General features: G+C 41.9%; 2 protein-coding genes, 1 non-coding gene and 1 pseudogene across 3 annotated transcripts; 1 reads left to right on the top strand and 3 right to left on the bottom strand.

The window, feature by feature from the left end:
- Positions 1 to 131,198: 131,198 nt before the first annotated feature.
- Positions 131,199 to 185,062, bottom strand: LOC124722435 (basic proline-rich protein-like). Its single transcript, XM_047247598.1, has 3 exons — positions 184,861 to 185,062; positions 135,362 to 136,557; positions 131,199 to 131,378 (listed from the first exon to the last, which is right to left on the bottom strand). The coding sequence occupies exons 1-3, from the start codon at positions 185,060 to 185,062 to the stop codon at positions 131,199 to 131,201; spliced, it is 1,578 nt and encodes a 525-aa protein (XP_047103554.1).
- Positions 185,063 to 200,907: 15,845 nt separating this feature from the next.
- On the bottom strand, positions 200,908 to 506,671 carry LOC124722062 (beta-galactosidase-like). The gene is made up of 12 exons (XM_047247258.1): positions 506,626 to 506,671; positions 361,430 to 361,626; positions 341,583 to 341,733; positions 334,183 to 334,246; positions 314,300 to 314,394; positions 314,039 to 314,219; positions 301,100 to 301,321; positions 285,482 to 285,600; positions 275,585 to 275,860; positions 272,297 to 272,431; positions 230,966 to 231,175; positions 200,908 to 202,914 (listed from the first exon to the last, which is right to left on the bottom strand). The coding sequence occupies exons 1-12, from the start codon at positions 506,665 to 506,667 to the stop codon at positions 202,687 to 202,689; spliced, it is 1,920 nt and encodes a 639-aa protein (XP_047103214.1). The 5' UTR covers positions 506,668 to 506,671; the 3' UTR covers positions 200,908 to 202,686.
- On the top strand, positions 276,688 to 276,762 carry Trnal-caa. The gene has a single exon. It is a non-coding gene; the product is annotated as a tRNA-Leu (tRNA).
- Positions 358,986 to 359,103, bottom strand: LOC124723763 (annotated as a pseudogene).
- Positions 506,672 to 576,716: the final 70,045 nt, after the last annotated feature.

The following is a 576,716-nucleotide window of genomic DNA, read 5'->3' as shown; positions in this document are numbered from 1 at the left end:
CAGTGGGAGTGCAGTCGGAGCGTGCCGGTGAGGTTATAAAAGCCAACCGTCATTCCCTCCTCGGCTACAGTCGACATGAAGACAACTGTCGCTGTGGCCGCCATCTTGCTGGCGGCCATTTTGTCGAGCATACTATGCACAGGTAAGACAGTAAAAGTTGCTAGAATCCTAGTTAGCTTATAAGCAGAATGGGGATAGTTTTCGGTAGCGACTAACATTTGTCACCGTTCCTTCGAATATAGGTATTTCCACAGACATCTGTAACAAAAGATTAGTTAATTTAGTCACTCTTGTTTACTTATTTGTCACGTGCATTCACCATACGTTGAGGTGATAAAAGTGATTGGATACCTGCAAATATCATGCCGTGCCTCCTTTTACCCGACGTAGTACTGCAACTCGAAGTAGCATGAAATTAATAACTCGTTGGAAGTTCCAAGCAGAAATATTGAGCTACGCTGCTTCTTCAGGCGCTCACAATTTTGCCCACTAACTGACCTCCGTTTATTCCAATAAATGTGCGATGGGATTCATGTCGAGCGATGTGGGTGGCCAAATCATTTTCTCGAACTGTCCAGAATGTTCTTCAAAGAAATCACGAACAATTGTGGCCCGGTGACATGGTGTATTTGACAGCCACAAAAATTCCGCCGTTGTCTGGGAACGTGAAGTCCATGAATGGCTGCAAATGGTCTCCAGGTAGCCGAACGTAACCATTTACGGTCATTGATCGGTTCAGCAGGACCAGAGAACCCAGTCAATTCCACGTAAACACAGCCCACACCATTATTTAACCACCTCCAGCTTGCACAGTGCCTTGTTGACAACCTGGCTCCATGAATTCGCGTTGTCTGCGACACGCTCCAACCCTGCCATCAGTTTTTACCAACTCAAGTCGGGACTCAACATACCAAGCTACGGTTTTCCAGTCTAGGGTTCAAATGATATGGCTTCGAGCCTAGAAGAGGCGCGGGAGGCGATATCGTGCTGTTGGCAAAGATAGTAGCATCGGGCGTTTGTTGCCAGAGCCCATTAGCATCAAATTTCACTGAACTGTCCTAGCAGATACGTTTGTCGTACGTCCCATATTGCTTTCTGCGGTTATTTAACACAGTGTTTCTTGTCTGATAGGACTGAAAACACTATGCAAACGCCGCTGCTCTCGATTATTAAGTGAAGGCCGTCGGCCACTGCGTTGTCCGTGGTGAGAGATAATGCGTGACATTTGGTATTCTCGACACACTCTTGATGCTGTGGATCTCGGAATACTGAATTCCCTAACGATGGAATGTCGCAGGCGTGTGGCTCTAACTACCAATCCGCGTTCAAAGTCTGTTTATTCCCCTCGTGTTGCCACAATCATGACGTAACCGTGTTGAATTGTAACATCTGCACACAAAGGCAGCTCCGGCAAAGCGCTACCCTTATATACCTTGTGTACGCGGTGCTATCGCTAGATATATGTGCACGTCGCCATTCCATGACTTTTGTCACCTTAGTGTGTAAGGCAAGAAAGATGGGGCCAACAAATGTTTACCTAATTTTCTATGTCTGCTGTTGGCACCGACTCATCGAGAGCAAGAAACGTACATTATCTGATCAAAAGTGTACGGACATCTATTGAAAACGAGCTCCTTGTCCAGACCGAGGAGGCCCCAAGGATGTCCACTAGCCGCAGTGTCATCCTATGTCTTGTGACGTCATGCGGATGCGTTATGGAGAGGCATGTGGTGAGCACACCGCCCTCCCACAGACTTCCCAGATTGTGGAGCCTACTGTTCAGTCAAATAGTCCTTAGTTGACCTTACGAAGCTGACTGCACCCCGTACCAGTCCTCCCACCAAGAACAAATCCTTGGTAGTACCGATAATCGAACCCATGTCCTCCGCAGGGAAGCCATCTATTTTGTTCTCTCAGCTACGAAGGTAGACATATGGACATCTATTAAAGAACATAAATATGGCATGTGTCCACCCATCTCCTTTGTGACTGCTTTAACCGTGCTGGGAACACTTTCAATGAGGTGTCTGAATGACTGTAGAAGAATGGCAGTAAATTATTCTTCAAAATGGAAAGAAAATTCTTTTGTAGCAAAGATATTTGAATAATACTTTTATTTAACAACGAACGGTTTCGTTAGAGGCTTGCTGCCATCATTTGATCTCAGTACATTAAATAGACGTTCATATCAATCACATAGTGCGAACACATTCCACTCTTGATACAGCGTAAGGACACTGGTGTGTTAGTAAAACGAAGATGAAGGTATAAAATATACACATAACCTAATATGTTCACTGGAGTGACATAGGTGTAAAAGGTACTGTCGTCCACTGACAACATCAAGACAGGAACTAAACAGTTGACATATATGTACTTTAAGTTTCCGAAGATCAGATGATGACAGCAACCTTGTGTCGAAATTGGTCAGTGTGAAATAAAAGTATTACTCCGGGATTTGCCTTCCATCAATTCAAGAGATCGCTCCCAGCACATCTATATTCTTCAGGAGCCGAAACCAGAGGAGGCACTGATGTTAAACACTGGGGCCTGAAGCAAACTCGAAGATATAACCTATCTCAAAGAAGTTTCATTGGCTTCAGGTCGGGCTCTGGCCACACCAACCCATGTTGTTGTTGTTGTGGTCTTCAGTCCTGAGACTGGTTTGATGCAGCTCTCCATGCTACTCTATCCTGTGCAAGCTTCTTCATCTCCCAGTACCTACTGCAACCTACATCCTTCTGAATCTGCTTAGTGTATTGATCTCTTGGTCTCCCTCTACGATTTTTACCCTCCACGCTGCCCTCCAATGCTAAATTTGTGATCCCTTGATGCCTCAAAACATGTCCTACCAACCGATCCCTTCTTCTAGTCAAGTTGTGCCACAAACTTCTATTCTCCCCAGTCCTATTCAATACCTCCTCGTTAGTTATGTGATCTAACCATCTAATCTTCAGCATTCTTCTATAGCACCACATTTCGAAAGCTTCTATTCTCTTCTTGTCCAAACTGGTTGTCGTCCATGTTTCACTTCCATACATGGCTACACTCCATACAAATACTTTCAGAAACGACTTCCTGACACTTAAATCTATGCTCGATGTTAACAAATTTCTCTTCTTCAGAAACGATTTTCTTGCCATTGCCAGTCTGCATTTTATATCCTCTCTACTTCGACCATCATCAGTTATTTTACTCCCTAAATAGCAAAACTCCTTTACTACTTTAAGTGTCTCATTTCCTAATCTAATCCCCTCAGCATCCCCCGATTTAATTTGACTACATTCCATTATCCTCGTTTTGCTTTTGTTGATGTTCATCTTATATCCTCCTTTCAAGACACTGTCCATTCCGGTCAGCTGCTCTTCCAAGTCCTTTGCTGTCTCTGACAGAATTACAATGTCATCGGCGAACCTCAAAGTTTTTATTTCTTCTCCATGGATTTTAATACCTACTCCGAATTTTTCTTTTGTTTCCTTTACTGCTAGCTCAATATACAGATTGAATAACATCGGGGAGAGGCTACAACCCTGTCTCACTCCTTTCCCAACCACTTCTTCCCTTTCATGCCTCTCGACTCTTATAACTGCCATCTGGTTTCTGTACAAATTGTAAATAGCCTTTCGCTCCCTGTATTTTACCCCTGCCACCTTCAGAATTTGAAAGAGAGTATTCCAGTTAACGGTGTCAAAAGCTTTCTCTAAGTCTACAAACGCTAGAAACGTAGGTTTGCCTTTTCTTAATCTTTCTTCTAACATAAGTCGTAAGGTTAGTATTGCCTCACGTGTTCCAACATTTCTACGGAATCCAAACTGATCTTCCCCGAGGTCCGCTTCTACCAGTTTTTCCATTCGTCTGTAAAGAATTTGCGTTAGTATTTTGCAGCTGTGACTTATTAAACTGACAGTTCGGTAATTTTCACATCTGTCAACACCTGATTTCTTTGGGATTGGAATTATTATATTCTTCTTGAAGTCTGTGGGTATTTCGCCTGTCTCATACATCTTGCTCACCAGATGGTAGAGTTTTGTCATGACTGGCTCTCCCAAGGCCATCAGTAGTTCTAATGGAGTGTTGTCTACTCCCGGGGCCTTGTTTCGACTCAGGTCTTTCATTATCTTATCTCTCATTTCATCTTCATCTACATCCTCTTCCATTTCCATAATATTGTCCTCAAGTACATCGCCCTTGTATAAACCCTCTATATACTCCTTCCACCGTTCTGCCTTCCCTTCTTTGCTTAGAACTGCGTTGCCATCTGAGCTCTTGATATTCATACAAGTGGTTCTCTTCTCTCCAAAGGTCTCTTTAATTTTCCTGTAGGCAGTATCTATCTTACCCCTAGTGAGACAAGCCTCTACATCCTTACATTTGTCCTCTAGCCATCCCTGCTTAGCCATTTTGCACTTCCTGTCGATCTCATTTTTGAGACGTTTGTATTCCTTTTTGCCTGCATCATTTACTGCATTTTTATATTTTCTCCTTTCATCAATTAAATTCAATATTTCTTCTGTTTCCCAAGGATTTCTACTAGCCCTCTTCTTTTTACCTACTTGATCCTCTGCTGCCTTCGCTATTTCATCCCTCAGAGCTACCCATTCTTCTTCTACTGTATTTCTTTCCCCCATTCCTGTCAATTGTTCCCTTATTCTCTCCCTGAAACTCTGTACAACCTCTGGTTCTTTCAGTTTATCCAGGTCCCATCTCCTTAAATTCCCGCCTTTTTGCAGTTTCTTCAGTTTCAATCTGCAGTTCATAACCAATAGATTGTGGTCAGAATCCACATCTGCCCCTGGAAATGTCTTACAATTTAAAACCTGGTTCCTAAATCTCTGTCTTACCATTATGTAATCTATCTGATACCTTTTAGTATCTCCAGAATTCTTCCAGGTATACAACCTTCTTTCATGATTCTTGAACCAAGTGTTAGCTATGATTATGTTATGCTCTGTGCAAAATTCTACAAGGCGGCTTCCTCTTTCATTTCTTCCCCCCAATCCATATTCACCTACTATGTTTCCTTCTCTCCCTTTTCCTACTGACGAATTCCAGTCACCCATGACTATTAAATTTTCGTCTCCCTTCACTACCTGAATAATTTCTTTTATCTCGTCATACATTTCATCAATTTCTTCATCATCTGCAGAGCTAGTTGGCATATAAACTTGTACTACTGTAGTAGTAGGCATGGGCTTTGTGTCTATCTTGGCCACAATAATGCGTTCACTATGCTGTTTGTAGTAGCTAACCCGCACTCCTATTTTTTTATTCATTATTAAACCTACTCCTGCATTACCCCTATTTGATTTTGTATTTATAACCCTGTAATCACCTGACCAAAAGTCTTGTTCCTCCTGCCACCGAACTTCACTAATTCCCACTATACCTAACTTTAACCTATCCATTTCCCTTTTTAAATTTTCTAACCTACCTGCCCGATTAAGGGATCTGACATTCCACGCTCCGATCCGTAGAATGCCACTTTTCTTTCTCCTGATAACGATGTCCTCTTGAGTAGTCCCCGCCCGGAGATCCGAATGGGGGACTATTTGACCTCCGGAATATTTTACCCAAGAGGACGCCATCATCATGCATGTCCTCGGGAAAAATTACGGCTGTAGTTTCCCCTTGCTTTCAGCCGTTCGCAGTACCAGCACAACAAGGCCGTTTTGGTTAATGTTACAAGGCCAGATCAGTCAATCATCCAGACTGTTGCCCCTGCCACTACTGAAAAGGCTGCTGCCCCTCTTCAGGAACCACATGTTTGTCTGGTTGCACCTACGGTACGGCCATCTGTATCGCTGGGGCACGCAAGCCTCCCCACCAACGGCAAGGTCCATGGTTCATGGGGGGGGACTGATGACCAACCCATAAGGGCAATGTTATTGTCCACAAACCGTTGTCTCACAGCTGTTGCTTTATGATAGGCATGTCATACTCATACAAACAGACATCGTCTCCGAACTGTTTCTATACTTTATGCAGTAGACAACGCTGTGATATGCGTTCATTTTCTTCGACATTTAGCGGTTTCTTAAGCGGAATAGGGGGAGCACAGCCTAACCTCGAGAAACACCTCCACGTCATTATACCACCTGCTCCTAATTTCAGTGTTGCCAGTACGAACGATTTTAGGTAACGTTCTCTAGGCTTTCGTCATACCCAAACATTTCCGTCGGATCGTCAGTCGTTTGCAGTCGTCCACTATCTAGTGGTGTCGCTCTCACATCACCTTAAGCTTCGCTTAGCATTGACTGTAGAAACGTGTTCCTTGCAACGAGCTGCTCGACCACTGTACCTCATTCTTTTTAACTCCTTTCGGAAGCTGGTGGCACTTTGGAACTCAGGAGTGATTTCCATCGCTGATTTAAGGCAATTTTTTACTACCACGCTCTGCAATGCTAGACGGTCCCATTCCGTCAGTTAGTGAAGTCTATCAGGTTGTGGTTTAAATGTGATAGTTCCTTCGAGTTTCCACTTCACAAGAGCGTCACCAACAGTCGACTTGGGCAGCTTAAGAATGGTTGAAATGTCCACGATGGATCTGTTAGTCAGGTGATATCTAATGACTACGCGTCCGAAGGGACTGTGCTCTCGTGACCCACCCGTTCTCCTGTCACTGCTTCTCTGTTGACAATATAATACTCCCCCTCTATTTTTTTCCTACCAGCCTGGCCCGCATCTCGTGGTCGTGCGGTAGCGTTCTCGCTTCCCACGCCCGGGTTCTCGGGTTCGATTCCCGGCGGGGTCAGGGAATTTCTCTGCCTCGTGATGGCTGGGTGTTGTGTGCTGTCCTTAGGTTAGTTAGGTTTAAGTAGTTCTAAGTTCTAGGGGACTGATGACCATAGATGTTAAGTTCCATAGTGCTCAGAGCCAATTGAACCTACCAGCCTGCCTATCACGACATCTAGTGGTCAATTTCGCATTGCATAGTGGTGTCCGGATACTTTTGTTCAGATATAGTAGTCACATTACTAACAGAGTCAGGTACAGTTACCACTTTGCGGACGTATTATCGCCGGCCGAAGTGGCCGTGCGGTTAAAGGCGCTGCAGTCTGGAACCGCAAGACCGCTACGGTCGCAGGTTCGAATCCTGCCTCAGGCATGGATGTTTGTGATGTCCTTAGGTTAGTTAGGTTTAACTAGTTCTAAGTTCTAGGGGACTAATGACCTCAGCAGTTGAGTCCCATAGTGCTCAGAGCCATTTTTGACGTATTATCAGAACATATGCAGGCCATATCAAAATGGTTCAAATGGCTCTAAGCACTATGGGACTTAACATCTGAGGTCATCAGTCCCCTAGAACGTAGAACTACTTAAACCTAACTAACCTAAGGACATGACTCACATCCATGCTCGAGGCAGGATTCGAACCTGCGACCGTAGCGGTCGCGCGTTTCCAGACTGAAGCGCCTAGAACCACTCGGCCACACCGGCCGGCCAGGCCATATCTTTGTTGGCCTATTTGGCCAACTTGGTGTGCCGATCCTCACCGTGCTCTAACTAACATGTAGAAGCACTACTCGGTTGTTGCATGAGGTATTATTTTTCTTCATGTCTCGCTGCCTCGGTTAATAAGTACTCCGGAAAAATGATCAGTCTGTGCCCTCGACATTTCACATCATCTGACATGGAGAAATATCGCCACTCCCCGAACCACACTACACGCCTTAGGTCGGCTACTGACTGTAGTCTGATTAAAATTACTTGAGTGTCGGCATTTCTCACGTTGGAGCTGCCTTCATCCAGTCAAAGCGCACAACGTCACGCCCGAACTGTTCGATGTTGCCAAACTGCCACAACAAACGGTCAGTTCACTACTAATTCGTTATTTGGCTTTTTTCCTTGATGTGTTTGGACCCTAGTACTAGGTCTGGGATTTTTATTTCACATTTCATCATACGTGATATCCACATCAAAAACAATACAGGCAAAACGATGGTAACGAAATACGCATGTGGTTCATACAAAGCGCTAACCAAACTCTACTGGATCCCGTCACGAAGGAATTAAAGAGATTAGCTGTCAGTGGGCATTGATTCATATCAATGGGAAAAGTTGAAAATTTGTGGCGGATGGGAATTCGAACCTTAGTCTCTTGCCGCTACATCAGTAGTCCGTGGTAGAGGCCGAGAATCTGAGTGTAACGGGAGGCGTGCTAGGTGGTCCGGGCCGTTGTTGTAACACTCGCCGCGTCAGCGATGCTGTGCGATTTCCGTGCACCACGGTCAGTTGTGCTACGTTGTGGTAAATCTCAGTGCTTATTGCAGTGTTGCAGAGATTTCTACGTTTACTGAAATCTGAAATATGACACCGTAAAGGTCTACTTGAACAGAAAAGATACTTTGAAGTTATCATTTGATTTCAGTTATGCCCGACCCAGGCTACATGAAATCGAATATTGGTTAGCATACAAAGTAAAACTTTATTTGGAGGATGTAATTGAAATACATTTTTCGATAGTGAGTAGCGTTGTTTTTGTCAAATTCAAGGATGCTAACATATGCGACAAAGTAGTTGAGTCTTGCGGAGTAATTATGAAATTTAAACGTTGTGACGGGAACGCATGCGAAGTCTACCATAACACAGGCAGGATTTGCAATACGGACGCTCAAGATATTCGAACTGCCATTCGAAGTACCAGCGGAACACATAAATGCAGTGATAGCGCCGTACAGTAAAGCCCTCAGTAATGTAACCGAAAGATGGTCCAACGCACTCAAGTTCCTAGTGCGCAATGGAGTGAGACAATTATAGGTCGATTTGCACAAGCATGTACCATCGCACACCAGAGTCTGTGATTACCGAGGCATCGTTATACTGTATACGAGCCTGGGCGATGTTTCCAGAATGAGATTTTTCACTCTGCAGTGGAGTGTGCGCTGATATGAAACTTCCTGTCAGATTAAAACTGTGTGCCCAATCGAGACTCGAACTCGGGCTGTGGCTAAGCCATGTCTCCGCAGTATCCTTTCTTTCAGGAGTGCTAGTTCTGCAAGGTTCGCAGGAGAGCTTCTGTAAAGTTTGGAAGGTAGGAGACGAGATACTGGCAGAAGTAAAGCTGTGAGGACCGTGCGTGAGTCGTGCTTCGGTAGCTCAGATGGTGGAGCACTTGCCAGCGAAAGGCAAAGGTCCTGAGTTCAAGTCTCGGTCAGGCACACAGTTTTAATCTGCCAGGAAGTTTCATATCAGCGCACACTCCGCTGCAGAGTGAAAAATCTCATTCTATGAAAGGGATGTTGCAGCCTCCTGCAGGCGGGCATCTGTGCATGGTTTGACAGCGGACCACTGTGTAGCCACCTGGCGGACGGTGTCTGCGTACGATGTTTGCATGTCTGTTGCATTATTTGGCGAGCAGGTATGTAGACTGTGCTATGTGTTATTAGGGGCAGTTTACGAGTTGATTTTGTGCCTGCACATCTGTGTAGTGCATTATTTAGGAGTAGTCTGCATTTTTGTACTGAAATTATTTCAGTAAATTAGAAGTTGTTTGCGTGTCTGCGCAGCATTGTTTAGGAGTAGTTTACAGGTCTGTGGGCTGTGTGGCGTGACCCCAAGCATGTGTTTTGTATCAGTGTTCAAAAAGTGGTTCAAATGGCTCTGAGCACTATGGGACTTAACATCTGAGGTCATCAGTCCCCTAGAACTTAGAACTACTTAAATCTAACTAACCTAAGGACATCACACACATGCATGCCCGGGGCAGGATTCGAACCTGCGACCGTAGCGGTTGCACAGTTCCAGACTGAAGCATCTACAACCTCTCGGCCACGCCGGCCGGCTTGTATCAGTGTGATAAATATACTCCATCCCTAACTAAATTGTTTCAAAATAAATAAAGTACACTCCTTCCTTACTCTATCCAGCAGCAGAGCGCCGGCTGAGTCATTTTCGCGCCATTTTCCCTCTCCAGACCACCATCTTGGAATACATCACATGAGGGATGACAGCATCCCTGATGGCAGTATTGTGTACTAGGTCAGTTGGATTCTCGATCTCGTGGTGGAGACATCATCTACAAGATAAAATGTTATGTCCAGCACAGGAAGTGTCTTTCCCTCCACCTTCTTGGATTACATGATGAAATGGATGACAGCACCCTCTGGTGGTGGTACTGTGTACTAGGTCCAGAGCTTGTGGTGAACACACCATTTGCCACCATTTGGGATAATAGTACTTATGTCAATAGGTGACATCATGGTTGCCATCATGGATTGCATTACGGAACGGACATCATCACCCTGTGGTGGTGGTACTGTGTACTAGGTCAGTTGGCATGCAGACCTCCTCACAAACACACTGGATGGTGGTACTGTCTCTAATTTTTCAACTAACTATACATCTGGATAATCGGTTTCCTCTAGTCCTTGTTCATAAAAAATTTCCTTTCACATTTTTAAATTTACTTGTAATTGGATTACAATAAATAACATCTACAATTTCTAAATTTTCTGTTGACAAATTAGCTGTATAACCTTTCTCAAAAATAATTTTGATTTTACTAAATCTAACTTTTTCACCTTTTTTAAAATTTAGGTTCATCATTAGATACAATATTGCTTATTTTTAAATGTTTTTGATTTACTTCTATTCGTTTTACTTTTATTGTAGAATGTTTTGTATTATTGTATTCATCAATTAGATTATTTAACCATTTATATTTTCTCTGTAAAGCAAACTTCCTCCACATTTTTTTCTTTAAATGTTCTGTTCAATAATTCAACAACAGATAATTATTAATGTTATACTTTTTCATTAATTCTTGAAAATCTTTGTACAAAATTCTTTTCCATTATCTGTTTGTAAATTGTTTGGTTTTATAACTATAAAGATTTTTTAGAAAGCATCAACTATATTCTTAGATTTGTTATCTTTAATAGGAACTACAAATGCATGTTTTCAAAAAACATCAATTATTTTTAATAAATATTTAATACGTTTATACATTTTTGAAATTCCTTTTAAATTGTAATAATCTATTTCATCTAAACTAGCTTGCCATATATCATCTATAAAAACAAACAACATTTCGTGTTTTAAAATTTCGTCTAATGTGTTTATGTAGTTCATTAATTATTACTTCAAGAATATTTTTTTAAACCTTCTCCATCTAAAAATTTTTTTTAACAAATTTACTCTTTTTAGATATACAAATTGTACAAATATCTCCAATTGTTAGTCTTCCAATTTTACTTGTTTCTCCATGTGGATTATGTGTTTTAACTTTTTGCAGTTTAAACAATGAATGTGATCATCATGTGAAATATGATTTTCCATTTATATATAAAAAATTTATACAGATAAAAAATTTAATAAAGTAAGAATTAAAAAATGCAATAAATTTGAAATTAGTCTAATGATTTTAATACTTCTATATCTTCATCTACTTTTTTGTCTAGGCTTTTATAAATTTGTGATTCTAATGATTTAACATAACTATCTACTGAATGAATTTTAACTAATGTGTTAAGAAGACTATTTTGCGTATTGTTTATTTCTTTTAATATAATGTTACATAATACCATCCATAATAGCAATTTATTGGCTTTAAATCTGAAAGAAAATGGTTTAATTCTACTTCATTATCATAGTTATTAAATTGTGTTAAAATGCTTGCGTATTCTGGTTCCATTATCAAAATAATGTTTATTGACTACATCTTTTCCATCAACTGGATTATTTACATTAACAAGTCTTCTATTTTTAAAACCAATATACCCTTTAGCAATTTTTAAAATATCATTCAATTCTTTTTGAAATTGTTTAATTGGATTAGTTATCTTGGGATCTATTGATGATTGTAGTCATTTACTACTATTTTAAATTTTTCAATTTTTTGAATTTTTTAAATTTGTTTACTTAGATGTATCTTATTTGCAAATATGTCCATTTAATAGATCTAAAATTTCATTCAAAGTAAAATTTTCACATAGCAGTTTTAAAAGAAATAAACATACATGGCCACATGTTACTTCATCAAGATTTTGTATTCTTTCTGCATTGTAATATAGTTCATTTTTCCTGAAATAGTTAACTAATTGTTTTGGTATTTACCACCAAATGAATCAAAACCAACTTTCTATCATTATTTTTATAATAACAAATCCAATGAGTACCAGGATTATCAGATGTATCTAAATTTTTTATACCACATTCAATTTTTATGGTTTATTTACTAATTCATCAATCATGTATAAACCAAAAATGTTTTTAATTTATAATTGTTCAGTAAGTTTTCCTATATCAAAATTTCTTCATGCAGTACGATATTTATCAATTACTTTTAGTAATTTGTCTTGTTTTCTTTATTTCATTACCAACTTTTTTTCCAATCCTAAGTTATGTGGTTTTTGTTCTTCTAATTCTTTACCATTTTTTTTAATACTGCATTTGCAATTGCTGCAGATCCACCAGCTAATGCACCAATTGTTTCTAAATATGGTAATGCAGCTAATAATAATAGTAAAAATCCACCCACATGTTGTGTTATTCCTTTACCACTTTTCTTTTTTGCTAAATATTCAATAATTTTTTAACAACAGGAATAGCCAATGTAACAAGTAAATTTCCACCAACCTTGACTTTTTCTTTTTTGACAACCGTTAAAAATGTTTCAGTTGCATTTAATTGTTCTTTATTTAACTTTAACTTAATTGATTTTGGTTTTATTTGGCCTCTTTGTAGCAAGGTATAATCAACTGTAAAGCTATGCATTATATAGTTAAAAATGTAATGAAGTGTTTTTATATAGTTAATAATTTAATAAAGATTTTTTATATAGATTAATATTTATAAAGATTTTCATATAGTTAAAAAATTTAGCAACATTTTTATAAAGATTTTTTGTGTAGTTTATATAGTTTAAAAATGTATTAAGATTATTTATATAGATTAAGATTTACTAAGATTTTTTATTTAGTTTAAAAATGTATAAAGATTTTTTACAAAGATTTTTATATAGTATATAAAGTTTTAAAAAATTATGTTTTAAAGATATAAAGAAATTATGTTTGAAGGAAACTTAACTGTAGTTTTTACATGTAGTTCGTCTTCTGGAGATGCAATCTTACATTGGTTTAGTAAAAATGGTGCTGGTGTTGAAATAAAAGATACTCTTCCTAAAGAAGGTATAATTATTATAGAATCGATGGAAATTCGTGTACCTGTTGCTAAAGATGAACCAAATTTTGAACTTGAACGAAGGGAAAATATTTTAAAAATCATAAAATTCCTATTTCCTTTTATGAACTTCAAACAGAAGAAATTGGTTGTTTATCTGGTAAAAATAAACTATATATAACAAATTTCTATAATTCTATAGAATTTGATATGCCATATTTTGTTTTTGTTGTATTTCAAAGAAATGGAAAAAATAATCAATTAGTTGATTCATCAGTATTTGATCATGTTAAACTACAGAATATATATTTAAAAAATAGTAATTTTGAGCAGGAAGGGGAGGGGAGGAGGTTCAGCAACTCTCCATGTCCGTATGTCTCCCAACACGTTCAGAACATCGTTCTCCACACTGAAATTACTCTCCAAAACATTGCAGGTCTGCTCCGACGAGACGCAGGTGAGGATTCTGCAACCTCTCGAGAAGAGGGGTGCTCTGATGCAGAACTCAGAGATCCGATCACCAAATGCAGATGTGTTGAGAGAGGTTTCGGCACTGATTTAGACCGCACGGCATGCCTGAGAGGAGGAGGAGACAAGCGTAAGTACTCTATGAAGGCGTCAGCCTCAATACAGTTCTTTTAGCCGTACGTTGTCTGTTTCTTTCAAGGGACCACGTTAACATTTAGTACCATCTGAAAGCTGAGATACGTTGCATAATGTGCAAACATCTAGATTGTGGAGCTCTTCACGACATTTACATGTCTTCTGAAGTAGTGTCTCTCGCATGGCATTGTTATCTTCCAATCGAGTGTTTCCAGATCCTCTACACCTAGAACAGAACCTAACACGGTAAATCATGAAATCGTTAGTTGCATTACGAAGGAATTATCCAAATGAAACGAAAATAGGCAGATTGCGATGTACATGTACAGATAAACAAATGATTACAATTTCGGAAAAAAATGGATGGTTGGTTCACAAGAAAGAGCTTCACGAATTGAACAAATAAATAATGCGTCGGTCCACGTCTTGCCATTAGGCAAGCAGTAATTCGTCTTGGTACAGAATGACAGAGTTGTTGGATGTCCTCTTGAGGGACATCGTGCGAAATTCTGTTCAATTGGGCCGTCAGATCGTCAAAATCCGGAGCTGCTGGGAGAGTCTTGCTCATAATTCTCCATATGTTTTCAATTTGGGTGAGATCTATCGACCTTGCATGCCAAGGTAGTGTTTGACGAGCAGGAAGACATGCAATATAAATTCTTGTCATATGCGGGTGGGAATGATGAAATGTAAGCCCACAGTGACTTTCTTGTCGACACAGTACTGAGCTGTAAGCGTACCACGGATGACAACCAAAGGAGGTCTGCTATGAAAATAAATGGCAAGCCTGGTTGTCAGATCGTACGGTGGGCGACGGTAGGTTGGTACCCTACCGCTGGTTGGGGCGTCTACAGACACGTCCTCAGTGGTAATTGGTTTTCACCTCGAAGCGGGACTCTTCACTGAAGACAAGTCTACTCCAGTCAGTCAGTTTCCATCCCGAAGACATGTTTTCCCCGGACAGAAGTGATATACCTACCTCATGTCGCCTGCCATACGGCTCGACAACCAGAAATGATGGTCTGGGTTGCCATTTCATGCCATATCAGGACTCCCTTGGTTGTCATCCGCCGCGCCCTTACGGCGTAGCCGTACGTCGATGATATTCTATGCCCCGTATTGTTGCCGTCCCTGGGAAGCTATCCTGGTCTCGCATTTCAGAAAGATTATGCCTGCCTGCACACGGCGAGAGTTTCTACTGCTTGTCTTGGTTATTACCATAGCCTATCTTGGCCAGAAAGGGTGCCAGATTTGTCTCCAGTAGAGAACGTTTGGAGCGTTGTGGGCAGTACCCTCCAACCATCTCGGGATTTTAACGATCTGACGCACCAGTTGGACAGAATTTGACACTACATGTTTCAGAATGACATCCAGCAACTGTGTCAATTAATTCCAAATCGAATCACTGCTTGTATAAGGGTCAGATGTGGACCAACGCTTTATTGTCTTGTTCAGTTTGTGAAGCTCTTGCTCTTGAGTAAATAATACAATTTTCCTGAAATAGTAATCATCTGTTTGTACGTACACGTCCAACACATCTACTGACGACAGTTACATTCGGATAATTCCTTCATGGTGCGTAGTTTTTTGTTTTATTTTATATATTTTTAGTGTTTATATGCAAATCACAGAGAAACGAGCTGAAGGCTGTGAAATGAAAAATGCTGAGGAAATCATAATCTTAATGGCATTGCCTAGGGAAGGAGGTGGTGTCCCTATAAGAGCCCTGTGGTCTCAAACTCGCCGATACAGTGGCAAGGGCGAACACCCACGTGATGACAGGCGTCGACCGTCCGCTGCACTCAGTCGTGCTGAAAACAGCGACCTGGAAGCGTCAGAAGAAGAACAAGCGGGTGTAGTGCGTTCCCTGACAGCGGAGGAAGTGCGGGAACGGAAATTCATCGAAGAATGGCACTCAAGGGCGCGGAGAGCGCTGAATTTCCATTGCAATTCCAGCCCTCCATCCGACCTCTGGGGAAACGGTCGCCACGGCTAATCGCCAGTTTTCAGTAATGAGGGCATCCACCAGCTGGTCAATGGTATCGGTAGTGCGGTGTGGTATTCCAGGTCGTGGGTCATCAGCAGACGACATCCGTCCTTCCTTGCATCGCTTCTGCCATACCTTGACCCTTGCAACAGACATAAAGTGCACTCCATACACTTGAGCCATTCCGCGATGAATTTCCGTTCCTCGCACTGTTTCCACTACGAAGAAACCAACTACAGCCGTTTGCTCTTTTTTGAAGCCAGCATTTCTCTTTTTCGAGCACTACTGAGTGCTGTGGATGGTCGAAGCGTGCTCTTGCGCGCTCTGTCCCCACGTGGTGTGTGAGCTAGGCCAACGAGAAAGATAGGCCACAGTATGTGCGTCGCAGCACGCGACACTACAGGCGTTACGAGTACCAGCAGCCGTCTCCATCAGGGAGCGAGTAACTATTTGAGACGAGTTTAGCAATTCTTAACTGCACGTTTAAATGCATGCAAGTTCTCTATAGCACACAACACAGTTAGGACATTTAGTGGACACATTTTCATTGATATACTGATTTCCAGTGGGTCCTGCACGGATCCAAGCTTTCGCGAAGTGTTTTGGGTATGGGGACTAGTGTGACGTCACAAGTTCGTTCCCGGTCCCATAGTTCACGTGGGCCCCGGTTGTGCGCCGTCGTCCATCTGCCACGAAATTGGGACTTCAGCTCTCTTGAAAGGACCACACGTTGTTCCATAGGCAGTAGCATTATCATCCGTTCAGCAGTTTTCATTTTACAGTATCTAGCTCGTTTCCTTTTTAAATTACCCTTATACATTTATACTCTACCAGCTACCTTACGGTTTGTGGTTAAGGGTACTTTGTGCACCACTGTCAAATCTAGCCTTTCCTGTTCCACTGGCAAATGGGCATTGGGTAGAAAGATTGCTGCTAGGCCTCCATGTGCATCTTCTAATCTCTCCAATTTTATCTTCAGGCTCTTTTCGCGAGGTATACCTTGGAGGAAGCAACATTTTGGAATCTTGATTGACTCTTGTATGAACGTACGCTATGAAAACTCCAGTGGTATGCCACACCGTAATGCCCATCGCCACCCTTACAGCGTTTGTCATAGGAGCTAGCTGACCATATCCCTGAAGTTTTTGCACTTACCAAATGAACCTGTAATGAACCGCACCGCTCTTCTCTATCAGTCCCACTTGGTAGAGGTCCCAGTCTGATGGGGAGTATTCAAGTATTGGTTGAACGAGGGTTTTGTAAGCTACCACCTCCGCAGGTGGGCGATTCTTCTAGAGGACTCTTGCAATGAATTTCACTCAGGCATCTGCCTTACCTGTGATTCGTTTTATGTGGTCACGGACTGAGCTAATCAGCAGGCTTCAGTATCTAGTACCTTGTGCCTGTTAATAATGTGTTCTGTAGTGTGCGTGATGCCTGTGCGCTTATAGGATATAACGTAGAAGGACTGGACGACTAGGGGATTGAACATCATTCGTTATGGACTACAAGATTGATCAGCATTTATTAATAACAAAAGTCAACTTTAAAACAAACGCAGACAAGAAGCAACGCAGTAATTTTCTTCAAGATTACAGGAGTAGCCAGTTAACTTTCAGACTGAACAGTGAATATTCCAATGCCAAGAAACAAATTCCTTGTTTTAGACTGATCAGTTCAACTTTAAATTTTTAACTGAACAGAGATTTGCTTTAAATCGAGTGTGAAACATTAAATGGGAGAGTCGCGTCAAAAGTAAAATTTATAATCTCATATCGGCTTTCAAACAGCAATACAAGCAATCAAGTTTCACCAGAGTAGAAAGTACTTAAAATACCCAGAATTAAAGAATGAAGACTAAAACAAATTAATAAAGCATAACACGTTTCTCAGAATCAGGTACTAAAGCATCATATCGACTCCAGAGCCCAGGAACATAAACAATATTGTCTCTGACATCACCAGAGACCGGCACGCCTCTCAGTAGTCTGGCTGCGACACCAAAATTATAACAAGGTATAAATTTTAAAACAAAGAGCAAATACATATAATCACAGTGCAACAATATGTCGACCTCATTGACACGCAGGCTAAGCCAAGCAATTTATTTTTCTCTCGACAGTTCAGAATAAAAAGCCAGTACGTATAGTAAATACAATGTTCACACTTCAGTCAACACTGCCACTCTTGAGTAAGAATTCAACAGCCATGAGAGAAGCCAAAACATACGACAGAAAGTCCAGTTACTGGTCCATGACTAAAGAACGCTTCTCATATGTGGAGCAAACAAAAGATTATTTAATAACCAGTAAATAACTGCCGCATAAGCGTTAAGAAGGAAACAGTTAAATTTCAGCTCTAGGTGCTAAAACACCCAATAAGAGACATTAAATCTGTAAGGCAGCAATATGTTAATATACACACATGGCAGGGGGAAACCAGTAACTGAATAATCAATAAACATAATGGGAGGGTTTTCCCCACGGGAGACTGAGCTTAGCCAAACGCGGGGACTGTTGCTGGTCGCAATAATAACGACTTTCCGTCAGAAAAACACACTTCCAAAACACCATGTACTAACAAGCTCGCACTTACACAAACACAGCGGCGGAGACGCACAAGAAAGACTGCATGGCATGAAAACCACGCAAGGAAGTACGTCACATAAAAACTGAATTCTAGCATAATGTTCCGGAAGTTGCTCACCCGGTCTTTTAAAGGAAGGCTCCTTCCGGAGTTGGAAGGCAACAGCAAAATGGGCTACTCGGCTTGCAACTGTTTGCCTGCTGCTAGCTATCGTCTCCCAGCTCCGTACTATCGCGCTGTTTTGTTCCTCTAACTCGCTGTTTTCCAACTTCCGCCAAGACACGTCCAGCGTATCCGACCGGCCAGCACAGCGACATAATCAGGACTGCCCGCAACCGTCCACACGACCCAAGCCACGTATCGGAGACCTTGCTAGCCGTATGCGACCTATCGACTAGCGGCACGGTTCATGCTCCAATGGTAAACTGAGCCACATCTTATAGACCTTTTGAAACCTAGTTGTATAATATTTTTCATCTTTTCAGTCTGCGCTTTCACTTAACGATCGAGAGTAGTGGCTTTTGCGTAGTGTTGTCACTGCTAACAGACAATATCACCTGCAGTGCCTTTGCTGTGCACTTGACCATATCGGTTGGACCCTAGACGACTGGAAAACCGTTGCTGTCCCGAAGAGTCGTGATTTCCGTTGCGAAGAGCTCACGGTAGAGTTCGAGTGTGATACAGATGCCATTAAGCCATGGACTCAAGTTGTCAACAAGACACTGTGCAAGGTGGTGGTGGCTTCATAATGGTGTACGCTGTGTTTGCATGGGATGGACTGGAAGCGGTTATGTTTGGCTACATGGAGACCATTTACAGCCATTCATGGAATTCATGTTCCCAAACACGATGGAATTTTAATGAATGGCAGTACCCCTGTCACTACGCCACAACTGTTGGCGATTTCTTTGAAGAACATTCTGAACAATCGGAGCGAACGCTTTGGCCATGTAAATTGCCCGACACGAATCTCATGCAACATTTATGAGACGTAATTGGAAGGTCAGGTCGTACACAAAATTCTGCATTACCAAAACTTTCACAATTATGGACGGCTACAGAGGCAGCATGGTTCAATATTTTTGACGAGGACTTCCAAAGACTTTTCGAGTCCACGCCACGTCGAGCTTCTGCACTACGCCGGGAAAAAGGAGGTCCGACACGTTATTGGGAGGTATCACACGACTTTTGCCACCTCGGTGTATCTCTCATGTTCGTCGCTATGCTGTGTGGTGTAAATATCTGTCTGTACTCTCAGTCCACGACTGAAAAAAATGAAATAAAATTATGTTGTAAGGTAAAATTGGAACAGTCTTTGGAAGAACCTCATGAAGATACGGATTCAGATATATAAACTAGCGAATGGTTCCAGTTCTGCATGGGTAGTAAAATGTATCTATGGCTGTACAAAGTGTCTGGTATAGCAGTAATTTTGTGCGAGCTACATCTGTTCCACCACCTTTTCCTGCATCTTCTTTCAGAGCCCTTAAGCATTAAGTCAATACCAAAACATCTGTTCTTATCAGCATAATATCCGATGCATCCTGCATGTCATTTACGAAGTCAACGTTAGCTCATGCCAACTTCTGGATAGTGACAGATTACGCCACTCTGTAACTGCAGTTGGACACCCTTACACAGTTCCAATGAGTTCTGTTGTTCACTGCTAGATGGCAATGGCATAGTTGTAACAGCGGTTGCGGGTTTAAGCTCATCGTACTTCAGCCTGTTTGTACGAAATATTTATAAGTTATATACACAAACCTTCCTCGTGAATCAGCCTATCTATTAGCAAGAACTGTATCAAAATCAGTACAGTAGTTCCTGAGACTGGCCCGAACATATGGAAAGAAAATACACCGGCATACTTTATACATCTATACATGAATTATCAAAGAATGTCTCCCCCACCCTCACCTACCTTGGCCTCACCATTAACTGTCACCTCACCTGGATCCCTCATCTCCACTCTATCCAATCCAAAGCCCACAACTGCTTCCGACTCCTCAAATTCCTTTATGACTGCCCATGGGGGGTTGAACCCTTCTACCATCCTCCACACCTACAAATACATCCTCTGTTATGCCAGTCCCACCTGGATATCCACCCCCCCCCCCCCACCCAAATTCTATAAGTTCTTCCAGATCCTCGAGCATACACCTCCTGTCCCCCACACGGACCCTTACAACCTGATTCCTTTCCCCCATCTGCTCCTATTCCTCAAACATATCAACGTCCTCTACACCCCCACCGCCTTGATCCCCCGCATTCCATGATTGCTCCTCTCATATCCAACCTCCACCCTCTTTTGCGCTGTCACCGTTGTGTCCCTCCTACCCTCCACCTCTACACCCTTCATCTCCTTTCCCAAGGTGGCTTCTGTCGACTCCCCCTCCTGGATGACACCCTCTCTCCCTCCATTTATCCCTCCTATCAACTCTGATCCTCACCTGCCCCTCCCTTTCTCTGTCCTTTTCCCGGGCTCCCTCTCCCCCCTTCCATCCTGTTTTTTCCCCGCCTACCCTCTGTCTGCCTCCCTTCTCTCCTCTGAATCCTTTTGCTATCCGCCTTTCCCACTCCTTCTTACGTCCACCCAGCCCCCCTTTTTTTCTAGGTCTCCTCCCTCCATTGGCTGCCCCCTTTTTTCCCTTTCCACTCCTCCCCCCCATTTTTTCCCTTCATCTGTCCGGGTCCTCCCTTCCCCCCCCCCTCCCCCATCTGTCGGCGTGTCGCCTCTGCAGTGCTGTTGAAAGTGAGTGTTCAGTGTTGTGTGTCCCCTGTCAGTGTTGCAAACAGCCACCATACTGCCACTAGTTGCATTTTTATCTCGTGCGAATAGGAACCAGACTGTCGCCGTGTTCTTCAATTGTGCATGTCTCCTTCCTGTGTGTCTTCATTCGCATCGTCAACGCCGTATTTGTAATTTAAGTTCCCCAACTTGCTGCCATTTTACTGTTATTAACAACATCACCGTTTTATCGCCTAAAAAGGCGATTATTTGTTTAATTTTTCTCTCGGCTGTAGAGCAGCGTATTAAGCTGCTGTCAGCCCGCCCCTCCCAGGTAGGGGGGGGGGGGGGGAATCGAAAATCAATAAAGGGAAAAAATCAAAGAATGAGCACTGACTGGATTTAGTTTGTAGACAGAGGGACACAGAAACATTGGACCACACTGTTACTTTCAAAGTTGACCATGGAACAAATAACAGATGTACGTATGTTAATATCAATTCAATGAATTTCTAAGGATCTTAACTAAATTATCTAGCTCATCTACCGAGATGAGTAATTTATTATTGCAGTCTATGTTACAATATGACATACATAGGCATCAATCGTACTTGTACATCTAGTCTCCCAAACAGTCGTAGAAAAAAACTGACGTTTTTCAAAGATATAATTTACTGTTGTTTCTCATAATGGAGCATAATGCAATGACTCCCACACACTGTTTATGTCTTACTGTCCCTCATACCTGTCCCAGCCCTCAACCGTTTTCCTGAAGAGCACAGCAGAAGCATTCTTTCCCATTGGATCAGAATTCTTTTTCTCCCACACGATTACATAGCTGTCTTCTCTAAAACCTTTTCCGTAACAATAATGCGAATTTGGAATGATTACCATTGCATTATCAGACAAATGAAACACTCCTCTAGATTCTAGTGACCTTAAATTATCTACCTCCATACTAAATTCAGAGTAAAGTATGTAAAGTACAGTAGACCATGGTAAGTCAACTGTCGTGGAACAGCACTCGCACTGCCTGACAATCGGGAATTGCGAGCATCGTTGTCTGCCATAGCAACAGGGATTTCATCAACCACCTGTGGTGCAACCAGTCGTCAGCCTCTTCCCGGAACGACGCCCACTTCTGCAGTTGATTCAAACTTCATGCTACGCAGAGCCCATGGAGAAAGATGACCCTTCCGTAGTGCTTTCAGCCGGCGATATTCTCGAAGAGCAGCTGCAGCATTACTGTTGTTTTGATAATAAGAGCCTCACCAATAATGCCCCGCTCATTTTGTCCAAGCTCATGTTGACACGTCAACAAGTGCACTGCGACTGGTCAGGTGTGTGAGACTATGAATCACGATGACTGATCATCACGGCACCTGGTAGCCATACTTGGAACTGGACGGTGGCGCTGTGGCACATGGAAATCAAGCACCTCATATTCTGGACATTAATGCTACCAAGTTTTGTTACTGGTACGGTAATTGGTTTCCGTGTTATACCGTTTTAAATAGGGGAAGTTTAATTATAACCACCTGCTATCAAAAAAGAATTCCGCTAAAGATGCAACTAAAGCAGGGATTTAGTTTCGCCTGATTTTTTAACCTTTTGTAGCTTTCATAGCAGTAACTTTCAGTGATGCGTCATGAGTGACGAATTTTGTTCGAAATCTACATTTCTCTTGTTGGCGTGTTAAAATTTTGCTTCTTTAGCCAAAACGCGGTGGAGTTGAGACATCATCGTCTCACTGACATGTGCAGACGCAGCTACGAGAGAGTTCTGAAACAGTGCTTTATTAAGCTTATTAAGTGATGAACGGAGAGCAAGAAAGGTCAATAACTTATGAAAAAGCACATCCCATAGACATGTAACGTCTTCACTTATCATGTTCCAAAACCCACAGCATTTCTGGTTTCACCAGCAATCGATGGCCCTTAAAAATTACATTATTTCATCGAAAAATTCAGTAGTTAGTAAACTAACATTGAACATAACGAAGTTTTGCATAATAACCATAAGGTAAAATACTCTCCTCTTTGAATGCCATCATTTGCAAAAATCTCGTTTCGATATCTCAAACCGTTAATGAAGTATGAGAAATGGTATCATATTTAATTCTGGCTTTATCGCTAGCGTGCACGATCACAAATGAATGGGCTATATAAGATTATTTTTTCTCGAGATTGGTGACAGATAGAGAACATCCTCCAAGTCAATAGAAAAATTCAATACATTGGTTAACTTTCACGTACAGCAACATATTACGTAATAGACACCAAAAGTAAAATAATAGCGACCACTATTTTTTATTGCAAACTTTTTCGAATTTTTTGAACTGTCTTATTTAAATGCAAATATCACAATAACTATGAGCATTTACAAAATGCTGGGTACCCCGTCATGTAGCTGAAGTATAAAGGTACAATCAACGCAAAATGACATTTTTTTACCAAATAGTTTCTGTAAAATTGTTTGAGAAGGATTGCAGGGTGTGTGCCTCTACTTAGTCATTGCAGAACGTCGCCAATTGGCTGAAAGGGGGCAAACAATGTTCGGCCTTTTTTTCTGAACGAAGGAATGAACTCGTGCAGCGCTTCAGACGAGAATTGGTCATTGTACTCCGGCTACCGTATCCCTTGCATGCTCCTTGATGTCATTCAATTCGCATTCAGTATTGCTTGGTTCTTTCAAGTGTTTTACTTTCCATCAGTGTTAGTTGGCCACTAACAGTGATAAACAGCAGTGCTATGGATAGGTTTACTGGTGAAGAGCGTGCCAATATGCACCTCGTGTACAGGTCCACTAAAAAACAATGTAGTGTGACTAGGGCCTCCCGTCGGGTACACCGTTCGCCGGGTGCACGTCTTTCTATTTGACGCCACTTCGGTGACTTACACGTCGATGGGGATGAGATTATGGTGATTAGTACAACACAACACCCAGTCCCTGAGCGGAGAAAATCTCCGACCCAAACGAGAATCCTTAGGATTAACAATCTGTCGCGCTGACCACTATTTTTTCGATATAGTTCGTTGCGTTTGGTCTGGGCGTCACAAGACATCCGTTCAAGTTGATCGTTGATTCCTTTACTCAGTTTTTTTGTTACAGAGGGCAAGCAGCCCTCTGACCGAACAGGCTGAGCTACCGTGCCGGCACCACTCAGCTACAGGGGGTGGACTACAGGTTCACTGAATGCAATGGAAGAGAGGCATAACGACCCTATGCTGAACTGTTCCTGCACTGATGTAATAAATTCCACACATAATCGTGAGTAATGGCACAAAACTGAGATGTTATTATGTCATGAGTTCTAAGAGAGAGAAATTCAGGTTAACTGCTTAAGCTATAATTGAGACCGCGTAAGAAGATCCTTGACACCTTGTAACGCTGTTGCCAGCTTTCAGTTACTAAGTGCTTGTGGGTGCAAGCCAAAACAGCAAAACAGTAGCTGTCTGCAGAAGTACGATAACACTGATGCGTTACCATAGAAACGTTTACGAAAGCGTATTACATTATTGTTTGAGGTAGGCGCGCGAAGCTGCCGCGTCCAGCGCACTGTAGCTGTCAGGGATTAACTTACGCCGACTCAACGGTAGAGACTTTGGGATATGGGAGAGGTCTAGAGCGAAAGAAGGGTGCCCAATTGTAATGAGATAAGGGTACATATGGAATACAGGAAATATATAATTGAGGTTTTAGTGTATCGGTATGTAATTAGATGTCATTTGAATCTAGAAGAGTGTCTGATATTGTGATGGTAACCATTCCAAATTCGGATTCTTGCTATGGGAAATCTTTTTGAGAACACAGCTGTGTGATGAAGTGGTAGAGAAAAAATTTTGCTCCAATGTAAAAGAAAGTTTTGATGTGCTGTTCAGAAAAACCGCATCACAGTGCTTTAAGTCTGTGGGTTCTTACATTACTCTGTTTGGCGTGTTGTACATTTTGATTGTTGTATACTATAGGCTTCTTCACTGCTGTGATGGTATTTTGACGGAAACAATTGGACTGTGGTAGCAAACCGAATAAATCCTAATTACATTATCACTCTGTAATGGGCCACTGGAGATCATGGATCACTTGTACCAAAATACTCAGAAGGTATCCCTGGGCAACATCTGCAAGTTTATCACAGGAGTTCTGATTCCTCCAGTACTTAACAGTATAACTAGTATTGCTTTTGTCACTAGTTATTAACGTGAACTGCTTTTGCAAATTAGCTTAGATATCTGCATAACTGGCTTCAGGCAATCATTTTACTTCTCTTATTACCGTTCTTGTTAACATAGTCATTCATTTAGTTCTGGATTTGACAATGACTACAAATTTTATCAGCATCTGTGGTTCCAGAGTGACTCTAACACTTTTTCCAGTCTTTTCTACTCCTTAGTGACTATTATTGTAATGTTTATCATAACTTAATTAAATCTTTGTTTATGTTGAGTTCGTTCCCGATACAAATAATGTTCTATAAATTTAAGTTAATGTTATGTGAGTGTTACTTTATTAGGAAATTAGTTAAAGTTTTTTTAACCTGATCGATACAATATTTTAATTGTTATACTTACTCTAAACTCATGGTGTAATAAGATTCAGGCTACAGGAAAATTTTTTAAATTCAGTTGACAGTTATTCCCACAACTGCTTCACACAACTAGTAAAACGGGAATGAAAGAACAAATGTTCAACAATCCTTAAATAAGTATAACAAGATTACAGACGTTCATTGCTGTACAGAAAAAAACCAGTGAATAACCTGCCCTGTCACATGTACCATTCATGTAACTGTGGAGACTCATGGGTTTAAAAAAATACACTGACGGAAAAAAATCGTAACATCGAGATGGAGTTGTGCGACATAAACTAATGTAGTTGGGCGTGTTTCTACACCTGAAAGATAACGCCTATTCAAACTTCGCGCTTGAATGACTCTTGCGCATCGTATTGCATCTGCAGGAACAGTATAAGCTGCAGTTGGCACCACAGTGACAGAGTGAGCTGTGACAAATCGGTTACTTCAAGGACAATTCCGGGACAGATGCCCTGTAGTGTGCCTTCCACTGGCGCCAAACCACCGCCATTTGGTGCTTCAGTGGAGTGAAGAGAGAGCTGATTGGAGGCGAGGGTGGAAGTGTGCTTTGTTTTCTGAAGAATCGGGTTTTGTCTCGGTGCCACTGATGGCCCTGTGTTGGTTACAAGGAGGCTAGTTGAGAGCCTGCAAACAACCTGTCTGTGCTAAACACACTGGACCATCTGGAGTTGTGGTTTAGGGTGCGATTTCTTATGAAAGTGGTTATAGCACGCACCCCGACTGCAAATTTTTACATCAGTCTGGTGGTTCGACCTGTGGTTCTGCCATTTATGAACAGCTTTCCAAAGGATGTTTTTCAACAGGATAACGCTCGCCCAAGTATCTCTGTTATAACCCAACATACTTTACAAAGTGTTGACAAGTTCCCTCGGCCTGTTCGATAGCCAGATCTGTCTCCAGTCGAGCACACATGGGCCATCATCAGACGGCAACTTCCAGCGTCATCCGCTACAGCATTAACCGTCCCTGTATTGACCGACCAAGTGTAACAGACATGGAACTACAGCCCACAAACTGACATATGGCACCTGTACAACACATCTGCACGCTTGCATTCAGCATTGTAGCGGTTACAACGGTTATTAATGTACCATCATTTCACATTCTCACTGGCTTTTCTCGTGCTTACATTAACCTGTGATCGTGCAGTGTTAATCACTTAAAGATGTTACTTAGACTAATGCATTCCTGGAATTTTATTTCTCTATGCGTTTTTTTGGAGAATGATAGTTAGGATATAAAGATCCTGGTGTGGTTAGCGATTGGACGGTGAACTAATTTTTAATATTTAAATACATTTATCAAACAACAGAAGTGTACATGGGTGCTTGAGCAATGTACAGCTGACATTTAGCGGTGAGATCAATGACTGTTTCGATAGTACTCGTACCCAGAAAAAGATGGCAACACTTATCTCTAAGTTTTTACATTTGAAGATTAGCCTGTCTTTCCGAGAATGTTTTCAACAACTGATACAGTCATTTTTAAAGGACCTTACTCAAAAATTGTAAATTTTTAGGAACGAAGAAAAACATTCTGCAGACCAGTATATGGAATGTAACAAGATCGGATTTCTAATGTTTAAAGAACAGGATGAAATGCAAGTTTTATCTTATTGCAGTTGCTAAGTTTTGCAAGCTCTTTGAAAAAAATAAGTGCAGAATCTTGGAATAAGGTCCTTTTCTTGAGGAAGTAATTCATACATATGGTCAAGTTACGTTTTTAATAGTGTTTTAATTTGTTCTTTTTTTACTCGTAGATTTCCTCAGAACTTTAATGAAAGTACATACACAGTGGTTTCATTGACCATCATCATCATCAGCAGCAATGTTACATACAGGCCACTTCGTCAAATTATCATAGAAATACCTATATCGATGCAGAATAAACGTTGAATGTTTTGCATTTTGTTCCTACTAATAGCCACTGGTCTAGTGTAAGCCTTTTCAAAATTAAAAACAGCAGACACTTTCAGAAATAAGAGATCGAATATATGCTTCTATAATTCTCCCTTGTATACAGAAGTCACAACACCTGACCAACTTGCATAAAAAACATGGTTGGAACCTGACTTTCAGAAATAACAGCTGTTGAACTGCGAAAAGTGACGCATAGTGCATTAGATATTCCATTCCAAGCGAAATGGCGCAGTAGTTAAGCACGCTGGACTCACATTCGGTAGGCAGACGATTCACACCCGCGTCCGGCCATCCTGATTTAGGTTTTCCGTTATTTATCTAAATCGCTTCAGGCAAATGCCGGTATAGTTCCTTTGAAAAGGCGCGACCGACATTCTTCCCATCCTTTCCTAATCCGATGGGACCGATGATCTCTCTGTTTAGTCCCCCAAACCAACCAAACAACCAACCAAGCATTAGGTATTCAATAGATACCATGCGAATATGATCACCATTGAAAGCGTATTATTCCAGGAGTAAAGCCATTTCAAAAATGACGTTGCTCTAACAAAGTCACAAAAATACATTTACTACGTGTGGAATCAAGACCTATGTGTCTAGAATCTGGTAAGGTCCTTAACTCATTTTCTCAAAATTTGGAGTAAGGCTCTTTCAGACACGACTGTATCAAGTAGTAAACAACTCTTGCCACTTGAACTCTTTAAAAGGCTGCCCATTAGTGCCCAAAGGCTCTTGGAATTCGTTTACTTACCTGACACAGGCGATAACAGTAAGATTACTTAAGGCAAGTTACGACCTCACATTGAAATCCACGACGAGAAATGTAATCAATAAAGGTCGACAATTAACCCTTCAAAATGTCAGAAGAGTTTGGTTCAAAAATGGCTCTGAGCACTATGGGACTGAACTTGTGAGGCCATCAGTCCCCTAGAACTTAGAACTACTTAAACCTAACTAACCTAAGGACATCACACACATCCATGCGCGAGGCAGGATTCGAACCTGCGACCGTAGCGGTCGCGTGGCTCCAGACAGTAGCGTCTAGAACCGCTCGGCCACTCCGGCCGGCTTACAATAGTTTGGATACAGCAAGGTAAACGGACACTAGTCCGTGCAAGACGTTATAAAAATTCAAATATAGATGTCGGACAATAGACCTTTCAGATATTAAACAACTTTCACTACGGAAAAAATACAGTGGAACTGACCCTTTTAATGATTAGTGACTAAAAACAATTAAGGCAGAAAAATCAGGAAATAGATGCCGAGCACAAGGCCTTCAAATTTTAAACAAATTTCTGTATAGAAAATATAAAGCGGCACTGGTCATTTTTAATGATCAGTGACTAAAAACAATTAATACAAAAATCAACGATAGATGTCTGGCATGATAAACGAATTTCAATATAGAAGGAATCAGTGGGCACTAGTCCTTATATGACCCGACATGATTTTCAAATCATTAACTGGTCTTTAGACTATTACTTGTAACAAAACGACCACAATGTCAACAGAAATTTGCATCCGTTTCACGTTACTGAGAGAGTGCTATGTGGAATTTACGTAACCAAACCTTTATGCAGTTTGCAACCATCACAAGTGTAGTGCCGGAATTATCGAGCCAGTTAGCAGTCGTCCAAAACACTGGGGAGGGCGTCAGACACTGGAACAGTGGCCACTGCCCACAGCGAAGTACCACAGCAATACAACGTGCCATGTATTTAACAGCCGACAGCACATTACGTAAGCAGCCAGTTTGAGTTCTTAAAAACTGCGAAGCTATATGGGATTACGCATTTCAAAGACAAGATGGAGCACGAAACATGCATAGTGAACAATGATTTTAAAATAGAAAATAGGTTTATCACTTGGTACTGCTCGGCAGGGGCAGAAGCGCTAAACACGAACTGTGGCCGGCTCAGCCAGAATGGGCGCGTTGGGACACCTGGTAGCGCGAGAACAAAAACACCCGTCACACAGCATTTGCTCATCTGGATGTAGCTACAAGAACCGAACTGTCAGTTATTGTGCACTCTCTTTTAATATTGATCGGAAACAGGACTTTATCACAGGGATAAGCTCGCCGCGTAATACAGCGGTTCTCACCACAATTCCTTCCGGCGCGCTCGTTGACAAGTTCCGTGAGCCCCAACTCACCGCCGTGTGCGGTATCACACATTGTGCTTTTGCGGGCCAGCAGACACTTGGGCTCACTTCACATCCCGTTGCCGTGAACTCTCTCCTGGCCATGCTGTCTACCCGGACCTGCCTCGCTCTGCCGGTGGCTCCGTCATCCGCAGGCGACTGGCCACGGTTCCATCCCACACCACTTGGGGGGGGCTCATTGTCATGCGCACCGATCTCAGACCTTCTAACACGCCATGTGATCTTTGGCAGCAACTGCACGAAGTATCAATACCTCGCACCAGATGTATCACTCTACATTAATTATTTTTTGTGTTACGACTTGTTTCCGTCAGTGTATTTAGGTATGTCATCAAGGACTCGCGCTTAAGACTCAATCTTCATTAGTTGTTAAATGTGTCTGTTGAAAACCAAATTGCTCAAATTGTATATATGACTTAGTCCCCAGTAAAAACTGGCGTGTTTTGTGTGGTGAGTATCGCATGTCTCAAGGATCCTGGTGATCGGTTGCAGATGTTGCCTGCTCCCCAGAAGAAATAGAGGATCTGCCAGTGAAGTGTGCATGCGTCCAGGAAGGGTACGGCACACCCGAGGACAGAACGCAGTGCTTGCGACTCACAGCTGACCGGGATAAGCATGAGAGTACTGCACTACATGTGGCTCCCTCAGCCGCACGACACCCGCTTCGCTCAGAGAATAGCATTAATGGTTGGTACCATTTGAAAAAAAACTTTAAGTGTGCGAGTGAGGGGCAGAGATCTGTAGTACTTCAAACACCAGGGGTGTTCCATATTGATTAACACTTTCCCAACTGCAGTCATTACATGAATGGACAACATGGAATGTGATCATCATTCCTTAGGATGGCTTCTGTGAACATAAACTTCCCAGATGAGTTGTAAATTCCTTGCTCTTCTTCCTTCCTTGCTTCGTTTTGTAGTGTCAACTACTTTCCAGTCTTCCTTGCCTCCTTGGTAAGTCATTCAGTCATTACACCCTTTTTCATTCTCTTTTTAAAGAGTTTTTTCAGCACATGTTCTCATTCTTCAAACAGATTATCATAATTTTCACCACAGGTATTTCAAGTCTTTTAGTAACTTTTAATATGTCATCTGCTCCACCACTGAATTAAATCTCAGCATCAGAAACCGCTATTTCGCTATTGTTATTCCAGACATATCTTGGATATATCTTCCAAATTTTGGAATTGAATGACTCATTAGCATTTTCAGTGAATCAGCAGACACATCCTTTTATTTCCTTAAAACTAAAATCTACTTTAAAAACCGTATTTCCACTATATGCAGCAGATTCTGTAACACTGAAATAGGGTTTCACTTCTTTGACCGTAGAATTTGGTCTGTGGTTATGATTATTAATATTCGCCTATAAATTACTAAGTCTGTTTGCTTGAAAGCATGCTTTCCTTGTTTTATAGTATGCTTTGAGCGTTCCCATTTATAAATAAAAAAACACCTTATGAATTGCACTAATAAAGCTACAGACACTAGGCTCCATACTCAAAAACACAACACAGTTGAAGCAACAAATTTCCCTAAAGCAATCAACTGAAGAGTTTATCTGTACCTAAAAATATGAGATCGCAATTACAGAGCCGTTGTGTGACACAGAAGAATGAGATATGCACTGAGGAGCCAAAGAAACTGGTACACTTGCGTAATATCGTGTAGGCGGCCCCCGAGCACCCAGAAGTGCCTCAACACGACGTGGCATGGACTCGACTAATATCTGAGATAGTTCTGGAGGGAATTAACACCAGGAATCCAGCAGGACTGTCCATAAATCCGTAAGAGTACGAGAGGGTGGAGATCTCATCAGAACGGCATGTTGCATGGCATCCCATATATGCTCAATAATGTTCATGTTTGGGGAGTCTGGGGACCATTGGAAGTGTTTAAACTCAGAAGAGTGTACCCGAGCCACTCTGTAGCAATTCTGGACGTGTGGGGTGTCGCATTGTCCTGCTGCAATTGCCCAAGTCTGTCGGAATGCACAGTCGACATGAATGGACGAAGGTGATCCGACGGGACGCTTACGTACGTGTCACCTGTCAGAGATATCTAGACGTATCAGGGGTCCCATATCACTCAAACTACACACTCCCCACACCGTTACAGAGCCTCCATCAGTTTGAACAGTCCCATGCAGTGTCCATGGATTCATGAGATTGTCTCCATTAACCGTACACCTCCATCGGCACGATACAATTTGAAACGAGACTCGTCAGACCATACAACATGTTTCCAGTCAGCAACAGTCCAATGTCGGTGTTGACTGGCCCAGGCGAGGCGTAAATCTTTGTGTTGTGCAGTCATCACTGGTATATGAGTGGGCCTTCGGCTCCGAAAGCCCACATCGATGATATTTCGTTGAATGGTTCACACGTTGGCACTTGTTGATGGCCCAGCATTGAAATCTGCAGCACGATTCTCTTCAATCGTCGTTGGTCCTATCCTTTCAGGATCGTTTTCCAGCTGCAGCGATGTCGGTGATTTGATGTTTTACCGAATTCCTGATATTCACGGTACAGTCGTGAAATGGTCGTACGGGAAAATCCCCACTTTATCGCTACCTCGGAGATGCTGTGTCCCATCGCTCGTGCGCCGACTATAGCACCACGTTCAAACTCACTTAAATCTTGAAAACCTGCCATTGTAGCAGCAGTAACCGATCTATCAACTGTGCCAGAAACTTGTTGTCTTATCTAGGCGTTTCCGACCGCAACGTCATATTCTGCCTATTTACATACCTCTGGATATGAATATTAATGCCTAGACCAGTTTCTTTGGCGCTTCAGTGTAATTCTCAAAGTACATCTACATCCACATCTACATGATTACTCTGCAATTCACATTTAAGTGCTTGGCAGAGGGTTCATCGAACCACAATCATACTATCTCTCTACCATTCCACTTCCGAACAGCACGCGGGAAAAACGAACACCTAAACATTTCTGTTCGAGCTCTGATTTATCTTATCCTATTTTGATGATCATTCCTACATATGTAGGTTGGGCTCAACAAAATATTTTCGCATTCGGAAGAGACAGTTGGTGACTGAAATTTCGTAAATAGATCTCGCCGCGACGAAAAACGTCTTTGCTTTAATGGCTTCCATCCCAACTCGCGTATCATATCTGCCACACTCTCTCCCCTATTACGTGATAATACAAAACGAGCTGCCCTTTTTTGCACCCTTTCGATGTCCTCCGTCAATCCTACCGGGTAAGGATTCCACACCGCGCAGCAATATTCTAACAGAGGACGAACGAGTGTAGTGTAAGCTGTCTCTTTAGTGGACTTGTTGTATCTTCTAAGTGTCCTGCCAATGAAACGCAACCTTTGGCTCGCCTATCCCACAATATTATCTATGTGGTCTTTCCAACTGAAGTTGTTCGTAATTTTAACACCCAGGTACTTAGTTGAATTTACAGCCTTGAGAATTGTACTATTTATCGAGTAATCGAGTTCCAACGGATTTCTTTTGGAACTCATGTGGATCACCTCACACATTTCGTTATTTAGCGTCAACTGCCACCTGCCACACCATACAGCAATCTTTTCTAAATCGCTTTGCAACTGATACTGGTCTTCGGATGACCTTACTAGACGGTAAATTACAGCATCATCTGCGAACAACCTAAGAGAACCGCTCAGCTTGTCACCCAGGTCATTTACATAAATCAGGAACAGCAGAGGTCCCAGGACCCTTCCCTGGGGAACACCTGATATCACTTCAATTTTACTCGATGATTTGCCGTCTATTACTACGAACTGCGACCTTCCTGTCAGGAAATCACGAATTCAGTCGCACAACTGAGACGATACCCCATAGGCCCGCAGCTTGATTAGAAGTCGCTTGTGAGGAACGGTGTCAAAAGCTTTCCGGAAATCTAGAAATACGGAATCAACTTGAGATCCCCTGTCGATAGCGGCCATTACTTCGTGCGAATAAAGAGATAGCTGCGTTGCACAAGAACGATGTTTTCTGAAACCATGCTGATTACGTATCAATAGATCGTTCCCTTCGAGATGATTCATAATGTTTGAATACAATATATGCTCCAAAACCCTACTGCAAACCGACGTCAATGATATAGGTCTGTAGTTCGATGGATTACTCCTACTACCCTTCTTAAACACTGGTGCGACCTGCACAATTTTCCAATCTGTAGATACAGATCTATCGGTGAGCGAGCGGTTGTATATGTTTGCTAAGTAGGGAGCTATTGTATCAGCGTAATCTGAAAGGAACCTAATCGGTATAAAATCTGGACCTGAAGACTTGCCCGTATCAAGCGATTTGAGTTGCTTCGCAACCCCTAAGGTATCTACTTCTAAGAAACTCATGGTAGCAGCTGTTCGTGTTTCAAATTCTGGAATATTCCATTCGTCATCCCTGGTGAAGGAATTTCGGAAAACTGCGTTCAGTAACTCCGCTTTAGCGGCACAGTCGTCGGTAACAGTACCATCGGCACTGCGCAGCAAAGGTATTGACTGCGTCTTGCCGCTTGTGTACTTTTCATACAACGAGAATTTCTTCGGATTTTGTACCAAATTTCGAGACAATGTTTCGTTGTGGAACCTATTAAAGGCATCTCGCATTGAAGTCCGTGCCAAATTTCGCGCGTCTGTAAATTTTAGCCAATCTTCGGGATTTCGCGTTCTTCTGAACCTCGTATGCTTTTTCCGTTGCCTCTGCAACAGCGTTCGGACCTGTTTTGTGTACCTACCAATTTATGAGGTATGAATCTCTCAATTGCTGTTGCTACTATATCTTTGAATTTGAGTCACATCTCGTCTACATTTACATAGTCAGTTCGGAAGGAATGGCGATTGTCTCTTAGGAAGGCTTCTAGTGACACTTTATCCGCTTTTTTAAATAAAATTATTTTGCGTTTGTTTTTGGTGGATTTGGAAGAAACGGTATTGAGCCTAGCTACAACGACCTTGTGATCACTAATCCCTGTATCAGTCATGATGCTCTCTATTAGCTCTGAATTGTTTGTGGCTAAGAGGTCAAGTGCGTTTTGGCAACGATTTACAATTCGCGTGGGTTCGTGGACTAACTGCTCGAAATAATTTTCGGAGTAAGCATTTAGGACAATCTCGGAAGATGTTTTCTGCCTACCACCGGTTTTGAACAAGTATTTTTGCCAACATATCGAGGGAAGGTTGAAGTCCCCACCAACTATAACCGTATAAGTAGAGTATTTATTTGTTACGAGACTCAAATCTTCTCTGAACTGTTCAGCAACTACACTCCTGGAAATTGAAATAAGAACACCGTGAATTCATTGTCCCAGGAAGGGGAAACTTTATTGACCCATTCCTGGGGTCAGATACATCACATGATCACACTGACAGAACCACAGGCACATAGACACAGGCAACAGAGCATGCACAATGTCGGCACTAGTACAGTGTATATCCACCTTTCGCAGCAATGCAGGCTGCTATTCTCCCATGGAGACGATCGTAGAGATGCTGGATGTAGTCCTGTGGAACGGCTTGCCATGCCATTTCCACCTGGCGCCTCAGTTGGACCAGCGTTCGTGCTGGACGTGCAGACCGCGTGAGACGACGCTTCATCCAGTCCCAAACATGCTCAATGGGGGACAGATCCGGAGATCTTGCTGGCCAGGGTAGTTGACTTACACCTTCTAGAGCACGTTGGGTGGCACGGGATACATGCGGACGTGCATTGTCCTGTTGGAACAGCAAGTTCCCTTGCCGGTCTAGGAATGGTAGAACGACGGGTTCGATGACGGTTTGGATGTACCATGCACTATTCAGTGTCCCCTCGACGATCACCAGTGGTGTACGGCCAGTGTAGGAGATCGCTCCCCACACCATGATGCCGGGTGTTGGCCCTGTGTGCCTCGGTCGTATGCAGTCCTGATTGTGGCGCTCACCTGCACGGCGCCAAACACGCATACGACCATCATTGGCACCAAGGCAGAAGCGACTCTCATCGCTGAAGACGACACGTCTCCATTCGTCCCTCCATTCACGCCTGTCGCGACACCACTGGAGGCGGGCTGCACGATGTTGGGGCGTGAGCGGAAGACGGCCTAACGGTGTGCGGGACCGTAGCCCAGCTTCATGGAGACGGTTGCGAATGGTCCTCGCCGATACTCCAGGAGCAACAGTGTCCCTAATTTGCTGGGAAGTGGCGGTGCGGTCCCCTACGGCACTGCGTGGGATCCTACGGTCTTGGCGTGCATCCGTGCGTCGCTGTGGTCCGGTCCCAGGTCGACGGGCACGTGCACCTTCCGCCGACCACTGGCGACAACATCGATGTACTGTGGAGACCTCACGCCCCACGTGTTGAGCAATTCGGCGGTACGTCCACCCGGCCTCCCGCATGCCCACTATACGCCCTCGCTCAAAGTCCGTCAACTGCACATACGGTTCACGTCCACGCTGTCGCGGCGTGCTGCCAGTGTTAAAGACTGCAATGGAGCTCCGTATGCCACGGCAAACTGGCTGACACTGACGGCGGCGGTGCACAAATGCTGCGCAGCTAGCGCCATTCGACGGCCAACACCGCGGTTCCTGGTGTGTCCGCTGTGCCGTGCGTTTGATCATTGCTTGTACAGCCCTCTCGCAGTGTCCGGAGCAAGTATGGTGGGTCTGACACGCCGGTGTCAATGTGTTCTTTTTTCCATTTCCAGGAGTGTATATAATCGGAGTCTGGGGGTCGGTAGAAGAAGCCAATTATTAACTTAGTTCGGCTGTTAAGTATAACCTCCACCCATACCAGTTCGCACGGAGTATCTACTTCGACTTCACTACAAGATAAACCACTACTGACAGACATAAACACTCCACCACCAATTCTGCCGAATCTATCTTACCTGAACACCGTCTGAGACTTCGTATATATTTCTGCAGAACTTATTTTAGGCTTTAGCCAGCTTTCTGTACCTATAACGATTTCAGCTTCTGTGCTTTCTATTAGCGCTTAAAGCTCAGGGACTTTCCCAGCACAATTACAACAATTTCCAACTACAATTCCGACTGTTCCTTGATCCAAGCACGTCCTGTATTTGCCATGCACCCTTTGAGATTGCAGCCCACCCCGTACTTTCCCGAGGCCTTCTAACCTAAAAAACCGCCCAGTCCACGCCACACAGCCTCCGCTACCCGTGTAGCCGCCAGCTGAGTGTAGGGAACTCCTGATCTGTTCAGCGGAACCCGAAACCCCACCACCCTATGGCGCAAGTCAAGGAATCTGCAGCCAACAGGGTTGCAAAACCGTCTGAGCCTCTGATTCAGACGTTCCACCTGGCTCTGCACCAAAGGTCCGCAGTCGGTTCTGTCAACGATGCTGCAGATGGTGAGCTCTGCCTTCATCTTGTAAGCAAGACCGGGAGCCTTCACCAAATCAGATAGCCGCTGGAATCCAGAGAGAATTTCTTCAGATCCAAAGCGACACATGTCATTAGTTCCACCTGCAGCTGGCTGCACCCTGTGCTCTTCAAGGCATCCGGAAGGACCCTTTCCACATCAGGAATGACTCCACCCGGAATGCACACGGACTGCACACTGGATTTCTTCCCCTCCTTAACCGCCATATCCCTAAGGGGCCCCATTACGCACCTAACATTGGAGCTCCCAACTACCAATAAGCCCACCCTCTGCGATTGCCCGGACCTTGAAGGCTGAGAATCATCCTCTGAAACAGGGCAGGCAGCTGCATCTGGCTCAGCCAGAGACAGTACCTGAAACCTGTTTGTCAGACGCACCGGGGAGGCTTTCTGATCAGCCTCCGGGGACGTCTTTCGCTGCCTTCCACGCCTTGGAACGACCTCCCAATCAACCACAGGCGAGGGCTCAGCCCCACTGCGGGCAGCAACCGGGGCAACCACAGCGGCAGACCGATCTGGGGACAAACGGGACGAGGTTGACATCCCCGTGATACCCAAGTCCGGCTCCCCACAGTGGTAAAGTAAAGTAAAGCTGACAGTTAGAAAACCAACAGAAACTAATGAATAAAGTGGGTGGGTATGGAAATTTCGAGAGTCAAGCACTCACCGTAATGTATACTCCCCTATAACTCGGCAACCAACAAAGATTTTGTGTTGAAATCTTCACTATGTAAAGCTAAAAGAACGAAGAATGTTTTAGGACAAATTAAGAAAATTGCATTTTTTGCGTCAAGGTACTTTATTACCCCCTTAAAGAGGAAGTGGTTACAATACTCCACCAGACAGCAGAGGTAAAACAAACTGTATTCTAGGTAGCTGCAAGATGGCCTGATCCTCTGGTGTAAGACTTCCACTGGGTTCCACAGCAGAGGACAGCGGTCGCTTCAGAGATGGGTGCTCCACAGTGCGAAATGTATTTTCACTATGCACGTGAGGTCAATTGTCTTTATTAATTGAGTCTGCCGTCTAAAGCAAACAGCAAACGACAATGGCCTCTGAGTACAGGTGCACGCATGAGCCACGATTTGCAGCCAGCTGCTACAGTGCACTTATTAGACATCACCAGAGCCCATTCCAAATCACGGGTGAGACCCCCTACAAACGTAGCTGTTACTCTCTGGGTTTCCCTCCTGACCAGCTGTTCCCAATAGACACACAAAATGACACCAACTAATTTTGATAATGCACTTCAGCTTTCAAGCGAACAAACGTGGCTCCTGAAATGAGGTGGCGAAATGAGGAACTATCTGCAGTCGGATGTAGCTAATGGAATCAGGAGACACTGCAGGATCCTCTTCCAAATCCAAATCACAGGTCACACCCAAGACAAACATATAATGTGCACTCTGGGTTCCTGTCCCAACCTGCTAGCTGATCCCACTACAAGCATTGTGTCACATATTCATAAAGTAATGACAACGTAATGACTTGCATATTGTTAAGCTTAAGGCTGCTGGAGGCCAGCAAGGCCACTGACAGATAGGAAATCAGAGACACAATGCCGGCCTGTGAGGCCGAGCGGTTCTAGGTGCTTCAGTCTGGAACCGCGCGACCGCTGCGGTCGCAGGTTCGAATTCTGCCTCGGCATGGATGTGTGTGATGTCTTTAGGTTAGTTAGGTTTGAGTAGTTCTAAGTTCTAGGGGACTGATGACCTCAGTTGTTAAGTCCCATAGTGCTCAGAGCCATTTGAACCATTTTTTTGGTGGGGTGAGTGGACTGCTGTAGCCTGTTGTGGGGTTGTGTACCACTGGGGGCTACGGCGGAGACGAAGTCTCTCTGTCGTTTCTAGGTCCTCAGTTCAATACATACATACATACTCCTGCTTCAATTAATGCCGTATACACTGAGAGAACAAAACTCATGGGGTACCTGCTAATAACGTGTCGAGCCTCCTTTTGCCCGCCGTTAGCACTGACAACAATACGTGAACGCCACTGTTCTCGGTCGTTAAGTGAAGGCCGTCGGTTAAGTGGAGGCTGTCGGCCTCTGTGTTGTCGGTGGAGAAAGGTAATGCCTGAAATTCGATATTATCAGCACACTCTTGACGCTGTAGATACCGGACGATTTCCAAAATGGAATATCTCATGCGTCTAGCTCCAAATACCACTCAGCATTCAAAGTCTGTTAATTCCTGACGTTCAGCCAGAATCACGTCGGAAGCGTTTCCACATGAGTCACCAAAGTACAAATGACGACTACTCGCAATGCACTGCCTTTGTATACCTTCTATACATGATACTACCGCCATCTGTACATGTGCATAACATGTTTTACTGTCTTTGGATCTTAATCATTCGCATTTGACATGATTGACTTGCGCAAGTTCATATGGGTGAATCTGGCAGAACAGACACGCGAATCTTTTGGCCCTGTACGAATGTCGCGGGTAACATTCGTGTCCAGTTTGTATGGCGTGTAGATAATCTTGCGTAAGACAAGCAGGATTTTTTAATTGTATGAGACTCTGTTATCGTGTTGTCTCTTTGTCAACTGGGAAGATTCTACATTTCTTCCCATTCCTACAAGATCAGCTTCTTCAAGATGAAGACAAACTCATTGTGACGTAACTTACTGCAGTTGAGAAAATCTGTCTCATAGCTCCCTCGAAATCGACTATACATTAAAATACCTCTAATGTGATCTTTGCTTCTGAAGCTTTCTTCAATTACCTTCTGTCGCCGTCTGCTTTGCCAATTGGTCTACAAGCTCATTCTGTGTGGTACTGGAGAGTCCTTTAACCCAAAGGAGTTGTACACTTACATGTCTGTGGAGAAGTTTAAGTAAGCCCAATGCATGGCCATTAGTTTCCGAATTAGAATTTTAATAATTTGTTAATTATACAGAATTTCAAAAACCGGTGAGAACAACGGTCTCATCGGGTGGGTTGTCTGCATACAGAAGGGTTTCTATTAATCGAAGGACTTAGGCAATAAAAATCCCGAAAGTTTGAACATTTTTCTAGATTGCTAGTTTCCGCAATCACCGCCTTCTTTTGGTCTTGAAACACCTGCAAATTTTTTTGAAATTTGTCGGCCTGGTGGGTATCATAGGATGACAGATGAGGTACCGACATAGCCAGTAATCGAAACTGATGAAAATGTTAGGCTACCTTGAGCACATCATCGTCCAAGTTAAATGCAAGATGGACTAGTTGTTTTACTAAAAACACATTTACGTATCTTAATGACCATTTTTATGCAGTACTCGATATTAACATTATTTTATTTCTGTTTCTTAGGTTTACGAAGGAAACGAAGCACCAAGACACTTCCGAGGCAACAGGACAGGATGCGCTGCATAATGCTCACCAGTGAAGGTGAGCGTTCTATGCGTGTGGTACACACGCTACACTTTTATGTGCTCTTTTTCTGCATCTACACGATTACTCTGCAATTCGCACTCAGATACCTTGCAGAGGGTTTATCGAACCACCTTCAGACTACTTTTCTACCGTTCCACTCTCGAACTGCGCGCGGGAGAAAACGAATCTTTTCATGCGAGCTGCCGCAAAGAAAAGCGCCTTTTTTATGATTTTATTTATTTATCCTTTTTATTTCACATTTCTAGTTTCGTAGGACTAAATTGAGGAGCCAATATCCAAGGTTAGGGAATGTGTCAGTACATGAAATTACAAAATAACAGATAAAATAAAATGTTTATGAACCCAAAAAAAGACAAGCCTTATTTTTTTGTAAACGCAATCAACATTACAACACAGGAATTTTTAAAGGAACTCATCGACAAAATAGAAGGAGTGATCCATGAGGAAACTTTGCACTATCGATTTGAAAGCGCATAGATTACTGCTAAGATTTTTGCATTCTTGTGGTAGCTTATTGAAAATGGATGCAGCAGTCTACTGCACACCTTTCTGCACAAGAGTCAAGGAAGTGCTTTCCAAATGCATTTTGGATTTCTGCCTCGTATTAACTGAGCGAAAGTCGGCCGGACTGGCCGAGCAGTTCTAGGCACTACAGTCTGGAACCGCGCGACCGCTACGGTCGCAGATTCGAATCCTGCCTTGGGAATGGATGTGTGTGATGTCCTTAGGTTAGTTCGGTTTAAGTGGTTCTAAGTTCTAGGGAACTGATGACCTCAGCAGTTAAGTCCCATAGTGCTCAGAGTCATTTGAACCATTTTTGAACTGCGCGAAAGTTGCTAATTCTTGGGAATAAGCTGATATTGTGAACATGAAACGAGAGTAAGGGATGTATGTATTGAGAGGCCAATGCCAGAATACCCAGACTAGTGAACAGGGGTCGACAAGAGGTTCGCAAACTTACACCACTTACTGCCCGAACTGGCGTTTCTGACCCAAAAATATCCTTTCAGAATGGGAAGAGTTACCCCATAATATACCATACAACATAAGCGAATGAAAATAACCAAAGTAGACTATTTTTCGTGTCGAACAATCACTTACTTCAGATACCGTTTGAATAGTAAAAATGGCTGTATTAAGTCATTGAACAAGATACTGAAGGTGGGCTTTCCACGATAGTTTACTATATATCCAGACACCTAGAAATTTGAACTGTTCAGTTTCACTAATCGTATGCCCATTCTGTGAAATTAAGACTTTGGGTTTCGTTGAATTGTGTTAGAAACTGTAAAAACTGACGCTTATTATGATTTAGCGTTAGCTTATTTTCTACAAGCCATGAACTTATATCATGAACTACACTATCTGAAACAGAACCAATGTAGTTAAATCAAAAAAGATGCCTAGCGTTCCAAACCATTTGTTTAATCCACCCGGTACCTCACAGAGAAAAGAGAATATAGCATTTTCAGTTGTTAATCCACTTCTAAAACCGAACCGCACATTTGATAGCAAATTATGTGAAATAAAATAATCAATTATTCTCTCATACACAGCCTTTTCAATAAATTTAGCAAACACTGATTGCATATAATTAGGTCTAAAATTGTCTACATTATCCCCTCTCCATTTTTATAAAGCGGCTTTACTACTGAGTACTTTAATCGTTCAGGAAACTGATCATTCTCAAACTAAAAATTACAAATATGGCTAAGTACAGGGCTAACATGTGCAGCACAGTGCTTTAATATTCTGCTAGGCATTCCATCACATACATGGCAGACTTTAGTCTTCAGTGATTTAATAATTGACTCAGTCTCCACTTTCTCAGTATCACAGAGGAGTATTCCAGACATCAGTCTCGGAAAGGCATTTTTCAAGCAAGTTATATGATTCCCTGTAGAAACTCAGTTTTTATTTAATTCACCAGCAGTGCTCAGAAAATGATTGTTAATTACTGCGGGGTCTTGCCCACTCGTCTCGTATAGGGTGCCTAAAGGATGCTGCATTCTTGGAATGTTATACAACAATTCAAGCAAATAACATTAGTAGTTTTATTTCAATAAAGCAGACTGACAATACTTAACCTTGAAATAATTGTGTCGCAAGCGACGAGCGACAGGCAACATAAATCCGAGTTCTTTGCTATCTACAATGATCATGCAAGTTTGACACACCGTTTGTGGATCACTAATAACTGCTATCGTAGCACTCTCTGGTAGGCCGTACTAATACTCTGTGAATACTGTCCACTAATGTTAGGCCGAGGCTGGTAGGAACGACGCTTATATTCACTTCGGCTAGATGCCGCTCCTATCGCGGTGACGTCGTGGTCAGTGCACTAGTGGCAGATGTCGCCTCACCGCCTTCTCTGATCTTCCATTCTTTCTCTTCGTTCCGGCGCTTGTGGTTACGCCAGAACAAATACTGTAGATATATCTGACTTATCAGTAACAGAAGTACTTTTACTACGAACTGACTTTATATCGTTGACCTTGTGGTGCTGACCAGACACTTCCTTCACAACTGATCACATGATTTTAATGTTATCCTGTGAATTAGCTGTTTTATTTGCGCACCATATTCTCTTTTCCTTCCTAATAATATTTTTAATCCCCTTACAGTACTGTTTGTAATGCCACCCCAATTCGTGCATCATATCTGTGGCACTCTCTCTCCTACTTCATGATAATACAAAACAAGCAACCCTTCTTCGGAGTTTTCCGATGTCCTCTGTCAATCCCATACTACAAAGCAGTACTCTAGTAGAGGACAGACAAGCGTAGTGTAGGCTGCCTCTTTAGTACACCTGTTACATCTTTAAAAAGCAGTGTTTGGTTTCCTTTCCCCACAACGTTATCTACGTGAGCGTTCCAGTTTAAGTTATGTGAATGCGTGGTGTCAATGTGCTGTAATACATTGCACGTTAATTGAAAGTGGCGGAGGGGGGGGGGGAGGCGGGGAAGAAATGAATTACTGATATTGGCTGCATCTGGACATTGTGCGGAATAAGTGGCGATGAGTGAAAATGTATGCCGTACCGGGACTCGAGCACAGGATTTCTTGTTTTCCAGGCAGTTGCGTTGACCACTGCGCCATCTGGGACACAACGTTATCTCAACTGCACGGACGATCTCGGCACGCCTCACGGCCAATGCACACTCCCACCAAGCGCCACCTATCTGCTGTCATTGTCCATTTCCACTGTATTCGCTACGCAGCAGGTCGGACGTACTTGTGCATCCGCACTGAAGTAGGTCGATCCATTGCTTATCTAGCTGAATCAATTGTATGAATACATGGTGTCTGATCTTCTAGACATTTTCGCCATCCACAACCAGGAATAACAGCCTCTGTATTGACCGACCAAGTACAACAGCCATGGAACTCCATCCCACAAGCTGACATCTGGCACCTGTGCAACACAGTGCATACACGTTTGCATACTTGTATTCGACTTTGTGGCGGTTACATCGGTTATTAATGTACCAGCATTTTACATTTGCAATGGCTTACCTAATGCTTAAGTTACCTGCGCTCCTTCAGTGTTAATCACACATATATGTTACCTAGACAAATGTGTTCCCGAAATTTCGTTACCCAACATTAATTATATTTTGGTGTTGCTTTTTTTCCGTCAGTATATGTGGAGGAAGCACTTATAGCCTGTAAGAATAGATGTGGAGGCCAGGGAGTCCTTAAGGGGAGCTGAAAGCTTGTATGCACTTCTTTGTGCTGATGACCTGGTCATGGCTGCAGGAGACCAGGATGATGCTGAGTTAATGTTTCGGAAGTTAAAAGAGGAATATGAAAGACGAGGCCTCACAATAAGCTTGAAACAAAGCGATTATCTGAAGGCTGACTTAAATACCATGGAGAATCTGGAGCTTGAAGCCAGTAAGATCTGGGATGTAAGTCTTTTAACTATCTGGGCTTATTATGTCACCAAATGGGAAAAGTGAAGATGATATAAATAATTGAATGGGCCAACCAGGGGGGACATACCGATCACCTGTTGAAAACGTCGCTACGCACGGAGCAGAAATATGGGCAATAAACAAGCCTCAGAGAAACGTGTTGCACTGGAGATGGACATTTGGAGATGAAGCTGTGCCAACTCCAAGCTGGAATGTATACCAAATACCAACAAAAGATAAGCTATGGGTGTCGATAAATCAATAACAGAGGCCATAAAAATGGAAATCTAAAATGGTATGGGCATCTGTAAAGGTCGGACGATAGACGATGACCAAAGAAAGAGTAGCAGTGGATCCAAACGGAAAGAGGAAAGAATGGATGACCTAAGGAGGAGCTGGGGTCGAGAGGGCGAGGTCGCGATGGGTGCCAGAGAGCTATAAGAAAGAGGCTGGTATGGTCCGAGGAAGTGGAATACAGGAAGCGAAAACCTGCACCAGTCACAGAATTCTCGCAAGATGATGATAATAACTTTTTCCTGTTGTAAAAGTAATCACCGTGAATTTTAGAGGGGCTTGAAGATGGTGATTGTATCACTGAATAGGTCACGAATAAATAAAACCTAGTACATACAGTTAAAGTATTATCAGTACAGAACACAACTAAATCTTTCTGTATGCATCCACACGTTTATTTTCTCTGCGGTAAATACGAAATTAGTTAATTGTAAAATTGCACTTATAATATTTTCGTTACTCATTAATTTAGTGTTACTGTAACTGATTTTCATTCTATTTTCGAACTAGCTCTACTGAAGCCTTGCATTTGGTGTTGAATTTTGTCTACATTTGTGACAAACAACTCAGTTAACCTGCAAAGCGAAGGTGGTTGAAATACGTTCCACTGACATGAATTCATTCTTTACATTCCCAGTTTAAGCACAAAGAAATTGAAACTGTTGTGACTGACAATTCGTAATTTTTCACAAACACAACTTTTATTGATGTAAGTTCACACGGTTGATGACTGAGCAAAAAACGAAAGGTAACAATAACGATGGCAGTAAAAGTCTGCCGGCCGGTGTGGCCGTGCGGTTCTAGGCGCTTCAGCCTGGAACCGCGTGACCGCTAGGGTCGCAGGCTCGAATCCTGCCTCGGGCATGGATGTGTGTGATGTACTTAGGTTAGTTAGGTTTAAGTAGTTCTAAGTTCTGGGGACTGATGACCACAGATGTTAAGTCCCATAGTGCTCAGAGCCATCTGAACAATTTTTTTGAGTGAAAGTCTCATAAGTGAGGCAAACAAAAGTTCACTTCTAAACTTCCAAAAAGGTTCGTGGTATTACACATACACTAGTAAGAGTCCAATTCAGACACAAAGACATAATCTTCAGCGATCGAAGTACACGAGGTCGGCATCCGGAGTGAACTGAACTTCGGGGCTATTTCTAGCACCTAAACAGCCGTCTCCAGCCAATCAGATTTTGGCATAGTGATACTTCCTGCAGGCCGGGGCTTGAGCTCCCCCTGCAGGAGTGCTCGGAATGTCTGTTTCCATTATCTTGTATGCAAATAGCTGGTGTTTACCATGGTGCTTCTGGTACTCCTTGGGCATACACAAATTCGTCCTCTGTGGTGTAATATGGGTTGCAGGCCCTCAGGGCCTACCTTGGCTCTGGTATAACACCCCTCCCCCCTTGGAAAAGCTGGTGTGGCACGGACGACCACGGGGGAGAGAGTACCAATATAGCCCGGTGTCGTAGGCTGATTTGCAGCGAAGTCCTACTGAAGGAGGCGGTGGAACCCGGCCGCCAGAGAGTAGGGCGCCGCCTTCCACGCGAGGCGGCTGGAACGCCGCAGCAGTGGTGGTTGCGAGGCTACGTCAGGCTAGACAAGCTGCATAGGGACGTCTGTGTCGTGCAATCGAGGTGGCGCTGAAGAGGGGCCAGGAAGTATGTCCAGGGGAAGGTCCCAGAGCTATACCGGATCCAGAGTATGCGACGACACAGGCCTAGCAGCCAGCATCTGCTGGCTGTCTCTGGGAAGATCATCCACCAACAGAGTTGAGGGCATCCACCTAGGCCCCAAAGAAGGGACCAGTGATGGGAGAGAGAGAGGGGCTGGCATTTGGGGCTGCAGCTGCTCAAGGAAATGAGGATGCAGTTGGTTGCAGTGACGCGAAACCACCCTGTCGTCCAGGTTTACGTCGAACAGTTGTCGACCACAGGGCCAGATAACGACACCTGGAAGCCAGCTGGGTCAGGGCCCAAAACCGCGAGCCCACACCTTGGAGCCGGATGAATGTCGGGAAGCGCCTGGCAGGGCACAAGGTCCAACCTGTGGCAGGAGGAGATGGAGTAGGGTCCAAGGCTGGCGACCATGGAGCAGTTTGACTGGACTCTTGTCACCCACTGGCATGGCCCTGTAGCTACTGAGAAATGACATAAGAGCTTCTTCCAGAGAATGGTCTTCTGTGTACTTCTTCATCTGAGTTTTAAAAATGCCAACACGGCGCTCAACCTCTCCATTGGATTGAGGATGGAAATGAGGGGTAAAGACGTGGTGGATACCATTATTGTGACATAAGACAGAATTTGGCGAAGTCTTGACTGCGAAATTGCAAGCCATTGTCTGGTACCAAGGTGACAGGAAGGCCTTCAATGGAAAATGTTTTTGACAGGGTCATGATGGTATTCTCTGTGGTGACAGTGGAGCATCAGATAATGAAAGGGAAGTGGGAGTAGACATCCGTGATGAGTAGTAACCAGTAAGTGCCGAGAAAGGGTCCTGCAAAATGCTCATGGATGCATTCCCATGGGAGGGAAGCTACCGGCCAGGATTTGAAGGACCGGCGTGGTGCCGGAAGGGCCTGGGTACACTGCTGACAACCCCGAACCATGCGCTACACATCCGCTGTCATGCCTAGGCAAAAGGCATGGTGAGTTGGGAGGGTTTTCGTTCGGGCAATACCCCAGTGACCTTTATGTAAGACGTGGAGAATCCAGAACCGCAGGGAAGTTGGTATGATGACTCGTGGAATGGCGTCATTTTCCGCATGGAGGAGCACCCCATTGACAGCCACCAGTTGATGGTGGATGGAGATAAAGAATCGGAGATCAGCCTGGCCGCGAGGTGGAGGAAGTGTCGGCCAGCCGCGCAGAACATAACGGCGCACCAGTTAGAGAAGCGGATTTGCAGTTGTCGCTGCAGCCACTCTCTCAGCTGTAACTGGGAATGCAGCGAACGCATCCTGTATGTCGTCATCGACCCGAAAAATTAGTAGGTCCGACGAATCGAATGCCGAATCCTGGCCAGAGGGGAGCTGAGACAAGATATCAGAGTTGGCATGCTGCGAGGTGGGCCAGAAATGGATGGTGTACCTAAAACGTGAAAGGAATAGGGCCCATTGCAGCAGGTGGTGGGAGGTCTTCTTGGGTAACTGGGCTGATGGGGAAAATAAGGCCACGAGGGGCTTATGGTCAGTGACTAAGCAAAAAGACCTACTGTAAAGGTATGGGAGGAATTTGCTACAGGCAAACACGATGGCTAGGGCCTCCATCTCAATTTGAGAATATATGCGTTGGGCCTCTGTAAGGGATTTAGATATGTACGCCACCACACGTTCTGATCCATACGGTAGACGGCGCAAAAGGACAGCCCCAACACCATAGTCTGAGGCGACCGTAGCCAAGAGGAGAGGAAGAGAGAGATCATATAGCATGAGACACTCTGCAGAGTGCAACCTCCGCTTTAAAGTTTGGAAAGCCGATTCAAAAGCCGGGGACCAATGAAAAGGCACATTCTTTCGGCATAGGTGATGGACGGGCGCTGCAGTGTGGGCGGTGGAGGGAATTAACTTTTGATTGTAAGCAATTTTACCCAGGAAAGACAGCAATTGGTGGACGTCGCACGGACGAGAAAGGGCCGTTATAGCGGCGATGTGGGAGGAGGTAGGGGATATGCCATCCCGGGAAATGATGTGACCCAGGTAGGAGATATCAAATTGAAAAAAGGAGCATTTAGCAAGGTTGCATTTTAGTCCCACAGTCCCCAGGCGCAGGAACAATTATCACAGATGACTGAGATGTTTATCCTGTTTATTTGCGGTACGGCCGGTGACGACGATGTCGTCCAGGTGGTTTATACAACCTGGCACATCTCGCAAGAGCTGTTCGAAGTCTTCGAAAAAAATTGTCCCCCTGCAAGCTTAGAGAACAGGTCCTCGTGATGCAGGAGGGGATAGTCTTAAACCTGTAGCCTTGAGGTCGCCACACACTCGAAGACACCCATCTGGTCTCTTGAGGACAACCAAGGGTGTCGGCCACGAACTGTAATGGACTGGAGTGATGACTCCCTCTGTGGTGTGACGGTCCATTTCTTGTTGAAGTGACTGCTGGAGGGCATGGGAAACATGCCGAGCTCAGAAGTACTTTGGGCAGACAGGCGGTTTCAGCTGGAGCGATGCATTAAAATCTTGATCACAGCCAATGCCCAGCGAGAAGAGGTTCTGGAATTCCGTGCACAATTTATCGACTGCCAGGAATGGAACCTGGGAAGACGCCAGATGAACATTGTCATCAATGGCAAAGCCAAAGGCCCAGAATGCATCCAACCCAAAGAGATCCGCCGTGCCCGCATTGTTGACCACAAGGAAGGTAACTTCGCCGGCCGGTGTGGCCGTGCGGTTCTAGGCGCTTCAGTCTGGAACCGCGTGACCGCTATGGTCGCAGGTTCGAATCCTGCCTCGGGCATGGATATGTGTGATGTCCTTAGGTTAGTTAGGTTTAAGTAGTTCTAAGTTCTAGGGGACTGATGACCACAGATGTTAAGTCCCATAGTGCTCAGAGCCATTTGAACCATTTTTTTGAAGGTAACTTCCCAGCGAACCGATTTATACGTGAAGTAAGCCGTGAACTGACCCAAGAGGGCGATCGCTTGCTTATTATAAGTAAGGAGGCGCCAAAGTGTGGGCGCCAGGGGGGGGGGCGCCCCAATCTTTGCATAAGAGGAATAGTTGATCAGTGAGATTGCTGCTCCGGTATCCACCTGCATCTGCAGCAGCCGACCATTGACCTGAACATCGATCATCAGCCTGGAAGATCCTGAAGACTGCACCTGGTTGACATCCACGGGTATAGGCTCTCGATGGTCGTTGGCCGGATGTGGAGGGGGCTGCCGAGATCGGCAGACGGAACTGACATGGTCGTTACGGGTACACATCGCACAATACGCCCACCTGTCAGGGCAGTCTTCCTGTACATGGTTCTTAAAGAATCCCCAGTAGGACAGCAGCCGGAGGGGCTGGTGGCGCTGGCGAGGGCGCAGGGGCCTCCGTGCACTGACGGTCTGCTCCGGACCTGCAGAGCCGTCCGGGGGCGCAAATTCCTGGACAGGGTGGCTGCCTGTCGACGTTGTGCAGAACGGGACGGTCGGCACCGGTCATCGGAACGGACGGCGGCAACGTCTTCGACCTCCGCCAGCGATGCGACGGGCTCCGAGGCGTCGTGGTTGCAGAGGGCCGCCACTTCTGCCCAGGATTCCAAACGCTTGTCGACCGCCATAGAGAGTTTTTACTTGAATGCTAGATCAATGATCTGGTCCACAGTAGGATCGTCGACACTGAGGGCGTCGTGCCAGAAAGCCGCATCAGGGGCGGCCTGGATAAGGTGGTCGCAGACCATCTCGTCCGCTTAGGATGCTTTGGAGACTCGTGTGTTGAAGTGACATTTCCGGCTGAGATCTTGTAGTTCCGCTGCCCACTGGCGATAGGATTATCCAGCCTTCTTGCGACACTAGTAAAATTCGACACGGGCAGCCAACACGTGGTACTGTCATCGGTAGCAAGCTGTGAGAACCTCACAAATCGGAGAGAAAGTCAAAGAATCCAGAGGTCGAGGCTGGAGTGTCGTCAAGAGAACATGCACTTTGGACTGGTACCAGGACAAAAAGTAGGAACGACGAGCAGCCTGTTGGGCAAACTGGTGGATTTGAAAATGCTTCTGGAGCCGCTTCTTGTATGTTTCCCAGGTTTCAGCATCATCGTTGAAAGCGGGAAACGGCGGGGGCGGTGGAACCGGGCGGTTTTGCGACAGTTCCGTAAATACACGTTCCTGTGTATCCTGAGATTTCTTGCAAAACTGTTGAAAACCTTGTAATAAGTCATGCACACTTTGGACCAGCTGCTAAAGTACAACTTCCACCATGAGGAAGACACACGCAGGCACCAACTCGTCGCCACTTGTGTTGTGACTGACAATTCGCAATTTTTCACAAACACAAATTCTATTGATGTAAGTTCACAAGGTTGATGACTGAACAAAAAACGAAAGGTAACAATAACGATGCCAGTAAAAGTCTCATAAGTGAGGCAAACAAAATTTTACTTCTAAATTTCCACAAAGGTTCGTGGTAACACACATACACTAGTAAGAGTCCAATTCAGACACGAAGACGTAATCTTCAGTGGTCGAAGTACATGAGGTCGGCATCAGGAGTGACTGAACTTTGGGGCTGGTTCTAGCCTCTAAATTGCTGTCTCCAGCCAATCAGGTTTTGGCATAGTGATACTTCCTGCCAGCCGTGGCTCCAGCTCTCCCTGCAGGGAGTAGTGCTCGGAATGTATGTTTCCATTATCTTGTATGTAAATAGCTGGTGTTTACCATGGTGATTTTGGTACTCCTTGGGCATAGACAACCTCGTCCTCTGTGGTGTAATATGGGTTGCCGGCCCTCAGGGGCTACCTTGGCTCCGGTATAACAGAAACCTTTAAATTCCCGTAGTAGTCCCGATAAATTCACTGTTTAAGTTTATGACATTCAGTAAATGCACGTGGAGACGTAAACAGTCCGAAGAGGATTATACATTCCATCTAACCGACATAAAGCAACTTGTCATCTGTGATATTGTACTGTGGATTTAATACCAATTTTCATTTCTAGGTGGCGGTCGGGCTGATTGTGTGCCAGGAACGACCTTTATGATTGAGTGCAACAAGTGTATTTGTAGTCAGTGCGGCAGACGTGCGTACTGCACCAAAAAAAACTGCCGGAAACAACTAAATGATGGTAAGTCTAAGCATGCACCTGCTACAGCAGGCTAGCATGCGATGATTTCGTGCAAAACCTACACATAAGATTAAGCAATCAAGTCATTTCTACATCTGCATCTACACATATAGTCCGCTGGCCACAATTTTGAACCTTGCTTAGGGTTTTCTGTACTAGCATCAGCGTGTTTCTATCATTTCAGTCACCAATAAAAGGCTAACGTTACTGCTGTGTAGAGCTGATGACATTCTAAAAGATGTACATCAATGGTCAGGGGCAAATAAAGTAACATTTAACATAAAGAAGGCAGGCAGTGTAAATTTCTATACAAACGAAAATAATAAATTTATATAAAACAAAAATTATAACAATGTTAAATTAAACTTAAATGGCGACTCAGTAAACTGTGTGATAAACACTAAAATTTTAGGGATGAATACAGAAAAACAGCTGAAGTGAAGAGGACATACGACAAGGATAGCAAAACTAATTTCATCTGCATTATATGTTTTAAGGATGCCAGGATCAGGGTGTAAAAATAATTGTCTCAAAGTAACTTATTATGCCTTTGTTTACATAGTCAATAGATAATGGCATAATTTTCTGGGGCACAGGGAGACAAATTAGAAAAGAGAGCTCTTAGAATAATAATAATAAGGAACAAATGGGCTCACTACCTGGAGTTATTTGGAGATCTAGGGAACTTGATTGTCCCCTCCGAAAATACTTTTCAAAGATTAGTATATATCAGTAAAAACATACATCAATATGCCACAAACAGCTCTATACACAAATGAAACACAAGAACAAGAGAATGCCTGCTGTTAGAAATAAAACTAAAAGTGAGGTCACCAAACAGTACCGAGAACCCTGGGTTAAAATTAGAAACAGCAAGAAATTTCTCCTGTCACAGCACAAAAAGGACGAATATGTGCCTCTTTAGAAGACTGACAGAAAGGTTCTCTCTTCCTCACCAAAAATTCTGTCATACGAACAAATTCGCGCTTTTTTGTGCCGAGAGAGAGTAGCAGAGAGACAGTGACGGTGGAAGAGAGATGAGAGAGTAGCAGTGGGAGAGAAAGATAGAGGGGCGAGTAATGGTGGGAGAGAGAAAGTGGGAGTGAAGGAGATAGAGAAGAAAACAGCAGTAGGAGTGATAGAGGAGACATTGATGATTAGTGTGAGACAGTGGCAGTAAAAGAGATATATATATATATATATATATATATATATATATATATATATAAATATATATATATATATATATATGGATGGAGATAGAAGCAGTAGGAGCAAAACAGGAGACAACGCAAATGAAAAAGGGAGGTGAGTTGTGACCCTATATAGACTTTGGCGGTCTGGACCCTCACAGAAGAGCTAAATTTAATGCATAGAATAAGGGAGGCGCAGTTTGTATCGAAATTTTAAACACGTGGATACAGTTAAGAAAGTAAGTTGGACCTCCTCTCCCCCCTCCCCCTCACCACCATCCCACACAGTATATTTCAGCTGCCAAAGTATGGTAGAGACAGTGGCAACAGGAAAGAAAGGAAAAAGGAGACTGTATAAGTGAGAGAGGAGACAGTGGCAGTGAGATTTCCTGTAAATCAATGGGAGGAGAAAGAAAAATATACAGACAGTGGCAGTAAGAAGGAAATGCTTAACGTGGGTGTTTAACCACGAAGAGAGAATAGGTAAAAGGAAAGCACGTGAATATATTTGCACTCTAAAATTTTTGATAAGCAAGATGGAATGAAGATTGAGACAGGTATTTTTCCCACTTTTCTGTCAGAGTCTTTTAAAGAAGGACATTTTCGCCTTTGTTATTGTCCGACAGGAGCATTTTTTTGCTGGTATATCTTTATTCGACAGCTGGTATCATCTACGTTAAATTATCTGTTCCAGCACCCTTTCCTATGTTCTCAATCACATTCCTGTTTGCTTCACTGCCTTGTTGCACAAAGACGCCGAGCTCTGATGTTAAAAATACCAGTAAAATCTTGCGTTACATCCAGGCCCTTTACGCGACGAAAATCCACACGGAGTTGCTGCTGTATATCGCAAAATATGAACTTGGAGAATGTCCCATGTAGACAATTTGTGAATACTGCACACGTTTCCTTATTTAACATTACATGCTGTTCCTCTCCACTGGTTCCTGGCAGTTCTCTGGTACACACCTACACTCTCATCGGGCAGCAACCTGGTATATGTACAGCCTACGTCTGAGAAACATGACAAGTGCAAGTTTGAAGACGTCGACTGTACCGTGTTCGTCATAAGAATAAACCTGATGTAAGCATTACACCATGTATTCTGTTGCGTTTCCTTGAATCTCAAAGGATTTAGTTTCACGTGGAGCGGAAGCCAAGCTGTGTCCAGTACAATCAATTACGATCGTACGGGTACGTTTTATGCTGCGTCGCTCTTGCATAGGCTGAGCGATAATCCGGCGCATTTAACAAAGCGGGCATTACACGACGATCCACCGCGAAAGGTACTGGTCATCCATCTAGCGGTAGAACGGGTGAAATTACGAAAATTAGCAGACACATTATCCACACGCCAGACAAGACAACAGTTCTAAATTGCCGTCAATCCGCGCATGCGCACTAGGTAGCGATAACTCGCGCATGCTTAGAAGGGGGTACCTCAGTGTTTTGTGCTTGTTATTTCTTATTGTTCGGTGGCTAGTAGCTACTTTCAATTTTCGTGTTGGGGATTTTCCGTGTTTGTTCAGTAAATAGGCTTTAATAAATGCAGAAGACAAACTTTTTTTTTCAGTAGACTCTCTTTTATACTAGCTGTTTGTGAAAATATCTTTTCTTTTGATTACTTCGTATTATAGAAATGAAATGGAGCAAAGAGGCGTTAAGCGTCTTAATTCAGGCATACAACGAGGAAAGGTATCAATACGACCCGTTGTATCATAATATGGTACGTTGGCAATCGTTTCTTTCTGAGCAATATGCGTATAACGTTACATGGTGATTTCAATTTGCATCGTAATGCCTTAGCTTACGAATGTTCACGTTTGATTGGATCTCTTGTTTTATTTCATCATGCCAGAAAGCGAAACTGGCAGTGATGGCGAGAAAGTCCGTGAAGTTTCACCCAGTGCGACAGACGATGGCTGCAAAACTCTGACTAGCACATTGCATTCCATTTTCCAAACTTGGAAAAATAACACAAGTGCACCTTTAAGTATTGGTCCTTTAAAGTGTTGCAAATTGCAGTGCATACACATAAAACAGCTTTTGAAATGGTGGGCTGAGGTATTCTATGGCTAAAAGACAGACCCTTAAAAGATTCCACAGTTGCCAGGAAACGTAATGTTAAAACCAACGTGCAATGTAACAGGGCATACACTGGTATTTTATCAGTGATCTAAGTTGGTATGATCACAAAACATACACTATGTGATCGAAAGTACCCAAACATCCCCCAAAACATACTTTTCCGTATTAGGTGCATTGCGCTGCCAGTTACTGCCAGGTACTTCATATCAGCGACCTCAGTAGTCATTAGACATTGTGAGAGAGCAGAATGGGGTGCTTCGCAGAACTCACGGACTTCGAATGTGGTCAGGTGACTGGGTGTCACAGGCGGAAAATTATTCGTTACATTATGCTGTGTGAAATCACAAAATTATTTTGGAATTTTTTCTTATCTTTGTTTGACGATAGCTACTTTTTTAATCCATTCAGCAGTGAGTTAAAACAAATAATTAGCACAGTAGTAAGCAGGTTAACTGAAAACGAGTGGTGTGAATCATGATAGTGTTACGGTGCTGCGGGCACACTTAGAATGTGTCCCGGTGCGCATACCTTCGGGTAAAGTCTGGCGCCGGCGGGCCACCATTGCGGCCGCGGCGACATCAAAAGGACTGGAGCTGAAGCGCTTGGAACCCTCCGCCTCGCATCACCTTGACGCTTCGAGACATTACGAAGACATTGGAAGTTCATGATACTGCAAGTCAACCTCCAACAATTATTGTGTCATCATTTGCTTCGTCGTCTTCAGGCGAGAACCGTCCACAGCCGAAGCCTGGACAATCCGGTAAGGGGAGATCATTTCAGAAGTCTTGGTTGATCAAATATACATGGCTAGAATATGAAGCATATACCTAAAAAGTTTTTTGCAAAACCTGCAAAGAGGCAGATGCTAAAAATCTATTACAATTTTCTTCAAAAAGAGAAGATGCATTTACTTCCGTAGAGTTTTCTAATTGGAAAAAGGCTTTGGAAAAATTCCGTCTTCATGAAAATACGTTTATGTATAAAGAAGGTGTTCAGAAACTAAATTCTATCACTAACCGAAGTGTGGCCTACTAATTGGATGAACAGTTAGATGGTAATGTGAAGGAAGGTCGTTTAGCTCTTGAGACAATTTTTACTACCGTGCAATTTCTATGCTGGCAAGGACTAGCAATTAGAGGGCACGAAGATGCAAACTCTAATGTTTTTCAATTGTTGGAACTCCGAAAGAATGACATACCTGAGTTTAAAGATTGATTAGGGCGTTTGGAGTATAAGTGGACGTCCCACGATATTCAAAACGAGATCATTGATCTACTAGGAAAGACTGTGTTGAGAAAGGTATTGGCTTCAATCAAGAAGACTGAACATTATTCTTTTATGGTTGGCAAAACAAGTGATTCTTCGATTCACGAACTCCTGTCATTTTGTATTCATACTGTCGATCACTCTTTATTCATCAACTCATCAACGAAGACTTTATTGGCTTATACGAAACCCCCAACACTGAATCACAAACTCTGTTTAGTATTTTAAAAGACGTTTTTGCTCGTCTTAATTTGTCAATGGATAACTTAAGAGGACAGTGCTATGATGGTGCCTCGAATATGATAGGTAAGTTCAAAGGACTAAAAATGTTAGTTTTGGATATACAACCAAAAGTATGTTATGTGCACTGCACTGCTCACAGTTTAGACTTGGCAGTTGTAGACAGTCTCCACCATCTTACGTCTATGTGGGATGTTATGGCTCTAGCCAAGGACTTAATGAACACCGTAAGGGAATCCAGCAAAAGGATGGGACTTTTCAAAAGCATACACTGTGAGAGCGCCAACGACCAAGCTGGTCTACGACCCCTTTGAAGAATTTCTAGAGCTTTTTTGAAACATTTTCTGCAGAGGACAAAACAAAGGCAGGTTACAAATGTGCAGGCTACCTTGAGTCAATGTTGCAATTCAAAACTCATTTCTCTTTAGGTGTTTATTGCCATGCAATAAACTCAGTAGAGGATGTCAATGAAAAAATTCAATGCCCTCATCTAAGTGTTGCTGATCTGGAAAAAGTATGTGAGGGCTTGATTTGTATATTGAATGGAAGGCTTGATAGTTTTGAATACTTTAAAAGAGAAACCTTCAGAAGTTGATGATCCTTCGCTTCCTCGGAATCGAAGTATACTAAAAAAGTATGAAAAAAAAAGAAGCCAGCTCACGACACACTTTCAAAATTCCAAAGAAATACTACAAAGCTATTTACATTGAAGTTTGTAAAACGGTGCAATCTTCCATTACTGAGCGGTTTGCGTCAACTGGACTCACACAGGTCATTGCAGTTGAACAAGAGTGCTTGCCTTTAGTAAACACAGGTGAAACAAATTTGGAAAAATCAAGTGAGGTTTTGAAAAATGGTCTAGACATTGAGAGACTGAGCTTAAACTTGAATATGTTAGCCGATATCGCTAATAAAAAACAAATGGCCCTAAAAAACACGCGTGATGTAAGAAAGAACATTACACAAGAACCTGCAGTGGGACAAATGTTATGTGAAGTAGTGAAGTGCATTAAGCTTCTCCAAGTACGAGGAGTGTTTTTTAAGTAAGTACCGTTTTGTAATTAAAAAAAGACGTGCTAAGATATCTCAATAATTTTATTTTTACATGAAAGTCTGTACCTTAATCTACTTTTCTGCATAATTTCCGTCAATATTGAGGCACTTGTCATAACATTGTACCAGTTTTTGAATACCCTCCTCATAGACGTCTGCCGCCTGACTTGTTAACCACAGCATCACCACTGTTTTGACTTCGTCATCGTCTTGAAGACGCTGACCGCCCGGGTGTTCCTTCAAGTGCAGGAACAGATGGTAGTCACTGGGCACAAGATCGGGACTGTACGAAGGATGATCTAGAGTTTCCCTTCGAAAAGATGTGATGAGATCTTTGGTCTGATTCGCCACGTGCGGACGGGCATTGTCTTGCAGCAAAACGATGCCCTTGCTCAACTTGCCACGTCTTTTGTTCTGAATTGAACGGCGCAGATTGTGCAGCGTCTTACAGTAAGCCGCTGCGTTGATTGTCTCATCACGAGGCAGAAATTCCACAAGCAATACTCCTTTTCTGTCCCAAAAAACTGTGCACATGATTTTCCGGGCAGAAATTGTTTGCTTAAAATTCACTTTTCTGGGTGAATCTGAATGCCGCCATTCCATGGACTGTTGCTTTGATTCTGGTGTGACGAAGGCCACCCATGTGTCATCGCTCGTAACAATTTGGCTTAAGAAATCATCATCGTCGTTGTGGTACCGCTCAAGGAAAGTCAATGCACTGTCTAAACGTTTGGTTTTGTGCACATCTGTCAACATTTTCGGTAACCAACGTGCGCACAATTTTCGGTAATTCAAGTGCTCGGTCACAATGCCGTACAAAACACTACGAGAAACATTAGGAAAGTCATCCTGCAAGGAGGAAATCGTAAAGCGTCTGTTTTCTCTCACCTTATTGTCCACTTCCTACACCAAACATTCATTAACGACCGAGGGCGCCGACTCACTTGTTCATCATGCACATTTGTGGGGCCATCTTTAAATGCTCTCACCCACTTTCTTATCATTCCATCACTCATAGTGTTTTCTCCGTAAACTGCACATATCTCACGATGAATATCGATCGCTTTTAGGCCTTTAGAAATAAGAAATCTTATAACAGCCCGTACTGCACAGTCGGCGGGACTCAGGATTATCGGAGGCATCTTAAACACTCAGTACACAACGTAAACAAGGAAGAATCAGACTGTAGGGCGTCAGTACGTAGATTAAGGTACAGGCTTCCATGTAAAAATAAAATTGTTGAGATATCTTAGCACGTCTTTTTTTTAATTTCAAAACGGTGCTTACTTAAAAAACACGCCTCGTAGTTCCAATCACGACAGCAACAGCAGGACGGTCATGCAGCGAAATGCAGCAAGATCTGCAGCTGATAGGCACTTGGTGCAGGGAGTGGCAACTGACCCTTAACATAGACAAATGTAATGTATGCGAATACATAGAAAGAAGGATCCTGGTAGCAGTTACTTCTGTAAAATATCTGTGAGTATGCGTATGGAACGATTTGAAGTGGAATGATCACATAAAATTAATTTTTGGTAAGGCGGGTGCCAGGTTGAGATTCATTGGGAGAGTCCTTAGAAAGTGTAGTCCATCAACAAAGGAGGTGGCTCACAAAACACTCGTTCGACCTGTACTTGAGTATTGCTCATCAGTGTGGGATCCGTACCAGGTCGGGTTGACGGAGGAGATAGAGAAGATCTAAAGAAGAGCGGCGCGTTTCGTCACAGGGTTATCTGGTAAGCGTGATAGCGTTACGGAGATGTTTAGCAAACTCAAGTGACAGACTCTGCAAGAGAGGCGCTCTGCATCGCGGTGTAGCTTGCTGTCCAGGTTTCGAGAGGGTGCGTTTCTGGATGAGGTATCGAATATATTGCTTCCCCCTACTTATACCTCCCGAGGAGCGGCTGCTCATCAGCCACACATCACGCCGGTAAATGCCAAACGACGCCTCGCTTGGTGTCACGAGAGTAAACATTGGACGACTGAACAGTGGAAAAAAGTTGTGTGGAGTGACGAATCACGGTACACAATGTGGCGATCCAATGGCAGGGTGTGGGTAGGGCGAATGCCCAGTGAATGTGATCTGCCAGCATGTGTAGTGCCAACAGTAAAATTCGGAGACGTTAGTGTTATGTTGCGGTTGGATTTCTCATGGAGGGGCTTGCACCCCTTGTTGTTTTGCATGGCACTATCACAGCACAGGCCTACATTGATGTTTTAAGCACCTTCTTGCTTCTCATTGTTGAAGAGCAAATCGGGGCTGGCGATTGCATCTTTCACCACGTTTGAGCATCTGTTCGTAATGGACGGCCTGTGGCAGAGTGGTTAGACGACAGTAACATCACTGTAATGGACTGGCCTGCACAGAGTCCTGACCTGAATTCTATAGAAAACCCTTGGGATGGTTTGCAACGCCGACTTCGTGCCAGGCCTCACCGATGGACATCGATACCTCTCCTCAGTGCAGCACTCTGTGAAGAATGGGCTGTCATTCCCCCAGAAACCTTCCAGCACGTGATTGGACATATGCCTGTGAGAGTGGAAGCTGTCATCAGGCTCAGGGTGGGCCAACACCATATTGAATTGCAGCATTACCGATGGAGGGCGCCACGAACTTGTAAGTCATTTTTAGCCAGGTGTCTGGATACTTTTGATCACATAGCGTATGAACAAACGATTCAATTCTTACTTTCGAGAAGGTGAGATAACCTCCCTCATGACTGTGTCACACTTACTAATTTCATCTTCTATCATAGACAGGAGCTTCTCGAAACAGGCCATGTCCATCTCACGAAGTTCCGAAATTCTTGCGGATCTTCGGGCCTCAGTTCTTTCATAAGCAATATAATCCCCTGCCTTCGTTCTTCTTTCCAGTCAGAGTTGAACTTGACAACGTCTGGCTTTTCATTTTCGTCGTCGTTCCGTCCTAATTCGAAGATTTACTGGCACTACCAGGGCAATAGCTCCAAAATCAAGTTTGTCCTCCATGTGCAGAACGTAAATTTAGATATACATGTATCTGTGTAATCAAGTGTCGTAATATAAAACTAACTGTTCAGTCTATTGTACAGAACAGTAGTGCCCTACGTAATAGAATAACAGTTACTTAATAAATAATCATAAAAAATTTTGTTATTTAATAGGAACCTTGAGTACACTTAAATAATTCGAACGAATGACGATTCAATTGCCACACGGTCCCCCTAGTGTTTCACGCGGTAGAAAGAACGACATTACAAGAGATCAGTCGGTTCTGTTTGCGTTTCACGCGTTATTATCGTCTACTGCGCATGTGTGCGAGGCATATCCTGCGTGGATGGTGTAATAGGTCTACGTGAACCAGCCTGAAGTAACAGATATGCGCGCCTCGGGCGCTGGTGCATAAGTGCACAGTATACGCGCCTCGTGTAATAGGGGCTGCACGGGCCAGCCAGCTGGTCCACCTAAACTGCAATGATGTGAGCAGTTGCAGTTCGGTCGTAAAAAGAGACGAGCAGGGAAACAATATAGCTTCGAATATCGTTTAGTTTTTAAAGAGAATGAAATAATGTTCGGCAGAACTCCAGCACTACCGAACGCTACGCAGGTGACCAGGAGGAAAGCATAAATTGCTCTCGTTCTCGCCTAACGTAGTATTCTAATTACAAACAAGAGTGATGAAAATTCGTTAACTTAAATACAGGGTAATTCTTCTGAGCGAGCTATATGTGATTCAAAAGCATACTGCACGGATTTCACCATATCGTTGAATACTGAAGCCACTGAAAGTATTAATGGCAATCAGTCGTCCAGTAATCTCTTAGCTCCTTCCTTATCCGAATCCGAGAAAAACTTTTCAGTTCTGGACGTTCTGCTACGTTGATAGCGAGTCAGTCAACAAAAGAATCAGCCGGTCGGAGTGGCCGAGCGGTTCTAGGCGCTACAGTCTGGAACCGCGCGACCACTACGGTCGCAGGTTCGAATCCTGCCACGGGCATGGATGTGTGTGATGTCCTTAGGATAGTTAGGTTTAAGTAATTCTAAGTTCTAGGGGACTGATGACCTTAGAAGTTAAGTCCCATAGTGCTCAGAGCCAACAAAAGAATCCACGAAGCCACCCAGGCGCCGCATTTTCTCCTCCTCTTTTATGACGTGCCGTTCTATATCCCGCCAGCGTTCGGCACTGACATGTGAAAAAGCTGCGTGCGTTAGTTTCAGTACGTCTGACAGCTTAATAATCATCCCCCAGGCTGTGGCTAAGCCGTATCTCTGCAATATCCTTTCTTCCAGGAGTGCTAGTTCTGCAAGTTTCGCAGAAGAGCTTCTGTGAAGTTTGGAAGGTAGGAGACGAGGTACTGGCAGAATTGAAGCTGTGAGGACGGGTAGTGAGTCGTGCTTGGGTAGCTCAGATGGTAGAGGACTTTCCCGCGAAAGGCAAAGATCCCGACTTCGAGTCTCGGTCCGGCACACAGTTTAAATCTGCCAGGAAGTTTCATATCAGCACACACTCCGCTGCAGAGTGAAAATTTCATTCTGGTAATAATCTTGTTATTTCTCGCGACAAATCCCTTAACTTGGCTCCAGATCAGTTCTGTTGGGTTCATATTGTAATGGTACAGTTCAAAATGTAAAAATGCAGCATTTTTGTGGTGTGCTCGATGGTGCGAAAATGATTGTTTTTCATGTTTCTACGAAACTTATCACTCTGGTTAGTGTGAGGCTACATCTGTGGTATAAAGCAATGGACATAGTCCAAATATAGAGTATTTGGGTTTTCATTTTTGACCTAGAAAGTTAAATTGTCAGATTATCTTAATTTAAACAACCTTTATTAGCTATCCTTCATAAAATATCGATACTTAAAAATTCATATTTTAGACGAAAACAGGAATTTTGTGTGCAATATGTAATCATAAACAAGAAGATGCGACGGTCGGTGGAATGGGAAAGGGGCTGCGAATGCTTAAATCCCGGACGAGCCCCCAATTGCGACGGTCGGCGGAATGGGAAATTGGGCTGCAAATTTATCTGTTTACTGCCTCTCGTCGTCTAACTCGGGAATGATCTCCTACTCTTTCTGCCGCCAAACACGTGCGCTTAATACCTGTCAAAGTCCATAAATAAAATACTCCCGATGCTGCTGACCGATAAGTGCAAATGTTAACCAGGCTACAGTCTAGGAGGCTGAAGTCGAATGACGACTCTAACGTGTGTGTTAGGTTCCTTAAAACTCACAAGTTTTTATTCATAGCAAATACAGTTCAGTGGTGGTATCTTCCAACAGTTAAGTGCCGTTGTAATTATTGCTCAAGCCCTCAATAGCTATACTGAACACGCTATAAATTTAAATAAAATTTGTATAATGCTGAAGAATATCGATTGATATTTAGCAAATCTATCATTTCGCTAAAACACGGCTTAATTCGATGATCTAAAGTTTACTCAACACTAGCGCGAATTCCTAAGTGTCGGATGCTACAAAATATTCAAAGTCCAGACTGGTAGAAACACAGTTAGTGTCCGGTAGCACTGTTTTAGAATCAATCATCTAAACTTGGTGGAAATAATTAGACTCCAACCTGACTGTATCAGAAACTATGTCCTGCCGGTATCCCAAAACACAGTTCGGAATACTCAAAAATAAACAGAGTCCCACAGTAGAGATTCAGCGGCTAAGTGTGGTGGCACTCGTATGGAAACAGAGTCTCACAGCTATGATTGTGCAACAAAGTCCCATTTGCTTCCAAAAACAATCACCAAAAAGGACAACCTGTGAAAACACAAGTCCCTACTATGTTCCACACCGAAAATATCTTACCGGTTTCGTCGTTTGCGCACACACGCGAAATTCGGAACCGCAAGAACTATCACCACAATGTGGCGTCGAGCAACACGGGCCAGAGGTCGGCAAAAGCGTGCAGAAATCTCACCTGCAGCTTTGTGTCAGCTACGCTTAAATACCTTCGATCCGAAGTTCCCCAATATACGTCACGTATCTGCTTTCCATTGATCACCTCTTCTTGGCATAACTTTTTACATAGAAGAGCAATCTTAATTCTGTTTTCAGCATTATATGCGCGCTCCAATTCTCATCAAAAAATATATGTTACACTGTGGCCGACTAGACTGCCCAGAATAAATGTTTTGATGTTTCGCAATTGTCTCTGCAGAGTGCGAAAACAGTTTTTGTCCATTTGTGCCACTATATAACATTATAGTTCCTTATAAGGCACCACTTGCCATACGGATTTGAAGCGCTATTTCTGATGCGCTGATCAGAAATTGTTTGAACTAATTATTAGCAAAAAAAAAATTATATTGATGTTTTACCAGTGAAATATTAATGCTGCAAATTATACAAAAATGTCAGTCGTTGCGTTTCGACGAGACATGCTTCTGGTTCAAAAGGTATAACTTATTCAGTAACTTGCACATGTTGCAGATTTTTTTATTGAATGTCTTTTGATACAAAATTCATATAAACCGTATCAGCATCTCGGCTCTTCCGTTTCAACTCCTCTTTCATTTTCCGTATTGTACTTTGTCGTACTAATTTGCGTATGCGTGTAATCAACGCAAACGTGGATAAAGCATTGTCTTAAAGCCACGTGCTGGAACGCGTAAATCCTCGTGACGTCATGTAACGTCCAGCCGCTTGAAACTGTTAGGTCCACGTGGTACGATCTGCCGCTGACCATTCGCTCGCCACCGTCTTCCCCCGTCGGCCTCACTGGCTGCCGTGCGCGCACCCTTGAAGCGCAATCCGCGATCAAACTTCTTTGTCCAGATGAGAACAAATGACTGTCGTGTCGCAAAGACATGCATTATTTACAAAAACGATGATGCATTTTACAATTACGAGATGTAGGTATTTCAAAATTAACGAAAAAAGTATGATTAAGATAGATTAGAACCAGCGATCCACGAGCTACACCAGCCCCTCCAGCTGATACGCTACCGATTCCACTAATCCTCCATTGGGGATCAGGACCTCAACGGTAGTAAATATAGCTCTTTGGAAAACATCAGACTCGATTTTTTCCAGTAAATTTACGAAAACGTTAAGTACGACCTATTTCTTGGCACTTTTTAACCGTGTTCCACACGCGTCTTTCACTACGGAGCAGGAAGCAGTCCTAGCCATTTTCATACTGCGTATTAACAGGGCGACTATCAAAGCACAACAGACAGAGACTGTGACCGAACACGATTTTTGAAATAAAAGATATGTAACTAAAGTCTGATTAAGGAAATCTTTGATGGTTCTTAATACATTAGAATATCTTAAAGTTTTATTTAACGGAACTTAGTAATAAGATATCTAGTACATAAGTAGGACCTAATTCCAAAGAGCGTAACAATTCCAGTGTGCGTGTGTTATGGTTTCTGACCAATCATCGCGTTTGTGTTTGTTTACATCAGGTTTATTCTTATGATGAACAGAGTATAATCTCAACTTATCTGAGACCTTGCTGACAAAACAGAAATACCTCACATGTTTGCACACTCCCCCTGCCATCATGGACATGTGACCCTCTCCCACGCCCTCTACAAACCTCCTCACTACAACCGCGTGACATCAGGGATACTGTGCTAAGATGTGGGTGTACGTTAAATCCGAAAGGAATCAGGCAAGTCGAGACTTCGAGAATGAATTTTTCACTCTGCCGCGGAGTGTGTGCTGACATGAATGTTAATGGATTAAAACTGTGTGCTGGGCCGAGACTCGATCTCGGGATCTCTGCCTTTCGTGTGCGAATTCTCTGCTGCGAAAGGCAAAGGCCCCGAGTTTGCTGCGAAAGGCAAAGGCCCCGAGTTCGAGTCTCTGTCTAGCAGACATTTTTAGTCTGCCAGCTGGTTCATGTAAAGTTAACGTAAAATCGTCTGCTTTACTGTTCCCTGAATACTTTGCTCATCGACCGCAACTAACCGAAGACGCCCGGCTTGAAATTCGTATCTTAAAAGAGGACAAATATTATTAGAAATAGTATACTAATTTTGTAATCTTTCCAGACTTACATAATTCTTAGCACTGATTTTAAGTTCTTTTCAGGCATGTTAAGGCTCTTTTTATCTCATTTTCTTGTCACTACAGAATCGCTTTGGGCATATTTGTGTAGGTTTGAAGCACCTATTAAACAGAGACAGCAAGTCATAAGGTTTTGTTGGTGAAAAAATGCTGACTAAGAGCATAGTTTTGTGACCTCTGAACCTTTGAAATGACCTTAGAATACTTGTCACGCGTTAGTTAAAACTACATTTTCGTCTCAAACCGGATACTACGTGCACATTTTACGTCCATAAGTGCGTTGACTTTGAACCTCTGGATGTCGGTAATGGATATTGAAAAAAAGTTTCTATGTTCACCGACAATATCATCTTAAAAACATATTGTAAAAAATACGATGGTGTTCCATGAATAGAAATTATAGAAGTGACCATACCCAAAAACCACCGTTTTTTTGGAGTTTTCTCAGGAAACGCCCTCAAACAAATTGTGTTTTACAAGCCGACTAAGGTCCACCATAGACCACACCTAATACAAGACAAACAACCGCTTTGCCGAATTTGCCCGGGTTGGAAGAAGTGTGGAATGTTTAAATTCTGACCTTGTAGTGCAAGATGGATACAGTACGCTGGTTCTCCCGATAGGTACGCAAGTGGTCATAGGGCAAACGCTATCCAAACCACTTGACCTATTACTGTGATCGATAGAACCAGAGGTATATCCCCCTCAAAAGTAGTATTTTCGCTCGTGGCTTTTTGGAACTTATTGGTACCGTGCACTGTCGTGCACCGACTGATATAATAAATTACCTAAAGCCATTAAAGAAGCATCGGAAAAGGACAGTTTCAGAAATACTGTTAACGAATCTCCTCAAATTAAAGACGCGATACAGTTAAAGATTATTTAATTGAAATGTAAAATAGGTAGCATTTCACACCAAGGTACAAAATATATGTAGGCTCACAGACAATTTCTTTAATTAATTGGGAAGTGTGTTTCAGTATTAGTTGATATTGTATGGCACACTTTTATTTCTTTGATTTCTCTTCCCATTTATTAACATTTGTTTATTGTGTTGTATATTAAGCATACTTGTCGCTTACGCATGCTTCTAAATGTATTTACTTAATATGTATTGGCATCAGTATACATTGTGTCGTATATTTATATACCCTTGATTTATCTACCCAGTTATTAGTATTGTTTATTGTGCTATATGGTATGTATACATGTGCCTTAAATATGTATCTAAATGGTTTTACTTACTGTCTACATAGCTGACAAAACTTGTATCATGTGCATGATCAGTGATTGACAAATTAATATGAATATAAGTAGGTACTGAATGAGAGAAAGATGACTACGTGTCTCTGTACTCACCCTCGCCTAAAGTGGCTTATTGTCATGATAGACACATGACATATCCGATGCTGGCAGCACAACTAACGCTCAGTCTTCGTCGCGTATCGGTTCTTTAAATTCACCCAACAGGGTTGCGCAAGAACAACGTCGGCTTTGTTCCAGATATCTCCATTTAAATTGCCTGAGCATCTCTGTTATATCTTCGTGTAGGCCAGAGATCACGAAACCTTTTTCAGAGCGGGCCAGATAAGTTACAAGCCGCATCATCAGTCTGTACCATACCCGCCAGCCAGAGGGTAAGCTCTGGGAAAAAAGATGAAAAAGTGACTTCAGTATTCCATGTTAATCATGGCTGAATGACATGTACTGCACAGAAAACAAGGATAACCAACATATTTATGTAGCAAAAACATTATCAGAGAAGGCTGCGTCACCAAGAAGACAGTTACATCAGATGTAGTGTGTACATATGCGAATCTCACAAACTAAGTGGCAAAACACCATAGTGAGAGTAAGCTTCCAAGATATCATCAATGTTTGGGTTGGTATTGCTGCATATAGTGAAGATGACCGTTTTCAAATGTTCATCATTTAATATCGTACGTTGCTGGCTTAGTATACTTTACTTTCGAAAACATTTGCTCACACATATAAGTTGTTCCAAACACTTATGCCATACCAGTGGCAAATTTCTTCAGTTTCGCAAACTGAACATCACACAGGCAGCGGTAAAAGTTCTCTTTCAAGAAGTCATTTGCTTGCAAATCAATAAACTCCAAGTGTAGTTCAACTAGCACATCTGCAAGGTTACAATCAAACGGATCCTGGAACAGACAAATGTCACTCTCACTTCTGTCAAGATCTGAAAATCTCTCCAAAAGATTCTTCTTCAAGTCACGAAGGCTGACTTCTTCGACGATAGTTGCACAAAACTCTTTAAAACAGCGAAAATGAGAACTCTTGTCTCCTTCCCCTTATGCTACAAACAATGACAGCTTTCTTCGAAATTCTTTGATGATTCTGTGGAGATCACAGGTGAGATTTTCCTTTCCCTGAAGTTCCAAACTTAGTTCATTCATCGCGGATGTGGTTCAAATGGCTCTAAGCAGTATGGGACTTAACATCTGAGGACATCAGTCCCCTAGAATTAAAACTACTTAAACCTAACCAACCTAAGGACAGCACGCACATGCATGCACGAGGTAGGATTCGAACCTGCGACCGTAGCAGCCGCGTGGCTCCGGACTGAAGCGCCTAGAACAGCTCGATCACAGCGGCCGGCCATGTGGGATGTGATATCGACCGTAGAATCTGACATGTGTATTAGCTGTAGTTTTTCAGTGAGCAAAGCATCTGTTTCTTATCGTAACTTGTGAAACGGAAAAGCACTTTATCGCAGCTGAGCCACCTCACTGGCGTGTGATAAGGCAAATAGCAGAATTCAGAATCAAGATTTTCCAAAAAAGACTGGAACTGACGGTGATCGAGTGCATGTCCTCGAGTGAAGTTCACAGCAGAAAAGCCTGGGTTCAGAACCCAAGAGACATCTAAGTCTGCCCCACAGAGTACTTTCTTGTGTATGATGTAGTGTATAAACAGAGAGCCCGCAATTTGCAGATCTTTAAACTGAGTCCTGTTCATTGAACACAGTAAATTTAAGTCACATAAAAGGCAGGATGTCGCAGCACGTGTGAAGACCTCTAAGTGTTCTAAACATAATACACTCTAAGCCAAAAAAAAGACACACCATGAATGAATTATCCGAATGGGACGGAAATCGTTAGACGTGATGTACATGTGCGATAAACAAATGATTACAGTTTCAGAAAAATATTGCATGATGTATTCAGTAGGAATAGCATCACAAACTGAACAAGTCAATAACGCGTAGGTTCACCTCTGGCTCTTGTGCAAGCTGTTATTCAGCTTGACACTGATTAATAGAGTTGTTGGCTGTTTACCTGGGAGATAGTCCAATTGGCGCGGTAGACCGTCAAAATGCCGAGATAGTTTGAAGGCCTTTTCAACTTGGGAGAGATCTGGCGACTGTTCTGTCCAAGATATGGTTTGGCAAGCACGAAGACAAGCAGTAGAAACTCTCACCGTGCGTGGGAGGGTGTTATCTTGCTGAAATGTGAGCCCGGGGTGGCTCGCCATGAAGGGCAACAGACGGTGTGTAGAATATCGTCGAAGTACTGCTATGCTGCAAGGCTACCGCGAATGACAACCAAAGAGGTCCTGCTATGGAAAGATATGGCACCCCAGACCATCACTCCTGTCTGCTGGCCGCGGGCGAAATTCAAGTTGGTATTCCAACGCTATCCGGTGCATCTGCAGACACGTCTACGCTGGTCATCGGGGCTCATTTCGAAGTGGGACTCACTGAAGACGCTCAGTCAATAAGATTCTAGTCCGAAGACGTGTCTGAGGACGCCCCGCACAACAGTGGGATACCTATCTGACTGTTGCCCGCCATTCGGCTCGACAACAAGGAATGACAGTCTGGCGTTCCATTTCTTTTCGTAGAATAGCCCCTTTAGTTGTCATCCGCAGCATCCTTACGGCAAAGCGGTATGTCGAAGATATTTTGTGCCCCGTTCTGTGTTCTTCGTGGCAGGCCACAAGTGGCTTACATTTCAGCAAGATAATGCCCGCTCACTCACGCCGAGAGTTCCTGCCGATTGTCTTCGTACTTATCAAATCGTACCTTGGCCAGCAAGGTCACCGGATCACTCCCCGACCAATTGAGAACGTTTGGCGCACTATGGGCAGGGCCCTCCAAACACATCGAGATTTTGACGATCTAACGCGTCAAATGCACAGAAGTTGACACGATATTGCCAAGCCGAATAACTGCTTGCATAAGGGCCGAAGGTGGGCGAACGCATTATTGATTTGCTCAATTGGTGAAACTCTTTCTCTTACATAAATCATCTAATTTTTCTGAAATTGTTTCTGCACATGTACGTCACATCTACCGATTTCCGTCAAATTCAAATAATTCTTTCGTGTTGTGTCTTTTTTTTTTTTTTTGGTCTTAAAGTGTATTTAAATTTAGACTGTATTACAACGTCTCGTGTTCCATACATCTGCTCAGGCAAATGCAAGTACCGTCGTCGGCCCTGATGAACTGATCTCGCGGGCCGGATTCGGCCCGCGGGCCGTAATTTGGTGCCCCTGGTATAGGTCATCCACGGGCACGGAACTCTTCTGTCTAACGACTTACAAGGGCAACAAAAATCAGATTTTCAATATAAATAGTGACCGAATTTAAAAATTTAAAATTCTGGCATTATCCATTAATTAACAAGTATAATCTTAGGTGAAAACGTCAACACGGTAAGACATGTGCGAGTATTACAGTTAGAAACTGTGTCTTGTGACATCGTAGCTCACCGGACGCAAATAGCAGGACTGTACTCCTCCAGTCTTTCAGAATGACTTGCCACAAACTTAACACAGCATTTCAAAGTTTACGATACTTTTTCTCGCTGACACCAACCACAAGATGACGCAAGGAAAAAAGTTATAGCACTGAGTGTAACTGCTAAATTATGTCATTCTACCACCCATGTCTTAGGAGGTATGGCATCATAAACTGTGAAATGTGTGAAGAAGTAGCTGTTATAGTTAGAAACTGTGAATATGTCTTGAGGCAATTACCTAGACTATATTCATCCAGTATATGAGAATGACAGCACTTAGAATTTTACAGCAAACCTTAAACAAAATTTCATACCTTTATGAAACTTTTTCTCACTGACACTCCCCACAGAACAATGAAAGGGGAAAAGTTTATCGCCTAATACATTTTCGCTGTGCTTGCAGTAAAACTTCGTCACCGGGCACGACGTTTTAATTTACTTCTTCTTTACTGCAAACTGTATTCGCAACACGTTTCGCTGACAGTGTCCAAATACACCGAGATGAAGAAAGTCAGGGGATAGAGGTATGCACATATACACTGATGAACCAAAACATTATGACCACCTGCTGAATAGCTTGTTTGTACGTCTTTGGAACGAAACACATAACTGATTCTGTATATCACGGATCCAACAGGTTGTTGGTAGGTTCAGTAGAGGTATGTGGCATTAGATGTCTACGCAAAAGTCGTGTGATTCGCGTAAATAACGGGCCGCTGATTTGCGTACGTGGTGATGGCACTCGATAACGACCCAGATGGGTTCCACAGAATTTATATCAGGCGGATATGGTCGCTGAGACAAGAACGTGAGTTCACTATAATACTCCTCAAACCACTGTAGCACGGTTCTGGCTCTGAGACATGGACAATTATACTGCTGAAAGATGACATCGCTGTCGGAAAAGACAATAAGCATGAAGGGTTGCAGGTGGTTCGCAGCTGTCAGCTTGCCTTCCGTTACCACCACAGGTTCCACGCCAGCGCAGGAGAATGTCTCCTATAGCATAATACTGCTCCCATCAGCCTGCATCCGTGGTGCGCTGCACGTTTCGAGCCGCCAATCACCTCGATGAGGGCGTTTGTGGACACGACCATCGACTTAGCGTAGCAAAAGTGTGATTTACCTCAAGAGCCGACACGTTTTCATTGACCGACGATCGACTCCCGATGGTCCTATGTCTACTGCAGTCGTAATTGACGACGTCGCTGCGCCAACATGTGGACATATAAGCGCGATCTGATGTGAAGCTCCAGAGCCAGCAATGTACGATGATTGGTGTGCTCCGAAACACTTGTGCGTGCACCAGCATTGTGCTCTTTCGGCAGAGATGCCACAGATCACCATCTATCCTACTGTACAGAACAGACAAGTCTCCGAATCACACTTTCTGTAAAGAGTCGTGAACGTACAACCATTTAGCGCCTAATGGTAGTTTCACTGTCTTTCTACCTCTTTCTGTAGATGCTCATGACAGCAGCAAATAAACATTCGACCAGCTACGCCATTTTGCAGATACTCGTTTACAGCCTCTCCGTAATAATGAACTACCCTTTGTCAAGTTGCCTGTCGCAATGCACGCCTCCACTTGCATCCATAACCTTCACTAGGCTGATCACCCGTTCATGTCTGCTCCGCTTACATACTTCTGTTATCGCGTCACGTACCCGCAACACCACCAGGCGGGGTTCGAATCCTGCCTCGGGCATGGATGTGTGTGATGTCCTTAGGTTAGTTAGGTTTAATTAGTTCAAGTTCTAGGCGACTGATGACCTCAGAAGTTAAGTCGCATAGTGCTCAGAGCCATTTGAACCAACCACTAGGTGGCATCCAACGTCGCGGTCGGCCGTGGTCATGATGTTGTGGCAGTATCGCGTCCACAAAGTACAAAACGGTAATGCATTGGCGGAGCTGTTATTTGTACTCAGATTATTCATGTTAAAAAGTTTCCGACGTTGTTATGGCTGCACGACGGGGATTAACAGACTTTGAACGCGGAATTGTAGTTTCTGCTAGACGCATGGGACATTCCATTTAGGAAATCGTTTGGGAATTCAATTTACCGAGATCCTCAGTGGCAAGAGCGTGCCGAGAATACCAAATTTTTAGACATTTCGTCTCACCAAGGACAACGTAGTGGCCGACGGCCTTCACTTAAAGATCGAGTGCAGCAGCGTTTGCGTAGAGTTGTCAGTGCTAACAGACAAGCAACAACGCGTGAAATAACCGCAGAAATCAAAGTGAGGCGTACGACGAACGTATCCGTTAGGATAGTGCAGCAGAATTTGGCGTTAATAGGCTATGACAGCAGACGACCGACGAGAGTGCCTTTGCTAACAGCACATCATCAAATGCAGCGCCTCTCCTGTGCTCGTGAGTATATCGGTTGGATCCTAGACGACAGGAAAACCGTGACCTGGTCACTCCGGATTTCAGTTGGTAAGAGCTGTTGACAGAATGCGAGGATGGCGCAAACCCCATGAAACCATAAACCCAAGTTGTCAACAAGGTGCTGTGCAAGCTGGTAGTAGCTCCATAATGATTGACTGGAACTGGTTATGTTCGACTATTTGGATACCATTTACAGTCATTCAAGGACTTCATGTTTCCAAATAATGGTGGAATTCTTATGGATGACATTCCGCCATGTCACCAGGCCGCAGCTGTTCGCAGTTGGTTTGAAGAATATTCTCGACAATTCGAGCAAAAAATTTTACCACCCAGATCGCCCGATGCAAATCCCATCGAACGTTTATGGGGCATAATCGAGAGGTCAGTTCGTGCACAAAATCCTGCACCGGCAACACTTGCGCACTTACGGACTCCTATAGAGGCAGCTTGGCTCAATATTTCTGCAGGGGACTTCCAACGACTTGTTGAGTCCATGCCACGTCGAGTTGTTACGTTGCACCGGGAAAAGTAGGTACGACACAATATTAAGAGGTATCCCATGACTTTTGTCACCTCAATGTACACGATTGAATGTATCTGTAAAATTATGTCATTGCACGACACATTGTTCAGGAGATATGACGCTATAAAGATTGAGATGTGTGAAAAACTAATTTCTGCGTAAAACGGAGCACAAATTACCCAGAATATAATCGTCCAGTGTTTGATAATGAGAACACTTAGCGAGTTCCATTAAACATTAAACATAATTTCATATTAAACTTCCTGGCAGATTAAAACTGTTTGCCGGACCGAGACTCGAACTCGGGACCTTTGCCTTTCGCGGGCAAGTGCTCTACCGACTGAGATACCCTAGCACGACTCACGCCCCGTCCTCACAGCTTTAATTCCGCCAGTACCTCGTCTCCTACCTTCCAAACTTCACAGAAGTTCTCCTACGAACCTTGTATTAATTTCAGTCTTGATGCTGGCACAGGGAGTACTGGAAGTGGATGGTTTACTCTAGCTATTGTCCGATGTGAGAATGCCTCTCTACCTGGACTCGAATCATTCGCCGACCGAGATGTCATCGCTTACAAGACCTGGTGCGTCGGCCGGCATGGCGCCGAGCCAAGTCGTTCGGGTTGCGTCACCGACTCGCTAGGCGCTCAGCGGGCAATGCGGCAATATGATTTAGATTTTTTTCAAACTGTTGCATCCTTGAGCCCCCGGTTCGCGATGTACGCTCACCGGTTGATGGCTGACGCTACAGATCACACTTTATTAATAATTATAGTACAGGGTTACATCACCAGTTAGATTTACATTCTCAGCAAGTACACCAAGTCCTTTCAGCTATACATGTATTTTTTCATCATTACTAACTTTACGACAGGAGCGGGTATACAATGTAAAAGGCATATACTATATACATAACTAGGTCTAGAGCAGGAGAGTTTCTGTGAAGTTTGGAAGGTAGGAGACGAGGTACTGGCGGAATTAAAGCTTTGAGGACGGGGCGTGAGTCGTGCTAGGGTAGCTCAGTCGATATGCCGGCACGGTAGCTCAGCGTGTTCGGTCAGAGGGTTTAACTGCCTTCTGTAATAAAAAAAACTGAGTTAATCGATTAACAACGAACTTAAACCGACGCCTTACGACGTCCGCCCCGAGCAGATCCAACGAACAAAAGCGAACAAAATGAAATTAAAAAAAAAAGTCAGTAGAGCACTTGCCCGCGAAAGGCAAAGGTCCCGAGTTCGAGTCTCGGTCCGGCACACAGTTTTAATCTGCCAGGAAGTTTCATATCAGCTCACACTCCGCTGTAGAGTGAAAATTTCAATCTATAATTTCATATGTTTCCTAAATTTTTTCTTTCTTACATGTTTATTGTCAAATATTTAACAAAGTAATTTATTTATAAAATACTTAGAAGTTTGAAACTGTTTTATTCATGGGACTCCAAACCTTTAAGGAATTATCGAGCATTATTCTCAGTTGAACGAAATGGACAGTAGCTTTAAAGGACGATATGAGATGAACATCAGCATAAGCAAAACGGGGATAATGGAATGTAGCTAATTAAATCAGGTGATGCTGAGGGAGCTACATTAGGAAATGAGACACTTAAAGTAGTAAATGAGTTCTGCTATTTGGGAAGCAAAATATTTGATGACGGTCGAAATAGGGAGGATATAAAATGTAGACCGGCAATGGCAAGAAAAGCGTTTATAAAGAAGAGAAATTTCTTAACATCGGGTATAGATTGAAGTGTCTGGCAGCCCTTTCTGAGAGTATTTGCATGGAGTCAAGCCATGTATGGAAGTGAAGCATCGACGATAAACAGTTTAGGCGAGAAGAGAGTAGAAACTTTTGAAATGTGGTGCTACAGAAGAATGCTGAAGATTAGATGGTTAGATCACGTAACTAATGAGGAGGTACTGAACAGAATTTGGGAGAAATTTGCGGTACAACCCGCCTAAAAGAAGGGATCGGTTGGTAGGGCACATTCTGAGACATCGAGGGATCACAAATTTAGTACTTGATGGAAGTGTGGGAGGTAAAAATCGCAGAGGGAGACCAATAGATGAATACATTAGGCAGATTCAGAGGGATGTAAGTTGCGGTTGTTACTTGCACCGGACAGAGTAGCATGGAGAGCTGCATCAAACCAGTCTTTGGACTGAAGACCGCAACAACAACACAGTCTGTGGGATCGTAGGTCAGCGTCTCTGAATTCGTTCAAATCCTAGGATTGTGCCTACAGTATAAGAACTCCAAACGCTGGGTCAGAATTCTAGAACTGTTCTCACTAGCGTCATATATGTAAAGTATAGGCCGCCATTATTCTTGGGATTGTTGTTGCGGTTTTCAGTCACTATCCTGCTTCATCCTGTGCAAGCGTCTTCATCTCCGAAAATCTACTGCACCCTACATCCTTCCGAATATGCTTATTGTATTCATCTCTCTCCCTCTACGGTTTTAGCTCCCCCACTCCCCACAAGCAACACTTCCATCCAATACTAAACTGGTGATACCTTGATGTCTCAGAGTGTGTCCTATCAACAGATCCCTTCTTTTAGTCAAGTTGTCCACAAATTTCTTGTCTCCGCAGTTCTATTCGGTATCTACTCATTAGTTACACGATCTACCAACCTAATCTTCAGCGTTCTTCTGTAGCACCATATTTCAAAAGCTTTCATTCTTTCCTTGCCTCAACTGGTTATAGCCCACGGTTCACTTCCATAGAAGGCTACACGCAAGACAAATGCCTTCAGAAAAAAATTCTTAACGCTTAAATCTGTATTCAGTGTCAACAAATGTCTCTCCTTCAGAAACGCTTTTCTTGCCATTTCCAGTACACAACTGATGTCATCTCTACTTCGGCCATCTATCATTATTTTTCTACCCAAATATCAAAACTCTTCTACTACTTTTAGTGTCACGTTTACAAATCTAATTCCCTCACCAACACCTAATTTGATTCGACTACATTCCATTACCCTTGTTTTGCTTTTGCTGATGTTCATCTTATATCCTCCTTTCGAGACGCTGTCCGTTCCTTTCAACTGCTCTTGCAAGTCCTTTGCTGTCTCTGACAGAATAACAGTGTCATCGACAAATCTCAAAGTTCTTATTTCGTCTCCGTGAACTTTAATTCCCACTAGTGGGTACCGGGACTATTTTATTTAAAACTAGTAGAGCACCCAGCGTCCCCCGAATAATTCTATTAGTCAGTCTCCTCCTTCCCCTCTCTCTGTCCATCTCCTCCTCTTTCTTTTCTATGCATATCTCCTTGTGATGGTACCTAATAGGTGATAAAAAATTGTTTGTCGTTGCAAAGTATTTAGGAGGAAGCAAGTATTTATTGGAAAAACATAACTGCGATTTTATAAAACAGACAATATAATCTTTGAAAATGTCAGTTTTGTTACACTTTTTCTGGATGGTCTCCTCTCTTGTTATAGCGAATGCGTGAGTTGAGCAATACTCTTGATCTGTATGTGAAAATGGAGCAGAGTTTTATACAGGATGTTCGGAATTTGCCATTACCAGCTTCTGGGACTTGTAGAGGGGAGTGAGTACATAATATTTTGAATAGTGTTTTCAACTTTGATGAGTGTCGCATCCACGTCTGCTGAGAGAAAAAGAAAAGTCTCAGAGTTGCTTGTCCTGGTATGCAGTAGGGTAGACAGGATGAAGTGTGAAACTTCCTGGCAGATTAAAACTGTGTGCCCGACCAAGACTCGAACTCGGGACCTTTGCTTTCGCGGGCAAGTGCTCTACCAACTGAGGTACCGAAGCACGACTCACGCCCGGTACTCACAGCCTTACTTCTGCCAGTACCTCGTCTCCTACCTTGAGTCGTGCTTCGGTAGCTCAGTTGGTAGAGCACTTGCCCGCGAAAGGCAAAGGTCCCGAGTTCGAGTCTCGGTCGGGCACACAGTTTTAATCTGCCAGGAAGTTTCATATCAGCGCACACTCCGCTGCAGAGTGAAAAATCTCATTCAGGATGAAGTGTATACGTCAGAAGGTCACCTTAAGTCGCTTAACGGACGTCCGCCCCCGGTAGCTGAGTGGTCAGCGCGACAGAATGACAATCCTAAGGGCCGGGGTTCGATTCCCGGCTGGGTGATGTGTTATCCTAATCATCATCATTTCATCCTCATCGACGCGCAACTCGCCGAAGTGGCGTCAAATCGAAAGACGCACCCGGCGAACGGTCTACCCGACGGGAGGCCCTAATCACACTACTTTTTTTCTTACTTAACGTCTGCCTTAGTTCGTTACACGTTTTCGGTACACAGTTTCGGAATACACGAACATGTTCCGTGTGTAGGCGAAGCTCGAGGTAGCTGCTGAGCTGCCAGTCGGCTCTACCATGAACGTTTTCCGCAACGTAGCACGCCATGGCACAAACTTTTTGCCCTCGTTACGTAGCGGCTCCGAAAGACAGGTACCTTCACCTTGAGGAGGAAGAACTGTGGTACTCCACGGCAACACCGCAAGCCCGTATTTTAAGATGTACTGCATCGCATTAAAGAGAACCTGTCAGTGAATACTCGAACAATTGTGCGTGCAATGGGTATTAGTCACAGTATCGTCTGAGACTTTCTGCGTGGCTAATAATTATACCCGTACCACTTACAAAGAGTACACGCTGTGGGTCCAGCCGATTTTCCACAACCAATTGCCTACTGCATGTTGTACCCGTACCGTTGCATCCCTTTTACCACATCGTGTTCTGTTCACAGATGAATGAAAGTTCACTAGGGACTGTGTTCTGAATTCGCGAAACAGCCATGTCTGGTCAGAAGAAAACCCATGTGCCACCCATGTTCAGGGATTTCAGTACTGGTCTGGTATTAACGTCTGGGCAGGTATTATGGGCGGACACGTGATTGGTCCATTCCTCCTTCCACTCAAGCTAACTGGTCCTGTATAGTTGATCTTCCTACAAAACGTATTTCATCCGTTCTTGGAAGTTGTGCCACTGAATGTCCGTCAGGAAATGTGGTTTGAGCATAATGATGCACCATCTCACTTCTCACGTGCGGTTCGAATACATCTCAACATACGACATGGTGAAAGATGGATTCACCGAGGTGGTCCAATTGCGTGGCCGCCGCGATCGCTGGATTTAACTCCTACTGACTACTTCTTGAGGGGTCATATACAAATTTTAATTTACGAGGCTCCTATAGAGACAGAGAAATATCTGCTGGCACGAGTTCTGGCCGCTGCACCAGAAGTTGAAGAGATACAATGCGGGATGCAAAGTGAGTACCACTCCGTTCTACAAGTCCTAGACGCTTGTAACGTGAATTTCCGAAAACCTTTTAGTCATCACATGCGAAATATCTAGTTTGAAGTATACAAATCTTTGTTTGTTAATTAGTCATTACATATAATAATACAATCTAGTTTTAATTAGAGACGACTTAGCAACGAAAATGTCCGATTCGTCTCCATTATGGCTAACATGTGAATAAGTACTGAAAGGAGTGGCGATATAATAGACCTCCCAAGAATCACAATAAAATAAAAGGTAAAAAGTCGGACTTACAATCATTTAATTATATACTGATACGTTAATTTTTACGTATTATAATGAAGCTGTGCCGAGCCATCTATTTTAAGAAAATCTATATATCGTTCGTTAAAACACACACACACACATATATATATATATATATATATATATATATATATATATATATATATATATATAAGTTAATACATTATATCCTCTTTATCCCCTCTCCATGTCCTCCTCTTCCTTTTCTTGTCCAGCTTCTTCTCCCTTCTCTCTGTGATGTACAGTGATATAATTTTTTGGGGACATTCAGCGAAATATGTGTACAAATATCTGCTAAATGTATTTCAAATAGAGTTAGTATCAAAGATGTAATAAATTCAGTCGTTATGCACGGTGCGGCAGCTTTTCACGCATCTCGTTGTTTATGACGTCATATCTCCTGAACTAAATGCTGTATAATGATATAATTTTGCACGTCTGTTATGGTGCTTTATGTGCACATTGTCTGAAAATGTGCCGTGAATACGGTTGTTAGGAAAAAAGTAAAATAATAATACAGAACAACAGATCTACCCCGCATTTAACTTGCACAGCACTGGCCAGCTGGTCCAAGTAACCTGCAGTGATTTGAGTAGTTGTAGTTGCCATATAGTCAAATAATGACGCCTCTGAAGGAAATACTTATAGTCTGTTGACTTGTAATCTATGAACTCTTCCGATATCCGAATCCGAGAAATACATTTCAGAAATGAAACTGCTATCTGCTACGTTGATAACGAGTTGTTTAACAACAGAATCCACGAAGCCATCGAAGCGCCACCTTTTCGCCTCTTCTTTTATGACGTACCGTTCCGTATCCCGCCAGCGTTCGGCAGTGACGTGTGACAAAGCTCCGTGCATTACTTCCATTACGTCTTTAAATGTGTTGTTTTTTCTCGAGACAAATCCCCTAACTTCGCTCCAGATCAGTTCTGTTGGGTTCATACTGCAGTGGTACGGTGGCAACATTTTTTAATTTTATATTTCAAGATATGTGCATTTCAGATTGAACAAAAAAAAAAGAAAATATGAACCAAAGGGAGTTTTTAACTATGATCTATGGACTACCAGTTTACAATTCTACCTCACTACAGATTATTTTTCCATCTGGTTCGTCATTGTTCTCAGTGTTTGCCCTGGGCGGACGTCACATGACACCCCTTCAAGTTCGTCATTGAATACTTCACTCTGTTTTTATCTTACAGAGAGCAGCCAGCCCTGTAACCCAACACGCTAGCAGATTCAGCTCTCCATCCCATTTATAAAAACCGCTTGATTTCAGTAAATAAATTTCCTCGGAAAACTTCAAAGATGATTTTTTCTGTAAACTTGTGAAAAACTTTCAGAACAACCTGTTTCCCGCCTCTTTTTAACGGTGTTCCACATGCGTATTTCAATATGGAGCAGGAAGCAGCGTCAGCCACTTTCGCACTACATATTAACAGCTCGATAATCAGAGCACAGAGACTAAGACTGTACTCGATATTTTAAATAAAATCAACGTAGCTAAAGTATGATTAAGGAAAGCATTGATGGCTGTTAACACATTAGAATTTCTTCAACTTTAATTTACTGTAACATAGTAAAAGAAATCTAATACAGAAGTAGAACCTATTTTCAAGAGCGTAACAACACCAGTGTTACGGCTGCTGACCAATCATCACGTTAGTATTTGTTTACGTCAGGTTTAGTCTTATACTGAATGAAGTATAGTCAAGATACTGCTATCTCGTGATCTCTACGTTAACATTTTCCTTCTCATTTGACTAAGGGTTCTTTATGAATTACAGTAAATTTTGTCACTATTGTATAGTGAGAACATGCTTACTTAATCGGTAGGCTAAGCCTGAATTCTCCGTCAATGTCTCAAATCATCACTTACCTTTTTTTGTATATTGTAAGAACTCGATTTTTTTCTAGTTACCTTACTTTTTTCGTGTTTATGATTCTCTGTTTCATATTAGGGGGGCTAGTTGTTACCCTGGGTAACTAGTTCGAATTTTGAATTAGCCACTGGTGCTGCTGTTGTGGTCTTCAGTCCAAAGACTGGTTTGAGGCAGCTACTGTATGCTGTACAAGCCTCTTCATGTCCGAATAATTACTGCAACCTACATCCTTTTGAACCTGCTTACTGTATTCATTTCTTAGCCTCCTTGTAGAATTTTTACGCGCCCACCCTATCCACACTTTCCTCCAGTATCAAATTGGTGATCCCTTGATATCTCAGAATGTGTCCTATTAAGAAATCCTTTTATTTTATCAAATTGTGCCACAGATTTCTTTTCTCCCCAATTCTGTTGAGTACCTCTTCATTAGTTACGTCATCTACCCGTCCAATCTTCAGCATTCTTCTGTAGCACCACGTTTCAAAAGCTTCTATTCTCGACTTGTCTGAAATATTTATCATCCAGTTTCACTTTCTTACAAGGCTATACTCCAGACAGATACCTTCAGAAAACACTTCCCAGCACTTACATCTATATTTGATGTTAACAAATTTCTCTTCTTTAGAAGCACTTTCCTTGCCATTGCTAGTCTACAAGTTATATCCTCTCTACTTCGGCCATCATCAGCTATTTTACTGCCCAAATAACATTCCTAATCCACTACTTTTAGTGTCTCATTTCTTATGTAACTATCTCAGCATCGTCTGATTTCATTGTGCTATATTCCATTACCTGTGTTTTGCTTTTGTTAATGTCCATCTTATACCCCCCTATTATATCACTATCCATTCCGTTCAACTGCTCTTCCAAGTACTTTGTTGTCTCTGACAGGATTACAACGCCGTCAGTAACCGCAATTTTTTTATTTATTCTCCCTGAACTTTAATTCCTTTTCCAAATTTTTCTTTGGTTTCCTTTAGTGCTTGTCCGGTATAGAGACTGAATTATATCGTGGATAGGCCACAATGCTGTCTCACTCCCTTCTCAATCACTACGTCTCCTTCATGTCCCTCGCCTCTTACAACTCCCTTCTCATTTCCCTAAAAGTTGTATTTGACTTTTCTCTCCCTGTATTTTACTTTTGTTACCTTCAGAATTTCAAAGAGTGAATTTCAGTCAACATTGTATAAAGCTTCCTCCAAATCTAGAATGACTATAAACATAGATTTGCCTTTCTTTGGTCTATAATACAAGATAAGCCATAGGGCCAGTACTTCCTCACATGTTCCAGCATTTCACCGGAAAACACACTGAATTTCCCCGTGGTCACCTTCTATCTGTTTTTGCATCCTTCTGTAAATAATTCATGTTAATATTTTGCAACCATGACATATTAAACTGATAGTTAGGTAATATTCACACCTATCAACATCTGCTTTCTTTGTAATAGGAATTATTACATTCTTCTTCAAGTGTGAAGACTCTTTGCCAGTCTCACACACCAAGTGAAATAGTTCTGTCATATCAGGCTCTCCCAAGGATATTAATAGTTTTGAGGGAATTTCGTCTATTCCAGTGGCCTTGTTCCGACGTAGGTCTTTCAGAGCTCTGTTAAATATTTCTCGGGGTATCATATCTTCTATCTCATCTTCCTCTACGTCCTCATCCCACTGGTATCAATGCACTACCCTCCCAGTAACAGATAGCAACTAATGGTACAATTCCTGCCAATCACTGAAGACTGGGCTACCAGTATTAGAGAGACATCAAGAGGCAATATTGTCTTTCTGTCTGTTTGCAATTTTTTCTTCTCCGAGTATTTTTTGATAGCAATGTAACCCTTTTGTCTATTAACGCAAGTGCTGTGTATTGTGGAATCTTAACTTCAGGTGAGCAATATAAATTTGAAAATTTTTCTAAAGCTGAAAACTGATGCATATCTGTAACCGATTATGAAATGGCGATGTACAGGCCAATTAGTTACAATTTCATAGAGGGTAGTTGTTATGTTACATAGATTGCTCAATGGATTGGGCCAGCTGGGCAAACTGGCTTCCGCGCACCGATTAGTACAGCTGCTGGTATCCTCACTCTACGCGAAACAATTAGCAGAGCAAATGAGTACCATCTACCTCTTTACCTCGCCTTCAAAGGTTTCGGAAAGGCATTCGATTCAATCAGTCATCCCGAGGAGTTTGAGGCTCTAATAGAGAAAGGAATAGAATAGGCGTATACAGAAGTTTTATACAACATATGCAAAACTTACACAGCGTTTGTAAATGTAGTTGAAGAAACCAATGAATTTCCCATAAAAAAAGGTATAAAACATGGCGACCCTACATCTCCAAACCTTTTCCCAGGAGCCCTCGAAAAAGCGACGTCTAAATTAATTTTGAAACCAATGAGAATCCAAATTCTGGGAGAGAGATTAAACAACCTGAACTTCGATGACGATATTGTACTATTTGCAAATAGTATAAACGAACTTCAAATACTGTTAGTGAACTTGCGTCAGTCTGCTCTCAAGTTGGCCTAAAAATGAACTATGATAAAACCAAAATCAAGATGAATGAACGTACACCGGAGGGAAGCGTATCTGTTGAAAGTAAGCAACTTCAAAGCGTCTTAAAATATGCCTATTTGGGTCAACTGCCAAATATGAAAGGAGACCTAAAACCAGAAACATTCCGACGTATTGAGATAGGCTGGCGAGCTTATGGAAGATAATCCTCAGTTTTGAAGTCAAAAATGTGGCGGAGCTAAAGGAAACTGTGGGATCCTACCCACACGTGTAATATAGGGTGTCTAGAAAGCTGTTCTAGGATAGCTAGACAACATACAAGCAAATCATTTTAATGGATTTTATTACAGTAATTGAATTGACAATACTTAGCTTTAGTTTCTACATGATGGATCGCAAGCAATTGGTGACATGCAAATAATCAATGTCCTTCAATAGATACAATGTCCATGCAAGCTAATCACACAAGTTCATAAATCACTGCTACCGTTAATATCACTGCTTGTCTTCTAGTGCCGCTCTTCTAGTGGTCGTCTTCTAGTCCGGCCGCGGCCTGGCGACGTGTTGCTTTCATTCTCTTCGTGTAGATGCCGCTCCAGTTGTGGTGTCCTAGTCAGCGTACTATTGGCTGACACCGTCTCACAGCTCTCTATGCTCTTGCGTTCTTGATCTTCGTGCCGGCGCTTGTTGTTACGCTGGAACAGAAACAGTCTTTGACCAATGTATACTGCCAGTAATAACAAACTAATAGTAGCCCAAACAGGAATGGAAAGATCAATATGGGGCTACACAAATAAAGGCAAAAAGAAAGCAGCTGACTTTGGACGGATAACGAAGGTTAGTGACATAATGGAAAGGGTGGATATCTTGAAATGGCTGTGGGGTAGTCATGTCGCTCGAAGAAAACATTACATGTGGTCAAAACAAGTACTAGACTGGAGCCCAGTTTACCCAAAAAGACCAAGGGAAAGACAGATGGGACAGAGATTTAAAGAAGACAGCCGGGTTTAACTGGCAACGGGAAGCTCAAGATCGGCAAAATGGAAGAATCTGCAAGGATCCTACGTTACACACTGACTCAAAGAGGCCACATCACCAAGTGATCGAACTGGTTGTTGATGATGATGATGAGTTGTTGTAATGTAGTAACATGTCTAGTGTAATATACAGTTTTCATTATGTATTTTCCTTTGAAGGCAACATGAGAAATTAGAAAAAGAAGACAGACAGAGGCACAACATCAAAAGAAACATAGAGTGAATCAGCGAAAGAAGTGAGGTCAGATTACCAGTAATTTGTAAAAACAAAACAAACTTTTCTATAACACTGACAACAAAGTACATACAAGAGAAAAACAACAATAAATAAAACAAAACTAGAACATTTTGTATCAGTGCTTAACAGGCTACACTATGTTTATACAAATAACCCCACCCTCTGTCACAACATGCCCACTATGTTGTAAATTATTACGGTGTGTATAATCGGAGATAATATCAAGTCATGATATTCCTGATAGCTGAGCATAAGAGAAAAATATTATGATGCTATATTGCAAGGTATCTCATTTCGTATTAATATTGCTCTGAACCCTTCTAGTACAAAAATTACTGAAAAGAATTGTAACAACTACCCCTGGTCTCCTCTTCACCAAAAGAAATGAATAAATCTTTGAAAGACCAACCAGAATCACAAGTCGTGCAATTAAAATCAAAGTTTTCCGATACAAGACCCCAAAAATAGAGATTTTATTTTGTAATTATCTTACTATTAACCAGACAAGAGTTTTTCAGTGCTTTATTTTAACCGAAAGCGAAGCGTTGGCGTATTCCTACTGAATGGAAAGCAAAGTACTTCTCCTCTACATTTCTTGTTTGTATAAAAATCTAATAGCAGGTGAGTTTCATTATACATAGATTAAATCTCAGTTTCCCAACACAAGTACAGCTGAAACTGATGATTCTTAATACATATCCTTATGGCGTTTCCTTTTACAGCGTGTGTACCTGGAAGAGTGACCAAAGTAGAATGCAACACTTGTATCTGCAGTGCTCACGGAAGGTGGGCGTGTACCCAGAAGCTATGCCACGGATTCAAATGTACGTATCACTGCTCTCTCACCGTTCCTTAAACTAAACCTTAAATTCTTTTCGTTTACCTCTAAACTTTTATTTCTGAAAACTACTCCGCAATCTTATTTCAGTAAGTTCTTTGTGGCATGTGGTAACAGGAACTATTGTTAATATGTGGCACAAAGTTCTAGTTGGTTTAATTTTCTCTAACTGTGTACCTCTTTTTACGCCTATAGTTTTCTACATATCTAATTCTGTAATTGATTTTGTACAGATATTTCACTATAGACTTGACTATCCACATGCTTCGTTTGTTTCTGAAGAATCCTCAGGAGCCATTCTTCTGGCGTTTGTGAAGGTAATATGGTTTTGCTTTTTGTTATGCGGAGGTCGATCCAGACAAGGCAAAGAATTCTCATCGTACGTTTCATGTGACGCTAAGAAAAACTTCGTGTGGTTTTTTTCAGTTCCAACTCCTGTCGAAAGGCACTTCGAACCTGTTGTGAGGCACACTCACATTGATACAAAAAAATTTGTTGATGTTTCTCCAACACCACGAACTTGAGACTTAGTAATCATGAACGTCCGATAACCCAAAACATCACGAGGAGGTACCTCCTCCAAAGACGTTGCAGTAGACCTCGTAGTTGCATCAATACGTATTATTGCAAGAGTCATCCAGCACTGACCAACAGAATTGTCAGTAACAGAAAATGAAAAATCAAAACGATCTCCTCGAAACACAGTCATATTATATTCAGCCTCGACGTCCGAAATAGTCTTGTAAATACAGTAGGCCTCCATCGCAAGACACGATGTATCCTGTGACGAGGCATGCTGCCGGCTGTGCGACAGCTACCGGAAACACGCTATACATATAGCTGACACGTCACCCAAAGTCACTGACTTGAGAAATTTACAGCCGTGCGGAGTGCACTTATCCCGCTGTCGCGCTCAGGAGCTCTAGGCGCGACGGCAGCCGGGCGCGGACACTATTTTTAGCAACACTGAGAGCATCCCAGGGTGCCCCAGAGAGTAACAACACAAAGAAGAATCGCTTCTCGGCTTTTGTCAAGATCAATGTGTAGTTATTTTTTTTAAAATAGTTCAGGTTCTATGCCTAGTATTAACAGGATGTACCAGACTTTATTACATACTATTATACAGGGTGTTACAAAAAGGTACTGCCAAACTTTCAGGAAACATTCCTTACGCACAAATAAAGAAAAGATGTTATGTGGACATGTGTCCGAAAACGCTGAAGTCCCATGTTAGATCTCATTTTAGTTTCGTCAGTATGTACTGTACTTCCTCGATTCGCCGCCAGTTGGCCCAATTGAAGGAAGGTAATGCTGACTTCGGTGCTTGTGTTGACATGCGACTCATTGCTCTACAGTACTAGCATCAAGCACATCAGTACGTAGCATCAACAGGTTAGTGTTCATCACGAACGTGATTTTGCAGTCAGTGCAATGTTTACAAATACGGAGTTGGCAGATGCCCATTTGATGTATGGATTAGCACGGGGCAATAGCCGTGGCGCGGTACGTTTGTATCGAGACAGATTTCCAGAACGAAGGTGTTCCCAACAGGAAGACGTTCGAAGCAATTGATCGGCGTCTTAGGGAGCACGGAACATTCCAGCCTATGACTCGCAACTGGGGAAGACCTAGAACGACGAGGACACCTGCAATGGACGAGGCAATTCTTCGTGCAGTTGACGATAACCCTGATGTTAGCGTCAGAAAAGTTGCTGCTGTACAAGGGAACGTTGACCACGTCACTGTATGGAGAGTACTACCGGAGAACCAGTTGTTTCCGTACCATGTACAGCGTGTGCAGGCACTATCAGCAGCTGATTGGCCTCCACGGGTACACTTCTGTGAATGGTTCATCCAACAATGTGTCAATCCTCATTTCAGTGCAAATGTTCTCTTTACGGATGAGGCTTCATTCCACTGTGATGAAATTGTAAATTTTCACAATCAACATGTGTGGGCTGACGAGAATCCGCACGCAATTGTGCAATCACGTCATTAACACAGATTTTCTGTGAACGTTTGGGCAGGCATTGTTGGTGATGTCTTGATTGGCCCCATGTTCGTCCACCTACGCTCAATGGAGCATGTTATCATGATTTCATACGGGATACTCTACCTGTGCTGCTAGAAAATGTGCCTTTACAAGTACGACACAACACGTGGTTCATGCACGATGGAGCTCCTGCACATTTCGGTCAAAGTGTTCGTACGCTTCTCAACAACAGATTCGGTGACCGATGGAGTGGTAGAGGTGGATCAATTCCATGGCCTCCACGCTCTCCTGACCTCAACCCTCTTGACTTTCATTCATGGGGGCATTTGAAAGCTCTTGTCTACGCAACCCCGGTACCAAATGTAGAGACTCTTCGTGCTCGTATTGTGGACGGCTGTGATACAATACGCCATTCTCCAGGGCTGCATCAGCGCATCAGGGATTCCATGCGACGAAGGGTGGATGCATGTATCCTCGCTAACGGAGGACATTTTGAACATTTCTTGTAACAAAGTGTTTGAAGTCACGCTGGTACGTTCTGTTGCTGTGTGTTTCCATTCACTGATTAATGTGATTTGAAGAGAAGTAATATGCTGAAATAAGGTAGAAATGTTTCAACAAACAATGTGGCTCTGTGATAGAGTTCTGGCTTGTGTGGTGGACTTGGATTCGAATATTAGCGGAATCAAATTTTTGAACGAGGGTGCGTGTTATAAAGATCATTTACGTGATGTGTAAAATAACAAAAGAGAAAAAAAATTATTTTTTAATTTTCTTAACTATACAATCTTTTGTACAGGTTTGGTAATTAAGAACTTCTGTTTGCAATGGAAACTGAATTTTTATGTGCAAATGTAGTTAGAACTAAAAATAAAAAATTTTCATAAGAATTACTAGTAGGGTATTAATTAGCATATATTTGACGAATCTTATATTTAAATGACATATAGAATCGAACTAAATGAAGAAAAGGAAAAAATAGTGACTAAAGCGACACTCATCTAGCGATTACCAGTCTCGTGCGCACTATGAATTCTACACTTCATGGAAATGCTCATAATACACGCAACTTCGTTGAAAATATTGAGTGAGCCTTGTATCGAACCTGGAATCGAACCTAGGCCCCCACACAGTGAATGTGCACACTGCCATAGTGGCACATTGCCCGTGGAAAAATAGTTATCTTATTTGAGCATATTAAACGCGGTCGGAAAGCTTCAATTTTTGGTGTTGTAATGGGCTGCTCTGGGGATGGTATATTTTAGCTATGAATCAAGAACCATAAATATAAAAAATAACAAAAATCTGATTACCGTGTGGGCCCTTTGTCAGTGGAAACAGTACAGGGCTATGGGGGGAGGGGGGGGGGGAGCGAGACTATTTTTTAAATTTTTAATTTACTTACATTTCAAAAGGAAAGGGTAAGGAAACTTTAGGATTACAAACAAATTTCCGGTCAGGGACTGTAAGGAGTACACAAAATTTCGTATACAAAATTAACCATTTTCATTATTTTACTGTTGATGATTTACACGTGCTGGGATCATATTCATCATAAAAACTGGGCAAGCAGGAATTTTCTCGGCATCGTGTACACATTGTAAACGACGCATTTTAGCAGTTACATGGTGGCTTTAATCTATACAAAAACAAACTTTATTTACATTCATAAAAAGATTCTCTCTCATTGCGCTTTTTTGCAAGAAACGACTCACACTGAATCATTTCACCAAATGTTGGCGAAGATATTGGTGATGTACAGTGGAGTGTATCTTGATACAGTTTTCTAGGAATGTGATTTCTTGGTCTGCCACTGTGGGATAAGAGAAACTTTGAAGCTTTTTGATCAAATTCTTTGCCTGGAAATAAAAACAGATATCGCAGGGTTGCACCAGCGGTGTGCATTTAGCGGGGAGAGGGATCACTTTAATACTCCACAATGGCACTCCTTTTTCATCTTGAAAATCTCGCCTATAATTGTGGATTTGTTTGACCTCCCCACGAGTCAATTAATAAAAGAAATTTGTTCTCCTCATTGCATCAATCAATTTCTTTACGTATATATATATAAGGCTGTGATATGTTTCCTAACTTATGATGAAGTAACGACGAGATTCCTATTTTTGTAGCATACTCATCCACCATTTCTTGAATCCTCGCTCCAGAAGAGCCAGGAGTAGGTATACGAGTCGGCTGCTTAGCCGCAGGTAGCGTTGTACCCAACATCTAATGGGCTTATTCTACCTACACCGGAAAGCTACTGTTCGGCCACCTCTGCTGAGGGCTACTCTAAGGTCAAAATGAAACTAAAGAAAACGAACTCCAGTACGCTTTAATAACAGTCCTTTCTATGAAATTTATTTGCGTTTCCTTTTCACGCCATTGGGCGCCCGCACGCTCCAAACACACACACACAAACAGATAGTTGGAAGTGAATGCGACTTCGAACTACTGAAAACTCAGACTGTCGAAATTTATTTGGGGCAGCACAGACACAACAGTACGTATCAAATACCTAGTATACTGCTGTAGGATCTACACGGTATTACTACTACTACTACTATTATTATTATTATTATTATTATTATTGTTACTGGCAGTGGCCAGACACAAACCATTGGCAGCCTAAGGTCTTCCTATTTCTGAAAGTTCGGAAGTAAGGAGTCCAGCTATCAAGTGATTCTCAATCAGTGGGCCTAAGTACAGTGGACACATTTTAATTGCGATATTGGAGTGTGTGTTATTCTGATTACGCAAAGATCCTTTGGACATGCATGCATGTCCAAAGCAACAGGCACTGCGGCGACTACAGCCGTTATGAAATACGTTAAATGTATTCGGAATTACGAATATGGACAACCATCAGCTGTAGAATGGAATGACTACCGTGAAAATTTATGCCGGACCGGACTCGAGCGGGAAATCCGGGTTCGAGTCTCGGTTCAAAATGGCTCTGAGCACTATGGGACTTAACTTCTGAGGTCATCAGTCCCCTAGAACTTAGAACTATTTAAACCTAACTAACCTAGGGACATAACACACATCCATGCCCGAGGCAGGATTCGAAGCTGCGACCGTAGCGATCGCGCAGCTCCAGACTGTAGCGCCTAGAACCGCTCGGCCACTCCGTCCGGCTCGAGTCTCGGTCCGGCACAAATTTTCACTGTAGTCATTCCATTCTATGGCTGACGGTTGTCCATATTCTTAATTGTGAATACATTTAACACTTTTTAATTGGGTTAGTTTCAAATGGGGATGCAGGGTGTGGGTGAAGAAGGTGCCGCTGGGGAGAGGAGTGTTGCAGAGGAAGCCTGTTTTGTAATAAATGTTTACCCTCCATGTGGGTAGTTAGCTTTCTTTTCTAAGAAGGAGTTGTAGCTAGCACGTGAGATGCACTGAAAATTTCTTCATCATCCTGTAAAGAAAGTTTGTTAGAAAGAAGCAGTACCAGTTGTCTCATTGGTTCATTAGTTCGTAGTCTAAAAGGACAGCTACAAACCTAAATATCATTTATCTCCCATCAGTTTAAAAATGAAAGTGTTCTAAGAAAATCTTTTCCACTCTAAAGTTTAGATGGGCTCCAGAATTGATGATAGTTGGGGCATGTAGATAATAAAATGGTTCAAATGGCTCTGAGCACTATGGGACTTTACATCTAAGGTCATCAGTCCCCTAGAACTTAGAACTACTTAAACCTAACTAACCTAAGGACATCACACAACACCCAGTCATCACGAGGCAGGGAATCGAACCCGGGAACCCGGGCGCGGGAAGCGAGAACGCTACCGCACGACCACGAGCTGCGGACTGTAGACTATAACTAATATCTGACTGCACTCGGGGGTAATTGTCTCAGAAAGGTTGGGAACCACTGCTAGCACGGTGTGATACCAGTCGCTGTTAGATTATAACATGCACAACACAGCCGATGAAAAAATACTCCTGTTGGAGAACAAAAAGGACGACTATGTTGCTCTTTAAAAGACTCGGACACAAACGTGGGGAACCAGCTGCGTCAACACTCATTCCACCTTGCTCACTAAAAATATTGGCATGCGAACTTATTCACGCTCTTTTAACACAGAACATTCTAAATCCTTTTACACAGTCTCTCTGTGTAGATAAGTCAAGCCTTCATACTACCCATCTCTGTCTCATTGCACTGCCAATATATGTCTCTCTACCTCCGTCTCCTTTTCGTCCCATTGATTTACGATATATCCCATTGCCATTGTCTCCCCCCTCACTTACGCTGTCCCCTTGAGACTTTCTTCCCCACTGCCACTGTCTCCTTCATGTATCGGTAGTTCAAAAGTTCTGATGAGGAAGGTGGGGCCAACTTATTTTTTTCCCTATACCCACATGCTTAATATTCTGATCCAAATTGCACCCTTCCCTGTACCTACAATATGGGAGGGTCCAGACCCGCCCCTCCCCCCCCCCCCAAAAGTATATATGGTATATGTCGTCTCTCTTTGGCTCCTACTGCTATTCTCTTGCTCCATCTCTCTTTCTCTTTCACTGCCACATTCTCTCTTCCACAATCACTGTCCCCTCTCTCTTTCTCTCCCACTAGTACTGTCGCCTCTCTCTTCCACCACCACTGTCCCTCTGCTACTCTACTTCAGCTCAAAAATGCTCGAATATGTTTACATGAACAAATTGTTGGTGAGGAAGGCGGAATGAGGTTTGAGGCAGCTGGTTCCCCGATTTTCTACCATAGTCTTTTAAAGTGGAACATATTCACCTTTTTTGTGCTCCAACAGAAGCATTTTTCCTCTGGTTCCCTTCTTTTTCCTGCCACAGCAGGGTGTACTGCTTATATACAACGAATTCTATAGGTCATTATGTTTTGACAGTATACTTAAATACTTCAACACATTTACATTTAGACACACCATAAACAACAAGTAAGTTCGCATAGTATAAGATTAACACAAAACTGTATGATTTACATTTTATTTAGATACTATCCCGTCGATCGAATAAAAATGTTATTAGAAATAGTTAATGAATTTGCATTCTTTCCAGTTTTACTTATTGTTTGGCACTCATTTTGAGTTCTTTTTAGGCATGTTAAAATCCTTATTAGCCCATTTTTTCTTACTACAACACCACTTTGGGCATGTTTGTATTGATGTGAAGTGCTCATTATACAGAGACAGCGTATCGTAAAGTTTCATTTGGGAAAAAGTACTGACTGACTGGAAACATATTTGGTGACCTCTGAACCCTTAAAATGACCCTAGAACCCTCTCCATGCGTTCACTACGTCAGTTCAGATTACATTTACACCTCAGACGGGATATTACTCGCATATTTTACATGAATAAATACGGTAAATTTTAACCTCTGAATCTCGGTGACGGATAATGACATAAAAAAAAAGATTTTCAAGACTAGCGGAGAGCATGATCTTAAAAACATATGGTACAAATTTTGACGATTTGTTATGAAAGAAAATTATAGAAATTGGCTTCCCGAAAACTGCTATTTATGGTCCCCAAAATCACGGTTTTTCCGGTGTATCTTGATAGCGGATACAGATTTTCTAAAACGGAAAAATAGTGTTTGTAGATGAATCTTAAGGAATGTACAGTTAAAATTTGAGTAATTTGCTGTGGTTAGTTATTTAGATAATTGCGACCCAAGGTGCAGAAACGGCTTAATACGATTTTTGCTGTTTTCTGCGTAGGTACAATAACTTGAAACCTCTCGATTTCTATAGCAGTTAATTATATCGCAACAGAATTCCAAGTTCCCTTATAATATCATGTTAAGAACATGTGGTAACAATTTCGACGATCCATCATTAATAAAAATTATACACGTGGCCAACCGCACAACTGGTACTTTTCTCTGCTTTTATAAGCCACCTACGGTCCACCCTAGACCACGCCTAATGCAAAAGAACAAACCGATTTTCTCAGTTTGCCTAGGGTGGAGGAAGTGTATAATGTTTAAATTGTGACCCTCTATTGTAGGATAGATATAGTATGTCCGTTCTTCCGTTAAATATAGAAATGGTCGCTAGGCCGAGAGCTGTACAAAACACTTGACTCCTTATGTCTGTGATCAATAGAACCCGAGATATGCCCCCTAAAATATAGGATTTTCCCACGTGACTTTCTGAAATATACTGTTATCATGGACTGTCGCGTACGAACCGGCAGAGGGAAGACTACTGTCGATACTACGTTCACGACCCGATAAACAGGTCGGTCGTAATGTTATGGCTCAGTTGCGAACTGCTGAGTCCTCCATATGAGATTACAGAAGGCTGCCACTCTTACGATGAAGCTGTCCAACGGTCTGCAACATTCCCATCTTATTTTGGTCAGGACAGTCACACATGCCTGATCTCCCAAATTCTCCTGACATTGCACACAGTGACTTTTTCGTCTTTCCTCAGGTGAAGAAACCATCGCGTGGCAGGAATTCCCAGAATCATGCCGATGCGATTTGCGAGGAGGAACATATTCCGAGCAGTCAACATGCAAACTGACATCTCATTTGTTGTTTGTAAAAATGTATCTCACTGAAAAATGTGTATGTAGAAATGGACTCATACCATTCACCAAGTTTCATGGTGTCACCTGATAGTTATGAAGTGCTTATTAAAAAATATCAAAAGCTCAGATGTCGAGCCATTACTAAGCAAAGGTGGAAAATCTGAAAAATGAAAGGAAATGAGCTGTAGTAGGGAAATGAATGTGAAGGTATTATTGTAGAAAGCGAAGAGCAAGCAGCTGAAGATGGTAATTGAGCTGGTGGAGATGGGTTGGGGGGACGCTGTGCAGCGCCACTTAAACTGTCTGTGATTCCAAACGCTTTATTACGGACCCTCGCCACAGATTAGTACAGGAAGCGGATGCTCAATAGTGACATTGTTGTGACGTGTTGTCGCCCCACAACGTTGACAGAGCGGAGTATCAGCCGGACAGTGACCACTGCTTCCGTCAGCGGCTACGACAGCTCCAGTTCATTGGTCGATTTGGGGAAGGCGACCAAACATTGAGGTTATCAGTCCCATCAGATTAGGGAAAGATGAAGAAGGAAGTCAGTCGTGTCCTTTCAATGGAGCAATCGCGGGATTTACCTGAAGCGAATTAGGGAAATCACGGAAAACCTAAATCAGGATGGCCAGACGTGGGTTTGAACCGTCGTCCTCCAGAATGCGAGTCCAGTGTGCTAACCACTGCGTCCACTCGCTCGGTGTGGTCTCAGCTAACGGCGACCGCATGCGTTGTGGCGTGGTTCACGCACCCCGCACTGTCCAGAAGGCGGCAGGTGGATGACGTAATGGCATTGACCCACTGCCCCGAGTCAGTGGCCAGTGAAGTGCCTGCAAGTGGTGGTTGCTACATGTCCTGGGGCCCGAGGGCGAACTGCCCTGATGCAGAGTCTAACTGTGGTCCACGAACAGCATTTCAGACGGCAGCCATGTGACACAGCCCCATGGTGGCTGTGAGACTAACAGAACTGTCTGTAGTATAAAATGGCAAAGTATTTATATGCATCAGAGCTGCAATTGTTTTGGCTTTGCCGGACGCGGTGGCCGAGCGGTTCTACGAGCTTCAGTCCGGAACCACGCGACTGCTACGGTCGCAGGTTCGAATCCTACCTCGGGCATGGCTGTGTGTGATGTCCTCAGGTTGGTTAGGTTTAAGTAGTTCTAAGTTTAGGGGACTGATGACCTCAGTTGTTAAGTCCCATAGTGGTTAGAGCCATTTGAACCATTTTGGTTTGGCTTTGATATGCCTTGTCGCACGTGTGTTAAACATTTCAGCGGCTGCCAGTGTAGAAAGGCTTATGGTATATACCGCTTGGGTACGATTGTGTCAGCTGTTTCCCCATTCTACCAGACCGGCTCGCCTCGCAACACTGCAATGGCTGTGTTGTATTTCGTAAAGCATAATACCCACACTTGTCTGCAGCTGGCGCTGCTGCACTTTTTTTCTAGCTTCGCGTAGTTAAGGTCGGTGCACTACAGAGGATATGATATTGTAAGAATAATTTGACAGAACACCAACCGTTATAAGCCAGAACAAGGCTGTTGCAGTATACGACGTTTCTGAGAGTTTTCAAGATCCCTGGGAGAGTCAGCCATGACGGAACTATTCCACCTGGTATGCAAGATATATGAGGCTGCGGAATAACCTTCCCTCTTGAAGAAGCATGTAATTCGAAATTCCAAGAAGGCAGGTGCTGACCGATGAGAATATTACCCACCAGTTTAATAAGTCATAGTTGCAAAATACTGAGTCTTTTTACAGAAGAATGGAAAATAGGAGGAAGCTGAGCTGCGGGAGGATCAGTATGGGTTCCAGAGAAATGTAGGAACATGCGAGGCAGTACTGACCCTGCGTCTTGTCTTATACAAGTTAATGAGAGGGAATCTTACGTTTATAATGTTTGTAGTTTTAGAGGAAGCTTTTCACAATGTTCACTGCACTGCACTCTTAGGGATAAAATAGCAGGAGAGAAAGTTGTTTAGAATTTGCACGGGACCCACACTTTGGTTATAACAGTTGGAGGACCTGAAAGGAAATCTGTAGTTGTGAAGGTAGTGAGGCACGGTTGTAGCACATTCCCGATTTTATGTAATCTGTACACTGAGAAACCACTGACAGAGAGCAAGCAGAAATTTGTGAAGGGAACTATGGTTCACGGAGACGAAATAAAAGCTTTAAGCTTTACCATTGACATTGTGATGCTGCCATTGACGGAAAAGGATTTGGAAGAACTGTTGAAAGAAAAGGATATCATCTTGAAAAAAAAAATATTATAAAGCGAACATCGACAAAAGCAAAAGGTCAGTGGAGTGCAATAGAATTCAATCAGGCGATGCTGACGGAATTAGATTGGGAAATGAGAAACTGAAATAGTAAATGAGTTTTGCTATTTGAGCAGTAAAATAACTAATGGTGGCCGAAGTAGAGAGGATATAAAACGCAGAAAGGCAACTGGGGGAAAATTATTTCTCAAAAAGAGGAATTTCCTAACATTAATACCAAATTAAAGTGTTACGAGGCGTTTTCTGAAAGTATTTTCCTGGAGTTTAGTCAGGGATGGAAGTGAAATACGAACGAGAAACAGTTTGGACAAGAAGAGATTACTGGCTTTCGAAATGTGGTGCTACAGAAGACTGTTGAAGATCAGATGGGTAGATCGCGTTACTAATGGCATGTACTGAATTCAACTGGCGAGAAACGAAATTTGTGGAACAACTTGACTGAAAGAAGACATGAGCTGATAGGATACATTCTGAGGCATCAAGGAATTGTCAGTTTGGTACAACGTTATCAGCTTTGAATATCGATTACTTTGGTGTTATATGAGTGATTGAATAGGATAGAAATACGCTGATACTGGTACGAATAATCCTAAGCAGGGTACAGTATTGTGGTTTGCCAGCTATGTGTGTAGACGTCGATGTAGAAATTGCTTGACTGGTGAATCTTATGTGTAGATTTTGTAGGGAATCATGACTACTGTGGCAGGTGCATGCTTAGACTTACCATCACGTAGTTGTCTGTGGCAGCCCTTTTTGATGCGAAACGCATTCATGCTGCACTGCCTACACAAGAATTTGTTGCACGCCACCGTGAAGGCCGTTCCTGACATACAATGGGCCGTAATGCCACGCTTAGTTCCATCTAGAAAAGAAAATGGGCATTAAACTCTTGGTACCCTATCACAGGAGGCAAAGTGCTTTATGTCCTTTAAATGGACTGTAGAATCATTTTCCGGCCCTTTATGTCGCCACGTGTGTGTTCTTAACGTCATTTTTCTGGTTTGTAACGACTTTTTCTGCTGTATGTGGCCCAATCCAGACGGTGTCGACAAGTTGCATACAAAACATGGGCCGTAATGCAACACTTAGTTCCATCTAGAAAAAAAAAATGACAGTTAAATTCGCAGTACCGAATTACAGAAGGCAACGTGCTTTACGTCGGTAAAATTGAATGGAATGTAGAATCCTTCATTTCGCCATGTGCATGTACTTAACGTCATGTTTCCAGTGTGTCGCCGGCCGAAGTGGCCGTGCGGTTAAAGGCGCTGCAGTCTGGAACCGCAAGACCGCTCCGGTCGCAGGTTCGAATCCTGTCTCGGGCATGGATGTTTGTGATGTCCTTAGGTTAGTTAGGTTTAACTAGTTCTAAGTTCTAGGGGACTAATGACCTCAGCAGTTGAGTCCCATAGTGCTCAGAACCATTTGAACCAGTGTGTCACGACTTTTCCTTATTTATATGACACAGTCCAAACGCTGTTGGCAGTGTTGTCACGCAGTATCACTGAAACTAAATTTAAACCGTGAATTTAGTGGGACTGCTACGGAAATTTAAAGTTTTCAGCTATCGTATCCTTAAAACAGACAAAATTCAACAGCGAACGGAAGGCTTCAGTGAAGCTAGTTTGAAAGTAGAATGAAATTCAGTTACTGTAAAACTGAATTAATGAGTAACGGAAATATTGTAAATAATTGAGTTTTACAATGAACCGATTTTGTATTTACTACAGAGAAGAAATGACTGCGCGGTCTTGCAAAGTACTAGGCCATCAGGATTAAAAGGATGGAGTGATTGACTGAGATTGGGTCACACATTTTATAAAAAACGCTTTTCAAACTTTTATTAAATTTAACATTTACCCACTTCAACATATCAAAGCCAACGTACAAGGACTCACAGCTCACAGAAATATAAATTTAAGAACAATCCAAAATTACTTAAGAATTAACTCTTCGCTTATGTGAATCGCTTAAGGAAACAAACCAGCAAATAACCTCTCATCAAGACAGCTTTAACCGAAATGTCTGATCTTACAGTAACAGTGTATTCAGAAAACTCTTACAATATTGGGAAAAATAAAGGCTGGCTCGTAACACTGTAGTCAAAAAAATTCTTATGTGAAGAAAGAATTAATGCTTTAGTTATTAAGGAACTGACAAATAATACCTAAATGCGCCGTGTAAACCACAATGTCCCTTAGGAAAGTATACTTTAGTGAAGAGAGGCCACCAAGTGCGACTCCGTTGTAAAAGATTAAATTGAAAACCAGGCAATACATACATGCAACCATAACTACCAAAGGGCGGTGCTGCTACGGACGCAGGTTCGAATCCTGCCTCGGGAATGGATGTGTGTGATGTCCTTAGGTTACTTAGGTTTAAGTATTTCTAAGTTCTAGGGGACTGATGACCACAGTAGTTAAGTCCCATAGTGCTCAGAGCCAGCCATTTATAAGGCATAAACAACGACAGCTTCCCTTGTTCACTGCGTGCTGCACCGGCGTCACTCTCCTCCCCCCATGTGGTTGGCATTTAGCACATCTAATCTTTCAAATAATAAATGTAAAGGGAATCGAACATGCAACAGACTACAATTAACATCCAGTAATCACTCTTCTTAACATCAAATCAGTTCAACACTTCTTCCTTTCACTACATCTGCTGGTCAGCGTAAATATCACTACACGTCCCACTAACTAATAGACAAGCACGTACAACTCGGATTCAGAAAATATCAAGCAGAAGTGTCAGCGTCCAAAGAACGACTCTGTGTTCTTTGAAACAGGAACACAGTGTCCGTGGACTCAATACAGCTCATTGTCATCCAACAGCCCAGGCTCGCTGCACACGGATGTGCACTCTTCCACTGTACAGGCCCAGCGGGATACAGACTTCCGATGTGCAACCTTTCAGAATGTAAACCTATGGATACACCGAAGACCAGCTGCAGACGTTTGTTTACGAGGCAAGCCGTCACATCTGTCCGCTTCCTCCTGCAGCTCCGTACGGTCACTGTCCTCTTCTTCCTTCCTTCACTTTAGGACGTGGTGTAAAAAAGATCTGAGGATGGTCATTACGGACTGAAACCGGTCATGATCTAAAGAATTGATATTGTGATCAAAGACCGGAATAAAAAACATTTGAGAAGCCATTACTCTTTTGCTATGGTGTCCTCCTCTGCAGTATCAACCAGAGAGATAGAAAACTCCACAGAGGAAACACCGCGACGACAGCGAAGGAGATTGTACAATCCTCTGCCACGTTTAATTCTGTAAAAACAAGTGGACATGCTATTAGTCGACCACAGTATTGTTGCACCTGGGAGTGGGCGCGCCTCAGTTGGCTTATTGCGAGTTTATATCGTGACATTGCACAAGAACAATCTGAGGAACTTATAGTATATGCACAACTGTCTTGAAATTTTTCATAGTGTAGTGTGTTTTTCTTAGTGACCACTGTACTTGCGTGTTTCCGACTTCTGCCACGTGAGGCCGTGTGCAATAATATCGTGGTCGAGTAGTATATGACAATGGTACTTACTGTGTCAAGTAACTGTGAAATAATATCCAAATGTTAAAGATAAACAGTTACAGCCAGAAGTGAAATTACCTCTGATTATGACGGACGAACTCTTCTAGCATAATACACACATCAAAAAAAGTTTTGCATCACCACAGTTCCCAGAACTCCTGAAGATAGCCGTTGACTGTAGATATTGTATCACAGACACAGTCCCTTTGACTGTTCAGAAATGTCACTAAACCTGCCCGAAGATGTAAATAACCATGCATCAGCAGCACCCATTAGACGAAGGGGTCCGACAGCAGATCAGTTCCAGTCATTCCACTAGGAAGGAGGTACATTGCTCATGTTGTCTGAAGTTCAACCATGCCTAGACGGTCAATACCGCGGTTTGATTATGTCCGCATTGTTACTTTGTGCCAGGAAGGGCTCTCAACAAGGGAAGTGTCCAGACGTCTCAGAGTGAACCAAAGTGATGTTGTTCGGACATGGAGGAGATACAGAGAGACAGGAACTGTCAATGATATGCCTCGCTCAGGCCAAGTGCTACTACTGCAGTGGATGACCGCTATCTATGGATTATGGCTCGGAGGAACAATGACAGCAACGCCACCGTGTTGAATAATGCTTTTCGTGCAGCCACAGGACGTCATGTTACGACTCAAACTGTGTTCGATAGGCTGCACGGCGAGCAGCTTCACTCCCGACGTCCATGGCGAGGTCCGTCTTTGCAACCACGACACCATGTAGTGGGGTACAGATGGGCCCAGCAACATGCCGAATGGACCGCCCAGGATTGGCATCACGTTCTCTTGGCCGATGAGAGTCGCATATGCCTTCAACCAGACAACCGTCGAAAACGAGTTTGGAGACAACTCAGTCAGGCTGAACGCCTTAGACACACTGTCCAGCGAGTGCAGCAAATGTGGAGGTTCCCTGCTGCTTTGGGGTGGCATTATGTGGGGCCGATGTACGCCGCTGGTTGTCATGGAAGGCGCGGTAACGGCTGTACGATACGTGAATGCCATCCTCCGACCAACAGTGCAGCCACATCGGCAGCATATTGGTGAGGCATTCGTCTTCATGGACGACAATTCGCGTCCCCATGGTGCACATCTTGTGAATAACGTCCTTCAGGATAACGACATCGCTCGACTATAGTGGCCAGCATGTACTCCAGACATGAACCCCATCTAACATGCCTGGGATAGAATAAAAAGGGCTGTTTATGGACGACGTGACCCAATCTCCGTTAAGTAGTAGAACAATCTGGACCAACGGTGCCTTCATGAACTTGTGGATAGTATGCCACGACGAATACAGGCACGCATCAATGCAACAGGATGTGCTACTGGGTGTTAGAGGTACCGGTGTGTGCAGCGGTCTGGACTACCACCTCTGAAGGTCTCACTGTATGGTGGTAAAACATGCAATGTGTGGTTTCCATGAACAATAAAAAGGGCGGAAATGTTGTTTATGTTGATCTCTATTCCAGTTTTCTGTACAGGTTCCGGTACTCTCGGAACCGAGTTGATGCAAAACCTTTTTTGATATGTGTTTACAAATACGCTAGTCCCAGGTGATCAACTACGTGAAATTCGGAATATGAAAAAAGTGGTCTGAAAAATTCAATTTAGGATCAGTTTTGGTGAGACTTGATACACCCCTTTCTATACATATGATACATTAAGAAAGAAAAATTTCAAACGCAGTTGGAGGCACGTGTAACCTAGAAGTCTCGGAGAACAGATTTAAGAGAGAAACATTATAGAACACTTTTGTTTTAATATAAATTGTACGCAGGATACAGATAAATTTTTATTCAAATTTGAAATAAAATGTGTGCTACGTGGGTCAAAACTTCTGATTCACAGATAAGACACAAATGACGTAACCCCCCAGCAAGGCGAATGTAAACCTAAGTTGTTGGATGATCGTAACTGTATGAGATTAGAACTTGAGGAGCTACCTAAATAAATAATCATTCCCCTGAATTAATTCATCATCTGCTCATTATATAGATCCAGACTTTGCAAACTGTCTATTCATGTACAAAAGAATACCAGGGTTGTTTCATAGAGCAGTTTGCACTTTTTATTTTGCGTACAGTGGTCTCCTATTATAATTTGAAGTTACGATTTAAAACTAGTAAGTATCTGTCCATGGAAAACTAGAGGCTTTTCTGGCGTTTCTGACAGTAATCCATATTTCCTGATGTGAAAGCATTTTTCACTTCAAATTCCTAGAAATCAACAAAAAAAATTGATGGATTAATGCCTGTTGAAACTGTCAAACACTGAATCACTTACTTTGTAATACACATCCAACAGAATAAAACGTAATTCACCATATCTTCCATGCAGCAATTGCGTTTGAGTCCCAACAAAAACTTACGATCTTATGCTGCTGACGCTTCGGAAATACAAGCTGTATTACACAGGCAATCGAAACATCAACGTACACAAAATACAGCACAGTTACAGAACATAATATATGAAAATGTATACATAATTCTTCGATTTTTTTCATGAAACGTATTTGCATTATACAGCACACATTAGGTATGGTTCCGAACCGAAATTCAGCAGCTATGTAGCTTATATAACCACACACAAACTCTCTCTCTTTCAGAACAGCTGCAACTGAGAGGCACCGCAAGGAGCGCAGAATAACGTGCCATAGCCTGTCTTTGCATTCTCTACTTCGTTGCTATCAACAGACGCTATTATTTTCTATCTACCATTGCTTCTTTCTACAACTGCCTTTACATGCGGTCAGAAATGGGTCTTTGAGCTTCACCCTCAACGTTCCACAGACGGAACGACGTCTTCCTTCCAAAGTTCTCGGAACATCATTTGACCACTTCCACAAAAACGTAACCAGTTCGCTACAAGTCTAGGAGCTCCTGTGCATTCTTTCGATCTAGTTCCATAAATCGACGAAATGAACATCTGGAAAACTCTGTGAGTACACTAGATAAGTTCACTCTAGCATATTGCATGCAGCCATACTTGTAGCCTAACTGAAATTTCCAAAAAAAAAAAAAAAAAATCGAATAAATATACAGTCACCATTTCGTTGTGGCCCCGGGAGCTTTGGTTGCGTTATGAGAAGGAGGCTGGGCTCAGAGTGTGGGTGAGTGGTCCAGTTTACGCCCAGAGTATCAGTGGCACAGTGGTATTTGCAATGAAATTTGAATTTTAGAAGATGTACTTCTTTGCTGAGATCGCTAATAATAAACTTTTTTCGCGACAACCTGTTCTGGTAATCATTGTTACCATCTTCAGATCTCGACAGACAAGTTATTACACATTACTTAAAAAAGCAGTAAGGGAACCAATTATAGGGAATAAACTTTATTATTACGTAATTATTCTGGCAAAAGAAGTTTATCTTCTCTAATTTATAATCACAGGTCGACCCTTATGGCTCAAAATGAGTAAACTAAAGGAATGACACTTATTTATGCTGAATTTAAACAGTAACATGGCGGAAAAAATCGTAACACCAAAAAATTAATTAATGCAGAGAAATGAAATTTCGGGAATACATTCGTCTAGGTAACATAATGAAGTGGTTAACATAACAAGGTCGCAGGTTAACGTAAGCGCGGGAGAAGCCGTGGCAAATGTGAAATGCTGGTACATTAATAACCGTTGTAACAGCCAAAACGTTGAATGCAAGCATGCAAAAGTGCATGCTGTGTGTTGTTCAGTTGCCGGATGTCAGTTTGTGGGATGGAGTTCGTACCTGTTGCACTCCGTCGGTCAATACAGGAACGGTTAATGCTGTTCGTGGATGAGGTTGGAGTTGTCGTCCGATGATATTCTATAGGTGCTCGAATGGAGACGGATCTCGTGATCGGACAGCCGGAGGCAACATGTCGACACTCTTTAGAGCATGTTAGATTACATCAGCGGAATGGGGACGAGCGTTATCCTGTTGGAAAACGCCTCCCGGAATCACCAGAGTGACGTACCAATTTGCCGTCAGGGTACGTGGAAGAGTGCTTCTGCTGTCATGTGAATTCGCGCCCCAGACTGTTGCTCAAGGTGTAGGCGTAGGCTGTCTAGCACTGTCAACTGACCTCCTTTTAACCAATATACGACCACCACTGTCACCGAGGCAGAACCAGGCTTCATCAGAAAACAGAACAGACTTCCACCCTGCCTTCAAATGAGCTCTCACTTAATACTACTGAAGTCCCAAATGGCGGTGGTGTGATGTGGAATGCACACTACAGGGAGTCTGGCTCGGAGCTGTCGTTGAAGTATCCGATTTGTAACTGCTGCTCAAATTGCTGCTGCAGATGAAGTACGATGCGCCGCCCCACACGCCGAGCACGATGATCTTCCCTCTCGGTAGTCCCATGTGGCCGTCCAGAGTCCGGTTTTCTTGCAGCTATACATTGTAGAGACCACCACAACCAGAAACATGTACAGTGGAGTCTTTCCTGTCAAGTCTTACTTCAGTATCACAGAAGGAACATCCAGCTTCTAGTACCCACATATACGTCCTGAGTGAATGCTGATAGTGGCGTCTTTGTCGCCTTAAAGGCATTCTTGACTACCATCAAGTCATCACGTCTAATCTAACGCTCACGGCCGTTACAGCTTGTATTTAAAGCAAACCTGATTTGCATCCTTACGTGGCGTTACCAGCGCCACTCTTATGCGACTGGCGCGAAGTTTGAATAGACATATTTCTGACGTATAAAGACACCTACCAACCCTCGCTGACGTCGTACAACTCCTTCTTGGTGTTGCGAGCTTTGTTTCCGTCAGAGTAGAAAGTGTGTTCAGGGTGGTGATCAGAGACCGGGTATAAGTGCGTATCGTAAAGAAGTGCTGACGCCTCGTCGCGCGACATGACGTCACTCGGCAGATCACTGAGCCACGGCCGCGTACTGTGCTGGCGGTAGTGGGGAGATGCGACACAGTGCGGCTTCCACCTCAGCGCTCTCGAAGACAACTCATCGTGTGCTGAGACTGCCGACTGTGGGCTAGTATGTTGGTTGTCAAGAAGACTAGGCTCTGTTCATCCACCATGGATCGACAAAGACAGCTGCAGATGTTCACAAGTCAACCAGGAGGCTGTGAGAATGCGCCAGGCGCGGTTAGTGTGAATATGACAGCTTGCAGATCATCTGCAATGATATGTAGATGAGGGGGGCTGGCTGCACACCAGTTTTCTCATCCATGATGACCAGTACTGTAGTATGCATCAGGTTGGTTACGAATCGGTGTTGAAGTCAGCATACAGTTAACAGACAGGCAGACAGCCCATCATCTATCAGCTTGTCGCAATTTCACTGAAACTCAACAGACTGTCATTCTCTGGTTCTAACGACTCAAACAGAATGGCAGCATGACTGAATTTCTTTTTGAGTTCTGACAATCTCTTTCTTTAACGGTCAGAGTTTGTCCCTATGAGGCGGTGCCTCCGGATGTATGTGCGTATTTGCCCTCATTTCTCAGTCCTGTCGGGTTACCTCGTCTTGCTGTGGTTATTCAACAACGATTCTGGGTCGCTGAGCTCAGGTCTTTCTGCCTACGTTTTACTTTGCAGTGTGACTCTGGCGCTGAAGTTACGTAGTGGTACTTCGTAGTGCCTTGTGTTTCCGTCTTTCTCGTTTGGAGGTTGTGTAGCAGTGCTCACTTCAAGTTCTGACGTCTGTTAAATAGGAAGTACGCCTTGTTGACGTTCCTATTGGCACACCAGTCCAGAGCTAGCCTCCTCCGCTGTGAGGTCGTCTGGTAGAACTCTTAAGAAATTTGGATGTGTACAATAAAATTATTATCTGTGGAACAATTGTACCTCCTTAATGCATAATTATTGTCTCTTTTACAATATCCTATGCGTTCAAACAGTTACGATGAGATGTAACTGATATCTAAGATGAATCACTGTAGCAATACAGTGAGCTGACAAAACTCATGGAATATCTCCTGTTTCATGTCGGACCTTCTTTTCCCAGGCGTAGTGCGGCATTGACTTAACAAACCGTTGGAAGTCCCCTGAAGAAACATTGAGCCATGCAGATCTACAGCCGTCCACAACTGTGGAAGAGTTTCCAGTGCAGGATTTTGTGCACGAACTGACCTCTCGATTATGTCCCATAAATGTTCTATGGGATTCATGTCCTGCGATCTGGGTGGCTAAATCAATCGCTCGAATTGTCCAGAATGCTTTTCAAATCAATCGTGAACAATTGCGGCCTGGTGACATACATTGTCATCCAGAAAAATTCCATCTTTATTTGGTTCATGAATGGCTGCAAATGGTCTCCAAGTAGCTGAACACAACCATTTCGACTTAGTGATTGGTTCAGTTGGACCAGAGGACACAGTCCGTTCCATGTAAACACAGCCCAAGTCATTATGGAGTCACCACCAGCTTGCGCAGTTCCTTCTGGACACCTTGGGTCCATAGGTACGTGGGGTCTGCGACACACTCGAACCCTACAGTCAGCTCTTACCAACTGAAATCGGGACTCATCTGGCCAGGCCACAGTTTTCCGGTCATCTACATCTACATGGATACTCTGCGAATCACATTTAAGTGCCTGGCAGAGGGCCCAGTCGATATGGTCACGAGTCCAAGAGAGGCGCTGCAGGAAATGTTGTGCTATTAGAAAAGGCACTGCTACCATAGCTCATTAACCGCTAATTTCGCAGCATTGTCGTAACGGAGACGTTTGTCATACGTTCCGCATTGATCTATGCAGTTATTTCACGCAGTGATACTTGTCTGTCAGCACTGAAAATTGTACCCAAACGATGCTGCTCTTGACCACTGCTTTGTCCTTGCTGAAAGGTAATAATTGAAATCTGATACTCTCGGCACACTATTGATGTTGTGACTTGGCAAGACAGCCAAGTCACAATGAGAGGAAGCCGAAAGGCACGCGCTTAAGCTCACGCAGGCTGGCGCGAGGTCTGGAACAGTTAAGGGAATTAATAGTAGCAAATAAAGTACGTAGTTGATATAATACTTAAGTTTAATCCACAATTGTAGAACATCTCTCTTGACGGTACATGTTATAACCACAATATAAAATAATATCAAATACTATGGCGCCTTGCTAGGTCGTAGCAAATGACGTAGCTAAAGGCTATGCTAACTATCGTCTCGGCAAATGAGAGCGTAGTTGTCAGTGATCCATCTCTGGCTAAGTCGGCTGTACAACTGGGACGAGTGCTAGTAAGTCTCTCTAGACCTGCCGTGTGGTGGCGCTCGGTCTGCAATCACTGACAGTGGCGACACGCGGGTCCGACGTATACTACCGGACCGCGGCCGATTTAAACGCTACCACCTAGCAAGTGTGGTGTCTGGCGGTGACACCACAATTGACACTGTGGATCTCGGAATACTGAATTCCGTAACGATTGCTGTAATGGAATGTCCCATGTGTTTAGCTCCCACTACCATTCCACGTTCAGTATCTGCTAATTTCCATCGTGCGACGATAAACACGTCGCAAATCTTTTCACATGGCTCACCTCAGTACAAATGACAGCTCCGTCAGTGTACTGCCCCCTTACAACTTGTTTACGCGACGCTACCGCTATCTATATATGTGCATATCGCTATCGAATGAAGGGTCTTGGGTGCCATTTCATTTTATAGCAAGGTACCTTTGCTTGTCGTCCGCAGCGTCCTTACTGTACAACTGTACGTCGAAGATATTCTACGCCCAGTTTTGTTACCATTCATGGCAAATCATCCTGAGCTTACATTTCAGAAAGATTGTGCCTGCCGCACAGGGCAAGAGTTTCTACCACTTGTCTTGCCAAATCCTACATTGGCCAGCAAGATCACCGAATATCCCCCAGCTGGAAACGTCTAAAGTGTTATGGGCAGGACTCTCCTACGAGCTCGAGATTTTGACGATCTAAATCGCCAGTTGGACAGAATTTCGCGCGATATGCCTTAGGAGGACATCCAGCAACGCTCACAATGCAATTTTTCTGAAATTTTAATCATTTGTTTGTACATGTACATGACATCTACCGATTTCCGTCCCATTCGGATAGTACCTTCGTGGTCTGTCTCTCTTTGTCGTAGAAAGCGTTTTTCGATTTAGGCAGCAAGCCAAATTGTAAATATCTTTCATTACAGACAGCTGATGACTTTTACTTCAGTAAAACTAAACGCGTTTGCTAACAAAAATAGATAGTTTTTGTAGTTGCAAAGACGCATTAAAATACCTTCAATAATACCTAATGCACCTTGCTATTCATTTTTTTTCTGGTATATGTTTCTAGATGAAGAATGCGGACCCAGAACAATACTGAATGGACTTGGTGACATGGCAGCTAATCAGACGTGTATTCCAGGCACGTCATTCAGGATCGGATGTGAGCGGTGCTACTGCTCACACGATGGTGTATCGGCTGTGTGTGGCCGTCCACCCCGCAACGGTATCAAAGGTGAGTTTCTAGCTACTGGAGCAGGTTCATCTGCCGGAGCAGACTTTTGCAGCATTGTATCGCGGAGAGGGTGCACCATCTTTATAATCCACATCACAGTCAGCCATTTGACAGCCACTACCATACTGAGGCGTCCTGTAGAGTTTTCACTGAATTACAGTCTTTGTTATGCATCTGTGCGACACTTGCGTGATCTCTGATGTCGTTCACTCAGCTTGCATTAAGTCATCGTCTCTGACCCGTGCTACCTATTCAGAATACAGTAGACATTACTCTGAGTCCATCTATCATTTATGAGTATGGCTGGTCACTCGTGCATCTACATATACTTTTGATTTTAGTCATAATTATGTCTTTCATTTCAGCCTGGTACCTAGTATATTTGTATGTGCTCCGTTGTCCCTCTCAGTAACAGCCCATTCTTCACTGAAGAACCATCAGTTTTTGAATGACTTTCGCATTAAAAATCCACGAAACTCCTCCACGTATCAAAACCGGTAATTTACACATATTGTAAAATTCTTTTCATGCTACTGGGAAGCTCATTTATGAACACCCTATTACGTTTATTCAAGGTCAGTTTTTTACTAGTTTCTTTTTTATTTCAGCTCTTGTCCATTCAGCCACTGCCTTCAACTTCTTTAAAAATTATTCTTCAACCTCGTTGGCAATATATACACTATTTTATTTTCGATGAGCTGGCCATGCATTATTTTACACTTATTACAATTGAATTTCACTCCTACTTCCAAACAAACTCTATTTTCCAAACAAAACTAAGATTTTCCATTCATTGTTAAATTCGTCTACATAAGAGACTGTTATCAGAATAATGAAAATGATTTAGGTATGTCCCATTATTGCGTCTTCCGTTACAGATCTCAATATCTCCCATAGTCCAATAATACCCAACCTGGGTTTGTTGCCCCCTGTAGGGTAAATAAAGTTTTTTAGCAAGTAGAAACGAAAAGGGTTTGAGTGTCTCACAGTCACACAACTATTTTTAAATGTTCATTATTATTATCATAAACACTGTAAGACTCTATCACTGACCAGCGGGAAAATGTTCCTATCGGAGGGGGAATGGGGTGAATATGTTCCTGTTTTAAGGACTCTATCTGAATAGTGAGGTACCACCTGCCTCATTCTACTTTCCTCAGCGCCCTTAAAAGTTTTACCAAAAGTTTTGGCTTACGAACATATTCGAGCTCTTTTTAACATGCACCTCATCTGTCACTCTCACAAGTTCCCCTAACTGTAACTCGCACACAGCCGCTAGTCCACCGCTGTAAGTCGCTCATACTCATCCACTACCAATTGCCCAATCTCACTCAGTCATTCAGCCCAACTCATTGTCATCATCTCTTTGTGTCTCTCTGTCACTGTTTCCTGCCTCTCAGCCACAGTCCAAAAATGGTTCAAATGGCTCTGAGTACTATGGGACTTAACATCTGAGGTCATCAGTCCCATAAAACTTAGAACTACTTAAGCCTAACTAACCTAAGGACATCACACACATCCATGCCCGAGGCAGGATTCTAACCTGGGACCGTAACGGTTGTGCGATCCCAGACTGCTGCGCCTAGAACCGCTCGGCCACACCGGCCGACTGCCGCAGTTCCCTTTATTCTGTCCCACTAATAACATCTTTTCTCACTATCACTGTCTCACTCTTGCTCTCTTACTGGTACCCACACATTAACTACTTCCCACTGCGGCTGTCTTTCTCGCCGTCACTCTCTCTCTCTTCCTCGTTGTCATTGCGATAGACTCCGTCTCTCATTATTACTGGCTCTCGCCCACTTCCACTTTCTCCTTCTCTTTATTCCGCTACTACTGACACTGTTTCCTTCACTCTTTTCCTAGCACTGTTCTGCCACTGTCAACTACATACTGCGTCTCTCTCTTCTCTCACACTACCCTTGCCTCCTTCGCGTTTTCTGTATCATAAACACTATGTGCTATCTTCCACTATTTATTACTTTTCCGCCTCTTTCCCACTGCCGCTGACTCCTTCTCTCTCAGCATAAAAAAGCGTGAATATGTTTGCAAGCCAGAATGAGTGACAGATCGAAATTGAAAACATGGCACATCGCCTTTTTTTATACCCACAGCATCTTACACCTTCTTCAGTCTTTGAGAACCATCAGTGACCAATTCTTCGCTTTATCGTTTTGTGGCAGGATCAGATTAATAATAACAAGTTTCGTCACCTGTGATTTTGATTACGGGACGTTTCTTGTAACGAGGATCTTCTGTAGAAGCCATTTTAATGGTTCACTACCGCTCTGTCATCTGTCGGAATTGTTTGAAACTTCACACATCCTAAGTTTACAGATCTTCGTAATCTGCAGTCATAAATGCTGTGCTTGCGTCGCTTATACCCCAGGGGAAAAATCAGCATCATAACTTTTTGCATGGACGGCGTAGTGTGACAGTAGTCATAGCATAGGCCAGATGGCATCTGAATCTCAGAGCTATTTCTGGAGATTGTCTAGCTTCACTCTGCCCAGTGTGTGTCCTTGCACCGAGGCTATACAGTGTATTTGTCTCTATCTTGCGTACCAGAAAAGCTTATAAAATGCGAACTCGTTTTCCAATCGCCAGTTTGGCCATTTGTTCAGTCGGCCTCTGCTGTCATATTGGACACAAAAACACACACTTAGAAGTAGTTTGCCCCTGAAATGGCTTTCTGCGTGAGGTTACCAATAATAGTAAGAAAAACGTAATCATAAAACTTGTTGTAACATGAAACTTCCTGGCAGATTAAAACTGTGTGGCGGACCGAGACTCGAACTCGGGACTTTTGCCTTTCGCGGGCAAGTGCTCTATCAACTGAGCTACCCAAGCACGACTCACACCCCGCCCTCACAGCTTTACTTCCGCCAGCACCTCGTCTCCTACCTTCCAAACTTTGTTGTAACATATTTGTTGTATTGATGTTCTTGTTTCCCCTGTCAGTTCACATGACAAATGTACTGAGTACAATTAATACCACATGCTGATAACTAGTCCTGTCATATATACATAAGCAACTGAATAAGTTGTAAATCTATTAAGACAATTTTTAAATCCTTCTTCATATCATACAGAATAAGGTTAGCGAAGGAATTATATTTTGTTGAAACTGTTCAAAAATTAATACTAGACAAATTACGACTAAATAATAATAAAATCAGAAATTCTACAATAACATGTTATTTCCTGTACAGAAATCAGAACCACTTAAAATTTTATACAGAATGCCTATAATTGCTAATAATGAAGATATTGAAGAAGTGAGATAAGATTATTTAAGTAGAGAACCACTTCAAAACAAAATTGTAGCATTGCGTTTCATTTTCGGATAATGCAAAGAACAAGTGAAAAGACTTTGAGCAGGATTTATAGAATAAGGGTTACAATATTAGTAATAAGACAATTGTAACAGGTTAACAAAAACATGTTTTCGTAATTGTGTAGAATACAAGTGGTAAAAACAATTTTTATCACACTGGATTTTGTAAAATTACTTTCTGTTCTATAGAATTACAATTTCTTTTATAAAACAACAACATGTTATTATATTATATATTGCAATATATTATTACGTTACTACTTGTTACCTATCACAAAAATTTAAAAAATTTATCCATACAATGTATACATTAACATCTCTTTTTTCAAAACTCTATCAACAGTATCAACACCTTTTTTTTCTGCAATTCGTATTCCTGAAAACCAGCTTTCATTTTACTTCCACTTGCATCTTTCAACTTACATAGAACTGGATTAGATCGTACTACAAAAGTTATCTCAAATATTAGCTACCATTCTATATCTACATCTACATCCATACTCCGCAAACCACCTGCCGGTGTGTAGCGGAGGGTACCTTGAGCACCTCTATCGGTTTTCCATTCTATTCCAGTCTCGTATTGTTCGCGAAAAGAAAGATTGTCGGTATGCCTCTGTGTGGGCTCAAATCTCTCTGATTTTATCCTCATGGTCTCTTCGCGAGATATACGTTGGAGGGAGCGATATACTGCTTGACTCCTCGGTGAAGGTATGTTCTCGAAACTTCAACAAAAGCCCGTACCGAGCTACTGAGCGTCTCTCTTGCAGAGTCTTCCACTGGAGTTTATCTATCATCTCCGTAACGCTTTCGCGATTACTAAATGATCCTGTAACGAAGCGCGCTGCTCTCCGTTGGATCATCTCTATCTCTTCTATCAAACCTATCTGGTACGGATCCCACATCGGTGAGCAGTATTCAAGCAGTGGGCGAACAAGTGTACTGTAACCTACTTCCTTTGTTTTCGGACTGCATTTCCTTAGGATTCTTCCAATGAATCTCAGTCTGGCATCTGCTTTACCGACGATTAATTTTATATAGTCATTCTATTTTAAATCACTCCAATGCCTACTCCCAGATAATTTATGGAATTAACTGCTTCCAGCTGCTGACCTGCTACATTTTAGCTCAATGATAAAGGATCTTTCTTTCTATGCATTCGCAGCACATTACACTTCTGTACATTGAGACTCAATTGCCATTCCCTGCACCATGCGTCAATTCGTTGCAGATCCTCCTGCATTTCAGTACAATTTTCCATTGTTACTACCTCTCGATATACTACAGCATCATGCGCAAAAAGCCTCGGTGAACTTCCGATTTTATCCACGAGGTCATATATATATACGAGTGCTATCCACAAAGTACATTACTTTTTGGAATTAAAAATAAATAAAGTATTGGAAAATTTTTTCATTATATACAGATGAAAGCCATACTTAAATACTACTTTTCTACATAGTTGCCATTTAAATTAAGGCACTTATCGTAGCGATGGACGAGCTTGGAAATTCCTTCGTCGTAAAATTCGGCTACCTGCGCCTTCAACCACGTGGTTACCTCTTCTTGAAGCTGTGCGTCGTCATCAAAACGCTGCATAGCCAACCACTTCTTCATTGCTGGGAATAAGTGGAAGTCGCTCGGTGACAGGTCGGGACTGTACGGCGGATGAGGAAACAACTCCCACTTAAAAGATTCGAGAACTTCGCGAGTGGCATTTGCCGTGTGGGCCCGGGCGTTGTCGTGAATCAGCAAGACCTTTGAGCCCAACTTTCCCCTGCGCTTGTTTTGTATTGCTCTTCTGAGGTTGTGCAGAGTTTGGCAATACCTTTGAGAGTTTATTGTAGTGCCTCTTTCCTGGAAATCCACAAAAATCACACCTTTTCTGTCCCAAAAGACAGTCATTACGTGGTTGAAGGCGCAGGCGGCCGAATTTTACGAGGAAGGAATTTCCAAGCTCGTCCATCGCTACGATAAGTGCCTTAATTTAAATGGCAACTATGTAGAAAAGTAGTATTTAAGTGTGGCTTTCATCTGTATATAACAAAAGAAAATTCCATTACTTCATTTATTTTTAATTCCAAAACTACATAGTTGCCATTTAAATTAAGGCACTTATCGTAGCGATGGACGAGCTTGGAAATTCCTTCCTCGTAAAATTCGGCCGCCTGCGCCTTCAACCACGTAATGACTGTCTTTTGGGACAGAAAAGGTGTGATTTTTGTGGATTTCCAGGAAAGAGGCACTACAATATATATATATATATATATATATATATATATATATATATATATATATATATATTGTGAATAGCAACGGTCCTACGACACTCCCCTGCGGCACTCCTGAAATCACTCTTACTTCGGAAGACTTCCCTCCATTGAGAATGACATTCTGCGTTCTGTTATCTAGGAACTCTTCAATACACAATTGGTCCGATAATCCATATGCTCTTACTTTGTTCATTAAACGACTGTGGGGAACTGTATCGAACGCCTTGCGGAAGTCAAGAAACACGGCATCTACCTGTGAACCCGTGTCTATGGCCCTCTGAGTCTCGTGGACGAATAGCGCGAGCTCGGTTTCACACGACCGTCTTTTTCGAGACCCATGCTGATTCCTACAGAGTAGATTTTTGGTCTCCAGAAAAGTCATTATAATCGATCATAATAGGTGTTCCAAAATTCTACAACTGATCGACGTTAGAGATATAAGTCTATAGTTCTGCACATCTGTTCGACATCCCTTCTTGAAAACGGGGATGACCTGTGCCCTTTTCCAATCTTTTGGAACGCTACGCTTTTCTAGAGACCTACGGTACATCGCTGCAAGAAGGGGGGCAAGTTCCTTCGCGTACTCAGTGTAAAATCGAACTGGTATCCCATCAGGTCCAGCGGCCTTTCCTCTTTTGAGCGATTTTAATTGTTTTTCTATCCCTCTGTCATCTATTTTGATATCTACCATTTTGTCATCTGTGCGACAATCTAGAGAAGGAACTACAGTGCAGTCTTCCTCTGTAAAACAGCTTTGGAAAAAGACATTTAGTATTTCGGCCTTTAGTCTGTCATTCTCTGTTTCAGTACCATTTTGGTCACAGAGTGTCCGGACATTTTTTTTTGATCCACCTACCGCTTTGACATAAGACCAAAATTTCTTAGGATTTTATGCCAAGTCAGTACATAGAACTTTACTTTCGAATTCGTTGAACGCCTCTCGCATAACCATCCTCACACTACATTTCGCTTCGTGTAATTTTTGTTTGCCTGCAAGGCTTTGGCTATGTTTATGTTTGCTGTGAAGTTCCCTTTGCTTCCGTAGCAGTTTTCTAACTCGGTTGTTATACCACGGTGGCTCTTTTCCATCTCTTACGATCTTGCGTATTGTACGATGGTTTTGAACTTTGTCCACTGATCCTCAACACTGTCTGTACCTGAGATAAAACTTTTGTGTTGAGCCGTCAAGTGGTCTGAAATCTGCTGTATGTCACATTTGCTAAACAGAAAAGTCTTCCAACTTTTTTTAATATTTATATTTACGGCTGAAATCGCCGATGCCGTAACCGCTTTATGATCGCTGATTCCCTGTTCTGCGTTAACTGTTTCAAATAGTTCGGGTCTGTTTGTCACCAGAAGGTCTAATATGTTATCGCCACAAGTCGGTTCTCTGTTTAACTGCTCAAGGTAGTTTTCAGATAATGCACTTTAAAAAATTTCACTGGATTCTTTGTCCCTGCCACCAGTTATAAACGTTTGAATCTCCCAGTCTATATCTGGTAAATTAAAATCTTCACCCAAAACTATAACATGGTCGGAAATCTACTCGAAATATTTTCAAAATTTTGCTTCAGGTGTTCTGCCACAACAGCTGCTGAGGGGGCCTATAAACACATCCAGTTACCATGTTTGAGCCTGCTTTAACCGTGACCTTCACCCAAATTATTTCACATTTCGGATCTCCGTCAATTTCCTTCGATACTATTCCACTTTTTATCACTATAAACACGCCTCACCCTTCACTGCCCAGCCTGTCTGTGCGGTATACATTCCAATCTGAGTTTAGAATTTCATTACTGTTTAAATCTGGTTTCAGCCAACTTTCCTTGCTCAATTTAGTGTAATCGCTTTCCAAACATATCGTTAAATTTGCTTTGTTCTGATTTTATTTATTTTAGTTACAAGAGGTTTAAAATGTTATGTGCATTTTTTATTATATTTATTTACAGCTTTAGCTTCGATTGCTGTAATTCTGTAGTAGTATTATTTTAACCAATTTTGAAACTAAATTACTTACTTATAATTACATTGTAGGTCAAATCTCTTCCATTTTTTTTTCTTTGGGTGTTACATTAAGTCGTTCTACAACAACAGCTTTGAACTCTGTGAAATTAGGGCAGTGATTAAGCTTTAGTTCAGTGTTCAAAAATTCTTTACCTTCTCCTAATTGAAAATTTCTTAGTTTTGTTACTTTGTATAGGGTCGTCAGAAAAGTCTGAAAAGCTTGTAAGTGTGTTGGAGAATAAGTAGATTGTACTGATAAATAATCTTAAGAAAAAATTCGACAAGTTGCGTCATTTTCGAGTTAATTAGCACTGACGTTAGTCAATCAGTCAGTTAGTGGCAGATGTTAATTCAAGAGACCCACCAGACATAATTAGTGTCAACTGTTCTCAGAGCGTAGATAGTAGTGCGCGAGACTACTCAGCCTTTTACTCGGGTTTGATCCTTACTTACTTCTCATGTCCAATTTTTGTATCATTCTCTTATTTGGTAAAGGAAACCCAAATAACAAAATGTCTGGCGACACTGTCTCTGGTAGGCTGCTTGAAGTTGTGCAAGCAATGGCCTGATTGGCTAACTTCAATGCTAATTAACTCAGAAATGGCGCAACATACTGGATTTTTTCTTAACAATTATTTCTCAGCACAACTTAAACGATTACAGGTATTTTTGACTGTTTCTTAACACCCTGCATAGCATTTAAAAGCCAGCTCTATCATTTTTAACCAGTCTGAACTTTATCTAAAATAGCCCTCTAGAACTTCGAAAATAGATTACTTACTATTAATAAATATTTCTATCCTTTACTGATTTCTGAAGTTCCTTTCAATTTTTCACAATCTACCTCTATTAAATCTGCTTTTCGTAAATCGTTAGTAATGAATGAAAAACATTTCTTCTTGTAAAATACTTTCTTATTTATTGCTTCGTAATAATTACATTTCTCCAACTTCATTCCATAGACAAAATTTTTTGAATTTATTCTTTGGGTTCAGATTCTATACAAATACCTTCACTGCTTCCCTTCCCATTCTTAGTTTTGAGTATGAAGTGTGTCCGTGTATTATTTATACTTCCCATCATTAGAAGTGTTAGTCCAACAATGTTGGCAGGATAACTTCTGTGAAGTTTGAAGGCAGGAGTAGAGGTACTCGTTGGAGTTAAACTATAAGGGCAGGTCATGAATGGTGCCCTGATAGCTCAGTAATAGGAGCTCTCACACACCAAGGGTCAAGGTCTCTGATTTGCATCCCGATTTGTGACAAAGCTTTAATGTACTTATATTTTTCAAATTTATAATTATGTTTAATATTTATGTTTACAACATTTAATGTTATGGCTGAGGTTGAATGTTAACATTTAACATTTATGTTTAATGTTTACAGTTAACAACTTCTTCTCCTTCTTTCGAATGGACCAGCTAAGGACCACGATATTAAACATTTCAGCCTGGAGAGGGACTTGATGTTTGCCCAGTAATCCCACATTCTCTGACTATGTTTCTCCTTTCTCTCCTTTGTCCAAAGGGCGCCGGTCTTTTTACGGGGTAATCTGTCCTGAAGCCTCTTTTCTTTTAGTATCCTTCTGAGAAGTGCTCGATTTCTAATGTCACTTTCAGTTATGTTAAGTTCCTGGATGTCTTTCTTGACTTCCATCAATCATGATGTCACGGTATTCGTGCTCTTCCAGTAGTTGAGAAGTCGGTTGGTTAGTCTTGTTTGGTCCATCGTTGTGATATGTCCGTAGAAAGCGAGAAGGCTCTTCCTGGCTAGATCTGTGATTTTCTTTTCGCCACTCTCTGATCAACTTGTCCAGTGCACAGTTGAAGAGAAGAGGTGAAAGTCCATCTCCCTGTCTAGCTCCTGTCTTTATCTGAAAGCTTTCTGAAAGTGTTCCCCTGAACTTTACTCGGAATCTAGGGTTACTCAGGGTCTTTTGGAAATGCTGTAGGTTTTCTGGTCCAGGCCCATTTCCTGAAAAATTCCCATAAGAGTGTGTCTGTCGATTGAATCGTATGCTTTCTTGAAGTCAACGAGAGCAACTACGTACTGTTTATTTGCTAGTTTAATTTGACTTGGGACTGACTTCACGTTAAGGATCTGTTCAGCACAAGAACTTCCTTTTCTAAAACCACCCTGATAATCTCCAAGCTTTGGGTCCAATTGAGGTTCGGCTCTGTTCAATAATGCCTCAGATAGTATCTTATCGGTGACTGGTATCAATGAGATCCCTCTATAATCGTTGATGTCAGTCAAATCGCCCTTCTTGTGTAAGACGTGGATCAGAGCAGATAACCAGTCATCTGGTAACTTCTCAGTATCCCTAATGTTCCGTAGGATCTCGGTCATCTTGTTGATTGCTTTGTCTCCAGTCTGCTTCCACAGCTCTGCAACTATAGCGTCTTCTTCTGGTACTCTGTTATTCTTCAGAGACTTCTTCTTCTTTTAGTGTTCAACCCTGAGGTTGATTTGCAGCAGAGCGCCATTCCTCTCTTCTGTCTGCCTTCCTCTTCTTTTCCACGTATGTGTTACTTCCAATGTCATTCATGATCTGTTGCATGTATGATATCCTTGGTAGCCCCCGTCGATTCCTTCCCTCAATAGCTCTTTCTGCTATTGTTCCAATGATGTTATTGTGTCGTAGGATGTTCCCTATAAGCTTGTCTCTTCTTGTTTGGATGTGCCTCCACAGAGATCTGGTTTCCTGTACTCTTCTAAGCACCTCTTCATTTGTTACTTTGTCTCCCAAGCTGATCTTCATCATCCTTCTATAGCACCACATCCCCAGGGCCTCTAGCCGTCTTCTCTCTTCTCTTCCAATTGTCCAAGTTTCACATCCAATAGTGCCACACTCCAAACGAAACCTTTCATGATACGTTTCCTTATTTTCAGACTGATATTGTGGCAGGTGAGTAAGTTCCTTCACCGATTAAATGTAATTTTGGCCTTTTGTATTCTGCTCGCAATTTCTTTCCGGCTTCTACCATCCCTTGTGATTTTGCTTCCCAGGTAAGTAAATTTCTCCATCACTTCCATCTCCTCTCTTCCAATTCTCTTTCTCAGAGGTTCATATTCTGTTCCTGTACTGCATACTTCAGTCTTTTTCTTGTTTATTCTCATTCCGTGCTGATTGCATAGATTTTTTTCCATTGTTCTGAGGACTTCCTCTAGATCTTCTTTTGTCTCCGTGACTATAGCAATGTCATCTGCATAACGTAGCATGTCTATCTTCTGCCCATTAATTTTGATCCCCACCTCAGTAGTTTCTCGAACTTGGTCTATAGCTTCCTGGATGTAAGCATTGAATGTAAGAGGAGAGAGAGCACACCCTTGTCTTACCCCTTTTCTAATATTTACTTCTTGTTCCTGGTGACAGTTCCTAATCATTGCCACCTAATTCTTATAGAAAGTGAGTATCACAGCGATGTCTTCGTACTTTATTCCACTTTTTCTCAGAACTCTGAACATCTCTTGCCAGATAACGCTATCAAATGCCTCCTCCATGTCTACAAAGGCAATATAAGTTGGTTTATTTTTCTGTAATTGCTTTTCGATAACGAGTCTCAGTGTCAGAATCGCCTCTCTTGTTCCCAATCCCCTTCTGAAACCAAACTGATCTTCACTCAGAATATCCTCCACCTTCTCTTCAGTTCTCTTGAGAACTATTTTTATGAGAATTTTTGATGTATGTGATATTAGGCTTACCGTTCACATTCTCTAGCTGCTGCCTTCTTTGGTATAGGAACAACGATACATTTCTGGAAGTCTGTCGGTATCTCTCCTGTGTTATAGATGGACCTAATAAGTTTAAGCAGCATCATTTTCATGCTGTCACGAGAACTCTTTATTAGTTCGGAAGGGATTTCATCAATAACCGTTGCTTTGTTGTCGCCGGCCGCAGTGGCCGAGCGGTTCTAGGCGCTTCAGTCTGGAACGGCGCGACCGCTACGGTCGCAGGTTCGAATCCTGCCTCGGGCATGGATGTGTGTGATGTCCTTAGGTTAGTTAGGTTTAAGTAGTTCTAAGTTCTAGGGGACTGATGACCTCAGATGTTAAGTCCCATAGTGCTCAGAGCCATTTGAACCATTTTGCTTTGTTGTCCCGTAGTTCTTTTAGAGCTTTGTCAGATTCTTCTTGCAGAACGTCATCTCCCTTGTCATCTTCGTATACTTGCTCTTCTCTTCCTATTACTTCCTCCGAAATAGGTGTTCCGGCGTACAACTATGTATTCTTTCCATCTCTTCACCATGTCTTCACCAAACAGCATTTTCCCCTCTCTATTTTCAATTGCGCCTGAGAGTGTTGTTTTACGTTTGTTAAAAAATTGATTTGCTGTTCTGTAGGCTAAATCAGTTCTTCCGTTTTGCATATTTTCTTCCACTTCCCTGCACACTTCTTCGAGAAAATTTTCCTTTTGCTTTCCCAACTTCTCTATTAACCAAATTCCTTAGTCTTCTGTATTCAGCTTTTCCTTGTTCATCAGGTGCGTTTTTGTATAATTTTCTGTTTTCTATAAGCTCAATAATATTTACTGTAATCCATTTCCTCTTGTTTTTGGTTTCAGTCCTTCCAACAATCTTTTCTGTTGCTTTGTGTATACCAGATTTAATTTGATCGCAGTCTTCATTTACTCTTTCATGAGCATAGTGCTTTGCCAGTCCCTCAGTTTTCAGTTTTTCTACTTCCCATTTAAGTTTTACTGGCTTCTTCAAACGTTTGAACCTGAGTGAACTTTTCATCAGGACCAGGTTATGATCACTGTCTGTGTCTGCAGACGGATAGCTTCTGCAATCTTTTATCTGCTTCCTAAAACGTGCTTTCACTAGAATGTAATCAAGCTGTTGTCTCGTCAGGTCTCCAGTGGCCTTCCATGTGTATCTTCTTCGTTCGTGATGTTGGAAAAGTGTGTTTGCAACAACTAATTGGTGCCTCAAACAGAACTCAATTAGTCGATTTCCTCTTTCATTTCTTCTTCCAAGTCCATATTTGCCAACAATTCCTTCCTCCAGTTCTTCACCCACAATCGCGTTCCAGTCCCCAATGGCAATCAGGTTTTCATCTCCCTTAACATTTCTCATCGCATTACTTATTTCTTCGTATATTTCGTCATTGACTGCATCTTCTTCTTTCGATGTTGGCATGTATATTCGTATTATCACAGTGTCCTTTGGTTTAGTTTCAAGTTTTACTAGTATTATTCGAGAGCTATATTGTACGTATCCCTTGACACGTTAGCCACAGTTTTTCCTCAAATTTATTCCAACTCCTCCCATTACTGGTCTATCTTGGTCAGTTCCGGTATTCTCCAGGCCAGAAATCACCTGGTTGGGGCCATCTTATCTCCGATATGCCTAGGATATCGATTTCCAGTCGTTCCGTTTCAAGTTTTACATTTTCTAGATTGCTACACTGAAGCAGTGTTCTCACATTCCAAGTGGCTATGTTAAAATTGGGATTCTATTCCTTCACATTGTCTATATCTTTTGCAGTCCCCACCCAGAGATCCGTTTGGGGGACTATTTTATCTCCGGAAAATTTTACAGAAGATACTGACATGGTTTACTGCTGATGCTTGGGATAACCGTATTTCTTTAATGTGGTTGTTTCCCATTGCCTTCCACATCCTATGCCGTTGACCATCAGCTGGTTCTTCCGCCTTTGGAAATGATTTCTCATTTCCAGGGCAAGAGGGTGCCCTGTCCGGCAAATGCTGGGGTGATGACTTATCCCGGTCATCTCTCGGTCACTGTCTACGTTAGCCATCACATGAAGTGACGTTGCCCACTCTCTATCGCGTGGAGGTGAGATCAGGAGTTTCCCTTCATCGGGTCTAGGACCTTAACGGAATTTCCTAGTCTCCTCCAGTACTTTAGAGAGATTCAGAGACTGAATGATGTTTTTCACTTCTTCTTCTGTTGGAGGGTGAGAGTTTGGTTGTCTGGGACTGTCTTGATAGATAAAGAAGGTTTTAGGGGACTCACAGTTGAAGAGAGTCTCAAAATATTTGGCCAATATGCGCCAGTTGTCTTTGTCATTGTAGGCTATGTTTCCATCTCGTCCTCTGAAGTGTAAGCTGGATGGGGCATAGCTTCTAAGGTTTCGCTTGAAAATTTGGTGAAAGTCTCTAGTGCATTCCCCTTCAATTCTTCATTTAACTGAGTCAATTGGTTCTGAGTGTACTGACGTTTAACCTGCCTGATGGTTTTGACAGATAGCTGGCGCTGTTCTGTGAACTTCTCCATAATTGTTTCGGACTTCTGTGAGCTCCATCTTAGCGAAGCTGCTTGTCTCTTTGCGATCGCTTGGTCGCAGGTACTTTTCCACCACTCATGTTTCTTCTGTTTCTTTAGTTAACAATTATATTTTTATAGAACCCTCAATCTGATTTTGATATTTCATTTCATTAGATTTACTTGTTAAATTCATTGTAAGGAGAATAAATCCATCATTCCAACATTTACTACACGTTCCATAAAATTATCTCATTTTAAATCTCTGCATACAAACTCTTGATAAATATGATTTAAATTTGTATCATCTTGTCACATATGTTTGAGCTAAATAAAAACAATCTGTTCCTTTATGTCTTTCTGAAATGGACTTTTACTTAACTGTATTCTGAATTTCATAAATTAAATCATCATATAAAAGGATGAATAATCGTTACATTTGTCTAAACAGACCATTTCATCGCTACTTAAAAAAGTAGCCGTCTTATTGTGAGTTTGGTTACATCTCTTTAAAAGCTCCTGATAGTGAGAGTATTTTAAACTTTCTGTCCTATCTAAGATATGACGATGGAGATGTAATTGTAAGTAATTTTTTTTACAAAGAATTACCTAAATGACCAACCACTGAAGAAATATTTTCCATAATGAATTAACTTGGGAGGATTGTGTTAGTGCTTGTACAGTTGGAGTTGCTTCTATAACATGCTAAGGGGAAGGCTTGATGTGTAAATTATGAGCGTAAACTGCAGCTTATGAAATGGCCATTGTCTCTGTGTGGTCCTGCCCCTTGTCTCGTATAGGATGCCTAAAGAATGCTACATTTTCGGAATGCTATACAACAATTCAAGCAAATAACATTAGTAGTTTTATCTCAATAAAGCAGGTTGACAATGCTTAACTTTGAAATAACAATGGTGTCGCAAGCGATGGGTGACACGCAACATAAATCCGAGTCCTTTGCTATATCCAATGTTCATGCAAGTTTGACACACAGTTTGTGGATCACTAATAACTGTTCGTAGCACCCTCTGCTAGGCCGTGCTAATTTCCTGCCGAGGCTGGCAGGAGCGGCGCTTATATTCTCTTCTTGCAGAGGTCGATCCTATCGTGGCGTGGTCCTAATCCACGCACCATTGGCCGCCGTCTCTGGTCTTGCAATCTTTGTCTTCGTTCCGGCGCTTGTGGATACGCCAGAACATCCCCCCCCCCCCCCTCACCAAAGCGACGGGCCGTCGTCGTGTAGGGATAGGGAGTACGACCACGGCGGGGGAGGCCGGAGTGTCGGCGCATCGCCAGGCCAGAAGCTGTGGCTGCAGATGACGCCAAGCTTCCGGCGATACCCCGACATCCCGCCTGCGCTTTGACGGAAACGTTCCCGGGAAAACGATCAGAAGGGTACACGTCCACCTCCAGTTGCCATGAACCAGATGAAGAAGGTGACGACTGCTGCGGTGTTGGCGGGTCCAGTTCCATCGGTAGGAGGAGAATGGGCGGAGGAGACGAAGGCTCCGTCTCAATGAGGTCGTTATACGGTGTTGTGATGACAACCTCTGGCAGCTATTGTGGGCGCGCTATCCTCTGGATATGAGAATCTCGGAGAAGAGACATAGGAGGACCGCCATGAACATGACAGTGGCGAATCTGACTGTGATGTCAGAGCTGCATGGCGTCTGGACCTGAAATAAAATACATCCAAGCGCCAAATCAACGGGCGACCTCGCCTCGCGCCCATCGTCTGCTTCCGCTAAAAACCCTGTAAAACGCAATATTATGCGGTGCGAAGCCTTCCTTCGGCGCCGGGTGCTGAGGAGGGTGGAGCAGTGTCCGATGGCGACGGCCGTGAACCAATTCAGCCCTTGATGGTCCATCGTGTGGGTGCGAACGATATGAAGTGAGAAACAGTTGCAATGCTTGATCCCTGATGTGTGCAGAGCGAAGCTGGCCATCTGCTTTTTGAAGGTTCTGACAAAACGTGCCGCTTCGCCGACTGACTGTGGATGGAACGGCGCACTAGTCAGATGCCGTATGCCATTGCATTCACAGAATGTTTGAAATTTAGTTGACGTGAACTGAGGTCTGTTGTCTGAGACTATGACTTCAGGTAAACCTTCGAGGCTAAAAGTCGACGACAACATCTGAATTGTGCAACGCGACGTTGTCGAGTTCATTGGCACAGCGAAAGGAAACTTGCTACATGAGTCAATCACAATCAACCAACGAGTGTTCCAAAAAGATCCTGCAAAGTCTATGTGCACACGTTACCATGGCGATTACGAATTAGGCCAAGCAGAGATTTTTTGTGATGGAGCGGATTCATTTTCCGCACGTGCATGACACTGTGACATCATCTGTTCTATTTGGGTGTCCATACCCTTCCAAGTACAGTGTCGACGTGCTAACTGTTTCGTACGAACAATGCCCCAGTGTCCTTGGCGAAGTACCTGCAACACTTCTTTTTGCAAAACTTTAGGGACAACACATGTGACTGACCACTGTCAGTTTGAACAAGAAGCACACCTTTCTGTATAGCGAGCCTATGCCGACGTGCAAAGTATCGGCACACTACAGATTTCTATATGCCATCCAAGGAACGAGGCCAAGATGTGCGAATGTATGCTATCAAAATGTTCAAACCTGAATCAGCTTCCCTGGTCTGTGCAATTTTCCTATAGTTCAGGGGAAAAGCAATTCAGAATATTGATTATCGATGTGACAACAAGATGCAGCAGAAGCGTCAAAGTCTGTCAGGGCCAATCGAAAGACATGAAAGTGTGTCCGATTTACCATGTTCAGCTGTCGGACGATACATAATTTTGTACCGGTATTGAAACAACAATAAAGCCAATGTTTACAATTTTTGGGCAGTTCATACAGGAACAGGCTTAAACGGATGACACAAGGAATGCAATGGCTTGTGATCCGTTACTAAGTAGAATTTTCTGCCATACAAACAGTGGTGGAATTTGGTGACACCAGACACAATAGCCAAAGCCTCTCAATTTGTGGATAGTTGCACTGAGCTGTCTTTTTCACCAATTCTGTCCGAAAGCACCACACCGATTCTGTAAGAGGAAGCATCACCTTGCAATACAACTGGTTTGTCAGGATCAAAGTAAACTAAGTATCGACCACTGAGCAATGCATCTTTAAGTTTATGAAAAGCTACTTGGCACTCATCTGTCCGAAGGAAGGGAACATTCTTGATACGCAAGCGATGCAATGGAGCTGCGATTTGTGCAGCATTCGGTATGAACCGAATGTAACAGTTCATTTTCCCTAAAACTGACTACTATTCTGTGATATTGTGAGGAACTGTCAAGTGCCATATAGCTAACAAATGCGACTGAAGAGGATGTACGTCTTGACTGTTTATGACATGACCAAGGCACCGCGACTCAGGTTTTAAAAGAGTGGCACTTATCTAGTTTACACTTTAGTCCTGCCTTAGATAAAACACGAAACAAAGCACGTAAATTTGCAATATGTTCTTCAAGTGTGTGACTTGCTTCTACAGTATCGACGAAATATTTTGAACAGTTTGACACTTGTGCAGTCAGCTGTTCCAAATACCGTTAGAAAATGTCGGACGCGGCAGCACTGTCAAAAGGCCACCGCAAATATTTAAACAAACCGAAATGAGTACGACACACAATTTTTGACATTCTTCATCGAGCGGGATTTGAAGATACGTGTCGCGCAAATAAATTTTTGAAAAATAGCGTCCAGTGCGTAATTTGTCCATGAGATCCTCTGGGCGTGGCAATGAGTAAGAATCAATCACAGTTTCAGGGTTGACTGTAGACTTAAAGTCAACATGGAGGCAAATGCGACCGGAAGGTTTGGGGACATAAACCAGTGGACTTGCCCACTGCCTAGCTGATATGGGTGCAATAACTCCATTATCTTGCAATTTCTTAAGTTCAGCAGCGACTTTGTCCCGTAATGCGGTGGGAACAGTTCTGGCCCGGCAACATTTCGGCTGAGCATTGTCTTTCAGCGCAACATGTGCAACAAAATTGTTAGCTATGCCTAAACCTTCAGAAAAGAATTCCGTAAATTCTTTTAGCAAGTTAGCTACACTGCCTTTTGCATTGAAAGCAGACACTGACAACACATTGTCCAGAATGCAAAACCAAACAAATCAAAAGAATAAGACCAAAAATGTTCTCACAGTCGCGTGATTGTGCCAATGTAAAGGTCACTATTTGCATATGCGAGCGATACATGGCAAGCAAAGTACATTTTCCAAGAACGGGAATATCTTGTCCATTATAAGCCATCAGTTGCGTACTAGTTTTAGACAGGCGTGGCAAGCCCAACAGTTCATATGTGTGACGATTGAGCAATTGGACAGAGGAACCCATGTCTAACTGAAATATCACACGTTTCCCACAAATAAGTAAATGAACAAAAAGTTTGTAGGACTTGCGTATCACTGAAGAAACTGCACACTTGCTAGTTTTGCTATGCAAACATACGGATTGCACATGTGCTTTCCTAACACAAGCGTAGCACTGAGCTTTTCAGGAGGGGCAGTCTTGGCTTTTGTGCTGCGAATAACATTGAGGGTAAGACTTAATTCCGTTCACCTGTATAGCGAACTGCGTACGTGGCATGCAGTGTTGTTTATTCGGCGTGACTAGCGCAAGCCGCCGGTGCGGAATGGGGCGGTCGCAAGCAAGGGTTGGGTTGGGTTGTTTGGGGGAAGAGACCAAACTGCGAGGTCATCGGTCTCATCGGATTAGGTAAGGAAGTCGGCCGTGCCCTTTCAAAGGAAGCATCCCGGCATTTGCCTGGAACGATTTAGGGAAATCACGGAAAAACTAAATCAGGATGGCCGGACGCGGGATTGAACCGTCGTCCTCCCGAATGCGGGTCCAGTTTGATAACCACTGCGCCACCTCGCTCGGTTGCAAGCAAGGGACTCAACCTGACAAATGGCTGGCAGCTCAAATGTACCAGCCAACAAGGCACCAGAATCGTACTGATCTAGCTTTTGCACTACCTGCTGAAATGAAGGATTGGACTGTTTCAAAATCTGTTCTCTGAGTTTGCCATCAGGTACACTGTACATGATTGCATCACGCAACATAATATCTGAATATAAGGCACCGCAAGCATGTTTGAATTTGCATTTGCTTGTCATACCTTGCAAATCTGTTACCCACTCGCAATAAGTTTGTTCTGACCGTTTTTGCAATTAAAGAATTGATACGTAGCTGCTACCACATTCACTTGTTGGTTGTAATAGTTATTCACTGAAGAGATAAATGTTCCATAAGACAGTTCACGTAGAGTGGCGTTAGGAAAGAGTTTTTGAATTAACCTGAACACTGCTCTTCTTACCGTAGATAACAGATGTGGAAGTTTCACAGTACCTGGTACATTGTGAGTGAGGGTATGGACTTCGAACTAGGAAAACCACTCGAGCCATTTCTCTTCTTGTTCACGAAATTGTCAAAAAGGTAGTATAGCAGTAGGTGTTACTGTAGGTTGTGCTCGTTCTGCTGGGTGCGAAGCATTGCACCGTGCTGAGTAGTGCAGAAATCTGCTGCATCTAGGACTGAAACATCTGCATTAGGTGTGTGCCATCTAACGCTTGCGGATGCGGCGCCTGAGCAGGGGGCGGCACAGATGGAGTGGGCATGTTGGAAGACACAAATGGAACAAATAGATAAGGCAATCAGTCTAAATAAGGACAAAAGTGAAGAAAATTTCTGCAACGCCCACCTGAAAATACGAATTAGCAAAAACGACAAGAAACTGTTAAAGCAAATGAGCGCCCCTGCAAAGTAAAGACAAAGGAGAATTAAGACGGCAGCACATGAAAAAAGTCCGTGGCTGTCGGGCACAGGGTTCGGAGGATACTCGTCGCAAAATGTGGGGTCCTGCCCACTGGTCTCGTGTAGGGTGCCTAAAGGATGCGTTCTCAGAATGCTATAAAACAAATTTATCAAATTACATAAGCAGTCTTATTTCAATAAAGCAGGTTGCCAATACTTAACTTTGAAATAACAATGGTGTCGCAAGCAATGGGTGGCATGCAACATAAATCCGAGTCCTTTGCTATATACAACGTTAATGCAATTTTGACTCACAGTTTGTGGATCACTTATAACTGTTCGTAGCACTCTCTGCTAGGCCGCGCTAATACTCTGCAAATGCTGTCCCGTTACTGAGCGGCCGAGGCTGTCAGGAGCGGAGCTTATATTCTCTTCTTACAGAGGTCGCTCCTGCCGTGGGACGGTCCTAATCCGTGCTCCATTGGCCGACGTCGTTTCACCGCCTTCCCTGGTCTTGCTATCTTCGTCTTCATTCTGGCGCTTGTGGTTACGCCAGAACACTCTCAATCACCGTGTAGCCATTGTTGCTAAGTCGTTGCCATCTCCTCTAAAAATTTTGGTGGATGAAGTAGTAAAAGTCGTGGACTTCATCGCATAGAGGCCCCAAAAAGGTTTCGTGTCAAGAAATTGGCTTACAGCACACTGCATTTCTATTACAAAAATAAGTACGATATTCGTACACTGAAACGAAACAGAAAAATGCAAAGTAGAAACGGGAATATTTGGACTAGTGTGAATAATATTCGGAGATTTATTAACAAGTTAAAATTGTGAATACAGACAATTGAAAGTGGATGGTGTGAGATGTTCCCACATGGGTGGCTCCTTATTGACGGTAATGAAGTTTTGATGGACTTAATTAAAGACTTTAGTACTCTTACAGCAGAATTCCAAAAATGCTTTGAAGAGAGTGTTGAAGATTTTGACTAGGTTCATGATCTATTTGAGGATTGAAAACGTCTTCCAAATATTATAGGTTTAGGCTTGCAAGGGGATCTGGTGATCTGAAAGCAGGCAAAACATTAACAAAATATTTTGAGACTTGAATTCAGATATAACATTGATATCAAAATTTTTCGAAGTGACTTTGTATACATTTTGGTTGTCAATAAGGAGTGAATATCAGCCTATCTCTGAGATGACAGTTAATGTGTTATTGCCATTTTCAAATACTTATTTTTGTGATCTTCTTCTCGACGTTCGCTGAAATTAAAACATCAGAGAGAGATAGAGCGAGAGAGAGAGACTCAAATTCATCGATGATGAAACAAGGTTTGCTTTGTCAAAGATTTCGCCACAAATCAGTTGTGTGGAGCTAAGCAGGCTCAAGTATCACATTTAAGTATGAGTAGAGTTATTTACTTTAAATTTCGTATTAGAAATGTCTATTTTGTACTATGAATTAAAGTTAATAAGCTTTTAATAACAGTAGTAATAATAACTGATTAAGTAACGAAGTAATAATTCATAATTATATCCCGATTCATATGATTTTGAGGGGACAGGCATTTTGGAGTGCCATGTTGAGTCTAGACCTGCCTGCATGCATCAAGACTAGTAAACGGTTGCGGATCATTGGTCCAGAGTGGCTTCGTTTATGGCTTGCATCCTCAGTATCTTGATGGATTAGTAGATTTTTGCTATTCGATATCTTCCTGTACTTGTTCGTGAGAGCGTTTACACATCGTAGTTGAAGGGGTAGAATGTGGTTTAGTACTGATAGTCATTCCGTAGGTGTGGACTTAATAAGACAAACAATCATTCACATGGCGTTGTTTAGCTGTTCGTCAGTTTTTTGTGCATGTGTGTTGTTTAGTCAGAGTGGACACAATGTTCAGTGGTTGAGAAGGCAATAATCTGTGCAGAGGGTCGATGCCGATGCTCTCCAGGTTGTACTACACAGCTCTACGACATTGTTGTTTCTTGTTTTCAATTTTTCGTCTGTTTTTGTTATTTGATCTCTGAAAGATAGAGTACTGTCCAGTGTTGACGCAGGTGTTTTACAATGAGTATGTGTAGTCCTTTCAAACTGTAAGTTTTTTACTTCTTTATTCCTATCTTTTTCTTGAAAATACTGTCTTCAGCAACTGTCAAAGAAATAATAATAATAATAAGTTGCAAAGATAATTAAATTAGTTACAGGAAATTCAGGGTATTAAATAAAAATGTGAGTAGTTTAGAGGTAAATAACAGAAAGATAAGAAAGGATAGATAAGGTGGCTGTCCGTTATCACAATGATAAGAAGGGAAATCTTTGAAACTGCAGCAAAATTTTGCCTTTTGATTTGACTTTATATGATCTTCATGAAATTGAACTGTACGTCAACGGCTAGTTTTCTAAATTGCTCACTTAATTACAGTTTTAAAGTGGCCATAAGAGAACTAACTGATCACCGTTTACAGACTATTACAAAATACGTCTTGAAGATAATTATTATAGTAGTTATTGCTATCAGTTCTTCATGAGGCTTGTTAGGAAGGAACATTTAGTTATATATTTCTGGGCAGCATTTGCTTTATTCACAAGTTTGTTAGTAGCTGTGCCTGTGTGTATTTCTATCTGTAATAATATTTTAATTCTTAATGTAGTTTTGTAGCTACGTTTGTTTTATGTGTGACCTTGACTTAGTGTGTGTCTGCTCCATCTTCTGTTTCTGTATCGCTGTATGATGTTTCATTTTCTCTACCATTATCTCTATCATTACTGCTGTCATTTAGTGTCATGGTTGTGTTTAGTCTAGGTGCGCCTCTATACGACTACACAAAGATCTTCCAGAGATGTAGTTCTAAAAGCTCCTGATACCTATAGTAGCACACCATTCTACCTGTGCCTCGCAGCAGTTATGTTTGTTGCCAGGTGGAATTTATGTGTCCATTGCTTGCCGCAAAACATATAATGAACTCAGTGGTATATTCTCATTTGTGATAGTGCAAGTATAATCTGTAGTATTTACTCTTGCCAGTTTTTGTTGTAACGTCCTTAGAGGGTGAATTGGAGACTGATGACTCTAGGTCTTTAGTCTCCTTAAACCTGTAATCAGCAACAGTAGCATCAACAGTTTGAAGGAGACCCCTTCGTCAATTTTAATACCTACTTACCTTGTCGACTGTTGTTTCTGTTTAATTGTTTCATCAATGTCTTTCTAATGTCATTAAGCAGGATATAAAGTGTTTCGTTTGCAGCAGTCGTTAGCTTATTTTGTGTACACCAGTTGTTCATCTGTTGCGGTATATCACAGGCTTTTTCCTCAGATTGTGCTCTGAAGTTTGCCGAGAGATTATAGCCAGCAGATCGTCGGCATATGCCACGATTCCTTCGGCGCTGTGAAGGCTTTCTACGAAGTATATCGTAAGGTTATATTGCCAGATCTCAAAGGATGACCCACAGAGCGAGTCTTGTGAGTGTTCCTTAGGGGATCTTTTGACCACTTTCTGACTGCCTGTTCGTCACTCAGCAACCCTGTTTCTATATCCTGTAAAATGCAGTAAAAGGTAGCCAGCAACCCCAGCTCCCTAAGGGTGTGTTTAAGCTGCCACCTCGCTGTTGCCCCGCATGGTCCGGCAATGATGAATCACACCCACTGCATTTTACCGGTCCATTTAACCTGCACCATCACTGCTCGCTACAATCCTCAGGAGGCGATGATATCAATCTGGCTTGTGTTTCGAGCTGTGACTATCGCCAAATGTCCTGAAGCTAGAGCCATGATTGGCTCCAGCATTACCACGTTTGACGCTCTTAGCACCCTGCTGAGTGTGTGGACAGCTGCTCGGAATTTCTCCTGGTGGACAGCGAGCAGCGAGGCTGCAGCATAAATGCAACAACGCCACTGGCTACCAGCGAGGTGCGATGTGGCAACAGGGAGCGGTGATGTGTCAGCAATGAGGACGCAGCACTCAGCAACCCTGTTTCTATATCCTGTAAAATGCAGTAAAAGGTAGCCAGCAACCCCAGCTCCCTAAGGGTGTGTTTAAGCTGCCACCTCGCTGTTGCCCCGCATGGTCCGGCAATGATGAATCACACCCACTGCATTTTACCGGTCCATTTAACCTGCACCATCACTGCTCGCTACAATCCTCAGGAGGCGATGATATCAATCTGGCTTGTGTTTCGAGCTGTGACTATCGCCAAATGTCCTGAAGCTAGAGCCATGATTGGCTCCAGCATTACCACGTTTGACGCTCTTAGCACCCTGCTGAGTGTGTGGACAGCTGCTCGGAATTTCTCCTGGTGGACAGCGAGCAGCGAGGCTGCAGCATAAATGCAACAACGCCACTGGCTACCAGCGAGGTGCGATGTGGCAACAGGGAGCGGTGATGTGTCAGCAATGAGGACGCAGCATAAGTATACCCTGGACACAGTCACGAATATTACAGGCTAACAGAGGTTGTCAAAGGTGCCTGTTGTGTCTGTCATTTAGACTATAACATTTTTCCGGTCTGTGTTTTCCACTGCGCGAACGGCTTTGTTTATTGTATTGTCAGTTGACTTGTTTTCCCGAATTTCATGTTGCTGCAAGCTAAGTCCCATTAGTTACTTGTACGAATGCTGTCCATCAAACAGAGCTCATTCCTTGACCGTAACGAGTGTGTTCAGTAAACAAATTTGCCATTATGATTTTGTCTGGTTAGATCTTCCTCAGCGGATTCCTTGTGCCATTTTCCACGTTGTGGTTAATCTACCCAGCCATAGGGCTTAGTTTAGGCTCTCAGTTAGAAATGTAGTAATGAGCAGTATGATATGTTGTGGGACTTCCACGTGAATACCATCGGGATCCCAAGTGATAGTTTCTGTTTCATAGTCAGTTTCTGGTTTTGATTACTGAATGGTGTGTACCTGTAGATATGTCTTTTGATCGTCATCAGGTTGGAGTTTTTTCAGTATGTATTCTGCCCTGCCTCTACACCCATGCATTCGCATGGCATCATCTTGTCTCAGCGTTGACAAGATCAGTTAGGTTTGATTTTTTCCTTTTAAATATTGTAAGACAATCCCAATATGTTTTCATGTAATTGTGTTTGTGTAAAGTTGTTCCTTTGTTGTTTATTTTTTAAAAATGCCTGTTCTGTATCTGTTTCTCGTCTGTTTGCATATTTGTTGTCTTGCTTGCCTTTCTCTGACATTCTCTGCTCGTTAGTAGTATTTTGTAGTTCGTCTGATTTGCTTTCTTACGTCTGCGAGCTTGTGTAGCCAAGGGACTTCTGATTGTTGTTTTTATTTATTGTTTATGTGTGGTATTTCTGTGTTTTGTGCGGTCTGTATCATACTAATGTATTGATTCTGTAGTCGATGCTTCCTGTTACGACTTTCAGAGGATGACTGGATATGATTTTTCGCAGTCTGTCCTCGTCTACTTTAAGGAGTAAGAGTCTCTCACTAGATATGTCATCTGCTAGATATGTCATCTGCTATAATGCGGCTGCGTTATTATTGAAAATACATTATGGTCACACTGTACTAGGGATAAACTGAATGAACACACAGGCCTGGTATTCTGCAAGATTGAGGTCCCAATGCCCAACTGGTTATACTGATTTAGGTTTGCTATGGTTTCCCGAAATTACTTCAGGCAAATGGTACGATGGACCCTCCTATAACGCCATTCTTGTCAATCAAGATCTGCTAGCATGCAGCGGTCTATATGTATGAACTAAGTTAGATTTGTTGTTCATAAATTTTATACCATGACATGTCCAGTATCCTTCTAGAAGTCAGCTGTAGATAAATAATACTACTAGTACTGCTGTTACTCCATACCTGCAAAACCTATGTTCCCTTATGCTATTTACGACTGGAAATCTGCCCCACCGAAATAGCACAACTCCTTCCAAATATTCACAGACCATACACTTCTCATCACTTTCCGAATAAGTTTACTCTATTCCACTCGAATCCTGCAAGAACATATCGACTCTGTTCTCAAACACTAAACCTCTTTGAATTTCCAACACATACCACCAACTAGATACACTACTGGCCATTAAAATTGCTACACCAAGAAGAAATGCAGATGATAAACGGGTATTCATTGGACAAATATATTATACTGGAACTGACATATGATTACATTTTCACGCAATTTCGGTTCATAGATGCTGAGAAATCAGTACCCAGAACAACCACCTCTGGCCGTAATAACGGCCTTGATACGCCTGGGCGTTGAGTCAAACAGAGCTTGGATGGCGTGTACAGGTACAGCTGCCAACGCAGCTTCGACACGATACCACAGTTCATCAAGACTAGTGACTGGCGTATTGTGACGAGCCAGTTGGTCGGCCACCATTGACCAGACGTTTTCAATTGGTGAGAGATCTGGAGAATATGCTGGCCAGGGCAGCAGTCGAACATTTTCTGTATCCAGAAAAGACCGCACAGGACCTGCAACATGCGGTCGTGCATTATCCTGTTGAAATGTAGGGTTTCGCAGGGATCGAATGAAGGGTAGAGCCACGGGTCGTAGCACATCTGAAATGTAACGTCCACTATTCAAAGTGCCGTAAATGAGAACAAAATGTGACCGAGACGTGTAACCAATGGCATCCCATACCATCATGCCGGGTGATACGCCAGTATGGCGATGACAAATACATGCTTCCAATGTGCGTTCACCGCGATGTCGCCAAACACTGATGCGACCATCGTGATGCTGTAAACAGAACCAGGATTCATCCGAAAAAATGACGTTTTGCCATTCGTGCACCCAAGTTCGTCGTTGCGGACACCATAGCAGGCGCTCCTGTCTATGATGCAGCGTCAAGGGTAACCGCAGCCATGGTCTCCGAGCTGATAGTCCATGCTGCTGCAAACGTCATCAAACTGTTCGTGCCGATGGTTGTTGTCTTGCAAACGTCCGCATCTGTTGACTCAGGGATCGCGACGTGGTTGCATGATCCGTTACAGCCATGGGGATAAAATGCCTGTCATCTCGACTGCTAGTGATACGAGGCCGTTGGGATCCAGCACGGCGTTCCGTATTACCCTCCTGAAACCACCGATTCCATATTCTGCTAACAGTCATTGGACCTCGACCAACGCGAGCAGCAATGTCGCCATACGATAAACCGCAATCACGATAGGCTACAATCAGACCTTTATCAAAGTCGGAAACGCGATGGTACGCATTTCTCCTCCTTACACGAAGCATCACAACAACGTTTCACCAGGCAACGCTGGCCAACTGCTGTTTGTGTATGAGAAATCGGTTGGAAACTTTCTACATATCAGCACGTTGTAAGTGTCGCCATCAGCGCCAACCTTGTGCGAACGCTCTGAAAAGCTAATCACTTGCATATCACAGCATTTTCTTCCTGTCGGTTATATTTCGCGTCTGTAGCACATCATCTTCGTGGTGTAGCAATTTTAACGGCCAGTAGTGTATTAACAAGAATAACCCCTGATTATCAACCTACATACACTGTGCTTACACTCCTACATTTCTAATCCCCTTTTCTGTCTTACCACAAAATTCTCCCAAAGCTCTATCCTTCCTTCAAGGTATAAAAGGATACTCCTTTTACTCTCAGTGCCAAATCTTACCTTCTCCCAACTTTTCTTCACTCCTATACAACCATTTCCCCATATTGTCCGTTACACATCTTTTGTAACACACTTCATTACTACCTTTTGCTTATTATATTCAGTTTAGTCTAGTGAAAACAAGTGCTTCATTTTTGCGTTAAACTATACCTTCAGTTGTTATGTTGTAGAAGAATGCAATTGGTGACTTAACCAATTTATTTTACACATATCCTTTTAAAAATTAACGAAATATTTAATCATTTCACCATTTAAATACTTTTTGAAACAAACCTGGAAAATATTATAAAGACTTTCAGCTAATGAGCAGGACTGTGATGCTGATACTTTACCCTTCCCCCTTAGCAATAAGTAGAAAAACTTACCTTTAATTTGTATATTTTTACAGGGGTGCTAGTTCCACTGGACAAGAAACATCCACCTGAAGAAGGTGCTCCAGGACATGATGCATGTGAATGTGAAGTTCCAGGAGGAGATGGAGGTGGAGTTGGAGGTGGAGGTGCAGGTGGAGATGGTGGTGGAGTTGGAGGCGGAAGTGGAGGTGCAGGTGGAGGTGGAGTTGGAGGTGCAGGTGGAGATGGTGGTGGAGTTGGAGGTGGAAGTGGAGGTGCAGGTGGAGGTGGAGTTGGAGGTGGAATTGGAGGTGGAGGAGGAGTTGTAGGTGGAGGTGGAGGTGGAAGTATAGTTGTAGGTGGAGGTGGTGGTGGAGTTGTAGGTGGAGGTGGAGTAGGAGGTGGAGGTGGAGGTGTGGTTGGAGGCAGCGGTGGAGTTGGAGGTGGAAGTGGAGGTGGAGTTGGAGGTGGAGGTGGGGTTGGAGGTGGAGGTGGAGTTGGTGGCGGAGTTGGAGGTGGAGGTGGAGTTGGTGGTGGAGTTGGAGGTGGAGTTGGAGGTGGTGGTGGTGGAGGTGGAGGTGGAGGTGGAGGTGGAGGTGGAGGTGGAGGTGGAGGTGGAGGTGGAGGTGGTTGGGGATCTGCAGGTGGAGGTGGAGGGGGAGGTGGAGGTGGTGGTGGAGGTGGAGGCGGTGGTGGAGGTGGAGGGGGAGTTGCAGGAGGAGGTGGTTGGGGAGGTGGAGGTGGAGGTATAGTTGGAGGTGGAGGTGGATTTGGAGGTGGAGGCGGAGGTGGAGGAGGGATTGGAGGTAGTGGTGGAGTTGGAGGTGTAGGTGGAGGTGGAGGTGGAGTAGGAGGTGGGGTTGGAGGTGGAGGGGGAGTTGTAGGTGGGGGTATAGGTGGCATTGTGGGTGGAAGTGAAGATTCATTTGGAGGTGGAGGTGGAGGTGGCGGAGATAATGGAGGTGGAGGTGGAGGTGCAAATGGAGGTGGGGGTGGCGGTGGAGGAGGAGGGGGAGGTGGAGGGGGAGGTGGAGGTGGTGGAGGTGGAGGTGGAGTTGGAGGTGGAGGTGGAGGTGCTTCAGTACATGGAGGTGGAGGTGGAGGTGGAGGTGGAGGTGGAGGTGGAGGTGGAGGTGGAGGTGGAGGAGGAGGTGGAGGTGGAGGAGGAGGTGGAGGTGGAGGTGGATGGGGATGGGGAGGGGGAGGTGGAGGATGGTTCCCACCTAGATCTGGAGAAAGGCATGACAGTTCCACATGACGTGTGAATACCAGGCAAACTGAATGGTCATTGGGATGGTAAATGTACACACAAAGTTTGAATGTATAAATGTGAATATAACAACTAGTAACTGTTTACTGATGTACTTATATCCTACAAGAAATTGTTCCCAACTAAATTTATTTTATTAGATCAGCATCAGCATGAATTGTTACATTTCATTGTTTAGTGATAAAAATTCATGAATTGAAATGTATTTTGCATCACACGATTTTGCCAGCATCTGGTACACAGTATTATTATTGTTTCATTGCATGTACTATACGTGGAAGAATCCTGTGCACAAACAACAGTATGAATTTTTGAAGATATACACTTACATAATCTGTATCCAACAGTGTGATGTTTTCATCAGTTACTGAGCTGTTTTATACCACTATAAAATGAAATGTTTTGTGCCTTATGCCACTGTCATAAATAAAAGCTACTGATATTAAGCGTCAGTGATATATTCCTGCTGAAAACGTAAGTTCTACGACTGAAAATCCCTATTACATATTTGACTTATAGCATGTAAACCGATGTACACTTTTTGTTATCCATGAACACAAGGAATACCGACTTCCCTCTGAAGGTTATACTTAGGCATATAAAGAAATTTTTACTTTCCATTATTCCTGAACAACAAGAATACCTACCTCTCTATGAAGGGTATCAATCTGTAACTGGCGAAACAATATTTTCGGTCATTAACAGCACTTATCCACTAGCCAAGTTTTTAGACTATGCAATCAGAAACTGGTAAAAAAAGTCCACCAAAATTCTGCAAGATGTTTGGTAAGACATATGGACTAACATTTAACATTTTCTCCTCACTTTGACACGAGATTTATAAAAAACTATTTTAATTTTAAATCTCTTTATTATTTACTAAGCAACAGATCAGATTTATTAACGTGCTGACTTAGTATTTCTGTATTAAAGTTAAAATTGTAATTAGGTGCTACACTATGTATTCTAAGCTTCATATAAAATGAAATTATGGCCTTTACTAGACACATAATGTTACTTTCTGGGAATTTTTGTTTAAAGATTGTTGTGTGTAGACCCAATAATTATATAATATTCGATCTGCATCCTTACAAACCATAGTATGCTCCTATTAACCAGACACTTACCACCACAATGGCGTTCAACTGAAGGTTCAAAATATCCCGCAACTGCAGTGTCCTTGGATAATCTAGTTCTGTTTATAAGAGCTTTGATCTGGCGCTGAAGTCCTACTTGGTTTGAGAAATTATAGAGTTCCATTGGCAGCTCACTCCACTGGTTCCCCAGTGGAGATGGTCATCAGGGTGTTCTTCGTCTGATACTGTGTTGAGCTTTGCAATGGAATGCACAGTTACAGTCATAGGGGAGTCGACTTTTAAATACAAAATCACACTGAAGAGACTATAAGAAAATAAATCCGCACCCGCAAACGCCAACTAAGATAGGCCATGTTAGTTGTACTGCACCACACACAGAGTGTAAAGTGTCTGCTCTGTTTAAATTTCTATTACTGGCGCAAGTACATCCTAAGTTGCACTGAATTTAAAAAACTACTCTCTATCATAGACAAACCTTTGACCCATATTCATTATATTAATTAACAAACGCAACTGAGTACAACATGTTACATGAAAGTTATCTGACCAGTCACGCTTGCTTTAATACTGCAACGGAAAATAGCATACAAAGCGATTCGAAATTGGACATGCACGCATGTCCAAAGGAAAGCTGCATCGTTTTTCTTAACAACATAGGCACTGCAATATTGTATTTATCCGCTAATATCAGGCAGCGACTTTCATTTAAAATGCCCCCCCCCCCCCCTCCCCCGTACGGGAATCACATAATGTGTATACGAGTACAGGTTGTGACTCAGGAACGACGGCATATAGAAGTATGGGTCTAGCTGTGAGTATGCACAGATATCCAAAGAGGTTAAGGCGACCGCTCACATAAAGGGGGAAATCCGGTATTGGCCCGGCATAAATTTTCATTATCATCATTCCATTATACAGTTGACTGTTGTTAGTATTCGTAACTCCAAATACATTTCATGTAAATAGTGAATGTGTTTTAATAACACTACTTCCGAAGAATCTGGACACTTATTAGTGGAGATTAATACGGTATGTGTCAATCCTTCACGTTTATGTCAACTTCAACTCTGCTTGGGATACTTTCAATGAGGTGTCTGTATGTCTGTGGGGGAATTGCACCTCATTCTTCCTCAAGAGTACAAACAAGAGAAGGTTGTGAAGTCGGGTTCTGGGATCTGGAGCGAAGTCGATTTTCAGATTGTCTCAAATGTATTCCATTAGGTTCAAGTCGGAACTCAAGGCAGGCCCTTCCGTTTCAGGATTGCTACTGTCCACAAAGCATTGCCTCATAGATGCTGTTTTACGACAGGAAGCATTGTCATGCTGATTCAACCATTCTCTTCAAACTGTTCCTGTACTTTACACAGAACACATTGCTCTAAGATTTGTGAATCTCCTTGTGCATTTAGAGTATTATTAAGCGCTGTAAGGACAACACACCCCAACCACGAAAAACAGTCCCATACAGTAACACCATGCCTTCTGTACTTCGGCGGGGAGTCGTGGCGTACTCCTGTAATCCAAGCCGTTGTGTGGAAGAGTTCTTAACGTCCTTCTGTACTTCACTGTTGGCGTTACACATGATGCCAGGTAACATCATCCAGGCATACAGCGAACTCAAATCCAGCCATTCTACTGCCATAGGGTATTACGTCATACATCACTCTAAATCACTCTTTTCCAGTCATCCACAGTCCATTCACCTATTTACATTCCCTAAAACGTGGCCTAGCGTCGACTACAGAGATGTATGGCTCACGGCCGGCCGCTGTAACCGAGCAGTTCTAAGCGCTTCAGTCCGGAACCACGCGACTGCTACGGTCGCAAGTTCGAATCCTGCCTCGGGCATGGATGTGTGTGATGTCCGTAGGTTAGTTAGGTTTAAGTAGTTCTAAGTTCTAGGGGACTGATGACCTCAGATGTTAAGTCCCATAGTGCTCAGGGCCATTTGAGCCATTTGTGGCTCACAAGGTGCTGCTCCCAAGGCACAGTCATTATGCTAGCTGGACTGCTAGTACCACTGTGGAACCCAGGATTTCTTCTGCTAATTTCATGTGATATTCTACAACCACCCTGCGAAGTATGTGACAGTCTCTCTGGTCTTGATTTAGTTGTGGTTGTTCCTCCGCATTTCCACTTCACAATAACATCACCAATAGGCGACTTGGGCAGCTTTAGAAGTGCTTAAATGCCCCTGATATGTTGCTTGTCTGATGTTCAATGGCTTGTCCATGTTCGAAGTCACTCAGCTCTCCTGACCGACCCATACTACTGTTACAGCTTCTATATTGACAATAAATTACTTCAAGAGATATTTTCTACTCGTCGAACCACATTTAGTGACATCTGATGCTCAGTTCCATGTTATATGAGCGTTCCTGAATACTATTAATAAGACAGCATATAGTCGGTCACTATGCTGTGAGGATGTTACCCCATACTTGTAATTAGAACAGTCAAATATGGAACATTGAACACAAACATTTTATAGCATAATGTGTAGCGCCTTTCAAGTTGTACCAACGTCACAGCCACCTTACTTACAGAAATATGGGTTATGTAAGTAGGTTGTAAGTGCTGGTACGGATCATGATCCATTTACGAGCATAACCTGTTTCTTATCTAGTGTCACATTACACACTTGGGCGACTAATATTGAAGGTCTCTCACCACTCCGCTCCTCCCCAGAAAGTCACTGGGATTTGATCTAAGGGAATCCCATCCCAGTCCCCTCCTCCCCCTCTCCTCAACCATTCTCCCACTCCCAGAACTAATGAGATTCAAGCACCCCTTCCCCATCCTCATCTATTGTAACTGGGACACTTGAGTGGGTGGGGTATACTCTACAGCTGGACAGCCTAGGGCAAGTATCAGGCTGTGTCTCTTTGTTAACAACAGACTACGTTAACCGTTATCACCCAAGGCCTATTGGTAAATAACAATTTAATATTATGTCATTCGAGGCACCAGCACAGCCCACACGCAGGAAGATATGCATGTTCTCTCATTCTTGCATGTTTTACAGAATTTTACGTATTTTTCCATAGCTTCCACAATTTTTCGTATTTTCTACAATTTAAGTATTTTTCAAAATGTTATGTTTTATTTAATAACATGATCTCTGTCTCTGTGCTTCCGACTTCACGTCGACATTTTACATATTTTTGCACATTTTTCGTGTTTTCCCCAAATTTAAGGTATTTTATCCAATTACGTGAGTACAGTTCCACTGCTCCCAAAGTCACGTCGACGTCATGAGGCTCTCAGCCAATCACATTACTATTGTGTGTGTGTGTGTGTGTGTGTGTGTGTGTGTGTGTGTGTGTGTATGTGTGTGACGTCATAGTAGTGTGTGAGTTACAAATGAATACAGTGGAAATAATAACGTCATAGCGAATTCTATATGCATAGCAGTTTTACAGATTTCTCACCAAAGTTACATTATAGGAAATACTACACCACAATACATAAACCCCAGTTAACTCACCACTATATTACTAGATTGTGTGACATCATAGCAAAAAAACTCTGATACTTCCAACCAACGATATGATGCGTAAAAAGATTAGCAGAGTACGACAAAATGCCCATCTAGAGTGCATTACATTGTTTCTAAATTTGATTCTTGCGAGTTATTAGATGATTTTTGCAAAATGTTAATCTATCCGCTCATCTAGATGAAATATGTGGGTCCGTCTTCCTGGTAAGATTAGCGTGGTGGGAACATAGCAGAAAAACCACAGATAGATACACAAACTCTTACAAAGCCATCCTTACAGCACTGAGGTGCGGTGAAACAAGCTCATTGTCATGTTGGTAGCAATAATGACGTTATGGCAAAATTATGAGGCTTGCAACCTAGGATACTGTGTGTATAAGATTTAGCACAGTACTGCAAAATACGCAACTAAAGAGAGAGAGAGAGAGACAGAGGGGGGTGAACACATTAATCCCCTCCACAGCAACGAACGAAAAATTTTGCACAATCTGTGCGTTATTGTCTGCGGCCTGGTGCCCTGTGCAAAAGGCACTGCTACATAAATCTGGCATTCAGTGAGGCGACATCCCACCACAGTAAACCAGTCGTAACTCGGCGGCGCCTACACGACCACCTGCGGAAATTTGTGGAACGACTTTGAGGATAAATGTTGCTAACAGCTGACAAATAATTATAAAGTCCATGAGTAATCGTAAGTATTTATGAGATCTGTTCGGAAAGTAAGAGACAACAAGTCGTGAAAAGGAAAGGACAGTGAAAATCTTTTGCAGAGATGTGGTGGATAGTATCTCAGTATGTCTGTCGATCGCGTCACTTCACTCTTTTCAGTTCTGAGCATGTAGTGAGCACGTGAAGATGCCTAAAGGAACAGCATCCCCCACCAACAATGGGTGCGCCCTGCGAGGTTGCGCCTGATTTCATGCAACCTCACGTAGGTTACAATGGCATGCAGTTCCTTGTTCATGAAAATTCTCGGCCGCACACTGCAGGGACAATGTGGAGGTCTCTGCAACGTTTTCCGTGGGAAGTATTTGATCACCCACGATGCAGCCTGCACTCGGTTCCCTCTGATGTTCATCTCTGCTCACATAAACCGCTGGCTATGAAGACATCATTTTGGCACAGCTAACGAACTGCAAAGTAGCATAGAAAAGTGGCGGAAGGCATAGGCGGCTGTCTTCTATGACGAGGGTATTGGAAAGTGGGTACACTGCTACGACAGATGTCTGTGTAGGTTCAAATGGTGCAAATGGCTCTAATACTATGGGACTTAACATCTGAGATCATCAGTCCTCTAGACTTAGAACTACATACACCTAACTAACCTAAGGACATCACACTCACCCATGCCTGAGGCAGGATTCGAACCTGCGACCGTAACAGCACAGCAGCGCGGTGTTGGACTGAAGCGCCTAGAACCGCTCGGTCACAGCGGCCGGCGTCTATATAGGAATGGCAACTATGTATAAATGTATCTGGAAGGCGTAGAAAACCGTTGCAAATAAAACATTTTTGATTTTCATTGTGGTTTGCATTTCGCGACTGATCTGACCTTAGTTTCTGAATAGGCTCGTATTTACAACACCATACTGATATTAATGCAGCGTGGTGGAATCGTTACACATCTATGAAGGCTCATTTTCTGCCTGCCATAGCTGCTAGTGTATACTAAAGCTTGTTTCCCAGCCTAGGTTCTATAGGAAGTAATATGACAACCGAATTGATTTCAATCATCCGGCAGAGTAATTTAGAATTCCACCATTAGATCGTGTACAAAACAGCTACCAGTACTGGTGTTTTGTGTAATTATTTTCACGTTAAAGCTACAGGCACTGTTTTATAAGCCATTAATGGTCCTGACTGTCTTTTTTTTTTCAAATAGAGTATCGAGGTACTAGTATAGCCTCCTGCCATTACCGAATAATCCATTAAAACTAGTCTTCTAGATTATGTACATACTGTGAGGTAACGAGCGAGTTGTATCGCCCTGAAAATATTCTAAGGTCGGAGTCGGCGTGGCCATACGGGCCGCACGCAAAGCCGGGGCTCGTCTGCGACAGCGTGGTGCCGTACGTTAGCCGGCGGAAGAGGGGCAGCCCCAGCGCGTGGTCCAGGCCGACCATGTGACTGGAAATTCCATCTTAACGCTGTGTCGCGGAATTGGCTTTGTGTCGATGGATCAGATTTGTATGCCGTGGAGTGCCAAAGATGGCGGACTTTGTGAAACCATAATGGCAGACATTTCACAGTTCGTATAGAAATTAATAGTAGCCAGATGAATCATGATACCTCAAAAAGAAACATGTGCATTACCATTATTTGCACGACGGTTCTGATGGTGTAATCAAATTTTCAATATCTTTATTAAAGTTTAGTATCTGACGATAAATTATACAAGTAACACCCAGCAACGGATTTCCAAAATCTAAACGGTTCATCCGGTTTTGTCGATCGACGTGTCTTTAGAAAGCTAATTGGTATAAATTGCAGGCATGTAACTTGAATAGTACATGATTTATTGGAGGTCGAAGTGGCCGACTACTATCGATCGCGTCAGGCCATAAGTGCTTCACATTTACAAGGAAAAAAAAAAAAACGGTAGCAGCATGCTTATCAATATATTTATTCGTCTATGTCTTTGTTTATATCCGATATATACTATTCATGAAGACATTGGTCAAATATTTATTGTGTTTTAGAAAGCACATAGACATTAGGCTACTGCCCTACTTATGCTTCTATTCCTTTGATATATGTTCATTTTATTAGTTTATATATATTTAATAATGTGTGTTAGAGCATGTTTATGGTCCAGGCATAGGAATATTTATTTAATTTCAAGTTATTTAAATGTAAATCCAGTACTTCGAATGTGTTTGATTATGTATGTGAGTGTACGTTGGCTTGGAGACAGGGTAGGAGCGCTCTAGCCAACCACAGTGATCATTCCAAAAAGGACATGTGGAGAGACTGTATGGAAGTGGGAGAGGAGCATCGTTTTGAGAGAGGACAGGGGAGTTCTGGGCAGTACGGGAGAGGATACGAGAGTGTCCTGGACTGTACGGTGCGACGGACGCACAGTCGCGGGAAAGACTTGGAGAGTTGAGTAGTTTGCGCGTGGTCATGGGAGATAGAAACATTTCGTAGTGACGGCTTGCGCACTTGTGAGATTTCTGTGGCTCCTGCAGTGAAGACGTAGTATGCGTTTGGAAGTGAATATCTCACGAGCTATGTTGTTGTTCATAACTAATTACGTGAAGTAGGAATCTATTGTTCCTGTTATTCAACTAATATTTTATTTAATTGCTGGGTCTTCGTCACCAATAAGTGTTTTACAGTAATAAAAGGCATTCTTAAAGGTACTTCTGATATCGTACTCGTCGTTTAAAATAGTACCTGCAGAATTTATTTAATTGTAATCTTTCATTTATAAATGTCTATGTTACGTTCAAAATTCGCAATTGCCGAGTGATAGGATCCTTCGATCATTCGATTCGTGTGTATATCCACATGGCATATCGTTAGACTCAGCAGTATTTGGCTTGTAATGTGGCAACTACGTATCCCAGCCCCTAGACAACTAAATCAGCCAAAACTTTTAATACTTCTAATATTTCAACTCTGAGTCTGTGGGTACGTAGTTGAGTGCCACCACACCACCACTTCATTTTGTTTGAAAGCCCGCAATTGGAGGTTTCTCGTCTGAGATTTGTGTCCTGCAAAGTGGTAATACCTTTGCTCTCTGTTATTCAGCGTACTATGCGAAATGTGAAAACCTTTGCAAAACCAGTAGATACTTCTGTGTAGTGAACCTCTCACAAATCACAGTTTGAGATCGGTTTTTTCCGCAAATAGGTATCTGGAAACAGTGAAATTGCGCAGCTATTTTCACAACTAACACATGCTATTTGTAGAGGTCCTAATCTATCACGTTAAAGGGAATTTGCGCGGGGTCTCAGAGTCTAAATAAGTTGAGTGTAGAGAACAGTAGCGGTTAGCGCGTTTAACGGACAGCGGTATTAGAGACAGTTGAAACACGCTGTAACCGGCAGCAGCTACAACTACAGCAGGCGACTTCTCCAGTGGCGGACACAGATCGACAGCAATACGACGGCAGTGTCTTGGAGTACACCAGGGCAGTCTTCAGTGTCGTCTTCCACTACAACTGACGGCATCACTATGGTAGAGAGAACCATCTAATATCAGATAAGTGCCTGTACAAATAGTGAGATAGTGTTTAACCCTAAGGTTGAAGCTCCACTTACAGATCTCGCGAATATAAAACAGTCACCTAGTATGTGTAATTCTGAAAACGGAAGAGAGCCGGTTAGTCGAAAATCAGAGCGCGAAAGTGTAACTAGTAGGAATTCAAGCAAGGGGAATGAGTGTGGGGGAGATATGATGTCTCAGCTAATGCAAATGATCCAGGGATTGGGGAATAATATGAATACAAGAGCAAATAATATCGATACAGTTTAGACTGATATGGGTACAATGCTAACTGAAATAATTTCCGCTATGGAAGAGGAAGTTGAAAAAAATTATGGGTAACCTTGAAAAAGCAATTGATGATGAATTAAAATGTGTCCGAGTGGATGTGGGGAAAATTACAGACGAAGTTGTAACAGTAAAATCTAAAATCGAATCAGTGGAAAAAGATCCTGGGGAAAAATGAATAAGATACAGATGGAACTTGGGGGCACGGTAAGCGACTGTATAAGAGAGCAAGATGCTCATAAAAGCGATATAAATTTTGCAATTAGTGACATTGCCAATCGTGTAGGTGGGGGGGGGGGGGAGTGGGGGGATAAATAAGTGGGCAAAATTAAAGATAAAATAGAGTCCAGTATCACTAGTGAAAATGAATTTAAAAAACAAATGCAACAGATAAATAGTGATTTAAATTCGTTAGCCTCCCAACAGGCCATGCCAGTTATAAATATCCTTTGGGCAAATAGCAGATCTGTGAAATTTACACAGATAACGGAAGATATTCTTGGCTGCGTGTAGAGATGCTTTTCTTCACGGCATGTCGGACGAAGCCAAAATAAAATATGTAAAACTACATTTGGAGGGAGACCCGCAGTCTTGGGAAAATATTAAATGTAGTTGGTGCGAATCGTACGAAGAGTTCGAAAAACGTTTTTTGAATAAAATTTGGAGCGAAGCAAAACAGACAAGGATCAAAAATGAATTTTTAAACGGGCCGAGTTACAGGTACAGTAATGGGATGATGAGAGATTTTTGCAAGCACGAACTTGGCAAGATTATGCATGTGAAACATCTATTGTGGATTCAGTGGAAATCACCACGTTAAAATGGTGATTACCCGAAACTCTGCACTGGAGTCTTGTTCATAGTCCATGTGATTCCGTGGGCGAATTTCTAGAATTTGTTGAAGTTAAAACCTCAGAGGAAACCGGGTGGTAGTTATCAAAATGGGAATCCAAATAATCATCACCAAAATAATAATCATGAGAGAAAGCAAGGGAAATCTCAGGGAGATAGTAGCTGGAATGAGCAGAATGATCGGAGAACGAACAGGAATGATAAATTCCGTGAACAAGACCCAAGTAAAGAGTGTAGATTTGACGGGGGAAATTCGCGCGAAGTGCAATTTCGTAACAACCGGTCGGGAAACTGATGTTCGCCACATCTCAGGTCCGGGGATGGCGATCTGAACAGGCGATGAAAAGAACTGGAGATAATGGTAATGGTAGAAATGTTGATAGGTTTGGAGAAAGGCAACAAATATGTAATATGGGGTATGTTAAAGAGGAAGGCAATAAAGGTGGCTCTTTCAATAAAAGCAGGGGCGAACGACGGAAGCATAGATTTGTGAGATTTAAGTAAGAATAATGGGAATAAATTTGCGGGGAATGATGTAAGTTCTGAATATGTAATGAATGAGTATGTGAATAGTGATGAATGGAAAGATTCAGAGGTTCAAAAAAGAGTTAAAGAGGAGATGAATTTTGTGAAAGCAAATTATGTGGAGAGTTCTGAAGACGTATTAGTAAACAGTAGCAATTGCAGTAAGGAAGGTGTTGTAGTAGCAAGTATTTGTGAGTCGGTGAGAAGCGTCGATGTTAGTGAAGGCGGCGTCGCTTTGGTCTCCCCAGCTGCAAGTGAGGGTGACTGTGTTCCGGCGGAAACCGTCAATGTTACTAAGGCAGGCTTAGCATTGGTCCCGCCAGCAGTTGAAGTTAAAAATGTATCGGCAGACGTAGATGATTTCTGTTTAAAGGAACAGAGCAACGGTAATTTATGTAATGATATAAAAGCAACTGGTATTGATACTTCAGAGGAAGGGATTTACGCGTATCTACTCACGAAAGAAGGGGAAACGAAACTTATTGATGAATGTGTTGATCTAAAACGTTTGTCAGAGTGTGACTGTGAGAATGTATGTAAGGTACGAGGGTGAGTCAAATGAAAACCTTAAATATTTTTTTAAATGTTATTAATTGTGCAGATGTGGTACAAAACTGTATCACTTTTCAACATAATCTCCCCCACGCTTAATGCAAGTCCTCCAGCGCTTACAAAGTGCATAAATTCCTTTAGAAAAAAATTCTTTTGGCAATCCGCGCAACCACTCATGCACCGCGTGGAGTACCGTTTCATCAGAACGGAACTTCTTTCCTCCCATTGCGTCTTTGAGTGGTCCAAACATATGGAAATCACTTGGGCCAAGGACTGGTGAGTATGGTGGATGAGGAAGACACTCAAAATGCAGGTCTGTGATTGTTGCAACTGTTGTTCGGGCAGTGTGGGGCCTTGCATTATCATGTTGCAAAAGGACACTTGGTGACAGCAATCCACGTCGCTTTGATTTGATTGCAGGCCGAAGATGATTTTTTAGGAGATCTCTCCAAAATGACACCTTTTCTGCCCCAAAAGAGAGTCAGCATAACCTTCCCTGCTGATGGTTAGGTTCGAAACTTCTTAGGTTTTGGTGCTGAGGACTGTCATTCAGTGTCACTCGGCGGTTTTCCTTCCCTATGGCTTCAACTGCTGCAATGGTCTGTGGAGTCACAACTCGTTGTGCCTGACCTGGACGAGGAGCATTTTCCACTGAAGTCACACCATTTGTGAACTTCCTACTCCATTCGTAGACTTGCTGCTGTGACAAACATGCATCACCGTACTGAACCTTCATTCATCGATGAATTTCAATAGGTTTCACACCTTCACTACACAACAACCGAATAACAGAACGCTGTTCTTCCCTGGTGCAAGTCGCAAGTGGGGCGGCCATCTTTATACTGATAATGCGACGGTATGTGTGCATCTGCACTATGCTGCCACCTACAGGCCATTCTGCACGCTGTTTGTAGCACGCTTACCAACTTACAGGATAACGGCGCGAAAATTCGATTTGTTATTACAAATTTAAGGTTTTCATTTGACTCACCTTCGTAGAATCTGGGGTTAATCTGGATGAAAAGTGTGTAGAAATGGCCATGTATGCTCATTTTTGTCCGAGGGGAACGGAATGTAGCAAGCCTGGAAGTTCCATAATTGTGCGACAAGGTAGCAGCAATTTGTATAGTGTAGCGGCGTAGGATAAAGTTGTGTACGATTCACATAAAGTTAATTTGTCGACGGAGGAAAGTAAGGTTTCTAATGTGAATTTATGTAGTGATTTAAATGGTGTATCAGCAGATAAGGTTGCTGAGATGAATATTTATGGTGATGACGGCTTAGGTATCGATGTATTATTTCAGAAAGGCAAAGTGTTTAACAGTGAATTGATGTGTTATTTTGTTGAGGCTGAAAGTGTCGATATTTTGGAGGGGAAAAGCAGTAAAATTGTACATGCTGTGGGTAGTGAATCGGAGAAAGGTGCAGAAGAACTAACAGAAAATTTTGAGATGGCTGAAGTAAATAGTTTGGATGGGGACAGTTTGTGTAATGAAGTTCGTACGAATTGGTATATGAAGGAGGAGTGTGACTTTAGTGTGACTGATTGGCGTTGGTGCGGTAGAACGTTAGGGTCGTTTCTGCGCATATGTGGAAGTTTAACATTGCTAGAGGTTTAGAAAATGGAAGGAATGAATTTGGGGTGAAGGAAATATTTAATGAATTATTTTGGGATGAGCAAGAGACTGAGGGGTGGATAGAAAAGGATGTGTGTACACTAGAGTTGGAAGAGAAGGGACGAGACGTAGAAAATGAGTTATTGAGGGAGAAATATTTAGAACGAAAGGAAATGGTAAATGTACAGCCAGTCATACTTCGCTTAATTGTGTAGGGAAATGTGTGGAATTTGAATTTCAGAGTGAAAAAGGGCAAGTAAAATTTAACAGACTTTTAACAGGTGAAAATCAGATTGTTCATGCCATAGTTACTGAGGGTTGGAGTAAGGAAGTCAATATGCATAACAGAATTAAGGAAGTGATTGATGCAGTCAGTGGTATATCAGAAGGGGAAAAGAAAGAGTTGTGTGGGGATTGTTGTACCGCTACGAGGACGTATTCTCGGATCGACCTGGTAAAGTTACCGATTTCGAGTATACTATAGAAGTGAAACCTCACGAACCAATTTTTTAAGCGCAAACCCTACGTAATACCTATAGCTGATCGAGATGCCGTCAGAGTTCGATTAAAATAAATGTTGGACTGGGGAATAGTCGAACAATGTAGGTGCGATTACTGCAGTCCTATCGCTATTGTTAAAAAACGTGATGACTCGGTCAGAATTGTATTAGATGCGAGAAAAGTAAATAAAGTAATTGTAAGGGAATTAGACCAGCCTGGCAATATGGAGGAACTGCTGCAGAGTTTTAATAATATCAATTTAATGTCCAGTGTTGATCTGACCTCGGGATTTTGGCAGAGGAAAGCAGACGATACACTTCTTTCCTTTTTGTAGGCCGAAGCTACCGGTTTGGGGTAGTACCATTCGGACTTACTATTTCCGTGGCAGTTTTTGTAAGAGCGTTGAGTCATGTCCTGGAGGAGAGTCTAATGAACAAACTCGTGATATACGTAGATGATATATTGATCACTACAGAAATGTGGAATGAGCATTGTCGAGTTTTGGAGGAGGTACTCATAGCTCTGAGACGAGGTGGAATGACTTTAAAGCTCGCCAAATGTGAGTTTGTTCGAGCAGAAATTCAATTCCTGCGGCATATCCTTACTTCTGAAGGAATTTTATCTAGTTGCGAAAAATTAAAGTCCATTTCCGGATATAATAGACCCAAAAGTAGGAAACAACTGAAGTCATACTTGCGTTTGTGCGGTTTCTACAGAAAATTCTTTGGGGAGGGAGCAATGAATATTCCGAATTTAGGCATCGTTGAAGAAAAATGCCTCTTGGAGGTGGACCGAGGAATGTGAAACGGAATTCCAGGGTATAAAAGATAAATTCTGCAATAATAAGATATTGTATTACCCAGATATGAATCTCTCTTTTTGTTTAGCGTCGGACAGTTCGGACAATGGAATAGGTTGTGAGCTATTTCAGGAAAAGCTAGTCGATGGAAACATTCCTGTTATCGTACTCATTATTTAAAGTCGTTAAAACAGTACCTGCAGAATTTATTTAATTGCAAGCTTTCATTTATAAATGTCTATCTTACGTTCAAAATTCACAATTGCCGAGTGATAGGAACCTTCGACCATTCGATTCATGTGTATATTCGTATGGTATACTGCTAGACTCAGCAGTATTTGGCTTGTAATGTGGCAACTACGTATCTCAGCCTCTAGACATCGAAACCAGGGGAAACTTTTAATATTTCAACTCTGAGTCTGTGGGTACGTAGTTTAGCGCCTCCACACAACTACATAATTTTATTTGATAGCCCGCAATACTCAGATGAATAAGACAACGGTTATTTTTTAGGATTCATAACCAAAAAGACATCATGATCACATGATCATCAACATATAAACTACTGTTACATCCCGGTAGACAAAATTGCAGAACGATTTTAGGCCTACGCATAGAAAAACTCTAATAGATAATGGTCTAAGTCTGCTCAACACACATCGCATTATTTGTTCTGTATCTTTGCCAGCATGAGAACCAGGTCCTCTAGACATGTATAGCTTTTGCTGGCGTTCTCAGATGTATTGTCACGCGAATTTTCTGTATTGTTGACGGTACCAAAAAAGGCTTTGGGAAATTTTTTCCATTTTGATTTGCTAATGACGAACAGACAGTCATCCAGCAATAGACATTGTACTGTAGAACTGTCAGCATCATTGTTTGGTAGTTCACGTAATCGATTTCCTAGTAAAATAATGAAAACTGCACTGAAGAGCCAAAGAAACTTGTACACCTGCCTAATATCGTGTGGGGCACCCGCGAGCACGGAGAAGTGCCGCAACACGATGTGGCACGGATTCGCCTAATGTCTGAAGTACTGCTCGAGGAAACTGACACCATGAATCCTGCAGGGATGTCCATAAATCTGTAAGATTACGAGGGGATGGAGATCTCTTCTGAACAGCACGTTGGGAGTCTGGTGGCCAGTCCAAGTGTTTAAACTCAGAAGAGTGTTCCTGAAGTCACTCTGTAGAAATTCTGTACTTGCGGGGTGTCACGTTGTCCTGCTGAACTTGCCCAACTCCGTCAGAATTCATAATCGACATCAATGCGTTCAGCTGATCAGATAGCATGCTTACGTACGTGACACCTGTCAGAATCGTATCTAGACGTATCAGGGGTCCCATATCACTCCAACTACACGCGCCCCACACCACTATAGAGAATCCACCAGCTTGAACAGTCCCCTACTGACATGCAGGGTCCATGTACTCATGAGGCTGTCTCCATACACGTACGCGTCCATCCCCTCTATACAATTTGAAACGAGACTCGTCCGACCAGGCAACATGTTTCCAGTCATCAACAGTCCAACGTCGGTGTTGACGGGCCCAGGCGAGGCATAAAGCTTTGTGTCATGCAGTCATCAAGGGTACACGAGTGGGCCTTCGGCTCCGAGAGCCCATTTCGATTATGTTTCGTTGAATGTTTCGCACACTGACACTTGATGATGGTCCAGCATTGATACCTGTAGCAATTTTCGGAAGGGTTGCACTTCTGTCACGTTGAACGATTCTTTTTCAGTCGTCGTTTGTCCCGTTCTTGCAGGATCTTTTTCCGGCCGCAGCGATGTCGGAAATTTGATGTTTTACCGGATTCCTGGTATTCACGGTACACTCGTGAAATGGTCGTACGGGAAAATCCCCACTGGATCGCTCCCTTGGAGATGCTGTGTCGTACGAACGCCGACTATAACACCACGTTCAAACTCACTTAAATCTTGATAACCTGCTATTGTAGCAGCAGTAACCAACCTAACAACTGCGCCAGACACTTGTTATCTTATATAGGTGTTGCCGACCGCAGCTGGTGTAGTCTGCCTGCTTACATATCTGTGTATTTGAATATGCATGCCTAATTGAGTTTCTTAAGCGCTTCAGTGTATTAGCAAAACACTGCGTAAAATTCATGATAACAAAACTACCAGTCACATGATTTTCTGACCATATCTTGCAAATCTTCTTATGTGGTGTATGTAGCAAGATATATCAACAGACGTTAATCAACTTAGCAATTATTTATCAACCTCCTCAACCAGTTACGTGAAAGTGATAGTGTAACGCGTAGACAGTGTAACAGTAGGAAAAAAGTGACCACAGAAATGAGGTAAATCAATGTTCGTGCTGCTGTTGCAGTTGACCCGCACTTTAGCTCGCACGCAATCGCATGAGGAAGTCGCATGAGTCATGCAAGTGTCCTACACATTCACCATCAGTGCAGGTTCCACCCTATCACATGTCTCTCCATCAAGAGCTGTATGGAAACGATTATGAGAATCGTGGCAACGTCTATACATGGGGATTAAAGCAGGATACTCAAGATGTATAATGTATCTTGTTTAGTGACAAAGCCACATTTACCAACCATGGCCAGGGAAACCGCTGAAACATGCCCCCACTCGTCTGTTAGCAATCCCTGTGAGCTTCGTCAGGAGGAATGTCAGAACCCACAGAGTGTCAACGTGTGGTGTGGGAGAGTGAATCATCAACTCACAGGCCTGTTTTTCATAGACAGAACATTGAATGCACGAAAGTATTGCAGCCTCCTAACAGTCCGTCTTCCACAGATGTCAGAAGACTTCCGTCTGCAGACTAGGAGGAACCTATGGGGCCAACATGATGACTGTCCAGCCCATAATGCACAAAATATTACAGCATGCCTTCCCAAATTGTTTCCAAATCGTTGGATTGTCCACTCATTCCCCGGATTTGATGCCTGTAGATATTTTTGCTGTGGGAGAAGCTGAAAGACGCTGTCTACAAGGACATACCAGCTACACCCGATGATATGCAACGACATATTACTGCAGCTTGCTCTGACATCTCCGCTGTAATGGTAGCATGTGTGTGGCAGTCTTTCCATATCAGACTGAAAATGCATATTGTCGCTGCTGGTGGTCATTTTGAGCACAACGTTTGGTGGTCAGTTGTCTCGTTACTGGTCAAAATCCGCAAAATTAGTGTATTCCCCTGTGTTGTTCTTTAGTGTGTGCTACCACAGGCACTGTACAAGTGTCGCTGTGAAAACTTTTCAAAATGCGATAGTCGTAAACGACTCGCACTAGAATCCTGCAACAAACACCACCGACATGCTAATTTATCCTACTTTTATTTCTTTAATGCAATAGGCATTGCTCTATGTGCGGACGCATATGTTTGTACAAAAAATACACTTTCTAAGTATCATTACAGTCTGACAGCTGGCTAACCAATACGAGCGCCTGAGTACCAATTCATTCTGTGAAAAGCGCACATCACGGGTACTTACCATTACCGCAATAATTGCGGTGCAACCTTTAGGTGATTCATCCTGTATATCAGTCTGTAGTATTTATGCTAGGTCTTCCCACCAGCACGGTGATGAACTCATAATGTTCACCTAAATGTGTGGGCAGACAAGCATTTTGCAAAAACCATCTACTAACTCACAGCAGTCAGATTTAGAAACGACATCGTGCTGTCTAGATATGTATTTTGTAGCAGTGTGCTAATTGTTTTAGACATAGCATCGTTGGTTCGAAGCACCAAAACTTTTGCTATGACGTCACACAGTGTAGTAATGCAGTGGTGACATAGTAGAGATTTCTGTATCCTGGTGTGTTTTCTACAGATACTGAATTTGGTTGGAAATCTGTAAAACTGCTGTGCTTATAGAATTTGCTATGATAGATTTTATCACGAAACAACGACATCGGCATAAAATAAATTATGAAACAATGGCTTAAGCTTAACGCTCGAAAACAACAGTGATGAGTCCTGAGATTATCAAAGAAGTTGTAAACAAAAATACAAATTATAATGCAAACCATAGTGAAGTGTTTTGTCTACAATAAGCTCTCATATAAAAGTAACACACATAAATATAAAACAATAGCGAAGACAATCAGTATGTGAAGCAAGAATAGGAATTCTATATATACATCAGTAGAGAATGTTAAATACACTACTGGCCAAGGTTCGCAGGAGAGCTTCTGTAAAGTTTGGAAGGTAGGAGACGAGGACGAGGACGAGGTACTGGCAGAAGTAAAGCTGTGAGGACGGGGTGTGAGTCGTGCTTGGGCAGCTCAGTTGGTAGAGCACTTGCCCGCGTTAGGCAAAGGTCCCGAGTTCGAGTCTCGGTCCGGCACACAGATTTAATCTGCCAAGAAGTTTCACACTACTGGCCATTAAAATTGCTACACCAAAAAGAAATGCAGATGATAAACGGGTATTCATTGGACAAATGTATTGTACTAGAACTGACATGTGATTACATTTTCATGCAATTTGGATGCATAGATCCTGAGAAATCAGTACCCAGAACAACCACCTCTGGCCGTAATAACGGCCTTGATACGCCTGGGCATAGAGTCAAACAGAGCTTGGATGGCGTGTGCAGGTACAGCTGCCCATGCAGCTTCAACACGATACCACAGTTCATCAAGAGTAGCGACCGGCGTATTGTGACGAGTCAGTTGGTCGGCCACCATTGACCAGACGTTTTCAGTTAGTGAGAGATCTGGAGAATGTGCTGGCCAGGGCAGCAGTCGAACATTTTCTGTATCCAGAAAGGCCCGTACAGGACCTGCAACATGCGGTCGTGCATTATCCTGGTCAAATGTAGGGTTTCGCAGGGATCGAATGAAGGGTAGGGCCACGGGTCGTAAAACATCTGAAATGTAACGTCCACTGTTCAAAGTGCCGTCAACACGAACAAGAGGTGACCGAGACGTGTAACCAATAGCACCCCATACCATCACGCCGGGTGATACGCCAGTATGGCGATGACGAATACATGCTTCCAATGTGCGTTCACCGCGATGTCGCCAAACACGGATGCGAACATCATGATGCTGTCAACAGAACCTGTATTCATCCGAAATAATGACGTTTTGCCATTCGTGCACCCAGGTTTGTCGTTGAGTACACCATCGCAGGCGCTCCTGTTCAAAATGACTCTGAGCATTATGCGATTTAACTTCTGAGGTCATCAGTCGCCTAGAACTTAGAACTAATTAAACCTAACTAACGTAAGGACATCACACAGATCCATGCCCGAGGCAGGATTCGAACCTGCGACCGTAGCGGTCGCTCGTTTCCAGACTGTAGCGCCTAGAACCGCACGGCCACTCCGGCCGGCATCGCTCCTGTCTGTGATGCAGCGGCAAGGGTAACCGCAGCCATGGTCTCCGAGCTGATAGTCCGTGCTACCACAAACGTCGTCGACCTGTTCGTGCAGATGGTTGTTTTCTTGCGAACGTCCCCATCTGTTGACTCAGGGATCAAGACGTGGCTGCACGATCCGTTACAGCCATGCGGATAAGATGCCTGTCATCTCGACTGCTAGTGATACTAGGCCGTTGGGATCCAGCGCGGCGTTCCGTATTACCCTCCTGAACCCACCGATTCCATATTCTGCTAACAGTCATTGGGTCTCGACCAACGCGAGCAGCAATGTCGCGATACGACAAACCACAATCGCGATAGGCTACAATTCGGAAACGTGATGGTACGCATTTCTCCTCCTTACACGAGGCATCACAACTACGTTTCACCAGGCAACGCCGGTCAACAGCTGTTTGTGTATGAGAAATCGGTTGGAAACTTTCCTCATGTCAGCACATTTTAGGTGTCGCCACCGGCGCCAACCTTGTGTGAATGCTCTGAAAAGCTAATCATTTGCATGTCACAGCATCTTCTTCCTGTCGGTTAAATTTCGCGTCTGTAGCACGTCATTTTCGTGGAGTAGCAATTTTAATGGCCAGTAGTGTACATAATGGACATCAAGATTACCTGAGAATAATAGTAAGTTCAAGCTTCACAATAAGGTATCAAAGGAAAGGACGGATCGTGACTAAAAGAAATACCACAATATACAAATGAGGACAATTCTTAATCAACAAAGTACAGAATGATAAGTAAACATTATTAGATATGGTACAACAAATTGCCATTGTAACTCTAGAATATACTATTGCTCGACTATGAGCTCATAAATTTGAAAAATAATTGAATATAAAAAGACAGAAACACAAGATTATTTGCAACAAAATAAGTCCAAAAATAAGGTTAATTAGAAGAATGCAAATCAAAGGATTACGTGGGCCATCACTGAGGGAGCACCATTTGTACAAACATGATCAACGAATATTCGCTCTATGTAAATGAATAAAATAACTGCAAGAAAAATTTTAATTCCATCATTTTGATTTCTTATTCGGTTAAGATGAAGTGACATTAGAAATATCGTACTATATATTGAAAAAGATAAAAAAATATTGATTTCAAATCTTCTTTTCAGCGAAACATAAAGGAACAAACATATGAACCAAGAATTTCTTATTATGTAAAGTCACAATGATGAGATTAAAGCTATTACATGGAAATTACCATAGCCCAAGCTGTATGGGAGTTCTTTCCTTCCAGCAATCCGACTTTCCCAAATCATTTTGAGCCGACAATGAAGCTCTCTTTTGGTCTTCACTAACAACACTATATAACTAACTTTTAGCTCAGAATGGAGCGGCTTGATTGTTGTTACATGATGTATCCTTAGTTTGGCACTAACACTATCGCACACAAGGGACTTTCAACAACTGATAATTTTTCGGCATTACATTGTTTTGAATTCACTGTGACGTCGATGTACCTGTCGAACAGAAGTTGAAGACATGGTCCATTAGGTCACTACTACAATGGTAGTCTCTGTGACACCTCTCCAGGCGATGGACATTTGGCTGCAGTAAATGGGCCGATGGGTGCCACCTTTTTGTGTAGTCGCTTGTCTGTAAACGCAGGTAAGTGCTCCCAGCAAGCACAAAAACCTATTTTAAGTGCAGTTGCATTAAGAGGACTAAAATTAAAATATGTTCGTTAAAGTTAACACTAATCATGTGTACATGAGCAATAGGACAACCTGTGCATCACCCCATTCTGCATCGTTCCCAGATGTATTCAAGATGGCGGATCCAAGATAATGGCAATAGATATGACAACGTCGAAATGACGTCATGGTGTGATGTTCAAATTTTAGCGGGAAAATAGGTCAAGTGGGATACCTCCACTAACCTAATCCCTTCCCCTACCCTCCCTCCTCCAGTCCCCAGAAAATGGCGGGATGTTCAAATTCTTGTAGAAGAAAATGGCGTGAGAATAGGTCACTAGGGCTACCTCCACTAACCTAAGTCGTTCGACAGCCACCTCTTCCTTGGAATTGGCGGGAAAAGGACTGAGCCTGTGCTGGGCTGCCGGATAAGATGAACGTAAGTCTTTATTTTGCAGGCAGTCCTTACTTAAACAATTTCAAGCAGTAGCTCCATCCAGTGTGTTCAGTATGAGGTCTGGAGTCCAACTGACCTAGTACACAGTACTGCCACCAGCGGGTACTGTCGTCCCACCTGTGACATAATCCAAGATGACGGCCTGGGGAAGAAATAGCGGGAAAAGGACTCAGCCTTTTCTGGGCTGCTGGAAAGAGGAAGGAGTGTACTTTATTTTGGAACAATTTATTTTGGGATGGAGTTCACATAGTTCATTTATTACACTGATACAAAACACTCACTCTGACATGCGTCGGATCACAATACGCAGCCTACAGACCTGCAAACTACTCGTAAATTATCTAAATAATGCAGTATACTGATGTACATACACGAAAACAACTCGAAAATTACTGAAATAATGCGTAGCAGATCCTACAGACCTGTTCACAAAATAATGCAACAGACACGTCCACTATGTGTAAAATTGTCAAAGTAACGCATGTAAAAGGCTCTGCAAACACACAACTCTTAAACAGCCAAAAATAATGCAGTGCACAAACACTCAATGCACGTAAGAGACGCTTTCGAACTATCGTCAACTACGACGTATCAGCCAACTGTTCCAACGCGCGCACATGCCGACACTGTCGACACCACACAGGCGCTTTGCAGGGGGGGCCCTATTCTACATCGTTCATAACGATTGGTGCAGTAGGTTAGTCTCAGTAGTGACGTCATTTTCGGTTCTTTATCCGCATTTCCTATTCAGTAAGCTTCTGAGACCTGTTACCGAATGGTCCTCCCACCGATTTTTCGACAACTGTACCGAGACGTTTTGGATTTCGGTATGGCCCTGTCGTTCGGTTAGCTGTGGTTTATTTACACCTATAATTTGTTATTTTAAACATATTGAGCGGTTTTAGTTTTGGATTTAGTGATTGTGTCACTAAAGAATCACCACAGGACGCATCCAGTTGAAAGTGAATTCATAATAGACTATTTTCCTTTGTTAGAAATATGGTTAGGGTTGGTTGTTACTGTGAATGATTATAACATCAACAAAAAAAAGGTTTTTGGCCAATATTCTCTCAAAATGCCTGTTATTTTTGTGCAATTAAGAATTTAAAGATCATTAAATATCAAGACAGTAGCTCTGCTTACATATATTACATCAGTGTTTGCTGAAATTACTAGTGACTTTGCATATTCTTTTCCACAAATGGTTTACTTATTAATTTTCGAAATGCATTTAAAACTTTTAAATAACAATGCAAAGGAATTTTGTGAAGTCTGATAGAGGAAACCTTCCAAAATTTCATGCATTTACGGCTTATGCGCGCATCATTCGGCAACGAAGTCAGCCTGCGTCACTCTCGAATGGAATTACACAAAATAAGGCGCTGACAGCATGTGAGTTGTAGTACCGAAGTTTTGTTGCCTTGGGCGTCAAACGAGCAGGTCGTAGTTAACTTCCACCTGTGCCGCAGCGCCGCTTGTGTCGAAGCTACTCAGTCTTGTTAGTGTATCGGGCGGAGTCACATCGTAGTTGCGTAGTGGAGTTTGTTGTTGTTTTCGTCTTGGCGGCAGTGTTTTCTGCCCGCGCCTTGGTGTCTGTCGAGTCTCCTACGCCTGTTGCTCGTCGAGCTACTGTTCATTTCAGTTTTGACAAGAGTACACGTCGTGTTCAACCTAGCTCTTTAGAAATTCATGATTGGTTGACTGACTTTAGCCGTGTTACACCTGATAAGGTAGATACTGCTTACTTTGATTCTGATTTGTATGCATTCTTTGTGAAGTTTTATGATCCCCTTCAAGTAGAACGTCTTCTCTCTCGGCTTGGTTCTAAAGTATTGTTTACACATCGAGATGGTTCCGTTAGTCAACTCCTCCTTGAAAATGTGGCACTCGGGTATACTCCGGTTCGAATTTATAACCTTGCTTCTGAAGTGGACGATTCATTTCTTAAAACAGCGTTGCTTCCGTTTGGAGTAATACAGCATATCCGATGGGAATGCTGGTCAGCACAACATCGCTTCCAGTGTTATAATGGTATCCGGACTGTGGACATGTGCGTTAAAAAGAATATTCCTTCCCACTTAACTGTTTGTGGTTACCGAATCCATGTTACGTATACAGGGCAGGAAGGAACATGTTTTCTCTGTAACGAAAGCGGTCACCTCAGATCTGATTGTCCGTGACGTACTACTGTTCTGACGTCGTCTTATCAAAAACGTCTTTCTTTAACGTTAGCAGACATAGTCATCGCAGTCGGCTGTCAGTCAATCTCCAGCTTTAAGAGATGTTGAGGCAACATTACCCCCTACTCCTCGCTAATTCCCACCGTTACCGGCGCCTCCCAGTGCGGCCTCTGTCCATGAGGGGACGACAGCTCCTGCAGCGCAAGTCGAACGCTGGCGGACTGAGGACGTTACAGATTTCAGAGGACGCCCCACTCCAGTTTTGTTCTTCTGGTACGGCTTTGACAGAGGATGCACCTTCTGGTGGCAATTAGTTGTCTACCGACGTTAATTGTGATTCCAGTATTACCAGAGATGATGCAACTGCTTCTGTTGATGTTGAAATGTGTGTTGAATCTGCATCCCCCACTTTAGCCGTAGACGTGACGGTTCCCGTGAGTTCAGATGTTCCCGCAGAGACGTTGCCTGCTGGACAGTCTTTACAGTGTTCCAGTGAAATAATACTCCTCCTCCACGCTGAGACGGTGGAGAAACAGGATTCTACGGGTCCTCTTCCTGATGATCAAGATGTGCCATCCGAACCCGGCACTGCATTTCCTGTCTCTTCTGTATCTGATGTTGCTGTTGGTCGTTCTTTGTTGTGCTCCCCGATTTCCAATGAGTGCAATGGCATTGGCTCCTCTACCAAATCGGAGCTTGACGTGCCCCCAACCCTTCCACAACAAGTCAAGAGTGTGGGTTTTCACGGAGTAGTGTGAAACAGCGTTTTCAACCTGCGCGTGCAGCGGCACGTCGTAAAAAGAAAAACGAGGATTCCTCGGCTTCCGGTGGGGAGGATTAGAATTATACCTTCTTTCTCTCTCCTCCAGACGTTGAAGAGAGAAGGACGTGATGAGTGTTTTCCTTAGTGTTCTTTCATTGGCCTTACATGTGCTAACGGACGCCGGCTTGTGCAGTCGTGGACAAAACGAGCGAGACCCCTCGCCTTTTCGTTATGCTGATCCACACAGCTATAAAGTCTGCTACACAGCATAACAGGCAAGGCGACGAAGTGCTACCAACATACTATGCACAGGCGTGAAGTTGAAAAACTATCCGAACTTTGTCAGACTGTTTTCAGTCATGTGTAAGACTATATTAATGCTGATTAGTGTGTTAAACACAACACGTAAAGGTTAAAGGCGCTGCAGCCTGGAACCGCAAGACCGCTACGGTCGCAGGTTCGAATCCTGCCTCGGGCATGGATGTTTGTGATGTCCTTAGGTTAGTTAGGTTTAACTAGTTCTCAGTTCTAGGGGACTAATGACCTCAGCAGTTGAGTCCCATAGTGCTCAGAGCCATTTGAACCATTTGAACAACACGTAAATATATGATATATATGAAAGAAGAAACGCTAATTAGTATGAACTGTCAAACTGCCTGTTGGCTTCTGTCTCGGGTTCTTCCGCCGACGTTCATCTAATGATTTTTCTGACGTTTCGCCAGCACGAATGGCTGGCATTGTCAAAGCTTCACCCTCCATTGCCGGTGGTGAACTGGAGGCGAGCTCGCGGCCGCAGACTATATGTACCCGTCGCACCAACGTCCGAGGGCTTCTCCGCGGTCATTTCCGGTGCGGTTCCCCGCTTGCTACCTGCGACGGTCGTTCGCTGCAGCACGGGAAGCCAGGATCCGTTTACCATAAGGCTTTCCTCTTTCTTGTTGAAACTGTTCGCGTGTTTTTGGATTTCTACAGCTTCTCTAAACAAGCCCGTGTGATAGTGCTTCTCTACAGCCAGAACTTCCGTGTCGGCGAATTTTATTACGTGGTTGGTCTCATTCAGTGCGTGCTCTGCTACGGCCGATTTCTCCACCTGCCCCAACCTGCAATGTCAAAAAAAATGGTTCAAATGGCTCTGAGCACTATGGGACTCAACATCTGTGGTCATAAGTCCCCTAGAACTTAGAACTACTTAAACCTAAGTAACCTAAGGACATCACACACATCCATGCCCGAGGCAGGATTCGAACCTGCGACCGTAGCGGTCACGCGGTTCCAGACTGAAGCGCCTTTAACCGCACGGCCACACCGGCCGGACCTCAGTGTCGCTTATGCTCTTTTATCCTGGTGTTAATTGATCGTCCAGTCATTCCGACATAAACTTTTCCGCATGTGCATGGTATACGGTATATTCCCGACATTGCAAGTGGGTCTCTTTTCTCCTTCGCCGATCTAAGACACTCTTTGATCTTCCTTGTCGGTTTGAAAATCGTCTTTACGCCGTGTTTGCGCAATATACGGCCGATTCTGTCCGTCACTCTGGGAATGAATGGCAGAAAGGCCGTACCCGACATTTCTTTTTCTGGTTCCTTACTTCGCCGAGTGTTTGGCTCTGTTACACTTCTAATGTAATTTGTGGAGTACCCATTGCTCCTCAGAACAGTTTCCAGGTGTTGCATTTCTCGTTTGAGGTGTTGAGGCTCACATATTCGTCCTGCTCTCGTTACGAGCGTACTAATCATGCCTCTTTTCTGGCTCGGGTGGTGGTTTGACAGTTTGTGCAGGTATCGGTCCGTGTGTGTCGGTTTTCGACACACGCTGTGTCCCAGGTTTTCGCCGTCCCTTGTGACCAGCACATCTAGAAATGGCAGTTTCTTGTCCTTTTCTACTTCCGTGGTAAATATTATGTTGGCATGGAGGCTGTTCAAGTGTCTCAGGAATTCACCGAGCTGTTCTTCACCATGGCTCCACACCACGAAAGTATCATCGACGTACTTGTACCACACCTTAGGTTTGCAAGTCGCCGAGTCCAGTGCCTGTGCTTCGAATTGTTCCATGAAGAAGTTGGCCACCACTGGACTGAGAGGACTACCCATGGCGACGCCTTCCAGCTGTTCGTAGAAATCGCCATTCCACGTGAAATAGCTCGTGGTGAGACATGCATGGAAGAGCTTTTTGATGTCTTGTGGGAACATGGAACCGATGTGCTCCAGAGCGTCACTGAGTGGCACTTTCGTAAATAACGAAACAACATCAAAACTGACCAGGGTGTCGTTTGGCGCAAGTTTCAGTTTCTTCAGCTTCTCAATGAAATGTCCTGAGTCCTTAATGTATGTGTCGGTCTTCCCCATGTGTAGCTGGAGCAGAGAGACCAAGTGTTTCGCCAGTTTATACGTTGGTGAGCCAGGAGCGCTAACGATCGGTCTCAGTGGAACGTTGTTCTTATGATCTTGGGTAATCCATACAGCCGAGGTGGTAGGGCTTCTGTGTTGCGCAGGTTTCTCTGTATGTCCGCCGGCAGAGAAGACGCCTTGATTAATCGATTCGTATTCCGAGTGATACGCTGTGTCAGATCTGCGCTTAGTTTTCGGTACGTCGTCGGATCTAATAGGTCTCGGATCTTTTGCTCATAATCTTCGGTCTTCATTACGACGGTCGCATTCCCCTTATCGGCAGGCAGTACCAATATACTCTTGTCGGCGTTGAGATTCTTAATGGCTTGTACCTCTTCTTTCTTCAGGTTGCAAGCTGGTGGTTTTGCTCGGCGCAGTATCCTGGCTGTTTCAGTGCGTATTTCCTCTGCCCTTTCACACGGAAGGGTCCGAATGGCTGCTTCGGTGTTGGCAATGATGTCCTCCATAGGTATAGTTCTCGGGATGATAGCGAAATTCCCTCCTTTTTGAAGAACAGACATTTCCTCTTCGGTCAATTGTCGTTCAGTGAGGTTGACCACTGTGTGTGACATGTCGGGAATCGCCTTGTCGGTCTGATTCCGGCATCTTTCAAACTTTTTCTTTTGCCGCTCGGTGCAGCGCTCGAGTTCGTTCTGCATGCTCCTGTGAGTGATGCTGTCGATCTTGTCCCAGTCGTCTCGATGCATTCTGCTACTTAGTTGATAGAAAATGTCCAGAAGTTCCTGATCCGTTCTTGCCAAGTCTCTCTGTGTTGTATGTATTCGCTCACGAAGAAAAGCTCGTTCCATTCGGTCGTAGATACGATGTGCTTGGGCGGTGGTGAATAGGCGCTTGCATCACAAGAACTTCGGAGTAGCGCATTCATCTCGGCACCGTGACAGAAAGGCGAGAGAGGACATCAGTCGCACTTTCTTCTTCCGTCGTTGGTCAAGGCGTCGGTACAATCTGCAAATTTCCTCCCTGTAGAGGCGTAATACAAAATTGTTCAGGCTTTCGTGGCCACTTGTTGACCAACTGCCTATTGACTTCTGTCTCGGGTTCTTCGGCCGACGTTCATCTAATGATTTTTCTGACGTTTCGCCAGCACGAGTGGCTGGCATTGTCAAAGCTTCACCCTTCATTGCCGGTGGTGAACTGGAGGCGAGCTCGCGGCCGCAGACTATATGTACCTGTCGCACCAACGTCCGAGGGCTTCTCCGCGGTCATTTCCGGTGCGGTTCTCCTCTTGCTACCTGCGACGGTCGTTCGCTGCAGTACGGGAAGCCAGGATCCGTTTACTTTAAGGCTTTCCTCTTTCTTGTTGAAACTGTTCGCATGTTTTTGGATTTCTACAGCTTCTCTAAATAAGCGCGTGTGATAGTGCTTCTCTGCAGCCAAAACTTCCGTATCGGCGAATTTTATTACGTGGTTGGTCTCATTCAGTGCGTGCTCTGCCACGGCCGATTTCTCCACCTGCGCCAACCTGCAATGTCGCTTATGCTCTTTGATCCTGGTGTTAATTGATCGTCCAGTCATTCCGACATAAACTTTTCCGCATGTGCATGGTATACGGTATATTCCCGACATTGCAAGTGGGTATCTTTTCTACTTCGCCGATCATACATACATTAAGGACTCAGGACATTTCATTGAGAAGCTGAAGAAACTGAAACTTGCGCCAAACGACATCCTGGTCAGTTTTGATGTTGTTTCGTTAATTACGAAAGTGCCACTCAGTGACGCTCTGGAGCACATCGGTTCCATGTTCCCACAAGACATCAAAAAGCTCTTCCATGCATGTCTCACCACGAGCTATTTCACGTGGAAGGCGTCGCCATGGGTAGTCCTCTCAGTCCAGTGGTGGCCAACTTCTTCATGGAACAATTCGAAGCACAGGCACTGGACTCGGCGACTTGCAAACCTAAGGTGTGGTACAGGTACGTCGATGATACTTTCGTGGTGTGGAGCCATGGTGAAGAACAGCTCGGTGAATTCCTGAGACACTTGAACAGCCTCCATGCCAACATAACATTTACCATGACAAGAAACTGCCATTTCTAGATGTGCTGGTCACAAGGGACGGCGAAAACCTGGGACACAGCGTGTGTCGAAAACCGACACACACGGACCGATACCTGCACAAACTGTCAAACCACCACCCGAGCCAGAAAAGAGGCATGATTAGTACGCTCGTAACGAGAGCAGGACGAATATGTGAGCCTCAACACCTCAAACGAGAAATGCAACACCTGGAAACTGTTCTGAGGAGCAATGGGTACTCCACAAATTACATTAGAAGTGTAACAGAGCCAAACACTCGGCGAAGTAAGGAACCAGAAAAAGAAATGTCGGGTACGGCCTTTCTGCCATACAGTCCCAGAGTGACGGACAGAATCGGCCGTATATTGCGCAAACACGGCGTAAAGACGATTTTCAAACCGACAAGGAAGATCAAAGAGTGTCTTAGATCGGCGAAGGAGAAAAGAGACCCACTTGCAATGTCGGGAATATACCGTATACCATGCACATGCGGAAAAGTTTATGTCGGAATGACTGGACGATCAATTAACACCAGGATCAAAGAGCATAAGCGACATTGCAGGTTGGCGCAGGTGGAGAAATCGGCCGTGGCAGAGCACGCACTGAATGAGACCAACCACGTAATAAAATTCGCCGATAGGGAAGTTCTGGCTGTAGAGAAGCACTATCACACGCGCTTATTTAGAGAAGCTGTAGAAATCCAAAAACATGCGAACAGTTTCAACAAGAAAGAGGAAAGCCTTAAGGTAAACGGATCCTGGCTTCCCGTACTGCAGCGAACGACCGTCGCAGGTAGCAAGAGGAGAACCGCACCGGAAATGACCGCGGAGAAGCCCACGGACGTTGGTGCGACAGGTACATATAGTCTGCGGCCGCGAGCTCGCCTCCATTAAAACGACTGACCAGGCACTGCATCACAAACGACACCCTGAGACCGGAGCAATTCGGTTTCAGGAATCACCACTCAACAACACAACAACTCCTCCGCGTCGTTGAATACATAACACACGGATACAACACAAGCAAGGCAACTGGGGCGGTGTTCCTGGACATCGAGAAGGCTTTCGATCGTCTATGGCACAACGGCCTATACGCAAACTCAGTGACGCAGGGTTCCCCGACGGTCTCGTACGTCTCATACACTCATATCTCACGGACAGGAGTTTCAACACTGACGTGCAGGGCAAACAATCGACACGACATGGTATACAGGCAGGAGTACCCCAAGGAAGTATCCTAGGGCCCTTACTGTTTAACCTCTACATCAACGACCTCCCAGCTACACATAACACGACGGTAGCAATCTACGCGGATGACACTGCCATCCTTGCGCAAGATTGGAAGCCGTCTAACATTAACTCACGACTACAGACCGCACTCAGAACGGCGGAGCCTTGGCTGGTGAAATGGCGTGTTAGAGTAAACGTCGACAAGTGCGAGGCCGTTCTGTTCACTAGAAGACCGAAGCAACTGCGCAAACATCAGCACTGCAACCCAATAACACTACACACACGCCCAATACGTTTCCGCGAGAAGGTCAAATACCTCGGTGTCTGGCTGGACAGGAAACTACTCTGGGGGGACCACATTCAACACGTGACCAACAAAGCTAACGCGAGGCTCAAACAACTCTACCCTATGCTTAACAGGCGTAGCACACTAAACAGGAGGGTGTCTAGATCCATGTACATGACACTTATTAGACCCCTGATGACGTACGCAGCCCCTGTCTGGGGATACGCTGCGCCAACTCGCCTGCGCCGTCTGCAGCTCATACAGAACAAAGTACTCAAAATCATAAGCAACGCTCCGCGCTACACACACATCGCGGACCTTCACCGGGAATACCGGCTAGATACTATCTTGCAGGTATTCCAAAAACTATCCACACGACTGTACAATAACACGAGACACTCGCGCAACCCGTTTATCCTTTCTCTGGGTAACTACGACCACAACCATAGATGGAAGCATAACAGACCAAAGACATTACTGGCTAGGAACTGAACATCTATGGTCTATAGAACGCTAACACGACAGTACTGGCGAGCCCCTGCAACACAGTTATTACTGGAAACCCAGATGTGCGACTAGCCGAAAAACAGGTAACCGCAGGGAAACCGTACTGTACACAGCACGCAAACCAGCCACACACACCCCCCTACACAGTCCGTGAGCCGATCTATGACCGATCGCCCACTAATCCACAACGACCTTGAACTGTTGCAGGGACGCAGCAACTGCAGCAAGCGCCGCAACAAGCTACAAAAACGACAAAGGTAACGATGCACGATACCTCGAACTAACACAACCACACCTTGCATGCACTGTCGCAGATAGCAAGCCGCTACTGCCCTTACTACCCGTCCTACTGTCGCAGAGGTTTTTTTCCCTTGGCCCTGGCCTTGGCACTTTTTTTCCTCTGCTCTTACAACCGCTACCCTTCGATCGCTTTCGACCACTTCTATCTCCTGATGGACCATGTTAATGAGTAGTCTTACCCAGACGCATGGATAACATCACAGCCTGCATCCTGTGATGCCTTGATTCAAAACTAACATGCATACGGAGGTGACAGTAGAACTTTTGTGTTGGTCACCACGTTGGTGCGGGCGTGGAGGGGCCCCATCCTTTTAAAAAAAAAAAAAGAGCTCGCCTCCAGTTCACCACCGGTAATGGAGGGTGAAGCTTTGACAATGCCAGCCACTCATGCTGGCGAAATGTCAGAAAAATCATTAGATGAACGTCGGCCGGAGAACCCGAGACGGAAGCCAATAGGCAGTTTGTCAACAAGTGGCCACGAAAGCCTGAACAATTTTGTAGTATGAACTGTACTAACAAAAATGAGTTTCAGCTTATCGAGATAAGATAACTCTTTTAGTAAGACAAAGTACCACAGATCGTAACGAATTGGCAAAATATTATGCGCATTCGGCTGCGGAACAGTCTGTGTCAACGTTCAGACCAGTCATACTGGATTACCGTTGCTGACCTACCATGAAAGTGTGCAAATTTAGCAATGCGTGAAGAGTCATAACGGAATTCAGTTAAAAATCATTCAGTGCCACACTTAAGTCAATTCAATTATTGACAGGGCCGGAAAAAGTAGGTAGTAACAAGTGTGAAATTCTACAAGAGTTTCATATTGACATCCACAGGGCGCCGGTACTTAATAAAGGTAGCAATAAAACGTATTGGGGGCCCGAGAATTTCTTACAATTGCTTTACTGATAGTCTATCTGCCTCCATCGAGATTAGAACCGAAAACAAACCAGACCTCCCTTGCAGTAGCAAACACCTTTCACTACGCTAGCAGACAACCCAGGCAAACAGCCCTCTATTATTACCCCAGACATGAATAAGCCGGCAATTTCGCAATGAAAATGGCAAACTGACCTGCAGTTTCTGTTGCATAGAGCTTTCTGGACTCAACAACATGAATTTTCTACCTTTATGTCACAGCTTATGTGGCAATCATTCGGGATGTTTATCGAAATAACAAAATACTGTTATCATCGAGTAAATTTAGTAGGATAATCCCTGCACCAACCCAGGAAATAAACGATGACATAGCTGCCAAACGTATTCTACAATGTTTCGAATTCTCCATTAGACTCGCCACAGCCAGAAAACGGTGATTAGCCGAAGTGTTTCTTAAGCTAGCTAGAAATGGGAATGCTCGAACTTCTAAAACGCGGTGGCATTAATACTGGGATCTGAATTACCACGTGTATAGGCAAATGGATTTTATTTGCATTCCTGTAAACGTGATTTGGATCGAAAGCGTAGCTATGATTAATTTGCTGATGTATCGACTGCAACTAAAACATTTCGAATAAAGAGTAGAGGGAATTATTTATGCGGTCTCACCTTCAGTAACTGTCGTAGCTATTTTCGTTGTTAGGATTTTGTCACCTAAATCGGTAAAAATGGAACCCTACTAGTATCAATTTCTTGACCGTCTATCTGCATACCCAAACCCAACTCTTAAGACCCGTTTACCTCGAGTGCGGGTAGACATAATAAGAGGAAAGGTATCGCACTTCCTGCGGTAAACGGTCCCTTGGTTGTGTAAAAAAGTAAGCTTCTACGTCAACTCAATCTAAAGATACGGCCTTTTATGTAAAGAAAATTTACGCGAAAGGTCAAAAAATGGCTCTAAGAACTATGCGACCACACTGCTTAGGTCATCAGTCCCCTAGACCTAGAACCACTTAAACCTACCTAACCTAAGGACATCACATACATCCATGACCGAGGTTGGATTCCAACCTGCGACCGAAGCAGCAACGCGGTTCGTGACTGAAGCGTCTAGAACTGCTCGGCCACCGCACCCGGCGAAACCCTTTTCACCTCACATATAATGATAGTATATACTGTCTAACGAGGATAAACTGTATTCGCCAGCAACTCAGAGCCTTTGATCACGGAACTTTTACGACGCTATATTCAAATTTTGTTCGAAGTCGTTTGCAATATCCACTTATAAACGCCCTAGCAACGTCGTATGCGATATCCACTTCTGAAGACGCTGGAAGATATTGCAGTACCATAACAATAGTTAAGAATTTATTGTTATTGGTCCATGCACTACACTTTATTTCAGTATCAATTTAACGCACTTAGGTGTTTGTCTATGACTGAAAATAATGAACAAATCATAAATAAACAGCAAACAACTTCGATGTTCAAGTCAAATGTAACTCACATGTCGCAATTACAACATAATTTCGTTGTTACATCTACATGACTACATCCACAGATCTACAGGATTTCTTTGCAATCCGGGCTTACGTGCCTGGCAGAGGGTTCATTGAACCATCTTCGGACTATTTCTCTACCATCCCATTCTTCAACAGCGAGCGGGAAAAAGAACCACTTAAATCTTTCCTTACGAGCCCTGAATTACATTATTACTATGGTCATTTCTTCCTGTGTAAGTTCCCGAGGAAATAATGTTTTGGTATTCAGAACAGATGTTGGTGATTGAAATTTCGTGAAAGGATCTCGCGGCAACGAAAAACGCTTTTGTTTTCATGAATGTCACCCCAACTCGCATATCAAATCTGGGACTCTCTCTCACCTATTTCGTGACATTACAAATAGTGCTACCGCTCCTTGAACGGTTTTGGCGTGCACCGTCGATCACGTCTGTCAAGGATCCCATACCGCGCAGAAGTACTATAGCAGTGGACGGACAAACGTAGTGTAGGCAGTGTTTTCAGTAGACCTGTTGCGTATTCTTAGTGTGCAGCCAATAAAGCGGAGTCTTTCGTTTGCCTTCCCCACAAAAGTAAGGTTGCGATCGTTCCAGTTTCAGTTTTACTGGGTACTGAGATGAACTGACAGTATTCCGACTTGTGTCTTGTCATGTAACCGAAAGTTAATTATTGTTACTGGACGCAGCTTTCGTGTTTAATGTATTCCTCATTCAACAGAGTACACTCCTCGTACACCACACGTAACTGTTTCAAAGTATTAAATTGTTACTGACACCAAGTTGCAGTGGTCAGCTAAACTTGCCGTTTTGAAACAAAGCAAAATATTATAGGGAAATATGGGAACTAAGAAGCGGACTATCCAAATAAACAAACATTTACGGTTCAAGTCGTTGCAGTTGGTCGGCTACACAGTAATGTAAATTAGGAGCAAAGTCCATTAGCCGGCCGATGTGGCAGAGCGGTTCTAGGCGCTTCAGTCTGGAACTGCGTGACCGCTACGGTCGCAGGTTCGAATCCTGCCTCGGGCATGGATGTGTGTGATGTCCTTACGTTAGATAGGTTTAAGTAGTTCTAAGTTCTAGGGCACTGATGACCTCAGATGTTAAGCCCCATAGTGCTCAGAGCCATTTAAACCATTTGAAAGTCCATTAGTAGATGGTTATCAGGAAAACCAGCCCTCATAATGCAAACTGCCACTACAAGAACAAAAGTTTCCGAACATGTCAATGAGTAGTCGAGGAAAATGGACGCATTCTGTCTACTGAATCACAACGCACCCCACTTACGAGGGGACCCACCAAGTGTCATACCCTGATATTGCTGAAACTTCGCTAAGTAAAAGAGGGGACAAAATAAGCGAACACGTGTCTCGGCTTAACTGCATACACTCGACAGCTTCTGAGAAAACGACGGTCAAAGTTTTCAAGCGCTGTTGCTATATTGTAGATACCTTTTAGCGTGTAAGGATTCAATTGAAGCGCTGGCTCAGCGGCTACCGTCGCGACTTCAGAATTTTGCGCTGCGAGTTCGAAACCCGGTTGTTCCTTTTCTCTTCCCCCCCTCCCCTCACTCTCTGAATCATCTAAGAATGTTTATTCCAATTTATGTTGAAACAATATTGATGTTATTCGTCAATTAATTTACTGTGAAGTTAAAAAAAATAAACGAATGAGAAAATGATGTGAAATATTCGTGAATGTCCTTGCAACCTTACAGGTTGAGAGGAGGTTAAAAAATATTTCACATTATTTTCTCATTCGTTTATTTTTTTTTAATTCATTACTTACACAGAAAGTTAATTGACGAATAATCTCCCAATGTCTAGGTCACTTTTGAAAAACTCAGTTGATTTTTCCAAATTTGTTTCACCTCTGTTTACTAAAAGCAAGCACTGTAATGACCTGTGTGAGTCAAGTTGAAGCAAACCGCTCATTAATGCAAGACTGCACCGTTTCACAAACTTCAATGTAAATAGCTTTGTAGTGTTCCTTTGGGGTTTTGAAAGTGTGCGGTGAACTGGATTCATTGTTTTCATACTTCTTTGGTATACTTCGATTCCGAGGAAGTGAAGGATCATCAGCTTGTGAAGATTTTTCTTTTAAACACAATTCCCAAAAGTGCTCAAAACTATCACGCCTTCTATTCAATATACAAATCAAGACTTCATATATTTTTTCCAGATCAGCAACACTTAGATGAGGGCATTGAATTTTTTCATTGACATCCTCTACTGGATTCATTGCATGGCAATAAAGACGTAGAAAGAAATAAGTGTTGAATTGTAACATTGACTCAAGGTAGCCTGCACATTTGTAACCTGCCTCTGTTTTGTCCTCAGCAGAAAATGTTTCAAAAAACTCTAGAAGTTCTTCAAAGTTTTTCAGTATCCTCGAGATACTAGAAGCTCGCATAGTCCTTCGAGTCGGGCAAAGGGGTCGCAGACCAGCGTGGTCGTTGACGCTCTCACAGCGTATGCTTTTGAAAAGTCCCATCCTTTTGTTCGATTCCCTTTACGATGTTCATTAAATCTCTGGCTAAAGCCATAATATCCATCATAGACGTAAGATGGCGGAGACTGTCTACAACTGCCAAGTCTAAACTGTGAGCAGAGCAGTGCACATAACGTGCTTTTGGTTGTACATCCAAAACTAACTTTTTTAGTCCTTTGAACATACCTCTCATATTCGAGGCACCATCCTGTCCTCTTGACAAATGAACACGAGCAAAAACGTCTTTTAAAATACTAAACACAATTTGTGATTCAGTGTTGGTGGTCTCATATAAGCCAATAAAGTCTTCGTTGATGATTAAGAAATCATCGACAGTACGAATACAAATTGACACTTGTTCGTGAATCGAAGAATCACTTGTTTCGTCAACCATAATAGAAAAATGTTGAGTCTTCTTGATTGAAGCCAATACCTTTCTCAACACAGACTTTCCTAGTAGATCAATGATCTTGTTTTGAATATCATGGGACGTAAACTTATACCCCTAATGCCCTAACCAATCTTTAAACTCAGGTATGTCATTCTTTGAGAGTTCCAACAATTGAAAAAAATTTGAGTTTAAATCTTCGTGCCCCCTAATTGCTAGTCCTTCTCGGCATAGAAATTGCACGGTAGTAAAAATTGTCTCAAGAGCTAAACAGCCTTTCTTCATATCACTATCTAACTGTTCATTCAACTGGGAGGCCACACTTCGGTTAGTGATAGAATTTAGTTTCAGAACACCTTCTTTATGCGTAAACGTATTTTCATGAAGACGGAATTTTTCCAAAGCCTTTTTCCAGTTAGAAAACCCTACGGAAATGATGCAACTTCTTGTTTTGAAGAAAATTGTAATAGATTTTTAGCACCTGCCTCTGTGCAGGTTTGGCAAAAAACTTTTTCAGTAGATGCTTCATATTCTAGTCATGTACATTTTATCAACCAAGACTTCTGAAATGATCTTCCCTTACCGGATGGTCCAGGTTTCGGCTGTGAGCGGCTCTCGCCTGAAGACGACGAAGAAATTGACTACACAATAATTGTTGGGGGTTGACTTGCAGTATCATTAACTTCCAAGCGCGCCTTTTTGGTAACAAATTTGTCAATTGCAAACTTAATTAACAATACACTAGGAGACTAAAGTAAACGAATAAAATATAGTCATATAAAATAGTCCACTAGACACTAAAGTCGGAACACTAAACACGTCTGCAGCATGCACTGAACGAAACTATCCACACTGAATGACTGCGACAGCAGGTTGGGCTTTATATAGCTGCGGCGTCGTAACGTCTCCAAGCGTCAAGGAGACGCAAGGCAGAGGGGTCCAGGCGCTTCTGCTCCAGTCCTTTTGATGTCTCCGTGGCCGCAGCGCTGGCCCGCCGGCACCAGACTTTACCCGAAGGTCACGTACGGAGACAAATTCTAAGTGTGCCCGCAGCATCGTAACACTAACATGATTCACACCACTCATTTTCAGTTAACCTGCTTACTATTGCAATAATTATTTGTTTTAACTCATTACTGAATGTATTTTGAAAGGTAACTATGGTCAAATAAGGAAAATAAAAAATTCCAACATAATTTTGTGATTTTACAAAACATAATATAACTAATAATTTTCTTAAATTATTGGGGTGTGGAGCCCCCCCCCCCCCCCAAACAAATTTTTGAGGGGGCTCGGATCCCCTCAGACCCCATGGAGACGGCACCTTTGTGCATATGCATGACCAGTAAAGCTAAAAACGTGGTGATGCGATTTGAGAGCCGGTGCGACATAGACTTATCCCCCTACATACTTTCGAATTCTAACAGTTTCCTAGTCGCTGTAGATAAATTCGTCATACGTTTGTAGTCATCACAGGTGGGTATTACTAACACTGAAAAAAGTGAAAAAGCATATTCAGCTATAAAATATGGAACTCAAGAACGTGTCTTCAGCCAGTTCCTGTAATACATCAGCAAGAAATGTCAAGAAACCATCAGGCAGGTTGTAATGGGACATCATCCTCTAGCATTACTTTTCCTCAACAGTAGGCCTAGTTGTCGATACCAGCACTATTTTTCGAATTTTGGGCAGGACAATATTATCTCAGCTGCTTTTCTGAAAACGTTCGTATAATTTTATACACAATGTGCTATATTTCGAGCTAAAATTTATGAAACGAAATTACTTTCTTTCCGATGTCACAATCGATAAGAATCGATAAGTAGTAGCTCTTGAATGTACAGTTAAAATTATTTTGTTAGAAACATTTGAAATTATGAATTATTTGGCACACTTAAAATTTCTATTATTAATTAAGCAATCTAGCACTGTTTACTATGTTTATTTATGGATTCAGTTATGAAATAATATTCGAAATTAATAGAAATTCATTTGTCAAGAGAAACTGTAAACCCTTTGGAACATGGTTATTACTGCAGAGTGAAATAGTAGTAAGCATGGCTCTGGTGTGATCGGGCGTATTTTTGTATTTATGGCGAACAATGTAACTTGTTAATGTGAAAATTCCAAAGACTGTTTGATATACTAAAATCTGATAAATTATATTACCGTAACAACAAAAATTCTGCAACAACAATCTTCAAATTTATTTAATACTTTGAATATACGAGGGTCGTTCCGAAAGTAATGCCTCCTATTTTTTGTGGTGACTTTGTATGTCCGCGCCAGATGTCATTGGTGTGGTGCTAATGCTTGAAGCTTCCTCTTTCATTTGCAGGTGGTTCCGTTGCTCTGCGGCAATTGGAGTCAGCAGAGGAGTGTTCCTAAATGGAGTCTGACATGGACGAGCGTACAAAACACTGATGTGTGATTGAATTCCGACTGCTGAAGAAATTGCGCCGCTTGAAATTCATCGACACTTACTAAATGTGTATCGATACGACACAATATACGTGAGCAATGTGAGGTAATAAGTATGGGGGAGGAGGAGGAGATTAGTGTTTAACGTCCCGTCGACAACGAGGTCATTAGAGACGGAGCACAAGCTCGGATTAGGGAAGGATTGGGAAGGAAATGGGCCATGAGCTTTCAAAGGAACCCTCCCGGCATTTGCCTGAAACGATTTTAGGGAAATCACGGAAAACTTAAATCAGGATTGCTGGAGACGGATTGGAACCGACGCCCTCCCATATGCGAGTCCAGTATGCTAACCACTGCGGCACCTCGCTCTGTGTAATAAGTTTGGAAATTTCAAGGTGGTGAAAAGGATGTGCATGAGAAGCCACTGTCCAGTCAACCTTGCACAACTATCATCCCTCTCAACGATGAGCGTCTTGATCAACTCATCCGTGCTGATCGGCGTATAACGAGCGGAGAACTGTGTGCAAAGCTGAATATCGGCTGTAATGCCTTGGAAACAATGTTGGAACATCTTGGTTATCGCAAAGTCTGTGCGACGTGGGTCCCGCGAATGCTCACAGAAGAACAAAAAACTCTTCAAATATAAATTTGTTGGGACCTGCTGGGCCAATATGAAGCTGAAGGTGACAATTTTCTGAATAGCATCGTTACCAGAGATAAGACGTGGTGTCCCAACTATGAGCCGGAATCCAAAAGACAGTCCACGGAAGAGTGAAATGCGAATTATCCATCAAAGAAGAAATTCAAGACAGCCATCTACGGGCAAAATGATGCGAACAGTGTTCTGGGATAGCAAGGGTGTGGTTCTTTTGGGCGTCCTGGAGCCTGGAGAAACGATCATTTCAGCACTATACAAGACAACACTGACTACGCTGAAAGCCTGAATTTCCACGGTAAGGGCAAAGAAGAAGATCAGCTTTCACCTGCAACATGATAACGTCAGGCCCCACACCAGTTTTACAACCACGCAATTTATTGCAAAATTCGGCTGGATTGTCTTGAGACTTCCATCTCTTTGGGCCTCTGAAAATGGACTACCCGGCACATTTTCGAAACTCAGATGCTTTTGTCAAAGCTGTAAGGAAGTGGTTAGCCTCAGCTGGTTCCGATTTTTACAAGCGCGACATGCAGGCTCTGGTTCATCATTGGCAAAAGGGCATAACAAATGGTGGTGACTATGTGGAAAATTGACAGTCTGTAGCTGAAATTTTGCTCTATTTAGCTGTGCTGTTGTGATATATGTATCTCCCGTAGTTTCCCTGAACGACATTTGGAGGCATATTATTTTGGAACGACCCTCATAGTAAACGAATGAACTTTCTGTTTATATTACATGGTATTTTACAAGCCGCTCCATTAAATTTCTATTTCTATCTGCTGTAATGGCTCAAATGTTCAAATGGCTCTGAGCACTATGGGACTTAACATCTGAGGTCATCAGTCCCCTAGAACTTAGAACTACTTAAACCTAACTAACCTAAGGACATCACACACATCCATGCCCGAGGCAGGATTCGAACCTGCGATCGTAGCGGTCGCGCGGCTCCAGACTGAAGCGCCTAGAACCGCTCGGCCACTTCGGCCGGCTGCTGTAATGAAAATTACGTTAGTTTGTGATAGGTTATACATTTTGTATTAGGAGATCGGGATTTTTATTTTTGCAGGCACGTCCGTATCGCGTATGTTTCGCCTCTGGGTCTGTGGTTCTGTCAAAGTAAATTTGAACCCTAGTTCGATCTCATTTCTCTTGCTTTTAAGACAGCTGTGTTACTGACTGAGCTAGGGCAGTCTCAATGTATACTTATAGTACCAGCATGTTTTACTTTATAGCAAAACAGATCTTTATAACCCAGGCAAGCGTTCATAAACGATTGTGAAAGAAAGGTAATATTTTTAAAAAATATCGAGAATCCCCAGAAGACATGTACTGTATTCCACCATTGATATACACCCACAGATATTTTGGAAATTCGGTGCCCTTCGACTTGGGTCATAAATGAATATCGTTACTGAGACTGACAGAGGCACCACAGCCATACGAAATAACTAGGATGGGTGGGTTAGACCATTTGACCTGACTCCAGCAGGGGAATGTTTTGTTTTGGCAATAATATATCGCTTTTATCAGTATGTGGAGCTGATTGTTATGCCAAACCAACAAGCAGTCACAGTCGCACAGACAATGGTCAGCAACTGGATACTTAAGTTTGAGGTGCTGAAGATGGTGATTAGAGATCAAGGGACAAATTTTACATCAGACTTGATAAAGGAATTGTGTTCCTTGTTACGTATGAAGAAACTGAGAAATAGTCCACCTCACCCACAATCAAATGGTAGAATAGAGCAGGCACATCATATGAACTGAAGGATGTTAAGCTACAATGTGAACTCACACCAATTGACTGGAACCCATATCTTTCATTTGGTAGTGGCTGCGTACATTTCAAAGGCCCACTTTAGTAGAGGATTGTCTCCATAGTAAGTATGGTACATCAGGAAAATACCATCGAAATTTGATATGATTAGAGCAAAAATGGTGAGAGAAGTATGGAAATGATTGCAGGAGGTGAGCACAAAGAGAGTGGAGAGGCATTAGGTATCTGTGAAACGCACAGGGAGATTCCAATGTTATAGAGTAGGCCACTGGTTGATGCTACCCAGCCCTTACACAACGAATGGTAAAATTAACAAATTCTTCATGAAGTACTGTAGACCTTAACAAGTGGTTGAAACTGTGACACCAGTTAGCATTAGGCTGCAATGGCCAACAAGGTCAACAGCAGTGCATGTTAGATGCCTGTGGTGCTCCAGAGTCAATCTCAGGGGTAGTTAAAAAGGAGCCTCAGAAAAGTGCAAAGACATAGAAGTAGGGAAGTTGGACCTGTTCAGTAGGTGCCATTCGCACTGAGGTCGAGGAAGTGACAGAGCTATTTTTATTGTGTTTATTGATGATTATCTGGGGTACAATGTGCAATGTGCCGGGGTATAATACAAGACATGTCCAGGAAGTAAGAACACAATGGGCTGTGTTTATTTTATTTATTTACTTATTTACTTATTTATTTATTGGATTGGCAACACTAACAAGGGGAAACCACGACGTTTAGAACGCGGATTTACTTGAAATTTCGTACACTCATAGTACTCCATTAGGACAACAAAATGTGTAAGCAGTAGCGCGTACTTCTCAAGCGTTATTGAGAAAATCGCAAGATAATTTCGGTCGTCAGATATATACCCGTGCGTGGCCGTTTTTGCCATGAAGCGGCGGCAGCCGAGTGGGCGGCAGTGCTGCGAGGCGGTCACACGCCAGAGCGCAGTGGGCGAGGCGCTCACCGTGTGTTTGTGTTTACTTCGGCCGCTGGAAGTGCCGTTTTCCTTCTAGACCACCATGGCGCACAACTATCGGAAGAAGACATTACGTTCCAACTTTTGTTCCGACTTCGCCCGACCCAAGGCCCTGGAGGTAGAACGATTCATCCGCGATGAAGTTAAAATACCACCAACGGATCTAATTGGTATCCACTTGTCCATAGTTGGCAGTACCGTCTACGTCAAAATGATCAACGATGAGGCGTGCGACAAGGTGCTTCAAGAGGCAAAACGTGGACTGCGATTCTGTCATTCCGACGGCAACGTCGGACCCGTTACCGTCGATCACGCAGGTCTCGGCACGCGAACGATAAGGATCTTCGAACTGCCGTTCGAACTACCTGCAGACGTCGTCATCGAGGCGCTCCGTCCCTATGGCAACGTTCTGGAACATGTTGCCGAACGATGGGTGCAATTTCAAACCTATCCCGTTTTAAACGGTGTTAGACAGGTCCGCATCGAGTTGCAGAAACACGTGCCTTCCTATCTACGTACCGGAGGTTGCCGTGCCATTATAATGTACGACGGCCAACCTCGGACCCGTTCCGGTTGCGGGAAAGAAGATCATCTACGGTCTGAATGCATTCAACGACGTGTCGCGCAGCTCCCGTTTTCGGAAGTCCGTCACACCCATGATGACCGCCCTAACGGTCACTAACGCAGCGGCTGTTGCCACGTCTACAGTTTCGTCCAGTCCGTCGCCCGGTTCTTCTGATCCTCACGTCCCACCGTCCCAGTCACCTATGGACGGTGCAGTCGTCCCACATGACAAAAAAATAAAAATAAAAAATAAAAAGTTGGATCGAGTCCCGTTCATCAGTTTTTTTAATAGTCATTTGCTTTATTTTTTCTTTGCTATTTATATTAAAATTGATATAATGGGAAAAATACTTTAATCGGATGAACTTTTATTACATTTACAATGTTATTTGACAGTCTACAAATTTTTATTATCACAAATTATAAATTATTTATAACTATCGACTAGTAAACGACCAAACGGATAGCCGGCCGAAGTGGCCGTGCGGTTCTAGGCGCTGCAGTCTGGATCCGCGAGACCGCTACGGTTGCAGGTTCGAATCCTGCCTCGGGCATGGATGTGTGTGATGTCCTTAGGTTAGTTAGCTTTAATTACTTCTAAGTTCTAGGGGACTAATGACCTCAGAAGTTGAGTCCCATAGTGCTCAGAGCCATTTTTCGAACTAAACGGATAAAGTGATACTGAAAATGTATGCTTGTCCGTGTCTTCAAAATTGTTCGTATTTAATCGGAAAAGAACGAGAAATTGCTTCTCGTGAAGACGCTATTAAAATACACTCGATACTGCATGATCAATGATCAGCGCCGTTATTCGAGGAAATGCTGCGTTATGCATGGTTTGAATCCAAATTATCGGCTGAAAGAGAGGTTTTTGAAAAAGTTAACGAGGTTTGTTTTTCCACGGAAAACCTCAAAAGACCTTGCGTATGCGGAAACAGCATTAATTCAATGCAGCTGGTGCCGTTTAACCTTATGTTTTCCATGTTTTGGAAAAATACCATCCTGACATTGTACTCGTACTGTCGAAAGCGACGATTAATTGTACATCTTTCGAAAGCCGTCTGTGCCAGTCAAAACGTGGAGGTAACAAGTAGTTTCGGGCTCCTTCCAGGTATAAGGGATTTCTCAAATCACGGACAAGCATATATTTTCAGTATCACTTTATGCGTTTGGTCGTTTGCTAGTCGATAGTTATGAATATTATATTACTTGTGATAGTAAAAATTTGTATACTGCCAAATAACATTGCAAATTTAATAAAAGTTCATCCGATTACACGTATTTTTCCCATCATATGAATTGTAATATAAATAGTAAAGAAAATGACTATTAAAAAAAACTGATGAACGGGACTCGATCCACCGATCCAGCGATTACGGGGCTTGAACGTTACCCACTTTTTCTTTCTTTTTCTTTCTTTTTCTTTCTTTCTTTTTTTTTTCAAATGCTCCATCCATCTTTTTTTTTTAAAAAAAATAATCTTTATTGAACAAACTGAGAGTACATACATATAGACAAAGCAGCAGTTCTTCAAGGTACCATTTAAACATATATAAACGAGTGTTAGTTAAACAAAATATTAGAATAACATTAAATACAACAAAATATAACACATTCTGTCTTCTCCCTTTTTTTCAGTAATCCTTACTGAACAAACAGTACATATATATACACTATGCAAGAGTTCTTCAAGGTACCATTTAAACATATACAAATGACTGTTAGTTAAACAAAAAATATTAGAAAAACGTTAAATACAACAAAATATAACATATTCTGTCTTCTTCCATTTTTTATTTATTTTTGGTCGATGCATGAGAACGTGGATAAGGGTGTTGCATCATGTGACAGGTAGGAATGGCACACCCCAACTTTGAGGGGGTCAAGGAAGACACTGCGGAGATAACCGGCAAAAGTTTGTCGGTAAGATGGTTTTCGGGTGAGGGTGCTATGCGCAGTCATCACTTTGTACCAGAAGTCAAGGACTGTATGCGAACCACTCTGAAAGAGGTATTCTAAAGCCTGTCCTCGAAACCGGATGAGGGTATGGTGCTTAGCAAGAGGGTAGTGAAATGTCTGGGGCAACTACAAGAAATCCGGGGTTACCGTCGTTGGCGGGCCACGGAGGTAAAAGCCCACGATTCGTTGGATGAGGAACCATACGTTTCGTTTGAAGGGGCACGTAAGACGGTGCTCGTCGGTGCCTTCGAGCTGACAGTCAGGGCAGAGTGGGGAGGTGGCCAGTCCTATGCGATAAAGTCGACTATTAGACGGAATGTGCCATAGACTAAAACATACCAGAGTGCAGACACAGACGACGGTAAAAAGGGGGCATGCACACACCCCCAAACCGTTCGCCAGTTAATGTCAGGATGCTGTAGCACCATGGAGTCGCAAGGGTTGGACAGCAGAAACAAACGATAATAATCATTTGTACGGGGAGGACGGGTGACTGGAAAATCGGACCGAACGTAGCTGAGTTCTATGAAACAATTGGCGACGTGGTGCAGTAATGAAGAAATAGGTGCCACATTGATCGGTGGATCGAGGGAAGCTGGTCGGAGGATATCTAAGAGACTGCGTGTTAAGGACGGGACCGGCCCCTGCCAGTGTCGCAACATAGTAAGGACAAAGAGAGCAGAAGATCGTGCCCGCACGTTGACGAGTCCGAGGCCGCCTTTTGAAGAAGGCAGTGTTAGAGTGTTGTAGCGGGCTTTGAAAAGTGCCCCTGCTGACACGAAATATCCAAAGGCTGATTGGATGCGGCGGCCAAGGAGTAACGGCTTTGGGAGGATCTGGGCGACGTGTACCAGTTTAGGGGCGACATACATATTGACATAGGACACACGTTGGAGTTGGTTTAAGTTACGGTGCACTTGACCGCGGACATGGTGCCGAATCGACTGCAAAAGCCGCCGGTAAGCGAGGGCCACTGTGCGGTGTGTGGAGCTCGTAAATTCGATACCCAAGTAACGAAAGGTGGTACTGACTGGGAGTGGGGTCGGCACCATAGCCGAGAGGCCGCGCCCAATGTGCATCATAGTCGATTTACGGACAGTAAGAATGCTACCAGAAAGACGTCCATACTGGTGGATCCATTGGATGGCGTCATTGAGTTCCATGGAGGAGCAGGTGAGAAAGAGGAGGTCGTCCGCATAAGCCCTGCAGTGAAAGGTGTAGTCACGTAAAGTGAGACCCTGCAGTCTAGAGGTAAGACCAGTGATGAGGGGCTCAAGTACAATGGCATATAGTAAAGTAGACATAGGGCATCCTTGAAGTACAGAGCGGCGGATAGGAATCGGTCCTACAAGCCTCCCATTGACTTGTACCATCGAGACCGCGGGAAGTAGTAACCGGCGAATGGCATCGACAAAAAGGAATGGGAACCCCATACGTGTCGCCACCATGAGGAGGATTAGGTGTCGAACGCGATCAAAGGCACTCGTGAAATCGATGGATACTAGTACTGCACGAAGGTGACAAATCGACGCCATTGCGATGAGATCACGGCATTCTTCTAGGGCTGTTTGTAAGGTGGCCCCACAACCACGTGCAGTCTGCTCCGGTGAAAGGACTGTAGGTAAGACGGTGCGTATGCGCGCTGCTAAGAGGCGTGCATAGATTTTATAGTCTGCATTCATCAGTGTAAGGGGGCGATATGCAGAGACATGAAACCCTCCCTTTGGCTTAGGCACAGGTAGAAGAATGTCAGTGACGAATTGAGGTGGAATTGGGAAGGACAGAGTAAAGAGTTCCTGAATCATTTCCGTCCAGCGGGGAAGCATTAACGTGGTGAACGCCCAGTAAAACTCCACGGGGAGACCAACTGGTCCTGGTGATTTGTTTTTGGCCCCCTTGTTGATCGCATCTACCACCTCTTCTGCGGTGATTGCAGACATCATGGACGTTGACTCCACTACGGTGAGGGGAAGGACGGAGATCACAAGGAAGTGGCGTTGCCACCGGTTCATTATCATAAAATTGGCGATAATGTTCAGCAAAGGCAGACACCACTGCCGCCTGTGTTGTGTGGTGAACACCGTCGGAGGTCGTGACGTTGGGGACGAAAAGTCGACGTCAACGACGATGGTCGGATGCGACATGGATTGTGGATAGTGTTTCGTCGTGGAGGAGATCCTGTCGTCGGGAACGCACCACGACACCATGCAGTCGTGCACGTTGGAGAGAGACGAGACGATCTTTAGTTCGCTGTCGTTCCCTATGGGTTTCAGGTGATGGAGGGAGCGCATCGAGCTCACGGAGGACGGTGTAGTGAAAATTTGTGGTGTCTCAATGCCATGCTGCTGCTTCCTTGCCACATTACATGAAGACCTTTCTGATCGCAGGTTTGGCACATTTGAGCCACCAATGTAACGTGGATGTGTACTGCAGGAGGCGTCTTTCGCAAGACGCCCATGTAGTGGCAATACATTGTCGGCAGTGTGGATCATTAAGGAGGGAGGTATTAAGCTTCCAGTAACCTCTGCTGCGCCACACGGACTGAGGTGGCAGAGCCAGGGAGCAAATGACGTCGCAGTGGTCCGAAAATGCAAGGGGCCATCGTTCAGCTTGGGCGACTTCGTTGCCAAGGTGGGCAGAGACATAAAACCGGTCCAGTCTGCTCGCAGAATGTGCCGTATAATGGGTAAACCCTGGGTATTGCCATGAATTTTCTCCAAAACGTTCACTAGATGAAAATCTTCGATTAAGGTGAGCAGCGCTGGGCATGGCGAATAACCGGGCATTTGGTTCTGCGGATGGAGGGCGCAGTTGAAATCACTTCACATGATAAGACGATCACGTCCAGAAAACAGGGGCGCCACATCATGTCCGAAGAAAGTGGACCGCTTCCGACGGTTTGTGGAGCCAGACGGAGCGTAGGTATTGCCATGAATTTTCTCCAAAACGTTCACTAGATGAAAATCTTCGATTAAGGTGAGCAGCGCTGGGCATGGCGAATAACCGGACATTTGGTTCTGCGGATGGAGGGCGCAGTTGAAATCACTTCACATGATAAGGCGATCACGTCCAGAAAACAGGGGCGCCACATCATGTCCGAAGAAAGTGGACCGCTTCCGACGGTTTGTGGAGCCAGACGGAGCGTAGATATTGATGACGCGCGTGTCGAAGATGGTAATAGCCATGTCCCTTCCACAGGGAAGGATTGTCGTGTCCTTGAGTGGGATTCCTTCGCGTATGTAGAAAGCCACTCCACGCCCTGATTGATCACATGAGGACGTGTATGAGTCTGGCAACGCGTACTTCCTGAAGAAGGGCTACGTCGTCGTCAGAGGCCCGAAACATGTCACATAGGAGCTGCAGCTTCGGTGCAGTGCCGATCATGTTGATGTTCAGTGTGACGAACCGGGACGTTTGTTTCAGTGGTGGTGGACGTGCATCTACCATCACCAAGGGAAGTATGAGGAGGGCACTGACAGGAAGTCCCGTCACATAAGCTGCAGTGCCTCGCTTATGATGTTAACAGGCAGCCTCGTCCGGCGGAGGCAACTCATCTGGAGGAGAGGGCGTCTCTTCCTCAACGTCGTCGGCCCATGCTCCTGTGCCGTGGGTCTGTCCAATGTCCATGGGAATTGCGTCGTGGTGAGAGAGATCTGGAGTTGTCGGCGGGGAGACAGGCGTCTCAACCCGCGCACCGATCGTTACATTGTGCGTGGCGACCTCCATGGTGGTCCCGTCCTGCGAAACGTCTTGTTCATCGTGAAAGATGTCCGCCGACCTCTGCGTGGAAATGTCGGCTGGTTGGGTCTCGTCTTAGTCGTCGCAGGTGGCGACGCTTTGAGAGCCCGTGGGTGAACGGCGGCGGCGTTTGCGCCTACGTGGCGAGCGTTGTTTGCGCACGTGGTCCTCAGTGTCGGACGACGGTAAGGCGGAGCGTCGGCCTGGTTCGAAGGCGTCGATGGTTACCATGAAATTGTCAAACAGGTGTTGTGAAGAAGTACTGGTCTCCTCAGGGTCCGGTGCGGGAGCCTGTTAGGCGGCAAGATTGTCAGGTGGGACGTCTGCACCGTCCTTAGGTGACTGGGATGGTGGGACGTGCCGCTCGGAAGGACCGGGCGACGGACTGGACGAAACTGTAGACGTGGCAACAGCCGCTGCGTAAGGGACCGGTAAGGTGGTCATCATGGGTGTGACGGACGCTTCCGAAAACGGGAGCTGCGCGACACGTCGTTGAATGCATTCAGACCGTAGATGATCTTCTTTCCCGCAACCGGAACGGGTCCGAGGTTGGTCGTCGTACATTATAATGGCACGGCAACCTCCGGTACGTAGATAGGAAGGCACGTGTTTCTGCAACTCGATGCGGACCTGTCTAACACCGTTTAAAACGGGATAGGTTTGAAATTGTACCCATCATTCGGCAACATGTTCCAGAACGTTGCCATAGGGACGGAGCGCCTCGATGACGACGTCTGCAGGTAGTTCGAACGGCAGTTCGAAGATCCTTATCGTTCGCGTGCCGAGACCTGCGTGATCGACGGTAACGGGTCCGACGTTGCCGTCGGAATGACAGAAGCGCAGTCCACGTTTTGCCTCTTGAAGCACCTTGTCGCATGCCTCATCGTTGATCATTTTGACGTAGACGGTACTGCCAACTATGGACAAGTGGATACCAATTAGATCCGTTGGTGGTATTTTAACTTCATCGCGGATGAATCGTTCTACCTCCAGGGCCTTGGGTCGGGCGAAGTCGGAACAAAAGTTGGAACGTAATGTCTTCTTCCGATAGTTGTGCGCCATGGTGGTCTAGAAGGAAAACGGCACTTCCAGCGGCCGAAGTAAACACAAACACACGGTGCGCGCCTCGCCCGCAGCGCTCTGGCGCGTGACCGCCTCGCAGCTCTGCCGGCGGCAGATTGCTCACTCGGCTGCCGCCGCTTGCTGCTAAAAACGGCCACGCACACGTACATATTTAACGACTGAAATTATCTTGCTGTTTTCTCAATAACGTGCTACTGCTTACACATTTTGTTGTCCTAATGGAGTACTACTAGTGTTTGAAGTTTGAAGTAAATCCGCATCCAAACGTCGTAGCCTCCCCTTGTAAGTGGCAGGAGGGGAACCCCCTGACCAGAGTGAGTGTGTAGTCGTGAACTCATGATGTAGTGTCTAGTCGCATGAAAGATGTTGGTAAGTAATCCCACCAAGTGCAAGCCACATGCTGTGCCCTGCTTCCTACTAACAGAAGTAATAACACCCACTGAAATTTTTTCTCGAATCAAAACGGTTTATGGCGCAGGTTTTATGAAGACAACGAGTGTGCTTCACAAATGGTGTAATGAGTTTAGTAGAGACAGAACAAATGTTGATGACAAACAGAGGAAGGGAAGACATTCCACTTTGACGATGAGTTGGTGCAAAACATCGAGCAAAGTAGTCGTGAAGACTGCCGATTGACAGTAGATGAAATTTTTGCGACGTTTCCACAACTCTCCAGAACTCTTTTATGAGAGACACTCACAGACATGCTGGGATAACAGAAACTGTGTGCAAAATGGGTCCTAAAACAGCTGATGGAGCTGCACAAGGAAAATCGGGTCAACAGCACCCATAAGTTTCTTTAATGACTTGAATTTGGAGGTGAGGATTGAGTGTTTTGGGACCAAAAAGTCATCATTTTGGTTGAATTTCTGCCTCATGGGGAGACAATCAGTGCACAAAGATATTGAGAGACCCTAAAAATACTGAAAAGGAGCATTCAGAACGAAAGGAAGGTAATGCCGGTGATAGGAGTGTGCTTGTTGCATGACAATGCCTGTCCTTGTGCAGTGTTAGCCACCAAGATGTTCTTGGACTACTCATTTGGTTGGGATGATTTGAACTACTCCCCATATTTCCCTTACTTGGCGCCTTCAGATTATCATCTTTTTACCTCACTGAAGGCAAACACAAGTGGAATTATATTTTTAACCAATGAGCAGGTGCAGAAAAAGGTTCTGAACTGGGGAAAGGTGCCAACAGGAGAGTTCCTCGGGGGTGCATAAAGGGGCTTGTGCCACAGCTCACCACATGCATTCAATAGGATGGTGATTATGTGAAAAAATAGTCAACAAGTGTATCAACAATGTGCAATATCTTAACTATATATATATATATATATATATATATATATATATATATATATATGCAATATCTTAACTGTTTTATATATATATATATATATATATATATAGTACACTTAGTTTCTGAACGTGCCTCATACAGTGAAATGAATAATTTTTTGTGTTGGAGTAAGGGCTGTTTTAACTTCCTTTGTATGTGAGTGTTGACCAGTGGCAGCAGCCTTCTGATGGGGAGGTAGGACAATGAAAGTCCCTGTTCTTTTGTTGCTGTACACCAAGGTCAAGAATGGGAAATGGGCTAGTCATGGCAGTGCTCAACCTCTTTGCCTGGAGTGAAGAGGGCACTGCAAAATCAGCACCTGGAGAGTGGAGATCTTTTTGTCAAACAAGAGGATGTGGTGATTACCAGCCAACAAAGAAGTCTGAGCTATTTTTTGATGCATGGCAATTCCAGAATGAAGTGAGAAGGCTGGAGGACGTGTTTTGTCGGCTTTAGCGGGGAGCCAAGAGCAGATATGTGCTCGGGGAAGTCTTTGGTAAATGTGGGAAGTTGCATAAATTGTATGAACCGTTACAAGAACAGATGCAGCAATCAGTGGAGGTAGTGCTGCATTTGCTAGACTGACGAAAGGGGGGTTGTATAGATGCTCGGGGAAGAATTTTGAAGACTGTGTTTTGAACAGCAGATGCCAGTGACATCAGAGAATTGAACAGGGTTGTAAAGGTGGTGATGAAATTTTCTTAGAATAGCAAGTCAGTGGTGTATTGGCATACCATGCAGTTAGCAAGCTTGAAGAGCGTACAGTAATCAGGATCTCGCAATCATGCAAGTGCAGGTGGATGTTTTGGATGGAAGAGTAACTGTGGCAAAGCTGTGAAAATCATTAACATACAGTATATTGGACTCACAAGTGATATTGGCGAGGTTTCTTGAAGCTATTTATCATGCACTGCAGGGGGAAGTGAGTCCTGTCCTATTATCACCAGAGCAATATTTGTTGGGGTTGCAGGAAGTGCAGTGAGAACTACTGTTGGAACTGACATTAACAGCAGACCCAGTTGGCAGAGTTTACCTTTTTGCTACCATATTGCATTAGTGGAAGTGAGGGCTGACCAGACGCAGTTGTACATACTGGTTTGGTTCCCAGGAACACAAGTCAAATGTTACACTATTCACGCCTATACAGTAAAATTGGGAGCCATGGAGAAGCTTGTACAAGTGAGAACAGTGAGTATGTTGTTGATCTTTGAAGAAGCGGAAAGACATGTGATGGTGACAGAAAAGACGCTGCAGCATTGCCAGTGGGAGGTGATTACAGCCTGGGTGACTCAAACTGGCGTGAGCACAAGCACAGTGGAACTATTCATGGGCTGAATAGGATGACAGTATTATTTGAGGGACACAGAGAAACCTAAATTTTATATCGAGCAAATGGGCTTAACTGGATTTATTTCATGTACAATAACATGGCAGTAGTGGTGAACTGCTGCGAGCATGAAAGGCTCACAGAAACAAGGTGGATGTAGCTGAGGAGTAGTGGGTTGCTGATTAATGGGACAGCATGTGACACAATGTGGCTAACCTTCCATCTGACAGCCATGATTATGCGAATTATCCAGTTGAACATGACACAGCCACATTTGTACTGAACAGATGAATCACCAGAGGTACTCTCACTGCAGAAGACAACCTTCCTGAACAAGGCATTGAAACTGAACCTGATCCAGCTACTGGACGAATTAATAGCCACGCAAGAAGAGTGGATTTCAGCAAAATAGTTGATGCAGCACAGGGAAGCGAAATGACAAGTGATCATGATGTTGAGCGTTGCAATACCTTGCACTGCAGCAGTCGCCCATCATTCCAAAGCACTGGTACTGTAGATTCTGGTAGACTGGATGCCTAGAGCATGAAAATGAATGAATATGGAGTGCTGTATTTATTTATTTATTTTTATTTACATGTCAAGTTCCGTAGGACCACATTGAGGAGCAAATCTCCAAGGTCATGGAACATGTCAGTACATGAAATTACAACATAAAAGTATAACAGACAAAAATAAAATGTTTATGAACCCAAATCCACAAGTTTAAGTAAACGCAATCAACAACAGAACAAGAATCAACTTACTTTTTCAAGGAACTTCTCGACAGAATAGAAGGAGTGACCCATGGGGAAACACTTCAGTTTCGATTTGAAAGCTCGTGGATTACTGCTAAGATTTTTGAATTCGAGTGCTACCTTATTGAAATTAGATGCAGCAGTATATTGCACACCTTTCTGCACAAGAATTAAGGAAGTCCGATCCAAATGCAGATTCGATTTCTGCCGAGTATTAACTGACTGAAAGATGCTTATTCTTGGGAATAAGCTAATATTGTTAACAAGAAATGACAGTAAGGAATATATATATATTGAGAGACCAATGTCAAAATACCCAGACTCGTGAACAGGGGTCGACAAGAGGTTTGTGATCTTACACCACTTATTGCCCCAACTGCGTGTTTCTGAGCCAAAAATATCCTTTTAGAATGGGAAGAGTTACCCCAGAATATAATACCATACGACATGAGCGAAAAATCACTCAGATCAGATACCGTTCAAATAGTAGAAATGGCAGCATTATGTCTTTGAACAAGATCCTGAACGTGGGCTTTCCACGACAGTTTACTATCTATCTGAACACCAAGAAATTTGAACTCTTCAGTTTCACTAATCATATGCTCATTCTGTGAAATTAAAACGTCACGTTTTGTTGAATTGTGTGTCAGAAACTGCAAAAACTGTGTTTTACTCTGATTTAGCATTAGTTTATTTTCTAGAAGCCATGAGCTTAGGTCATGAACTGAACTACTTGAAACCGAGCCAGTGTTGCACACAACATCCTTTACTACCAAGCTAGTGTCATTACTAAACAGAAATATTTTAGTTACCCGTAATACTAGAGGGCATATCATTTATCTAAATAAGGAACAGGAGTGGCCCCAACATTGATCCCTGAGGCACCCCCCACTTGACCATACCCCTTTCAGACCCCACATCACAGCCATTTTCAACATTGTGAATAATGACCTTTAGCTGTATGTTGCTAAAGCAGGAGGTGAACCAACTGTGAGCTACTCCCTGCATTTCAAAATGGTCCAACTTCTAGAGCAATTTCTTGTGACTGACACAATCAAATGCAATATTTAAATAAAAAAATATGCCTAGCGTTCGAAACCTTTTGTTTAACACATCCAGTACCTCACAGAGAAAAGAGTATACAGCATTTTCTGTTGTTAAGCAACTTCTAAAGCCAAACTGTACATTTGATAGCAAATTGTGTGATATAAAATGATCAATTGTCCTTACATATACAGCTTTTCAATTATTTTAGCAAACATTGACGGCAAGAAAGAGGTCTAAAACTGTGTACATTATCCCTTTTTATAAAGAGGTTTACTACCGAGTTCTTTAATCGTTCTGTAAACTGACCATTCCTAAAGGAAAAATTACAAATATGGCCAGATACGGGGCTAACATATGCAGCACGGTACTTTAATATTTTGCTAGGCACTAAATCATAACCAAGAGAGTCCTTAGTCTTCAGTGATTTAATTATTGACTTAATCTCCCCCTTGTCTGTATCACAGAGGAGTATTTCAGACATCAATCTCAGAAAGGCTTTGCCAAGAAAGTTATATAATTCCTTGGAGAACCCAAATTTTTATTTAATTCAACAGCAATACTCAGAAAATGATTGTCAGATGCTGTACACATATCTGATTTATCAGTAACAGAAATATTTTTACTGTAAGCTGACTTTATATCATCGACCTTTTGCTGCTGAACAGACACTTCCTTCACAACTAACCATATGGTTTTAATTTTATCCTGTGAATTAGCTATTCTATTTGCATATCACATACTCTTTGCCTTCCTAATAACACTTTTAAATACCTTACAATACTGTTTATAATGGGCTACTGCAGCTTCATTGAGACTACTTCTAACATTTTCATATAACTCCCGCTTTGTTTTACATGATATCCTTATCCCACTAGTCAGCTAATCAGGCTGCCTATTACTGCTAGTATCCCATTTAGAACGCTCTAATGGAAAGCAACTCTCAAAGAGCATGAGAAATGTGTTAAGGAAAGCATTATATTTATCATCTATGTTATCGGAACTATAGACATCCTGCCACTCTTGTTCCTAGGCAGGGTTTAAAAAACTCTATAGTACTGTTGGATTAAATTTCCTACATAGTTTGTAATTATATGTGACATTTGTTTGAGTATAAAAGCCTTTTAGTGTTAAAATTTGTGCATTATGTGGTATGAGAAGCCATTCACCCTTTTACACAGTCTGCATCAAATCATATAAATTTACCAACATCCTTTTTCTAACACTATCATACACGAAATTTATATTGAAGTCACCACATATAACTAATTTCTGGTACTTCCTACCAAGTGAATCAAGATCCCCCCTCTAGCTTGAGCAGAAATGCTCTAAAGTCAGAGTTAGGGGACCTATAAACAACAACAATTAGAAGTTTAGTTTCACTAAATTCAACTGCCCCTACACAACATCCAAATATCTGCTCAGTACAGTGCTGTGATAGGTCTATGAACTCAAATTTAATACTGTTTTTTTTATGTACGTAGCCACTCTGCCACCCGGCAAGGAACTCCTTGAAAAACAGCCAGCTAATCTGTATCCTGGTAGAGGAAGCCTTTGAATTGTCAAAGGTGCACCTATAATACCAACTACTACAGGAATTTTTCCATGAGTGATCCCACCACCACCCACTACACTGTCACCTATAAGCTCTGCCAGTCTCCCCTTCCCATACCTATTGAGGTGAAGGCCATGCCTATTGAAACATGATCTGCAGATAGACCCAACTGGCACCACTGAAATGTGACCCATGCCCTCTGCCATCAGCACCTTCTCGAGCCCTATGTTAATGTGCCTAACAGCCACATTAAGATGAGGCTGAAACAATTGCATGAAATGCACATTAGAGCCACCAGTTTGAATAGCTATCTTTACCAGGTCACCACCTACATCATATTCCCCGTCCCTATCAAGGCTGTTCCCTGCTCCACCCACTATCACTACCTGATCTTCCTTTGTAAAATTCCTACATAACTCCCCATATGCTGTCAGTCACCTGAGCCAACCCTGCACTAGGCTTCACAATGCTGGTGACCTGGCACTCAGTCTCCAACACTTCCTGCAACTACTGGCCCACACCTCTACCATGTGAGCTACCTAGCAGCAGAACCTTCTTCTTTCTGTTTGACTTTGCAACTAACCTAGGCCTCCTAACTGCTGAGGACTAATGCATGTTCCCTACATCTACAGCTACAAGAGGCTCTGCTTCACTCAACTCTGACAGTTGGTCAAATCTGTTGCATATACACAAAGTATAACTGTCTGAATACCTCCTCCTCCTGGCTGCCTTCTTGCCAACTGCCAGTTCCCATTTACCACCACCCTTCACCCTCCTCAACATATCTAGTTCCTCCTTTGTACATTATAACTGCACCTGAAGGGCACATGCCTTATGCTCCTGCTCCTCTGTCAACTTATTTCTACTACAGATTCTGCATTCCCAGGAGAGGATCTCACTAGAATGCCCACTGGCTTCCTGGCTTCCCCACTGCATTCCCCCCCCCCCCCTCCCCCCAATGAATAGAATATATTTTGAACTAATCCCACACCGTAATCCACTACTCACAAACCTACAGCAGAGCCCACACTTCTCATTCATGGTAAAATTTTACAGTTACTGAAAAAACTATACACCTACGATAAGTAAGTTCAGTTACATCAGTAGAACTATTTATAGAACTAACAACAGCAGTCTCAAAATTCTCTGTCTACTAAAAAAGCAACTTTTTGTATTGATTCTAGTACACCACAGCTGATACCAATAACAACAAAACTTCACAAAATTATTAGCTAAAACCAAAACTTCAAGCGGCCACTGGAACTCTCAATGAAGTTAAAACACTGAATGAAAATTTTACTGAAATATTTCATTAGAAACAATAAGAAACATCAGCTGAAAACTAAAGCACGAGATTTACTAAACAACTTCAATGCACCAAAAACTCTAAAAAACACAGTGTATGAACGTTCCCAAAAGTTTATTATATTGTTATTTATCATGAACAGCACAATACACCATTTAAAAGTGCAAAAATAACTTTGTCAGTACTTAGCTTTATACCCGCTACAGCTGCAACTGCATGCACAAGATGTAAACACGCTACTATCCCAGTCTCTGTCTCCCTCGACAGTTTTTACCCTCTACAGCTCCCTCTAATACCATGGAAGTTATTCCCTAATGACTTAACAGATGTCTTCTCAGTGTCTTCTTGTCAGTGTTCTCAATACATTCCTGTCATCTCCAATTCTGCACGTAACCTCTTTATTCCTTGCCTGGACAGAACCTTCTATTTCTGAATGTTATCAACTCATCTCATTTTCAATGTTCTTCTGTAGCACCACATTTCAAATGCTTCTATCCTCTTCTGTTCTTGTTTCCCATAGTCTATGTCATACTGTCATACAATGCTGTGCATCAAATGCACATTCTCAGAAATTTCTTCCTCAAATTAAACCTATGTTGGATACCAGTAGACTTCTCTTTGCCAGGAATGCCCTTTCTGCCAGTGCTAGTCTACTTTTTATGTCCTCCTTGCTTCATCCATCATGGGTTATTTTGCTGCCTAGGTAGCTTCATCTACTTTGTGATGGCCAATTATGATGATAAGTTTCTCATTGTTCTTATTTCTGATACTTCTCCTTGCTTTTGTCTTTCTTCACTTCACTCCCTGGCCATATTCTGTACTCATTAGAGTGTACATTCCATTCAGCAGGTCCTGTATTTCTTCTTCAGTTTCACTGAAGATAACCATGTCATTAGAGAATCTTAACATTGATATTCTTTCACCTTGAATTTCAATACCATTCTTAAATTTTTCTTTTATTTCCATCATTGCTTCTTTGATGTACTGACTGAACAGCAGGGGAGAAAGACTACATCCCTGTCTTACACACTTTTTAATCTATGCACTTTATTCTTGGCCTTCCACTCTTATTGTTCCCTCTTGGTTCTTGTACATATTGCATAACACCGTTCTTTCACTATATCTTATCCTTATTTTTCTCAGAGTTTCGAACACCTTGCATCATTTTGCATTGTTTCAGGTCAGCAAAACCTATGAACATGTCTTGATTTGTCTTCAGTTGTGCAACATTGGAACTGCTTCCCTGGTACCTTTATCTTTCCTAAAGCCAAATTGAGTGTCATCTAACAGATCCTCAGTTTTCTTCTCCATTCTACTTTATATTATTCTTGCCAGAAACTTGCATACATGAGCTGTTAAACCACTTGTGCAATAATTTCCACACCTGTCAGCTCTTGATGGTATATCAGGACAGATAAATCACCAAATAAAAGACCTATTGAGCCACACATAGGGCACTGAAATGGCTGACTGTGAGCTGAGATTTCTGGACAACTAGACAATGCCCTTTTTCAGAGGCAGTACACATACGCATGTGCACCCACACACACATGTGCCCGCACTTGCACGCATACATGCATGCCCACACACATGCTAATGCACACCCACATGCACACACACACACACACACACACACACACACACACACACACACACACACACATGGAATAAAAAGAGCCATTCACTCTCTGGCTTGCCCTCATGGTTGTGCTGTCTGGGTAGAGTGGACAGCAATCTTGTGTGGTGTGGCTAGTGAGGAAAGGAATTTGTATGGAATGGGGAGATAGTGGAATGGGAAGGAAGAGTCTGAGGAAGATTGTACTAGTGCAAAAATTTAGGTTCCTGAAGTGGTCGGATGAATGGGACAGCACTCACACTTTTATGTTCTACAGGGTTCATCTACATCTACATCTACATCCATACTCCGCAAGCTACTCGATGGTGTGTGGCTTTTGTGATTACTAAATGATCCTGTAACGAAGTGCGCTGCTCTCCGTTGGATCTTTTCTATCTCTTCTATCAACCATACCTTGTACGGATCGCACACCGGTGAGCAGTATTCAAGCTGTGGGCGAACAATTGTACTGTAACCTACTTCCTTTGTTTTCAGACTGCATTTCCTTAGGATTCTTTCAATGAACCTCAGTCTGGCATCTGCTTTCCCGACAATTAATTTTATAATGTCATTCCATTTTAAATCACTCCTAATGCCTACTCCCAGATAATTTATGGAATTAACTGCTTCCAGTTGCTGACCTGCTATATCGTAGCTAAATGATAAAGGATCTTTCTTTCTACATATTCACAACACATTACACTTGTATACATTGAGATTCAATTGCCATTCCTTCCACCATGTGTGAGTTCGTTGCAGATCCTCCTGCATTTCAGTATAATTTTCCATTGTTGCAACCACTCGATATACTACGGCATCATCTGCAAATAGTCTCAGTGAACTTCCAATGTTATCCACAAGGTCATTTTTATATATTGTGAATAGCAATGGTCCTACGACACTCCCCTGTGGCACACCTGAAATCGCTCTTACTTCAGAAGACTTCTCTCCATTGAGAATGACATGCTGCTTTCTGTTATCTAGGAACTCTTCAATCCAATAACACAATTGGTCTAATAATCCATATGCTCTTACTTTGTTCATTAAATGACTATAGGGAATGGTATCGAGCACCTTGTGGAAGTCAAGAAACACGGCATCTACCTGGGAACCCGTGTCTATGGCCCTCTGAGTCTCGTGGACGAATAGCACGAGCTGGGTTTCACACGATCATCTTTTTCGAAACCCATGCTGATTCCTACAGAGTAGATTTCTTGTCTCCAGAAAAGTCATTATACTCTAACATAATATGTGTTCCAAAATTCTACAACTGATCGACGTTAGAGGTATAGGTCTATAGTTCCGCATATCTGTTCAACGTCCCTTGTTGAAAATGGGGATGACCTGTGCCCTTTCCCAATCTTTTGGAATGCTACACTCTCTTTATGATCGATGAGATGATGGGTTGGAATCTGGAGTGATGCTGGAATGGATGAGGGTACCATATAGATTGATTAGATACTGGAATGTCACTTTCAAAGACAAGGTAAAACTAGTGAGAAGGATATTCATCAAGAAGTTACAAAAGACATTCTAAACCTTGGTAAATAATATGTTTCAGATATTCCAATCTTGACATTATTTCTACACTGAAGACGGTGCTCTTTTGTTGCTTTTCATAAGATATGCGATGGGTGTAAGGCATATGCTGTGAGAAGGGATAGGTGACGCATTTCTGAGTAAGGTGCATAGAGAAGTATCAGTTTTTAAATTCTCCTGTAAGACTGTCAGCATAGTAGGCCAAAGACTGTTTGTCATTACAGATCTGGCTTCCTTGACTGCCCAGGGCTGTTTGTTATTCAATGGACAACAGCTGTTGACGTTAAGATATTACTAGTAAGTGGTAGATTTGACTTGAAAAGAGTTTGCTTTGGTCTTATGTATTATGAAGTGCTAAACATATTCACTGATCAAAGGAAGACCTAATGAAATGAATGGAATATTTACTGAATTTTCTGTTGCTGCTTGACAGAACATAATAATAGTGGAAGTTGTGTCAAGATTCTGGAGGAATAGACCTAGAGGTTCCGAAACTTAGTCTGAATTGTAAATTTGTTAATGAATTTCAAACAGGTGAGCAAGTTACAGGAGATATATAGAAAGGAATCCCTGCCTATAGGAATTTAAGGATGGTAGTAGAATCAGTCTGTGATATCTAATCATGATTTCTATATAGTTGTTATGTTTTAGTTACTGAGGGAGAGATATTTACAAAGTGTTGAGTTTGATTTTGTGTTTTAATTTATATTCATATAACATTTACAAATAATTTCATTTGAAATTGGTAGTATAAACAAACATAACTGTTAACATACAGTAAACACAATAGTTTTGATATTTACATGTTTGAGACAGTTAACTGAAAATACATTTTGTCAACAGACATCAATACACAACATCACTGAAATTTGTGCATTACCAGTCATCATCACTTATGAATGACATGAAAATCTTGTTGTTGCTGAATGTGAAGGTTTGTAAGATACAGTCAAACTCGACTAGATAAGTCTGTGGTCTAAGTAATACACAGTTAGTTATAAATTTCCAAGCTTTATGTTTCCAAGTTTTCTGTACTACATGCGAACATCACTTTCATGATAAGAGTATAAGTTACATGACTGAATATTCATTGCATAAATGCTTTTCAGTGTAGTCTCATTATAACCTTCTGTTTCATTTACATGTAGTTTTGGAATGCATCTTTATTGTTGTTATATTGATATTTTATTGAAACCAAACATACACATAGTTTATTAATCAAATATTTGCAGACATCCTGCTGCATAGCAGAGTAACTAATCAACTACAATTAAAGCAGCAAAATATAATGAAACATGTGCAATTTTCAATTTAATAAAAAAGTTGACTAGGACAGTCATTATCCATTATAAATGCAGAACTCTATATGTACAATGACCATGTTAACTTTCTGTCCTTATCTTAAAAACATACATACACACACACACACACACACACACACACACACACACACACACACACACACAGAGAGAGAGAGAGAGAGAGAGAGAGAGAGAGAGAGAGAGAGAGAGTTATGTACAATCTACCCATATATTCCTAGTGGTAACATTACTTATTACAAAATTCTGCTCAAAGGGATACTTTTGATTGTTTTATCAGCAGCATCCTCTTTTTATCAAGACATTATGATCAGCACATTCTCAGGTATCACCATGCATCCATCACAAATCAGTTATTTTATAAGAAATTGAAATTTTTGGTCTGTAAATTGATGGAGTATAAATACTTAAAATGTGTTATGAATCTTGTGAGATTAGGCAGTATTTTAGGAAGTCTTTTCATTGTTTTAAATGCCAAATCTACCATAGTTCATTTTTATACAATCTTATTTTGTCAGTATGATAACATATGATGTCCTCCAGAAATAGAATTAAGCCAGTATATCAATTTTTGTAATCAGTTAAGCATAATCATGAAAATACAAAAATTAAATGGGTAAAGGTGAGAAATCACCCAACATCACCATAAATATTTCCCTTGGACCCAACTTGTTTGCTCTGTACACGGAAGGAGTACTCTGTGCTGTGAACAATGGCACAAGCAAAAGGTAAACACAAACAGTGCATGAGACTAATCATATCTCAGTCTTGTTTGTCCACTCATAGTTGAGCAAATTGCATTTTCTTGGTGAGGTTGACAACATAATGCCACAAAGATGCAACTTGAACCGTGTTTTGCTGGGTAGAACACTCAGCCACTTGGAAGCAAGCCAGATACAGACCAACATCTCAGTATCCTTAGGTGTGCCACAAAGCATCATTTGAGGCTTTGGCAAAGGTGTTGAATATATGTTCATTGTTGGCCAGTACTAGGTCAACCAAAAGTAACTACCTGACAGCAAGACCGATACCTTGTCGTAACTGCCCAATGTAATCAGAATACACCTGCAAAGCAACTGGCTGCAGAGCTTGCAGCTGCCTCAGGAGTTTCTGTTCCCCAACAAACTGTCTATTGGAGGCTCAGAAAAGCAGGGATGTTTGCCACACACCTGGCCATGTGCATCTTGCTCACTCCAGCATGGAGATGAGTCTGTGTATTGTGGAGTCAGCAACATCAAAATCTGACCATGAATGAATGGAGGAACATGCTCTTCACAGATGAATCCCACTTCAGTTTAAAAAAAGATTCTCATCGTACATTTCTCTGGAGAGAACCTGATACCCACTTCAACACCAGGAAAATCGTGGAAAGTGACTGGTTTGGTTGTGATGACATCACAGTATGGGTAAGCATCATAATGAATGGCCGTACAGAGATGCACAACTTTGTTGGTAGCTGGAGGAATACTGTATACACTCAGGGATACAGAGATAAGATACTGCTACAACAAATGTGTCTTTTCAGAGATATGGTTGGTCAAGACTTCCTCTGTACACATTGAGCTTTGCTGGTGGATGACTTTCTTGAAGGTGATGATATCTGTTGCATGGACTGGCCAGTGATGTCCCCAGATCTGAATCATATAGAACAAGGCTGGACTGCTTTAGGGAGATGAATTGCATCCTGTCAGCTTCCACTAAGGACACTTCCTGCCCTCCACACTGCTCTTGCTGTGGACTGAGATTGTCTGCAAAGAACATTTTTGAACCATCTCGTAGAATGCGTGTTGCATCACAGTCCAGCATGTGTGGCTGTTAGCAGTAACCATATCCCTTATCAACGAATTCTTTTGATGTAGAACAGATTTCCCAATTGTGTTATTTGCTTACAAATATGTATTTTAACTACCAGAACTTCTCTAAAATTATTTTCCAGGCACTGTGGTATGCCAAATGCCTTGTGACTAAGTTTTAGCTCCTGCAGTAATCCTTCCAATGTGCTCATAAAACAACATTCCCTCTTTTCATGATTATTCTTAACTTTTGGTCGCTAGTATATTTGTTTGCAGCACAATCAGTGGAGGACTATTGTTAGGTTAACACTGTTTAATGGTGTCCATTGTGTTTTATAATACATGTCAGCAGTTACCCTTTTGCAAACGTGTGCAGTTCCTCCTGGGTGTGATATGCACAAAGACTTAAGAAGAAACTCAGTCAAATAAAATAAAGTTGAACAGCAAACATAATGGTTGGTGAATAACATAGCCAGCCACAAATACTTTTTAATGTTTTATTTTAGTGCTATTACCAGTTTCAGGCTTCCATTCCCATCTTCAGATTGTTAACATTATCAGTTACACAGACGTTTCGATCCACAGCATGTCATCGGCTCCTACACTACACAAGAATATTTGAATATTTAGTGCCACTGTATAGGTAGTTTCATTAATATGAACAAGCTTAAGTGGTTGCATTTATTTAGATACAATGTAAAATAGTTATATTCACTTACATAAGTTCCAGTAGATGGTTATGTGTTTTGTTGGGGTAAGAATGGTTTTCAAGGTTGATCTCTATGTTGTTGACTTGCAAACACTACACATATTGCAAATAAATCACAGTGGCACACTTCATAATATTCTTAATGTCAGTGAGCATCACATGTGTTATAACTTGATGTTTTTGTTTACAATGCAAAGGTTATCATTAAGCAGAGATACAAAGATAACATTCATTTTCAGTTGACCAAGGATGTAAAAGGAGGAAATATGATGTGGGATGTGCAAAGTGTAATATATTAATATCAGAAAAACATTTGCACTCTATGAGTAAACTCATTTTAAAAGACAATAGAACAAATTATTTTTAGTATGTCAAGTATGTCATCCTTTTTTTACATAAATTTCAGCAGAAATTATGATTAAATACTTTAAAGGCAATTGATTGCCTACTATAATTTAGATGTATATGTACATCCATTTATAGATACAGATATCTGCTTATCATGACCATATGTAAGTTAGTTGCAGGAAATACAAAATTAAAAAGTTGGAGGGTGTGATGAGAGCAACACAATTGTTCACTATGATAGTTTATATTGATACAATTTTACACTGCTATCTTAACAAGGTGAATCTGAAAAATTTATTTTATAAATGGTTAATGGAAACATTGGTTTAGACTCCAGCAAGATTGCTTCCCATTGCTAGCCTTTCTGGCTGCATATAGATTTTCTTTTTTAATGAGAAATAATGACATAAGTGATGGGCGCATACCAGAGAGTGCCAGATTTGCATTCATGGGCATTGAGAGTTTGTACACAAATATCCTTGTCCATGTAAATAATGAAATAATTAAGTGAAATTTAGTGATTAAAAAATAGCTTTTCCAGTCAGAAATATACAAATCCATAGAGATATTAGAATTAATTCTAGCCCATAACTATTTCTCATTAAACAAGAAACTCTATATGCAGCCAGATAGCCTAGCAGTGGGTAGCAGCCTTGCAGGTCTCTAAGCCAATGATAACATTAAACATTTGGAAATTAAATTTTTCAGGGCCACCTGTTTAAGATATCAGTGTAAAACTGTACAAATATAAACTAGTATGATGAACAAATTTGTTGCTCTCTTCTCACCCTCCAACATTTTAATTTTGTATTTCCTGCAACTAATTTATAAACAGTCATTTTAAGCAGATGTCTGTATATATAAATGAATGTACATATGTGTCTAAATTGTAGTATGCAATCAGTTGTCTTTGAAGTATTTCATCAAAATTTCTGCTGAAAGTTAAGTAAAAAAAAAAGATGACATACTTGAAATTCCGAAAACAATTTGTCCTGTTGACTTTTAAAATCAGTTTAATCATAGAGGGCAAACATTTTTATGTTATTAAAATATTGCACTTTGCACATCCTACATCATATTTCCTCTGTTTATATCCATGGTCAACTGAAAATGAACACTATCTTTGTATCTTTGCTTAATGATAACCTTTGCATTGTAAACAGAAACATCAAGTGTATAACATGTGTGATGCTTAGCACTGACATTAAGAATATTATGAAGCATGCCAGAGCCTTTTATTTGCAATGTGTGTTCTGTTTCTAATTGAACAACAAAGAGAGTGATCTGGAAAACCACTCTTACCCCAACAAAACAAATCACTATCTACTGGAACTTATGTAAGTGAATATAACTATTTTACATTATATCTAAAGAAATGCAACCACTTAAGCATGTTCATAACAATGAAACTACCTATACAGTATTCAAATATTCTTGTGTAGTGTAGGAGCAGATGACATGCTATGGATCAGATCATTTATGTAACTGAAAATATTAGCCATCTGAAGGTGTGCTTGGTAGACTGTAACTGGTAATAGCACTTAAATAAAATATTAAAAAGTATTTGTGGCTGCACACATCATTCACCAACTGTCTTGAATGGCCACAGTGTTCACTACATCCAACATGGATAAAATAACTTTGCAAACACAATGTACTGACGTTAGCTTTGGTGTTACTGATAGAAAATCATTTACATGAAGTACTATGTAAGTGTAACATATTTATAACAAAAGTCTTTATCAGTGACCACATTCACCTGTTACAATTAAATACCTTCTCAGTTACCAGTCCTATATAATTTATCAATATTGATACAGTTTAATGACATTCATTGTCAACAGTCAAGAGGAAACCTAATAATTTCACCAAGTTACATCAATGACAAGGAGTTACTTTTCCTTGTTTAGGTGGTTCTTTATTAAGATATGGCTCCTTTGTAAACTTGACTTGCTTACTTTGTGAGGGTAGCTCCAGCTCAAATAAAATAATTTCATTTGTTTTAGGATATGGCTGAAGAAATATGGCAGGTACATACAGAGTGACTTGAGAACCTTCAATGGGCCAATAGCGACCCAAATTGTTGCCGTTGACAAATGCTACACCCTGAAAAGAAGACAGAATAGTGTAAAACTACATAAGCTTCTCTGATGATGTTTGAAGAGGTTACTTAACTGAAACCACTACAGTTATGTGATCACTGAATCTTTTAAATACACTCAATACTCTAGGTAAATTAGGTCATGGTTTACATTCAGTCTTATCAGACCTACCTATAATTTATATACAAGGAAAAATAAGTGACTACCCAACCTGCAGTACACAGAACATTTATAAGACAGGGTTTCTTTTTCACTGGTTAAAAATGTCCATAGATTACAATACCATGTTATTTGTGTATAGTGAAACTGGGCGTGAAGTGGTACAGCTCCCACCCAACTGCAGGGGATGAATAAGAACTGTTTCCAACACAAATACTTCCTTTACATCTTGAATTAGTAATATCTGTTCCCTTGGAGTATTCACCATAAATTACTCTTCATTTTCCAAAAGCAGTAAAGGTGTCTTTAGGTCTTAAACAAAATATAAATTGGCGAAAGTGATACTGCTGCCAACAGAAAATAAATGAAAGCCCTGTTGCTCTCAATTACTGTTGCACAGTTAAATAAAGCATTCTGAATAGATATGAAATTAGGTTAATGTTCTGAGTGCCAAAACAAATTAAAAACACTGAATACCATGATCTCCTGAAAACACATTACATAAAACTCAAAGGAGGACAGGACTATCACTTGAGGGTTGCTTGTTAGTAAATCTAATCTGTAAAGAAAAACTTGTCAGATGTGAGGTAGCAATTGTTACACTATATTAGATGCAACTAGTAGCATTCAGTTACTTTAACTGTACTTCACATAATACAACAACATGTTTCGAGAGACAATGCTTTCATTATCAGAATTATGACATGCAGCATATACGATTAAAACACAATGAACTCTAATACCTCATTTGTGGCATTCATAAAATAAAATTCATAGGACTATAAGTTGTCATCATATATTAAAATTGTCCACTTCTGTCACTCTCATTATCATTTCATATTGCAAATGCACATCATGTCATGTTCCCTTCAGCAGCTGTTGGCACCAAGAGTGATCAGGTGATGCTTCTCATCATGTTGTGAACTGCTGGTGAGTTATTGTGTGCTAGGTACTGCTCTACGCAGATCAGCCAGAATATTATGACCACTGACGTATTATCGATATAAACCCATCCAGGCAAGAGCAGCATCACCTGGTGAGGAATGACTCATAGTCAGACACAAGCATGGTGCAAGTAGTACCGGTGAGCGTGCTGTCTGTGAATAGAATGCCAAAGGTGCACAATCTGTCTGTGTTCCACTGAGGCAGACTGTGATGGCCCAGAGGTTCAGCATGAGCATTTTGGAAACTGCACAACTTGTTGGGTATTTGAGAAGTGCTGTGGTGTGTGTCGTCAACACATAGCAAAAAACAAAGGTGAAACAAAGTCCACATGTTGTGGGGTTGGGCGGCCACCCTCATTATGGATGTCGAATGTTGTAGGCTGGGCAGACTGGTATAACAGGACAGGCAGTGAACTGTGGAGGAACTAACATCAGGCTTTAATTCTGGGTGCAGGGGGGTAGTGTGCCTGAACACACGGGGCACTGAATACTCCTAACTATGGACGTCCACAGCCGACAACCCATTCATGTGCCAATTTTAATACCATGACATCGGCAACTATGACTGAAATAGGCATGTGACCATTGGCACTGGATGTTGGCACAGTGGCAGAGCATTGCATATTCTGATGAATCTCGGTACCTTCTTCATCATACCAGTTGGAGAGAGAGAATCCATTGAGCCAGTCTCTGTGGCAGAGCAGTTCTAGGCGCTTCAGTCTGGAACCGCACTGCTGCTATGGTCGCAGGTTCGAATCCTGCCTCAGGCATGGATGTGTGTGATGTCCTAGGTTAGTTAGGTTTAAGTAGTTCTAAGTCTAGGGGACTGGTGACCTCAGATCTTAAATCCAATAGTGCTTAGAGCTATTTGAACCATTTAGAATCTGTTGTCTCACAGGCTCCTTGACACCTGTGCTGTGGTGCAGAGACAAACTGTTGGCGGCTCTATTATGCTCTGGGCAACAGCCATGTGCACATCCACGGGTCCAGTGGAGCTCGTGCAAGGCACCAAGGAGTATTGTACACTGGCTGCAGACCACATACACTCCTTCAAGACAATCATGTTTCCTGAAGGCAGTGGCATGTTTCAGTAAGATAATGGGCCATGTCAAAAGGCCAGGAGTGTACTGGAGTGGTTCAAGGAAAACAGTGACGAGTCCCAACTTATGTGTTGGCCCCCAACTCACCACATCTGACCCCAATCAAACATGTCTTGGATGTGATTGTCAGAGCTCACTGTCCCCTTCCTGGAATTTATGGGATTTAGGTGACCTGTGTGTGTGCAGACATGGCACCAACTCCCTCCAGTCACCAAATCAGGGCCTCATTCTGCTGTTATCTGTGCCAAAGATGGACATACCAGTTATTAGGTGGGTGGTCATAATATTTCTTGCTGGTCAGTGTATATGCACAGCTACTGACAGAACCCCAAATGCAATCCATTGGTCACCTACCCTTATCTCGTTTCCTAAGACACTGCTTCCATGCCAATGTCTGCTATCACCATCATCTGGCTCCTGCATCAGCAAAGGACTAAATACTTAATTTCTACATCTCTATTAAAATAAATCCAAAAAGCTGTTAAGATTATTTTTCCAATGGCTTTGATTTGCACTTTGAGAATATTGTTGTATTATGTTTTTGTGACTGCTATTTTTAATTCTTCCAGTAAGCTGATCTTCTTTTCGTTTCCACATGCATGATTTTTAAATCACCTTATAATCCCTTTAAGGGGTAGCCTGTTTCATACACATAGCTGTCTGGGGATGACTTGAATCTACTGCTTATGGACTGGAGTGTCTATGGATTCACTGCACATGGTACAGACAGACAGTCCTGTGAAGTATTTTTGAACATGTTTTCTGAAAACTGCCTTGAACAGCTAGTTAGGCAACCCATAAACAATGGAAATATTTTAGACCTTGTTGCTTAAAACAGGCCTGATGTTATTCACAGTGTTGGTATAGAGACAGGGATTGGTAATCATAGTTTCATTACAATGATGATGGCTACTTAAGTTAATAAATTCATCAACAAGGCAAGAAGAGTATTTACAAGGTATATGGGAAATGTAATGAGACTGACAATACTGAGAGCAATCTGGTCACACTGTGTTGCTCTACTTCGGTGGAAGTGTTCATCTCTTCCAGATGCTCAGTTTGAATTTCAGCTCCATACAGCCATCACATGATTTTTAAGAGCACCATCAGTGAAGTTGTGTTTTTGTTGTGTGTTATGAAACTGGAAGAGCACAATTTAGAGAAATATTATGTCATCAATTTTTGCATTAAACTTGGGGACTCTGCAAATATGACTTTAGAAAAGTACAAATAAGTCTATGGGGAACATTCCTTATCAAGAGCACATTTTTTTTTACCAGCACGAATCATTTTTGGTAGGCAAGAACATATTGAAGATGAACCTCACACAGAGAGACCTTCAACAGATGAAAATGTCAAGTGTGTGCGCGCTCTTATGAGATCAGACTGATGTTTATCAGTAAGGATGATGTGTAATATGTTAAACTTAAACACTTCCACTGTACATCAAATTAGATCAAAGTCTTGCAAGTGGGTGCTACATCATGACAATGCCCCATGTCATACAGCCACTTCCATCACAGAATTTTTGATATAAAATGATATAAAATAGCGTTCATGCTGTTCCACAGCCCCACCTATTCATCTGATCTGAGTCCTTGTCATTTTTTTGTTTTCCCAAAATTGAAAAATGTATTAAGAGGATGTCATTTTGGGACTCTGCAGAACATTCAAAAGAATGTGACTGACATGTTAAAGGCCCTACGAGCTGAAGCCTTTCAGCACTGCCTCGAAGATGGGAACAATGACTCTGCTGGTGAACAGCTATCAAGAAAACTACTCTGAATGGGACAATATTGTAGATGGTAGAAAAAAAGTCAGTCTATTTACTTTTCTTACACACCTCATATGCTAGAAAAAGCAGATAAGCTGTTTTAGCATCTCCTTTGACAATGAATGGACATCATTTAGTTTTAGTATGATGGATATAGAAGAATTACTGGCAAAGTTTGAAATGATTGTAAATTATGCTTGGAAGATGTACTCTGATCAGCCGGAACATTATGAACACCCATCTAATAGCCAGTATGTCCATCTTTGATGTGGATAACATTTGCAATGCATCATGGTATGATAGTAATGAAGTCTTGGTGGGCTCACTGGAGGGAGTTGGCACCACATCTGCTAACATAAGTCACCTAATTTCCAAAAATTACAGGGAGAGGGTGATGAGCTCTAATACAGGTACCACATTCAATCACATCCTAGGTGTGTTCAATCGGGTTCAGATCTACCTGTTTGGAGGGCCAACACATTAACTGGTACTCGCCACTGTGTTCCTCTAACCACTCTATCATACTCCTGGCATTGTGACATGGCACATTATTTTACTGAAAAATTCCACTGCATGGGAAACATGACTGTGATGAAGGGGTGTACATGGTCTGCAACCAATGTACAATACTCCCTGGCAGTCATGGTGCCTTGCACAAGCTCTATTGGACCCTTGGATATGCAGGTGAATGTTCTCCAACCTGCAGTACAGGTGTCAAGGAGCTGTTCCCCTGGAGGGTGATGGATTTGCTCCCTCCCACTGGCATGATGTAGATGTTATCAGGTTTCAGTTCTAGTTGCTGATGTTGTGATGTTAACACATGCATGGGTCATCACCTGCAGAGGCCCATTGTTAGGAGTGTTTGGTGCACTGTGTGTTCAGACAGACTTGTACTCTGCTCAGCATTAAAAGTCTGATGTTAGTTCCACCACAGTTTGCCACCTGTCCTGTTTTACCAGTCTGTGCAACAACATCTGTAATGAGGAGTGGCCACCCAACCCCACAGTGTCTAGACATGGTTTCACCTTGGTTTCATCATGTGCTGAAGACGCTCACTACAACACTCCTCAAACACCCAACAAGTTGTGCAGTTTCTGAAATGCTCATGCCAAGCCTCTGGGCCATCACAATCTGCTCTTGGTCAAACTCAGGTATACTGTGCTCCTTCCCCATTCTACACACAGGCAGCATGCTCACTGATACTTGATGCACCATGCAGGTCTCTGAGTAGCAGTTGTTCCTCATCAGGTGCTGCTGCTATCCCCTGGATGGGTTTCTATTGATAGTAGGTCAGTGGTTATAATGTTCTGGCTAATCAGTGTATGTGACAAGTAAGTGGATTAAGGATGGATAAGATCAACCATGGCTTAACAACAAAATTCAGAAAATGTCAAGGGGGCAAAGACTGTTGCACTCTCAGTAAATGAAAAAAAGACTGCAAATGTTGACAGGTGAAATGTACTTGAAAATTGTGCATCCATAAGAAGATAAATGTGCAAAACTAACAACATTCACCTTCATATCTTATTGGAAGATCCGGCTGAGAACCCAAAAAAATTCTGATCATGTGTAAAATCACTAAGTGGGCTGAAGATTTCTATCCAGTCACTCATCAACCAGTTTGGTGTGCCAACAGAAGGCAGCAAATGGAAAACTGAAGTTTTAAATTTAAAGGCAAGAAATCTTTCATGTAGGAGGATTGTATGAACATGCCATCATTTGACTGTCACAAAGACGCCCACATGCAGGACATAGCAATAGGCATCCATGTCATACTGAAGCAACTGAAAGAGTTGAAAACAAGTGAGTCAGTACATCCGGATGGAATGGTAGTTGGATTATACAGAGAGTTCTCTGTAGCACTGGCTCCTTAATTACCTTGCATTTGTCATGAATCTCTTGTCCAGCTCAAAGTCACAAGCAACTGACAACTCTTGACTCCCATTTATTTGAAGGATGGACCTGCACAGTTACAGAGCAATATCCTAAACATCGGTTTGCTGAAGAATTCTTGAACACTGGAGTACAGATTTGCAAACATGGTGTGTGGGATAACCATGAGAGTGGTCTTGCTGTCATGCGAAATTGCACCCCAGACCTTAAACTCCAAGTGTAGGTCCAGTATGTCTAGGCCACAGACAGGTTGGTTGCAGACATTCATCTGCCCTCCTTCTGAGCAACACATGGGTACCACTGACACTGAGGCAGAACCAGCTTTCATCAGAAAACACAACAGACCTCCACCCTGCCCTCAATGAGCTCTCACTTGAGACTACTGAAGTCGCAAATTCATGGTTTGGGGTCTGAGGAATGCACTCTACAGGGTGCCTGGCTCAGAGCTGGCCTTAAAGTAACTAATTTTTAACAGATTGTTGTGTCACTGTGGTGCCAACTGCTGCTCAAATTGCTGTTGCAAATGTGTATGCTGCGCCATAGCCATAAGCTGAACACAATGCTCTTCCCTCTTGGTATTGCCGCATGGCACTGGAATTGTCACTAGCTCAAACAAAGCTACAGTACTACAAATCCCCACATGACTCCAGAACTGTTCACAGGAAATTTCAGTCAAACTATACATGATGTCTCTCCTAAGATATGTCAGACAGACTTTCTCCTGTGTTTTAATGGATATTTGAAATTTTGCTTTAGCAGCATGTGGATTCAATCACCCCAAACAAACATTGCTCATCATCTCTTTCATGGGACACCCATTCTTGATACAAAGATTCGGTTAATTTCCAATTATAAACAGAATGATTTCTAAAGTGAATTTTACATGCCCATTTGACAGAGTGGTCCCAAATTACTCTAGCATGATATTTTTACCAATATGTATTAACAGGGACAGTAAAATGTGAGAAATAGTAAGTATTCCAGCTGCACCAGCACTGCCCTTACCCAGACTGACTGCTACGCTACACAGAAGCGCATTGCTCAACTTATGCTGGAGTATGGATTATTCTTCATGTTTTACTATCCCTGTTAAAACATATCATTAAAATGAATATTACACTGGACTAACCTGGTAGTGCTCTATCGAATGGGGACATAAAATCCTGATTTAAAAATCATTTTGTTTGAAATGAGAAACATACCAACACATTTTGTTGATACTGGGCATTGTATCAAAGACAAGATGAGCAATATTTGTTTGAGCTAACACCAGTTACACACTGCAAAACCAAAACTGCAGATATCAGCTGAAACTGCTGACAAAATGTGCCTGACAACCTACAGGAGAGACACCCAGTACAGATCAACTGAGGTTCTTGGTACCACCAACACCTTCATACCTACAATGTCAGACCATACCCACCAATGAATATAAACTAATAAATACAAAATTCAGCTACCATCCCAAACCTCAAAATAATAATAAACTATTCAAACACAAATTACAAAATCCACATCTCACAGAAAATTACATACATAAACAAACCTACTACACTCTTACAATAAAGACCAAATACAACATAAAACATACTTATCACCCTAACCATACTCTTTTAAACATCACCTACCCACCAACTGATACTCATCATCAACAAAATACCTGCATTAAAAAAATTAACCCATACAAACATCATTCACAACTTTGGAACAAAAAAAAAAAAAAAAAAAAAAAAAAAAAAAAAAGAAAAAAAAGTAGACTAGTATGGTAAAAGCTCACCTGTACAACATTTGATTATTTTCATACTGATTTTATCAACAATACTAGAATTTTTAAATAGTTTCAATTCAGAAAAACATCTTTTGAACAGAAAGATGAGTTTTAACAAATTTCTTTTGGGATATTTTTCTTGAAAATGTAGACTATCCACTAAGGAGCTGCTGAAACCTAAGGTATCTATTGGTGAAACAGAGTTATTAAAAGTGTGTACATATTACAGTAAGACCACAACACTCCAACATTTGATAGTCCATCACATACGAAAAATTTCCCTTATTTTTAGCTTGGTACAATAGAAAATAGCCGGCCGTGGTGGCCGTGCGGTTCTGGCACTGCAGTCTGGAACCGCGGGACTGCTACGGTCACAGGTTCGAATCCTGCATCGGGCATGGATGTGTGTGATGTCCTTAGGTTAGTTAGGTTTAATTAGTTCTAAGTTCTAGGGGACTGATGACCTAAGATGTTAAGTCCCGTAGTGCTCAGAGCCATTTGAACCATTTTTGAACAACAGGAAATACAATTGGAGGTCACTGAGTAACATTAGAACCACATGGTATAGTGACTCATTAGTAACAATTGTCGGCCTCACTGAGAAATTATATTTTTGCCAAGATAGCTTTGTGTACTTACAATTGCATCAGTGCTGCTTGAAGAAGCTGAGATGGAAAGTGATGTAAATGACGATGAGTCGACAGCTGATAGCTCTCAAATTTTATGAATGTTAAATTCAGCATCTGTTAATGGGCTGAGTATGTATTCGGCAGAGGAAGCTGACAAATGGGTCAAAATTGACAGGAATTTGGCTATCAAAGAAGAGCTGACACAGTGTAATGTTACAAAGTTTTTTCAACCCACAGGAGGCACCAAAAATTGATGGTGATGAAGAAGAAATGCCTACAATTCACATCTCTTGGGCTGAGGCTTCAGAAGCCTTAAACACTTTGGTGACATTTTCTGAGAGTAGCCAACAACAAATTCTTTTGATGTTATGAATCTACATATCATACAAACTCATTTTGATCAAAAAAGAGCTCAACCCAAGAAACAAGTTAGCTTTTCTGCAATGCTGCAGAAAGTTCAGAAGAAAATATCAGCTAAGCCATCAGTGGTAGATACCAAGCCAACATATTAGATGTCCTTGACAATGTCAGATATCTGTTCCTGAAGACAGTGATTTCAATTAATCTCCATCAAATTGGAAAACAGGCAGTCTGTTATGTTAAAATCTGTGGATAAAAATTCTTGGTTAGTATAAGTAATCAATGAGCCATTTTCAGATCAACAAAAATCATTTTTTGATTCCATGTGTATCATCTGCCAGGCATTACATAGTCTGTTGAACTGAATTGCTCTTGGTGTCATGTACACACTAAAGTAGGTTGTCATCGTTACATAATGTACAATGTTAGCCATATACGTCTCTGATGCTCATACTGCCACACTAACAGCAAGGTGACTAACAGCAGAAATTATCATATAACAAATGTATAGTTGTAAATATGGCATATCACTTGCAACACTACAGGAAGAAGGAAATAACTGTTTGTAGTTTGTCAGACAACAGCGTCATGTTTCAGATTACATGAAAAGGCAAGGGAGTATTGCTCTCATGAGAAGTTCTTTATTCCATTCAGAAATTTAAAAATTTAACAAAGCTTTAGGTAGTTTCATGAACAACTCAAAATTACCAGGTGTTTCCCTGTATATTGTCATCATTTTTATTCACTTTCTATGAATTTATATTTCTGTATCACAGCTTTAGAATGCCAAACATTACCAATTCTGAGTGTAACAATGTTTATATTTTTTTGTAACTATCTCATGTAGATAGCAGCTCCTTCTCCATACCCAACTGACAATAATCGAATGCTAAGCTATATTCACCTGCAGTTAGTACTATAGAGTACACATGCAACTGTATAGCTGTACTGTCCCGGTTGACTGTTTGGGGTGAGGAGTTGTGTCAGGACATATGGATGAAGGAGAAAAGAGGCAGGGAGTGAGAGGTGTGGTTTTCAGCAGGGAGTGACAGGTAGTATGTGTACAGCATGAGAATGTGGCACTGATGAGATTATTCTGGCCACAGGTGTGGGGCACTGTCGAAAACATCTTAAGATCCATAGTTTTTCTCTCTTTTTCCAGCTATTTCTTTGGCTTGTGTGCAGAAGAATCCACTTAAACCACCATTTTGGTAGCCCATCACATGTATTTCTAAGGACTGTGTGCTACAATCTAATATGGATCAGGCATATTGCTCATTACAAATCATAGTTCTGAAATTTGATGCAATAAGGACAGCTTATACCTACCAATCTGTAGCAAAGAACAGTTCTATGAATCATCCTGTTTCCTTTCCTTTACTCCTCAAATTTTGCATCATACTGTGCTGTCATATTTTGATATCATTACATTTACTCTATATATCTCTGAGCTCTTTTAGCTGTGGCAATCTCATAATTATCACATGTTGTTGCCATTTACATTAATAAATAACTGAAAAGATCATAAAGTTAGGTTTTAATCTATACCTGCAGAAAAAATGTTCACCATAATTCTTTAAAAGCAAAAGATTCAATTGGTTATGATAAAATATCAACAAATTTAATTAATGAGTGTTCTTCTGCATTTGTATAATCAGTCATTTATCAGTAGAACATTTTCTGAATTGTTAAAATATACTGAAGTTAAAGATTTGTTCTAAAAACACCATCAAATTTGTATCCAATTACACTTCTACTAGCACTGCTGAAAATAAGAAAAGGTGGTGTATAATCCCCTTAACTAAATGGTTACAAATAAGATATTGTCAATGTCACAGTTCAGATTTCTAAAGGACTCCAATATTGAGAAGGCCCTCTACATCCCCAGTGATAATCTACTTAATTCAGTACACACTAATTTATACACTACCAGTTTACTTTGTCATCTGTCAAAGATGTTTGACTTTGTAAGTCACAGTATCCTTTTGACTAAATTAGAATATTATAGGATGTAACAAGAAACGCTGCAAAATGGTTTAAATCCTACATCTCTGGTAGGAAACAAAAGTGTCAATAGGAAAGAGACATGTGTTAAGCTAGCAGGAATCATAAAACTGGGAACTAATTACATGTGGTGTCACAGAAGTTTACATCTTAGGGCACTTTCTCTTGTTTGTATTGAAGACCTTTCATCTGTAACATTACCATGCACCAACTTTGTTGTCTGCAGATGATACAAATATTGCAACAAATAACAAATCAAGAGGAAGAGCATTTAATGAAATTTTCATTGACATTAAAAAATGTTTCCTAGCCAGTTCTTTGTCATTAAACTTTGGAAAAACACGCTATATGCATTGCAGAGCTAGTAAGAGGTTTTCTACCAGTATATGCCTAAATTTGATGTCAATCATATAGAAGAATCTAACAGTGCTAAATTCTTGGGATTAGACCTTGGTAATAAATGCATACCAAATAACTGCTGAATCACTTGAACAGATCTCCATTGCAAACAGATGCTGTCAGACTTAAGTGATTACTTTCATTCCATAATGTCTTACTGAATCATTCTTTGGACTAACTCATCAAGTCAAGCTAAAGCTTTTGAAATCCTAAAACATGCCTTTCACCTGTGTCTTATCCCGCAATTTTGGCAGGGTCAGCATTGTAAAAATCAGGTTTGGCATGCTTATTTGGAAAGGGTGGTCAGATGCAGAATCAACGTACCCCAGCTGTCTGCATCTAGTGTAAATCATGAAATAGTGTGAACATGTTACAAATGTCTGCGAGTCATGTAACTGAAGCGGGACGTGGGAACCAGCCTGGTATTCACCTAGTGGGATGAGGAAAGTTGCCTAAAAGCCACATCAAGGCTGGCCAGCACATCGGCCCTCATTGATAATCTGCCGGGTGGATTTGATCTGGAACCAGTGCGCCTACCCGAGTCCAGGAAGCAACGCATTAGAGCTCTCAGCTAACCTGGCAGGTGAAATCCAAAAATATGTAATACGAATTATTTGTTATGTGAACTCAAGAACATACGCAAGCCCTGTTTCAGAAACTAGGGTAATAACTATTGATTCTTAGTATATATTTTTCCTTATTGATATTTGTCATTTAAAGCAAATCTCTGTTTCAATTCAACAGCCCAATTCATGAAATCAATACCAGAAACATAAATAATATTCATCCAGTTTTAAAGGTGCTTACTTTGGTCCAGAAACACATCCATTATTCAATAGTATGCATTTCCAACAACTTGACAGCAGCCATGAACCACGGACCTTGCCGTTGGTGGGGAGGCTTGCATGCCTCAGCGATAAAGATAGCCATACCGTAGGTGCAACCACAACAGAGGGGTATCTGTTGAGAGGCCAGAAAAATGTGTGGTTCCTGAAGAGGGGCAACAGCCTTTTCAGCAGTTGCAGGGGCAACAGTCTGGATGATTGATCTGGCCTTGTAACACTAATCAAAACGCCCTTGCTGTGCTGGTGTTGCGAACGGCTGAAAGCAAAGGGAAACTACAGCCATAATTTTGCCCAAGGGCATGCAGCTTTACTGTATGGTTAAATGATGATGTCGTCCTCTTGGGTAAAATACTCCAGAGGTAAAATAGTTGTCCATCTGGATCTTCGGGCAGGGACTACTGAGGAAGACGTTGTTATCAGGAGAAAGAAAACTGGCGTTCTACAGATCGGAGCGTGGAATGTCAGATCCCTTAATCGAGCAGGTAGGTTAGAAAATTTGAAAAGGGAAATGGATCAGTTAAAGTTAGATATAGTGGGAATTAGTAAAGTTTGGTGGCAGGAGGAACAAGACTTCTGGTCAGGTGAACACAGGGTTATAAATATAAAATCAAATAGGGGTAATGCAGGAGTAGGTTTAATAATGAATAGGAAAATAGGAATGTGGGTAAGCTACTACAAACGGCATACTGAATGCATTATTGTGGCCAAGATAGACATGAAGCCCATGCTGACCACAGTAGTACAAGTTTATATGCCAACTAGTTCCACAGATGATGAAGAGATTGATGAAATGTATGATGAGATAAAAGAAATTATTCAGATAGTGAAGGGAGACGAAAATTTAATAGTTGTGGGTGACTGGAATTCAAGCGTAGGAAAAGGGAGAGAAGGAAACATAGTAGGTGAATATGGATTGGGGCTAAGAAATGAAAGAGGAAGCCGCCTGGTAGAATTTTGCACAGAGCATAACTTAATCGTAGCTAACACTTGGTTTAAGAATCATGAAAGAAGGTTGTATAAATGGAAGAACCCTGGAGATACTAAAAGGTATCAGATAGATTATATAATGGTTAGACAGAAATTTAGGAAACAGGTTTTAAATTGTAAGACATTTCCAGGGGCAGATGTGAACTCTGACCACAATCTATTGGTTATGAACTGTAGATTAAAACTGAAGAAACTGCAAAAAGGTGGGAATTTAAGGAGATGGGACCTGGATAAACTGAAAGAACCAGAGGTTGTACAGATTTTGAGGGAGAGCATAAGGGAACAGTTGACAGGAATGTAGGAAAGAAATACAGTAGAAGAAGAATGGGTAACTTTGAGGGATGAAATAGTGAAGGCAGCAGAGGATCAAGTAGGTAAAAAGACAAGTGCTAGTGGAAACCCTTGGGTAACAGAAGAAATATTGAATTTAATTGATGAAAGGAGAAAATATAAAAATGCAGTAAATGGAGCAGGCAAAAAGGAATACAAACGTCTCAAAAATGATATCGACAAGATGTGCAAAATGGCTAAGCAGGGTTGGCTAGAGGACAAATGTAAGGTTGTAGAGTCTTATCTCAGTAGAGATAAGATAGATACTGCGTATAGGAAAATTAAAGAGACCTTTGGAGAAAGGAGAACCACTTGCATGAATATCAAGAGCTTTCAGGGAAACCCAGTTCTAAGAAAAGAAGGGAAAGCATAAAGGTGGAAGGAGTATATAGAGGGTATATACAAGGCAGATGTACTTGAGGACAATATTATGGAAATGGAAGAGAATGTAGATGAAGATGAAATGGGAGATATGATACTGCGTGAAGAGTTTGTCAGAGCACTGAAAGACCTGAGTTGTAACAAAGCTCCAGGAGTAGACAACATTCCATTAGAACTACTGACAGCCTTGGGAGAGCCAGTCCTGACAAAACTCTACCATCTGGTGAGCAAGATGTATGAGACAGGCGAAATACCCTCAGACTTCAAGAAGAATATAATAATTCCAATCCCAAAGAAAGCAGGTGTTGACAGATGTTAAAATTACCGAACTATCAGTTTAATAAGTCACAGCTGCAAAATGCTAATGCAAATTCTTTACAGATGAATGGAAAAACTGGTAGAAGCCAACCTCGGGGAAGATCAGTTTGGATTCCGTAGAAATGTTGGAACACGTGAGGCAATACTGACCCTACGACTTATCTTAGAAGAAAGATTAAGGAAAGGCAAACCTTCATTTCTAGCATTTGTAGACTTAGAGAAATCTTTTGACAATGTTGATTGGAATACTCTCTTTCACTGAAGGTGGCAGGAGTAAAATACAGGGAGCGAAAGGCTATTTACAATTTGTACAGAAACCACGGCAGTTATAAGAGTCGAGGGGCATGAAAGGGAAGCAGGGGTTGGGAAGGGAGTGAGACAGGGTTGTAGCCTCTCCCCAATGCTATTCAATCTGTATATTGAGCAAGCAGTAAAGGAAACAAAAGAAAAGTTCGGAGTAAGTATTAAAATCCATGGAGAAGAAATAAAAACGTTGAGGTTCACCGAGGACATTGTAATTCTGTCAGAGACAGCAAAGGACTTGGAAGAGCAGTTGAACAGAATGGACAGTGTCTTGAAAGGAGGGTATAAGATGAACATCAACAAAAGCAAAACGAGGATAATGGAATGTAGTTGAATAAAGGCGGGTGATGCTGAGGAAATTAGATTAGGAAATGAGACACTTAAAGTAGTAAAGGAGTTTTGATATTTGGGGAGCAAAATAACTGATGATGGTCGAAGTAGAGAGGATATAAAATGTAGACCGGCAATGGCAAGGAAAGCGTTTCTGAAGAAGAAAAATTTGTTAACATCGAGTGTAGATTTAAGTGTCAGGAAGTCGATTCTGAAAGTATTTGTATGGAGTGTAGCCATGTATGGAAGTGAAACATGGGTGATAAATAGTTTAGACAAGAAGAGAATAGAAGCTTTCAAAATGTGGTGCTACAGAAGAATGCTGAAGATTAGATGGGTAGATCACATAACTAATGAGGAGGTATTGAATAGAATTGGGGAGAAGAGGAGCGTGTGGCACAACTTGACTAGAAGAAGGGATCGATTGGTAGAACATGTTCTGAGACATCGAGGGATCACTAATTTAGTATTGGAGGGCAGCATGGAGGGTAAAAATTGTAGAGGGAGACCAACAGATAAATACACTAAGCAGATTCAGAAGGATGTAGGCTGCAGTAGGTACTGGGAGATGAAGAAGCTTGCACAGGATAGAGTAGCATGTAGAGCTGCATCAAACCAGTCTCAGGACTGAAGACCACAACAACAACAACATATACAGATGGTGATAGTATTGCATACACAAATTATAAAAGAGCAGTGCATGTACTCAGGTGGTGTTCAACATGGTTATAGCCACACACTGGATATTAACATGGAATGGCAGTTGTAGCTACATGCATGGGACATTCAGTTTTGGAAATCGTTATGGAATTTAACATTCCAAGATCCACAGTGTCAAGAATGTGCTGAGAATACCAAATTTCAGACATTACCTCTCACCACCGACAGCGCAGTGGTTGATGGCCTTCACTTAATGACCAAGAGCAGCAGTGTTTGTGTAGAGTTGTAAGTACTAACAGGTAAGTATCACTGTTGAAATAATTGCAGAAATCAATGTGGAATGTATGATGACTATATCCATTAGGATAATGCAGCAAAATTTGGCATTACTGGTCTATGGCAGCAGACAACTGATGTGAGTTCCTTTGCTGCAGCACATCATCCTTGGCTTGTGACCATATCAGTTGGACCCTAGAAGACTGGAAAACCGTGATCTGGTCAAATGAGTCCCAATTTTGATTGTAAGACCTGATGGTAGGGTTCGTGGGCATGAAGCCATGCACCCAAGTTGCCAACAAGACACTGGGCAAGCCAGTGGTGGGTGGCTCCATAATGGTGTGGGCTGTGTTTATATGGAATAGTCTGGGTCCCCTGGTCCAGCTGAACTGCTCATTGACCATCTGCAGCCATTCATGGACTTCATGTTCCCAAACAACAATGGAATTTCTATGGATGACAATGAGCCAGATCTCTGGGCCCCACTGTTCATGACTGGTGTGAAGAACATTGTGGACAATTCAAGTTTGATTTGAAGCCACAGATCACATGACATGAATCCCATCAAACATTAATGGTACATAATCAAGAGGGCAGTTTGTGCACAAACTCCTGTATTGGCAAAACACTGTATACTGTGTGTGTCCACATGTAAAGTTCCAGTTTCAAAATGCTATAGAAGGATAATGAATGCTCAAAATGATATCGATGGCATCAAATTTCAACAGCATGTTATTGATACATGGGGAAATTAATAAAAGCTTGATCAATAGATGGCACTGTAAGTGTCAGAATATGCACACAAACAGATGTGCAGCACATTTCTGTTCCTTGGTTTGCATCCAAGGTGGCCAAAATGACTGTCTCCATGAAGGATCGTGTGCTGCTGATAAATCTCTTTTCCAAGAACTGTGACTATGTGCCAGTAGCCCTGCAGAAGTTCCAGACACTCAAGGGTATGAAAATAACATTGGTCCACTGTTTGTTAAGGCTCTGGAGAAAATTATTAAAAATTCAAAAAGACATGTTCATTTGAAGTGAGATGTGGCAGATGGAAGAAAGCAGTTGATCTTCAGTCTGTTGACGATGTGGCCAAAACATTACAGGAGAGATCAAGCTGTGGTGTGCCACATGCAGTGTATGGGGAATTCCTCAAACACTGGACGTGCTTGAGAGCTCAGTACATAAAATTCTTCAAAACATCCTGCGTTACTAGCAATACAAAATCACCCATGTTCAGGAGTTGCTTCCTGCTGACCTGGCACTAGACAGATATTCACTCTGGAATATCTTACTCACATTGAAAAGGTCAATGAATGGCCATGGACCATTCTGCAGGCAGAGGAAGCTCATTTCTATCTCCAATGACGTGTCAATAGGCAGAATTGCAGAATATGGACAATGGTAATTCTGTATACACATCAACCAGTACAACTTGATTCTGCATAAGTGACTGTGTGATACACGCTGATGACATTTACTGTAGGGCCCCATTGTTTTGGAGAAGATGAGCCTATGGGTCCTGTTACCTGTACAATCACAGGTAAATGCTATGAGAGTCTTCCACACAAATGTTATTCCAATCCTTCAACAGGGTGGATGAGTGGGTAGAAAGATTTTTATTCAAGATGGCACATCTCCACACATTGCACAGTTGGTAAAGTACCTGCTGCAGAGGTATCTTGTAAATACTAGAAATTTGAACCATCAGTTCCCTACAGCTTGGCCATCCAGATCACCTGTTCTTAATCTGTGTGACTTTTTGTTGTGAGGATATCTGAAAGATGTTTTGTTCAGTGCTTCAGTTACAAATGTAGCTGAACTGAAGGCATGCATTGCACAATGCTGTCTGAACGTGACCTCTGAGACTTTCCAATGTGTTGTAAAACATACTGTTTATCTGTTTCCCGATTTCAAATTGTGACAGAAAATGGTGTTCAGCATACTGAACACGTCTTTTGCCAGTCTCATACAAATTAGAAATCAATGTCACTTTGCCTCTTATGCAGTTTTTGGCCCCAGGGCAATTAAAAACCAATTTCATTTTTGTTTTTGCCATGCACTGTGGCACCATCTGTCCATGGTGGACAGGCTTATCTAAGTAACACTGCCACAACTGCTGATTGCCCAACTTCTGCAGTCATGTACACTGAATAGTACAGATGATGTAATGCATAACTGAAACAATACCTGTCATATTGTGATTTGTCTGTCATTTGTATGATTCGTCTGTCATTTGTAGCCAAACTCATTTATGTTAAGATACTTACAATGACATCTATTGCTAAAATTATTGATTAATTATAAAATCTGGTCTAAGTGCAAAAAACAAAAGAAAAATGTTTTATTGTCAAAATATGGGCTATGTGCCGAACCTTCGCCAGTAAAAATCAGGCTATCTAGCAATTAGTGTGGAAGTGGTTTAAAATATTACCACCAGAATGCACCAGGTGCTAAGTGCCACCTGTTCTGAAACAAAATCAGGGCTATGTGCCCATGCTGTTGTTTTTAGTTTGAAGTTCAACTGTGTTCAAGTTGCAGTGATTAGTCCTGTCTGTTGCATTTACTATTGTGGTTTATGTGATCGTTGAAACAAGAAAATGTTGGAAAAGGGGTGAAGGTAGTGTTTCCTGAATAAATAAAAAGCTAAGAGCTGAAGGAAAACCATATGAGAAAAATACGGAAGTTACTGTACCTCAAAAACAACCAACACTAAGACTTTTGTGAAGAACTTTTTGTGGTGTTTTAAGCTAACCAATGTTTAGATCATATTAGGTTATGTTTGACTTGGTTCCTGGACTATAGTAGACCTACTAACTGTGCAGAGTAGCAAACAAACAGGTTATTCATGGCAGTCACAAATTATTTAATGCCTCTAATTCCATTGTTTGTTTGTTGTAGGTTCCATACCAATGCCGCTATCAGTGTAGAGACATTTCATTGGAACACATATTAAACATATTCAGTCAGTTCTATGAACCAGGTTATAATGTTAAGCAAAACTCTTATTTGATGGAAAACATAAGTGTACGCAATGGTAGAAGAAGGTGACATGGTTCTTATGAAGAACCCAAGGAGAATCACAGACAGGCTAGTGTTTTTTATACAGTTCCTGATGACGAAGGCAGACATTTTCTAGTTTGCAAAAAGCCTTTCTGGAAATACACAAAATTACCAGGCAAAGAGTGGAAACCTTGGTAAAATCAGAAAAGAGTGGTGATGTTACCTACACTGAACATAGGGGAAACAAAAACAAAGAAAGGAAACATACAGCTGCTGATGTAAAATGCATTGTTGAACACATCAAAAATTTCCCCAAGGACGAAAGCTATTACACAAGGGCTAAAAGCTCCCTTCTATTTTCAAGCCAAGATTTAAATTACAGCAGAATGTATGAGACTTTTGTTACACTTTATCCAAACACAAACATTAGCTATTTATGCTACAAACAAGTATTGAAAAAACTCTTTCCCAAACTGAGATTTCACTGCCCAAGGAAAGATACCTGTAATGCATGTGATCTGCTTAAAAGTAAAATGTTGAATGATTCAACCAATGGAGCTGTACATCATACTTCACTAGAATTTCATCATAGACAAGCTGAAAGAGCTAGAGAAGAGATGAAGTGTGATCATGTATATTTTACCACTCCTACACGTGATACATGCTCAGTATCCATACATTTAAACAGGTTTTCTCTTTGCCAACATTGTCACACTGCCAAATGTATTATTTACATCAACTTTCTTGTTACAATTTGGGATTGGATATGGCAGATAACAATAAAGATTTTATGTTTCTTTGGCACGAGGGCATGAGTGGCAGGGGAGGCAACAAAATAGTGAGCTGCATGCTAAGAGGGATTAAAAGTAAAATTTCCCAGAAAAAAAGTTAATAGTGTGGTCTGACAACAGCTGTGGCCAAAACAAAAATCCAGTGGTATTGTTCTTATGGATATACTTTGTTTTTAATGATTTCTTTGACAAAGTTCACCACAAGTATGTTGTCTCTGTACACTCATACTTAACCTGTGAACGTGACTTTGCTCTAATTGAAAAAAGAAAAATAATAGAGAAACATGAAGTTCCTTCGGATCTTGTGAGACTTTTGTGTAATGCCAATAGCAAAACTCCTTTTCTAACCAGTATGATGAATGATGGTGATCTTTATGACTTCTCCGAAGTACCTAAAGAACACCTCATCACAAAAAGTTAGAAATTTCCAAGGCCATTTGGCTCAAAGTTTCCAAAACCAACCCAGGAAAAATGTTTACAAAAAAGACAGTCAATGAAGTTGAAATGTGGATGCAAATGAATGTATTCAAAAAAGGTGTGGAGATGGAAACCATAAAAGGCTTAGATCTACCCCAGCTTGAACTAACAGCCAGACTGAAAACTTAGAAGGAGGAGGACTTAAAAAAGATGATACCTTATCTCAAACAAGAAAACAAACTGTTTTACCAAAATCTGACTGAGTAAACACAGAAGCTGTTTATAGACTGTAACATTGTAATATCTCATTTATAAAATAGTGGTAAATTAAAAGAAAATGTAACTTTTTAAACTTTGTAAAAGGTATTTATTTTTAAATAAAACTTGTAAGAACACAGTAACATGCTTGATTTTGTCTTTATTCTTTAACTAGTTTGTTTGCTAACACAGCACTTCTGTAGACGAAACTGACTTTTCATAATAACATAGTTATTATAGAAATACTGTAAACAGTAATTTCCAGATTTTTATAATAGTAAAATTATTATTACTATCCTCCCCACACCCCTTCATTTACGGATATAAGTGGTGGACTTAACCAGGTTTTTATATTAGAGAGGTTGGCACATAGCCCTGTTCTTGTTGTGTTCCATTAACAATTTTTGTTGTTGTTGTTAAATGTTTTACAATAACTTAACTCTAAAAATGTTTGTAGATTAACTATCTTCATTTGTTCAGGCTATAAAAAAATACGGATATCAAAAAGGAATGCTTTCTGGACTATCTTTGTTGCAATTTCTGCAAAACAGCAGTTGTGGCACTTACTATGGATTTTATGTTTAGTCAGCAATTGTGTTAAATTTGTTTTTGTTCCATGACATATCCCCATAAGTCAATAATATGTTGTTCAAATTTGATGTAATTCTGAGTCGTGGTTCTCTTCCTACAGTGTTCTGAAACTGGAACTTTAAATATCATCAAACACCCACCCACACACACACCCACACCCACAGATATATATATATATATATATAGGTTGCCATGAGTTCATGGAAGTTTTGAGATTTGGGATTGTGTCTAGGACGCATGAAATGAAGGGTGGTTGAAAACTGTACACACTAGTGGTTTCAGGGTGAAAATCTCTTCTTAAAACAATTTATTGTTTACTTTTTGCCACTTTTTTCTTGTATTCATTGTTTACTACGATAATAAAGTTTAATTTTGTGAAAAATTTATTTATTTATTTGTATTGTAAAAAGGTTGCCTTTGAAGACAGGAACAAAGACGTCAGTTATATGTGGTAAACTGTGAGAAAATCATGGCAGAATGAATTTAGTTTGGAAAGGCACCAGAGAAAATACATCATTTAATTGAGTTATGACAGTAACAGTGACACTTCAACTATGATAGCAAAAAGGGACATGTCAGTATGGTTCATCCACTGTCACCCCAGAAATAATGCGTAGGTGGATTCAGTTGAATTTTGAAGTTTGCAGATTACAATGGAAAGTAGCTGCATAGCAAAATTATGTCATTGCATGTTTTGATACTTTCATAAGAAGACCATTGTTACTAACTGAATCTGAATGAAGTTTATCCCAGCGAATTAAGCCTCATTTTTTTAGTATATAGGGTGTTACAAAAAGGTACGGCCAAACTTTCAGGAAACATTCCTCACACACAAAGAAAGAAAATATGTTATGTGGACATGTGTCCGGAAATGCTTACTTTCCATGTTAGAGCTCATTTTATTACTTCTCTTCAAATCACGTTAATCATGGAATGGAAACACACAGCAACAGAACGTACCAGCGTGACTTCAAACACTTTGTTACAGGAAATGTTCAAAATGTCCTCCGTTAGCAAGGATACATGCATCCACCCTCCGTCGCATGAAATCCCTGATGCACTGATGCAGCCCTGGAGAATGGCGTATTGTATCACAGCCGCCCACAATATGAGCACGAAGAGTCTCTACATTTGGTACCGGGGTTGCGTAGACAAGAGCTTTCAAATGCCCCCATAAATGAAAGTCAAGAGGGTTGAGGTCAGGAGAGCGTGGAGGCCATGGAATTGGTCCACCTCTACCAATCCATCGGTCACCGAATCTGTTGTTGAGAAGTGTACGAACACTTCGACTGAAATGTGCAGGAGCTCTATCGTGCATGAACCACATGTTGTGTCATACTTGTAAAGGCACATGTTCTAGCAGCACAGGTAGAGTATCCTGTATGAAATCATGATAACGTGCTCCATTGAGTGTAGGTGGAAGAACATGGAGCCCAATCAAGACATCACCAACAATGCCTGCCCAAACGTTCACAGAAAATCTGTGTTGATGACGTGATTGCACAATTGCGTGCTGATTCTCTTCAGCCCACACATGTTGATTGTGAAAATTTACAATTTGATCACATTGGAATGAAGCCTAATCCGTAAAGAGAACATTTGCACTGAAATGAGGATTGACACATTGTTGGATGAACCATTCACAGAAGTGTACCCGTGGAGGCCAATCAGCTGCTGATAGTGCCTGCACATGCTGTACATGGTACAAAAACAACTGGTTCTCCCATAGCACTCTCCATACAGTGATGTGGTCAATGTTACCTTATACAGTAGCAACTTCTCTGACGCTGACATTAGGGTTATCGTCAACTGCACGAAGAATTGCCTCGTCCATTGCAGGTGTCCTCGTCATTCTAGGTCTTCCCCAGTCGCGAGTCATGTTCCGTGCTCCCTAAGAAGCCGATCAATTGCTTCGATCGTCTTCCTGTCAGGACACATTCATTCTGGAAATCTGTCTCGATACAAACATACCACGCCACGGCTATTGCCCCATGCTAATCCATACATCAAATGGGCATCTGCCAACTCCGCATTCGTAAACATTGCACTGACTGCAAAACCATGTTCATGATGAACACTAACCTGTTGATGCTATGTACTGATGTGCTTGATGCTAGTACTGTGGAGCAGTGAGTCACATGTCAACATCAACACAAGCACCGAAGTCAACATTACCTTCCTTCAATTGGGCTAACTGCCGGTGAATAGAGGAAGTACAGTACATACTGACGAAACTAAAATGAGCTCTAACATGGAAATTAAGCATTTCCGAACACATGTCCACATAACATCTTTTCTTTATTTGTGTGTGAGGAATGTTTCCTGAAAGTTTGGCCATACCTTTTTGTAACAGCCTGTAGATGTTGCAGCAATGAAGTAGTGATTTTTGTATCAATAGTTTTCATCCCCCCAATTGCATTAGGCTTATGTAAGTTGACTCACTTTGATTAACACACATTATTTTTAATTTTTTGGTATATTAGAAATAGGTAGATTGATCAACAAATGTAATAATAATACGATACTTATAAGTCTTATGATTTGTGTCTCATAATGAAAATAAATGAATAACAGCTTAGCTCAAAGTGAAAATGGAGCATTGGGCATCACATTTAACTCAAATGATTTTGTGTTACAGTTATCTAACAGAGTTCTGGTTGGAACCAGATGAAAATATAATTGTTTTGCACATTTATTCAGCCAGTGTATAACTGCTAATAATATTTCTTGTATATAGGGTGAATCATCTAAAACTTGCACTGCAGATATTGTGGAAATGGAAAGCACTATTGATGTGCAGTTTTCACACAATTGATTGGTAGTCAGGGGCTCATACTGTTTGCCAATAAACAGATTGTAATACCACTTAGAATGTGTGTTTTTTGTGCAAACATACACTTTTTTAAATTGACGTGCTTATTGACATTAACTAACTAGAATTATACTATGTCAGTGGTGTTTGTTGCATGAGTCTTGTGTGAAACATTTATGAGATATTATGTTCATACCATTAAACCTGCGTAGTTGCTAGGTATGATGTTATGTTTGCTTACCAAAAAATGGCTCTGAGCACTGAGGTCATCAGTCCCCTAGAACTTAGAACTACTTAAAACTAACTAACCTAAGGACATCACACACATCCAAGCCCGAGGCAGGATTCGAACCTGCAACCGTATCAGTTGCGTGGTTTCAGACTGTAACACCTAAAACCGCTCGGCCACTCCAGCTGGCGTTTGCTTACAGTGTGCTTGTCTGTTCCTTGAGGGCATTGTGACTTCCAAGTCAGATACTGTATGACAGTCCAAGCAGTAGATCATGAGTGGACAATGGGATTTACCAATGCAGAAAAAGTTGAAATGCTCATATTGTATGGAGAGTGTAGGAAGAATGCAGTTTGTTCTTGTACAGCACGATATCCCAGTATACATCAACCATCTCCACAAGTTTTTATCAATCTCTTCAATCAGTTATGTGAAAGTCGTCCTGTAACTCCTAGATAATGTGACAAAAGGAAACAAGTGGTGACAGAAGAGTGGAAAATTAGTGTTCTTACTGCTGTTGCAGTTGATCCACATGTTAACTCCCATATATTTGTATGAGGAAGTGACATGATTCAGGCAAGTGTCCTATGCATTCTCTATCAAAATAGGTTCCCTCCCTATCACATGCCATTCCACCAAGAGCTGTATGGAAATGATTGTGAGAATTGTGTTAACTTCTGTACGTAGGCATTAAGACAGGAGACTCCAGCTGTATAATGTATCTTGTTTAGTGATGAAGCCACATTTGTCAGTGATGGCCAGTTAAATCACCAAAACATGCACTATTGGCTTGCTGACAATCCCCATTGGCTTCATCAGATGGAATGCTAACATCCATGGAGTGCAAGCGTTTGGTGTGGGACAGTGAACCATCAGCTCATAGGCCTATTTCTCACAGACTGAAGGCTGAAGGCACACTATTACAGCCTCCTAACAGATCATCTTCCATTGAGGCTAGATGTTTGTCTGCAGACTAGGAGGAACCTGTGGTACCAACATGATCGCTGCCCAGCCCATCGTGCATGAAGTACTACAGATGTTTTTACTAATTGTTTCCAGATTATTGGGCTGGATGCAGAGAAGCTGTACCATGGCCAGCACATGCCGCAGATTTGATGCCTGTAGACTTTCTCTATGGGGAAAGCTGAAAGACAATGTATACAAGGACATACCAACTACACTCAGTGGGGGAGTGATGTATTACTGCAGCCTGCTCAGACATCTCCACTGAAATGCTAGCACATGTGCAGCAGTCATTCCATACCACACAGGAAGTGTGTATTGCCACTGCTGGTGGTCATTTTGAACACAACCTGTGATGATCAGTTGTCTCATCACTGATCAGAACCCACAAAATTAGTGTATACAGTTGTGTTGTTCTTTTGTGTGTGCTACCACAGGTATTGTACAAGTGTCAGTGTGGGTACTTTCCAAAATACAATACCTCACAAATGATTTGCACTATAATGCTGCAGCAAACACAACTGACATTCTAATTTAGCCAACTTTTAGTCTGTTAATGTCAAAAGGCATTGTTACATTTACAAAAGTGCATGTTAGCACAAAAAATACACGTTCTAAGTATCATTACAATCTGTTGATTAGCTAATAATACAAGTATAATGCTACCGTTCCTTTCAGTGAAAACTGCACATCAACAGTACTTTCCACTTGCACAATATCTGCAGTGCATGTTTTAGGTGATTCATCCTGTATATACATAGGTATTACTATGACAATAACTTTACGATGTTATCATAAAGTGATACTTAAAATAAGAAAAAGACGACCACTCAACTATAGCAGACTAATGTGTGATGCATAGACACACATGCCAGAAAATTGTGTTCACTAGCTTTCGAGCTCTGGCTCTTTTTCTAGTAAATGGTACACATTCACACACACAACCAAACAGACTCCCAGATACTCACTGTCATGGCTGTGGTGACATTCACTACAGACATTGTCCATAGCTGGATTAATCTGAATTTTTGTATTTTACAGATTAAAATGGAAAGTGGCTGCATGGCAGAATTATATTTCATAAGTGTTGATGTTTTAATAAGAAGACTGTTGCCAGTAACATATAAAGTGGTGTAGTTTTTCGTGAAAAATCTGAACATGATCTTTGCAGCTGGTAACTGGTTTACAGATTTTACAAAATTACAAGTAACATTATTGGGTATGGTGAGTGATTTGACACTAAATAACAACTGCTAAATTCAGATGTAATTGTTAATGCTGTCAATCATGCTTTTGCAGTCAAAATCCAAAAGATTTTTATTTTGTAAGATCACTTATCATTGTCATTTATACAAGGGATGATAGAAAAGTAATGCACAATAATTTTATTATTAAAAAGTTTAATAGGAAACAAGACAAAAAGAAACACAAATGAACTCACATCTTTCACCTACTTTTCTACATAGTCACCAATGTTCTCAACCCATTTCTCCCTTTGTGGTACCATTTTCAGTATGCCCTGTTCATAGAAGTCTGTTTTGTTGGAGTATAGCCATCTGCATACTGCTGATTTCATTTCCACATCTGTCACAAGGTGTTGGCCAGCCAGGATCTTTTTTTTTTAATGTTTGTCATGAAGGGCAAAGTGCAACTTAACCAAAGTTTTAATGTAGGCTTTAGCATTCACAGCGGTTCCTTGTCCAGCAAAGTCCACCAATAAAACACCATGCATATCCCAGAACACTGTTACATGCAATTTTCTAACACATTGAATCACTCTGAACTTTTTTTCGTACTGGGGAATCAGCATGTTTCCATTCCATAGATGCCCGCTTGGTTTCAGGTAGGTAGTGGTATGCTCATGACTGATCACTAGTGATGATTCCTTTCAGAAAATCGTGCTCTTCTGTGGTGTAATGTGTTAAGTGATCCAAGTTTGCCATCGTTTGCAGGCACTAACCACAGTGTCCTCAGTGGCTCCGACATCCTGTGGGTTTCCAGCTCTTACCAGCCACTCAGAGTGTGGTGAATCGCTAAGGTTCACACAGCCCTCTTGGAAGAATGCACACCATTTGGAGCCATTGCTATGGTCCATACAGTTGTCCCCATACATGCCACATGTGTCCCTGTGAATTTCACCTGGTTTGTGCCTTTTGGCCCATAGATCTAGAACTACACTTCGCATCTTCACAAGTTGATGACAATAATAGGCACAACATGTTTGTTTTGTAGTTCAGGTTTCTCTCACTAGGGCTGCACTTGAAAACAAAATACCCTCTGTAGCACAAATTTTAAACTATGTTGTCACAAAATTTCAGCATTCTAGTTGCAATACTAGAGGATAAAAAATTATTGTGCATTACTTCCTGATCAACCACTATAGTTTTCCACTCTCATTCTCAGCCAACAAACATTGCTCCATTTGTCAGAGGGTATTTTCACACTGAGCAATTTGTTAACTCTGGTGTAATTTTTATTCACATAGTGTGACACAAAGTTGTCAGCTCTTATGCTAAAGCTGTCATAAAATTTACAGTTTACCTAAATTTATTACTGTTTTCTTGGGCTGTGGTAGAATGTAGATGCTCTTCATCTGAAGCATATTATCTTTTGTCATAGTTACTGTTTTAGTGTTTCATTTGTTGAGCAGTGTCACTAATGGAATGATAAAATTCATCAAATATTTTACTTACCAAAGTTTGTATTTAAATTTGAATTATCTGTATCTTCATTTCTGTTTCTCTGACCTTATATGGAGCAATCATTTCACAATAACATTAGAGATATGTGAGGGATTCTGAATACCTTGGCTAATGTAAGACACTGTCTGAAATTTATAGCTACTTTGGAAAAAGTTTTAATGTTAATTTTATCAGAATCAAACTGATTCAGTGCAGGAATACAGTTTAGAACCGCAAAAGACATTTATGCTTCCTATTAAGTTTGGCAGAGCGGTATCAGTTGCCTTATTGTTAAGAGTTACAACAGATGATAGAGTTTAGTCATGAATGAATATTTGAGGTGTTCATTAGATCATGTATACACTGCAAAATTTTTCTGACAGATTAAAACTCTGTGGTAATCCAGGACCTGAACACAGAACCTTGCTGTTAATGGGCAATACTCCAACCAAATTGAGCTATCCATGCATGATTCACAGCCCTCCCACACATCTTCAATTGAACCAGTACCTCTCTCATATTTTTAAAACTTCATAGAAGCTCTCTTGCCTACTCTGCTGAACTCACCCACTTGGATGAAGGGATAACATGAACAAATGGTTTAACTACAGGTTTTGGACCAAATTCCAATCTAAACACAGTTTAAATCTATAAGGAACTTTCATCAAAATAGTGCACACTGAATTGCAGAATGAGAGATTCATTTGGGAAATTTTTAGATGTCACAGAAACATAATAAATATATTTTAAAAATATTACCAGGTTGCTCACTGCTTTTCTTAATTTCTACCACATCTCCTTAGATATAGTACCTACAGCATTTCAGTAGTGAATTAATAAAATTACTCACCTTGTGCCAGCCAGAAACATCCAGGAAAGTGTCTTTTGGTACTGTATCATTTGATGGAATTGTGAAGTAACCTCTATAAAAATAAGGTTCTGAAGACACCTCTGTTGCTGCATCTAACTGTTGAACAGCTGATATATTACTGAGAGGAAATCCAGTGATATTCCAGTTGGTAAGAAGGTATCCACTTAAAGTGACATTTGACACCAAGCCCTGAAATTTAAACAATATTGTTCTGATTACAATGATTGACATGCTTTTTAGCTAGCTTCAATTTTGTTTCATATTTATATCAATAATTTTATATGTATATGTGTTTCAAAGAAAGTTTTCATGGGGTATTAATGCATTAATGTTTGTATGACTACTACTAAAGTGGTAAAATATAAAGTGGTGACCAATTCAAAGTTTGTGTTAACTCCCCCTACCCAAACACCCAAACAATCACACACACACACACACACACACACTCACACACACACACACACACACACACACACACACACACACACTGTCTCTGGTGCATTCTCTCTGGTGTTTTGGCTGAAATTTCATTTTTGAAATGTATATCTGGAGTTGGTCCAAACAAATACTGCTCACCACATCTTTCACGCAGTTCCCAGTGTAATGGAAAGCTCCTATTTGTCTCATTTTACAAACAAAATTACTTTTAAAGCTGACTTTACATGCCTTTTCTATAGAACAGGGCCAAAGTAATCTAGTGCAATATTTATTTTGTTGATATATATTAACATGGACAGTAAAACAGTAAGAGCATCCAGTACACAAACAGTGACTGAGTAGCACTGCTGCATGGCACCTGCAGACAGTGTGGGGCAGTATGGCATGAAAGTTGCTGTTGGAGTACCAGATATTCTTCATGTTTTACAGTCCCTGTTAATAGACATTGATAAAATTAATATCATACTAGACTTATTTGGGAGTGCTCTATTAAATGGGCACATAAAACTCCACTTTAAAGCTAATTTTGTTTGTAATGAGAAATTAAACTGACACTTTCTGTTTAAACTGGCCATCACATGAAACATATGATGAGCAGTATTTGTTTGGGCCAACTCTATCCACAAATTACAAAAACAACATTGTTACTGCTAGATGGCTCTCCATCCTAGATAAAATGCTCACCCTCCCTAAAAAGAAACCCTTGAGGAAGATTACCAGGTTGGTTGCACCAATAATCACACCCATTTAGCAATAGTTCATTTATTAACCTTAACACATACAAGGATCACAAAGAACTGAACTGAACATGGTGGAACAGCCAAAGATAATTTTTAGAGTCCAAAGATGAATGCATATCGATGTTGGTATCAATTTCATTGGTGCCACACCCTCAATTCAATCAGAAATTACATTTGATACCCCACATTATCATATTTTTGTTAGTAAGTGTTGATGTGATACAAAGTAAAATGGTTTTTAGGAGTTAAGAGGAGTCTGAGATGATGAATTTTGAATTTCCCTGATAACTCCATAGAAGGTGCTATTTGCACTATGGTGTTGTTTCCTTACGGGACTCTGCAGGTGTGTCTGTTGAATGAGACTCGCTTGGTTATTGTGTTTTGTTGGGAACAGAAGCTTGTGTGGACACTGTTTTTGTAAAAATTTTCCCTATGATTTAAATAAGTTACATGTAAGTAATACTTTTATAATAATGAATATTAGCTGATTCTTCTTACACCTTATAAATTTACTGATGTGTTAACAACAGTTTAATGAAATTATTCTCTAAGGATTTATACATGTTTAAGTCTGTATACAAAATGTCTGCTGCAGTTAAGATGATGAATTATGCAGAGGCTAATATGGTGAATTTGTCTTCTTACTCACCTCTCTCTGTTGCTTTGCTTCTAATTCCTTTGTTATGTATAGTCCTGTTATTTTGATTACAAAGCTATGTAATAAACATGAGGAAGCATATACAAGGAGGACAGAAATGGAGCAAGAAATAAATGAAAGAGGCAATGCAGCTTGTAAGAAGCAGAAACCCTGTTAATGGTGCCACTAGGAATTTCAGCCTACCTGAAGCTACTTTAGGTCGCTACATATAAAAACATACTTATGAAGTAAGATCTGCTTTTATTTATATTTAAATATATTTGAAAATCTCATTTCAGATTAATATTTCATCTATTTATTTTTTATTGCAAGTACAATTACAATAAAGTCTTTGTCATTTAATTTTTCAAAACTCTCACTGTGGACCTAATAATACACACTGCTTATTTCATTTCAGGCTTTGCCCCAAAATGCAGACAGGTTTTGATATACATTTAATGATGGCCAGTTACAAGAATTTGAGCAATATATCATTAATTTGGACAGAAGAGCTTTTGGACTGATGAATGAATTTTCTATGATTATGATGAATTTAAGAACATAGAGCACAGTTTTAGCTAAGCTAAAAAGATGACTGGGAGAGATTTTATTCAAAATGTCATGACATGGTTCAAGTTTTCTTTTCATAAACCAGAACATATGTTGACAATGAGATTGGCTTCATTTAATAAGGTGAATGTATAGGGATTCTTTGAAGTATACAGAGAAATAAGAACAAATTACTAATTTGACACCCACCAGATTTTTAATGTTGATGAAACAGGGTGTTCAGTAGTTCTCACAAAGGTACCATCAGTATTGAGCCCTATTGGCAAAAGAAAGCCAATTGAGGTTTCCTCTGCTGAGAAGGGAACAAATTTCAGCATTGGTTTCCATGTTAGTGCCACAGGTCAGTTCGTACCTCCATTTTTTAGTTACACTATGTGGTCAAAAGTATCTGGACAAACTCAAAAACATACATTTTTCATATTAGGTGCATTGTGCTGCCACCTACTGCCAGGTACTCCATATCAGCAACCTCAGTAGTCATTAGTCACCGTGAGAGAGAAGAATGTTGCACTCTGCAAAACTCACGGATTTTGAACATGCTCAGGTGATTGGGTGTCACTTGTGTCATATGTCTGTACATGAGACTTCCACACTCCAAAACATTCCCTAGGTTCACTGTTTCCAATGTGATAGTGAATTGGAAACATGAAGGGACATAAACAGCACAAAAGCGTACAGGCTGACCTTGTCTGTTGACAAACAGGGACCACCAACAGTTGAAGAGGGTCATAATGTGTAATAGGCAGACATCTATCCAGACCATAACACAGGAAATCCAAACTGCATCACGATCCACTGCAAATACTATGACAGATAGGAGGAAGCTGCTCATAAGCCACACATCACACAGGTAAATGCCAAACAATGCCTCACTTGGTGTAAGGAGCATAAACATTGCATGATTGAACAGTGGAAAAATGTTGTGTGGAATGACGAATCACAGTATACAACGTGGTGATCTGATGTCAGGGTGTGGGTATGGCGAATGCCTGGTGAATGCCATCTGCCAGCATGTGTAGTGCCAACAATGAAATTAAGAAGCAGCGGTGTTATGGTGTGGTCATGTTTTTCATGGAGAGGGCTTGCATCCCTTCTTGTTTTCCATGGCACTATCACAATACAGGCCTACATTGATGTTTTAAGCACCTTCATGCTTCCCACTGTTGAAGAGCAATTCAGGGATGGCAACTGCGTCTTTCAATATGATCAAGCACCTCTTCATAATGCACAGCCCGTGGTGGAGTGGTTACATGACAGTAACATCCCTGTAATGGACTGGCCTGCACAGAGTCCTGACCTGAAACCTATAGAATGCCTTTGGGATGTTTTGGAATGCCAACTTTGTGCCAGGCCTCACCGACTGACATTGATACCTCTCCTCAGTGCAGCACTCTGTGAAGAATGGGCTGTCATTCCCCAAGAAACCTTTCAGGACCTGATTGAACATACGCCTGCAAGAGTGGAAGCTGTCATCAAGGCTAAGGGTGGGCCAACACCATATTGATTTTCAGCATTATTGATGGAGGGTGCCACGAACTTGTAAGTCATTTTCAGCCAGGTGTTGGGATACTTTAGAAGGCAGCCAGCATATCTGGATGGTGCACCTCCAGAATCTGTTTAAGATGGCCTTGAATCTGGCTAGATGGGTGCTGAGAGCTTTGTAAAATGGCTGGAGTATTTCATTACATAAGTAAGACCATTAGAAAGAAATTGAATCCTTTTGTTTATAAATAATCACACTACATCCCTCAGTTTGGAAGATGTTACTCTCTGCAGAGATACTTTCATAACTCTTCCAGGTTTCCTACCTTACACAAGCCACAGAACTGCAACCATTGGATGTGTCATTTTACGGACCTCTGAAGACCGCCTGTAGCAAAGCTTGTACTGAGTATCTTGCTAATCATCCAGGCTAACGGATAACAATACAAGTGTTTGCAAGACTGTTCATATATGCCTTTAGCAAAGCTGTATCTTTATATAATGCAATCAAGGACTTTATAGACACAGGAATGGAGCCATTAAATTCACAGATATTTAGTGATGAAAACTTAGCACCATCCCTAACAATGGATAGTGTCATCAATAATATTCCACTGAAAGATATGCTCTACCTGGGATATCAGCAAACCCAAATGTAGAATTTAATGCAGTAATACGGCCTTCATCTAAGTCTACAGCTACCTCTCTATTACCTCTGCTACCCCAAGCAGAACCTCTATCAGGGCCTTCGTTTAATCCTACACCTACTTCTATTTCATCTCCATTACCCCATGGATAACTTGCTTCTGTATTGGTGCCCTCACCTACTTTTAACTCCACATCTACCTCAGCTCTACTTCCTTCACCTCAAGCTGCACTTGAATGAAGTTGAAGAAAATGAAGAAATAAGTGTCATTTCCACACAAAATTAGCACACTCATGAAAATTGCTCTGGAAGAAAAGAGACAAAGAAAAGTGGACAGTGAGAAGAAGAAAAAATGAAGAAAAATAAAGAGAGATTTAAAAAGAAAAAAGAAAAAAAGCTTTAGGAAAAAAAAACAAAGGTCAATGTAAACTTCCACTCTGGAGGTTTTTGAATGAAACAAAGAAAGAATACTAGAATAGACTTGTGCAACATCCATCAGAACTGAGCACACTGACAGTGATTCTGATTGTATTGATGAAAGGGACTGTATCCTTCTGGTCAGGTTGAAAAGACAGAAATGTGGTATCAATGTCTCCAATGCCAGGAGTGGGCTCACGCTCAGCATACAGGCTTAAATTACAGGGAAGCAAAGGAGAAGTTTTTTGTTTGTGACTATTCAATAAAATGTCTTTGTATTGTAAATAAAATACTTATTCCATCATCTTACCCATACCCCGAAGTCATCTTACCCATTCTGTTGGGAAACTGATGAATGGTACTACCACTAACAAAAATTGGTCTATCTAAAATATCTTCAGTTTTGGGAAATGTTTAAAAGCTTGAATTTAAATGGGATACATGAGGTAATAATTTATCCATAAATAAACTATTTGACTTCAAAGTGAAGACCAGAAAAATCGTAATATACCTCAATGTCATCAACTTATCTGACTTTCGCCAACATTACAAAAGTTTTTTACATTTGGAAAAACCTTACTTCTGCAGAGCAGTTTTTGTAATTTCAGAAAAAGACTACAGCACACATAAAGTGAATGCTACAATTTAAAAATGGAACAGGAAAATATATTAAACTTTTGTCTCAGGGATGGCTCAAGGCAAAAGGCTGAAAAATGTTCCAAGATACAACACTTCACCTATGCTATCCTCTAGGTATTAGGTTGGTGCATAAATTAATAGCAATTTTGTTTTGCATGTTGATATTCCGCATGGCATGATGTTATTACTGATTGCCACTTTTTATTTGTAGTTCATGTGCTACTTGAGTTCACATGTTGTCATTTTGTCATTTGAAGATTGGTAAGTGGAGCTGTGGCTGCCAGAAAATGGAGTGCCGAGTGGTGAAATTAGAACATTTCTGACATTCTTCTGTGTGAGTTCAGTAGAAGGGTGACAACAGCAGTGGCAACCAGAAACATTTGCACCATGTATGGGGATAAAGCCACTGGACAGAACACAACAAGAAAGGGGGTTTTCTCATTTTAAGGAAGATCATTCTGACATCAGTGACTACATATTCAGGAAGATGTTCAGGGTTTGATGAAGATTGTTTAAACACATTAAACCACAATGATTTATGTTAGTGTATTCAAGAACTGGAAAATGAGATGAACTGTGATCATTGCACCATCATGTGATATTTGTAAGCAATGGGGAAGGATAAAAAATTAGATGTGTAGACACCGCATGCTCTAAGTCAAAATCACAAAAATCTGTTAGGGAGCCGTATGTGCATCTTTGCTTGTTTTTCATCAATTGGCTGTTGAAAAACACTGTCATGAAAACCACTGACCATTCCAATCTTGTATCATTACTGGTGATGAGAAATGGTGTCTTTATATGAACACAAGGAAAAGACAGGAATGGTTTAGGCTAAACAAAGCAGCAACTTTCTGTACAAGAACCTACATCCACAGAAGATAAGTATATGTTTCTGGAGGAACAGGGATGGTGTGGTGTTCTTCAAATTGCTTCCCCAAGGTGCAGCCATCACTGCTGACATTTATTGTGAACAACTGAGGTATCTTGCAGGCACAATCCAAAAACAGTGACCAGGAAGACTGCATGAAGTGATCGTACTCCATGCTGATGCCCACCCAAATTCTGTTAAACTGACAAAAAACACCATACAGGAGTTGGGTTGGGAAGTCATTCTGCACCCAGCTTATTTATCTAATCCTGCACCCTCAGATTTTCACCTTTTCTGTTCTCTAACAAATGGCCTTCAGAGAACTTCCTTTCTGGATAAAAATGCACTCTGAACATGGCTCAGTGATGTCTTTGTATCAAAACCATGCATTTTCTAGAGTCATGGAATCAAAAACTTACCCAAGCATTGGCAGACTGTTGTACATAGTGAATGAAAATAGAGTATTGATGTTATGTGTATCTGTTGTGCTTGTTAAACTTATGAAAAAATGCTATGAACTTAGGCACCAACTCAATGCAACACTCTCCCCTGAATTATATATAAAAGAGAGGCTAAATCAGCCACTAATTATATACAGATTTAGATAGTGATTCCAGCATGCCCTGGAGGTTAGTTCTAGTTAGGGCTATTCAATACTCATTTTTTATCAGACCATAAAGGTATTTGGTTAAAATTGATAACAAAAAAGCCAGCATCTGTCTCCAATAAAATTAAGTACATTAGGCTTTTGAATGAAGAGAACATTGATAACTACAGAACACAAATAAAGATGACAAATTGGAATTACATTCTGCTGGAAAGTAATCATATTGAAAAAGCGTTTACACTATTCATTAGTGCATTGTCAGATACATTTAAAACTTACTGCCCTAAAGTAATGAGAAAAAATAAGGGAACTATGAGGAAACATGGTCTCACATCAGTGCATAACTGGTTGACACCTGAACTACAAAGGCTCAGAACTCTGTTAATGATTTCCTATGACAAATCAAAAAATAGTGAAGCCAAAAAAGCAAACTACATAAGTTTGAGGAACAGATACAAGGCAGAAATTAGGTTAAGCAAGTGCAAGGCAAATGATGATTATATTAATAAGTCCCAAAATAAATGCAAAGCAGCCTGGACTGTTATCAAGACTCATCTGGGTAGAAATAAAGATGTTAACAAAAATGATTCATTTGATGCTTGTATCACACCGGATGATTTCAACACCTTCTTCATTAATGCTGCCAGTATGAATAACAGTGCTCCAAATGGACATATCCATAAATGTAACAACAACCATATCTCAAATAATAGAAATTCATTTATACAAAATTTTGAGCATATGGTTCCTGTGTTTAAATGGAAAGAAGTAAAAGTAACATATATTAAAACTGCAATAGCAAAATTAAGTTACTCAAAATCAGAAGACATTTATGGTCTCTCCAATTTTGTAATAAAAAAATAGTAGATGTAATACGCATCCACTCTGTCCTCTTATGAACCGAATGTTTGTCAGTAGCTGTTTCCCTTCATCCTTAAAAATGGCAGTCGTTACTCCAGTGCACAAGAAAGGTGACAAGTCTTGTCCTAATAATTACCGTCCAATCTCCCTCTCATCATATCAAAAGTAGCAGAATATTGCATACAGCTCCAAATTAGTCAACATCTATCTGTGAATAATATTCTTAGTGACTCTCAGTATGGCTTCAGGTCCAGCCTGTCAACAGCAAAAGCAGTTGAAGATGTTGTTTCATATATATTGTCATCATTTGAATCAGGATTATCAGTTAATGCCACTCTTGTGGACCTCAGCAAGGCAAGAAACTGTATCAGTCACAGGATACTACTAGAAAAACTGCACTGCTATGGTATTAGAGGCTCAGAACTATCTCTGATCAGATCCTATCTGAGCGACAGAAAACAAATTGTGCATTTTAACAATATGAAATCAAATGTCTTGGATATCATGCAGGGTGTACCACAAGGCTCTGTGTTTGGACCTTTACTTTTTATAATATATGTAAATGACTTGCCCAGCACCAAGTTATGTAAATCCACATTCTATGCAGATGATACAACTTTTGTTACAGCAGGGAAAGACTTAGGAAAATTAAACGAGGAAAGTGAGGCTCATCTCAGAGCAGCCATCAAGTGGTTCCAACTCAATGGCTTGCATATAAATCATGATAAAATTGTAAATATTCTCTTTAACTTGTGTCTTAAGAGTGATAAGATTGATTGTGTCTCAGGTAAACTACTTGGGATCCATCTTGACTCAAAATTAACATGGAAGAGTCATACCGATTATATTTGTACTAAGTAATATTTGTTAGGTAAACTAAGGTCATGTGTTAGTGGTAAGTTATTACTCAATGCATACTATGCCTTTTTCCACACCCATTTAACGTATGCCACTTTGTTGTGGGGAAACTCACCCGGAGCAAAACAAGTTTTCATTTGGCAAAAGAAGGCAGTCAGATGCATCCATGGAGTCAGAAATAACAAGTCTTGTAGACCATATTTCAAAAATCTAAAAATACTAACAGTTGCAGCCCTCTTTATACTAAGTTGTCTGATACACACAAAAGAAAACCAACACAGTCACAAACTACGACAATCTATCCATCACCATGACACATGTATAAAACAGCAATTTGACATCCCAGTTGCTAGACTAAAGATAACTCAAGATAGTTACAGGTACATGGGAGTAAAACTATTTAACATGTTGCCAATAGAGGCACATAATGTGTCACTGAATGAGTTTAAAAGTGTCACAAAGAAATGGCTTGGAGAAAAAGCTTTTTATACAATAGAAGAGTTTATAATGTGCAGTAAAGATGATCTTAAGTACCGGTACTAATACGGTTTCACTTAGATTAAACTTATACATGTAAATATAATGCAAATACCTTGTGCAGCATCAAGGACAAATTTTGTATCTTATTAGACAATAATGATCTACAATATATTACACCATTTCTGTTAGTTATGTAAACTGTATATGTACACAAATGACTACATCAATTGCATTTTTAATGCCTAAAGATGGATAATAAAATAAATAAATAAAAAAAGTGATTTCAGCTGTTTGTCTATGTCACAAGCACACATATCTACATCATTCGTCTCAGCAGTGGTGCTAGAATTAAAGCAGGACACTACTCATGGGTTTTGCTTTGTAAAGGAACATATTAAAGTAGAGTTCAGTGTTTCTACTTTTGATTTGATTCTCTCAATTTCAGTTTCTGTATTATACATAAATGTCTGGACACTAAGTTTGATCAACTCTATATACGATCAGAGTTTATATAAGTTTTGTGAGTGGCCTTTTGTTAAGATTATGCCACAGTAATCATTGAAAGCTTCATGCACACTGTTTTGGCCACCAAATGCATTTCCTTTAGCATCTCTCTATCTATACTTCAGTGGCATCTGGCTATCATGTGATAATGTGCTAACACACTCTGTAAATATTGCACTAAAATGATATTGTTTCTTTTTGTATGTGAGCTGGGAATCACACTAAAATTACACCATTTTTTTGTATGCAATATGGAAATTGCTCTAAAATTACACCATTTCTCTTCGAATGCATGCTGATACACAAATAAAATGGGTGAAAGCATGCTTTTCTGTGCATGATAATCAGTTTTGTATCTCTCCAAGTATGCATCACAATGGAGACAGACAAGTTGACATAGGTAGTGCAGCGGATAGTGTGGAAACCTACCATGGATGGCACAAGCAATGTGTAGTATGGGCAGACATGCTGGCAGAATTGTTTACTTGTGGGTGACAGTAGGCTGGGTGGCCAGTGCTAAAAGGAGTTCAACCATCATAGACATTGCCTTGTGCTTCACACCATGTATTGCTGCTTAGTGCTTTGATGTTTCCAGTCCATGCCAGCCATGTGCTGAGTCATTCCCATGCCTGTCTCTGTGTGGATTTGAACTCTCTGTTTCCCATAGATTGACTCACATGGCAAGTTCATTATCCTCTCATGGGGTTCTGACCCTGCTATTACCAAACCACTGTCAACCTGTGCAGCAGTGTTGTCATACCTGTGCAGATACTAAAACTAGAAACCAGTGTTGAGTGCTGGAATGATGATCTGCCATCCTACAGTCAACTCAGAGAAGGTGTGCACTTGTCTGTTTTTGACTGCACTTGCTCTGATACCATCCAAACGCTACTGGCACTATAACTGCTATGTTGATTGCAGCACCAAATCAGTATATTTCTTTGAAAGTACAGGTGCTGAGTATTAGAGATTCTTTAGGAGCAGTTGTAATAATGGTGCCATGGCCAAGTGATCATGAGCACTGTCTGGCTATCTGACAGCTCGGGTTTGATTCCCTCTGCTACCATAACCCTTTTTTTCATTTTATTTTATTCCTCACAATATTAAATGATTACTTGTAAAATTTAAATATATTTAAACAGTTTAACTTGTATCTGTAAAATTAATATATTAATTTTGTTATGATTACTACCTTGGTGAGTCAAAAGATGGTAAAAAATCAAGAGTACAAGGAAATTTTGTGTAAAAGTGTTTTCTGTAGATGATCTGCTAAAGAGACTCTTTTCTTGTAGATCTTTGAAGGAGACAGTAAGATTCAAAGTAAGGTGGATATATTCCAAAAGTATATCCAACAACAGGAGGGCACAGAATGAGGCTCACAATCTTGGCTCAAACTAAGTGAGTAGAAGCCAAGTTCCTAGAATATTTTGCTTTAGTGGGTCACAGGAAAAAGTAAAATGCTCTCTAAAGATTTGCGCAAAGAGTATGAGGGATTTTTGAGCAGCAGTTCACATATTGGCTCAGTAGCACAGTGGTCAAGTGGACCGACTAGCAATTCATTTGCTCAGGTTCAATTTTCACTGATACTACAATTTTTTTGTTTTCTTTTACTTTATGTAATGTTAAACAATTTGTTGTAAAATTTAAATATATTTAAACAGTTCAGTTTATATACATAAAATTCATATATTCAATTTTGTTCCTAACACTATCCACATTGTAGCCCATCAGTAAAATTTTGCATGAGCTGCCACTGTAACTACTATACTTCACTTTACACTTATTGTGCAGTAGTTATTGTTTCTATAGATGTTTATTTAGAATGACTGTATACTGCAGAGGGTCATTCCCCTCATGAACTGTTCTACTAGATATAGATGTATCCTGTGTTTGGCACAGTCTTCTTCTAAACTTGGGCCACACTTCATCTACTTGATCCTGCCCAGAGTTCAATATGTGAAGTTACTTACTGAGATATGAAGCTATTGATTATTTATCTAGTTTGATGAACTCGTAAATTTTTCAACTTATTTTTAGTTACCCTCTGCACTTAGGTAATATTTCTTGCTACAACTACCTCATTGTCACTGATTCCAGTTTCAATATGGCCATCTTAAAGAGATAAGAACCCCACACACAGACACATAGTGGCCTCTGATGTGTAGTGTGTCACTGACCCATTTAGGAGGACCCAACAGTTCTCATCCCCATGGTGCAAGTCTAGAAATTTGGAGCCTTGCTGATCACAGAACAATGGAAGTCTGGTTCAAGCCTTCCTCTTAACTCAAAATCAGTGGGACCATGATAAGTTGGGGAACCTGCCGCACCTCAGTTGTATAAGGCTTACCTAGGCACGCGGGGCTCTGTCTAGGTGGACTTCTAGTTCCCTAGCTGCTCGTGGGACCGAGATGGATCCTTCGAAATTCTCTTTTCTTCCTCCCAGCGGAAAGGGTGGGCCGCTGGAAGGTTCTAACACCCAGTCTCTTAAGAGGGCCCGTGCAGTCAGTCCCCCTGACTCCGGCGCTTCTTTGAAAAGTCCTGTCTTAGGTAACAGAATGCATTCTGGTAATCCGAATGTGTTTCTCATTGTGAAACGGAAGGAGGGTAGTTTCGAGAAGGTTTCGCCCTTCTATATACAAAAGGGATTGGAGGGAATCTGTGGCTCCTTAAAATCAGTGAAGCGCTTACGTAATGGGACCTTGCTAGTGGAAACGTCCACTTCCCAGCAAGCAACTAACCTCCAATCTGCTAAATGCCTTGGAGAGTATGCCATAGACACCGAACTGCACAGCACCTTGAACTATAGCAAAGGTGTTGTGACATGCCGGGATCTAGCTGATATTCCCAAGGAAGAACTGCAATGTGAGTGGGCTCCGGAACGTATCGTTGATGTCCAACACATCATGAAGAGGGTTGATGGCACTCTTGTCAAATTCGACTCCTTTATTCTGACCTTCAGTAGCACAACACTTCCTGAACATGTTAAAGCTGGCTTCCTTCGCCTTAGTGTGACGTCTTATTTCCCGGCCCCAATGCGCTGTTTCAAATGCCAGCGTTTTGGGCATACCACCTTAGGCTGTAAAGGCGATGCGACTTGTGGAAACTGTGGTCAGGCTGCTCATGAAGGAGTTGGTTGCTCGTCTCCAGCTAAATGTCTTAATTGCTCTGGGAACCACCCTGTTTGGAGTAGGGACTGCCGCATATTTTTAGAGGAACGCAAGGTCCAGGAAATAAAAACAACCAAGCGTATCCCCTATGGTGAGGCCAAGAAGATTTATAAGTCGATGCAACCTCCCACATTTGCTACATCTTTTGCATCCCTGGTACAGAAGCCTACTCCAAAAGTCGATGCCTCAACGCAGACTGAGGTGGTGAGTGTTGGCACTAACACCTGTAGCTGTCAGTGCACTTGCAACGCAGCCAGTGTTCCAGAGCCAGTAGCCCCTACTCGAACGGCAGACAAAAGTACAGTGGCGGACTTGGTCCAGCCCCTCGTACCTCCAACAGCTGAGGTTGTCCCCAAGCCCAGTGCGCCACTTACCACTCCCACATCCGCTCCCCCAAAGTCCACCAAGCCACAGAAAGCTACTGTGCAGCAGCAACAGCGGGTCAAATCCCGTGGTAAACCATCTGACCATGCGGATGTTGTTTTACGCAAGGCTTCATCTGATGCTTCCCCAGAGTTGATGGAGTACGATGTATGTGTGGGGCAATCATCTCGTCCCACGCCTGCCCCTCCACCTGCTGCGGTCTCCCCACCCCGTCGGAGAGACAGGATGAAGGTGCTACCCCCAACATAGATGGCTCCCATACTCCAGTGGAACTTGCAAGGGTTCAGGACACATGTGGAGGAACTTCGTCTACTTTCTCAGGGTAGACCACTGTGTCTCTGTCTCCAGGAGACGTATTTCCATCCATCATACTCCCCTGAGATACGAGGCTATACACTCCACAAAAAGGACGACCTGCGTGGAGAGAGAGCTACAGGAGGCGTAGGTATTTTCGTCAGGACGGACTACCATTCCTCGCCTCTCTCACTTACGACGACTCTACAGGCCGTCGCTGTGTCCGTGCACGTGCGTCATCCTTTGACTGTATGTTCACTTTACTTGCCCCCACATGATGCTCTTGATGAAGCGGCCCTCACCGACCTTCTTACACAGCTCCCCCAGCCATTCATTATTTGTGGTGATTTTAATGCCCACAATGTGCTTTGGGGCTCTGCAATTACCTGTCCCAGGGGTAGAGCAATTGAGAGGCTTCTCCTGTCATCCTGTGCCTACTTGCTCAATGGAGGACAGAGTACTCATTTCTGCACGGCGACTGGGTCGTTCTCTGCCATTGATCTCTCGCTTTGCTCTCCAGCTCTTGCCGCTAGTGCTCACTGGGAAGTGGTCGCTGACTTGCACGGCAGTGATCATTTCCCAATCTGGATTCACCTGCCAGATGGCGTGGGCCCCGAAAGGAGACCACCACGATGGGTACTCAGTGGAGCTGACTGGACACTTTATAGCCAGTTGGCCCAATTCGAACACTGTGCGAATGTTGAGGTGTGGGTGGATCATATTACCAAAACGGTCCACCATGCCGCTGCGGCATCCATTCCACAGTCCACAGGCCACCGGAAAAGGCCACCTGTGCCTTGGTGGAGTGACGAATGCCGCTCTGCAATCAGGACCAGGCGTGCGGCTCTGCGGCGGTTCAAGTGTCGGCCGACTGCTGAGAATCTTGCAGCCTTTCGGGTGGCGAGGGCGAGATGTCGCCGCATTATTCGTGAGAGCAAGAAGAGGTCGTGGCAAAAGTTCCTGAACACCATTAATCGTTCCACCAAAAGTTCCATTGTGTGGGAGACCATTAGGAGAATTTCTGGCAGAGGAGGGAGGTGCCCCATAGCTGCTGTAATGAATAACGGCACTCTCCACACAGATCCGCGAGACATTGCCCAGACTATGGCAGCATATTTTGCGACAGTTACTGCCACAACCAGTCAGGATCCAGGTTTCCAGCGCCATAGAGCGGTTGCTGAGAGGTGTAGTCTGAACTTCCAGCCCACCTCTCATGAAGTTTACAACTGCCCTTTTTCTATGTGGGAGCTGGATTCTGCATTGTCTGGAGCTCGTGACACTTCCCCTGGTCACGACAGGATCCATTACAGTATGCTATGGCACCTCACAATGCGCAACAAAGAAATCCTCCTCGCACTTTTTAATGCCATTTGGGCGTCGGGTCACTTTCCTGACGCGTGGCGTGAGGCAGTTTTAATCCCTCTTTTAAAACCTGGGAAAGACCACTCGAGCCCAAGTAGCTACCGTAGTATTGCCCTCACTAGTTGCATAGGGAAGACCTTGGAGCGGATGGTCAACCGCCGCCTTGTCTGGATGTTAGAATCCCGGCAACTACTTAGTCGCTATCAGTGTGGTTTCAGGAGGTTTCGTTCCACCTTCGATAACCTTGCCCTCCTGGAGGCGGCTATCCAACAAGCTTTCCTACGCCGTCATCACCTTATAGGTGTATTTTTCGACATCGAGAAGGCCTACAATACCACTTGGCGGCGTCTCATCCTGGAGCAGCTTCACGAATGGGGTTTTCGTGGTTGTCTTCCTCTTTTTATTCAGTCTTTCCTCTCGCCACGATATTTTAGATACCGAATTGGTGACGTCCTGTCTGATCGCTTTGAGCAGGAGAACGGTGTCCCTCAGGGTAGCGTTTTAAGTGTGACTCTGTTTGCCATCGCTATTAATCGCATTACGTCCATGGTTAAAAGTCCTGTCCAGTGTTCTTTGTTTGTGGATGATTTCTCTTTGTTCTGCTCTTCTTCAAGCCTTGCAACGACAACTCGTCAGTTACAACTTACGATTAGGCGTTTGGATGACTGGGCGCTGAAGAGTGGATTTAAGTTTTCCACTGAGAAGTCTGTATGTGTTCTTTTTAACCGTTCTCGTTCGATTTTCACCTTTCCTGAGTTGCGCTTGAGGGACACTATTCTTTCTTTTAAAGACACGGTGAGATTTCTGGGGCTCATTTTTGACTCGAGGCTCACGTGGTTACCTCATCTTAAAGACCTGAAACGGCGGTCGCTTCAGGCTTTAAGCATTTTAAAATGTCTTAGCCACAGTACATGGGGAGCTGACAGGACTTGTCTGCTCCATTTTTACAGGGCGTTTGTGCGATCTCGGCTCGATTATGGGTGCACGGTGTATGGATCTGCGAGGCCTTCGTACTTAAAGATTTTGGACGTTGTCCACCATGAAGGGCTGCGGTTGGCCACTGGGGCATTCCGAACTAGCCCCATACCAAGCCTCTGTGTAGAGGCTGGTGAACCGCCACTTCATATGCGGCGACGGCTACTTACGGTACGCCAGGCGTATAAAACTTTGTCCACACCGTACACACCTGCATACCATACCGTTGCTCAGCCTCCTCTGGCACGGTTATTTCATAACCGGCAACGTGTGACGCAGCCCTATGGGATTCGCGCACAGGATTGCCTCGCTGCAATGTCTATGGCTGGTCTTCGTGTTTTACGTCACGGTTGGAGCAGATCTCCACCTTGGCTCCTCCGGAGACCCAAACTTATTTTAGATTTGACTCGTTTTAAGAAGAATGGCACGCCAGATTTTACATTCCAGTCACTTTTTTTTAACATTTTAGATGTGCATCACGGTTTCACTGTTGTTTACACTGATGGCTCCAAACAGGAGAATTTCCTTGGCTGTTCTGTGGTGTTCCCTGACCATGTTACCCGGATTCGCCTCCCTGCTGAATATACCGTTTTCGCAGCGGAGCTCCACGCAATCCTGACGGCACTGGAGCAGATGCATTGTGTTCGGGGCGATTGATTTCTTCTCTGCTCCGATTCTCTTAGTGCCTTACAATTGCTGCAGAACCTGTACCCGACTGAAGAGATGGTCCAGCTGATACATAGCCAACTGTACTTGCTCCAACAGCGGGGTAAAGAGGTATCCTTCTGCTGGGTGCCTGGTCATGTCGGCATCTGGGGCAATGAACAGGCTGATCGGGCTGCCAAGGAGGCCTGCAGAGAGCAGGATGTGGTCCAGTGTCCTATCCCCTTGCAGTCAGTCATCGCTGCACTCCACAGGAAGTGCATGGAGTTGTGGGAGGACGAATGGCTGGCGGTGACGGCCAATAAACTGCGGTCGGTAAAGTCAACCACTCGGCCGTGGCGTTCCTCCTGTCGGTTGCTCAGGCGGGAAGAGGTGGCCCTCACACGTCTTCGGATCGGGCACTGTCCTCTGACGCATAGCTATTTATTACGGCGGGAGGATCCTCCGTTTTGTGATGCTTGTGGCGTGCACATCTCTGTCCGCCACATTTTAACAGACTGTATTTTATACCGTGATGCAAGGGCAGAAGCACAAGTTGATGGTGATCTGCCCTGTGTTTTAGCTAATGATGAGACGTGTGTGTCTAGGATTTTTAAGTTTTGTGACGTGTCTGGACTCTGGCCTAAACTTTTAGGCTGGAGGTTTTAGTGTATTGCAGAGTGGCTGACTCCTCCCTTTTTTTCCTTGCGGTCAGCCAGCCACTTCCATCTGCTACATTGTTTTAGCCCCCTCTCTCGTTTTCTTCCTGTGTTGTCCATGTTTTACTGCTGACGCCCTGCTTCATCCCACGCTTCGGTGTGGGTGAGCACATCTTTTACGATGATTGTTTCCCATGTTTTATGTTCCGTTTTATGTAAATATTCTGAGCTTTTTTTTCCTTGACACCCGTCTCACTATGATACTGAACGGGCGCTGAAGACCTTGCTGTCGTGCGCCCACAAAACCCCTCTACAACAACAACATGATAAGTTCTTGGAAGAATGCCTCATTGAAATACTTTGAGTGGGGCTGGTCTTCTGAACCTTCTCTCCCTGGAATGATCCAAGTATGAGCTCAGAGCAAAGATGACAGGTATTGTTCATTCCAGTACAATTGGTTGAACCTTATTCCTTCAGTAGCAATTGGAGCAGTCTCTTCAACATGTTGAATGGTCTCCAGGCATACACACTGAGGGTGAAAGGTGATCCTACCTATCCCTTGTTGCCATTTCCATATAGAGTAGCAATATTCCCCATACTAATTGTTGGTGAGCAGGGTAGGTGTAGTAGCCTCCGGCCACCCTAGTCACTGTCTCCCTTGCACAGCACCCCTAAACCTACCACTGACAAACCATTCACAGTTAAAAGATGAGTAGTGACAAGCCTTGTAATTCTTATACAGGAGACAGTTTTCGTGCAAGAGGATAGTACTTGAGGTGCCTTTAGTATCATTTGTACATGTCTCCTGGTGTCTGTACCAACACACCTATTTGCAGAAGCTTCCAATCACTTGATAACAGCTAAGGTTATTTCCAGCTGTTTGCAAAAAACAGCTAACTCATCCAGCAAAAATGTGATGGCCATAGTGCACAAGCTGTGTGCACACATTTGGCACCACCACAGGACAGTTTCACACAGCCCTAAATAAACTTGAAGGATTGCCTAAAGACTTTTTGTTTTAAGCTGTATTGCAAAATGTCTGTGCATAGTTGAAGTTATGGATCCATTTGTGTGGCCACATCAAAGTAGAGTAGCTGCTGAAGTGCATACAATGCCCTTCCATCACAGATTGCAAGTAAATCCATCAATACCACATGAACAGTTACATAGGCTTGAAACCATTCCTTAGTGACAAGTGACTACAAGTCAGTGCTGAACTGCCACCTGAAGTTGCACTCAAATGTTTAACAGTTTCATTGCACACCTATTCTACCGAGTACTGCCTCTCACTCAAGTGGCACCAGTGCAAGCACAAGAACCACATAAGCTTAGTGCTTAACATGACAAGCTTGCTTAAATTGCTGGTAGTTACTCAGCATCAACACCAGCAATGTCCACTGACACCAAGGCGAGTGGTGTCTCAGGCATTAGCAACACTGCCACAGTACTCAACAAGAGCTTTTGCACCCTTGATATGGCTCAGAGACAACTTCTTCCATTCAACAGAATGTGCTACATAGCACAATTGCCAGCCTTCCTGTGCAAAACAAACCTGAGTTGTGGTTCTAATTCTGCAGTCTAATATGAATGCCATGCAGGGTAGTGGTGTCCTCCTCTTTGTTAGCAGTAACAATGATAATGAGGATTTACAGAAGGGTGTCAATGCTAAACTAAGTGACAACATAGAATAGATTATGATGAAGACACAGTTATAGGTCTCTAAAGTATTGATACCACAGTTTAAGGCACTGCTGTTGGACCCACTGGATATGTCCTACTTGGAGGTTTCATCACCTACAGTAGCACCAACTGTAGTCTTAATTAGAGATTTTACACTGCAATAGGATACTCTAAGACAACCTTTGGGTTTGTATGCCCAAACACCACCACAAGGTCACAGTTACAAGTTGGGTCACAATGTCATAAAGCCTGTATTATAATAGAATTTGAAGAAATATTTCGGTTAGAGGAAAATTTGCTTACAACACTGATGTTCCGGTTCAGAACCAGGCTTATCTCTTGGTACAAACAATCTGTTTACAACTTATGTTGGTGCGAGTGATGCAGTGGCAGATACAGAAAAGCCTCAAGGAGGGGTGCTAAAGATATGTTGAGCTACCTTTACTTTTACCATCATAGAAAATAATCAAGTCACATGCAAAGGTTAAGAAAGTTTTATTAAAACTGATTATACACATATACAAGGCAACGCCACCTTATGGTATAAAAAAGTTACAATTGTGGTTCTCTTCCTTAAATGATGAATTCTATGTGCCTATTCTTCCTGGCAGATTGGTTCATTACATCATCAATAGGATAATCAACGTCAGGGTGAGTGTTCAACAGAGCTAAGCCATTTAGTTGTTCCTCTTTCATTGTCAACTTCAGCCATGTCTTTCTAGCAATAGATGCAGGTAGATATGCAAATATTTCTTACAGTGTGTGCAAAGTAGGATAGTCAGATCTAGGACAGACAGACAATGCTTGCATAACACAATCATGATCATTAAGGGAATTTATGCTCATTTGTTTGTATTGAAGAATCTCTCCCATTAGTCTCTTTTTAATCACAAAGAGTGAGTCTTCTTCAAAGAATGGTAGTTCAGTTAAGCACTGATTCAATATATGTCCCAGATCATTACCGTCCTGTTTCAGTAGTTGTGAGGGCAAAAGTATGTTGAATTTTAAATGATAAATATTTTCTTCAGCAAAACGTTCTCTCATGTCAGTCATAAAATGGTCCAGTGCTGGAATAAAAACAGTTCTTTTCCAATATGTCATAGCATCATCATCATTATTATCACAGTTTTCCGTGTGTTTTTGTCTGCCTGTAAGATGATGTACACTCATCTCCGCATCTAACTATTCCACAACTGCCTTCACCTCTTCAACAATATGAGCACAGTGGCTATCAGCATTAGCTCTCATGCCATCATACACCTTGAGTGTCATATCTAATTTTGAGTTTGCCATCACGACGTCCAAGCCAGGGTCTTGTAAGACTTTGCTAACTGGATATGTTCTGCTCATGATGTCACTCAGTGTAAACAGAGTGATAATAAACTCGCAATTAGAGAGAGCTCAAAGGAGAGTATTGACTTTGGCAGCTGTTTTTCTATCCCTCCAGCACTGTATTTCTTTGCAAACAGTTCCGAGATCAGCTGCGAATTGAATAACAGCATCATGTTGCTCAGCCCATCTCATTTGACAATGTGACTGCAATGAGTGTTTTAGGTGACTTTTCAATGTTGAGAACCACTTGATATATGCTGTAAAGAATGATACTATTTCTTCAATAGTACCAAGTAAGTTTCTTACACTTGTAACTTTGCAACCCTGCAAGAGACAGTGACGTTGATCTGATGACTGCAACTTGGGCATTGATAGCTTTCTTTTTTTATTGTAGCCATAACTTCTTTCAGTTCTGTCATATTAACTGGGCAACCATGACAGCCTATACCCTCACAGTTCTCCAGTGACAGAGAGGCTTTCCATTCTCCTTAGAATCCTAGTACCTAATACTTCATCGTCAATGTTTCAACTACAGTCATTGTCTTTATGGATGTCAACAGAACCCTAAAATCTTTCAGGTAATTTGCCATCACCATCTACATATTGTGCAACTAAAGTCAGTTGGGTGATGTGCGCTATGTATGTAGTCTCATCCAAGATTATGCTGTAATAACAAGAATCTTTGCTTTCCTCCAGTACTCTCGATAACATCGCTGTTTCGCAGCATGAAATAAGTTTGTTACAAGTTATTTTACTTATGTAAGTGGCGTTCGCTTTAGTGGTCTCAAAGTGATGTTTTAGTTGCAAGTCCCAGCGTCAATTTTAAATCTTACAAGAGCTCTTAAGTTTCCTTAGTTACTCACTATACTTTCACGATCATTTTTGTTTTCTAATAGATTCCCATCATCTCTATGCCCCTGCAGAGGAATATTTTGCTTTCCACAAAATATGATTGTTTTTATTATAGGTACAAGACAGTCTCTGTTTTCCCTAATGCTTTCCATTCTCTGTCTTGACAATTGATTTATGGCCTCAAGTTCATGGCTGTCTCATGTCACCAAAAATAATTTTGCATCTGTTGACACTTCACCGTGGTACTTGAGCTGAGAGTGGGTCTCAAGGTCACCATCCTTACCAGGAAGTTTAGAAAACTTTGTTTGTGACTCAGTCACAAGTTTCTTGACAATAATAGATTTCTTTCCTCCAACCATTTTATTATTCACAAAAATAGAACAGTTAATGCAAAGAAGTCCCTTTTTAACTAGTGAGGACACCAGCCATAGATACTGTTCAAAGTGATTATCATGCACTTGCCTGTGTTCAACCCATCCCCTCTTGTTGTGCTCTTAAGTAGGTAGGATATAACCTTTTCTAAGTTTCCTTGGAGCTGTGAGAAGCTTGTGTTTTATATGACCACTTATATTTCCTGTCGCAAATATATCAAAAAAATTGCCAATATCTGTGGGATTAAGGGAATCAGTCGATGAACTTTGTTGTGAAAGTTTTGAAGAACTGCTGGGCTCTGCCTATACATCTGATGGTGTTTTTGTGGCTAAATGGTGACCAGAATCTTCAGATGTTTCTACTTTTCTTTTTCTTATTACATAATGATCCATTTTATTATATTGTTATGATGTAGGTAAATTAGATGCCAATTATTCTCAAATAAACACTTTATTCAAGCTGAAAAATGCAACACTAGTACACTTAGCAGTAAAACACACAGGGGCACACTCCGCATACTTCTAATATCACTAAGCACAACACTGACTGAAGTCCGTGGTAACAGCCAATAATCGCAGTGATTAACTTTTTATCACTTCCAAGTTATTGCAACGATTGTAACTTTCAAACTGACTACCTGGCAGCGATTCTGCTTTCCTTATATATGTCACTTGGTTGTTTCAAGGACATTTGCTGCCAGAATGTTCACTTCCAGACTTTTATGGAGTGTGAACAAACACCTACTGTGAAAGCGACAAGCCAATATGTACCTTACAATGTACAATATAAGGGTGAGTTTCGAATGATGACATCATCTGGCAGTTCATTCCTTTGTAGCACATTCAATAGATGGCCTCTATAGTAACAATGCATTTTTAGGAATCTTCTCAAAACTCACTATTACCGGAGATATACACGTCAATAGTTCCCCATACCTAACCCATATTACAAGTAAGGTATGGGAAGCTATTGATACGTTATTAGTAAAAAGATTGTTATGAGTCTTGTAATGATACTTTCACTGAGAAGTTAATATGAATTACTATTATTAATACTTCAAAAACCACTGATCACTCTCTCTCTTGACTAATCTTCACACTTGCACTTGCTACAACTAGGACTTTTTACTTATTCATTCTTCAGCCTTAATATTTCTGCTTCTGAATGTAAACTAGCTTCCTATTTGGTGAATAGTCCCTATTTATAATGCTGTGTATTGAAGGTTCTCTGCACATGGAAACAGAAGAATTTTCTTGACTTTTCTCAAGCAAATGCCAGACATTATAACGTATTGAGATCACTAGAGTGGGCACAACTTTTCTCGTAGGTACGTGTTAGCTATCTACGTGCCAGACAGAAACATATAAAATATGATGACGTGAATGTGAAATCTATATAGGAAAGTACAACTACTCAGTAACTCGATTCAGTCAAGCTGACTGATGAAAGAAACGAAAAAATAGCGTGCGAGCTGACTGGTGGTGGTGGCAATGCGACAGGACCCAATGTGAGCGGACCCACAAGAGGGGGAGAGGGGGAGAGGAGGGGGGGGGGGGGAGGAGGGACAGTGAGCCCATGCACACCCCATCCCATATGTTTCCCCCACTGGACTGGTGAGACCTAGTTGAATTTTTGTCGCAGAGACATATACAGGGTGTACATAAAGTCCAGCGCTAGTCGCAAACATGGCGAGTTCAAGTGCAGAGCGAGCTTTCTGTGTGTTGGATTTCGACAAAAGCAAGTGTGCTGCAGCTGTTCAGCTGATGTTCAGAACCAAGTAAAGTAAGAAGCCACCAACAAGGAAGGCCATTTACCACTGGCACAACAAATTCATTATAACGGGTTGCTTGTGCCCAGCAAAGAGAAGCAGATGTCCAAGTGTGAGTGCAGTTAATGTGGAGCATATTTGATTACCATATTGACATCTTCTGGGTCACTCAAGGTTCGCATATTGAATGTCTATAAAAAAAACTTTCAGAGTTTCTCTTCAAAATGCAATATGTATGACATCTATACAATGTTGAGTTCTTGTGTAATGAATAATTGAAAGTGTCGCCAGACTTTACGTACACCCTGTACATTCAACACAGAAAAATGTACGATCCACAGAAAAGAGTTAATTTTGCCAATAAAACAAAAGCGTGTATAAATTGTAAAGGTGAAATCACAAAGTTAAAGGAACATGTGTCAAGCTTACAGTTTATAATCAGTACTCTGAAAGTGGATATCTCAAATTTTTAGCTTGGACGAAGTGAGCCAAATACTCAACAAGGTCTGCAAGTTATAAATTGCACTTGCTAGCGAAAAGTGGACAAAAGTCACTTCAAAAACAGCACGTAAGAACTGCAAAATAGTGTAGATGGTAAATGTACCAGTGACACAATCTTGGTGCGTGAAAACCCTTTTAAAGTGCTTTTAGTTGTAGACTACAATATCTCAAAGTGCTGTGTTGAACCACATCGGAAGAAAAATGAGATCAGAAACAAAGAATGAGAGAGTAACTTTGAACCACAGAGGGGAAAAAAAAGAAAGAAAAAAAATCATACTTGAGTGTAATCACCAACAGTGAATAATAATCGAGTGTTTCTCAAGATGAATTGTTGACTATTATGCACAAAAAAAGGGGGCCAGTGCCACCATGCAGGCCTAAAAAGAGTTTTCATAAGCCAGCAAAAACATGTCAAATAACTCTATTTGCAGATAGTCAAGGATGGGACATAGCAGCCGAATTTCAGTCTAGAAGCAATCACAAAATAACTAACAGTGAAACAAGGTGCAACATTTCAAGCAGTGATTTCCATGAACCATGACATAAAAACAGCAACAACAAATAAGGACTTTTTTGTGTACTTAGCAGGAACAAATGATGTAGTAAGAAATGAAATAAAAGATCTAGTAATCTCACTCAAACAAAAGCTACATGACCTGAGAAGCTCAAACGTTATCGTGTTCACTGTTCCACATTGACATGACTTGCCAGTCTGGTTGTGTGTAAATAAAGAAGTGCAAAGTGCAAATAAACAGATCCTAAATATATCCATGAGATCCAAAAATGTTACATTTGTGGACATAAGCTGTGTAGGGAGGAGATACAACATATCCCGGGGTTTACATGTCAACAGACTAGGGAAGGACTTAGTTATAATGTACCTACACATCCAAGAAGTAGTACAAAGCAAATTGAATGTGCAGAGGCCATCCCTCTTAAGGACAAAAATAATAAATTTGCACGAGAGTTAACCATGAAATACCAGGTTACTTAGACAATACATCGGCAGGACAAGAGCGATGTTTTATTAGGACAATAAAACTTCCCACCAGTGCAACACCAGATGCAAGTATATGTTTTTCATATGTGCCTCAAACAGATTTCAGTCCACATGAGAATAATTTATCACTTTTACTTTATAATGTACAGGGCTTAATAAACAAAATAAATGCTTTTTAATCATTTATCACAGGACTATCTCCACATGTAGTAATAGTTACAAAACACCAGCAAACAGTGGGCAACATTCAATATTGCAAATTAGAAGGCTACATCGTAGCTATGTTCTACTGTAGAACACATAATAAAGGTGGTGATGTTGCCATGTACCCAAGAAAATGTAAGTTCATAACAACCACAGAAAAAATGCTACGGCGAAACAATTTCCGTGTTGACAAAGACTTCGAAATTGGAATTCTTAAACTTACACTGTGCACTGTTCCTTTCCATATCATAGGTGTATATAGACACCCTGTAGAAAGTTTGATGCTTTTCTGAAATCACTTACCAGAATTTTAAGTAAATTAATGTCAGGTTGTAGAAGTGTAAATCTTGTCATACTGGGAGATCTGAACATCAACACTTTACTTGATGGTCAGGAAAGCAAACGTTTTACAGATTGTATCCCATCTTATGGGGCTAAAGATCTTCTTGAACTATTACCCACCAGAATAGCTAACACACATAATAGTTTAATTGGTCATGTTACCATAAATTATGACCAAATCACCTCAACAGCCATCATAAATGGTCACCTCTAGGTCAAACACTAGTGTTAAAATGTAATACCAAATTCAAACCAAGAAAAATGTATAAGCACAGCCCAATACTATGTGCTATACTAAGATGATGATGATGAAATTTGGTATGTGGGGCACTCAGCTACACAGTTATCAGTGCCCATACAAATTCCCAACCTTTGCGCAGCCCAATCTTGCCACTTACATGAATGAAGATGAAATGATGACGACAACAGAAATACCCAGTCATCTCAAGGCAGGTGAAAATCCCTGACCCCAGCGGAAATGAAACCTGGAACCCCATGCTCGGGAAGTGAGAACGTGACTGCAAGGCCACAAGCTGCGGCCGCTATACTAAGACACAGTGTAAGCTAGGAATCATGGGAATTAGTAAGTACTACCATAGGGGTCAACAATAAATGAAGCATGTTCACAGAAATTCTGACTGAGAACTTAAATACAGCCATGCCATTTAAAAATGTGAGTATCCAGAAAAATCAACATTTAAAATCAAAATCTGTGCCATTAGATTTTAAAATAAAAGATCTGAAAGAAAAAATGGAAAACATGCATAGCTTACACAGACTGACTAACTCAGAGTTACACACAGAACTGTACAAGCAGTACAAATATAAGTACCACAAAGAAGTTAGGAGATTAAAAGCAGAAACAATCAGCCAGCAGATATGAGGTTCAGATAATGTTTCAAAGACTTGGTGGTCAGTTGTAAATAAAATCAGAAACACTGAAACAGAAACTAAAATTAATAATGTACAATTAACTGTGAATAATAATGATTTTGCTGATCCCCTTCTAGTCATAAATATTTTTAATAATTACTTCATAAATAGTATTGAAAATGATGTCTCTATGAAACAGGATATAAAAGACACATTGGAGTCCAGTAACAAACAGAATGGCAGTACACTACCTGTAGGAAGCACATATGACATTCTCCAGCTTATTGATAGACTCAGAAACAAAAAAATCAGCAAGATTAGATGAAATTTCTCCATATCTATTGAAGAAATGCAAACATGAACTAATGAAACCACTAGTTCATCTAATAAACTGTCTTCTAGAAAATGGTGAGTTCCGTCTCAAGTTGAAACTGGCTGCAGTTAAACCAATACACAAAAAGGGGGAAATAAAGCATGTACAGAACTACAGAGCCATTTTCCTAATCTCACTTTCAGCAAACTGATAGAGAATATAATATTTTAATAAATCCTGCACATTACAACAGTGCTAACATACTAAGTGATTTCCAGCATGGTATCAGGAGAGGTTGAAGTACCATGTCAGCAGCATGTAATGGAACTGACAAATAGACATCATTTTGTTATATTATACACTAAAGTCATGTTAAAAAAGCTTTTGCTTAAGATAATACTAAGTTAGGTGTTGCGATCAATAATCGATATTGGAATTGTACGTTCTTTGTAGCTTATGACTGTGATCTTTGGTCTACAACGGGTTTTCGTCCACTTGAGTGTTGGCTGCGGTTGAGTGTAGTTGTGTATATAGTTTTGGCAATAAATGTGTTTTTGATACAAAGAAACTGTGGAATACTGCATCATTTTTCGATAGTCCAGTAATAATTAAAAAACCCGCACCTCTTCTTGGACCCAGAGCAGCAAAGGAATCATCGCCTAGACAACGAGAAGCCACATGGACAACGCAGACTCAGCAGCATCAACAAAGGAGACATCATGGCCAGCTCTACTAAAGTACTGTATAGCCATTAGCCACACCGTAACGGTGTCCTTATGGAGATAACTTTTCCTGCACAGTAGAGTGGGTTCGTGACAACTGGGGGCTCGTCCGGGATTAACACATTTATATGTACTGGATTGACAAAATCTGTTTTGCAGAAGTCTAATGACCATGTGGTACGAAGAAGTGCTATACATGGAAGTCAAGGGAGATGAAACGAAACAGTAAAGTGGACTGACCACACGAGTGAGGACCCAGACTGAAAAGATAAGTACATTTGTGTAGTGCTGTTTATTCCTTTTATTATTTTGTGTGTGAAATTTCACGAAAATGATCATTGTGAAAGAGGAAAGTGGTGCTGAATCCGAGCAGGATTGTGAAAATTTGTTAGTCTTTGGGGACGTAGCTGATAAAAATGGAAGATGAGTCAGTCAAAGAAGCGGATCAGAGTCTTAATTCATCAGAACGTGAGGCGTCGGACATTAAATCACTGTTACAAATGATGGAACAATCATTAGCTTTAAATCAGACTGTTGCAGCTCGCTTACAAGCTAATGAAGAACAATTGCAAAGCATGAATCAAACGGTCACGGACAGTTTTCGGGTTATAAATCAGAAAGTGTCGCGTCTAGAGGGAGCTATGAACAAAAAATTTGATAATGTCTTACTTTGGGGTAATAAACTTCTCAACGATATATCAAAGATAGACGAGAAACTTAGCAAGGCAAAAAAAAAAAGATTTTGGCGGTAGAATCTAAAGTGGGAGAAGTAAAATCTAGACTGAGTAACAAAATTCAGTCTGTAAAAAATGAACTGGTCACAGACAGAGAGAAAAATGCAAAGTGTTTTGTTAATGTTAATAGTCAAATAGGTACAGTTTGTGTAAATGTAAAAGCTATGGCAGTAGATCTTGAAAGTAGAGTAGATTCGAAACTAAATGTTGTGAATGATAAAGTGGAAGCAGTCAGTAACACAGTAAAACTCCACGAGATTGAAACTAAGACAGATGTTAGTGAATTAAAAAGTACAGTATCAGAGTTAAACCAGAAGTTTGAAATATTTAGCAATGATGTAGCTAACAAAAATTTTTCTGTTAACACATCTACATTATTATCCAATATTCCAGTTAAAAACTTTTCTGATGAGTGTAGTTTGCATCCTGTTGACTTTCTGCAGAGTTGTAGAGACAATTTTTTGCCCAATATGAGTGAAAGTATCAAAATTAAGTTTGTTAAAAAAATTTTGGAGGGGGAATCTTTGTCATGGGCCAATCAAAATTTTTCTATGGACATGTCTTATGCAGAATTTGAAATGGAGTTCTTAAAACGGTTCTGGTCTGAAACTGAACAAGCCAGGATAAAGAGCGAGCTCCCGAATGGACCAAATTATAGAGAAACACAGGGGACTATGAAACAGTTTTGTAAGAATCAACTGAATAGACTTGTACATTTGAGTAAACCCTTTGATGAGCTCACACAGATAGATGCTTTAAAGAGAAGGTTGCCAACAGATGTGCAATGGGACCTAGTGTATGGACCAGATGACAACATTGAACAATTTCTAAACTATGTGGACAAACTTGACAGGATTATAGACAAAGTGGGGAAACCAAAAATCTATTTCAATCACGTGCAAAGAGATGGGGATCATAGTTGGGGAAACACTAATTTTAACAGGGGGGAAAACGGTAGGCCCAACAACCATAGTTTTCATCATAGGGAACAAAATAGTCACAATATTAGTAATAATTTCCATTCAAGGGAAAACTATAATTTCCATTCAAGAGGACAATCTGGGAACAATTGGAACAGAAGTAATTACAAGGAGTCTGAAAACAGGAATTGGCGTGAGCATAGTGACACCAGGAGTCAAAATGCTATGGGAAGTAATGAAGTAACAAACTAGCATGCGCTCCATTGTCGGTCCACAAGGTAGGGGCGAAAAGCATAGATAATAGATGGACCAATAACAGTGACTACATTGCACCAAGAGATACGTCTCAAGTAATGAGTAGTTATCTTATGAATGTGTACTACCCTCTAAACACAGTACCTGTTAAGAATGAACACATTGGTTGTAATAAAGAGCCAGAGAAAATAATTGACTTAGTTGAATTTTATGAATGGGCAGAAGCTTTTAGTTTGTCAGATGACCAGCAGGTTAATGATTTAAATGATTTAGGAATTGATGCACTGATGAAGGAACCAGGTGAGCAAATTGTTGACACTGATTTAACGAGCAAAGAATTAAGTACACTTGGGTGTGAAAGCAATGTTTTAAGTTTTTGGGAGAGAGAGATTGTAGTATTTGGGAAAATGAAGATTTAATGATACATGAGGATGGTGAAAAATATTTTGTTTGCTTGAAAGAGGAAATGGAGGCATTAGGTGTTGTGGGAGAAACTGATATGCATGTTGTAGATGTACCCAATGATGTTATTAACAGTTTAAGTGGTGTTAATGCCAGTGTCACAACCAATAGGCTCTGTAATCCAACATCTTATGAAGGAACCTGGGCAGCTGATAAAGATTCCCTGAACAGTAAAACTGACTGTGCAAGTAGGCTGCCATTTGCAATGAACAAAGGTGAATTATTTCTTTATAATATGTGGCTAAATAGTGATGCAATTAAAAATGATAGCAATTTTAGAAAAATGATTCTTAATATGTCTCAAATTTTGTATCCTCATTGGTGGCAAAACACTAAACATATTATTGATGAACAACTGAAGGATAAATACCTTAGTGGTTAACAATGTTATATGGGTGAAAATATTTGGATCAATGAAATTATCAATGCAAGCAACAGTGCTAATGATGTGTGTGTTAATGTAATGACCATAGATAATAAAGGTGACAGTAATATAGGTACTTGTAAGTCAGAAAGTCATTGTTTCAGTGAAATTCAAAATGATTTATTGTATGAATATGTTCAGCCTGAAAAAGGAGATGACATAGGTAGTCCATTATTTAGGGCAAAAGTTGGTACCTGGGAAGGCAAGTGCCTTATAGACACAGGGAGTCAGGTGTCAGGGATATCTGAAATTCTAAGCAAAAAGCTGAAGTGCGAGAAAGATTACATTGAAATGCCAGTCATTGGGGTGAAAATAAGAGGGGCTACAGGAAAACATAGTAAAACTGTGAAAAGACAAACTTTGTTATCTTTTACTGTTGAGGGAGTCACATTTACACATGGATGCCTAATTATACCAGGCCTCAGTGTGGACAGTATTCTCGGGATGTCATGGATTCGGAGTGTAGATGCAAGATTTGACTGGGGAGGACAAAAACTTATCATAACAACACCAGATGGGGGATGTATCTCCACCAAGTTTGTCAGATCAAATACAGTTTTGTGTAATGATAAATTTAACACTATAAATCTTGCAAAGGAGAAAAGATATGTTGACAAACACGTAACAGAGCTAGATTTAAGTGAAGTAGATTTCAACACCCTGGTAAACACTAAGATTTCAGAAGCTAGCGGTCTAAATGATGAGCAAAAACAGGAACTAGAGTCTTTGTTACGGGAATACAGTGATGTCTTTAGCAACATTCCTGGGAAAGTTAGGGGTTACAAATGTACTTTGCTAGTAAGACCACATGACCTATTTTTCATAAAACCATATGGTGTGCCCATAGCAAAATGTACAGCAGTTGAGAAAGAATTACATAAGATGGAAGTGTGTGGCATTATTGAAAGGAGTATCAGTGCTTATAATAACCCACTGGTAGTTGTGTCAAAGAGGGATGGGGGAGTGAGAATAGTTCTTGACTCCAGGCCTTTAAACAAGATCTTATACAGGGAAACAGACCACCCTGAAAACAGTGATGAGCAGTTGCACAAGTTCAAGGACATAAAATTAATGTCAAGTCTAGACTTTACCTCAGGCTTTCACCAAGTACCCCTGGCACCCAAATCTAGGAAATACACTGCTTTTCTTTACAATGGCTGTTGCTATCAGTATTGTGTAGTCCCTTTTGGCTTGAACTCATTGGTAGCAGAATTCATTAGAGCTTTAGACCATGTGCTTGGGCAGGAACCTGTTTCCAAATTAGTGATTTATGTAGATGACATTTTAGTAACTGGACAAGATTAGAATGAGCATGTTGGGCTTTTAAAACAGGCGTGTGAGAAACTTAGAAGTGGGGGAATGACACTAAAACTAGAAAAGTGCAAATTTGCAGTACCTGAGTTAAAATTTTTGGGACATGTCATAACAGAAAAAGGAATTTTGGCTGATCCAGACAAAATTAAAGCTATTGCAGAGTTTCCTATACCCCGTAACAGAAAACAACTGAAATCATTTAATGGGCTATGTGGCTTCTACAGAAAATTTGTAACTAAACAAAGCTTAAACACACCCTGTCTAAGTAACTTGTTAAAGAAGGACACTGTTTGGATATGGAGTAAAGATTGTCAAGAGGCTTTCAACATAATAAAAAAGGAACTGAATAACCAGAACCTGTTACACAGACCAGATTTCAATTTACCTTTCTGTTTACATACTGACAGCAGTGATTATGGGCTAGGTGCTGAATTATTTCAAGTACAAGAAGTCAATGGGGAGACAGTTCATGCTACAATTGCATTTGCAAGCAGAATGTTAGTGAAGCATGAAAAGAACTATACAGTCACGGAAAAAGAGCTATTAGCCATACAGTGGTCATTTTCAAAATTCAGGACCTATTTACTTGGGCATAAGGTAATAGTGTACTCTGATTATAAAGCCTTAAGCTATATACAGGAATGCAAGCTCTATCATGATAGGCTTACAAGATGGGCATTGTATTTACAACAATTCAACTTTGAAATTAAGTATATTAAAGGCACTGAGAACATAGTTGCGGATGCTCTATCAAGGCTACCAGTAGGACGGGAAACAGAAATTTTTGATCAGAATGAAGAAAAACAGTTTAAAATGAGGTATATTAAAGGGGTCACAGATGAAAAAGTTGTTAGATCATTGTGTGATAAAATCAGGAGGAGCCAGAACCATGATGCAAATTGGAAATTAGTAAAGAGCTGTTTAGGGAAAAAGAACTATGAAAAATTAGACAAGTACTATAAGGTGTTTAAAGGTACTCTGTTTAGAAGAACTGACGAAGACTCAGACAATTGGAAACTATGCTGGCCTGAGGAGGAAGCTGAGAGGTTAATTAGGTACAGTCATGAGAGCTATGGTCATTGTGGCATACAGAAGTGTATGCAGAAATTACAAGAAAACATATACTTCTACAATATGGCCAAGAAAGTTAGAAAAGAATTGTCAACTTGTGATAAGTGCCAACGAGTCAAAGTAAGTAACAGAAAACGTCAAGGTGAAATGCAAAACATTATTCCTGCACAACCTCTAGACTTAGTCGCTGTTGATTTCTATGGGCCGCTTCCAAGGAGTAGGAGTGGCCACTGCTACATTTTTGTCATGGTAGATGTATTTTCTAAACTAATCAAGTTGTATCCTGTCAGAAAAGCCACAGGTAAAGAGATAGTTACAAAAGTTGAAAAAGACTATTTCTTAAATGTTGGGAAACCAAAAGCAATCTTGTCAGATAATGGTTCTCAGTTTTTGTCAAAAGTTTGGAATGCCTTTGTTGATAAATCGGGAATCAAACATGTTCAAATATCTATATATAATCCATTGTCAAACCCAGCTGCGAGGTATATGCGCGAGATTGTACGTTTATGTCGTACATATTGCAGTCATAAACATCCTAAATGGTACGACCATGTACGAGACTTTGAAGATGTTATGAACAGCTTGCAGCACACTTCCACAGGATTTTCACCTTATGAAATTATGTTTCATCTAAAACCAGACAACATTATCACTGAACTCATAGAATTTCCACCATGCACAATGATGAATATGCATGAACGTGAAGCCATAGTCAAAGAAACAATGATAAAACAGGGGGAAATTAGAAAAAGACAACAAGATGGCAAGATCAAAGCAACCAAGTTAAAAGTAGAAGATTATGTTTTAGTAAAATCACATGAGAAATCAAAAATTCTAACTTCTGGAATAAAGAAATTATTTGATATATACATTGGTCCATTCGAGATTGTAGAGCATCCACACCCAAATGCATACCGGTTGGTGTATCCTAAATCTAGGAAAGTTCTCGGGCTAAGGAATATTGTTTCATTGAAATTGTATAAACAAAAGGGATAAGACTAGTCTGAGAAAGTTAAAAGGTGACTCAGCAAAAGTTTTTCACTGGAAATTTTGAAATTTTGTATATAAAAGATTGTCTGATTTTGATACAGTTTTGTGCCCTTGAAAATGTTTATTATAAGTTTAATATGTATTCACTGTATGAAGTGTTTGCAATGAATTTTCTGTGTAATATGCTAGCCATGTTAGTTTTTGATATTTCTGTATGTTTATGCAATTTGATTGATGTTTGATAATTTGTGTAATTTTAGTTTGTGTAACTCTCACACCACACTTGTTGAGACATCATTTAAAATGCAAGCCACTAATCAGCACTAGATCTGTCTTGCAACAATTAAGTTTTTTAAATATTTTACTCTTAAAGGCAGAGTCCTAATTACTACACACTTAAGTGCTTGAAATGTCCAACTCTACAAGGAGACAATCATTTTCAGTAAACCACATGAATTACTGTATATTTCTCTCTCAACCACTGCAAATGCACAGGCAGTAATATTTTTTAATTTTGATAGATACATACCATTCCAAAACTTTCATCCATGATTCTACCTTTGCACTTTTACTGTGAATATGAACCCTTGTAACAAACTGCCTGTAACTTAACTTTTGAAAACAATTTAATGTCTTTGTGATAAGACATTTTACACCCAATATGTTGATGCATTTGTATTACATGTTTATTGAATTTATTATTATTTAAAGGATCTTTTTTTGGACCAGTTCATATCTGTGTAGTATTACTCAGACAGATACTGTAAACTTCTCCCACTAGATAAACATTACCAGAAGGTTAACTATGTATCCTAACCATGTACTTACATATAAACATTTTGTAACCAAAAGGTGATCTCTGTATGTGATTTTTAGGTAACATGGCATTATAGTCAATGAAGCGATACAAACAGCTAAGCTTTGGAAACAGACGCACTGCAGGACAAGCAGAAATCAGACCTTTTAATGGAAGTCACCTATGTGCAGATGGACAATGTGGGACAGACTGTGAGTAGTGTGAAAAGTGGGCAACAAAAGAAAATAAAACACGCCTGCAGTTAAAGGTTACAGTCTTTCAATGGTTTCATATGAAGTGCTACAACATTATGGACTCTTTTAAGTGAAAATTGTGAATCTTCTTTTGTATTTCATTTACTATAAGGTTAAAAATTGTATGTTTTCCTTTACTTAGTATAACAATTTCAGTATTAGCATAATTAAAAGGAAACAGTCCTATTAAAAATTTTAATTTATTTAAAATTTTATTCTTGGCAGTTCCATTATTCTGTTGTCAGAATTTTGTTCACATTTTCATACTTACAAAATTCTTGGGGAGCTATTGTAATGGAACTGACAAATAGACGTCATTTTGTTATGTTATACACTAAAGTCATGTTAAAAAAGCTTTTGCTTAAGATAATACTAAGTTAGGTGTTGCGATCAATAATCGATATTGGAATTGTACGTTCTTTGTAGCTTATGACCGTGATCTTTGGTCTACAATGGGTTTTTGTCCACTTGAGTGTTGGCTGCAGTTGAGTGTAGTTGGGTATATAGTTTTGGCAATAAATGTGTTTTTGATACAAAGAAACCGTGGAATACTGCGTCATTTTTCGATAGTCCAGTAATAATTAAAAAACCCGCACCTTTTCTTGGACCCAGAGCAGCAAAGGAATCATCGCCTAGACATCAAGAAGCCACATGGACAACGCAGACTCAGCAGCATCAACAAAGGAGACATCATGGCCAGCTCTACTAAAGTACTATATAGCCATTAGCCACACCGTAATGGTGTCCTTATGGAGATAACTTTTCCTGCAAAGTAGAGCGGGTTCGTGACAAGCAGTACAATTTGTCCTCATATACTTGAAAAAATAAATGAAGAGCCCCAAGCAGCAGGAGTATTCCTGGATCTCTCAAGGGCTTTTAATAGAGTACATCATGATGTGCTCGTATCAAAAACTGCTAAGAGTGGTGTCACTGAAAACTCGTGCAGCTGCTAGAAACATATTTAAATGGTAGACAGCAAAGCACAGAGCTTACATACTCTAATGGAAAAAAAAAAAAACTGGAGAGGAGAAGGTCAAGTATAAGCAGTAGGCATTTTGGTGTTGAACAGGGCTTCCTATTAGGTCCAGTCCTATTCATCTGCTACCGTATGCAAATGATTTCAAAAGTTCTCTTGACAATAAGCAATTGATCACTATGTATGCAGACAATACATCTGGTGTTTGCTGTGCAAACAGTGAACCCAGCGTAATTGAAGAGATACTTAACTTTATTGAAAAGGCAAGAGTTCACTTTGAAAGAGACAACCAAAAGCAAACACATAAAAAACTAATATTGTTCATTTTAAACCAAGTGGTCCAAACAGACAAAATACTGTGACTGATGACTTTCTACCAAAAACCTGTACAGACTGTAAATTATTGGGTTTATGCATAGATGATCGACATTTGTGGAAGCATGAAGCTGATTATGTCTGTAAAAAAATAACACCCAGTCTATATGTATTAAGAATATTATCAACATATTTTAATTCTGAAACCCTAAGAACTGTATACTATGGATTAGTGTACCCTTTCTGGCCTTATAGAAAAGAAGATTAACATCATATTTTAATTCTGAAACCTGAAGGACTGTATATTATGGATTAGTGTACCCTTTCTTGCCTTATGGAATAGTGCTGTGGGATAGGACATGTCAAACTAATATGAAAAGGGTTTTAGTACTGCAGAAGTGAGCCTTGTGCATCATAGCAAAAGTAAAACCGAGAGTTTCTAGCAAACCCCTATTCATTAGACACAATATTCTCATAGCTTATGCCATGAATATACTAGAAACTACAATGTTAGTGAAAGAAGACACAAAAAGAAACATGGATATTCTCAACTATGGAACAAAGTGTGGCTTAGAAAGTACTTTACTATGGTTAACAGAAGGTTAACTTTAACAGCGAAAAGCCCCATGTCAAAGGAGCTCTTTTTAATAACTTGTTACCAAAAGAAGTTAATATATTGACAGGGAATACTTTTAAAAAGCAAGTCAAGCAGAGGCTTGTCCAAAAATGCCCTTATAACTTGAATTTATCATGAATTATAATGTCATAAGAAATAATGTAAACTAAAAAAATTTTAATTGTAAAAACTTTATACTTGGTTGATAATGCTCAGGCATGCAAAAATATATGTTATGAGCAATAAATTAAAACTGAAACTGAAATGTGAGTGTATTAAATACACTGAGGTGACAGAGGTCATGGGTTACCTGCTAATATTGTGTCAGAACTTCTTTTGCCTGGCACAGTGCAGCATCTCAATGTGGCGTGGCCTCAACAAGTTGTTGTAAGTCCCCTCCAGAAATATTGAGCCATGCTGTCTTGACAGCCATCCATAGTTGTGAAAGTACATCTACATCTACATTTATACTCCGCAAGCCACCCAACGGTGTGTGGCGGAGGGCACTTTACATGCCACTGTCATTACCTCCCTTTTCTGTTCCATTCGCGTATGGTTCGCGGGAAGAACGACTGTCTGAAAGCCTCCGTGCGTGCTCGAATCTCTCTAATTTTACATTCATGATCTCCTCGGGAGGTATAAGTAGGGGGAAGCAATATATTTGATACCTCATCCAGAAACGCACCCTCTCGAAACCTGGTGAGCAAGCTACACCACGATGCAGAGCGCCTCTCTTTCAGTCTGCCACTTGAGTTTGCTAAACATCTCCGTAACGCTATCACGGTTACCAAATAACCCTGTGACAAAACGCACCACTCTTCTTTGGATCTTCTCTATCTCCTCCATCAACCCGATATGGTATGGATCCCACACTGATGAGCAATACTCAAGTATAGGTCGAACGAGTGTTTTGTAAGCCACCTCCTTTGTTGATGGACTACATTTTCTAAGGACTCTCCCAATGAATCTCAACCTGGTACCCGCCTTACCAACAATTAATTTTATATGATCATTCCACTTCAAATCATTCTGCATGCATACTCCCAGATATTTTACACAAGTAACTGCTACCAGTGTTTGTTCCGCTATCATATAATCATACAATAAAGGATCCTTCTGCCTACGTATTCGCAGTACATTACATTTGTCTATGTTAAGGGTCAGTTGCCACTCCCTGCACCAAGTGCCTATCCGCTGCAGATCTTCCTGCATTTCGCTACAATTTTCTAATGCTGCAACTTCTCTGTATACTACAGCACCATCCGCGAAAAGCCGCATGGAACTTTCGACACTATCTACTACATCATTTATATATATTGCGAAAAGCAATGGTCCCATAACACTCCCCTGTGGCATGCCAGAGGTTACTTTAATGTCTGTAGATGTCTCTCCATTGATAACAACATGCTGTGTTCTGTTTGCTAAAAACTTTTCAATCCAGCCACACGGCTGGTCTGATATTCTGTAGGCTCTTACTTTGTTTATCAGGCGACAGTGCGGAACTGTATCGAACGCCTTCCAGAAGTCAAGGAAAATAGCATCTACCTGGGAGCCTGTATCTAATATTTTTTGGGTCTCATTAACAAATAAAGCAAGTTGGGTCTCACACGATCACTGTTTCTAGAATCCATGTTGATTCCTACAGAGTAGATTCTGAGTTTCCAAAAACGACATGATACTCGAGCAAAAAACATGTTCTAAAATTCTACAACAGATCGATGTCAGAGATATAGGTCTATAGTTTTGCGCATCTGCTCGACAACCCTTCTTGAAGACTGGAACTACCTGTGCTCTTTCCAATCATTTGGAACCTTCCGTTCCTCTAGAGACTTGCGGTACACGGCTGTTAGAAGGGGCGCAAGTTCTTTCACGTACTCTGTGTAGAATCGAATTGGTATCCCGTCAGGTACAGTGGACTTTCCTCTGTTGAGTGATTCCAGTTGCTTTTCTATTCCTTGGACACTTATTTCGATGTCAGCCATTTTTTCATTTGTGCGAGGATTTACAGAAGGAACTGCAGTGCGGTCTTCCTCTGTGAAACTGCTTTGGAAAAAGGTGTTTAGTATTTCAGCTTTACACGTGTCATCCTCTGTTTCAATGCCTTCATCATCCCGGAGTGTCTGGATATGCTGTTTCGAGCCACTTACTGATTTAACGTAAGACCAGAACTTCCTAGGATTTTCTGTCAAGTCGGTACGTAGAATTTTACTTTCGAATTCACTGAACGCTTCACGCATAGCCCTCCTTACGCTAACTTTGATATTGTTTAGCTTCTGTTTGTCTGAGAGGTTTTGGCTGCGTTTAAACTTGGAGTGAAGCTCTCTTTGCTTTTGCAGTAGTTTCCTAACTTTGTTGTAGAACCACGGTGGGTTTTTCCCATCCCTCACAGTTTTACTCGGCACGTACCTGTCTAAAACGCATTTTATGATTGCCTTGAACTTTTTCCATAAACACTCAACATTGTCAGTGTCGGAACATAAATTTTCATTTTGATCTGTTAGGTAGTCTGAAATCTGCCTTCTATTACTCTTGCTAGTGCAGGATTTTGTACATGAACTAACCTCTTGATAATGTCCCATAAATGTTCCATGGGACTCATGTGGTCTAGTTGACCAAATCATTCACTTGAATTATCCAGAATGTTCTTTAAACCAGTCATGACAATTGTGGCCCTGTGACATGGTGCACTATCACCCACAAAAATTCTATCATTGTCTGGAAACATGAAACCCATGAATGGCTTCAGATGGTCAACGCTCAGTTCAGCTGGATCAGAGGATCCAGTTTGTTCCATGAAAACACAGCCCACACCATTATGGAACCATTAACAGCTTCCACAGTGTTTTGTTGGCAACTTGGGTCCATGGCTTCATGGGGTCTGCACCACAGTCGAACCGTATCATCAGCTCTTACTAACTGAAATCAGGACTCATCTGACCAGACCACAGTTTTCCAGTGGTCTAGGGTCCAGCTGATATGGTCATGAGCCCAGGAGAGATTCTGTAGATGATGTCATGCTGTTGGCAAAGGCACTCACGTTGGTCTGTTGTCATAGCCCGTTAATGCCAAATTTCACCACACTGTCTCAACAGATATGTTTATTGTATATCCCAACTGATTTCTGTGGTTATTTCACTCAGTGTTGCTTGTCTGTTAGCACTGAAAATTCTATGCAAACACCACTGCTCTCAGTCATTAAGTGAATGACATTGGTCACTGCATTGTATATGGTGAGAGGTATTGCCTGAAATTTGGCACTCTCTGCACACTCTTAACACTGTAAATCTTGGAATATTGAATTCCATAATGATTTCCGTATGGAACGTCCCATGCATCTAGCTCCAACCACCATTCCCTGTTCAAAGTCTCTTAATTCCTGTCATGTGGGCATAATCACTTTGAACACTTTTTCACATGAATCACCTGAGTTCAAGTGATAGCTCTGCCATCTGCCAATGCACTGCCCTTTTATACCTTGTGTATGTGATACTACCACCACCTGCATATGTGCATATCACTATTCCATCACTTTTGGCCCCTCAGTGTAGAAGAACTTTGGTCATCATTATTTTTAGTGACTTTTTTTTTTACCAAGTTGTTGTTATCATCACTGTGAAGCCACTAACAGAAAAAATTGCAATCTGTCTTTCAGTCATTTTAAAAACTCATTTAAAGGATTATGTATTTAGCTGATAATCATTATTAGCTGTTGTCATATTTTAAGTCACTAACTAAATATTCCAAGGTATTTTGTAATACGACTTGCTTACTACAAAAGTTTCCATCAACAGGTAAATTACTCATTGAAGTGTTGCAGTAATTACAACACTCGATCTACACTCAGTAGACATGGACTTCAAATCTGTATGCAACCATCTGAATTTCAGTATCTTGTGACTATCTCCATTGATTCAGGTGAATGACAGGATAGTTTCTTCCTTCAATTGAGTTACCATCTCCAATTACCATGAAACTGTAACCTTTATACCATCCAAGTGAATGCACATCAAATTAGGCATCAGCACATTTCAGTAATTTATAATACAAATGTCACTGACTTAATGTGGTATTAATTACTGCATGCTAAAATTTCTAGAGTACTGCATTACAATAAGAAATAGAACCTGTGCTATTTATTTCAAACTGCTCAATTCAGTGGGTTAAATATTATTTAAGCACAACAATGTGGTTCCAGTAAATGATGGTCATTTTTATGTACTAACTGCAAATACAAAACCTATTCACTATGATTCTCATTCTAAAGTAATATGGAAGTTTCACTTTCAAATAAAAATATATATTGAACACTGTCTAGAATGACTTTCTGTTTTAATTTACTCAAAAGTTTCCAGCCTGTTTTACATTTCATTAGTGCAACAAGTAAATAAATAGAATCTTGGCTATATAATTTTTAAACGTAAAATATATTAAAAATCTCCAATGCCACTGTTGGTCAGTAATGAATAACATTTCTGGTAGCTATGGAAGCTCAGTGATTTCTTCCATCTGAATACTCAATTTCATTGTGCAAAATATGGAATCACAGACTTACTGCTGCAAGCTGGTTAGTTGAATCTTTGATTGCATTAAAAAATTTCTCATGAATCAGAAATAATGCTCTATTTTGTCACTGGTGTTCTCAAAGAATGACATTACTACAGTATTACACTAGCCATATTTGGATTTTAAGCTCTGAAAATGCCCAGCAAAAAATTACATTAGTTGTTTTTGCAGGCATGTGTTGATTTCGCATATCTCATTCTATGGTGACCATTCTTGAAGTGGCAGTTAGGCTTTAAAAAGAATTCAAACCCACTAATGAAATTAACACTTTAGTGAAAAGTGAGGGACAGATTCATACAGACTCAAACAATGTATATCATTACAAACAGGTGATCGAAAACTTTTACTTAGTAGACTTTAGTTTCTCAAATATCATTTTCTCCTACTAAAATTCCGTCTAAAACTGAATGTTAAGTCCTAATAAATACCTTAAAATCTTTCATTTCTGACCCATAATTGATTCTTCCCTGATTTTCTACAAGCAGCTGTAGTGTGCTACGAGGTCTGGCTAATAATGCTGCTGAGGTTATCCCTTGAGCACGACTGAGAACTGTGACAAACATCTGAAAATGACAATAAAAATTGAAACATAGGGTCAAAATTTTGTCATGAACATAAAATAATATAAATAACATCAAGCCATTTCTGAAACAGATGTAACTTTACATAAATTTTATATGAACTTAATGCCAGAAAATCTGAACTGAATGTTTCCAACATCATTAGATGCATTCAATATACTTAAATGTAGATAAAACAGTGAAATGAATATGTGACTTTTTAAATTTTCTATTTAAATGGTGTATTTGTTAACAAACATAATCATGTGTGAGATTTAATCACAAAGGAAGTGAAATTCCTGGAAACTCTCATCCCAGAAACAAGAATCCTCTGTGAGCTTAAGAAACAGCTCAGATTAGATTAGATTTCAGAAACTCCAAATGAGGAGATTCATTCTGATATGGATCACATCAAAGTATTGATACAGATTAAATATTTTATAAAAGGATTAAAATTCTTATATTTAATGTTTATTCCACACATCCTTAGAGAGGTTATCCTAGAGGATGTGGAACAAATCACAGACATCCAATTTTATATATCTTCATCATCAACAAACATCATCAACCATTTGACATCCATTTCTGGATAATAGTCTCCTCTACATTTCTCTATCCACTACAGTCATCAGCCATCTGCATTCATGTTACCCCTACATACACTCCTGGAAATGGAAAAAAGAACACATTGACACCGGTGTGTCAGACCCACCATACTTGCTCCGGACACTGCGAGAGGGCTGTACAAGCAATGATCACACGCACGGCACAGCGGACACACCAGGAACCGCGGTGTTGGCCGTCGAATGGCGCTAGCTGCGCAGCATTTGTGCACCGCCGCCGTCAGTGTCAGCCAGTTTGCCGTGGCATACGGAGCTCCATCGCAGTCTTTAACACTGGTAGCATGCCGCGACAGCGTGGACATGAACCGTATGTGCAGTTGACGGACTTTGAGCGAGGGCATATAGTGGGCATGCGAGAGGCCGGGTGGACGTACTGCCGAATTGCTCAACACGTGGGGCGTGAGGTCTCCACAGTACATCGATGTTGTCGCCAGTGGTCGGCGGAAGGTGCACGTGCCCGTTGACCTGGGACCGGACCGCAGCGACGCACGGATGCACACCAAGACCGTAGGATCCTACGCAGTGCCGTAGGGGACCGCACCGCCAATTCCCAGCAAATTAGGGACACTGTTGCTCCTGGGGTATCGGCGAGGACCATTCACAACCGTCTCCATGAAGCTGGGCTACGGTCCCGCACACCGTTAGGTCGTCTTCCGCTCACGCCCCAACATCGTGCAGCCCGCCTCCAGTGGTGTCGCGACAGGCGTGAATGGAGGGACGAATGGAGACGTGTCGTCTTCAGCGATGAGAGTCGCTTCTGCCTTGGTGCCAATGATGGTCGTATGCGTGTTTGGCGTCGTGCAGGTGAGCGCCACAATCAGGACTGCATATGACCGAGGCACACAGGGCCAACACCCGGCATCATGGTGTGGGGAGCGACCTCCTACACTGGCCGTACACCACTGGTGATCGTCGAGGGGACACTGAATAGTGCACGGTACATCCAAACCGTCATCGAACCCATCGTTCTACCATTCCTAGACCGGCAAGGGAACTTGCTGTTCCAACAGGACAATGCACGTCCGCGTGTATCCCGTGCCACCCAACGTGCTCTAGAAGGTGTAAGTCAACTACCCTGGCCAGCAAGATCTCCGGATCTGTCCCCCATTGAGCATGTTTGGGACTGGATGAAGCGTCGTCTCACGCGGTCTGCACGTCCAGCACGAACGCTGGTCCAACTGAGGCGCCAGGTGGAAATGGCATGGCAAGCCGTTCCACAGGACTACATCCAGCATCTCTACGATCGTCTCCATGGGAGAATAGCAGCCTGCATTGCTGCGAAAGGTGGATATACACTGTACTAGTGCCGACATTGTGCATGCTCTGTTGCCTGTGTCTATGTGCCTGTGGTTCTGTCAGTGTGATCATGTGATGTATCTGACCCCAGGAATGTGTCAATAAAGTTTCCCCTTCCTGGGACAATGAATTCACGGTGTTCTTATTTCAATTTCCAGGAGTGTATTTTATAATGCTTAAGACAGTGACTGTACATCTATAAAGAATTACTTTATGTCAAAAGATATTTAAATGATTTACTAATTTCCAGAATTCTGGAAGGCATGACATCGGCAACAATTCTAGCTAACAAAATTATGCAATAAATTGCAGAGAGCCATTAAAGTTGCAGTATTAATCTCCTTTATTACTTGGTGACTAGTTTTGAGCCTAAGCTATCAGATCATATATGCAGTAACATATGTCACCATCTACAGCAATGTTCACTGTAGTTAGACACATCTTTAGTATAAAGCAGTACAGGGCTGAACTTCAACTTCTGCGAGTGAAGGTCAACTCCATTCTGCTTTATACTAGAGGTGTGTTTAACTACAATGAACATTCATGTGGCTGTCATAATGTCTGTTATTGCATAGCTTATTGGATGATATGATTATGAACTTAGGCTTGAAATCAGTCATCAAGTAGTATAAGAAATTAATACTGGAACTTTGATGATTCTCAGCAATTTATTGCATAATTCAGTCAAGTTAAATAAGTTTGACACCAGAGAGAACATACAATGTCACATCACTGGAGGCAAAGTGCACTTTTATATACAAAGACAGAGATTGGAAAAGACCAGAAACATACACAAATTAATGTTTAAAAATTTTTTTAAAGTTACAATACATGCTCAGTCCTTTCCTTATAATACAGTAATTTGAAATGTAAGATCTATGATTAGTTATTAGAACACCAATTCAAAACAAATTGATAATAGCAGTTTTTATAAATTTTGATAAACAAGTAGAATTTAAGTTTTCAATAATTTTTCTGTAAAAATGATCTTGTAATCAACTATATATGTAATGACTTAACCAGATACCCTGTAAGACAGCCAGTGTTTAATGAGGAATTGTGAACAGACTTATGATTATAATAAAAAATACTGTATAATTAAAATTTTATATTTAAAAAAGATGAGAATTCAAATAGAAGTGAATACTGTTTCACATAACTATTTTTCCATAGTAAAATTTTTAAATAACTTCCTTTAATATTATTCTATAGTTCAAAAATGGTACAAGATTATTACCCTGTCAATGAGAACAATTGCTCTGTCTCTCACTCCTGGTACATCAAGCAGTGCAGGATCACTTAAATCATCTGGAATTATTGTTTCATATAATATAAAACCACTGTTTTGCCCTAATTGCTCAAATGTCTTAGGATACAATGATGATTTGTACTTTTTTCCAAGTGTTTCCCGTAACAGATCACTCAATAAAGCAGCAACTGGATACAGAGTCACAGTACCATAATCCCCCTTTTCTGAAGGAACTGGTAATGGAATATCTGGCAGAGGTAAATACTGAAATGCAAAAAAATATATATTTTTTAAATTGCAGCAGTGTAAAACCACCAGACAAATTTTGAATTACGTACAAACATATAATTATTCTTCTTCTTATAACTGTTTAATTATAAAATTAATGGAATAATGTGGTTGTTGTTTACTTAAAGAGTGCAATTCACTGTTGACATGACCAGTGAAATGCTCAGTTGCCAAAACACACATTCTTTACTTTCAAGTAATTGATTTTTAAAAAAAATTCCCTGTTTTTTAATGAAAAGACAGATTTGAGTGATACAAGCCAAAATGTTAACATGAAAAACAGTGTTTACCCTTATACGGTAGAGAACTGTATTATACATACAGAAATATCAGTACAATAGTTACGCATATGAAACTTCAACACTTCCTAAATAGTTCCATTATTGTTGTAAAAGCTTACAAATGCAATTTTTATAGACTCCCCTTACCGATTATATAAAAATTCCTGTGATTGTCTTCAGATTGTCTTCATCTGTGGCAAATCAATAACCTTTCAAACTTTTCCTTGAATGCACCAAATTACAGTAGCAATTATGCTGAACGAATTCAATGACCTGTGCAGCAGTGTCTAGCATTGTAGTTCAATAGATGCATAGAGGTTATCATACATCTTTGTACCTGAAACTTCCTGGAAGATTAAAACTGTGTGCCGGACCGAGACTCAAACTCGGGACCTTTGCTTCCTTTTCCTTTCTTTCAGGAGTGCTAGTTCTGCAAGGTTAGCAGGAGAGCTTCTGTAAAGTTTGGAAGGTAGGAGACGAGGTACTGGCAGAAGTAAAGATGTGAGGACAGGGCGTGAGTCATGCTTGGGTAGCTCAGTTGGTAGAGCACTTGCCCGCAAAAGGCAAAGGTCCCGAGTTCGAGTCTCGGTCCAGCACACAGTTTTAATCTGCCAGGAAGTTTCATATCAGCACACACACTGCTGCAGAGTGAAAATCTCATTCTATCTTTGTACCTAATATAGCCGTCGTGGAAATTATTATACTTCAAACTGAAGATGTGCAGCAACAAACCTTTTGAAGTAACACATCTCCAGCAGAGAACAAGGAAAGTAGTTCAGTCATACTGTGCTAGTTGAGAAATAATTAAACCACACACACAAAGAGAAAGAGAAATGGGTAGAGGGGTGGGGAGTGGGGGTGGGGAGAGTGAGAGAGAGAGAGAGAGAGAGAGAGAGAGAGAGAGAGAGAGAGAGAGAGAGAGAGAGAGAGAGAGAGAGAATGAGAGAAGGGGGGAGAGGGGAGAAGTAGAGAGATAGAGAAAATGTTGTTTATTTACTTATCCAAATTATCCACTGCTCACTTCTTTGTCTTTATTACTAACATTGTTCATATTTCACTTAGGAGCTTTCATTGTAATACAAACTGAATCCACATGCTGATGTTGAGTAAGAGTCTAAAGAGACAGTTAAGGCCATCAGTCTCCTATTCACCACCCAGGACAAAAGCAATGTATCCAATCTGTCTGCGTGTGTAAGTGCTAGTGTAAAATGCATTCTAAATGTTTGTGTAGCCTGTATATAAGGGGAGCATGGGAATCAATTTGGTATACACCTAGTGGGATTTGGGAAATTGCCTAAAAACCACTTGGAGGCTGGCCAGTGTACCAAACCATCATCGTTTATCTGCTGTCAGATTCAATCCATGGCTAGCATACTTCCCCATCCTGGAAGCGGTCACATTAATACACACAACTTCTCAGGCAGATAAGGAATCCATATAAGAAGACATTAATTTTAAGACAAAAAACTATTCAATACTGGAGCTCAAGTTTCCATTTTCAGAAAATTGTGTTCATGTGCTGTACACTTATTTTTTAAGATCTGAGCTTTCCTGCATATGAACTTCTCTCTAGAGCAGAACTTTCCAAATTGGGTGTCACAACACCCTGGGGTGTCAAGTAACAGCATCAAAAGTATTGTGAGAGTAGCAAATTCAAAATGTAAAGCAAATGAAAAACTTGTATTAAAATAATAAAAAAAACCTTCTCTTCATTCAGTATAACGACAGATCAAGTATTAAATGAGTGATCAGCATGTGGAATTCCACTGATCTGTGCATTTAACTTCAATTATGGCACTACATGTCTCTCTTCAGCTGCTGTAAATCGGTACTCTCTATCAGCCCATGTCCCAACAAGTTCTTCGAGCAGTAAAAATGAGAGATGGTACAAATTTCCTTCAGTCTGTTTCTATCTTTCATTCATTATATGTGTCACCATTTTACTTCTTTCAAAGTGATACAATTTACAGAAGCCATCAGAAATGGATAAATTTGTCAGAAGGAGATCTTTGGCAGTTTATTAAATGTCAGACGCAGTGCAACAGTCAAGCAATGTGTCTGAAACTGCAGTAGATACAGAATAACACCAAGAAGTGTGTCTCACATCTCTGTTTGTTCTGTGCCATCATGCAGTAGCAAGAACACAAAAGTGAGGCTTTAGAATAAAAAATATCTTAAAGAGGGGTTCACATGGTGTGGAGATGAGTGACGTCATCATTGCCAGTGGTTCCAGCCCTGTCTCCTCTGCACTGGGACGTGCCTGCTTATGATGATTGTACGGAGATGACAATGGCACCTTCCACTGTGGTGCTGCCATGGGGCGGCACACAATTCCACCACTCTTGGGTGTGCCCGCTTCCCTGTGTGCTCCAGCCCTAGTCTCCAGTGCCCGCCCAGCACATCAACCTGCCCCAACCATCGGCACTGGCTGCTACTGCTCCCGATTTGATGGATATGTCTCTTGTCGGGCCTCTAGTATCTTCTCTGTTGCCTGAATGCCCACTTTGCATGAGGGAGAGATGTGGTGTATCTTGCAACTAGTACATATCAGTGTGAGTGCGCCAAGTATGGTGTTGCCATGAGTGAATGTTTGAATTGGCCGCCAACTGTATCAGCGCAGGCCAGCCACTGGAGGCTACCTGTGGGAGTCATGCATGTAGTGCAGTCTCTGCTGCACCATCTGCCAGCAACTCGTACATATATATGTGCAGAGCAGCACTAACTGAGTCTCTCTTATATGCTACCAGTCTACCATTCGCCTCAACGTTCTGTGTCTCAGTATGTGGAGATCCATGAGAGAATGTTTTCCATTATTGTTCAGAGGTTCATGAATAAAGCCATATTTGTGTTACTTGATTGTTTTTGTCTATTATTTGGTTACTACAGCACATAAGTGTAAGAGTCCAGTGGTCCTTGAAGATGTTCAGTTATCAATCTTACACAACATTCTTACTGTACATTTCTACAGAATAAATACTTTTTGCCTTAGCTGCAATGTCTAATAACATCATGTGACAAGATTGTATTGAATGGAAGTATGTAAAGTATGCTAGAAATCCTGTCTAGAGGTCAACACAAAGAAAGAGATTTCTAAGTGCAGATCAGGCAGAACTGAGCTGTTTGTCCCACTTGTACACATGTTGGTGCTACCATTGTTTATTATTCATTTGGTTGTCTAAGACCTTCACATACGAAGACTTATCTACTGTGTGTCCATTGATGTCTACCTCTAATAGCTGTAAGCAATTTTGTTTTGCATGAAATTGCTTGATATGAGTTTTTGCCAGATGAAGGATTTAACTGTTTACTGTGAACCATTTGAAAGCTTGATCCATTATTTTCCTGGCTTTGTCTGGTATGTACATGTTTAGGCACTTTTATACTAATCATAAGCAATCAAAGCAGTTTTTGAAAAGGGCTCCAATGTCACTGTTACGAAGACTGCAGAAGCTGCCCTCATTCCCTAGTATTGATGTATTCTCTGGTAGTCTTCATTCATTGCAAGTTTTGCTTCTCTCCTAATTTTTCCTTATTGTGGCTATACCTTCTAATAATGTTTTGTAGTTCCTGGCTGTATGAGGAGAGGGTGGTACGATAGTTGGCTGGCTGCTTTCCTCTCACTACAACACAAAATGCACACATGGTTGAAATACACTTTATTACAATAACCAATGGAGTACTTATCTTCAATTATGACCATTCTGAAACTCTGTTGTTAACAGCAATCAAATAACATGTACTAATTCTTTAATCTTGTCTGTGTCCTTATCACAACTATATACAAAGTCTAATGTTCCCTCACAGCTAGGTAAGGTGCGAGGCGATGACTATTACTGTCGAAGACTAGAGCACAGTGCGATGTATTGAGGTGCAATGCAAACTGAGTGTTGATTTGACACACTGAGGTACTGAGATTGAGAAATTGAGACAGCTTGGTTGAGGGTGGTGACCTATATGCACACTGCCTAGGGGGCGTGTCTTGGTCTTCTCCTGTCATAGGTGTGCTTAGTTTAGCACCTGCTATACAATGCTTCCTAGTGCTGACTGGTAGTGCTGAGCAAATCTGCTATTGCAGAATATTGCTTTGGCACCATTCACCCTAAGGAATGTTACAATACAGAGATTCTGGTGTGCACTTTCAGCTACTGGTTTGGTGTTATTAAGGAAGCAGTTGATATTAAATCAGCAAGTAGTCATATAAGTAGAGATGGATGTTTTTGCTTAAATTCTGCTTGGAATCCTGTCCTCTCCCTGGTCAGACAACAGATGGACAGAGTTAATGCTACTTTCAAAGCTGTTGCTAACAAATATTTGCTACTGACAGCTTCTGACATGATCAACATCGTTAGTGTGGTGGCACTAGTTATTTACAGTGTATGTATTGTTTTCTGCATATGCCATATTATTATCCTTGGTTGGCATAGCCCTGCCTACTGAATGTTATAGTTTTCTTGCACAACACTCTGTTACTGCAGTTTTGCCTTGAAAATGATGAGGTGTTCACCTGTCAAAATATCAGCAGTTGTGCAAGACATCACCCAGCTGCACTCATGTAAGGTGTTAGAACCTTTTACTCCTGTTGGGAATGTTACTGTGTGAATCAAACAAAAGCTTCACATCAGCAACTCTGAGTACCTTCAATCAGAACTATCTAAAAGAAAACCAATGTTAAAATTTCTACATTCAGTTGTTTCCAAATGAATTTTACTAGGTCTTTCTTAATAATAACTTATCTAAATGCTTTATGAAGCTTAAAACATTTGTTGTTGGTCATCTGTACACTGTCATAGCCACTATCATGTGTGTTTCTAATTCTGTTAATGAAAATGGTTGTTAAATGCTCTACTCATTGGTCTATGGCATCAGACTTTATTACACTTTTTTGTATGCAGCCACTCCCCCTTTCCTTATATTTTCCATGTTATAGTAGTCTACTATAACTATCCAGTCCATTTAACTGCACCTGTTCAATGTCTGTAACTTCTAAATGACGTTGTTATGCATAGCATACATATTTCTCAGTTTCCCACAGGCGCAGCCTTGTCTGCAGTTATTTGGTAGCCCTGTCATTCAGAAAAATTTACCCTAAAAAGACCTAGGGGCAATGAGAGAGATTCCATATTGCACTCATTATAAGGACATAAGTGAAACTGATTTACCTGTATCTGTCTCCTGTCTGTGTATTATATGATTTGTATGCAAAAGTATAGTGCATATAATGTGTGCAATATAATGTTTTCAATGTGCTTTTGAAAATTCTTATATAAATTAAAGAAAGGATGCCAAGGCTACCTATGCTTCTTAACCTACTTCTCTCAAGTAACACCTACTACCATTATCCTATTGGCAGATTATCATGAAAAACAGTTAGTTAGCTAGTTGGTTCATTAGTTAGCCAGTTACTTGTTTGATGGGTCACTCACCTGATGTATCTTAATCATGCGGAGTGAGTAAATTTATAGATTTAATTTACAGTTAAATACTGAGTGTTTAAAAATGAATATTGGGGTATTGAGGCTTTGTAGCATTTGTCACATTCAGCTTACAATTAAAAGTAATACATCAAATGAAAGAGCAACTGAAACAGTCTGGTTTGTAGTTGTTACAAGTATAAAGCCTACAGACTACATCCACATCTACATATATATCCCGCTAGCCACCAAGCAGTGTGTGGCGGAGGGCACAATTCGCGACAAAGTCATGTTCCCCCTCTCTGTTCCACTCGCAGATTGCAAGGGGGAAAAACAAGTGTCTGAATGTCTCAGTACAAGCTCTAATTTCCCTTATCTTTGAATGGTGATCATTGTGTGATTTGAAAGTTGGTGGTAATAATATACGCTCTACATCCTCGGTGAAGGTCATATTTCAGAATTTAGTTAGCAGCCCCTTCCGTTTAGCATGTCGTCTATCTGCAAGTGTGTCCTACTTCAAACTTTCTATGAGATTTGTAATGCTCTCACAATAGCTAAATGTACCAGTCACAAATCATGCTGCTCTTCTTTGGAGCTTCTCAATTTCTTGAATCAGACCCAACTGGTAAGGGTCCCATACAGACAAACAATACTCTAAGACTGGATGAACTAACATATTGTAAGCAAATTTCCTTTGTTGAAGGACTGCATTGCTTTAGGATTCTACCAATAAACAACAATCTACAGTTCACCTTGCCCGTTACTTGTGTAATATGACATTCTATTTGAGATGATTTTGAATAGTCACACCCAGATACCTGACTGATGTTACTGCTTTCAAAGAATGGACATTTATTTTGTACTCATACATTAATGGGGATTTTCACCTTGTTATACGCAGTAAGTTACACTTACTAATATTGAGAGGTAACTGCTAGTCATTACACCACGCATTTATTTTCTGCAAATCCTCACTGATTTGTTCACAAATTTCATGTGATACTACTTTCCTGTAGACTACAGCATCATTGGCAAACAGTCTAATGCTGCTGTCAATACCATCAACCAGATCGTTTATGTAAATCGTAAAATTCAGCAGACCTATTATCCTGCCCTGGGGGACATCTGAAGTTAAGCTTGCTTCTGTTGAAGTCATCCCATTCAGGACAACATACTGCTCTCTGTCCGTTATAAAACTTTCTATCCAACTGCATATGTCATGGGATGGACCATAATTGCTCACTTTTTGGAACAAGTGACAGTGTGGAACTGAGTCAAATGCCTTTTGAGAGTCGAGAAATATGGCATCAACCTGGGAGCTGGTATCTAGAGCCTGTTGTATATGATGCACAAAGAGGGCCAGCTGTGTCTCGCATGACTAAAACTGTGCTGGTTTCTGCAGATGAACTTCTCAGAGTCTAGAAAGGTCATTACGTCTGAACACAAAATATGTTCCATGATTCTACAACAAATCGATTACAGTGAAATTGGCTGGTAATTATGTGCATCTGATTTTCTCCCCTTTTTAAAGATTGCTATGACCTGGTCCTTCTTCCAGTCCTGTGGAACTTTCCGCTGTTCCAATGACCTCTGATAGATGATGGATAAGAATGGTGCTATATTTGTAGCATAGTCAACATATAATCTTATGGGGATACTGTCTGGGCCAGATGCCCTCCTGGTGTCTAAGGATCTTAACTGTTTTACAATCCCAGATACACTAAACACTATGTCAGCCATCCTTGCGTTTGTTCACTAAATGAAAGGGGGAATGGTGCTGCAGTCTTCTACCGTAAATGAGTTTTTGAAAGGTAGGTTGAGTGAGAATTTCAGCCTTCTGTTTATCATCATCAGTGGTTTACATGTGAAGTTCACAAAGGAAATGTTGCTGCACACAAATCAAGGTTTTCTGGATTAAGTGATGAATCGATATTTCATCTAAGTGGGAATATTGCCACACAAAATGTGTGCATCTTGGAGTCAGGAAATCCATTTGAGGTGGTACAGTTGGAGTGAGACTCTCCTAAACTGAATATTTTTTGTGCTATATCCTGACGGAAAGTATATGGGCCTCCCCTTTTCAGGGAAAGCAGCTGCAGCCGCTGTTTCTAATTGTGATACACTAGAATTATTGCTGTTTAATCAATTTGACGAAGCTGAACCACAAATGCTGAGCTGCCTCACTGGCATAACTCAGTATGCAATTGATTAAACGACTGTGTACCCAACTACTGGATTGACCACAAGTGGTCAGATCACAGAGCTTGTTTCACATAACATCCATATTCACCCAGTGTGATGCCAAGTATTTTTGGATTTGGGGGTTCATAAAGAATCATATGTACGTGCCTCTGATGCTATCTGATTTACCAAACTTAAGAAACAGGATTGAAGCAGTTGTTGCAACTATTATTCCAGGCACACTAATCAAGGTTCCAGAAGAAACTCGCATATCAATTCATTGTGTGCCATGTGACAAACGGTATTCACATCGAACACTTGTAAGAAAAACTCTCTGAGTTTCTCTTCCATTTTATGTATTATTTATAACTGTAAGTTGAATGGAACGAATGCTACAGATCCTTAAAATCCCTATATTCATGTTGAAATACCTGGTATTTACATAAAAGGAAACAGCATTTAATTTCATAAGAGAAGTCATTATCTATGCAATACCTTTGTCCTAAGTAAGCTACAATTTTTAAATAAAAATTGTTCATAAGCAGCTTTACACAAACATTTTTATTTATTTTACTTCCAAATGTAGCTGTTTTCCATTCTCTCTACAGAAGACACAATAGAAATGTTTGGGATTTAACTAAGCACATGGAAATCAAGGTCCAAACAATTTTATCTCCCCCACTTAATGATCAAATTTGAGTGATGAAAATTTACTGTATCACCAGGAACTGTACCAGATACTTCTGGGATTGTGATGATTAAGTTAATGCAGTTTAGTGGTTATGGACTTAAGCAGGGTTATTTTGCCACAATAATTACTAGACATCCCAAATAAAAAAGTTCACACATGTTTGCACATTGTAAGGACAAAACTTGGTGATGCATTGTAGGGGGACAATTTCCTGCCCCATCAGCCAACTAATATAGAAGGGTTCTGTGGATAAGAAAGACCTATAGTATTAGCAGGAGCAGACACCCTTCTAGGAGAAACAGTTTTGTGTAAGTAGCTTGCAATGATCACTGTTTTGTCATAGGCCATGTACCAGTCTGATTTCTTATGATCTGTGAACAAACAATGCAAGCATGTTTATGGAATGTTCATTAATCAAAAGTGTGTTCTGCGCAAGATTTGAACAGAATTCAGTTTCTTAAATGCACAAAAGATTAAATGAAAGACAGTCAGTTACAAATATATGAGGTTTATAGAGCTGAAACATGGGTTGAATCAATGTGTCATAGGTGGCTTTATATATTCAATTTAATTCGACAAAAAGCAATTTCATTACTTTCCCAGTGGTAGTTGCCTGTGATTTTCTACTCTTTCTGCATATCTCACCATTCCTTTGAGGTGAAAATCCCATGATAACCAAAAGAAAGAAACTATAATTAGCTGGTTATCTTCATACCAGAAAATTTCTATGAAGGTATTTTATAGAAACTGATTCCATACTGTAACCTCTCTCATAACTATAGAGACAGGTAGCTGAAGGTACACTCCTGCACTGGTAACAATGGCTATTATTTCACATTGTAGTGTTGGTACTAAATTCGAAAGAGTATGTATATCATAAATGGTTAAAGAAGGAGGAAACAAAGAAAGACCATCATAAATAAAAGAACAGAACATAGCAGAAATGAAAAAAACTAAGTTAATAAAATATTGATTTAAAATACCACTAATATGTTTATGTGCCTTTGTACATCAACATTTTTAAAAAATTTACCTGTCCTATCATTTCTCGTATGGCAAAATATTTTGGAGTTGGATCCCCTGCTTCATTTAGTGGTGCATTATAATCATATGAGGTCAGCTGTGGCTCATATCTATCATTATAATTTGCACCTGAAAAAGAATTTAGTAATAATAATTAATTTATCACTAAGAGTTTCAGAAATAGTTGCTGAGAGTTAAATCAGCTTTTAACAGATTTTTATACTTCACACATAACAGTACACAAGACAATTCCTTAACACAAATTCACACACTTAGAAGTTTCTGATAAATATGATATAAATTAAATAATCAAACTAAAACGTAACTGAAATACATGTAATTAGATTGATTGCCATATGTGCACAACAATGTTACATTAATCAGCATAAAAAAATATTTATTTGCTTCAGTGATTCCTAAATTTGGTAAACTGTAACCATTCCCAATTGTTAATATGTAACATTTGCATTTCATTGCGTGTGCAACAGCTGCAATTGCAAGTAAATCCAGGGGACATTTGAAGCAGAAAGTGTAATGGCATCTTGCTAAATTATTTTCATCTGTTTTGTTGTTGATATGCCATATAGCTGGGTCCAGTTGTTTACTGTACCTCCACTTATTAGTTGGCACATATTTTTTTACTATTAATATTTCAGTCTGAAGCAGCATCATCAAAGCTGACGATTCCACTAGTCTGATCATTGATTACTGCAAAATAAATAATAACAAAAACCTGCATGAAATTTCTTTCTGTTTTGCCATAACAATTGTGGATAATTCTTATAAAAAGTTCTTGATTTTCTAGTCAGGTGACAGTGCTAATATATCACAACATTTTTACGAGTGTCATACTCCTCATTTGGTGAAGTGTTGAGGTACTTTAGATGTCCCTGTTTTTATATTACTGGGATGCCCCATATAAGAGGCTGTGAATGGCTATGTCCTGTGTATCTGACAGGTGGGGAAGTGGATGAATGGTGGTAGTGGCAAATGGGCTGGAGGTTGTAGTAGAAATTCTGCATGGGAATTCTAGATGCCTCTTGCATGTTGGACAAAGTAGGGCATGCTCTCGTCACATTGCTGCTAATGTGGGATTCCATGCTGGGTAAGTTGGTAACAGTCACCCCTATTGACACAATTCTTGTGGATCCTTATTTCTATGGATTCCTGTATAATAAGATCCAAGTAGCTGGTTGCTCATCATAAAAACAATGTTCTCAAAATGAAAAATGTTATCTTCATTTATGCCTGCTGATTTCTGTTTGTGCCCCAGTCATACACACTTGATGTGTTCCTCACAACATTTTGAGATACAGTGCTGTTTTTTCCTGATGTATCAGTGGCCACACCCAGAAGTTATGCCATAAATCCCTCCTATGTTAAATGTCAGTCAATCTTTCACAGAGCCAAGGAACTCTTTTGTGTTAGGTGCTAGTTGGAAAAAGGTTTTGTGTAGCATTTTCCAAGTATTTTCTCAGCTGAACACACCTAATGTGTTCCTCACAGTGTTTTGAGGTATAGCACAACATTTGTCTGATGTAGCTGATTGCTTGTAATAAAAAAGTGTTCTCAAAATAAAAAGTGTGATCTTCATTTATGCTATGCTCCATGACTACTGATTTCTTTTAGTGCCCCAGCCATACACACCTGTGTTCCTCACAACATTTTGAGGTACAGCACTGTGTTTGCCTGATGCGTCAGGGCCACTATGACAGTGTATGCTGTATATTCCTAGTACATTAAGTTTTAGTGGCTCTTTTGTAAAGAGCAGGAATTCTTTTGTCATAGGTGATGGTTGGAAGACAGTCTGATGTTGCAATTTCCAGTAGCCTTGAGATATTTTCTGGGAATGGGCAAAAGTAAGGAAGAAAGACAAGTCTCTTGCTCCCTTCCTTCTCTTTCCAGTTTGCTTCATCTTTTCTTTTTCTTGAACATCCTTCTAATATCTGCTTCATTGTACCCATTCTTACCAAACACTTCCTTCAGGGTCTGTAGCTCAGTTATGATACTACCTTTGCCACAGAAGACACACACCTATGTACCAGATGGGTAGGTTAGAAATGTCTGCCTCTGTGCTTGAGGACGGTAGCATTTTGCAAGCAAGTAAAGGTCTCATTCTATCTACTGCATGATCTAGTGTACCATCTGCCTTCATTTGTTAGTATACCCAAGAAAGGGAGACATCTATTCTTCTCTACTTCCACAGTGAATGTAACGTTTTGATGATGTTGTTAAGGTGGTCCCGACACTCATCCAACACCTGTATACCATGTTCCCACAGTGCAAATGTCTCATAGTAGCAGAAGGGGGTTTGAATCTCCACTCCCTGAAAGTGTTCAACGTACAGATTTGCAATCCCAAGGGCCACTTCATCTGCTTGTTCAAAAAACAACCCATTGTATTTGAAATAGCTGGTTGTCTGCATGTTCAAAAAGTTTAACTATTTTTGACTCAAAGTATCGAGCTATGGATGCCAAGGAGTCTTGAAGATGCACGCTTGTGAAAAGCAACATACCACTGAAGCTCATGAACAAGTCATCCTTTTGCAATCGGCTGCCCTTAAGTACCTTCACAAAATCAGCCAAGTTCTTCATATGGTAACTGCAATGTCACACAAGGGGCATAGCTAGATATCTGGCTAGTCCATAATTGTGGGAGTTAATGGTATTGAGTTCTGGCTGCAGATACACCCCTCTCTTGTTGATTTTTGGGAAGTCCATGCAGGTATGGTATAGCTTGTGCTCTGGGATACACTCACTTCTTGACTTCCTCTGATAGACCTGAGCTCTTTTTAACAAAACATAAAAATAAAATAAAACAATAAAAAACATTTTCCTAATCATTGTTGTAGTTGGGTCCTGGGAAATTATCATCCTATCTCAATTCTCCCAGTCTTATCTAAAATATCTGAAAAATTGCTGTTGCACAAATTCAAAACGTCATTGCAAAATACTCTGTTACTCTAAACAATCAATTTGGTTTTCAGCAGGGGAAAAACACCACAGATGCAGTAAACAGTTTCATTGAGAAAATAAGTACATCATTAGACAAGAGAAATAAGGTGGCAGGAATTTTCTGCGACCTCACAAAGGTGTTTGATTCTGTAAACCATGCATTGCTTGTTTACAAACTTGAAAAGTATGGCATTAGCAGCAGTGCCCTACAATGTCTTAAATCCTACTTATCCAAAAGAACGCAAGAGTTAGCATTTCTTCAAATGGTGCATATTATTTTTCTGACTGGGAAAAAAAAAGTCTCACGGTGTTCCAGAAGGCTCCATATTAGGCCCAGTCATATTTCTCTTCTATGTTTATGACTTACCATTAAATATCATCTCCCCATCAGTTCTGTTCACAGATGATACTTCTGTCTTAGTTGAAGATCAGGATTTAGAAAAAATTCCCAAATCTGTGATCAGTATCCTCAGTACCTTAGAAACTTGGTTTCAGCTAAATGGGTTGAATCTAAACATATCTAAGATTTACATGATGCAGTTCAAAACCAAACAGTCAAAGTGTAAGCAGATTAAGACTGTACACAACAACCAAGATATAGATAAGTTTACTCAGTCAAATTCTTAGGTATAAATATAGATAAAAATTTGAGCTGGCAGCACACATTGAATGCCTGCCAAACAAACTGAGCAGCTTTGAATTTGCAATGCAAATGTTATCAACTGCAACTGACATGGACACATGAAAAGTAACATATACAAGCTACTTCAAATCCATTATTAGGAAAGATATTGTATTTTGGGGTAACTCGACAAACATACTGTGGATACTAAAAATACAGAAAAAAAACATTTGAAATATGTATACTGAAAATCACAAAGAAACATGTTGACCATTATTTAAAAAACTTAATGTTTTAACTCTGCTATCCTTATACATATATGAGATTATTATGTTTTTGTACACCAGACATGAATTATTTGAGGGAAGTCATTTTGTCCATTCAGATGATACTCAAAACAAAGAAAATTTTATGCTCCCCACCCACTGCCTCAGACTGTATGCCCAGGGACCTCAACACATGGGAATGAAAATTTGTAATAAATTAAAAGGGAACAAAGTTAATGCAGATGAATTTAGGTTCACTTAAAAGAAAGCTATATGAGGTACTGATACTGAAGTGTTATTACTCAGTGGATGAATTCATGCAGAACAAACTGAAAATTTGAGCTGGATACAATGTGTTACACATTCCAAGAAATATCCTTATAGTGTTATTATTTATTGTAGTGCTATTATTTATTAATTTAAAAATCATTGTAACTGTATTATAAATTATTGACATGTCTCCTGTACGCAAACCAAATGGATTGCAAATCTATGTCATGAGATGAATAAAACACAATTCACAATTCAAAATTCTTCTTGAAGTTCTTTCAGGCTGGGTCCTGCAGTAGTAAGCCAGTTTCATACTAGTAGTGATCAGTACACTTTAGGATACATACATTCCCCTTATCTGCAAGAAGGACCATTATGTCAACATTATTTCTCAGTGATTTGAGAGCCTCCAGCTCCACTGCAGTCATGTTTGCTTTTGTAAGTGAGGGCTTGTTGATGACGCTGTGGGTTAGCCACCTAATTTCCTCTGTTTCTTCCTTTGCCAAGTCTCGAACAGCAGTGTATAGGAAGAAGACCCACACATACCTGTACCTGCATGCAACACACTGCCATCACCCAGGATGGAGGCAGACATTGCTAACCATACTGGTACATGGAGCCCACATCATCAGTGACAAGAAATCCTCCCATCTGAGCTAAAACTAAAGTAAGTGTTCCTTAAGAATGGGTACAGTGAAGCACATATTAGAAAGGTATTCAAGAAAAGAAAAGATGCAGTAAACTGAGAAGAGGTGAAAAAAGACACTGCATTTTCCAAGCAGCCTTACAATTTTGGTCGAGGGTGGCATCAAGTAAGGAAGGAAAGTGAATCTCTGAAATCCTTTACAAAGAGGGACAGACATTCTATGATTGGCTTGATCATCTTGTTAAATGGTAGGACTTGTACTAAATCAACTACTGAAAACCCAAAAGTGTTAAATGAAGCCAGCTTCAAGATATTTGATACATTATATCAAGTAGATGCAGTGAGCAAGAGAAAATTTGTTTGTGGTACATAAATACCACACACAAATTTCAGAACTTTTGACTGCCAGTAAGTGACCAATGACATCATGGCTTTGAAGATGGGGATGGATCACAATTGTCAATAGGTCACCACTGAAATTTTCATATTGGAAAAGATATTTCTTTGTGGTTTAATAGATATTCTCTGTTGCAGTTAGGTATAAAATCCTTTCTCTCTCAATTTTACCCTGACACAGTGTGACATCACACCCAGCAACAGTGATCTGGAAAGGACTTTGTGTAGATTACTAATTGGTCAAAGTATGAAAGAGGCTAATTCAAACAAACATTATTTTTAAATTTAAATCAGTATGACACCATTCTTATAGTAATGAAAGTTCTGCCAGAATTTAAATTTTTAGGAGTAAAGGAGACCACTCACCAACAATGCTTTTCAGTGAGTCGTCTACGCCTAAAAATTGACATAATTCTTGTGTAGACATTTCATGAAACTTAATTTACCAGGTAGTAATTAACTATAATTAATCTTTTTAATGACTACATTGTACAGTGAAAGAACCATAAAGACTTTCTGAGGACAGTAACTTTAATAAACATATAAATAATAAACCTGGACACCTACCAATTTATCTGTTTGCTCGCAAAGTCCAGTGACTGCAAATTGGACAGAAAAACTAAACAATGAGTTGTGGACAATGTTTGTTAGTGAAAGGTTGTTATGCTGTGGTACAGTGTTAAAATGTTAGTTTCACAACAGAAGAAGCAGTAATCTTGGTTCAAAATTGCTATGGATTGTTTTCAAATGCACAAGCATAGTACACTTCTACAGCTGGACATGAGTGGTCTTAAATATTTTGCATCAACTGTAAATAAACTGTGACTTACATATTGAACCATTCTTTCATAAAGAGCCATTTTCAATGCATCCATTACTGGACACCACAAACAACTTTGTGATAGAAATGTATTATCATTGGCTTTTGCATCAGATATATATTTTGAGTAATATAACTAGTGTATCTCAATGAATGACATGTTTGTCTTTCAAAATACCTTAATCATATTCCATGGAAAACACCACAGTTGGTATTCAAATTATTCGCACCTACTTGTATTGAACCAGGGCTCAAAGGTGGTTACAGAAATGAAAATTGGAAGCAGTTTTGAATCTCCATGAAGCACCAGCAAAAATAATGCAGTGTGAGTAGACTTTGTTCTACATCTACATCTACATCTACATCTACATCTACATGGTTACTCTACAATTCACACTTAATTGCCTGGCAGAGGGTTCATCAAACCATTTTCATACTACTTCTCTACCGTTCCACTCTCTGATGGCGTGTGGGAAAAGGAACACCTAAATTTTTATGTTCAAACTCTGATTTCACTTATTTTATTAGGATGATCATTTTTCCCTACGTAAGTGGGTGTCAACAAAATATTTTCACAGGTAATAACTTAAATATTTTCAACATTTTGCAACCCTGTCAGCAACTGTATAAATATTAATTTTAATTTTAAAAATCAACAGCCTCAGTTGCACAGGTTACCTAGATTTACCTAGGCTTCAGTCGGGATAACCCAGCCTTCTTCAGAATAAAAGTAATTACCGTTTGTCCATAGTGGACATGGTCAAGCTAAAACTACAAATCCATAATTTATTGTCAGACTGTAAAAACTTATCTGGAACTGCCTTGGCCCCACTTCGTGGCCGCAATGCGGCAGCCATGAGTACTGTACTGGAACTGACCATAGTCTCATGAGACCTACCTAGGAGCACACAATACCTTGTGCCTGTGCATAATCTGTTTGAAGGGTACTTGCTGGGACAAGATGTGAACCTAACTCCTGAACTTGAATTTACTAGTAAAGTGAAATAAAAGAAAGGTACAGCTGAGGAAAAGGGCATATATGTTATCCTGTGCAGATTGTACATAGATCGACTGTCTTAACATTTATGAAGTATTCATTGGTCATGATGTGAGGAAGACATCATGTGCTTACAATGTGAGCCTGTATAGGAAAATTTTGTGCTTAAGCATGAAGTTTAATTGCCTTAAAGAACTTAGGAGTGGGAACGATAATATAAAGCCAACATCATCATCATTATGACTAGGTTTAAAATTTTTTTGAGGTGTAAATGTTAAGCATTTGCTTAGTTTTGGTTACAATGCATGAACATTCTATTGACTTAGAACACATGAATGAAATTATGAACAAGTCTTCATCTAATCTGTAACATCCGTATTCTGTAACTCATAACCAGAACTTCATAATGAAGCTCAATCAAGCATGTGCATTAGTTTATTTTGACAATTTCAGGTCAAATATACTAATCTTGAATAATGACCATCTATATTATATGGCCCAAACCCGAAACAAGCTGCCCTTCTTTGCACTTTTTCAATATCCTCCGTCAATCCTACCCAGTAAGGATCCCACACCGAGCAGCAATATTCCAGCAGAGGATGGACAAGTGTAATGTAGGCTGTCTCTTTAGTGGGTTTGTTACATCTTCTAAGTGTTCTGCCAACAAAGTGCAGTCTTTGTTTCTCCTTCCCCACAATATTGTCTATGTGGTCTTTCCAATTTAAGTTGCTCATAATTTTAATTCCTAGGTATTTAGTCAAATTGACAGCCCTTAGATTTGTGCGATTCATCATGTACCCAAAATTTATTGGATTTGTTTTAGTACCCATGTGGATGACCTTGCACTTTTCTTTGTTTATTGCCAATTGCCATTTTTCACATCATACAGAAATTCTCTCTAGATAATTTTGTAATTGGAATTGAATGTCTGATGATTTTATTAGACCGTAAATTACAGCAGAATCTGCAAACAATCTAAGGGGGCTGCTCAGGTTATCACCTACATCATTTATATAAATCAGGATCTGCAGAGGGCCTATGACACTACCTTGCAAAATGCCAGATATCACTTCTGTTCTACTCGATGATTTAGTGTCTATCACTATGAACTGTGATCTCTCTGAGAGGAAATCATGAATCCAGTCACACAACTGAGACGATACTCCATATGCACACAATTTAATTAATAGTCACTTGTGAGGAACAGTATCAAAAGCCTTCTGCAAATCTAGGAATATGGAATCGATACGAGAACCCTTGTCGACAGCACTCATTACTTCATGGGAATAAAGAGCTATCTGTGTTGCACAAGAATGATATTTTCTGAATCTATGTTGGTTATGTATCAATAAGTCATTTTCTTCAAGGTGACTCATAATTTTCGAGTACAGTATATGCTCCAAAATCCTACTGCAAATTGAGGTCAGTGATATGGGTCTGTAATTCAATGGGTTACTCCTATTTCCCTTCTTGAATATTGGTGTGACCTGTGCTACTTTCCAGTCTTTAGGAACAAATCTTTCGTCTAGTGAGTGGTTGTACATGATGGCTAAGAAAGGCGCTATTGTGTCTGCATGCTCTGAAAGGAACCTGATTGGTATAACATCTGGACCAGAAGACTTGCCTTTCTTAAGTGATTTGAGTTCTTTCAGAACACTTAAGATATCTACTTTTATGTTACTCGTGCTAACAGCTGTTCTGGTTTTGAATTCTGGAATATTTACTTCAGCTTCTTTCGTGAAGGAATTATGGAAAACTGTATTTAGTAACTCCACTTTAGTGGCACCATCAGTGGTAACATTTCCATCACTATCGTGCAGTGATGGTATTGACTGTTTTTTGCCACTGGTGTACTTTACATACAACCAGAATCTCTCTGGGTTTTCTACCATATTTTGAGACAATGTTTCATTGTGGAAACTATTAAAAGCTTCTCACATTGATTTCTGCACTAAAATTTTGAGCTTCCATGAAACTTAGCCAGTCTTGGGGATTTTGCATTCTTCTGAATTTGGCAAGCTTTTTTCGTTGCTTCTGCAACAGTGTTCTGACTTGTTTTTCATGGTGGGTCAGTCCCGTCTCTTATTAACTTACATGGTATGAATCTATCTGTTGCTATCAATACTGTATCTTTGAATCTGAGCCATATCTGGTCTACACTCACATAATTAGCTTGGAAGGAATGGAGACTCTCTCTTAGGAAGGCATCAAGCGAATTTTTATTTGCTGTTTTAAATAGACATATTTTGTGTTTATTTTTAGTGGTTTTGGTTGATATGGTTTTTAGCCTCGCTACAATGACCTTGTGTTTACTAATCCCTGTATCCATCATGACTCTCTCTATTAGATCAGGATTATTTGTGGCTAAGAGGTCAAGTTGTTTTCGCAATCATTTACAATCCGTGTGGGCTCATGAACTAATTGTTCAAAGTAATTCTCAGAGAAAGCATTGAGTACAATTTTGGAAGATGTTTCCTGTCTAACACCAGCTTTGAACATGTATTTTCACCAACAAATCGAGGGTAGATTGAAGTCTCCACCAATTATAGCTGTATGAGTGGGTTACTTATTTGTAATGAGATTCAAGTTTTCTTTAAAGTTAAAAATATTCTTGCAATGGGACCTATTAAAATTGGTTATGTGGTTTAGAAAGTATTTCATGAGTACTTGAAACACATAAATTATATTGCTAAAACCGATTCTGATGTAAAAATCTATTGCTTTCTGACACTTAAATCATATCACATAATTTCACTTTTGCAGACATTTCAGTAATGCAGAGCTTGTTAACTGTGCAGATATTAATCACCTGAATTGTATTTTGTTTTGTGGCTATGTTCTGGTAACTTCAGGAAGCCATGTGCCCTACAGCTGTGGTGATCAGGACTGGTCAAACAGCTGTCACACGGGCAGTCAGACAGCTGTCTTATAATCTATGCAGTTTTATTGTCCTGGCTGAAGGCCCGGGGGCAACGATGGCCAAGAGGCTTGTGCCCATGCAGAATATGTGCAATAGGACTACCTCGTAAGTAGCTTATACTATTGCTAAAGCCTGCCTGCAGGTGAGCTGATGGGCACTTGAGGGCACCCATGCCCCATATAAGAGTGTTTTAAGAGCATACTCCTATCCTTTGTGTTGTCAGAAACAATATGGGTGAGGTTGCAAATTACAGTAATGCTGGTGAACTTGATCAGGACCAGGCAGACAGATGACATGGTGAGCATCCTATGCTGTGGTACAATAGGGTGAGAAGCTGTTACCATGTCTGTGGATTGAGCAACCTTGAGGTTTTCCTTGAGCAACATATCCTCTTTTACAATGTCTTCATCAGCACATATCTGTGTGTCAGGTACAGCCTTTCCCGAGATTGCTCACATATGAGTGAATACACCATGAAATACAATGGATATCACCTTAAATTTTGCTACTTATTGGCTCCTTGTAAATGAGACTTATCTTGTATTTTCTTGTTATTAAATAAATAATACTGCTCAGACACTACATGCACTCACTGGTCAGAGTACTGAACTACCATTTCAATGCATTCTTGGAAACTGAAAGAGAAAGGCTCTCACTGAGGGGAAAGCTGTCTCAGCAGTCATAAACATTTATAGTCACAACAAGCCAAAAAGTAATCATAAGGATGGTCTGTACCTGTATCTTGAGAAACAATAAGATAGTGACAGAATCATTTGCTATAGTAATTCTACATCTCCTGGCAACTGACCAACACTGGATTTGTTACCATTATGTTCAAACTATACACAAATATTACAGAGATGCTTCAGGAACTCAAATGGGAATTCCTGGAGGGAAGGTGACATTATTTTCAAAGAACACTATAGAGAGACATAACGGGAAGCAGGGCACCATTGGCCATATATTTTTAATTTGGTTTAATCTGTTTGATAATCAGATTAAAAATTTATGACTGATGCTGCCCTTCCTCCTATTTTGGATCTCATTAATATCATCATGGAGCATGCTGTTCCTGATGGAAACAAACCTGAAGACTATTGAGAAAATTTAGTGAAGTGACATTTGAAGCTGACTTGCAGGACAATTCTACTTCCAACAATTCACATTTCATGCAAGAACCATGAAGATAAGATAACAGAAATCAGGGCTCGTATGTAGGAATATAGATAATCATTTTCCCCTTGTTCTTTTTGCAAGTGGAACAGGAAAGGAAATGATTAACAGTGGTACAAGATACCGTCCACCATCCACTGTTGGTGGCCTGTGAAGTATATATGTAAGTGTAGATGGAAACAAGGGCTGAAATCAATGATGGGGGCACGGGTGCACACGGGAGTTATTCAGCAAGCAGTTGTTGATTCTGAAGCTGTTTCTAATTCTGCAGCAGCTTGTGCTCCATCTGTTCCTATAGCAGATGAAGGTGTCACTTATGTTACAGTTGTTGCATTGATGTACCTTCTTTGTATTGCTACTGCATGAATTTCAAAATAGCTCATTCCATAATGAAAATTAAATTGTAAACAACAATACTATCAGTTTCTGGTTCTAGAATGAACATTACAGTTTTGTCATAAAGTCAGAAAAGAAACATAGCTTTGAGTAAATAATTTTGGAGTAGAGGAGACAACTCACTGCAGGCACACGTGCCCCCCCCCCCCCCCCCCCCCCCACACACACACACACTCGCAAACCTGTGGGTCTGCATTTGTATCTGTGCTGTAGCTTGTTAAAGGATTCATCCAAAAGTTAACAAGTTTTCTTTATTTTTTTTTTTTTTGTGCCTGCGAATGAGTCAACAGTTCTACTATTCACTGTATGATCTCACTTACTCCTAAATTATTTACATTCTGGAAGAACTTCCCCAAACATAGCTTTTAAATGGAGACCAAAATTTATTCAATTTGCAACACCACAATATTACCTAGGTATTGTCTATAAACTCAGATTCTACATCTACATCTACATCTACATCTACATGGATACTCTGCAAATCACATTTAAGTGCCTGGCAGAGGGTTCATCAAACCACCTTCACAAGTCTCTATTCTTCCAATCTTGTATTGTGTGCTGAAAGAACACCTATAGCTTTCCGTATGAGCTCTGATTTCCCTTATTTTATCGTGGTGATCATTTCTCTCTATGTTGGTCAGTGTCAACAAAATATTTTCACATTCAAAGGAGAAAGTTGGTGTTTGGAATTTCATGAGAAGATTCCGTCGCAATGAAAAACACCTTTCTTTTAATGATTTCCAGCCCAAATCCTGCATCATTTCTGTGACACTCTCTCCCATATTTCATAATAATACAAAACGTGCTGCCTTTCTTTGAACTTTTTCAATGTACTCCGTCAGTCGTATCTGGTAAGGATTCCACACCGCGCAGCAGTATCCTAAAAGAGGATGGACAAGCATAGTGTAGGCAGTCTCCTTAGTAGGTCTGTTACATAACTGAATGAAGACAGCACATACTAGCAAAACAACTGATGTAACAGACTTCTGTTGAACGCAACAAGTTAAGTCACTGTACAAAGAAGGATTTAAAAAATGCAAAAAAAGGAAGAAATAATGGTAAATGTCTCAGTTGGTATTATTGAATGATACCAAGACAATTGAAAGTTAATGTCCACTGACTGGATATCAGTGGCTGAGGGTGGTAAAAATGGGGGCATGGTAGTCACTGGCTGCCTCAAATGAAAGGTAAAAACAACTCATGTCAAGCAAGCAGAAAGGCCAGAGGAGCCCTGGAATTCTGTAGCCATTGAGGAAAGGGTAACTTGACCAGTATTGTATCTAGTGGGAATTCAGAGCTATGATAGTGTCATGTCAAGTTGCAAATATTATTACAAATATTATTCCTGTAAACCTTGCATAGATTTGGTTCCACAGCTTAGAATGATCCTACAGAAATTTCAGATAAATCAAAATGCTCACAGTAATTAGAAATATTCATTACCACTTTGCTAATAACCAACTAAGAAAATTAAGTAAGATTCAGTAGTATGCCTGTGTCAATACTTATACTAAATACACACATCAAAACAAGTTTTGCATCATCCCGGTTCCCAGAACTCCTCAAGATAGGTGTTGACTGTGGATATTGTATCACAGACACAGTCCCTTTGACTGTTCATAGATGTCACTGAACCCGCCCAAAGATGTAAACAACCATGCATGAACAGCATCTATTGGATGGATGGGGTCCGACGGCTGATCAGTTCCAGTCATTCCACCAGGAAGGGGGTACACAGCTCTTGTATCCGTAGTTCAGCCATGCCTAGATGGTCAATACTGTGGCTCAATTGTGTCTGCATTGTTACTTTGTCCCAGGAAAGGTTCTCAACAAGGGAAAAGTCCACGCGTCTCGGAGTGTTCCAAAGCGATGTTGTTTGGACATGGAGGAGATACAAAGAACAGGAACTGTTGATGACATGCCTGCTCAGGCCACCCGAGGGCTACGACTGCAGTGGATGACTGCTACCTACAGATTATGCCTCAGAGGAACCCTGACAGCAATGCCACCATGTTGAATAATGCTTTACGTGCAGCCACAGGACGTCATGTTACAACTCAAACTGTGCGCAATAGCGAAGCCTATCATTGCAACCATGGCACCATGCAGCATGGTAAAAATGGGCCCAATAACATCTGATTGGATCGCTCAGGACTGGCATCACGTTCTCTTCACCGATGAGTATCGCATATGCCTTCAACCAGACAATTGTCGGAGACATGTTTGGAGGCCGCTCAGTCAGGCTGAATGCCTTAGATACACTGTCCAGGGAGTGCAGCAAGGTGGAGATTCCTTGCTGTTTTGGAGTGGCATTATGTGGGGCTGACTTATGCTGTTAGTGGTCATGGAAGGCACTGTAATGGCTGTACAATACGCGAATGCCATCCTCTGACCGATATTACAACCATATTGGCATCATACTGGTGAGACATTCATCCTCATGGCCAACAATTTGTACCCTGATTGTGCACATCTCATGAATGACTTCCTTCAGAATAATGACATTGCTCGTCTAGAGTGCCCCGCATGTTCTCCAGACATTAACCCTATTGAACATATTGGGATAGATTAAAAAGGTCTGTTAATGGACGTGACCCACCAACCACTCTTAGGGATCTACGCTGAATCGCTGTTGAGGAATGGGACAATCTGGACCAATAGTGCCTTGATGAACTTGTGGATAGTATACCACAATGAATACAGGTATGCATCAATGCAAGAGGATGTGTTACTGGGTATTAGAGGTACAAGTGTGTACAGCAATCTGGACCACCACCTCTGAAAGTCTCACTCTATGGTGGTACAACATGCAATGTGTGGTTTCCATGAGCAATAAAAAGGGCAGAAATGATGTTTATGTTGGTCTCTATTCCAATTTTCTGTACAGGTTCCAGAACTCTCAGAACCAAGATGATGCAAAACTTTTTTGATGTGTGTACATATAAAAATTAACGTCATGTAGATGCATACAGCCATGTTCACAAACAAGGTGTCAGACAATAACTGAAGGAGTCAGTTGTCAATAATGATCATACTGTATCACAAGCTAAAGCGCAACCAATATTACAGCTTATTTTAAACACATGATTATTTAGGTGTGCCAGAGCAGTGAATCTTCCATTTATGGATAGGACTCCCATCTTTCAGATGATGTACCTTCACATATAGTAAGCCAGGTCATGACTGTACTGGGTATCTCTCCTAAGAGTGGTGAGGCACATTTTCCTCTGGCATTTGGCAAGTATAACAATTACATTTTTACAGTGTGTAGCTGGAGCCAGCCCAAACACAGACTACTCACTACATCTTTCATGTGATGCCTAGTCTCAACCGAAGGCATTGGTTTGTTTCCCATTACAAACAAAATGATTTTTAAACTGGCATTTTATACATCCAGCAATAAAGAAGTCCCAACTTAGTCCAGTTGAATATTAATTTTATCAATACATATTAACAGGAACAGTAAAACACAAAGAGTAATCCGAAAACCAACAGTGATGGCATCTCCCATGCCCACATTGACTGCTAGTGCCATGCAGTGCTGCTCAGTTGCTACTGTAGTACTCATTATTCCTCCTGTTTTAATGTCCCCTTTAATACATAATGATAAAACAAATATCATACAACACTAATTCAGGACTGTTCTAGTAAACAGGCATGTAAAATTTTGCATTAAAAATAATTTTGTTTGTACCAGGAAACAAATCAATACTTTCCTTGGTACTCTGAGACATGATGAGTAGTATGTGTTTCAGCTGACTCCAGCTACAAATTGCAAAAATGAAATTGCAAATATCTGTCAAAACACCAGGAAAATTGCACCTGAAGACACTTAGGAGAGACCCCTGGTAGAAGAGACATATAAAGGTATCAGCAGTTAGTCATCTCCAGATAATGAAGAAGCCTTGAGGTAGTATTCAAATGCAACACAGCCTGAATACTGAGTAGAATTTATACAATGATAAAACTATCTGTCTGTGAAAATTACTGGTTTTTTTTTGTTGTTGTAAATTCCATATATCAACTGCTGCAATGATAAATATATTGAACTAAGAAAAACCTGATTTCAAATTACATTGTAAATTTAATTTCATGTTTCAAAGGCTTTTAACAAATGTGAAGTCATATTATTTTTTGATTTAATGAAAATTATTCAAAAGTTACATACCTGAGGTGAATCCAAAATTTGTGCCACCAAAGAAGACGTAAAAGTTAACTGAAGCATTCATCTCAAGCATTTCCTCTAGGCGCGTCACAATTGCACCTGTATTTACTCTTTGGTAACTTTCTCCCCAATGAGACAACCAACCAGGATAGAACTCTGAGTTAACTAGAGGTCCTTGTGGTTCATGACGCCTCATAGCACTGAATGAAGATGCCACATTTGAACCTGAAACAAGTGTGACAAAAAGATAAATAAATCTTAAGTTGTGCAACATGCATAGAAGCTGGTGTAATCACAAACATGAGTAAATTAATTTTAGAAATGATTTAAACTGAAGCAATAATGGAATTTTCAAGTGAATACTACAATAATTGGGGAAAAAATTATTCTGCAAATGAAGATCATGACTGACTTATTATATAATGTTGTGAAATGTTGTTGAGGATGTGTCAATGACAGAAAAAAATACATTACTTTCATTTCAGATGATGATTGTGTCAAGTAGAGTTTCTGATTGGTAAATTAATCAAACTGTATTATCCATTGACAAAATGTACCGCAGTAGGAAGTCATCCTCTTTTGGATTCTGTGTTAAGCCATACATAGTACCACTATTTCAAGTGCAACTTAATTATAGCAATAATATCATTTTACTAAACTGGTAAAAAATCCATCCATTTGCTTCTTATGTTATACTAAGTTTGTTGCCTACAAGGGCATTGTCTAGTTAATGGGCACTGTGACAGTTCGTTACCAAAATATCAAAACTGGTGATCAGAAGTGTGGAGCATGTATATAGTCTTGTGCAAAATGGCAGTTGTTGTCTGAAGTATAGAGATAATTTGAAACTTATAGATAGGAACAGAAAATAAGTAAATGAGCACACCTATAGTAAAAAATGTTTCCTCGATATGGAATGGAAACTCAGTATTAATAGCAAAACTGTAATGAAGGATATAGTACATTTTAGGAGAAAGAATACTGTTTTTTATATAAAGAGGTACATAATTAAGCCCTAATGTGATACATAAAATGTATATAGCTTTAGTCACTGTGCTGATGAAAATGAAATAAGCAACAAAGGTATTGCAGATAGTGGAATCTCTGTGAGATGATGAAGCTTACACATTGTTTCAAGGGGAGGAAACATTTGAAAATAAATTGTTACACGTAATGTATAAAGCATTTCTACTATTTTTACAGAAACCCTCATAGTAGATTATTAAGAATCAGTGTAAGGCAAAATATGCAACTATAAAACGAGGTTCTCTCCTAAACACAGTACATGAAACTGAAAAAATTTCTCCTTTTGCCATGTTTGATTTCGACCCAAAATGATCATTATTAACTGAATGAATGTTCTGTTATTATTATTATTACTTTTATTATTGTTGTTGTTGTGGTTATACTACTTCTTATGGTATTTAAAATAAATGACAATAAATGAAGAAATAAACTTGGGTTTCATGAAACAAGAATTCTATAGAGAAACTGTGAATTTCTTTTAATTTCATATCAAATTGAAATTACAATGAACAATGTTGAAGAATACCTTTTGTGCTATCTCCAATTTAAGGAATTTGATCAGTTCTACAATACAGTTGCTCGTCTCTTCAGCCTAATTTGCTACAAGTTTAATTCACATATAAACATTGTATTGTGGTTAGTGTAGACATTCCTGTCAGGTGATATATTAAATAAAACAATGAATTCATTTCCAGGAAGTAGGATATAGACCAATGTTTGGTGTGTTGATTTATGCCATGAGATAAAGGATAACAGAATGAGACTATTCAATTCACTTAACTCTTTCAAACAGTGAGTGAAAACATAGGTGCACTCTTCTAATGAGAAATTTCTTTTACTATGCCATTGCCTTTCCAGGTTAGTTGAATTAATAGAAAATTCTCAGATTTCCAACTGGGTGAGTTTGCTGAAATGATAGCATCTTACAAAACATTGGGCACAGCTTTTCCAGTTTATGAAATCAATTTTAACTTTCCTGTTGAAGGATGACAGCTTCCATGCTGCTTTAACTGCTGCTTTATTTCTGTGATTAAGAGCTGGACATCTATCTAAGGCATAGTAACAAACTGTTGCATGAAACATGTTGTATTTCTTTTAAATGAGACTTTTGTTTTCACAATTGCTTTTCAGTCAACATTCAATAAAGATGTGTCTCCTTTTGCACAAAACAGTCCTATGGAATGTAATTCACATAAAATGTACCATACTCCTTCTGATACAGCTATTTCATACACCTAAAATAACTCATTATCCAGTCTCACATTTTGCTATGTACTACTCACTGTTCATCTTCAAGAGAAGATAGACCATGGCTGAACTTCACTGTGCATTTTTAACTTCTGAAAAATAATGAGCAGGCTTGTAAGCCTTCACCCACATTGAATGAATTCCCATTCATTATAACCCATCCTGAAGAAAGTTTTTATAATGGGGTTGTATTCTATTTTATCAATTTGAACAAAGTGCACACAATATGACAACTTTATTGGTCACATAAACAACTGGTTAGTTAGTTAGTTACTTGTTCAATGACTGAGAATCATGATAGCTGATATGACAAAACTGTCTTCTTGAAATTTACGTAAAATCATTCAAGGAAACTACAAAAACCTAATTCAGCAAGGTTTTATGGAAGATTAATCCCCACTAATTCCAAATGTGAATATAATACATTAAGTAATACACCATCTCATTCAGCACATGTCTTCAAGAATATCAAACATGTAGAAGACGTCTCCTGAATAGTGAATGATGATGAAGGGTGCAACCAGCTCAAGAGTTTCACCATATGCCCATTACATCTACATCCATACTCCGCAAACCAACTGATGGTGTGTGGCGGAGGGTACCTCTATCGGTTCTCCCTTCTATTCCAGTCTTGTATTGTTCGTGGAAAGAAAGATTGTTGATATGCCTCTGTTGGGCTCTAATCTCTCTGATTTTATCCTCATGGTCTCTTTGTGAGATGTACTGCTTGACTCCTTGGTGAAGGCATGTTCTCGAAACTTCAACAAAAGCTCGTACCAAGCTACTGAGTGTCTCTCTTGCAGAGTCTTCCACTGGAGTTTATCTATCATCTCCATAATGCTTTCGCAATTACTAAATGATCCTGTAATGAAGCAAGCTGCTCTCCACTGGATCTGCTCTGTCTCCTCTATCAAACCTATCTGGTATGGATCCCACACCTGTGAGCAGTATTCAAGCAGTGGGCAAACAAATGTACTGTAACCTACTTCCTTTGTTTTCGGATTGCATTTCCTTAGGATTCTTCCAATGAATCTCAGTCTGGCATCTGCTTACCGATGATTAATTTTATATGGTCATTCCAGTTTCAATCACTCCTAATGCCTACTCCCAGATAATTTATGGAATTAATTGCTTCCAGCTGCTGACCTGCTATATTGTAGCTAAATGATAAAGGATCTTTCTTTCTATGTATTTGCAGCACATTACACTTGTCTACATTGAGATTCAATTGCCATTCCCTGCACCACGCGTCAATTTATTGCAGATCCTCCTGCATTTCAGTACAATTTTCCATTGTTACAACCTCTCAATATACTACAGCATCATCTGCAAATAGTCTCAGTGAACTTCCAATGTTATCCATAAGGTCATTTATATATATTGTGAATAGCAACGGTCCTATGACACTCCCCTGCAGCACTCCCGAAATCACTCTTACTTTGGAAGACTTCTCTCCATTGAGAATGACATCCTGCATTCTGTTATCTAGGAACTCTTCAATCCAATCACACAATTGATCTGATAGTCCATATACTCTTACTTTGTTCATTAAATGGCTGTGGGGAACTGTATCAAATGCCTTGCAGAAGTCAGGAAACACGGCGTCTACCTGGGAACCTGTGTCTATGGCCCTCTGAGTCTCGTGGACGAATAGTGAGAGCTGTGTTTCACATGATCAACTTCTTCGAAACCCATGCTGATTCCTACAGGGTAGATTCCTAGTCTCCAGAAAATTCATTATACTCGAACATAATACATGTTCCAAAATTCTACAACTGATCGATGTTAGAGGTATAGGTCTATAGTTCTGCATATCTGTTCGATGTCCCTTCTTGAAAATGGGGATGATCTGTGCCCTTTTCCAATCATTTGGAATGCTACGCTCTTCTAGAGACCTACAGTACACAGCTGCAAGAAGGGGGGCAAGTTCCTTTGGATACTCTGTGTAAAATTGAACTGGTATCCCATCGGTTCGAGTGACCTTTTCTCTTTTGACTGATTTTAATTGTTTTTCTATCCCTCTGTCATCTATTTTGATATCTACTATTTTGTCATCTGTGCAACAATCTAGAGAAGGAACTACAGTGCAGTTTTCCTTGACCTTGGTGAAACTGCTTTGGAAAAAGACATTTAGTAATTGGGCCTTTAGTCTGTTGTCCTCTGTTTCAGTACCATTTTGGTCACAGAGTGTCTGGACATTTTGTTTTGATCCACCTACCACTTTGACATAAGACCAAAATTTCTTAGGATTTTCTGCCAAGTCAGTACATAGAACTTTACTTTCGAATTCATTGAATGCTTCTCGCCTTTCATCTGATCTTTTTTTTGTCATACCTAGTTGGGACAGTACTCTCTAAGGTATTCAAGATGAGCAATTAACTGTATGAAATAGCTGATACAACTGATCTGATCTCAAGAGCTTTTAAATGTTTAGACCCTGCATTACTTATACACCATCTCCTTCTTTTCATTGATACAATGTACATAGTGAAGTTCCGAAATAATCTTTTTGTCCTGCAAATTATTTCTGATTCTTTTGGTCTTGTCTCAAAATATTCCTTAACACTGTACAAAAATGCTGTTTTAAGCACTCTCCTAGTTTTGTTTTGAAAACTGGTTGTATTTTTATATTTTCTAAACTGCTTGGTAATTTGTTGTATAATAAATAATCTGCTTTAGTAGGGTCTTCATTGGCCAGTTATAGTCAGGTACTGTTGATGGGATAGTTGCTGTATCTTGCTACTACCGAAAGTGAACGTGAGTGCATTGAGTGTAGGGTCACCATGTGTGTGTATGTGTGTGTGTGTGTGTGTGTGTGTGTGTGTGTGTGTGTGTGTGTGTGTGTGTGCATGCGTGTGTGTGTGTACTCAAATCAACCACCAATCATGTCAGTGTGGGCCGGGCACTAGAGGCTACCTGTAGGAAATGTGCACATGGCACAGTCACCGCAGCACTGTCTACCAGCAAATCACATCTACGTATGTGCAAAGCAACACTGACTCACCCTCATTATGTTCTTTTAATATGTACTGCTCACATCAGTTCTTTTATGTATTGCTTATGTTGCACCTTCTGTATAATTGTTTTGTCTTGTTGCAAGTGGAGTCACAGAGGCTGATTTTCATTATTGTCCAGAGGTTTATGGATAAGATCATACATGTATTACTTGTATCTGTTTTGATCATTACTTGGTTAATACATGACTGGTGACCAGGATGGGATGGTTTCTGCGTGTTCTGTATTTAAGTGTGGTTTCATCAGGTTTAGTCATTATGGATGCTGTGCCACCAGCCCTGATTGAACAGTAACCACTTTGTCAGTTTCCATTAACAGAGGGAGTAATGTTCCACTGGTCTATTCACCCACTGTTCTTCCCTATGATGCTTCAACCTAGGATTGGGAAGCTTACCAAAAAAGACTCAGAGTGCATTTTTTGTCTTTTGGTGTGATAGACTCGCAGTTCAGCAAAGCCTTATTCCTCTTGTCGGTTCCACCTAAGGTGTAGCAATTGCTGTGTTAGCATGCCCCTTTACAAGAACTGAAAGCTCTTACTTTTGATCACATGCACAGTTCATTGTCCAATTATCATCAAAAATGGATGGATGTCACAGCAACATAAGTTGAATTCTACTGGTGCCACAAGAAACCAAACCAGTCATACAGGGACTGGGCAGCCAAACTTCAAGGACTTAGCTGTAAGTGTCTGTTCATAACTGATGCCCATAGTGATTCTTATGCAGACCGTATGGTCCGTGATGCATTCATATGTTTAGATCTGGACAAGGAAGTGTGCCAGAAGGCCTTCACTCTGTGGAAACCATCTATTGGCAGAAGTTTTGAAAATAGCACAATCTTTTGAAGTTTCTCAGGCAGCAGGTGACCAAACTAAAGCATGAGGCGATATGGCAGTAGTGTCACAAAATGTGCTCACTATGATGATAGATAGCTTGCATGAGGGAGTGGCAGTAACAGCAGTAAACATATGGGCCCAACACCAAGTAGACCAAGGTTGGTCCAAGCAGCCAGGGCCACCACCCCACCAACATCAGCGTTCTCTGTTTCCATCTTGTCCTTCCTGTTTTGTCCACCGTGAATGTTCAGCATGTCCTAAGCGTTGAGCTACTTGTAATGCTTGCCAGAAGAAAGGCCACATCGTGTCTGCATTTCATTTCCCAGGCATTGCTCAGGATATTGGCACAGATGTAAATTGTGTGGGACTCCAATGCTTGTGACTTCTCCCAAGTTGCTTATAAAGTTAAGTCAAACTGATGAGAGTTTAGGCTCACCACCTTTGAAACCAGTCACATGGAAACTGGTCAGTTATAACAAACAGAACACTGCAGTGTTGGGACAATTTATGGCATCTGCCTCATACATGTCAGAGGTTTGTTCCATTATATTTCTGGTGGTTGCTGATGCCAGTGTTGTGATCTGGTTCAGGATGGTTGCATTTCAGGCATTTGGATTTTCTATCACTGACACAGTTCACCTTGTGTCTGATCAGTTACCATATTCTCAACTGGAAACACTGTGTGAGGAGATTTCACACTAGTTCTCAAAAGGTATGGGGTGTGCTATGAATTCTTCTACTTATGTTTCTTTGAAACACATGACTTGGCCTCATTTTTGTCATGTGTGTCCTATTCCTGTGGCCATGAAAGATCAAGTGAAAGCAGAATTGGAAAGACTTTAATCTCTAGGGGTGGTGTAACCTGTTAAAGCTAGTGAATGGTTGTCTCCCCTGATTGTAATTCGTAAACCATCAGGGAAACTTTGCCTCTGTATCAACTTCAGTACTATTATCAATGTGCAATTGATCATGGATAAGTATCCTTTCCAACGCCAGGAGGAACTGTTGGTGAAAATATATGGTAGCCTGTACTTTTCTAAAATTGATTTGTCTGAAGCATATCTGCAGGTTTCTGTGGATAGACAGTCTTGGTGGGTCCTGATTTTGTGTATTCCTTTTGATCTCTATCAGTATTTGTGCCTTCCTTCTTTTGGTGTGGCTACTGCCCATGCTAGTTTCCTACAGTTTTTAGAGGAACTGATTATTCCTGTCATGAGCTGCATTAATTATCTGGCTGATACTGTTGTCACAGGCTCTCCCATGATTGATCAGTTGAAAATTTTTTGTACTTTGATTTCTGTCCTACAGTCCACAGGCTTGTGGTGTAACCTCATTAAATTTCACATTTTTCAACTTTCTGTTATTTATTTGGTGCTTTATCATGCCTTCCCATGGGACCTGATCCCAACATTGATCATGCAGAATTGCTTTGTTTCTATCTTGGTATTGAAACTTAGGCTACAGTTGAGGGTTTGCAATTATGAACTTGCACATAGCAACTGCCATTGCCACCAACCCAGTTCTCTGTCAGGTGGCTCCATTTGTTCAACAGGCCTGCCAGGCAAACTGCCCAGTCAGGCTTCACACACTATGCAACCATTTTTCCTTACAGTGTCACCTCTCTGTTTTTGATGGTGTTTCGCAGTTGTACATGGAAGACCTCTCTCCCTGCTACACATGGTATGAGGTTCTATGTGTTCTCCACAAGGCCACTGGGGAATTCATACACTAAACTGACAGCTAGGAGACACATTTTTTGGCCAGGGATTGATGACAAAATTGTCCATTTTGTCATGGCTTGTGAGCAGTGTGTCTAACAAAGGCAGCACCCAGGGTATCTCTGTCCCTCTGACATGCTCCACACCAGCCATGGGTACACATTCATGTAGACTTTCTGGGTCTCTTCATGAATTCCTATGGCTCTTGATTGTTGATGCGTTTTCCCAGTTTCCTTACATTCTACAATGTGCATCAATGTCAGATGAGGTAGCAATTCATATGTTTTTGTGTTTATTTTTTCTATTGCGGGGTTACACTGTACCTTAGTTTCCAATAATGGGACCCAGTTCATTTCTCATACCTTGCAGTTGTGTTGTCCCTGTAGCGGCATTATCATGTTATGCCTTCACCATTCCACCATCAATCAAATGGTGAGGTGGAATGACTAATGCATATGTTCAAGTCCCAAATGAAAAAGTTTGTTGTGGATTCTTCACTGGACAATGCCCTTCTCATTTTTCTGAGCACCTATTGCTTCACACCTATGGAGGAGTGGAGCCCTGTTGAGTTTCTTCACTGCCAGCAGCCACACACACTCATCCACCTTGTGCAGTCTGCACCACACCTGCCATGGTCAAGTTTGTCCGACCACTTTGCACAAGGATTGCCGGTGTGGGCCTGATGGTTTGGTCACCATCCCTCATGAATACCATCCACTGTTGTCCTGCTGGGGATGTCATCGTTATGAGATCCATATGGTTGATGGGCTGGTGACACACCACTTTGATCAGTGGCAGTGCCGTTGGCCGACGGGAACTTCGAAGTTCATGTGTGCTCTCCCGTGGCTACAATCTGCCCCACTGCCCTCCGCCTCAAGCCCATCATTGCTTGCTGTGGAGGTGGTCCTGTCCCATTGGCTGCCTCCTCCACATGCAGTGGCCTGGGCTTCCAGCTTCCTGGTGCTGGATGCTGGTCCATCTCTGGCCTCAGGTCCATTGCAGGAGCCTGGTGCTCTATTCAGGCCACCTCCACAAGTCTCGTCACCATCATTGCCTCAGCCATTGTCACTGGTGAGCACAGCCCTATCTCCTCTGCACTGAAACCTGCCTGCTGATGATGATACAGAGATGGCAATGGCACCCCCACCCCCAGTGCTGTCATCAGATGCCGCAGGGCCCCATTGCCTTCGGGCATGCCTGCATCTCCTCATGTTCTAGCCCTATGCCACAGTGCTCACGCAGCACGTCATCCTGCCCTTGCTATCAGGACCAGCTGCTACTGCTCCAGATCAGATGGATGTGTCTCTTATTGGGCTGCTGGTATCTTCTCTGTCACCTGCTCATCCTCTTTGCACGAGAGAGTATTTTGCAACTAGTGTGTATGGGGGTGAGTGCACTGAGTGTAGTGTCACCACATGTGGGTACTTAAATGAACTGCCAATTGTATCAGTGTGCACCTGTAGGAAGCGTGCACATGGCGCAGTCTCCTGTGCACTGTTTACTGGAAACTCGTGCTTACATAAGCATGGAATAGCGATGACTGACCCTCACTTTGTTCTCTTAGTTTGTACTGCTCACAGCAGTTGTTTTTTGTATTGTTTATGTTGCACTTTCTGTATGACTCTTTTGTCTTGTTTCATGTGGAGTTATGAGAGGATGATTTCAGTTATTATTCAGAGGTATATGAATAAAGCCAAATTTGTGTTACTTGGATCTGTTTTGTGTATTACTTGGTTACTACAATAGTCAGCTTTTATTCTTGTGCTGTAATTGTGTAATACTATATTTAGCACTGATGTACAACTTAATCTGAGATACATGACGCTTTCAAGTATGTAATAAATGGTACAGTCATATTTTTATATTCTTTTAATTTTATATTATAGTACTCTCTTGGTGATAGCCTTCCAATCCATCTGATTGCTTTTTTTTTCCTTTTTCAGCAGTCCATTTGTATGGACATTCACTGTCCTTCCCCATATTATTATACAGTATGATAGATGTGGATGCATTAGTCTGTAGTACAACTTTAAAAATACATCTACATCAAGTGTGGGGCATTTTCTTCATTAAAAATACATTTCTGCTTATTTTAGAGCTGATCTCTTCTATATGAATTTCATTTATTGTACTCTTTGCAAGTACTTCCATGTAGGTTGGTTTCTTTTCATTTACAAATAAATGGTTTTCACTTAAATATTCTTGTTTCTAAATCATTTATTGAGCCTCTGCTTACAATGAGGAATGTATCATCTGCATACATGATTACATTTTCTTTTACTGGTGCTGTCATGTTATTTATGTACTATACAAACATTAGTGGATCAAGTGTTGAGCCTTGTGCTATCCATACTTTACACTTGAAATCAGAGTAAAAGGCTTCCATCTTATTGTTTACATTTTATCTTAACTCTACTCCTTGTTCTCTGCTTTCTATAAATGACTTTATTAGATTGACTGCATTTGCCCTGATACCATATCTATTCAGTTCATCTAACAAAGTAGTGTGACATCCACTGTCGAAGGCTTTTGAGAGATCAAGAAATTTATTATAAGCTTTCTTTTGTACTTCCAAAGCTCTGAATGTATGTGTTATGAAACTTGCCGCAGCTGTTTTAGTCCACTTCTCTTTCCTAAATCCATGCTGTGCTTCATCACAGATATCTTGTCTTTTATTAATTTTATAATTCTGTTTTAATAGCTATTTCTACAATTTTTGAAAATGTGAGTGTAATTGTTATAGATCTGTAGTTTCCAGGACTGCTTTGTGACTGCCTTTGCAAATTGCACTACTTTACTCTTTTTCAGATATGTGGGAAACAGTCTCTTCTCCATTATCAACTCTAATAGGAATCCCAGAGGCTTAACTAGATACTGTGAACAGTGATTACTTTTGCAGATATTCCATCTGTGTCCTTTCTTTCCTTGTGTTTCAATGATCTGATTTTATTTGTAACTTCTGTTTGATCTGTTTGAAATAGGAATAGACATTCTGTTGTTCCTGGTACAGCTATACTCTCTTTAGTCAATGGTTCATTTTGTTTTATTAATTTATGAACTATACTTACATAATACTGATTTAAAGTGGAACACACTTCACATAGGCCAGTCAGTTATTTTCCTTGAGCTTTAAGTACAACACTCCCACTTTCTGTCTTATTTGATTCATTTCTGCTTGTATTTATGTGAGACCAGATTGTCATAGAAATATTTGATGAAGTTCCTATTTGATGTTTATAATTGGCAAAGTAACAAGTTTTCCTAGTGAAAGTGAGCATTTTTGAAATCAGGAAAATTAGGGCTACAAAACTAAAGTGCTGAATATTGTAAATATTGATTACTTAATAGTTGAATGTTCTGGGACTTTAAAATTTGATTATGTATTATTTCTAAAATTGAGAATTTTAGTAGAAAGTAAGGTGTGTACTAAGAAGAGAAGAGTGAGAGCTGTAAACTGATAGACATAACACTTCACTCAAAATCACTCATTAGTTCACTACCAATTCCATCTCGATGTGTTCTTGAAAGCTCTTAAAGTATGAAAATTTCTTTATACAAATTATTTCCAGATTATTTAACTGCAATATCATTGTTGATGATTGAGATGCTATATCTTGAACAATTAATTTTGATGAACTAGAACCTGAACATGAAATTAACTATTTTGTGTACTAGCCCCATATTTGTCCTTTACAAAATGTTACCAAATAAAAGAAGAAAAAAAAAAAAAAAAAAACAATCAGGAGTGGCACAAGAGCAAGTGGATTTTGTAACATCGCCAAACCCCAGCTTATATTCTTTGGTAGTTACATCCAGGATGTTTGCCTAGTTGTATCAGTTTTTGATCTGTTAATATACTAATTACTAAAATGACTCCAATTGAATTTTCTTCCATACTAACAAATAACACAGAAATATATGGTTTTTATTTACAAAATGAATATATCTCTTTGTGTCTGCAGAAATATAAATTTTGTAGGTGAGACAATCGACTTAATTTAAACTAGAGAACTGGTGCTTATTGACTCACTTCTAAAGTGTATATGAGAATTCTTTACTGAAAAAAAGAACTTTGTACTGCAGATTCCAGGGGGGAGGGGTGTGTATGGGAGAGGGGGAGGGGGGAAGGGGCCATGGACTTCTATTGACATATCCTTAATTTATTTTAGCTTTCTTTGCAACAAGAGCCATGTCAGTTCTAAATGCATTAGTGCAATTATGAACCATTGCAGTTTATTCGTGGACTATGCTTGGTTGTTTAACAATTTAAGCAAAACTTCAACACAGTGGATGCACTGGAGACAGCATAAGTAAACATAAAATGATGTATCTGTATGCTATGGTAAAATAGGGAATGGGAAGGTTCTCTGCAGAATTAGTGATGAAAGACACATGGAAAATACTGACAAGAAGAAGGAACAGGATGACAGGACATATGTTACGACATCATGGGGTAATTTCCATGGTACTAGAGGGTGCTGTAGAGGGTAAAAACTGTAAGGGAAGGCCGAGATTGTAATACACACTACAACAAAATTGAGGACATAGGAAGCATGTACTATTCTGAGATGAGAAGGTTGGCACCAGAGAGGAATTTATGGCAGGCAACATCAGACCAATGAAAAGACTGATGATTAAAACAAACGGTTGTAACCCTGAGACAAGGTCTTGGTGTTTGCTATGCTATCTATTATTCTATAGACAGAGGCAAAAAGACCTGATTCAATAAAGTTCATTTATATCCAAAACTGAATAGATAATCGGTGAATGTAATACTTAGCACATTCATCAAGCTTGAATAATTTATGTGAACCATGAGACATTTCAATACTGTTTAGTCTAGACTGTTAGTGATGTGTTACCATAGAAATTAATAATTTGTTAAATGCTATCCTTCAGGCTAATTAGGCACTGAAAAATGAGTTGTAACTGGAATTAGATCTATTATAGTAATTTCATTTGTTTCTCATCCTATGAAAACCTTCATGTATTTGAAAAGTACATGTGGAAACACATTTCCTTTGTGTCAATAAAGCAATTATTGAAACTCATTTCTTGTTTATGACTTAGGGTTTTAAACTGTGGAGATTAAGTACTTACCTACACCGAAGTCAACAGTTGCATACACATCTTGTATTTTTCCACATCGCAGCATGATGTCTGAACTTCCATCTGTTGTAAACAATAGTGCATCATTTCTAACATACTGTTTGAATTTATCTCTCAGCCAGCTAGTGTAAGTAAAATCACATGCTGGATAACTACCATACTCATTTTCAACCTGTAAAAGTTTGTGTATCAGTCAGATCCAATATGTCATTCAAAGTCCTTTTAAATATTTTAATTTATGAAGAAGATTACCTGGACCATTATAACAGGTCCTCCATTGCCATAGAACTTTGGAGCTACCAGTGGCAATAGGTAGCTTAACCAACCATCCACATAATTTAGGAATCCTGAAAGAATACATTCATGTGACTTTAGTATTTGTTGAATTGTATCAGAAACAACAATATAAATATAATATGACTGATAAATTAGTAGAACATATTTATCAGTCAATAAACTAGACAGATTTTTTTTATTATATCAGCAGGAAAAAAACATGGGTTCTGCAGCAGAGAAACCCCTCTATGTTTCGATGTGATCCAGTGACATCCTCAATCATGACTGCAATGAGCATGCGGCCATCGAGACTGGACTGTGGATCACTGGAAATATGTTGTCCAGTCTGATGAATCACATTTTTTGTTATACCAGACCAGCACTCATGGCTAAATACAATACCATCCAGGGAATGACTGCTTCATACATGCAGGGTGGAGGGACAGTATTATGCTATGGGAGAAACTCACCTGGGATTCCTTGGGACCTATAGCAGTTATCAAAGGCACCATGTCAATACAATTCACAAAAAATTTGATAAAACATTAGTAATGAATAACTGGCCCATCCCATTATTGGCAGTATTTTCAAACATTGTCACAAAGATAATGGACAATTAACTTTTTCTAGTACAGGATAACATACTCAATAGCAAACAGTTTTGATTTAAAAAAGAATGATCAGACTGTTTTGATCTGCCAGTACATTTTAAAACAGCACATACTACAATGAACAGTGAACAATTCATGCTGTAAACATTCTCCTAGACTGTCACTAAGCCATTTTTTGCAATATTGTTTCTATCAGAAACGCTAATTCAGCAAGATATGCTTCTGTGACGTTGGAATGAAGCAGAATAGTGCTGGTAGAAGTAAAGTTCTGATCATGGGTCATCAGTCATGCCTGGATAATTCAGTCAGTTAGAGCACTGATCACAAAGTGTAAAGTTGCATGTTCGTGTCCCAGCCCAGTGCAAGGCAACAGGAATAGAGGTAGGCATTTCGGTAAAAAGAGTATGGGACATTTTAGATGAAGTATTTTCTATGAGGAAACTTAATGCAAGATGACTGTCACCTTTGTCGAATGCTCACAAAAAAATCTCAGCAACGTTGCAACCATGGAAAAATTGAGACATTTAAGAACAATTTGTTGATACCTGAACATCTACTTGACTCATCAGTTCACTGGATTTGGTACCCTCATATTTCTAACTCTCGTCATATAAAAAGAAATTCATGGTTGGAAAACATTTTGATCACAATCAGATGATTACGTGTTCAATAGATGTTTATTTTGCAGAACTTTGAGAACCACACTTCAAGGATGAAATATACTCATTGGAAGAATGTTGGGAAACACTTATTCACACATAATGTGACAATTTAAAAAAAATACAGCACTTTTTATCTACAACACTAACAGTATGACTTACAGGCCATAATAATTCATAATTCTACCTTCATAATTCATCAGGTAGAAGATCTACTGTTAACATTTTGAACAGTAGTATGGCAGCCCTTCAAGATCAGCTTGATTTGTAACTATGTTCTTAATTTTAATTTATGTTGTGAGTTGCTAATCCTTCCATTATTTATGTTTTAAATGTGATTAGAAGGGTATCATCACCCAATGAGACATTTAATCTGCAGTATATGGAAGGTGCAGTTGAGGTTCTCAATACTTTGGGGCTGGTTTTTATATCATGACTTGGACCCATACATTCAGGTTTTCAGGAACATGAACCAGGGTGTTAATTTTTACATTCTTGGAATGTCCACCACAAGAACTGTTTATCATACTTGTGGATGGCATGGGAGACTGTTGCAGACCAAGCATTGCCATTCATGGTCATCACACACCTTAGAAATAACCACTTGTCAGGGTAGCCGAAAGTGCTAATGCACTGCTTCCTGGACTCAGGTAGGCACGCCAGCCCCAGATCGAATCTGCCTGATGGATTAATGATAAGGGCCAGTATGCCGGCCAGCCTGGATGTGGTTTTTATGCAGTTTTCCACTTCTCAGTGGCTGAATACCGGGCTGGTCTCCATGTTCCACCTCAGTTACACAACTTGCAGACATTTGAAAATGTTCCGTGGCTTACACCAGACACAGACAGCTGGGGTACATTACTTCCATCCTGGAGGGTTTGGGGTGGCAGCCGGAAGGGCATCCGGTCACCCTCTGTAACTAACTCTGCCAAATCAATAGTAACACAGCTGACCCCACATGAAGTGGGACCAAGGCCGCAAGAAAGAAAGAAAGAACACACCTTATAAAGAACCATAGCCCACCTTTTGTATTGTCTAGGAGACCACCATGAACACAGTGACCTCAGTGTAATTATTCTCTTTGAATAAAAGTGTCATTTATGTTTATCTCATTGCATATTTCTTTCAGTTATCTTCTGTACTATACTGGGGATGAAGTGTTATCTTCTCTTCTACCTTGTTACGATGAGTATGCCATGAAAATTCCTGTCTCCCAAGATGACAACAGCTGTGTTCAAAAGCCTGCATGTGTATGTTAGTGGTTTAACAAATACTCAGGAATCCTATTGCCACTCAATTGGGCTTCTAAATCACAAGCTGTCAATACTACAGAAAATGTTTGGGACTATTTAGAAAAGCAGGTGGAATATAACAAGGAACATCTCAAAATTTGGTAGCTGTAGAGCACCTAATCATCAGTGAGTGGCTTCAGTGAGATATGAAATATCTGGAGAAACTTGTAGATGGCTTTCCTCCCTGAAATGAGGCCATTATGGAGACTAGGGGCCATGTTATATGGTACTCATATGCAGTCTCCTGATTTTTGACCAGCATTTTTAATCATACTTTAACAGAGGTATTAAGGTTTACTGCCAAACACAGTTTCCTTCTGAAGATGCACTGTAACTTACAACACACTGCATCTTCTTGTTTGATTCAGAGTAGTGGTGTGAAGTCTATTTCATCATCCTTCCAAAGCCCCAAACATGGGGGCTCAAGAGTTTGGGCACACCATTAAGAAAGAAAAATATATAATTTCATTGCATCCCACAGTCCTTTATAACCGGAAACTAGTGATATTACAGGCCAATGATGAATGCTAATTCTCCCTTAAGCCAGCGGTGTATGTTTTTAGTACTTGCTACAGAATGGTGCAGCAGTAAATCAGCTACACAGTAAACTGCAAAATATAGTTGCACAGTTGCTGCTGCTCCTGACCTTTTTTTTAATTAAATGGGCAAAACAACATTTTAGGTGAGCATGAGTCATTATTGTCCATCTCCATAGCTGTGTAGTCAGCATAGATGGCTGCCATGTGGAGGACCCTGGTTCAATTCCTGGTACTGCTGAGGAATTTTCTTGGTGGGAGGTCTGGTGCATGGTGTACTCACCATTGTGAGGCCAATCAAGGGACTACTTGGCCGTGGGAGAATGTTGCAGACAGGCTTCACAGTATGGAAAATATGCAAAATGGCTCGGAGAGTGATGTGCTGACCACATGCCCCTCCATACTACATCTGCATAATGCCACAAGGCAGAGGTTAACAAGGCAGCCAGTAGACATCTCTTGGACGTTCACAGTCTGGCGAGGAGCTTGTATATTAGTCAATATTAATTGTATTTAGTGACAAGAGATCTGTTAATGATTAAAATCTTCTGGAGAGATCAGTTTCACTCTCCAAATGAAAGAAGGAAACATGTGTCACATTAATGGTAGATAATTACAGATAAGACGAGGATGGAGAAGCAAACCAGCTTTATCCCATTTCAAGGGAACCATCCAAGCACTCAAATTATCATTTTAAGGAAATCACAGAAAACTTATTTTTGGAAGGCTGGAATGGATTTTTTTTCAATTATTTTGTTACCTTCCTTTACAGTTAGAGGGCTGGTATGACATTCTGTATTCATATACTTGTGTCATATGTAAGAAAAGCAAATCCTGGATCTTTTGATAAAGCAAATAGAGGATTATTTATGTATATCAGAAACAACAGAGGACATAAAATAGAGTCCTGCTGCACACCCTGACTGTTTGAAACTGTGAGTGCCTAATACATTGTGATTAACATGGAACTGAAACATTCAGGTTTCTGTTGCACAGATGATATAAAACCAGTGAACCTGTTGGGCTTACTATTTCATAATACACTGGTGTCCAGAACTTATGGAGAAAAGTAGCTTTCACATGCTGTGTCACTTCCAAGTAACACAGTTTGATGGAACTTGGACCAACATACAAAGAACTGCTACAGTATAGTGCAGAAGGTAACTGAAAGAAATGTGGACTGAGATGAACAAAAATGACAATTTTATTCAAAGAGAATAATTACACTGAGGTCACTGGATTCATGGTGTTCCCCAGGTCAATACATAAGGGTGGGTCATGGTTCACTATAAGGTGTGTGATGAGCACAAATAGCAATGCTTGCTCTGCAACATGCTCCCTTGCCATTCACAAGTTTGGTTAAGAGTTCTTGTAGTAGGAAATTCCATTCCTCCACCAGCACAGTTACAACTACTGGATAGTCATCGGTGTATGTGGACATGCTGCAGTAAGCCTCCACAATGCCTTCTACATGCGCTCAATGTGGTTTAAGTTGGGGAAAGACCAAGCCAGTCCATTCACCGAATATCATCTCTTTCCAAGAGCTCCTACACCTGGACTGTTCGATTCAGTCATAAAAATAAATTTAGGGGCAAATGGACCCTGAAAAGATGTATATGGGGAAGGAGTACAGTGTCACAATAACATTTACTGGTAAGCATACTGTAGTCAAAGGTTTTGAGATTTTCCACAATGCTGTACATACTATCATACGGTGAAGGGTGGGAAAACATAATGCACCTAGGAACATTGTCGAACATGATTGTTTTGGCGGTCCAGGTGTTATGGTGTGGGGTGGCATAATGTTGCATGGGTGCAGTGACCTCCAGGTTTTTTAACGTGGCATACTCACCATTCAAGATTATTGTGACACTGTACTCATTCCCCATGTGTGTCTTTTCAGGGGCTCATTTGGCTCTTACAGTACCAAAGATAACTGAGAAAACTATGCAATGAGATGAACAAAAAATATTCATGGTAGCCCCCGGAACAATACAAAAGGCGGCTCGTGGTTCTTTGTAAGGTGTATGATGATCATGAATAGCAATTTTTGTGGATGACAATGCCCAACCAAACTGAACAGTATAGGTGGAGGAGCTCTTGAAATGAGAGAATGTATGGCAAATGGACTGACCTGCCCATTCCCCCAACTCAAATCCTATCAAGTGCATGTTGAATGCATTTCAGAGATGTACTGCAGCATATCCACATGCACCAATGACCATCAAGCAGCTGACAGTCATACTGGTGGAGGAATGAAACATCCCACCACAAGAAATCATTGCCAACCTTCTGCCCAGCTAGGAAGCATGTTGCATAGCATGCATTTCTGTCCATGGTGATTAAACACCCTATTTCAGTTTTTGCATGAGCATATCATGGTTCACACAATCAAAAGCCTAAGTCATACATTTTTTATGTAATAAGTGTTTACAAAGTTTATTGTACACTCCTGGAAATTGAAATAAGAACACCGTGAATTCATTGTCCCAGGAAGGGGAAACTTTATTGACACATTCCTGGGGTCAGATACATCACATGATCACACTGACAGTACCACAGGCACATAGACACAAGCAACAGAGCATGCACAATGTCGGCACTAGTACAGTGTATATCCACCTTTCGCAGCAATGCAGGCTGCTATTCTCCCATGGAGACGATCGTAGAGATGCTGGATGTAGTCCAGTGGAACGGCTTGCCATGCCATTTCCACCTGGCACCTCAGTTGGACCAGCGTTCGTGCTGGACGTGCAGACCGCGTGAGACGACGCTTCATCCAGTCCCAAAACATGCTCAATGGGGGACAGATCCGGAGATCTTGCTGGCCAGGGTAGTTGACTTACAACTTCTAGAGCACGTTGGGTGGCACGGGATACATGCGGACGTGCATTGTCCTGTTGGAACAGCAAGTTCCCTTGCCGGTCTAGGAATGGTAGAACGATGGGTTCGATGACGGTTTGGATGTACCGTGCACTATTCAGTGTCCCCTCGACGATCACCAGTGGTGTACGGCCAGTGTAGGAGATCGCTCCCCACACCATGATGCCGGGTGTTGGCCCTGTGTGCCTCGGTTGTATGCAGTCCTGATTGTGGTGCTCACCTGCACGGCGCCAAACACGCATACGACCATCATTGGCACCAAGGCAGAAGCGACTTTCATCGCTGAAGACGACACGTCTCCATTCGTCCCTCCATTCGCGCCCGTCGCGACACCACTGGAGGCGGGCTGCACGATGTTGGGGCATGAGCGGAAGACGGCCTAACGGTGTGCGGGACCGTAGCCCAGCTTCATGGAGACGGTTGCGAATGGTCCTCGCCGATACCCCAGGAGCAACAGTGTCCCTAATTTGCTGGGAAGTGGCGGTGCGGTCCCCCATGGCACTGCGTAGGATCCTACGGTCTTGGCGTGCATCCGTGCATCGCTGCGGTCCGGTCCCAGGTCGACGGGCACGTGCACCTTCCGCCGACCACTGGCGACAACATCGATGTACTGTGGAGACCTCACGCCCCACGTGTTGAGCAATTCGGCGGTACGTCCACCCGGCCTCCCGCATGCCCACTATACGCCCGTGCTCAAAGTCCGTCAACTGCACATACGGTTCACGTCCACGCTGTTGCGGCATGCTACCAGTGTTAAAGACTGCGATGGAGCTCCGTATGCCACGGCAAACTGGCTGACACTGACGGTGGCGGTGCACAAATGCTGCGCAGCTAGCACCATTCGACGGCCAACACCGCGGTTCCTGGTGTGTCCGCTGTGCCGTGCGTGTGATCATTGCTTGTACAGCCGTCTCGCAGTGTCCGGAGCAAGTATGGTGGGTCTGACACACCGGTGTCAATGTGTTCTTTTTTCCATTTCCAGGAGTGTATATTATGTGCTTAATTTTCTAAAGAAATTACCGGCAATAATGAGTTGAGGCAACAATTATTTACCCATGTTTCATCTCCTTTTCTGTGATATAGCTTGATAATACCATGTTTAATTCTGTCTGGGAAATCATCAACTCAGATGAACAGCATTTTATGTAGGTTGGAACTTAAAAATAGTGGCAAAACCGCTGTGGAGACATTATGCAATGGAATCTACTATTGTCACTGATAGCAAACATTGTTGACATATCTACCTTACCTCTGAGCAAAGGGACTCACCTGTCCCATGTCACCAGTGTGCGCACAATCAAGAGAAACACAGTCACAGTGTCACTATGGTTCAAAACGGGAACAACAGATTTGGATCAAGATTGAACGTGCCAGAGGTCGTACAGCATGACAGTCTCAACAAGGTCTTCAAGAGGCATGAAGGGAATTAGCATTGCCGTACAGAACAGTGGCACGTTGGATAAAAAGCCTTCAACAAAGATTGGCAAATGGTGGCAGACACACATCGGGCAGGTCGTCCTAGCATCTCTGAAGAAGAAGTGCAAGATGTTGCCACGTTAGTGGACAATGATCAATGCCATACGATTTGTGAGCTCACCCATGAAACCGGATTACCGCATACGACTGTGCTTTGCATCCTGAAGGAATGCCTGGGCATGCAAAAACTTGCATCACAATGGATTCCGCATGACTTGATGGAAATGCAGAAATGGATTTGCTACGACATTGCTCAGATGCACTTGGAGCACTATGAGCATGAAGGAGAGGCTTTCTTACGCTGTATCATAACTCTGGATGAGACATGGGCCACATTGTATGCGCCAAAACTGAAACGCCAATCCAATCAATGGTGTGATTATGGGTCGTCGCAAAAGTCGAAAGTGCGTCATAGCCCCAGTATGGTGGAAGTTATGGTGATTCTCATATATGATTGTGATGGTGTTATCTTAATTCATTATGTTCCTCCATGGCAGACAATCAGTGCACAGTATTACTGTTCGTTTTTGGAGCATCATCTGCTACCAGCTTTGAGAAAGAAGTGGCAACACTTTCTGTGCAACTCACACATCATTTTGCATGACAATGGGCAGGCGCATACATCTCAAGCTGTGACTGCTCTGTTTGACTGGGAAGTACTGTAGCATATTGTACCATCCACCATACTCCCTGGACTTTAGTCCTTGTGACTTTGATTTGATTCTGAAGATGAAGTGTTAGTGAGTTCAAATTTCATTGAATGGTTTTTAACAGTTCCTAGTGGTTCCACCTTGTGCACAAGAGCAATAATTGTGGTCACAATGCACTTTAAAGTGGTCAGCTCACATTCAGTGGGGTTGCAGCCAGACTGTATCTTGGGAGGATGGTTGAATCAGCTGAGGCATGTCAGCAGTGTCAGAGGCTGTCAAGGATGCTATTCCCTTGGACATCACACAAAAAAACTGTTGTTTTTGACCACAGAATGGTGTAAATGGCACCTCAAGGGAAGGAATGATTTCAAGACACCCTTTATGCCACATCCTGATATCTTTTTGTGTCAATCCTGAGTGATGGTGTCTGAAATGTTGTCCTGTGCCACCCATAAGAATACCATCTGATTTCAATGCTGGATGTTGTGATTCTCACTTCCATCATAGATGTGTCAAGAGAAGGGTTGCCTTTCCTATGAAGTGACCTGTCCATGATGGTGTTGGGCAGAATTCTGGTGAAACTTAGTGCCAGTATGACATCATTCACCCACCCATCATTCTGAGGTCTGGCTTCCTTTTTGCATGTGTCTTCACCTTGTTGTTTGAAGCATCACTGAGCCCAAGGGTGATGTTGCAGGGCTCTACATTTTTGCATTATTACAGAGGAAGGTTGTAGGCACTTTTGAGACAAATTCCACAGTTCTGCTTCACAATTGGGGAAAATGGTCTTCACAATTGTAGAAAATGGTAATGCTTCAAAAAAGTGATCCTTCAGTTATTCTGAATAGTGTTCTTTCTACAGCACCAATCATTAGGGTTGCATCCTGTTTCATTCATGTGGCAAGGATGCCTGATTAAGTGTGTCTGCACAAACTTTTGTTAATCTAATCTTGTCTTCATGGCAACAGATGGTTATATATTCCTAGATTTGTCACTTAATTCTGGCTCTAGAAACTTTGTAAGTAGGTGTTTAGCAGTATAGTCGAGGTCTATTTCGAAATGTACGCCAACACATTTGAGAAATATTTTAGATTGTGTTACACAAGCATTTTGTAAGAAATATTTTTTGTAACTGCCCCATGAATCATGGGCATCATTGAGCTGGGGTGCCTCAGTGATACAGATAGCTGTACCGTACTCTGAGCAGCTATAACATTATACCACTGACCTACTATTGATGTAAGCCTGTCTATGCAATAGCAGCATCACCTGGTGAGGTATGACTTCTAGTCAGACACACACATGGTGCATGTCGTATCAGTGAATGTGCTGTTCATGTGTAGAATGGGAAAGACACATAATCTGAGTTTGACCAAGGGCAGTTTGTGATAACCCAGAGGCTGAGCACAAGCATTTCAGAAACTGCTTTATTTGTCAGGTGGTTGAGGAGTGCTGTGGTGAGTGTCTTGAAAACATGGGAAAACTAAGGTGAAACCATGTCCAGACATCATAGAGTTGGGTGGCCACCCATCATTACAAGTGTCAGACATCATAGGAGGGGCAGATTGGTAAAACAGGACAGGCGGCGAAGGGTGGTGGAACTAATGTCAGGCTTTAATGCTGCGCAGATTAATGATGAAACTCTCATTTGACCATTGACACTGGATAGCATAGTGTTGCATGGTCTGATGAATCTTGATACCTTCTTCATTGTGTTGATGTGAGGGCACAAATCCTCCATCTTTCAGGGTAACAGTTAATCAACACCTGTACTGCGGGATGAAGATGAGGTGGCCGTGGCTTCATTATCCTCTGGGGGGCATTGACATGGGCATCCATGGGTCCAGTGGAGCTCATGCAAGGCATTGTGATGGCCAAGGAGTATTGTACACTGGTTGCAGACCATGTACACCCTTTTATGACAATCATGCTTCCTAATGACAGTAGCATTTTTCAGCAAGATAACAAACCATGTCACAAAACCAAGGGCGTAATGGAGTGGCTCAAGGAACATAGTGGTGAGATCCAATTGATGTGCTGCTGGGCCTCCACCTCACCAGATCTAAACCCAATCAAACACATCTGGGATGTGATTGAATGTGTCATCAGAGTTCATGCCCTCCCCCCCCCCCCCCCTCCATTGAATTTATGGGATTTGCTTGGCTTGTGTTAGCAGATGTGGTGCCAACTCCGTCCAGCATCCTACCAAGGTCTCATTGTTTTCATGCAATGGTGCATCATCACTGTTTTCCATGCCAAATGTGGACATACCAGCTGTTAGGTAGGTGGTCATAATATTCTGGCTGATCCATATAGATACAACCACAACATAGGGCTATCTGTGGAGAATCCTGGAAAGGGGCAACAGCCTTTTCAGTACTTGCAGGGGAAACAGTCTGGATGATTGACTGATGTGCCCTTGTAACATCATCCAACATGCCATTGCTCTATTGGTACTGCAAATGGCTGAATGCAAGGAGATGCTACAGCTGCTACTTTTCCCATGTTCATGCAGCTCTACCAAATGATGGCATCCTGTTGGGTAACATATTAGAGAGGTAAAATAATCCCCAATTCAGATCTCTATGTAGGGTCTTTTCAGGAAGATTTCATTATCAAGAAAAACAAAACTGCTATTCAACAGATTGGAGTGTAAAATGTTGCAGCCTATAATCGGGTAGGTACGCTAGAACATTTGAAAAAGGATGGCAGGATGAATAGGAGTTCTGGTCAGGTGAGTGCAGGATCACAAACACAAAATCAAATAGAGGTAATGCAAGAGCAGGTCTAACAACAAATGAGAAAATATGAATGTGGTAAGCTATTATGAGCAGCATAGTGAATGCATTATTGTAACTAAGACAGTCATAAAACCAACACCCACCACATTACTACAAAATTATATGCCAGCTAGCTCCACAGATGATGAAGTGATTGAAAGAATGTATGATAAAGTAAAAGAAATTATTTAGATAGTTAAGGAATAGGAAAAAAATTGTGATGGACGACTGGATTTTGGTAGAAAGAAGAGGAAGGGAAGGAAAAATAGTGGAAGGAAGTGGACTGGAGGAATGTAATGAAAGAGGAAGCCACTTGGTATAATTTTGTACAGTGCATAATTTAATCATTGCTAACACTTGGTTCAAGTATCATGAAAGTATGTTTTATACATCAGAGAGACCTGCAAACACTAGGAGATTTTGGATTGATTATATAATGGTAAGACAGAGATTTAGGAACCAGATTTTAAGATATTTGCAGGGGAAAATGTGGACTCTGGCCATAATTTATTGGTTTTGAATTATAGATTAAAACTGAAGAATTTGCAAAATGGTACAAAATTAAGGAGATAAGACCTGGATAAGCTGGAAGAATGAGAGGCTGCTAAGACTTTTAATAATTGACTGTAACAGGGGAAATGACAGCAGAAGACAAATGAGGAACTTTGAGAGGTGAGGTAGTGAAGGCACCAGCCAATCAAATAGGTAAAAGGCAAGGCCTAATAAAAATCCTTGGATATCACTGGCGATACTGAATTTAACTGATGAAAGGAGAAAATATAAAACTGCAGCAAATGAAGCAGGTGACAGGAAATACAAACATATAAAAAATTAAATTGACAGGAATTGCAAAATGGTTAAGAAGGAGTCGCCATAGGACACATGAAAGACGCCTTTGTAAGAAAGATACACAGCTGTATGAATATCAAGAGCTGAGATGGAAAACAAACACTAAGCAAAGAAGGAAAAGCTGAAAGGTGGAATGAATATATAGAATGGCTATACAAGGGAAATGAACTTCAAGTCAATATTGTAGAAAAATTTAATATGAAACAAGGACTCTGGATTAGATGACATTCCCTCAGAACAACTGATATTGCTGGGAGAGCTAGCTGTGGCTAAGCTATTCCACCTGGTGAGCAAGACACCTGAGACAGGGGAAATAGCCACAGACTTAAAGGGTAATGTAATAATTCCAAATCCACAGAAGGCAGGTGCTGACAGATTAGAATATTTCGGAACTCTTAGTCTGTAACAGTATTATGAAAAGGAAAGTTGCTACTCACCATATAACAGAGATACTAAGTCGCAGATAGGTACAACAAAAAAACTGTCACAAATAAAGCTTTTAGCCATGAAGGCCATCATCAACAATAGACAACAAACATGCACACACACACACACACACACACACACACACACACACACACACACACACATTCAACTCACGCACACAACTGCAGTCTTAGGCAACTGAAACCACACTGTTAGCAGCAATACCAGTGCATGATGGGAGGGGTGATTGGGTGAGGGTAAGGAGGAGGTTGGGGCGGGGAAGGGAAGGGATAATATGGTGGATAGTGAAGTGCTTCAGGTTAGATAGAGAGCATGGAAGAGGTGGGGAGGTGGGGGGGGGGGGGAATAGCAGAAAAGGAGAGAGGTGAAAAGACTGGGTGTATTGATCAAATGACAGCTATGCAATGCTGGAATGGGAACAGGGAAGGGGCTGGATGGGTGAGGACAGAGACAAATGAAGGTTGAGGCCAGGAGGGTTATGGGAATGTAGGATGTACTACAGGGAATTATGAATTCACCGCCAGGGTTTTGACTACATCTCGTCATGCCCTGAAATGAGAAATGTCCTGTCCACTATCCTTCCCACCCCTCTCACAGTGGTATTCCACCATCTGCTGAACCTACACAATATACTTGTCCATCCCTACACAAGCCCTGTTACTAACCCCTTATCTCATGGGTCATACCTCTGTAACAGACCTAGATGCATGACCTGTCCCGTACATCCTTTCACCACCAACTACTCCAGTCCGGTCATGATCATCACCTATCCCATCAAAGGCAGAGATACCTGTGAAACCAGTCACGTGATCTACAAGGTAAGTTGCAATCACTGTGCTCCATTCTACACAGGCATGACAGCCAATAAGCTGTCTGTCCACATGAATGAGCACCGAAAAACTGTGGCCAAGAAACAAGTGGACCACCCTGTTGCTGAACACACTGCCAAACATGACATCCTTCATTTCAATGACTGCTTCACAGCCCGTCCCATATGGATACTTCCCTCCAACACCATCTTTTATGAATTGCGCAGATGTGAACTTTCCCTGCATACATCCTATGTTCCTGTAAGCCTCCTAGCTTCAATCATACTTAGTCACTGTCCCCACCTATCCAGCCCCTTCCCTGTTGCCATTGCAGCACAACACACAGCCATTATTCCGTCATCACACCCAGTCTTTTTACTTCTCTCCTTTTCTGCAACGCCCTCCCCCCCTCCCCCCCCACCCTCCCGTTCCCCTCCCCCCACTCGCCTGCTCTCCGTCTAACCTACAGCACTTCACTATCTGCTGCCCCCACCATACTATCCCTCCCCTCACCACTCCAGCCTCCTCCTTAGCCTCATACAGTCGTCACTCACATCATGCAATGGTGCTGCTGCTCGCATGCAGTGTGGTTTCAGTTGCCTGAGACTGCAGTCATATGTGTGAGTTGCATTTGTTTGTTTCTCTGTGTGTGTGTGTGTGTGTGTGTGTGTGTGTGTGTGTGTGTGTGTGTTATTTATTCTGGATGAAGGCCATAATGTCCGAAAACTTTATTTGTGACAGTTATTTTGTTGTGCCTACCTGCAATTCAGCATCTCCACTGTATGGTGAGTATCTACTTTTTTTCATAATATTGTTACATTCCGTCCTGGATTTTTCATTTTTTGAACTCTTAGTTTAATAATTAATGGTTATAAAGCACTGACATGAATTATTTACAGAAGAATGGAAAAAAATGGTAGAAGCCAGCCTTGGGGAAGATCAGTTTGGGTTACAGAGACATGTCAGAACAAGCTAGGCAATAGTGACCCTGCAACGTACCTTAGAAGATACAGAAAGGCAAAACCTACCTTTATAGCATTTGTAGTCACTGAAGAATGAAATAAAGAGGAAGTGCAGGGAAGCTAAGATGAAATGGCTGCATGAAAAACGTGAAGAAATCGAAAAGGAAATGATTGTCAGAAGGACTGACTCAGCATATGGGAAAGACAAAACAACTTTTGGTGAAATTACAGTACACTGAAGGCCTCTATGAGGGGAAAGAGTAGTCTGATGTGCTAGAAGAAGAATCAGGAATTGATTTAGAAGAGATAGAAGATCCAGTATTAGAATAAAAACTTAAAATCAAATGAGGCAGAAGGATAGATAAAATTTCAACAGAATTTAAAAATCATTGGGGGAAGTGGCAGCAAAATGACTGTTCATGTTGGTGTGTAGAATGTATGAGTCCGGCGACATACCATCTGAGTTTCAGAAAAATATCATCCACACAATTCTGAAGACTGCTAGAGGTGACAAGTGCGACAATTATGGCACAATCGGATGTGTTATATGACAATCAGTTTGGCTTTGGGAAAGGTAAAATCACCACAGAGGCAATTCTGACACTGAGGTTGATAATGGAAGCAAGACTAAAGAAAAATCAAGACACGTTCATAGGATCTGTCCAACTGGAAAACGTGTTTGACAATGTAAAATTATATAAGATGTTCAGAATTCTGAGAAAAATAGGGGTACACTATAAGGGGGGGGGGGGATGAATAATGTACTATATGTACAACAGCCAAGAGGGAATAATAAGAGTTTATGGTCAAAAATGAAGTGCTTGGATTAAAAAGGGTGTAAGACAGGGATGTCATCTTTAACCATTACTGTTCAATCTGTATATCAAAGAAGCAATGACAGAAATAAAAGAAAGGTTCAGGAGTAGGATTAAAATTCAAGGTGAAAGGATATCAATGATACAATTCACTGATGACATTGCTACCCTGAGTGAAAGTGAAGAAGAATTTCAGGATCTGCTGAATGCAATGAATAGTCTAATGAGTAAAGAATACGGACTGAGAGTAAATCAAAGAAACACAAAAGTATTGAGATGAAAAAGAAATGAGAACAGCAACAAATTTAACGTTAGGTTTGATGTTCACAAAGTAGATGAAGTCAAGAAATTCTGCTACCTAGGCAGCAAAATAGCCAATGATGGATGGAGCAAGGAGGACATCAAAAGCAGACTAGCACTTGTCAAAAGGGCATTCACATTCCTGGCCAAGAGAAGACTACTAGTATCAAACACAGGCCTTAATTTGAGGAGTAAATTTCTGAGAATGTATGTTTGGAGCACAACATTGTATGGTAGTGAAACATGGCCTGTGGGAAAACCGGAACAGAAGAGAATTGATGCATTTGCGATGTGATGTCAGAGACGAATGTTAAAAATTATGTGGACTGATAAAACAAGAAAAAGGGGGTTATGCACAGAATTGGAGATGAACGGAATATGTAGAAAACAATGACAAGAAGAAATGACAAGATGATAGGAGATCTGTTAACAAATGAGGGAATGGCTTCCATGGTACTAGAGGCAGCTGTAGAGGGCAAAAACTTTAGAGGAAGACAGAGATTGGAATACACCCAGCAAATAATCGAGGATTTAGGTTGCAACTACTACTCTGAGATGAAGAGGCCAGAAAAAAAAGAAAAAAGGAGAGAGAGAGATTTGGAGAAAGCTTTTGACAATGTTAACTGGAATACACTTTATACTTCTGAAGATAATAGGGATAAAATTCAAGAAGCAATTGGTTAATTAGAATTTGCACAGAAATCAGACCACATGTATGAAATTTGAAGGGCATGAAAGGGGAACAGTGGTTCAGAAGGGAGTGAGGACTATCCCCAATGCTATTCATTCTGTACATGGAGCAAGTTGTCAGTGATGGAAAGCAAGGAGGAATTTGGGAAGGGAATTAAAGTTTTTGGAGAAGAAACAAAAACTTTCTGGTTTGCCAATGACACTGTAATTCTGTCAGAGATAGCAAAGGACTTGAAAGTAACGTTGAATGGACAGCATCTTCAATGGAGGATACAACACGAGCATTAACAAAAGCAAAACAAGGGTAATAGTTGAAATAAATCAAGTGATGCTGAGGGAATTACATTAGAAAAAGAGATGTTGAAAGTAGTAAATAAGTTTCACCATTTGGGCAGTAAAATAAATTGTGATAACTGAAGTAAAGAGGATATAGCATGCAGAGTGGCAATGTCCAGAAAAACCTTTCTGATGTCTTGAGTATAGCCTTGTGCAGAAATGAAATGTGGATGATAAGTGATCCAGAAAGAAAGACAACAGAAACTTTTGCAATGTGATACTACAGCAGAATTCTGAAGATTGGATTTATTTATTTATTGGTCCTGTGAATCTAGGACTGTACAGTGTAAAAATGATATTGGACCATTCATTAATTACAATACACATTCCTTAACTTTTTCCTTTCTTGTCAGACATCATTTTAATAAAAAATAAAATTATACAATAATTTCTTACTCTACACATTTTATAAAAACAGCCTTAATCAGTGAGGCAGTTTTGTTTTTCTAGGTATTCCCTTACTCTGTAGAAGCAGTGCTCAACCAAGTAATCCTTCACAGTTGATTTGAACTTGGTTAAGTCCATTATTACTTTTGTGATTTGATGCCAGGGTGGAGTATGCCTTTCTGTAATAGTGCTGTGTTTGTCTGCTGTACATATACATAATTTATTGGTCCTGTGTGGTAGCTATGTACAGATCCATTACGGGTGATGCTTGGACTTTGCTGTTTAGTTTTTCTTTAAAATAGTTACAGTTTAAAGTATATAAATAAATGGAAGTGGTAGTATTTTATTTTTCCTAAATAGTGTCTTGCATGATGATATTTGATGTAACCCTTGCATTAATCTAATAATCTTTTTCTGCAATCTAAATGATTTCTGACTAGCTTCACAATTTCCTCAAAACACTGCACCATATTTCAATATTGAATGAACATAAGCAAAATATATGGTCCTGAGATCATCATGTGATATGCAGTTTCTTATTATTCTCATTACAAAACATGTTTTGCTCAGTTTTTTGTCCGCATAGTCCAAGTGTGTATCCCATTTCATGTTTTGTTGACTCCATACACCGAGAAATTTTGTACTCCCATTTTTTTTTTTTTTTCAATTTTTTGTCCACTTATTTCTACAGGAGGATTTGCTGGTATCCTATTCTGGGTGGTGAAAATACCCATTGCAACAGTTTTTTTAGGTGTCATCTGCAAATTGATATAGCTTACTCTTTTTACTGTTCATCTACAAATTTTTTATATATAATTAGAAGAGAAATGAACCCAATACGGAACCTTGGGGAACTCCATGTTTGACCACTAACAATTCTGACTGGTGAGTTTTGACTGTCCCATTTACTTCATATATTATCTCTATGAGTTGTTTTCTTTCATGTAGGCGTGATTTAATACAGTTATGTGCTGCTCCCCTAATACCCCAGTTCTGAATATTACCTAGTAATTTATCATGATTGATGGTATCAAATGCTTTTGACAAATCTAGGAATATACTTGAGTTATGTTCCTGTCTATCTAGGGCCTGTAGAATTTCATACAGAAAAGAAAAGATTGGTGATTTCTCCTAAAACCATGTTGAGATGCTGTTAGCATATTATATTTATCTATGAAATTTGACAATCTTTTATAAATGAGTTTCCATAGAATTTTAGAAAAAACACAGACAAAAGAGAAACTGGTCCACAGTTTGAAACCTCTTCCTGGCTTCCTTTTTTGTGTAGTGGTTTAACTTTAGTTATTTTTAAACTTGTTGTAAAGCTGCCAGTTGAGGAAGACAGGTTTACAAGATACGTCAGTGGTTCAGAAATTGAGTCTACACATTTTTTATAACAAAATCTTGTACATTATCTATTCCTGATGAATGTTTTGATTTTAGAAGCTTGAGATGAAGAGGCTTGCACAGGATGAATGGAGTTATGTAAGACCAATCTTTGGACTGAAGATCACAACAACAGCACATACTTTGTAGGCTGATAGCTTTTTTTCCAGAATAATATAAACAAACTGAAGTCTGCTTCCTGCTTTAACTGTGATTTAGTTGCAGTGACTGAATAATTTTTCCATCCTTACAAGTTGTTTATCTAGGTGTATGAGTTGATTGATTCCAGTTATGCCTCACTGATACTGTAGTCATAGCATACTATGTACCTTCTTTTTTATGACTCCTGGATATTTTATGATTTATTATGCTGCTGTTATGCTGGACCAGTATGTGGCCATGTGCACATTATTAACGTCACACTGAAAGTATCATATGAAGAGCCTTTAGACATGTACTACTAATGATTGTATATTCATGTATGGCAACACATGCCTTACATTGTTATACAAACATTAAGTGCATATTGTAACGTATGCTCTTTTGTAGTTCATATCTTAAGGATTGTTGATATGACATAATGGTACTTACAGTGTGGTGCTCAAAATAGGCACGTTGTTGATATTGGTTCGATGTAATAAAATTTTAAAATAAATTCTATGCTGCTAATGTTGTTATTAGTCATCAAAAATGAAGTCCACATGTCTTGCATGAGCTCTAGAGCAGCAAGAATATAAAACGTAGCATACTGCAGTTTTATGTTTTCTGAAGCGCACAATTTTACATTTCTGAATAATTGAATTATCAGTCATTGAACCACTTCAAAATCTTATCAAGATGTGACCAAATATTTGTAAAACTTTGTTCACATAGTTCTTCATGGTAGATAATTGCATCATCTGTAAAAAGTTTGAAGTGGAAGGCCACAAAAATAAAATATGAACATTGAGTGTGCCAACACACTTACCTAGGGCATGCATGAACTTACTTGTACATCTTTCAGTAACCCTCCATCCAAGATAAAAAGCTGCATCCTACCTACAAAGAAATCCTCAGTCCAGTCATCTAGTCACAAATGTTGTTTGATACGCAGTATGATCATACTTTTACTGATAAGTATGGTGTGGTACTGACTTGAAAGCTTTTCAGGTGTCAAGGAATACTGAATCTACCTGACTGTCTTGATGCATGTAATTCAGGATATCATGTGCGAAAAATGCAAGCTGAGTTTTGGGTCACCCATATTTTTTCAATCCATGGTGGTTGGTATGAAAGGGGTCATTCTGTTCAGGAAACATCCTTGCATTTGAGCTCAGAAAATGTTCTAAGCTAGATTCAATAATATTGAATGACAATTTTACATATCATTTTTGGTACCCTGTAGATAAGTGTGATTCATGATTTCTTCCAATTAATGGGCACAGTTTTTTGTTTGAGTGATCTATGGTATATTGTGGTTAGGAGAGGGGTAACTCAGCTGCATATTCTTTATAGAATCTGAAATGATCTCGCTAGAGCTCTGGAACTTTGTTCAGTTTTCATGATTGCGGCTGTTTTTGATAGCATTTGTAACACAGGCATGAACAGCACTCAGACAAGTAATTCTTTCAGAGCAAAAGTTTTTAAGGTAGACTATGACTTTGATACACAAGACAGTATCTTTTTCAGTAGCACCAAGTGTGTTTCTTACAGCTTTGCAGACTGTATTTTGCAAATACTTATTGAGTTCCTCAGTTTATTATACATTTACATGCTTATACTTATTTCACTCTTTTTATTAAGTCATGCACTGTCATAATAAATGTTATTAGTTGAGCGTCAATATAAGAGAGACAGTTAACTATAGGATTTACACTGACATCAAAACTGCAACAGATATTTCATCACTAATGTGATTTTATTATAACAATATCACAAAACAGATTAATGACATTAAAATAGTACAGAGTATTTGGGTTCTGTATTTAGCTCAATTGTATCACATAACTTACTTTGATCACTAGTACGCAGCCTGATATCTGGATTGAGGGTAAGCAACCAGTATGGTAGACCACCCTGTAAAACAAAACTACAAATTTGGCAAAACATCTTACACTTAGATTAAAATATTGAAAACATATTTTTACTATTAGATTCACTCACAAGTGAGTGCATACACTTGGTGATATTATCCAATGTTTGTGTTACAGTTAATCAGTAAAAAGACTGAATGGATGGGTTTCCCGTTTATAGACACAGACCATATTCTTACATGATAATTCCAATCTATAGCATGTTTCTCATAAACATATCAAGTAATATCCTCCTGTGTAATGGCAAATACATTCTACATAAAGTTATGGACTATTTCAGATTACATTTTGTACAGTAATAGACTGACATACAATCAGCAGAATCAGTCCTGTTTTAAACTGATAGACTTTCATTCTTCCTTTCCAGTATGACTTCTGAGCAAGAATCATCAACTTTATGAACCTCCTTAGACTCAGGCAGACATTCCTGGAAGAATTTAGCCCTGTTGGTCTGATTACTCTTCCTGCAAGCACTAAGGAACAATGATGTTCATAATTACAATACCAGAAGGAAAAATGACATTCATTACTCTGCATTAAGGATATCTGTAGCATAAAAACTGGTGCACAATGCTGGATGTAAAATTTTTTGTAGCTTAGCCAGTTACAGACAGCAAAGTAAAATTTGAAAACAAATTGAGAAAGCTTTTCCTTGACAACTCCTTCCATAGAAGTATTTCTATTATTGCAGTGAGCAAAAGATGGTGGATAGGAATTACTGTCTCACATCTGTATATTTAATTGAAAAAAAGAAAAAGAAATGATCATAAATGTTCAGCATCTACAAATTAATTTGTGATGTGAAAGTAAAACTAATTAACTAACAGATGGCAACAAATCTGCAACCTTTGAAAATAAAATGTGTGTCAACACATCAATATCCACAACATTTTCAATATTTCCTGTACATTCATTGCTCTACCTACAAATAAATTACTGTCTGCAATGTACTTTCCTGTACATAGCCATCCAGGATCACACCTGGCCCAAGTTTCACAGCCTGTACACAACACCTGTTATTCTCACTGGTGAAGATACCACTGTACCTAAATCAATATCATGCATGTTGCTAGTCACACACTCATTTACTTTAACAGAGCAAACATTACTTGATATGGCGCTTCAGCATATTCAAACTCTAAATTCCCACAAGGTACTGGAGCTAATAATCCCACAATTTTACTATTTTCTGCACAAATAATCTCACACTGTCAACTCCCCCCCCCCCCCGGTTTTTGCTTCCATGCCAATACCACTCTTATTTAATCTTTCAAGTCTCCCTATATGCACAACATTTCTTATCCCAAGATCAATGAATCATTCATTGTCTCTAGTCCACCACTTGTCCCATATTTTTCACCTCATCTTCACATAAGCAGGAGTAGGTACACTGGGCACATGTGCATGTTCCTTACCATAGCATTCAGTTTCTTAGACATACACATATCGTTTGCTTTCAGTGCAATTAACTGAACTGAGAAAGTTCACTATGTTTCCTCAAGGGCACTCCCCTGTGTTTTCAACCCTTGCATGGTTGATCCTCTATCAGTTACACAAAAAAACAAATGACAAGAGAACAAAATAGAATGATGAGAAGGGCACTTAAATATAATATCAACACGACCCTTCTTACTGTAACTTAGTTCCTTCACCTGAGTGGTGGCTTGTGATTACTGCTTTACACAAAAAACAATTTGCTGTACTCCTTGCTCACAACAAAATACATTGTCTGTTCCAAACAGTGGAATGTAACATAACTTTTTGACAACCCTCAGAACACTATCTGAGTCTACTTTACCCAAATTGTGCATATAAGCATAATTACAACTCTGGTAGAAGACCCCTGACTTGCCGTGATGCTTGCAAGAGAAACAAAAATCCTGCAGTCATCCCACTGCATGTTGATGCTGCAAGTTGTAGCTGCCAATTTAGAGGTGGTGGCAACCACTTCTGACACTACTTGTAGTGGCAATGTGGATGGCCATTATGGTGACAGGTGGGGCTGGTAGGCGATATGGTTGGGATATTTGCAGTTCACCACCCTGAGCTTTACTACAGTGGGCTGGTGGCAGCTGTCAGGTAGTGATCCATAATGGAAACAGCACTGGTTGAATAATCTCTTTATTTTGTAAGAAGCTACAGCATGTAACAGTTACCCAGCAGATGGACAATGTGTAACCCCTCAAGTGATGGTGGCAGCTGAATAGGTTATGCCATAAGCATGGCAGCTATAATTCTGAATCAGCTGTTCAGTACAAAGTGTACCAGGCTAGGCAGGATTACCGTATTTACTCGAATCTAAGCCGCACTCGTATCTAAGCCGCACCTAAAAAATAAGACTCGAAATAAAGGAAAAAAAAATTTCCCGAATCTAAGCCACACCAGAAATTTGAGACTCGAAATTCAAGGGGAGAGAAAAGTTTTAGGCCGCACCTCCAAATCGAAACAAAGTTGGTCCATTGTAATATGAGACCCAATTTAGGTCGAAAGAAAGACGATACAGTACTTTGGTTCGAGTCGTAATCTTAGCAATTAAGCTTTACCAGGCAGCCATTGCTATGCGTCAGGCGCTCCGTCCGTATTTATACGGGTACCCTTCCTTTTTCACGTGCTTCATCTGGTTTGAGTCGATTGCTTATTTTGCTTTGATCTGATAAGTGCCGTTTTCTTTGTTATAGGTGTTTACGTCACTCTAAGCTGAAAATGCATTACTGTACTGTGTCATGCATTGTTTGTCGCATTCTGATAGTGCGTGTTTATGGCGTGTCGCCGCTCGTCGCATGGTTTGCTTTTGTGCGCGCTATCGCCGCTTACAATAAAAAACAAAAACAAAAAGGAGAGGAATCATCTCATTAGCAAAACAATGGCAAGGGACTGCTATTTGTTGTTACTTACACTGCTGCTTTCTTTGATAGTGATCAACAAGAACCAAATAATAGACTGTGTATGATAGAACATGTTCTAAATGAGAGGTAGGCGAAAATTTTTCTCCATTTGAAAATCTTTGCGGCCGCTTCTTTAGTACATCAAATGCTGCACAGAAATTAGTCATCTTAGATTTAAAAATCTAGTCAGTTGCCGTGCTTCATTTCTGACTGTATCACTATTAGGCATAAGAATAATACGAATATAAACATGACACGATACGTATATTCTTCCGCGTTTGCTGTTGTCTCACTCAAGTTTCGTAGTTTATTAGGCAGACAGTATTTAAATGAGATAGCAGCAAACACGGTAAAAGAATACACGGCAAAATGTTTATATTTGCATTATTCTTATGGTGAAGATAATGTTAGACTGTGATAATACTGCATGTGATTCACATTTCATCAGGTTCCTATTAGCAACCATCTCTTCTCACAGGTAGGAAAAAAATTCAGAACGTAGAGTTGGCCATATTGACAAGCATCTCTAAAAGTCTTGCCAGTCGGATTTTCGTAGTACATTGAAATTCTGCTACATTCGAAGATGAACAATACGGAATTTGTATTTACTTCGTTGGATAATGTATGAAAATGCAGTGTTGAAACTCGGGGCAGAGAAAAAAAAGCTCGTCTTCCACCTTTTTTTTAATTTGTTTATTGACGCAGAGGTTTTGGCGCCAGTATTTATCTCTGTGCCTACAAAGCATGCCTGTGTAGCGCTACATATATTCGACGGCAGAAGTTAGTTGTGGTGGCACCTACCAATATTTTTCAGAACTTCCGCTTTTTTGCATTCGATTCTAAGCCGCAGGCGGTTTTTTGGATTACAAAGACTGGAAAAAAAGTGCAGCTTAGATTCGAGTAAATACGGTAACCATGGTCCCCAGCATTGATGATGGTGGCAGAGTGTGCCCATCACACCGGGTGATAGTGGACGGCTATAATGTGTATCCTCATGGTGTGATCAACAGTGCAGTATTTGCCCACTCAGGCAGTTAAGGCTGGACAGCTAGATGACCCAGGTTTGAACCCTGGTCCACCAGGAAGGCAGATACCAGTCACTCAGTGGGTGCCCCACTGGTGGAAAGGCTCCAAGGTGGCAGCATCCAGACAATGGCTAGTGAAGACAATGTATGATAGTGGCAGCTTGCTGACTCATCTCAGCTTGATGACTTGTGAACGTCAGCTCATGGCTAGTGGCTGACAATGACAGCATAAGGCCAGTCTAAGTTAGGCAGTATCTATGGAAACTGAGTCTGCTAGTGTTTCTGAAGTTGCAGTGCTTCTCATGTAAGGCCAATGGTGCCAGGTCTAATCGTTGAGCAATGATGACATCATTTGCCCAGTTTCCCTGTCATGTCAGCCCTGCCACAAGCCCATTTGGTGCTGTAATGTGTAGTAACTCCTCCATTTGGAGGCCCTGGGTGGTATCATTTGCAGTGTGAGCTTACTGAATACATTCTTCTGCGTCATCACACCTAGTTACTGAGGTGTCTAGCAACACCCCCCCCCCCCCCCCCCCCCCTTTATGACACCAATTTGCTGGGATGGTCACTAGAGTTGTACACTTTGCCAGTTGGAACCAATATGAGGGTAAGAGAAAAAGCCATGTGAAAGTTGATCTTTCACAGCACACAGTGGAGCTTGTGAGACATTGTTCTGGCTTGAGGAGACTTCTGCCAATGATGTACTGTGGGAAGGTACAATGATGCATAGCACTGCAAGAATGGTTCAGTCTGTAATTACCTTTCAAGTAAGGGGAGTAATTGAGGGGAGTAATTGGAGCTATTTATCAATGTAATGGGTTTGGTAATATGATAGGTGGCTTCTGTGTGAGCACTGTCTTAGGGGATATATTTTTCTGGAAATATGTAGTGCAACTTTGTCAAAGAATTCTGCTTAATGAGCCAGAGTGATTATTAAAGAAGCCACAATATAAATGAGGAGAATTGCTGAGCATCAGAGTAAATTCATTTTCCATTAAATGTATGTAGAAGCAATTTGTTAAGAAGAAAGAGTTTTGTTATACTATTTTACTAGTTTTTTGCATGATGATTCAATAGAGTAAATTATTTGTTTAGTCAAATCAGAAGCATATACACAGGATTCCATAAATTTGCAATTTCAGGTAAGAAACTGGAATGAATTTATACACACACACACACACCAGAATTGAAATAAAGGAGTCGTTATCCAGAAACAAACAACTGGTACAGCATTTTCTTGTGCCTCCTCCTTGTTGCAAGAATCAGATCAACATAAACATTGACACAGATTTTTTTGTCTGTATTTCTCCATATTCACAAACTGTTGACCCTTGTAAGTATCCCCACTTCATTAGATTGTAATGTCTATAGGTGAGAAATGAGGAAATCTCAGTGGACAAACAGCAAATCAAGAAGGATGCATTAGCCCAGAATAGATGCTCCAGCAGTACCATGAGAAACAACACAGTAAATTCATGATAATGGGTGTGTCAATTTCTGGTATCATTGTGATTCCAATTATATTTTGTGTGATCCACTTTAGATGGACAACAGCCCAATCACTTGAGCTCCCAGTGCATCTGTTGCCCGTAGACTGGATTAATATTAGAAAATAGTAATTAATTTAATATGCAGTCAATGAACTTTGTGGTTAATGCTGATTTAGAATAAGAAGAATCAGAGTATATTGTACAAATATGTCACACTATTAAATTTTTTGTTAAGATTTTTCCAGAAATGTAAACAGATGATGATCAAATGGACTGTATCTCCCAAAGGAGACAGAAAGTTTGCACCATGGTTCTGCCTTGTGAAGCAAACAGCTCTTGTGATCAACTCAGGAAAAAAACATTGCAAGGAGGATGTCACAAGACACCTCAGTAACTACGTGTACTGTAACAAGAGAATGTATTCAGATAGCTGACACTGCAAAAGATGCCTCTAAAAGAAGGAGTTCTGCACATTGAAGTACCAACAGGACCTGTTATGATTTAAAGGCCAGGAGCACAGCCATTTCAGAAAAACTACGGACCAAGCTTGTGTACACACTGCCTATTTCAACAGCCATAATGCAGATATCACCAGCTGCTGGCCATGAGGGGAGGTCCATGCCAGTAATCAAGCTGAGAAGAAACAACAAGCTCCCACTGCCAGACTTCATTTGCACTAGTTCCAGGCCACTGCCTGTGCTGCACTGGCTACACTGATCTGGCACATCTCCACCAGTGGGCCAGTCACTGTGTGGCTATCATCTGCTGTTGGCTGCCTCGCTGGTGGACTGGGATTTGAGCCTGAACCATCTAGCTGTCCGGTTACCTCTTCTCAAGCAAGCAAATACTGTAGACATTCTTCGCCCTGTGTGAGCATATATTATCAGTGTTCACCATCACCTGGTGTGAGTACAAGCCACTGCCATCATCCACACTGGGGCCCGCACGTGGTTTGATCCCATCTGGTCTAGTACACTTCATGCTGAGCAGCAGGTGTGGGCCAGCTGCCATGGGTACCTTATACTGTCCGATGTGTGTCACTCAGCTCCATTCCCAATTCAGAGCTACAGCTGCCATGCTGATGGCATGACCTACCCGGCTGCCACTATTACTTGAGAAAAGATGCCATATGCTGCCCATCTACTGGGCCATCGCCGACACTGACAACCTTTGCTGATAGAAGTCAGCCATATAATGGGGGCACTAGCTACCTTCTGATTACCATCTTCACTGCTGTATGTTGTTGTGAAATAAAGAGATTGTTCAACCAAACCAATGCCTGCCACCACACCATTGCAGCCAGGCCCAAGATGGTGAACTGCAGACATCCTGACCTATCACAGCCAGACTCTCCACCCACTGTAGCAGTCACTCACCCTGGCCACTATATCTCATGTAATCCAAATATTAAGTTTTACCTTCTAAAGATTTCCAGCAATAAAGAACTGTTTTTGTTTCCTTTCCACATTACAAGTGTGAACTCAAACTATTCTTGATTCCATCTGTATTTTCTTTCCAGCATGTTTCATTTGAGCTCATACTCCTTAACTAATTTTTTATAAGTCTTAGCACTCTGTCTTCTCAAATGACAATTTCATTTTACTAATGAAAATATCTTTCTTGGACAGCATAAAATCAACCATTCACTATATGATATGAAGTATGTACATTAGTTCACAGCATTCTGCCATCACCTATTCAAAATAAAAATTTATGTTTGCTAGGATGTATTGCTATAGCAGAATCAGAAAGGTTAAATTGTTGTTGATCAAGATAACTCCAAGTGGAAGAGTTGCAGCATGACAGTTGTTCATTGGGCTAATCATGGAGATGCATACACAATATTCAAATGGGTTTCTGTCTTTCTTAATATTTGTGTTACTACCCCTAGTTACAAATAATAAGGAACACTAACTTACCATATCTCTTTCTGCACAAATATAAGGTCCAACTCGGAGAATCACTAACAGACCCTCTTCTTGTGCAACGTCAATGAAATGTAAAAGATCAAGATCTCCACTGAAAATGTATTCCCCAGGTTCCGGAGCATGCTGACTCCACTCAACGTACCTGTGGGTTATCTGATTAAGTATTTCAATTTTTTATAGTTAACAAAATATTGTATATGTTTTGATAAGTAATGGTAATAAGAAAAGAATACAAAATGAGCTGGGAATGAAACCAATACATTTTCTGTACAAAAACATTGAAAAATATGAGAAAAAACTATTACATACAAACATTTTCCGTAAATTTTATTCAAGATAAATTTCATTACGGTAACATATGAGAGATGCACAATAACAAAAATCTATCTCCATATATGTGCTAGCCACATGTAATGTTCAATAAATGATTCTGTTACATTACTTGTTTAATATAATGAAATTGTTGTTAATTAAAGGAACTTCAAATTTATTTTTAAACATACCTCTTTACTCTACATTTTTTTTATATCTGTGGATGGATCATGAAAGGTATTTACAGCTTTGTAATTTTCTTGCCTCTTAGCTAAAGCTAGAATCCATAAAGGATAACACAAATCATTATAATTTACTATTGTAATTGTGAAGAGCAATTAAAATGAAGGGAACTGTTGGTAAGAAATTTCATAAGAGTGTAAATGTGCTTTTTTGTTAATTCTGAGAGCTGTTTAAAGAGATGGCCACAAGATGTAAACAGTTGAAACCTCATACAGTTCTAAATTACTTATTTCTACATCTACATCTACATTTATACTCTGTAAGCCACCCAACGGTGTGTGGCGGAGGGCACTTTACATGCCACTGTCATTACCTCCCTTTCCTGTTCCAGTCGCGTATGGTTCGCGGGAAGAACGACTATCTGAAAGTCTCCGTGCGCGCTCTAATCTCTCTAATTTTACATTCGTGATCTCGTCAGGAGGTATAAGTAGGGGGAAGCAATATATTTGATACCTCATCCAGAAACGCACCCTCTCGAAACCTGGTGAGCAAGCTACACCGCGATGCAGAGCCCCTCTCTTGCAGAGTCTGCCACTTAAGTTTGTTAAACATCTCTAACACTATCACGGGTACCAAATAACCCTGTGACGAAACGCACTGCTCTTCTTTAGATCTTCTCTATCTCCTCCGTCAACCCGATCTGGTACGGATCCCACACTGATGAGCAATACTCAAGTATAGGTCGAACGAGTGTTTTGTAAGCCACCTCCTTTGTTGATGGACCACATTTTCTAAGGACTGTCCCAATGAATCTCAACCTGGTACCCGCCTTACCAACAATTAATTTTATATGTTCATTCCACTTCAAATCGTTCCGCACGCATACTTCCAGATATTTTACAGAAGTAACTGCTACCAGTGTTTGTTCCGCTATCATATAATCATACAATAAAGGATCCTTCTTTCCATGTATTCGCAATACATTACATTTGTCTATATTAAGGGTCAGTTGCCACTCCCTGCACCAAGTGCCTATCCGCTGCAGATCTTCCTGCATTTCGCTACAATTTTCTAATGCTGCAACTTCTCTGTATACTACAGCATCATCCGCGAAAAGCCGCGTGGAACTTCCGACACTATCTACTAGGTCATTTATATATATTGTGAAAAGCAATGGTCCCATAACACTCCCCTGTGGCACGCCAGAGGTTACTTTAACGTCTGTAGACGTCTCTCCATTGATAACAACATGCTGTGTTCTGTTTGCTAAAAACTCTTCAATCCAGCCACACAGCTGGTCTGATATTCCGTAGGGAGCCTGTATCTAATATTTTCTGGGTCTCATGAACAAATAAAGCGGGTTGGGTCTCACACGATCGCTGTTTCCGGAATCCATGTTGATTCCTACATAGTAGATTCTGGGTTTCCAAAAACGACATGATACTCGAGCAAAAAACATGTTCTAAAATTCTACAACAGATCGACGTCAGAGATATAGGTCTATAGTTTTGCGCATCTGCTCGACGACCCTTCTTGAAGACTGGGACTACCTGTGCTCTTTTCCAATCATTTGGAACCTTCCGTTCCTCTAGAGACTTGCGGTACACGGCTGTTAGAAGGAGGGCAAGTTCTTTCGCGTACTCTGTGTAGAATCGAATTGCTATCCCGTCAGGTCCAATAGACTTTCCTCTGTTTAGTGATTCCAGTTGCTTTTCTATTCCTTGGACACTTATTTCGATGTCAGCCATTTTTTCGTTTGTGCGAGGATTTACAGAAGGAACTGCAGTGCGGTCTTCCTCTGTGAAACAGCTTTGGAAAAAGGTGTTTAGTATTTCAGCTTTATGCGTGTCATCCTCTGTTTCAATGCCTTCATCATCCTGGAGTGTCTGGATATGCTGTTTCGAGCCACTTACAGATTTAACGTAAGACCTGAACTTCCTAGGATTTTCTGTCAAGTCGGTACATTGAATTTTACTTTCGAATTCACTGAACACTTCACGCATAGCCCTCCTTACGCTAACTTTGACATCGTTTAGCTTCTGTTTGTCTGAGAGGTTTTGGCTGCGTTTAAACTTGGAGTGAAGCTGTCTTTGCTTTCGCAGTAGTTTCCTAACTTTGTTGTTGTACCACGGTGGGTTTTTCCCATCCCTCACAGTTTTACTCGGCACGTACCTGTCTAAAACGCATTTTACGATTGCCTTAAACTTTTTCCATAAATACTCAACATTGTCAGTGTCGGAACAGAAATTTTCGTTTTGATCTGTTAGGTAGTCTGAAATCTGCCTTCTATTACTCTTGCTAAACAGATAAACCTTCCTCCCTTTTTTTATATTCCTATTAACTTCCATATTCAGGGATGCTGCAACGGCCTTATGATCACTGATTCCCTGTTCTGCACATACAGAGTCGAAAAGTTCGGGTCTGTTTGTTATCAGTAGGTCAAAGATGTTATCTCCACGAGTCAGTTCTCTGTTTAATTGCTCGAGGTAATTTTCGGATAGTGCACTCAGTATAATGTCACTCGATGCTCTGTCTCTACCACCCGTCCTAAACATCTGAGTGTCCCAGTCTATATCTGGTAAATTGAAATCTCAACCTAAGACTATAACATGCTGAGAAAATTTATGTGAAATGTATTCCAAATTTTCTCTCAGTTGTTCTGCCACTAATGCTGCTGAGTCGGGAGGTCGGTAAAAGGAGCCAATTATTAACCTAGCTCGGTTGTTGAGTGTAACCTCCACCCATAATAGTTCACAGGAACTATCCACTTCTACATCACTACAGGATAAACTACTACTAACAGCGACGAACACTCCACCACCGGTTGCATGCAATCTATCCTTTCTAAACACCGTCTGTACCTTTGTAAAAATTTCGGCAGAATTTATCTCTGGCTTCAGCCAGCTTTCTGTACCTGTAACGATTTCAGCTTCGGTGCTATCTATCAGCGCTTGAAGTTCCGGTACTTTACCAACGCAGCTTCGACAGTTTACAATTACAATACCGATTGCTGTTTGGTCCCCGCATGTCCTGACTTTGTCCCGCACCCGTTGAGGCTGTTGCCCTTTCTGTACTTGCCCAAGGCCATCTAACCCAAAAAACCGCCCAGCCCACGCCACACAACCCCTGCTATCCGTGTAGCCGCTTGTTGCGTGTAGTGGACTCCTGACCTATCCAGCGGAACCCGAAACCCCACCACCCTATGGCGCAAGTCGAGGAATCTGCAGTCCACACGGTCGCAGAACCGTCTCAGCCTCTGATTCAGACCCTCCACTCGGCTCTGTACCAAAGGTCCGCAGTCAGTCCTGTCGACGATGCTCCAGATGGTGAGCTCTGCTTTCATCCCGCTAGCGAGACTGGCAGTCTTCACCAAATCAGATAGCCGCCGGAAACCAGAGAGGATTTCCTCCAATCCATAGCGACACACATCATTGGTGCCAACATGAGCGACCACCTGCAGATGGGTGCACCCTGTACCCTTCATGGCCTCCGGAAGGACCCTTTCCACATCTGGAATGACTCCCCCCGGTATGCACACGGAGTGCACATTGGTTTTCTTCCCCTCTCTTGCTGCCATATCCCTAAGGGACCCCATTACGCGCCTGACGTTGGAGCTCCCAACTACCAGTAAGCCCACCCTCTGCGACTGCCCGGATCTTGCAGACTGAGGGGCAACCTCTGGAACAGGACCTGCAGCCATGTCAGGCCGAAGATCAGTATCAGCCTGAGACAGAGCCTGAAACCGGTTCGTCAGACAAACTGGAGAGGCCTTCCGTTCAGCCCTTGGGAATGTCTTTTGCCCCTGCCACACCTTGAGACGACCTCCCACTCTATCACAGGCGAGGGATCAGCCTCAATGCGGGCAGTATCCCGGGCAACCACAGTCGTAGTCCGATCGGGGGATGCGTGGGACGAGCTGGCCGTCCCCGACAAACCCCCATCCGGACCCCCACAGTGATGCCCATTGGCAACAGCCTCAAGCTGTGTGACCGAAGCCAACACTGCCTGAAGCTGGGAGCGAAGGGATGCCAACTCAGCCTGCATCCGAACACAGCAGTTGCAGTCCCTATCCATGCTAAAAACTGTTGTGCGAAGAACGTCTGAATTAATCTACAGAGAGCGCAAACAAATCGACACAAAATTGAAACGGTTATTAAAATACAAGATTAGTAAATGCAGTAATGCTGCTACTTGCGCACTGCTGACACACTGCTCGGCGGTGGAAGGAGACTACGTGATTTTACACTATTCAGGTACTAAAACGCGATGCTACAACTCTCAAATACTATAATACGCCCGAAATTTATGAATTAAACAATGTAAGTACCAAAAACACGCAAAGAAATTAAGAATTAAACTATGTAACAAATGAGTGAGCTAGGAGTATACGACTTGCTGCTGCAGCTGGTTATCCAACGGTGGCAGGGAGCATTAACCATTAATATCTTTGGCCCAGATGAAGAGTTAACCCAAAATACTGTAGTGTAGGACATCATTGAATGGAAATATTTTAACTTACTGACCACAATGGTTAAGGCAGTTGACTCCCTTTAAAGGAGAACAGGGTTCATATCCCTGTCTGAACATAAGTATTTAGTTATACTCCAACTGCGTTCTGTGCAGTCCTGAGCTAGTACAATACTGATGCATAATTAAAAGGTAGTGTTGTTGCATATTTTCTGCAGAAAGAGATGGTTAAGGCAGTGTATATTGCCACTCGAGTGCCAATAGCTTAACATAGATATTTCCACTCTGTGCACATCCTCAGCCACAGAGGTGGGAACGCTATATTTAATAATTCAGAAATAATCATGGAGAAACTAAACTGTTTTGTGTATTCAAAACCAATAACTCTTACATAGGCTATATAGTATGTGGTGAGTTAGAAAAAAATCATTTACAAAAGACAGTTATAATTTTATGAAAATGTGATGTTTTGATTTATTTCTCACAGTCAGTTTTCATGGGAAACCTGTAAATGGCAATGGCACCATAGATTTTTCCAATATCTACTGAAGAATTTATGGGTTTCACAACCTCTGCCTGCTGACACTGATCTGAGGCAATAGAGTAGGTCAGGTTTAACTAAACCTTGGTGTTACTTGGACCATCACATAAATTAACTATTCACAAGAGAAAATTATTTTTTTCCTACCATAAATTCGTTTTCATAGGTTCAGAGTGCTATATGACCTTAGATGGCTGCTATATGTCAGCTAAATTCTTTGATATACACTGTCCAGTCACATTAATGCAACCATCTGCCAAAAGTCAATGGCAATGGCAATAGCCACCTTTTACAGTGTGAACAGCTGTGAGACATGCAGAAAAAGATTCAGTGAGGTTATGGAAGGCACTGCTAAGGATGTGGAACCATGCCTACTCCAATGCAATGGCCAGCACTACTAGGTTCCTCAGTTGAGGATCTGTGACATGAACAGCTTGCCTGAGGTGGTCCCACAGATTCTAAATTGGGTTTAAATCCAGGGGTATGGTAAACTCATCCTGGTGCTCTTTGAACCATATAACATACACTGTGAGCTGTGTGACACATTACATTGTCCTGCTTGTAGATGCCATTGTGCTGAGGAAAAACAAATAACATGTAGGGGTGGACATGGTCTCAAAAGATAGATGCATACTTGCATTGACCCGCTGTGCTTTCCAGAATGATGAAGTCATTCGAGAATGCCATCTGGCCAGACCCCTCCGACAATTGTTGTAGGGTGTTTGCTTTCACAAGTTTCATGCCACATTCCAACGACCATCTGTTCAATGGAGCATTAAACATACTTCATCTGAAAATTTAACCTGTCACCACTGAGTGGATGTCCAGTTGTGGTACTGGTGTGCAAATTCCAGCCTTTGTTGCCAATGAACTGCAGTCAGCAGAGCTGTGTGAACCAGGCACTTGCTGTGAAGGTCCAAATGCAGCAACTTTCACTGAACGGTCACTGAGAAGACACTGTTGTTAGCCCCTAGGTTCATTTGTGTGATCAGCTGCTCCACAGTTGCATGTCTATTCTCCCATGCACATCTCTGCAGGCTTTGTTCATTTCTCTCATCTATTGCCCGTATTGCACCACAGCTGCCTCAGCACCAATCATTTTGTCATGCATGGTATGCTTTAACATTGGTGGCACAAACTTAGCCATTTCGGAAACATTCCACCCTTGGTCAAAAAGCCAATGACCATGCCATGTTGGACATCAGATAAATTGCTCTATTTCCACGTTACAACAACTGCACTGTTCTCTACATCCACTTGACACACTTTATATATCCACTGTTAGTACTGCTAACTACCATCTGTGAGTGGTTACTGCATGTTGACACCAAACGTAAGCAGTGGTCACAAAAATGTGACTGGGCTGCGCATATAAAAATGTTAAATCCACTGGTAAGAGTAATTTGTTTCACATCTAACAAATTCTTCTGAAGTTTTAATTACTGATAGCGTACTGTTTTCTTTGTTTGAGTTAAATTCTCTGTCTATTGCTTTATGGTACTCCATGGAATATAATCTGTGCATGGAGCCATTTTGCCACCTTTGCGAAGATTGCTGATAAAGTGAAGATGGGGTTAACTGGACCACCAAAGTATGAGGTTAAGTAGACCAATTCAGTTAATCCCACTAAGGTGTTGATGAATTAATCCAATGAGTAATTTCACAGGAATCCCCACTATTGTCTCCAGAATTACCATACATGAAAGCACAAGCCTTGTAGGTGTAGCCTATCCTTTGGCGTTTACTGTCTCCAACATCTTAATAGGACTTAGTGTCAGTGGTATCGAACCTTTCAGTTAAACATACTTACTGACCAATATTTTTTTGTCATCATATGTAATGAGCAGACTTCTGCCAGTTCAGCAGAAAACTGCAGATAACTCACTGGGAGAAGCTGCAAACAAACGTGCAGATGGCAATGTGGACAACACCGGACGTCAGACAGAAGCTCAGCAAATAGAAATTATTCATCCTGCGCAAGTTTGGCCATATATTAAGACCAGTGCATGGAAAACAATAAGAGGTAGAAAGAAAGGTAAATCAACTATCGTCACCAGTACACCAGCTAACCAATAGTTAGACACAGCAGCAAAAGCCATAAGATCAAAGGAATTGCAAAAAAAGCATACATTAAATGAAGTAAAGCCTTCACTAAAACGCCAGAAATTGGAAGCGAGCAGCAACAACTCCGACGATGATCATGTCCAGTACCCCAGTAGATCGATTCATCTGATAATGACTTGCACATACAGTGAAGTGCCAAAGAAACTGCTATAGGACTGCGTATTCAAATACAGATATATGTAAACAGGCAGAATGTGGCGCTGCAGTCGACAGCACCTATATAAGACAACAAGTGTCTGGCTCAGTTGTTAGATCAGTTACTGCTGCTACAATGGCAGGTTATCAAGATTTAAGTGAGTTTGAACGTGGTGTTATAGTTGGCATATGAGCGATGGGACACAGCATCTCTGAGGTAGCTATGAAGTGGGGATTTTCCTGTACGGCCATTTCACGAGTGTACCATCAATATCAGGAATCCGGTAAAACATCAAATCTCCAACATTGCTGTGGCCAGAAAAAGATACTGCTAGAATGGGACCAATGATGACTGAAAACAATCGTTCAATGTGACAGCAGTGCAGCCCTTCCCCGAATTGTTGCAGATTTCAACACCGAGCCATCAACAAGTGTCAGTGTGTGAACCATTTGACATAACATCATTGATACAGGCTTTTGGAGCCGAAGGCCCGCATGACACAAAGCTTTATGCCTCGCCTGGGCCTGTCAGCACTGACATTGGACTGTTGATGCCTGCAAACACGTTGCCTGGTCAGACGAGCCTTGTTTCAAATTTTATCGAGTGGATGGACACGTACGGGCATGGAGAAAACTTCATGAATCCATGGACCCTGCATGTCAGCAGGAGACTGTTCAAGCTGGTGAAGGCTCTGTAATGGTGTGGAGCATGTGAAGTTGCAGTGATATGGGACTCCTGATACGTCTAGATACGACTCTGACAGGTGACATGTACGTTAGCATCATGTCTGGTCACCTGCATCCGTTCATGTTCATTATGCATTCCAACGGACTTCAGCAATTCCAGTAGGACAATGTGACACCCCACATGTCCAGAATTGCTGTATAGCGTCTCCAAGAAGACTCTTCTGAGTTTAAACACTTCCACTGATCACCATACTCTCCAGAAATGAACATTATTGAGCATATCTGGGATACCTTGCAATGCACTGTTCAGAAGAGATCTCCACGCCTCGTGGACTTACGGATTTGTGAACAGCCCTGCAGGATTCATGTTGTCAGTACCCTCGAGCACTACTTCAGATGTTAGTTGAGTACATGCCACATCGTACTGCGGCACTTCTGCGTGCTCGCAGGGGCCCTGCACGATATTGGGCAGGTGTACCAGTCTTTTCGGCTCTTCAGCGATAGTGGTACTGAAAATTTTGTAACAGTGAAGAAAGAGACTTCATTTCAGTCAAACAGAAAGGAAAACTGTCGCGAATGGTTGCAATTATGTTGCTGAAGTTATTGTAGTATACGATGGTGGCTGCAAAGTAAATTTTTGAAAGAGAGTTGCTTCTAGTAACAATTTGAAGCTGCAGAAGAAGGTAATACCTTTATTGCTTCAAATAAAATAATTTCCAAACTACCCAATCCAGTACATGACACCAGGACTCAGTATTCAAAAAAATTATGTGGTTCCAGATTGATGTCGCTAAATTCATAGTGCACTAATTTCGTTATTTCCGAGTTTTTTCATTGATATTGTCATAAAGGTTTGTTTAGCATTGTTTCTGATGTTGCTGCAATACATTTTTATGTTTAAGGCCCTGTAATTCATTTATTTAAACGAAAGGTCCAGTTAACCATCAGATATGGTCCAGTTAACACTGCCAATGAGGTTAAATGGTTCAAACGTGGGGTCAAAAGTCTTCTCTAGTCCTGTAAAATCTGTCAGCTATTGCAAGAATGGAAGTCCCTTTAGTTTTTTATATGCTTTCCTCTAGATAAGCCTACATGCATAAAATTTTTAGAAAAAAAAATGGTTCAAATGGTTCTGAGCACTATGGGACTTAACTGCTGTGGTCATCAGTCCCCCATAACTTAGAACTACTTAAACCTAACTAACCTAAGGACATCACACACATCCATGCCCGAGGCAGGATTCGAACCTGCGACCGTAGCGGTCACGCGGTTCCAGACTGTAGCGCCTAGAAATGCACGGCCACTCCGGCCGGCAAAATTTTTAGAAAGACCCAATTTTAAATAACATTTCAAGGGAAGAAAAAAACAGGTACAGTTAACCCTAACTTCCCTTACTATTATTGCAAGAGTCCGGTAAGTTTCCACACTAGTTATAAGAAAGGATGTGAGAACGGAAGCAAAGCCGAAGTTCCGTGTTGCATGACCTAGTATATTTCTGCATGTTATGCTTATTGTTGACTGTTTGAACTTGGCTCATTCTGTAAGAAGAAAATCACGGGATATGCTTTGCATATTTACTGTTGAAGGTGCATCTGTGTACATACACAGCCAAGGACATGGACATGCATAAGTGTGCATTTGACTTGGGATTTTGTAATAGGGCTAAATCGTACGATATGTTTTTTCGTGTTTTGAGCACGATGGAAAAAAAGAGTACTGATGAGGTTACTTGAAACAGCGTTGTAACTCTGTGCACAAACTAATTTGTAGTATTAAATCAGCGCTTGTGGTTTAGTTGCTGTAGCAGAGTGTAACTGACATATTATCTACATTAATCGTAAATAAGTGATGACCTGAGAGTATCATTCAACATGCTGAAGAGGTGATTCTAACAGCTATTGAGGGAACAGGGTTCAAGCAACTGCAGATTCTGGCGCACATTGGAACAAATTATGCCTGGCGTCCGGGCTCCGAGTTCATATTTGGATCAATTCAGCGACTGGCAGGTAAGTTTGAGAAGATCAACCTTGCGCACAGATTTTAAACGAAGGTCACAATTTGCAGCGTTGCCTCCAGAACCGATCATAGCCTCCTCGTTCTGAGTCGAGTAGGACTGTATCAAAGACCTCGAGGGTTCTGTGACAACCTAGGCTGCGACTTCCTGAATTTGCGCCATAGAGTAGAGAACTGTAGAGTTCTTCTAAATAGGTCAGGTATACTACACATCAGGTAGCTGACTATGTGTGTGGTGCACATTAGGTGACTCTCCATCCAGTCCACATAACGACAGCTGCAGTCAGTGAAAGATACAGAAAAACCTCAAGAAGGGGGCGCTAAAGATATCTTGAGCTACCTTTAATTTTACCGTAATAAAAAATAATCAAGCCACATGCAGAGTTTAGTTTCCCATACCTAACTCGTAACTATTGTTACGTTATTAGTAAAAATATTATTACGAGTCTCGTAACAATATTTTTATTGAGAAATTACTATGAATCACTGTTATTAATACTTCACAATCAACAGATCATTCTCAGTCTTGACTAACATTCACACTTGCACTTGCTGCAACTAGAACTTTTTACTTATTCATTTCTTCAGTCTTACCATTTCTGCTTCTGAATGTAAACTAGCTTCCTATTCGGCGAATAGTCCGTATTTATAACGCTGCGTATCGCAGGTTCTCTGTATAAGAAAACAGTAGAATATTCGCGACTTTTCTCGAACAAATGCCAGACAGAATAACATATCGAGATCACTAGAATGGCAGCGACTTTTTTCGTAGGTATGTGTTAGCTATCTATGTGCCAGACAGAAACGTACAAAACACGATGACATGGACGCGCGTGCTACATAGGAAAGTGCAACTACTCGATAACTCGATTCATTCGAGCCTACTTATGAAAGAAACGAACGAATAGCGTGCAGGCTGACTGGCGGGGGCGGCGCGGGTGGCAATGCGTGTGACACCGCATGGCCTGGGGAGGGGGGTGGGGGCGACCCGCGCGGCCCCCATATGTATCCACCGCTGGCTGTAGCAGACCCAGAAGTGTAAAGTCCAAAAGAATGCCCCCTCCAGGCGGCCAGTCGGAAGTATTAAAATCATAATAGTTAATTGCTGAAGCATCCGCAACGAAGTGCCAGAGTTTGAAGTTCTCCTGGCAAGCAGTGAAGCTCACATAATATTACTTACAGAAAGCCGGTTGAAATCTGAAATTAGTAGCAGTGAGATTTTTGGGGATAATTGAAGTATTCATGGAAAGGGTAGGCTAACAGGAAATGGAAGTTGTACATTTGTCGGAGCAGACAAGAAAGTAAAATCCACCTAGATAGAAACTGAAGCAGCACGTGAGATTCTTTCGGCAAGACTCAGTAGTATCAGGGGTGGGCATAAAATGGTAATTGTATCCTTCTATCGCCTGCCAGACTCGCCTCCTGATGTAACGGAAAGCTTTGGAGAAAACCCCAGTTTGCTTGTACATAACTTCTCCAATCACACTATAATCATCGGTGGAGGCTTTAGTGATCCACCAATCAATTTGGATGTTTTTTCACGTCCACCACTAACACCTGTTAATTTTCCTATGAAACATTATCGAATGCCTTCTCTGAAAACTACCTAGAAAAGATAGTGCAGAACACCACTCGATGTGGAATAAATTATATCTAATGACAACAAACAGACCTGACCTCTTTTGCGGATGTCCACAAAGAATCTGGAACCAGTGACAATGACGCGGTTGTGGCGACAATGATTACCAAAGTACACGGACAATCAGAACAAGTAGAAAGACATATATTTTCAGTAAACTAGATAAAAAACGTTAGTTTCATACCTCGATGAGAAACTTGAAACTTTCAGCGCAGGACAGGAGTATATAGATGAACTATGGCTTTAGCTTAAAAAAACAGTTGACCATGCACTGGATAGGTATGTACGTAGTAGAACAGTCCATACTGGAAGGGACCCTCCATGGTATATAGTCACTGTAAACAAACTTCTTCAGAAACGAGACCATTGGTAACAAGTGTAAAACAAAGCATAGGGCAATAGATAGAGAGATGGTGAATGAAACGCGTGTGGCTGTCAAGAGAACAATACGTGAAGCCTTCAGTGAATACTGTAGCAGAATATTGCCAAATGATCTTTCACAAAACGCACAAAAATCATGCTCGTGTGTAAAGGCTGTTAGGGGCACCATATTCAGTGACAAGTTATTTGCGAATCAAACAGGAACTGATACTAATGCAGGAGAAATGCCCCAGTTTAATTGTCGCACAACCGAGAAGATGAGTAAAATCAGTATTAGCGTCACTGGTGTTGAGAAATAGCTGAAATCGTTACAATTGAACAGAATTCCAGGGACCATTGGAATCCCTATCAGATCCTATACTAAATTTACTGCTGAGTTAGCCCCTCTTCTAAAAATAATATATCATGGATCCCTCGAATTCTTTGCTACAGTTAATGATGATAGATTGTAGTTTTCATCGAAGATGTGGGTTCTACATGTCATTTTAATTGGAACATCAGCGCGCATCTTGCGATACTGTCCTCACACTTATATATTAACTCATTAAATAATTATGGTATGTACTAGCTGGCAGTGCGATGGGTCTGTTAGCACATGACACAGAGGGTTCAAACAGCCTTTGCAATCTGAGAGAGATACATAAATCTCTTTCCATGGTCGCCCTCTTCTTCCGTTCTACTCCTCCCCCCTCTCAACCCACTCCTCTGCTTCATCAAATAGCAGACACAACTTCCCCTTCCTGGGCCAGGGCGAATTCACCACTGCGCGGGTTCACCACGTCTGTACGTAGAATTAAAAAATGAAATGATCGCATGGCATTGTTGGCCAGCTTGTCCCATTCGGGTTTGGTCGCCAAGTGCAAGTCTTATTTCAGTCGGCGCTACCTTGGGTGACTTGCAACCGATGATGAGGACAACGCAACACCCAGTCCACAAGCGGAAAAAATCTCCAACCCGGCTGGGAACCGAACCCAGGCTCAGTGCATGGGGGCAAGCACGTTACCACCCAGCTAAGCAGGCGGACTGTGTGCAGAATGGGGAAGGTGTGTGATATATCTGAGTTTGACAGAGGGCAGATTGTGATGGCCCGGAGGTTTGGCACGAGCATTTCGAAAACTGCACGAGCTGTCGGGTGTTCAAGGAGTACTGCGGTGAGTTTCTTCAATACATGGTGAAACCAAAATGAAACGGCGTCCAGATGTTGTGGTGTTAGGCGGCCACCTCTCATTACAGATGTCGGACGTCATAGGCTGGGAGACTGGTAAAAAACGACAGACAGTGGACTGTGGCGGAACTAACATCAGACTTTAGTGCTGGGCAGTGTAAAAATGTGTCTGAACACACAACACCCCTCCTAACGATGGGCCTCCACATCAGACGACTCATGCATGTGCCAGTGTTAACACCATGACATTGGCAACTACAGATGAAATGGGCAGGTGACAAGCGGCACTGGACATTGGTGCATTAGCAGACTATTGCATGGTCTGATGAATCCAGATACCTTCTTGGTCGTGCTGATGGAAGGGTACGAATCCGTCGTCTTTCAGGGGAACAGCTCATTGACTCCTGTACTGTGGGATGGAGACAAGCTGGCGGCAGCTTCATTATGCTCTAGGGAACATTCACGTTCGTATCCATAGGTACAGTAGAGCTTGCGCAAGCCACCATGATGGCCAAGGGGTATCATACACTGGTTGCAGACCATGGACACTCCACAGAGTTGCAGACCACGGACATGACAATTATCTTTCCCGATGACAGTGGCATTTTTCAACAAGATAATTCACCATTTCATAAGATCAAGAGTGTGCTGGAGTGGTTCGAGGAACAAATTGACTATTTCCAGGTAATGTGCTGGCCCCCCAACTCGCGAGATCTGAACCCCAATCGAACACAGCTGGGATGTGATTGAATATGGTATCAGAGCTCGTCGTCCCCCTCCCCAGAATTTACGGGAATCAGATGACTTCTGTGTGCAGATGTGGTGCCAACTCCCTCCAGTATCCTAGCAAGGTCTCATTGCTACCATGCCTTGATGCGTTGCCACTGTTATCAATGCCAAAGGTGGACATATCGTCTGTTAGGAAGGTAGTCACAATCTTCTGGCTGATTAGTGTATAGTGTTATAACTGGTGATAATGCCACTACTTTCAGATTTGGAATAGCTTAGAGTAACAGTAAATTTTGAGTTCATTCAAACACTGATGAACATTTGATAGTTTTCTCTTTTATGAACAATTCGTATTTCATTCTAAGAACTAAACATGAACTTTTCTATGAGATGTTAGGTGAACCTGTAGCAAACTGAGGCACTCTTATATCGTCAGTGTGTAAATTGGTTCATGACACAACAGTTTAGAATTCTCTGGGGATTGAAATAATTGTATTAAAACAACAAGTCTTTGCCAGCGAAGTTCAAAAATGGTTCAAATGGCTCTGAGCACTATGGGACTTAACATATGAGGTCATCAGTTCCCTAGAACTTAAACTACTTAAACCTAACTAACCTAAGGACATCACACACATCCATGCCCGAGGCAGGATTCGAATCTGTGACCGCAGCAGTTTCGCGGTTCCGGACTGTGAAGTTATTTATAGTTTATCACTTTCATCAAAGCCCTTCATACAATGCAATGCACAGCAAATTTATTACTCCTAGCTCACGGAGATATTACGTGGCTGTGTGATCTACCATAATACAAAGAGTTGGCCAAAGGAATCGTTTCAGACCACACATTGCCCCAAGATTCATTACATGAAAGTATTTCAATAAAGAGTTGTAGTGTCATGCAGTCAAATACCCACTCTGATTTAGCATTTGCACAATCTATTACACGTGCATGATTATCAACCAGCTGTCCACCCAAATGAGTGGCTGCTGCCAAACTGTGAGCAAGAGCGCAGTTGATCACCCAATAGCACAATATGCTTATGAGCATGACATTCTCGAGCTCCATGACTGCTGCACAACCCTTGGTATGTTAATCCTCCTGATTAACAATATCTTCTATGAATTAAGTAAATGAGAATTTTCCTTACAACACATCTTTTGACCCCACAGTGCTCCTTGTCTCGATCCCTGCTTGCCCCTGACCCATATCCTTTCGCTTGCTCCCATGGCCCCACTTATTCTTCACTCACTCTCTCCTCTTTCCACAGCTGGCCTCTTCTGTTCTACTCCTCCCCTTCCCCCCTCGGGCATGGGTGAGTGTGTTGTCCTTAGCGTAAGTTAGTTTGAGTTAGATTAAGTAGTGCATAAGCCTAGGGAGCGGTGACCTCAGCAGTTTGGTCCCATAGTCTTTACCACAAATTTCCATTTCCCCTTCCCGCTCTCAACCCACTCCTCTTCTTCATCGAGTGCCAGACATAACTCGTCCTGCCTGCGCCAGGGCGATTTCATCATATTAGAGCCACTTTCCTAAAGTGTGCCCTTGCTGCCTCTCCCTTGCAGCCATCAACGATCCTCCTCTCCATCCCTTCATCCCTTCTCTGTCTTCCTTCCTCCTTTCTTCTCTCGCTAACTCCACCTACCCCAACTTCCCTCCCCCGCCCCCCCCCCCCCCCCCGACTTCCACTTAGCACATTCCATTCCAGCTGCAGTGTAGTCATGTAGCGGTGCATGTACACATAGTTTCTTTATGTTTCAGTTATGTCTGAAGAAGGTGTTCATTTAAAGTTTAACGAAGTTCCCAGTGTTGTTTGTGTGGCTGTCAACTGCTCAACACCTCAACTCTGTGGCGAGTTGTTACCTTCACTTCTTTCAATATTTGTAGCCCAGTCAGGAATTTCCATCATTATATCTTTTATTTTTCCGCTTCTATTTGATACCCATTCTCAACATGGAAAGTTTTGCTTTCATTGACCTCCTTAATTTACTCAGTTAGGATTTGGTCAGCTTGAGGTCTCTCAGTCGAACTATGTTGTGAGTGTGGTGCATATCCTATGTTACATTCTTTACATGCTGCATATAGTAAATTGATGTTACCTCTTTTCAGTTTTTCCCTCAACTTCATACCTGAGCTTTAGTGTGAGTCCCCAGGCAGATACGAACAGATAGGTTGTTTATTAACAGCATGATAGAGGAAAGATCTTCCTCCTTCTCATTCCTAATTGTTTTCTGACTAAAAAGCGATATTTTGCTATCTAGAAAACGTAATAGCCTCTTCTGGTGCTATCTGATCTTGCTAAAATGGACACCGTTCTTACAGCTTCCTCTTCAGTTCGAGACACAGGTATCAGCTTCCTCTCGTCTTGCAGGCATAATTAACCTTGGCTTCTAGCTAAAGCACTGCGATTATGGTCAAGCTGCTAACAGACATTAAGGACAAGTGGGGAGATTTCAAAGCTACATAAATAAGAGACAATTTTAAAGAAGCAGATATACTGGATAAAATCCTCAGATACAGATATAAGAATCTCTCTTAATTAATTGCTCTGACAACATTTAAACGAGTTGCAAAGTATGATTAAACTGTTCAGTTTGCACATGTTACAGGAGCAACAGTCACTACATGGTCAGCAGGAGAAAATTACATACAGAAAATACTGAAATATACGATTAATGATGGCGAGTGAGAGACAGATGATACTAAAACAGCAGTCTATTTTTTTAGCATTAGCTACCTGAGCGGCATGGTAGATGAGTCCAAGCTTCGGTTGGGATCGTACTTTCGAGTTGCCATCTTAATAAAACTAAACGAAACTCCGACCGAACAGGCCATGAATGCCCAACGGTGCCGACCGGCCGCCGTTCATCCTTAGCTCACAGGCATCACTGGATGCAGATAGGGAGGGGCATGTGGTCAGCACATCGCTCTACTTGCCGTATGTCAGTTTAAGAGACCGGAGCCGCTATTTCTCAATCAAGTAACTCCTCAGTTTGCTTCGTAAGGGCTGAGTGCACACCACGTGCCAACAGCATTCGGCAGACCGGATGGTCACTCATCCAAGTGCTAGCCCAGCCCGACAACGCTTAACTTCGGTGATCTGACGGGAACTGGTGTTACCACTGCGGCATGGCCGTTGGCCGTTGTTATCTTAATGCTTATTGTTAATGAAGTTGTCGAGACGAACGAGCAACAAGCTGCTGAAACAGTTTGCTCGTTGAAAACTGGTAGTATGCCGTACAGTTCTGAGGCTTCAGCAGTCAGGTATATTACTACAAAAAAATGGCTCTGAACACTATGGGACTCAACTGCTGTGGTCATTAGTCCCCTAGAACTTAGAACTACTTAAACCTAACTAACCTAAGGACATCACATACATCCATGCCCGAGGCAGGATTCGAACCTGCGACCGTAGCAGTCGCACGGTTCCGGACTGCGCGCCTAGAACCGCGAGACCACCGCGGCCGGCATATTACTACAACGTGGTGTCTAAAGAGCTGGTCCATGGGGCCCGATGGTTACTGTACCTATAGTGGAAACGCGTGTTGACTTTTACAGGAGACCCAAAAGTAAGCAAGTGAGAGCTACGGGTGGCAACAGTGGTACTACATTTTATTAACAAATTAACTGTGAATTTTGTAGAAGTTCTGTAACGACCATTCTGGAAAGTCAAGATGCCAATCATGGCGTCTTTTTAACGGCAAAATCCACTTAACATTGGACGTGAAAGTGTTCTAGTTATTGCAAAACCTTGGTTTTAACAGAAATCGTGATATTGGTGATAATTCGTAGTTTTCTAATGAAACTAAGTATCGTCTCAAAAAAATCTTGGTAAAATGCCTGTATGTCTGTGTATCACCATTGTCTAGTCATCATCTCTCGCCCACTCTTACACCACACATAAAACTCATATGAAAATTCTCTCACTCCTTAAATACTAACGTTTGTGGATTAATTTTTATCCTCAAGAGCTTAATTTTCTTTAATGTAAGTATTTCTGAAATTTTATCACCATCCCTTGAGTGTGTGGCTTCACAAACAGGTTCTTATGTTAAGTGTTGTAAGTTGGAAGAAACTCCGTGCAATAGAAGGTATGAGCCTAGAAACATGCACCGAAAGGCCGTAGAAACGATGATCCAGTTGCTAATTTTTCCAGCTGTGGAAAAACAAAAGCGGTTACTAACTTCTCGTTCATGACAATGGTCTAAGAATTTAAGGATGTCCATGGGTACATTGAATCTCTTCCTTACGTATTTTTTATTAAAATAGACATAATATGGTCTGTTTGAGCTTTACCACTTCCAAATTTTATTTTTCATGACGTTGCTTGTGGTAAGCGAGACTATATGAAGGCATACTTTTCTAGTATAAAGCAGCAGCAAGTCAGCGTTATCAGACGTACCCATGTGTGTGTGTGTGTGTGTGTGTGTGTGTGTGTGTGTGTGTGTGTGTGTGTGTGTGTGTGTTCTTGTGTCATCTTGCTTATGCAATACAATTTTTCAGTCATACAGAGTGACCTTGAGATGTCACAAATAGCTGCATGCATGTCTGTTTCCTCTCCCCTGATCTCCCACTTCGCGTCCCTTGTGCTCTGTTCTCCTCCTCCCTCACAATATAGTGGGCAGTTACTGTGATATCTCGTCACATCATATAATGGGACCAGCTGCGATGTCATCGTCATATATTTGGTCTATTATCATTACTGAGACTCAACGGCAGAAATTTTATTCATAAAGACTGAGGGGTGGCCAGAATACCCATTACTCTCCTACTACTCTCCACAAAAGATGACATGCATTCAAGAAATTCTCAGTGGCTTCGCAAACCTTAATAAGTAGCTAATAATAACACATTATATTTACTATCAGTCAACTTAAATTTATATCATAAGCTTGCTGACAGTCTGAATGCACTGGACCCAGATGGCCACATTTTTTTGTAGCTGTTAGGATATCCTGTATGAAAATGACCAGTATTTGAGTCCAAGTAGATCATATCGTTTGAAAGCAGAATAAGTTCAAGAATACTGCTACAGATTTCCCACTAATGTTGATAGTTTTCGTGGCATGCTCGGGGGCTCTCTATACGTTCGATCCTTTTCAGTCCCCTCCTTCGAAGTATAAGTCGGTCTGCATCCTTGTGCGAAAGTTGTCAGTCATCCAGCCCCCATGTGCTGACTGCATGGCGTCTTTGCGGCCGATGAGGCAGTGTCACCTACTTCGAACAGACAATTCTACATGTTCATTTCCTGTCTAGCTTAATAACAGTACCTTAGTTCTGTTTTACATATTGTTCACACTGTACTGCCGCGCGCAACCATATGAAATAACACCGAGTAATCAGCATACTTTATACTTCTCAGTCGGAACTTGATTCTTAAGAGCACAGTCTTATGGACGTAAGTGGTCATCTTACATTGCCGTCGAAAGAAATAACGGCTCACGAGAAGCAGGTTAAGGAAACTTACGTTGAAACTACGTTGAGACCAGCAGCTCGCAACTTTCTTAGTCGATCTCGCCATAGGGGGTGAGGCAGACGAAAGTAGTGTAAGGAGCCAGCTACGTAGCGGAAGGGTTCTCCATCCAGAAGAAAAGTGTTGTTCTCGTAATCCACGGTAAACGATCTGGGTGCAACCGTTGTCTCCTCTGCATCTTGTGGCCTCACCTGAAACAAAAGAAATATAGATTAAACCATGAAAGTTCTGAGGAGGAACGTTGACAGTACTCTCGTGGTCATACATTCACAACAAAAAAACAATGGAGACTGTTAAGAGAAACTGCAAGCACCCACAATGTATTACTGACTGGTTATTGGTTTCTGGTGGCTATGTCCGTGACAGAGATACGCTGGCTTAATGTGCTCTAGTGATCAATTTTTTATCCTTCTTTGATAGTAAGAATTATGTGTTAGAACAAATCATGTAAAAGCAGCGAATATGTTCATCAGGCAGGCTCTTACGTGGCCCTTTTTAAGTGTTCGATATTTTTTCTTGTTCTAATCCCCAGTTAGGTTCCATCACATGTAAAAATGAGATGTGTGAAATTCAGGATCATTGTTAGTAGGATAAGAGGATGAGTGTCTCTGGGCCCTTAGTATCAGAAACTCCAGCATAAAAGAGAACCACCAATTTTATAAAATATAATTTCCATGTGACGAATCTAATCATCACCTAATGTACGCAGGTTGTTTACTTCGATCTCCTTAAACGAATGCGTTCTTATTTCACAGTAGGAAATGGTCTGCAACGTGATGAGTCAGTGACCTCGAATCCAAGTAGGGAGAAGGCAAATAGAGAGCAGCTCCTCTTTACAACCCAACTCGGACCATCTGAGTCGTCTTTCGTTTTCGTCGACTTCAGAGAAAACCTAAGTTCATTAGTACGTAAGTTTCACAATCACACTGTCTTCACTGAAGGAGGCGTTAATCATCCAACAGTCGATTTTGAAAATTATACTCTTGAAAGTGGTAGGTGTGACAAGTTGTCCTGCGTTAAACATTACTAAATGCGTTCTCTGAGAACTGCCTATAACATATTGTTCGGAACTCCGCTCATGATGGGAATGCTGTACATTGGATCTAATAGTGACCTGGCGTCTTTGAGGAATTCGACGTAGGAACTCGTGTCAGTGACCATGAGCCAGTTGTAGCAACAATAACTACCGAAGTACATAGGACAACTAAAACAAGTGGAAAGATTTACATTGTTAGTAAAACAGATAAAGAGGCAATAGTGTCGTATCTCAGTAAGGAAATCTAAACACTTAGCTCTGTAGAGGAACATGTACAAGAACTGTGGTTAAGGTTAAGAAGAATAGTTGACTATACACCTAATAGACATGTACGTCATAGAACAGATCACAATGGAAGGGATCCTCCATGGTTTACAATAACTGTAAAGTAGCTTTTAAAGAAGCACAGAGTACTGCATAAAAGGTGTAAAACAAAACATAGAGTTATAGATAGGGAAATGCTGAATGACATACATTTGGTTGTCAAGAGAGCAATGTGTGAATCCTACGTTGACTACTGCAATAGAAAATTTTCGAAGAATCTATCATAAAAGGCATAGAAATTCTGGTCATATCTGAAGGCTGTCAGGGGTACCACAGTTAGTATCCAGACGCTCATGGACGAGACAGGGACTGAAACTGAGGGATGCAAAACAAAACCAGAAGCCCTGAACTCGGTTTTAAAACGTTCCTTTACAAATGAAATTCCAGGGGTATTTTCCCGAATCAGTTCTCGCACAGCTGCAAAGATGAGTGATATATCAGTGTCAATACTGGTCAAGAACAGCTGAAATCGCTAAAATTGGACACAGCTGTAGGACCCAATGGAATCCTTATGAGATTCTATACAGGACTTACAGCTGATGAGCCCCTCTTTTAACTACAATCTATCGTAGATCCCTTGCATAAAAAACCGTGCTCAGTAGCTGGAAGAAAACATAAGTCTCCCTACATGAAGGGTAGCAGAAGTGGTCAACAAAAGTGTCGTTCAATATCTTTGACATCCATGTGTTATGAGTTCATACTTAAGGAGGTATCTCACACGGAATAGCCCCCCTTCCAACCACTATAGATTACAAAAACATCGATTACGTGAAACCCTGCTCGAACTTTTCTTGCATAACATCCTGAAAGCCATGAATCAAGGCAGCCAGATAGATTCAGTATTTCTCGAAGTCCAAAAAAACATTTGGCTCAGTACCACTTCTACGCTTACAATTGAAAGTACGATCGCATGGGGCATCAAGCGAAATTTGTGACTGGATTGAGGATTTCATGATAAGGAGGACGTGACAAGTTACATTGGATGAAGAATCATCGACAGATGTAGAAGCAACTTCAGTATTCCTCACGGAAGTGTGTTGGTATTCTTGTTGTTCATATTGTATACGCTCTAAAAAAGAAGATGCACCACGAAGGAAGTATCCTAATGCTACGGAAATCGGTAGATTAAATGCAAATGTACAGGCAAACAAACGATAACAATTTCAGAAGAAATTGATGGTTTATTCAAGAGAAAGAGATTCACAAATTGAGCAAGTTAATAAAGCGTTAACCCACCTCTGGACCTTATTCAAGTAGTTATTCGGCTTGATATTGATTGACAGAGTTATGGTGTGTCCTTTTGACGGATATCGTGCCAAATTCTGTCCAATTGTCGCATTACATCGTCAAAAACACGAGCTGGTTGGAGGACCCTGCCCATAATGCTCCAAAAGTTCTCAATTAGGCTGGCCAAAGTAGGGTCTGGCAAGCACGAAGACAAGCAGTAGAAACTCTCACTATGTGTTGGCGGAATTATCTTGCTGAAATGTAAACGTTGGATGGCTTGCCATGAAGGACAACAACATGGGGCGTAGAATATCGTCGATGTACCGTTGTACCATAAGGGGTGCCGTGGATGACAACCAAAGGGACCCTGGTATGAAAAGCAGTGGCACTCCAGACAATCACTCCTGGTTATCAAGCCATACGGTGGGTGACAGTCAGATTGGTATCCCATCGCTATCTGGGGCGTCTTTTAGAAACGTCTTTGCTGGTCATAGAAGCTCAGTTCGAAGAGGGACTCATCACTGAAGACAATTCTACTGCAGTTAATAAGATTTCAGGTCGAAGACATGTCTGTAGACACCCCGGGCAGTGGTGGGATACCAGTCTGACTGCCGCCCGCCATGTGGCCTGAAAACCACGAGTGATGGCCTGAGGTGTCATTTGTTTTCATACCAGGACCCCTTTGGCTGTCATCCATGGCACGCTTATGGTCCAGTGGGATGTCGACGATATTCTACCCCCATTTTATTTCCCTTCATAGCAAGCCATCTTGGCTTACATTTCAGCATAATAATGCCTGTCCATACACGGCGAGAGTTTCTACTACTTGCCTTCATGCTTGTCAAATCATAACGTGGCCAACTAGATCGCTGGAGTTCTCCGCAATCGAGAAAGTTTGGAGTACGATGGGCAGGGTCCTCCAAACTTCTCTGCCTTTTGACGATCTAACGCGCCAATTGGACGGCATTTGGCAAAACATCTCTCAGGAGGACACGCAACTATTTATCAATCAATATGAAGCAAAATAATTGCTTGCATAAGGGCCAGAGATGGGCCAAAGCATATTCACTTCCTCAATTTGTGAAACTCTTTCTCTTGAATAAATAATCCAATTTTTCTGAAATTGTAATCATTTATTTGTTGCTCTGTGGGTGTTTATCACATAACCGATTTCTGACCGATTTGGATAACTCCTTCGTGGCACTTCCTTTTTTTTTTTTTTTTTTTGCTTGGAGTCTGTTAACGACCTTGTTAGTAACTTCAGACAGATGATGCAGTTATCTATAATGCGATAGTGTCTGTTAATAGCTGCTCAAGTATTCAGTGAGAACTTGGTAAGATTTCGAAGTGATGTAATGAGTGGTAACTTGCTTTAAATGTCAAAGAATGTAAAACTGTGCACTTCAAAAATGAAAAACCTTAGTATCCTATGAATACAATATCAACAAGTCACAGTTGGAATTAGTCAATTAGTAGAAATACCTGGGTGTAACACTTTGCAGGGATACGAAATGGTACCACCACGTAGGCTCACCCATAGGTAAAGCAGGTGGAAGCCTTGAGATCATTGGTAGAATACTAGAGAAATGCTATCACTCCACGAAAGAGATGGCACAGAAATCATTCATCCGACACATCCTAGAATATTGCTCTTATATGTGCGACCCGTACCAGACAGGACTGATTAGGGATACTGGAGATATATAGAGAACGACAGCGTGAATGGTCACAGGTTTGATTGACCCATGGAACAACGTTGCAGGGATGCTGAAGAAATTGAACTGGTCGACACTTGTGATAGAAATAAACTGTCTCAGAAAAATTGTTGAGGCTCTTGTGGCCACTTTTGATATACTGCCTGTTGACTTTTGTCTCAGATTTTTCAACCAGTGTTTGTTTGGAAATTTGTCTGATGTTTTGCTCAAATGAGTGGCCAACATTGTCAAAGCTCCACGCTCCATTGCTTATGGTGGACTCTAGTCGAATATCTTCTCTTTCGGCAGATGTGCAGAGGAACCTGAGAGACATAAAAGCTTTACTACCTCAGTTGTTTAGAAGAACAAAAATCCACAAAGCTGATGTACCACTAAGACCGATCGTAGGTGCTCCTGTCTTTCTGACATATAACTGATATATAACTGACATATAACCCGCGAAACACTTGTCATAGCTTCAACCTAAATTTCTGGTGGCAGGCTGAAATCAAGCATCTTCTCCCTTGATGGATATAGATATGTAACAGAGATAACCTAGCACCTTGGCTGTACGGAATACCAAAAATCAATAAAGATGACATTCCACTAAGAAAGTGATTATAAGTGACCCTGCCTCCTTGATATATAAACTGGTGAAGCACTTGGTCTCTCTCATTCAACAGCACTTGGGAAAATCTGACTCAGGAGAGTTCGTTGAGAAGCTGAAGGAACGAAAACTTGGACCAAGCGACATCCTGGTCAGCTCTGACGTTGTTTTTTTTTGTTTACCATTGTACCACTGAATGATTACCTGGACAACGTCGGTTCCATTTTCCTGCATGACATCACTATGCTCTTTTATGCATGTCTTGCCATGAGTTATTTCATGTGGGGCGATTTCTATGAACACCTGGAAGTTATAGCCATGGGCACTCCATCTCGTGCACACCTTCACTGTGTGAAGCCATGTTGAGGAATGGTTCAGTGACTTGCTAAGACATCTGAACAGTCTCCACGCCAACATAATATTTACTGTGGGAGTGAAAAGGGTCAACAGTCACCCTTTCTACAAGTGCTGCTTACGAGAAATAGTGTGAAGCTAGAACACAGCATATATCTAAAATTGACTCACAGATACATATATGCAGACAATGTGAAATCATCACCCAACCCATAAAAGAGTGATGAAGTGTACAAGACGAATATGTCAGCTGCAGCACCTTGGATGCAAGATGCAACACCTGGAAAAGGTTCCGATGAGCAATCAGCATTCCAACAGGTGCATAAGAAATGACATGAAATCTAAAACTAGACGAAGTGAAATGCAGAAAATGAAAAGACAAATGTGGCCTTACTGCTGTACATTCCCAGGGTAACACACATAATTGGCCATATATGACGCAAACGCACCATAAAGACTATTTCCAAACCAAACAAGAAGAACAAAGAGTGTCTCGGATCAGCAAAGGACGAAAAGGATCCACCTGCAATGTCAGAAATGTACCACATAAAGTGTACATGTAGAATAGTCTATGTTGGGATGACTGGACGATTCATCAACACCAGAATTACCAAACATAAACGGTGCTACAGGTCCAGACAGGTGGAGAAAAGTGCCATGCCAGAGCACATGCTTTGTGACAACGACCATATAATAATACTCACCGACACCGAAGTCCTAACTGTGGAGAAGAGCAACCGCACTCGCTTATTCATGGCAGCCATGGAAATCCATAAACATGACAACATCTTCAACAATAAAGAGGAAAACCTCAAACTAAATGGATCGTGGATTCCCATGCTGCAGCGAATGACCGTTGCAGGTAGCAAGGAAGGAACCACAATGGGAATGGCCAGGGGAAAAGCCCACACGAGCTCCACTCCAGTCCACCACCACCAGTGGAGGGCAAAGCTATAACAGCGTCAGCCACTCGTGCGGGCGAAACATCCGGAAAAAAATTGTCAAATAAACGTCAATTAACCCAAGTCAAATAACCCTAGGCAAAAGTCAATGTGAAATTCATCTAAGAAAGCCTACTTACAAAGTTTCAAGAACCAGCTTTAAATGACATATTCCTACAATATATACTACAAACCCATACATATCGCTCCAGTAGCGATCATGAGAGGCGTTTAAACAGTCATTCTTCCTGCACTCCGTACGTGAATGGAATAGGGAGAAGCCATAATAATTGGTACTATGGAAAGTACCCTCTGCCATGCACTTCACAGTGGTGTTCAGAGAATGGACATACATTTAACAATCTTAGAAAGTACCGTATCTTCATATTTTCGCTCATATATTAGTCGCATGAAAACACTGAAAACAAACTTCCATCTGAAAAAGAAACGTTGTTGATTTTCTTTTAAAATATCATAAACGTACATGAAAATAAAGGGAAATAAAAACCCATTATTAATTCAATGCTGCTAATTTTGCTCTTATTCCGGACATTAAACTTATTATTGTGTAGGTTGTATCATTATTTCTCAGACCAACATGCCGAACTGATGATATCAGGTTCAAGTAGTGTTGATTGACAAGTACTAGATTTTGAGGTAGTTCATTGCTACAAGTAAAAAAGAGAAGAAGACGTGAAGTAGTAATCACTTCTAAGCTCGCTGCAGCTTCGTATGAAAGGAAGGTCAGTGGCGGGAAGCAGTTCACATGAACATAATTACTATCGAAGTTCTAGGTCAAGATATCGAAGATATTACTGTCAACAGGAATTATATGGCAGTTCCCGATAGAAACTCCGTGAGAAAAGGTTCACGTGAAAGTTGCCAGTTAGAAACATCACTCGCATGGCTCAGAGACTATAATGCTCTCGTCTGCAAGAGAAGTATCCATGATCTAGCAAAAGTTCCACGGCTACAGGCTGCATTCGTGTCACAGCATAGGAGTTTTACGAAGAATGTGCACGGTCTCAAAACGATTCCATCCGCACCTAGGGGCAACAACTCCACTTGCGGCATGTCCGGAATTATTTCGATGATAATACTGACATAAATAATCTGAAAGCACACATTAATGCTAACTTGAATAGTAATCTATGGTGAACTCTGACGCAGCAGAAGAACAAAAACCAAAACAGTAATGGCAACCAGAACAGGCCGAGAGGAAACAAACAGCAACGCCGATCAAGAAGAAGGAGCGCCGAGGACTGATACTTCGAAAGCAAGACCACAGGAGTCCTGTCTGAAACGGGGAGTTGGGGCTAGGGATGTCGTGTCTTTGGTGGTATAGCAAGAACATATCTGCAGGAAGTTCTTTGAGCACCGAGCCTTGTCACCTAATTAGGTTGCTTGGCGCTGAGATTCAAGTTCTAAGACAGCCATGTGAAGACACTTTTCTTCTTTGTCTCTTCCCGTGGTCGCTGCCTGGAGCAGTAAACACAGTTCTACTTGCTGACTTTTTCCGAGTTCAGGCTTTTTGTCTCGTTTATTATTGAGATGTGCAGTTCTAGTGGTAAGATGGCCCACTGGATAGCCTGTCAAAAACTGATCACAGATCAAGCATGAAAACAGGAAAAGGAGTACTGCACCGTAAACAAAGAAGCAAAATAGAAACAGTGAACGGTCCAAAATCAAAGTGTGCAGAATTGATAGGGTCACTGTATCACGTTTATGTAGTCACGGTGATGGACTACAAAACGGGAGATCCGTGTTCAAATCTCTCTCGTGCAACATCTTTCTATTTTTTTTTTTTTTTTTTTTTTTAGAAAATTATGAACTGTCCAACCGGCCACTGACGTGTCTGTACGCTATATTCAAATTGTGTCTATGTCGTGGTGTAACGTCCATCTGCAACAGCGAGGTGTAAGGAAGAGACCTATAATGAAAGCTGATTCCGAGATCTTGTGTGTTTTCACCGGTAATCGACACTAGGATCTCGTGATTACAAAGCGGTGATCCTCCAGACGTATGTACCTCCTGTTTGTTCTACACAGGTACCACATGTTACTACTCTTGCATTCCGTTTTGGAGGTTTTGACTCTTGAATTCCTGTGTTGTAACATAGTTCACATCCTTTTATTTGTTGTTTTCATTTTTATGGAGGTCCATGCGGCATCTCTCCTGTTTTCACTATTCATCACATTTACTTGCGGCGGTAATATATTCTTACCACATGACTCATATTCCATAACCAGTGTAAAGGACGGCAATTGCGAAGACAGACAGAAAGAGAACAGACACGCCAATGACCGGACGGACAGTTCATAACGTTGTGAAAAAAGCGATCTGCCGCTTTGCCATCCAACACCGTAACCACATAAACACGACGCCATGGCTCTTCCAATTTGCTCGATGCTGCACATCTTGGACCGTTCACAGTTTCTGTTTTGCTTCTTTTTGCACAGTTCAGTACACGTTCTTCCTGTTTTCAAGCTTGATCCGTGTTCAGTTTTTGACGGGCTGTATACTAAGCCATCTTACCATTAAATCTGGTGGGGATGCGATGGGGAGTTTTCGTTGTAAGCTGCAGCGTTCAGGATCTATGGTGATAGAGCTGCTTGCTGCCTTTGCATTGGCGCAATTCTATATAACATGATTTTCAGGTTTGCAGATGTATTTTCATCCGAGTAAGGTGAGCACTTTGTTCGGTTCGCATATTTGCCTGATTTAATGACGATTAATATCTATTTTTTTGCATGAGCCATATGCGATTATCAGTCGATTTTCATTTTACTTTCTTATTCATTAAATAGAATTACAGTAACCTGAAAGTATATGAAATGAATTTTCTGTTTTTGTGAAAGTGGTTCAAATGGCTCTAAGCACTATGGGACTTTACATCTGAGGTCATTAGTCCCCTAGACTTAGCCTAACTAACCTAAGGACATCACACACATCCATGCCCGAGGCAGGATTCGAACCTGCGACCGTCGCAGCAGCGCGGTTCCGGCCTGAGGAGCCTAGGACCGCTCGGCCACAGCGGCCGGCTTGTGAATGTTTCGTATTGTATATCAACGTGGTCCCTTGGATGACATTTGTATCTACTATTCGTGAACTTTCATGGCAATTTAGTGAATAATAAGTGAATTTAATCTTAAGTTCCCGTGACTAATTTTCCTCCAGAAGTCATCTTTCAGCCTTGCGACTTTATACATGTGCTCGTTTAGCCTTTGTTCACGTTAGCAGTCAGTGTGTGCTCAGCTTATTCCAAATGACCTGCCTTCAACAGAACATATAGTACTATAATTTGCCTTTAGTAAACAAAGTATTTCTTCTTTACACGCAACTTTCAGCAAACAAGATAAGTTTGAGTTGCAAAGAACATCACGGCAAGTGTTTAGTCCCAAATACATCGAGATTTTGCATTTTGTGATCCGTGCTTCTTGACGTTAGGTATTAAGCAATTCAAGGTCAAGTCACATCTGCATTGGAGGCTTATTTTCTACGAAAAGAGACACTTCTACACTTATAAGTTGTATTAGAGCTATCGAAAATCTTTGTTGTGAGTTGGTTTCCTGTCATTCATTTTAAAGGCCCGTTAACATATTGTGCGGTGCTATAAAACTGTGCTTATTCCTAATATTTCATTAGCAGTAGTCACATTGCGCTGTTGTTCATTCGTAGGTAAAATTTTAAACAAAAGGGAATGTTTTCATTTCATTAATAATTACTATGCACTCTTAGGTCTGATTGTACCATGTTAAGGGCTTATTTCAGTAGTGGTACAAGTCCATTTTTGTTCATTTTCAGATACAGAGTCCTAAAGTTAAATGAGCGCTGAAAAATCTGCAGCCGGCCGCGGTGGTCTCGCGGTTCTAGGCGCTCAGTCCGGAGCTGCGCGACTGCTACGGTCGCAGGTTCGAATCCTGCCTCGGGCATGGATGTGTGTGATGTCCTTAGGTTAGTTAGGTTTAAGTAGTTCTAAGTTCTAGGGGACTGATGACCACTGATGTTAAGTGCCATAGTGCTCAGAGCCATTTGAACCATTTTGAATTTGAAAAATCTGCAGTTAAGGTACCAGAAATATTCAAGCATTCTTGCTAGAGATGAACCTTTCTTTCTGTTTGTTTGGATCATTAATTTCAGAAGCATTATAGGCAGAAAAGTGGGGGTCATGGACTTGTACCATTGAAATAAGCCCTTCATGTAACAGTTGGCTTTCAACCGAAATCATAAGCCAACTAAGGATAACAAAATATAGAAAGCTTCCTGTAGGTTTCTCAAATTGTAGTACTAAGTAAATTCTTAACAGCTGTCTATGGAACTCTAAATGAATGGATTCTTCAGGCTTTAAGACATCAGTCTTTGACGCAACTGCATCGATTACGAGAACTTCTAGAAAACATTTTGGAAAAAAAACCTCTGGCATTTAACTTGCAGGTACTACGTATGTGGATTCATTTTCAGAAGCATTTTTGTAGGAACAAAAAATTGTTCAAATGGCTCTGAGCACTATGGGACTTAACTTCTAAGGTCATCAGACCCCTAGAACTTAGAACTACTTAAACCTAACTAACCTAAGGACATCACACACGTCCATGCCAGAGGCAGATTTGTAGGAACAGATGGACTGTAGAAACATAGGTTCCATTGTTCAATAACGAAACTGCTCAATGCATTTAATCGTTAGAATCATCAGACTAAAATATTTAAAGGGTTCAAGAAAGAATCAATGACATCCAAGAAATTACGTATAATGGGATCCGATCATTTGTTTCTAGTCAGATAAGACTATTTTTAATGGATATGACTTGAGGAATAATTTGTTTACGGCAGCTTCTTCTCAGTGGCATGAAGATGAAGATTTCTTTCTCCATAACATAGTTATTTCTTAAGAAACGAGAAGCAGAAGCAGTATGTTCTTCAGGCTTTATCCGAGTATCGCAACACTAGTCAGGGCATAAACAGGAGATCTATCGACGAATGTTATTGTTGTTGTGGTCTTCAGTCCTGAGACTGGTCTGATGCAGCTCTCCATGCTACTCTATCCTGTGCAAGCTTCTTCATCTCCCAGTACCTACTGCAACCTACATCCTTCTGAATCTGCTTGGTGTATTCATCTCTTGGTCTCCCTCTACGATTTTTACCCTCCACGCTGCTCTCCAATACTAAATTGGTGATCCCTTGATGCCTCAGAACATGTCCTACCAACCGATCCCTTCTTCTAGTCAAGTTGTGCCACAAACTTCTCTTCTCCCCAATCCTATTCAACACCTCCTCATTAGTTATGTGATCTACCCATCTAATCTTCAGATTTCTTCTGTAGCACCACATTTCCAAAGCTTCTATTCTCTTCTTGTCCAAACTATTTATCGTCCATGTTTCACTTCCATACATGGCCACACTCCATACAAATACTTTCAGAAACGACTTCCTAACACTTGAATCAATACTTGATGTTAACAAATTTCTCTTCTTCAGAAACGCTTTCCTTCCCACTGACAGTCTACATTTTATATCCTCTCTACTTCGACCATCATCAGTTATTTTGCTCCCCAAATAGCAAAACTCCTTCACTACTTTAAGTGTCTCATTTACTAATCTAATACCCCCAACATCACCCGACTTAATTCGACTACATTCCATTATCCTCGTTTTACTTTTGTTGATGTTCATCTTATATCCTCCCTTCAAGACACCATCCATTCCGTTCAACTGCTCTTCCAAGTCCTTTGCTGTCTCTGACAGAATTACAATGTCATCGGCGAACCTCAAAGTTTTTATTTCTTCTCCGTGGATTTTAATAACTACTCCGAATTTTTCTTTTGTTTCCTTCACTGCTTGCTCAATATACAGATTGAATAACATCGGGGAGAGGATACAACCCTGTCTCACTCCCTTCCCAACCACTGCTTCCCTTTCATGCCCCACAACTCTTATAACTGCCATTTGGTTTCTATACAAATTGTAAATAGCCTTTCGCTCCCTATATTTTACCCCTGCCACCTTCAGAATTTGAAAGAGAGTACTCCAATCAACATTGTCAAAAGCTTTCTCTAAGTCTACAAATGCTAGAAACGTAGATTTGCCTTTCCTTAATCTAGCTTCTAAGATAAGAAGTAGGGTCAGTATTGCCTCACGTGTTCCAATATTTCTACGGAATCCAAACTGATCTTCCCCAAGGTCGGATTCTACTAGTTTTTCCATTCGTCTGTAAAGAATTCGCGTTAGTATTTTGCAGCCGTGACTTATTAAACTGATAGTTCGGTAATTTTCACATCTGTCAACACCTGCTTTCTTTGGGATTGGGATTATTATATTCTTCTTGAAGTCTGAGGGTATTTCGCCTGTCTCATACATCTTTCTCACCAGATGGTAGAGTTTTGTCAGGACTGGCTCTCCCAAGGCTGTCAGTAGTTCTAATGGAATGTTGTCTACTCCCGGTGCCTTGTTTCGACTCAGGTCTTTCAGTGCTCTGTCGAACTCTTCACGCAGTATCATATCTCCCATTTCATCTTCATCTACATCCTCTTCCATTTCCATAATATTGTCTTCAAGTACATCGCCCTTGTATAGACCCTCTATATACTCCTTCCACCTTTCTGCTTTCCCTTCTTTGCTTAGAACTGGGTTTCCATCTGAGCTCTTGATATTCATACAAGTGGTTCTCTTTTCTCCAAAGGTCTCTTTAATTTTCCTGTAGGCAGTATCTATCTTACCCCTAGTGAGATAAGTCTCTACATCCTTACATTTATCCTCTAGCCATCCCTGCTTAGCCATTTTGCGCTTCCTGTCGATCTCATTTTTGAGACGTTTGTATTCCTTTTTGCCTGCTCCATTTACTGCATTTTTATATTTTCTCCTTTCATCAATTAAATTCAATATTTCTTCTGTTACCCAAGGATTTCTACTAGCCCTCGTCTTTTTACCTACATGATCCTCTGCTGCCTTCACTACTTCATCCCTCAAAGCTACCCATTCTTCTTCTACTGTATTTCTTTCCCCCATTCCTGCCATTTGTTCCCTTATGCTCTCCCTGAAACTCTGTACAACCTTTGGTTCTTTCAGTTTATCCAGGTCCCATCTCCTTAAATTCCCACCTTTTTGCAGTTTCTTCAGTTTTAATCTACAGTTCATAACCAATAGATTGTGGTCACAGTCCACATCCTGGAAATGTCTTACAATTTAAAACCTGGTTCCTAAATCTCTGTCTTACCATTATATAATCTATCTGATACCTTTTAGTATCTCCAGGGTTCTTCTATGTATACAACCTTCTTTCATGATTCTTGAACCAAGTGTTAGCTATGATTAAGTTATGCTCTGCACAAAATCCTACCAGGCGGCTTCCGCTTTCATTTCTTAGCCCCAATCCATATTCACCTATTACGTTTCCTTCTCTCCCTTTTCCTACTACTGAATTCCAATCACCCATGACTATTAAATTTTCGTCTCCCTTCACTATTTGAATAATTTCTTTTATTTAATCATACATTTCTTCGATTTCTTCGTCATCTGCAGAGCTAGTTGGCATATAAACTAGTACTACTGTAGTAGGCGTGGGCTTCGTGTCTATCTTGGCCACAATAATGCGTTCACTATGCTGTTTGTAGTAGCTTACCCGCATTCCTATTTTTTTATTCATTATTAAACCTACTCCTGCATTACCCCTATTTGACTTTGCATTTACAACCCTGTATTCGCCGGACCAAAAGTCTTGTTCCTCCTGCCACCGAACTTCACTAATTCCCACTATATCTAACTTTAACGTATCCATTTCCCTTTTTAAATTTTCTAACCTACCTGCCCGATTAAGGGATCTGACATTCCACGCTCCGATCCGTAGAACGCCAGTTTTTTTTCTCCTGATAACGACGTCCTCTTGAGTAGTCCCCGCCCGGAGATCCGAATGGGGGACTATTTCACCTCCGGAATATTTTACCCAAGAGGACACTATCATCATTAACCATACAGTAAAGCTGCATACCCTCGGGAAAAATTACGGCTGTAGTTTCCCCTTGCTTTCAACCGTTCGCAGTACCAGCACAACAAGGCTGTTTTGGTTAGTGTTACAAGGCCAGATCAGTCAATCATCCAGACTGTTGCCCCTGCAACTACTGAAAAGGCTGCTGCCCCTCTTCAGGAACCACGCGTTTGTCTGGCCTCTCAACAGATACCCCTCCGTTGTGGTTGCACCTACGGTACGGCTATCTGTATCGCTGAGGCACGCAAGCCTCCCCACCAACGGCAAGGTCCATGGTTCATGGGGGGGATCGACAGATAATGATTTTTAAAAGAAAATGTGATTTTTTGGTCATATTTGGTTCATATTATAAAATCACAACACGATTCAGGGCCGAAACACGTGATTTTATCGAAGAATAACGATTTTTTGTAAGAAAATGTGATTTTCTAGTCATATTTGGTTCACATTGTACGTAGCTGTGTTATATTATAAAACTCAGTCTGAAAAGGCTTCCTAAGGCCCAACGGTACCTACCCACCGTCGTATTTTCCTCAGCCGATAGGCGTCATTGGATGTGGATATGGAGGGGCATGTGGTCAGCAAACCACTCTGCCGGCCGTCATTTTTCGTGAGCGGAGCCGCTACTTCTCAATGTAGTAGCTCCTCAATTGGTGTCACAATGGCTGAGTGCAACCCGCCTGCCACCAGCGCTCAGCGGACCCCGTCGGTCACCCATCTCACAAGGGAACCTCCCCATCGCACCCCCCTCAGGTTTAGTTATAAGTTGGCTCAATGGATACGCCTTGAAAAACTGAACACAGATCGATCGAGAAACAGGAAGAAGTTGTGTGGAACTATGAAAAAATAAGGAAAATGTACAAACTGAGTAGTCCGTGCGCAAGATAGGCAATAGAAGGACAACATGAGTTCAGGAGCGCCGTGGTCCCGTGGTTAGTGTGACCAGCCGCAGCACGAGAGGTCCTCGGTTCAAATCTTCCCTTGAGTGAAAAGTTTAACTTTTTATTTTCAGTTTATGTGACAAACTCTTATGTTTTCATTGCTTTTTGGGAGTGTTTATCACATCCACAAGAAAACCTAAATCGGGCAAGGTAGAAGAATCTTTTTACCCCTTCGCCAAGTGTACAAGTTAGGTGGGTCGACAACATATTCCTGTCATGTGACGCACATGCTGTCACCAGTGTCGTATAGAATATATCAGACGTGTTTTCCTGTGGAGGAATCGGTTGACCTATGACTTTGCGATCAAATGTTTTCGGTTCCCATTGAAGAGGCACGTCCTTTCGTCAACTAATCGCATAGTTTTGCGGTGCGGTCGCAAAACACAGACACTGAACTTATTACAGTGAACAGAGACGTCAATGAACGAACGGACAGATCATAACTTTGCGAAAATAAAGAAAGTAAAATTTTCAGTCGAGGGAAGATTGGAACTAAAGACCTCTAGTTCCGCAGCTGCTCACGCTAACCACGGGACCACGGCGCCCCTGAGTTCACAATGTCCTTAGTATTCCTATCTTGCACATGGACTACTCAGTTTGTATATTTTGTTTATTTTTTCATAGTACCACACAACTTCTTCCTGTTTTCTCGACTGATCTGTGTTCAGTTTTTCAAGGCCTATCCACTATGCCAACTTATAACTAAATCTCAGGGGGGTGCGATGGGGAGGTTCCCTTGTCAGTGCTAGCCAAGCCCGACAGCGCTTAACTTCGGTAATATGGCGGAATAGTGTCATATACCGATTTGTTAAAGTTAGTACTTTGGTATTAATGATCTGACTGATAGTAAGAGGGCGAGCTGGAAAGTAATGCCTCCGAATTTTTTATGTGAAAAACAAATTGTATTTATTTATGTCTTGACCACACTTTTGTTTTTTATCACCCTTACGCGGTTCTACTTTCCGTCATTTTCAAAGGCTACAAAAGTACAACATAAGACTGGTATCAGACGATATGAAAATATGATACATTTCATCATTGATAAGAGACATGCTACAACGACTATAATGTGGTTTCCTGGCTTACCATTGCTATTTCAGTCACACAAAAACATTAGATTCATTGTATCACGTCAACATTCTCGAGCACAAGAGAAGTGCAAACTGCTACCAAGTGAAAATTTTGTAAGCCATGTGGACTACACCGCCAGGCGGCGCTGAGTACGTGGTACACGCTTGTTTCTGTTTACAATCACAGTTTTCATCGTTATGGATGCACAGTAAATTTTGAGATAAATAATAAATGAAAATTTTATTAGACTTTTATTTTTCAGATTTAGGGTGGAGAGGCATCCGTTTCCATTACTCCGTTTAGCCTAAATTATGTTAACTAACTACTTTGTTCAATAAAACCATATTAAGGGGTTGCACGAAGAACAAAATAAAACTTGAAAAGTTAGAGCTTTCTCTAGACGAAGCGTCAAACTTTTGCTTCGTAAGAGATCAATTAAAATCATTCCTACAAATAAGAAATGATATTATAGGCATAAATATTTCCCATGCGCCACGTAACAGTCTAATGTTTTTGAAGACTTTGACATTGTAATAAATATAACTGTTTCCTGTTGAAGATGGACATGTGTTGTGGCCTTCGGTCAGAAGACTGGTTTGATGCGGATCTCCACGCTAGTCTCTCTTGCAAAAGTCTTTTAGTTTCCGAATGGCTACTATCAACTGAATCCATTTCAGGTTGCTTACTGTATTCATCCCTTACCCTTCCTCCACAATTTTTATTCCCAACGCTCCCCTCCAGAACCAAACTGATGATGATTCCTTGATGCCTCAGAATGTGTCCTATCAACGGATCCAATCTTTTAGTCAAATAGTCAAGTTATAAGTTTCTTTACCTCACATTTCGATTTAGTAGTTCCTCATTAGCAAATCGATCTACGCTACTTCTCTTCAGCATTCTTCACAGCACCACATTTCTTGAACTTTTATTCTCTTCTTGTCTGTACTGTTTATCGCCCATATTTCAATTCCATACAAGTGTGTACTTCAGACAAATACTTTCAGAAAAGACTTCCTAATACTTAAATTTACATTCGACATTAACAAATTCATCTTTTTCAAAAATACTTTTCATTCTATAGCCAGTCTGCATTTTATATCTGCTTTATTTTAGCCATCATCAGAAATTTTACTGCCCGAATAGCAAAACTCATCTACTACTTTTAGTTCCTCATTTTCCAATCTAACGCCCTCAACATTACCTGATGTAATTTGAACACGTTCCATTACCCTTTTATTACTTTTATTGATGGTCACCTCATAAACTCTTTACAAGATAACATCCATTCGATTCAACTGCTCATCTGTCTCTGACACAATTACAATATCACTAGCAAACCTCAGATTTTACTTCTTATCCCTGAAATTTAATTTCTTCTCCAAATTGTTATTTGGTTTCATATACTGCTTGCTCATTATGCAGACTGAATAACGTCGGTGATCGGCTGCAAATCCCTCTCACTCCCTTCTTCGCTACTGCTTCCCTTCCATGCTTGTACATCGACTGTTATAACTTCAGTTCGGTTTCTGTAAAAGCGGTATATAATCTTTCGCTCCCCGTATTATACCTTCAGAATTCCAAAGAGTGTTTTCCAGTTAACACTGTGAAATACTTTCTCTAAGTCTACAAACGCTCAAAATTTAAGTTTGCCTTTCCTTAAGCTAACTTCTAAGATAAGTCGTAGGACCAGTCTTGGTTCGGCTGTTAGTGAATATCTCCATAACCTAAACTTTTCTCCGAGGTCGGTTTCTACCAGTTTAATAGTCTTCCGCAAATAATTGTGTCAGTATTACGCAAGCATGACTTATTGAACTGAAGAGTTCGCTAATTTTCACACTTGTCAGCACGTGTATTCTTTGGAATTGGAATCATTGCAGTATTCTTGAAGTCTGAGGGTATTTCGCCTCTCTCAAATAACTTGCACACTATGTTGAATCATTTCATTACGGATAGCTCTTCTACGAATCTCAATATTTCTGATGGAATGTTGTCTACTCGAGGCCCTTGTTTCGACTTAGATCTTCCAATGTTCTGTCAAATTCTTTTCGCAGTACCGCATCTCCCATTATCTTATCTTATTGAAAAATGCCACTGCCGCCGGGAAACATGATCGTCATTAAGGAGTGTCCGCTGTCTGCAACCAGTGTACGATACCCCTTGGTCGTCATCGTGCCTTTCACGAGCTCTTCTAGACCCATGGACACCCACCTGAATGTCCTAAGAGCATAATGGAGCCGCCGCTAGCTTGCCTCTGTCCCCAGTACACGTGTCAACGAGCTGTTTCCCTGGAAGACGACGGATTCGTGCCCTCCCGTCAGCATGGTGGAGAAGGTATCGGGATTCATCAGACCATGCAATGTTCTGCCACTGTGCCAACGTCAAGTGCCGATGGTCACGCACCCATTTCAGTCGTAGTTGCCGATGTCATGGTGCTAATATTGGCACATGCATGCGTCGTCGGCTGCAGAGGCCCATCGTTAGGAGCATTCGGTGCACTGTGTGTTCAGATACACTTTTACGCTGCCCAGCATTAATGTCTGATGTTAGTTCCACCACAGTTCGCAGCCTGTCCTATTTTTGCCAGTCTGCCCAGCCTACGACCCCCATAGGTGTAATGAGGGGTGGCCACCAACCCCACGATGTCTGGACAGGGTTTCATCTTGGCTTCGTTTTTGAGATGCTCACCACAGTACTCCTCGAACACCCGACAAGTCGTGCAGTTTCTGAAATGCTTGTGCCGGGCTATCACAATCTGCCCTCGGTCAAACGCGTATAGATAGAACGCCTTCCCCATTCTACCCACAGACAGCGTGCTCACTGATACTACATGCACCGTGCGTGTTTCTCACTAGCTGTCAATCGTCGCCAGGTGACGCTGCTTTCGCCTGAACGGGTTTATATAGACACTAGGTAGGTGGTCATAATATTCTGGTGGGTCAGAGTATGTAGTATCAGTTGTCCTGGTAGCTTAGATTCCTCAGCCTTTGGCTCGGATTTGATCCTTACTACAACCCCTTGTCCAATTTTTGTATCGCTCTCTTGTTCGCAAGTAAACCAAACGAAGATAACGTTTGGAGACACCGGCCTGGAGGACCGCTTGAATTTGAGAACGCAACTGTCTGATTGGCCAACTTCAATGCTAATTAACTCAGAAACCGCGCAACGTTTTGAAGTTTTTTTCTTAACAATTATTTCTGAGCACAACCTATTTGCAACAGCCTTATAAGATTTTCGGACTGCTTCTGACCATCCTGTATATGGTGTTTCAAATCACCGCGATAAACATCTAGGGATATTATAACATGTCATGGGAAACGACTTCCGTTAGAGACAAAATGTTCGCTTCCCAGCGACGCTACGAATCCTGTAGTGTTTTCCTGGCCTGGGCGACGAGATTTCTCCCAAGTAGCAGGGTCTACTAACAAGGCGTACAGCATACTGCCTATCACAGTAAATTGAAAGAGTAATGTCCAACAAGAAAATGACAAGAATGAGTGTCACTAAGCGGAGACAGATATTTTAGAAGTAAATCAAGAACTTCAATTTTGGGTGGCGTACTGCTACCCAGCAGACTAGATGGATGATAGGCAACACACATTGCATATGAATGCCACTTAGTGTCTACATCCTGCCACTTCTCAGGGGCGTAACCCAGTCTTAAACGACTCCTGACGTCGCAGAAAAGCGTCTTCGAAGATTTTCCTTTAACAAAAGTTGTTTTCCATGACGTGATCAGACCTAGGTGTCTGTCGCAAAGACTTTGAAACACACTGTGTATTCCTTTCACCTTTTAGCTTCCCTTTCTTTGCTTAATACTGACTTGCCGTAGGACTTGACATTCATACAATGCTTCTTTTTTTCTCGAAAGGTCTCGTTACTCTCCCTATACGCGGAATCAATCTCCACCTAGTTACATGTGCCTCTGTTCTCTAGCCATCTCTACTTAGCCATTTAGCACTTTCTGCCATTCTCATTTTTTTTCTGGATTTCCGGAAAGCTTTTGACACCGTTCCTCACAAGCGACTTCTAATCAAGCTGCGGGTCTATGGGGTATCGTCTCAGTTGTGCGACTGGATTCGTGATTTCCTGTCAGGAAGGTCGCAGTTCGTAGTAATAGACGGCAAATCATCGAGTAAAACTGAAGTGATATCACGTGTTCCCCAGGGAAGCGTCCTGGGACCTCTGCTGTTCCTGATCTATATAAATGACCTGGATGACAATCTGAGCAGTTCTCTTAGGTTGTTCGCAGATGATGCTGTAATTTACCGTCTAGTAAGGTCATCCGAAGACCAGTATCAGTTACAAAGCGATTTAGAAAAGATTGCTGTATGGTGTGGCAGGTGGCAGTTGACGCTAAATAACGAGAAGTGTGAGGTGATCCACATGAGTTCCAAAAGAAATCCGTTGGAATTCGATTACTCGATAAATAGTACAATTCTCAAGGCTGTCAATTCAACTAAGTATCTGGTTGTAAAAATTACAAACAACTTCAGTTGGAAAGACCACACAGATAATATTGTGGGGAAGGCGAGCCAAAGTTTGCGTTTCATTGGCAGGACACTTAGAAGATGGAACAAGTCCACTAAAGAGACAGCTTACACTACACTCGTTCGTCCTCTGTTAGAATATTGCTGCGCGGTGTGGGATCCTTACAAGGTGGGATTGACGGAGGACATCGAAAGGGTGCAAAAAAGGGCAGCTCGTTTTGTATTATCACGTAATAGGGGAGAGAGTGTGGCAGATATGATACGCGAGTTGGGATGGAAGTCATTAAAGCAAAGACGTTTTTCGTCGCGGCGAAATGTATTTACGAAATTTCAGTCACCATCTTTCTCTTCCGAATGCGAAAATATTTTGTTGAGCCCAATCTACATAGGTAGGAATGATCATAAAAATAAAATAAGAGAAATCAGAGGTGGAACAGAAAGGTTTAGGTGTTCGTTTTTCCCGCGCACTGTTCGGGAGTGGAATGGTAGAGAGATAGTATGATTGTGGTTCGATGAACCCTCTGACAAGCACTTAAATGTGAATTGCAGAGTAGTCATGTAGATGTAGATGCCTGCATTTTCTTTCGCCTGCTTCATTTACTGCATTTTTATGTGTTCCTCTTTCGCCTATAAAATTCAGTACTTCCTTTGCTATCTGAGAATTTCTGCTAGCCCTTGTCTTTTTACCTGTTTAATCTTCTGCTGTCTTCATTATTTCTTCTCTCAAAGCTAGTCATTCTTCTTCTACTGTATTCCAGTTTCCTGTTTCCATCAAACGGAAACTCTCAGTCGTGTCTGGTTCTTTCAATTTATATAGGTCCCACCTGCTTAAGTCCTACCGTTTTACGATTTATTAAGTTTTAACCTACAGTTCATAACGAAAAACTTATGGTCATGTTTGCACATGTAAATGTATTATAGTTTAAAATCTGGTTTCGAAATCTGTCTTACCATTACCCAGGGTGTTCCAGGAGGAATGGTCAATATTCAGGGATAGACAGGAACGCTTATTTGAAGCAAAAAACTTCGTAACGGACATTTTAACTATTGCGAATGGTTTTCGAGGTAGAACACACTTAATGTACACTCGACAGCAAAAAAAGTGGGTCACCCCTGAATTCCAACGTGTATGCTGCACCTGAATGTATGCAACCAACATAGCATATCTGTGTTGCACATAGTCGCAACCCTCCACAATAAAGTCGTTGTAAGATACACAATGGGTACTGCTAGAGACTACTAGAGAACACCAGTCTTTATGACAGTCCGTCCGGATGTAAAGTAAAACCACGATAGTACAGAAGAGATCAGACAGTCCTTAACGTTTGTAAACTAAACTTAATTACAATAAGTGACATTTCAAATGTTATGGGACAACTAGTTTTGTCACATAAATCGTTCAGTAATCCTTAGGCATAATTAAATATTTGAGACAGTATATGGATTTATAAAGTTGTATGGCAATTGGAAACAAGTTCTTTGCTGTCTGAAAGGTTTACCCAACACATGCTGAACGTCGTTCAACGTTCAACGGGGAGTGGTTTCGCATCAACTTTATGTAATACAAAGCAGTTAAAATAAAATGTGATTAACGGCGGCAACCACTCCACGGAAATCCCAACATTAACAGCGAATCACAGGTAATATCATTGTTCACATTACTCATCAACAGTTACTTGTACACGAAGTTGTACTTTAAATGACATGACCAACGTCTTCGTTCTGGATCCGGATGCAAACCCAGAACGTAAAGCCATTGTTAACCAAGCAAAGCTTTGTGCCTTATCGAGACTCGATCACTAGGCAGAAAGAGACGTCAGATATTGACGTTTGCACCAGTATCAGTTATCAATTCTCAACTTGAACGTAAATGACGATAATGTTTGTATGAATGCAGGAACCCTAACATGACAATTACCTTCTTGATAATTAACCTCGAAAGAAGTTGTATAGTGTTGCATTGTCAAGGAATAAAGGATGCACATGTTTAAAATTGAAATGCCATCATGTAATGCTGGGGACAAGGATGCGAACCCAGCACCTAATCGGATTGTTGAATAAGTACGTAAAATCAGAATGTAGATATCACAGTTTGTCACCAGTAGTGGGGTTGGAACCTTAAATGACGACTGAAGTTCTATTGCCTGACCGGGATTCGAACCCGGCGCCTACTGCCGTCGTTGTCTAACCAGGAACAGACGAGAAATGTCCAATGTTGGTTCACCATCAGCGAGATGTGCACACGTTTAACTAGAAATAAGGTGACGAAAACGTCTGTGCTGACTGAGAGTCGAACGCCGCACACATGGTTATGAAGACACGTTAATAATCAACTTCATATTCAGTAGTAGCTAGGAGTAGCATGTTTAGTTGCAAACCTTAAGGCCTTACTCATCCCTAGTAACGTGTTGCCTAATACCTGCGATATCATGATGTTAATTTACAAGTGGATTGACTGCCGTAAAGAGCAATGTTCTCTAGTAGTCGTGTATCATTGAGATGTAAATGAAGTGCCTCAGCAGAAAGTAATTTCCGTAGTGCAGTACGTATTGTTTCAGAGACACTGAGTACATGTTATAAGGGCACAAAACGAGTATTATATACTAAGTATATACTATTATTTGGAGAAGCTGCCGCCAAACCTGTTTACTTTTACATTCCGCTTAGTTGTCGTGGTTGAATACAGGTTTTCTTAAGGCTACATCTAATGCACAGAGCTTATAAGAAAGTATAGTTTCCTGCGTCATGCTGTTGCTAGCTAGGTGAAATATTTTGTGGTAGCTATGTTTAAAATGAATGTATTTTTGAAAGTATTGTTCGTCAAATACTTGAATAAATCGTCAACTGTAGGTGTGCCTGCACATGTTATAGCATAATAGCTGTAGCTGCGTTAGATTGTACTACAGACTTGGGTAGGTTAGGTGTAACTTTTGATACTTCAAGGGGTGATCGTGGCCATGCGGCCCGGGTCTGTACTAGCCGCGGCTCGCGAGCTACGGGCCAGCCAGGCTGGCCGAGGCGAGACGCAAGTGAGCGAGCTGGCGGTGGCGTTAGTGGGCCAACAGCCCGGGACGAACCAGCACGGCTGCGCCGCGTGCCTCTGCCTCTGCCGCTCCATTTGACGTAAATATGTTTACCTCCTCTCCTGGAATCAGTATAAGAGCGGCAAGCAGAAATACACATCAGGTTGTTTGCCGTAATGGCTCACTGGGAGAGGTCTATTCGAGGTAGAGTCAAAAAATGGTTCAAATGGCTCTGAGCACTATGGGACTTATCATCTGAGGTCATCAGTCCCCTAGAACTTAGAACTACTTAAACCTAACTAACCTAAGGACATCACACACATCCATGCCCGAGGCAGGATTTGAACCTGCGACCGTAGCGGTCGCGCGGTTCCAGACTGAAGCGCCTAGAACCGCTCGGCCACTCGGGCCGGCCGAGGTAGAGTCGTCGCTCTCATTGAGGAAGGAGGATGTTCCATCAGAGAAGCTGGCAGGCGGTATGGCGTACCACATACCACTGCAACGAGATGGTGGAGGATCTGCCTTGAAAAAGGCGCCACCAACAGGGCTCCTGGCTCAGGCAGGAAGAGAATGCTCTCACAGCAGGAAGACAAGGACCTAGTGTCTAGGAGCAGAGAAAATCCCTTTCTGAACGCGAAGCAGTTGCAGCGGGAGACCAACTTCCCCGGCTCCAGTGACACGATTCGCCGATGGCTGAGGGACGCTGGACTGCATGCACGAAGATCCGTCGTGAATCAAGAGCTCAGCGAAGACAACGTTTTATACCGGCTAGCATTTGCGGAGCTCCATCTGAGGGCGTCGTGGGACAACGTCATTTTCACTGATGAGAAGGTGTTTTCCACCAATAACGACGGTCCACGAATCGTTTACAGGCCGCAAGGGACTCGCCATCGACGCGAATATGTAATCACGACGAGAAGTAGTGGCCGGCTATCTCTTACCTGCTGGGGTTGGAATTCTGCGAGAGGGGCGGGAATTCTTCACAGGATAGAAGGAACTCCGGACATCGCGCAGTATGCCCACATATTGGAAAATGTGATGCTTCCGTCAGTGCGAATGCTGTACGCAGAAGGGGACGTCACATTGGAAGAGAACCATTCTCCCATTCACAAGTCTGCATTTGTTCAGCAGCGGCTCTCCACGATTGGCGTCAACGTCATGGACTGGCCGCCACGGGCGGCTGATATGAACTCCATGGAAAACATGTGGGCTGAGGTCGCCAGAACATTAACAGAGAACTGGCCACGAAACCAACCAACTACTGCGGACGCTCTTTGGGACTACGTCCTGGAAGCCTGGGAGGAAGTTGCTTCTTCAGGCTGTTACGTCCGACGGCTTATACATTCTATGCCAAGACGCGTGATAGAAGTACAAAATAATGAAGGATTCTGGATAAAATATTAGAGTTCTTAAAATGTTTTGTTATGTCTTCTTTTTCGTCATTTTTCCTCATTGGAAGCTAGTGGAAGATCGCGTGGCAACAGAAAAGATACAATATGGGTTAGCTTTCCTTTGAGTTGCCCTTTTAATTCAAGTGGGTTTCTTTTGAATATACAGCTTGTTAAGTATTCTATTTTGACTTTATTTACACCATGTCTACATACTTACATATTAATCAGCGTACGTGGACTCTGTCACAGTAGTTTTTGTTATTTCAAATATGTCTCTCTCTTCCCCTCCATCCATGAATACACCTTCCGTCCTCCACACAATACGCCAACGATTTCATATTACGTTCACTCGCCGCGCGGGATTAGCCGAGCGGTCTAGGCGCTGCACTCATGGACTGTGAGGCTGGTCCCGGCGGAAGTTCGAGACCTCCCTCGGGCATGGGTGTGTATGTTTGTCCTTAGGATAATGTAGGTTAAGTAGTGTGTAAGATTAGGGTTAAGTCCCATAAGATTTCACACACACATGAACATTTATGTTTACTCGTCGTTAATATCTCTTCTATTCTCTCTCACACTCTCTCTCTCTCTGACACTATCGCTGCAAGTGCCCTTCTATTACACTCCCCCAAAACTTTGTAAACAAATCTAGCGGTTTCCAATGATGCTACATTTTCTCTTTTAATTGCTGCTGTCTTTACTCTATATCATTCCTCTCACCACCTATGAAACCGTATTCGTTGATCTCCCCTTCCCTATAACCCATTCTTCGTTCTGAAAACAGTCCTTCCTTATCTCTCGGTCCTAAGATAAAACGAACTGTCGCACACGTCTAAGTAAGCAATACTTTGCAAGCATTTCACGCTTATATTTTGCACTTCTGCACTTCTATCCATTCCCAGATCTCGCCCTCCTTCATGTTACGCGTCCCTTGACATCTGCATCTACATCTAAATGAATACTCTGCAATTCATAATTATGTGCTTGGCAGGGGGTTCTGTGGTCTGGTGGATTAATCTTGTATTGATGTGTAAAACGTGTAGGTTCACATCTCACGTCGGGCGTAGATTTTTAACACACACAAGTAGCTCTCCTTCGCTCCTAGTAACGCCAAGTGCAGAACGCATGTAAGCTCCGTAGTTCAATATCCGCAGTAAAGATAACATCCCTTCGCTGCCGACTGGGCATTCGTTTGAGCTGTGACAGATGGAGAAACCCCGTAAGGCAGAGACTCTGTCACCAGCAAGCCGTCGTAAACTAGAAAACGTATTTCATTTTAATGAACCAATGGCCATGTAAGTTCACAAGGGTCTTACTTTATTTGAAACTGAGACGTTGAAAATTGTGGTGCTGGACTGGGATTAGAAGTCGATTTCACTGTGTTACCGAAGATTGCAAACTCTTCTAGGCGTCCTCGAAAGTCACCTATCTGGTTTCGAATCCCGATCAGCACTAAATATTCATTATTCCATTTCAAGCCCTAGCACATGCACTCCGAACTACTGGTGAAAAATAGTTGCATTTTCAACGTCTCTTCGTGCGTTGTTAGCTGTAACGTGTTCGTTTCAACTTACAGCCACATGATGAGCGTTTTATCACAACATTACAAGATCAAACGTTTCCTTACATCTTTTCAAGTTCAAAAATTCCTCTCCATCCTACTGGTGAAAACGGATTTGGGTTTGACGTTGTGTTCGTTGTGATAACCAACGACGACATGTTGTGGATTCAACTTCTAGCCAGCAGAGTATATTCCATCACATCATTGAAAGTACAAACATGCCATTATTGGAAAAGAATTTGATAGTTAAAGTTTCTTCATGACCACGTGTGCGGGGTTTGAATTCCATTTAGCACAGAACTTTTCGCCGCCTGATGTCTAGCTAAACATGCGCCAATCTCGCTACTAGTGAACCAACAATAGCTATTTATCGTCTGTTCCTGGCTAGAAAAAGACGGTGCTAGATGCTGGGTTCGAATCCCAGTCAGGAAAAAACAATTCTATCGTCAATTATGGTTCCAACATTTCGTTATTGGTGAAAACATTTGATATTTAACTTCTGATTTTATGTACAGTCGTGATCAAAAGTATCCGAACGACCTGAATGCATTTCACCTGATTCCCATGCGACCCACATAACGCAGCTGTCTAGCAGGTCCTCTAATCGCTCCTTGGTACAGTCGTTTGACTATTGAAAATGGTTCCAACAAGTCACCACTAGAAAACACTGCTCTGTATCGCAATAACTCAGGATGTGAAGTAATACCACGATACAAAAATATCAGGGAACACCTCATCACGGATAAGACTTTCCTTAAGGCTTGTAAGCTCACATTTACTGCAATAAATGATATACCCGAAATGTTAGCACTCTCATTATTACGTCAGATAGGTAATGCACGTGGTAAGTTTGTCGTATTCATGATTTTCTCTTCAAAGTAACGTACCATACGTGTTATTTAACACAAAATGTCATTAAAAATTTACGTTATTCACGAGCAGATAGTTGAGAATATGTATGAACTTCAAATGACACGACGAACCGCCTCGTTCTGCATATGGATTCAAACCCAGTTCATGCAGGCTAGGCCGTGGTGGCCGTGCGGTTCTAGGCACTTCAGTCCGGAACCGCGTGACTGCTACGGTCGCAGGTTCGAATCCTGCCTCGGGCATGGATGTGTGTGATGTCCTTAGGTTAGTTAGGTTTAAGTAATCCTAGGTTCTAGGGGACTGATGACCTCAGATGCTGAGTCCCATAGTGCTCAAAGCCATTTGAACCAATCATGCAGGCTAAGATTTCGTGGCTGACGGAAATTAACAGTCATTCCTGACTAGGCATAAAGAGAGTGATATACCTCATTTTTGGACAGTATCAGTTAGCAAATATCAACTTTAAATTACATAATGCAACATTTTTAACGGACGCGAATTCCTACCCAGCATTTATTGTCCCTGTTAACGAACTACGAGAGATGTTAAATATTGCTACTTCACAAGTAACTTACTTGAAATGCAGTGAGGTAAAGTTTTGTGTTGGACAAGGATTCGAACCCAGAACCTAATCGGATTGTCATCGAAGCACAATCAACTTTGACATATCGGATTTTCTCGGCAGTAGCTAGATGTATTAAATGAAATGACGAAACGAAACATTAATTTTTCCTTTCCAGGACTCCAACCCTGCACATATCGCTGTTGTATTCCAGAGAGAAGGAACGTAAAGTATGGGTTTGTTACACCAGCAGCGACATGTGAGCATGTTTGAACTAGAAATAATATGACGAAGTGTTCAGTGCTGACTGAGAATTGAACCCCAAACATATCGTTGTTGACTACACACAAAGAGGCGACACTTGCCGAATTTTTCTCCACCAGCAGCTCGGAATAACATCCATGAACTTACAGTGATCGCGCAAATAGTTCTGTGTCTCACTGGGAGTCAAAACCGTCAGATATCGTTAGTGTTGACAACGAATGAAAATACATTAAAAATAAAAATTATTATCCACCAGCAGATAGGTGTTCTCATGCTAGAGCTTAAGAACACATAGTGAACAGTTTAGTGCTGGGCCAGGATTCCAACCCATTCATGCGCAATATGTGGAGATGTTGAGGAATCTGCAGTTTTGAACAAACAACTGGTTGTAGTGGAGCTGTATTGTCACGAAGGGATCAAATTCCGCGTTAAGGGCGGTCTGAGTTGCATTCCCAGTTCATAACCAATTTTATCGACATACAGAAGCTCAAATAAGAGACGGAATAAGTGTCCTGTGACTATACACAGGGTTTGTTTCGTCACTAGAAATAAATAACTAGTATAAGAAAAGTTACTGGTGATAGAGTTTCTACATGTCGCCACTCCTTAATTTATTGTGGTTCCACCTAACGTCTACTTGGTAGAGAAGGAATATCATGTTTAATGTGATTTTCAGACCACAATTCCTTTATACCTTCTTCACTTGGCGTAGCCAGAAGAGAATAGAATCTACCTCTCCCTATCAAAAAACATCGGCAGAAGTTGGAATCGAACGGAGACCAACAGCGTATGAAACTATCATCAGTCCAACAGACCACCACACCCAGTTCTCTACTGCTCACTTCTCTGTCATAACACCGTTGCGGCACACAAGATGAGAATTCCGACACAGGCTCCCTGTAGTGGTTTGCAGGATGTTCAGTACATTCATTTACTTGGTTGACCGAATCGCCATGAACTAGCTGCCTTGGCTACCCAGTGCATACATTCGACTCTATTTTGTAATCACCGAAATAAAATAACGTAACTGCCACCTACACAGAACTGCCAACAGTGTAGGATGCAGAAATTTAAATAGGAAGTGTTCCTTTCCATTTGAGTTACTCTATTGCGCTATCTGTTTGTTGAAACCATCGTGCAGTGCAAAAGAAATGCTGTAACTGTCTGTCTCTCAGAAGTCTATATCCGGCCATATGCATTATCTCGGCTAGAAAGCAGATGCGCTCGAAGCTTTTGTATTATGTATGTGGAGAGTGCATCGTGCCAAAATAGTCTGAAAAGTATTTTCTACATTAGCTGTCGTCTGGTAGTGGCATTTTGTATTATGTATGTGGAGAGTGCATTGTGCCAAAATAGTCAGAAAAGTATTTTCAACATTAGCTGTCGTCTGGTAGTGGCATTTTATTCCTCTTCAAACCTTGTTTGACAGCTTTAACTCAGAACAAGTTTTCTACACGCATGTAATGAATAAACTGTATGTGCATTGTCAGACTGTTATAGATAACATCAGAGAATTCGCATATATCGTTGATGATTAATTTCTCTCTCATGTTTAGCATTATTTTAACAACACTAAAAGAAACCTTACGAAAACTGTGCACTGTATTGTAAGAAATGAAATAAAACTACCCACGATAACCTTACGACGAAAGTCTGTTTTAACAAAACTGAGTATCTGTACACAAGCGTGCCTCTATCTGTACGAATTAGTAAAACACTATTCACTTAGATTTCGATTGAGTCTGTGTTTAAACGGTATGCTGTGTCATACTCAACAGGTATGCAAACGTGGCATTTCATAAATAAAGTTACGTATTCCTACAAACCCTTAAATTTGCTTGTCAGTAGCGGAAAGAGGCGTTAGCTGTTGTGCAGCATTGTAAGTTTTTCACCATTGCACTATGAGCTGAAAGTATTTTCTTACGATTTGCTAATCAATTTATTTCCTTCATACTTATCACCCTGGCATGGGAGTCTTAAGTGAAGAACATTATTGAATTTCGTATCGTTGACGGTCGATTCGAATTTCTTCAGAGACGCTTGTATTGTATAGCAGCTTGGCAGTCAGAAAGCCGAGATCTACGACCATTAACACAACTTACTGAGTCGAGCTGCCAAGAGGATTTAATGTGTAGAGGTTTTCTTCTGATTTTGTTACAGAAATTTTTCTGGGAATTCGCAGCTCCATGAAATAATACACAAAAAAAGCTCGCACGCTCTGCCCCTCCCACGGTTAGAACTGACGATTTTCTTAACCGGTAGAACACGAGACACGGGCGGTACCACGGGGCTACGGACACACTGCTGCCAGTACGCCATTCTCGTCATGGTATTGGTCACTCAGCCTCATAACGCATCGTGAAAGATATTAAAAGTTTTCACTTACGTGAAGAATAGCATGACTTGAGCCAAAAAACTGAAATTTCTGTCTCAGTGTCTTAGTTTACGTGAGGATTATATACCACGAGTCATTCAAATGGAAAGGGAATATCAGGTGAATTTAGCGAGTCAGTTCAATACCATACGCGGAAGTAATTGCACTGTCACAGTGTTGCCAAATGTTTGTGACGATGTTGCCAATTCTCATCTGTGCTAGGAACAGCTCTGTAGCGTTATAGGAGGAAAATCCTGTGCTCGTGTCATAGGAGGATGCGGTGAGGAGGCGCGGGGTTTGGTTAATATGCAGCGTTTTCTCCTACCAGCTGTGTCAAACATTTAGGTGTGTAATCTTCCATCACGATTACAGTTTCCCACAAAATATATACGAATAAAACACTTACCTTGTTACTTTGTTACAAAAGATTATTTCAGTACAATAAAAAGTTTTTGGAAATCAACTTTGCCAACCTGTCACGAAAAGTAAGATAACAAACACTTTGCACCTCGAAATCGATTGTATCTATGTGCAGTCTTGTGATCATACAAGTAGAATTTCATGAATTGCACGAGAATGTAGAAAAATTTTGGTGCGAATGGAAGCTGTAAGAAACACACTTACCTAATTATTCTGTACCACGTAATAATCAATTCATTAGCTAATTCAGAAGAGAAGAAACTAAAAATTATGGCCATTAAGACAGAAAGTAAAGTGCAGATGCGGGCACTGTGCAGATCTGCGCTTTTTCATCTTCAGATCTATACAAATAATGTATACTAACCAGCGTATTTTTTGCTTTCGTAATGTTTCCCTCTTGTTTAGTCTTCTTATGATGAACTTATGATGAACTGGATCCACACCCATGAGTCTGATTTATTCTTTGTATCCTTCCATCTACTATCTTTGTGTGTTATTGTTCGGTGTTCAAAAAGCAAAAAATTTTGCCTGCTCCCACGAGGTATTAAAATAAGGTCGCAAACTGTGGGAAGTTTGTTTTACAACCTTCGTACCTGGATAAAGAGCTTTTCCTATTTGAGATATCTGTGAACGTTGCTGCATAAGACGATTTAAGAAGAAACTAAATTTCTTCACCTACGCCAATGTTTAAAGAAATCGTGTTAATGGCACTAAATCGTGGTTTGTAAATCGTTTGCCAGCCGTACTCTGCCGCATTTCGCTGCTTCGAAGGCAAAAAGCTTACTGACAAATTTCACAGAAGGAAAAGGGGGACGAAATGTCTCCCACTCGAAGGTCATGTTGTTTTACTTAAATGATTACAAAATCGGGTAAAACGAACAATGAGGTTGTCAGTATAAGCACATTACTGTTGTCAATATGATGTTGTACCGCCCAGGGACTGTAATGATAAAGGGCCCGTTTAGGTCAGGCATATTGTACACAGAAGTGGAAGAGAGAGCACCACTAAATTATACAATCCGTATGCATTGCATACACACAGAAATTACTGTTACAGTGTACTTATGGAGCCCAATGAGTGAATTGCATATTTTCCGGTGAGAAAGAGCACAGGCAAACAGTCTTCGCTACATTAGGTTACTTAAACTGGCGTCACTTTGAGCTAGAATTTATGGCCAGCGACTAAGTGTACGGACAGTGAGTCGGATGCGGGTTTTGCAACTGTGAAATACTTTCCTTACATTGTGGAAGTGAGTATTAAATTTGAACTAATATTGCGAAAATTTTGGACTTGGATAGCTTAGAATGAAAATCTTTCTGTTTGTTGCAGAGGAAAACAATTGATTTTCTAAAACATTCTGTGTCATACACAACTTGAAACAGGCCACGTCGACCAAATCATATCGAAGAACCGACAGCAACGTGTATTGGAAGGCAGTAAGATCCCTAGGCTTTTGGTTTGGCAGTATTCGACAGCCATTTCTAGGCGCAAGTAAATGAAGAAAGGCGGCGCGTTTTCGTTATCAAGTAAGGTCTTCATCAATTACTTTAGTTTTAATATGATCTACGAATAATTGCTGATGTTTGATATTAACATGAAAAGGATTCCGTAGGCAGGGAAAGAACTTGTTCTTGGGCAACTACTTCTATAATGACCAAAAGGACTTATATGATCTTCAAGTACATGTGTTCCAGCAGCGGTATGAAGAAAATGATAGTAATAATGACGGTGATAATCGAATTATCCGGTACCTTCACACTTCGCAGTGGATTTTCTGGAACTAAGAAATTTCCTGAATTAGTGAAAATTTCAAAATGGCTTCAAATCGAGGCTATGACGCCTAGAAGAGTCTTTACATCCTGCTGACATGAGAACAGCATAATCTCCAAGTCAGAAGCTTGCTTCTACTTAACCATTTAATAGACTTGCGTTTTTTCCACCGTGACTAGTTTAGTAAGACAAGCACATCATCCATTACAGCACACTCCTGGGGCTGGGAAATGTGGCCACAATGGTCTGGTGGAACGAACTATCACAAGTGCAATGCGTGGGTTCAGGCATTTACTTTTAAGAGGCACAAAAAGATTTACTTTACCTCCGGTAACCTCAAGAGAAAGCTGTTATAATCCAGAATCCGCATTAAACATCACGTTCCTTCATTCCAAACTGGGCAGAGCCGGTTTACGTTGGAAAATGACATAGGTGGAGGTCAGGGTAAACAGAAATACTGTCACCAGTAAACTTACTTACATTAGAAAATTTTATTTTATTTGATGAACCGATAGCCGCCTAAAGGAACAAGGCTCTTATTTTACTTGTACTTGATTGAACTAGAGACGAAAAATTTGGTACTGGACTGTGATTCGAATTCGTATCTCCTCTTTCGAGGATCTGAATCTCTTGGAACAGTATAGTTCAATCATTTCATTCCTTTTCCCAAGACTGCAGTCTTCTCTAGGTCTCCGCCAAAGGTAAATATGTGGGTCCGAATCCTGATCCAGTACAAAAATATTCATAACTTCATTTCAAGCCGTATCACGTGGACACCGGCCTGCTAGTGAAAATTAACGTGCATTTTTAATGTCTGTTCATGTTGCCAACAATATCTGGACAAACACGCACACATCTTACTGTTGGTGAGTAAGCAATTGATACTGAAGCAATATTCGTGGACAATAAAGAAGAACGATAGGCGTGCGGTTCGATTGTCGCTCAGGCACAAAAATTTGTGTCCTTATTTTAGATTAAACACCTTGTAGCTGGCAAGAAAAACCGATACGTAACATTTGATTTTACTTAGTTAACAATCCGATTACGTCTTGGGTTCATATCTCCGTCGCAGAACTTCACATCATGTGCTTCATCTTTAAATTCCTACCACTTCGTTACTTTTGAATTGAGGTATGTGAGACATCTTTCATGGTTAGTTAACAGGGATGAAAGGGTCTTGATAGGAGTCCCGGTTTATTACAAACTCTGTCGTCTTTTATTTTCAAGTTTAGATTTGGTTACTGATATAGGCGAAAATTTCGGTACTTCATGACTCATCATGGATAGTCAGCAATATGATTTGATTAAATTAAATTAGATTAATACTTGTTTCATAGATCAGTAATACGACATTTCGTAATGATGTGGAACGAGTTATTTTAATGAAAGTTTTTTTACATACCAGTATTCAATTTCTTTACAACAATTTTTTACTCTCTCTCTCTCTCTCTCTCTCTCTCTCTCTCTCTCTCTCTCTCACACACACACACACACACACACACACACACACATTCTCTTTTTATTTTTATTTGTTTGTTGTGCTCGACTATCGGCAAGTCACGAAAACGTCCGTGAACGAATTTCTTAGTTTTGAGTACAGTTACGAAAGAAATATAAAAACAACTACGAGAGTTATTGATGTATGATGCTTAGTAGCAGTCAGTTCTGAGTATTGTTAGGAACTAAGCTCCAGTCCCTAAACCTAGTTACAGAAATGCGAATCAGACGCATTACGTATTCCAGGCCATAGCAGCCGCGTCTTTGAGGCGCCAGCTATGGTCACTTCCCAGTTCGCTGTAGGATCACATCGGTTCGTCTTCTTCCTGCTGGTAATGTAACTGAGATTTGGCAACAACGCAAGGTATATTTGGCAACTCTGTGATCGACGAGTTACTTCCTGGTGTGCACGGAATTAAGCCTCAAAAGTTCACTTGATTTCTCGTGTCATTTCCATTGAATAACCTGAGTTGTTATCGCTTGAGGTGTATCAAATGATTGTAAATTTACGGTTTTCAGCCCAGCAAAGTCATTGAACGTGGCAATCGCAACTAATCTCGTCCTGTAAGTAGCGGTTTACGAGTTATAAGCACTATTGACCTAAGAGGATGGCGCAAACCACATCTATCCGCTAGCTCTGTGTTGACGTGCTGACCTGTAGAAACACGACTGTTATGTTTCGCGGTTCCAGAGTCGCTGAATGTAACGTTTTCATCCCTTCTGTGTAAGAGCTGCAAGCAGTCAGATCAAACATTGATAAGCAAATCGTAAGAAAATACTTTCAGCTCATAGTGCAATGGTGAAAAACTTACAATGCTGCACAACAGGTAACGCCCCTTTCCGCTGCTGACAAGCAAATTTAAGGGTTTCTAGGAATACGTAACTTTATTTATGAAATGCCACGTTTGCATACCTGTTAAGTATGACACAGCATACCGTTTAAACACAGACTCAATCGAAATCTAAGTGGACAGTGTTTTACTAATTCGTGCAGATAGAGGCACGCTTGTGTACAGATACTCAGTTTTGTTAAAACAGACTTTCGTCGTAAGATTAGCGTGGAAAGTTTTATTTCATTTCTTACACTACAGTGCACAGTTTTCGTAAGGTTTCTTTTAGTGTTGTTAAAATAATGCTAAACATGAGAGAGAAATTAATCATCAACGATATATGCGAATTCTCTGATGTCATCTATAACAGTCTGACAATGCACATGCAGTTTATTCATTACATGCGTGTAGAAAACTTGTTCTGAGTTAAAGCTATCAAACAAGGTTTGAAGAGGAATAAAATGCCACTACCAGACGACAGCTAATGTAGAAAATACTTTTCTGACTATTTTGGCACGATGCACTCTCCACATACATAATACAAAAGCTTCGAGCGCATCTGCTTTCTAGCCGTCTATTAAACCTGAAAAGAACAAAATTACGCAGGGTTAGCCTTTTTTCCACATGCGACTATTTTGGGTTGAGAAGTGAAGAGATTTATGTTCAAAGTTCCATTTAATTGATAACTTTAGCAGACAGCAGAATTGCGTTTAAAAAAATTCTAGTAGCGAATGTAACAGAACACGAGTTGTCTTATCAACAGTGCACGACGCTTACCGGTAGACTACTAGCTGTGACGTAAGTACAGCACCTCTGGAAGTGAACAACAGTTCCTCCAGAACTTCGTTATTCCACAGTGCTGTGACATAATGCATATGGCCGGATATAGACTTCTGAGAGACAGACAGTTACAGCATTTCTTTTGCACTGCACGATGGTTTCAACAAACAGATAGCGCAACAGAGTAGCTCAAATGGAAAAGAACACTTCCTATTTAAATTTCTGCATCCTACACTGTTGGCAGTTCTGTGTAGGTGGCAGTTACGTTATTTTATTTCGGTGATTACAAAATAGAGTCGAATGTATGCACTGGGTAGCCAAAGCAGCTAGTTCATGGCGATTCGGTCAACCAAGTAAATGAATGTACTGAACATCCTGCAAACCACTACAGGGAGCCTGTGTGTCGGAATTCTCATCTTGTGTGCCGCAACGGTGTTATGACAGAGAAGTGAGCAGTAGAGAACTGGGTGTTGTGATCTGTTGGACTGGTGATGGTTTCATATGCTGTTGTTCTCGGTTCGATTCCAACTTCTGCCGATGTTTTTTGATAGGGAGAGATAGATTCTATTCTCTTCTGGCTACGCCAGGTGAAGAAGGTATAATGGCATTGTGGTCTGAAAATCACATTATACATGATATTCCTTCTCTACCCAGTAGACGTTAGGTGGAACCACAATAAAGTAAGGAGTGGCGACATGTAGAAACTCTATCACCAGTAACTTTTCTTATACTAGTTATTTATTTCTAGTGACGAAACAAACCCTGTGTATAGTCACAGGACACTTATTCCGTCTCTTATTTGAGCTTCTGTATGTCGATAAAATTGGTTATGAACTGGGAATGCAACTCAGACCGCCCTTAACGCGGAATTTGATCCCTTCGTGACAATACAGCTCCACTACAACCAGTTGTTTGTTCAAAACTGCAGATTCCTCAACATCTCCACATATTGCGCATGAATGGGTTGGAATCCTGGCCCAGCACTAAACTGTTCACTATGTATTCTCAAGCTCTAGCATGAGAGCACCTATCTGCTGGTGGATAATAATTTTTATTTTTAATGCATTTTCATTCGTTGTCAACACTAACGATATCTGACGTCTTTGACTCCGCGTGAGGCACAGAACTATTTGCGAGATCACTGTATAAGTTCATGGATGTTATTCCGAGCTGCTGGTGGAGAAAAATTCGGCAAGTGTCGCCTCTTTGTGTGTAGTCAACAACGATATGTTTGGGGTTCGATTCTCAGTCAGCACTGAACACTTCGTCATATTATTTCTAGTTCAAACATGCTCACATGTCGCTGCTGGTGTAACAAACCCATACTTTACGTTCCTTTTCCCTGGAATATAACAGCGACGTGTGCCGGGTTGGAGTCCTGGAAAGGAAAAATTAATGTTTCGTTTCGTCATTTCATTTAATACATCTAGCTACTGCCGAGAAAATCCGATATGTCAAAGTTGATTGTGCTTCGATGACAATCCGATTAGGTTCTGGGTTCGAATCCCTGTCCAACACAAAGCTTTACCTCACTGCATTTCAAGTAAGTTACTTGTGGAGAAGCAGTATTTAACATCTCTCGTAGTTCGTTAACAGGGACAATAGATACTGGGCAGGAATTCGCGACCGTTAAAAATGTTTACGTTATGTAATTTAAAGTTGATATTTGTTAATTGATACTGTCTAAAATCGGGGTATATCACTCTCTCTATGCCTAGTCAGGAATGACTGTTAATTTCCGTCAGTCACGAAATCTTAGTTTGCATGACGTGGGTTTGAATCCATATGCAGAACCAGTAGGTTCGTCGTGACATTTGAAGTTCATACATATTCTCAACTAGCTGCTCGTGAATAACGTAAATTTTTAATGACATTTTGTGTTAAATAACACGTATGGTACGTTACTTTGAAGAGGAAATCATGAATACGACAAACTTACCACGTGCATTACCTATCTGACGTAATAATGAGAGTGCTGACATTTCAGGTATGTCAGTTATTGCAATAAATGCGAGCTTACAAGCCTTAAGGAAAGTCTTATCCGTGAAGAGGTGTTCCCTGATATTTTTAGTATCGTGGTATTACTTCACATCCTGAGTTATTGCGATACAGAGCAGTGTTTTCTAGTGATGACTTGTTGGAACCATTTTCAATAGTTAACCGATTGTATCAAGGAGCGATTAGAGGACCTGCTAGACAGCTGCATTATGTGGGTTGCATGGAATCAGGCGAAATGCAATCCAAGTCGTTCGGATATTTTTGAGCATGACTGTTCTTCGTTAACAATCCGATTAGGTGCTGGGTTCGCATCCCTGTCACAAGTTTTATATGGTGGCATTTCAATTTTAAACATGAGCATACCTTGTTCCTTGTCAATGACACCATATTAAACGTCGTTGGGGGTAGTTCCCAGGACGGTAACTGTTATGACAGGATTCCCAGTTCAGTACAAACATTTTCGTCATTTATTTTCAGGATCTGAATTGACAACTGATACTGGTGCAAACGTCTATCCTTCACGTCTCTTTGTGCCTAGTGATCCGGTCTCAATAAGGCACAAACAAAGCTTAGCTTAGGTGGCAATGGCTATAGGTGCTGGGTTTGAATCCAGGTCCATAACGACGACGTTGGTCATGTTATTTAAAGTTCAATTTGTGTACACGTAGCTGTTGATGTGTTATGAGAACAGTGATATTACTGGTGATTCACTGTTAATGTTGAGATTTCCTTAGAGTGCTTGTTGCCGTTAATCGCGTTTTTCTACTGATTCGTCCAATATCCAGTTTCCAGAGCCACTCGCCATTGAGTGACCTTCAGCACGTGTATGGAAGACCTTGTAGAGAGTGAAAAACTTTTTTCTAATTGCCGTACAGCTTTGTAACTCCATATATTGTCTCAAGTATTTAATTTTGACTAAGGATTACTGTACGGTGTATGTAAAATAATCCGTTTTATCAGAACTTTTGGAATGTCACTTGTAATTAAAGTTAGTTTATGAGTGTTATGGGGTTTCTCATCGCTAAGAACGTGTTTTCTAATATGTTTTGTATGACGCTATTAGTTGATGCTTAGACTAACTGCCATAAAGACCTTTGGTCTCTTAGTAGTCTCTTGCGGTACCCATTGTGTGTAGTCCAACGACTGTACCCCACGAGGTTTTGGTGTTTAGAGGACCTGCAACACAGCTACGTTATGTTGGTTGCATTCGGCAGTGACCCACTTTTTTTGCTGTCAAGTGTACATTTGTATTGGGCTGTTGCCGCACAAGTTTGTGTCTTACCCACCTAACCTCTTTGACGTTTTATCCTAGTCCAACCTATCTCGTTCCTTTCAGTCTCTTGCTCGGGATGTCTTCCTCCCATTAAACTAGCCTGCTGAATGTGCAGTTGTCCTTGGTTTGTTGTGAGCGAAGTATTGTGTGGGATTTTCATGCATCAAAGAAGAAGCATAGGTTAGCTGTGTTTGTACACGCGCTGGCTGAAATGCGATACACCTACAAAAATGAAAAATATGCAGATATGGTGTATGGTTATGGCTTCTGCAAGGGTAATGGTCCCAGTACTGTCGTAGAATATCATCGGCGCTTTCCAACATGTCGAATTCCTCAATGTATAGTGTGTACTAGAGTTTTCAGCACACTACGTGAAAAAGATATTTTCCAAGTGCCCATTTTTCTTCTGAACGTGCAGGAGCAGCAACACGTTATTGAAATGGTGTACTGTAGTCCTCCTATCAGCACACGGCGACTTTCTGCCGTATCAGTGAGGCAATAACACGTTTATGGAGAACATTATCTGCGGAAAACTTGCGCCCATTTCACGTACAGCGTGTCCATAATCTTCACATTGGCGACAATGCCACGCGACTTTAATTTTTCATTGGTTAAATTACAACTGTCTTTTGCTTCCATTAATACTATTCACTGATGAAGCCGAGTTAACATGGAATGGAATCAACAACACATGTAATAATCATCGATAGTCGCAGGAAAATCCACACGCTGCAGTGGAAGTCATTTTCCAAGTTCATGTTGTGATCAATGTTGGTGCGGCATAATAGATAACATGTTGATATGTCCAATCATTAATCATTTTAGAAGAGCTAATGACGGGACAGAATTACTTTTATTGTTTGGAAAATGTGTTTGTCGAACAGCTTGAGGTCGTTCCTTTGGCCACGTGAACCACAATGCGTTTCCAGCATGACGGAGCTTAACCACATTTTACCAGACTTGTGAGGGAACATCTCAACCATAATTACCAAAATCGCTAGACTGGTCATGATAGTACAATTAACTGACCACCAAAAACGCCAGACCTTACGCCATTAGGTTTTTGTTTATGGGGTTGTATGAAGTCTGAGGTGTACAGATTAAAGGTGAATACGCCAGGTGAAATGCTTCATCACTTCACGGACGCCTTTGCCCTCATTAGGAAAGGTGTAGTGGCCCTCAGACAAAAAACACAGCATGTTCTCCCAAGAGCGCACAAATACACTGAAGTTGGCGGTGGGATAGCTGAATATTTATTGTGAACTGTACAACAGTGTACGATAATGCTTACAGGTGAATGTGTTAAAAATACGTAGTTTTCAAGAGATACCTGCAGCATATACAGTCCTGGAAATTGAAATAAGAACACCGTGAATTCATTGTCCCAGGAAGGGGAAACTTTATTGACACATTCCTGGGGTCAGATACATCACATGATCACACTGACAGAACCACAGGCACATAGACACAGGCAACAGAGCATGCACAATGTCGGCACTAGTACAGTGTATATCCACCTTTCACAGCAATGCAGGCTGCTATTCTCCCATGGAGACGGTCGTAGAGATGCTGGATGTAGTCCTGTGGAACGGCTTGCCATGCCATTTCCACCTGGCGCCTCAGTTGGACCAGCGTTCGTGCTGGACGTGCAGACCGCGTGAGACGACGCTTCATCCAGTCCCAAACATGCTCAATGGGGGACAGATCCGGAGATCTTGCTGGCCAGGGTAGTTGACTTACACCTTCTAGAGCACGTTGGGTGGCACGGGATACATGCGGACGTGCATTGTCCTGTTGGAACAGCAAGTTCCCTTGCCGGTCTAGGAATGGTAGAACGATGGGTTCGATGACGGTTTGGAATGGCAATGGAATGGCTCTGAGCACTATGGGACTTAACATCTACGGTCATCAGTCCCCTAGAACTTAGAACTAATTAAACCTAACTAACCTAAGGACAGCACACAACACCCAGCCATCACGAGGCAGAGAAAATCCCTGACCCCGCCGGGAATCGAACCCGGGAACCCGGGCGTGGGAAGCGAGAACGCTACCGCACGACCACGAGATGCGGGCTACGGTTTGGATGTACCGTGCACTATTCAGTGTCCCCTCGACGATCACCAGTGGTGTACGGCCAGTGTAGGAGATCGCTCCCCACACCATGATGCCGGGTGTTGGCCCTGTGTGCCTCGGTCGTATGCAGTCCTGATTGTGGCGCTCACCTGCACGGCGTCAAACACGCATACGACCATCATTGGCACCAAGGCAGAAGCGACTCTCATCGCTGAAGACGACACGTCTCCATTCGTCCCTCCATTCACGCCTGTCGCGACACCACTGGAGGCGGGCTGCACGATGTTGGGGCGTGAGCGGAAGACGGCCTAACGATGTGCGGGATCGTAGCCCAGCTTCATGGAGACGGTTGCGAATGGTCCTCGCCGATACCCCAGGAGCAACAGTGTCCCTAATTTGCTGGGAAGTGGCGGTGCGGTCCCCTACGGCACTGCGTAGGATCCTACGGTCTTGGCGTGCATCCGTGCGTCGCTGCGGTCCGGTCCCAGGTCGACGGGCACGTGCACCTTCCGCCGACCACTGGCGACAACATCGATGTACTGTGGAGACCTCACGCCCCACGTGTTGAGCAATTCGGTGGTACGTCCACCCGGCCTCCCGCATGCCCACTATACGCCCTCGCTCAAAGTCCGTCAACTGCACATACGGTTCACGTCCACGCTGTCGCGGCATGCTACCAGTGTTAAAGACTGCGATGGAGCTCCGTATGCCACGGCAAACTGGCTGACACTGACGGCGGCGGTGCACAAATGCTGCGCAGCTAGCGCCATTCGATGGCCAACACCGCGGTTCCTGGTGTGTCCGCTGTGCCGTGCGTGTGATCATTGCTTGTACAGCCCTCTCGCAGTGTCCGGAGCAAGTATGGTGGGTCTGACACACTGGTGTCAATGTGTTCTTTTTTCCATTTCCAGGAGTGTATTATGTTACAGTAGGACCTCATGCGGAGAATTGGTAGAAAGTATGGTGCTTGATTTTATTTTTAGTATATAAGCTTATTTCGCCTTTATTGTCTTCATCAGTACATTTGCAAACAACTGCATTTATTTAGTACTTACGTAATGTATAATTTAAAGAGGTTTATTACATCTGATGCATTAATTTTTTCAGCAACGAGTTGTTTGATAACTTGCTGTTGCTCATATTATGTGATACGTAATTTATTATCTGACAGTCGTAGTAATTCAAGTTTCACAGCTAGTTGTTTACTCAAAGATATTTGTGCTGGTGTGGGTCATGTATCCATGGAATTGCTATTGATATGTTTGTAGTCTCTGGTGCTTTGGTTATCCGTTATCCATACACAAAATTTCAATAAAAAATTTTAAAAACTGTGTGCACTTGAAATCTGTTTGTCGTTGGGATAATTTTTAGTGTACATGTATATTTCAAATTCCTCTAAAATTTTCAGGACAGGACTTCTTGGGATTTTGTGCAGGATTTGTAAGGAGCTTTCAATGTTGTCAGCTTCGTGTTTTTCATTTTTGAGGTTTGTAAAGAAGGTGGATTTGTTGTTATTTGTTTTTCTCGTGTGTTCTCTGAACCTAACGATGAAATCACTTCCCGTCTGTGCTATATAAAATTTTGTGCAGTTATTGCAGATTAATTTTGAAGTTTCCAGGTATTCAGTGGTTCGGGAGTATGGCGTTTCCTAAACTACAGACAGCAATAATGGCTTACTCAACGTTGACATATGTCCATCTACAACGTGACATGAGTACAACATCAAATGTAACAAATGTTTATAAATTACATATTATGCAAATTATAAATAAAAGCGATTGTTCGCAGAGATACTGGTGAGGGCAATAAAGCCGAAATAAGCTAATATACTACAATAAAATATTCAACAGCATACTGTCTACCAATTCTCTGCATTCATGCGACAGTACCGTGGTGTCATTTTTAAGAGGACAATGCTCGTCCACAAAGAACACGTGTCTCTATCACATGTCTGCGTGATGCTGAGATGCTCCCGTGGACAGCGAGACCTTCAGATCTGTATCTAATAGAACAACATGTGTGGGACCAGCACGGACGTCAACTTCGTCTTTGTGCCAGTATCCAGGATACCAAGGAGCACTTACAACAACTTGTAGGCCATCTTGCATCAAATAAGATAGAAGGGTTTAATGATACCCTAACCAGCCGAATCAGTTCATGCATCCAGGCTAGGGAGGGGGGGGGGGTTTCAGTGTCAAGTGGAGGAGGAGGAGGAGATTAGTGTTTAACGTCCTGTCGACAACGAGGCCATTAGAGATGGAGCACAAGCTCGGATTAGGGAAGGATGAAGAAGGAAATCAACAGTGCCCTTTAAAGGGAACCATCCCAGCATTTGCCTGAAACTATTTAGGGAAATCACAGAAAACCTAAATCAGGATGGCTGGAGACGGGTTTGAAGTGTCGTCCTCCCGAATGGAGTCCAGTGTGCTAACCACTGCGCCACCTCGCTCGGTGTCAAGGGGACTCTTACCAGTACAGCCCAATTCTTTGTAAATTTGACTCTATATTCTAATCACTGCAATAACGCCGCATACCCTTTCTTCCCGTGAAGTTTCATTTCGTTTCCTCCTTCAGTGTTTCGTTAGCCAGTGCCTAATCCCGTGTGCACCTAACCGGAAGTCCTACTCTCCCTCGCATCTTACTTCACTAATTTCCACCGAATCAACCCGTCTACACCCTTCTGAAATTGCTTAACCCACCTACCTGATTAACATTCCACACTTTGACCCATAGAATGCCATTTTTGTTTCTCCTGGTGATGATACCTTCTGATTATTTCTCACCCGAAGATCGGAATGGTGGACTATTTTACCTCCTAAATATTTTACCCAAGAGGATACCATCATCACTTAACCATATAGAAGTGCAGCCGCTCGACATACCAGCAAAGCAATGTCCTGTTTGTTAACGTTACGGAGCCAGATCAGTAAATCATCCAAAATGTTGCCCATGCCACCTCCTCAGTTTCCACTCCTTTGTGGTTGCACCGACGGTACGGCTATTTGTATCATTGAGGCACCTCAGCGAGGTCCATGGTTCACGGGGGAGGGGAGGGGGAATGGGCATGGTATAAAATAAAAACTTCTCAAAAATATTGTCCCCAACTACGATATTTAATTCAATATCAGCCTCAAAAGTTCATCGAAATAATCAAACATAAAGTAACGATTAAGATTTGTGTAAAAAGTTTAACTGAATTGTGTTCATGTGGTATAATAGCTTGTTATGTCACACCACAATCAGCCTTATCACTCAAACAAGAAAAATGTACACTTGAAGCGAGCTTTTTAATTTCTTTATTTATTGATTTATTTATCCTTACCCAAGATTAGGGCAACCAGAACGTCCCTTACATCTAATTAGGAATTTTAATTTACATTTATTATGACCCACATGTTTAAGAGATATTACATTTAGTATGGAGTTCTACAGTTATAAATTATTTCATAAATAGTGGAAACCGTAGTAGCTATAGCAGAAAAAGCACAGTTTATATTCGTTCATGAAGAATAGAACAAAACACAAACTGCTGGCAGGAAGATTAAAATTTAGGGCACTGGCAGCATGTTCCAAGGGTGACAATCTTGTTCATAAGAGGTCTAACATTACAAACAGGTAAAGGATAAGATAGAGAGAGAAAGAGGAACGTTTCGGAACCCAATTTATCAATTAAGGGGTGAGGAATTTCCAGAGTTTTAAGCACTTCTAAAAAGCAATGACGCTCACGTAGTGCTAGGTACAGAAAGCTGGTTGAAGCCATAAACTGATGACAATGAGACTTTTGGGATACATCTAAGAATATATCGAAAGGATACACTAATAGGAAATGGAGCTGGTGTATTTGTCACATTAGACAAGAAAATGAAATTCATCAAGGCAGAAACGTCTGCTGAATATCAATCTTTTTGGGCAACATTCAGTACCAAGAGTGGACGCAAACTAATAATCGGATCCTTCTATCGACCACCAGACACCCTTCCAGACCTTACCGAAAACTTAAGAAGAACATAAGTTCAGTAACACGTAAGTTCTCCAATAATGTTGTCATCACTGAAGGAAACTTTTATCATCCGACGATTAACTGGAAAAATTACATTTTTGAATGTGTTGGGTGTGACAAGACATTCTACGAAACGGTACTAAATGTCTTCCCTAAAAGTCATCTAAACTAGATAGTTCGAAGGCCCAGTCATGATGGAAAATATATTAGCTCTAACGCCAATTAATTGAATTGACCTCCCTCAGAATGTCCTCGTTGAGGCTCGTATCAGTGAGCATGAGGCGGCTGTTACAACAACGATTACTAGAATACAAAAGGCAATTAAAATAAGTGCAAGGTTTATGAGTACAAAATGCAATTAAAACAAGTACAAGGTTTACGTCAACAATAAACTAAATAAAAAGGCAGTAGTTGCATATCTCAAGGAGAAACTTGAAATTCTTTAGTAACTGATTGTTCCATTGGTACTTGATAGACTATTTTATACATCATGAATGAATAACACACGATCCTGGCGTAACGTTCTACAAAATTTATTATTTTACAAACCGGTTTTCCGCTGTTACGTCATCGGCAATTACAAAGATAAATATATGTGTCTGTGAAATTTTTGTTGGAACAGAGAACTGAAACTACGAGCATCCACAGAAGATCTCAGATCGTTTTCATAAATGACCATTGTTAATGCTTGATTTAGAACTATAACAAGGGCAACTGCGTAGCAAAATGCGGTGAAAAACTATTTAGTTCAGATTAAATGTATGACAAGTTAAATAATTAAGCAAATGTCAAATTACTACAGTTGTTATGAGAAGAAAAATAAGTTGAACAATACATAGTAAACTTTGGTGACGTGTTCCGAGAGGGTGACTGAACAAGATAATCTTGTCCCTAGTAGATTCGTTATTACATAGAGGTAAAATACGCTCATACTCATAAATTAAGGATAATGCTGATACATGGTGAAACAACACTCTGGTGGGCGGTTTGCGGGTTTAAATCACCTCGGGGTATGACCATGCGGTGCATTTGACCTGTGGTCGCCGCACGGTGGCGCTGGCAGCAGTCCACATACGCAGAGGTGTGTTGGTGCATGTCAGAGTATGGTGCAGCACATATTGATGACGTTATGAGGGGTAGAATACTAGGGCGACTGGAGGCTGGTCAAACACAGCAGGTCATAGCACGGACCCTCCGTGTGCCACAAAGTGTGATCTCAAGATTATGGCAACGATTCCAGCAGACAGGAAACGTGTTCAGGCGCTACAGTACCGGACGTCCACAGTGTACAACACCACGAGAAGACTGATATCTCACCATCAGTGCCCGCAGACGGCCACAAGGTAGCCTTGCTCGGGACCTTACCGCACACACTGGAACAGTTGTCTCCAGACACACAGTCTACAGACGACTGAACAGACATGGTTTATTCGCCCGGAGACCTGCAAGGTGTATTCCACTGACCCCTGGTCACAAGAGAGCCCGTAAAGCCTGGTGTCAAGAACACAGTACATGGTCAATGGTCATTGGAACGGTGGTCCCAGGTTATATTCACGGACGAGTCCTGGTATAGTCTGAACAGTGATTCTCGCTGGGTTTTCATCTGGCGTGAACCAGGAACCAGATATCAACCCCTTAATGACCTTGAAAGGGACCTGTATGGAGGTCGTGGTTTGATGGTGTGGGGTGGGATTATAATTGGTGCACGTACACCCCTGCATGTCTTTGAGAGAGGAATTGTAACAGATCAGGTATATCAGGACGTCATTTTGCACCAGTATGTCCGCCTTTTCAGAGGTACAGTGGGTCCCACTTTCCTCCTGATGGTTGATAACGCACGGCCCCACCTAGCTGCCATCTTGGAGGAGTACCTTGAAACAAAAGATATCAGGCGAATGGAGTGGCCTACCTGTTTTCCAGACCTAAACCCTATCGAGCACGTCTGATGTGCTCTCGGTCAACGTATCGCTTTACGTCTTCAAACCCCTACTACACTTCATGAGCTCCGAAAGGCACTGGTGCAAGAACTGGAAGGTGTACCCCAGCAGCTGCTCGACCACCTGATCCAGAGTATGCCAACTCATTGTGCGGCCTGTGTACGTTTGCATGGTGATCATATCCCATACTGATGTCGGGGCACATGCACAGGAAACAGTGGCGTTTTGTAGCTCATGTGTTTCGGGACGGTTTTCTCAACTTATCACCAATACCGTGGGCTTACATATCTGTGTCGTGTGTGTTCCCTATGTGCCTATGCTATTAGCGCCAGTTTTGTGTAGTGCCACGTTGTGTGGCGCCACATTCTGCTATTATCCTTAATTTATGAGCATGGGTGTATTACAAGTGAGGCTCAACAGATAACCGAAACAACCGTAACTGCACAAAGCAAAATTTTAATGGGGCAAGTGAAAATACAGTAACTGAAATAAAGGAAAAATGCAGCACATGACTAGGAGGAGTAAGTTATACAGTAGTATGGAAGTGATAGTTAGCAATATCTGCAGTTAGAAGTGGAGAGCAAGAGGGATGTGTCAGATGATTCAGGACAAGACTTGGGCAAGTGGACTTACGTTTATTAATTTCCATTATTTCAAGATTGTTCACCTTCCTCCCTTTGTGGATGTTACGTCACACTTCATGTTGCACCTTGTAACTGTGGCCTTGTTTAAGCAGCTGGTCTGCCAAAGTAGAGTCTTCTCTTCTATGTTTCAAACATCTATGGTGTTATTTCTAACGGGTGGATATTGCGATGTCACACTGGCCTGTATAGAATTTGCTATAATTAAAAGCGTTTTTGTAGATTCCCCTCTTTTCCATGGCTGACGTGCTGTCTTTTGCATTTGACATTACATAAAATGAAAGGATACAGTGATATCTGTCACATATCTATATGGTTCGTTGTTCTTTTCAGAACAGGATTTTATTTAACGTACTCAATACACAGTTATCGGTAGCCTAATTGTGTAAGAAAGACAATGGGAATTCTCTATCCATATGTGCACTTCCTAGTACATTAAATCCCTATGTCCAAATTCGTTGTGTTCTACATTTTGTTTTGAATGGATCATGTATGAGTGTGTCGTCTGTGTGGAAGAGACCATAGATGGTGCATGTAGAGTCACTAATTATCTCCGAGCACCCTCTTGCCTGACAGTAGCAAAACCAAAGAAACTTTAAAGTAGCTAGTGGAATGTCTGGACGATGGCTGATTAATGTGGTACCAGGGCAATCCCCCACCACTGACGAGGTGGAGGATCTCTTTGTGGGAAGCTATGTCCCAGCACTCTGCTACCTGTACCTGTACTGAACAGTCTAATATTTTGTATGTTCTGTAACTTCGTCTCACGAAGGGTATGCATGTGAAATATTTAAGGCAATAGTTAGAAATAATGATTTCTTATTTCAAGTCATCAACAATGATAGCATATGGGGGAGAGAATTTTAATAATTTTAAGATATATTTAGGCAGGTAAATCTTGGGAATGTTAGGTTTCATTGTACCAGGTCAACGGTCATGATGATTCTGCGTGTGTTAGTTTCTAAGGTGAATTTCAGCGTGTGTTAATTTTAAGTTGATAATACTTAAACATTCTGTACAATTTTTGATTAAATCCAGCACATACTTCTGGTGAGTAAACTATGGTACAGCCTTTATCTCAGGGAGATGCACACAAAGAAAACAAGAATCGCTTCACCCAATTTGAATCAGTAATCTTTTTTATTTAAATCGTTTTGGTTAGTTAAAATTTCTTGCTGCAAAAGAGAACAGAAGTGCTTGACTAAATTAGAATCAGTAACCACTTTTTATTTAAATCATTTTGGTTAATTAAAATTTATTGGTGCACAGGAGAATAGAAGTTCTTGAATAAATTTAAATCCATAATCATTTATTATTTAAATCATTTTGATTAGTTAAAATTTCTTGTTGAAATAGTAAGTAAGATGGGCTTTGTCTACACCACAACGTGGTGAGGTCACAACAGGCTAACGCCCATGCCTGTATCTTGAATAGAAAGATTTCTTGCTGTAATGATAATTTAATTTAGTAGTATTTCACGTGAAATTCTTTTGATTGTTGGTACTCCAAGAGAGAATAAGGTGAGTTATTATCCATTTGTGGAGAATGACCTTTTGCTGTCAATTCTTAAAGGAAGAGGTGAACCATTTATGAGGTACTCCGTTTATCCCATAATGGTCCAATTTCTGGAGCAATATTTTGTGATCAACACAATCAAACACTTTAGTTAAATCAAAAAAGATGCCTAGGTTTCCAAACGTTTTATTTTATCCATCCAGTACCTCACAGAGGAAAGAGAATATACTATTTTCAATTGTTAAACCACTTCTAAAACCAACCTGTACATTTGACAGCAATTTATGTGAAATGAAACGATCAGTTATCCTTTCGCACACTGCCTTTTCCATAACTTTAGCACGCACTGATGGCATAGAAATAGATTTAAAACTGCCTACATTATCCCTTTCTCCCTTTATATAAAGCGTGTTTACTACTGAGTGCTTCAATCGTTCAGGAAATTGGCCATTCCTGCAGGAAAAACTTCATCATATCCATGAGAGGCTTTAGTCTTCAGTGATTTAATTATTCACCTAATCTCCCCCTTGCTGTATCACTGTGGAATATTTCAGATATCAGCCTTGGAAAGCCATTTTTCAAGAAAGTTTTATGATTCCATCTAGAAACTAAGTTTTATTTAATTTATCAGCTATGTTTGGGAAGTGATTGTTAAATACCGTACATATATCTGAGTTATCAGTAACAGAAACGTTTTCGCTACATACTGACTTTATTTCGTCGACCTTGTGTTGCTGGCCAGACACTTCCTTCACGACTCACCGTATGGTTTTAATTTTATCCTGTGAATCAGCTATTCTATTTCCGTACCACACACTCTTTCTCTTCTAATAACATTTTTAAACACCTTAATGTCTGTAATGGGCTACTGTAGCTCGATTGTGACCACTTCTAACAATTTGATATAATTTTCACTTTGTTCTGCATGATATCCTTAAACCCACTATTCAGCCACCGAGGCTGCCTTTTACTTCTAGTTCTGTTTTGAAGGTTCTAAAAGAAAGCATCTTTCAAACAGCGTGAGAAAAGTGTTAAGGAAAGCGTTATATTTGTCATTTATGTTATCAGCACTGAAAACATCCTCCACTTTCATTCCTTAACTAGGTCTAAAAATTATATTGCCGTTATATTTTCTAAATAGTTTGTAATTATATATAACATCATTTTGACTACAAAAATCTTTTGTGGTTGAAATTTGTGGATGAAGGTCTGAAAGGTCATTCATCCCTTTACTAACAGAATGCCCATCAAGTAATGAAGAACGAATAAAAATTTTGTCTATGTTGTGCTACTGTTCCCCTGCACCCTTGTTGGAAAAAATACAATCTGCACCAGCTAATATGAATATAGGACATCTTTCAATATCCTCTTTTCTTTTGCACAATCACATACAAAATTAAAATTGAAGTCGTCACATACTTCGTAGCTGACGATGGTGTAACAGCCGAGAATCGGTTTGAAAAATAATGAATATTGTAGAATATTCATTCATAGTGAAATACTTTACTCTCGGTAAAAGCATGCATAGAAGAACAATTCACTAAGCATTGGAAAGATATCTTCTTCTTCTTTTTCCTATCACTTATCCCGTATATTAACTGGATCGGTGTGTTAATTTGCAGATTTGGCAATGTTACTGGTAGAGGGTGGCTGGATGATGTCCTTTCTATCGCCACTTCCCCGTGCCTCCTCCCCCCCCCCCCCCCCCTCCCTCCCTCCGACAGTCGGAAATTGTGTACCCCAACTGTCTGCGTCAAGAGCTATCCCATGTGAAAGGGTGCGAACGTTTTCTACATGTACTGACGGAAAAAAATCGCTACACCAAAAAATAATCAATGTAGAGTAACTAAATGTCGGGTTACATCTGTCTGTGTAACATATTTAAATGATTAACAAAGCAAGATCACAGACTAATGTAAGTGCGAGATGAGCCAACGCAGACGTGAAATGTTGGTACATTAATAATCGGTGTAACCGCTAGAATGCTGAATGCAAGCATGCAAACGTGCATGCCTTATGACGTAAAGGTGCGGGATGGCAGTTTGTGAGATGAAGTTCCATGACTGTTGCTTTTTGTCGGTCAATACAGGGACGGTTACTGCTGTTTGTTGATGACGCTGGAATTGTCGTCCGATTATGTCCCATATGTGCTCGATTGGAGACAGTTCTGTTAATCGAGTAGGCCAATACAACTTTTTGATACTCTATACGGCGTGCTGGGTAATAACAGCGGTATGTGGGCGAGTGTCACCCTGTTGGGAAACACCCTCTGGTATGTTGTTCATGAATGGCAGCAAAGACTGAAGTTGGTTGCAGGTCCTCAGCTGGTCTCCTTCTAACCAACATACGGTCATCATTGGCACCGAGGTAGAGCCAGCTTTCTCCAGGAAACACAACAGAATTCCACTCTGGCCTCCAATGAGCTCTCGTTTGAAATCACTCAAGTCGAAGATGGCGGTGGTTTGTGGTCAATGGAATGCAGACTACAGGGCGTCTGGCTCGGAGCTGTTCTTGAAGTAACCAATCTGTAACAGTTCGTTGAGTCACGATGGTGCCAACTGCTACTCAAATTGGTGCTGCAGATGCAGTACGATACGGCAGATCGATACTCAGAATTCGATGCTCTTCCCCTTCGGTAGTACCACGTGGCCGTACAGAGCCCGGTCTCCTTGCGACCGTACATTCTCGTGGCCACCGCTGCCTGCAATCAGATGCAGCGGCTATATTCCTGCCAAGTCTCTCTGCAGTATCGCAGAAGGAACAACCAGCTCCTCATAGCCCTATTACACGACCTCATTCAAACCCAGTGTGGTGATGATAATGGTGTCTTTGTCGCCTTAAAGGCATTCTTGACTAACATCAACTCACCACGTCCCACCTCAAAGGTAACTAACGCTTACGACTATTACAGTGTATATTTTTAAGCAAATATGATTCGAATCTTCATAGTCTCGCTACTAACGCCTCTGTTGTGCGACTGCTGCCAAATCTAAATAGATGTCATCTTTAAAATGTGGAAACACGCCTATCAACTTTCGTTTATTACGCACAACTCCTTGGTGTTGGGATTTTTTTGCGTCATTATGTAACTGATGCGCGAGGTGGGTACCAGCCCGGTATTCATCTCGATGGATGTGGGAAACCTACTAAACACCACATTCGGGCTACCCAGCCGTGTGGATTCGATCCGGGCCGGCGCGCTTCCCCAAAAAGCACGTGGTTCTCTGGGCGAGTGACAAACGTAACAATGGAAACAAATGCACCTAGTAAAACAACTCATAATTGGAGGTTCCAGTTCCCGAAAAAAAAACTTCTGTTACAAAACACGTGTAAAACAAAGCATAAAGCTACATATATAGAAATGTTACATGAAACGATTTTGACTGTCAAAAGGCCATTAACGATTACTGCAGCAAAGTCTAATCAAAAGATCACAAAACCTTAAGAAATCCTGGCCATTTGCGAAGTCTGTTAGTGGCGTACATGTTGGTATCTAGGCACTTACGTATGAAACAAGAACGGAATTGAAGATAGCGAATCAAATGCTGAACTCCATTCTCAAATATTTTCTTACATAGGAAACTACAGGATTATTGGCACAGTTTAATTCTCGCACCAGTGAAAAGATAAGTAAAATAGATGTTAACGTCAGTGGTGTTGAAAAACAGCTGAAATAGCCAAAATTTGATAAAGCTCCAGCACCTGATGGTTTCCTGTTCGGTTCTATAAGGAATTTATGGCTATATTAAGCCCCTTTTTAACCACATTTCGCACAAAAAAACTGTATCCAGTGTTGGGAGGAATGCCAGGTCAAACCTGTCTACAATAATGGTAGCGGAAGTGATCTACAAAACTATAGCCCAGTAGCTCTGACGTCGATCTGTAGCAGAATCTTAGATCATATTCAGAGCTCAAACGTAATGAGGTATTTCGAAAAGAATGACTTCCTCCACATGAACATCAGTCATGTGAAATTCAACTTGCACTTTTCTCACATTAGGTCTCGAAAGCTATGGATCAATGCAGTCAGGTAGATGCAGTATCTCTAGACTCCCGAAAAGCATTTGATTCGGTATCAGACTAACGCTTATTAATGGGAGTACAATCACAAAGAGTATCAAATGCAATTTGTGACTGTATTGAAGATCTGTTGGCGTCATCAACGAAAGCAGAAGTTACTTCAGGCGTGCCACAGGAAAGTGTGTTGCGACCATTGCTGTTCATGTTGTGTATTAATAACCTGTCAGGCACTATTAACGGTAGTCTCAGACTGTTTGCAGATCCAGTTATTTATGATCAAGTGCAGTCTGAAGAAAGCTGAACAAATATTCAGTCAGATCCCGATAAGATTTCAAAGTGATACAAAAACTGGCAGTTCGCTTTAAATATTCAGAAATGTAAAGCTGTGCACTTTACAAGAGGAAGAAGCCGAAAACTTGAGTGTAAAAAAGTATAGGGACACGATATGAAATTATCCCACGGGCTCAGTCGTGGTCAATGGAGGTGGCAGACTTCGATCCATTGGTAGGATACGGGGAATATGTAACCAATCTACAACGCAGGCTGCTTCCAAAAACCTCGTGAGATCCGCCACAGAATATTACTCAATGGTGTATGACCCCTGTAATGACAGATCTTCCTTTTTTCCTCATGGGAGAGGGCCACGGAGATCTTAACACTGGACCGGCCGCGGTTGTCTAGCGGTTCCAGGCGCTCAGTCCGGAACCGCGCGACTGCTACGGTCGCAGGTTCGAATCCTGCCTCGGGCATGGATGTGTGTGATGTCCTTAGGTTAGTTAGGTTTAATTAGTTCTAAGTTCTAGGGGACTGATGACCACAGATGTTAAGTCCCATAGTGCTCAGAGCCATTTGAACCATCTTAACACTGGCAGACTAAAAGAGAAATGCCAACTGTTAACGCAAAAGCCTACTGACAAAGTTTCAGAAACCAACATTAAGTGAGTACTTTAGAATTATACTACAACACCCATGTATCGAACTGGCAGGGACAGAGAAGGTAAGACTAATTGCAGTTCACATAGAGGCATTTGCGCAAACATTCTTCTCACACTCCATACGTGAATGGAACGGGAAAACACTTTAATAGGTAGGATAGTGGGAGGTACCCTCGGACACTTCACAGTGATTTTCAAAAGTTAATGCAGAGATGGCGTGACTGCGAAATGAGAAGAGAAAGAAGTGTGTCCAGGAAGAGACGGGAGCATTTACTTTATTGTTTGCCAGAGAGAACACGTCAAATGTGTTATATTTTTAAGGAAATGTTATGAAGTTGTCAAAAGGCACTGCTACAGATTTTTCTTAAATGCAGCAGGGCAATAACTTGTGCGCAGAGTGAAGGGTAACTTGTTCCAGAGGCGAACTGCAACAACACAGAATCAAATGGCTCTGAGCACTATGGGACTCAACTTCTGAGGTCATCAGTCCCCTAGAACTTAGAACTACTTAAACCTAACTAACCTAAGGACATCACACACATCCATGCCCGAGGCATGATTCGAACCTGCGACCGTAGCGGTCTCGCGGTTCCAAACTGCAGCGCCCAGAACCGCGCGGCCACTTCGGCCGGCCCAACACAGAATCAGTTGGGGAATGTTTTTGTTTTATGAACGGCTACATCGGAGATACTACTGTAGTTTAGTGAGACCTTGTGTTACGATTATGATAACAGGTTGTTCATCTCTGATGTGAGGTACTGAGGTGCATGTTTACAGAGGAACCGATGAAGTAGATACAGGGTATGGTAGTCAAGTAACTCATCTCTCCGTACCCATACTGAAAACTAGCTTAGAGATGAAGCAGCGTGGAAGGACATACCCGTATCTCTTATCAGCGCATTTCGACTTTACGGGCAGAAACTTTACCACACATAAATCCCTAATTGTGTACGGGACAGCGTTATACGGTGGCACACCCTTCAAACTTTCACCTCTTGCCAGCTCTGCAATAGAAGTTTAACATATTTTCTTATTACCTTTTTAAACGGATGAAGTATGACTTAACTGTCCACATGTTATATGATTAATTCTAAAAATATATAGCCTTCTACTTGCCATAAAATTCTATACCTGAAGAATTAACAATGTACTCCAGATACCTTTAATACATTATACTGCACTTACATGCGTAGAACGTGAAATTTTGAAAAATGCTGTGCAAAAATTAACTTCATGTCTAATAACAACAACTACATGGCGGAAACTGCTTATGGTGGTCTACTGTGCATTTTTTCATGTGATTCTAAAATCATCACCAGATTGAAATACGAACCAAAAAACATGGTGTTTTCCTAGGTACACATCCTCTGGATATTACACACACCCTTGTTCTTCCTACAGTACTGTATGCGCACAAAACAAATTCATTATTGGCTATCCTTTCTTGTCCTGTAACTTTAATGGTCAACAGTGTTCTATGACGTGCGTCTTCACACTCATGGCGTTTGATTGGCCGAAGCAGACAAATCAGCTTCTCGGCATATCTTTTTTCCCCGCGCGCATGAAAAAGCGTGCAGACGGTACGTAAGTGGTGGTGCTAGACTTCACTTTGTCGCAAGCTTCCTGGATATGTAGATGTTACTCAGGAAATCACAAAAGCTGTGGACGACGTGAATGTTATGTCTGACCACTTAGTTCCTATAATGGCTGTTATCTTCCTCTAAAGACCTTGGCATTTTCTAGCAGGACCACTGTCTTTGCCGCAAGGCTATAATCCTTCTACAGCTTCCTCAACACCACGAGGATTAATTCCAGTTGTTGCTATGGCTACATAATTCATCGGAACTCTACGAATTCTACGTATTATATTTTGGATGTCAAGGAGTGGTAGTTCAGAGTTACGGATGGACGAAAACGCTGTGGGATGACGGTCACATAGATCTGGTTGAATACTGGTTTCCTTCAATTAATTTTACTTGCTCTCGATAGAGATTTAACTGGTCTAGGTACTGGACGCGCTTTCGGAAGGAGTGAAGTTCAAATCGTCATCTGCGTATCGAAGTAATATTTTCTATGTTTTTTAAAATCATTTAACACGGTTACCGAGAGGCTGCTTCAACAAGGTAATTTTACTTACAGTCTTGTATGACTGAATTAGTGCTACATAGCTAATAGTATTATAAAAATGGTTAAAATGGCTCTAAGCACTATGGGACTTCACATCTGAGGTCATCAGTCCCCTAGACTTAGACCTACTTAAGCCTAACTAACCTAAGGACATCACACACATCCATGCCCGAGGCAGGATTCGAATCTGCGACCGTAGCAGCAGCGCAGTTCCGGACTGAAGCGCCTAGAACCGCTCGGTCACAGCGGCCGGCCTAATACTATCATCGATGAGACCTTATATTATAGACTTCTTTAATTTCACTTTGTATTGTTATGTTACAAAGCTTTCGTGATACCCACAAGTTGCATCTGCCTAAGGGTTTTCGGGTTAAACGCAAAGAGGCAGTAAGAAGCCGCTAGAGATATAGCACGAGGCACGTCTCCATCATGTGCGCTCATGTGAGAGCTCCGCTAGATTCGTCTCCACGGTATCACAACGCTGCATTTGCCATTTTTCTTTCGTGTTGGATGTTACTTTTGTCCCTATTGTGCTCTGAGAACAGAGTTGTAAGCCCACCGAGATTATAAACAATGACGTTACCTCTTGAAAGAAGACAGTGGCTCGGTATCTTGTGACACGTATTCGATCCAGAACATCGAGAGTATGAAAAGACATTGAGAGGGCCTGATTTTGAAAGAAAGAACATTTTTATTGCTTATCTTTCATTTTTAAGCTTATTCTCATTAACAAGAAAATAATATGCCATATAAATTATATTACCGCTTTTCGCACGTTGAAATAAACGTCAAGTGATTAAACGTATCGTACATGAAGAAGAAAATGACGAGGAATTTGTGATTTTTTTCCAGCACATAATGACAAGGAAAACACGGCAAATAAGCACACACATTCAGTTCTTGAATTGTTCAAAATCTCAGGATGCTGAGAAATCGACCTTTCCTCTGACGACGCCAGTGCAACTTTTACAGAGTTCTCTACAACTTGACGTTGTAGAGATAATTGATGTGATTTCTGAAATTCTCTAGGCGAGATGGATCAGTTGTACGTGTTCACGTTTCTAGGTGACAATTTTATTCTTTCGTGCAATATTTTTACATCGTTAAGTTGTATGAACTCCGTTAGAAGAAAAACTGATTATTCACCATCCTGACAGTTCTAACAAGATCTCGAAATAAGTAAGTTCTACCAACGTTCGCCAAAATTAAACGTCACTTTAACACACCAGCGACAAGCAGGATTATATGCCGTTCAAGCTGGAAACTAATGGAAGAGGGGATTTGAAACATTCGACGAATGTTGGATTGCACTTCTGAGAGCTTGTTCAGCTCCATCTTTATATGGCAGCCGGACTCTGTTCTTCTTCTTGGCAGTGCCTCGCCATTGGAACACGATTAAAAGTGGAATCCATGCAACAGAAAACGTGTGGACGGTAGAACGTAAAATTCGATCGGTTGCAGAAGAAGCCAAATCGAGAAGCAGGTTTCCATATAGTTATCAGCCGCACTGAAAAACATTAGAAATGGCATTATCTAACACGTGAAGCTACTGCATAATATATCGTACTATGTAATGTACAATACAGTAAGTCGAAAGTAGGTCGAAAGTTTTAAGCGAAAATTGTTCTAATACTTGTACTAGTACTGTTGTTGCTAGGATGGTAAAAGTATTCAGAGGAGGTAGTGTGGACCAAAACAGGGAAAAAGTCTAGTAAAAATGGGCTCTAAACTGGATATCGTAAGCGTTACGCGCACTTGTTCTGTAGAAGAGAAGGTGTGCACTCTGGAGCCCTTGTTTACTGGATTAAAATCAGCTAAGTTCGAGTCAGGTGATTCAATTGCTTTGTGTAAATCACATTGGTAGTATTAAAACGTGGAACAGAAAAATACACGATTTTTTGGAACTCCTACACTCTATCCAACCTAACATAAAGTTCACGCAGAAACTTGAAAAAAGAAGACCAGCTACCTTTCGTCAGTGTGTTAGATATGAGAAGAGCAGACTGATCTCTTGGCCACTGTATGTACAGGATGTCCACGCACAGAAACTTCCATCTCCCCCCTGCGCAAAGAAATGGGGTAAAGTGGTCTCTGGTCTGCGTCACTCGCACTGTCAGGCAAACGGAACTAAGATACCTGCGAACAAGGTTCCGAAGAAATGAGTACTAAGGTCGACCAGTTGGGTGGGTGTTGCGGCCAAAGGCAAAAATGCCTGTTTAAGAGATCGAGGAAGAAAATGAAGAACTAAGAATTGATTATCGCCAAATACTTACCCAATATCGGTAGCCTTCTTTACAAACACGGCGTTCATTGAATGACACTCCCAAATTCAGAGATGAAAAGTCTGTTTAGGAGATGTCAAAGAAGGTGTAAACCTCCGGGAACCAAATGTATACTACATTCTGTGTCAATGTCTCATGTCATGTATGAGACGAACCGTTTGAACATTCGCGAAAAGGTGCACGGTACATTAGTGATACAATCGGCCTAAATGACATAGCGAATTAACTGTTGCCGATGTTTACTGTCGTGGAGTATAAGCATGACATGAGAATGATAAGAGTAGTGGTTCGGCAAACGCACCAAGTTTCCGGGAAAGCTTAATTAAGTTTAGAAATATGGATGTGGGAAGACGTTATAAACGGGAGAGAAGGTTATAATTTAAACAAGGCTAGGGATCCGGTACTACATTTATGAAGATATTGTCCCCTCATCTTTTATGTTGGAAACAGGATAACAAAGTAAATGAGCGTTTGTCGGAATTACGACCCGAGCGCAAGAGAACAAATATGCATAAAGACACGTAAAGAAGTCATCGACTTCGCTCTCTCTCATATATATATATATATATATATATATATATATATATATATATATATATATATAAATGTGTGTGTGTGTGTGTGTGTGTGTGTGTGTGTGTGTGGACCAAATACTGTCACAGAATTTATCAGCGCCTGATTTGGTATTCAGCGCCTATTGGTCAGTGTTCGTTCACCTACTTGGTGCGACTGTTAGACATGTGGCTTCATCTTAACATTTAAGTCTTAAAATCTCGTGATCTCCATTGGAAATTACCAAAGAAACGCTCTTAAACTTGAAGCAACCTAGGCAGAGCTAACCGGAAAGAATTCCACTGCCCAGACCCCAGTCAATAGAGTGGATTCCTGTTCTGGTCGACAGGCCGATGTGGCCGAGCGGTTCTAGGCGCTTCAGTCTGGAACCGCGCGACCGCTACGGTTGCAGGTTCGAATCCTGCCTCGGGTATGGATGTGTGTGATGCCCTTAGGTTAGTTATGTTTAAGTAGTTCTAAGTTCTAGGGGACTGATGACCTCAGATGTTCCCATAGTGCTCAGAGCCATTTGAACCATTTGTTCTGGTCGTATGATTCTGGGACAGTAACCCAGATTTTCCGAACTAATCCCGAATACTTAGAACTTAGTAAGTAGAAAATCGTTGAAAAATCCATAGAGTGGATTCCACATAATGGTATGATTTTGCAGGGAAAGTGAAGCAAACAATAAAATTAGGTCAGAGCAAACATAGGTAGCGAAACAACGCATGCGATCAAGCTGTCGAATATAGTATTAAAGCAGGAAAAAGTTTAACCAGTCATAAAACAACAGAAAAGTGTCAAGAATTCTTCTGAAATTATTCGACGAGAAAAACGCAACTACAACAATAAGAGATTGAACGAAACAGACGAAGGCATTACCAAGAACAACATTCGCGATTTTTATAAGGCCCTCACAAAAAATTTACGTGACTACCATCCTGCCTACCCGTGCGTCGAACGACTGATTGATACCTAGAAACCAATACAAAAAACAATTTTAAAATTATAGCCAAATGTTTCCGTACAATCATCAAACTGTAACAGCCATCTGAACAACTACGCTTTGCAAAACCAGCACCAAATCCTGATTCGCTTTCTCACACGAAGAAATAGTGAAAATAATCAAATAACTGAAAAACAATAGAGTACCTGGCAAAGATGGAATTATTGCAGCATTGTGGAAATTGGACCAGAGAAGCATAACACCGGGAATTCACAGGATAATATCAAAAGCGTGGAAAACAGAAAAAATCCCAAAAGAATGGAAGAGCGGATTGATACATCAACTCTCCAAGAAAGAAGACAAAACAGATCCGAACAATTCCAGGGGAATCTCACTTCTTACACCAACTTCTAAAATTCTCTCTAAAGCTGTGTTGAACGGAAGTGAGCTGCAAGCGGGACCACAGATTGGAAGTACTGGGTGGTTATAATTAAAGTCCGGTCTCCCCAGAGATCGAGTGTATGCTGTAATTATCGTATGACAGAGAAACCTGTTATATATTCTAATGCATTAATGGGGAACGGATTTACACCGGAAAACAATTAGTTTCACTTGCGGCCACCAGGTGCAAATCTGGTGCTGTGAATGCAAGAAAACGTATAGAAATGTTTCCATATGTAATGGATTAGGAACAAGTGAGAAAGGCATAATGTTGATTTTACTGATAACTGCCGCTTACACAATTTGTTGAACAAGATCACCGGAGACATCGACGAGAAGTTGCATCAGTGAAACGATGTGATCAACAGTTGCTCGGAGGACTTTCGGTGGAATCTGAGCAGCATGTTTCTGCATACTGGTCTTCAGATTGGGTAGAGACCGAACATGTCTCTGGTAAACGTGTATCTTTAGGTATACCCAGGGCCAAAGTCACATGAATTCAGATCAGGTGGTCTTGCACGCCATGTATCTAGAAAACCTCTGGCAGGTGATCTTGCACACCATGCATTTAGAAAACCTCTGGCAATAACACGTTCGTGGAAGATTGCATTAAGTAGATCATTCACTGGACGAGCGACATGGGGCGATGCTCCATCTTGCATCAAAACAGTCGATTCACTATAGCTGCGCTCCTCCAGAGCAGGAATCAGGAGCTGCACAAGGAGGTCTCGGTAACGTGCAGAAGTCACGCTACATCTCCTCGGGGCACGTGCTGCATGGTCAGTTGCAGTGACAGCAACTTTGCCAGTAACTTACACCGGGATAGGACTCCTTTTTCTTACAGGTGCCGCAGCAAGGTCACCCGTGTTTTCGAATTACATTATCATCTTCTTTAAACCATTTAATGACATCAGAGCTTACCTCGGACCTTTCAGTCAGCGATACTGTTTCAGTGCAGCACTGTAATGTCTGTGTTCAGGCAAAACAGTTTCACTGACAGCGATCTCTCTTCTCGATAGCCATACCGTTCACTCTGTTATGGGTTGACAAATGACAGCGTGGATATCATATCGTCATACAAACAGTGTACAGCACAGATTGACACCTGGTGATCGCAAGTGGAACTAATTGTTTTCCGGCGTAAATCGGTTCCAGATTAATGCATTAGCATATTTACCAAGTTTAGCTGCCATACGATAGTTATAGCCCACACTGGACCTCCGTAAGTACCTGCATCTTAATTATAACCACACGGTATCAGGCGGGATTCAGCTAAAGGAAAGCCGTACTACCCATCAGACGATGTCGGAATACTATATTCACGTTTGTGGAATTCAGAAAAGCTTACGCTTATGTTGGCAGACAATCGCTGTTTAGTAACCAAGAAGAATTAGAAGTCGAGAGAAAGACCAGAACCATCATCCAGATAAAAATTATCAGGAACCACGTCAAAAGTGAAATTAGTGGGAGAAATTTACACAAGATTCCGACAAGGAGAAAATAATCAGAGAATGGGAGAAGCATGTCAAGCATATCCAAATTGGAAAAAAGAAAGGAAAAAGAGTCAGTGTGAAATGCTTGGCCTTTGCGGATGACTTGGCGGTATTAACGAACAACAAAGATAAAGCCAAACTAGCACTAGATAAATCACATGAAATCTCTTGTCAAACCGAACTTCAAATTTCCTACGAAAAAACTCACTATATGGATTCCTAACAAACAGGAAAACTCCCACTGAAAGCATAGCATGAAAAAATCTCACATTTCAAGTACTTAGGAGAAACCATCCAACCTACAGGACTGAAGACAGGCTCCAAATCAGAAATAATATTGAAACTGCAAAAGGAGTACAAACTGACATGAAACACTAAAACAAAAGAGCAATATCTCTTAATGCAAAGCTACGACGTTACAAAACGGTTCTTCTACCGTAACCCTTGTATGCCCCAGAAACATAAACGAAAAAGTCTTAGAAAAATCTATAGTGCTATTCCCCGAGGCGGAGCTTGGGTCAGACGGTCTATAAAGGAACACTACGAAAACACAAACTTAACCACAGATAAATTTAGGACAAGATGCCTACAGTTCTACGTGAACTTATGTAGGATGGATGAAAACACACTCACTAAGAAAATTTCACCATCGTTAATGCAGGCAAATTGAAGACCAGTTTGATGAAAGAAACGGAAGAAGACTAGCAACCACTGAAAATTACAGAAGAAGAAATTATGGGCAGAAAACAATTCAGAAGTAAACTCAGAAAGAAGAAAACTGAACAAGCCTCAACGAAAGAAACAAAAGGGAAAATGGACAGTCGAAAGGAACAAAAAACATAGTGAATTAAGGAAGAGGTTCTGGGAGGGAAAGAAAGGAAACTGAAACTGTGATTGGTCCAAGTTCACACGCTATCCTAAAGGGGAGTAATTTAGAATGACAACAATAATAATAATACAGGGTGCTACAAAGCCTTTGCATCAAACATCTAGGGCTGACACATCACGTCATGGAGAACAACTATTGTTAGAAACAAATGTTCACTGATGCTTCCTGACGGCACAACGCGTCCTTTTGTATTGCTCATGCTTCTGAGAGGTGGCAGGGCATACGCACTCCACGGCGTGCATATGCCTTGTGTGTTGCCGATATTACAGTCATTTGCTCCGTACGAAAGAGCGTACGCTCAGCAAACTCAAACTTTCTGATTCGCTTCTAAAATATCTTCCTCCGCTCAGAGACATTCATTCTTAGCGTTTTCCTGTTGAAAATCACTCTATCAATTTACTGGGGTCTGTAGTATGCAGCGCTCTTTGTTAGCAGACCGTGCTATTCTCCATATTCTTTGCCGAGAGATATTACCCAAGCGACAAATTAAAAAAAGCTTCAGTCTCATTGTCCCTGCCGCGGTTTTCAGGAGGTTTCCCTTGGTTGCCAAACTAATGTTAATACCAGTAACCTCTTCCAGACACTTCCATCCATGCCTAATTGTGCGTAAAATGGAATTACGTCGGCTACAATCTCGAAAATGTTCCCTCTAGCCGGCCGGAGTGGCCGAGCGGTTCTAGGCGCTACAGTCTGGAACTGCACGACCGCTACGGTCGCAGGCTCGAATCCTGGCTCGGGCATGGATGTGTGTGATGTCCTTAGGAAGTAAGGTTTAAGTAGTTCTAAGTTCTAGGGGACTGATGACCTCAGAAGTTAAGTCCCATAGTGCTCAGAGCCATCTGAACCATTTTTGTACCCCCTGCGTCACATCGGGGAAAACTCATCAATCAGAATGCTTCCTCGATACCACGTAAAACTGGATATAAATTTAAACAAACTCCTTGAGTAAAATCTATGGACAGATGCGAGTTTTCTCAGCAGTCTGATCACAGGACATGAGAGTCTGTTCACAACTTACTGGAGGCCAGTCTTGTGGGACCCTACTGCTGTAATTTGGCGTGTGCATTTATTTGTATTTCCGTTGCCATGAACATTACAGTATTATACACCGAACGTAAGTCTTATAGACGGTAGCAAACGAAATTTGAAAGATGAAAACACTGTTTAGTATCTGCACAGGTTTGACATGGATGCTACACTACACTATCGGCGCGAGTACTTCACTGACCGACGATAGCTCGCTCGATAAAAACCGGGGAACAGAACTCCGTAAGAGGAAACGAAACTCGCCGTGCGAGTCGGTCTACGGGAAGCAAAGAGCCCGAATCGGGAGTAAAGGGCACACGGCTGGCGCGGGCAGCTGAGACAGCACTCGGCAACAACTCGTACTGGTCGGGATGCTAAACAGAGAATTTGGATGTCTGGCTGTTTCAATTTCTTTTCGTCTACACTATTTACCACCAGGATTTAAGTCCCTCTTTGTGTTACATTTACCATCACAATATTATGTATTGGATACGGTGCGTATTGTAAAAACTTTGCAGATGTCCTTGCTAACTGGTGTTACTAATGACGATCGTAATATTTTGGGGGTACTTATTAGCAACAAGAATACTCAATCATGGTCACTCCTTTCCTAGAAACAGTCAACATACCCAAGTTATACAGGTTACAGCAATTGTCTTCTGTAGTATTTACTGAAAAGTAGTTTTTCTATATGATGCCCGTCATTCACTGTAACTCTTCATCCTTAGATTTGCCCTCTAGTCATCTCTGCTTAGCGATTTTGCACTTATTGTCGATCTCATTTTTGATACGTTTGTTTTCGTTTTTGCCTGCTTCATTTACTGCATTTTTATATTTTCTCATTTCCTCAATTAAATTCAATATCTCTTCTGTTACCCAAGGATTTCTACTAGCCATCGTCTTCTTACCTACTTGATCATCTGCTATCTTCATTATTTCATCTCTCAAAGTTACCCATTCTTCTTCTATTGTATTTCTTTCCCCCGTTTTTGTCAATCGTTCCCTAATGCTCTCTCTGAAACTCTCTAAAATCTCTGGTTCTTTCAGTTTATCCAGGTCCCATCTCCTTAAATTTCCTCCTTCTTGCAGCTTCTTCAGTTTTAGTGTACAGTTCATAATCAGAGTCCACATCTGCCCCTGGAAATGTCTTACAATTTATGACCTGGTTCCTACATCTCTGTCTTACCATTATATAATCTATCTCAAACCTTCCAGTGTCTCCAGGCCTCTTCCACATATACAGCCTTCTTTCATGATTCTTAAACCAAGTGTTAGCTGTGATTAAATTATGCTCTGTCGAAAATTCTACCAGGCGGCTTCCTCCTTCATTCCTTACCCTCATTCCATATTCACCTACTACTTTACCTTCTCTTCCATTTCCTACTATCGAATTCGGGTTCCACATGACTATTAAATGTTCGTCTCCCTTCACTATCTGAATAATTTCTTTTATCTGATCATCCATTTCTTCAATCTCTTCGTCATCTGCTGAGCTAGTTGGCATACAAACTAATATGACAGCGTGGGCTTCGTGTCTATCTTGGCTACAATAATGCTTTCACTATGCTGCTCTTAGTAGCTTACCCGCGCTCCTATTTTTTTGTTCATTGTTAAAACTACTCCTGCATTACCCCTGTTTGATTTTGTATTTATAGCTCTGTATTCACCTGACGAGAAGTCTTGTTCCTCCTGCCACCGAACTTCACTAATTCCCATTATATCTAACGTTAACCTATCCATTTCCCTTTTTAAATTTTCTAACCCACCTACCCAATTAAGAGATCTGACAGTCCACGCTCTGATCCTTAGAACGTCAGTTTTGTTTCTCCTGATAACAACGTCCTTATGAGTATTCCCCGCAAAAAATTTGGAAATTTGTGGTAAGATCCCATGGGACCAAACTGCTGAGGTCAGCAGCCCCTAAGCTTATATACTACTTAATCTAACGTAAACTGACTTACCCTAAGGACAACACACACACCAATGCCCGAGGGAGGGCTCGAACCTCCGACGGGAGGAGCCTCGTGGACCGTGACAGGGCGCCCAAGTCCGAATGGGGGACTATGTTACCTCCGGAATATTTTACCCAAGAGGACGCCATCATCATTTAACCATACAGTCTACATCTACATCTACATCTACATCTACATTGATACTCCGCAAGCCACCCAACGGTGTGTGGCGGAGGGCACTTTACGTGCCACTGTCATTACCTCCCTTTCCTGTTCCAGTCGCGTATGGTTCGCGGGAAGAACGACTGTCTGAAAGCCTCCGTGCGCGCTCTAATCTCTCTAATTTTACATTCGTGATCTCCTCGGGAAGTATAAGTAGGGGGAAGCAATATATTCGATACCTCATCCAGAAACGCACCCTCTCGAAACCTGGCGAGCAAGCTACACCGCGATGCAGAGCGCCTCTCTTGCAGAGTCTGCCACTTGAGTTTATTAAACATCTCCGTAACGCTATCACGGTTACCAAATAACCCAGTGACGAAACGCGCCGCTCTTCTTTGGATCTTCTCTATCTCCTCCGTCAACCCGACCTGGTACGGATCCCACACTGATGAGCAATACTCAAGTATAGGTCGAACGAGTGTTTTGTAAGCCACCTCCTTTGTTGATGGACTACATTTTCTAAGCACTCTCCCAATGAATCTCAACCTGGTACCCGCCTTACCAACAATTAGTTTTATATGATCATTCCACTTCAAATCGTTCCGTACGCATACTCCCAGATATTTTACAGAAGTAACTGCTACCAGTGTTTGTTCCGCTATCATATAATCATACAATAAAGGATCCTTCTTTCTATGTATTCGCAATACATTACATTTGTCTATGTTAAGGGTCAGTTGCCACTCCCTGCACCAAGTGCCTATCCGCTGCAGATCTTCCTGTATTTCGCTACAATTTTCTAATGCAGCAACTTCTCTGTATACTACAGCATCATCCGCGAAAAGCCGCATGGAACTTCCGACACTATCTACTAAGTCATTTATATATATTGTGAAAAGCAATGGTCCCATAACACTCCCCTGTGGCACGCCAGAGGTTACTTTAACGTCTGTAGACGTCTCTCCATTGATAACAACATGCTGTGTTCTGTTTGCTAAAAACTCTTCAATCCAGCCACACAGCTGGTCTGATATTCCGTAGGCTCTTACTTTGTTTATCAGGCGACAGTGCGGAACTGTATCGAACGCCTTCCGGAAGTCAAGAAAAATAGCATCTACCTGGGAGCCTGTATCTAATATTTTCTGGGTCTCATGAACAAATAAGGCGAGTTGGGTCTCACACGATCGCTGTTTCCGGAATCCATGTTGATTCCTACATAGTAGATTCTGGGTTTCCAGAAATGACATGATACGCGAGCAAAAAACATGTTCTAAAATTCTACAAGAGATCGACGTAAGAGATATAGGTCTATAGTTTTGCGCATCTGCTCGACGACCCTTCTTGAAGACTGGGACTATCTGTGCTCTTTTCCAATCATTTGGAACCCTCCGTTCCTCTAGAGACTTGCGGTACACGGCTGTTAGAAGGGGGGCTAGTTCTTTCGCGTACTCTGTGTAGAATCGAATTGGTATCCCGTCAGGTCCAGTGGACTTTCCTCTATTGAGTGATTCCAGTTGCTTTTCTATTCCTTGGACACTTATTTCGATGTCAGTAAAGCTGCAAGCCCTCAGGAAAAATTACGGCTGTAGTTTCCCCTTGCTTTCAGTCGACCGGAGTACCAGCACAGCAAGGCTGGCTGGCTCTGAGCACTATGGGACTCAACTGCTGAGGTCATTAGTCCCCTAGAACTTAGAACTAGTTAAACCTAACTAACCTAAGGACATCAAAAACATCCATGCCCGAGGCAGGATTCGAACCTGCGACCGTAGCGGTCTTGCGGTTCCAGACTGCAGCGCCTTTAACCGCACGGCCACTTCGGCCGGCGCACAGCAAGGCCATTTTGGTTTATGTTACAAGGCCAGATCAGTCACTCATCCAGTCTGTTGCCACTGCAACTACTGAAAAGGCTGCTACCCCTCTTCAGGAACCACATGTTTGTCTGGCCTCTCAACAGATACCCCTCCGTCCTGGTTGCACCTGCGGTACGAGTATCTGTATCGCTGAGGCACGCAAGCCTCCCCACCAACGGCAAGATCCATGGTTTATGGTGTTACGGATGTTAATACTAGGGGAAAGATAGATACTCCTTACAGGAAAATTAAAGAGCTCTTTTAATATCAAAAGCTCATATGGAAAACGGGTTCTAGGCAAAGAAGGGAAAGCAGAAATGTGGAAGGAGTATATAGAGGGTCTATACGAGGGCGATGTAATTAAGGGCAATGTTATGGAAATAGAAGAGGACGTAGATGAAGATTAAGTGGGGCGTATTACACTCCGTGAAGAATTTGACAGAGCACTGAAAGACCTAAGTCGAAACAAGGCCCCTGGAGTAGACAACATTCCATTAGAACTACTGATAGCCTTGAGAGAGCCACACCTGACAAAACTCTTCCATTTGGTGAGCAAGATGTATGAGACAGATGAAATTCCCTCAGACTTCAAGAAGAATATAATAATTCCAATCCAAAGAAAGCAGATGCCGACAGGTTTGAAAATTACCGAACTATCAGTTTAATAAGTAACGGCTGTAAAATACTAACGCGAATTCTCTACAGATGAATGAAAAAACTGGTAGAAGCCGACCTTGGGGAAGACCAGTTTGGATTTCGTAGAAATGTTGAAACACGTGAGGCAATGAGGCAATACTGAACCTACGACTTATATTAGAAGATTGTTTACGAAATGGCAAACTTACATTTCTAGCATTTGTAGAATTAGAAAAGTTTTTGACAATGTTGACTAGAATACTCTCTTTCCAATTCTGAAGATGGCAAGGATAAAATACAGGGAGCGAAAGGCTATTTACAATTTGTACAGAAACCAGATGGCAGTTACAAGTGTCGAGAGGCAGGAGATGGAAGCAGTGGTTGAGAAGCGAGTGAGACAGGGTTGTAGCCTCTGCTCGAAGTTATTCAATCCGTATATTGAGCAAGCAGTAAAGGAAACAAAAGAAAAATTTGTAGTAGCAATTAAAATCCATGGAGAAGAAATAAAAACTTTGAGGTTTGCCGATGACATTTTAATTCTGGGAGAGACAGCAAAGGGCCTGGAAGAGCAGTTGAACGGAATAGACAGTGTCTTGAAAGGAGGATATAAGATGAAGTTCAACAAAAGCAAAACGAGGATAATGGAATGCACTCGGATTCAATTAGGTGACGCTGAGGGAATTAGATTAGGAAATGAGACACTTAAAGTAGTAGATGAGTTTTGCTATTTGAGGAGCAAAATAACTCATGAGTGTCGAAGTAGAGAGGATATAAAATGTAGACTGGCGATGGTAAGGAAAGCATTTCTGAAGAACAGAAACTTATTGACATCGTATATAGATTTAAGTGTCAGGAAGTCTTTTCTGAAAGTATTTGTATGGAGTGTAGCCATGTATGTAAGTGAAACATGGACGATAAATAGCGTAGACAAGAAGAGAATAGAAACCTTCGAAATGTGGTGCTACAGAAGCATGCTGAAGATCACGTAACTAATGAAGAGGTACTGAATCGAATTGGGGAGAAGAGGAATTTGTGGCACATCTTTACTAGAAGAAGGGATCGGTTAGTAGGACATGTCGTGAGACATCAAGGGATCATCAATTTAGTATTGGAGGGTTTCATGGAGGGTAAAAATCGTAGACGGAGACCAAGAGATGAATACACTAAGCAGATTCAGAAGGATGTAGGTTGCAGTAGTTACTTGGAGATGAAGAGGATTACACAGGATTGTGTCGTGGAGAGCTGCATCAAACCAGTCTCTGGACTGAGGATAACATCAACAGAAACACCAGTTATTCCAGATGTCGGCCAGTAAGTCCGTATATCCAATCTTCGGGCAACGAGAGGGAATATAGGGTTTAATATTCTGCCAACAAAACGGGCATTAGAGATTTAAAAGCTGCCAATTCCATTAAATACCTAGGAATTACAACTAAGAACAACTTCAACTGCAACGATTCCATAAATAACGTTGCGCCAAAGACAAATCAAACACTATATTTCATTGGCAGCACTCTTGGAAGATGCAACAGGTCTTAAAAAGACTGCCTACACTACGCCCATTCGTCCTCTGCTACAGTACTGCTGTGCTGTATGGGATCCTTACCAGATAGGATTTACGGTGGACATCGAAGAAGTTCAAAGAAGGGCAGCTCATTTAGCATCATCGCGAAATAGGGTAGAGTGTGTCACGCATATGATAAGCAAGTTGGAATGGCAATAATTAAGAAAGGCGTTATTCGTTGTGGCGAGATCTTTTTTTGAATGCGAAAAAAACTTTACTGTCGCCAACCAGCATACAGAGAAATGAACATCACAATAAAATAACATAAATCAGAGCTCCTGTAGAAAAATTTAAGTGTTCATTTTTCCCATGCGCTGTTATAGAGTGGAACGATAGAGAAATAGTGTGAAGGTGATTCATAGGACCCTTTGCCAGGCATTTAAAAGTGAACTGCAGGGTAGTCATGTAGATGTAAATTAGAGATGGGGCATAAACTCAGATTGGAGAAGGATGGATACGAAAATTGGCCGTGCCCTTTTGAAAGAGATCATCCAGATAATCAGCTTTAGCGATTTAGGGAAACCACGGGAAATCGAAGTCTACTTTGAGGGAGTCCGAACTGCCACCATCCTGAATGTGAATATTTGTCTTAACCACCACACTCCATCAGGAAACGTACTTGCTCCTCGATGCCGTTGATTTCCGAAATATATTTCGTGAGAACTATAACCAGTAATGAATAAAGTATTCCATCCTGAAAATGATTACCAAATACACTACTGATCAAAAGTACCCGGATACCTGTTAGTGGATATTAATATGGGATATTCCCGCCCTTCACCTTTATGACGGCTTGAGTTATGCTGGGGACACACGCAATGAGGTGGCTAAATATCTTCCTCAGGAGCTGAAACCGAAGAAGATAATGATGTGGGATGCGGGAATCTGGAGCGGTGCCGATTTTCTAACTCATCCCAAAGATTTATCACTACTTTCAGATCGCGAATTTCGACAGGCCAGAGTATTTCAAGAACGTGGTTGTCCACAAATCATGGCCACGCAGATTCTGCATTATGACACGGTCCGCTGTCATGCTGAAACAAACAATAATCGTCTTCAAGCTGTTGCTCTAGTGCACGTAGTACATAGTGTTGCAAAATGTGTTCATATTCTTCCGCAATTAGCGTTTTCTCAGGCGCAATAAGGAGACTACAGCCCAACCACGAGAAACACCCTCATACTGTAAACCCACCTTCTCCATAGTTTACTGTTGGCACTTCACACGATGCAATCGACATTCTCCAGGAGTTCGCCAAACCCAAACCATTCATCAGATTGTCATAGGTATAGCGAGAGATATCACTCCAAAATCACTCGTTTCCAGTCCTCCACTGTCCAATGAAGTCACTCTATAACCACCTCAAGAGTCGCTTTGTTTTGACTACAAGATGTATGACTCATAACGAGTTGCTCAACGACTATACCCCCATCTTTTTAACTCCCTACCCACAATAATTGTGTTAGCTTAGTGGCGCTTCCTTTGCGTTTTCATTTCACAGTAATGTCAACGGTAGTCAACTAGGCAGCTGTAGAACGGTTAAAATCTCCTTTATGAATCTGTTACTCATGTAATGTCCAATGACTTGTCCACATTCGAAATCACTAAGCACTCCCGACGACTAATTCTGCTTTTACTGCTCTACTGACGACACAATATTCCCCACCTCCTTTTCTATTGATGAGTCCGTCTCTCGTGACATCTAGTGTTTAATTTCGCATTACATATGGGTGTCTGTCTACTTTTCATCAGATAGTGCAAGTAAACTGTACGTGCTGGTCTTTGAGGATTCCACTCTCTTTCGATTGTCTGGTTTTCGCTCCACTCTCCTAAGTGCCTTAGAACGACTAAGTTGCTCCACCACATAGCTTCAGTAACGATAAGGCAATATCTGAATGACTTTAGTCGGGAGCAGATATCGCGTTAGCCCACAGACTACTGTTGACATTTGAGTCGTATTGTACGCTGGGCTGATAGAGCAACCACTAATGTGTCAAGCAAACGAATGTTACATAACTAAATAAAGATCAGAATGCAGTTTATCGGCGTCTCAAGAGTTACTTTATATTCCATAGCTATAGCTCCACTGCACTGCAGCTAGTATGTGTATTCTGCGAGAACGTGCACAGTGAGAAATGTTTTGTTCCTGGTACAGATAATTGTGAGAAAGAATAACATTGTTCTACAGCGCAAACAGTTCCATTTAATTGTTTGTGTTGTCTATTGAAAGGACACGGGAACGAATTTCTATTCCGGTCACCCATAGAAGCCCTTGTGTGAGCGCAGGAGAACTTAACTGCTCTATCTGTTCATAGGAATAACTGTCGAAAAAGCAGTGACAGAAGTTCTGTGGTTCCGAAGGGACTGAAGAAGCTCTGCGGTTATAGACAACATTGCGTCCTCGTCTTGCGAATTTATGTTTGACGTTGTATCACATGGCTGTGACGTAGATACTAAAATAATTATTCGATTTTCTTTACGAGTTTGAAGAGCTGTTGACAAAGAAGCTGTTACAGATTAAACAATCTATTACAGGAAAGATCAGAGAGAAATGCCACGGGCCTAATTAAGAAATCACTCTGGTACACCTTTAAACATGCAAATACGTTTTCATCTCCGGATTTTCCACGGTATATCATTCTCTTCTAGAGTAAACCTACACAGGCTGTTTTGAAAACCAGGAGATAATATTCTTACAGAATACAGCATTGGTCAAAACTGGTGTGCAAAGCCCTATAAAACCTATCTGTGAAATAAATACCTACTCAGGTATGTAACATTTGCTTGTGCCATTTATTTTCAGAACTCAGTGATGTAGATTGTCTTCCCGTTTGTTTCTCTCTGAACTTTGTCCAGTGACTACGGTGCTGATGTCAGTCACAGCAATTACACAGGTCCAGTCACATTAATGTAACCACCGCCAGTGTTCGAAGTCAGTGTGCAATAACCATTCACAGACGGCAGGTGGCAGCACAAGCTATCAAGGGTATATGAAGCGTCTCGGGGGGACGCAGAAAACAGCGCAGTCGTTGTCGTAATGCGGAGACAGAGCGATTTATCTGGCGTCCAAAAGGGAACGATCATTGGCTTTTAGGCCAAGGGTGGAAGCATTTCCAAAACGGCTGAGCCTGTAAACTGTTTGCGTGCTGTGGTTAAAGGATGCCTTCAATGGCAAAACGGCGATATGCAAAATCGGCGCCGAAACAACTGTGGTGCACCACGGGCGAAAGGTGGCAGCGCTGCGGAGATGTGTGCGTGCGAATAAAAGTGCAACTTTTGAGCAACTGACCGCCCCGATGAATCAAGGGGCTACCAAGGGTGCCTTCTCAGTGACCGATCAGCGAACGTTGCTGCGTATGGACCTCCGTAGCAAGCGTCTGGTTCATGCAACGGTGCTAACTGCTGTTCATCAGCGAAGAAGGCTGGAATTTGCACGCCAGTACTACAACTGGACGTGACTGAGTGGCGACAAGTGACGTTTTATGCTACATCGTACAGAATGCAAACACCCTGTAATCAGGAGGGAGCGTTATCGTCTGGGGAAAGTTTTCAGGGTATTCCCTGGGTCATCTCGTCGTTCTGGAAGGCATAGTAGATCAACACAAGTATGCATCTCTCCTTGGAGACCGTGTCCGCCACTACATGCATTTTAGTTTTCCTCGTCACGAGGGCACCTACCAGCAGGATAACACAACTTGGCACACAGCTCGCAGTGTAAGTGCGTGGATTGGAAAGCACCAGGATGAGTTTACCGTACTCCTCTGTCCAACGAGCTCCCCAGATTTAAACCCAGTCGCTACTCTTTGGGATGACCTCCATCGGGCTGTTAGCGCCATGGATCCTAGAGGAGTGACAACGGCACTGGAATCGGCACGATTCCAGTTACCAGCCGGTACCTTCCAGAACCTCACTGACTCTCTTCCTGCACGATTGAAGATTCAAAAGGTGAATATTCAGGCTTTTGGCAGATTGTCACGTCAATGTCACTGGACAGTATACAGGGTGTTACAAAAAGGTACGGCCAAACTTTCAGGAAACATTCCTCAGACACAAAGAAAGAAAATATGTTATGTGGACATGTGTCCGGAAACGCTTACTTTCCATGTTAGAGCTCATTTTATTACTTCTCTTCAAATCACGTTAATCATGGAATGGAAACACTCAGCAACAGAACGTACCAGCTTGACTTCAAACACTTTGTTACAGGAAATGTTCAAAATGTCCTCCGTTAGCGAGGATACATGCATCCACCCTACGTCGCATGGAATCCCTGATGCGCTGATGCAGCCCTGGAGAATGGCGTATTGTATCACAGCCGTCCACAATACGAGCACGAAGAGTCTCTACATTTGGTACCGGGGTTGCGTAGACAAGAGCTTTCAAATGCCCTCATAAATGAAAGTCAAGAGGATTGAGGTCAGGAAAGCGTGGAGGCCATGGAATTGGTCCGCCTCTACCAATCCATCGGTCACCGAATCTGTTGTTGAGAAGCGTACGAACGCTTAGACTGAAATGTGCAGGAGCTCCATCGTGCATGAACCACATGTTGTGTCGTACTTGTAAAGGCACATATTCTAGCAGCACAGGTAGAGTATCCCGTATGAAATCATGATAACGTGCTCCATTGAGCGTAGGTGGAAGAACATGGGGCTCAATCAAGACATCACCAACAATGCCTGCCCAAACGTTCACAGAAAATCTGTGTTGATGACGTGATTGCACAATTGCGTGCGGATTCTCGTCAGCCCACACATGTTGATTGTGAAAATTTACAATTTGATCACGTTGGAATGAAGCCTCATCCGTAAAGAGAACATTTGCACTGAAATTAGGATTGACACATTGTTGGATGAGCCATTCGCAGAAGTGCACCCGTGGAGGCCAATCAGCTGCTGATAGTGCCTGCACACGCTGTACATGGTACGGAAACAACTGATTCTCCCGTAGCACTCTCCATACAGTGACGTGGCCAACGTTACCTTGTACAGCAGCAACTTCTCTGGCGCTGATATTAGGGTTATCGTCAACTGCACGAAGAATTGCCTCGTCCATTGCAGGTGTCCTCGTCGTTTTAGGTCTTCCCCAGTCGCGAGTCATAGGCTGGAATGTTCCGTGCTCCCTAAGACGCCGATCAATTGCTTCGAACGTCTTCCTGTCGGGACACCTTCGTTCTGGAAATCTGTCTCGATACAAACGTCCCGCGCCACGGCTATTGCCCCGTGCTAATCCATACATCAAATGGGCATCTGCCAACTCCGCATTTGTAAACATTGCACTGACTGCAAAACCACGTTCGTGATGAACACTAACCTGTTGATGCTACGTACTGATGTGCTTGATGCTAGTACTGTAGAGCAATGAGTCGCATGTCAACACAAGCACCGAAGTCAACATTACCTTCCATCAATTGGGCCAACTGGCGGTGAATCGAGGAAGTACGGTACATACTGACGAAACTAAAATGAGCTCTAACATGGAAATTAAGCGTTTCCGGACACATGTCCGGATAACATCTTTTCTTTATTTGTGTGTGAGGAATGTTTCCTGAAAGCTTGGCGGTACCTTTTTGTAACACCCTGTATATGTCTCGTACGTCAGCCATTCGGTATGTGCTGTATTAAGATTGTACTGGTATCAGAAAAAGATTACTGATTCTGAGCAAAGTGAATAACTTGAACGCTGAAATGGTGTCCAATATTCCACACGAGAGACAACAAACATGATATTGTGCAATAAGTTACCAATACGTTAATGGGCAGGCCCATATCCTGGACGCCGAACGATATCCATAACGCCATATTTAATCCGAAAATATTTTCAGCAGGTATTCACAGCGATTTGCAAATGTGGTGCGATTCAGAACAAAGAAAATGGACGGTAGGTCTCGTACAGTTCGCACGCAGGATTTGGAGGAACGAGAGTTGTGACGAGTAGATGATTTTGAAGTGTGCCAAGTATAGCAGCTGCTCAGGGCGTAGACTAAACTATTACGTAGTCAATTTTGTACAAGAAATTACATTATTCGTGTCTGTCATATGCGCAGTTGTAGGAGGTGGATGCGAAGTAGTCCTTTTTAACTATAAATACAAAGACATATATGTTCTTTAGGACATGTCCGAAAGAACAGACACCATTCTTGATCCTGCAGCCGATCGCAAACATAATCAAATGAAATAAATTCTAACGTCGGGCACAATTGGGCATTGAAATGAATTCAGTGGCTACAATTGGATATTTGAGCCGGACCAGAACTCGAATATATACGGCTTGTGGCCATTAAGGTCATTTCTGTGAAGCTGCAGTATCTCTCCTGAACTCTTGTGGGAATCCAGCGTGATGTGGGGTGCAATCAGTATGGGGACAGGTGCGCTACGTAAGTAATATGCGAACAACTTGAGAATTTGGGTCGGACCGAGAGAGTACTCCGATACCCAAAGGCGACCGCTCGCCTAAAGTGCGAAATCCGGGTTCTATTCCAGGTCCAGCACAAATTGTCACATGTCGCGACTGCATTCAGTTCAATGCCCAACAGCGGCCGATGTCAGAATTTATTTAATTTCATGACAAACACATAAAGTAGCGTTTATAATATTTACAACGTTTATTTACAGTTTTACAAGTAGCCAAGCTGCCCAAAGCAGTAGCAGAATGTACTTATCTTTTTTTGTTGATTTGAAAACTATTTTCTAGCAGAATAATGTCCTCGGTACATTGATTAGTAGCTTCTTATAAACTAGTAACTGTGCTGCAGGGATGGACTCGCTGTCCCGATGAGCTTCGATAGCAGTCTTCCAGTGTTTGTCGTGTCTTCTGCCTTAGGTTGTCTGCGGGCGCTGACTTTGAAGCAGGCGCGGATGAATACTATTAGCTACGTTGAGGGCGTTGTCATTAGCAGTGACCTCTATTTGCGCACGTAACGAACGCCACCCGTCGTTTAACGGCGAGTGATGGAGATTTTGGAGCGAGCGAAGCCCTCTTTGGTGGCCAGTCTGGAGTGACAATACTCGGCTGACCTCGGAGAGGCGCAATGATAAGAGTCGCGTGCGGTCGGCGTAACAACCGCCGATCCCGCAGCTTGAATTACAGTGTGTGCAAGTTTTAAGGCCACAAGGTTATCATACAGAGTGAAGTAATGAATTCCCACGCGGACCACCGTGAGTGACAAGATGCAAATCCTCGAATGCCTATGGAATCAAAGTTCATTTCATCAATGTGTCTGCAGGAACCTTGATGTCGCCTGGTACGCATCAGTTGATGCGTCATACATTATCACGCTGCTGGATAGCATTATCATAACAGAAAGACAACAGACTGAATTTTGTGCAGATGAACACAATCAAATTTTGTATAATTCGTACGGGCGTGCATAATACAAACATTCAGTGAGCAACAGATGGATGAAGAAGCTATATAGCATGGCCTTCTTGTTAAAGTAGCCGTAATGCTGTGGGCATTGGCGCTTCCTACACATTTAGAGTAGATCTACACTGCTGATGACAGTCTGTTGCAGAATTATTTTATACTTGCATATTATGACATTCTTGAAAACGAAGATCTCGTCTGTGAGTATCAACATGCATTTCGCAGGTGAAACTCTGTTTGTTTATGAGATCTAGAAATCAGTAAATAATGGCAATGATCCTTGACTTCCAGCTATTCGGGCTTACCGAAAATCGGACCCGCTTTGTAATTGGAGTGAGGATTTCTGACAGATAGTACGGAAATCGTTGTTCATAATGGGGCGAAATCGTCGAATGTGATAGGAACTTCAGGCCACATGGGTCTTATAGGGCTGTTCTTTCCACGATTTATACATTATCTGATCAGAACTATTCATACATCTATTAGCGGACGTTAACATGGGCTGTGTCCGCCCTTATCCTTTAAGAGGTCTTGAACTCTTCTGGGGACATTACAATGAAATGAATACCCCTAGCTGCATACAGGCGTTGATATAAGTCAACGGGAACAGTTGAAAATGCGTGCTCCGACCGGGACTCGAACCCGGGATCTCCTGCTTACATGGCAGACGCTCTATCCATCTGAGCCACCGAGGACACAGAGGATAGTGCGGCTGCAGGGACTCATCTCTGGCACGCCTCTCGTGAGACCCATATTCCCAACTAATTGTCCCGCACTATATTCATAGTGCCCCTGTCCATTATACTCATTACTCGCGGCTTGTTGCCGATTCCCGTAAGAGTTCGGGCACTGTTTGTGCATCCGCACAGAAGAAGAAGAAGATGGTCAAATGGCCGGTGACCCTTAACTTTATATATATATGAAGATGGTATCTGTTCTTTCGGACATGTCCGAATGAACAGATACCATCTTCATATATATCTGCTGGGGACACTTTCAATGATGTACCTGAACGTCTGTGGAGGAGAGACAGGCCATTCTTCCTCAAGAGCCGAAGCCAGAGAAGATAGCGATTTTGGACGCTGGGGGTCTGCAGCGAAGTTGACGTTCTAACACATACCGAAGGTATTCCATTAGGCTCAGGTCGAGACTCGGAGCAGGCAATGCCATTTCAGGAATGTGACTTTCTACAAACGATGATCTCAAGGTTATTGCTTTATGACAGGATGCGTCTCAGAACTGCTCCTTTAATTTACAAGGCACACAATGCTGTAAAATGTGCTCATATCATCCTGCATTTAACGTTTTCTTAAGTGCAATAGGGGACCACAACCTAACCACGAAAAACTTCTCCGTATCGTAACACCACTTTCTCCGTAGTGCACTGTTGACGCTACTCATGATGAAAGATCACGTTCTCCAGGCATTCGTCAAACCCTAACCTTCCCCTCGAATTGCCTCATATTATAGTGTGATTCATCACTCCAAATCACTCGTTTTCAGTCATCCACTCTCCAGGTGCGCCGCTCTTAGAACCACTTCAAGCGTCGCTTAGCACTCACTACAGAAATGTGTGGCTTATGAGGAGCTGTACGACATTTTACCCCATTATTTTAACTCCCTATACACAGTCACTATGCTAGTTGCACTGCTGGTAGCACTTTGCAGCTCAGGAGTTATTCCTCCCGTTGATTTCATGAGGGTTTTTTTTTTTTTTTTTTTTTTTTTTTTTTTTTTTTTTTTTTTTTTTACAACCGCCTGCCGCATATGCACGACGGCCACTGTCCGTCACTACATGAGGTGTGCCTAGTATTGGTTTAGGTACGGTTATTCCATCGCATTTCCACTCCACAATCACATCACTAACAGTCCACTTGGTCAACTTTAGAAGGGCTGAAATGCTGATAATGGATTTGTTCCTCCAGTGGCATCCAATGACTAGATATCCTGACCGATAAGAGCACTGTTTTCACTATCTTTTCCTTTCCAAAATCTGTTGCACAGTTGGCTCAGATCGTGGGAACAACATTCTCCTTTAGGCGGATATTAGCGTCAGCTACACTATGCTTCACACAGTTAAACGCATTTCACAGCGCAATACATCCGCTTATGAAACTCTTTAGCAAAAGGCAATATGATCTGAGGAATATGAGTGAACGAAAATACGATAAGTGTGATTTATTAGCATTGATCATAAGCATTCCGTAACACCATAAAACGTAAAACTAGATGACGAGACTCTCTACTGGATAGTAGTTAGCACGCTTTTCTTTTCCCATCTTGCGCTATCCGAGCATGTACTCTGTCTCTAATGACAACGTCACCGACAATGCGTTAAACTCTAGTCTTCTTTTCTTTCTTCTTTCGCTCATGGAAAGCGGAAAACCCATCTTGATGAGAATAACAGAGACAGTAATCGACAATTGTAGTATTCTCTCACGTAATTAGTTTCGCAGCAACATGGTACGAAGCTGGAGACATATTGGATGGTTATTATTAAAGTGCAGCTAATCACGGAGGTCCAGTGAGGGTTGTAATTCTTGTGTCGCAGTTGAAATTGGTAGATACCCTAAAGCGTTAATGGGGAACACATTTAGCCGGCCGGGGTGGCCGAGCGGTTCTAGGCGCTACAGTCTGGAACCATGCGACTGCTACGGTCGCAGGTTCGAATCCTGCCTCGGGCATGGATGTGTGTGATGTTCTTAGGTTAGTTAGGTTTAAGTAGTTCTAAGTTCTAAAGGATTGATGAACTCAGAAGTTAAGTCCCATAGTGCTCAGAGCCATTTGAACCATTTTGGGAACAGATTTACTCTAGAAAAAAAAATTGTTCCAATTTTGGCCTCCAGGGGCAGATATGGCGCTATGAAAGCAAAAAAGACGTATAGAAATATTTCCATATGTAATGGATTAGAAACGGTACTTGAGCAGAAAATGTCTGACAAATGAGAAAGGCATAATGTTGATTTTACCGATACCTGACACACAGTTTGTTCAACATAAGCACCAGTGACACTGCATCCGTAAAAAGACGTGATCAACAGTTGATCGCAGCAGTGTCGGTGAAATCTTCGGAACGTGTTAATATATACTGGATTTCAGATCAGATAGTGCCAAATGTGTCCCTGTTAAACTCATTCTTTTAGGTATGCCCAGAGCCAAACGTCACACGGTTTCAGATCAGGTGATCTTGCAGGTCATGCATCTGGAAAACCTCTGGAGGTAACACGTTCGTGGAACGTTGCATTAAGCAGATTTTTCACTTGGCGAGAGACATGACGCGTTGCCCCATCTTACATGAAAACAATGGTTTCCATATACCTGCACTCTTCCAAAACAAAAATCACATGCAGGACAAGGAGGCCTTGATAACGTGCAGACAGCATGTTGCACCTGACAGGTCCTCTGGGTGTATTCTCTTCCAAGAAGAATTGACCGAGAATAAAGGTGCTTGTGAATCCACACCACACAGTCACATATCTTTCGGATTTAACAGTGATACAAATTCGGAATTTCTGTGTATTCACTGCAGACTGTAGTGCATAATGTGCCTCGTACTCAATCGAATATTGTCCGGCCACATGTTATCAACGTCGATCCGTGCCAGAAACCGAAGTGCAAATTCAGAAAGTTGCTGCGGATCATGAGGTTTCAGTTGATGCACCGTATGGATCTTGTACGAGTGCAAATGGTTCAAATGGCTCTGAGCACTATGCGACTGAATTTCTGAGGTCATCAGTCGCCTAGAGCTTAGAACTAATTAAACCTAACTAACCTAAGGACATCACACACATCCACGCCCGAGGCAGGATTCGAACCTGCGACCGTAACGGTCGCTCGGCTCCAGACTGTAGCGCCTAGAACCGCACGGCCACTCCGGCCGGCCTGTACGAGTACCATTTAAAAAAAAAAAAAACGCAAAACTTTCCTTACTGTTGACAATGGGGATGTACAAACTTCCCGTACTGTTGACCATGGGGATGTACAATTCTCGTGAGACTGCACAAGCACTAGCACTCCCGGGGGCACGTGCTGCATGGTCAGATACAGCAACAGCAACTTGTTCAGTAATTTCCACCGGAATAGGACTTCTTCCTCTTCCACGTGCCGCAGCAAGCACTTTTCGAATTACATTATCATCTTCTTTAAACCATTTAATGACATCGAACCTTTCCTCAGACCTTTCAGTCGGCGATATTGTTTCAGTGCAGCACTGTAATTGCTGCCGTTCACATGAAACAGTTTCACTGACAACTCACGATCTCTCTTCTCGATAGCTATACTGTTCACTCACGTCATGTCTTGACAAACGACAGCGAGGATATCATACAAACAGTGTACAGCGACAGATCTGGTTGCCGCAGGTAGAACTAATTTGTGTTCCGGCGTAAATCGATTCCGCATTAATGCATTAGCATATCTACTAAGTTTCGCTATAATACGATAATTATAGCCCACACTGGACCTCTGTGGGTAGCTGCACTTTAATTATAACGACGCGGTACGTTTTTTAACAGTGTTACCATGAGACACTCTGCAACTTCCTGGGAATTGAAATAATAGTCTCACCAAGTGAGCTGTACAGGCCTTACAATTGATCCACCTGCATAGCTTGTTTTGCCGGTATCTCTCCCTGCTTTCTGAAACTGTGTACAGTTTTGCCTGAATATCTTGGTTGACTTGTGGAAGAAAGGATGGAGTGCAGACAGAACATTTAAACTGTATCCTTGCTTTGTTTATTGGATGTTGACGAAAGTTCGTCTATTGTCATCACACATTAAAGCGCTCGATGGAGCACAGTAAAGTCAAAGTACCGTTTCAAAAAAGAATACAGTTCCCTGAGTTGGATAAACTGGTTGTATGGAGTACTAGCTGTCATGGTTCAAGTGGCTCTGAGCACTATGGGACTTAACATCTGAGGTCATCAGTCCCCTAGAACTTAGAACTACTTAAACCTAACTAACCTAAGGACATCACACACATCCACGCCCGAGGCAGGATTCGAACCTGCGACCGTAGCAGTCGCGCGGTTCCGGACTGAAGCGCCTAGAACCGCTAGGCCACAGCGGCCGGCTACTAGCTGTCATCCTATATTGCGGTTGATCATAATATTTCCATCACTGAGTAACTGACTGAGAGACAGCTGCAGAGTTGCAAGAAGGGCAATTCTCAGCGAATGGAAGAGCTCGGCATGTGACAAGGTTGGGATGTTGTCAGACACTGTACAGGCCGTCGGCGTAAGAGTCGAGCACAGAAGGGGCAAGTCGTTATATATCAGCTCCTCTGACCGCTGCAAAATCGAAAGTGCCCAACGCATGGGACGCTCTACAATTGCAGTCGCGCAGGCACCCAGAGGCTTGCATCGGATCCCGGTAGCTCATGCTGGCCCCTCTCAGCCGGGGCGCCTCGCATGCTGCGAATGGGCTGTCTGACTCTGGTCGTCCGGCCTCTGCGCTACGGCAGTTTCCTCTTCATCGACAGTTGAGGACGTAACGTTAGCGACAGCTCCGGACCTGGAACAAATCCTGTAGGCCTGGCCCGCCGGTCTGCCAGGCTGTCAACCGGTTACTCGCGTACTGAAGCACGGGTTGAATTCTCAGAGTGACTCACTAACCTACAACGCCAACGCCACACGTCATCTTGAGATGGGGTGATCCCTAATGTATACGGTGACCCGCAGTGTCACTTACTTGGACAAAATTAAGAAGGAATACAAATTATTGGAAACGCTAAAATTTTCTTTGATTTTTATAATAAACTGTTATCACTCACTTTTGGAATTGCGTATGAGAAAAAGTTGTGACTATCTAAAAAATGTTGCGTTTTATTTGCCGCCTGTAAGTGGAGCATTTGCGCCTAAGATTGTATGCTGTTGTCTGGTAAAAACATTTCCTACGGGCGTCCAGATTACATGTCTCAAAATAAGCTAATAACTGTAAAAAAAAAAAAGCACCCCGTCTTCATGCCACAAGCGGCCCATCGGGACGATTCGACCGCCGTGTCATCCTCACCTGAGGATGCGGATAGGAGGGGCGTGTGGTCAGCACACCGCTCTCCCGCTGGTTATGGTGGTTTTCTTTGACCAGAGCCGCTACGATTCGGTCGAGTAGCTCTTCAATTGGCATCACGAGGCTGAGTGCACCCCGAAAAATGGCAACAGCTCATGGCGGTCCGGATAGTCACCCATCCAAGCGCCGGCCACTCCCGACAGAGCTTAACTTCGGTGTTCTGACGGGAATCGGTGTATCCACTGTGGCAAGGCCGTTGCGCAATAACTGTAAAGAAGCTTCCAAAATCGAAATTTTAGTGCCCAGATCGCATCTGATTACTAGTTACAGCAAAGTTATATTGCCATGTTCAGACTGTCGGATACATGAATTATAAATCTGCTAGATGTGGCGCATGGCGATATGGCGACTGAAAACGTGGAGGTAAACTCACAGCAAAGACACTCCCATACAACATCAAGCACGCTAAAATAAAAGCCATTCCTGTATCAGTAAGGCACAGAGGTGTCAAATACAGCATATGGAGCACATACACTGCTGTTATAAAGTATTGCCTGTTCCTATAGAATTGTTAGAATTTTGGTAAAAAAACTTCTACAGACACATTTCCCTTTAAAATTTCAAATACTTGTTAAAGAAGGATAGTCTACAAGCGAGAAGGACAAGGCTGTTTCTAATATAATTCAAGGAAATATGTCAACAGTACGTACACATCTGTACAATGCCATGCCATGTCATTGACGATATCGAAGTGAAATATTAAATATTTTGACAAAATTTCCATTCAAATATTGTGTATCACAAGTGCATTATTCAGTAGTCATATTTTGAATAATCATGTTACTTTGTTGGTCTCCTGTTGCCGCTTACAACAGCCTTCACTCTGTCAAGAACGGAGTAGATCTATTTTCTAATGGTACTGATGTCAACTTCATGGCGCCACACCTCCACAGTCACCTCCTACACATCCCGTTTTGTTGCAGGCTTCTTCTTCTGAACTCCTTTCCCAACCAGTCGCCACAAATTCTCTAAGGTCTGGCAAAGACATACCAAAGTGTTGGAAGGCTGTACTTTATTCAGGAAACAATGATCAGTGATCAGGACGAAGTTCTGGTTCGGCCTTCTTGGACAACTCTAAGGGCTGTCAATTCGACTAAATACCTAGTAATTACAATTACCAGCAACTTAAATTGGAAAGACCACATAGATAATATTGTGGGGAAGGCGAAACAGAGATTGTGATTTGTTGGGAGAACACTTAGAAGATGCGACAAACCCACTAAAGAGATAGCCTACATTACACTTGTCCGTCCTCTGTTGGAATATTGCTGCGCGGACTGGGATCCTTACCAGGTAGGATTTACGGAGAACATCGAAAAAGTGGAAGGAAGGCCAGCTCGTTTCGTGTTATCGCGCAATAAGGGTGAGAGTGTCACTGATATGATACGCGAGCTGGGGTGGCACTCACTGAAACAAAGGCGGTTTTCTTTGTGGCGAGATCTATTTACGAAATTTCAATCACCAACTTTCTCTTCCAAATGCGAAAATATTTTGTTGACACGCACCTACGTAGGGAGAACGGAAAGATTTAGGTGTTCCTTTTTTCCACGCGCCATTCGAGAGTGGAATGGTAGAGAAGTAGTATGAAAATGGTTCGATGAACCCTTTGCCAGGCACTTAAGTGTGAACTGTAGAGTAACTATGTAGTTGTAGATGTAGAATTTTCGAGCCATAGAAATGCTCTGATACCCAAATGAGTCATGACAGAACGAATATGAAGTGACAGATTTGGACGGCATGTAATAGCAGTAACCTTGGAAATTGTATTACGAAGATAAAAAAACAAAACTCACCTTTTTTATGTGTGACATGGAGCCAGATCCTGTTGGAAAACACACTGCGCATCAGGGAAAGCATCACATGTAGTGAACATCAGAGGACGCCGAATCAGAACTTCGTACTGACCACTGATGATTGTTCCCTGAATAAAGTACAGCCTTCCAACACTTTGGTACGTCTTTGCTCCCCACACCATTACCGATGGAGCATGTTTCATGGTTCTCACAAGGCAGTCAGGATCAATCCTTTCATTGTGTTCACACCTGATGAGCTGTGGTTTGTCACTCATTGTGGACAATCGGCTTTCATCTGAAAATACAATTCTCCACTGTTCTTTTGTCCAGTTTACATGCAGTCCGGCCCATGCTAGCTTCTGTCCTCAATGCAACACTTAAAAATGGCTTCTTCTTGGCAACTCTAGCCTTCAGTCCCATTGCATAGAGTCTTTTCCTATCAACTGATGAGTTGGAATCAACTCCCGTTGCCTCTTGGCATGCTTTTTCCAGTTCAACTGAAGTAGTATTCCTGTTTTTCCGGCTTAGTTTATGAAGTATTCTGCCCTGCTGGGGCTAAGAAAAGTGTGGACGCCCAGCATAGAGACAGGAGTGATGACACTTTCTGCAGGACCTGACCGGCATTTTGCAGGACAATAGCCGCCCGCTGTGGTCTAGCGGTTCTAGGCGCTTCAGTCCGGAACCGCGCTGCTGCTACTGTCGCAGGTTCGAATCCTGCCTCGAGCATGGATGTGTGTGATGTCCTTAGGTTAGTTAGGTTTAAGTAGTTCTAAGTCTAGGGGTCTGATGACCTCAGATGTAAAGTCCCATAGTGCTTAGAGCTTTTTTTTTTTTTTTTTTTTTTTTTTTGCGGGACTGTGCTCAAGCACGTACAGTGCAAGCTGTTACTGATTTGTTTGACTGATAAGCCCTCGTAAATTCAATTCGATTTCTAAACAGAAGGAAACACTTCACGGCATTCGCTTCAGAACTGCTACCAATTCGTCGGGCAACAGACCGCGGCGCTCGAACTGTCAACACAACTGGCACTGCTAAGAGTATCCTACGACTTCATCGCTGGCAACGGGTTATACACAATGCTGGTGACTACTTTGAAGGTCAGTAAAACTTTGAAACACGTATATACACGTATATATTTTGTACGAGCTGTAAATAAATAGTTGCCACTAGTAAAGTTCCAACCCTCGCATTATGTATTTCGTTTGACAGTTTTCCACCATTACGAAACCAATATTCAACATAGACACATCTGACAGAGGTATGTGCTCTGTCTAATGTATTTGACACATCTGTGTCTTGCTGATACGCTTATGGCTTTTATTTTGTCACCAGATGGCAATGTACCGCACTTAGTGGCTTTTTAGTTCATGTATCGAATCATCTGAAGAAGGTGATATAACTTTGCTGAAATTAGTAATCAGGATATGCATCAACTGCGATCAGGGCCATAAAACTTCTATTTTGGAATCATTTTTACACTGATAAAGAGATCGCCTCCCTTCTGGCAATGTCAGGTAATTGCAAAGTAATAAATGTTGTAAATTGTTTTGCCGTGTGTGAGAAACGATGCGATTTTGGGTGGCAAAAACGATAAGGAGAATTTTTCGGACCTGTGAAATGAAACTGCTGCTTGTTGCAGCGTGGTAGCACAGTCATTCAACGATCAACCAAGGTAGTTGGAGGAAATGGTGTGCTCTGAGCCACAGAGAAAACAGTACATTCACAGAGTCGTTTTTCTCTGTGTCAGATGAAGAATCTCGTATATGAACGCTGTGAACACGCTTCTGTCTCAGATAAAATAATGGAGAGCTACTGAGTCTGTCTTAATGTGTCGATGTGTGAACATTTAGGTAGGGGAAGAGAGAAAGGACTGAGAAGAAATAGCTGAGGAGCGAGAAATATTTTTGTATAAAATGTTCTCGGTTACCTACAGCCGCCGTATTCATTGCAAGATAATTCAGAAGCTGCATTGGTATTTAACTTTTTTATACACTGGTGTCCAAAATTAAAGCAACAAACGTAAATATTGAGAGGTTGCATTTATTTTGTCACAGAACGGTATAAACAGGTGATAGTAAAGTAGAAACAATGTAAAGAATACAGAACGTAAACAGCTGCAACATGCATAACGGTAGTGAAAATATTCTTCGATTCTTCCAAGTTAACGGATTTGCACACACATTCCAACAACTGATCAATGTGTTCGGTATGGGGTGTGACCACCTCTGACAGCAGCACAGGCCTGACAACGACGGGACATGCGGTGAATGATATCATCAATCTCATGTTGAGGCAACGCTCATTCTTCCCGTAGAGCTGTTCGCAAGTCTTGTGAAGTGGTTGGTGGATGCTGACGTGATGCAACCCGTTTCCATAGTGCATCCCAGACTTGCTCTATGGGATTAAAATCGGAAGAGCGAACAGGCCACGTCATGAGTGCAATAACCTCTGTTTCCAAGAAAACATCAACTACCCATGCTCTATGAAGTCGGGCATTATTGTTCATCAGTACGAAGTCTGGACACGCAGCACCTCGCAACAACAGCACATGATGTTTCAAGACCTCGTCACGATACCTGACAGCAGTTAAACCTGGCCAGTTCACCTGTACAATTTCATGAAGAGTGGTCAACATAATCCGCGCCCACACCATTAGGGACCCCCCTCGATATCGGTCTCTTTCCAGATTGTTGGGTGGAAATCGTGTTCTACGTCCCCTCCAGATGCGAATCGGAACTTATCTGTGAGAGGAACATTGGCCCACTGTTCGATCGTCCAGATGCCATGTTGACGACTCCACTCTAGACAATCCCTTCAAAGAAGACGCGTCAGAGGTACACATGCAGCAAATGTGCGGCAATAAAGGCACTCTGCCGAAGCAATCTGTACACCGTTTGCCTCTATCCAATACGTCCAGTGGATACTTCGAGGTCAGGTGTCAGTTGCCGTGCAGTGCTAAGGCGATACCGTTGTACCTTTACCGCTAAATCGCGGTCTTATCTTTCTAATTGTGGGCCCTGCCCTGGTCTTTGGGATACAGTTTCGGTCTCTATAAACTATCGCCACATCTGAGAAACAACAGAACGATTAACTTTAAGCCATCGGACCACATCAGTTTGCGACTGCCCTTCTTCCATTCTTCCTACGCCTCTCCACTGCAGAGAGTCTGGCGAGCGTCTTCTCTGTGCCATACTGAACCGTCTGTAAATGTGAACACAGCGTGTGTGGATGTGGGACTACTCGACAAATACTACCCCGTTTGATGGGTGCCCTGACGTCATTGCTGGCGTGGTAGAGCTCCTATATAACAGGTTGAATCGTCCGCCATGTTTTCCCCATCTCTGAGGGTTCAGCAGTGTTTACCTTTTGGGTGGTTAACCTATTCACGCGACTTTACACGGCATTTCTTGCAAAATATTTGATATTGTGTGAATGAAGTGATCCAAACAGTAATTAATGTTTATAGAGATATTTAGAATGCAGTTTTCATATAACAGAAAAATTGAAATATAGTATTACACAACTATAGAAACGTAGACTCGGAATTTGTGTGATAGTTTGTAAATATTAAATGTAATGAGTTAAGAACTAGGTACTAATCTCTGCAAATAGCGGTATTACGCAGTAACAACCAGTGGTTATTTATTATTTTTGCCTGTATACAGCCACTTGTAAAAGAAGTGTTTACTTTTATTCAAAAGGACATACTTTAAGAAATGCCACATTTTTATTGTACAGAGGTAGGGGAAAGTACAGTTCCATCTTACAATGAAACAAATTTTTATTAATAGTTTCATCTGTCATGTAACCAGTATTAATTTTATGTGCTTAATGATTGGTTTGTTGCTTGCTGAGTTGTCGTAAAAACTTTATTCTTTTAAGTTTTGTTACTTGTGCAGGTTCCCTCACAATGACCAATCCACTATAAAAATATCTGAATTATCACTTGTCCTACGCGCCTATATAAGAAATTCGGTTGAGTATTATTCAGTTTGTGTACGTATGTTTATGACAAGACTTATAAATACATCAACAATATTCCTCTCCACATTTCCATCTCTGGAATTGAAAAGTTTTGAGACGAACTGCTTCAGTACAGTTTTAGACCGGGAAGAAACGAAGTTGCATACAACTTGTTCCCTGTTTATAACTACTTTTATTAACGTATATTTACAATACACAACTGAGAGCCGGATCGTTCCCAACTGTCTCTCCGGCAGTCTATAGCGCAAACTTTTCTTCATTCAGGGTCACTAGGAAATCTAAATACGCGAAAACCATTTTTGCAATAGTTAGTGCAGCTGAGCAGCCACCCATATTTACGACGAATTCTTCAATACATTTAATCAGAAATCTCCACTCGTATCATGACTAGTTTATAAACAAGTATGAATGTTAATATCCTATACTTGGAGGAAAACATGGCGGACAGTTCAGCTCAGGTTATAGCAATCTTACGGCGTGGTTGTACGTTGACCGAAATGCCATCTTATGTGCAGAACACGATTGCACTGACACCTGTTGACAATTTGTATGATTATATCATGAATTAGACACAGGACGGGGAAATAGCTGCTTGTTGCTTTAATTTTGGACACCAGTATATATGTATAGTTTATTTTTCAGTCTCAGTGGCACATTTTTTACAGTATGACTAATTTAGATCTTCCTGTGTCATCTTCAGATTTATGTACGCAAAACGTATGGGTGAAAGTAACTTTCACATGATGTGTCACTGCCAAGTAATATAGCTTTATGAAACTTGAACCGCACATAGAAACAACTCCTAGTGTATAATACAGAATATATCTGAAAGACGCAATTAGACGAATTTGGATGAAACTTTTATTCAAAGACAATAATTACATCACGAATTATGATAATCCTCTGGACATTACAAATGGTGGAGGATGGTTTACAATAGGGCGTGTGATCACCACGGACAGTACCATATGCTCTCCAACGTTCTCACATGCTGGCCGCAAGGCTGGTTAAAAGTGCTTGCGGTAGAGGGTTCCATTCCTTCACCAGCGAAGTTGACAACTGATGGATGGTCGTTAGTGCATGTGGATGTGTTGCAATACGCCTCCCCAACGCATCCCACATGTGCTCGATGGGATTGAAGTCGGGGGAACGGGCAGGCCAGTACATTGGGCGAATATCCTGTCATTCCATGAGCTCCTACCTCCACGTTTTCGATGAGGTCGCGCATTGTCCTCCATAAAAATGAAGTCAGGCCCGATTGAACCACTGAAAATACTCATATGGGGGCTCATATTGCGGAGGGGTAAAGTGTCACTATAACGTTAACAGGCGAGTGTATCGAGTTCACACATCCGGAGGTCAGTACGCCAACGCAACATTATGCCTCCCTGCTCCATAACACCTAGACCACAAACTCGATCATGTTGGACAATATTTCTGAGTGCATTTCGTGTTCAAAAATGGTTCAAATGGCTCTGAGCACTATGGGACTCAACATCTGTGGTCATAAGTCCCCTAGAACTTAGAACAACTTAAACCTAACTAACCTAAGGACATCACACACATCCATGCCCGAGGCAGGATTCGAACCTGCGACCGTAGCGGTCACGCGGTTCCAGACTGAAGCGCCTTTAACCGCACGGCCACACCGGCCGGCATTTCGTGTTCCCACATCTCGCCACAGGAGGGTACGTTATTACCAAAATTATTTACCGTGGTCTGGAACCGCGCGACCGCTACGGTCGCAGGTTCGCTCGGGCATGGATGTGTGTGTGATGTCCTTAGGTTAGTTAGGTTTAACTATTCTAAGTTCTAGGGGACTGATGACCTCAGAAGTTAAGTCCCATAGTGCTCAGAGCCATTTGAGCCATATTTACCGTGAAATTGCATTTTTTCTTTCTGTAAGTATGAGATGAATAAACATTTTTTTTATTTATTTTTTATTTACATTAATTTTTTATTTTGAGTCTCAGTCTGATGCATGGAGCATAGAAGAGACAAAAGACTCCTGCTTTGTGCGACAGTTACCTAGATGAGATATTTTGTGGTAGCTCTGTTTGTAACGGATGTATTTTTTAATTATATCTCGTTAAATCTCTTGTCTGGAAATATAAAAGTACATGTGGCTACTTTACTGTAATCAAATAGCTTTTATAAGCGTTAGTTTATCCTACACACTTGGACTGATTACATGAAACTTCATGGTCCTTCAACAATTTAGATGAGATGAGTGCTTTAGTGAGGGCACACGGTGAGAGTGTTGCAACCTCGGCCTGACTGCGGCTCACGAGCTACGGGCCGACAGGGCTGGACAGTCCAATGAGCTATCCCGGTGTCGAAGCGAGACTGAGGCGGACCTCCGGACAATCCAGCCGAGATGTGCGAGCATGCTGTGGACGGCTGAAACGGACTAGCGGTCCATAGCACATGGCTATGGCAGGTACTGGTCATGTCATGTGCTACCGTGTCAAGGATGTACCCCGAATACCTCACACCGCCAGATTTAATAGACCGTGCGAAATAACATGTTGATCACAACTGATGCTGTCAACCATAGCTGATTGCACCAGCAAATACACGGGCCACAGTGCAGTAAATCACTGACCAATTCAATGCCTGACGACTAAAAATGATGAAAAGACCACCTCCTCGCTCTGGGGTTCAAAAGCTGATGCCTCGCACATGTTCCTTCGCTCGCAGCTACTCAGGGGACTGTCATTAGCAAATGTACAGGAGCACCCCAGTTGTATGCTCAAAACAAGAGTCGCCTGGTCTAATGAAGGACAGTCCTCATTGCTATACGCTGATGGTGAGGCGCAAGTACATTGAAAACCATGCAGGGGAATGCAAACTTTCAGAGGTGATAGTATGGACCAAAACAAGGAAAAAAGTCTAGTAAAGATAGAATATAAGTGCTATGAGCACTTGTTCATCTTCGATACACTAGAACACATCTCACCTACTACAAGGTCCTTGCTTCTCATATTTTGGGATGAGGTAGTACGGGTCAAAAAAAAAGTTCCGTAAACATGGGATCTAAATGCGTACCATGAGAACCATGAATACTTGTTCACTTGAAGAGATGAGTTTCACAGTAGCGAAGATGAACAAGTGCTCATAGCCGTTAAGGTTTGCATTTTATAGCCCAAGTTTAATTGACTGTTTTTTCTTTTTTTGGTCCATACTACCCAATTTCAAAATATGGAAAGACATGGAAAGGAAAAAAAGAAAAAAACTTTCAATAGAAGAAACGGGTCTCGCAGTAACGAAGATGAACAAGTGATCATGTCTATTAATGTATGCACTTAGAGCCCGTGTTTTGGGCATTTGTTTCTTCTTGGGGTCCACACTATCACCTCTGAAATGAGTGGATTCTGATTCACTCTGTAGATTTTCAAATAGTGTTATCATAATTTATTATAAAACGGAATTTTAACATGCCTCCTTGGCCGAGGTGGTAACTCCCAGCTTTGAGTTGGCATTCCTCTCGGGGATAATCTGTTCGAATTCCTGTGGTATAACACACTTTCACTATCAGTATTTTGCTGGCAAGGAGAGGGGACGCGCGGGCGTAGATATCCTGACCACCACACGTTGCTACAATGTACTGGATTAAATTCCTAACCTGTCCTCAGTGTCTTATGGAGTGTGGGCAGGTGTCGCTGCTGCTGTTGACCCGACCGCCGGATTAGGACAGTAAGCCCGATGGCTCTTGGAAGATGTCTAAAACTATTAGGCTACGTGCCGGTACCGGGTTACGCCATCTCTCTTCTTCCATCATCGTTTAACACAAACGTGACACCACACTACACATCCACGACTGTCACCCATAGCCGACATATTTACTTAAGACATGACCCTCAGAACCTGACAAAAAATTCGTCAGCCCAGTGCGCATGCACAGATGAATTGTTAAGCCTTTGCAGACGGCCCACCGATCAAGCCACGCGCTCAAGTGGTGGTTTAAGTTCCTATGAGACCAAATTGCTGAGGTCATCGGTCCCTAGGCTTACACACTACTTAATCTACTTAAACTAACTTACGCTAGGGACAACACACACACTCATACCCGAAGGAGGACTCAAACCTCTGAGGGGGAGCCGCGCAAACCGTGGCAAGGTGCCCTGAGACCTCGCGGCTACTCGCTCAAGGGCTCGCTCACTGCCTCTGTGTCAGCGTAAGGCAGTAGCAATCAGTAAGACATTTATGTTTCAAGCGGACATTGTACGTAAACACGTGTAAATGTAAGGACGTTACAGAGTGGCAAAAAGGAGCAATCGTGTTTGGCCGTGCCCATGGCCATACGGTGCGTGAAGTTGCCGGATTTGTTGGTTTCGCGGCGGGCTTTTCAACGTCAACGCGACATTACCCAAAGAATGATAACTGCCTAGTCCCCTTAGACGAATGGCTCCACGGGATGCTTTAATAGATTCAGATACAATATTGCCCCTCATGGCAACTGTACATAACACAGCGAAGCAAAATACTGCAGGCTTCACATCGTTATTTCTGCTTCACTGTCGTAAAGCCAAAACGACAAGTTCGACTAATTGTTGTACATGTCTGAGTTATGGTGGAATGTGTGTCGTTATAATTACGTTCAGTCTACATGACTACCTATAACTCACTGATGATAGTCGCACTATCAGTTGAAATCTAGATCTGCAGTTCAATAAAATAGACAGGTGACATTACGACCGATGTTGACAATTACATCACGGTCTTGGGGTACAATCACTCCAATGGAATCGACCAAAATGACAAATGGTCAAAATGACAAATTTTTGCACTGTTTCCATGTCAACCAAACGATACTCGGAACTACGTGACTCATCTCATCACCAAGACCAAAGAAGCAAGGCAGCTTACTTGCATACAGTACATGAACGCCCAGGAGAAGCACCAAAAGCGCTAATCTGCTAAGCACCGGCCAGTGAGACACTGACCGAGAGACTGGGTATGGATTATTTCGCTTGGCGAAAGTTACTAAAAAGTTATTAAATCACCATTTTGTGTCGTATTATATCCTTCGTCGCTTGTCAGAGGTCATATACGAAGTCCAGGATTAAGATAACAGAAGATAATACGAAAATACCGGTGACACTGAAACTGGCGTCTTGCAAATAAGCGCAATTTTCATTTGCAGTGTGTATTAAACAAGTAATTTAAACGTAAATCTGTGCCGGCCGCTGGTGGCCGAGCAGTTCTGGCGCTACAGTCTGGAACCGCGCGACCGCTACGGTCGCAGGTTCAAATCGTGCCTCGGGCATGGATGTGTGTGTTGTCCTTAGGTTAGTTAGGTTTAAGTAGTTCTAAGTTCTAGGGGACTTATGACCTCAGCAATTGGGTCCCATAGTGCTCAGAGCCATTTGAACCATTTTTCGTAAATCTGTATCTTTGTCTGGCGGAGGTTCGAGTCCTCCTTTGGGCATGGGTGTGTGTGTTTGTCCTTAGGATAATTTAGGTTAAGTAGTGTGTAAGCTTAGGGACTGATGACCTTAGCAGTCAAGTCCCATAAGATTTCACACACATTTGAACATTTTTTTGTATCTTCGCGACCTGTGTTATAATGACTTTTCTGTTTGTGTGACCATAACAAAACAAACTGAATTATTGGAAACTTCTCGCCTTCCAATACTCATATAGCATCTTTGAATGGCTCCAAAATGTCACGAGTTCCTTTGCAGGGTTGTTGTCGTAACTAATACACGCCTCTCTCCGGAAGCATTTCCATGATTTTATCGTACAGCCTAACTACAAACTGTGATATTCTGAACAAGCTGTTCTACTTACTCTCCGTTTCTTGCTTCAACCTTGTCAGTATCGAATTCAAGTCACCAGTTTTCTTCACGAAACGGACAATAACTCTGGCAGCATAAGTCGTGAAATAAACCACTGTAACCTCATTTATCATTCAAAATGTCTTCCAGGACTGTTTTCAAAACATATGTAATGTAAGGGAAGCAGAGACTTGCGTATACTAGCGCATCGGTCGGTGACAAATGAAATCTTATTAGAATGCTGGGGATTTGTTCCAAAGAATTGAAATAGTGTTTCCTCAATGTAATTCTCAATCAGTACGCCAGATTTTTTCCTTCTCAGAAAAGGAAGTTGTCACCAGTATCATATCTTGCAGTGCCTAATCTTAATAAACAAAGTGCGCAACAATAGATGTGTGATATATTTTCCGATATGTATCGGTCCATATATCCAATGTACATCCATAGGCATTCACGCCTATGGCCTGGATAATACTGAGCGTAATACTCGCCCATATTTCATCGGCTTGTCTTTCAGTGTTTCATTGTACTATCCTAGGATGAGGCAAAGTGTTGGAGACATCTACATGCCCCAATTCTGAACCGAAGTTTACAAGCTCCTGACAAAGCGCGAAGTCCTACAATTAATACTAATGTGAAGGAACGAAGGTCTCTATCACACATTTCTACGCACTTTTTTAATTACCGTAGCTTTCAATGAAACTCGTAATGCTTCAGAACTTACACATCGTTGTGTTCTGCAGACGTGAGCCTTTAGACGTGTGGTGGCGGATCTGTAAGACAGGAGAGCATAGCACATACCACAGTACAAGAAGCCGATATCCTCATCAGTCACTAATGAAAATCTCTACCAAACATTGTCACAACCGCCACCTTTCGCACTCAGGATATGTTCTTTCGAATCAAGTTTCGTTTCATCTGACGTTCAAGCGCCGTGATCTTACAGCGGGCGACTGGGCGGCGCTCAGGTAACTATAAAAGACAGCCGATCAATTCGAGCGTGGGATGCTCGAACGAGCGTGAAGAAAGTCTTGTGCAGCTGTTCCCTCAGTCTAAAGAGGCTCTATCGACATCTACCGAACTTAAGTGGAACTGCATTCACCGAGCAATCCGAGCGACCGTAAATGGTAGCTGCAGAGCTGTATTATGCTGCACGCAAGGGGGAGTAGTAATTAGCGACGCTGGCTGGCGTGCTGCGGTTTGAAGTTCCAATCCGATACCCCAACATTTTTTTTTTTTTTATTTAGCATATATCATTTCTAGGTTACTGATAATTATTCTGTTTGTAATGTTTGCATATATTGGAATACTCAATGTTTGTACAAATAGCAGCACTCTTCATCCAGGAGGTAATCCTCAGGGGGCTGTAAAATCGACCTCTCGCGTGTTGCCCGCCATATTGAGTAGCGAGCTGTGATGTCACCTGGGCAGCTACCACTGGTTAGTTAAAACGGTGTCGCTCAGCGTTTCTATTGAGGCGTGCATGTGAGTTCGTGTTACGTGTTAATTTGTGTGCATTTCTTGGCCTGCCGAGTGTTCAGTTGTTAAGCAGCTTGCTTTGTGAATTTCTTGGAATAATGGCTACGAATACGTCGCAGTTGTGCTGTTGCTGAATGTAGCAATAGCGGACGTAAGGCTGAAGGCGTAATTTATTACAGTTTTTCAAAAAATGTTGAACTACAGCGTAAGTGAATTGCTCGTTGTAAACAAGTGGACAGAATTAAGGGTGAAAATGCAAGCGTTTGTTCTGATCATTTCTGTGAAAGTGATTACAGACGAGACCTGCAGAATGAAATGTTAGGTTTATGTACACGGAAACTGCTGCAGTATAATGCTATTCCGCCTCAAAAAAATACCAAACTGGCACGGAAATAAATTTGAAGCTGCTGGCCCTAGCACTTCGAATATAATCAATAGCGTTGTAACAGAGAGAGAACGTCGTCGTGATGCCAGTACAGTAAAAGAAAAAGAGCTCCCTCAGCTTAGAAAATTCTGTCTCTGAAGCTAAGTAAGCTGTACAAATCTAACAACACAGACTTTTGCACTGAACCGATGATTTCACCTAAAGACCAGGAAATTCAGGAACTAAAGAAAGTATTGGCTAGTTCGAGAATTCAAAATGCTCTACTGAAACAAAAAAATTTATTCTATGAGAAAAGTTAAAAAGCAGGCTGCATCTATAAAACTTAATGCGTCTCATACTAAGAAGCATAAGTGTGTATGCTCGGATGTGACAACTATACTTTCTCAGTGTTTCACACCAGGACAAATTCACTGTTTGTTAAGGAAGAGAAAGTAAGTAAGCGGAGCTCAGAGGACATTGCAAATGGTCTTACTTGACAGCTTTGTCTCTCGTATGTGAGGAGGAAGAGCTATCCTTTTCCCTGCAGGTAAACGCTCTAGAAATGGCCATATCAGTTGAAGTGCCAACCAGGTATTTTAAAAGCAGTTTTGGAGTTAGTGAAACATAAGTCAGAAATGTTCACGTCATTAGAGGCAACTGCTGTCCTAAGCTTTGACGAAATGCACATTGACGGTCGTGTCACTTAAGATTCATCCGACGATGTGGTACTCAGACCACACAATAATGTTCAAGTCGCCACGGTTCGCAGCTTGTTTTCAAAATGGGAGCATGTCATAAAAGAAGTTGAAAGAGCAGGAATCCATATCGTAGATGTTACGTGTGACATGGGAGCAAAAAATCTGAAAGTGTGAAAGAAACTTGGTGTGTTGACATCCAAGCCTTTTTTTCGCACCCTGTTGATGATAGCAGGAAAGTCTGTTTTTTTTATGGTCCACATTTGCTGAAATTTAAGAAATCTTTTCCTGACGAGGGTATCACTTTGCCTGATGGTACTGTGATTACAAAAATTGTGATAAAAGATCTTCTTCGACATGAAAAAGGTGATCTTTCGATCATTCATCGCATATCGGAGATTTAGCTTAACGTTAGTGGACGTGATCGTCGGAATGTCCGAATGGGTGCACAGCTACTTTCACATCGCACTGCCCAAGCTGTGAAATATGTTCTGCATAACGATCGTGAAGGAAGCTTGATTCAGCTGGTGAACGATATTTTCGATGTGCTGAACTAGAGATATCCTCAACACCATAAAGCTCCACACAGAAGTGGTTACGTGTTTATTATAGAAATCAGGAAAACTCTCTAACAAAAATTCAAGAAATTTGTTCTAATATGCGAACAGGAAAAAGAAATTGTCTCCTCTCGTCAGAAGTGATTCATTATATTAATAAATTCACTCTTTGGACTCTATAATGATGTAAGAACTTCCGGAGCAACTTACATATTGACAGCCAGACTGAATCAAGACTGTCTAGCAAATTCCTTTTCCAGAAGTCGAAGTCTTGGTGTATTTTATAGCCATCCCACGCCTCTCTAGGTAAACTCGTTTATTAATACTCACCGGAACTGCAAGTGAAATACCTTTGTTTCTTGGTGCTTCGACTACAGAGGACATAAATGAGAAGTCTGCTGTTGAACACTACCCGATACCTGCTGATGAGACTGAGGAAGACTTTGCACGTTTTCTCTCAAGTGATTTACGTATCAGGGTAACTGTAAATGATTCGACGTCGCTATAGACGACAAAAACTTGATCTTAGATTTCGACCCCAGTGATTCAGTGTGCACCAGCGAAGACGTGAATGATGATGTTTTAAAATATCTTGCAGGATACATAGCTTTCAAGTGCAGAAACATCAATAGTTCTTTAGGAAATACAGTAGGCAAGTGAGTTGTTGATATAGAATTAAGTCTGAACCAAGACTAGATTACTGTTATTTCAAAAGGGGTCCTCATTTCTCCCTCTCCTGACTGGATGGCTAAAATACATGAACTATAAATTATATTTGCTGCTTTTCGTGGAACAAATCTTTCTCACTGTAGTAAAATGATGGGAAACTTATCAGTTTACATATATGCAAAATTTCCCGAACTTAATAGCAAAATAGTTCAATTCTGTGTCAAAACAAGAACTTTTATTCACATTAGACATTTCAACAAAACCGCTAAAACTGATGCAATGAAACAGAATTCTGCAAGAAAGAATTTGCTCTAGACGGCGTAGCCTTCAGTATATTCGGGGTAGCTTCTGCGTCAGCTTTGTGAGGTACTTTTGGAAATTATCATCATTTTATTCACAAAAAATGTTTCAAATGATCAGTACGCAATTGTAAAACATTTACAGTAGTCACATGCCTTAAACAAGATTATGAATGCGAACATCACCCACTAGTTTTGCGTGGCGATATCATCATTGCTGCTAATATTTAAGCCGTTTCTTTCGGGACTTTTGTATATAACATTAACACTAAGTATTGTGAACCCAGTCAGCGCGAAACCTAAAGTTAAATGAGAAGGGAAGAGACGTGAAAAATTTATTTTGTTATTTCCCGTACACTACAAACAGAGACGGCTGTCGTCTAGCTGATGAGTGACGTAACAAGTCGCAGACCAATGAGAGTGCGCTAATCCAATCTGGCAAACCTTTCTTATTCTACATTCCTTGGTAATTCTGTTCTGTCTATGCCATAGTGTCCATAATAAACGAACTTTCATTGATAAGTGTCGTATTTCATTGATGTCCATGCTTTCTGATTTCGACTGGATTATGTTTACAACTGACAATATTGCAGTCATAGGACACTATGCTCTGTCGTTTTGATCAGTGCACAATTTTACATTTCTGAGCATTTAAAGTTAGTTTCCAATCACTGCAGCACTTAAAAATTGTTCCAAGATTAAGTCAACATTGGGCAGCTTCTTTTCAGACAGTACTTCATTATAGATATCAGCGTCATCTGTAATGTATTAAGTCATTAGTGTAAAACATGAACAGTAAGAATACCGAGAGGCACTTGCATGGGGCGCACCTGAAGTTTCTTCCATATCTTTTAATGATATCCGCCCAAGATAACATTCTGCATCATCGTTCACCAGAAATCCGCAATCCAGTCAATCATATCTGCGATAGTAATCGTAAGTTTGCTGCTACGTCAAATGGTTTTCTGAAATCAATAATTACTTAGAGTACTGACTGCCTTTATCCTTGGCTTTCATAATGTCATGTGAGAAAAAGCGGAGTTTGGGTTTCGCATGACCGACGTTTTGGAAATCAATGCTGGTTACCACGGAGGAGCTTATCCTGTTCAAGATACAACGTTTGAGCTCGGAATATGTTCTAAGATTCTCCAACATATCGTTGTCAAAAATGTTGGACGGTATTTTTGTGGATCACTTCTGCTACGTTTCTTGTAGATGGATGTGACATTTGCTTTCTTCCAACCTCTGGGAACAGTTTTTTTTTCGTAAGATCTACGGTATATTATGTTTAAAAGAGGCTCTAATTCAGCTGCAGATTTCGTAAGAATCTTGTAGGGGTTCGGGAAATTTATTCAGCATCAGCGGTTTCAGCTGTTTCTCAACGCCACTGACATATCAATAACATTCACATTTGCAGGAATTGGGCGACATAATATGGGCACCTCGGTCCCGAAACCAGATTGTACATAGCTTTAGCGCACTGACGATGTCCTTTTTCCTCTTCTCTTATTATAACATCTCTCGAAGTATTTTAAGCTCCTGTACGCCAATGATCGTTTAGTTCAGTCACATTGGATCGTACTAACCCAACGCGACCGAGATGGCCCACTGATTCGCACACTATGCTCTCATTTGGAAGTACGTCTCAGATTAACTTATAGGTTTTCCATAGTTTCCTGAAATCGGTGAAAGCGATGCCAAAGTGGTTCCTTTGAAAAGGACGCGGGCGTGTCTGTTTTCTTATCCTTATCAGAGCTTGCTCCCCATCTCTAACGATCTCATCGTTGACAAGATACTAAACCCTAATCTTCCGTTTTTTCGGACCTTACAGATCTCCTGCACGCTCAAGTTTCTTGTAGCTTCTGCATCCGTGACATAAGTTGCAAATCTAATACGGGAAAATTTAGTGGGCTTCTAACACTCCTATCGAAATCGTCATGCCATATTATCTCTCTTCTCCTACCATCTTTAGCAAACGATAGGTCTAGTCTCTACTTTACTCTATTTTCGTTACGAAATGTCTGTAAATAGGAGCGGACGATGATGTGAATAATAAAGGCTGTTATTTGCAGGAGTCAGTCGCGGGTAACAAGTATTGCTTTTTCATTTTCTCGCGTTTATTACACCAACATCATCAGTGGAACTGCATAATGTCTGAATATTTACTGTCTGTCTGACAAAAAACTTTCTCGCCGGCGGGGTGGCCGAGCGGTTCTAGGCGCTACAGTCTGGAACCGCGCGACCGCTACGGTCGCAGGTTCGAATCCTGCCTCGGGCATGGATGTGTGTGATGTCCTTAGGTTAGTTAGGTTTAAGTAGTTCTAAGTTCTAGGAGACTGATGACCTCAGAAGTTAAGTCCCATAGTGCTCAGAGCCATAATAAACTTTCTCACACTGAAACTTTAACTATTCAAAATTTCCTGACCCGGCTAACTAATGTAATACTGAACATTTTGTGCGGAACAACAATTAGCTGTACAATGGTCCACGATACACATGTCGGCACACCCACATTTCAAACTACTGCAAACTGCTTACTTGCGATTGAACTTAATGACTGCCGACTCGCTTTTATTAGTGAATCGCGCTCTGAGCGAACGTCAACGATAAGCTCCAAACCCTGTCGTAAGCCAAGATAATCTTCTACCAGCTGTCACATATTTACCAAATATGCTTGATGAATACCGATACCCCGAAATACATACTACCAGAGGAAAAATGAAATTCAATAAAAATGCCAAAAGATAACCAATATTTATTACGTGTGAGGATATAGTAGAAGGAAAAGTAAACTTTCATATACTGATAGAGGATTATCAATTTCAATAAGAAGACACTTCCATGTATATGATTTAAATTTACTCAAAGTGAACATAATGTCAACGAAAACAAAGTAAGCTGTGTAAACAAAATGTTTCATTTTATAGCTGCTATAGGGAGACCCTACACCTCTTCCTCCCCCCCCCCCCCCACCACCGTCTACTCAGTTCCTCCCGTCTCTCTGTCCATCTGTTCCCTCCCCCTCTGCCCAACAGCTCCTTCCCCCTCTGTTCATCTCCATCTTCCCCCTTCTCTCTCTATCCATCTTCTCCTCTTTCCCTTCTCTGTCCATCTCCTCCACTTTTCTTTCTCTATCCATCTACTCCTCTCCCTTTTCACTGTCCATTTGGTCTTCTTCCCTTTCCCTGTCCATTTCCCCTTCTCTTTCTCTCCGCCCATCTCCTTCTCTTTCCTTTCTGTGTCCGTTTCCTTCTCTCCCTCCCCTTACCTTTCCCCATTCATTTCCCCCTCTGTCCATTTTCTCCTCTCTTCCTCTCTGTTCATTTCCTCCTGCCCCTGCTAACCCCATCTCTATCTCCTCCATACCCCCTTCAAGTCCATCTCCTTCTTTCCCCAAACTCTGTCCATCTCCTCCACCCTGCACTCAATCCTTCTTCTCCTCCCCCCTCTCTTTGTCTGTCTCCTTCTCCTCCTCACTCTGTCCATGTAGATCTACCTGGTCTCTCTGTCCATCTCCCCCCCCCACCCCTCCTCCTCCTTCTCTCTCTCTGTCCATCTCCTTCCTTCCCCTCACTCAGTCCATCTCGTCCTCTTTCCTTTCTGTGTCCATCTCCTTCTCTCCCCTGTCTCTGCTTATCCCCTCATCTTCCTTTTCTGTTTCTCATTCCCTCTCTCTCTATCCACCTTCTCCTCCCTTCCTCTCAGTCCATCTCCACCTCCCCCTAAGCCCCTCTCTGCTCCCTCTATCTCCTGTTCGCCCCTTGAGGTCCTCCATTCTCCTCGCTCTATCTCCTCCGGTCACTCACTCAATCTATCTCCTCTTTCTCCCTCTCTCCATCCATCTCCTTCTCCCCTCTCTATCCAGTTCCTCCTCCCCCTCTTCTCCATCCATTTGTTCATGCCCCTCTCTGCCCAACTGCTCCTTCCCCCTCTCTGCATCTGCTCCTCCCACTCTCTCTGTCCATCCTCTTCTCCCCTTCTCTCTGTCCATAACCTCCTCCCCCACTCTCTATGCACATTCTCTTCTTCCCTTTCTCCACCCATCTCCTCCTCTCTCTTCTCTCTCTGTACATCTTTTTCTTGTTCCTTTCTGTCCATTACCCTATCCCTCTGTCTCTGTCCATGCCATTCTCACCACTATCTAGGTCCATATGTCCATCCTCTCCTTCCTGCTCTCTATCTGCCCATCTCCTTGTCCTCATCCTCTCTCCACATCATCACCCCCACCCTAACAGGAGGTTGCTAGTTGGTAACCCCACTGTATTTATTTCTAGACAATAAGTAGTAAATGTACCAAGTTTGGTTGAAATCTGTCCAGATGTGTATAAGGAGCTTTTTACCTATGACTTTGCTGGTGTACAGATATGTCACATATGTTCCGCATACACTTAACCAATTTCACACATATTGCTACACATAGTGTACCTGTATCTCCAGTGAATTTCACCTTGCAGTTTCCTTTTCGCGTAGTCAATGTTTATGACATCATGTCTCCTTAACTATGTGTCGTAATGGCTCTGAGCACTATGGGACTTAACATCTATGGTCATCAGTCCCCTAGAAATTAGAACTACTTAAGCCTAACTAACCTAAGGACAGCACACAACACCCAGTCATCACGAGGCAGAGAAAATCACTGACCCCGCCGGGAATCGAACCCGGGAACCCGGGCGCGGGAAGCGAGAACGCTACCGCACGACCACGAGCTGCGGACTATGTGTCGTACAGTGATATAATTTTTCAGATGTATTCAGCGGTATTTATGGATACTGTCTGCGAAATGTGTTGCGAATGGATTTAATAACAAATAATTAATAAATTTAAACATCATGCAAGATGCGGCAGTTTTAATGCATGAACAGCGAAAATGTAGTACGCAGTTAACTTTTTTCCTTCCATAATCATTGGCCGGTTGTCAGGAAGAAAAAGTTTCTTGAAGGTTTGAAATTATGTGTAAAATTTGTTTCAGGTCACTAAATCAGTCATTCTCAACTACTGGATGAATAAAACCTGTGTATTCGTGCGTCGTGGTCTATACTCCTTATTCACCCCCAACTTCACACCTTTGATAAGTAGGTGAATTTTACCGCCACAGCTATTCTTTCCAGACAGTGTGATACGTGTACCAAGTTTAGTTGCAATCGGTCCAGTGGTTAAAGAGAAGACGTGGAACATATGTACATACATACAGGGTGTCTCTCGTTAGAGTCGTCAGGAGCTTTTTCTCTGGTCTTATGGCAAATATTTGCAATTCAGTTTTTGCTGTGTGTAGCGGGAGTCATCTCAAACAAACATTGCTTGTCACGACTCTCACGAGACTGCCAGTGTCGACAGAAATCGTCGGTTTGGCTCTGATTTTTAAATCGGAATTTTACGTCCCCACTCGATAGATTGGTCCTAGATTACCCTAATGCGATATTTGTTTTGTCGATATTTATTAACAAGGACAGTAAAACACGAAGAATAACAAGTGCCCCAGCAGCGACTGAGCAGCGCTGCTGCCGCATGGCGGTAGCAATCAGTGAAGGCCAGCTCGGTGCTTTCCCAGTATTTTTACAGAAAATATATTCAAGCAAAGCAAAGTTGATTTTCCAATTGCGATCGACCGAGCGCCGTGTCATCCTCTGCTAATGGCGTCCTTGGATGCGGTAGGGAATGGCGTGGGGTCAGCAAACCGCTCTCCCGGCCACTGTCGGGTTTCTTGGCCAGAGAGTCGCTACATCTCATTAGAGAAATTCCTCTATTGGCATCACGAGGCGGAGCGTACCACGTTCTAGTCCTCCCACCAAAGAAAGATCCTCGACAGTATCGGTAATCGAAATCGTATCCTCTACTTAGAAAATGTTAGAAATGTTTCGATATGCAATGGATTAGGAACGGGACGTGGGCAGAAAAGTTCAGACAAGTGAGAAAGGTATAATGTTGATTTTATTATTAACGCTGCTTACACAATTTGTTCAATATGAGCACCACAGAAGTAGACGAGGTGCTGTACAGTGCCAGATTTCCATCTGGTGGCCAAAATTGGGACTCAATTTTTTCCAGCGTAAATCCGTTCCGCATTAGCGCAATAGAATATCTACCAAACTTTGCTGCCATACTATAATTACAGCCCACACTGGACGTTGTAAAGTTGCTGCACTTTAATTATTGCTACCCAGTTCTTCAGCATATTACATGTTACAAATCACTGTACACTCACGCCTGTTATGGGAGATGTATCAACTATAACCCTCGCATTTTGATACAAAAATTACACTCGTCTCTGTAGTGAGTTACGACTTCTTTCAAACACCCCAGGGTTATCTAAATCTTGACTAGACTGTACAAGTCACTCTCCAGTTCTTCAGCGGTATAACCAGAAGTGCTGTATTCTTCACTTTTGAGACGACCCCAGACAGAAAAATCCGGAGGACTCAGGTCGGAAGATTTTGGAGGCCAAGGTGCCGCCCCTTCTCGACTAATATACATCTTGGATTACACTGGCGTGTTACATGTCGTCTTACAACAGCGGCAAAATATGCCGGTACATCGGTCATGGTAGAAAATTGAGCCCAACTAGATGGGGACTAACTCGAAAAGTTTATTTCAAAAGAATTTGTACTAGCTGCGACGATATATCATACTGAAGTCAGTGGTGGCTCGTAACCACACAGTCGCAGTTGTGTCACAAATGGATCGTTTGCGGATTCTAGATTAATAAAACGTTTTTGCTTCTTTTATGGAATACTTTCACACAGGTAAGTTTTCGCTGTTAAATATGGTATATCCTGTATATTATTTAGCAGCTATACAGGTTGACAATTTCATTATTCTGCGCAGAGATGGGAGAACATAACACAATCTCTTTTCTAGAATACCAGTAGTTGGCAAGCGATGGTGCCGTTGAATCATCACTTCTCAAAGCGTTCTTTGCTGTCCGTTTAGTAAATAAATAAAGATCAGATTTTCTCATAAGAGTGACTGTTGATGCACCTAGAACAAAGACAGCTTTTACTGGCTGCGTGTAGGTAATATACCGTTCTCTAATTTTATGATAGCTTACAAGGTCATTTAAAAGTAATCGTAGCCAGTCTTTATTGTAAGCGGCCACTGTAAATTGAAGAGCATTATCATGGAAACTACGGCAAAACTGGGACACCAGGGTTTGGTAACCCAAAGGCAAACTTTTTCAGAAAAATATTTCATCGAGAGTTTCGTAATGTCGGTGTTAATGAAAAGTCAACGGTTTCTATACCCGTAGCTACAAAGAAAGAGTTGTAACTATAATTGATGAACGATGGAGCACTGTTACAAAATGTAATCTATTGAGGAGTGATGCAAATTTATAGATAATTGTATACGATTTTAGGTCTGCTTTCAGGGTTGGAGAGCGCTAGAAGTTGATTATGCTCGCATTTATGATACCTTTCGTAGAACATAAAAGACTACACGAAATTTGATGACCAGCGGTATCCAGAACAATGACGGTGTTCTCTAACAAAGGCGAAGAGCAATTTTGTAATATTAGTTTTGAAAGCAGCTATCCAGTAGGAAAAGCAACAGCATTTCGGAGCTGTTCGCTTAGTTGAAACTCCATCACTGCATACACACCGCACAATCAATGTGGGGACAACACCTGCGTACTTGGAAACACCAGAATTTTGAAATAACAATGTGCCGATACATGCATTTAGAGATTCTGTATTTGTGGAACTTTTAGTTTACCTCCAAACAATATTGGAATTAAGATACAACGTTGGATGATTTATTTACGAACACGAGCGGAATGAAAGGCAATATGTGCTCCAAACAAAAAAACATTACGTGTGTTATTTATGTTACTTTGTTATACCGCTGTGAATATGTTGTTTATTTTGATTTGTTCGCTTCGTAACAGTGGAAGAAATTTAATTAGAATGTTGTGCCGACTGTCACTGCGTGGCACTGGGAACCTATACGCACACGTAATTCATCCGACTTCCGTACGCCATCAGTCTTGTTTAAGAACGTCGCCGAATAGTTGGTACTCTGTGTTCTGCGAAATCCGACCAGAAGCAGTCTGTCTGCCTTGACCTATGTCTCCTATGATGACGATATGTTTGACGTCAGTCGCCATTCAGGCACACTGGTGCTGTTACTTCACGATATCGCATAACCGGAGAAAAATTAGATGAAACAGCAAATAAGGAAACAGATATCCTACAGAAACTAGACTCGAAGACTTTCTACATAGATAAATAGCCTTCCGTTCCAAATATGGGGGTTATTGTTAAAATTATCGTCAAACGTCCTACAAAGTGTTGACTTTTAATAGGTTTCTATAAATTATTCCGAAATAACTGAAAGTGCTTTAACTTCAAAGACTGGTGACATATCTTCGCTGGAGTGAATACTTTCGTGTTAAATAAGGAAGGGACATCAGCGTTTAAAGTCCCGTCGACGTTCAGATTACTGGAGTCTGAGTGCTAACTCTGAAGGACAAGGATGGGGGAATGACTGTTATATGTCTTTCATCTGACGTGGTACTGGTATCCAACGGGATCTCAATGAGTGTGGTTGGACAAGAATTTAAAGCTCGTTTCTTCACAATACGAGTCAAGTGCTCACAACACAGCACACGATGTTGTCAGGTGCAGAGAGCACAATGTTCTAAAAGCAGATGGCCCGTAGATTTTGTTAAACATCCCTCTCAATATAGTATAGCTGTATTTTCGAAAGCAAAAAAATGAAATATATAATATAATGTCTCTCGTGATATACTGTTCGTGATATTGAGTACAGTTCTTCGTCAGTTAGGTATTTAGTGTGTATCACAATATAAGTTCCCGGAAGTAACTTGGAAAATGAAAAGACAGTCAAATAAACTATGAAACTAAAAAAGTTATCGGTAAAGTATACGAATATATGGGAGGTTAGGTGCGCACGAATAATAAAATGATGGTTATCGAGCGTCAAATAAATACGTATGTATAGATACATTAACTGAGGGAGAACTATAATTCTAGTATGAACTGGTTACTCAGAGGTAATGAATAAACACTACACCTGGAAAGCAGTAATCCACGTGTCTGTACTGAACCACAGCCTCTTAGCTTCCCGATGTTTTGCGGTCGTTGTCATGTAATTTTTGTGCTCTTAAAGTACCCTTTTCAGTACTGATTGGAAACAGCCGAGGTCGAGGAAAGAAATTAGACGTGACCTCCTTGAAAGCATGAACCCGACATTCCTCTCAAGTTATTTATGATAACCCTAGGTCAATATAAATGGAAGGGGATTTAAGCTACACGCGTCCCGAATACGTTTATTTTTCTATAGAAAGGCTGATTTCTCCCTGTTATCATTGACGTGGTTTCCCTCTTAGTATACATTACGTGTGATATCTTCTTCCTGTTGCAGTCGTTGCCCCACTGGACTCGTATTTGAGTTGCAGGGCTCAAGTACCCGTCCAGCAATCGTGAAATAGGTTTCCCTAAATTGATTAATAGATATAAATTGATTAAAACGATTACCACAGAAATCCCTTTGGATTGCGCTGTACGAACTTGTGTTCCGTCTATAATGCTCCTATAGTGGATGCAATATTATGCCTTAATTGTCCTTCCTTACTCCCTTCTCCAACACTGTCATTGTCAAACTCTCCCGGTGCTCCATAAAATATCTCTGATTTTTTTGCTTCTCTTTTGCTTTTTCTTTAGTTACCCGTATTTCTTCTGTAAACTTTGCCCTATTATTTTTATTCTTTCCCTGAACAATTAACTTATGCTTTCTCTAATGTTGCCATAACTTTTATTCATCTGACAGGGACGTGATATAACAATAAATGTTCCTAGCACACGGTTAATACATTAGACATTATTGTAATTACCCCCATTGCTATATTAATTTTTTTTAGTATTCGTATAGTTATTACTGTTATCATGTATAACTCATTTACCTTGATCTTGAGTTTCTCCGATATACAGAAAGATTCCAGCAAGTATCTCTAGCCTTTTACATCTACCGCCGGCCGGTGTGGCCGAGCGGTTCTAGGCGCTTCAGTCCGGAACCGCGGTCGCAGGTTCGAATCCTGCCTCGGGCATGGATGTGTGTGATGTCCTTAGGTTAGTTTGGTTTAAGTAGTTCTAAGTTCAAGGGGACTGATGACCTCAGATGTTAAGTCCCATAGTGGTCAGAGCCATTTGAAACATTTTTACATCTACCGTAATGAAATAAGGTAGTTAAATAACACTATGATCCGAAACCAGCAGTGAAACAGAATATAGATTAAGATCTAATGCAGAATTATACCTGAAATTGGAAATGTTAACGGAAGCAACGAGAAAAAAAGAGATTTAGATTCAATGGTCACATATGCAGTATGAGTGATGACAAAATAACTAAACAAATCTTTGAGTTACTAAACAATTACAAATCCAAAAACACATATTTGAGACAAGTAGGAAGAGACATCGAAAATGTTGGAATCGACACGGACACAATAAGATGATTGTTCAGATGGCTCTGAGCACTATGGGACTCAACATCTGAGACCATCAGTCCCCTAGAACTTAGAACTACTTAAACCTAACCAACCTAAGGACATCACACACATCCATGCCCGAGGCAGGATTCGAACCTGCGACCGTAGCAGTCGCGAGTTTTCGGACTGCAGCGCCTAGAACCGCTCAGCAACCACGGCCGGCACACAATAAGAAACAGAACACATTTCAAAGATGCGATAGAGACGGCAGGCATGCAGGACTGGCAAAAATCAAGAACTGGAAGAAAGTAGACACGAGGAGATAATGAAGAACATTGTTGAAGAATGGGAGAAGTGCAGGTCCAAAGGAAACTGCATTTGAAAACGAAGAAGCACCAACAATGTCGATTTATCGTAATCTCTAAAAGGGTTACTTGAAATAACAGAAAAATAACATAACTGTTACCTTAGTCAATTCGGAGGTCACAATAGTGAGCCTTCTAACGATGCTTAATCGGGATTCTGCCGTTGCTGCTAACACCGCCGTTGCAGCATCGTTCGTACGCTATATTACAGCGAATTTTTGATAGGAGGCCGTCAAAGTGATTTTGTCATGTTCTTACCACGATGTCAATCTGTGACCAGTATGCCGGTCTCTTTAGCAGGAGCTATGAAACTGCAGCCACCTCGCTTCTTTCTTCTCTTTCTTCTTTTTCATTATTTGTTACTATCCATCTCCACGTCATCGGCTGTCTTCCAGACACTTAATGGGAAAACCAAAATTTGATTTTGATATTCACGTAAAGTCATTCAGACCATGTGCGGAAAATCTGCATCAGGATTACCTGGCTGCAGGGTCCCATCCAGGATTCTGGTCTGGATGGGGTGGGGGAAGGCGGTGAGGTCATAGAAATTGTGTATCATTGTACGGTCTCCACATTCTCTGGAGTAAATGAAAGCTTTTTCTTAATCTATTATAACACCGACAGCAATATCGAGAAAATTTTCGAGACTGTTACATGTGAAAGCTATGTTACAAAAGAATTCTTTTCTTTTTTTGTTGTTGAGATTTTGAAGAAACAGTCGTACGACAGGGGGACGGGGCTGCAACCCATGCATCCTCTCCCTTCTCCCTGCCCTCTCCCTCGATTCGCCTCCGCCTGGATATGATTTAGACCCGGCCCTCCTAGAATGCGAGCTCATTATTTTACCAGCGTGAGAGATCCCTTGATGACCCAGTATTGTATCGCTGATTGATTTAACCGAATCAGACTGAAACTATTGAAAGCCATTGTAACCAGGCCTTTTGTAGGCAGTAGTCGCGAACAATGTTTAATTTAAATTCATGCAAATGACGATTAAATAATAATGCACTATTTTTTAAGTGTATATGAATACCGGTCACTGTGGATTCGGTGTGAGCTGTTGACCTGGTGGGAACATTTGTGACGGCGAGGACAATGGCTGTTGGGTAGTGGGCAGCTGACCGCGAGGTCGCCGGGTCAGTGGCCGCCACGGTCGCGTAACGGCCCACTGGCGCTCACCCGCCCCACCTGCCAACTCCCATTGTGCACGTCTTCCCTCTCTGCCAAGGGCTCGAGTTCCCTGCTACGCGGTTGGGGCTTTCGGCGCTCCTGCGAAACCTAATCGACTGAAGATGAGGCGACAGTTCCTCAAACAGTTTTCTGATATTATCCTTATAGATATGCATATTTGCGAGCGTTGTGTCCGCGACTGTATGTTAAACTGTTAAAACACACACAAAAACTTTGAAGCCAGTCACTGAAAATTCTCTTTATTAGTCAGGCCTCATATCTATTTCAGGTTTCACTCTTGGACGTCAGTTCGTCAGCATACCTGCTCTGAATAAAACGTCGTTATATGTTACGCAGTTTTTCTGAATCGGGTAAAAACTGCAGAAAATCTAACGGCGCTATCTTAATAGGAGGTGTGCCGATGAACTAAATAGAAAGAGTAAAACCAGAATATGTGCGGGACTAATACATGTAAATTTTAGTTACTGGTTACCGAGTGTTTTTATCGTTTTAACAATCCCTGTTATCATCAGTCAGTCCCATAAGTCACAATGAATAGAGAAGTATCAAAATTATGGAGGTACCTGCATGAACATGATTCACTGAATTACCTGCAGTCCGTTTTATGGATGAAATTGTGTAAAAATGCACTTTTAGCACTATCATTGTGTAGAAATGCGCGTGTGGTTCTGTCATCTATAAATACTCACTGAGTACTATAAATACTCACCGAGTCCGCAGGAACTGACAGGACCTCGTTAGCAGAGGAAGAGATGCGTAATCGGGAGAACGTTTTTTTGTCATGTCAGTAGTAAATTAAGACATAAATTAATATATGTTCAGTCAGTTGTCAACTAGAATGCAAAAGTAATTCAGGGGATCTATATATATTTTTCAGTTGAAACCTGGAATCTCTAAGAACCTGTGGTGTTGCTGTGAGATTGCCCTTGATCTTACCTGTATCTGGACATGAAGTGGATTGCAGAAGGTAGGCTGTGCGTTACTATTCTCCTCAATCACACAGACTGTACTTCACAATTCTCGAGACTGTATCTGTACAATAGCTGAGTCAATAAAGACCAGAAGCGATCAAATGGGCGAAATAATTCGTGTAGTCGCAAATTTTTGTACAGTGATAGGAGGGAATGCCATGAACAGCATTCTAAACATCCTTACGGCGAGCGTTGAGGGCGTTTAGAGGTAACTTTTTTCTAGAGTAAGTTGAAATCCTTGGCGTCTACTGAAAGCATGTTCCAGTATATGTAAAAGTAAAAGGGCTAGTATTAGAACCCACGTATCCTGCTTACTAGGCAAATGGCCTATCAATTCACACCTCAGCCCCTCCTGGTCTGCCGGCCGTGGTGGCCGTGCGGTTCTAGGTGCTCCAGTCCGGAGCCGCGCTGTTGATACGGTCGCAGGTTCGAATCCTGCCTCGGGCATGGGTGTATGTGATGTCCTTAGGTTAGTTAGGTTTAAGTAGTTCTAAGTTCTAGGGGACTGATGGTCACAGCAGTTGAGTCCCATAGTGCTCAGAGCCATTTTGAAACCCTCTTGGTCTTCCATTTCCTAAATCGTCAGTATTACTAAGAGTTTTACATGAATTTTGCTATTTGAGCAGCAAAAAACTGACGATGGCCGAAGTAGAGAGGATATAAAATACTGATACTGGCATCGATAAAAGTATCTCTGAAAAAGAGGAATTCTGTAACAGAGAATATAAATTTAACTGTTACGAAATCTTTTCTCAAGATATTTATCTGGACTGTAACCCTGCGCAGAAGAGAAAACACAGACAATACACAGTTCAGATAAATAAAGAACAGAACCGTTTGAAGTGTGCTACTATAGGAGACTACTGAAGATTAGGTGGGTAGATCGAATATCTAATGACGGGGTACTGAACTGTATTGTGGAGAAAATAAATTTACGGCATAACTTGACTAAAAGAAGTGATCGATTGAGAGGACACGCCTTGAGGTTGAAGAAACTGTCATTTTGGTAATGGAGGGAAGGGTGGGAGGATAATATTATACATGGAGTGCAAGGCTTGCCTACAGTAAGCAGTTTCAAGTGGATGTAGTTTGTTATAAGCTCTCGTGGAAAGCTGCACCAAACCAGTCCTTGAACGGAAGACATCGTCAGCATAATCATTATTACGGTAAGCACGCAACCAAGGACAGTCCTTTCTTCCGTCGTCGTCATCTGCTTGTTTGTCCTTGGAGCTCATCAAAGAAGCTCTTGCTCTGCAGCATATTTTTGCAGAAACAGGAAACATACCTATGTCAATGTATTGTTACAGAAAACACCCCTTTGTCAATATATTGTTACAGAACTTTTTCCCATGGGGAGGAGGCGATGGTTCTGTGTGTCACAAGCCACTGTGACATATAAATACAGTTTCTAGAAATGTTGCCTTCAAAAGCCGTCATGTCCTCGATGAGTCGGCTTCAGGGACTTTTAATTGTATAGTTTTTTACATTTCCGAATCCGGTTACTTACGTTTCTCGTAATTAACGTAAACCACCTACAAATATAGAAGCTTCTCTCAAAAGCAACCTATATTTTGTAGCTTTGCACTTGGTAATTAAAACTCGATTAATGAGGTGAAGAGTAAGTAAAAGAATTCTCAATCTAAAAACACAGGATGCAGGCGGACGTCAGCTAAGAGGAGTTCGCGGACGGACGCGCTCTATTGGTGGCAATGAGGAGTAAGATTTCACTTCCGGTCCCAGATGGCTTGGGTGGGTCAGTCGCTGCACAAAGGAACAGGCATCCATCACAAAACCTCCCACCGAGCACAGACTGTCCACCACTTCTTAATAAATTAAGCAACTGTCAGCGCTAAAATGATTTCAGTATTAGTTTGTGCATGTTACTCTCTGGCGGTGACCTGCCCGCACGTAGAGTTCAAAGTTTTGGTGAAAACAAGAGTCACACATGTTAGTTAGCCTATCGGTACACATCTATACGAAAGCACATTAAGCCTAACCGTCTCGTCACCACTGAGGTCGTTAGAGACGGAACATGAAGTCAGTTCGAGGAACAGAGAAAAAGGAAGCGGCCGTACTCTGTTTGTGGAAAAATCAATTCACCAAAATGATATAGGGAAATCTCTGCAAATCTCAATCAAAGACAGCAGGAGGGGTGGGATTGGGGGGGGGGGGGGGAGGGGGATTAGAATACCACTGCAGCTTCTCGCTCGAGAGATGCATGGAAGTAGTTGGCTTGCCCTCAAATCCCTAGAAGTCTACTCTCTTCATAAGGCACAAACCATCACGTAGTTTTTAACAATGCTCTAATTTTCTCCGCCGATCTGGTGTTAGATAACTTGATGAATTCACTGCTTCTTAAAGAAGGCGTGTTCCATTTTTTCGAAGAAATTTGTGAAATACCTGGGAAATACATCCGACCTCTTCAGATATCGAATTAATGCCACTTTATTATACTTTATACTGATGTCTCTCTCTCTCTCTCTCTCTCTCTCTCTCTCTCGCTCTGTGTGTGTGTGTGTGTGTGTGTGTGTGTGTGTGTGTAGACAGAGATCGAGAGAGCGTGTGTAATTCGATAAAACATACACGTAGCGTTAGTGATATAGCAAAAATAAAAATATGCTACATTAGCAGTTGAAAATTGTAAAGTCATTTTATGCAGTATTTTGGGGCAAAGTTAACGGTTCAGTATACAGTTTCTGAGCCATCTTCAAGATGTGATGTGTTACGTTAGCTGCTAATCGCAATTTGACGACAGCATCGGAATCTAACGGAAGAACAATATGGGTAGCTTTCCCTTGGAAATGACGTGCAGAACACGTTAATGGAAGTGAATTGCAAGTTAATGAGCTTATCAAGTTCTTCTTTCGCTGTGATTACTTACATGTCAACTACGCACTCAGGCGTCTTAGGAAAGCCTGTACATTAATAATAAACAACATCATCGACAAGAGACTTCTGTGTGCACCTTGGCACTGTATCTTAAGTGGAGTTCCGTTTAGTTTAGCTATTTGCATGTTCCGCGGATCATAATTGCAGTCTCTCGGTATGATATTCTACAAGAAAGTTTTATAATCATAGTAAGTCAATTTTACAATTATAGTAAAGCTGTCTATAGTAAGCTGCCCATTTTCACGCACGATCTGGCTCTCCCCTAACCATATCCCCTGTTACCTTAATTATAGTTTCTCCAAATCCCATTCTCTTCTTAACTTCTTCTAGATAGATGTAACTCACACGATCAAATATCTTTCAAAAGTCTAAAAACACCAGGGTACTTTCTATTTTTGCAACCGACGTGATCACTAATACGTCTCAGTATTCAACTTGAGTGTGCAGGATCGAACATTCTGGAAAACGCTACTTGTATCGTTGAAATAGTTTCTCTAAGACCTGAGCAAATCTTTTGTTTCAGTGCCCCAGTTACAATCTTGTAATCAGCGTTCAACACTGCAAAAGGGCTGAAATTATCACCTTCTCTAATCCGCTAGATTTTGGGACCATTACAATTGTACCGTCTTTAACCAGCGTTGGTACGACTTCTCCTTTTAAAATTATGCATATAACCAACATGAGATGCAGCGTTCATGGTTGCACTTCAATAACACAACTGTACTGCCTCGATGACAATTCTTACGCTGAATCACTTCTTGTTACATGCTTCGGCCACTGAACACCCCCTTTAAATGTTTATTTTGAGATTTTGGTTGATGTGGCTACAACAATGTCCTAGTGGTGTCTTAGAGTATCACTGGAAGATGGTCTGCTGCAGCTGATTTGTTTATTGGAGAATTACACACTACTTAAGACGAGCGTGGGCCTAGGTGGGGGACGGGGGGAGGACGCTGCCATAGTTTGTTACTGTCTTTCTCCCGCGCAATCCAATCCCAAATTTAATTTTGCCGTTACGCCAAGCCCCCACCCCCTTCCTCCCCACCCACCTTTAATGTGGCACAGATGCCTACATTTATATTTGTTATAATAATAATGAAATATATAAAAAGTGTTGATAAAATAATAATAATTTGTTTACGTAAGTGGTTAGTACATCCCTTCAGCATAAATTCTAAGAAATTGCAGTTTAAAGAAACATAACATCTGACAAACATTCATGTAAAAACTTAAGGGATTTAAGTGTCATGTAATTGATTTAAGAACTATCTTTGCAACAAACTATCACGACTTTGACAACATCAAAATTTACGCAATAAAAAATCGAAATGAGCTTTCACCTTTATCATTATTTCATTTGTCTCCAGACTGTGACCACAGATATAGATTCAAATGGTTTAAATGGCTCTGAGCACTATGGGACTCAACATCTTAGGTCATAAGTCCCCTAGAACGTAGAACTACTTAAACCTAACTAACCTAAGGACATCACACACACCCATGCCCGAGGCAGGATTCGAACCTGCGACCGTAGCAGTCCCGCGGTTCCGGACTGCAGCGCCAGAACCGCACGGCCACCGCGGCCGGCCACAGATATAGAGGCGATGGCTACGCAGGCTTTTAAATCTGCCTCCTTCAGTCACTTCCGCCTTGGGGAGCCAGTGTTCCTCAGTTCTCTTTTTTTTCGGCGTACTTCCCCTTTTTGTCATTGTTCACTCAGCGTTCTGTGGTTTGCTAGTGCTACCTGTGGACCCATTAACCGTGTCGCATTTGTTATTGGTAGCAGATATGTTCAGCCTCTGAATGGATACTTTTATCTGGCTGGAAGGTTCTGTACAGGTGGCCATTACGCAAGCCTATCCACGTGAGCGAGAACCTGAAAATTAACTTTGTTAAACACACTCGTAGCTTGTAACTTTCTAGAATTCTTTTAAATTATCGAGATTCTTAGTCTTCATGTTACTTTATGCTCCAAAAATTAGCTGATAAAGTTTCAAATATACAAAAATGTAAATGCGATTAATAAAATTCTTCTTTTGTAGTCGATGTCATAACTCGTCCACACCCCCACCACCCTTCCCTTGGGTCATCGGTAGTTTTGAAACACACTGCCCGACAAAAGAAGTGAAGCACCCTGAAGACATGGTCAGATGTCAATGCGACTTCGTACACATACACACCATAGGTGTGCAATTTTCTGTGACAGGTAGAACGACCACCAGAGTGTATTAATCTTATTCATGTTCAGAGTTGTCACCGCGGCGCGCGAAGGCTGCGGTTAACACCGAAATATAAACGGCTGCGTTTGTGGTGGTACCGCAACCAGAAAGCATGAACTGCTGTGGAATGGCGTCGCAATGCGTTCAGCAACGAATCGCGTTTCTGTACTACCCCAGGTGCCCATCGTCGGCGAAAATGGCGACGAGCTGGGGAGATGTCCTACTATTCCATTGTTTAGGAGAGGCACATTGGTGTCACTCGTGGCGTCATGGTGGGGGGATCCATCGGGGTATGACTTCAGGTCACGACTGGTCGTGATCGAGCGACCCATATCACTGACCTCAATTTACAGTAGGATTTTGGAGCATATACTGTGCTCGAACATTATGAGTCACCTTGAAGAAAATGACTTATTGATACATAACCAACACGAATTCAGAAAATATCGTTCTTGTGCAACCCAGCTAGCTCTTTATTCTCATGAAGTAATGAGTGCTGTCGACAAGGGATCTCAGATCGATTCCATATCCCTAGATTTCCAGAAGTATTTTGATACCGTTCCTCACAAGCGACTATTAATTAAATTGCGTGCATATGGAATATCATCTCAGTTGTGTGACTGGATTCGTGATTTACTCTCAGAGAAGTCACAGTTCGTAGTGATAGACTGTAAATCATCGAGTGGAACTGAAGTGATATATGGCGTTCCCCAAGATAGTGTCATAGGCCCTCTGCTATTCCTGATTTACATAAATGATCTAGGTGATAATCTGAGCAGCCCCCTTAGATTGTTTGCAGATGACGCTGTAATTTTCCGTCTAGTAAAATTATCAGAAGATCAATTCCAATTACACAATGATCTAGAGAGAATTTCTGGATGGTCCGAAAAGTGGCAATTGGCACTAAATAAAGAAAAGTGCGAGGTCATCCACATGGGTTACTAAAAGAAATTCGATAAATTTTGGGTATACGATAAATCGCACAAATCTAAGGGCTGCCAATTCGACTAAATACCTAGAAATTACGATTACGAGCAACTTCAATTGGAAAGACCACTCAGATAATATTGTGGGGAAGGCGAAATAAAGACTGCGCTTTGTTGGCAGAACACTTAGAAGATGCGACAAACCCACTAAAGAGACAACATACATTACACTTGTCCGTCCTCTGCTGGAATGTTGCTGCGCGGTGTGGGATCTTTACCAGGTAGTATTTACGGAGTACATCGAAAAAGTGCAAAGAGGGGCAGCTCGTTTCGTGTTATCGAGCAATAGGGGTGAGAGTGTCACTGATATGATACGCAAGTTGGGGTGGCAGTGACTAAAACAAAGGCTGTTTTCTTTGCGGCGAGATCTACTTACCAAATTTCAATCACCAGCTTTCTCTGCCGAATGCGAAAATATTTTGTTGACACCCACCTACGTAGGGAGAAATGATCATCACAGTAAAATAAGAGAAATCAGAGCTCGAACGGAAAGATTCAGGTGTTCATTTTTCCCACGCGCCATTCGATAGTGGAATGGTAGAGAAGTAGTATGAAAATGGTTCGATGAACCCTATGCCAGGCACTTCTACATCTACATCTACATCTACATAATTACTCTGCAATTCACATTTAAGTGCTTGACAGAGGGTTCATCGAACCACAATCATACTATCTCTCTACCATTCCACTCCCGAACAGCGCGCGGGAAAACCGAACACCTAAACCTTTCTGTTCGAGCTCTGATTTCTCTTATTTTATTTGTATGATCATTCCTACCTATGTACGTTGGGCTCAACAAAATATTTTCGCATTCGGAAGAGAAAGTTGGTGTCAAAAGCCTTCCGGAAATCTAGAAATACGGAATCAACTTGAGATCCCCTGTCGATAGCGGCCATTACTTCGTGCGAATAAAGAGCTAGCTGCTTAAGTGTGAATTCCAGAGAAACCATGTAGATGTAGATGTAGACCTCTGACGAAACAACGGTACGTTATGGACATCCTGTGTTACCTCTCATGCACCGGTACAGAAGTGTCATTTTTCACAGTGTCCATTCACACATGGCACGTGACTCTGAGAATTTTCTGCGTGATGCTGAGGTACTCCCGTGCCCAGCAAGATCCCTAGATCCGTCTCTGACAGAATGTCTGTGGGACCAGCTCGGACGTCAGCTCCGTCCCAGCGCCAGGATTCAGGATATCAGAGGCCAGTTACAACAGCTGTGGGTTAGCTTGACTAGTTCCCAAACAACGATGGAATTTTTGAGGATAAAAATGCGCCATTTTACCAGACCACCATTGTTCACGACTGATTTGAAGAACATTCTGGACAATTTGAGTGAATGATCTGGCCCCGCTAATCGTCCGAAATGAATAACATCGAACATTTATGGCACATAATTGAGAGTTCAGTTCGTGTATAAAATCCTGCACCGGCAACCTATTGCAATTATGGACAACTACAGCGGCAGCATGGCCCAATATTTCTGTAGAAGACGTATACCGACTTGACACCGCGCCACGTCTAGTTGCTGCGCTACGCCGGGCAAATATTAAGAAGTATCTCGTGACGTTTGTCACTTCAGTGTATTACTAACGTTTGATCTTCGTTTCACCATTTGTCTGTCACAGTATAGTGTCAAAAGATGCCAGATGGTTCAGCTCCTTGATCAGCCACTGTTGAAGATCTAGAGGAGCTGGTTGCACATTGCATGTTCTGCGATTGTAACTTATTTTCAAGGCGTCCTTACGACACGAATTCCGCAACACTACAACAAACTGTAGAGGGGAGTGTTGTATCTTAGTACACTTTCCAGACTTTTGCTCTAGCCAGACCTGCAAGAGAAGCTTAATATATTTTTTATTCCATTTTCAAACAATGACAAGTACTACTTATGCGCTGCAGTCTTCTACTGAAATTACAGAAATTATTTCGGAAAATTAAGATTTTTCCGAATGTGAAAACATATTCCACGATACAACATGTTCATGCTCCTAGGAACAATATTTAGTTGAAACTGAAAGTATTGTTATCGAGAAAATCTTGTCAATACGGTATTTAACAGTCTGTCTGTTAAATTATTACTCTACTCCACACAAATAAGCAGTAAGTGAAGTGAAATTAACCACAAGTATGATTAAAAAGAGGTTACAAGTCAAATACATTGTGTAACAGAAGGTATTGTAAACCAACACAAATCATCTAGGCATTAAAGAAACTCAGTTCATTAGCAAGCACCACATGGTAAAAGAACTTGTTCTATTTCAAGATACAAGGTGGTCCACGACGACGAAGTATGGCTCAATTGTCCACGTGTCATATAAATAGTTCTGTATATAGCATTTTACTCCCCGTAAATTACTGTACGTGAAGAATTAACAATATATTCCATATAGCTTTAATAGATTATACAGCACTTAAATGTGTAGAACACTAAATATTTACAAATGCTGCGAGAAACACAGCTTCATGTCCTGCAACAACAACAACTGTAGAAACTGGCGGTAACTGCTTATGGCGGTCTCGAGTACGCATTCTTTCATGTGATTCTAAAATTAGTCACCAGACTGAAGTACCGACAAAAAACATAGTTTCTTCCTGGGTACAGTATGCTCTAGGTATAACACTCTATCCTACATATGCGTGAAATCAGTTGGCACCATACGATTCACGAATTCAAATTCGCTACAATTAACGCTTTGCACCAAACGTTAAATGCAGTCTTACGCAGTATGCTACCCACTAGATAGTTTTGTTACTAGAAAGCTCGACTCACTACGACAGTCCTGCCTGCACGATAGGAAAGTAACAACTGCCACTGAGTTTCAGAAACACGCCACTTGACTGCAGTTAAACACAACAGAATTCGTGATAGCAATCGGAATAGTGATCTCACGGAAAACGCTGCTTTACATGGCATGTGCAGTTTACAAAAATACAGAGTGTGAAAATCCGTTTACTCTTCTTTGTCATATTAGCGTATCATTTCTACTTTTATTTATTGAATTTTGTAACTCTGTATCAGCTGGTTTGCTGTACTCAGGTAAATTGACCACATGCCGCTTTCCTCCGACTTGCTGTGTCTGAGATAACCGGAGGGAGCGCACACTAGCGAACTCTTAAGTTCCTTGCTGGTTAACTGAGTCCGCTGACCAGCCCGAACTCCGTGCTCTCGCGTCGCAAGGGAGCCAGGGGACAGCCTAACTTTACTCGGCACAGTTAACAGGGCTATCTAAGATAACGGACCAGCCCACGATCCATAGCGACGATCACGACAGAGGTGGGCACAATTCTGTCATTCAGCAACATAACTTCTACTACCCCGTTCATCTGTAAAGACAGTGTCTAATCAGCCGACAAAATCTATCGTATGTACCAGGTAGTTATAATTAAAGTGCAGCTACTTACGCAGGTCCAGTGTGGGCTGTCAGTATCGTACGGCAGCGAAACTTAGTAGATACGCTAATTCATTAATGCAGAACCGATTTACGCTGGAGAAATGGTTCAAATGGCTCTGAGCACTATGGGACTTAACATCTGTGGCCATCAGTCCCCTAGAACTTAGAACTACTTAAACCTAACTAACCTAAGGACATCACACACATCCATGCCCGAGGCAGGATTCGAACCTGCGACCGTAGCAGCCGCGCGGTTCCGGACTGAGCGCCTAGAACCGCTAGACCACCGCGGCCGGCTACGCTGGAGAACAAATTAGTTTCAACTGCGGTGACCAGATACAAATCTGGTGCTGTACACTGTATGATGGTATGACGTCCAAGCTATCATTTGGCAAGACATAACGTGAGTGAACAATGTGGATATCGAGAAGAGGACCACGCACTGTTAGTGAAATAATTTTAAGTGAGCTGCAGCAATTACAGTACTGCACTGAGAGAGTATCGCCGCCTGAAAGGTCTGAGGAGAGGCCTGGTGTCATTAAGTGATTTAAAGAAGTAATAATGAAATTCGAGAACACGGGTGAACAAGGTGTGGCGCCTGGAAGAGGAAGGGGTTTTATCCCGCTGGAAGTTACCGACGAGGTTGCTGTTGCTGTATCTGACCATACAGCACGTGCCCCGAGGAGTGCTAGTACTCGTGCAGTGTGATGAGAACTGTCCATCCCATGGTCGACTACACGGGAAGTTTTGCGGTCTATTTTGGTACATGTACACTACTGGTCATTAAAATTGCTACACCAAGAAGAAATGCAGATGATAAACGGGTATTCATTGGACAAATATATTATACTGACATGTGATTACATTTTCACGCAATTTGGGTGCATGGATCCTGAGAAATTAGTACCCAGAACAACCACCTCTGGCCGTAATAACGGCCTTGATACGCCTGGGCATTGAGTCAAACAGAGCTTGGATGGCGTGTACAGGTACAGCTGCCCAATGCAGCTTCAACACGATACCACAGTTCATCAAGAGTAGTGACTGGCGTATTGTGACGAGCCAGTTGCTCGGCCACCACTGACCAGACGTTTTCTATTGGTGAGAGATCTGGAGAATGTGCTGGCCAGAGCAGCAGTCGAACATTTTCTATGTCCAGAAAGGCCCGTACAGGACCTGCAACATGCGGTGGTGCATTATCCTGCTGAAATGTAGGGTTTCGCAGGGATCTAATGAAGGGTAGAGCCACGGGTCGTAACACATCTGAAATGTAAAGTCCACTGTTCAAAGTGCCGTCAATGCGAACAAGAGGTGACCGAGACTATCACGCCGGGTGATACGCCAGTATGGCGATGACGAATACACGCTTCGAATGTGCGTTCGCCGCGATGTCGCCAAACACGGATGCGACCATCATGATGCTGTAAACAGAACCTGGATTCATCCGAAAAAATGACGTTTTGCCATTCATGCACCCATGTTCGTCGTTGAGTACACCATCGCAGGCGCTACTGTTTGTGATGCAGCGTCAAGGGTAACCGTAGCCATTGTCTCGGAGCTGATAGTCCATGCTGCTGCAAACGTCGTCGAACTGTTCGTGCAGATGGTTGTTCTCTTGCAAACGTCCCCATCTGTTGACTCAGGGATCGAGACGTGGCTGCACGATCCGTTACAGCCATGCGGATAAGATGCCTGTCATCTCGACTGCTAGTGATACGAGGCCGTTGGGATCCAGCACGGCGTTCCGTATTACCCTCCTGAACCCACCTATTCCATATTCTGCTAACAGTCATTGGATCTCGACCAACGCGAGCAGCAGTGTCGCGATACGATAAACCGCAATCGCGATAGGCTACAATCCGACCTTTATCAAAGTCGGAAACGTGATGGTACGCATTTCTCCTCCTTACACGAGAAATCACAACAACGTTTCACCAGGAAACGCCGGTCAACTGCTGTTTGTGTATGAGAAATCGGTTGGAAACTTTCCTCGTGTCAGCACGTTGTAGGTGTCGCCACCGGCGCCAACCTTGTGTGAATGCTCTGAAAAGCTAATCATTTGCATATCACAGCATCTTCTTCCTGTCAGTTAAATTTCGCGTCTGTAGCACGTCATCTTCGTGGTGTAGCAATTTTAATGGCCAGTAGTGCATAAGATCCAGACGTAATTGAAACCTCATGATCAGCAGCAACGTTCTGAACTTGCTCTTCGGTTTCTGGCACGGATAGAAGTCGATGACCTGTGGCCGGGCAATATTCCACGGAGTGACGAGGCACATTACAGTGTGCAGTGAACACACAGAACTGCCGAATTTGGGGCACCGTTAAATCGCCTGTTGTGCATGAACAGCCATTGTACCCGCTGTATGTGACTGTGTGGTGTGGATTCACAAGCACCTTTGTTCTAGGTCTGTTCTACTTTGAAGAGAATACAATCAGAGGGCCTGTCAGATGGACCATGACGTCTACACGTTATCGAGACCTCCTTGTACAGGAAGTGATTCCTGCTTTGGATTTCTCTGCCTCGTGATGGCTGGGTGTTGTGTGATGTCCTTAGGTTAGTTAGGTTTAAGTAGCTCTAAGTTCTAGGGGACTGATGACCATCGATGTTAAGTCCCGTAGTGCTCAGAGCCTGCTTTGGAAGAGCGAAACTGTTGTGAATCCACTGTTTTAATGCAAGATGGAGTATCACCCCATATCGCTCGTCTAGTGAAAGATCTACTTAATGGAACCTTCCACGAACGTGTTATCGCCAGAGGTTTTCTAGATGCATGGCCCGCAAGATCATCTGAAGTGACATGTGACTTATGGCTCTGAGTATACCTAAAAGAACGCGTTTACCAGGCACACGTTCGGTCTCTAACTGATCTAAAAGCCGGTACATGGGGACACGGTGGTTAGGTTCCAAAGGAACTGCTGCTAGCAACTATTGAGCACATCGTTTTCCGGCTGCAGCATCTCGTCGACGTCTCCGGTGGTCATACTGAAGAAATTGTGTCCGTGGCAGCTAATAATGAAATCAGCATTATGCCCTCCTCACTTGTTTGAGTTTTCTGTCCACTTCCTGTTCCTAATCTATTACATATAAAAACATTTCTATACGTCTTTCTTGCATTCACAGTGCCAGGTCTGCAACTGGTGGCCAAAATTGGAACTAATTTTTTCCATAGTCAATTGGTTCCGCATTAATGTATTAGAATATCTACCAAGTTTCACTGCCATACGATAATTTCAGGCCACACTGGACGTCTGTCAGTAACTACACTTTAACTGTAACCACCTGCTAGAACTATCGGTTATACCTCATTAATATACCAGAGTTACAACAGGACAAATGGTGCTGTAGATGTGCCGGTATAATCTGCAGAAAAATGTAGAGCACAGTAACAAGGCGCAAACCTATAAGACTAAACAGGAAATACAGTCTACTGAAACATTCACTGATGAACCAAAACGCTACGACCACTGTCCACAACAAGACAGGGTGCCGTCTGATGGCGCTGTAGCACGTGTCGCACTAAGGAAACTATACAGATAAGTGAGGAAACATTCCAGCGACGATACGAGCTGCAGATGGGGAGATCCACTGACATAGGCGACTTTGAAGTATGCGCGTTTCCTGTTACACCAGGTCGATGTTCGTGTCCGGATACGTCGTCATCTATGTGAATGGCTGCTTAAAAGATGCGCCGTGCCACGGACGCAGGCCTTTGGTGGTATTACTGTGCTATGGGGGACATCCGACCACCTGCATCCCTTCATGCTTTATGTCGTCCCAAATGGCCACGACATCTTCCAGCAGGATAATTGTTCGTGGCAGAGGGCCAGAATCGTGCTACACTGGTTTGAGGAGTATCCTAGTGAAATGATATTGATGTCTTCGCCACCGAATTCGCCTGATGAGAACCCGGCCTGAGAGTAGACATCTGGTGTCAAATAACTGTGGAAACCTGTTACATACTTGTCGAACTAACTACTGTACTGCGTTCCAAAGGTGGACCAATACGCTGTAATGTAGTGGTCGTAATGTTTTCCTTCACAAACGTATACTTTTTCAGACATTACATAAATCTCGAAGAAAACGATCTTTTGATATATAACTAGCACAGGTTCAGAAAAATCGTTCGTGTGGAACACAAAAATGGTTCAAATAGCTCTAAGCACTATGGGACTTAACATCTGAGGTCATCAGACTTAGAACTACTTAAACTTAACTAACCTACAGACATCACACACATCCATGTCCGACGCAGGATTTCAACCTGGGACCGTAGTAGCAGCGCGGTTCCGGACTGAGGCGCCTAGAACCGCTCGGCCACAGCGGCCGGCTGTGGAACACAACTAGTGCATGAGTGCTATTGAACAGAGCATCTCCGGTAGATTCCATATTACCACATTTCGGAAACGTTTTTAGCGTAGTTCGTCACATGCAGCTTCTAGTCAAACTGCGTGCCCATGGAGTTTTTATCAGCTGTGAGAATGAATTCGTGATTTCCTGTCTCGGCTCGTAGTAATTGATGGCAAGCTATCTAGTGAAACAGAATTCGTTGCCTGGAATTCCACAAGGATGCGTTACAGGCTGTTCGTAAACTATATAAAGGATTTAGCAGACAATGTGAGTGGGCCTGTAACCTCCCCCTTACTAATCAACCTACCATGCTTGCGATATAAAATATGACCGTGGATCGCGTGTATACCTAATGGAATTTTTCTAACTGGATAAGGCTATCTTTCCCGAAGAAGTAATACCGATAAGTATGGGGAAAGTGTACAACCGATTTCTCTGATAGAAAAGTCTACTAAAAATAAAAAAGTAATTAAACCGAACAGGGCTACAATTTGGAAAAATGAAAGTTATTTTGTGCATTTACTCACGAACACCACTGGACAGGAAAGGGGTACCACTGATCATGAATCTAAAAGTTACACTAATGAACGAAAAGGAAATAATTACGATCGTCGCCCACTAGGGCGATTTACATCCAAAATCCTGTACAAGATGATGGGAAAGAAAAACATTTATTATTAAACAATGACGTGGCAACTGAATGTTGTCACGTTTTTTGACACTAATTTTAAGTGAGTATGTAAGGATAAAGAAAACTGAGAGGTCACTTTTACGTTAAGTTTGTCATTAAAGTTTGAAACACGCAATCGAGTAATGATTTGAAAATATCCACTTAAACTGTATGTTAGTATTGGACTTCAGAGACTTCAAAATAACGTCATCAAAGAAATTTAGAGAAAGGCAAGCACTTTCTACTTTGCAGTTACTTAATTTTCAAATTGGATTTCATATTATTGTCTGAACAACTGAGCCTTTTTTACTGACTTGAGCAGAATTAAATACTAGAATACGTACCAAACCCAACAGCCATGTGCTCCAAATTACATGTAAAATAAATAAAACTTCCGCACTCTTAATTTGTGCATTTTCTTTAGATTTGGATTTTTTCCAGTGATAGATTCCCAAACTATATAAGGAAAAAAGGGAACAAGGACCCTGCTTGGTAACAATGTCTGGGGGCAATGAGGACAGAATCGCCCTGAATTTAACTGATTATTATTTAAATAAAGTTCATTAATCAAATCACATTCAGTTGTGCTGCTGGGTTAGCCGTTAATACTTTCTACCAATGCACAGTCTTACTTCAGTGCTGTGCGTGCGACGAAACTCGGAGCCGACGACGAATCTGTGTTGCTGGAACTGCTGCTGTTGTTGAAGACGGTAGCATCTTGTGGGGCCGCGGCTAATTACAGGAACTGGCAATTGTAATTAATACAGCCTCTTCCGCCCGTGCACTGTCCTTCCTCCTGCTACTAGTCACCTGGCCGGCGCGCGTACATGATGCCGCCGAAATGGTACTCTCTACTGCGAGAGCGTTAACACCACACTTCGTACACTACAAGCGCTGGAACCCGTCTCTCGCTCTCTCCGCGCGCTCTGTGCAATAACCCACTACCCAAAGATTTTACAACGCACAAGCACTGCTATTATCGTTGCTAGCCGACGCAAATAACAATTCCTTTGGCTTTTCCCCAGAGCTTATAAGTTTCACAGTAAAACACAGATAAATACAATGAAACGTCAACAGACTTTTATCTAAATGTACACGTACAGTGAAGCAATTCCCTTACTTATTAAAAGAAAGCATTTAAATTACAAATATTTACATACAATTCAAAAAAAATTATATATCGGTAGCAGGTGCCATGCATCCTGCATTTTCGGTGTTACAGGCCTCTCAGATTGTTTGCAGATAATGCAGTCACTTACCATCTAGCTAAGTCATCAGAAGCTCAAAACAAATTAGAAAATGTTTTACAGAAGACATCTGCACTGTTCCAAAAGCGGCGGTTCACCGTCAACAATAAAAATTGTGAAGTCCTCCACACGAGTACTTACAAATATCGACAAATATCGATTAATTTTGGCTACGCGATAAATCATACAAAATTAAAGGTTGTCGAGTCTCCTAAATAGCTAGGGATTGCAATTTCGAACAACCTACATTGGAAGCATCACACAGAAAATGTTTTGGGGAAGGCGGCCCAAAGACTGTGTTTTATTGGCAACAATTTAAAGGTGCTACGAATCTACTAAATTGATTGCCTGCACTACATACATGAGCATAGCTTGAAGTAAATGGCGCTGACTGTTGCATCGTAAGCTCATAAAGTGTTTTCTAGCATGATTCGCTGAGCTGCAATATATTGCATGCAAATATCTCCTCTATGCGACTACTATTGCTCATTGGTGTATGGTCTGTGTGAACTGGCAAGTGTTTGCGTTGGCTCGTGACACTGAGTTGCAGTACCGCAACTGCGTTCTCCAACTTTGTGCTCGCCTAATACGCGGATGATGATGGATTTAAAATTATTGGGCACTACACAGCGTGGTCGTCAGCGCCCTTTTACGAGATCGTGGTAATGGTGAATGAGTAGCACTAAAACCAAAGACCACATAACGATAACTACAGCATTACAAATATCACATAAAATTTTCAGTAGATCTAGTAATACCTTTGTCACATGTTAAAAGAATTAGTAAAACAGTGGAAAAAAGTTTGGCTGATAGCGGAACGAAAAGAGTGAGCCAGCCACTAAAAGACATATTAAAATCTCCATTCAGTTAAATTGGGCAGAAGTGGTGACGCCACAATAAATGTCAACAGTCTTCGTGTTATTGTTTCGTCATCTAATGAGCGTAAAACTATCATCAGGCTTCTTCCACGACAAGGCTACTCGACGAACGAAACGTATGACATTAAGGCACAAACAGTCGATATCGACGTAAGCTCTGTAGCCAGCACGTGTTAGAATTTGAGTATGGAAGCAAATTTTCAGCCTGCATTTCGGGTCTAAAAACGTAACCATCTCATCGTCAAGAAGCGTAGGAAACTTAAATCTAAGAAACGAAGTAACTGTGTTTAACGTTCTTTTGACACCGATGTTATTAGAGATGGAGCTTGTCTTCACAAGGATAAGGCAGTATACGTCCACAACGTAATTATGGACCTAGTCGTTCGTCTTTAAACGTTCAGGGACACCGCAGAAAATCTGACGAGCCGGGAAATCGAGCCTTGATCTTTTGTAATGCCAGTTAAGTCCTCTCACTCCTTCTGAAATACAAGGGTAACAGCGTCTGGAAGAAGTGCACAATTTAGTTTCTCGTCTATTTGAGAATTTGCGTCTGATTTCAATTATGCAGTTCCATTATCAATCTTTAATAATATATTGTGACCATCAAAGACACTGTGAAGTAAAGCTCTGAAACAGGTATTACCGGTCAGTACTCCGCGAAGATCAATTCGTCGTTTGCGATATCGCTTGAAAGTTTACACGGAAAGTGGTATTGTTGTGGACCTGTTGTTTTTTATCTCATTGTCAACAACTGGCGCTAAATCTGGAATATCTAAATGAATCGCGCTAAATGTGTTGCTATTATTGTCCACACAAAATGGAGACACCTGCACTTTCTTATCTTCGTCGGTTGTCAGAACTTGGAATTAAGACATTCTGCAGTTCTTTCAGGCCTAGAGGTTCCATAAGCACATTAATAGCACTAAAGATTACTCTGTATTCAACTAAATGTACCAGCTCTCTTAAATAGAGAGTTAGTTACCTTTACATCCCAAGCATAATATTTATGTACAGTTAATCCAGTCTCCAAAAGTCCTCCGGTCCAAAATTTGCACCATGACAGTAACTGCCTACCTGGAGAGAAGCACTTAACATAATGTTCCTTCTTCTTCCTAGCTTTTTCCCGTATAGGCATTTTCATACAGGTTGTGGAAATGTTACTGACAGTGGGTGGCTGGATTCCTAACTTAACGACACCACTTCCACCAGGACAAAAAAAAAAATGGTTCAAATGGCTCTGAGCACTATGGGACTTAACTTCTGAGGTCATCAGTCCCCTAGAACTTAGAACTACTTAAACCTAACTAACCTAAGGACATCACACACACCCATTCCCGAGACAGGATTCGAACCTGCGAACGTAGCGGTCGCGCGGTTCCAGACTGTAGCTCCTAGAACCGCTCGGCCACCCCGGCCGGCTCCCCCAGGACAGATTCTGTGTTCCTTATCTGTCTGAGTCTAGAATAAGTCTCACGTTTTTTTAAGTGTTCAAAAGTTCTCTCATTGTTTGGATAGAGTGGATCTAAGGCGGGACGGGGGTACCAGCCCGGTATTTACCTAGCTGGATATGGGAAACAGCCTAAAAACCATATCCGGACTGACCGGCTCACAAGACCTCGTCCTTAATCCGATCCGTGGCAGGCTCGCCTCGCCGAAATCCGGAAGCGGCGATGCAACGCACTCGGTTATTCGAGCCGATCCTTCATCATAATGAAAGGTCCCGTATACATAAACCGCCACTAATGAATTTGTGCCAGGCACACACGTTACGCATGTATTATGAGAACCAATCTGGTATTATACTACGAAACGAAAGTTACAAAGCACGTGTGAGAAGGATTCAGTTTTCATGGAGGTATGTTCCGTCTTTGCGACTAAATGAAAGACAGTTTGTTTTTTGCCATACGCCTTTCGCTTGTTTTATTTATGAAGCATCTTCAGTGGCGTGATAATGCATTATGTGCCAACGGCCTCGCCGCAGTGGTAGCAGTGGTTCCCATCGGATCACCGAGGTTAAGTGCACTTGGCTGGGTCTGCCGAGCGCTGTTTGCTAGTGGGATGCATCAGCCCTTCTGAGACCAACTGAGGAGCTACTTGACTGAGAAGTTACCTGATAATGGTCGAGAGAGCGGTGTGGTGACCACATGCCCCTCCATATCCCCCTCCAGCGATGCCTATCGGCTGAGGATGACACGGTGGTCGGTCGGTACCGTAAGGCCTTCCGAGGCTTTTCGGGCGGAGAGAGAGAGAGAGAGAGAGAGAGAGAGAAAGAGAAAGAGAGAGAGAGAGAAATGCATTATGTAGTAGTTACAAGTACGTTGAAATGTTACGTTTTCTCACGTTATTCTCTTGTTTTTCAGATTAGAAACAACTTCTGCATAATAAGTTTCGTTATTTGCTATTTTCAATGTTGTTGATCCATGTGTATAGTCCTGGAGATGTATTTACTCGTTCTCCATACCCCAGATGGCCGATATTGGGCGTTTTTTCGACCACATTTATTTCAACACTTCACTTGCACTTTTCAATGTGTATTGAATGTGCATGTATTTGTAATGTGCAATGTTACTAACTCTCGCTGTGTGTTTACCCTTCGTCTTCTGTTTGTATTGGGTATGTGTGGTTTGATATTTGTTCATGTGTGTGTGTGTGTGTGTGTGTGTGTGTGTGTGTGTGTGTGTGTTATTCTTTGTATGAGACAAAGACGAAAAATAAACATACAGTGACAGTTGGCAGCACTACACACTGTGAACACACACACACACACACACACACACACACACACACACACACACACACACAGACACACACATCCAATACACAGTGAAGAGTGCAATCGATGTGTTGAAATAAATGTGGTCGGAAAAACGCCGAATATCGGCCATCTGGTGTATGAAGACCGAGTAAATACAACTCCGGGATGACACACATGGATTTACAATATCGGAAATCGTAATTGAAATGAAATTTTAATTTTACCTCACGAAACTTGTACAGCAAAAATTGTTCTAACATGAAAAAAAGAGAATACCATGACAACACGTAACATAGTAACATAATTTGTAACTACTTCATAATGCATTTGTTACACACATAAAGCAAATATGTAGTACATGTCACTAAAGAAGTTTCATAAGTGAAAAGAAGCGAAACGCGTATGGCAAAAAACAAACTGCCTTTCATTTAGTCGCAAGGGCGGAACGTATCTCCATGAATTCTGAAGCAACTAAAGAATGACGAAACGAAAGACGATTCAGTTTTCTTCCACATAGTTTTAGAATGATTAAGGTTCTGTGGCGTATGTGCTTCAGTTAGGAGATTAATACCCACATTAACCCATTGGAGACCTGTAAAATACCTGCAGATAAATATCAGTTACACAGTCAATCAGATCACTAAAAAAACAGCTTTTAATTTCTCATGGAAAAGCTAGAAGTGTGGTGGGCACTGAACAGTGATAATTCAGTGACAAAAAGTTGTTCCCCTCGATATTGTGCTTTACGTCAGTGCGTGGATCATTTAGCAGAAGGACCCCAGCAATTTTGTCTCCACACTCCATCTTTTCTCGAACGGAACTGATTCTTTCGCAGAGGTTCGCGCGACTCATAGTGGATGAGATGAATCCCTCAAGAAGGAAGGTTTACGAGGAGATCACTTCAGGGTGTAAGGTTTGAGATTCATCCAAACAGTCAACAGCCATTGGGCGTCACACGGCGCAGAAATGAAATATTTGCGCATATGTGGCGCTCTGTAACTGAATTAGTATCGTACTTTTGGATAACCACTGTAACAGCTACTTATCAAAATAGAATGAAAAACTTATATTGAACCGAATGTAGGGAATGTGGATTTTGACTGGGCATGTTCCATGCGGCTTTTCGCGGATGATGCTGTAGTATACAGAGCAGTTGCAGCATTAAAAAATTGCAGCGAAATGCAGGAAGATCTGCAGCAGATAGGCACTTGGTGCAGGGAGTGGCAACTGATCCGTAACATAGACAAATGTAATGAATTGCGAATACATAGAAAGAAGGATCCTTTATTGTATGATTATATGATAGCGGAACAAACACTGGCAGCAGTTACTTCTGTAAAATATCTGGGAGTATGCGTGCGGAACAATTCGAAGTGGAATGGTCATATAAAATTAATTGTTGGTAAGGCGGGTACCAGGTTGAGATTCATTGGGAGAGTCCTTAGAAAATGTAGTCCATCAACAAAGGAGGTGGCTTACAAAACACTCGTTCGACTTATACTTGACTATTGCTTATCAGTGTGGGATCCGTACCAGGTCGGGTTGACACAGGAGATAGAGAAGATCCAAAGAAGAGCGGCGCGTTTCGTCACAGGGTTATTTGGTAACCGTGATAGCGTTACGGAGATGTTTAGCAAACTCAAGTGGTAGACTCTGCAAGAGAGGCGCTCTGCATCGCCGTGTGGCTTGCTGTCTAGGTTTCGAGAGAGTGCGTTTCTGGATGAGGTATCGAATATATTGCTTTCCCCTACTTATACCTCCCGGGGAGACCACGAATGTAAAATTAGAGAGATTCGAGCGCGCACGGAGGCTTTCCGGCAGTTATTCTTCCAGCGAACCATACGCGACTGGAACAGGAAAGGGAGGTAATGATAGTGGCACGTTGGTTGGGCTCAGCACTATGGGACTTAACATCTATGGTCATCAGTCCCCTAGAACCTAGAACTACTTAAACCTAACTAACCTAAGGACAGCACACAACACCCAGCCATCACGAGGCAGAGAAAATCCCTGACCTCGCCGGGAATCGAACCCGGGAACCCGGGCGTGGGAAGCGAGAACGCTACCGCACGACCACGAGATGCCGCCACACACCGTTAGGTGGCTTGCGGAGTATAAATGTAGATGTAGATGTAGATGTACTGAATCCATAAAAAAGACAATAATTAGGAACAAAAGGTGTCTCAGGATTTGATATGATGGCTTCAAAATTTTTAAATACACTGACGGCAAAAGAAAAGAAACAATTGCAACACCATGAAGGAGTTGTGTAGCATAAACGAAAGTTGGTAGGCAGTTTCTACATCTGAAAGATAATGTCTGTTCAAATTTCGCGCCAGTCGCAAAGAGCAGCTCTAGTAATGCCGCTATGAGGATGCAAATCACAATTGCTCTAAATACAAGCTGTAACGTTCGTGAGAGTTAGTTGCCTTTGAGAGTGGGCATGGTGAGTTGATGTTAGTCAAGAATATCTTTATGGCGACAAAGACGCCATTATCAACACCTCGCTGAGTTTTAACAGTGTCGTGTGATACGGCTATCAGAAGCTGCATGTTCCGTCTGAGATATTGCAAAAAGACTTCGCAAGAATGAGGCCACTGTACATGATTGCTGGCAGCGATAGTCACGAGAATGTACGATCGCAAAAAGATCCGGCTCTGGACGGCCACGTGTCACTACCGAGACAGAAGACCATCATGTTCGTCGTATGGCTCTGGCGCATCGTACTGCACCTGCAGCAGCAGTTCGAGCAGCAGTTACCACCACAGTGACACAACGAACTGTTACAATTCGGTTACCTGTTTCCGTCTCGATGCCAGTAAAGGCCTTGTGTTAGTTAGAAGGAGGCGAGTTGAGGGCCTGCAACTAACCTATCTGCATGCTAGACAACCTGGATACACACCTGGTGTTATGGTTTGCGCTGCTATTTCGTATTACAGCAGGATCACTCCTGTTGTTATCCCATGCACCCTGACTGCAAATCTGAACGTCAGTCTGGTGATTCGACCTGTTGTGCTTCCATTCATGGACGCATTCCAGGGACTGTTTTCCAACAGGATAACGCTCGCTTACATACCGCTGTTGTCATCTAACATGCTCTAAGTGTGTCGACATGTTGCCTTGTCCTCCTCTATTACCACATCTGTCTCCAATCGAGGACATATGGGACATCATCGGACGACAACTCCAGTGTCATCAACAAACAACATTAACTGTTTCCAGAATGAGATTTTCACTCTGCAGCGGAGTGTGGAAGGTAGGAGACGAGATACTGGCAGAAGTAAAGCTGTGAGGACGGGGAGTGAGTCGTGCTTGGGTAGCTCAGTTGATAGAACACTTGCCCGCGAAAGGCAAAGGTCCCGAGTTCGAGTCTCGGTCCGGCACACAGTTTTAATCTGGCAGGAAGTTTCAACATTAACCGTCCGTGTATTGACAGATCAAGTGTAACAGGCACGGAACTCCATCCCACAATCTGACATCCGGCAACTGGGGAACACGATGCATACGCGTTTGTATGCAATGTTTGCTTGCAATGTTAATCACTTAAATATGTTACCTACACAGTGGCAGTGTGGCTGCAGTCATGTTTGTAATATTCTTAATGCACTTTGCACTGTGGAGTAAATGCACATGCGTTAAAGCTGTGGAAATACAACGAGCAGACAACCTGCTCAACCGAGACGAGGGTTTTTCAGTTCGACAATTCATGGAAACCCCTCACTTCACGACTGCGCTCTCAAAGGAAATATTGTTCTAGGTCTTCACTCCTTAGCATCACAAGATATGCCATCAATAACAATCACCCAAATACTTCGTAAGCACTGTGGATTTGCTGATTCTGCGATTGCTTTGTTTTACTCTTAGAGGTGCAAAGTTTATCTATGACTGACGCTCTTGTTACCAACAGTATTATCTCTGACGCATGCGCGCTTTCTCCGCTGTGTAAAGTGCGTTAAACATCTTGCAAGCGACTCACCCTGAGAATGGCTGAAACGTTGTCAGCCGAAATTTAACGTCTGTGGTTGACGGCTTATGACACCCATGTTTTTTAGTGGTACTATTTACCTATTTCTGTGGCAGTGGAAAAACCCTTCGCGGAGAATTTCGGTGACATAATGGGGTAGGTGGGTGGATAAAAATACGCGTGGGGCAAGACTATGTTTCAAGTTTTGACGTCCCCAAAGGAAGAGGATCAACATTCTCCCATCAGGCAGCGCAGACGTCATCATCTTCTCACGTGTATTCTGGAACCTTGTTGCAGCTGGACGCTTACGGCTGGAGAAAATGCGGTAAGTCACTTCTGTACGTTTTCAATTTAAATTTTGTATAGTTGTGATTGCGTGTTACTTGAACCTAAATCTATTTAAAAATTAGGGAAACTTGGTACCGGAAATGGTGGCTATAAGCTTCCAATATTCTCCTTGATCTCCACGACTTTAATTGTGTGTGTTACCTGTAGATTGCCGAAAAAGAAATTAGCGGACTGGAGTAATAGTAGGCAGATCTAATGGGATAGAAATTCGCAGTGCTTATTTTTACCCCATAAAGAAACGATCTGCGAATATTTACCCCATGACCTATACTTTGACGTATGTAGTTCCTGCTAGCGTATTGAAGCATTTTTTCTTGTGTGTATTTGCCTATCATGATTCATTATTCACGTTACAGAACTTAACGTTTCTTTTCTGTAGTTTTTATTTACAGTAGGAAGACGTTTATGGGACCTTTAGGTAGTGTTTTTTTTTCAAACATACCTGTCTCTCAAACACACTTAGGATATAATCACGTCCTCCATAGTGTCATCTCCTTTTTCGAGAAACAGTTTTAGAACATCAACTCGACAGCCATTTACAGAGCCACTCTACAATCAAGCTTTTAACCTTATTGAAAATGGGAGCTCAATACGACAAGCATCCCAACCTACCGAGTTTTCAGAGGTTGTCTTAAAAAAAGTCTTAAAACCGGCAGAAGTAGTGAGCACCTGGCCGATTCACAAAATTTTTTTCGTTTGACGAAAAACATGCAATAGTGTAGTACTGCCTTTCCCGCGAAATACGTTTTTTCGGTTTACTGTCTGATCATTAAGACGTTAATTGTTGAATTCGCAGAAAAATAGAGTTCCTCTTCTGTTTTTCCATACACCGTATGTGTTTGTAATCCTTTTTATTTTCTTCATTTGGGGGTAAAGGTACTCACAGCGTACTCTTCCCCAGGTCCGCATACTCTTGCCCCACAGTATGAGGTAAGAGTACGCTAAATTATTTTTTAATAAAACTTATATTATCCTTATAATAATGATTGGATGATAATGAAACCGAGATGTCAAACTAGGTGTTGCATGCGTCATTGATATAATATTGTGACATGTTTTAAAAAAATTTTAAACGAAAAATGTATACTTTATATATATATATATATATATATATATATATATATATATATATACTTTTTTTATACACCCACCTACCAGATGTGTGGAACTTGGTCAAATAGTTAAAAGGTAACAACACAACAAGGCGCAAACCACTGGCCGACCGCCAGAAAAAGAAGTCCCACAGACGTCTTTCTACTGTAAATAAGCGCAAGCAAACAAGTAACTGAGGCAGGGGTCGGATGTTCACCTGCGTGCTTAAAGCTCATCAGTCTGTGCACTGCCGTTTCGGCGATCGGAAACTTGCTCCTGTAGCTGATTTGACTTTACAAAGTATATGACAATCGAAAAATTGGATATGGTTTTCTTTTGTGCGGAGTGCCTTTAAACTGTTAGAGCAGTTACATGCTGGAAGGTATCCTCATTGCGTCAAGTACAAAGAAAATCATGCGGCTGGTACCGGCGGAGGTTCGAGTCCTCCCTCGGGCATGGGTGTGTGTGTTCGTCCTTAGGATAATTAAGGTTAAGTAGTGTGTAAGCTTAGGGACTGATGATCTTAGCAGTTAAGTCCCATAAGATTTCACACACATTTGAACATTTTTTTGAACAAAGAAAATCCGTCTTTGCACACATCGTAAAAAATATTCCAGACTCTGTTAGTGTGGAAAATTAAATACACCAACAGAAGAGAACAAAAACTGTGAGGGAAATGCGATTAACATTTTAACAGCGGTAATACACAATCCAAATGTCATTAGAAGGCAATCTGAACGTGCGACACAGGGGTGTTTTCCGAAAACTGCCAATGCCTTTCAAAATCGATCGCAGTTCTCTGAATAGTGCCTCCGTAAAACCCTAAGTGATGTGCCGTTTAAATGCAGTATTTTATTTGCGAATGAAACATCTTTAACAAGCGATGAGGAAAATGGGAAAATGAATCTTCACAATTTGCACTACTGATCAGTTGAAAAGCCACGTTCACTGTGAGAAGAGGAAAAATGACGACCTTGATATATCAACGCGTGGTGCGGGCTTTTCAAGAATACATCGTTGGTCTTTGTTTTAGTGATGTGACTCTAAATAGCCACAATGATCTAGTTCCTAACAGGTATGCTGCCGCAGTTATTGGAAGACATGCCCACAAATCATGTGGTACAAACATTATGGTTTTCCCGCTCATTCCGTATAGGCATTCTTAAAAGAGCATTCGTAGGTCGTTGGTTCGGTCGTTGAGAAAACACAAAATAGCCTGCACGCTCACCATACTTAACACTTCTGGGATTTATCCGTGGGAAAAATTAGAACAAGAGGTTTGCAAGGAAACACTGGTGACTCTAGAAGACATGAAATTACTTATGACATAAGTATGTGCTGCGATAAATCCAGATTAAATTCAGCACACAATATTGTCTATCCGTAATTACTTTATAGCCTGTATCAGTGGTCTACGTCAATATGTTAAGCATTTGATATGACTGACATACCGATAAATACACGAATTATACCTGAAATAAATGGTTGGTTTCGTTCCGCACAGTAGGGCTAACGCTTGTAGTGTGTCTCCTGGCGGCGGGACGATGATTTTTGATGCTGTCATTTTGCTGCTATTTGATCAAGTACCACACATATTGTACCACGAAGGCTTTAACCAAATACCACAGAAAAAGTGTTTATTCAAAACTGAAAAAAGTCGTTGTCATAATTCGGCAAGTATAAACGTCAAAAATTACATGTACAAGAAAGAAAATTAGCCACACTGTCCGCTCTAACTCAGAGAAAACTCACCTCCATTCTGGATATAATATCTTATCTAAAGTATCCGGCAGGCTGAAGGAAATGTGGAGAAGGAACATAGCATGTGATTTATGCCGGAGAAAGATAAACCGCGATAGAGTTCATTTGTACGAAGGCGTACGGAAAAGTAATACCTCCGAATTTTTTATGTGAAAACTCGTAGAGAATTTTTGAATAAAACAAACGTCATTAACATTCTGCGTTCTTATTCTTCATATCTACAAATTTATTTCTCAACGTAGTCACCACGGCGATGAACACAATTTCTGCCAACGAGAGTCATGTTCGTTGATACTGTAACTGTAGAATATTTCACTTTGTTGGCGGAGCCACAACAACCTTACCGCTACTTACACCGTTCATCACTATCAAAGTGAAGTCCTCGAAGGTGTTCTGTAACTTTTGGAAACAGATGAAAATCTCATGGGGCCTAGTCGGGACTGAATGGAGGATGATCGCTGACAGTGAACCCAAGACGTCCGATTGTTGCGGATGTAGCAACAATGGTGTGTGTTAGGATGGGAAAAGCCGGCCGGTTAAAAGCGATACCGGTATTTTAGTTCTGAATAACCAATACTTTTTTTGGTCTCGCACATGGCAGGTGTTTCTTGTTTTTTATATTCTACGTGCAATGTCCAAGTCTTGCCTCCACCTGGTCTATACGGTAGTTTCTCGCTGTCTTCGCCGGACATCCGTTGCGTTGCAGAATGGCACCACCAATAACCTGGAAATATCTTTAGGAAGTGACGTAGAATGAAGTACCTTCCTGCATTTGCTTTAAAAGATTAAAAAGATTCGTCCGCCTGTTATATGAAATAATGAAAAAGGAAGGAAATTGTGGCCGCGCGGGATTAGCCTAGCAGTCTGAGGCGCTGCAGTCATGGACTGTGCGGCTGGTCCCGGCGGAGGTTCGAGTCCTCCCTCGGACATGGGTGTGTGTGTTTGTCCTTAGGATAATTTAGGTTAAGGAGTTGTATAAGCTTAGGGACTGATGACCTTAGCAGTAAAGTCCCATAAGATTTCACACACATTTGAACAAGGAAATTGTGGTACCAGAAATAGTTGGTTTGTTGGTTTGGGAGATGAAAGGGACCAGACTGCTAGGTCATCGGTCCTACCAGAAATAAATTAAAAACTTTACAGTTTATTGACAGCATACAATAAAAATATAAAGTGGCTCATCTGCTGCCTATGTCTACATAATATGCCTTCATCTGCTTGTAGCCCTTGAAAACGGACAAATTAACAGGAAAAATAGAGTTCTTCAAACTCAATTCTAAAAAATGGTTCAAATGGCTCTGAGAACTATGGGACTTAACTTCTGAGGTCATTAGTCCCCTAGAACTTAGAACTAATTAAACCTAACTAACCTAAGGACATCACAAACATCCATGCCCGAGGCAGGATTCGAACCTGCGACCGTAGCGGTCTTGCGGTTCCAGACTGCAGCGCCTTTAACCGCACGGCCACTTCGGCCGGCACCAAACTCAATTCTCCCCTTTAGCACTGACTATTCATAATGCCCAAATAGTAGTATGATTTCAGAGTATAACATGATTTTTGAGCAGATTTTTAAAAAAATTAGAATTAATATTGTTAATTTTTTGTTGTATTCAACCACTTATCACTTTTCGAGAAAAACAGAGAAAGGTGGATGGACTAAGTTCTCTTTTATTTGCCTATTTACAATATTTGGTTCTATGTATATGTGCAACTGAGTCAAAATTTTCAATCTTTGCTCGAGTTGCACGTTTATTACAGGAAATAATAAGAATAACACTCCAAAAATCCGTTATTTCAGAAACCGGCATTTGAGATGATGTGATAGGTTCACCTGGCGTGGAGAAAAACCGATGCAACTGAAAACAGATTATTCCAGCGATAACCGAAATGCCTACTGTGGTCTGTCATTATCATGCTCAAGGAGAAGGTGCTCATGTACGCACGAACTCATCGAATTCGAAACTCAATACAGCATGCTACTTCTCACGCACCAATACAGTTACATTACACACCGCCATGTTACACGCCGCAGTTCGAACCCCTCTAGTGGTAAAGCGCTGCAAGTACATAGACGTGAAGAATAAAGATGTAGAATGTTGGTAACGTTTGTATTATTTATAAGGCATTAAGACTTTTCACATTAAAAATTTGGAGGCATTACTTCTCTGCACGCTCTCGTATCTCATAAACTAATAGTAACAGGATCTAGTTTGTGGGTACTCGTCTGCAAGAAGTACATTTTTGCAAGGTTATCTACATACCCAGCTACGTTATCTTCAGCAAGAAATGAGCAGATTTGAACTCCGGCCGCAACGGTTATGTTACGCCAAAGCCAACAGCAGCAGATGTTACAGCGATCGATGTGACCGTGTCTTCTTGTCTGTTTTTAGGTGCTAGACGAGAAACTTCTTACGTTCATTCCATTCTTTTTCATTATATATCTTATAACTTACGATAAGAAGGGTGTTATGTATGAGATACTAATTTTGGCGCTTTATTAAAGCTACCGACCGAAGTCAACTTTTTTTTTTTGTTTTATACGGGATAAACCCGACACCACAGAAAGAAATTTGGAGACTACTCAGGGAAATTTTTTGTATATTTTGATACAATGGACCTGTAGTCTCCAATTCTCCAATATTTGTTATAGAATAATTGCATGTCGTTTCATTCCTTGCCCCAGTGTGTTTGTATCTGCCTTCGTTTCGTTAGCGCTCATCACGTCTAAGACGGGCAACTCTGTACTCAGGATTTGGCAAATTGAATTGATTTAAATTTGCGACCGGATGCCCTTCCTATCGCTGCAGTTGTCAGTTGCCAAGGGGAAAGAAGTCCCGCGTGTGTTACGTGTCTGAATCATGTAAAGTTTGTTCTGCCTGTAATCTGGTTGTGTATCGTATTCTCTAAGGCGGAAATTCGGAACCAGCCAAGCATTTGATAAACCAGCGTCGGAAACGACCTAAAAACCACACTCAGGGTGGCCGCTGCACCAGTCACGGTCGTTAATCCACCGCCGGGTCTGTCTCGCAAGGTATCAGGCTGCACGTAACACTATACGGGCAGGTTCTTAGCTCTGCATCTGTATTACACTGAAAATACCTGCACAACAGTGTTAATGTCAACGATATACGTTGTGTATCTTGTCTGGAAACAAACATGCTCCATTCACTCACTGTGCTTGCTCTTGACCAAGATAATGTCCACACTTCTTCATCAGGATTGGATTCAATACCACTCGCTTCTGACTAGGGTTTATTTTTCTAGCAGAGTTAGTTTGCGTTAAAACGATACACAGATATATGGATAAGTTTACTGGTTAAAAGTCTGCCAGTATGCAAACTTGTATTGAAGTGATTCTACGCCACAGATAGAACTCGCTGCGCCTTCAACCCCCCCCCCCCCCCCCCCACTCGCTCACCAGCGATGATATCTTTTAGCATTTTTTTTCTATTGACGTTTAGCAAATTATGATTTTGTAAGTAGGTTTAATGACCATATCAGACTACTATCAGACTTAGTGAAACTGACTGGCCAGTGAGGTTTAATACAAGAATTACATGGCTTAAACTTTTATCACAGTGATTAGCAAAGAAACTTAAGACTTTCGACGTTTAAACGTGTGACGGAATTCCATTCGCTCTAGAATAACGAAAAATACGTTATACGAGGGGCGTTCAGTAAGTATTGCAACACCGTTATTTCTCGGCCACCTTCGGTTGAAAAAATGTGGAATTTGTTGTGGGACATCGTGGATATTCCCGCTTCAGCCCCTATAGTTTCGTTAAGTTCTGATAGGTGGCGGCACTATACATGGCTTTCAAAATAGCGTCTGTAACGGAGGTTTTTTCCAAGCAGAGAGATGTCATTGAGTTTCTTTCTGCGGAAAACTAGGGTATCGTAAATATTCACTGGCGCTTGCAGAATGTCTATGGAAACCTTCAGTGAACAAAAGCACGGTGAGTCGTTAGGCGAGGCGCCTGTCATCGTCATACAGTCACCAAATCTGTCCGACCTGCCGCATTCCGGCCGTCCGCACACAACTGTGATTCCTGCGATGTTGGAACGGGCGGACACTCATTCGAGGTGATGGACGGATCACAATCAAAACCTCGCTACTGAGCCGAACGGCTCTGCTGGCACTGCTGATATTCGTCCACCAGTTGAGGTTCTAAAGGGTGTGTGTCCGCTGAATTCCTCGTCGCCTAACAGAAGACTATAAAGAGCAACGAAGGACCATCTGTGCGGAATTACTTGCGCGTTACGAGGCTGATCGTTACAATTTTTTGTCGAACATCGCCACAGGAGACGAAACATGGGTTCATCACTTCGAATCGGAAACAAAATGACAACCCAAGGAGTGGTGCTACACCACCACTCCTGAGAAGGAAAGTTTAAAACCGCACGCTCAGCCGTTAAAATCATCGCGACTGTCTCCTGGGCCTGTGAAGGGGTTATTCTGTTTGATGTCCCTCATGGTTCAACGATCAACTCTGAAGTGTATTGTGCTATCCTCAGGAAACTGAAGAAACGATTTCAGCGTTTTCGTCGCCATAAAAATGCAAACGAACTTCTCCTTCTCCGAACAAAGCAAGCCCTCGAACAAGTCTGCGCACCCGAGATTAGCTCCCAAAACATAATTAGACTGTTAGTCCTCATCTACCCTACTGTCAGGGTCTCGCACCTTCCGACTTCCATCTGTTTGGCCCAACGAAGGATGCACTCCGCTGGAAGCAGTAAGTGATTGATGTGGAGGTTATTGATGCAGCAAGTCTTTGGATCTGACTTCGACCAGCAGAGTAGTACCATGCGGACGTACAGGCTCCCCCAGATGACGTAAGGGCGTCTCATTGAATGAAGATTATGTTGAAAAATAGAGTTTTGTAGCCAAAAGAGTGGGGAATAATATGGTGTATTGGGATCCTGAATAAAATCAACCAGCTTTCAGAAAGAAATGTGTTGCATTATTTACTGAACGCCCCTCGTACGAAAGTAATGTCTACTTCCAGCGGTCCTACAACTCCAGACGCATGAGCAATGCAGCCAGTGACCAACGGTAAAAATTACACATATTCACCCGAGTGTACAACTTATTGCTAGATGGACAAAGGATAGCTGTCTATAGACACAACGACTGGCACCTGCCGTAATATTATTAATGAGCAGTGCTCATTCTTCATTTTTTTCTTTTACTTTCACAACAAGTCATACCACCTGAAACTTCGAAGCAGCAAAAGCCTCGGCTGGAGGGACCAAAAAATTATTTTTCTCCTCCACCCCTTTTGCTATCTTCCTCCACCGTCGCGTCTGGTTCTAGTCCTCAGTCGGCACAAATCGGAAAAAAACGGAAGTCGGAAGTCTTCGATCAAATAGCATATTTGCTTTCGTAACCTCTTGCTGACGCCTGACATCATACAATGTCAGAGAAATCCATTCTTCAATACGAGTGAGTTGTGTAGGCGGTAGCTGTGTGAATGAAATCGTCATAAGCCACGTTAGCGACAGGCTTCTGTTCGGTAGTAGACGTTTCTTTGAAACATTATTGGATGTTTAAGTAGGCCCTGCATCTTACACAGAAGAAGATCTTCTGCTTATGACTCCGACCGCAAATGAAGCTGCATTATTTTGGTTAACAATAGTGTAACCTGATAGTTGTTTCTGTCATTTGTTTTTAATGGTAATTTGCATTATTGTACTTGCTTCTGACTCGAATAAAAAAAACTATATTATCACACTGATACGACCCACCACGGAGAACGGGACTCTTATACCATTCTTCAATATTGTTCATCGATCTGGGATCCTTACTAGGTAGGACTGATAGAAGCGATCGAGAAGATCCAATGAAGAGTGGCGTGTTTCATCAAAAGACCGTTTAGTGGGTGCGAGAGCGTTACAGAGATGCTCAACAGAGGCTACAAGAGAGGCGTTGTGCATCACAGTGAGGTTTACTATTGATATGTCGAGAGAGTACTCCCCGAAAAGAGTCGTACAACATATTATTTCCTCCCACATACGTCTCGCGAAATGACCACAACGAGAAAATTCGGGAAATTAGAGCTAATACAGAGACTTAGCGACAGAACGAGGAGCCGGCCAAAGTGGCTAGACGCTTCAGTCTGTCAACAGCTGCCGGGGATCGAACGCGGGTCGTCTTTGTAGCAGCCAGAACCGCTGATCGCACGGTTGCGGGGGAGGTCTGGCTGCCTCAGTTACGCAGAAATTTGCTGTTCATTGTCATCGTGTAGCGTACAAAAAGCGTTGTGCACGAGAGAGACGCTGTGCGCAGCGGCAGAGGCGGCGGATACTCACAAGCTGTAGCAGCAGGGCGAGCACAACCGCGCGCAGCCACATCGTGCAGCCGTCTGGCTGACTACCGCCTTGTCAACCGCTGACCGCTGCTGCTTCTCCGCGCATGCGCGTTGCTGCCGCCCGCCACCCTACCGCTGCTCGCGAACTTCGTACAATTGGCATCAAGTGTGGGTGGACACGGGCGCGCATACTTCTGTCTGTAGCCGCCGCAGCGCTCGTAACCTGCGGACTTCTGGCATCCTCTGGGTCACGTTTCGAGCATTACACGCTGATTAACAAAGGGGAAACTGCGGACAAAGGCAGTAAGCGCTATAGAAACACCGGTCTTGATATCCACGAGTTTTCTAAATTGCTGTCGGTTGTTGTCGCGATGCTTCATTAGATGTACAGCGTGGTGCACAACACACGTTTTTCACATGCACCGCAAAAGAACATTACAAAGGCATTTTCAAAACAAAAACACGAAACAAAGAAATTATTAAAACGAGGGCGTGGTAAAAGGTAACGCCCTAGAATTTTTCATGTGAAAATTCTTTAGGCATTCTAAATGAAACATCTTTATTATTCACGTCAACATATTTATTTCTCAACATTGTCACACTGGCGACGAATACATTTTTCTGAACGAGAAGTTTGTTGTTACTGTCACTGTGGAATGTTTGACTTTATTGATTGGCCGAGCGGTTCTAGGCGCTACAGTCTGGAACCGCACGACCGTTACGGTCGCAGGTTCGAATCCTGCCTCGGGCATGGATGTGTGTGATGTCCTTAGGTTAGTTAGGCTTAAGTAGTTGTTACATTCTAGGGGATTCATGACTTCAGCAGTTAAGTCCCATAGTGCTCAGAGCCATTCGTCTATGTTTTGAGTAATCGAAAAAGTGCATTACCACACGACCACAGGCAAAGAAGTAAGCCCATTTACTTCGCCAACAAAACAGGAAAACGTACCACAACTTCAAAACTATGACATGTTGTATATTGTGTAGCATAACAGCTACCAAAACGAGAGGACAATAATATAATGTAAGTTAAAAATAAAAATAGAACCCACTGATGATAGCACAAAAGTGCTGAAACATGTATGGGTGAAACAAAAGAAAAAAGGTGTCTTGCATAAGGCGGAACTTCTCTTCCCATTTTCTTAGCAAGCACGGAGACAACAAGAAGAACTGCACCACAAGATGATCATTTGAACTTTATTGATGGAACCAGAACCTTACATCTGTTTGCACCTCTTGAACTTTTGGAAACAGATGAAAATCGGATGGGGCCAAGTCGGGACTGTATGGAGAATGTTCGATGATAGTGAACCCAAGGCGTCGGACTGCTGCAGATGTCGCAGCCCTTGTGTGTGGTCCGGCATTATTATGCTGAAGGAGAGGGTGCTCCAAGTTTGGACGAACTCTTTGAATTCTAAACTCTATTACAGCACGCTGTTCCCCACGCACCGACTTTGTTACGTGACACACTGCAACTCGGAGTCGTGTAGGGGCAGAGAACTGCAAACCAATAGACATGACAATAAAAGCAAGTCTTCTGGCCCAGACTGTATACCAGTTAGATTCCTTTCAGAGTATGCTGACGCAGTTGCTCCATACTTAACAATCATATACACTCCTGGAAATGGAAAAAAGAACACATTGACACCGGTGTGTCAGACCCACCATACTTGCTCCGGACACTGCGAGAGGGCTGTACAAGCAATGATCACACGCACGGCACAGCGGACACACCAGGAACCGCGGTGTTGGCCGTCGAATGGCGCTAGCTGCGCAGCATTTGTGCACCGCCGCCGTCAGTGTCAGCCAGTTTGCCGTGGCATACGGAGCTCCATCGCAGTCTTTAACACTGGTAGCATGCCGCGACAGCGTGGACGTGAACCGTATGTGCAGTTGACGGACTTTGAGCGAGGGCGTATAGTGGGCATGCGGGAGGCCGGGTGGACGTACCGCCGAATTGCTCAACACGTGGGGCGTGAGGTCTCCACAGTACATCGATGTTGTCGCCAGTGGTCGGCGGAAGGTGCACGTGCCCGTCGACCTGGGACCGGACCGCAGCGACGCACGGATGCACGCCAAGACCGTAGGATCCTACGCAGTGCCGTAGGGGACCGCGCCGCCACTTCCCAGCAAATTAGGGACACTGTTGCTCCTGGGGTATCGGCGAGGACCATTCGCAACCGTCTCCATGAAGCTGGGCTACGGTCCCGCACACCGTTAGGCCGTCTTCCGCTCACGCCCCAACATCGTGCAGCCCGCCTCCAGTGGTGTCGCGACAGGCGTGAATGGAGGGACGAATGGAGACGTGTCGTCTTCAGCGATGAGAGTCGCTTCTGCCTTGGTGCCAATGATGGTCGTATGCGTGTTTGGCGCCGTGCAGGTGAGCGCCACAATCAGGACTGCATACGACCGAGGCACACAGGGCCCAACACCCGGCATCATGGTGTGGGGAGCGATCTCCTACACTGGCCGTACACCACTGGTGATCGTCGAGGGGACACTGAATAGTGCACGGTACATCCAAACCGTCATCGAACCCATCGTTCTACCATTCCTAGACCGGCAAGGGAACTTGCTGTTCCAACAGGACAATGCACGTCCGCATGTGTCCCGTGCCACCCAACGTGCTCTAGAAGGTGTAAGTCAACTACCCTGGCCAGCAAGATCTCCGGATCTGTCCCCCATTGAGCATGTTTGGGACTGGATGAAGCGTCGTCTCACGCGGTCTGCACGTCCAGCACGAACGCTGGTCCAACTGAGGCGCCAGGTGGAAATGGCATGGCAAGCCGTTCCACAGGACTACATCCAGCATCTCTACGATCGTCTCCATGGGAGAATAGCAGCCTGCATTGCTGCGAAAGGTGGATATACACTGTACTAGTGCCGACATTGTGCATGCTCTGTTGCCTGTGTCTATGTGCCTGTGGTTCTGTCAGTGTGATCATGTGATGTATCTGACCCCAGGAATGTGTCAATAAAGTTTCCCTTTCCTGGGACAATGAATTCACGGTGTTCTTATTTCAATTTCCAGGAGTGTACAACCGTTCACTCTACGAAAGATGCGTACCTAAATACTAGAAAGTTGCACAGGTCACACCAATATTCAAGAAAGGGAGTAGGAGTAATCCACTAAATTACAGGCTCATGAAATTAACGTCGAAACGCAGCAGGATTTTTGAACGTATATTGTGTTGGAACATTATGAAATACCACGAAGAAAAAGGTATATTGACACACAGTCAATACGGATTTAGAAAACACCGTTCTTGTGAAACACAACTAGTTCTTTACTAGCACGTAGTGTTCAGTGCTATCGACAAGGGATTTCAAATTGATTCCGTATTTCTGGATTCCCGAAAGGCTTTTGACACTGTACCACACAAGCGGCTTGTAGCGTAATTGCGTGCCTATGGAATATCGTCTCAGTTATGTGACGTGATTCGTGATTTCCTGTCAGAGATGTCACAGTTCGTAGTAATTGACGGAAAGTCATCGAGTAAAACAGAAGTGATTTTGGCGTTTCCCAAATTAGTGTTACAGGCCCTTTGCTGTTTCTTATCTATATAAATTATTTGGGAGACCATCTGAGCAGCCGTCTTAGGTTGCCTAGGTTGTTTGCTGGTGACGCTGTCGTTTATCGACTAGTAAAGTCATCAGAAGACCAAAACAAATTGCAAAACGATTTGGAAAAGGTATCTGTATGGTGCGAAAATTGTGCAATTGGCCCTAAATAACGAAAAGTGTGAGGTCATCCACATAAGTGCTAAAAGTAATCCGTTAAACTTCGGTTACACGATAAATTAGTCAAATCTAAAGGCAGTAAATTCAACTAAATACCTGGGAATTACAATTACGAACCACTTAAATTGGAAGTCACAAATAGAAAATGTTGCGGGGAAGGCTAACCAAAGACTGCATTTTATTGGTAGGACACTTAGAAAATATAACAGATCTACTATGGAGACTGCTTACACTACGCTTGTCCGTCTTCTTTTAGAATACTGCTGCCCTGTGTGGGATCCTTACCAGATAGAACTGACGGAGTACATCGAAATATTCAAAGAAAGGCAGCACGTTTTGTATTATCACGAAATAGGGGAGAGAATGTCACTGAAATGATAGAGGATTAGGGATGGCCATCATTAAAACAAAGGCGTTTTTCGTTGCCGAGCAATCTTCTCACGAAATTCCAATCACTAACTTTCTCCTCCAAATGCGAGGGAAATCAGAGCTCGTACGGAAAGATATAGGTGTTCGTTCTTTCCGCTCGCTACACGAGGTTGGAAGAATAGAAAATTGTGAACGTGGTTCGATGAACCCTCTACCAGACACTTAAATGTGATTTGCAGATTATCCATGTAGATGTAGATGCAGGGATAAATTTCAGTTATATCCATTATGGACGACGTATTGCAGCTGTGATTTAAATTGGAGGCTCGTTGGATACTTGTACCTATATAAATCACCAAGAAGAATAAAGATGTAAAATGCTAATAACGTTTGTTGCTGTATGCAAAAAGCTCTAATGGTTTTCACATAAATAATTCCAGGCATTACTTTTGAGGACGCTCTCTTACATTCATGGGTCGTCATCCTTCGTCCATCTGCACACACACACACACACACACACACACACACACACACACACACATATAACCAGGGAACTGCTACAGGTTTTGTTTGAACTTTATTCACTAATCGATTTCGGGATTTTATATTTCCATTATCAACGTCATATGCATAAATTTCAACGAAAAATTTCACCTGTTCTGTAGATCTGCGTATCAAAGCACACAGCACATCGAAATGCATCAAGATAAATTTACCCAAACAGCATTCACAATGGGAAAAAAAAGTTTCCGAAACAGATATGTGAATAAAATTCAAAGAAAAACTGTAGCCGTTCGGTCGATCTTCTTCCAGAGCAAAATGGGTTTCACAGGTGCGGCTCCAATTTATTCAACCAGTACGTGAAAATGCATCAAGAACTGGAGTGGTAGCTGATCGGAACTAGTATTAGAAAGGGCTGTGCTGGTAAAACATCTGAGCACATAAAAATTTTCTTAGAGATAAAATAGCACGAATTAGTATCTTCAGCAAGTGAGACAAGAAAAGACCGAAGATTAGGATTTAGCGAGCCATCGACGACCAGGTCATTAGAGATGAATCACAGTGGCTGGGGATAGATAGTGAAAACAATCGACCGTGTCCTTTTCAAAGGAAAAATTTCGGACATGTGCGAAAGAACAGATGCCATCTTCAAATCGTTTAAGGCTAACCGGCTGATGACCTTCTTCAGTGCGAGTGCACGCGATTTGTCCGAACTCTTACGGGACTCGGTGGATTGTCTGCCGCGAGTAATGTGTATAATGGCAGGGGCACTACGAATGTAGTGTGTGGACTATACGTTGAGAATGTGGGTCTCATGGGTACCGTCCCGGTGATAAATCCCTGCAGTCGCACTATCGTCTGTGCCCTCGGTGGCTCAGATGGATAGAGCGTCTGCCATGTAAGCTGGAGATCCCTCGTTCGAGTCGCGGTAGGGGCACACATTTTCAACTGTCTCCGTTGATGTATATCAACGCCCGTCAGCATCTAATGGTATTGATTTAATTGTAATTGTACTGTAGAAGGACCATATCCCACAGATTCTCTGTCGCAAGAGAGGGTCCATGTTTTGTTGTTTGATACGTTGTTTTTTGTCTGCTGTAACACACTTTGTACACTGCCATACATTTTTGTTTTTTCCCATGGCTTCGAGGTTTGTGTTAGCTTCGAAACTGAAATTAACACGTTTTGATCCATTGCCTCTCGCAACAAACTAGACGTCGCACAGTGTAAATCATGTTGTTGTTCCTGCTACCACAACATACGCACACATACACACACACAAACACACACACACACACACACACACACACACACACACACTGGATGATTTTACGCAAAAGACAGTCATAAAATATGGTAACTGGAAGAGTTTTGCGGTTTTGAGCGTTTTTAAACTGCTGTAAGAAGGTGATTAATGGCCTCTACATTTAACCTCATCTTTCACAGTGATGGAATAGCTGATGACTCAGTGTTCCATTTTGACTGACTCCTCGTTTTGTAGTCATGCACGCGATCACTGTTTCGGTGCCATCCATTCCTGGAAGATGTCCCCCTTCACCACCGCTATTTCTCCATCTCAAACAAGCGATCTCAGTCAGTCATTATGTAGTAATCAACAGCGTATCCATGAATGGATGGGATGGAAATGACACCGTCAATATACTGTAATAACAAGCATCACAGTTGATAGTGCGAGCAAGTTTAGCAATTTTACAGTAATTTCAACATCGGCCAATGATGCGGCAGCATGCTTTCCAAATTCAGTATCATTGCTAAACCACCCCTCCTCTACTTTGCGAGTACCATTGCGAATGTAGATAGGTGACTGTCCAGTATGTCCATTCATTGTTACTTCTGGGGTATATACATCAAAGTATACCAGACAGTGATCTACATATTTCTAGTGCTCTGGGCATAGTGCGTAATTTACGATATTTCTCTATGCAGTGGGAGTCACAGTACATTCTCGCATTCTTAGGATAAAGTTAGAGAATGAAAAATCTCCTCACACTGTCTTTGACCAACCTGCCCTGCAGAAGTAGACCTCTGCATTCTGTGTCGCGTGAATGAATGAAGCGTGCCGAGTCTGTAACTACTGTTCCGCACCCATCCAAGTGCACAAATTTCTTGAGATGCATGCATGTCGAGGGGTTAGCACCCATTGTCGGTGTATAGTAGTAGATATGGAAGTGTTGTAATGTAATAGCAGATGGTTAAGAAAAACAAAAAAACAGGTAGTATTCATGTATGATAGACCTCTAGACAGACAGGATTTTACGTAATTCAACTATGCTAACAGTTCTAAAGTGTTGTTCTAGTGTCTGGTATCAGTACCAAAAAGCTATTGGTAAGAGAGAACATAAACACATACACTTCTAAGCATACCTGGTGAGAGGTGGCATGAGCTCCCTCTCATACTTCTATCTTAGTCTGAGTAATTCGATCTTCCTCTCTAATTGCATGCGGTGAAAAGTCACTATTCCTTTACACGCGGACTTCCCATGCAGCGTCTCTCGTCACCCGGGTGGTCCAGTGAAAGGCGGGCACTGCTGATCCTGAAAGGGGTAAGCCAACGTGTGTGAGGGAGTCGTGTGAATGCTTTCCAGACGCCGACATTGTCATATAAGCGGCGGAGACATGCCCGCAGGGGCCTAAAGGAGCGGCTAGGGTAGAGATTCCGTTACTTTGCAGAAACTTAGCGAAAACACTTTCTGGCGGGCTACCAGCGAGGCATGGGAATGACTTGTGTTCCCAGGCAATCTTGGCGGTCAAATTCCCGCGTTTTCTGCAAAATCGTAACTGTGATTGGCTTGCTCAGGGCATACCTCCGTGACGTAGCAAAATCGGCGCAGAAATTGGCGCCAAGAATCTCCATTGGTGGACTAGTAGTGCTTCGGCAATAGAGTGGAATTTTCCGCCCGTTTTCGAGTTGCTGATTGGAACATATAACCACGGCCACTGTCGTGGGGTCGGGATGTTCTGTATTCGGTTTGTACGGGTGCTCTTGTGGAAGTCGGCTCTCGCCTTTCTGTCAGAGTAGGTTACAAGACTGAGTTTTCGCTGCTATGGACAGCCTGCCTTCCGTTGGCTGTCTAATATACTTTTATTTAATTGTAACTGTTTGACGAAGTTGCTGAAGTTTCAACTTCAACGTAGCTTTCCGAGTACAGTTGGCAATTGAGCGTTCTGCGTACAAGCGGCCTATGTTGTCTGTCTTGAGCAGTTTTGGCTAAAGTTGACTGTAATGGAGTTACTGTGTGACTTTGCTTGTTAAAATCAATCAGTCAGTGATTGTGTGGCGAGCCTTCTTCGTCTCCCTCAAAGGCACATTTTTTGTTAGGAAGTCTTTAGTCTGGAACAACCAGACCAGGATAATTTGTTTCAGGCTATACTCGCGACATTATCATCACCACGATGGGATGTCGAAGCAACCAGCCATCGCCTCCGGTACGCCAGATCGTGTCCGTGCAGTTAAGAAGACAGCTTGGTAATGTATGTCCACAGCACCGACAAAGCAGGCAATTTTGCTAGGTGATAATCAGAGCTCAGCAGAGCGCGCCTGTTCGTCTTTTCTAACTTTGTTCTGTCTTGGGTGTTCAATGTCTGAGTTCTCACTGCTGTAGCAGCAATTAATGTTGGGTTGGCTGTGTGTTTCTCTTAAGATTTGAGTGGCAAGGAATTGGCTCCACATACCACTTCGTCATAAAATTCACAATCAGGTTTAGGGACTACTTCACCTTCACATCATTTATTTGAGTATCCAATTTGAGCCAAATTGATGTATTGTAAATGTTTCATGTGTTTTGTTTATTATTTTGAGTTTAGTCATAATAAATCATATTGTTATTTTGGACAGAATTTTCATTCTGTTAATCGGTAGAGCAACCCTATCATTTCTCACTACGTTAATGAAACTTTCCTTTATTTAATTTATTTATCAAATTAAATTATTGCAGGTGCCAAACTCTTTTCTACTCCACTTGCAGGGTCGATTACAGTCAGTTCCTGTTTCTTTTAAATCCATGTGCAACAGCAAAAGTCGGAGTTAGACTAGGGGGGGGGGGGTGGGAGGGGGGCGTAGAGCATCATTTACATATGTAGATTCTAGAAGAATTTAGTGTTAAATACACTGCTAGCCCCGGCACCTCGCATAAAATGGCGACCCTTAGCCTCGGATCTTTCCTGTGAATCACTGATAAGCAAACAGTATTCTTAGTAGGAACATTCAAAAAATTTTTTCTCAATTTTTTTAATAATTAATGCCCAAATTCTTTTTCTTGTAGTTCCGCGATTAGTTTTTATGAAGCGGCGCATTATTACAGTTTTTGTTTTCAGTGTATATATTTTTTGTTTGTTCATTTTTTATGGTGTTTCTTTGATGTGGTGTCCGTACCACATCACACTTTGTCGGGTTTGCGTGCGGTTTCTGTACCACAACAAATTGTGCATGTAATTACAGCGTTGTTGAAATTTATGTCTATGTGTAAAAAATGTAGCGAGTAGATTATTTTTATCGTGCATTTTAGATAAATTTGTTTTTCATGAATAGTCACGAGAAGTAAGGCACGACTATTATCGAGGGAAGCTAGAACAAAAGAGGATAGCATAATGGATAAGGGGCAGGTTACTGACGGGGATAGGTTCAGATATGAGATGGACACATTTTTAGCAGGACAGGACGACAGACTCATTGATGAGGAAGGTGATTTGGACGTGATCTTAGAGCAACGTCACGGCCGTGATTATGATAGTGAGGCAGAGGATGAAACAGAGACAGGCACACAGGTCGAGACGGTAGCAGAAGTTTATAGTCAAACGAACGAGAGCAGACAGAGGCCAGCTCGGTCGCGTCAGAGCTCTAGCGCCCAGGTGTCCAGAGTTACATCGCCCAAGTGTGACGAGGATAAAAAAGATGACATAAACCCAATACTGAGCTTCCTACGATCAATGAAAGCAGAAACTGACGAACGGCAAAAGAAGGACAAGGAAGAAGATGAGAAACAACGTAAGAAGGAGAAGGAAGAAGCTGAGAAACAACGTAAGAAGGAGAAGGAAGAAGCTGACGAACAGTGTAAGGACACTGAGGCAATAATTTCGCACGTAGGGGAAATTCGTGGGGAATTACTAACAATAAAGAAAGAATGTGGAGATGCAAAACAAATGTCAATGGTAGCACAAATAGTAGCAGGCCTAGCCAAAACGGCAGCAACCGGGGCAATGAAAATCGCAAAAGTAACTTCTCAACTCGCAGGGCGCTTGCGACGTGCGACACAAGCCCACTCAAAATCCATAGCGGTCTTAAAGACTCAAGGTAATATTGCGGTTACGAACATCATAACGAAACGAATGAAAGAAGTAGAGAGTCGGATAGCAAAACCAGAGCGAAACGGGCACACGAGCACTGCGCGTTCGGATACCAATGATGGAGTACACAGAATTGTGTCTCCGAGGAAAAGCCCGCCGTGCTCTAGCCCAGTGACAGTGTGCGGAACTAACAATGCACACGCAGAAACAGCTAGTAATAGCTCCAATAATTGCAGCCCACTTAGAAGAGTGATTGCTGAATGCCACTTCCACTGTGATACAGAGGTAGCACATCACAGTTATCAGAAAGGTAGATCAGGACACTCAGCAGACGTGCAAGTATCGGAAACGAGTGACAACACCAGTGCGAGGATCGGACACGATTTTGATCAGAATCACTTCCTGTCGATACTAAAATTCCAGAAATTCAGAGATAATGGAGGGTCGATGCATCCGAAGAGCTGGGTGATGCAGCTTACAAATTCGTTACCGTCGTCATGGCCAACCCAGGCAAAATTAGAATTCATGTGTGGACAGATCGCAGACCAAGCCGCGGAAAAGATGCGGGGTGTGGCAGCGACGTGTCGGACTTATCAGGAATTTTTTGGTGCATTCCTGCGGACCTACTGGTCAAAGGAAACGCAAGACAGGATTAAAGAGGAAATAATATTTTGTCCTGAACTGGAAGTGTCCGGGCATAGGAGCGCAACCAAATTTTTTGATGATTTACTCAAGAAGAATCAGTTTTTTTCCAAATTGCCAGTTAGGTACCAACAGACACTTGTCGGGAAGTGTGGATCTGACATAGAAGCATTCAAGAGTCTATTTGCGCGAGCTCGAAGTAGTCTTCGATACACAAGACGCAAAGGACAGGAAGAAGGCGCAAAATAACAAATACCAAGGGCCGGCAAGGGAAGACAACAGATCGCATAATCGCACTGGTCAGTTAGGAAACCAGGGTTACGGAAATCAAGGTTACGCTATTCAAGGTTATGGAAACCAGAGACACGGAAACCAGAACGTCAGGGAACAGGGTCAATCTAGAAAAGGAATCTGGGACAGGAGGAATAACGAACGGCAAAGCGACCGTAATTGGAGAGAGCGAAATCAAGGACAACAGGAGAACTCGGAGATTGAAATTAGACCTGCAAATCCTAAAGCACGTCAGAGGAGGGGGAACCTAAGAAGGGATTGGCGCTAGTCCATAGAACTCCACCACATCTCTCACACAAAGAAGTTCATGGAATAATAGTAGTTTCAGTGGTGTACGTAGTAGAATAGGCAAATATATGAACCTTTCTTCGGGCAACAATAATCGCTGCATTGATAGATTAAGATTATTAAACTATTAACACGCTGCGTTGACTCGCATAAGAATTTACTGCTGCTTTCCTTTTTGGTTTATGTCCGCGATTTACAATGTTGATGGAGTAAGAGGCACTACCATTCCATGAAAAATGTTTTTGTCCTTTCCTGTCTGGTGTCCATGTTGAGGGATAATGATAAGTGAGGAGATGTCACACAAACGGGCGCATACAAGAACGTGCTCCTATAAGCGTTCTGGGAAGTCGTGATACGCTCCATAGCGGCCACAACCAGTTCGCGAGACGTTCATAACAATGCTTGTAAGCACGCGTCAGTGCACTGCAAGATTGTGGTATATTGCGTGATTTCGAGGATGAATATGGGCAGTATTGTTTTTGCAGAGATGCGCCAGCATCGTTGTCTTGCAAGTCGGGGTGAACCTGTGAGCGTTTGACTCCAACGGTGCCCTAGACGGTAGAAATGCGGGCATAAAGCCTACCATGCCAATGTACTGGTTGGGGATTTAGCGTGCTGCTCGTGACTGTCACAGATGAATAACCAAAGAATTATACTTGAAGATTCGTGACATACTGTGTAGCTGGTGTGTGGTGGGCGACGGAATCCTCAACAGGAACCAGTCCTGGCTTAGTCATATTACATTGTCTCTGGAAAAGTGTGCTTTGATCGCGAAAACCGCATCACATAGAAAAAAGAAGTTGCAACTATAAATTTATTGTCTTGTATAACCATGGCTAATCGAGTCTCTGGAGTTTCAGTGAGGTGTAGTGAGAACTCGGAGGCCATGTCGTACAGCGCGCACATCACTGTCGTCAATAGCGGCGAGCAGCGAGACATCTCAACGTAACAAGAATTATGTAAGAGTGTTGTATTTTGGACAGAAAAAAAGAGACAGAGTACCATATACTACGATAAGTTAAACTTTAGGATTTAACAATAACTAGATCCTTAATATTGTGGGTGTTTTCTACGACAAGAGTTTGGAGCGCGCCTGTTGGGATGCTATTTTTCAGGTCACCAAACCACAGACCCGAGATGGAGGTACGACGGGCGAGCGAAAGTAGAATAGTTGCATGTTCTTTATAACACAGTAAAACTTCAACCTGCATAATAACATAATTTATTCAAAAGACATAGGATGTAGATCGTTGGCAAATGGTAGTTAATTCGTGAGCATGTCAACTTGGGTCTGGGTTGTTTTGGGGAAGGAGACCAAACAGCGAGGTCATCGGTCGCATCGGATTAGGGAAGGACGGGGAAGGAAGTCGGCCGTGCCCGTTCAAAGGAACCATCCCGGCATTTGCCTGGAGCGATTTAGGGAAATCACGGAAAATCTAAATCGGCATGGCCGGACGCGGGATTGAACCGTCGTCCTCCCGAATGCGAGTCCAGTGTCTAACCACAGCGCCACCTCGCTCGGTGAGCATGTCTACTGTCGAACTATATAAGTAATATTAATAGTAGTGCGGGCCCGCACATTTAGTTGTTCATCCAATATAGCGTCACACACGATGTACAGTAGTGAGATCGGTCTCTACACAAATATCAGGATAGATTACCTCCATGTCTAGATTAGATATACTAAGATTTTGTTATAATTATAGCCATAGATTGATAACTATAAAATTAAAACAAGAGTGTCTGAAATGACGTACCATCAATGTATCGTTATGTAAATTTATTAGAACATAGAAGGTCATGGGAAAAAGTTAGGCATAAGATTTTTGTCAGAACTGTGCAGATGACAGGAATCGTGGCAATGCAGAGGCCAGCCGGAGCAAAAAAAACAAGAGGTCATCGGCTATCCACAAGAAGGGGTGCGTCAGCGCGCCACCTGACCAGAAGGGTGCGGCAGCGTCCTGTCCTACAAGCTGACAGTCACCGGGCCGTATACCTGAGGGATTAGGCGGCAGACAGCCCTCGCCGGGCCACAAGCAAAAGTGTGGCTGGCCATTGACACTGACATGCGACCAGCAGGCAACAGCCAGCTAGCTCTCCGGATGCGGCAGCCGTTTGGAGGGATTCCCTGCGGCAGACCACGTTGTCGTGAGTACACGAAGAAGATCACATAAGGTGTCAGAACCTGCGCCTCATGCGCCTCAGGACAGAAAGGGACGCTATTTATTCACCTATTTGAGATTATACAACTCACAAGCATTGGCCGATCTGCATACACAAAGCAGTATCGTGCCACAAACTCTAACAAATGAATTGTCTCATTTCTAACTTCTCCTCTCACTTAGAGAGCAGTTGTAGCAATCGTCGCTCCTAGTTTGATCCTGTCTGGATGACCTCACACACTTGTGGAGTCACTCCACGTGCCACCATCCCTCATCGAAGTGCAATATTGGGAAACGTAAAGTACTGTCCAGGGAGAGAAGAGACCTGGACTAGTGATGCATCCCAACTAGTAGATCTAAGAGACATTTAATCGACATGAGGAGAGCCTCTCACTAGGTCTTCCTACTGTACTGCCTTGATCATATGTGTAGGTCTTGCTGCAATCTCAGCAGCGTACTGCAGATGCTCCAGCACACCCTATTGCTGTGGCAACAACGTAGCATCAACAGCCGACATTTAGCCCTATGTGATGTCAGTACTGTGGCCCCATCCCAAAAGCCCCCCTTCGATGCTTAAGACATGGAACCACATGCATCAATGCATATGACTCAACATACCAACCCCTTCAGAGAAACTAACGAATTTGTGAAGTGCTTCGAATATTTCAAACAATGTGATTTAGTGCCTCATTCTCAGCACAGTAGTCATGAACATTGTGCAATGTGCAAGCACAACTTGACACCCCATTAAAGAGTATGGCGCACAAATTACTGTATTGTTCTCCACACCATGTTTTTTTATATCCTGTATTTATTGTTGTGTGTATGCAAACACTGTGCCTGAAGTCCCCATAAACTGAAGCAGATACCACCACTGTCATTGTGAATGGACCATCAGCTCAGGGAACGTTTTGTAAAGGTTATTCTTGCTGCAGGGAGACAGAATGAATCGGGGGTTGCAATTAGATTCTGAAAGCTCACAAAGAGATTGTTAACTTAATTAGTAACATGTGTGATTGAGTTCAGGTTAATTTAATGATTGAAATTGTTGTAACATCTTGGGCATTTAATTGCAGAGCACTCCAACTCTGATTGTAAAGAATAAACTGCTCCATATTTGGCTCACATGCCCCGGGCCATATTTAGAGTGTGAATGTCTGTGTGAATCGGTGTTTGGAAAGGGGCTCCCTGGGTATGGATGTGTGATGTGGGTGTTAGAGTTCCATATTAAGAAGGTAAAGTTGGCTACATCATTAATAATCCTCCCTCTGTGAGTTGCATTCTTCAGTTGCAGTGATTTTTTTTATAGAGTGCGGCATGTGGAGTCAGTTTGCAAGATTGTTCTAGGGGCGATTGACTCACTACCTTGCTCCTAAGTGAGCCAACCGCTCACCAATTACAATCTAAAACGGCGTAGGGGCTATGAGAGGTGGCATGAGCATGATCTTCCTCTCTAACTGCATGCAGTGAAAAGTCGCTATTCCTTCACACAGGGACTTCCCACGCAGCATCTCTCATCACCCGGGTGGTCCGATGACAGGCGGGCTCTGCTGATCTTGAAAGGGTTAAGCCGATGGGTGTGAGGGAGTCGAGTGAATGCTTTCCAGACGCCGACATTGTCAGTAGAGCGGCGGAGACACGCCCGCAGGGGCCTGAAGGAGCGGCTGGGCTAGAGATTCCGTTACTTCGCAGGAACGTAGCGAAAACACTTTCTGGCGGGCTACCAGCGAGGCATGGGAATGACTTGTGTTCCCAGGCAGCCTTGGCGGGCAAATTCCCCCGTTTTCTGCAAAATCGTAACTGTGATTGGCTTGCTCAGGGCATAGCTCCATGACGTAGCAAAATCGGCCCAGAAATTGGCGCCAAGAATCTCCATTGGTGGACTAGTAGTGGTTCGGCAAAGAGTGGAGTTTTCCCCCTGTTTTGGAGTTGCTGATTGGTACGTTTAACCACGGACACAGTTGTGGGGACGGGAATGTTCTGTGTTCGGTTTGTAAGGGTGCTCTTGTGGTAGTCGGCTCTCGCCTTTTGGTCGGAGTAGGTTACAAGACTGAGTTCTCGCTGCTCTGGACAGCCTGCCTTCCGTTGGCTGTCTAATATACTTTTATTTAATTGTAACTCTTTGACGAAGTTTCTGAAGTTTCAACTTCAACGTAACTTTCGAGTACAGTTGGCAATTGAGCGTTCTGTGTACAAGCGGCCTATGTTGTCTGTCTTGAGCTGTTTTGGCTAAAGTTGACTGTATCGGAGTTACTGTGTGACTTTGCTTGTTAAAATCAATCACATATTGTTATTTTGAACAGAATTTTCATTCTGTTAATCGGTAGAGCAACCCTATCATTTCTCACTACGTTAATGAAACTTTCCTTTATTTAACTTATTTATCAAATTAAATTATTGCAGGTGCCAAACTCTTTTCTACTCCACTTGCAGGGTCAATTACAGTCAGTTTGCGTTTCTTTTTAATCCATGTGAAACAGCAAACGTCGTAGTTAAACTGGGGGGGGGGGGGGGGCTTAGAGCATCATTTACATATGTAGATTCTAGAAGAATTTTGTGTTAAATACACTGCTAGCCCCAGCACCTTGCACTGGTTCTGCACTTAAAACAGAGCATAATGTTACATCGTTGCAGTTTCTGCCCTATTAGTCGTGTGGAATGCATCGCTGCTAATATTCCAATGTAAGGAATATATTTCCAGCGCATGACAGACATTCTTCTTGCAGGTATCTCTACGATAAGCTACGATGACAAACTGTAAAATGAAAATAAACTACTTCCTTAAAACATCGATTCTGTGTGATACATGCACAATATAGGTTTGCAGAGGTGTATAGCGTCCACTGTTCACATCTGATCATGGTTCAGAAATTATACTATGCTCGCATCAGTCCCATAGAAAATTAAAGTTGGTAGCGGTGAATACCTCTTACAAGGAAACTGACAAACACATAGCAGCGGCGTTTGACATGTGAACTTACACGTCTTGCCACCATTAATTCTGTAAACAGGAAATCTGCCAAACAGATGTATACACGGGGATTGCAGTACCTCACAAACACATGTCGTTAACTTGGAATCACGGCTGTTATGAACGTGAAGACTCGATTTTATACCCAAGATGAGACAGGGCAAAAATCTTTGTTCTTTTAGAGGAATGTGTCGAAACAGGATGGTCACATTGAAAGGTCTCTGTTGGATTCCTCTCATGTTAATTTCTTAAATCTGTTGTCATTTACGGCATACATTCCACCTCTGAATTTACTATGGTGTTTCTGACTCCATCTGGGAGGAGACTGAGCAGTGGAATGTGTTACTTTTATAAATAAACAAGAACGATCTGTCACACTACTACACGTTAAAACACAGTTTATATGTAATTCATGTCACACGGTCTCATATGGAACCTACATGCACTTTTTTTCTTAATATAGTGTATATGATAAGATTCTGTCATCCCCCTTCCCTTCTGTGTGAAAGGATGAATGAGCAAATGTATTTCTAGTTGCATGCTTGATGGTAGCAGACAAGCCTGTCTGCTAGAAAACAGTAGGACCAATGTCGGAACAGGTAGCTACGCTTTCTAAAAGCAAAGAGGTTTCTATTGTTGGTATGGTCCTGTCCGTCCCTTGTCATGTTGGTATAGGAATCTGCCTCTCTGCTCACTTCTGTTTGCCTCTGTGAGGTACCCTCGGTAGAGGCCCAGGCCGGTCTGTTCACGGCGAGCGTCTGAAGTGGTAAGATCTCCGGCTAAGCGCATCTATGCTAAGTCCGTAGGACAATGGATTTCTTAAGTTCAGCCTAACTGGAAATTTAATCACCTTTATTTCAGGTTTAGATCTAAAATATCTTATGTTATCTTAAATTGCAACACAGTGTAATTCGAGTGTGAAGTTCAGAATATCTTCCAGTAGTTGCTTTGTCACTACTTTGTGAGTAAAGTGGAACCATGTGTTGATGATCTGTAACTCTAACTAATATTATCAATCTTAAATGCAAATGTGCGCGAGATTATAACATCTTGTCTTGACAATATTTTTCAATATAGCAACTTTTCTCTATGTTCAACCCACGTGGGGTATACTTTGTGAGACCAGTACCACATGCTTATTCAATTGTTTGACCCATAAGGTTAATAGTAAGACAATAGTAACCAGTTCGAGGCTTTTCTTTTGTAAATTGCGTTTCGATGTGATTTATTTTAATTATCAAAATTATTGTGGAGTTACACTCATTGTGTAAACCAGGTTGACTACGTGAAGCATGTGGTGTAATCATCTAAGTAGCCCTCAGTTATTCTTTTCGGGAAGATTTAACAGAGTGTTAGTATGAAATTAGTATACCAGTGTGTGGTAATTTCATGACGGACAGGATTGCGCTACGAACATAACTTCTTTGGGTGAAAATTGAATCGGTTGGTTGTGGTTAATTTCCTCTTGCATATGTTTCAACGTTCTTCGTGTGTTATTTTATGAATGCAGTGTTGTATGCAGTCTCCCAATCTTGGCTCCATATTTGATGTGTTCCGTAAGATTACAAACTCACATTTTCACAGTCCTAAATAAGGTACCAGTTTAGTTATGAATCAAGTTTAATATGCTGAAAGTTTAACAGAAAAATGATCATTGTTAAAGTAAATGTCCAAATATAAACTGATTTATTTCTTTTTATTTAAATGCTCTTTATATATATATATATATATATATATATATATATATATATATATATATATATATAATCACCGGTTGTCGTAAGATGACTATTAAAAGATTATAATTAATGTTAGTCTGGTTGGGAATTTGCTAAACTAGACAGGATACCTGGTGAAACAGTTGCTGAGTAATGCAAGGTTAACTTCCCCAGATAGCTCACAGCTTTTAACCCGCTTTTACTGTCTTGAATATCAGCACCGCTTTCAGAACAACTTATTGCATCAACATTACAACATTTCATCATACATTAAAGGGAAGTGCTCTGATGATCGAGAGGTTTACTGTTAACGATAGCAAGCAGACAGTATGTATGTATGATGTATTAAACTGGGGACCTAGAAACGACTGACTGGCTTCGTCCCGGCGTAGACCTCAGAGGGTCACAACCCCACAACAGGCCACAGCAGTCCACTCACCCCACCACCACCCCACACCGAACCCAGGATAATTGTGTGGTTTGACCCACAGCAACAGCTCCCTTTCTCTCTACAATGCATCATCAGTCTACCATTAAATCGTACCTCGTTAGAACTCGATCTCAACTCTTCACTCCATCCAGTCTCTGTCATTCTTTAATGCGGATGCAAGTACGTTTAGAGTCAGATGGTTCTCTTTTTTTCAGGAAAGAGTCAAAGACAGCAGTCACCTCGCTTGTATCACTATTACATCAATAGACATGCTGTAGAATTCTGCCTCGACGAAAAAGTGACTCTTTCCCTGGTTCCCGGCGCTTCCATGTCAACCTTTTCTCGTATTCCTCTGGCTGTCGCATACTAGTTTCCATGTACAAGAGTTGTTCTGCGCCAATCAGAAGACAGGCAAGTACTGCCTTAATTTGCCCTCATTTCGGTGTATTTTCCCTCAATTTATAAGTATTTTCCGTTATTTTTGGTAATTTTATCGATTTTTTTTATAGTCCAGTCAAATAGTAGATATACCTTTCAAAAGATGGGGTAGAAGAGTTTATTTTTTCAACTCGTTCATATGGTTGGAAAGATTAGAAAACCGAGTTTTGCCAACAAAATTTCGCTTGAGAAAACTTTCTGCGGTCAAAAAACTACGAAAATTTCGGACTTTTTTCAGTTTTTTTCAAAATATCTCAGTTTCATTTGCTCCTATCGCTTTAACGTCTATTTTCTTTTTTAAAGAGCACAAAATTCTCTACAAATTTGATTCTTGCCATTTTTTTCTACTCCCAATATCTAAGGCGCTACAGTGCGTCAAAAAATACCAATTTTTCAAATTTTGAGCATAGTGGCAAGATACCTTATTTTTAACACTATTTTTTCAGTTTCTGTTTGTGTAGTATAAATACATTATACATCGTGTTATAAGTTGGAATTTACCACCTCACTTTCAGGTATTCAATTTCTCTGCATGCAACATGAGGATTGCTGTGCACCCAACTATTGTGATTCTTACATCACTACCTGAAGTTCACTATGGACCACCTCAGCCCTGGTATTTGTAAAACTATAAATATAAAAATACATAATTAAGAGACATAAACACACACACACACACACACACACACACACACACACACACACACACACAGACAGACATACAGACGCACACAAAATAAATTCTCAGGAAACTGAACTATTATTAGCTGCAATAGGCAACCTAATTAGGTAGGTAATTAGTATTGTGTATAAAAGCCACACAGTTGACATTAAAAATAAGTAGCTTTATTACAATTAAAATGTATTGTCAGTTACTAAAAAATGTTGACAGTTCTGGGTGTGTAATACTTGTAATACCGCACTTAAGCGCACTTGAGACAGATATGAGCATCACTTCCAACGTTTTGATGGGCTAGGTTCCTAAGTGTCACCAGAAATACCTTGAGTTATGGATTCAGGGTCTGTACATAGAGTTGATCCCAGATTGACCTCTTCTTTAAACAGCGAGTCAGCCTCAGCAAGTTCGTTGGTTTCGTCAGCGGTTTCATCAACATCCTCCATAACATCTTCTTCACTGTCTTCATATAAAAATTTTGGCACGTTTTCACAGTTGACCTCAACACATTTCTTGCAAAATGAAGAACATTTCAAACCCACTTTTCTGCAGGAGCACGCTCCGACACAGTTCAGCTTGCATGAGCATGAAACAATGTGAAGAAGTGCTTCAGGTGCTGGATCTTGTATAACGGGTATTGGACCGTGGTCACTGTGATTCCAGCCCCATTTCTCAGGAGGTTCCCAGTTTCCCATCCAACTTTAGAGTTGTTGGTAAGTCCGCAACGAATGATGTTGTGCAGCATCTTGTGTAGGTGGCAACCGTGCAAGATTCAGTTTGCTTTTTGTGGCAGACTTGGCGAATAGTTGGTACCGCAAATGGTCTAGTGTGTGGGAATTGCTGACACCTCCACTATAAAATGCGATAGTAACCTGTTCTCCTGCAGTTATTATTTCTTCACGGGTAGCATGTGGTTTATTGGACGTGCAAAGCGCTGAGGTTAGGTGTTTATTTTTCGCAACAATATTGCAGCACTTAGTTTTTCCTTGACCAAAAAAAAGCAGATGTTGTATCACATCCGCTAAAGGCGTGAGTGAACAGAATATATTAACTGTCAAACTTGTAAGATGCAGTGGAAAACCACTTGTCTTCTGCATTTTCTCTTCCTGCCTTTAAGAAAAATAAGTTTTCAATGCCTTGCCCCAAACCGGTCAAGAGCACAAGCACGTCTACATCTTCTCCTACAATGACAACACTTCCAAAATCTTTGGTTCTTGAAATGGCAGATGTTACAATTATAACGTCAGCATCTTCTTATGCCTGGTGCACTTCAATGCTACACTCCAGAAATTCCATTTTAAGAAGTGTGATCAAACGCATCTTGTTTCGTTCGTTGTACAAGAACTTGTCCTGAGGGACTTTGTTCACCATCTCTGATTCAACCACAACGTCAACCGAAGAATGTTGTTTGGATCTACGAATCCTCTCAGCACTCTTTGTGCTACATTTGTCTCCCTCACATGGATACCCATCAAATACGATAGCAAATTGAGATCCAAAATGACGTTTCGGGTGAGAAACATACCTTTGGGCTACTGACTTGAAGCAAACATTTCGAGTCCAAGTCACTTTGTGGATAAGGTACCATCCATCAATGACAAAAAATTTACTCGGTCCACATGACTTCACATCTTCCACTGGAACGAAGGCATTGTAGAATGAAGATTTTGTTCCTTTTCGCATGCCTTTTTCTGAGAATAGGGACATTGGGTAAGGAGCAAATTCATATTTCAGAAAGGCTTTTAACTCTTCTTCATTTTGTTTCATTAAACAAATCCTTTGGAAAAAGAGTTAAAGGATCAACAGGAGTAATTTTAGTGCTCCCATCTTTTACAGAATTGAATGCAGAAAGGAGAGTCACAACTTTATCTTTTCTACGGAACTTTACATCGTGGAAATTGTCACCAACTATTCTTTGCTTCAAATTTGAAAAAAATGGTATTTTTTGACGCGCTGTAGCGCCTTAGATACTGGGAGTAGAAAAAAATGGCAAGAATCAAATTTGTAGAGAATTTTGTGCTCTTTAAAAAAGAAAATAGACGTCAAAGTGATAGGAGCAAATGAAACTGAGATATTTTGAAAAAAACTGGAAAAAGTCCGAAATTTTCGAAGTTTTTTGACTGCAGAAAGTTTTCCCAAGAGAAATTTTGTTGGCAAAACATGGTTTTCTAACCTTTCCAACAATGTGAACGAGTTAAAAAAATAAAATCTTCTACCCCACCTTTTGCAAGGTACAGGCCTTTATTCTGATAGTTTCATTGGACTAGTAGTACAAAGCGCAAACGTGCTGTTTTTCTGGCCAGGCGGCATATTACAGCACTATACTTGAATGCATCCACTCAGTTCCACCCACATATTCTACAGCTACAGTGCATTTTCTCTGTTTTCTGTATGTATGTGTGCATGTATCACACAGAATCTATGTTTTAAGAAAGTATTTTTTTTTCTTATTTCACAGTTTGTCATCATAGTTGATCGTAGTGAAACCTGCAAGAAGGATGTATGTCGTGTGCTGGAAATATATTTCTTACATAGGACATCATTTCGGGATTCTGGTGAGGAAATTTAACTTGACATCACTCGTTCTTGTAAAAGGGCTAAGTATTCAAGACAAGTGGACTAGCAGCGTTTCAGAACTTAGCATTTGTTTCCCCTATATAGTCTAGCAGTGGCTTCATTCTCGGCAGTAGCAAGAATAACTTCTGACGCCATCTAAGAATTATGGAAGAAGTGTTTATTTGGCACTTAATCCGGATGACTCTCCAAGTAAATTTAAATTGTTTGTTCAAATAATTAGAATTGTCTAAGTATACAGTTAGTCAGTTCAGTCGAGCATGTGTGTCTTGTGTTGGACATAAAAACAGTGAGGAAAGAGGCCATTCTGCAGAAAATGGCAACTAACCCCTTGGGATCTCCCAGCCAACACTGCCATACGAATCTTACTTCACGTATAGATTACGAAACTCACTATAAGCTGCATGTAAGACAGTACTGTTTGAAGTATCACACGTTAAAGCTCCATCCTGGTCCAATCAAAAATGGAACATTGGAAGAACTGCTTACATACACTCTTGTGTGGAACTTCATTAGCCATGCAATATCTTAACGTCCCCGACGAAAGTAATATGTATGGCGCTTAAAAGTACTCGTCGATTCCCTGTGGATACATGTTCCTGAACCTCTGCTACGGAACCCCCACACGTGATTATTATTTCTGAATAGCTTGTACCAGTGTTTAGCAAGCACTCTATTTCATAGGTGAACTGTAGTTTCCAGTATCTTTACAGCGAATCGAATCCTGTCATTTGCTAGATCTACAATTATGGCTGAGTATATTTCCGCACTCTATTAGTTTTAAGTATTTTTATGGCTTTACGAACTAAAACTGTGACTCAGTGATCGCTTAGTCAAAGACAACTACATTTTTGCATTTAGTGACATGCACAATGTTTATTTACTTCCAGTAAGAACTAGCTCCTAATGTCTGTTTCAAGTGGTATCATGTCAAACTGTATATGGACAATTAATACTCGTCTCATCTACGGAAAACCTGAGAATGATACTAACATTAGACACTAAGTCGTTAATAAAAAACACCAACACCTCTCTGGAGGAACCTATAACTTTTTCGAGCATGTATGTTTGCATGCCTTTTCGTTCAAATGGCTCTGAGCACTATGGGATTTAACATCTGAGGTCATCAGTCCCCTAGAACTTAGAACTACTTAAACCTAACTAACCTAAGGACATCACACACATCCATGCCCGAGGCAGGATTCGAACCTGCGACCGTAGCGGTCGAGCGGTCCCAAACTGAAGCGCCAAGAACCGCTCGGTCACAGCGGCCGGCTGCCTTTTTGTATATGATAACTTCGTGCGTTTTGTCTATGAATAAGTCTTCAGTCCAGTACACATAGAGGCAACTATCAGACATGAACGTATGTCTTTAGCAGACAGCTAAATGAAAACCAGTTTTTGAACACCTGAAAAAACTATCCTATTTTGTTATCTCTGCCCATGCTTTTTGGTGATGCGGTAGGTCAAAAGCGCGGACAGAGTTTCACATCATCTTTGTTTTTAGAAGCCAAGCTGGTTTCATAAAAATTATTTTCTTCGAGATAAGTTATACTGCCTGAACTAAAATATGATCTAGAATTATTGCGCAAATCTTTTGTACTGATATAGGCTGCTGTCTGAAGATTCACTGGGAAATCGCCATGATCAACAACAAACCCTTTAGAAATGTAGTGCCGGGTGAAATTGTTCATCAAAAGAGAACTACTACACACTTGTTTGACTTCCCTCTCATGCTGCACAGGTCCACTAGCAGTTAGGAAGACAACTTTCTTCGTGCAAGGAGCTTATTTTGTTGAGTTTGGTTTTTATATGTATGTCGAAAAAAAATGCTAAGGAGCTGTAATGTATCTACAAAATTTTTACCTGAAGGATGGGCTCCTGAAAACTTGAGTAAAGCTGGATTCATTGACGACTGTGTTCTTCGGATGGAGATATATCTACATCAGTATTTTTCTTTACAATAAATACTTTTTTATGTCTAGGGCTAATCATAAACAACTGAGCTAATCATAAACAACCCCTCTTTGATCTAGGCCTAATTCTGAATGTTAGGAGTTAAATTGTGGTCAGACTTACCAGTGTGCCTTAAGAGAAAACCCTCTGGTCAAATATTCCCGGCAATTTTGAGACACTATAAATACATGAGTTTTTTGTGTAAGATACTATAACGAAATTAGGTCCCCTTTTTATGAAAGCTTGAGGTACTGTCATATGGATAACCTCATGACAATTGAAATTGCATTGTGGCGGAGGAAAAGATAGTAGGTTGTAGTAAGAGGCATTATAATCAGGTCGCCTTTGGTTGTGGCTATCATCAAAATTCACTCTGTCCAGTAAATTTCAAAACAGTTTACTACAGAATCAAACAGAAATTGAGTAAGTACTTAGTGAAGTGGAAATTCTTGACTCCATAAGGAATCCATCAGTCGTTCCTGATTTAACTTCTAATCGACAACTAGTACTTTGCAGGGAGTAATAGATGAAAGAATATCGAACAGCATGTTAGAAATCAAACGAGTATTCGCATCTAGTGTTTTAGGGAAACAACGGCAAACCTAAATAAGGATGAAGACGAGGAAAGCTGCAGGGAGAAGCTCGCCTGCAATCTCCGATAAAGCTGAGATTTTCCTTTTCAGCATGCGGTGTCCACCAAAATGCACTGATATTTGACTAGAATTATCAGTTTCCGTCGAAGCTAGAAACGCGTACTGATAGTTCCATAAATGTTAACCTTCTACTAGATACTGCAGTCAAGTGAAAAAAGTGCATCAGTTTAACTAATAGTACGCAAAACTACTATTTTTTCTTCCAACTTTTAAGATATACAGGCAACAAATACTCTGCAAGTATTGAATATTGTATGATAAAAATTCTGCTTTCATATACAAGGTGTTACAAAAAGATACGGCAAAACTTTCAGGAAACATTCCTCACACACAAAGAAAGAAAATATGTTATGTGGACATGTGTCGGGAAACGCTTACTTTCCATGTTAGAGCTCATTTTATTACTTCTCTTCAAATCACATTAATCATGGAATGGAAACACACAGCAACAGAACGCACCAGCGTGACTTCAAACACTTTGTTACAGGAAATGTTCAAAATGTCCTCCGTTAGCGAGGATACATGCATCCACCCTCCGTCGCATGGAATCCCTGATGCGCTGATGCAGCCCTGGAGAATGGGGTATTGTATCACAGCCGTCCACAATACGAGCACGAAGAGTCTCTACATTTGGTACCGGGGTTGCGTAGACAAGAGCTTTCAAGTGCCCCCATAAATGAAAGTCAAGAGGGTTGAGGTCAGGAGAGCGTGGAGGCCATGGAATTGGTCCGCCTCTACCAATCCATCGGCCACCGAATCTGTTGTTGAGAAGCGTACGAACACTTAGACTGAAATGTGCAGGAGCTCCATCGTGCATGAACCACATGTTGTGTCGTACATGTAAAGGCACATGTTCTAGCAGCACAGGAAGAGTATCCCGTATGAAATCATGGCGGTGAATCGAGGAAGTACAGTACATACTGACGAAACTAAAATGATCTCTAAAATAGAAATTAAGCGTTTCCGGACACATGACCACATAACATCTTTTCTTTATTTGTGTGTGAGGAATGTTTCCTGAAAGTTTGACCGTACCTTTTTGTAACACCCTGTATAGTTCCTGTACATTGCAAAAAATAATGCTATCTGCGTCAGCTTTCACGTCTCTTCTGCCATACTGTGTCTTCGGATCCTCGCTGCAGCGTACGTGATATGATTCCTGTGCTCGAGATAATTAGTAATGTACAAACTGGTAAAACTGTCCCAAATTTTACAGTTTGGTTTTGAAAATTCACTGATACTGTAGTCTTGATAGTACCATTAATACACGCAAAGTGCCGGATTTAAGTGTGCAACAAGCAGTCTGATGTAGTATAGGTAACCTTAGCCAGCAGAGCTTTCCACAGAACATAGTTCTCCATTTGCTTTAGGTTTGCGCAAATTAAAGGACAAAGTACCGTAACGTGGCACGATAATCGTCAGTATACACTAAGGCTGATGAAATAGGCATGCTTATTATGTGACTATTAATAACGGGGAATAAAGCGATGTTTGACGTGCAATACTTTGCCATCTAAACAATATCTTCTGTTACCTCCTGCATTGCCAGTATTTGAACAGACCACCAAATAAATTAAATACAAGATACATAAGCCGCAATGGAAACAAGGTAAGTTAGCTTATTGAACAAAATACGTACACTGTGCAACGCAATTAAAAGATCACTTTTTCGAAACCCTGGAATGGTCTCCCGTTGCGACGTAGAAGTTTGAAATTTGGCTCAAAGATGCCCATAACCTTCCTCTGTAATTAATGGTGCAAACGTGTTGCTCCCTGCGACGTTACAAACAGCTAGACGGCGACACATGCGGAAAAAAAGGACAGAGCTCAGAAGTTCATGTGACATATAAGTAGGGTTAATGATATCGCTTTGGCACCAAATTTGATCAAATATGTGCCCAGCGTGCACCTGTCACACGACTGGAAGGTCGTCACACCCCCCTCTTATATTTCACTCCTTCTTTTGACACCTCTGCGATGGAGATCAGAGCCGCTGTGTCGAAACTTAAATCATGAAGTTTTCGTATGAGTGGCCAGCAAAAAATTTCAGACACACTGCCGCTCATAATCGACACCAAGAGGTCTCGGGAGGTAGCAACTAGAACGTCAATGAAGCTACCCCTTTCTGGGGTCGTTGATTCTCACACATTTCGCGGTCAAAAACAACAGTTTGCAGTGAGATGAGCAACAGGACGATACTCTTGACAACCTCTGACACCGCAGACACCCCGGAAGTTTTAACTCTTCTCTAAGTACAGCACATTCTGAGGTTGCAGCCCTACTGAACCCTATCTCGACTTTAGCGTGCATGCAAATTTGCTCTCGTGCATGGTTTGGAACCACAAGCGACCGTCCAAAACCATCAGTCGAAATTTGAATGTAATCCGAAGCAGCAAAGGATGCTTGTACCTTTTCAGCCCTTTTGTCTGCGCCCTACTGTGGTGCGATCATGGAGGGTGCGGCATTGACACATCCGTGAATAAAACGGCGAAGACCCCAGTTCGGCAACATCCTTGGTGGCATCAGTCAACTGTTATTTAGAATCTTAAAAATATTCCTCTAAGAGACTGTGACTGAGTCCTAAGTGCCTGCAGGCAAGTATCTGCAATCAGAGGGCTGTCAAGGATACACTTGCCTGAAGGCGCCTAGGACTACTTCTCAGGTTGCCGCTTTACAGGTACATTTTTGAAATTCTCAGTAAAGGAGAGCGGGTGCAAAGAGCGTATTTCCGAACTGAGGCCAGGGGTCTTAGAGAGACCCTTAGAGGGACATGCTTTTCATGCACGTGTCAATGTCGCACACCCCTCCCTCCCCCCTGACACAGGAGCGCGCCAAACAGGAGGCCGAAAATATGCAAGCATTCCTTACTGCTTTGAATCACATTCATATTTCGTCTAGTGGTTTTGAGCGGATCCTAGTGGCTACGAACCTGTACACTAAAGCAAAAATCGCAGACGCACTGGACTCCAGAGGGGTGTGATCAAGTTCAGTCTACTTGCAGGCCCACGACGTCTTTAGAGAAGGGTTGAATCGTCCAGGGGTGTCAGGGATGTCAGCAGTGTCGAAGATCACCAAGAACGTCGCACTGTTGCTCACCGTACTGCGAACTACAGTTTTCGACAGCAAAGTGTGTAGGAATCAACGCCTCGAGCATAAGGGTGGTTTCATTGATGATCTATATGCCACCCTCTTCGTGTGGATTTTGAGCGGCGGTATGCCTAGAATGTTTTCCTCGGACACCTGCAAGAAAACAGTGTGACTTCAACCCGTGGCGTCGCGGTTCTGACCTCCATTGAAGAGGAGTCAAAAGAAGGGGTGAAATGTTAGTAAGAGTGGGTGCGATGACTTTCCCATCGCGTGACACATGAACGGTGGCGCTGGGCAGAAGTGTGGTGTTATTTGGTGTCAATGTAACGGCATTAACCCACCTTAACACATCACATGAACTTCTGAGATCTCGCCTTTTTTCTCACATGTGTCGACATCTTGCGGTTTGAAGTGTTGTCAAGGGTGGGGATGACTTCGCAGGATGCCACACTTTTGCACCACAACAAAGGTATATTGTTGTGGAGCCAAATTTGAAACTTCCGCGTCGCGATGGGAGACAATTACGTAGTTTCGAAAAAGTGAATCCTTTAATTGCGTTGTGCAGTGTATTAGCCACCCGCTTGAAAGAGCACGCCTGTCGCTTTGAAGCACTGTAGATGGTGTGGAAACTATTCCAGGAGGTTCAGCGCTGACGTACATCACGGCAGTGTTAAGTATGTGTCGGTCGGTTGTGTAGAGTGACAGAACGTCAGAATGGAGGTATCGTGTTGGAACGTACCCACGACCACACCGTGAATGAAGTTTCCCAGTTCGTTGGTGTATCAACGTGGACCGCCTAATGTGACTGCAAGGATTTGTTGACTATTCGCAGCCAAGTAATACGGCTTATTAACAGGGGTCGTGAAAAGATCCTAAGTGACAGGGATCAGAGAGGGGTGTTACACCTTGTCAACAACTATCGGTTTCATCTCCAAGAGAAGGTATTGCTGTTAGCGAATGATGGTGCATCTCAACAAGTATCCGAACTAACATTGCGAAAAAGGTTGCATGTAATGGACATAGGGTTTCGGGTACCTTACAATTAGCCATTGCTCACAGAGCTCGTAAGGCTTTAGGGGTCACATAACATAGAAACTGGACAGTACCACGGTCGAGGCGTGTTGTGTGGTCCGACGAGTCGTGATTTTGCCTATATTTAAACACATCGACTTCCCGATGATGCTGTTAACCCTAAGTGAGCCTACAGTGAAGTCCAAGCCGGAGATGGTTCTATGATGTTTTGGGGGTGTTTTTCGTACCATGGTTAGGGCCCACTAGTTCAGGTTACAGTGAGCATGAACGACTCTTGTTTATTTCAATATTCTCGATGACTGTTACCCTATCATCTACATATTTATTATGAGTATACCTTGGACATTCCTGTCGTCTAAGATGAAAAAAATGGTTCAAATGGCTCTGAGCACTATGGGACTTAACAGCTATGGTCATCAGTCCCCTAGAACTGAGAACTACTTAAACCTAACTAACCTAAGGACAGCACACAACACCCAGTCATCACGAGACAGAGAAAATCCCTGGCCCCACCGGGAATCGAACCCGGGAACTCGGGCGTGGGAAGCGACAACTCTACCGCACGTCTAAGATGACAACAGCCGTGTTCAGAGGACTGTACACACCCAAGGGTTCGACAAAAATATGGAAACACCAAAAAAAATGCGTGCTGGAACATAAATGAAGATGCTAGCCAAGACAAGGTTGTGCTGTTGCATATGACCACGAACGGCACCTGTGTAATATCCTGTATAGTTATTCTGCGTAGCTGTGACTGCGTTATATTGCAGGAGCGACTTCGAACACCAGGAAACTGTTGGTGCTCGTATGCTAAGTGCTTCCGTACGCAAGCAAGCCGAACTGTTTGGTTTTTCAAGAGGCACCATATCGAAAATTTGTACTGCATGCAGGTAAAGCGTAAAACATCATCCGCTAAGCCACAATGCGGACGAACGTGTGAGTTGAGTGATCGTGACAGACGGTCACTGAGGAGTATTGCGATGAAAACTAAGAGGACGACACCTGCGAAAATCACTCCAGAGATGAATGTCTCACTGGCGAATCCCGTCAGCATCAAAACAACAGGAAGGGAGCTCCATAAGCATGGAATTGAAGGGAGAGCTGGAATTCCAAAACCACTCATCAGTGATGCAAATGCCCGTACCTGGGAAACGTGGTGTAGAAGCCATAAGACCTGGATTATGCAAATGTGGAAGAAAGTCATTTGGTCGGATGAGTCTTGCTGCACATTGTTTCCTACTTCTGGCTGAGTTTACGTCGAAAGAGTGAAACATGGCGGCTGTTCGATGATGATTTGGGCAACCATATCATGGTATTACATGGGCCCCATGGGTGCTGTGCAAGATCGCATTACTCCTAAGGATTTTATGACGATTTATGCTGATTACATCCATCCCAAGGTACTACGTTCTCCAATAGTGATGCTGTGTTCCAAGACAATAGGGCCGCTGGTCACACAGGTCGCATCGCCGAGGACTGATGTTGTGAACATGAGGATGAACTGTCGCATCTTCGCTGGCCACCACGGTCATCAGCCTTTGTAATCTACTATCGACAGAAGGGTGCATGATAGGTATCCACCTCTACCATCGTTATATGATCTTGCCATTATTTTGCAGGATGGATGGTATAATATTCCATTGAAAACCATATATGATTGCATTTATTCATTCCGAGACGACTGGAAGCTGTTCTTAATGCCAACACTTTCCCTACATCGTATTATGGTTAATAAAGTCTCGTGTTTTGGAGTTTCCATATTTTTGTCCACCCCCTGTACGTTTCTTGTTTGACGACCACTCCAGCACCCAACAGCACCGCAAATGGACAGCTAAATCACGCAGTCTTACCCGCATTGACAATGTATGGAATTACTTGGAGTAGCAGGTGAAACGTAGCAATCAATACAGAAGAGCTCTGTCCGCAAGGAACTATTGAATCTAGGCGCAAACCTGGTCCGGTACTTGGCAAACTCATATTGTTTTCACTAAGCGGCAGTGCGGGACGGCGTCAAATGCCTTCTTCCAGTCAAGTAACACGGCATCAGCTTGAGAGCTGTTGTCCACAGCGCTACGGATCTTGTGGAGGAACAGAGCGTGCTGAGTTTTTCAAGATCTCTCTTTATGGAATCCTTGCTGATCTGTCTAAACGAAATTTTCGTTCTCCACAAACGTCATAGCTCTTGATTATTAAACAGGTTCCACAAGTATACAACGGAGTGACGTCAATAATATAGGCGTGTAATTATGTGCATCTGTCCAGCGACCCTTCTTGGAGACGGGAATGATCTCCACTTTTTTTCCTGTCGCTAGGTGCTCTGCGTTGCTCCAGCGAACTACGATAAACAGCTGCTAGATGGGAGCAAGTTCTTTCGCATATCTTTGTAGAATCTAACAGGTATCTCATATGCTTTTTATGCCTTTCCACTACTAAGCGACTGTAGTTGCTTTTCGGTTTCGTGATCGGTTATCTCAATATCTGCCATTTGGACGTTCGTACGATAATTGAAAGGAGGGGCCGTATTACGATCATCAGCGGTGAAACAGTTCCAGAAGATCGAATTCAGTATTCTGGCCGTCTATCTGTTATATTCTGTTTAGGTTTCAGTACGGTTACTAAGTGACTGAATAGATGATTTTGAACCGCTTACTGATTTTACGTAAGACAAAAGTCTCTTAGGGTTTTTAGTCACATCGGCTGAAATGTTTTACTTTCAGAGTGCTTAGTTTTGGTTCGTTCAAATGGTTCAAATGGCTCTGAGCACTATGGAACTTAACTTCTGAGGTCATCAGTCCCCTAGAACTTAGAACTACTTAAACCTAACTAACCTAAGGACATCACACACACCCATGCCCGAGGCAGGATTCGAACCTGCGACCGTAGCGGTCGCGCGGTTCCAGACTGCAGCGTCTAGAACCGCTCGGCCAATCTGGCCGGCTTGGTTCGTTCAGTTTTCGTTTGTCAGTTAGGTTTTGACTTCTCTTGAATGTGTCGTGAAGTTCTCTTTTGTTTATATAGCAGTTTTTTAACATGGCTATTAAACCACGGACTGTCTTTCCCATTCTTTAATACCTTTCTCGGTACACACTTGACCAAGGCATGTTGAACGATGCTTCCGGTTTTTTTCCATCACATCTTTGTCCTCAGCACTGAATATTTGATGTTGATTACACAGATACTCCGCAGCGTTTATCCTGTCACTCTTGCTAAGCAAAAACATTTTCCTACCTTTCTTAACATTCCTCGTAATACTCATAGTTGTAGCTGCTATCATAGCCTTATGATCACTCATGTTCTGCTACGTTAACTGATTCGGTAAGTTCGGGTCCGTTTATTGCTAAGAGGTCTAAGGTGTTACCGTCACGAGTTGGCTCTCTAATTTTCTGCTATAAGTAATTTTCGGTCAAGATATTCAGAACAACATTTTATTTCGTAAAATTCAGGATAATTTCACACGAATCCCTGTCTCTTTGATAGCACGACTCTCCAGATCTATACATGGCTAATGGATATCACCCGCTATTACAATAGCATGATCAGGAAACTCATTCACGAAATTGTGCAGGTTCTCTGAAGCGCCTTACCACCACAGTTATTGACCGAGGCGGTCTGTAAAACCATCCGATTACCATATTTGACCGACTTTTTGTGCTTAATTTAAACGAGATTAATTCACATACAGAGTCCGTGATAACTTCGCTGGATATTATTGAATTCTTTACTGCAGTAACTATGCCGCCACTATTGGCGACTAACCTATCCTTAAGGTAAATATTCCATTCTTAAATTAGGATTTTTTTGCAATTCGCTTCCGGTTTCAACCAACTTTCTGTTCCTAATACTGTCTGTCCATTATAACCTCCCATAAGCGATACTAATTGTGGGCCCTTTCCTTCGATGCCCCCGCAGATTTACTAATACCATATTAACCTTTCATATATTCGATCTGCGAGGACTACAATTCTCTGATTCTCTGACAGCACCGTGGCTCATGTATCTTCGATTTTGGCAGGGAATTCGTCTCTAAACACAAGGGGGGAGGCGGGTTCCTTTAACCTAAAAAATCCTCATTTGCACGCCGGACCTATTGTAGCGGAAACCTTCAATTCTACAGCCTATAGCAGAGATCGAGAAATTCGCATCCGATCCTGTCGTAGAATCGTCTGAGCCTCTGGTTTAAACCTTCCAGTTTGCTCCAAACCAGACAACCGCCATCGACCCTGGGTACGATGCTACAAATAGTGAGCCTAGTCTGCAATGATGTGCGATGCTAGTTGCCTTCACCAAATCAGCCATCTGGCGAAAAGAACCAAGGATGGGCTCAGAACCCAAGTGGCAGGAGTCATTCGTGCCGACATGTGCCACTATTTGCGGCCGGTAGCACTCAGAGCATTCGATAGCTACCGTCAGAAATGAGACCCCCCGGCAAACACACCGTATGCACATTGGCATTCTTTCCCATTCTGCCTGCTATTTCCCTGAAGAGTCCCAATACCTGCCTAACGTTGGAGTTCCCAATGACTAGCATACCTGTCCTCTGCACTTGTCCTGTAAACTCTTCGAGCCACACACGTGCACTGTGTGTATTGTCCTGGTGGTAGATGCCATTGTGTTGAGGAAAAACAAACTACATGTAGTGGTGGACATGGTCCCCAAGGATAGATGTTTGCTTGTGTCAATCTATTGCGCCTTTCAGAATGACGAGATCACCCAGATAATGCCACGAAAACATTCGCCAAACCCTAAAGCTGCCTCCTTTGTTTGCTCTCTGACGTTTCACGCCCTACACTCCAACAGCCATCTGTCCGATGGAGCATAAAACGTGATTCATCTGAAAAGGCCACCTGTCACCATAGAGTGGACGTCCAGTTGCGGTATTGGCGCGCAAATTCCAACCTCTGGAGTCGATGAATAGTAATCAGCATCTGTACATTAGGCAGGCGCCTATTGCGGAGGCCCGTACGCAGCAACGTTCACTGAACGGTGGTTGAGGATACACTGTTGGTAGCCCATGGGTTCATCTGGGCTATCAGTTGCTCAACAGTTGCGCGTCTATTCGCCCATATACATCTCAGTAGCCATTGTTCACCCCTGTAATCTATGGGCCGTGGTGTACCGTACCACACTTGCCTCGGCGCCCGTTTTGGATAGCACTCTTCTGCCATCCACAGCCCGCATAGACTTTAACCACGGCGTTACACGAACAGTTTACAAACTTAGCTGTTTCGGAAATACTTCCATCCTTGGCCAGAAAGCCAATGATCATGTAATTTTGGACATCACATAAATCACTCTGTTTTCTCATTACGACAACAACTGTACTATTTTCCGCATCCCGACGACTCGTTTAATATACCCTCCACTGCTAGTGCTGCCACTTGCCATATGCGAGTGGTTATTTCATGCCGACATCGAACATAGGTAGTGCTAACATTAATGTGACTGGATTGAGTAGATTTGACATCGTCTATTCTTATGCGCATTGTTATGCTAGTGCAATAGCTAATGTTTTCAGCTTATAATATCTCATTGCTCCACCGCACAGGAATTGTTCTGTAGACAATATCTTCACAATTCAGTGCGCTGACCCAGCATCTCTACATTCCAACTGAACACAATAAAGCATGTTTTGCATACTCTCTGCAAACATGGTGTTACTCATGTTCCGTCTGCTCAGCCTCTTGACGCTCCATGACCTAGTGTGGAAGAATAACGACATTCACTTCCCATGGAGCCCTTTCAAGGGGAAGATTTCAGTTATCGGTCATGGATTTGAAAGAAATTTCGTACAATGTGCGTCACTGAGATCTGTTTCGTCTCTTGCCTCGACATATAGATTTATATGTTGTTTAGATCCTCTGCATGTAGCGGGATATCCTGTGCTGAACTGATCGCTATGGAGTAAATCGTGTGTTAATAAGCTACGCGTTTTTATTTTATTCGTAGTTAATATTTATTTTATCGCCTAATTATACATACATCAAAAAAAGTTTTGCATCCCCCCCCCTCCCGGTTCCCAGAACTCGAGAAGACAGACGTTGTCTGTGGATATTGTATCAAAGACACGGTCACTGTTCAGAGATGTCACTAAAACCGCATAAAGATGTAAACAAAGATGCGTGAGCAGAGCCTATTGGACGGAGGGGGTCCGACAGCCGACCAGTCCCAGTCATTCCACCAGCAGGAGATACAGGGCTCGTGTTGTCTGTAGTTCAACCATGCCTAGACGGTCAATACCGCGGTTCGATCGCGTCCGCATTGTTACTTTGTGCCAGGAAGGGCTCTTAACAAGGGAATTGTTCAAATGGTTCAAATGGCTCTGAGCACTATGGCACTTAACATCTGTGGTCATCAGTCCCCTAGACTTAGAACTACTTAAACCTAAGGACATCACACACATCCATGCCCGAGGCAGGATTCGAACCTGCGACCGTAGCGGTCGCGCGGTTCCGGACTGAAGCGCCTAGAACCGCTCGGTCACCACGGCCGACAAGGGAATTGTCCAGGCGTCTCAGAGTGAACCAAAGCGATGTTGTTCGAACATGGAGGATATACAGAGAGACAGGAACTGTCGATGACATGCCTCGCTCAGGCCGCCCAAGAGCTAATACTGCAGTGGATGATCTCTACCTACGGATTATGGCTCGGAGGAACTCTGACAGCAACGCTTTTCGTGCAGCCACAGGACGTCGTGTTACTACTCAAACTGTGCGTAATAGCTGCATGATGTGCAACTTCACTCCTGACGTCCATGGCGAGGTCCATCTTTGCAACCGCGATACCATGTAGCACGGTACAAATGGGCCCTACAACTTACCAGATGGACTGCTCAGGATTGGCATCACGTTCTCTTCACCAATGAGTGTCGCATATGCCTTCAACCAGACAATTGTCGGAGACGTGTTTGGAGGCAAGCCCGTCAGGCTGAATGCCTTAGGCACACCGTCCAGCGAGTGTAGCAAGGTGGAGGTTCCATGATGTTTTGGGTTGGCATTATGTGGGACCGACGTACGCCGCTGGTAGTCATGAAAGGCGCTGTAACGGCTGTACCATACGTGAGTGCTATCCTCCGACCGATAGTGCAACCATATCGGAAGCATATTGGCGAGGTATTCGTTTTCATGGACGACAATTCGCACCTCCATTGTGTACATCTTATGAATGACTTCCTTCAGAATAACGACATCGCTCCACTAGAGTGGCCAGCATGTTCTCCAGACATGAACCGTATCGAACATGCCTGGGATGGATGGAAAAGGGCTGTTCGTGGACGACATGACCCACCAACCACTCTGATGGATCTACACGAAATCGCCATTGAGGAGCGGGACAACCTGGACCAACAGTGTCTTGATGAACTTGTGGATAGTATGCCACGTCGAATACAATCATCTGTCAATGCAAGAGGACGTGACACTAAGTATTAGAGGTACCAGTGTGTACAGCAATCTGGACCACCACCTCTGAAGGTCTCGCTGCACGGTGGTACAACATGCAATGTGTGGTTTTCAAGAGCAATAAAAAGGGCAGAGATGATGTTTATGTTGATCTCTATTCCAATTTTCCGTACAGGTTCCGGAACTCTCAGTACCAAGGTGATGCAAAACTGTTTTTGATGTGTGTATATTCTAATAAACTTGAATTTGTGTATTACACTAAAACTAAACTACATTAATCCATAACATTAAGCTCCCCCAGGGGACGTGCTTGGCTACCACTGGGCCCCAGCCTTTGCAGTATCGTTTCCCTTCCGTGCTGCATGTCTATCCTCCTGCTATTCTTTTTCGCTCCCTAGGGGACCATGTCTGGGATGTTTTGGAAAAGTGGTTTGTACATTCAGTAGCTGATATGAGAACAGTCTCTCCTCTGTTCTTTTGTTCCCTTTTCCTTTCTTTGTTCCCCTTCTCCTATCCTTCCTCCGCTTCGGCGTTTGAGGTTTCTCTTTTTTTTTTCCTTCCTCCCTGTGTGCCCCTAAGGGTCAGCCCACGCATCTGACGTGTAACAGGTGATGGGGTAAAGCGTAAATCCCAGGCCTGGGTTGACAAGTACGGTTCACAAGTATCCCTTGGTACCTGAATTGCTACCTTCCCAAATCGCCGATTGACCCCTCTGTCACGTGCTGTGAGGTGTGACCTGTGACCTGAGGTGTGAACGATCATCTAAGGCAATGCGCCCCCTTCTGAAGAGAGTCTACAGTTGGAAGGAGCTCGCCATCGGAGACGCTGGCAGTCAATAGCGATTTTCCCGCTATGAGCCAATCATCAACTTCACAGTCTATGTCTACCATACACAAACGGTATGAGGCTAATCATTCAAAGATCCTCCCAGTACCACCACTGTTCCTCGTGGTTTCATGTACTGAAGACGGCCAGTCCTTTGCTATGGCAAATCAGTTTATTATTCAGAAAGATGTTGATGCAATTGCTGGCGCTGTACAATCCTGCTCTCGTTTACGAAATGGCACTTTGCTTTTGGAGGCTACTTCTGATTCTCAAGCACAACAACTGCTTGCAGCTTCACTCCTCCATTGCTAACCTGTTCATGTCGAGGCCCATAGCATGCTGAATTCTTCACACGGTGTTATTTACACTATGCTGCTGGATTGTCTGACCGAGGCAGAAGTCCAAATGTACCTCTCTGATCGTTGTGTTGTTGCAGTCCATTGGGTGATGAAAAAGGTAGATGCATCCTTAGTACCCACACACACTCTGTTTCCCACTTTTGATAGAGTCGTACTTCGATCAAAGACCAAAGCAGGCTATGAAGTTACCACAGTTCGACCCTACATTCAAGACTCGATGCACTACTACCAGTGTCGTCATTACAACCACACTCGAATGTGCTGTCAACATCCACCCAAACGTGAAACCTGTGGTAGGGATGCTCATGAGGGCGATTGCCCACATCCCTCTCGCCACTGTATCAACTGCAATGGCAAAGACGCCATCTCCTCCCGAGATGGTCTCGTGTATCTTGGTGAGTGGGTTGTCCAGGAGATCTGGGTTAAGGAAAAAGTGCCTTACCCAGTACCTTGCAAGTTATTGGCTAGTCGGAAAACCTGCATTCCACCATCCGGCACTTACCGTATTGTTCTTGCGGTATCTACACGAAGGACATGGCCTTGCACACATGCGACCTCAACTTTAGCACTGCAGTTGTGAAATCACCCAGTGTCAAAATAACATCACCGTCTCCTCCTCCAGCTGTGCAACAAGCCACCAAACTTCCGCCTCATGAGGCGAAGTCACCTGCTTCACAACTGGCGGGCTGTAAGGGACAGAAGGAATACTCCCACGAAGACTTCCTCCGTCCATCCAGCCAACAAACATCTGAGTCTTCCTCTGCCAGCCAGAAAGGCTCCAAGAAGTGAAACAAAGGCAAACGGTCTCCTCCTTCACCGACTTGGAGATGCTCTTCAATGGTGTCGCCAGGCGGAAGCCTCGACCGGCCGACCTCCGTGTCGCCAGGGCACACCAAAAATGGCTCTGAGCACTATGGGACTTAACATCTGTGGTCATCAGTCCCCTAGAACTTAGAACTACTTAAACCTAAGTAACCTAAGGACATCACACACATCCATGCCCGAGGCAGGATTCGAACCTGCGACCGTAGCAGTCGCGCGGTTCCGGACTGAGCGCCTAGAACCGCTAGACCACCGCGGCCCAGGGCACACCACCAACCTTTTTTCTGCCTTCCCTCCCACGGACACCTTGCGAACAAAATAGCGCAATTGGGTTAGAGCCTAAGCAGAGTGTATGACAGGAAATCACGTGACCGGAAGTGCAATTATCTCGGATTTGTAGAGTATAAAAGGATGCATGACATCCGCATATAATCAGTCTTCTGTGGCAGTTGAAAGTGTCAACATGAATTCCTCCAAAGTGCTTAACATGCCTCAACTATTAGGGAGGAGGACGAGACCAACTGACGAACGCTTTGGTTTATGGTTACTATTGGAGAACCTGGACAATCTTGTTTCTGACATTGGTAACAAAAATTACACAGAAAATGGTACGCTCCTTAGCAAGAAGAATTTAAACGTGCTTACTCCTATTATAGAACCCTTTTGCGATAGCATTATGGTAGTTAGAATCTGTGATCAAGAGGACTGTCAGGAGCAGTTAGAGAAGGGACGAGCCGGCCGGTGTGGCCGTGCGGTTCTAGGCGCTTCAGTTTGGAACCGCGTGACCGCTACGGTCGCAGGTTCGAATCCTGCCTCGGGCATGGATGTGTGTGATGTCCATAGGTTAGTTAGGTTTAAGTAGTTCTAAGTTCTAGGGGACTGATGACCACAGATGTTAAGTCCCATAGTGCTCAGAGCCATTTGAACCATTTTTTAGAAGGGACGATCTGTAATGCTAAAAAAGGAGATGTGTGGCTCATTTAACTATTATCTACGTAGTAAATTCGCCAAGTTCGTCACAGCGAGACATGGTGTCAAGGTGAAGCTACCATTTCTCCTACATGGAAGCGACAGTGTGACAGCAAAAGGAATATTGGACAAAATCGGCAAGGAAGCACTGGGGTCGATTACGAAGAAATATAAAAATCCTGTGGCTATACCATATAAAGTGGAATTAGCGGACGTTAAATTGGATGTTCTAATAGAGGAGTTGCCCGGAATATTGCAGCAGCTACTTGTGGACGATTATTACCTTTTGGATTTTGACATAACGCAAGACTTTGCCGGAATTTTTAATAAAATGGAGATGTGCGACTACCTAATATCAACCCACGACTTCTGCATGGAAGGAGACCATCAGGGAAGCAGCAATGTGATTGTGGACAATGATAAAACAGCTGGAATAGACTGTTTAACGTGGATGAGCTCCAACTGCAGGATATAGGTATATAACAAAAAATGGTTCAAATGTCTCTGAGCACTATGAGACTTAACTTTTGAGGTCATCAGTCTCCTAGAACTTGGAACTACTTAAACCCAACTAACCTAAGGACATCACACACATCCATGACCGAGTCAAGATTCGAACCTTCATCCGTAGCGGTCGCGGGGTTCCAGACTGTAGCGCCTAGAAGCGCTCGGCCACTCCGGCCGGCAGTATATAACAAATTTGTATGTCAAATCACAAGTCCAGGAGTAAACAAAGTTATAGATGACCATTTTATAGATTTTATAAAGTGTCCAGAAACTTTTACGTCTTCTTTGGCTAAGGAGCATGGCATTACCAGGGTGGGGGCCACAGTATACAGCTACAGATCGTGTGTTCGACCCAGTGCAAAGCTGTTTAAGTGTATTGGACACCAACAAGCAGTATTTACAATGTGCCCAATTTACTCTGTGCCAATTGCATCCATGTGGTGTCAGCTAACTAATAATTTACAGAACAGCGGCTGTGTGGTGTTTAACAACGTTCTACAATTTGTCTACTGGGGTAATAAGAACACCCGAAAGTTGACAGGTGTGCAAGTAAGTCTGTCGGACTCTCAAGACCGAGAAAAGCTTATAAATTATGCTCTGTCTGCATACAGTTTTAATTATCTACCTGTAAACTACGTGGAGATTCTTAACTCTGACTCGAACAAAGAGAATATAAGTATTACGCAGAAGTGTTATGTTAAAGCAGGAGAAACTTATTTTTCTCAGTCTAGAACCCTGTTCTCCACAATACCGTCCGATATAGATATCGCCGAATTGGGACTGGTTCCTACAAACATGTTATACCCCAAGTCTTAAGAAAGGACCAATGTATCAGAGTTAAACCATTCCCCATTAAAGAAATTACTCTTTTAAGTGCAGTTAATGTATTAAGTGTACGGAAACGGAAACTGGAAATGGAGGAACTCGAAGTAAAGAAAAGGAGGTTGGAGTATACGGAGAAGACAACTGTTATAAAGTAAGAATATAAGCCGCAATTGGCAAAGGAAGAAGCTATTGCCGATGTGCAGGCCAGGTTTACGTATAGATTCAAACATTCTGTATGGAAAAATCTGACTATGAAGGGGAATACAAAATATTGGCATTTACAGTAAAACAGCCATGGAAACTGGTCACGTGTTGAAGTACTGGCCGAAATCGGTGGAATCGAGAACGTTTACTATATTTGGGGATACACGAAAACTGTATTTATTAAGCTCTATTCCCATTTGAATCGGCTTAAAAAGGATGGTTATATTCTAAGTGTGGCGAGCTGGATGTTGTCCACCTAGCAACAGAACAGCCATTTGCCGAGTTTAAAACTGATGGAATAACTACATTTAATGGCCACTCGTTTGCAAAAATTGTAAACTAAAAGTTCTATACAGAAATCCCGCAAGAATGTGGAGAAGAAGAGTTGCCGACATACACACAGAAGGACGTGGAACGCTTTAACAGCAGCGTCATGGAGGATATACGAGGAAAAATTAAAATCCCCGAATGCTCTCGTCTAGAAGAACTGCAGGAAGGAACAGAGCTAATAGTTAAAGCCATAAGACAAGTATTTTACAGGAAGAAAATTAGATATGTATTAGAATTCGGGAATATATCTTCTCTGCATTTGTCAAATTATTGGTTGGAGAAAGAAATAGATGATTCAGATGTCGATTTAAGTTACAAGTTAAAAATTAAATTGGACATCATTAAAGCTACACCTAACAAAAATAAAGAAAGAGTTGTTTTCTGTGTGTAAATGTATACGCAAAAGTTAATAAATATTTTGTAAGAGGATATTTACGTGTCTTATTCGACAACCTACCAAAAGTCATAATACATTTCCTACATACATCGATCTATGTGCCTGTATTTCGGATGCGGAAGTGAGTGGTTGAGTGACCTTGAAAAGTAGTTGAAACTAGGTAGTTGAAAGCGTAGCGAACCCCTTTTCTTACCTTTATGAACAAAGTCAGTCGGGCTCTGGACTCAGTGGCGAATACACTGGGTGGTGGTGGTGCCTCTAATTCTTTAAATAAAGGCTGGTGTATGATTTCGACAGTTGACGATTAGCAAGCAAAGTGTTTTAGATGGACCATTATTTTGGCAATCTACGAGTTGTTTGGTTATCTGGACGTAGATGCATTGCATTATTTACGAGCGGTTCGCATGTCTGTAGGCTGTGCAATGCGTTGTTTTTGAGGGTTTACAATTAGCAAGCGTGTGTAGAGCCTTATACATGAGTTATGTAGGAGTAGTTTGCAGGTCTGTATGCTGTGGGTCATGTCAGAGCGTGTGTTCTGTGATACATATACTCCATCCCTAAATAAATTGGCCCCAAATAAATAAAGTACACTCCTTCCTCTCTCCATCAGCCTAGTGGGGGTTATTCCTTTTACCAGAAACCACTAGGAAGAGGTAGCGCCCTGGAGGTTTAGGTTAGTGGTGGTGAGCTTCGTATGCAACAATTTTCTTAGGCTAGTAACGAAAACCGAAGTGACCTTTCTTTACTCCCAGAATTCAAACTCGGCGCCGGTTCCTAGGAAGAGGTGGCGATCTGGACCTTGAAAAGTAGTTGAACCGAGGTAGTTGAATGTACAGTGAACACGTTTTCTTTCCTATATGAAGTCGAATCACGTGACTAATGCCAATAGGAGTGCAGCATTCTAGGGGTGGGACGTGCTAGGTCATGAATGAATACCGGGCTGGTAGTGCGAAAATGTGAAACTTCTCATTTGATCATTTAATATTGAAATTGTACATTGAATTATTTATATGATTAAAATTGAAATAGAATTAAGTACTTAGGTAATTGATAAGTTAGATGCACGATGTGGGTATTACTTTAGTTAGCATATTTACAGAAGACTATGTCCGGCGCGTGTATGGAGGTGGCGGCCGACGGTGTGTGACGTAAGCGGTCGGACCCCGCGGGCCGGTGGCAGGGCGCGTGTCCGGTTAAAACGCGTGCGCGCGAGATAGTGCAGACAATCTTGTGTCATCATGCGACGTCACGGTAGCGTCCTCTGGTGGCCACGATATGAACTAAGCCACTTGAGCTCTGGAGCTCGTGGTGGATACATTGGGTGCAGCCATCTTGAATGACGGTACTTGCGTCATCTCCTGACGTCAGGAGAGCGCCCTCTGCTGGCACTGATATGAACTAAGCCAGTTGGAGTCCAGACCCAGTGGAGAACACACATGCTTGAAATTGGTTAAATAATAAAGACAAGTCCGGTTTTCCCGCCATTATCGTAGGTGTGACGCATTATCATGTTGGAATTTGAACTTCACGCCATTTTTCTGGGGAGAGGGAGGTTGAGTTAGTGGAGGTAGGCCAAGTCTCCAATCTTACACCACGTGGTGGATACACTGAGTGCAGCCATATTGATTGACGTCACGGTCGCCATCCTGGATGAGGTCACGATGGCGCTCTCTGATGGCAATGATATCAACTAAGCCAGTTGGGCTCTAGAGCTCGTGGTGGACTCGTGCTTGAAATTGGTTAAATAATAAAGATAAGTCCCTTTTTCCCGCCATTTTTCTTAGTGTGAAGCATTATCCTGTTGGAATTTGAACTTCCCGCAATTTTTATTGGGGTGGGGGTTAGGTTAGCGGAGGTAGGCCAATTGCCCCATCTTCCCGCCAAAATTCAAACTTCCCGCCAAAATCTTCCCGCCAAAATCCGCCATCTTGATTGACGTCACTGGAGGTGTGTCTGTGTCGTCAGCGCCGCCATCTTGGATGGCGTCATCGCCGCCATCTTGGATAACGGTACTTTGCGCTCGTGTCCATTTTGTCCCAATACTGATGTATCAACATTGTTTTGTTTATAACTCCAAAAATACATTCGATATGGTGAGTCCACTTGTAACATTCACATTAGTTGATCGACGTTCTGTTATTCGTTTTTTACTTGCTGAAGGAGAGAAACTAGTGAATATATACTGCAGAATGTCTAAAGTTTGTGGTGAAGGTTGTATGAATCTTGCAAATTTTTACAAGTGAGCAGAGCAGTTGAAAAATGGTCGCGACTCAGTGACTGACGAACACCGTTCTGACCGACCAGTTGCAGTTTCAACTACCTCACTTGAAAATCGAATTGATGACATTATTCGGGGACCGCCGTTTGACTGTGGAAATGATAGTTGATAAGGTTCAAGTTAGTACTGGTACAGTTCATAACATTATCTGTAACAAGCTGAAGTACCGCAGAACATGTGCAAGATGGGTCTCAAAGGAGATGATACGGCTGCACAAGGTAACAAGGATGAAAGTGTGCACAGAGCTAAAGGAACGTTATGAAAGGGAAGGTGAGCACTTCCTCAAAAAAATCTAACTTGTGGTGAAACTTGATTACACTATTATGAGTCAGAATCAAAAAGACATGGAGTGGAAGCACACCAACTCACTTGTCAAGAAAAAATTCAAAACCCAAGCATCAGCAGGAAAAGTTATGTTGACGGTGTTTTGGGATGCTGAAGGTGCAGTTTTTATGGTTATCTGGAAGAGCAGAGTACAATGAACAGCCAATACTACTCGGATTTGCTTTGAAACAATGTGAAGCCAGCCATGAGAGAGAGACGTCGTGGATCTCAGAGGAGATGTGTGATTCTTCAGCAAGACAACGCATGTCCTCATATTGCTCAACTAACCCGTGAAACCATCGTCAAAATGGGCTGGGAAGTACTGCCTCATCCCCCTTACAGTCCTGATTTAGCACCTAGTGATTTCGATTTGTTTGGTGCACTGAAGGAGGCATTGCGTGGGAAGAGGTTCCAGTACAATGACGACGTTAAAAAGTTTGTGGGAAATTGGTTCAAACATCGAGATAAAGAGTTCTTTTTGCAGACGGAATAAAAAAGCTTGTAACCCGTTGGAACAAGTGCATAAATGTTCAAGGGAATTATTTTGAAAAGTAGAAAAAGTATTGTTTTGTAAAAATAAACTATTTTTTCTCCAGACCAATTTGTCTCTTTAATTATTGAATGACCCTCGTAAATAGTACAACGGACTGTTTATAGCGTTTAGTCTCTTCTGCATAACGGCCCTCATTTCGTACAAGATGTTGTGCCTTATGCAACTGATAATCATTGTGGCATGATTTTAATTTTATTGTATCACATTACAGCCGTAACAAATTATTATTAGCTCCCCGGTAGCTGAGTGGTCAGAGCGACAGAACGTCAGTCCTAAGGGCCCGGATTCGATTCCCGGCTGGGTCGGAGATTTTCTCCGCTCAGAGACTGGGTGTTGTGTTGTTCTAATCATCATCATTTCATCCCCATCGACGCGCAAGTCGCCGAAGTGGCGTCAAATCGGAAGACTTCCACCCGGCGAACGGTCTACCCAATGGGAGGCCGTAGTCACACGGCCTAATAGGCCTGTGGACTTCCTATCATTGTAGGACTAATAACAGTAAGACTCCATAATAGGGAATTCCAATAGAAGATGAAATTCTCGTTTGTATATGCATACGTAGTTACGAGTTAACAGGTGTGGAAACGCAGTTTGTCTGCTGAGTTGAGCGAGCAAGCGAGCGAGCGAGCTCGGCCTACCTTCGTGACGTACGCGCCGCGGCCTGTCTCTCTCGGACGCCTGGCGACCCCCAGAGTGACGTCGCAGGGCACCACTCTTTTGCACCACTAAAGAGGAAGTTTTTGGTTACGTTTGAGCCAAATTTCAAACCTCTACGTCGCAATGGGAAACAATACGGCGCTCCGAGAAAGTTATCCTTTAATTGCGTTGCGCAGTGTATTTGCACGACACCACGGTCTGTGGAAGGCTACAGCCACTCGTGGCCTGTGATCTCACTACTCACTTACTCCTCTCTCTCCACGGTCGACCACTTACCTACTGCTTCGTCGAATTTCGGACAGCCTCCTTTTATCTTATTACACATTCGCAAGTGCTAACGTGACGCGACGGCCACCTGGGACCAGCTGTCGGTCGCAATTCACTGTGTCACGGTCCTGAGGCATGAGAAGAAAGGAGGGTTGGCGTCTTCCTGGTTCCCGCTGGGTGGGTTCTCCTCTCTGGTTTGTCACAGGAGAGACACTCGTTCCTTCGCCTCTTCCACTGTCTAACAAATTTACATCTTCTGACAGTTCCAAACCACCAGTCATACTGGGTCACTATCAAATTACATTTGTAGAAATATCAGGATTAGGGTTATTCGACGAGAAGACGCGCCAAATACATGTGGAACAAGAGTGAACCTGAGTGGTGGCTCAATGATAGCAATTACCTACCGGATGGGAAAAATAAAAATGACCCTGAAAATATTTCACGCACTTTAAGATAGGCAACACAACTTACGTCATACGCACCTAGGACGCATGATGCAATTTGGGTTGTCTATCTTAACATGCTCGAAACATTTCATAGGTGAGCTTTGTTTTATTCGCCTTGTATAACCTCATTTCCCCATGTCGTATTTATGTACTGTGAATAACCAGCACAGTTCATCAAAAACGTCACGCAAAATTTGGCATGTAAATGATCCGTTAGTTTGTGGCATTAACGGAACTACACAGTTAAGTCTCCTGCGTCGGAAAAAATGTTAGTTCAGTGCCCTGTCGAACATTTCTCATAGTTCAAATCCACATATTTTCGGGGAAGTGTATGTCCTTTTCACTTGCAGCGACTGAACTATACCACTGAACTTCATGTCATCTTACCATATGTAGCCTAGTCTCCTCTCCTTTCACCAAATGAGTGGAACAGACCTTTGCATTTGTTACTTCTCGAGTGGTGTATGTGCTTAGTAGTTCCATCTCAGAATGGTACAATTCAGACACATGTTTTTGTGGTACTACCTACCATATAATTTTTCAATAAAATTTTAACATCTTAATTTCATATTCGTAGGTATATATATCTCATAATATTTCAGTTTTAATACATCGCAACCTATAAATGGAAGACATAATCCCTGTCCGAAGCCTCAGTCACATATTATTTTGTCAGAGTCGATGATGAGTTGTGTTTAGTGCTATGTTTTCTTAGAGTCGATGACGAGTTGTGTTTAGTGCTATGCTGATATGTTCTTGTTTTTTTCATTTAATTATGTATCGATTGAAATAAAAAGCATGTGAATAAACGAAATTTCAAGACTATCGGTATAGGCACTAGCGAGAGATCCACATCTACATCCACATGGATACTCTGCAAATCACCCTTAAGTGCCGGGCAGAGGTTCATTTAACCATCTTCATAATAACTCTCTATTATTCCAATCTCGAACAACAAACATCTATATTGCGTGCGAGCTCTGATTTCCCTTATATTATTACGATGATCGTTTGTCCCTATGCAGGTAGGCATCAACAAAATATTTTCGCATTCGGAGGAAAAAGCTGATGACCGAAATTTCGTGAAAGATTCCGCCGCAAAGAAAATTGCTTTTCTTGTATTGATGTCCACCCCAAATCCTGTATGATGTCAATGACACTATCTCTCCTGTTTGTCGATAATACAAAACTTGCTGCTTTTCTTCGAACTTTCTCGATGTATTCCATTAATCCTATCTGCTAAGGATCCCACAGAGCGCAGCAGTATTCCAAAAGAGGACTGACAAGCGCAGTGTAGGCAGACTTCTTAGTATATCTGTTGCATCTTTTAAGTGTTCTGCCAATGAATCGCAGTCTTTGGTTCGCCTTCCCCACAACATTTTCTATGTGTTCTTTCCACTGTAAGTTGTTCGTAATTGTAACTCAATTTACGGCCTTTAGATTTGACTGATTTATCGTGTAACCGAAGTTTAACGGATTCCTTTTAGCCCTCATATGGATGGCCTCACAATTTTTAGTTATTTGGGGGCAATTGCCAATTTTCGCACCTTAGATAAAATAGCAAAATTCTTTGTTGACGATAGTGTGGATTAACAGATTATGGTGCGATATGTAAAAAAAAAAGTCCACGAGAAAGTGCTCCTGTTTACATATTACTGTATGGTTACAGTAACAGTAATTTTTACATTAAGAAGCTAATAGGAGAGTTGCTGATTCATGTGATTTTCACGACGCATTCCAAATTCGAATTGCAATTCATTCTCTAGTCCTTGTGTCGTTCTGTTCATGGATCGTCATACTGGACCTCAGATTCCTGTTGGTGCCCTTTCATTTGATGCATTCCTCACATCAGTCGTCAATCTGCTGGGAATGTCTAATGTCAAAAATGCAATCATCCTCAAGAAGAGAATGCATGTTTCCTATATCGGGTGTAGATAGAGTTACAAGAAAGGGTCCGACTTAATAAAACATTGGACATACAATAATGAAAAATTTGGCACGTAATAGCATATGTTTAGAAGCTGACGGTATGTATTTCAAAAAAATTGACAAAATCAGAAAATATATTCCACAACAACAAAACAGTTAAAAAAAACATGCCACATGTATTTGGCAGTGACGTGGCGTTATTTGTATGTGTGAATCAACAGCATCCCAGAGGTGATCTACAGGTCAGGAAACATTGCTCACACGAAGAGAAAGAAAATATTATATGGACATTGGTCTAGAGACGCTTTATTTCCATATTAGAGCTCAGTTTCCACTTTTTTCCATATTACGTTAATCATAGGAAACGCACAGGAAAAGAACGCATCAGCATTGCATGAAAGACTTTCCAAAATAAAATGTTTAAATTGCACTCTGTTAGCAAGGATACAAGCACCAACCAACCTTCGCACTGAATCCCCGATTCACTGATGTATCCCAGGAGAACTGCGTGTTGTTTCACAGCCTTCCACAATACGGGCACAAAGAATTTGTACATCTTGCGCTGTGGCGATGACGAAAAGCAAACTGTCGTGCGTGTCGTTCTTTCGAGGCAACGCAAATCGTCGCATTTTCGTGCCACAGCATGGGCAAACGAAGCGGACAGAAGAAACAGGCTGCACAGGGCCTTCAGTCGTGCAACTCAGCGAATTTGCCGATCGGCAGAAGATTAACGGCGACTGTTGTGGATTGGCAAGAGAGCCAACCCACTATGAGAGGAAGCCGAAAGGCACGCGTTTTAGCTCACGCAGGCTGGCGTGAGGTCTGGAACAGGTCAAGGAAATGAGACTAGCAAAAAAGGACGTAGCTGTGGAATACTTAACTTTAATCCATAAATGGTGAACATCGCTCTTGACGGTACATGTTTTACAGCATCAATAGTAACTGGTAATGGCGCTTTGCTAGGTCGTAGCAAATGACGTAGCTGAAGGCTATGCTAACTATCGTCTCGGCAAATGAGAGCGTAATTTGTCAGTGAACCATCGCTAGCAAAGTCGGTTGTACAACTGGGGCGAGTGGTAGGTAGTCTCTCTAGACCTGCCGTATGGCGGCGCTCGGTCTGCAATCACTGATAGTGGCGACACGCGGGTCCGACGTATACTAACGGACCGCGGCCGATTTAAAGGCTACCACCTAGCAAGTGTGGTGTCTGGCGGTGACACCACAGCGACCATATACCTGTCCCTGTTGTGTGCATCAAATGCAGTACAGGGCAGACAGAGATGTATGACAGATAGTCAGCTGTTAAAAGCGCGAAGTCGGCATCGAGTCTGTTGAGTCTGGTACCACAATCGAGCTGCAAGCGGCGAATATGGCCGACAACGGGGCACGGAAGAGACGCCCGAAAAGAAGCAGACGCCACCAAAAAAGTGTCACAAGGCGGCAGAGATGCTCCTCTGAGGGCTGTCCAGGATTTGCGACGAGGTGGCAGTCAAAGAAGGGCTGTGGCGTGCTGGCTTCCGGAAAGCGGCGGTTGAACTGCATAACCGGACAAACAGATGGTAGCCGCCGCTATCTGACGCAGTCGTGCAAATGGCAAACGACATCTTTGCGTTGAGGAAATTCCTAGGCTTCCCGATCCATGGAGAAGCTCTCCCTCCAGGCCTGGATCCTAAGCCACAGTGCTTCAGGTGCCAGAAAGAGCGACAAATGGCTACCTTTTGCCACAATGCTTTGAGATGCTTCAAGTGCTCAGGTGGGCACGACAGCCGCGCCTGTGACAGAAAGAGCCGCGGAGCCGACATGTGCGCGCTGGGGTGGGCGTCATGTCGCAAACTTACGCGGCTGCCCCGCCTCCACTCGACACAGACGGGCCACAGACGCGAACACAACGATCAAGAAGAAACGCCGTCAAGGAGGAAGACGCCGTAAAACCCCAGCTCCCAAACAGCTCACCCAAGTGACGAGCAACGACAGCAGCTTCCACCGACCGCGAGCGGCCGGAATACCCCGTCAGTGGTAGAGGTCGGTGGGACCGGCCGCCAGAGGTGGAGAGGAGGGAGCCGTCAGTCACAGGCATGCGCTCCTTACTGTCTGCTGCAGCAGAGGAGGCGACTGTGGCCTTCAAAGGAGAGCTGTTTTCACGGCCGCCTTGGCAGCGGAGACGGAGAAGGCGTGCCGTCAGCTGCGGCAACTGCGTGCAACACTCCTTGCAAAAGAAGATGAAATTCCCACTCCAGCGCCGGAGATGTCGGCAGCAAGACGAGTACTTCTGCAATCGGGCGATTAAATCGCTCACGAAGTGCGGCTACATCGTCCGCTACACAGGTGACTGCCAACGACGAACACTTATCGCCCTCGCCATCGGTAGAACAATGGTGCGACTACCTGACAATGCTCATATCACACGACTACGAAGCTACCATGCCCTCCTAGCATGGACAGGGTAGGCGCAGGCGAGATCGATGACGCAGGTGAAGGAGCAGCAGCCAACATGGAACTACTGCTGCGCCAGTCACTATTGACGGAGCATAGCGGAGGGTCCAGTCATCGCAGCGCAAATTCTGACTGACTTCTTTATGACGACCACACAGCTATGACACTGGTGTCGAGCTGCATGACGCCCACTGCTAACATAGCCTACGCCTGAATGATCTGTCGCAGACAGCAAGAAAACGACTACTGCTCTTACTAGTCGTACAGACAATCACGGATATTTTTTCCCGTGGCACTTGCCTTGGTACTTTTTTCTCTCTGCCCGTAATTCCTCTACTCTTCAATAAATTTCGTCCACTTTCTATTTCCTGATGGGATCGTATTAAAGGGTGATCGTGCCCAGACGTATGGACAATATCACAGTCACCGCATCCTGTGATATTTATCTTAAAATAACTAACAAACGCAGAGGTGAAAATAGAACTTTTGTAATGGTCACCATGATAGTGCGCACGTGGATGGACTCACTTCTGCGCCTAGGCCTGGAGAGCGTGGAAGTCAAGGAATTGGTCACCTCTACCTGTCCATACCTCACAGAATCTGTGATTTAGAAGCCTACGAACATTCACAAAGAAATGAGGAGGAGTTCCACCGTTCATGAACAAAGTGTTTTGTAGCACTCGCAGAGACACACGGTCTAGCAGAACAGTTAAAGTATTCTCTAAGACAGCATCTTACGTGTGTCTGTTGAGCCGGGGTGGAAAAGCATGAGGCCCTAACAATCACCGCAGTTGTTCTTATTACAGATATTTATTCGCTCATATCACATAAAAATACATAATGAGTACTAATTTCAATGGAATTAAATCTCCATCTTCAGGTCATTTGCATAGAAAATTTTTTTTACAGGGGCAATCCATTTAGTCGACTGCTCACATTAACTCACAGTCGACGAAATGTTCTGGTCCTGTCAAAATTTTTCTATACAAATGATCTGAAGATGGAAATTTAATGTCGGTGGAACTAGTAATCATTTTGTGTTTTTGTGGAATCTTGGTGAATAAACTTCCGTAATGGGAAGAACAATCGTGTTAGGTTCTGAGATCGCCTCCAATAGAGCTGACAATGTCAGGTAATCATGATAAAACGGCCAACGACAATGCCGGCCCAAACGTCGATGAAGGTCTTTGTTGATGATGTGACTGCAATATTTCTTGACGATTTTCGACAGCCCATACGTGCTGACGATGAAAATTTAAAATCTGATCACTTCAAACGAAAGTAGAAAATGAGCTCTAACGTGGAAATAAAGTGTTTCCAGACCCATTACTTTATAACACATTTTATTCCTCTGTGTATAAGGAATGTTTCCCGAAAGTTTGGCCGTACCTTTTTTTATACACCCTATAAAAATCTATAGAAGCTGCTGATTTAACTATTAAGACCATGCGCTGAACATACTCACCTGTATGTAATTTATCCATCAGAGAGCAGGTCCATATAGACGAGCTTTATCATCCATGGTGAAGTCTGTAAACTATCGGTGATGGCAGTATCTCTTGAGCGCAGTAACTGTACTCAGCAGTGAACTGCAAAAGTCACTAGATAAGCCGACGAGGTGAGCGTAAGTGTGTATTGGCAGACCAACCAGTCTAAAAAGCCAAAGTTATTGCGAGCCAAAGTTAGTGAAGTAAGAAGAAGTACAAAGGCTGAAATCAAGTAACGGAGCTGGATCGAATAATGGGTACTGAGATATTGCGTTACTGTGAGCTTCATTCAATATGCTGCAGTGTAGAACGGCGAGTTGCAGCGCCTATTTAAAGCAGCTCGTCAGAGGCCATAATTTCACTAACGCTGGCTCATCAGACAGCGTCCACTATACTCTCTACTGATGCCTTGCGAGGACGGGATAGGAAGACGCCGATTTGGACACTGCTAACGTATCTGCTTCCTGGTCTTCACCACTTTCGTGTAACTAGAATAAGTTTCTAGTGTACTTACCAGCTCATTCCTTTCTTCATATTATAAATTATTTCCGTGTTTACGGCATTTGTACACGAGTCATACACTCGCATTTTGATTCACGAGTTGATGCGCAGTTATGCTGCTTGATGTGACTAACTTCCTTTTTTAGTAGCCGATACGCCATGGCACCCTGAGTCGTATTTCGTATGAATGACGTTTCTTAAACACCGTAGTAGCAGGAGGCCCAATCGCTCCAAAAAAAAAAAAAAAAAAAAAAAAACATCGACTCTTAAGACGATATCGGCGTAGTAGTGTAAACTGTGTTGAAAATGGGACCAAAATATGATATGAATGTTGACATTATAACACAAAAGCTAAACAAGAATCATTAAATTGAAAATAATGTAGCAAGTATTTTAAATATTTATGATGTGAAGTTACTCATGTTGAAAATAGTATCATGGTCTGGCATAAATTTGTTGCATGTAATGTATAAGTCTTATAAAAACTATTAAATATGGAAGTGTCATATACAAAAGGCATTCTGGTATGACCTCACTTTGATCTCGATGAACACACAAGTGGAACACCCTCAAGTTGCACATACATTAACAAACTGAAAAAAAATCGTAATTATTTTAAATGTGGCCTCGCTGTGGTCTTGGCGAGCCCACAGAGGTGTGTGAACATCTTCCAACAATGCATATAATTGCTCAAAAACGACAGAAATTAGATACATGCTACTACCAGATCTATAGGAATGTAACTTCAAATGTACTGCTACAACTGTTACATAGTCATAAATATTTTGCCTCTCTGTGGCCTAATATTGGGTATAATTATGTCATTATCCTGAACTAATACATTAATGGTCTCTGTGGTCTCACCAAAGATTGAGTAAGATTGTGTCAGTACATTAAACTAACAAGATCATGACAACTGTGGCCTCATCAGAGGATAAATTACGTTGTATAAGTATATTAACAAAGTTATGGAAACTTTGGTATCACCACTTTAGATCAGCAAAGTGAAGACCACAGGATAGCTTCTGATTTTACACAAATGTACAAATGATTATCTTAGAAATCTTATTCAAAGGCCTGATTAAGTTTGCAAATTTATGTTCATCTTTGTATAATAAGTACAAAAATTTGTTTGACAAATGAAAAGCTGTAATCTACGTTAATAATTGGTTGAAACTGTCGATAATAGCAAAAATTTGTTCACTGCGTTACACATTGAGGTGAGGTAAAGTCACAGTTGTCATGTTGTATACTATGGTTCATTATAGTTTCGTAAAACATGGAGGGCCATAGAATCGGCTTCCAATTACAACACTGTTTTTGATCACAAATCAATAGACTTTACAGAAACTTATGGTGGAGGACACAGTAGTATCATATGTATAGCAAAACTTATCTTGACAGAGGTGGGTATTGAAGAACATACAATTTGGTACTCAAAAGAACACTGTTTAGCCTCAGTCTCTCAGCTGAAACTGCTCCGTCTTGGGTTAGGTGTCCAAGTTAGTTGGTCTCCTTCTCTCATGTTTCTGTATGCAGTCTCAGTCAACTATCTTCTGTCTCAAGAAATCATGCTCCTACTTACATAAAACATATTAAAACGCTTGTAAGTACATTGGTTATCACCACTTCCCAATCAAAATAAAGCATTACCTCTTATCTAGCACTCTGTTAATCTGATATATTAAAAACTTATGCATTGGATTATTGGTTATCTTTTACACTTGTATGAATGACAAGCATACACAAATTTTGTAACACATTCTTTTAACATAGTCATCTTGTACTTACAGTGTGTACTCCTTCTGCAGAACACAATAGTATTTCCGAATCTGTAAATACTCATTGCACCAGTCTACGCCCCACTGTAGTAACTACTACAGCTCTCTACAAAACTACATATTATATACTATTTTCTAATAGCAACTGCATGACAACTGCTTATCATTGCACTCATTCACATAAAAAATTCAGTTACGTTCTCAAGAATAATAGGACAATAAGTATTCAATTCAATGTCAGATAGCACATTTCCTTCCTGTGGAGAAGCATTACTAGCAACAAAGAATAGGCACAATAAACAATATAAAATAAACATTGCAAACTAACTCTCCAATGCAATCAATTTCATCTTCTTTCATTACCATCTACTTCCAAATACCTATGATGCACTCCATAATACACTCATTGGACTGATACTATTCTCCTTCCCTACAAAGCCGCCCAGTGACTCATGTTACTACAGCTAGCTACCAGTAATAATCGCTCAGTGCATCTCACTGTTCGCATCAAATATCAAATACAACACGCAGTTCATCCTTATAGGACAAACTTTACTCAACGTCTCATTATCTCAACGTACTCATCATTGTAATCTTACAGTATTGCTTCAATGGTTTAATCCTTACCAGGAAGTCATCCACATACAATTCATCCCCTTTCTTTTCCTTGTACAGTTGCCCACAGTTGTGATAGTGATTGTTGGTTGTCTCTAACAATATGTATTCGACGAATCTCTTGAGGTGTGAAATGTGTCGCTGATCTTTCGATTGGCGGCTCCTGAGCATCTCAAGATCAACTACGCTGTTAAGTATAAATTTCCTCTCTCTGTACGGTCCACAGTATACGTAAAGAATTTATTGCTTATAAATCTGCTCTTGTGTGACCTCTTCCATGTTTTCATTAATGCTTTATCGTCCACAAACTCGCTTCTTCTCATTGCGTTCTGTAGTTGTTTTATGGCGTCTTGTTGTTCATTTTAAAGCAAACTTTAATCTTTTGCATACACACCATACACTCACATGTCCAAATTTCAATTATTCACTACTCGTAAATTCCCCTATCGCACTTCCATTGGACGTAATACCTCCTGATTGCTTAATTCCTAAAACTACATTAACTACAGGATATCAATTTACCATGAAGGCTCCTGGGATTGCATTCTGTCTATCAGTGAAGTCGAAGCCTTAGCCATTACGTAATCTTATGTCCCTCCGTTCAGCATATCGTAGCAGATTCCATTGCAGATCTGTGCCGCGTATTTCTCTGATTTCCACACCCTCTCGTATTTGAGCTTCATGTTCTCTGTAATATCGCATGTGATCTGCCCGATATGGCTGTGTCCATAATCGTGTTAATTGTCTTTATTCCACCTGTTACCATTTTTGCGGGGAGGAAGCCTCACCCGCCAGTTCGCACTCGGTGGTCCGTGTTGTGGCGTTCCGTAATGGATTTGTACTTAGTGCACTGGTTCCCTGTCGTCGACTTAGCAATCACAACCAAGTTCAACAAGCAAATCCTAGAATGCACCTGCGGCTAACGTAATATCTTTTTGAATCTGATAAGGTAATTTGCTTTGGCAGACCTACATGTATATGAGCTCCTTCTGCTCAAACGGTGCGTCCGAAAGTTGGTTTCTTTTGACCAGTTCTTTAAAATACTGCGTTGAACTTCCAAACTGCGAACATGCGTAAGGCTCCTTCAAAATGCCTACTTTGGCACGCTCCTGTTTCTCTTTCACCCAAAATTCGTTTAGTAATGCCTAGTGGAATTCCTCATAAGTTCTCAACCTTGTTGCAATCACGCATGTACACTGAAGAGGCAAAGAAACTAGTGCACCTGCCTAATATCGTGTAGGCCTCCCGCGAGCACACAGAAGTGCCACAACATGACGTAGCATGGTCTCGACTAATGTCTAAAGTAGCGCTGGAGGGAACTGACACCATGAGTCCTACAGGGCTGTCCATAAATCCGTAAGACTACGATGGAGGGGGTGGGGGGAGATCTCTTCTGAACAGTACGTTGCAAGATATCCCAGATATGCTCAATAATGTTCATGTCTGGGGAGTCTGGTGGCCAGCGGAAGTGTATAAACTCAGAAGAGTGTTCCTGGAGCCACTCCATAGCAACTCAGGACGGGTTGAATGTCGCATTGTCCTGCTGGAATTGCCCAAGTCCGTCGGCATGCAGAATGGACATGAATGGATGCAGGTGATGAGACAGGATTCTTATGTGCATGTCATCTGTCAGAGCCGTTTCTAGAAGTATCATGGGTCCCAGATCTTTTTTTTTTTAATTTGTGGTAAGGACTATGGGACCAAACTGCTGAGGTCATCGGTCCATAGGCTTACGCACTACTTAATCTAACTTAAACTAATTTACGCTAAGGACAACACACACCCATGCCCGAGGGAAAACTCAAACCTCCGACGGGGGAGCCGCGCGAATCGTGACAAGACGCCTCAGACGGCGTACCAGATCACTGCAACTGCACGTGCCCCATGCCATTACAGAGCCTTCACCAGCTTAAAAAGTTCCCTGCTGACATGCAGGATTCATGAGGTTGTCTCCATACCAGTACACATCCATCCGATCGATACAATTTGAAACGAGACTCGTCCGACCAGGCAAAATTTTTCCAGTTATCAACAGTCCAGTGTCGGTGTTGACAGGTCCAGGCGAGGCGTGCAGCCATTGTGTCATGCAGTCATCAAGGGTACACGAGTGGGCCGTCGGCTCCGAAAGCCCATATCGATGATGTTTCGTTGAATAGTTCGCACGCTGACACTTGTTGATGGCCCAGAATTGAAATCTGTAGCAATTTGTGGAAGGGTTGCACTTCTGTCACGCTGAACGATTGTTTTCAGTCTTCATTGGTTCCGATCTTGCAGGATCTTTTTCCAGCCACAGCGATGTCGGAGATTCGATGTTTTACCGGATTCCTGATATTCATGGTACATTCTTGAAATGGTCGTTCGGGAAAATCTCCACTTCATCGCTACCTCGGAGATACTGTGTCCCATCGCGCGTGCCCCGACTATATCATCACGTTCAAACTCACTTACATCCTGATAACCTGCCATTGTAGCAGCGGTAACCGATCTAACAACTGTGGCACACTTGTTGCCTTATATAGGCGTTGCCAACAGCAGTGCCGTATTCTGCCTATTTACATATTTCTGTACTTGAATACGCTTGCCTATACCGTTTTCTTTGGCGCTTCAGTGTGGATGCGGTTGTGTCTGCTCGCATATGTGTGCAAATGAAGGTGATTTAGTAGCCACCAGACTAAGATCTCGGAAGTCGGTTCTGGAATTGTTCGATTTAAATTTTACGTTGTACACTGTTCGATCTTTCCAGAAACAGTGCATACTTCTGCATGGATACGAAATGCTGTCTCACTTGTTTCTCGTCCTCGTCCAGATAGATTATACAATGAGGTGACAAGTCATAGGATAGCGATATGCACATATAAAGATGGCGGTTGTGGTGTCACCGCCAGACACCACACTCGCTAGGTGGTAGCTTAAGTCGGCCGCAGTCCATTTAGTACATGTCGGACCCGCGTGTCGCCACTGTGTGATCGCAGACCTAGCGCCACCACAAGGCAGGTCTCGAGATACGATAGAGCACTCGCCCCAGTTGTACGACGACATTGCTAGCGACAATACGGACGAAGCCTTCCTCTCATTTGCCGAGAGACAGTTAGAATAGCCTTCTGCTAAGTCCATGGCTACGACCTAGCAAGGCGCCAATTGTAACAGTGCATGTATCTTACGAGTCGCATTTGTATAGTCAAGAGAGATGTATCACAAGGAGACATTAAAGTTAAGTATAAAGCAGCTACGTACTTTTCTTGCTACCATTCAATAGTTATCCTGTTCCAGACTTGACGCCCGTCGGCGTGTGTGTACGCGTGCCTTTCTTTCGGCAACTACAGTGTGGCGTAACAGTCTTGTTACGTCACTACAGATTGGCGACGAGGATGGGATTCTTTCTGATTGCTTACATTTATTTGTGTCATGGCTTCGCCACAATCTCCAGATGTACTGTCCGAATTTTATCGCTTGCAGAATCAGCAGACGCAAGCGTTATTGGATGCTCTTGGACAGCTTGTCCAGGGTCAACGTGCGCTGCACACCGATGCGGCGGCCGCCGCTTCATCGCTACCGCAGCCACAACATGCTGTTGCACCTCAATTCCGACCCTTTGATGCAACCCACGAGTCCTGGCAAGAGTGGTCCCGTCAATTCGCCTTCCACCTCGCCGCCTACAGAATTCAAGGTAATGAGCGGCAGCCGTTTTTGCTTTCTTGTGTCGGTGTGTCCACCTACCGTGTGATAGTGAAATTGTTTCCCCGACGCGACGTAGCAACTCTGTCCTACGAGGAAATTTTGTCTGCTTTAGATGCCTATTTCAAAGAAACAGTTAATGTGGTTGCAAAAAGGTATACGTTTTTTCATACAAAACGTACGGCCGGTCAAACTAATAGGGAGTGGGTAGCAACATTGCAAGGACTTGCTAGAGACTGTGCCTTTGACTGTGACTGTGGCTTTTCTTATTCAGATACAATGGTACGTGATGCAATTGCACAGAACGTTTCTGATGTTCGCATACGGGAGCAAATTTTGAAACTAGTTAATCCCTCCCTTCAACAAGTGATAGACATATTGGATAGACAAGACACACTTGACTGTGCTCAGGAATCTTTTGAAACTTCGCCAGCCGTGTGTCACATTAACCGGCCCGCTGGACGCGCTGCGCGGCCCGGTAACCGGGCCTCGCGCCCTTCGACCCAGCTGCCGCCGCGCTGTAAACCAGGTGTGCCGCGTCAGCACACAAATGCAGTGAAATCATGCCCGCGGTGTGCTACTAGACATTCGCATGAACATTGCCCGTCACGCCAAGCTATTTGCTTTTTCTGTAATAGGAAAGGACATGTTCAAAGTGTTTGCCAGAAAAAGCTCCGATCAGACAATCCCAATCATTCCAGGCCCTTTGCTTCGCGCCGGAGTCGAACCAAGGACACTCAGGATCGTGGACCTGCGCCCATGGACATTCATGTCGTTAATTCCACTTCGTCCAGTGACACTTTCTCTAACAGTGACTGTGTTCGTCCCACAAAAACTGTGCGTCGACGTCGCCGGAAATCACGTCAATTAGCAAGTGATTCTGTACCAGTGTCTGTTCAACTTGCCCAAAACAGTCGCTCTTGTCGTCAGCAGGACAATAAACTTTTTGTGGACTTAGACTTTGAAGGCAAAGTGATACCATTCCAGCTCGATACCGGAGCTGCAGTTTCATTGCTCAATCACGACACGTACAAACAACTGGGCAAACCTCCGTTGCGTGCCGCAAATGTTAAGCTAACCACATATTCAGGACAGAAAATTCCTGTGTTAGGACAGTGCAGCCTTCTTGCAACATACAAGGGACAAACAAAACTTGTGTCGTTTTACGTTCTTCGTTCTTCTACTGCAGTGAACTTGTTTGGTTTAGGTTTATTTCAGTTGTTTAACATGTCTATTGTAAATCAGGTCCTATCAGTGAATCAGACTGTGCCTTCAGACAGTGTTTCTCGCTTATGTGACGAATTTGCAGACATTTTTGCACCGGGCTTAGGTTGCGCTAAAAACTATGTAGCACAATTGGAACTGAACGTAAACGCGCACCCGAAATTTTTCAGAGCGCGCAATGTTACTCACGCATTGCGTAATGCGGTCGCACGAACATTGACCGATTTCGAATGGCAAGGTGTGAGTGAATGTGCGCAATGCCTTTTCGATTTCAGCTCCGCTTCCTCGCTTACGCCGTAAAGGTGTTCCGTTTCTCTGGACGACGGAATGCGTACGCGCCTTTCGCCAGTTGAAATCGGCGTTGCTTTCAAATACTTGCCTTACGCCATTCGATCCCCAGAAATCACTTTTGTTACTGGTAGATGCATCGGATTTCGGGATCGGTGCTGTGCTTGCGCACAAAGTTGGCTCCCATGATCGCCCTATTGCCTTTGCGTCCAAATTGCTCTCGTCTGCGCAAAGAAATTACTCACAGATAGAGAAAGAAGCTTTGGCTCTCGTGTTTGGTGTTACTAAGTTCCATGATTTCTTGTATGGTCGTCACTTTACCATCATCACAGACCACAAACCTTTGACATCGTTTTTTCATCCGAACAAGCCTGTACCTTCGCGTACAGCGCAGAAATTCATTCGCTGGTCTATTTTTCTCTCGCAGTACCGCTACGATATCTTGTATCGGTCCACTCCTAAGCACGGAAACGCCGATGCGTTGTCCCGTTTGCCTGTTGCTGAGGATAAAGCATTCGATTCTTCCGAACTTGCTTGCATGTTCATTGATTCGGAAACCGATGAAGTCGTCGAATCGTTTCCGATTGATTTTCGTCGTGTAGCTACAGCCACAGCTGCTGACCCTGTCCTTGCTACTGTTTTGCGTTTTGTTGCTACGCAATGGCCTTTGTCAAAGTCTCGGATCGAGGATCCGTTGGTTCGCCGATTTTTTGCTCACAGGGAGAGACTTTTTGTTCGACGTGGTGTTTTGTTGTTGCGTTCTGATAATGATCAGTCCAGAGTCGTGGTCCCACGTTCGTTACAGTCCTCTGTTTTACGGCTTCTTCACCACGGACATTGGGGGTATAGTGCGAACGAAACAACTTGCTCGTCAGCACTGTACTTGGTTCGGAATCGATGCTGCGATTACGAATATGTGTTCTTCTTGCATGGCGTGTGCCGAACAACAATCCGCACCGCCGCGGAAAGTCTTTGCATGGCCAAAAGCCACTTCCCCTTGGCAACGCTTGCACATTGATTTTGCTGGTCCATTCTGGAATGCTCGATGGTTGGTTCTGGTCGACGCCTTCAGTAATTTTCCTTTTGTTGTCCGGATGTCTTCCACGACGTCCTCCGCCACCATCCAAGCGTTGTCTGCTATCTTTTGCATTGAAGGTCTTCCGCAGACTATTGTTTCCGACAATGGCCCACAATTCATGTCCGCAGAATTTCAGTCATTCTGCCAGGCCAATGGTATTCAACATCTGACTTCCGCGCCGTTTTCGCCTCAGTCAAACGGTGCCGCTGAACGATTGGTCAGGACTTTCAAGTCCCAGATGTTAAAGTTGAAAGAGTCGCATTCTCGGGAGGACGCATTGTTGCTCTTTTTGTCTTCGTATCGCTCTCAGCCCCGAGATGGTCGCTCGCCGGCTGAGTTGCTCCATGGTCGTCCTCATCGAACCTTGATGTCTTTGCTGCATCCGCCGCATCAGGTTCCTGTGCAGCGGCAGACTCCTGCTTTTGCTCCAGGCGACGTTGTATTTTATCGCAACTATCGAGGTTCACGGCGTTGGCTCGCAGGGCGCATTCTTCGCTGCCTCGGCCGCGCGATGTATTTGGTTTTGGGGGCCTCTGGTGAGGTGCGTCGGCATCTCAATCAGCTGCGCCTCTGTCGTCGCACGGGTTCTGCCGCTCCCCGTCTGCTTTCAGCGACGGTGCCGTCCGGTCAGCGCCCTGGGGACCCATCTACTGGCTCGCCTCATCCCCAGGTGTTACCGACGATGCCTTCCATTTTGCCCCATGGCGACGCGCCGCCGCAGCAGCCGCCGCCGCCGCCGCCGCCGCCGGTACTCCGGCCGGCGCCGCCCGCATTCGACGCTTCGCTGCAGCCGCCAAGCGCCTCCCAGGGTCACGCGCCGCCGATCGCTTCCCGTGACCAGCTGTCCTCCGCCATGGACCTCTCGCCCGCTCCGGACCACATGACGTCATCGCCCGTCGGCTACCCCGACGCAATGGAGGTCGACCCTTCGGCCCCTCCTGTTTCTTTACGGGCGCATACACCGCATGTTGACGTGCACCCTGGACTAGGTTTTCAGGCGTTTCCTAGCTCCCCTCGGACCGAATGGCCGGGTGCGGGTGGCACAGCCTCGCCTGTTGTTAGGCTCCCCACCTAATCGCATACGTCAACATGGGGTCCTCCCCACGGCGGGCGGAAGCCTTATCTCACGACCGTTCGCCGATTTGCGGGGGAGGAATGTGGTGTCACCGCCAGACACCACACTTGCTAGGTGGTAGCTTAAATCGGCCGCGGTCCATTTAGTACATGTCGGACCCGCATGTCGCCACTGTGTGATCGCAGACCTAGCGCCACCACAAGGCAGGTCTCGAGATACGATAGAGCACTCGCCCCAGTTGTACGACGACATTGCTAGCGACAATACGGACGAAGCCTTCCTCTCATTTGCCGAGAGACAGTTAGAATAGCCTTCTGCTAAGTCCATGGCTACGACCTAGCAAGGCGCCAATTGTAACAGTGCATGTATCTTACGAGTCGCATTTGTATAGTCAAGAGAGATGTATCACAAGGAGACATTAAAGTTAAGTATAAAGCAGCTACATACTTTTCTTGCTACCATTCAATAGTTATCCTGTTCCAGACTTGACGCCCGTCGGCGTGTGTGTACGCGTGCCTTTCTTTCGGCAACTACAGTGTGGCGTAACAGTCTTGTTACGTCACTACAGCGGTATTATTTGGTGCACTAGGTATAAAACGGCAGTGCATTGGTAGAGCTGCCATTTTTACTCAGGCGATTCATATGAAAAGATTTCCCACGGGATTATGCCGGCATGCCGTGAAATCACAGACATTGAAGGCGGAATGGTAGCTGGAGCTAGACACGTGGGACACTCCATTCCGGAAATCGTTAGGGAATACAATATTCCGAGATACAGTGTCAACAGTGTGACGATAATATCAAATTTCAGGCATTACCTCTCACCACGGACAACGCAGTGGCCGACGGCCTTCACTTAAACGACTGAGAGCACGGCGTTGCGTAGAGTTGTCAGCGTTAACAGACACGCAACACTGCGTGAAATAACCAAAGAAATCAATGTGGGAAGTTCGACGAACATATTCGTTAAGATAGTTCGGCAAAATGTGGAGTTAATGGGCTATAGCAGCAGACGACTGACGCGAGTGCCTTTGATAACAGCACTACATCGCCTGCAGCGCCTATCCTCGGGTCGTGACGATATTGGTTGGACCCTAGACGACTGGAAAACCATGGCCTGGTCAGTTGCGTTTCGATTTAAGTTGGCAAGAGCTGATGGTAGGGTTCGAGTGTGGCGCATATCCCACGAATCCATGGAACCAAGTTGTCAACAAAGCACTGTGCAAGCTGGTGGTGTGTCCATAATGGTATAGGTTGTGTCTACATGGCATGTACTGGGTCCTCTGGTCCAACTGAACAGATCATTGACTGGAAATGGTTAAATTCGGCTACTTGGAGATCATTTGCAGCCATTCATAAACTTCATGTTTCCAAACAACTATGGAACGTTTTTTGATGACAATGTGCCATGTCACCTGGCTACAGTTGTTCGCTATTGGTTTGGAGAACATCCAGGACATTTCGAGCAGATGATTTGGCTATCCAGATCGCCCGACATGAATACTATCGAACACTCATGGGACATAATCGAGAGGTCAGTTCGTGTACAAAATCCTGTACCGGTAACACTTCCGCTATTAGGGACGGCTATAGAGGCAGCTTGGTTCAGTATTTCTGTAGGGGACTTCCAACGACATGTTAAGTCCATACCACGTCGAGTTACTTCACTACACCGGGCAAAAGGCTGTCCGACACCATATAAGGAGGTAGCCCATTACTTTTTTCACCTCAGTGTATGTTCACAGGAGGTGGTATGGGAAAGCCGTGTATACGTCTTTCCATTCTTCAATGGCGTCAACATCCTTTCGTAGTTCAGTGTTTGCATATAGCCGCGCCTAATTTACTTTCGCAATTACTGATCTGTGCACTACTTATCTGTTTCGTCTTCTCTTTGATTTTTTAACTTCTTCCCTGATCTCTTTTATCTAATTTGTCCAGCCGTTCGTCACACCCTTGTACATTACCTGTTACCTGTTCTTCTAATCTCTTAAAATGGTCACTATGTTTCTTCAATTGTTCTTCAATAATTTTGATATTTCCATTATTTTTGTAAATTTTCGTCTGTCTGTTTGAAAAACTCCTCCGTCTTTTTGTAACGCTGATCAGAAATCGTATTACGCTGTTCTGCCTTTTCCTCAGCTATTGCCTGTTGCTCTACGGGCTGTTATTTTACAAGCTGCTTAGTTTTCTATTCATCAATAATGTCTCGTCCAAATTACTTTCATTACTTTCCCCCATCTCAGAAGTGGTCTAACTGCCTTGTTCGGTTTCCATGTTAAGTTTGAGGGTTACAGATACAGACTGACTCACTTCTTCTCTATCAACAGTACTAATTTTCTCTGAGCTACATGCGCAAGTATGGGTTAAACTTGGCATAACCAAATACTGGCGGGCCGGGGTGGCCGAGCGGTTCTAGGCGCTCAGTCCGGAACCGAGCGACTGCTACGGTTGCAGGTTCGAATCCTGCCTCGGGCATGGATGTGTGTGATGTCCTTAGGTTAGTTAGGTTTAAGTAGTTCTAAGTCCTAGGGGACTGATGACCACAGATGTTACGTCCCATAGTGCTCAGAGCCATTTGAACCATTTAACCAAATACTGACATCAAATTTTAAACATTTCCCCCTAATAACCAAGTTCCTAATTTACGCGCTAAAATCCTAATCAAACACAAGCACACTAAATGTTTCCGCCAAATTTGCAAATACGAAAACTCAGGACAACCATGGCCTTTTACTCACAAATCTTTCCTGAAAAAGCACAAATCTGTAAAGCCTAAGTAGTTATTACGATTTTAATTTATTGATATTCTTTCATTATTAAGAGTTCGTCTTTACTTTTCCGGCTAAAATTTGATCAATAAAATTTGACTACATGTATCAGAGGGATCCATGCTTCGAAAATCCTTGCTAAGAGTTGACAAATTCTTCTATGAAGTGGCAGCTGAGCTATTAGTATACGCTTAAGATGCTGCAGACCTTGTGAATTCTATAAAGTAATAATTTTTAATAAGTTAAATAAACTCCTACTTCTGTGGATTATGTTATGATTAACCAATGGTACCGTGGCATGGGGAGGAAAGCAGAAAACCTCCCCCACTCTATGACAGTATTCTGAAGTTGACGAATCAAAAGTCTTATGAGTCAATAAGAAAGCCCTTTGGAAGGATTTTAAAAGAATCTTGTTACAAGATTGTTTTTTGGCAGACATGTGGTCCTCTGGGCCGCTTGGAGTGTGGAGGTCTGCGAAGCAGATTCTGCTTCAGACTATCTGCTCTCAAGAGTAACTTCCAGTCCTAAACGAATTATGACTCTCCTTTTTCCTTTAAGTAAATTTCCTTGTTTCTAGCCATCTAGACAAAGCACTCCACAACCGCAGAAAAGGACAAGCCTCCCCACCGTAATAAAAGGAAGAGAAGAGGTAAATTAGCTGGGCAGTAACTGGTAGTACTGAAGATTGTATGCAGTTATTATGAAACGGGCGACTATATTTACCATGGAGTCATACACGAAAATATGAAACACGTTGCATTTCAGATGAGCTGCATGCAATACTAAGAATTCCACCCAGATGATGAAAGTTATCCCCTTAATTATTTATTTTTTAACATAATCTCTTTAGGCCCATCAGGCTCTCCATTACACTGGACTAGGTTTTCACATAGAAAGTATCCTTTTTACATCATAGTCATCTAATGATCATCAATTTTAATATGACAAATAGTATCAAAATGATTGGCGTATCTGTAGTGGCACTGTCAGTAAATAATACGGACTATGAGCTAATAAAGGTGGCGCTGGCAGTAATTGTACTACTACTGCTGCTACCACCGATTATGATAAAATTAATGACAGTAATGACACTAATAACAATAATGATAGTTGCAGGTGTAAAAAGAATTTATAGGTGTTCAGAATAGATATTTTCCTATATGGCTAGTTCTGGGGAAAGGAAATTTAAGGAGACTGTATCAGCTAATAATATCGGGAAATGAGGAATATCTGGTTGGAAAGACGGATGTACGAGTGTAATGAGTTGTTGCAGAGAAAATGGTAATCATTATTGATCCTTTAGTAATCTTTTGAAACTGAAGATGTCCTACAGTTCTCTAATAAAGTGCGGGAGATTACTCCAGAGTCGGTTTCCTCTACTGAAAAGGACCTGAGAGAGTCATATGAAGTTGGCACCAGACATTCGATAAATATTCATTTCGATTACAGTTATTGATAAATACGATACAGTTCTATATTATCTGTACAAAAATAGAATAGTTCTACAAAATTTCAGGAAAAAATAGCAGACGATAAAATTTTAATGTTGTAAAGAAAATTAATTGCCAGATTTGCGAAAAAAGCAATGATCACAATACTGAATAGTTCCCCTATAGATCTACCGATAACCCTAATGATATTCTTTCTACAGATAATGGTTCACGAAATAATGGCACTAATGAAAGACCCATTTTCACTACTTGTGAAGTTGGCGCCCAACTTTGGAGAAATACACATTTTTTCAGAGATCTTGGCAGATACGCTATAGTTCTAGAGCTCTCTGTACAAAATTTGAATACTTCTGCAGAATTTTGCGAAGAAAATTATCACAATTCTGAACTGCTGAATAGCTGTTAATGGGCAAACTCGTTCATCTTTGGGAACTAGTTCACTGGAGATGGTTCCTTTTTGGGAACCGTTAATGTTTACTCGTTCAATATTCCTTTTGTATCTAATTGTGTACTATATGAATTTTTAGATAAATTTCCAGAAAAAGATATGAAGTACGCAGAAGTGCCACCTCTGTATGATAAATTAATTGGTTACCTCAGGTTGTCTATTTCTGTTTCCTTTGCTGAATGTGTTCTCGGAAAACATCACATTTAAGTTGGGTGATGTGACAGACCAGTGACCACAAGCCAGGTAGAGAGAAGTCATGGCAAACTAAACGGAAGTACGGATTATGGAACCTGTTTACTACCCAGTGCAGACAAACCCAATCTTCTTTCACTTTCGAAGGAATTTCGCAGTCCTTGAAAGTACAATGTCTTGGATTCAAATTCGTTTACAGAAAATTATTAATATTTATGTGGGCACGACTAGCACTAAATAACTGGAAGTAAACTATCATATGTCAAACCAACATTAACAGTTTATTAATAATGTATTAAGAATGAGTCCGTCTGTTGCAGGTACAGAATGTATTGGTTTGGTCTATCACTCATACATGTTTCACCACATTTGTGGCATTCTCATTGGTTTTTTTATTATTTTACTTTTATTTTACATCATGTGTATCCTGTTGCTGCCAACTGAAATTAGACATAGGTGTATCAGTACACCACGTCATGTTTCCTCCTGATCGTTTGTAAATACTGCGTCCTGTTATGTTGCTGTGTCCAAGTTGCAGCAACATAACAGGACGCAGTATTTACAAATGATCAGAAGAAAACATGGCATGATTTACTAATCTAGACCTGAGGCTGATTTTGATTGGCAGTCACAGAACACACACAATATAAAATAAAAGGAAAATAATTAAAAAAACCACTGAGACTATCGCAAGTGTGGTGAAACATGTTTGGGTGATAAAACAAAACAATAATTTGTGTAGTTGCAAAAAGGTAGATCCATCCTTGATTCATAATTTTTTTCTGCAAGTACGGGAACTGAGCTCAGTTCCAATATGATAGTTAATAGTTTACTTTTACAGTTGACGGGTGCGTAAATTAACTACGCATCGAAGTGTCACACTGTGTGGGAAGTGAAAACTTATTTGGAAAATTAACGACTTCAGACACAGGAGATGAGAAGCTGCATACTAAAATTATAAGGTTTGTATCGGCAGCGGTGTCAACTACATAAATATGCCAGCAGATCGTCGCAATGTAACAACTGAAAAGAAACAAGACCGTTTTCTCGAAATCCTTGACGACACAGCACACGTCATTTCTTTGAAGACCTTTACAATAGAAAAAGTCGAAAAGCGCGTCAAGGTTCACGCATAGAATCAATCACCAGTTAATTGAGAAAGAATTTCTGACCGACTACAGGCACCCACTAGCAGACGAGAATGGAACGAGTATGAAAATCAACAAATCAGTAAACTACATATAAATGTACTTAAAAAGATAAATTTTACACGCAAATTTATTTAAAAATAAAATTAAAAATCTACTACTACGAAAAAGGGCAAAGTTATCCGTGAATCTTGCACAGAATGGCTTCTCTGGCAAATCATTAGTTTCAGTCACAACGGCAAAAAATATAACTACTTATAGCGTGTCTTTTCATCAAAGACAATTTGGATAAGGTTCTCTTGTATTTACCTTGCAGTCATAAGATATATAAGACAATTATGTTGATAGATCGATAGATTTTGAATTAATTTTGAATTCTCTTCTAGAGGAACCACCTCACGGAGTATCTTTCCGTGCAAAAAAGTTTCAAATGGCTCTGAGCACTATGGGACTTAACTTCTGAGGTCATCAGTCCCCGGCAGGATTCGAACCTGCGACCGTAGCGGTCGCGCGGTTGCAGACTGAAGCGCCTAGAACCGCTCGGCCACTCCGGCCGGCTCTTTCCGTGCAGCAAAGGGATCCATCATAAAAGGTGACTGGCAAATTCAGTTATTATGAAATTTTTGTTGTAACTGCCAATATCGTTGACATCAGCTGTATTAGGCACGGAACTCACATGTACCAATGACACATTAAAATTTGTACCCGACCAGGACTCGAATCTGCATTTTCTGCTTATCGCGAGCGGTCGCCTTAATGAACACGGCTATCTGTGGACGATTCCAAAGTTGATCCCAACCTCCATAAGTCCCAGTGTCTACGACACCATTGCTCGCAACTTAAATGGATTCTCACAACAGGTTTAATGAGACATACGAGTGCGCAATTGGTATTATGGTCTTTTTGTCCATCTAGGCTGCAATACTTATTATTATAACGTACGTTCCTTCGGGCATGCATGAAAACAGCTACAGTTTATCACAAACGTCTGTTCCTTCAGACATGCATGCTTGTGTGTAGAAATTGACATTGCAATACTAAGTATTTCAGTCCAGAGGATCAAAGTGACGACAACTTTAACGTTGAACACATTTCTCGTATTAACCTTGTTGCAGGAATCCACGTAAGTTCTCAGCAAGGTAGTGGTAGGGGGGGGGGGGGGTAGGGGTAGGGGGAAGTCATGGGACAGCGATATGCACATATACAGATGGCGGTAGTGTCACATACACTTGTAAGGAGGCTACAATTTTGCACCTTACAAGAACTCGTCCACATACTTTGCCGTGATCTACAAACACAATTAGCTATCATGTGATAGGTTGTACATCGTAGATATGAATATATAAAGGAGACTGACATTGTCACGTATGCCTTGTAAATAATTGTTTACGATTATTGCATGAAAGGTGATGGAGAGTCTTTATTATCATATTAGTAGAGGTTGGAATGACAGTGGAAATGAAACGGCAGGCGGAACTCAAGCCTTGGTTGGAAGGCCCGCACAGGTGTGTTGGTCCTGCTTAAATACAGGAAGTAGCAAGACGGACGTTGAGACACCTGAGCGCCGGGGCACAATAGAGTCGCGACCGGCCGCTATTGTCGCAGGGTCGGAAGGATAACCGGATAATACTTCCGAACTTTGCAAATTTTGGACGCAGGTGAGAGGAACGAAGAAGCGGCACCTCGGAAACCACGCAGGCTGGGTTTCTCCAAGGATTTTTACTCAGAAGCGTACCATTGTACGAGTATAGGTTTTCCTCACAATCTTTTCCCACTGGACGACAAAAGACTAAAATATGGTTGGTCGGCGTTCGGAAGAATCTAATCTGTAGAGAGGGAGAATATTCCGTGGTTTCGGGAATATGATTCGTGTACGGAATTACGATGGTGGGGAGCCGAGCTTTGCTGGGAAGCCAGCGCTGGAGAGACGTGGTCTTCCGTTGTGAGCGCCCATGTGTGACGGTCGCTCGATATCAGCTTTGTTGATACAGACAGACTTGCTG

Source organism: Schistocerca piceifrons, chromosome X (assembly GCF_021461385.2).
Source record: "Schistocerca piceifrons isolate TAMUIC-IGC-003096 chromosome X, iqSchPice1.1, whole genome shotgun sequence".
Classification (NCBI taxonomy): domain Eukaryota; kingdom Metazoa; phylum Arthropoda; class Insecta; order Orthoptera; family Acrididae; genus Schistocerca; species Schistocerca piceifrons.
The sequence above is the reverse complement of the archived record's forward strand: the minus strand, read 5'-3'. Positions and strand labels throughout refer to the sequence as shown.

Excerpts from the sequence above, each read along its gene's own strand:
- LOC124722062 (XM_047247258.1), bottom strand. The coding sequence starts at position 506,667 with ATGTGGCTGCGCGCGGTTGTGCTCGCCCTGCTGCTACAGCTT. Across the intron at positions 334,247-341,582 it reads TTTGTGCAGAAAGAGATATG|GGTGGTCTACCATACTGGTT; the intron begins GTAAGTTAGTGT and ends TTTGTTTTACAG. Across the intron at positions 202,915-230,965 it reads ATGTTTCTGGCTGGCACAAG|GGTGTAGCATTTGTCAACGG; the intron begins GTGAGTAATTTT and ends TCTTCTTTTCAG.
- LOC124722435 (XM_047247598.1), bottom strand. The coding sequence starts at position 185,062 with ATGGAGGTCGCCACGCACAATGTAACGATCGGTGCGCGGGTTGAGACG. Across the intron at positions 136,558-184,860 it reads TCCGCCGGACGAGGCTGCCT|ATCTAGGTGGGAACCATCCT; the intron begins GTTAACATCATA and ends GCCTTTCTCCAG. Across the intron at positions 131,379-135,361 it reads TAAAAATATACAAATTAAAG|GATATAGAAACAGGGTTGCT; the intron begins GTAAGTTTTTCT and ends TGCATTTTACAG.